This window comes from Mustela erminea, chromosome 4, assembly GCF_009829155.1.
Source record: "Mustela erminea isolate mMusErm1 chromosome 4, mMusErm1.Pri, whole genome shotgun sequence".
NCBI lineage: Eukaryota > Metazoa > Chordata > Mammalia > Carnivora > Mustelidae > Mustela > Mustela erminea.
Window position 1 is genome coordinate 134,570,888 of NC_045617.1, and position 576,716 is coordinate 135,147,603.

Consider the following 576,716-nt stretch of genomic DNA (forward strand, 5'->3'; position numbering starts at 1 on the left):
GCCAAGGCCATTAGCACATAAGAAAGAGTCATTTCTCTTTGGGAAAAGTCACCACCAGACTGGGCTGATGGGGTCTGAAGGGCAGCTGGAAGCAATGCTAAAGATGGTTTAAAGATGGCCACTAGAGCATGAGGTAGGAGATCTTCTAAGGACTAGGACCCTGCCCTTTGGAACCAAAGGATTGGAAAAGAAGCAGGATACTTAAGAGACACCTCCCTCCCCCGCAAAGTTGTCAGTGTCAGGGAGCTTCTACTACATAACAAAATAGCCCGAAACTTAGCAGCTGTGTTATTTTGCACAATTCTGTGGTTGACTGGGTGCTTCTTGTGTGAGCTTTCACAGACTAGGGTGGTCTCACTCATATGTCCGGCCTCAGCTCCAGCAGTTGAGGTCATGGCAGCCTTTCTCCACGTGGTTTCTCAACCTCAAGGAAGCAATCCTGCACTCGTGCATGTGGTAGCAGATGGACCCTCAGCAGCAAGAAAAGGTAAAACTCAATGCACAAGGACTTTTCTTTTCTTTCTTTTTTTTAATTATCATGTTCAGTTAGCCAGCGTATGGTACACCATTAGTTTTTGATGTAGTGTTCAATGATTCATTAGTTGCATGTAACACCCAGTGCTCATCACATCATGTGCCCTCCTTGATACCCATCCTCCCACCCCCCATCACCCCATCCCCCACCCCCTCCCTTCTGTAATCCTCAGTTTGTTTCCCAGAGTCCAGAGTCTCTCATGGTTTGTCTCCTTCTCTGATTTCTTCCCATTTTGTTTTTCCTCCCCTCCCCTATGGTCCTCTCACTATTCCTTATGTTCCACATATGAGTGAAACCATATGATAATTGTCTTTCTCTGCTTGACTTATTTCACTTAGCATAATCTCCTCCAGTTCTATCTGTGTCCATGTAAATTGTGGGTATTCGTCCCTTCTGATGGCTGAGTAATATTCCATTGTATATATGAACCACATCTTCTTTATCCATTCATCTGTTGAAGGGCATTTCAGCTCCTTCCATAGTTTGGCTATCATGGACACTGCTGCTATGAACATTGGGGTGCATGTGCTCCTTCTTTTCACTACATCTGGATCCTTGGAGTAAATACTTAGTAGCACAATTGCTGGGTCATAGGGTAGCTCTATTTTTAACATCTTGAGGAACCTCCATACTGTTTTCCAGAGTGGCTGCACCAGCTTGCATTTTCACTATCACTATAAGAGGGTTCCCCTTTCTCCACATTCTCATCATCTGTTGTTTTCTGTCTTGTTAATTTCACAAGGCCTTTTGAAATCTCTGCTTGGATCACATATGCTACTGTCCCATTGGCCAAAGCAAGTCTCAAGGCCAAGTCCAGATACCAGGGATGGAAAAAGAGACTGCCTCTTGATGGGAAGGAGGATCTTTCAAAGCCACACTGCAAAGGGGCATGCCATGTCTCCATGGGGAAGAATTTGCAGGCAGCTTGCCATCTACTACAGCTTCGGAGCTGAACCATCATTTCCAAGCACTACACAGAGCTTGTTGGCAATGTTATCATATTCTGATTTCTTTACAGTGGAATTATTTTCATCTGAAGGGGAAAATAAAAATCAAACCTCAAATCTGAAACATAGCAATGCTGGGATGATAGTTCAACTTGATGGGAGAAGATTTTGGTGGAAGTACAGAGGAAGATGCTGCATGATAGCAGTCCTGGACAGAATCGCAAGAAATTCCAAATTCAGTAAACTTGGCAGGACCGGCCAGTAGTGTCTTTAAGAGCTGCAGCAGTTTGGGGTGCCTGGGTGGCTCAGTGGGTAAGCATCTGACTCAATTCCAGCTCAGGTCATGATCTCATGGTCCACACGGGGTGGGGAGTCTGCTCCCTCTGCCTCTACCTTTCCTTCACCCTGATCCCCTGCTCCCCTGCTCCCTTGTGCACTTGCATGCTATCTTTCTCTTGAATGAATGAATAAATATGAGGGGGAAAAATTGCAATAGTTCAGGGGCACTTGGCTGGTTCAATCGGTAGAGCACGTGGCTCTTGATCTCTGGGTTGTGAGTTTGAGACCCACACTGGTTGTAAAGATTGCTTAAATCAAACTTAAAAAAGAATTGCAACAGTACAGTCCTCCAGTTTGAAAGAGAATGAAATTCCTGAATAAGCCTGCTAATTGGGTTATGATGAAAGTTCCAGTTAATTTGTCTGTGCGGTCAAACTCCCTCTTCTTACTTAACTTCTCCTGACCACACAATCCCTATAAGGAGCAGCTCTTTAGATCTGCAACCCCGTTGTCCTGTATGTAGCTACTTGTGTCAGACGTAGGTGCCTGACACACAGCCCTGTCCGCATGCAGCTGAGCAATAAAGGCAGAGTGACAAAGAAACTGAACCAAGAAGCACAGAAGTTTGGCAAATAACAGGGGCATTTGTATTGGCAGTGGTGAAGATCTTGGTCAGAACTATGGCGGGGAAAACTATAGGCAAACTCAAATGATGTGAAATCAGAAACCATAAAGAAGCACAAAGTGAGTATTCGGAGAGGAAAATGCACTGTACCTGCAGAAATAAGTGTGTCTGGTGGTTTTATTACACCCTGTTTCCAGGCCACCTCCTCAGCTTTACCTTAAGCATGGCTCTAGTGATTTGATTCCAGATTCATAAGCTCTTCCAACCCCAACATCATGAGTTACTGATTTGTTGTATTGATATCCCTGTTCCAAATTTGCAAGAGACTCATCTTTTAAGCCAGGCCACATGACAACATAGGTGTTGGAAAACCAGTTGTGGCTCCCGTCAGCCATGTGGGTGAGGCATGGTCCCTCCTCAAAGATGCCGGCACTCAACAGACAACGGCAGCCATGTCTGGTACAGAACCTGGTCCACAGTTTTATATGCATTCACCCACACATACATTTCTGTAGTAAACATTTATTGAAAGCCTTCCCCAGATCCTTCTCTAAATTTCCAAACCCCCACATGACCTACTTTAACGTTGGTTGCTAGGCGTGATTCTCTTCACAGAGGTAGTCTGCATGAAATGCTTCTGTTTTCCACGAGGAGAACTAAAAGAGAAGCATTTATGCCTCCCCAAATTCCTAGCTCTGACAAATTTTCCCCTCTGTAAGCAGAAAGTATATTTTTATAAACCAGCTCGTTTCCTCATTCTTCAAGTCATGGTATCTTAGCCTGTGTCCCAAGATCTCATAGCAACAGCCACCTAGTGCCCATGTCCATGTGGTAGGTCCTGGGGCCCCTTCACGTTGGCAGGCAGCCCTTGGGAGGGTGCCCACATCCGGCTTCCCTGAAGCCTGGAAAGGGGAAGCAGAGACTCTCACTGCTGTGCTAGGTCTGTATTCATCCTGCTTAACAAAACCCTCATCAGTGTGGCTGTAGTCACTTCTTCTGTGTCTGCTTTCCCTTGCTCATTAGCCTGAGTAACCACCGTCTAACAACTTCAGGGGTGAAAAGAAGTCCGGAGGGGGACGAGCTCAGCCCGGCTGGGGTAGGAGTGCTGCATCTCACTCCATGTTGCACTTTGTGTCATCTGTTCTAGACACTCCCAGTGAGTGCACTCTGGAGCTCGAGCTTCTCTAGAACACTGGGAGGGGCAGAATAAAGGTCCTCCTAAAGATGTCCTTGTCCTAATTCCTGAAACCTTTGAATATGTTACCTTAACATAGCAAAAGGGACTTTGCAACTGTGATTAAGTTAAGGAACATCGGATAGGGGATTATCCTGGATTACCTTAGTGGCCAATGTAATCACAGGGGTCTTTATGAGAGGGAAGTAGGAGGGTCAGAGTCAGGAAGATGCGATGAGGCTAGAGCATGCTCTTTGAAGATGGAACAGGAGTCCGGGGTCCAAGGGGGTCTAGATTCCTCTGGAATCTAGAAAAGGCAAGGAGACAGATTCTTCCCTAGAGCCTTCAGAAGGCACTGGCACTTTGATTTTGGCCTTTAGGGTCCATGTCAGACATTTGGCCTCTACAACTGTCAGATAACAGGTTGGTGTTGTTTTAAGTTACTAAGTTGCTGGTGATTTGTTATAGCAGCAAGAGGAAACTAACTCATCAACATGGTGGCCAACAGCAAATACAAGGGCATCTTCTCTCTGGCTGTATGAGCTGAGGTTTCGGTGGCCAGCAACAGAAACCATGTTCATGAGCATACACAGAGAAGGAGTTCATTGACAGACTCTTGGGAAGTTCATAGCATTGATGGGAAATCTGAAGATCCAGGCTTAAAACTAGATGGGGTCCGAGGGAGGCCAGGCAATTAGCATCCTATCCAAGGACACATGACAGAGATGATGAGGTAAGTGCATTGGCCCAGGACATCATCATGCTGATGCTGTGGATCATTTCTGAATTGTCTTTGCATCTTTGTGTTACTCACTCAGAATTCAAGCACTTGGCTGGAATATCTAAATGGCCAAGCTTGGGTCGCTTGCTTAGGTTCTGTCAGGGTGGGAGTCCGCTCTCCCCACTTTGGTTTTCATAGTGGGTGGCAGGGCACTGAGTCCTACCAATGGCACAAAGAGTTTGCATAATCAGAAGGGAGTTTGCCAAACATAGGGCAAATCCCAAATACAGCAGCCGTCCTCAACTGCTCCCCTATTTTCAATGCACCCAAAAGAGAATTCTGGGGGTGGAAACGTGACCAGGTGCTAATGTCCAAGAGAGTGAGCATAGGCAGACCCAAGTGGGAGAGAAGGAGAGTGAGGCGAGCACCCTTGGTAGATGGGACAACAAGCTCATTACAAAAGTCCCTTGCTGTCCCTTCTGACAGGCTCTTATTGGATCCCACTGAAACCCCAGTAAAGGTTCTTGCCCACATTCTGCCCACCCCTTCCACTCCCTCTGCCTCCGTACAACCCTTGGTGCTTCCCTGTGTGCCCACCACCCCATGGCACGACCCCTTCTCTTGTGAGCCTCACGTAATAAACTATGGTTTCAATGGCCATTGTCTCCTGATCTGTTGGCCTCACCATACTTGAACAATAATAAAATTCATATTTGAAAACATTGAATCCCATTTCTGTTGGTATTGGATGAGTCCTGGTGTGCAGATGTTAGTCTTACCTGTAGATCTACAGATTTTTAGGCCATCATAGGACGAGAAGTCTGTGTCATTAGCTCCAACACGGTTTGCCTCAGGTGTTTCAAGTCACCAGAGTGTTTATTGCTGAGGAATCATGAGCCTTTCATGGGGAACCATGAAACCTCTGACAGCAGGCTCCACCAACCAGCAGCATGAGTGTCTCCTGGGAGTCCCCTGGGCATCTGCTGGGCACTTAGAAGTACAGTCTCTGGCTCTGCCCCAGACCGACCGAATCAGAATCAGCATGCTACTCTGCTCTCCGCCAGGTGATTCTTCCCATTCAGCAGTGATCTATGAATTTGTGCTCTAGTGGTCTGTGAGTGTGTCTACAGGGTCCTGGGCAGGATTCATGGGCATCTGAGCACCCTCCTCACCACCAAGGTTGTTCTTTCTCTTGTGCTTTTCTCTGAGCCCCCAATCCACATCCTTGGACTCTGCATCACTCCCCTGTTTCATCTACAAGGGACAACAACCCCACTGTTCAGGATTTAGCCAGGTGGCCCCAGGGTGTGATATAAGACGTACATAGTTCAGTAGCATTACGTATGTGTATGTTGTTGTACTGACATTATCACGTCCATATCCAGATTCCACATGATGTTTCCCTTTTAGCTAGAACACGATAGAAAAGAATGTCTCGAAGATGGTAATGCCACACAGGAGTTCCTGCTTTCTCTGTGACTTGTCACACCCTTCCAGGAATCTCTCTAATGGGGAGGGGAAGCATAGCCCATGCCACGCCAAGAAGATACTTCCCAAGAGACTTAACAGGATCTGTGATCCAGAAACTGCTCCTCAATAATCCCAGCTCAGAATCCAATTGGTTAGAGAGTCAAGAGCAAACTCGCCTCTGGGGAAATGGGTATTGGTCAAACCCTAGAGACTGATATGAGCTCTGAACACTGAGAATATAGCACATATATGAGAATTATAAATGCCTCCTGGCCAGAGCATGTAGACTGAAGGTCTGTCGCATGGAAAATGAAATGTAATCAGAAAGTGGTTTGATGGGTATGCCATCAAAACAAGACGCATTACTAGAGCGGAACATCTAATGTCCCAGTTGCCCTCACCAGCCACAGCTCCTCCCACGGACCCCAGTCCTTGGCCAGAGCACTCGTTCCCTGAGACAATGCTTGAACACCATTTCCCAGATTTCGCCGCCCTTTCTTCTTTCCTTGGGAAAATTGGTATCAACAGTTACGGTCAAGTTCTGTCTGTTCTGATTTCACAGCCTCTCTCTCTCTCAGGGAAATATTTTATTTCCATGTTCTTGGGAGAAGCCTCATGGAAACTGATACCAGCCCTATTATTCATTGGCTTTTTTTCCTTTCTGTGGTTTTTAATTTCACTTCCTGGGTTCCATTAGTGCCTCTACTGGGGCTTTCATTATTAATGTACTTTTGCTATGAATTGGATTTGCTGGGGGAGGGACACGTTTAGCACGGCTCAACATTTGGTCTTTTATAGCAAGGCTGTTTTTCAGAGCTCTGGGAATCTCTCTGCCTCCCACCATAGTGTTCAGAACAATCTTCATGATCACTATTTATTCCTTTATGCTCAGTACTCATTTCACATATATTGATTTTCAAGTGGAGTAACATTTTTCAAGCTTGGGCTCAGTTTCCTGTTTTGTTTGATGCAGTCCTGCTCCTTCTGCCCCACAGAGCTCATTCCTGTCCCTCATCTGATCCTGGCAATCTTTTCTCTTCATGCCTTAGATCTCAGCTCTGGCTGCACTGTTAACAAGCCCTTGGGGAGCTCTGAGAGCTTCAAATGTCCAGCCTCCACCCAGACCCATGTGTTCAGACTTCCCAGGGCAGCGCCCCAGCACTGGCACTTATCCAGCTCCCCACATTAGTCTCCAGAGGATCCCAGTGTGCAGCCAACGTTGAGATATACAGTGACCCAAGGCACTTTCTCCACCAGTTGCCTCCAGCCTCGCTCTCAAGCAGGGCTGTTGGGTGTGCCTGTGTGTGTGTGTGTGTGTGTGTGTGTGTGTGTCTGTGTTTTAAATGAAATATATTTGACATGTAATGTTGTGTCAGCTTAAGGTGTACAAACATTGCCTTGATGCATTCATATACAGTAGTATGATTGCTTACAGAATTATTTCTTTTTTATGGTGAGAGTAAGGGGTCCTTTACCTGATCCTCCAGGGATGGACTTTGAGAAGTCCGTGAACCCCTAAATTTGTATGGTTTTAAAGAGAGGGCTCACAGCTTTTGTCTAATCCTGAAAGGGGTCTGGGTCTCAAAAAGAGGGGAAATTGCCTTGAATACCCTTTCTTCCCAGACAAGATCTTAGGCCAGGGGCCATCAGCTTTTCTACCATGGAAGCCCTCTCTTCTTTCCTCTAAGCACGTGGATGGCACGTGGCAGAACTGGCTACAGCAGGTAATGCTTGTCATTCTTCAGAATTCGTTGTGGGTAACATGTTCGTCCCATCTGCAGCGGAATCTTCCGCACCGTGGGTGTGTTCATCCGCTGGGCACACTTTCCCTGTGGTGTCGCAATGCTTTCTTAATTCAACCTGTATGGGTGGGGCTTTTTCATTTTAGACTCCTTATTGGGTATAAATTGTACCTTTCTGGGCTTGGCCCTTTTCATTGTTTGTGATATTTGCAATTTATGGGGTGGATTTCGTACAAAAGCGAAAATCCTTCTGTGCCTTTTCTCTCTGGTGTCTTCCCAGAGCTGGGGACGGGAGGGTTCGTGGTGTTCATCCAGGGCTTAGGTGTGGCTGGGCTTCTCTTACTTCCTGAGGCTTAATTCCTGCCCCCACCCTCTGAGGTAGCCAGCCTTGCTATTGTGGAAGTCTCCCTTTAAAAATATTTTAAAAATTTATGTTGATGAATCATTTTCAGGGGAGGGTAAGCTGCATTCTCTCCCATCTGCCAACACACAGAGTCCCACATACACTTTCTCACCTGCCCCCCTACTCGGGAGTGAAGCTATCTGAACCATGGCTCTTGTTCCGTGGTATGCTGTTACACTCTACCCTTTTCCTTATTCTGCCTTATCCCCAGAGGACCTAGCAAAGTGCCTGTGCGGGGTAGGTGCTCAGTTAGTACTTGCTGAATGAATGATAACCTCTCAAGTATCTCATCTTTAAGAATAGAAAAAGGGGGTGCCTGGGTGGCTCAGTCGTTAAGCATCTGCCCTTGGCTCAGGTCATGATCCCAGGGTCCTGGGACTGAGCCCACATCAGGCTCCCCACTCAGCAGGAAGCCTGCTTCTCCCTCTCCCACTCCCACCTGCTTGTGTTTTTGTTCTTGCTCTCTCTCTCTCTCTCTGCCAAGTAAATAAAATCTTTAAAAAAAAAAAACAAAACAGCAAAGGTGCACTCATGGGACATGGGCTCTGGGCTTTCCAAACAGTCCCTGAAAACCAGTGCTTTGCTAATTCTCTTAGTACAGCCTCTTTATCTCCATGCCTTTACCTTTGTCAACCCCGTTTCAAATGCCTTTAATGTTCTGGATCTTTCGTTCACCTGTTCCCACCCTCACACTTGGCCGCTTTGCTGGAGAGCCCCCAGTTCTTGATCTCAGAGAAAACCCCCAAGGTCCTCATTCACCCTGCTCCTGCCTGCTGTGGGTGTCCCACCTCCGTTCCTGCTGCCATGCAGCTGATTGCCAGTTCGTGATCTCACGTTACTTTGGCATTCTGAAGGGACTCTGCCAGTATGTGGAGCCCTTTCTGTTGGATGTGTTCATGAGATTGTGAGTTTTACTCCTTGCTAAGCCAGGTAAAGAAGACTTCTGCAGCCACTGGCCAGAATATGGAAGGGTCAGGGAATGACAGCAGTTTGCCCCGAGTCGGTCAGCAACAATCACAAGCCCTTCACCCTGAAAAGCAGGGCCATGGTGGGAAAGCTTTACGGATGATGACTGTCCATTGATGAAAATGTGGGAAGATGTGGAGAATGGGATAGGGACAACACTCATGCCCTGGGAGAAATCGGCATTGAGGGCCTCCTGGGATATATGACATTCTGATGATGAGGATGAAGATGATAATGAGGGAGACAAAAGCATTTATCGAGTGCTTTCTACACACCAGGCCCTGTGCTAAGTGTACACTCTCCTGTTAATCCAGGAAGTCAGGCATGGTTTTGATCCCTGTATTAGTGCGCTCGGGCTGCCGTGACAAAATGCCACAGACTGATAGGCTTAAACAATAAAAATGTACTTTCTCACAGCGCTAGAGGCTGGGAATTCCAAGGTCAAGGTGCCAGCAGGGTTGGTTTCCAGTGAGAGCTCTCTTTCTAGCTCACGGATGGCAGCCTTCTCACTGTGCTCATATGGCCTTTTCTGTTGGTGTCTGGTGTCTCTTCCCCTTCGTTTTAAAATTTGCTTTTATTTTTGGTATCTCTCCCCCTTCTTTTTTTAAATTATTTTTATTTTTAAATTAATTTATTTATTTGAGACAGAAAGACAGATAGAGAGAGTGAGCAGGGGGAAAGGCAGAGGAAGAGGAACAAGCAGAACCCCTGTTGAGCAGGAAGCCCAACATGGGGCTTGATCCCAGGATCCTGAGATCACGACCTGAACTGAAATCCAGAGTCGGCTGCTCCACCACTCAGCCGACGGACCCACGCAGGAGCCCCTGTTAGAGGCATTTCTTAGGAAGAAGCTCTGGATTTGCACTGTGCTCTTGTACCTGAACAAATGAGTAGCTGAATAAATGATTTTAAAAATCAGAAAACGTAGTTCCCTAAAGCTTTGGAAGGACTCCATACAATAATGCAAAGACACTGAATGAGAAGAATTTTGATTTCCTGAGCTAAGCCCCCTGCCCCTCTCCGCCCCCGGCGTGATGCTGGGTACAGGGTAACAGTAAGGAGATGACGCCCTAAGCCATCCACCAGGGTTCGGATACCAGCCCCGTCGCTGTGACCCTTGTGGGACTCCAGCAAGTCGTCCATCATCTCTGTGACATGGTTTCCTCAAGTAAGTAACAGGGAAGCACCTAATTCACAGTGTTGGTGTGAAGTGTAAGTGAGTTCACACCTGTAAAGCACTTGGGACCGGGCCTGGCCTGCGGCAAGATCTGTAACTACCAGGGTTACTGTTTATTTTTACTCTGAGCCCTCTGGGGCCAGAGCTCTGCCCCAGGAGTGGTAGGAGCTTGACCGCAGCATCACAATAAGAGCAACAGCTGTGCGTGGACCCAGCACCCCCAAGGGCTCCACCTGCCTCCCCTCCAGCCTTCAGCCACTCTGTGAGATGGGTGTCTGACCCCTGTTTTCCAAAAGAAAGGACGGAAGCGCAGAAAGGCAGGAACGTCTCACCCAAGGCCGCATCATTAGAAGACGAGTCAGAATTGTCTCAGAAGTCCTACAACGTATGAGGCTAACTTCTTCAAGATCATTTAAATTAGAGATGACGGTGATAACTGCATTCGTGTTTGTGCAGGGCGCCGCGGGCACTCACATGCGGTTTTTCAGTTCTTGCAAGGACCCCGTGAAAGAGCCAAGATGTGATTCTCATACTTTACAGGCTGCAGTAGTTAATTTTCGGTGTCAGCTTGGCAAGGGTAGGGTGCCCAGCTGCATCGTCAAAGCTAGTCTAATGTTGTGAAGGTGTTCACAGATGTGATGAGCTACAGGTGTGATTAAATGAGTAGACTTTGAGTAAGGGACCTTATGTCGGTGCATGGCGCCCAAGCATCTGGATGCCTGAAGAGTAGAGACTGAGCTTCCGGAAGAAGGACTTTTGCTTCAAGACAGCAGTATGGAAACCATGGTGAGCTGCCCGCCAGGTGGCCTAAGGAATTCAGAGCAAAGACCATAGTATCAACCTCAAGTTCCCATCAGCTCTCCCCTGAATCCTCAGCCTGCCAGTTCCCGAAATTGTGTGAGCCAGTTCCTTGAAATAAATCTTTCTCATGATCTATCTAGTAGAGATCAGGATCCTATGGGTTCCGTTTCTCTGGAGAACCTCGACTTAAAAACAGAGTAAATGCAGGGGCTCCTGGGTGGCTCAGTGGGTTAAGCCTCTGCCTTTGGCTCAGGTCATGATCTCAGGGTCCTGGGATTGAGCCCCACATCGGGCTCTCTGCTCAGCAGGGAGCCTGCTTCCCCCTCTCTCTGCCTGCCTCCCTGCCTGCTTGTGATTTCTCTCTCTCTCTGTCAAATGAATAAATAAATAAATAAATATCTTAAAAAAAAAAAAAAGAGTAAATGCAAACTCAACAATGTTAAGAATTTGTTCTGAAGAACATGGTTTATGAGGGCTAGAGATGGGATTTAAACCCAGGTCTCTCTGTTCCATGTTTCCCAGCTCCGAGAAGCCAAGGACATTATCCCTGACCTTGTGCTTTCAAGCATCACAGCAACTGGGCACTGACACTGGGCAGGAGTGAGCCTCCAGGCACTTGTTCCAATAAGTAATGACAAATAAAAACAGACTTACAGCATAGACAGCTTTTACCCCTGCTCTGTCCCCTGTGGTAGGCACTGGCCACAGGTAACTCTTGAGCATTTGAGATGTAACTGGTCGAATTGAGGTATGTCGTAAAGTATAAAATACACACAGAGTTTCGAAGGCTTGGTACGAGAAAATGAGTGTAAATTGTCTTGCTGACAATTGCTTATACTGATTTTGTGTTGAGATAATACTTTTGCTATATTCAGTCAAATATATTTTAAATGTATTTGTTGTATCAGCCCACATGTTATATTTATCCTACTGTTAAATTATTATATTATAAATTTATCTGATCAAATATACATAATTATATCATTCTATATTTCATTAACATAATTATACTTTATTATAGTAAGCCATTACCTTATGTATTATAATTTCAGATTATTCAGATTGTATTGTCTTAGATAATTAAATACACACTAATTGTACATTGTATTATATATTACATGGTATAATATATGAATCATAAATATATTGCTCTCATCTATTAATGTATAATTATAGTAATAATATATTGCCAAATATTAAAATTAATTCCACCTGTTTTCTTTTACTCATTTTTTTTTTTTACTCTTTTTTTTCCCCCTTTTATTTATTTATTTATTTTTCTTTTAGTAACCTCTATGTCCAGCATGGGGCTGGAACTCACATCCCAGAGATCAAGAGTCACGTGGTCCACTGGCAGAGCCAGCCAGGTAGGCACCCCTCTCTTTACTTTTTCAGTGCGGCTACAAGAAAACTTCCCATCACACACGTCCCTGGATGAGTGCACTCCTAGTGGGCAGCCTAGCTCCAGACAAAGAGGGAGGAAGGAAATAGATACCTGCCCACTTAAGTATTCCTTTCACAAAGGCACTGGTGTTCCTGTCCTGGGGTAGCTAACATTTCCGTCTTTTGTTAGCCCCACGCCTGCTTTAGGTGCATTGTTTACTGATATTCAACACTGTTGTGTAAGTGAAGCACAGCCTCATCCCCCTCGAGTGGCTGAGGCTTCCCAAACGTAAGTGAGGTTTCCAGAAGCTTCACCATAGGAACAAATTCAAAGAGTCTGACTCCAGACGAACTCCTACCTGCTGCCCAGACATGAACTTAAGAGCCTCGAGTGCTGGGTCATTTGCCAGGCGCTATTGTCCTTGGCTGAGGTTCTTTGGAAAGGTCAAGGGGACCAACAGCTCGCAGACTCTGAAGGCAGGATAGACGCAGGTTCAGAGCAGAATTGTCGCTATGTGATCTACAGCAAGTTATGCGACCCCACAGACCCTCAGTTTCCTCTTCTATCAAGAGATGGGATAACACCCCCCTACGGGATTATTGGGAGGACTACATAAAAGGCCTATTTGCCCAGCACTACATTCCTGTCCTTGGGGTAGATGTCCCCACACACCCATTTAATTGTTTAAGATACTTTTGAAATGTCTGATAAAAACTTGCATTATAAAAGCAAGACTAGGGGGGCACCTGGGTGGCTCAGTCATTAAGTTTCTTGCCTTCGCTTGGGTCATGATCCCAGGGTTCTGGGGTGGAGCCCTGCATCAGGCTCCCTGCTTGGCGGGAAGCCTGCTTCTCCCTGTCCCTCTGCTTGTGTTCCCTCTCTAGCTGTGTCTCTCTCTGTCAAATAAATAAATAAAATATTTTTTAAAATAAATAAATAAATAATAATCTTTTTTAAAAAATCAAGATTAAAAGTGAGAGAAAGGCAAAACAAAAGCTGTTTCTGAGGTGTAAGTAGACAAGTTCTTTAGTGATATTTCCAACACAGACTGGCTATTGGCATGAAAAAACATTATTCCACAAAGCAGCGGTGAGCTGGTCTGGAGTGTTCCTGTACCCATCACCACCCTGATCTCAGTCTTAGTCTGGGATGTGATGGTAAATCCTGGTGAGCAATTCCATTGAGCCAACTAAATGGACTTTTGAAGCAATCTGGTGCAGCTAAAGCATTCACACTGATCCGAGAGCCCGAGGACCTTGGTTCCCTCCCTCTGGGTCAAAGGACTGAGACCTCCCCTGGTATCTGAGACATCTGGAGGTTCTGGAAAAGGAAGGTACATTCCCCAAAGTGTGTCAGCACCACACCCAGCTCCCGAGGCCTGTTCTCTGGAACCATCAACAGTTGTCTTCTTGTAATGCAAATGAAGCTGAAGGCAGAGTGCTCTGGCAAGTTTGATCTTGCTCCGACTTGAACCTTGCCTTCAAAAAACTGGTCAGGGGCTCCTGGGTGGCTCAGTGGGTTAAGCCTCTGCCTTCTGCTCAGGTCTTGGTCTCAGGGTCCTGGGATTGAGCCCCTCATCGGGTTCTCTGCTCTGCAGGGAGCCTGCTTCCTCCTCTCTCAGCCAGCCTCTCTGTCTACTTGTGATCTGTCTGTCAAATAAACAAATAAAATCTTAAAAACAAAAATAGGAAAGAGCATTGCCTTTAAAAAGAAAAAAGAAAAAAAGAAAAAACTGGTCATGTACATTCCTTCTTTTCAAAATTGGGAGGAGATTGTCTCTTGCCTCTTCGGTCTGGGGGGCCACCATGGGATCCTGGCTCCCACTCTCTCCCAAGGATGTGGGGAAGGAATGTCACCAGAGATGCTCAAAGATTCACTAGTCCTATTCTCCATTGCCTTTAGTTCTGGAAGCATCTTTTTTTTTTTTTTTTTTTTTTTTTTTTTTTTTTTTTTTTTTTGTTTTTTTTTTCCTAAATAATATATTTATTTATTTTTTTTTTATATATATATATTTTTTTATTTCCAGCATAACAGTATTCATTATTTTTGCACCACACCCCGTGCTCCATGCAATCCGTGCCCTCTATAATACCCACCACCTGGTACCCCAACCTCCCACCCCCCGTCCCTTCAAAACCCTCAGATTGTTTTTCCGAGTCCATAGTCTCTCATGGTTCACCTCCCCTTCCAATTTCCCCCAACTCCCTTCTCCACTCTAAGTCCCCATGTCCTCCATGCTATTTGTTATGCTCCACAAATAAGTGACACCATATGATAATTGACTGTCTCTGCTTGACTTATTTCACTCAGCATAATCTCTTCCAGTCTCGTCCATGTTGCTACAAAAGTTGGGTATTCATCCTTTCTGATGGAGGCATAATACTCTATCCCCAGGGGTACAGGTCTGTGAATCACCAGGTTTACACACTTCACAGCACTCACCAAAGCACATACCCTCCCCAATGTCCATAATCCCACCCCCTTCTCCCAAACCCCCTCCCCCCAGCAACCCTCAGTTTGTTTTGTGAGATTAAAAGTCACTTATGGTTTGTCTCCCTCCCAATCCCATCTTGTTTCATTGATTCTTCTCCTACCCACTTAAGCCCCCATGTTGCATCACCACTTCCTCATATCAGGGAGATCATATGATAGTTGTCTTTCTCTGCTTGACTTATTTCGCTAAGCATGATACGCTCTAGTTCCATCCATGTTGTCGCAAATGGCAAGATTTCATTTCTTTTGATGGCTGCATAGTATTCCATTGTGTATATATACCACATCTTCTTGATCCATTCATCTGTTGATGGACATCTAGGTTCTTTCCATAGTTTGGCTATTGTGGACATTGCTGCTATAAACATTCGGGTGCATGTGCCCCTTTGGATCACTACGTTTGTATCCTTAGGGTAAATACCCAATAGTGCAATTGCTGGGTCATAGGGCAGTTCTATTTTCAACATTTTGAGGAACCTCCATGCTGTTTTCCAGAGTGGCTGCACCAGCTTGCATTCCCACCAACAGTGTAGGAGGGTTCCCCTTTCTCCGCATCCTCGCCAGCATCTGTCATTTCCTGACTTGTTGATTTTAGCCATTCTGACTGGTGTGAGGTGATATCTCATTGTGGTTTTGATTTGTATTTCCCTGATGCCGAGTGATATGGAGCACTTTTTCATGTGTCTGTTGGCCATCTGGATGTCTTCTTTGCAGAAATGTCTGTTCATGTCCTCTGCCCATTTCTTGATTGGATTATTTGTTCTTTGGGTGTTGAGTTTGCTAAGTTCTTTATAGATTCTGGACACTAGTCCTTTATCTGATATGTCATTTGCAAATATCTTCTCCCATTCTGTCAGTTGTCTTTTGATTTTGTTAACTGTTTCCTTTGCTGTGCAAAAGCTTTTGATCTTGATGAAATCCCAATAGTTCATTTTTGCCCTTGCTTCCCTTGCCTTTTGCGTTGTTCCTAGGAAGATGTTGCTGCGGTTGAGGTCAAAGAGGTTGCTGCCTGTGTTCTCCTCAAGGATTTTGATGGATTCCTTTCGCACATTGAGGTCCTTCATCCATTTTGAGTCTATTTTTGTGTGTGGTGTAAGGAAATGGTCCAATTTCATTTTTCTGCATGTGGCTGTCCAATTTTCCCAGCACCATTTATTGAAGAGGCTGTCTTTTTGCCATTGGACATTCTTTCCTGCTTTGTCGAAGATTAGTTGACCATAGAGTTGAGGGTCTATCACCACTGCTATTCAACATAGTACTAGAGGTCCTAGCCTCAGCAATCAGACAACAAAAGGAAATTAAAGGCATCCAAATCGGCAAAGAAGAAGTCAAATTATCACTCTTCGCAGATGATATGATACTATATGTGGAAAACCCAAAAGACTCCACTCCAAAACTGCTAGAACTTATACAGGAATTCAGTAAAGTGTCAGGATATAAAATCAATGCACAGAAATCAGTTGCATTTCTCTACACCAACAGCAAGACAGAAGAAAGAGAAATTAAGGAGTCAATCCCATTTACAATTGCACCCAAAACCATAAGATACCTAGGAATAAACCTAACCAAAGAGACACAGAATCTATACTCAGAAAACTATAAAGTACTCATGAAAGAAATTGAGGAAGACACAAAGAAATGGAAAAATGTTCCATGCTCCTGGATTGGAAGAATAAATATTGTGAAAATGTCTATGCTACCTAAAGCAATCTACACATTTAATGCAATTCCTATCAAAGTACCATCCATCTTTTTCAAAGAAATGGAACAAATAATGCTAAAATTTATATGGAACCAGAAAAGACCTCGAATAGCCAAAGGGATATTGAAAAAGAAAGCCAACGTTGGTGGCATCACAATTCCGGACTTCAAGCTCTATTACAAAGCTGTCGTCATCAAGACAGCATGGTACTGGCACAAAAACAGACACATAGATCAATGGAACAGAATAGAGAGCCCAGAAATAGTTCTGGAAGCATCTATCTTACTATCAATGTCAAGTCAAAACAGAGCTCCGGTGACACTTGAATTGATGAAGGAAAAAGACTGAGCTTGAATGGACCCACTCAGTGCTTCTGCTGCCTCAGGGGCTCAGCAGAGCCTCCCAAGGGCTGGAAAGCTTTGGAGCTGCTACATTGACTTTCTTGTGGGGGAGAGGAAGCATGGAACATGTGGTCAGAGGGCCATCTCCAATCTTACAAGGAGGGCAAGGAGGTGACATCAAGAATTAAAGTCTTTCTTGCTGCCCAGTATGTGCCTGGCAGGAAAGGTAGGGAAGGCATCCCAGCTCCCTGAATCGTGGTGGGTAACTAGAGAAGCCTGCTCTGAACCATTTGAATTTTCAGCATTTTATTTTGCCTAGGTCTTGCTTTGAGATTTAAAAAAAGACATCAAGTATTCGGCTCTTTGCATGAAAGCATTAGTCATGGGATAGGAAATTTAATTGAATGACATTAAGTGGTAACTCAATTTATAGTAGCTTCTCCTAGGAGCATCTTCATGATCATTAAGGTCTCTGGCCAGCCTTCGAAAGTGCCTATTAGGGTAACAGTCACCTATTTGTGAAATCATGTCCTGGCAGCTGAAAGCCGGGGTGGGGAGCTCACTTCCGCTCCTCACTTAGCTGCTTTAGAATCGCCTTTATAAAAGCAACACATGGTTAGAGCTCTGTGATATTGCCAGGGCCAGTTGTCTGCATCGAGTGGGTACCAACTGTGGTCTGATGGTGCTAATGAGTTCTCGCAGGCCATGTCCTCCAGCAGCAATCACTTGTACTTTCCAGCAGTGAAAGTGATGAAGTTCTAGAACCTAGGCGAGGTTCAGTGGGTAGCTGAGGTCCGGAGCCAATGACCAAGAAAGAATTCTTGAGACATCTTTGGTGCAAAATGGTGGTTTATTAAAGCACAGGGACAGGACCTGTGGGCAGGAAGAGCTGTTGCCCTGTTATCCTGAGGAGTGGCTGATTTTATACACAGGAGTTGGGTAGGTGAGAACAAAGGGGGTGATGTTAGTCTGTAAGGAATTTTGGAAGCAATGTCTCCAGGACCTTGAGGGGCTAGCTATTGTTGGGAGAAAGTTTATTTATTACTAGTAGTAAAAATCTTCTTGTGAGACCCTTTAGATGTATATCAGTGGGCCATATGCTTGGGAATGATTCTCCACACTATCTTGGAGATCTAGAGATAAAGTTTCACACTTCTCCTATCAAGTGTCCTTGTTAGTGAGATTTGGGTTTAGAAGAAATTTAACTTTATTTAGGGCTTCAAGAACTGAGTTATTTGCTTCTGGAAATTGTGCTATTGATAAGGTAACTTCTTTGTTTGTAGATCTCTAGGACATTTGTACCAAGGGAGACTCCTGTCTTGTAGGATTGTGATTTCTGCAACTTAACTATTTGTTTCTCACTTATGGCAGTCAGGGGTGCCTGAGGAATGTCACACACATTACCCCGAGGGGAGCAGGTGGAGAGAGGGTACAAGGTGCCAGCTTTTGCTTTGTCCTCAGCCAGCCTCCTGCTCCCTCATCAAAAGCAAGAAATATCCGGAATCCTTAGACAATGGAAAGATCATGCTTTCTCTGGGAGCATACATTCATACCTATGTACGTACATATTTCTCTTGTCTTTCTGCACATACGTGTGTACGTGTATTTTCTACTCTAGAACATTGTCTCAAGTGAGTTTTTTTTCATTGTACCATTTACTGCCCATTTTTGAAATAAATTACGTCTACACAGCATCTGATAGGCAACCCCCCCCCCCCACCAAGCACACAGTGCCCTCATTGCCCGACCCAGCTACACTTACTTACCTTTTTTTTTTTTCAGAGAGAGATAGAGATGGGGAGGAGGAAGGATGGGTAAGGGCAGAGGGACAGGGAGAGAAAGAATCTGAAGCAGTCCCCATGCCCAGAATGGAGCCCAATTTTGCCACCCTGAGGTCATAACCTGAGCCAAAATGAGGAGTCGGACGCTTAACCAACTGAGCCACCCAGGTGCCCCTAAACTTACTTTTATTTGGATCTCTACAACCTGTCTGCTCTTCTGAGAAGGACAACTATCAGTACTTATTAGTATAATTGATGCGGCTTACATTTTTAAAAACCAAAGCAAAGTCATCTCTGTGGAGTTAGGATGTGAGACTGGCAGAATTTTATGAAGAGAGGTGGAGTTCTGGAAATTTTGATATTGCACCAGTAATGCCTGGCGGGACAGCCACCCAGGAAGGAAGGAAGAAGGAAAAGGAAGGAGTTTGTCCAGAGATAAACCTATTAGGTCTGTGTGTGTGTCTATCTATTGACCTACATCCCTCTATCTAGCATCTATCATCTCTCTATTTATCATCCAGGTTCCTCTGTGTTGAGAATCTTGCTCGAGTTCACACAGGATGTGCAGGAACCAGAACTCTGCCCTTCTTGCCAGAGCAGCAACTTAATATGTCCAGACTGGCTGTTTTTTCCTTTTTTGCTCTTTCTTCCAAACTTTTCTGGAATGTTATCAAATCAGATTATCAATGGATGCCACAATTAACGGAAGAACACCCACCCTTATTCTCTTTATGGACACAAAAGACCCGAGGTCAATTTTCTACTTAGAGGTAAGCTAAAGCTGTCAATATGTAAGCCAAGCTAACAGGACATTAGCCGTCAGCCTTTGGAACTCGCTAGACTTGGGCCTTGTGCTTGGAGACCTGCATGCAGGACCAGAGGATTCATGAGTGGTGCTGGCTAGTCTGAAAGCCCTCAATAGCTCACTGCTTCTGCCTGAATAAGAGGTACTAGTTAGATTTTCTAAAAGTAAATTCTATTTTGAGGGGTGCTTGGGTGGCCAGTTGGTTAAGTGTCTGCCTTTGGCTCAGGTCATGGTTCCAGTGTGCTGGGGTCGAGTCCTTCATCATCTCTGCCCAGTGGGGAGCCTGCGTCCCTCCCTCTGCCTGCCACTCCCCCTACTTGTGCCCTCTCTCTCTTTCTCTCTGTGTCAAATAAATAAATAAATAAATAAAATCTTTAAAAAAATTCTATTTTGGGATGATATTCAACTTACAGAAAAGTTGCAAAGATAGTACAGAGAATTCCTATATACCCCTCACTTGGTTTTAGTTTTCACTAATGTTACCATTTCACATTGCAATTGTGATACATTCTCAAAACTTAAGAAATTAACGCTAGTCCTTACCACTGAACTCCAGACTTTATTTGATTCCACCAGTATTTTCACTACAGAGCAACTAACTGCCCCTCACTCTGCCACACTTTTTTTGGCCCAGAATCCAACCCATGATACCTCATTGCATCTAGTTGACCTGTCTCCTTGATCTCCTCTGGTTTCTGACCGTTTCTGGCCTGCTATATTTTCCATGACCTTGATAGATTTGAGGAGTACTGACCATCTATTTTCTAGAATGGCCAGCAGTGGGTTTGTCTGATGTGTTTTCTCAAAATTGTCCTGCAATTTGGAGTTTTTGGGGGGTGGGGAGAATGAAGTGACATGCCCTGCTCATCATTTCATTTCAGGGAGTCCCTGACATCCATACAATGACACTGAGGTGTTCATTTTGATCATGTGGTCAAGGTAATGTTGGCCAGATTTTTTCCCTCGTAAAGTCATGATTTTTCCCTTTATATTTTAACTTGGAAGTGAGTTACTGAATCCAGCCTACCCTCAAGGACTGGGGAATTGAACTTGACTTCCTGAGGTGAAAATAATTAGATTGCCCCCCACCCTGAGAACTGGGGATCACTCTACTCCATCCTACCCTCCTTATAATTTGCCACTTATTTGTGTTATGGGATAGAGAATGTGTCAAAATTTTCTCAAAAATTGGAATGATATCATCTGTCTGAACAATTATGAAAATTAAGCTGTACAACAATGCTGAAAACAATGCTGAGTACAGTGTTTGGTATGCAGTAGATGCTCAATAAAGGCTACTTCACTTCCTCCAGTGAGATAACATAGTGTTGCTGCCAAGAAATGGGTCCTTGCTCCAGACTGCCTGCCTTTGAGTCTGGTTCTCCTGCTCTGAGCTGTGTGATCTTGGGCTGGTTACTTAACCTCTCAGTGCTTCAGTTTTTTTCTTGGGGACAATAATAGTACTCCTTTCATAGAGTTGCTGTGAGTTTCAAATGATTTATTGTAGGTAAAGGGCATAAACAGTGCCCAGCACATTTGTAAATATTGTGTATCCTTCCATACATTTCTATTTTGGGCATGAGGATAAAAATACAATATGTGTTATTTTAATATCAAACTATCCTGTAGATTACCATAGCCATTTTTTCCTGTCAGAACCTCCACATTATTGTAATGTGTAATTAAGATACAATAAATTGCCCATAAGTGTATAGTTGACAAGTTTTGACATATTAATATATCCATAAAACAATCACCCTGATCAAAATACCCAACTTGTCTGTCAGACCCCCAAAGTTTCCTTGTTTCTCTTTGTCATCACTCCCTTCTTTGCTTACATCTCTAGGAAGTCGACTAGGAAACCATTCATCTGCTTTCTACCACTATAGATGTTAATATTAATGGAATCATGTAGTAAGTACTGTTTTTTTTGGTATGGCTTCTTTCAGCACAAATATTTTGAGGTTTATCCGTGTTGTTGCATGTATCAAGCATTCATACATTTCTCTCTGTTTTTAGATTTATTTATCTATTCGAGAGAGAGAGAGAGAGACAGCATGTGAGTATGGGATTGGGGCTTGGGGGTTGGGGCGGAGAGTGAGGAGGAGAATCTCAGGCAGACCCCTCACCCAGCAATGAGCCCACGGCTTGCCTGGATCCCACGACCCGGGAGAGATCGTGACCTGAGCTGAAATCAAGAGTCGACACTTTAATGAGCACTTGGTATTATAGGAGACTGATGAATCACTGGACTCTACCTATGTAACTAATAATACACTCTATGTTAATTAATTAAACGTAAACTTTAAAAAATAAAAAAGAGTCAGATGATTAACTGACTGAGCCACCCAGGCACCCCAAGATGTACCACAATTTTGTAATCCGTTCATCTATTTTTTAAAAGATTTTTATTTATTTATTTGAGAGAGAGACAGTGAGAAAAAACCTGAGAGGGGAAAAGGTCAGAGGGAGAAGCAGACTCCCTATGGAGGTGGGAGTCTCATGCGGGACTCAGTCCCAGTACTCTGGGATCATGACCTGAGCTGAAGGCAGTTGCTCAACCATCTGAGCCACCCAGGCACCCATCCATTCATCTATTGATGGACATTTGTATTATATCCAGTTCTTCTGCTATTGCAGATAAAGATGTCCTGAGTAGCCATACCCTGAAAACCATGCACAAGACTATGCATGAACATATGCTTTGATTTCTCTTGAGTAAAGATAAATAATCCTCACTATTCATGGATTCAGTATTTGCAGATTTACCTACTTGTTGAAATCTGTCACCCCAAAGTCAACACTCGTGGTCATTTGCCCGCATATGCAGAGCTGCAAAAAATGAGTCTCTGGGCTTTGCAAATCCGCAGCTAAAGTCAAACAAGACAGTACTCCGCTGCTCTGCCTTCTTGTTCCTGCTGTCACACGGAGATGACTAGAGGGATGGAACGCGATGGGCTGTCATGGTTTGTGCGAAAAGCTCTAGCCTTGGGGCTTGTTGGACAGGGATTGAATCCCAGTCCTGGCACCAGTAAATGGGCTGGTCTCAGTCGATTCACTTAAGATTCCTGAATTTTGTTTTACCCTTTGTAAAATAAAGAAAATAGAATCTACCAGGATGAGCTGTTTTTAGGATTGAAGATTATAATCTATGTGACTCCCACATATATATATCTCAAATATTTCTCTATATATATTTTATATTTTACATATATATATATATATTTCTTCAAGGAACAATGATTCAGTATTAGCTAGTTCAGAGTTTGCAGTGTCTTTATAGAAGTGTCTTTATAGAAGTATAGAAGTACTTTATAGAAGTACCTCCAATAATGAGAATCTACTGTACCCTAGGAGTGAAATGGGGGGGCCTTATAGAAGTTATATATTTAACATTTTAAGAAACTCCCACACTATTGTCCAAAGTGGCTGTATGGTTTTACAGTTCCAGCAAACTAGGAAAGTTCCAGCCAATTCACATCCTCACCAACACTTGGTGTGATCAGTTTTTTAAAAAAACAAGAGTCTGATGTCAATGTATTTTCTATTTCCTGATAGATTTTCTCTACTTTTTTTGGTTCTAGTTTAGTGGATTTCTGCTTTTTAGTATTGCCTTTATTTTGCATATTTCAGGATGAATATGACTTTTCCCCTTAGTTTGTTAAAATTGAAACTTTAACTTTGACACCTTTCTTCTTTTCTAATGCAGGTATTTTGTACTATATGTTTTTCTCAAAGCACTCCTTTAGCAGACTCCCATAAATTTTGGTATATGTGTCTTCATTTTCATGAAGTTCAAAGTACTTCTAAGTGCCATTATGAGTTTTTTTTTATTATGGATTATTTAGACATATGTTCTTACATTTCAAAAAAAAAAGATGGCTGGTTAGCTTTCTTTCTTTCTCTCTCCCAGTCTTTCTCTCTCTCTTTCTTTTTTGCTGTGGTTTTATTTTCAAACCTTCTCTGTAAATTCCAAATATTTTGGGATTTTCTAGTTATCTTCCTGTTATTGACTTCCAGGTTTGTGCTCATGGAAAGAATACATATTCTGATAATGTTGGAGGCAATGTTCTTTCAATGTCAGTTAGGTCAAGTGTTGTTCAAATCTTCTATATCCTTACTAACTTGGTTGCAAATTAGTCTAGCTCCAATTTTGCTTAACTAATAAGGAAGCCACTTCTTAGTACTCTCTCCCATGGACTTTGAATTATCAGGTTTTCCTACTCTGGCTGCTAGGAACACACACTATTGCTAGCCCCATGTAAGCTTTGGTGATTCTCGTCTTTATTCCTTGTTGGTTATTCTTCCCTGGCATTGGATAGTTTTCTTACACCTATTTCCTGATCATTACACAGCTCGAGACCTGAGAGGATCATCTGAGTGAGTCTGGAGTTTTCTCTTTTACTCTCTCTTTTTCAACACTGTCTCCCATGATGCTTCTTGACAACCTAGAACTCCCAAATCTGTTTGCAGAACTCGAGAAGATGGCAGACTCCACCTGGCTTCCTCCTCCCCACTCTGTGGTTGGGAAACTCGCCCTTCTCGGTAAGCTGGAGCGATCACAGGGCTCACTGCATGAGAGCCCCTTTCTCAGGGTTCACTGTCCCATCTGTCTCATGTCCTGTGTTTGAAAACTGTTAGCAACAACAAAGATGAAGTGTAGCTGTGTCCTGATTATTTATTATTTATTATTATTTTTTTTTATTCGACAGACAGAGATCCCAAGTAGGCAGAGAGGCAGGCAGAGAGAGAGAGAGGAGGAAGCAGGCTCCCTGCTGAGCAGAGAGCCCGATGTAGGGCTCGATGACATCATGACCTGAACCGAAAGCAGAGGCTTTAACCCACTGAGCCACCCAAACACCCCACCCCATGTGTGTCCTGATTATTGAAAACAATCTAATTGAGCTTTCATTTTGTATTAATAACTTATTTGAATTATTTGGACAATGTATTCCTTGATTCTGAACCTACATATCCTAGTACTTTGAGAAAAGAAGGTTAGTATGGATTGTAACCTCAGTAGAACTACATGGTGTGGAGAACAACTTTCCTGAAAACAAAGTGGATTATTATCAGAACAGATTAAAAAACTGCAATTTCTTCTCTAGGAGATACTATAAATGACTTCATAGTTTCTTCTAAGGACAAAAAGTTTCCATTTTTTTTATTGACCACAGGCCTCTCTACTTACCTGAATTGTTTGAATTCAGACTGTCCTGATTTATGCACTTTGCTTTCTAGGCCTGGCCAACTATTAGTCCTATACTTCTAGAAGAGTGAAGTTCTTTCAAGTTTGAGTCCCGTATCCAGTCTTCTGGATTTTAGTTGGATCCAATGCAGTGGAGACTATTCTCTCCAAACTAGAGAAAGAATTTTCTCTCCACTCCTGGTCCCTTTTAAAAAGAACCTGTTCTTTCCACGAGGGCATGTGACCTAGAACTATACCCACTGCCCTTCCCCACTCCTCCAGCATTCCCAATCCCAACTGTTGGGATAGAGATCTGATCCAAATTAGGTGAATCTAACACATTCTTCCAGGAATTTCTATAAAAGTCAGTATTTTCTTAGTGCTTTAGTTGGTTAGCTGTGGGGAAGCTGAGCTGAAAGTTTCTGTAGACTTGTTTGAGGAGCCCATGATTTGCAGTCAAAGGAGACCACGTGCAAGGGGGTGAGTGAGTGAGCAGAGAAGGTGGTCCAAGGATGCTCAGAGTAGGGGAGAGAGAGAATGGTTGTCCATATGACCCAGCGATGCTTCTTGGACTTGAACAACTCCTTTCTCATCAAACTTCTTTAAGTGGTTTTCTATCCTTTGCAATCACGTGATTCCTAAGACCCTCACCATCTGGGCTGGCACCTGATCCTGATCCTGGGAATCCTTCATTCTTGTTATCACAGACTTCTGCTCCTTATAGTAGCCTTGCTCTTGCTGATTAAGTATTGTGCTTATCTGCCAGGGCTGCCATAACAAAGTCTCACAGGCTGGGTTGTTTAAACAACAGAAATTTATTTCTTCAGTGTTCTGAGGGCTGGCAGTTCGAGGTCAGGGTGTGTGTCAATAGGGTTGGTTTCTTCTGAGGCCTCTCTCCTTGGCTTGCAGATGGATACCTTCTTACCGTGTCCTCACATGGTCTTCCCTCTGTGTGTGCCTGTGTACTTATCTTTTTTTCTTATAAGGACATGGTTCCATTGGATTAGGGCCCATCCCAATGACCTCAGTGAATTTTATTTACCCTTGTAAAGACTTCACCTTCTATTGGCAAATGGTATATCTGATAAGGGGTTAATATCCAAAATATATAAAGAATACTTACAACTCAACACCAAAAAAAAAAAGAAAAGAAAAGAAAGAAAGAATAAAACCCAACAATAAAAACAACAAACAAACAAACAAACACAGACTATCCAATTAAAAAATGGACAGAGGACCTGAAGAGACATTTTTCGAACACAGTCATGCAGATGGCCAATAGACATATGAAAAGATGCTCAGCGAGAGCCATCGTCACGGAAATGCAAATCAAAACCATAATAAGCTATCACCTTACACCTGTCACAATGACAAAAATAAAAAACACAAGAAGTAACAGCTGTTTAGGAGGATGTGTAGAAAAGGAAATCTTCGTGCACCATTGGTGGGAACGCAAACCAGTACAGCCACTGGAAAACGGTATGGAGTTCCCTCAAAAAATTAAAAATGGAATTACTTTATGATTCAGTAATTCCACTACTGTGTATTTACCCAAAGAAAACAAAAACTATTTTGAAAAAATACACACATCTCTGTGTTTATTGCAGAATTATTGACAATAGCCAAAATATGGAAGCAACCTAAGTGTCCATGAACAAAAGAACAGATCAGGAATATGTGGCATGCATATATTATACATACTCATATAAATATAATATTGCACAGCCATAAAAGAGGATGAGATCTTGCCTTTTGCAACAAATGGATGGATCTAGAAGATATTGTGCTAAGTGTAATAAATCAGACTGAGAAAGACAAATACCATATGATTTCACTTATATGTGGAATCTAAAAAAATAAAACAAATGAATAAGCAAACAGAAAGTAGAATCAGACCTATAAATACAAAGTGCAAGCTAATGGTTGCCATAAAGGAGGAGAGGTAGGGGGACTGGCAACATGGGTAAGGAGAGTGGGAGATCAGGCTTCCAGTTATGGAATGAATAAATCACAAGAATAAAAAGCTCAGCACAGGGAATATAGTCATTGATATTGTAATAGTGTTGCATGGTGACAGATGGTAGCTACACTTGTGGGGAGCACAGCATGACATATACAGAAGTCAAATCACTATGTTGCACACCTGGAACTAATGTAACACTGTGTGTCAACTATACTAAAAATTTTTTTTTAATAAAGAAAGGAATAAAATATAAAAACCTACAAAGTTAGCATGTGTGAATCTAGACAGACATAAATAAACATTTGGATTCATAAAAATGGGTCACAAGAGGAAAAAAAGATAATTTTGAAAGTTCTCCCATGATAAATCCTGATTTTATGTAGATGCATGCTAACTAGAAGGCCTCCCTTCTCATCTAAAACCAAACTGAGAAAGTAGCTCTAAAATACAGTAGAGGAATTTAAAGCTTCAGCATTACATATGTATATACTTTCTGTTTAAGAAAGTTAACAGAGAGGTGCCTGGATGGCTCAGTTGATTAAGCGTCTGCCTTCGGCTCAGGTCATGATTCCATGGTCCTGGGTTCGAGTCCTGCATGGGGCTCCCTGCTCAACAGAGAGCCTGTTTCTGTCTCTCCCTCTGCCTGCCTCTTTGCTTACTTGTGCTATCTCTCTGTCAAATAAATAAATAAAATCTTAAAAAAGAAAACTAAAGAGATGGACAATGAAGAATCTATGAATAAAAAATATCAATTCAAAGAAAAAAAAGTCTAAAAAGAAAAAGTCTTCTAATAAAAAAGTTGATTCTAGATATCCTAATAAAGATAGAAAAAAAATTTTTTGAAGACCTTGTCATCAATATAGTCACATCCTGAGGTACCAGGGGTTGGTTTTCAACATATGAATGGGGTGGGGGAGGGTCCCAGTTCAGCCCCAAATAAAGATTTTGCAGTTTGCTTCTTTTTGCTTTCCCAATCCTGCAGGAAGTGGTTCTCAGTTGCTTCTCTTCTAAGGTTCAAATTCACCATTACTGGAGTCTCTTTGTTACTCTTGTTTCTAATAAGAGTCTGTTTGTATTCTGTTTTTTGTTGTTGTTATAAATTAATTTATTTATTTTCAGAAAAATAGTATTCATTATTTTTTCACCACACCCAGTTCTCCATGCAATTCGTGCCCTCCATAATACCCACCACCTGGTACCCCAACCTCCCACCCCCCCGCCACTTCAAACCCCTCAGATTGTTTTTCGGAGTCCATAGCCTCTCATGGTTCACCTTCCCTTCCAATTTCTCCCAACTCCATTCTCTTCTCTAACACCCCTTGCCCTCCATGCTATTTGTTATGCTCCACAAATAAGTGAGACCATATGATAATTGACTCTGCTTGACTTATTTCACTCAGCATAATCTCTTCCAGTCCCGTCCATGTTGCTACAAAAGTTGGGTATTCATCCTTTCTGATGGAGACATAATACTCCATAGTGTATATGGACCACACCTTCCTTATCCATTCGTCCGTTGAAGGGCATCTTGGTTCTTTCCATAGTTTGGCGACCGTGGCCATTGCTGCTATAAATATTGGGGAACAGATGGCCCTTCTTTTCACAACATCTGTATCTTTGGGGTAAATACCCAGGAGTGCAATTGCAGGGTCATAGGGAAGTTCTATTTTTAATTTCTTGAGGAATCTCCACAGTGTTTTCCAAAGAGGCTGCACCAACTTGCATTCCCACCAACAGTATAAGAGGGTTCCCCTTTCTCCACATCCTCTCCAACACATGTTGTTTCCTGTTTTTTTAATTTTGGCCATTCTAACTGTTGTAAGGTGATATCTCAATGTAGTTTTAATTTGAATCTCCCTGAGGGCTAGTGATGATGAACATTTTTTCATGTGTCTGATAGCCATTTGTATGTCTTGATTGGAGAAGTGTCTGTTCATATCTTCTGCCCATTGTTTGATATGTTTGCCTGTTTCATGTGTGTTGAGTTTGAGGAGTTCATTATAGATCCTGGATATCAACCTTTTGTCTGTACTGTCATTTGCAAATATCTTCTCCCATTCCGTGGGTTGCCTCTTTGTTTTCTTGACTGTTTCCTTTGCTGTGCAGAAGCTTTTGATTTTGATGAAGTCCCAAAAGTTAATTTTCGCTTTTGTTTCGTTTGCCTTTGGAGACCTATCTTGAAAGAAGTTGCTGTGGCTGATATCGAAGAGATTACTGCCTATGTTCTCCTCTAGGATTCTGATGGATTCCTGTCTCACATTGAGGTCTTTTATCCATTTTTTCAATGTGAAAGTCTGTTTGTATTCTAACTATTATAAAAATTTGTCCCAGAACCCAAATTTGATGTCTTGTTTGTTGTTTGTTTCTCCCAATCTCATCCTTCACACTTCCATTAACATATTTATATCTTAATAACATTTATCTCCTTTATTTAAAAAAAAATTTAAGTTTTATTTATTTATTTATTTATTTATTTGAGAGAGAGAGAGAGAATCTGAGTAAGGGGAGGGGCGAAAGGAGAGGGAGAGGGAGAATCTCAAGTAGACTCTGCTGACTGCAGAGCCTGATGCAGGGCTCTATCCCAGGCCCTGAGATTATGACTCAAACCAAAGTTAAGAGCTGCCTGGTCAACTGACTGAGCCACCCAGGGGCCCCTAAACTTTTTTTTTTATTTTTTAATTTTTTTTTAAGTGAAGCATGGAGCCCAGTGCAGGGCTTGAACTCATAATCTTGAGATCAAGACCCTAGCTGAGATCAAGAGTTGGGACATTTAACGAACTGAACCACCCAGGTGCCCCAAGCATTTTTTTCTCATAAAACACCTCAATATTTCAATTTCAAGTGACACAGAAATGTATTAATTAAAAAATTTAAAACTTTTCTCAAAGTCAAGGTAAGACCAAATCCTCGGTCTAGTTAGAATGCCTGACTTTTAAAATATACATGCTTTTCATTTCTCTGAGCAAAGAAGAGGACCCGTGAGTGTGCATGCGTCCACACAAACATGCATGTATGAACACCTGTGCACACACGCGAGCATTTGCACCTCTGTGATCTCTGTCCCTTATGCTAGACAGGGCTATGGTGTGAGGAGAGACTAACATACAGCATATTTTAAAAAGCAACATGTAATATAGAAAATAGGAATCAAGATATTGAGTATGTTGGTGGTGTCAACTTCCCAGGTGAAAAGGAAGCAAAAACACTTACTGAGAATTCTTTAAAAGACAAGTGTGTCCTGGGCACCTGGGTGGCTCAGATGATTAAGTGTCTGCCTTCAGCTCAGGTCATGATCTTGGGGTCCTGAGATCAAGTCCCGTGTTGGGCTCCCTGCTCAGCAGGTTTTTTGCTTTTCCCTCTGTTTCTGCCCCTCCCTCCTGCTCGTGCTCTCATGTGTGCATGCTCTCTCTCTCTCTCTCAAATGGATAAATAAAAAATCTTGAAAAAGAAAAAAGGCAAGTGTGTCTGACATTTTCCAACTATACGCACATTGTGAGTGTAGTTGGAATGTAATATATCACACTTGCTGAATGGACCACCCAGCCTTGCTCAAGTGACATTGACTTATTCCTTGGGTTCCTGATGGGACTCCTATGACAAAAGTGGTCTGTGCTAAAATAAATATGGATACTCACCCGTTAGAGTGGCTGTTACCAAAACAACAAAATAACAAGTTTTGGTGAGAGTGTGGAGCAACTGGGGCACTGCTGGGGGGAATGTAAAGTGGAATAATCCATCCAGAAAACAGTTTGGCAGCTCCTCAAAATATTAAACATGGCACTACAAAGGGGCTAGCGAGTCCAGTCCTAGGGATTTACCCAAAAGAACCGGAAGCAGGGTCTCAAACAGCTACTTTCATACCGATGTTCATAGTAGCACAATTCACAGTGGCCAAAAGTTTAAAACAGGGGAACCTGGGTGACTCAGTCAGTTGGGCGGCTGCCTTGGGTTCAGGTCATGATCACTGGGTCCTGGGATCAAGCCCAGCATTGGGCTCTCCGCTCAGGGGGGAACCTGCTTCTCCCTCTCCCTGCTGCTCCCCCTGCTTGTGCACTCTTTCTCAAATAAATAAATAAATAAAATCCTAAAAAAAAAAAGTTTAAAACAGCCCAAGTGTCCGTCAACAGATAAACGAATAGACAGAATGTGTGACACACGTACTACAGAATATCATTCAGCCAGAAACAGAATGGAATTCTGACGCATGCGACAGATAACATGGATGAGCTTTGAAAACATTACGCCACGTGAAATCAGCTACACCCAAAAGGACAAATCCATGATTGCACTCCTATGAGGTATCCAGAAGGAGCAAATTCACAGAGACCCAAAGCGGAGTAGAGGTGAGCAGGGGCCTGGGTGGGGACGGGGAGATACTGTTTCATGGGTACAGAATTTCTGTTTTGGGTGATTAGAAAGTTCTGGAACTTAGTGGTGATAGTTGTACGACATTGTGAGTCCACTTCCTGCCACTGAATTGTACATTTTAATATTACACATAATTTTACCACAATAAAATAAACAATAAAGTGCTAAAAGGTGAGCTGGGACAATACTGCATTAAATAAAGTGAAGCAGGTCTCTTGACCCCGTGGCATCTGAAAACTTTAACCAGTTATTTAGAATCGTCAGTCCTGGGGGAGCAAGATTAATATTTCTCAAATCACCTTTTTTTGCAGAGTAAATCCATAATAAAAGTTGATAAATAACAAGTGGGCATTTAAACTTGAAATGGAAGACCATGGAACAAAATAAAGCAACACTGATCTTCAGCACTGTTTTAATCACTCGGTCCAGGGTTCCAGTCTGGAAGCATGTGGTTCAAGAAGGATATAAGAGGTGGCCTGTGTGCCTCGTTCAGTAGCCAGAAGGTCAAAGTCAAGGACAGGGAAGATGGAGGAACTGAAGGGCATGACTGCTCCTAGCCCCCACCAACCTTTCTTGGTTCTGGAAAGAATATGTACAGAGAAAGGCAGTGTTTTATTTCTTCCTGACTAATCTCTTAATTTCATTAAACTGAATCAAATTATCCAGGACACAGAACTTAATAATAAAAATATCAGATAGGATTTTTTTCCTTCTCCTAAATGGCTGCTACCAGAAGTCCCTGGATATTTCTCTTACAAATTGCAGATCCACATTAATTTTGAAACACTGTTCTTTTTCAGAATGCCCGCACTTAGCGTACTGAGCTTCTCCTGGAGCAGAGGTCACTTCCACTTTGATAATCCTGGATTCCAGTACTTAGCACTTAACAGTGAGACTAAACAAAGTATTTCCCCCGTGAATAAAAGGAACGTACATTCTGGAATGGAGTGAATGTAACAAAAATAATCTATAATCCTGTAACTCAGAGATAACCACTGTTAACATTCCAGTGTACCTGTCTACATGTGTATGACGAGAACGTCTGTCATGCATCCCTGTCTCCCTATCACGGAGCACATGTTGAGCTCAATCCCTGACATAGAGAAGGCATCGAATAAATAGAGCTAAATATTCTTGCATAAATTATTATAAAATTGTACACATTAAATTTTATATCATATTCAACTTTTATGACACCTATAGAATAGGCAAATCTATGGAATCTATGGAAAGTAGATTAGTGGTTTCGAGGGTCTGAACTGAGGGATGGTCAGGGTAGTGACTGCTAATAGGTATGTGACTTCCTTGAGAGATAATAAAAATATTATGGGGGGGGGCACCTGGGTGGCTCAGTCTGTTAAGCATCTTCCTTCAGCTCAGGTCATGATCTCAGGGTCCTGGGATGGAGCCATAATTTGGGCTCCCCTCTGAGGGAGAAGCCTGCTTCTCCCTCTCCCTCTGCTCCACAGAGTCCCCAACCCTCCCCCACTCTCTCTCTTTCTCTCTCTCTCTTTGAAATAAATAAATAAAATCTTTTAAAAAAATGCTTCAGGGAACATTACTAGTTGAAATAAATCAGTCCCCAAAAGACAAATACTGCATGATTCCATTTACATGCGGCATCGGAAGTAGTCAAGCTCATAGAAACAAAAAGCAGAATGTGGTTCCCAGAGGCTGTGGGGGGAGAGAGATTTGGAAATCGTTCAGTGGGTATAGAGTTTCGGTTACGTAAGATGAAAGTTCTAGAGCTCTGTTGCACAATATAGGTATCTTTCACATATTGTATGGTGCACTTTAAGGTGGTTAAGAAAGTGAATTTTTGTTATTTATTTTTATGCTGCTAAAGAAGATGATTTTGCAAGTCTTCAACGTCATGGATGAGGGATAGAATTTGAATTTTACTGGTTTCAGACCTCAGTATTCAGGGTTAGAAAGGGATTCTGTGTCAGATTTTCCTGTAGATGCACCTGCTCCAGCCAACTGGATAGAAATGCAAGCTTAGGTCAACTGTGGAAGGACAGGGTGGAGGGCACAGGTGAGAAGACGGTGACAAGATCCGTAGTGGGACCCCACAGAGGAGACACTGAATATGAGTGTAGAAATAGGCTGATGTGTTGGGTTAATTCTTGTTTTTATGAGAAATAATGGTGCTCGCTTCGGCAGCACATATACTAAAATTGGAATGAGAAATAATGTATTTGCAGAAGGTAGCTGAGGAGTTAGAGGACATTCATAAACATAAATGTCATTAAAACTCGGGGCCCTATGCCTGGGTGGCTCAGTTGGTTAAGCAGCTGCCTTCTGCTCAGGTCATGATCCCGGCGTCCTGGGATCAAGTCCCACATCAGGCTCCTTGCTCGGCAGGGAGCCTGCTTCTCTCTCTGCCTCTGCCTGCCATTCTGTTTGCCTGTGCTCGCTCTCTCTCCCTCTCTCTCTCTCTCTGATAAATAAATAAAAAATCTTTAAAAAAAATTACTGAAATCAGGGGTGCTGCGTGGCTCGGTGGGTTGGGCCTCAGTCTTCTGCTTGCGTCACGGTCTGGAGGTCCTGGGATTGAGCCCCGCATCAGTCTCTCTGCTCTGCGGGGTGCCTGCCTCCCCCTCTCTCTCTACCTGCATCTCTGCCTACTTGTGATCTTGCTCTCTGTTAAATAAATAAATAAAATCTTTTTAAAAAATTGCTAATATCATTATACATATATTTGTCTAAATCCATAGCATGTTCAACAGGAAGAGTGAACTCGGAGGTAAATTATGGACTTTGGGTGATTTTGATGTGTCCATGTTTGCTTATCCTTGGGACAAAAAAAGTACCATTCTGGTGAGTGATGTTGATAATGGAAGAGGCTATACGTATGTGGTGGCAGAGAGTATATGGGAAATCTCTGTAATTCCTTCTTCATTTTGTTGTAAACCTAAAACTGCTCTAAAAGAATAAAATCTTTTAAAAAAATTAAAAAAAAAAAAAAAACTAGGGGTCCTTCACCAGAGTTTTGAATGTTCCTATTGACTTTGGTCATGAAATTTCCAGAATCTGTTGTTTCGCTGTGGCTATATTTTCCCAATCTGGATATGACCAGCCAGAAGAAATGTTATCTCAATGTGCTTCAAAGTGCAAATATTCTACCAGCTTCATTTCAGAGCACAAATATTACCTTTAGCCTGGGTTTCTGAGGGTAGAACCTGAATATAAGAACAAATTTCAGTGAAGTTTAGATAGTCTCATCCCTTGTTTAATTTGTCTTTCAGAGTTCAGCTAGGGAAGCGCTTGTGAAATTGTGTTTTCTGAAGTCTTCTCTCTTGGACAAGGGGAGGAAACACTTTTGGAAGTAGCCAATTGCACGGGCCAGTTGCCACTCCTGCGACAGGTGCTCACTAACTCTGTGACTTCAGGCAAGACTCTTTCTCTGGACAGTATCTTGCTCCCCTCTGTGAAGTGACAGCATGAGATAAGAGGACCTCTAACCTACTTCCCAGTTGTTAATCTGGGCTGTTCTCCTTTGTAACCGTTTAACTATTCTAGAAAGAAAGAGAGTTGAAAATTTAATAGTTAAATGACATGAGAAGAATTAAAATGAAACTTGAACTTTGAGGTCAGTGTACCTAGGGCATCGGGGAGAATTTGACTTGTAAGACATATCTCATTCTGAAAACGATAATATTGGTGATGGTGCATGACACCCCCAGTTGCATCTTCCTGCCCTTGTACTGGGATGTCCTCCCCGCCAGCATGCTCCAAAGAACCTGCGGTAGCCCCCCCATACTCCAGACCTTGCTTGATTTCTTTCCATCTAATCTAAACTGTCCCTCGTCCCATTTTTTTTAGAAGGTCTACTGAGTGTCATTGGTTGCTAATGGCTCAGTGACATACCAAGAAGTCTCCACTGTGTCATGACTCTTGAATTACTCACTTAAACAGTGTGCCTCCTAATGAGACCTCTCAACTAGCATTCTGGATCCCTTGCCTGGGTGGTCGGTTGGAGACCTTGAGAGGGACATGTTTTCCGGGAGCCCTCCAATGCCACATTGAGCACTTCTTCTATGTTGTTGAAGGCATATTCTTTCCTTCAAGTTATGCCCAGTCTAGTGGGGAATGGGATGCTATAACGGCATAAAAATTCTTCTTTCCTCTCATTCACAAGATTTTCAATCACTGAGAGGGAAAGAAAGTCACATCAAGCTACATGGTATGGGGCCATTGAGTGACAACACGACACCTTGCCAAAGTTTGGGTCCAGTGGAGTCAGGTAAAGCATTGTGCTATGAATTTTCAACTCACCAAGAGTGCTGTAGATTTTTACAATGACCATGTGCAGATAATAATAACCAGAATTTGAGAATACAACTAGTCAACTCTGCTGTTACAGTGTGAAAGCAGCTATAGCCAATCTGCAAACAAATAAGTGTGTCCGTGTTCCAATAAAACTGTATTTATGAACACTAAAACTTGAATTTCATACAATTTTCACCTGTCATGAAGTAGTCTTTTCTTCAGATTTTCTTTCAACTGTTTAAAAATGTAAAACCAGGGGCACCTGGGTGGCTCAGTGGGTTAAGCCTCTGCCTTCAGCTCAGGTCATGGTCTCAGGGTCCTGGGATGGAGCCCTGCATTGGGCTCTCTGTTCAGCAGGGAGCCTGCGTCCCCCACCCCCCTCTGCCTGCTTCTCTGCCTACTCGTGACACCTCTCTCTTTGTCAGATAAATAAATAAAATCATTTAAAAAATGTAAAATCATCCTTAGCTCACAGGTTGTACAAAAATATGCAGAAGCCTGGATTGGGGCCCCCTCCCCACCTCCTGCCATAGTTTGTGTAGAAGAAAGAGGAATCACCACACTTAATCCAGTGATGAGCCCCTACCATAAGGTAGATGCTGAGAATACGGTGACCAGTAGACAGAAGAGTCTTCCATAGCCTAGTGGTGGAGCAAACAAGCAATTAAAAGGGTATAAATTCCTATTAGGAAGGTAGAAGACTCCTAATCCAGACTTGGGAGAGTAGGGGAGGGACACCAGGAAAGTAGTGCCACAGGAGGACCTAATGGATGGGAGGAGACCATCAAGAAAATGTGAGGGGAGAGAATATTCCAGTAGAAGACCTGTGCAGTCAGAAGAATTGGGTTTGAGACTCAAGGGCTACCCTTAACTCATTATTGGCTGTCAAGCAAGTCAGTGTACATGTGGGCTTCCATTGGTGCCTCCTCTTGTGCCCAACGGATATGATGTTGATGCTTACCTCACCAGTTGTCAATAAGAAGACAGAGACCAGAGTGTGACTGAATATTAGTTAGGTCCATGTTCTCCATTTGTGAATTGAATGAGTTGGTCTGAATAATCTGCAACGTTCATACCAGCCCTGAAGTTCTATGAATTCCTGATTATTATTTTTACACAAAGAGAAGCCGTGCCGTTGAGCAGTTCTAGATGCTGTCAATGTCAATGTTGCCCTGCCTCACCCCAACTGAAACTACCCAAAGTTGAAGAAATATAGTGTCCCTTATATTCAAAGATGACATCAGTGATTGTGATGGTTGCCCCTCTCTGGAGTAAAAGGGTTGCAAGTTGGACAAACGTTTCACCTTCACCCTACATGAGAAAACCATTCTGAGTTCGCAGCTGTGGTGATTTGTCAGAATCTGAACTTGAGGTTGGCCTAGACAAAGGCACTCAACACTGTACAGCTCTTGTTCTGTTGGCCCCAGTGGTTCATGTTCACAGATCTGCTCAACCCCTTCAATGTAAGAGAAGAGCTTCAGACTCGCAGTTGATCCCCTTAAGTGAGTGGCAATATTTCTCTTCTTGCTCAAAATAACAAGTGGGAGTAGATTCCCCAACAATCTAGGGATAGACCTGCAGATTGACTTCAGCGATAGTATGAAGTCCAGCAAGTGACAGACAGAGAAGAAGAGATGGTAGGAAAAATGAAGTTGAAGGTGCTTGGGTTTGTTGAAGGGTTTACAGCCATTTCTATAACTCTTTTGTTCCTTTATACTGATTTAGTTTCACAAAAATACCTGCAAGGGAAGAACATCTCAAACCCTGTCACAGACTTTGCAGAAGTCTGTGACATGAAAGGAAAGAAAATCTTCTGGGATTAAAAATATACCAGTGACACTGTTGGGGAGGAAAACATTACCCTTCTTCCTTTCTAGGCTCTTTGGCTGGCCTAATCATTAAACTGACATAAGGCAGATTAGCAGGAGAAAAACAAATTTAATTTCATACATATGGGAGCTCATAGAAATATGAGACTGAAAGAGGTGACTCAAGCAGGCAACTTTTATACTTTTTAGACAAAGAAACAATAAATCTGTGAAGAATTGAAGAGATGAAGAAGTTTGGGCTGGGGTAGTAAATTTGTGAAAAAGTGACAAGGTTTGCTTATGTAGACTTCTTGGCCCTAAATGCCTATGTCTGGTGATAAGGATGTCTCTTTTTCTCCTAGTAAGTACAGGGAGCGTACATTTCACATAAGAGATGTATTTCCTGCTTCCAGGAGAGCATAAGAGAATCAGTGCCTCCATCTTGCACCAGCTTTTTCTTATGTAATTTTAATTCAAGAAAATAATCAATATATCAAACAGGCATTTTTGGGGCAGGCTGCCCTGAATCCCATCAACACCATTGAGAACAATAACTTGCCAACAGTATGGCTCCAAAATGCATACCTAATGAAACTCTGTCTAAAGATGAAGTTGAGTTCTATTTGGTGTATGTCACGGTCATCTACAAAGTTTTGGATATATTTGAAAGTCTCTTAAAGACTATTTGCTCACCTCAAAATTTCTACCATGTTCATGGGGATAAGAAAGTCATCCCTGCTTTCAAAGACCCAGTGGGAAGGCTATTGAGCTGCTTTGCAGATGGCTTTCTGACTTCCAAGAGGAAGCTGTAGTTTACCCAGAAGTTTCCAGGCTTTGGTCTGACCTGCTCAGCCTGGCAGTACTTGTGGCTTCTGAAGTTCCATCAGTTCCTATGGGTGAGATCCCCCTGAAAACTGAGGAGGAATTAGTTTAGTATATGATTTTAAGGGGAAACTAGAACTCTAGAGGAGCCATCTCCTCCTATATTATCAGAAGGACCAAAGACGTGCACTTAGAGCAGGGATGCTGTTTGTTTTCCTTTATGCTGAGGCTTGAATGAGAAAAACACCCCTCATAACCTGGCATCTGCTTCAGCTCTGCCCACCTGGTCCTTACAAGAGAATTTGCTAATGTTGTTCTTCAAGACCAGAGGGCTATTGATTTACTTGGGTGGTCGAAGGATCTCTGCTCTCCTGATCAACGTTTCTGGGGGACACTCAGTACTTTTCTAGGTATGTGAAACTGGATTTCCATTCTACCTGAAGTCTGGAAGCAGTGTGTGTGTGTGTGTGTGTGTATGTTTTACACTTTGAAAATGTGCTTGATGGCGTTACGTATATTCACCTGTGTTCCCAATGTTTATGGGAATTCTATGGGCTATTTTGTGCATCGGTTATTTCTTCCATATCAATAATATACTGTTTGCTTATATACTTATATGCTTATAAGTATATACTTATATACTCATTAAATTTTATTGCATGGTATGTCTCAAATTTTTGATAGGACACATGAGACTTTTTTTTTTTAAGATTTTATTTATTTATTTGACAGACAGAGATCACAAGTAGGAAGAGAGGCAGGCAGAGAGAGAAGAGGAAGCAGGCTCGCTGCTGAGCAGACAACCTGATGCAGGACTCTATCCCAGGACCCTGAGATCATGACCTGAGCCGAAGGCAGAGGCTTAACCCACTGAGCCACCCAGGTGCCCCAGGACACATGAGACTTTTAAAAGCAATTATAGCATGTTCAGGAATTCAGTTATCTTCAACGTGGAATAATTTGTTATGGTCTTATTTCGTGCGAATTTGAGTTGTGTGAGTTGGGGAAGCTTGAGATCTGAAAAATATTAATAAGATCCCTATAAGAATAATTTGAAATAATGCACATCTGTCCATATTAAATTTTTTTAAAAAGCTGTCAAGAATTTCACAAATTCAGTGCTGTTGGACAAATGAAGCATAGACTGTTTAGGCTTGGCCATGTGGCAGCCTTACTTAGCTTGGTGAATAGAAATCCTGCCATCCATTGTTAACTCCGTACTCCAGCTGTGGATGAGTCTTCAGGAACTTACCCTTCATGTAAAAGGGTAGTTTTACTGTAGTAGTTACTGATGGGCAGAAAAATTTAAAAAGAAATACTAAAAATAAAACTTTTTTCTTATTCTAAAATACAGTCCTATTGTAGAAATTCTGCAAAATGAAGAAAAGTAAAATATAATTGCTAAGTAGAAATAGCAAGAAAACAAAAATTATACATCATACAATTTGAGAAGTCATTGCGGTGAAAATATTTGTATTATTTATCTCCTTCTCCATGTATTGCTTTATGTAGTTAGGTTATATATATATATACACACACTTCTTTTCTTTTTTTTTTTTAAAGTAGGTTCCATGCCCAGTGTGTAGCCCAGCATGGGTCTTGAACTCATGACCCTGAGATCAAGACCTGAGCTCAGATTAAGAGTCAGACTCTTAAGTGAGCAACCCAGGCACCCCTTTAGTTACAGCATATTGATTTATATAATTTTGTATTCTGCTACTTTCTCTTAACAATATATGAGAATGATTTCCCTGTCTTCTTGGAAATCTTGGAAATATGGCATGACTGCTTTCTTTTTCACAGCACAGATGAAGCATAATTTGACAGTCACTGAGCATTCATTTCCATTTTCCTACTGTGGAAAATATTATCATAATCAATGTTGAAGAACTTCGAAAGTAAGTCACACCTTTTCACATAAAGTTTTGTCACATTTCAGTGTAACTGCCTTTGGAACAAAAACTTCATGAATTGAAAGATTATGGAATTACTATGTCATATGCCTGAAACTAATGTAACAACTGTGTGTCAACTCTATGTCAGTAAAAACATTGCAACAGCTGTTAACAAAAGAAATTGAGGGGCACCTGGGTGGCTTACTTGGCAAAAAGTCTCCCTTCAGCTCAGGTCATGATCGCAGGGTCCTGGGATCGAGCCCCTTGTCAGACTCCCTGCTCAGTGGGGAGCTTCTCCCTCTGCTTCTGCTGCTCACCCTGGTTGTGCTTTCTCTAGCTGTCAAATAAAAAAAAATAAAATCAAAAAAAAATTGAGAGATAGGAACACTTTAAGTTCTTGATACATATTCCAAAAGTGTCTAGGGGAGGAAAAGTAAACCTTGAGTTTACTTGCTTAGGTTCTTCACCTAGGGCTCTAGAAATTACACTGACAAAACACAGGCTGTCGAGAGAAAAAACAGTTGATTAATACACACAGTTCACAGTTGCATGGGAGAGATTCAAACGGTGAGTAACTCAAAGGAATGGTTAAAACTTCGGGTTTATACAGCGTCTTAAAGAACGATACCTTTGTAGAGAAGGAACAAGACAAAGGAAAAAGAGTTTAGGCTCTTAGGATTGGCAAATTGTAGTAAAAAAAAAAATGTGGGGACAACTAATGGGAGATAAGAGCTACTTTGTAGGGCTTATGATCTAGATTCCTCTGGTGTCATGTCCGTAAGGGTCTAGAGAATCGTCTTACCATTTCATGGCCACTTGGCTAAGATCAAGTGTGAATATCATCCTGCCCTTCCTGCTACAGATGGGAAGGGCAGAGTTTCCTGTGTTTGCATCCTCTGAATCACTTCAGGTCACAGGCATCCTTATGTCACAGGGGCAGACTTCAGGTAGCCTACTCTGAATGCTTGGAACTCCTTCATTGCCTTCCAAAATGTGTTCTAATTTTCAATCAGACCCCCAGTGTACAGGAGGGCTTATGTCATCACACCTCTGCTCACAGTGGATATTCTTAGGTGTTCTTTTTCTTTTCTTTTTTTTTTTAAGATTTTTTTTTTTTATTTATTTGACAGAGATCACAAGTAGGCAGAGAGGCAGGCAGAGAGAGAGGAGGAAGCAGGTTCCCCACTGAGTGGAGAGCCCCCAAGGCGGGACTCGATCCCAGGACCCTGAGATCATGACCTGAGCGGAAGGCAGAGGCTTAAACACTGAGCAACCCAGGTGCCCAAGACCCGCATTTTTGTTTTTATTTGCAATTCAGTGAAGGGGAATCTTTTTTTAAAACATCTACTAGGCCTTTTCTTTTGTCTTTGTGGGATGCCAAGTTTTCTCCATGGTAGGCATGGAATTTAAATATTCTCCCTAATTATGGAAAAGAGCAGGGTAGGTGGGTCAGAAGGAAGAATAAGAGTATTTAGAGAAGAGAAGGGAGCCATAAAGAGCAGAGAAGTCCTGAAGTAATTTGAGCAGTGTAGTGAAATAATTAGGTCATTGTCAAGGAACAGAAAATCAACTTTGGCTGAAATCATTTGCCTTGACTGACTCTTCCAAAATGAGAGGACCCAGTCCTTAACCTTCAGAACAGCTGCTTCTTCTTTCTCTACCCCCTCAACCTTCCAGTGCTGGAAGGGTCTGAAAAACCCCCATATACACAATAATAGTTATCTGGTGGTTTTAGTCCGTTGTTGGTAACAGATGTAGAATCTCATAAGGCATTGTATTTTCTTCTCTAGCAAGATTCCTGTGGAGTAGGGTCCATTTGTTCATACTTTTGCACGTGGTACAGAATGCTAGGCTGTGAAGAAATTGAGGAAGTTGAATGCTAAGGAGGAAGTTGAATTGTCCATCAATGTCAAACACATGCAGCTCTGCGGAGGGTGACGGCAAAGATAACCAGCCGAAGCTGTTACAACTTTTCTTTCCCAATTCAAAAAATAATCCATGACCATGAATATGAAAATCAGGAACAAGTGTTAAAAAACGTAATTTCTCAGAATCCTAACACTCAGAAGAAAACTATCACAACAGTTGAGCCTCTTTGAGTCTCTTCAGGACATGGTCATTTTAAGAATTGCTGATTTGATATTCCTTTAGCTTTTCTTGTCTCTACTGCAAATTTTGTTTTGGCCCTTTTTTTTCCCCCCAAGATTTTATTTATTTATTTGACAGAGCAAGAAAGAGAGTGTGAGCAGAGGGAAGCGGCAGGCAGAAGGAGAAGGAGAAGCAGACTTCCCGCTGAGCAGGGAGCCAGGTGTGGGGCTCAATCCCAGGACCCTGAGATCATGACCTGAGCCAAAGTCAGACCTTAACCGACTGAGCCACCCGGTGCCCCTGCCAATTTTGCTTTTTAAAACCCATCGGATATTATCAGTTGCTTCAAACCATTTATGGGAAGAGAGAATGCTGGGTAAAAGTACAGCACCTAGCTTATTCCCTGGAACATGAATCATAGTTCATTCCTGGAATTATGTTTGCCTGGCCTGAGGCTCATGGTGCAGTAACTCATTCAAGGAATACAACTTGTGTTATGGACCGTAGAATCTGGTCTCCTAACTCCCAACCCAGTGCATTTTCTACTAAATCCAGTTGCCTTGTGATTTCCCTTCCTTAGTGGGGCAGATCTGTGTGAGGACCACTGATCTTAATCCATTATAACTCACTCTGGCTCTGGGACTATAGGATTTCCCATCTGGAACTAAGTTGAAGGATGAACCTCAAGCTCCAATGATCTGTAAGGAGAATCAAAAAATCCCTTCTCTGGGCAAAGCAACCTTTGAGTGGGGAAAATGGAGGGTAGTGTCAGAAAAATACCAGAGAATAATTCTCTTGCCTCGTGCATTAGAGCATCCTAGCGGGAGATCCTTATGGCAATGACAGCTGCTTCCCTGTGTAACCTCTCTGGGGTTGGAAGTGTTACATTCAAAGCCCTTCTGGATCCTGTAGGGAAGGGTTACATACTGGTGGTCACAGATAACAGTAACTTGAGACATGAAGACTCCAGGCCTGATCCTTCTTAGACTCCCAGGCCAGCCCTTTGGGGGTGGAATTAAAAGGCAAACAGATCTTTTTGTGTCCACATTCCAGCTTTTGTTATCCCACGTCTAATCAGTAAGGTTAATTTGGTTAACCTGCCTTTACCTTAAAGAGAAGGAGGGATTTGCTGTGGGATTCATCTGGGCAACTTCATCCTTCTAGGAATGAGAGAGACAGAGACAGACAGAGACAGAAGAGGACAGATTGGAGGAAGAGAGGCACAGCACTTACCTCTGTTTAATCCCAAGCAGTACCCAGCCCAGTAGGATTAAGTTCATGTGGCCCGCCTTTATGTTTTCTATTTCCAGAACCTAGCACAGTGCCTGGCATAAAGTAAGCACACAAAAATGCTTGTTGAATGAGTGAGTGAATCATTTGATCGTGGTACACGGGATTTCCATTTCTAAAGGTTTTTCAAAGGGTAGTTCAGGGTAGTGGGGGCTCTCCTTAGGCCATGGACGTGTTGGAGACTATGATTTCTCACATTTGTCTTGTTAAGTCATTAGTAGCCATATATATTTAATTACAACTAAGCTTTTATTGAAGGACAATGTTCATTTCTAACTTAATGGTTGACATTATGTACTTCAGTTTCCTTCAGGCAAAGGGAAAAAGTTCTTGGCACTGTATAGTGGGTTAAAACATACTTTTATTTCACAAGTCCCCACAACATTCCTGTTGAGAATAGGTAAAACTGGACCAACTAGAAAAGCAATGATGTAGGTTTGCAAGTGATTGCTGTGAAAACCCATCTCCCATCGGTAAAGACACATCGATGACTTAGAATCAGGTTTTGCCAAACGCAGAGCTACTTTTCTGGTTTCCCTATTTTTTTCAATCTGAGCCTGTCTCGAGCCTGCTCTGAGGGCGGGTCATGGGGTTGTATCTTTCCACAAGGTCAGCTTTACACAGTCATAAAGCCAGGTAAACACAGCTGTAAAGCAGGTTCAGGATTCCAGATTCAGTGGCGTCTCACAGAGCATTTAACTTGGCTTCAAGCATGGCACCCAAAATAAAGCACAATACAAAGTCACGAAAGAAAGATACAATAAGGAGTAAGACAGTAATGAACCAAAGGCGAAGTCAATTTGCGAGCACATGAATTATGTTCAAGCCATGAAGGGTCTCTGTCATGCTCAGTGATCAACCAGGCAGAGCCTTTGGTTACTTTCCTGATTATATCACTACTTGACATGAGTGATGCCATCTTGCACTCTGCAGGGCCTTTGGTGGTCACCTCTTGTAAAGAGTGTCCCCCTCCCCCATCCAGGGGTGAATTGGCCGAATAGGCAGTAGGTATCCAAGAGTTTCAGACTGTGGGCTCTGAGAGGAAAAAATGGGGACATTGCAATTCCAGCACCTGGAGACCTTACAGATTAGGGGATCCCTTCTTTACAGTCTGTTCTGATTGAACAGCCTGTTGCCATTGGAAGAAGGGAGACTCTGTTCTTTGAGCACGTTATTCTCCAGGATCAGAAGCTCGAGGCCTCCCCTGTGGTAGGAACACTTGCTGCAGCGTGATCTTAAGGTCCTAAACCTTCCAAATCAAATCAAGAACTTCTTGAGGAATAGAATGGAGAAAGGGAAGAATGAAAATCTAGAAAGATAAACAGGCCAAGCTGGACCCCTGCTGTTTCTCCCCTGACACCCAACCTTGAAAATCCAGCCAAATCTCATACATGAGGATTTTCTGAACTGTCCAAGCATCAGAGGTCCAGGCTCAGACTCCCTTAGTGAGTGGCATTTACAGTGGGGATGACCAGTTATCCCTTCATGTGCAAAGGAGCTGGGAGGTGCTTCGGTGCCACAGACCTGACTTAATGCCGCTGAGATGGTTCATCGTTTAGCTCTTTTCCTCAGCTCTGCCTTGTTCCAATGCTATTAAACCGACTGCTTGCAGAGAACCAGCCTTTCCACGCATTTCCACACTCTCCTACATCCAGTTATCCTGTGTTAAACTCCTACAATCCTCCCCATGTTCTTCCTGTGATCTGTGCTTTCCCAAGCCTTTCCCTCAAGGTCTGACGTCTCCGGCCAGCCCTGAGCTGGCTGCTGGACTCCTGCTGGGATCCTCCCAGCTCCACCAGGAGACTGATGATGGCACCCAGACTGGAATTGAAAACCCAAGACTCAGAGGTGTGGATGACCTGGCAAGGAAGGAATCAGCCACTGGGGGTTGGAGACCCCGGGGTAACTATAAGAGGTGTTTCCTCAAATTTACCCAAAAGGGAGCTGTGAGGGGTGAGATCCAATGTCTTGTGGATGGCTGAGATCCAGCTGTCCACAGTGGCATTGGTCCAACTGGAACATTTCTGACCCCCAACCCAGGGCTCTTCTCATCTACTTGAAACCCTGTTGCTTCTTGTGGTTATTAAAAGGATTGATGAGGATAGGACAGGGTACTGAATTTAACAATAATAAGTACATCAATAAGCAGAGGAAGAGATAGATAAATAAATAGGTAAATAAACTGGAAAAAAAAATACTAGTAGGCAAGCACAGGGTGAATGCTGGGACATAAATTTAAACACTGCTATTTATGGAAGGACCAGGCCACAAGTCTGAACGGGTTCCCAGTTTCTTCAGCACTCCATCCTGCCTGATCACGGCCTCCAACTTAGAATTGGGGGTATTAATTTTGATCGAAGGCTCCAGCTGGGATGAAGAATCGCTCTGTTCCTTTTGGTTACCCATTACCATCCCCTTCTATTACTTCACACAAATGCAAGAGCCCAGAGCTTGGGATTTAGGAGGATAATTAGTGATTTGCCACACGGGGCCTTGGGAAAGCCAGGAGGATCAGAACGAGCATTTCCCATATTTCTTACATGAGAACCAAGAAGGGAAGCATCAGATAGACTAGGTAGACGGGGGAAGGGAAGATTGATACTAATTCTTTAAAATATGTTTAGCATCGTTGAGGGGGATCTGGGTGGCCCAGCTGCCTTCAGCTGAGGTCATGATCCCAGGGTCCTGTTGGGCTCCCTGCTCATTGGTGAGCCTGCTTCTCCCTCCTGCTCTGCCACTCCTCTTACTTGTGTGCACTCTCTCTCTCTGACAAATAAATAAATCAAATCTTTAAAAGAAATAAAATTGAAAATGCTTAGCATTGTTGAAGAATTTATTTTAAATAACTGTGGAAGTTTCTAGAGCTTACCATCGAAGGACCCTTGGCACAGTTCAGGTGAGGTACAATTAAGGACTCCATTGCAGCGAAGGACTAACTTTAAATGTTCTTTGCTCCACGACTCTATATTCAGGGAGCTGTAGGTTTCGAGAAGAGCCAGGAAACTGTTGGAGATGGGACTGTGCCAGGAATGAAGGTGATGGCCAAAATAAACAGGAAGTTATCTGGATATGTTAGGAGAAGAAGCTGTAAAAATTGGACTAGTTTCGGTAAGCATAATTAGTTATCGATGGCTTCCTTTAATCATCCCTGGTCCCTTTCATCTGATGCGGACAGAGGCTGCCTAGAGGGAAATGAACAATTTTTTTTTTTTTTTAAGTGAGAGAAATTTTACTCATCATTTCAGAAAAGACTATTTATTCTTAGATGACTACTCTATTAAAGAAATGATTTGTTCTAAAGAATTCTAGGTACATGCATGAAAGATGGTTGTGTAAACAGGTATTTGGGTTGTTTGAATTCTATTTTGGGTCATACAGACAAGATGATGCGTCTGAATCATGCTATAAAATCGGATTCCAGAAACAAGTAAGATTGACTCACCTAGTTCTGGAGAATTTCCCTGGGTGCATTCTAAGCATCATTTTCTGCGTTCTCAAAGATCCCCTCACTGAAACATAAAACTTTCAGCTGGGGTGGGAAAAACAACTCCGGTTTTGTGTTCTAAGGTAATGATTGTGAAGACAAAGCCCAATGAAGACTGAATAACACCATGGAAATGAGAGGCTGTGACATTAAATGCAAAACACAGGATGCAAACTTGCATACCCCCTGTGTTCTTTGTAAAAATCAAAACGTGAATGTCTATGGGCAAGTAGTCTATTTACTACCAGAGATGAAAACACTGTGTTTACAAACAGTCTGTAATATTATGTTATCTTTATAACGAAGACGTGTTGGGAACATAGGTATGTTGAATGTACCCACATCCACAGACACAAATAAAGATCCAAAGTCCTCAGTACTTGGAATCTCACACTAATGTGATCAGGGAAACAGGGAAATGAAAACTAGAGCACTCGATCAATACATATTTGATTGTCTAGCATGTGCAGACAGGGCTGGGAGCTAAAAACAGATGAGGGATGTGTGAACTCAGTGCTAACACACCACTCCCCCAAGTGTGGATGGCGGACGTTCACACCCACATGCAGCCAACCACCAAATAAAGTAAAACTGATCTATGCTATCTTTGATACATCATCTAACTGGCATGGGCTCATGGAAGAGAGAATAGGGAAGTGAAAAAAGCCTTCAAAGGACAGGTGGTGATTGTGTCTTTTCCTTGACACATGGTGGGGGAGGGGCTTTTGTTCACTCTTCTTTCTCAGCCCTTCTTGGGGTTGGCCATGGCCATGAACTCTTACACATATTATCTCGTTTTATTTTCACGACTGACCTAGGAAGGCGGTAAAATTATTTTCGCTTTTTACATAGGGGAAACCCCTTTGAAAGGGTAACCTTTTTTGAAAGGGTACATTTGTGATACCTCTCTCCTTGAGTTCTGGAACTTCCCAGACTGAGACAGCTCCTCTCTCATACCTCTCCAGATACCCAGTTGGGGCGAGGGTGAAATCAGCTTGGCCTTTACAGTTCTAGCCTTTACACAATTTTTGGGTAAGGACAGCTGTTTGGGGTTTTTTGTGGTTTTTTGTTGTTGTTGTTGTTGTTTTTTAATTAGCCTTTATTCATGAAGTGTCCCGGTCACTTTGTGTAATAAGGTAGGTGGTGAGGTAAGATTGCAAATGTGCCTTTTTTAAGGACCTCACCCAGCAGCAGGGAAAATTAAGCCTTGGAAAGAATTTGGCTCCAGAGCCAGTCATATGCCTTACTTTACAACATACTCAGCCAATACAGGAAGGAGGGTGAGTATGTGTGGAAAAAGACAGGTTACGAGATTAATTTTTAAGCACTAAATATTTATTGACAGAATATCTCTCCAGGCAGTGTTCACATGCTTAGAACTGAAGCTTTAGAAATTGGCAGTGCTGTTTAAGCAAACAAAGCCAGTCAGTTGAATGCAATGATTAACAGGAAGTTGGGGAGCGGACACAGTTGCCAACCCTTGGCCGGGAGAAGAAGCTGGGGTAGAAGTCGTAGGGGATGACTTGCAGAATGGTGAACTCAGCCCTTGGTGCTTTTACGGTAGAGATAGGTGGCTGCGTTCGAATCGGCATCTCCCTGAGGCAGCTTGTTTTTGTGTGGTAACAGGTTGCAGGTTAACGGGAGCCAGAGCCAAGCAAATCCAAAGAAGCTACTTCAGAAATGTGTCGAAAAAAGGTGGAAATGAAACACAGCGGAGAATGAGAAGGGAAGGAAGACAGCAAAAGGACAAAACGGTCAACTGGAAGGGCACGGAGCAGCTCATCAGAGTCGCGTCTACCGAGAGGATGATTTATGGATTCTGGAGAAAATGTAAGTTAAATATATCTATACTCTGATCAGCTCTTGAAGAACATTTCCCTCCCTTTCTGGTCTTGAATGATGGTCTCTTGGAAGCATTGTCTTTTTACTGTGTCTCTTATCACTGCCCTGATTTTTGTATTTGTTTACAATAACGAGTTATGGGAGGAGAAGCATTTTCTGAAGGCATCTCTGTCCAATGCTTCCCTGTTAGCACAAGTCTGTCACCAGATTTTTAAGGGGAAGGTTTTTTACCCAAGAGAGAATGCACTGAAAACTACCCTCAGCGAATCTAGCTGTTACGAGTACGTGGCTCATAGTCACTATATAACAGAAACACTATCAGAAGAGGAAGCGGAGTTCCCTTTGGCTTATACGGTGACCATCCACAAAGACTTTGGCACTTTTGAGAGACTCTTCAGGGCAATTTACATGCCCCAAAATGTCTACTGTGTTCACATGGATGAGAAGGCAACAGATACATTTAAAGATTCAGTGAAGCGATTACTGAGCTGCTTCCCAAATGCTTTCCTGGCCTCCAAGATGGAGCCGGTTGTCTATGGGGGGATCTCCAGGCTCCAGGCTGACCTGAACTGCCTCAAAGACCTTGCGGCGTCCGAGGTGCCCTGGAAGTACGCCATCAACACATGTGGGCAAGACTTCCCCCTGAAGACCAATAAAGAGATCGTTCGGTATCTGAAAGGCTTTAAGGGTAAAAACATCACCCCGGGGGTGCTGCCCCCCGATCACGCCATTGGACGGACTAAATATGTCCACCAGGAGCTATTAAGTAAAAAAAATTCCTACATGCTTAAAACAAGAAAATTGAAAACTCCACCTCCTCACAACATGACCATTTACTTTGGTACTGCCTATGTGGCCCTCACAAGGGAATTTGCCAACTTTGTCCTCCAAGACCAGCGTGTGCTTGACTTGCTCTCCTGGTCCAAGGACACTTACAGCCCTGATGAGCATTTCTGGGTGACGCTCAATAGGATCCCAGGTATGTGTGTCTCTTAACTTCTGTTCTCATGGGCGAACATTGCATGGCCAAAACTGAATGAACTGCTTTAAAAACTAGTTTAAAAAAGTTAACATTTCAAAACTCTTTACAGTTTTAAATGTTAATTTAAAAAATCTTTGTAACAGTTCTGTTCACAGATGTCACTCATGTCCATTTATAGGTGAGGAAACTGAGGCATAGGGATTAGCAGGGCTGAGGTAGAGCTCAACCCTCTGACTCAATTTTGCTGACATGCCAAACTGCCTTTCGGGACCCACAGACCCAATTCAGATATGTGCTGCAGCCTTGAGACAGGGCAAAGGATTGAGGGAAAGCCGGCTGTGACAATGAAAGACTAAACCCGATTCTCCTTTAAGTGTGATGTCATGTACAATCAGGAATAAATATTAAAAAGTACATTTGAGGGGCTCCTGGGTGGCTCAGTGGGTTAAAACCTCTGCCTTCAGCTCTGGTCATGATCCCAGGGTCCTGGGATTGAGACTCTTCCTCCTCTCTCTGCCTGCCTCTCTGCCTACTTGTGATCTCTATCTGTCAAATAAACAAATAAAATCTTTAAAAAAAAAAGTACATTTGAATGGCAGTTTGAACATTTTAATAATACGTTGGCTCCTGTCAAAGCTCCAATAGCTAAATGCACATGCTTTCAAAATGGGAGCAGTGTATAACTTTAAAACTTTTTATTTGCAAGTTCTTTTCCTGGAATTGAGTCATAAATTTAGAAAACCTTAAAGATTTCTAGAGCAGTGCCTTCATTTTGTTTATTTATTTATTTATTTATTTTTAAATTTATTTGACAGAGAGACAGAGAGCACAAGTAGGCAGAGAGGCAGGCAGAGAGAGAGAGGGAGAAGCAGGCTCCCCGCTGAGCAGAGAGCCCGATGCGGGGCTCGATCCCAGGATCTTGAGATCATGACCAGAGCCGAAGGCAGAGGCCTAACCCACTGAGCCACCCAGGCACCCCAGTGCCTTCATTTTATAGACAAAGAAACTTCCATGGGATCAATGTGATGGCCTCAAGCTGCCCAGCTAGTGAGTGATGATGCCAATGATACAAACCAGGTCTCCTAAGCCTCATGCTCTTTTGATTTTGGTTAGATTTCAGTCGTTACTAAATTAACTGCACCTTCCCTTTGACCCAAGTTCTAAACGATTTGAATGATCTCAAGTTGTTTATAGTGAACCGATACAGTCCTGCTAGTGAAATTCAAAAATAAAAATTCAGATTCACAGTTCAAGCAAGAAGTAACTTGAATCCATATGACCATAAGATTCATGGTTTCTCGAGATTAGCGGCTCAACCCTGGATGCATACTACATTCACCTGGAGCTTTTAAAAATACATAAGGCCAGGCCCCATTTCCCACAGGGCCTGACTTCTGGGATGGACCTTTCTTAGGTATTTGTTCTGTCTCCAGGTGATTCTCAGGGACAGCCAGAGCTGTGAACCACTGCAGTTGCTTGCTTTAGAAGTTGTTATACAAAATTTCGTAGACTTAGAATGTTTTTTTTTAAACCACAGGAAAATAACCTCTTATTAATTTTTAGGATTTATTTTTAAGTTAGGTATAATTGTCATATAACGTTGTATTATTTCCAAGTGTACATGCAACACGACCTTCTATCTATAGATATTGCAAAATGATCACCACCACAAATCTGATTAGAATTTAGCAACTTTATTTTTCTTGTGACAAGAATTTTTTGTATGTGTGACAAGAACATTTAAGAACGGCTTTCTTGAACGTAATAACAACAATAATAATAGTAATAATAAAGAACTGCTTTTTTAAGCAATTTTCAATATACTGTCAGAGAGGAAAAAATTTACCTCTTCTTTTTAATGTTCTTCTGGCTGGTCTAAGAATTCAATCGGCCTGAGACGAATTAACAGGAGGGAAAAACCCAAAGTTTAAGTATGTGTGTGCAGAGAACCAATATTGAAAGTACAACCCAAAGCTGGATGGTAGCATCCAGCTTGTATACATTTTAGAAAAAGAGACATAAATCTGTGAGAAATTGACAGGACAAAGAAAACTTATGTTTGGGAGACTCAATTACTAAGAAATTCTAAACAGGATTTGAGCAGGGGTAATGATTAAGTAAAAGTACCGAGGTTTGTTTCTACCTTCTTCTCAGCTCTGAATTTCCTACCTCTGGCGAGAAGGAGGTCCCTTAATCTCCTGATACAGGGAGGGTAGCTTTCATGTGGGAGGTCTAGTTCCTGCTTTCTGGAGACGAAGGGTGGAGGGAGGGTCAGGATGTTGCTCGTAGGCAGCCTCTTTCTTTTCTTTTTTCTTAATTTAAATTTTACTTAATTAACATACAGGGCAATATTGGTTTCCGGAGTGGAAATCAGTGATTCATCACTTCTGTGCGACACACAGTGCTCATCACAACGAATGCCCTCCTTAATGCCCATCCCCCACCCACCTTCTGTCCATCAACCCTCAGTTTGTTACCTATGGTTAAGAGTCTCTTATGCCAGGGTGCCTGGGTGGCTCAGTGGGTTAAAGCCTCTGCCTTCAGCTCAGGTCATGATCTCAGGGGCCTGGGATTGAGCCCCACATCAGGCTCTCTGCTCCTCGGGGAGCCTGCTTCTCCACCCCCTCTCTCTCTGCCTGCCTCTCTGCCTACTTGTGATCATTGTCTGTCAAATAAATAAATAAAATCTTTAAAAAAAAAGAGTCTCTTATGCCTTGCCTCTCTCTCTCTTTTTTCCCCCCTATCCTGTATTTTCCTCTGTTTTCCTTCCTAAACTCTACAGATAAGTGAGATCATATGATATTTGACTTTCTCTGACTTATTTTACTTAGCATAATACACTCTAGCTCCACCCACATTGTTGCAAGTGGCAGGATTTCATTATTTTTGATGGCTGAGTAATATTCCATTATATATGCATATAAATAAGAGATTTTTAATATATGCATATTTATGATATATACATATATGTATATATATGTGTATGTATATATATGTGTGTATATATATGTGTATATATATCTCACATCTTTATCCATTCATTAGTTGGTGGACATTTGAGCTCTCTCCATAGTTTGGTTATTGTTAATAAGGCTATTGTAAACACTGGGGGCCATGTACCCCTTCAAGTCTGTATTTTTGTATTCTTTGAGTAATGTGCTGGCTCTTTCTTAAGTAACTTTAATTCAAAATATGCCAAAGAGGCACATTTCTGGGGTGGGCTACCCTTAGCCCCCACAATATAATACAGTACTATTGACTATAGTCATATGTTGTACATTACATCTCTAGGACCTGTTTATTTTAAAACTGGAAGTTTGTAACTTTTGACCTTGACCTTGACCCATTTGCCCCCCTCCCCACCTCCCGTCTCTGGAAACCATCAATTTATTCTCTGTATTGCAAGTGTTGTTTTTTTTTTTTTTCCCCAGATTCCACATATAAGTGAGATCATGCAGTATCTGTCTTTCTTTGTCTGACTTAATTTCACTTAGCATGATGTCTTCGAGGTCTATTCATGTGATCACAAACGGCAAGATGTCATTCTTTTTTATGCTCAGTAACATTTCATTGTATATATATATATCACACCTTCTTTATCCATTCATCCATTTATGGACACTTAGGTTGTTTCCATGTCTTGGCTATTGTAAATAGTGCTGCAGTGAACAAGGGGGCACCATAACTTTTTCATCTTATGTTTTTATTTTTTATTTTTTTTAGGTAAATACCCAGAAGTAGGATTATGGGATCATAGGGCAGTTCTAGTTTTAACTTTCTGAGGAACCTCCGTACTGTTTTCCAGAGTGGCTGCACCAATTTACATTCCCACAAACAGTGCAAGAGGGTTCCCTTTTTTCCACATTCTCACCAAGACTTTGATATTTCTTGTCTTTTTGATAATAGTCATTCTAACAGATGTGAGGTGATATCGCATAGAAATCTATTTAAATTTGTGGTTTTCCAAAAGCTGGAAGGGGTAAGGTTGTAGTGATAAAAGAAATCAGGTCTCAAGAAAGTTGGGGGGGGGGTAGTCATGACCATATAGTTGTTTCTATGGAATTACAATGTACAGAATGAGGGAGGAATAACCCCACTTCTGACATGTTGCTTGGATCAAGCATGATGGAGATTTTTTAGGTAGGAGCCCCAGACTTTAAGCAAAGACATTGACAATGCAGGTTCCAAAGATAGGTCAAAAAAGGATAAAGGACCAAACCCGATTTTTTTTTCTAGCAAGGACCAAGACAAACAAAAAGGTTATTCAATATGAAAAAGATTTGAAGAAGTGTCATTGTCTTCACATGATTGAAAGATTTGCTCATTTGGAAGAAGAATCTAGGGTCAGTGGTGGGAGATTTAAAAATCTGTCAATCTGGGATTAGAACGGGTAGCTTCCCCGGTGGTGGGCAAGCGAAAGGGATCTGTAGAAACAGAGAAGAAGTGCAGTAAAGGCAGCTCACTTACCAGGTATGGGACAAGATGGCCTGTGATTCTTTTCCATCCTGCAAGTCCGTGATTCTAGAGGATGATTCTAGTCAGCTTGTTGAACAGAAACTTAAGGGTAACACCCTGACTTCTCAAGCTGGTTTATCTATTGGAAATGGACTTTTACATCTCTGGTTAGCAGTTCCAGATCAGTGAAACAATGGAAAACTATCGTACTGCTCCAAAACTTAGAAGAGTGAGCCCTTGAAGGAGTTTCTATCTTCTATGTATGAAGGTTCCTTTCTTTCTTTTCTTTCCTTTTTTTTTTTTTTTTTTTTTTTATATTTTTTATTTATTTATTTGGTAGATAGAGCACAAGCTGGGGGAGCAGCAGGCAGAAGGAGAGGGAGAAGGGTTTCCTGCTGAGCCCTGATGCCAGGCTCCATCCCAGGACCCTGGGATTATGACCTGAGCCTAAGGCAGAGGCTTAACTGACTGAGCCATGCAAACGGCCCCTGAAGGATCCTTTTAGGAAGTCGGTGCCCCCTCACCCAGCAGCTGTCTCATGCAGGGCCTGGGTGAGCCTGTGTAGAGGGCTTGGTCATGAGGAGGGAAAGGAACTGAAACCTAAACATCTGTGTCGCCCAACTACCACTCCTGCTGTGTGGAAATCTGAGTCAGTTCTGTTTTGAGGGCACTTCTAGCTGATGTATTAATTGGCTGGTTTGTTATTTGGGACGTTTGAAGACTGTTCTAGTTGACTGCAGTGATTGGGGGTTTATTAAAAAATCTCCCACATAAAATGGCCTCATGGGGCACTAGAACAGCACCACCCAAAAGAAGCATAATGTGAGCCATATATGTAATTTTGGATTTTCTAGCAGCCACATTAAAAGAAATAAAAACAAACTGGGTGTTATACGCAACTGATAAATTACCGAACACTACATCTGAAACTAATGATATACTATATGCTGGCTCATTGGATTTAAATTAAAAAATTTTAAAAATATATAAAAAATAAAAACAAAGAGGGGAAATTAATTTAAGTAATATATTGTATCTAGCCCAGTATACCCCATATCCCATTTGCAAATGTGGCTGATGTCGCCATCACAGGTAAGTGTGGGTAAATGGGCAGACGTCAACAATGCCGTCCCAGCAGCGTGATGGAGTCTGTCACCTCTGCTGCTTTGACTTTGCCTGCTTCCTTTTCCTTTTCTGAGATTCTTATCCTGCTTCAGAGCTTCCCTTGCTGGGGCTGCACGCTGACCCATGGCTCGTGCCCTCTGCGGGTCCCCACTCCACAGCCAGACGCTGAGCTGTTCTGCAGACCATGGTTTCTTAGGGCGCCCCCTTCCAGTATGTGCAGAGTCTTGCTTTGGGTCACGTAGGAACTGCAGGACGAGTCCCTGTTCTCATGTCACATCACTGCATAGGGTGCCGCCGCCTGCTCTGTGCGTGGCTGCCCTTCATTTAGGTCTTGAGCTGTTCCAATCAGCTGTGGGTTAAAGCACAAAGGAAAACATCCACTCCTCACCCCATCCATGTCCATAATAAATGCCTTAAGAAGTGGCAGGTCCTCTGGAAGGCTTGAAAGTAAGAATTTGTGCACAGCATACACAAGGGGGAGGTGCCCATGAGGACAGAAGAATCACAGAAAAGAAGTTCACCTAGGGTCTTTTCTTTCTTAATTTAAGATTTTATTTCTTTGTTTGAAAGAGAGAGAGAGAGAGAGAGCAGGTGCACACGAGCAGGGGGAGGGGCAGAGAGAACAGGAGAAGCTGGCTCGCAGCTGAGCAAGGAGCTTGACTCTGACTGGGGCCCCATCCCAGGACCCTGAGATCACAACCTGAGCCAAAGGCAGATGCTCAACCAACTGAGCCACCCAGGTGCCCCCACTTATGTTCTTTCTTTCTTTTTTTTTTAAGATTTTATTTATTTACTTATTTGACAGAGATCACAAGTAGGCAGATTGACAGAGAAAGAGTAAGGGAAGCAGGCTTCCCGTTGAGCCCTGGGATCATGACCTGAGCCAAAGGCATAGGCCCTAACCCACCGAGTCACCCAGGTGCTCCCCCCCCACTTATGTTCTTAAAGGGATTGCTCCCTCCCCAAATAAATAAAAATTCAAACAAATAAAGAGGTTGCCCAATAAGCGTCACTACCTGTTGTAAAACTAGGGCTTGCTGACCTCCCTGCTTCCCCTTTGTGCCTCCAACTTTCCCCCACTTTTCTCTACGCTCCTTCCTCCTACCTCTTTCCCTTCGACCAGTCTGCAACAAGATGGCGGCCTCTTAATCCTCTGACTCAGCTGGCCGTGATTTCCCATTAGGGAAAAGCACCATCTGAGGCCCCCAGGTGCAAGTTCTTGTCCTCCCACTTTCCTTCTGAGTTGCTCCTCTTGTGTGCGTCTGGCTTTCAGGGCTCTGCCCGGGTTAGGGTAACACCAGCGGCGGTTATATTCATTGAGTGTTCCTCGGGTTGAAAGATTTAATAACTGACCGATGATTTCTGTCTCACTTGCTCCAAAGGAATATTTGGAATATGATTCTGTGAGGGTTTATTTGAAATTCATATTAAAATCTGAATGAGTGAGAAAAAGAAACCTGACCACAGGTTTTGGTGGAGACGAGAGGAGAAAGGAATGCAAAGGTGCCTAAGGGGAAGGAGCAGAAGAAGGAAGAGAGCTGGACATAGTGGACCTGGAAGGGAAGACTCCCTGCATCCCATTTTTCTCTTCCCCTGGAGCCGGCCGACAGATCAGCCCCGATGGTCTTCTGTGTCGTCCATGAAGCCCTGTGCCCTTGATGGGGGAGGCCTGCTGTGGACGAGGCCACACTAGCGTGAGTCTACCATCATTGGCAATTGGCTAATCTCTTTAATTGCCATGTTTGTAGAAATGCGAAGCAGAGGTGCCAAGCTCTTGAGAGAAGCAACTATAGGAGTCAAAGAACAGTAGATCTGAATCATGAGGGTCCTGGGAGCCCATGCTTGTGGCCCCAGTGATTTGGCTGGGATCTTGCTATGCCCAGAGGGAATTCGTGTTCATGTTCCTCAAACACCTTATGCTTCCAAGAGCCCCTGGGTGTATGGACAGACTTGCAGTGGGCGAGTGGTGTAAGTCGTACTATTAGCTTGAACAGTATCTTTTTCTGTCTGCTAGAAAATACCAGTTTTTCAACTTACAGGAAAGGGAATCCGTGAGTGGGGCCCCCATGAGTTCTTTTCAAGGAAATATGGTCTCTTGAGAAGGTGATAAATGGTGTGACACACTTCATCTTTATGCAGCTAGATTAGCAAGGAAATAGTGGGATTAGTTTTGTTTCTCTGGAAGAAATGGGGGCAGGGCAGGGCAGGGGGGAAGTGGTTTGTAACTTTGAATGATCTCATCTGTGCTATACTTTTGTCTGCTTTCCTCTGGTCACTGAATTTGTTCTTGGAGCTTTCTGTGGCTCATACTTTATCCTTACTTTCTTCTTTATCCTTCCTCCCTAAGACTATTCTTTCCTGGTTCTTTTCCTGGTCCTTTTCATCAAGAGGATGACCTGTGTTATCTTGACAGTTATACCCTCGTAAGACTGAGGTCACCTAGAAGTTCAGTGTCTTTTATGGTTTAAGTTTTGGAATGACAGGCTTACTTGCTTAGGATGACTCAGCAGAGCCAAGGACCACTAGAGATCTTGACACTTTTTTGAGTCTTTAAACTCAAGATAATGATAATTTCTGCAAATCAGAAATTGCCCTAAGATGCCGTTTAGTTAATTTATATGCATTTTACATATCCACATATATTACTACCAAAAAGGGTTTGCATCATTAGTGCCGACATATATGAACAAACTTGCTTTGTTAATTAGAGCATATTCCTGATTTCTGAGGAACAATGGGAGACATGACCCTAGATTAATTAAATTAAGATATTAATATTTATATTTAATTAACCTAATGAATATATTATTAATAATTAATATTCAGAGACAACATTTCTTCGTCCTGTGGTGACCCATCTTAATTTTATAGGGAGCAAGATACAAAGTAGATTGAAGAGAAAGACAAAGGAAGTGGTAGGCCTAACTGAACTAGAGTCAGTGATCAATTAGAATGCTTTTAGACTCAGTGGTCTGTGGAGTGAGTGTGTTGAATATAAATGATCTAAATATCTGTTTACTCTGGAGTCAGTGAGTGCCCTCCATCTGCTGGTGCGATTTGAAAGCAGACTGTCTTGGCTTTGCCACCTACACTTAATAACTTTGGGCAAGGTGCCTAATTTCTCTGAGACTGATTCTTTGTCTTTTCTTGAAGATAACATATCTCTTGTGAGCCTGTTGGAAGGATCTGGTATGTTGTAGTCACTCAATGTCCAGAAAGAGGGGAACAGACCAACTTTCTTGATGTTGATTTTTGAGGTTTTGGTGTTACTATTCTAGAATTTCCATGTGTGACTAGAAGAACTCATGCCCATTTGGTTATGAAGGTGTAGGGATAGTATTTCGCTAGAAATGGGTATGGGGCCCACGAGGTTACCCCTAGCGGTAGCTTTCCGTGGCCATGTCACATGGGTAGAGCCTTAAGTGGTTGGTTTCTCTTTCCTGTTATTAGGAAGTAGTGTTCTGTGACTAGTTGAAAGCCTCCCACTCTGCCAAGCTTCTGTTGCTCTAGATTGGCCTAAAGACAAATAGTCTCCCCACCTTTGCTGGCTGTCCCCTTGTTCTGGAATGTTCTTTACTCACATTGCCCATTCTGGACATTTGTTAAGATCCAGCTGAAATGTCACCTCCTCAGAGAAGACTACTCCTTTCCTTTTCCACAGAAGCAGCCTGCTTTCTTCCTTTCCTTCTTTTCTTTCTTCTCTCCTAAATTAACAACTTTGCTAAGGTATAATTTACGTACCTCAAAAGTGAGGCATGTGATTCAGGTGTCTAGTTCACACACCATAAAACACCAAATTTACCCATTCTGAATGTACAATTCATTGATTTTTGGTATGTCTATAGAATTGTGCAACTATGACCCCCATCTAATTTAGAATATTTTTTTAAGATTACTTATTTATTAATTTGACAGCACACACATGAGAGAGAGAGTGAGAGTGAGAGAGCACACATGTGCTCACACGTGCACACACACAAGCAGGGGGAGGGGCAGAGGGAGAAGCAGACTCCCCACTGAGCAGGGAACCCAATGTGGGGCTCATTCCCTGAAGACAAACACTTAACCAACTGAGCCACCCAGGTGCCGACAAATTTAGGATATTTTTATCACCTCCAAAAGAAACCTCCTGTCCTTTACAGCCACTTTTTATTTCCACACCCAAACCTCACCTTCCTATCTGTATGGATATGCCTTTTCTGGACATTATATATAAATCAAATTATATATATATTTTCACATCTGGTGCTTTTGCTTTGTGTGATATTCTTGCGGATTATTCACAGTCTAGCATGAATCAGTACTTCACTCCTTTACATGGCTGACCTCCTCTTCCATCGAATAGCTGTTAACATCTTGTTTATTGATCCGTTGATAGACTTCTGGGTTATTTCTGCTTTTTGGCCATTAAAAATGCTCCTGTGAACATTCCTGAGCAAGTCTTTGTATAGACACATGTTCTCTTTTCTCCTGGGGGAGATCCCAGAAGTGAAATTGCTGGTCCATGTGGTAACTCCATGTTTCACATTTTGAAGATCTGCCCAGCTGGTTTCCAAAGCAGGTGCTACATTGTACATTCCCACCAGCCATCTGTGAGGGTCCCATTACTCCCCATCCTCCCCAAGCCTTGTTACTGCCTGCTGTTTTATTTACACGGCTGTAAAATTATAGCTGTGCTTTAGATTTGCCTTTCTCTAATGAACAACAATGTTACCATCTTTTCACATACTTGCTGGCTTTGGTATCTCTTCTTCCGAGAGGACAAACTGCCTATTTTACCCTGTTTCTTTGAACCTTAGTATTCTTGCAACCCTGTTTATAGATGAGTTTATAGATGAGAACACCGAGGTATGGAGAATTTGGAGTATTTACCCAAGGACACCCAGTTCATAGGCGCCCCAGTCAGGATGATTAAATTTCTTTTGAACGTGGAGTGGATTGAGAGATGAGTCTCTAACACTGAATTAAGAACCCACTGCACAGCCCAAATGTTAAGGTTTTTGCCTCTTGAATCCTCTGACTAAGCAACTGGCTAAGATTTATTTAAAAAATAAATAAGATGGGGCATCTGGCTGGCTCAGTCGGTGTAGCATGCCACTCTTGATCTCTGTCTGGGTGGTGAGTTCCAGCCCCATGTTGGGTGTAGAGATTGCTTAAGTAAATAAGCTTTAAAGAAAATCTTTTAAAAATAAATAAAGCAGCCCACATAAACAAGACGCAGTTACTGTGACAGAACCATTTTTCTCTGGGTTTATGCAAACCATGATTCCTCCTCTTTTTAAGAAGCAAATGGCTCCGGTTCCCTCCTTTCCGATAAAATAAAATAAAAAATATTTTAGCCCTCATCCTTATTGTCCCTGTTCTTTATAAGGAAGGGTTTGTGCTGGAGTCCTCGTTGGTGTTTCTGCAGCTTTTACTTTTTGTTCCTTCCCTTTCTCGAGAGGTGCCCCATGGCTGTGGTCTCCATTTTGGGGGGCTATGCACTGGTCTGTGCTAGCTGCGTTAGGACAGCTGGGCCTTAAGGAGGGAGGCTGTTTCAGTGCACCTCAGTGTGCTGCTCCAAATGCTAAGTCTTGGGTTCCTGAGCTTGAGAAATTCAGGGCAGTGTCTCACAGGGTTTCGCAACCATTTCTTTCTTTTTTTTCTTTCTTTTTTTTTTCACCTCAGAGGATTCATAAATGTGTCTCCGTAGTTTTCTCCTTATTAGGAATGAAGTAAGCCTCAAATTCCTATAATTTCCTCAATCCTGACTAACCTCCTTCGAGCCTTGGTGAAAAATCGTAACAATTTTTACAGAAGGTAACGTCACCCTGGTAGAATTTTCCACTGTGCCGAGCTGTGCACAGCTGTTTTTAGCCGCTCTGGCAACCTCCTGGGGCCCAGCCCTGCTCTGTGAGACTCCAGTGTCTTCAGTCCCATGAATCAGGCAAAAAAGCGAGGCAAAGGATGGGATTTAAGGCTCTCCTTGTTTTCTGCTCTGAAGCCATAAAAGGGAAGTTTAGGACAGGAGGGGAAATGAAATCGAGGACACGGCAGGACTGGGCAGGAACTGACGGACAATGATAGGTCCGTCACACATAAAATGTGTGTCCTAAGAGTGGAGACCTTGACTTGGTCTGAAGGTCACAGGGCCCAGCACAGCCGAATGTGTAGTACAGCTATAAGCAGCTCAGTCTTTTTCCAATGCGGGTGCAGTGCTTTTAGCTTGTTCCTGAACTTTCTCCCCTAAGAGCAGCCTCTTCCTTGTTGTGCTCAGTGCTCACTGCTGAGCTTTCCCAGCGGCGTCTGTGTGTGCTGACCGGCTGGCAGACGGAAGATCAGTCGGTGTTCTGGACCGTACACCTCTGGCTTAAAGAGCTTTGTCTGTATATATTGGTTGTTGCTCATATTTTTTGCAAGTACCAGACGAATGATTGTTTTCAGTAGATGTCACAGGGTAAAAAACAGTGGGAAAGTATTCCCTTAATATACCATCCCACGTGAGACCCTAGATTTCAGAAAGTTTTCAGCCAACTTTCCATTTGCTGTAAAATGCCGGGAAGAGCTGAATCTGGTAACAAGGCACAGATCTTGTGGCAGCATCATTGTCCTATGTTCGTTCTATAAAATGGGGATATTTCCACGTTCTAGACGGCCCCAACATTGGCAGTTTTGTGGATGTCGATAATGTACCTTTCTCAAAGGAGGAATTCTCCAGAACAAATGCTTTCTCCACTTAACACTGATGCTTCATGGATTGAGTCATTTAAGCCTCACAGAAATCCTCTGACTGAAGGGCACCCGGGTGGTGCAGTCAGTTAAGCATCTGACTCTTGGTTTTGGCTCAGGTCATGATCACAGGGTCCTAGAACGGAGCCTCGCATCAGGGTCCCGCACTCAACGGAGTCTGCTTGGGATTCTCTGCCCCTCCCCCCACTCTTGCTTGTTTCTCTCTCTCTTTATTAACATATAATGTATTATTTGCTTCAGGGGTACAGGTCTGTGAATCATCAGTCTTACACAGTTCACAACACCCACCATAGCACATACCCTCCCCAATGTCCATGACCCAGCCACCCTAACCCTACCCCTCAACCCCCAGCAACCCTCAGTTTTTCTCTCTCTCTTAAATAACTAAATCTTTTTTTAAAAAAAAGGTAAACCTCTGAAGGGGGTAGATATTATCACCTTCAATTTGCAGGTGCAGAAACTGAGACTCCAGAAGGTAAAATGACTTAATTTCTAGGTTTGGGGATGCCTGGGTGGCTCAGTCAGGGAAGCATCTGCCTTTGGCTCCAGATATGATCCCAGGGTCCTGGAATGGAGCCCTGCATGGGGCTCCCTGCTCAGCCGGAAGCCTGCTTCTCCCTCTCCCACTCCCCCTGTTTGTGTTCCCTCTCTCACTGTCAAATAAATAAATACAGTCTATAAGAAAAACCCTAAAACTCTAGGTTTGTGTGATCTCTGCTTCATTGTCTGTCTAATCCTCCAGGCTGCCCTGCAGAAGTTCCCACAGCTTAAGCAGTGCATATAATGGAAACATGACTCTGGGGAAAAAAAAGAGAGAGAGAGAGAGAAACCCATAAACAGACTCTTAACTCCTCTTAACTCTAGAGAGCAAACTGATGGTTCCCAGGGGGGCGGGAGATGGGTGGAATGGGTGAAGGGGATTAAGTGGGCCCTGGTCCTGATGAGCCCTAAGTAACAGATGGAATTGTATCGCTACATTGTGTCCCTGAAGCTAATACAACACTGGACACGAACTATACTGCAATTAAAATTTAAAACGTTAAAATTTTTTAAAAAAGAAGAAAACATGACTCTGATCTCAGTGAGTTTTTTTTTTTAAGATTTTATTCATTTATTTGACAGAGAGAGATCACAAGTAGGCAGAGAGGCAGGCAGAGAGAGAGGGAAGCAGGCTCCCTGCGGAGCAGAGAGCCCCATGCGGGGCTCGATCCCAGGACCCTGGGATCATGACCTGAGCCGAAGGCAGAGGCTTTAAGCCACTGAGCCACCCAGGTGCCCCTCTCAGTGAGTTTTTAACCTTTTATTTTTAAACTCATTTCAAAATTGTTATACTTACAAGAATAGCATAGAGCTCTACCCTTCATGCGCACATCCCCCCACCCATAACATGTGACCACATTTGCCTTCGCCTTATCTTAGTGTCCCTGTCTCTTTTATAAAATTTTCCTACGTCATTTGTCAATTCCTCCTTGCTGGTTCAAACAGGCTTCCTAACCACAGAGATACTTTCCTATACGACTAGCACCACCATCGAAAGACACATTGCTGCCCACAGACCCTATTCCAGTCTTACTCGTTGTACTAAAAACTTCCTTCGTAAATTAGGATCTGCTTAACGATCTCAAGCTGCACTCAGCCACCATCCCTCTTTCATCCCCTTGATTTGGAACCATCTCTCAGCCTGTCTGTGTCCTCCAAGCTCTTATCGTTTTTGAAGAGTACCGTGTGAGTGTTTCCTTGTGATTAGATTCAAGTTCTGCGTTCTGGGCAAAGATACCAGAGATAAGATGTCCCCCGCGGGGAACCCTGCAAGGTGTATTTCTTCTAGCAGTGGTGACGTTCACTTTTGTCCCTGGGGTCAGGTAGTCCCTGCCAATTGCTCCACTGTAAAGCTAATCAGTACAATTTTATATTTATTACTAAGTCATTAATGAGTATTTTGTGTGGAGACAGTTTGAGGCTTTTTAGATATACTGTTCTCCATCAAATGGTCACTCCCGGGTTCTACTGTCCACCGATGGATCTTGCCAGGCTCAGTTATTACCATGTGGTTGCCAAATTGTGATTTTTTTTCCAACTCCCTCCTTTTATGTTTAGTTGACAATCATCTATAAGGCTGAGCCTTCTCTTCTTCCCAGGTGTTTGTTTATTTATACCCCTGTGGACACAGATTCCCATTTTACTCAATAAAAGGTTACAATCCATTACAATTTTTACTAATTTTGCTGCTGAAATTGCCTCAGACTCAGCCAGTGGGGCCCCCTTCACGGTGGCTCTGGAATCCCTTCAACGGCCCTCATTATTCTTTGAGCACTGCCTTCCTTGTACTTAACCCGCCTCCTATCTAGGAATCAGCCATTTTCTTCAAGGAACCTTGGTTCCATTTCATAGAGAATGATATTTAGAAACCAAGGCCTGGGCACTCAAGGGCGTTATTACTTCTATGCCTTCTAGGGGATTAGATCTAGAAAAAATATATATACATATGTGTACACATAATGTCTGTATGTACCCATGACACACGCACACACGTGTGCATTCTCAAACACGCAGTCCAAGTCACTCGCACATTCACACACATGCCCATCTATATCTTAGCTTTTCAAATGGATACTAAAACCACAAGTGCACACTGATCTCTCCATCAACACAGGGTTGATTCCCTCCACTTCTTTCCCTAGCAGTGAGGGACCCAGCCCCCACTCACTCCCCTGGATTCACTTACGTGCTTGCTTCCACTCTGTGAATCCAGTCCTTCCCCTTCACCATGCTCAGCTGAAATCCTGCTCCCAGGATCCACCTTCACGAGCTGTAGCTTTGGCTCCCGGGAAGAGAGAAGGAGTTCCGAATGAATTTTGATATTGTCATAAAAGTATTTGTATTGGAAGACAGGTAAATATGTAAATGTATAAAATACAAAGTTAGACTCCAGCTCTACCTGACTTCATGAACTTGGGTGATCTGTTGGGCCCCTCTGATCCTACTTGCTCATCTGTAAAATGGGGATAATAGGTCTTACTTTACAGTGTTGCTGTGAGCATTAACAATGTCCTGCCTGAACTAGTGACCCAATACTTGGTACCTGATAAGTATTATCTCAATGTTATCTTTTATTACTGGTGAATGAGTCAGAGCCTCAGCAGGAAACAGAGTGCTTAAACTAGGCTAATCAAGGGGCACCTGGGTGGCCCCGTGGCTTAAGCCTCTGCCTTTGGCTCAGGTCATGATCTCAGGGTCCTGGGATGGAGCCCCGCATCCAGTTTTCCACTCAGAGGGAAGCCTACTTCCCCCCACCCCTGCCTGACTCTCTGCCTACTTGTGATCTCTGTCAAATAAATAAATAAGATTTAAAAAAAAAAATTAGGCTAATCAAGGGGCGGCGCCTGGGTGACTCAGTGGGTTGAGCCTCAGACTCTTGGTTTTGGCTCAGGTCATGATCTCAGGTCATGAGACTGAACCCTCATTGGGCTCCATGCTCAGCACAGAGTCTGCTTAAGATTCTCTCTCCCTCTTCCTCTGCCCCTCCCCATCCCATGCATGCATATGTTCTCTCACGCTCTCTCTCTCAAATAAATAAATAAAATTTTTAAAATAGGCTAATCAAGAAAGATTTACCAAGAGGACTGTTTTGGAAGGTGTGGGTAGAGTGGAGGGAAACCTTTATTAAAGAGTATGGTAATACCCAGGGCCGGTAATAGTGGAACTATTATTACCATTTTGAGACCTGAAAGAAGGAGTGGTTGGCCCTTCTCAAAGGGCCCCTATGAGAACAACTTCGGTCAAAGGAGGCAGCTCTTGTGATGTGACTGACAAGAAAGGAGCTGCCTCCTTTGACCGAAGCAAACACCTTGAGCCTTCTCTTGTACCCTCACTGGCAAACCCAACCAGAGTCAGACTGCCTGATATACGCCCTATAAGTCAGCCCTCCTGCAGCGGGGAGACCAGAGGTAGGGGTCTAAAAGGGCCAGACAAAGGGATGCCTGGCTAGCTCAGTGAGTAGAGCACCTGACTCTTGATCTCAGGCCTGTGAGTTCAAGCTCCATCTTGGGCATAAGGATCACTTAAAATTAAAATCTTTATTTATTTATTTTTAAATTACTATTATTATTTTTTAAGTAGGCTCCATGACCAGTGTGGAGTTCAATGCAAAGCTCGAACTCACAACCCCAAGGTCAAGACCAGAGCTGAGATCAAGAGCCAGACATCCAGTCAACCGAGCCACCCAGGGACCCCAAAAATAAAATCTTTTAAAAAAAAATAAAAAGGCCGAATGGAAGCTATTCAGCTCCATTTTTCAACGTTGGGGGCAGGGGTATGTTTTGGTCACACTGGTCACTGATTCTGATGGAATTCTTACAGTAGTGTATCAAACCCCCTTCAAATATATCAGTCATGAGGATGGCCTCAGACCTAGTCTTCCTGAGAATCAATGCTTAACAAAAAAGAACCTTAGCAGAAATCACCAGGACAGCAAGTATCTGTGGATGGGGAAGGACTGGGAATCCAGGAAGCACGAGGCAAGGTCTGTGCCCCTGGCGTCCCCAAGTCAGATCAGAGGAAGAAGTACTTTGGGCGTGGGGAATTGTTCTCTGCAGAAAGAGAAGAGAGAGGAAGGGTGCACGGGGCCTCTGTTACTCCACATGATTACCAAGCACCTGGTAATGAGTTCAAGAGCCGGACCTCAGGAACCTAGTTCAGCCTGTACCAGGAATTCCCTAGATCCTTTCTGCTTGTGACCATTCAGAACATACAGAACTGTGGCCACCTGAAGAGGGAAGGGAGAGGTGGAAATCAAGGGATTTCCATGGAAGGGATTGATTTGGAAATCGATCATAATCTGAGCCGTAAGGAAACGATTTGTCATGACAATTTTTCTGAGCTGTAGAAAAAAAAGAAGCTGGAAGGAAAGGAAAAGAAATTTCATAGTGTTTCTGTCTTAGGTGCTTTCTGAACACCGATGACTGATTGAACTTGACACAGAAAAAAGAAATGCTGGAGAGAAGGAATGCCTGTGTCTCATTGGAAGTGAAGCCAGACCCCCTTTCCTTCTCATGGTCTTTCCAGGGAGCCCATCTGGGTTCTGTGCCATTCCTGGGCCTACCTGATGGGGCCCAGGATGGCACGGTGACTCCCATTCCAGCCCCAGGTCACGCTGAGTGACCCTGGGCTGGGAGGTCCCGGAGTCTCAATGCCTCATTGAGCAGACAGGGGTGATCGCCCCGGATGCCAGCTATCAGCTTTGTCATTCACACCTGCTGCTTGTCCATGTGGCACCTTCTTCAACCACATCAGCTCCTGGTGACAAGTGCCATAAGGGCGGGCACTCAGCTCTGTGCTGATGAGCACAGAGGGTTTTTGAATGTTTGACCTCCTGTTCTGTTTTCTCTTGACTCCTTTTCTTCTGGACATTACTCACTGGCAGGCAAGAGAGGTGGCCGGTTGGGTCGTGACCCAAGGTGTCTTGGTGTCAGGAACCAGACTGGAGTCTTTCTTAGCAGTCTGATGGTTTGAGGAAGAAGTGAGTGCACTCTTGAATGTGTCTGCAGAGTATTTGATCACTCTGGATAAAATCCCATAAATATTAGTCATTCCAGGACGCCTGATCTTTACTTACCTAGAAAACTCACCTCGCAGAGTTTTCCCAGGAGAAGGACCATGACTCATTTCATTCATTCATTCTTCGTTCATTCATTCATTTGTTTTTGGTGAAGAATTGCATAACATGGGAAAATGCACAGATCAAGAATGTTCACCCACTGAACATACCCAAATAACAACCATCAAGACAAAGAACATGACCCGTCTCCCCATCATTACCCCAACATCTAAGACCATAATGTCTTATTTATGTCTAATTTATGTCTAATTTATTTATGTGTAATTTATGTCTAATTTATGTCTAAGACCATAAATTACGTTTACCTGTTTTTGTCCTTTAAAATACATGGAAATAAACAGCATGTACTCTTTTACTGTCTGGCTTTTTTTTGCTCAGTGTTATATCTGTAAGATTCGCTTTTTGTGTCGCAAGCAGTTACATTTTTTCATTCCCATCACGGTGTAGAGAGAAGGAGGTGTGGGAGGTGAGGAGGGATGATTTCCCCTACCCCCCCCCCCAGGAACATTTAGAGATATCTGAAAATACTTTTGGTAGTCACAATTCACAGCTGGGAGCAAGGGATGCTGCCGGCATAGCACTTAGTGGGTCGAGGCCAGAGAGGCTGCTGGACATCCTACAATGCACAGGGAAGCCCTCACAATAGGCATATTCAACCCCAAATGCCAGTAATGCCAAGGTTGAGGAAAGCTGATGGGCATTTGGGTGTGTTGTGAATACGGCAGCAGTGAATACTGAGCTATATGTCCTTTGATAAACATGGATGCCTTTCTGTTGAGTAAATCCCCGGGAATGGCATTACTAGGTCAGGGTACCTGCCTGTGTTCACCCTTGGGAGACTCTGCATGGTTCCCAGAGTTGTGTCCCTTCACACTTTGACCAGCTACACATGAGGTTCACGTCGTCCCACATCTGCCCCCAATTAATTGTGTATTTTCTGCTTCTTTCTCTCTTTTTTGAGGTTGTTTTTTTATTTTTATTTATTTTTAAAAAGATTTTATTTACTTATTTTAGAGAGAGAGAGAGAGAGCCTGAGAGCAGGGAGAAGAGCGAGGGGGAGAGGGACAAGCAGACTCCATGCTAAGCGTAGAAGCAGACGTGGGGTAGGATTTTGTGACATGAGAATGCGACTTGAACCTTGTACTATAAGCAGGAGTCTGATGCTTAATCGACTGTCTTTTTAAAAAACATTTATTTATTTATTTTTAAAAATAAACTTATAATGTATTTTTATCCCCAGGGGTATAGGTCTGTGAATCGCCAGGTTTACACATTTCACAGCACTCATCATAGCACATACCCTCCCCAATGTCCATATCCCCACCCTCTCCCGTCCCCTCTCCCTCCAGCAACCCTCAGTCTGTTTTTTGAGATTGAGTCTTTTATGGTTTGTCTCCCTCCCAATCCCATCTTCGTTCATTTTTTCTTCTCCACCCCCAACCCCCCAACATTGCATCTCCACTTCCTCATATCAGGGAGATCATATGATAGCTGTCTTTCTCCGATTGACTTATTTCACTAAGCATAATACCCTCTAGTTCCATCCACGTCATCACAAATGGCAAGATTTCATTTCTTTTGATGGCTGCATAGTATTTCATTGTGTATATATACCACATCTTCTTTATCCATTCATCTATTGATGGACATCTAGGTTCTTTCCATAGTTTGGCTATTGTGGACATTGCTGATATAAACATTAGGGTGCACGTGCCCCTTCGGAGCACCACATTTGTATCTTTAGGATATATACCCAGCTGGGTCATAGGGTAGCTCTATTTTCAGTTTTTTGAGGAACCTCCACACTGTTTTCTATCAACAGTGTAGGAGTTGCACCATCTTGCATTCCCACCAACAGTGTAGGAGGGCTCCCCTCTCTCCACATCCTCACCAGCATCTGTCATTTCTTGACTTGTTAATTTTAGCCATTCTGACTGGTGTGAGGTGGTATCTCATTGTGGTTTTGATTTGTATTTCCCTGATGCCGAGTGATGTGGAGCAATTTTTCATGTGTCTCTTGGCCATCTGGATGTCCTCTTTGCAGAAATGTCTGTTCATGTCCTCTGCCCATTTCTTGATTGGATTATTTGTTCTTTGGGTATTGAGTTTGCTAAGCTCTTTATAGATTTTGGAAACTAGCCCTTTATCTGATATGTTGTTTGCAAATATCTTCTCCCATTCTATCAGTTGTCTTTTGGTTTTGTCAACTGTTTCCTTTGCTATGCAAAAGCTTTTGATCTTGATGAAATCCCAATAGTTCACTTTTGCTCTTGCTTTTGTTGTCTTTGGTGATGTTCCTAGGAAGAATTTGCTATGGTTGAGGTCAAAGAGGTTGCAGCCTGTGTTCTCCTCAAGGATTTTGATGAATTCCTTTTTCCCACTGAGGTCCTTCATCCATTTTGATTCTATTTTTGTGTGTGGTATAAGGAAATAGTCCAATTTCATTTTTCTGCATGTGACTGTCCAATTTTCCCAGCACCATTTGTTGAAGAGACTGTCTTTTTTCCATTGGACATTCCTTCCTGTTTTGTCAAAGATTAGTTGACCATAGATTTGAGGGTCTATTTCTGGGCTCTCTATTCTGTTCCATTGATCTATGTGTCTGTTTTTGTGCCAGTACCATACTGTCTTCATGATGTCAGCTTTGCAATAGAGCCTGAAGTCTGGAATTGTGATGCCACCAACTTTGGCTTTCTTTTTTCAATATTTCTTTGGCTATTTGAGGTCTTTTCTTGTTCCATATAAATTTTAGGATTGTTTGTTCTATTTCTTGAAAAAAATGGATGGGATTTTGATAGGGATTGCATTAAATGTGTAGATTGCTTTAGGTAGCATAGACATTTTCACAATATTTGTTCTTCCAATCCATGAGCATGGAACATTTTTCCATTTCTTTGTGTCTTCCTCAATTTCTTTCATGATTACTTTATAGTTTTCTGAGTATAGATTCTTTGCCTCTTTGGTTAGGTTTATTCCTAGGTATCTTGTGGTTTTGGGTGCAATTATAAATGGGACTGACTCCTTAATTTCTTTTTCTTCTGTCTTGTTGTTAGTGTAAAGAAAGGCAACTGATTTCTGTGCATTGACTTTGTATCCTGACACTTTACTGAATTCCTGAACAAGTTCTAGCAGTTTTGGAGTGGAGCCTTTTGGGTTTTCCACATATAGTATCATATCATCTGCGAAGAGTGATAGTTTGACTTCTTCTTTGCCGATTTGGATGTCTTTAATTTCTTTTTGTTGTCTGATTGCTGAGGCTAAGACTTCTAGTACTATGTTGAATAGCAGTGGTGATAACGGACATCCTTGCTGTGTTCCTGACCTTAGCGGAAAAGCTTTCAGTTTTTCTCCATTGAGAATGATATTTGCAGTGGGTTTTTCATAGATGGCTTTGATAATATTGAGGTATGTGCCCTCTATCCCTACACTTTGAAGAGTTTTAATCAGGAAGGGATGCTGCACTTTGTCAAATGCTTTTTCAGCATCTATTGAGAGTATCATATGGTTCTTGTTCTTTCTTTCATTCATGTATTGCATCACATTGATTGATTTGCTGATGTTGAACCAACCTTGCAGCCCTGGAATAAATCCCACTTGGTCGTGGTGAATAATCCTTTTAATGTACTATTGGATCCTGTTGGCCAGTATATTGGTGAGAATTTTCACATCTGTGTTCATCAAGGATACTCGTCTTTAATTCTCTTTTTTGATGGAATCCTTGTCTGGTTTTGGGATCAAGGTGATGCTGGCTTCATAAAATGAGTTTGGAAGTTCTCCTTCCATTTCTATTTTTTGGAACAGTTTCAGGAGAATAGGAATTAATTCTTCTTTAAATGTTTGGTAGAATTCCCCTGGGAAGCCATCTGGCCCTAGACTTTTGTTTGTTTGGAGATTTTTGATGACTGTTTCAATCTCCTTACTGGTTATGGGTCTGTTCAGGTTTTCTATTTCTTCCTGGTTCAGTTGTGGTAGTTTATGTGTCTCTAGAAATGTATCCATTTCTTCCAGAATTTGTTGGCGTAGAGTTGCTCATAATATGTTCTTGTAGTTGTTTGTATTTCTTTGGTGTTGGTTGTGATCTCTCCTCTTTCATTCATGATTTTATTTATTTGGGTCCTTTCTCTTTTCTTTTTGATAAGTCTGGCCAGGGCTTTGTCAATCTTATTAATTCTTTCAAAGAACCAGCTCCTAGTTTCGTTGATTTGTTTGTTTGTTTGTTTGTTTCTATTTCATTGATTTCTGCTCTGATCTTTAGGATTTCTCTTCTCCTGCTGGGTTTAGGCTTTCTTTGTTGTTCTTTCTCCAGCTCCTTTAGGTGTAGGGTTAGGTTGTGTATTTGAGATCTTTCTTGTTTCTTGAGAAAGGCTTGTCCTGCTACATATTTTCTTCTCAGAACTGCCTTTGTTGGGTCCCACGGATTTTGAACCATTGTATTTTCATTATCATTTGTTTCCATGAATTTTTTCAATTATTCTTTAATTTCCTGGTTGACCCATTCATTTTTTAGAAGGATGCTGTTTAGTCCCCATGTATTTGGGTTCTTTACAAATTTCCTCCTGTGATTGAGTTCTGGCTTCAGAGCATTGTGGTCTGAAAATGCAGGGAATGATTCCAATCTTTTGATACCAGTTGAGACCTGATTTATGACCCAGGATGTGGTCTATTCTGGAGAATGTTCCATGTGCACTAGAGAAGAATGTATATTCTGTTGCTTTAGGATGGAATGTTCTGAATATATCTGTGATGTCCATCTGGTCCAGTGTGTCATTTAAGGCCTTTATTCCCTTGTTGATCTTTTGCTTATATGATCTGTCCATTTCAGTGAGGGGATTGTTAAAGTCCCCTGCTATTATTGTATTATTGTTGATTTATTTCTTTGATTTTGTTATTAATTGGTTTATATAGTTGGCTGCTCCCATGTTAGGGGCATAGATATTTAAAATTGTTAGGTCTTCTTGTTGGACAGACCCTTTGAGTATGATATAGTGTCCTTCCTCATCTCCTATTATAGTCTTTGGCTTAAAATCTAATTGATCTGATATAAGGATTGCCACCCCAGCTTTCTTCTGATGTCCATTAGCATGGTACATTGTTTTCCACCCCCTCACTTTAAATCTGGAGGTGTCTTCAGGTCTACAATGAGTTTCTTGTAGGCAGCATATTGATGGATTTTGTTTTTTTATCCATTTGGATACCCTGTGTCTTTTGATTGGGGCATTTAGCCCATTAACATTCAGGGTAACTATTGAGAGATATGAATTTAGTGCCATTGTGTTGTTTGTAAGGTGGCTGTTACTGTATATTGTCTCTGTTTCTTTCTGATCTGCTACTTTTAGGGTCTCTCTTTGCTTAGAGGACCCCTTTCAATATTTACTGTAGAGCTGGTTTGGTGTTTGCAAATTCTTTCAGTTTTTGTTTGTTCTGGAAGCTTTTTATCTCTCCTTCTATTTTCAGTGATAGCCTAGCTGGATATAGTATTCTTGGCTGCATGTTTTTCTCATTTAGTGCTCTGAATATATCATGCCAGTTCTTTCTGGCCTGCCAGGTCTCTGTGGATAGGCCTGTTGCCAATCTAATATTTTTACCCTTGTACGTTGCAGACTTCTTTTCCTGGGCTGCTTTCAGTATTTTCTCTTTGTCGCTAAGACTTGTAAATTTTACTATCAGGTGACCAGATGTGGACCCATTTTTATTGATTTTGAGGGGTGTTCTTAGCATCTTCTGGATTTTGATATTTGTTCCCTTTGCCATATTAGGGAAATTCTCTACAATAATTCTCTCCAAGATACCTTCTGCTCCCCTCTCTCTTTCTTCTTCTTCTGGAATCCCAATTATTCTAATTTTGTGTCATCTTATGGTGTCACTTATCTCTCAAATTCTCTCCTCGTGGTCCAGTGTTTGTCTCTCTTTTGCTCAGCTTCTTTATTCTCTGTCATTTGGTCTTCTATGTCACTAATTCTTTCTTCTGTCTCGTTTATCCTAGCAGTAAGAGCTTCCATTTTTTATTGCACCTCATTAATAGCTTTTTTGATTTCAACTTGGTTAGATTTTAGTTCTTTTATTTCTCCAGAAAGGGCTTTTATCTCTCCAGAGAGGGTTTGTCTAATATCTTCTATGCCTTTTTCGAGCCCGGCTAGAACCTTGAGAATCATCATTCTGAACTCTAGATCTGTCATATTACCAATGTCTGTATTGATTAGGTCCCCAGCCTTCGGTACTGCCTCTTGTTCTTTTTTTTTTGTGATGAGTTTTTCTGCATTGTTGTTTTGTCCAGATAAGATTTCCTTTCTCCTCCTCTGGAATTCCGCTGTTCTCCTTGGTGAGTGAAGTTGGTCTTGGCTGGGTTTCTTGTTGATCTTCTGGGGGAGGCGCCTGTTGTAGTGATTCTCAAGTGTCTTTGCCCCAGGTGGAATTGCACCGCCCTTACCAGGGATCGGGCTAAGTCATCTGCTCGGGTTTGCTTTTGGGAGCTTTTGTTCACTGAGCACTTTCCGTAGAGCTCTGGAGGGCGGGAATTAAGATGGTGGCGGCCCAGTCTCCAGCCCAGAGGAGCCGAGAGCTCGGGGTCCCGCTCCTCAGTGCGCCCTCAGAGGAAAGCACCTAACCGCCCCCATATCTCTGGCCTCTGGTAGCGTTTGGAGGAAAGTGCTCAATCACTTGCACTTGGAGAAAAGTGCCTGGTCGCTTCCATCTCCGTGGCCTCTGGCTATGCTCCGAGCTCACGCAGACTGCGACCGGTTCAAGGTAACCCCAAGCAGAGAGCTCACTCCTCGGCTCTGTTGCTGTAGCCAGCTTCCATGCTCTAATACCTGTGAGCTCTGTGACACTCAGACACCCCCAGTCCTTACTTGACCCCGTGGAACCTGGGGTTACACTGACCCTGCATGGGCACATACACCCCCCCTCCCTGGTTTAGCCTCTGGATCGATGTCCCTCCGTGGAGCAGACTTTTAAAAGTACTGATTTTGTGCTCCATTGCTCGGCCACTTGCTGGGAGCCGGCCCCTCCCCCCACGGTCTATCTTCCCGTCACTTTGGATTCACTTCTCCACAGGTCCTACCTTTCAGAAAGTGATCGATTTTCTGTTTCTAGAATTGTTGCTCCTCTTCTCTTCAATTTCCCATTGGATTTGTAGGTGTTCGCAATGGTTGGATAAGCTATCTAGCTGATCTCCTGCGACCTGATATCGTCTCAGCCTGCTACTTTCGACTATTTTTTTTTTAATCTCTCTCCTATACCCTGCCTCTAAGTCAATTTATGGCATATCAGATACCCAAAACATCAGTGTTTGTCATTAAATAATCCTGTTCCATATTTTGCAGGAGACTGGGATTATGCAGAGGTGTGCTTGCTGTATACAGTAAGTTAGAGAAGGCATTTGTGGCAAAACCAACTAGGCCTTCTCTTCCCCCCCCCTTTCTTAGAGAGGGAGGTAGGGTGGGGACAAAGAAGGAGAGAGAATCTCAAGCAGACTCCCTGCTGAGCAGGGACAGAAGGAGCCTGAGGCAGGGCCCTATCTTGTGACTCTGAGACGGTGAGCTGAGCTGAAATCAAGAGTCAGCCACTTAACTGACTGAGCCGCCCAGGTGCCCCTGGACTTTTCTCAGTTAAATACCTGTATTAACACTTTTCTGTATGTCCATTTTCTTCCATTCTTCCTGAGGGTGCTGATAGGTTTCCATAATAAATTTTACAGGAATCGGATTATCCACCATTTGAGTTCATGTTTATTAAGTATTCTCAAATTGTGCAATTATTTTTTTTCTTTTATGGTAAAATGGTTAGTCACAGAAAAATAGGTCAGGTAGAGTCATTGGGGAAAAACAAAATCAAAGAATTTTGGTATCTGTTCTATTGGTTCTCAGACAGTTGGTCCCAAGAGCTTTTTAGAAACCCAGATTGTGGGCATCTGGGTGGCTCAGAGGGTTAAGCCTCTGTCTTCGGCTCAGGTCACAATCTCAGGGTCCTGGGATTGAGCCCTGCATCAGGCTATCTGGTCAGCAGGGAACCTGCTTCCTCCTCTCTGTCTGCCTGACTCTCTGCCTACCTGTGATTTCTCTCTCTGTCAAATAAATAAATAAATAAAATATTAAAAAAAAAAAAAGAAAGAAAGAAAGAAAAAGAATCACAGATTGTTGGGGCTCCTGGGTGACTCAGTCAGTTCAGCATCCAACTCTTGGTTTCAGGTCAGGTTGTGATCTCAGGGTCATGAGATCAAGCCCTGTATCAGGCTCCACACTCAGTGCAGAGTCTGCTTGAGTTTTCTCTCTTCCCTTTACCCTTCCCCACCTCTCTCAAATTAATAAATCAATCTTTAAAAAAGAAAAAAAAAAAGAAAAGAAATGCAGATTATTAAGTTTCACCTGAAACTTATTGACCACTTGGGATGTGGGCCCTACAACCTGTATTTTCATAGCCCTTCCAGGGGACTGGATGCTTCACAGAAGTTTGCATACTCTTGATCAGGACCATCCTTCTCCCCAAGCCCCAGACATACCTAGTCTGGCTGAATACTTTTAGAAACAAAGGTTTTGGTTCTTCCAGGGTTAGAAATTCACTTCCACACGTAAATTCAGTGATAAGTTTCCTCTTGGAATGTTAATTTGCTGTGATTTATTTGGGAAATTTCATTTTCTAAGCCTACAAATTTCAGGCTCTTGCTATTTCCAATTGGTGTATTTATGCTACCAGAACGTTGCAACCTATCTGCGCATGCTTGGGCATTTGCCTATTTGAATATGTATATGCTATCTTTTGCAAGTATTTCCATAGCCTCCCTTAACATCCAGGAAGCATTTCCATGATACCTTTGCTCCATCAAAATCAGATGCAGAGCCGTTCAGTGTACACCACCACGATATGGTATAGCATGACCGTCCTCTGGACTTGCTTTCTAGGTCTTAAAATTCTACATATTAAACTTCTTCCCTCTGCTGAGAGAAGAGTTTGAAATAATGCTTTGGCTTCCATGATCTAGACAACAACTTCTTCTGTTGCTAATTAGAAGAATGGTATAGAAAGCAAAATGATTGGGTCTCGGGAGAAGGTGGATTTTTCCCCAGAGAGCCCCATCAGAGGACTCTTCAGTTATCAGAGTTGTTTCAGTTGAAGATGTGTTTTGGAAATGTCTTCTTTCTTTAACATCGTGATCATCATCATGAAAGAGAAAACCAAAAACCTCCATTTACAAATTATCTGGCCACCAGAACAGAATTATGTAGTTGGCTGTCTGAAGTGAATTGGACTGTCACCATTCTCTACTTCCCTGTGAATTACCCTTAGCTCAAGGGGAAAACATAATTTCCTACGTGTTATAATTAAGAATAAATCCCTGAGTCATTTGGCCTGCTTCAATAACAAAGAAAACCACACAAAAATGACCTTCCAAAGAACAGCCATCAGTGAGCCCAAGAAATGATAACATCTCACCTCATTCACTCAATTTTTTCTGCCATGGGACTTAGGCTCTCAATGTCACTTTGATAAACTTGATCAGACCCTGTCCTTGTGGGGCCCTTTCTGCTAGTATTTAACATTTCAAATGTTGTATGCCTGCTCAAGCCTGTGTCCCCTCAATTTCTTTCCCAACCAAAGGACAGCAGTTAATTGAGAATGGAAAAACCAGTCCCAGAACAATTATGAAACCATAATGAAGTTTGCATAAGTACATGCAATTAAACAAAGAAAAGGTGTGTGAGGAAATGCAAGAGAGTTCAAGCCTGATATGGTATGTTCATGGTTAGGTCTCTGCAGGTGTGTGCTGAAACAGAAGAGCAAAAAAAAAAAGGAATACTGGACCAGGAAAGTCATAAATCATGGAGAGTTCTCCTAGCCTCTGCTATTCTAATACACAAATTAGAACAAAGGGCAACTATAGATTTTAACACTCCTTTTTTCATTGCTGAAAACTATACTTTTCAAATACCAGATGATCCTGGACCCATTCAACGAGCATTGAATGCAGCGTGTGCCAGATGGCCCACCTTCCAGAACACAAGGGAAGGCTGTCTGAGTTGCTGGATGATGGTAGGAACAGAGGGAAAATGTCCCTGGCTCTCCTGCAGCTCACCTTCTAACCTTGACTGGTACTCTGAGGTCATGGTTCGCTGATAGGAGGGTTTTTAATCTGCTGCTATGCCGGAGAAACTCCAGATTCACAACTCTGCCAGGGAAATTTCTCCACACTGGGCTTTCTTTTTCTTCTGTTCTTGCTTGCTCTTGCAATCTCTCCAGTTGGAGCCCCTTCTCCATGTTCTGAGGGGCAGAATCCAACCACTGGAAGCCCTTTCTCACCATTCCAGTTCCTAGGGAACTTTTCCCCTCTGAGCTCCCATCGCATTTATTGGATATCCTCTTATTTGGAACCGATCCACAGTCTTCTGTTTTTTGCTGGTCGTGTATTTTCAGCTGTATGTATTTCGAATCCTAGTGAAGATGGAATTTCCTAAAGGACAAGGGCCATTCCTCACACTTCCTGGATTCCGTCACTGCTGCTTAGCGGATTCACCATACACATACTGAATTATCACTCATTTTAGCTAAAAGAGACTACAGAGAACATCTTTTTTAAAGATGAAGCAAGTAGGGAGCCAAAGACCACATACTTGGTTGAAGTTAGAAAAGGGACTAGGATCCAGTGTCCTGATTTTGCACCATGCCCTGTTAGTAATATTGTGAGGGTTAATAGACACCCCACCTTTTTTTAAAAAGATCTTTTATTCATTTGACAGAGAGAGAAAGAGAGTGAGTGAGAGCATGAGCAGAAGGGAGGGTCAGAGAGGGAGGGAGAAGCAGACTCCCTGCTGAGAAGGGAACCAGGCTCTGGGCTGGATCCCAGTACCCTGGGATCATGACCTGAACCAAAGTTTGACGCTGGGCCAACTGAGCCACCCAGGCACCCCTGGGCAACCATTTTGACGCACAAGTGAAAACACATTTTGCATGGTTTCTCACAGAAACTTGATTGAAAGTTGTGGGTTTTTTAATGTCATTTAATCTAACTGATCAATCATTCTGGCCAGACTCTTAATCATAGGAAAGAAACTGAGGGTTGTTGGAGGGGAAGGGGGCAGTGGGATGGGGTATCTGGGTGATAGGCATTAAGGAGGGCATGTGATGTAATGTGCACTGGGTTTTCTAGAAGACTGATGAATCACAGGCCTGGACCTCTGAAACCATTAATATAATAGATGTTAATTAATTAGAAAAAAAATGAGAAAAAAATAAAATCAGTCTGATGAGAGTTTTTGTTTGTCAAAATAAAAGATACCAGTTGCTCTGTTCTCAATTCCAATTAAGAGGGCACTTACCATGCTTAACTGGAACATGGGGGATGTAGACTCCCCTCATTTATTCATTCATTCATTCAACTCATACAAACAGGTAAAAAAAAAAATAGTATAAATATGGTAACATACATATTTCTACATTACAAGGTTGAACAAGTGGAAAAGTATGTCTAGACTTCCTGATAATTCTCAGCCCATGAATTCCTTAGTGACCCGGAACTTTAAATTCTTTTCTTACCTATATTCTTATAAGGAAAAACTCAAAAGGTGCAGCAGCTGATGTTCTGTGAGTATTTACACGACGAAAGCCTCATTAAAGCCTCAGGGTTGCTTCTAAAACATGGTTAATGAGTACATAAATAATGAATTTATTTTTATTATTATTATTATCAGTGGATGCAATATACTGACGTATCCTTCCTCACTGTGACTTATCTTGCTCTTGTTCCTCCCTCAGCTGGCACAGGTTGCCTGGGAGTGCTCCCCCATCTAACCATGTCCTTGGTCGACCTCCTTTACGGCAAGATGGAGGCCCAGTCTTTTCTGCACAGTCTTTTACGACAGTCTGGTGCGCCACGATTTCTGTCGTGCCACAGCCCCCTTCAGCGCTGTCCTCTCTGGGTCCTCCGCCATCTTGTCCTTTCATGCGGAAAGCTTAATGGTGCTGAGGTGTCGGGGCATCTTCTTTCGTCCCCAGGATGATTTCTTAATTTCATGGAGATTCTGAGTCTTCTGTCATTTCCAAGAGAGGATACGCTCTTCATGTGGGAGCTGTGTTCTAAGATAGCCCCAGAGCTGGAAGAATGCTTTACACAAAAAATTAAAACTGGAGGGAATGAAGGGCAAGTGTTGAAGGCGGCCGCAGGGGAGGGGAAACCCGTCTCGCCTGATTAATTGGCTAGTTGGGGAATAATTGCTTCCAAAGTGAGCACCAGGCTCAGTTACCAGGCCTCCAGGTGCCTGCCCGGTCCTTGCCTGCTGTCAGAGGCGGAGAGGGAAGGGAAGGCTGAGCAGTTGAGCCTCGGCAGCAGAAAAACACATGGGGTCCGTTCTGAGTTAGCGGGTCTTGTGGCCTGTTAGGAAGGACAGGTAGCAAGTACAGCCTTTCTCTGCTTCGACACGCAGTTTCTTTAAAAGTTCTCCTGTGGGTGGGTTTGTTTGTTTTGGTTTGTTTAAGACCAGAACCTGGGGATGGGGAAAGTTAGCTAGCTCAAGGACAGTGGGAAAACAGCTGTGTTTTCAACACACAAACAATGCCATTGGGAGTAATAGATTGAATACAGAAGCATTAGGATAGCTCCTAGACTGGCTGGTGTGTATGTCTTAATATAAGGGCATTTTAATGTCTGTCCCCAAGCCTGTGTGGATCTGAACCCCTGTGTTAATGGCCGGTTGGAAACAATAATGTAAACAGCTTCTGTTGGACTAAATAGGTTAACCCTGAACACTTCTAGGCTGCAAATATATTAATATTCATTCTAAGCCAAAAGGCTTTGCCAAACTAGATTCTGGAATGACTCTGTTTTGAAATAAAATATACAATAGCCTAATACTTAAAGGTATTATTTGGAAAAAGAGAAGCTTGTGGTTGACTTTTCCATGATCATGCACTTTGCTGTCATTTTCTTTGCTTTATCCCGTGGAAGACGCTAAGAATTAGATTTATCTGTTTTTACCCACATAATGGCTACATTTTTTTCTTCTACTCTGCTTAAAAATCTGAAGATGGGCTCCACATGGAGTGTGCTTGTGGCAGGTCTTAAAGAATGAAGAGGATTTAGTGAAGGGGAGAGGAAGAGAAGGTACGAGTTGGAAGGGTGAAAAGTAGGAACAATGAAAACTAGTAGAAGGAAAAGCTACAGAGGGCCTGGCTGGCTGGGTCAGTGGAGCGTGGGACAGCTGGTCTGGGGGGCTGGGGGAATCTTTGCTAGTTCGAGCCCCATGTTGGGCATAAAGTTTGCTTAAACAATATACTGTGCTCAAAAGGTCCATCACTTGGAGCACAGTGCCTCAGACAGTGGAAGGCTCACATTGATTTTCCTATCCTTCCCAAAGCAGGAAATCAGCATATTGTCATCTTAATTCCATTAATAGCAGGGTAGAGACTTTTCAAAAGGAGGGAGAGAAAGCCCGTTGAAGGATATTATTTCTTCATGGGGTGGTTGGGGGTTCAGTCTGTGCTTTGAGTTGATTCCATAGGGTGGAGGGTGTGAGGTTTGACATTCAGAGCATGAGGAAAAATGGGAAAAATTGTTGACCTGGCAGTTTAGAAGTCATTATAAATAGGGGTGCCTGGGTGGCTCAGTGGGTTAAAGCCTCTGCTTTCAGCTCAGGTCATGATCTGAAGGTCCTGGGATGGAGCCCCGCATTGGGCTCTCTGCTTGGTGGGGAGCCGGCTTCCTCCTCTTTCTCTGCCTGCCTCTCTGCCTACTTGTGATCTATGTCTGTCAAATAGATAAATAAAATCTTTAAAAAAAAAAGTCATCTTAAATAAAATACATTAATCTATATTTTTAAAAAAAAAAAGCAGCTGGCAGAAAAGTGAGGGGCTGAAGATGAGAAGCTCTGAAGTCAAAGGGCTTGATACCCTTTACAGGTCGGTGGGGGGAAACATGGTTCCTTTCCTAGAAGGTCAATAAGGCTGACTGCGAAGGTTCAACGCACTTCTCTAAGTATTGATGATGTTCTCTTGGTGTTTAAGACCTGTGTACTCCCCCTTCCCTCAATCGGAACATCACTTGTGGCCAGAATTCAAGTTTTTTCCAGGGAAACTTTAAATCCTTACGTAAATCAGGGGATGTAGCTTGGGACTAGCTCGTGTGACCCTAGCATTCTGTGGCGAGCACCTTCATAGATGCCATAAAGGGAAGAGAGGAGCTCGCACCTGATCTCAAAGTCATAGGGAGCCTGCATTGTCAGGTCCCCTAGGACTGGGTGCCCTGTAATCTCTTGTTTTTGTAAAGGCTAGGGCGGGGCCGAAAGCGTTACAAAGGAGCCTGGATGGATGCTGTTGTTTTCTTCTTTTAGATCTTATCTCTTCAGTCCCTTTTGTCATTAGAGCATGTTTTTCATGAAAGTATTTGAGCATGGAGGCCGCATTACATGCTGTGGATTGTACTGGAAGAGCAGAGGAGCCAGGTGATAGCCAGGGGCAGCCAGAGGGGATCGCGCCGCAGCCCGCCAATGACTAGCAGGAAACAGCACGCCTGCCAGAACGCATTATTTCAACTTTGGCTTTCAGGGCGCTAATTCCCTGAATGGCAATAACAAGGGGGCGGGAGGGAGAAACACGTGGGAACGGAAAGAAAAGATATTTGAGAAGCTAAATCTGAGGGGGAAAGGAGTTGCCGGAGTTTTGGGGGCGAGCAGATGCAGGCAGGGAGGCAGAGGAGGGGAAAAGGCTGGGCTTCGGGAACCTGCTGCTGGGCTTTAGACAAAGGCGGTTTGAGAAGCAGAGAACGAGGCGGGACCAGTTGCTAATATCAGCACGGGGACGGAGCCAGCCAGCTGGACTCCCGGCATGAAACGGACTCAATTCCCAGCGTCTCCTTTGGGCTGGGAATGACTGGAGTATGTACCAAACTAAGAACTCAGAGGAAAAAGTAAGTTTGGGGAAGGACTTCCAGATTCTGCCCGTCTTTGCAATCTTGCTCCCCTGTGAGGCATGCCTCCGATGCGTTACCTCTTTATAGTTTCTGTTTCTTGCGTGATCATTTTTATTGTGTTCTACGTGTTCAGTTTTGGGGGAGAGCAAAGCTTCCAGAGACCGAATAATTCAGACACTTTGATCCTGACTCAGGTTTGCACATCCTTCATCAAAGGCAAAACACCCTTCCTGTGGAGAAACAAACTGATAATGTACGAGATGTCTTCTTGCAAGGACTACCTGATCCAAAGCCACTACATCACGGCCCCTTTATCCAAGGAAGAAGCTGAATTTCCTTTGGCATATATTATGGTCATCCATCACCATTTCAATACCTTTGCAAGGCTCTTCAGAGCTGTTTACATGCCCCAAAATGTCTACTGCGTTCATGTGGATGAAAAGGCAACCATTGAATTCAAAGAGTCAGTAGAGCAATTATTGAGCTGCTTCCCAAATGCTTTCCTGGCCTCCAAGATGGAGCCGGTTGTCTATGGGGGGATCTCCAGGCTCCAGGCTGACCTGAACTGCCTCAAAGACCTCGCAGCGTCCAAGGTGCCCTGGAAGTACGCCATCAACACGTGTGGGCAAGACTTCCCCCTAAAGACCAACAAGGAGATCGTTCGGTATCTGAAAGGCTTTAAAGGGAAAAACATCACCCCGGGGGTGCTGCCCCCAGCTCACGCCATTGGACGGACTAAGTTCGTCCACCGGGAGCACCTGGGCAAAGAACTTTCCTATGTGATCAGAACCACGGCACTCAAGCCCCCTCCTCCCCATAACCTCACCATTTACTTTGGCTCTGCCTATGTCGCTCTGTCAAGAGAATTCACCGACTTTGTCCTCCGTGACCCGCGGGCTGTTGACTTGCTTCACTGGTCCAAAGACACTTTCAGCCCCGATGAGCATTTCTGGGTGACGCTGAATCGGATCCCAGGTATGTGTGTTTCCATGTTTCTCGTGCCGGCAGCGTGTTGTACTTGGAAAGGCTTCTCAAGAGCCGGCTCCTTTTTTGTACACGTAGAAGATGAAAAGTGAAATCCATAGCTCTCCCTCTAATCTTTCCCATGTGCAGAACCATGGCCTAGCATGGTCCAGTAAGACCTTTCCAGGCTATGTCATGTGCTTTTGTGGTCATTTTAGTAAACTTTTACCGCGATAGGCATTCCTGTTCTCGGACCGCCGTGGTGTTCTTGCTTTCCTCCAGATTTGTCAGACTTCATTCTTAACCTGGAGTCTTTGCCTCAGCCGTTCTCCTTCCTACCCCCAGACCTGCACAGGCTCCTGGTCAGCTGGATGTCACAGCTCCCAGAGGCTGGGCTGACCTCCCCATCCTGTTCTTCTTTCAAAGGAATTTGGAATAATCTTTTTTCTTTCTTTTTTTTTTTTAATTTGGAATGATCATATTTACTTATTTACATGGGTTTGTTCTTGGCCTTCTCTGTATCATTAGCTCCATGATGCTGGGGTCATTTTCTATCTTGTTAATTGCAGCATCGTCAATGCTTAGAACACACAGTAAATGGTCAATAAATTTGATAAATGATTGTGTGATGAAATGAATGAATGAATGACCCAGCATAAGGCTTTACACCATAGTTGCCTCCCTTAGACCCAGTGAGTTGAGCAGTATTTGGACTCACGCATAGACTATATCACATGTGTAGAGTTTTTTTGTTTTGTTTTGTTTTTTAACATTTTACTTCAGATCAGTAATGAGATTCTAGGAGCAGCTCCTTCTTCTCTTATCAAAACATTTCTACCTCTACTAATGGACCAGATCAATTATTTTTAAAAAACTACATAAACCACGATAGAATTTCTTCTGAAGGAAATCGCATGCTTTGGACTCAATGAAAAATACAAAATGGATCTCTGATGAACTCAACAGCATTATTATAGCAAGAGAAAAGCAATCATTGTTCTGGTTTTGGGGGACTGCCAACTTGGAAACACTGGTAGGTGCTCTCAGGCTGCAGGGCAGGGCCTGCTGGGCGATAAACATGCCAGCATTCTCTGGAAAATACCGTGTTTGGTCTCCGAATCCCAGGGCGACTGGCCTGGTGAATAAGGTTTGCTCTTGTACTGGGAGCTCGGGCTCTCCTGACCTCCCTCTCAGTCTGGCCTCCATCTTTTCATCTCTTGTCTGCTGTTCAATCATCGGCATGTAATTTGGGAGCATTAGATATGTCGAGGCTGATTTTCACAAATAAATATGTAGCCCCTTTCTCTTCTCACTATTCCCTTTCGATTTATAAAAAGTTGGTACTACATATGGGGTTCCCTACATATGGTTTGAGATGAGGGCATTTCATTCGCTTAACAAAAGCCGGAATCATAACTTTTTAAAGAAGAAAAACGTGCATTTGGGCTGGTGTTAAATGTCCGTGGTTACTGTGGCAGGTGTACAATCAGTCTTCTCAATGTCAAATCAATAGAAGAAAACCAAGGGAAAAAAGAATCTTTCACACACACACACCCTTTTTTTCTTCTTCCCTTTAGTCCCCTTCTCCTTTCCAGCCATAGTCAAATAGACAAGATGGGAGACCAAGGTGGTTATGCAGATAAGTCAGGAGAGGAAACCATTTTTGCTATAGATTTGTGGTGTGGTAGGCTCGCTGGCTTCCGCCCTCTCGGAGTCACTGTATCACTCCATGTAAATCACATAACCTCTTGGGACCTCTAATCTCCCCAACTACCAAATGAGGGCCCAGATAAGAAGACCCCCTTTGGTTCTACCTGTGCCTTTCCTCGCAGAAAACACAATGACCAGCACCCCATAAACACCCAGCACGTGACTGTGAGGAATTTGTAGGAAGGTAGAAGTGCTGGTGAGTCTGGATTCTCGGTTGCCCATTAGCCTTGGCGAATGCACTGCATTTCCTTCGGAGGCAAGAGCTCTACCACGAGCATCCTTCATGGAGAAAGTCGAGCGCAGCCCAGGATCAGTAATCCTTCAGGTCTGATTCTGCAAGGGACGCGTTTCAGGATAACATGACGTCTCCTGCGGCTTTGCCTCCTTCCTTTCTTGGATGCTGGATGGCATCCTGGTTCAGGGAGAAAGCAGAAGGATATCCTGCTTGTAGGTGGGGTCTTCCTGAATTACAAGTTATTTAAAAAAAAAAACAAATCACCAAATACTCTGGCCGATGTTTGATGTCTCCATCTTCAAAGGCAATGTAAAATCCAGTCACACAGTCAATTAACTCCCAGGTTTTAAGAGTGAGCATTTCTTGTGACTTAAGCTTTAGTGTGTGGATCTGGTTCTTTGTTATCAGACAACTTGCAATGATAGCAGCTCTTTCTGTTTTCAATGTCACGTGCAAAGAGGAATCATCCTTAAGCAAGTACAATTTTTTTTTTTAAGCAAGTGCAATTTTGATATCAATTTTGCAAAACGTGCAAGTACAGATAGTGTTGTTCTTTTCCTCGCTCAGAAGTTCCTTCCTTTCTTCCCCTACCATCCTAAATTAAAGTGGTTGTTAGAAAGACCATGCAAGGGTGCCCCAGTTTCCCCAAATCACCCATCAAAGTAATAGGACCAAGAAAATGACTAATTCCCTCTAATGAGGTGACATCAGAAAACTAAGTGAAAATCGTTTGAAGTTGGTGAGATTCAATGAAAAGTATGTTCACAGAGGTAGCCCCGAATAACATAGCTTCATGGCTTTTTTTTTTTTTTTTTTTTTTTCCATGTTCTCTTTCTAGTGAGAAAATGATTTCTCTCTTGGTTTTCAACGCTTCGGCTTTTCCATTCTGCATTAGAATTAGAAATGGTATCGAAACGGGCCTGAAAGAGTCCCTTGGGGAAAGAGACCCCAGTCTCGAATCCTTCAGGGGAGGCCCGGCAGAGGGGCTTTTGTTCCACTCCGTGCGGCTCTTTTACAGAGAGACTGTCTAGACCTCTCCCTTCTGGCCACATTCCCAAAAGGAAACCCTCCAGGAGCACAGATTTCAACACTTCTCTGACCGACACTACAAAACACCAGGTTCTGGTCATTCTTATAGCACTGTCTTTGGCCTACCTGCCCCAGGGTGGAAAGCCAGAGGTCATTTAGATTTTTGCTTTAAATCTAGTGAAATTGATTAGGATCTGCAGAAACAGCTGTTGTGCTTGTTTTTTGCAAGTCCATTCCTGTGGCTGAATTTTCTTCTTCTCCTTCTTTTTTTAAAGATTTTATTTATTTATCTGATAGAGATCACAAGTAGGCAGAGGTAGGCAGAGAGAGAGAGGGAAGCAGGCTCCCCACTGAGCAGAGAGCCCGATGAGGGGCTCGATGCCAGGACCCCGAGACCACAACCAAAGCTGAAGGCAAAGGCCCAACCCACTGAGCCACCCAGGCACCCTGAATTGTATTCTGATCCTGCTTCAGGAGCGGTCCATCTCCAATGGAAAGGCAAAGCTGTTACTTTTTTTTCCCCCAGCTGCTTTTTTTTTTTTTTTTTTTTACTCCCCCACAGACTGTGTAAGTTTGTTTTTTTGAATTTTTGCTCTTGCATGACTCTGACCTTTCTCATGCTATGAGGTTTTTCTTCCATAAGAATGTTTTCATTTGCCTCTCTTCCTTTTTTCCATTTTGTATACATTTTTTTTCTCAGAGCCCCTTCTTCAAATAAATAATCTCAACCTCAGAAGTGACCACATGATCACATTTCCGCATTTTTCAAATCTAAAAATAGCGTGTTTCCTACTTCAATTTATTTTGCTTCTTTAACTTCGAGTTGTATTTATATGTGCGCATTCTTTGGGAGTGTGCTCTGACTCCTGAAGTGGTAAATGGCAGAAACACAACTCAGAGTTGCTGAAATAGAAACCAGAACCCACTGGGTCACAGAATTGAGATGCTCAAAGGGCTTCAAATAAAGCTGGATTGAGAGTGGAAACATATATTCAGGACTCCTTGCCAGATGGTCTCTGGGGATAAAAAACTTTTTGTGTTTGCCCAGAGCTAAAGGGAGGTCCTAGGTATGGGACTCTCAGTGCTACCATCAGGAAAGTCCCAGTGAACTGGGAGGAGCTGGTGACCTTGTCTCTTTCCTTCTCTCTATCTATGTTGGCGCCGTTCAGACAGGTCCTCCCCACAGGGCGTCAGAGATGGCCTGAAGAATCTCCAGGTACACAGTTCTGACAGCTGGCCGCCCTAGGGGACAAGAAGATCTTTTTGCTGAGAGTCCCAGAAGCAGTGTAAGGGAGTCCTCAGATTGGTCCTGCTTGGTTCAAATCCCTGTGCCTAACCAAACTGGGGCAGAGGTGAGGGGTGGGGGGCCGTGAAGAATGTTGACAGCCTTTCTTGGGTCTCTTTCCCAAGGGGCAGGCTACGGTGGAAGGTGGTTCCTTAGGGTGACACTGGTCAGACCACAGCAAAATGGCTCCTTGCCCTAAGGGCAAAGAGTTTATGAGCATCTCCACCCGGTACCGGAAGAACAAGACTTAGCCGAGATATAAAACTTTAAGCCCTTGAGCAATTGTAATTAGGAGAATATGAATTAAGTTACTTTTGTGGGAGTGGAGTGAGCTCAATAAGCATATCCCTTCTGCCTCATAAAAGCATATTTTTTTTAAGATTTTATTTTGGGGCTCGAACGTGGGGCTTGAACCCACAACCCCAAGATCAAGAGTCACATGCTCGAAGCACCTGGCTGGCTCAGTCGGTTAAGTGCTTCAGCTCAGGTCATGACCTCGGGCTCCTGGCATCGAGTCCTGCATGCCCCCCAACCCTTGCTCAGCAGGGGGTCTGCTTCTCCCTCTGCCCCTCCCCACCCTGCTTGTGCTCCCCCCCAAAAAATAAAAATAAAATAATATGTTATATATTAATACAAAATTAATATAAAATAAAATGTTTAAAAAATAATAAAAGGGTCACATGCTCAACTGACTTGAGCCAGCCAGGCACCTTCCATAAAAACATTTTTAATAATGTTCCTTTGTTATGTTGAGAGAGTACTTATTTTGCAAAAGTACTTATGCATGATTTTTAATCCTTATAAGACCCCTATAAAAGGACTACCATTTCCATTTTGCAGATAAGAAACGTGCAGACTAAAATATGTGACTTGTCCAAAGACAAATATTTCCTATACCTAGCAAGAAGTAAGAATAAAAAGAAGAAGTAGACTTGTTATGTATTTAGATTAAATTGTACCTACTTCGATGAATTCTTCCCTTAATTATTGCAAAACCTGCAAGTGGTCCGAAGATGGAACTTAGCTCATTGTAGGTCTTGTGAAGTCTGTGGGATGGTTAGATGGTTGGACCCGCCAGACCGTAAAAGTGTTCTCTCTTGTTACTTATGTCATCTGGATAGTTAGCCCATTTTCCCGGCTTTTTTGTGTGAGTGGGATGCACAGGAAAAATGAGGGGACTATTTACTGAACATCGCCTTATCTTAGTTTAATCTTCTCAAGAATCTTGTCTGGTCAGCCCTTAAGCCCACATTTTACCAACAAGAAGATGGAATCAGAAAGGTTGAGTAAGGCGTCTTGGGAGCAAGTAGAAGGCACAGCAAAAGAGGGAGTGGCTACAACGAGAACCTCAAATCCTGCCCACTCAGACCTCAGCCCACACCCTCTCACCTTGCTGTGCCCTTGAATCCCACACTGTCCTCTCTTACCTCCGCCCCATAGGCTGGATTCCCCTTCTCTGGGCAGTTCTCACTGTCCCATCCCTGTGGATCTAGTTTTCCCTGGAGCTTGGGTTCCAAGACATACAGGGACCCAGGTTGGAATCCTAACTTCCCCACCTCCAGCCACATGGCCTGACATTTATAAAAATGGGTCAGCTTTGAGTAGTAGAGCAAAGTATTGAAAGCATGCAACCTGTAGCCAAATGGCCTGGATCTGAATCCCTGCTTTGCCAGTTACTGAATTTGGAGGCCTCAGTTTCCCCATCTATAAAATGGGGAAAGTATATGAGGCTTAAATGAACTGGACTAGTGCCCAGCATCTATTTTAAGTATTAATTTTTTATTATTGTTATTATGTCTTCACCTATAAAATTTATATTCACTTAATAAATATTTGTTGGTCACCTAGATACTATGCTGGGTATTAGGATATTGTAGCGAGTGAGACAGAGAAGACCCCTAGCCTCGTGGAGTATATGTTCTATTCGTGGAACATAGACAAGAATAAGCAGACAGATAAGATCATTACAGATTTATAGCGAGTGCTATGAAGGAAGGACAAGCTGATCCAGAAAGGGACCTGCTTAAAATGGGGCAGGGCGGGGAAGCCTTCCTGGGGAAAGGAGTCCATGAGCTGCTTCTCCTAAATGAGAACGAGCCAGCCATGCTCTTGGGGAAAAGGTGCCAGGCAGAGCAGCCCGGGCTTGCAAAGGTCCTGGGGGGAGCAGGGGATCTGGGTGTTTGTGAGCCAGAAAAGCAGCCACATGAGTCACGGTGAGGGCTGGAGTTGGCATGAGATGGGCCAAGCCCTCGTGTGACCGCCGCGGGGATGACACGACCTGGCACCACCTTCCTAGGGTTACTGGCAGAAAAAGCGAGATGATGAGTACAAGTTCTTGGCATGGCGCTGGATACAGACTAAACAGTCAGTAAACGGAATCTGGCTGCCTGCCTCCTCTCCGCCTCTGGGGCTGCTATCTGTGTCCCCTCGTCTCTCTCCTACAACAGTCTCGTTTCTTTCTAACTACAGCTGACCCACGAACGACACAGGTTTGAACCGTGTGGGCCCACTGACACATGGACTTTTTACAATCCAGTGCTATAAACATCTTTTCTCTTCCTTATGATTTTCTTGATGACATTTTCTTTTGTCTGGGTGACTTTAGTGTTGGGATAGAGGGTATGATGCATCTCAGATGCAAGATATGTGTTGACTGGTTGCCATTGGTAAGGCTTCCAGTCACCAGGCTATAAGGAGTTAAGTTTTGGGAGAGTCTAAAGTTAGATGTGGATTTTCTCCTGCACAAGGGGTGGGCACCCTTAACCCCTGCATTGTTCAGGGGTCAATTGTATTTTCCCTGACTCCATTTTCTACCTGCTCCAACCTATTCTCCATAGTGACAGGATGACCTTTACAAAAATTGATCATGCAATCATCTCTCTCCCTTGACGACCTTCAGCAGATCCCCATAACCTCCAACATAACATCCCAGCCCTTCACTGGGCACAGGAGCCTTTCTGGCACCTTCTCTTGCTATGTACCCCATCCCAAGGGGTGTAGTCCAGCTCTTCGAGATGACTTGTGAGTCCCAAATGTGCCATTCCTACTCTATTGCAAAACCTGCAAGTGGTCGGAAGATGAACTTAGCTCATTGTAGGTCTTGTGAAGTCTGTGGGATGGTTAGATGGCTGGACCCTCCTGACTGTAAGAGTGTTCTCTCTTGTTACTTACATCATCTGGATAGTTAACTCATTTTCCTGGAACTCAGGCTTTTTCATGTGAATGGGATGCACAGGAACTGTATTTTCCAGGATGTATATTTCCAGGATCCTCTGGACTTTTCCTCCCTCTCCCTCATTTGACTGACATGCGCTTTTCTTCTAAGATTCGGCTTACAGTCACTCTAAAAAGACTTTTGTGATTCTCAGTCCCATAGACTCGCTCCTCCTGTACCATACTGTACTATTAATAGCCTTGGAATGCCGTGTCTGTGTTCCCAGTGGTCTTCTAGACTGAGCTTCAAAGGTAGAACCTGCACCTGCTAATTTTGTTTTTGTTTTGTTTTGTTTTTTAATACCTAGTGCAACCCCCGGTACCTGAGCAGCACTCAATACAATGGAGTCTCAACTTCTATTCATTTAACTTGCACAAACTCACACCTATACGCATGCATGCGTGTGTAAATTTTAAATGATTTTACCCATTGCCACCCTGCCCTCTGTTCCACCCAGTTTGTCTGGGGTTTAGAGTGAGCTTAAGCTGGATTCTGCTTATTCCCATGGTGGGTCTTGGTTCCCATGACTCCTGAGTGTTAAAGATACCATGTGTATCTCATAAGAGAGCTCCTCAGATCCAGCCAACTTCCTCATCTGGTGCTTGTTAGAAGAAACCGCCATCTGCACTGAGATTGAAGGGAAAATCGGTCATGTTGGAATCGCGGAGACTCCCTGTCATCTTAATGTGGCACATTCCCAAGGGATTTCTCCGGAGGAATTTTGACTGTATGTTGTTTCCCCTTTATATACTGACTTTGCAACCTACACTCCCTGTAGGATGCATTTCTTTCTCTCAGTGTGTCTTGAGTTTATTGACTGGCCAGCAATCAGGAAACTCCGAACAGGAATTCGGATTGTTTCAGGGCTAAGCTAGTGTTCTCTCTCCCCGCTGGAGTGAATGTACAGAATCATTCTTCTCCGGAAGTCATTTTTAGGGGCACCTGGGTGGCTCAGTCGGTTAGCGTCTGCCTTCAGCTCAGGTCATGATCCCAGGGTGCTAGGATGGAGTAAAATGTCAGGCTCCCTGCTCAGTGGGGAGTCTGCTTCTCCCGCTCCCTCTCTCCTTCCCCCTGCTTCTCCCACCATGCTCTCTCTCTCTCTCTCTCTCAAGTAAATAAAAAAAGTAAATAATAAAAATCATTTTTACTTAGAAAGGCAATAGAGTAAGAGCCACAAAGAGATCATTATCAAAGACTAAAGCCGGTGGTCTTTGAACAGTACTTTGTTGTGGAAATTTTTTTTCTTGAGGACTATCTAGTTTTATTTATTGATTTATTTTTCATTCCATATTACAAATCTATTGATTTATTTTTAATTACAGTTACAAATTACATATTTGAGGAGGTACATTATCTTTTTAAGTTTTATTTAAATTCTAGTGGGTTAGTCTACAGTGTTATGTTAGTTTCAGGTGTACAATATAGTGATTCAACACTTCCGTACACCACCCGGTTCTCATCACAAGTGCTCTCCTTAATCCCCTTCCCCTGTTTCATCCATCCTCCCCCCCCACCAACTTCCCTCTGGTAACCATCTGTTTGTTCTCTAGAGTTAAGAGTCTGTTTCTTAGTTTTGCCTCTTTCTCTCTCTCTCTCTCTCTCTCTGTCTTTTTCCACTTCGCTCATTTGTTTTGTTTCTTAAATTCTACCTATGAGAGAAATCATATGGTATTTGTCTTCCTCTGATTTATTCTCCTAACATAATACTCTCTAACTCCATCCATGCCATTGCAAATGGCAAGATTTTATTCTTTTTATGGCTGACTAATATTCCATCATATATAGGTACTACATCTTCTCTGTCCATGCATCAGTCAGTGGACACTTGGGCTATTTGCATGATCTGGCTCTTGTAGATTATGCTGCTATAAATATCAGGGTGCATGTACCCGCACTGAAATAGTATTTTTGTATTCTTTGGGTAAAGACCTAGCAGTGCAATTACTGGGTCAGAGGGCAGTTCTATTTTTAACTTTTTCAGCTATGATTCCAACATTATGTCAAGGCTGTCATGTTGCCAAATGGGTTAAAGGGCATTGCTTTTAGAATCCCTCTGTGAAAAACTCGTATTTAGAGGGATAATTTTCTGGTCTTACTCCTGGTTATTGACTATTGAGTTGAGAGTTGGTTAATGGTTGATTTTATAGTCACTCTTCTCAGAGAAATTCAGAATTAGGGACCTTGGAATTTTCAGTCAGCATCCCCCTGGAGTCTTGCTTTTTTGGCTCTTAATGTTCTCTTTCCCTTGGTGATTCTAATTTATGTCTACAGCTCATCACTGCTTGGGTACTGATGAGTCATTACCCTGCTTCGTGTTCCCCAGGTCCTCTCACACACTTCTCCCTATCTCTTGGACATCTCTTCCTGAGGCTCCCAGGGACATGCTCCGCCTTCTACCTCCCTACTCCCCACAGACCCACTTCTCAGAATCTCCGTGACTGCCACTACTTTTCTCTCCAGTTAGCCAATGGCTTCCTGCCCCCCTATCTAATCAGCACATTCTGTACATTCTGTCTGGGATGGTTTCTAGTGAGTTATCACCCTCCCTGTTCCTATCACTACCGCTCTAACTCCAGCCCATCCTACCACTCTAACAGATTGTTAAACCCGCCCAAGTGCACTCTCCAGCCCAGGTCTCTCTCTTCAGACCATTCTAACACTTGACATATTTTTTTAATGAAGGCATGCCTCTAAGAATAACTTCTCAATCCCAAATGCTTTAAGGAGTTCCAAGAGCTTATTGAATTACTCTGTATAAACATCTCAACATGGCATGTTGGGTATCAGCATATTCCTGGTAAATATCACCTCATTATCACAATACCACCTCACTGTCAATCCCCATGGATGCTTTCCCAGAAAAAAAAAAACAGTGTGCCTCGTGTTCCTGCCTTTGGCACTTTCCTTGTTCAGGTCATTCTCTCTACATGGGCCATTCTCCTCCATCTCTCACGTTAAATAATGGTTTTAATATGTCCGTGTCCAATGACTTGTCATTTAGGAAGCCTTCCCTGATGTTTTTTTTCAACCATACACTTTTAAACCTTTGTCGTAACTCTTTTATGTCATTCTATAATCTTCTCTACATTATAATTATGAATGTGAATCTCATATTACTCTGACTGAACTGTAAAATCTCTCTTGGGGTCTTTTATATTTTGGGCAGCCAGACATAGTGAGCATCCAGTGGGATAAGAATAGTTACTGAATTGGGGCCCCTGGATGGCTCAGTCGGTTAAGCCACTGCCTTTAGCTCAAGTCATGATCCCAGGGTCCTGGGATCGAGCCCCACATGGGGCTCCCTGCTCAGTGGGGAGCCTTCTTCTCCCTCTCCCTCTGCTCCTCTACCTGCTTGTGTTCTCTCACTTTCTCTGTCAAATAAATAAAATCTTAAAAAAAAAAAGAATAGTTACTGAATTGATTTAAATGGAAATAATTTTTTTATTCAAGTATAATTAACATCCAGTGTCATATTAGTTTCATGTGTACAATATAACAATTTAACAATTCTATCCAGGGGCACCACCTGGGTGGCTCAGTGGGTTAAGCCTCTGCCTTCTGCTCAGGTCATGATCTCAGGGTCCTGGGATTGAGCCCCACATTGGACTCTCTGCTCAGCAGGAAGACTGCTTCCTCCTCTCTCTCTGCCTGCCTCTCTGCCTACTTGTGATCTCTGTCAAATAAATAAAATCTTTAAAGAAATAAACAAGCAAAAACAATTCTATCCATTGCTCAGTGCTCATCAAGGTAAGTGTACTCTTAATCCCCTTTATCTAATAACACCCCCCACCAAACATTCCCAGTTTTTTCTCTGTATTTAATTAAGAGTCTGAGTTTTTATTTGTCTCTTTTTTCTTTGTATTTTTTTTTCTTAATTTCCACTTGTGTGTGAAAGCCTATGGTATCTGTGTTTCTCTGGCTGACTCATTTCCCTTAGCATTATACCCTGAAGGTCCACCCATACTGTCACAAATGGCAAGATTTCATTCATTCAGTTGGCTGAGAATATCCCATTGTGTATATATACCACATCTTTATCTATTCATCTATAGATGGACACTTGGGTTACATCTGTATGTTGGTTATTGTAAATAATGTTGGAATAAACATAAGGGTGCATTTGTCTTTTTGAATTACTGTTTTTGTTTTCTTTGAGTAAATATCCAGTGTGGAATTACTGGATAATATAATTCTAATTTAATTCTTTTGAGGAACCTCCATACTGTTTTCCACAGTGGCTGCACCAGCTTGCATTCCCACCAGCAGTGCACGAGGGTTCCCTTTCTCCACAGCCTTGCCAACACTTATTTCTGGTGTTTTTTATTTTAGCCATAATGATAGGTGTGAGGTGCTAGCTATCCCATTGTGGTTTTGATTTGTATTTCCCTGATGATGAGTGATGTTGGGCTTCTTCTCATGTGTCTGTTGTTCATCTGTATTTTTTCTTTGAATAAATGTCTATTCATTTCCTCTGCCCATTTTTTAATTGGATTAGGGTATTTTTGGTGTTCAGTTTACAAGTTCTTTGTTTACTTGGGATATTAACTCTTAACAGATCATTTGCAAATATCTTCTCCCACTCAGTAGGCTGTCTTTTGCTGCTTTCCTGCGCTGTGCCAGATTATTTTGGTGCTGTCCCATTCGATCAAGTTTGCTTGCTTCCCTTGTTGGAGGAGATGTAGCTAGAGGAAAAAAAAAATGTTTCTACAGCTGATGTCAAAGAAGTTACTCTATATGTTTTATTCTAGGAATGTTACCATTTCAGGTCTCACATTTAGGTCGATAATGCATTTTGAGTTTATTTTTGTATCTGGTGTAAGAAAGCCAGTTTCTTTCTTTTGCGTGCAGCTATCCAGTATTCCTCACTGCTTGTTGAAGAGACGGCCTTTCCCCCCATTGTATATTATTGCCTTCTTAGCCATGGATTAATTGACCATATAAGTGTGGGTTTATTTCTGGGCTCTCTATTCTGTTCCATTGATCTATGTGTCTGTTTTGTGCCAGTACCATACCGTGTTGTTTACTACAGTTTTGTAGTATATCTTAAAATCCAGGATTGTGATACCTCCAGTATTGTTCTTCCTAAATGGAAATAATTTTTAATACACCGCTCCTCCCTGCCACTCGGTCAGCTGCAAATCATCATTGCCTCACCCTCCACCCCCATCATCATCATCATCATCACACACACACACACACACACACACACACACACACCCTAGATTCCTTTGTCGCATTCTGAGAGATCAACTTAAGATAGCATTTTCTAGCCATGTTCAGCCTCTCTGGGACACTTCCTGAAGTCCTTTCTGCTCCCGGTCAACAGCAGTGGGACTGTTCTCTCTCCTTCAGTTTTTCCAAAGCATCTTGCTCACCTTGGGAATGCTTTGAAATGCCAAGCTTATTTTGGGAACAGCATGGGCTCAAGCCAGACTGTGCTTCACTCGGAGCTAGCTCTACCAGCTCTGAGTTTACCAAACTGGTGCCTTATTCTGCACCAAAGAAGTAAAAAGAACAGCCCAACAGTAGAGGCCCCTGCCTTAAAAACCAGATCTTGGCTTTCATAAAGCTTCTTAAAAAAAATTAAAAAATAAAAAAAAAATTTATTTATTTGAGAGAGAGCAAGAGAGCACACAGTGGGGAGGGGCAGAGAGAGTCTTAAGCAGAGTCCTGGCTAAATGTGGAGCCCAATGCAGAGCTCAATCCCTAGACCCTGAGATCAAAACCTGAGCCGAAACCAAGAGTTGAACAATCAATGGACTGTGCCACCCGCGCACCCCATAAGGCTGCTTCTTTCATGGAAAAAACTCATCAGTTGGTCAAGAAAGTGATCTTGCTAAGACTTTGGGTGATTTTTTTTTTTTTCCTCTGAGACTCAGAGTAGACTATTTGCAATCTTAGAAAGTTACATCTAAAACAGTACATGTATTAGTTACTTTCCCAACTTAACTATTTCTTGATGTGATTTCTCAATGCCTGAACTACATACAAGCCTGTCTTTCTCTCATGCTCTGACCTGCAGAGTATATGACATTCTTTCTCGAGACGCTTTTGGACAAAGTCATGAGTAGCAGCTTTTCCCCCATATTTATCCCATATCTATATTAGTGTCCCCCAGAATATATTTATCCCGTATCTATATCAGTGCCATGTTTTCAGAGAACAGATGGATGATACTTATTCCCCCATAATCTTTCTTTTCAGCCAGATTTGAAAGATAAGAACATAATTGTGAACATTTTTCAGAATAAAGCTGTCATTTTTTATATAGATCTATTTATTTATTTAAGAGAGAGAGCGCACGTGTGTGCATGTGCAGGGGAGGGGCAGGAGGGAGGGAGAGAGAGAATCTCTACCAGACTCCTCACTGAGCATGGAGCCCAGTGCAGGGCTTGATCCCACCATCCCAAGATCATGACCTGAGCCAAAACAAAGAGTTGGACACTCAATGGACTGAGCCACACAGGCACCCCAAAACTTCCTTTTTTAAAAAAATTAAGTAAGCTAAAGATACTCAGATCATCCCAATGCAGTTAGCTTCCTGCCATCATAAGTCCCCTCTTCTAGACACTTCCTTCCCGCCCCCCCCCCCACTTCCTTAGCCCAGTCCTCACAGGATTCCGTCTTCATGAAAATCTCTAATTCTGTCTTCAAGTCAGAGCTCCTTGGGGGTCTGCAAAAGGAAGACCCTCCTGCTCAGGTCTCCAAATGCTCTCCCCCATCTGACCTGAAAACTGCCTAGCTTAGACCCTGAAATCCTGGTTAGGTCTCTGGTGGCCTCCTGGAGGGGCTGCACACCCCCTTCTGGTTTCCTCCTCTCCCAGGACTTTGGTCTGTCTGAGCTAACTGCCCTCCACCCACCTCCAAGACTTCTTGATTATATCACGGGTCAGTTATCCTACCACATTTTGGACTTTCCCCCGACACTTACTGAATCTAAACAAAATTTCCCAGTGCAGTTTTCCTGTAAAAACAGCCTCCTCTTTATTCTGGGCAGAATTTAGAATAATCACAGCATTTAGAGCCGAAGGAAGCCTGAGGGAGCTTCTACTTGTACAGTCCTAAGTTTGTACAAATTTGGAAATTGAGAGTCAGAGAGCTCAAATGGCTGGCTGATTCTGCTGCTCTGCAAATAAGTGAACATTTTCTGGCTTTATTGCCCATTTATTGCAAACGTTAAAATAAGTGTTTCCATTCTTAAGACCCCCTGTTTTTCTGTTAGTCTCATCGTAACAGAAAGAAGACCTCTCAAGTCACATGGGATGTGGAGGGGTGCAGGACTTCAGAATCCGTTAACACTATAATAACAGTTATTTTCTTTTTGGGTTCTCCCTTCATTATGTAGGTTGTTATTAAGACATTCTTATATCCACTGGGGAACATCCGTGTAGACAGAAGAATTTATGTGTGTTCTTTTTGGTTCACTGTGAAGGTGTCCCACAGACACTAATCGTTTTGTCACCATTCCTCAGTGTTAAGGGATATGTTGGGAAGGGTTATATAGTTTTTATGGATTACAGTTTGGAGATTTTTGATGGTCTGTGTGCTCTCCTACACAGATAAATGGCTTAAACATTTCTTTCCCTTCCATGCTGATCAGTTATTTTTGAGGGACAGGGCACATGCAAGCTCACAAGGAGGGGGAGGGGCAGAGGGAAAGAATCTCCAGCAGACTCTCCACTGAAGGGAGGAGCCCAATGCGGGGCTCAGTCTCACCACCCTGAGATCATGACCTGAGCTGAAATCAACTGAGCCACCCAGGTGCCCCTGGTATTTTTTCTTTAACCTTTCTTTTTTCTTGCTTTCCTCCTGCCCACCCTCACCTTTAGGGAGCGAGAGAAAGAAAGAAAGAGAGAGGAGGGGCAGAAGGGAAGAGAATCTCCATCAGGCTCCACGCCCTGCACAGGGCAGGGTGGGGGGTTGGGGGGGGTGGGGGGGGGCCTTGATCTCACAACCCTGAGATTATGACCTGAGCTGAAATCAAAAGTCAGACCCTTAACTAACTGGACCACCCAGATGCCCCACACACTGATCAGTTACTGAATACTCTTCCAACAAATATCTCTCAGCTGTGAGTGGGCAGGACTGCTGTTGTCTGGGGTCACCAGTTCATCCTGGTGTGCCCAGGACTTCCCCAGTTTTGGCTCTGAAAATCCCACATCCCCAGAAACCCCTCCATCCTGGGCAAACTGGGACAGATGGTTACCCTAAGCACTGCCCCAACACATTCCTGCTCACTCCCCAAAGCCCAGGTGGGTCATCTCAGGGTCAAGAATGAGCACCCTAGGTATTCCTGTTCCATAGAACAACACTGATCAATAAACTGGAAACAAGTTACAATCAAACCACTTAGTAAGGCAGGTTCCATCATACTGAAGACTTGTTGAAGGGTAGTCATTGAAACTCACTACCGGTCACGAGGGCCCTAACCAAAGCAGACTGGGACCAAGCCTACTCCATTTATAACAATCTTTCCATTGTTTTTGAGGAGAAAGGATAAAGCTGAAGGAAGTCATTTAAAAGGATAAATTGATTGGGAGGGAGACAAACCATAAGTGACTCTTAATCTCACAAAACAAACTGAGGGTTGCTGGGGGGAGGGGGTTTGGGAGAAGGGGGTGGGATTATGGACATTGGGGAGGGTATGTGCTTTGGTGAGTGCTGTGAAGTGTGTAAACCTGGTGATTCACAGACCTGTACCCCTGGGGATAGAGAATTATGCCTCCATCAGAAAGGATGAATACCCAACTTTTGTAGCAACATGGACGGGACTGGAAGAGATTATGCTGAGTGAAATAAGTCAAGCAGAGAGAGTCAATTATCATATGGTTTCACTTATTTGTGGAGCATAACAAATAGCATGGAGGACATGGGGACTTAGAGTGGAGAAGGGAGTTGGGGGAAATTGGAAGGGGAGGTGAACCATGAGAGACTATGGACTCTGAAAAACAATCTGAGGGTTTTGAAGGGACGGGGGGTGGGAGGTTGGGGTACCAGGTGGTGGGTATTATAGAGGGCACGGATTGCATGGAGCACGGGGTGTGGTGCAAAAATAATGAATACTGTTATGCTGGAAATAAAAAAAATAAATAAATAAATTAAAAAAAAATAAAAGGATAAATTGGTACATGTAAAATTGGAATCTGAACCCGCCTTAACCAGTGGGAGAATCAAATAAAAAGATCTTCGAAGAAATGCAAACACAGGACATATCTTGGAGACAAATTTGTTCCAGCATTTTAATGTCTAGCAAAGAAGAAGTGTCTGCTTTTTGGGATGGATCCAAGCCCTCTGCCCTAATAAACTGTCTAAACTCAAGTTAATGACAGGTTCTGTGGGAAAGAAGCTAGTAGGACAGTGGATTGAATAAACTGAACAAGAGTCAAGAATTTAATAGGGCTATTAAAAGTAGAAGTTGGAGGGAGCCACTCTATTTTAGCCTATCTCTATTTTAAGACTGTTTTGTTTCCACTTATTGAAAATGTTCAACAGATAAGGAATATCTTCAAGATAGAGTTCTGTGGCAGCTGCTGAAAGATAAAATACTGTTTCTTGATGGAAGTACCATCCCCTTGCAATGTCAGTTGCATGTTCAAAACTGTGGAGGTGGAGGAGTTGGGAGGTGGTTGGTGTCAGAAGGGTGTCAGAAGACTGTCCCAGATCTGGACAGACCTTGGACATGCAAGTTCTCATCATGAATCTTCAATCTTTTCTTCTCACAGGAGACCTTGCACAGAAAGACAGTCACCTATTCTGTTCCTTGAAATTTAACAGAATACAACCGAAGATAAAAATTTCTGTTTCTGTTTTGTATTTGGCTTTCACTTTTGTTTCTGTTTGGGCAATTAGAATTAAATCTGGGCAGTTCACCTCAGAAGGGAGAGAACTTTGCTTTCCGAAGAATACTACTTCTAGGGAAGTAGGAAAAGGCTTGTGACCCCAGAAGAATGTGGTGGTGGTGTGTGGCATAGTGGGAGAACATGCAGAAGAAGTCTTTTTAGCCAGATTTACTTTCCACCACTTGGATAAAAAAGGATTACTCCTTTTTTAAAAATTGGGAAACTAAGACAAAGTGATCTCAAGAGACCTTTTCAGGGTCACGTAGTAAGCAACAGAACCTTGATTTTTTTTTTTTTAAGATTTATTTGTGTATTAGAGAGAGAGAGAGAGCACAAGTGGAAGGGGCAGAGGGAAAGGGAGAGAGAATCACAAGCAGGTGCCACACTGAGCGTGGTGCCAGATGTGCGGCTCCATCTCATGACGCTGAGATCAGGATGTGAGCTAAACCAAGAGTTGTTGCTTAATGGACTGGGCCATGCAGGTGCCACCCTTTCTCAAACCCTGCTCCAGAGCCTTAGTCTTCCCCACCATGCTGTGTGTTTGTCTCCATCATAACCTTTCTGTGGGATGCCCCAGCAGGCTGGCACTCTGAGAGGTAACCACTTGGATGTGGTTTGGAAAAACAGGCTAAAGAGGCTGCAGCTGGGAATGAAGGGTCGCTGCCCCACCCTGAGTCAGGGGAACAGGGTAGAAGAGGCCAATGCCGCCCATGATAACAGTGGCCTTGAGGGCTCCTGCCTGTCTTAGGCTCTTTTAGGTGGCAGAATGACCCCTCAAGCACAGATGTTCTGCTTCACTAAACGTACCTGGGAGGCGGACAGGACTGGTAGTTTCCTAGGTGAGACAAGTTTGCCAACAGAGAGAGGACTTAGATGTGTTGAGTCATTCTTACGTGCATTCTTATTCTTATGTTGAGTCATTCAATGTGCATTGTTCTAAGCTCTTTTTATGTCCTAACCTGTTTAAAACTCCTTAGAACCTGGGGCACCTCGATGGCTCAGTCAGTTAAGACTCTGCCTTTGGCTCAGGTCATGATTCCAAGATCCTGGGATGGAGCCGGGCATCAGGCTCCTTGCCGAGCTGGGAACCTGCTTCTCCTACCCCCTCTACAGCTCTGTCTGCTTGTGCATAGGCACTCTCTCTCTCTCTGTCGAATAAATAAATAAAATCTTAAAATAGATAAATAGATAAATCTGTCTAGAACCCTATGGGGTCAGTCTTTTCTTAGCATCTCCATTTTCTAGAAGAAAGAGGGATACTGAGGCATGTAATCCAGTGCCCCGTGCTCTAACCCAGATGGTGTATGTAAGCAGTTTCATGCAAGTAAAAGGATGACCAACATCACTGTTTGCCCTCATTTCACGTTTCTTTATCTGCAAAAATACAGAAATTCTAGGTGATTGCAAAGACTCCAGTAATGCAAAATGTGGGCCTTGGAGGATCCCAGTTGCCGTCTAGAAGAGAGATCAGCAAACTACCTACAACCCCTGGGCTAAATCTGACCCATTTCTCTACCTTCCACGAACTAAGAGTGACTTCACATTTTTAAATGATTGGGGAAAAAAATCAAAAGAAGACGACTTGGTGACATGGAAATTATATGAACTTCAGATATCAGTGTCCATAGACGAAAATTTAGTAAGACACAGGCCCAGGCATTTGGGTGGCTCAGTGGGTTAAGCCTCTGCCTTCGGCTCAGGTCATGATCTTAGGATCCTGGGATCAAGCCCCACATCGGGCTCTCTGCTCAGCAGGGAGTCTGCTTCCCCTGCTCTCTCCGCCTGCCTCTGCCTACTTGTGATCTCTCTCTCTGTCAAATAAATAAAAATAAAATCTTAAAAAAAAAAAAAAAAAGACACAGGCCGGTATTGTTATGGCTGTTGTCATGCTGGGGAAGCAGCACTCAGTGGTTGCATCAGAGACCAAAAGTCCCACATGCCTAAAGTATTTACTATGTGGCGCTTTATAGAAAAAAATGCTGATACCTGATATAGGATCGTGTGGTCAGCGCAATTGTCTAATACTTTCAGAGAAACATTTTTGTCATAATGGGGAGTTTATTAAATAACCAAAAGCCTCCCACTTTGTACAGGAAATGGTAAATTTAAAAAAAGATTCTGAGGGCGCCTGGGTGGCTCAGTGGGTTAAAGCCTCTGCCTTCGGCTCAGGTCATGATCCCAGGGTCCTGGGACCGAGCCCCACATCAGGCTCTCTGCTCCATGGGGAGCCTATTTCCTCCTTTCTCTCTCTCTGCCTGCCTCTCTGTCTACTTGTGATCTCTGTCAAGTAAATAAATAAAATCTTAAAAAAAGAAAAGGATTCTGAATAAACATTTCACAAGTGACTTTTTATTTTTTTAAAGATATTATTTATTTATTTGAGAGAGAGAGAGAGGGAGCTCAAGCAGAGGGAGACAGAGGGAGAGGGAGAAGCAGACCCCCACTGAGCAAGGAGCCCGACATGGGACTCGATTCCAGGACCCTGAGATCATGACCTGAGCTGAAGGCAGACACTTAACCCACTGAGCCACCCAGGCGCCCCCAATAGATGACTTTTTAAATAGCATCTGAAGCATGTATGCATAAGACAAGTACATTTATATTCCTGTTATGTTATTCCTAAATGTTAGCACTCTGCTTGTTTTCAAGGTCTGGTTGGCCCAATGTTTGCAGCGATCTTTACAGTTGTCAAGCCCTTTCACAGTGACATGAACTTAGTTGATAATTTACAAATGCTGGAGGTCCTTACCGACAGTAATAAAATGGTCACCGAGCTGTATGAATGCCAGTCATCCTTTCATTGAATGGTCGTGCGCTGCTCTGCTCCCGTAGTTTTTCTGGAACCTTCCACTTCATCCTCTGCCCATCACCTCTTGCTGACAATAGGGTGTCCTGATCCCCCAGGGCTACCTCCCTCTTTTAATCGGTGACTTCTTATCTGTTCAGTTCTGAGTCTGATTGTTACGATTGTGTCGTCGAAACTAAGAGTCCAATAGGCTAAATCTCAAGAGAGATTCAAAGTACATGACCTTCAATGCTTAAAGCAAAGATGATACACTGGCATCCTTAGGGCCAAATGCAATCTCTGGGGACGTAAATGTATGCATACACTTGTGTCTTACAAATGTGATAGTGACTCGGTAACATTTAAAGGGTTTGGGATTTTTTTATATATATAAAACTCAGCTTTCTCACTTCTCTTAAAATACCTGAGGAGCTGGCATCCTGGCCCTGTGACCAGCATGGTGTTAATAGCTGGTGCTGAGAGGGAGCTGCTTTCTTTAAGTGGGACCCAGGCTCTTCCCTGTGGTCGCCACTCTCCCTCTATGTCCATGACCCCTCGGCCAAGTGTTCGCTGCCACTCATGAACTTACCAGCCCGATCTTTCCCTTCCTCCACCAGCTTCACTTCCTTCTTACATTTGCCATCCTCAACATGTTCCAGTGTGTGAGTCCAGTCCACAGCCTTGTGGTCGTTGTTCTGGTTGCTGGGAGATCTTGTTTGCTTTCTGGGTTTCCCGTGCAGCCCAAGTGTTTCAGGTTGCCAGACTGACAGCGACAGGTGTACCCTTGGCGGAGATGAAGGGATCCATCAGAAAGCATCGCCTTGATTCGGTAGCAAAAGTTAAGCTAGGAGGAGTGATCTGAGGTCAAGGAGAACTATGAGCACTTGGAAAGGAGTCCAGCCCGAATTCCTCCCCTGCCCCTGTGACCACCGCACCAGCATTTGCAGTTACCTCTCAGGGCCCAGCTGGAGTGGACACAGAGCTCCTAGAATGTTCATGAGAACTAAAGGACTGTAAGGGGGGAAAGTTCCCACCGTGTTCTCAGAAAGCCCCAGAGAGCACCACCTTTTGCTCTTACATTGAGCTAAGCTGATGGTGTGTGGCAAGCGGCTGTCCAGTGCTGTCCCCTTGTTGGTGATGTTAAAGATGATCCCGGGACCGAGAGAGGCAGGGATTGGGATACCAAATGATGACACGTGGTGACAGTTTTCAGTATGTGAAGCCAGCTAGAATGAACAGAGCAGAAATAACGTACTGGTTGGAAGTTACTAGCTCAGCCCGCCCAGCGATCTGCTAGAAGAAAATGCCTGTTCGGTTGCCACAGATACCAAGCAAAACAAACCTACCCGCTGGGCTAAGCGCTTAGCAGGCATCCCATTTTCATGTCTGGTTGTTCATCTACACAACTGTAAGCGAGGCAGGACAGACCACAGAAGGGTTTCTGGGGGAACTGGTGTTTTGAACTGTAAATCACCTTGCACCACTCCCCACCCCATGTGCAATCTGCTTTGACTAAATCCTGATTAAAGATTGGTTGAGTTTGTTTTGGGTGGGCATTCCAGCGGCGCTCCCGCTTGTGGGGCCAAGGCTCGGGGCACAAAGAGGGAAGAACCCACAGAACCTGTGAGGAGAGAGAGCCCTGGGCCTCCCCTCTCTCCCCTTTGGCACTTCCCCTCCTGCTCTCCACAAGTCTGGCCAAGGATGTATTTTGCAGAAAAGGGTGTAGTTCTAACTAGAATGAGGGGAAGTGAAGGCATCCAAATGGACCGTTCCATTCTTCCCTTCCTCAAGCAGTATTTCTGCTTTTTGTCTGGGCCAAAGGGGGCTAGGGATGGGGAAGGAAAAGAGTGGGAATAAAATCAACCCGGTGGAAAGCCTTAACAGGATAAATGTATCTCTTTTCTATTATTATGAACGGAAGTCAAAATATCAGGTCATTCACCTGGTGAGAAATGTTGGCTGTTTTTCAAAAGAGAAGTGACAATAGTAATTGGTAATGCGTATTGAACACACGGATCGTACGCCCAAACCCTAAACAGAAGTCATCTCGGTTACAGTTCTTCACAACCGCGAGAAACGGGAACCACTGTGATTTTTTTTTTTTTTTTTTTCCATCTCACAGATGAAGAACCCGGAGCTAAGAGAGGTTAAGTAACTTTACCCTGGTCTCGCAGCTGGTCACTGACCAGCAGGGATTAGAAGCCAAATAGACTGGCTTCAGCATCTGGACAAGGGCGCCGCAGAGTGAAGGTTTCTGGCTTCTGTCCAGCTGAATGGCCTTGGGAAAAAATATTCTTCTTGGCTCCCATTTCCTCATCTGTAAAAGAAAGGGTCATGTTAGATGATCTTTGAGTCTGTTTCTAAATCGATATCCATCATCTCCAGGCCGCTGTTGTCATTCATTAGCTCTGTGGATTAGAGTAATCCACTTTTACGTGAAAGAGAAAGGCGGGGCTCTCTGGGGCTGTCTGAGAACATGGTGGAAAATTTTTCCCCCTGCTTACAGTCCTGTAGTTCTCATGAACATTCTAGGAACTCTGTTTACATGCCCCAGCTGGGCCCTGAGAGGTAACCGCGAATGCTGGTGCGGTGGTTACAGGGGCAGGGGAGGAATCCTGGCTGGACTCCTTTCCAAGTGCTCATAGAGTAAGAGGGGTGTGGGATAGGAAGGGGGCAGGGAGAGTGCTGCATTATACCCCGCTTTCGGGTGGGGTACCTGCCCGACACCTGCTCCAACAGCCACCTGGTGCCCAGACAGTTAGGATGGCTAGGTGACTGCGGGCTGAGAAGGGACCAGGCCACTTTTAGCTACCGCTGTGGCTGCCACCATTGATTTTCTTTTGTAGCTGCTGGAGTTGCTTCCCCCAGGAGCGTCCTTACCACCCTCCTATGTCTCCAGCGCCCTCCACATTTGCCAAGTGCTCCAGCCACCCTCACAGGTGAGCTATGACAAACAAGCCCTCTGTAATGTGACCAGACCTGCTGGGCTTCCCTTCCTGCCTCCCCTGAATTACACTGACTGGTACTTCCAGGAATTTTGCAGCAACCCCGAAGCCTTTGTTCTTTCTTCAGAGTGAGGAAGTAGGAGAAGAGGGGGCTGGGTGGGAAGGAGACTTCTTTGATTTGTATGAAATGACCTCAGATCTGAAGATGTCAGACTTTTTGAAAGACCACTGGTGAGTGACTCCACACACTGGAGATAGCCACTCTGTCAAGAGTTCACGTTATCTGAAGCTCTGTGTGAAAGGGGAACCAACTTTCTGGGAACAATGACTATCACCTTTCCCTTGGGTGGTGCAAAGTGAAAGGTGTGTTTATTTCATTTATGTCAGCCACACTGACCCTTTAACGTTACAAGTCGCTGCTAGGTTCCTTCTGCCCTCATCCCATACTCCAAGAGTGTAATTCTTTTTTCCCCCCTTCCCATAGCCTACACACACCTGTATATGCTACGTAACACGATCAGACTGTCTGATTTAACCCAGGAACACCCACCTGGCCACATGCTCTTGTCGCCGTTGACAGTCTTCTGTATACGCCTAGTACAAGTGCATTTTTTTCTTACCTGTGTCTGTGTGCCCAGAGGTAGAAATAACACTGAAATGCAAAAGAGGGAAGACGAATAAAGCCGAGGGGGCAGAATTCCTAAATGTTGTGCTTTTGCAAGGGCTGCTAGCAGGTTGCCAGGGCGAAGCAGAAAAAGACACTCTTCACTCGAAAAGGCGAGGAGAGAGCGGGCGTAGAGCAGGGAGGTGGGAGCGGAGTACGGGGCACGGAAGGCGGGCGGGGCGCAGCGAGGGAAACTCAGCCCCCGTGGAAAGTCCATTCCAGAACGCAATTTGCTATATCCGCCACTTGCATTTCGCATGCAAATGAGGAGGGCTTCCCAGAGGCGGGGCTGGGCTGGGCTGGGCGAGCGCCCGGCTCGGCTGAGCGCGGCGCAGAGCGCGGCTCCGGATTCAGCACCTCCGGGTCGGAAGAGCCGGGCGCGCTGCGGCAGCATCTCCTCCCGCCGGCGCCGCCGCAGAGGATGGGCGCCGCGCTGGGGCAGACAGTGCATCAGGACTGAAGGACTCCAGCCCTCGGGAGAAGCCGGTCGGAAGACCGGGAAGAGCGGTCAGTCCAACCTCTCCCCACTCGCGGTTTCGGGGACTGGTCATTTCTCAGTCCCTGGAGAGCGCGTCCTTCCCCAGGGAAGTGAAAATAATGAACTTTTGGAGGTACTGCCTTTTTGCTTTCGCGGTCTTCAGTGCGCTTCTATTTGTGATACTTTATAACAGCGAGTTACACCTGCCGGGGAGGTTCGGGTCGCTGAATGGCTCCCGTCACAAGTACTTGGGGATTCATGCCTGTGATTACGCCTTAGGAGATCAGGCTCCTTTTTTGTGGGGGAGGACCTTGCCCTCACCTTTGGGGAGCGTCCCGTGCAAGGACTACCTGACCCAGAATCACTACATCACCAGCCCCCTGTCGGAAGAGGAAGCTGCTTTCCCGTTGGCCTATGTCATGGTCATCCATAAGGACTTTGATACTTTCCAGAGGCTCTTCCGAGCTGTTTACATGCCCCAGAATGTCTACTGCGTTCACGTGGATGAAAAGGCCACCGTTGAATTCAAGAAGTCAGTAGAGCAGTTGCTGAGCTGCTTCCCAAATGCTTTCCTGGCCTCCAAGATGGAGCCGGTTGTCTATGGGGGGATCTCCAGGCTCCAGGCTGACCTGAACTGCCTCAAAGACCTCGCGGCGTCCGAGGTGCCCTGGAAGTACACCATCAACACGTGTGGGCAAGACTTCCCCCTGAAGACCAACAAGGAGATCGTTCGGTATCTGAAAAGCTTTAAAGGGAAAAACATCACCCCGGGGGTGCTGCCCCCAGCTCACGCCATTGGACGGACTAAGTTCGTGCACCAGGAGCACATAGGCAAAGATGGCTCTTTTGTGAAAAATACTAATATTTTGAAAAGCTCACCTCCGCATCAGCTGACGATCTACTTTGGCACTGCCTATGTGGCCCTGACCAGAGAGTTTGTCAACTTTGTCTTCCATGACAAAAGGGCCATTGATCTTCTACACTGGTCGAAAGATACTTACAGTCCCGATGAACATTTCTGGGTGACACTTAATAGGATTCCAGGTATGTGCCGATGTGCATTCCAATTTTTTCGTATTCATAGACTGAGTTCACTAATATCCAACGCTTCTAGAGAACAGACTCACTGGAGATTATTTGGAAAAAAAAAACAAAAACAAGAACAAAAAACAAAAACCAGAACTTTAAAACGTAGAAAATTATTAGTCTGGTTGCCTTTTTTTTTTTTTTTTAATATTTTATTTATTTATTTGACAGAGACAGCGAGAGAGGGAACACAAGCGGAAGTAGGAGAGGGAGAAGTAGGCTCCCCGCCAAGCCCGGAGCCCAATGAGGGGCTCGATGCCAGGACTCTGGGATCATAACCTGAGCTGAAGGCAGACGCTTAATGACTGAGCCACCCAGGTGCCTCAGTCTGGTTGTTTTTAGTGACCAGCTTAGTGCCCACTGTGTTGTCTTATAACTGTGTGTAGTATAGTGATCTAAGAAGCATGAGAAGCTGCAGGAGCTCTGGCAGAGCTGTCTTTGATCCTGTAGCTCAGTCGTGTGTGTGTCTGTGTGTTTTAAATTGAGGCATAATTGACATATACTAGCTCAGTCTCGTGAATGGATGCTTTTCATCGTCCTTGATAAGCACAGCTACAGCGTGTTGAAATTGATTTTTAATAAGCATCCTAGAATTTATGACTTGAAATAGGTATGTTCCTTTCAGACCGTGTCACACAGTATCCCATTCATCCTCAAAGTCATCGCTCAAAGCCGCTTGGACTGTTCTTGGAATCTGTGAATCTTCTTTGGAAGTTGATAAATTAGCTCTTCAATTAAATGTCTCTAACCTAAGACCTGACCAAGTACCCAGGTGTCAACCGAATTGGTTCAACAAGAACTGTCTGATGTTTTGTTGTCAAGGAGAATGGGTAAAATGAACACAGAGGGGATCAACAGTGGGAGTTGATCCAAAGTTAATTCTCAATTTCAGAGTCACAGATTATTGGAAATTCCACTTTGCAGTCTCTTGATTTCGTAGACTGCGAAGTCTTTTCCATTGTTTATGATCACTTGGAAAGGGGTCTGAGGTCTGCCAGGCCACTGAAGGCAGAAAACAGCACTGGCTTTCCTCTTTGATTCGGGACTGAGTTTCTTCTCAAAATTCTGTTTTCTGTCTGTTGTCTGAGAACACCTGTGTGACCTGTAGCACCTGTTCTTGGTGATGTCCCAATAAACCAGTTTCCATTGTTGTGACAGCAGGGCTGTGGCTGTCAGCCCTGTGTGAACGAGACCCTAATGCCTGCCATATGTGAAAAAACTCCCTGCTTCTACACGGAGTCTTGGTATCCTGGACACATCTAAGAGCGGTTTGAAGCTAGCTTCATAGTTGAAAGTAGATTCGTAGCAGTGACTCTTTTCTCAGTGACCCGGCATTCCTTAGAGCCACACTGGAGTGGTGGCCACAAAAGTCTACTCAGGGCAGAAAGAGGACAGGCAAGGTGACTGGGGACAGAGACCTTTTCTATCCTGTGGGCTACGAAATTGTCAGATCACAAAGACTTTTAGGAGGGGAGTAAACACTTTATCTGAGTGTAGGGAGTGTTCATTCTTACTGTTTACAAAGTTTAAACACACGGCAGTATGCTGTTGGTGGCATCTCTAATACTGTTTTGGTTGATGGAGTTTGCTCCAGATGTGTGTTCTACATCATTTTGTTCAACTATAAGAAATAATCACTGTTACCCTCATGCACAGAGGAAGAAAAAGAGGCTTAGAGAGATGGAAGTGACATGCTCCTCAGCTTGTCCAAGCAAAGCCGGGGTCTAATCCTGGATCCGTGTGACCTGAAGTTTGAGCTTGCACCAGAAAAGGAGGGAATAATCATTTCTCCTTTCCTGTATCTAAAGCAAATTCTCTGGGTTCCTGGGGTGAGGGGTGGAGGGCTCAGTCAGTTAAGTGTCCAACTCTTGATTTCAGCCCAGGTCCCGATCTCAGAGCCCTGGGTCAGGTTCCAAGCTCAGTGTGGCGTCTTTCTGCCCCTCTCCCTCCCCGCTGCTTGTTCGCACGCACTCAGGTGTGCTCTCCTAGAGTAATAAATAAAATCTTTTAAAAAACATAAATAAAGCAAATTTCTTGCAGAATCTCAGAAATGGGGTAAGGTAAGGGGGGTGGGGAGCAGGGAAGAACAGTGTAAAGTAAGTTCTACTAGACCACTTTAAGCTGGAATAAGGTAAGCAGGAATATGGAGTGCTAGGGGGGTGTGTGTGTGTGTGTGTGTGTGTGTGTGTGTGTGTGAACACAATGAACTTGCTGAGGCTTAGCAGGGCCACTGTGCTGGCTGGAGTCACAGGAAGTTGCTGAACGGATTGCCAACCCCACACACCCTTCTGTGCCAGCTTCCTCCGTCCCTATCTGGAATGGGCTTTGGTCTAGCTCTTCCCTCTGTGACCGGTGGAAATGGGAGGTGTTCTTACTAAAGGCCGGTGAGGGGAGGAAACAAACACGCTGAGACTTTGAACCTAATGACTGTGAAGTGTCTTTTGAGCCTAATTACCGTGAAGTGTCTTGAGGACTTTGTCTTTACAATGAGTAGAAGTTTTCTTTCCTTTTTTTAAAAGATTTTTTTAAAAAAAAGATTATATTTATTTATTTGACAGAGAGCTAGGGAGAGCAGAAACACAAGCAGGGGGAGTGGGAGAGAGAGAAGCAGGGAGCCCCAGGCCGAGCTCGATCCCAGGACCTTGGCCAGATCCTGAGCTAAGCCAAAGGCAGACGCCCCACGGCTGAGCCGCTCAGGCACCTCAAGATTTTTTTTTTTTTTTTTTTTTTTTTTTTTTAGTTATCTCTACACCCAAGGTGGGGCTCAAACTTACAACCCTGATATCAAGAGTCACATGCTCTACCGACTGAGCCAGCCAGTCGCCTCTCTTTCCTTTTACCTATAGTTTTGTTTTGTTTTTAAGATTTTTTATTTTTTATTTATTTGACAGAGATCACAAGTAGGCAGAAAGGCAGGCAGAGAGAGAGAGAGGAGGAAGCAGGCTCCCTGCTGAGCAGAGAGCCTGATGTGGAGCTCGATCCCAGGACCCTGGGATCATGAACTGAGCCAAAGGCAGAGGCTTTTACCCACTGAGCCACCAGGCACCCCACATATACTGTTTTTAAGCTTACCGCAAAATAAACAGAAAAAAATGATCTTCATTTTAGGCACCCTGTCGTCTGTAAATGAGAAACAAAGGACTCCTGGCTCTGTTCCGTATTTACATAGGTCATATGCAGATATTTAGGAAGCTAATTTTTCATTTAAATGCTTAAGTTTTTCTTAATTTGGAAGCATTTCATAACCTGGACGCAAACAATTCGGTGGAACAAAAGTCTGCAGGGATCTTTGCTTCCCAGAACGCAGCAATGGCAGGTGCACGGAGCTCTCAGGTAGGTTAGTACAACACCTGCTGTTTCCTTGCTTGGAGCTTTCCCTTGGCTTTTCATTATCTTGAGATCAGGTTGAAGTTCTTACTGGGACGTGACCTCCATGACCTGACCCCTCCCCCTTCCGCATCCCTAACCTATCTCTCTATTTTGATTTTTTTTACTTGATGCCTCAGACTTGATGTTTCAGCAACTGCTTGACCCTCTACGCTTTGGCAATTTTCACTTAATCTGGGGGAAGTGAGGGGCTTTCTGTGATGTCCTCTCTTGGATATCCCTCTGACCATCTCTGTCTAACTCCAGTTCATCTTCTCTAATCCATCTGGGATGGCATATCTTGAAGCCATCTCCAGCCACTCACCTCCCAGATGGGTGGTACTTAAGCTCTGGGTTCTTCTCTCCCGGAGGCCCCTCCTGCAAGCATTGGATTATCATTTCCCGCTAAACGCACATCTCCTCTGCCCTACCCCCTCAGTGTTTGGGTTCCTGAAGGGTACGGAATCGGATGATTGTCTTCGAAATAGGACCACGTCCGTGTCTTCCCCATCACTAACTACCCCACCACCTACGACGGTGCCTGACTCGAGGGTTTGTAGCTTGTGGGGCAGATTGTGGGAGGGGCTAGATAGTTACCCGAAGCTTCAAAGGACACAACTGTTGTCTCCGGGTGGGGGGGCGAATTTTCGATAGGAAGGATTAGAGAAACAGGAAGTAAAGATACTGCTTGGAGGTATCATTCCACCACAAGTCCTGTGAATGGTATCAGTAAGGGGAAAGATAACAGTATCAGAAAGACCTTGTAGAATTGGCAAGCCCCAGAGTTCCGGCTGGAAAGTTAGTAGGGCAGAGTTCCTCAAAAAAAAAAAAAAAAAAAAAAAAGGAACAAAAACCAAAACCCTGGTTTCCAGGTAGTCACCCTGGGCCGTTCATGCAGTCTCATCTGGTTCCAAGAGAGAGCACTGCTGCCCATCCAGTCCTGCTGGTAGGACCTCTTCCTGGCCTACTCTGCTGTCTTTAATTTGATCTAGGCTGCTGCTCAGCAATGGGATTAGGAGGGAAAAAAAAGAAAGAAAGAAAAAAAAAAAAACACCTGAGTATAAGGAAAGGAAAGGTTAGGAAAGACAACAATAGAAAGAAACTTGAAACATTTCTCCAGGTGTAGCTCCCGGCAAACGTAAACAGTGAGCCATTGAGGAGGTATGTGTTCTCTACGGAAAGGTTACCAGGCCCTTAAATCTGGGCAGGGCTGGATCAGTCCCAGTCCTTTTCAAAGTATGCATTGTGTGCTCTGTACATCAGCCTAATTTAGAAGTTAGTTTCTAGAACCACAAAGGATGCATTCAGTCATGCTGATTGTACCAATGACCGGGAATTAGAAACATTGATGGCCTGGTGTAAGTAGTCCTGTCTTCATGAATGTCATAGAATAGTCAGGTCTACCAGAAAGCTGAGTGTGTGTGTGTGTGTGTGTGTGTGTGTGTGTGTGGCCAAAGGACAACCCACAGAAACTTCCATGGGTTTATCCATTTAACAGAACTTTAAAATGATACCACTTTGGGGGCACCTGGGTAGCTAAGCATCCAGCTCTTGGTTTTGGCTCAGGTCATGATCTTAGGGTCATGAGATTGAGCCCCATGTCAGGCTGGGCATAGAGTCTGCTTAAGATTCTCTCCCTCTCCTTCTCTGCACCCCACTCCTCCCCACCATGAATGTGCGCTCTTTCTCTCTCTCTCAAAATAATTAAATAAAGGGGTGCCTGGGTGCCTCACTGGGTTAAGCCTCTGCCTTCAGCTCAGGTCATGATCTCAGGGTCCTGAGATCGAGCCCCGCATCAGGCTCTCTGCTCAGCAGGGAGCCTGCTTCCCCCTCTCTCTCTCTGCCTCCCTCTCTGCCTACTTGTGATCTCTGTCAAATAAATAAATAAAATCTTTTTAAAAAATTAAATAAAAAATAAAATGATACCATTTTTGTATAGCCAGATAATACAAAATACACATAATGAGTTTGGATGTGATTTTTAAAATATTATATCAGTGGTTTGGGCCTTTGGGCCTATTTTTCTTCCATTACAAAAGGGCTTGAGGCTCTTCTCAGGCCAGGAATTTGGGGAAGATTTATAGTTTACAATTCATCATAGCTCTCCAGTACCCCGACTGATGAGTTTATATCATAAAATGGTGAGCTCCTGGTAGAGAAACCTTAGGCAGGTTGCCTACTATTTGCATAATTAAGATCTGCTGAAGCCGTAGGCAGTTTGAGGGCTCATGTTGCTGGAAGCCATTGGTTGTGCTATAATGTTTGGAACATCTTTACTGGAGAATCTGTGCCCAAACATTCTTTGCCCCCACCCCTGTGAAGGAGATAGTCCGGAAACACTGCTGTTAATTAACTTTTAATTCCTAATCTCTAGAACAACATTATGTAAGACAGAAGATACTGGATTAAAGTATATATGAAGATGTAATTAAATATAAATACCATTATGATTGGTAAATATTCACTGAGCTTAACATGGCTTGAATTCTGGCGGAAAGGATTAATGTAGCTACGATTTCAGAACTGGCAAGACCATTTGTCCAACATTCTTTCAACCTGCCATCACTGTCTACCGACTGCATAAGACAAGTATTTTCTAGAAGCCATAGTTGCCTTTTTTTAAGCAAAAACATAATAGTGCATTTCAATGACTCTTTAAGCAACACCATAAATTATTTTGCATGTCAAAGCCCTAGTAGATGTATAATTGATGTCAAAATTGTCTCTGTAACATGAGTATCTCTACACCAGCTCTCTGAACCATTACAACAGCATCTCCTTCCGTCTGCCTTTGAGTGAGTCCACATGATACTTAACGAAAAGGACTTGGGAGTCAGACCAAAAAAGTTGAAATCCTGACTCCCATTATTTGCTGATTATGTGATATTGGCCTTAGTGTGTGCTGACCCTCAGTTTACCCATCTGCAATGATGGGAATAATAAATAACACTTAGTTCCCAGAGAAGTTAAAAGTATTAAGGAAGATCATGTGTATAGTGCAATGCTGTTCTCGGACAGAGTCCCAAAATCTGCTGGAAGGCCTGGTGAAGCAGAATACTGCCCCCACCCCCGCCCCGAGTTTCTGATGGAGCAGGTCTGGAGCAAGCCCTAGAATCTGTATTTATAACAAGTTCCCAGGGGATCCTGATGCTTCTTGTCTAGGAAGCACACTTTGAGTACCGCTGCTCTAGACCCTCTTTTATGGAGACTGGCCCATTTATAGATCTGTAGCAAATGTTGGTTGTGTTGATTTCCTCCAGACACTCTCCTTGACTGAGGAAAAAAGACAGCCACCAGGACAAAGGGAAGTGAGAGTGTATAAGGAAAAACTGGACGGTGTTGATTACATGTAGAGTATGTTTTAGAGGTGGTGTACAAAGAGCTAAAGGGAAAGTGCTGTTGAGCAAATACCTCCAGGGCTCAGGAATGAGACAAACCTGCTGATGAATTTTAGCTTTGTCCCTTTTAGCTTGGTGATCGTGGGTAACTCTGACCTCAGACTCCTCATCTGTACCATCCGGATTAACACAGCTACTTAATAAGTTGTTCTGAGGAGGGCACCTGGCTGGCCAGGTTGGTTGAGTATGGGACTCCTGATCTCAGGGTCATGGTTCAAGCCCCATGCTGGGTGTAGAGATTACTTAAAGCTTACCCAAATTTTTTTTAAAAAATCAAGTTCTGAGAATTAAAGCAAAACGTTGAGTGTAAAGTGACAGGATAAGTGTTCATCTACTTAGTAATACGAATATACATAAAGAAAACCTTAATGTGACCTCGAATTCTTAAACTAAGGAGATCCTCAAGGTGTTAAATAAAATTAATTTAAGTATCTTTTTACAAAAGAATATCTACTCTATGACTCCACCACCATGTACAACTGGGTATAGATATATACCCAAAGAGAACCAGGAGGAGGGGTGCCTGGGTGGCTCAGTGGTTAAGCGTCTGCCCTTGGCTCAGGTCATGATCCCAAGGGTCCTGGGATCGAGCCCCACATGGGGCTGCCTGCTGGGTGGGAAGCCTCCTTTTCCTTCTTCCACTCCCTCTGCTTGTGTTCCCTCTCTCAGCTGTGTCTCTGTCAAATAAATACAATCTTAAAAAGAAAGAAAGAAAACCAGGAGGAAGTATAGGAAAATGTAAGCAGGTGCACATGTTGGGATGGGCACTTTGTCATTTTAATTTCCCTTAATGTAACTGGTGCGAATTTTTGAAACCACTAAAATAGCTCCATCGTCCTTGTTATGGCCCAATAATGGGTCTGTGGATTAAAGGAGCGAGACTGATACAAAGCGAAGGTTCAAGCAAAAGCTTTATTTCGCTCCTAGCATCAAGAATCTAACCGAACGTTTGAGGACGCACCTCTTACAAGAGAGGGCGACCCTTCTCGTTTTCACAGACTAGCTTTTAAAGGCAAATGCCTTGCGGTCGGGCCTGGCCACGCACAGGTGGCCAGTGAGATTGTAACACACAGAGGAAACTCCACAGTGATGCTAGGTGACCAACTGAGTTACAATTTACCCTAGTAGACATTTGAACCAGCTTATCACCTTGGTTGGGATTGGCGCCCAAAAGGCTCCCAAAGGGCGGGGCCCATACTCCTTGGTAACCAGGGAGACAGTATGCACCACCCCCATTGATCGGAGGTCTCCACCTGGCCTCACCCACCCTTGTATCTGGGCTTTGTTACCTGGAGCTGGTTTCCGGGACTTGTTTTAAGTGAATCCCCTGAGGGAAGGGGAGCAGGGATAGTTTAACTTGAATGAAAGCCTCTTGCTAAGTAGGTCCTTACAGTCCTCATATGAATATTGCTAAGTGTGTATTATCCTTAAGAAGAGTTTCCTTAAAAATCCAAAGGATGTCAGTAGTGTCTTCAGGACTTTATTTTTGTGGTCACTTCAGGTGAAAGGAACAGGAATTGGGATTCATAGGTTGTTTTCTGAAATCGCACCATGTACCAGAAGGGACTTACGTGGTATTTGTTTAGAACATAATATAATTTCTCACAAAGGGAAATTAGCACAGCCAGGACCCAAAAGAAGCGAGAGCTTTTTCACAAGCATTCTATACAGGTTTTTGCTGGCGTAGCCACATCCTTCCCATTTTGGGTGTTCAACTTCCTCAAAGTTAAAACAAACGCAGCCCCTCCTAGATACTTAACACAGGGATAATTTATAAACCCTAATGCGAAATTCACTGGCAGGCAGCATCATAACCCTCTTGTGCCCACCAGCCAGTTTCTGCAGCTACCAACATACTCCACACACTCAAAGCCAGAAAGCAAAATTTACGAAAAATCATTGAATAGATACAATTCTCAGACATGAGTTGCTTCCTCTTATCAAAGGAAATCTAAAATTCCAATAGTCCAGGCTGGGGCTTTCTGTGTATTCCATGATAATGATTTGCTGAAAAGCGAAAATCTTTTTATCCAACCTAAACTTTCAGGATATATTACATCAACCAGACTATGTTTTCTCCCTCCCCCCCCCACCCTTTTTTTCCCCAGTGGACAAAGCCGAGTCTACAAATCTTTAAGCCTTAGAAAGCAAGAGTCAGAATAATGCTTGTTAAGATTTCCCTTCTCTTGGCCTTCCTCTTCATGCTGGGAAAATGGGAAGAGTATGTTACTAGGAGTAGTAAAACCGATTTAGTGAGGTAGACCCTTAACACCTGCAATGTTTTAGAGATAACTTTTGTTCATCTCTTGTTGCTACCAAATATCTACTTCCTCGATTTAGTGGTGGGGGTGGGGGGGGTGGGGGGCGACAAATAGACAGTCCTCCTGTGTTATGAGTCGCTGTGTGTTTGTGGAATTGACACAAGGGTACTTCGCTATCAGCTACATGTAAATGTGTTTACCATGACCACTGGTTCTCCCAGAGCCGCCTCTGGTGGCTTCAGTCGACTTGTTAATTTTTCACATGTGTGATTTTATCTGAGATTCCCCGGGTTTCAAGCTTCTGAGCTTGGTGTGAAGTGCCCTTGCAGGACTGTGCGGAGGGACCATTTTCAACATTGGCATATCAGCCTCCCCAGTTAGCAGCTGGTCTGACCCTGGGGGAGTTTACTTTTACCGACCGGGGCCCCAGTTCATCTTTGGTTTTGGGACATTAGAGAAAGTGTGGAAGGTCTTTGGGAATTTATTAAAAAGTGAGATTTGTGTATTGGGCGGTTCTGGTTCAATTTCACTTCCTAATTACCAAATAGGTAGAGTAATGCATTTCACAGCAGTGGCCCTGACTGGCTAGTATTTCTTTTCCAAGATGTTTGTGAAAGAGCCAGAAGAATCTTGGGATGCCTTTGTAGATGACTGTTTTGGATGACCCCAGAGGACACTCAAGAATTAGAACAGCAGGGGCGCCTGGCTGGCTCAGTTGATTGAGCACCTCACTCTTGATTCCGGCTCAGGTCATCATCTTGGGGGCGTGGGATCGAGCCCTAGGTCAGGCTCCCAGCCCGGTCGGGAGTCTGCTTGAGATTCTCTCTCTCCCTCTCCCTCTGTTCCTTGCCCTCTCTCACCCTTGCTCTCTAAAAAAAAAAGTAAGTCTTAAAAAAAAAAAATTAGAGCACGTTTTTGGACTTTGAGTTTTTTGGGTTTTTTTTTTTAAGATTTTATTTATTTATTTGACAGAGAGAAAGAGAGAGAGAGAGAATGAGATCACAAGCAGGCAGAGAGGCAGGCAGAGAGAGAGGGGGAAGCAGGCACCCTACTGAGCAGGGAGCTGGATGCAGGGCTCCATCCCAGGACCCTGAGATCATTTCCTGAGCCAAAGGCAGAGGCTTAACCCACTGACCCACCCAGGTGCTCCTTGGACTTGGAGTTTTTTAAACACTACACGCTGCACATCTAATACTAAATAAATGGACAGTAAGTGCTACGAGCATGGTGTGAATGTTTTATTTTCCTTTTTATAAGTTCTTCAAACTCTAGCCACTGGACCATATAAGAAGGGCCAATGACCTAGATATACGCACTGCAAAATTATCTTCCAACCTCTATTCTAGCCTCTGTCTTTGATTAGCTGTATGACCCTAGGTAAGTCACATAACTTCTTTGTGCCTTGGGTTCCTCCTCAGTAAAATGAAAGAATTGGGCTGGGTGAGCTCAAAAAAGTTCTCCTGCATTATTTTGCTTTAGCTCTGGCGCGTGCAGTGGAAGGGGCAGAAACTTTACTCATTCATTTACAAATCTGCTGGCTGACCTTGTGCAGTTAACTTGTCCTATGTGGGCTTCTGTTGACTCATCTATAAAATGGAGACAATACCAGCAACTTATAAGATGATCGAGAGGGTCCTCCCGGCTCAGCCTTTGTTGATTCTGTGACCATTTCCGTTCTGCCTCCTTTCCCAGTATAGAATTTCTGGAACAGCGGCCTCTGGGCAATGAATTTCTCTTCTCTCCTTGTTCCGGTCACTATGTCTGTGTTTAGATGCCAACCGCTACTCCTGCCATGACTTCTTAAAATTCGGGCCAGTCATCGTAGGCAGTGGATGGAAGTGATTTTTGTGTTGTAAAATTTCTAACCAAATGAGGATGTTAGTTGCTGAGTACTAACACGTTATCTCCATTTGCCTGGCTGTAGCACATTTCTCCTTGTTCGGGAGCGTATTTTCTGGGCACGCCCATAAATACTGAGCTCGAGGGAGGCCAGTGTAACACGTCACCGTGGGGGAGGGAATGAGGCCTTCTAGAGCCAGACTCCTTGGCTTCAAATGCAGTTTTTCAGATTCCTAGTATTTACAATTTGAGGCAAATGATGTAATCACTCTGAATCTTGGTTTCGGTACTTGTAGAGTGGGGACGATAATAGTACCAACCCTTGTAAGTGAATTACGTGTAGTAAGACATTTTCAAATGGCAAAAATGTTGTCTGGTGCCTGGTAAGTAGTAATAACTATTAGCTTATTAGTAATAACTATTAGCTTTTTGTTTTTGTTGTTTTATTCCACCCAATTGTCCTCACTAAGAGACAACAGGTACTGGAAAAACACAGTTTTTCCATGACACAAAGGCTTCTGAGATTACCACAGAGGATCTGGAAGATGTTCTAGAACTCCGACAAAATCAGTTTGAGTTTCTCCCTCCCCCCAGCTTCCAGTACTACTCACCTGTGTGGGAACATGAGAGGAACAGAGTAACTGACCGTATAACACTGGTTAGTGAGAGTATTTATCGAATGGGCATCGTTTGTGGGTGCGCAAGCTCATGCTTAGGTATGAGGAAACACAGGTGACCAACAGCAGTCCTACCTCAGTGTTGACATCTTGACTCTTGAGGATACCTGCAGTTTCCAGATCATCTGAATCTCCTCTCTCTGCCCCAGCTGGGAAAAAAAAGATGCGGTATTGTTTCCAGAAGAATGAGGAGGCACCTGAACCAGGATGAAACAGGGTGCCTCAGGAAGGGGCATCTGGTCCATCTCTCTGTCCGCTTCCATCCACTGTGTCCCAAGAAGGACATGGGGAGTGAGGAGTGCGTCAGATGAGACAGACATGGCCTCATTTTACCCTCAGAGTCCTCCAGTGGGCCATATGGAATTGAGAACTGGGGTAGAAGGTTGGGGCGCCTGGGTGGCTCAGTGGGTTAAAGCCTCTGCCTTCGGCTCAGGTCATGTTCCCAGGGTCCTGGGATCGAGCCCCGCATCGGGCTCTCTGCTTGGCGGAGAGCCTGCTTCCTCCTCTCTGCCTGCCTATCTGCCTACTTGTGATTTCTGTCTGTTAAATAAATAAAATCTTAAACAATCTGAGGGGATTGAAGTGGCAGGGGGGTGGGAGGTTTGGGGGAGCCAGGTGGTGGGTATTATAGAGGGCACGGATTGCATGGAGCACTGGGTGTGGTGAAAAAATAATACTGTTATGCTGAAAATAAATAAGAAATTAAAAAAAATTTAAAAAAATAAAAGAAAAATAAAAATTGTGGGAGAAGGAGTGGGGGCCCCCTTCCCTCAAAGGGGAAGGGGGGCCCAAATCATGTCTTTTTCTAGCCCATGATTGGGAACATCCCTTCCATTCTTCAAACTTCCAACTGAGGAATGATACGGCCAATCTCACGGCAGTGATGGGAAAGGAGGCACGTGTCGTGAGAAGTGAATCATGTGGTCACTCTTAACTGTACCGTGACTCTGTAACTGGTAACTTAACTCCAGCCAGAACTCTGAAGCCCGTAATGCCACTGATGCACAGAAGGTGCTCCCTGAATGTGGTTTTGGGGGTAAATTCTGTTTTTGTTTTAAGTGGACCATACTAGAAACAGTGAAAACTTGGAACGGGCTACTTCAAGAATAAAATGACTGTGAAGCGGAACGGGTTATTTCCTTCTGGAGCTGGCGATATGTTCCCTTCACTTAAGTTTAGAGAAACCAAGCCCAGGAAGGTGAAGTGATTGTCTGCGACATGAAGGTGGGATTTCTTTCTTGCTTTTCTTTTCTTTCTTTCTTTCTTTCTTTTCTTTTTTTTTTTTTTTTTAAGATTTTATTTATTTGTTTGAGAGAGAGAGCACAGAGGGAGAGGGAGAGGGAGAAGCAGACTCTCCACTGAGCAGAGAGCCCAATGCAGGGCTCCATCCCAGGACCCTGAGATCATGACCTGAGCTGAAGGCAGACATTTAACTGACTGAGCCACCCAGGTGCCCCAAAGATGGGACTTCTTTTTTTTTTTTTTAAAGATTTTATTTATTTGTCAGAGAGAGTGAGCGAGAGCGAGCACAGGCAGACAGAGTGGAAGGCAGAGTCAGAGGGAGAAGCAGGCTCCCTGCGGAGCAAGGAGCCCGATGTGGGACTCCATCCCAGGACGCTGGGATCATGACCTGAGCCGAAGGCAGCTGCTTAACCAACTGAGCCACCCAGGCGTCCCCAAAGATGGGACTTCTAAGTTATAATACAGTAGTCTGTATATTTAGTACTCCTCACCATTTCTTTCTGAAATACTCTAGATTTTGGAGCAAAAGAGCAGTAACATTTTGTTATGTATGTTATCTAATACTGAAAGTTTAGTCTTAATGATGCGACTCTATAAATGTGTTCCAAATTTATCAAAAAAGTTAATGAATAGTCGTATTTGTCAAATGAAAATCTCTATTGGTCTACTACAAAAGGGAACTTTTCAGTGTATCCATTTACCATGAAGGAGACCCGTTCTGTTACACAATACTGTTGAATTTGAAGAAGCTTCCTTTTTTATTTTTAAATTTATTTAATTTTTTTTAAATTTATTTTAAATTTTAGGCACCTTTTGGTGTCCGGTCCCATGTGTTTTGGTAGTTACATCACGTCATGAGTCCATTACCACATTGGCAGACTCTGACCTGTTCTCTGCCCTGTGGTTTTGCCTCTTCCAGAATGTCATAAAAATGGAATCCTAGAATATGTCACCTTTAGGGTCTGGAAAACAAGCTTCTTATTCAGCCTTTTAAAAAATCTTAATAAATTTTGTGTGTTCCAGGGTGAATAGTTTGGAGTGCAAACTGCAACAATGGTGAATGGTTTCTTACAGACGTTATGGCCTCATAACAGCTGTTGATAACTGGTTCCATTCGGCAGACTTTCCCCATATTATTTATTTATTGTTTTCCATGAATAATAGAATCAGTTGGATCTCTTATTATTAAAAAAAAAAAGCATGATCATTTTTTAGTAATATTATTCCCTGGGGTAAATAAACTAAAAGTAAATATGGTATGTAGTTATATCATTACTAAGCTTCCATTTGGTAAGGTTCTGTTAGCTTTGACTTGACAGTATCTGTGATTCAGAATACCGACAGTCCCCGACTTAGGATGGTTCTGGTTCTACTTACTCTTTTTCAGCGTTAGGGTGGCGTGAATGTTAATTCTCATCGGGTAGAAACTGCACTTTGAATTTTGAATTTTAATCTTTTCCCGGGTTGGTGATACTCTGTCCCCTCTCGTGGGCGTCAGCGGCAAGCTGCAGCTCTGGGTCAGTCCCCATCCAATGGCAAGGGTCCGCAGCTGATGGACCGACAAATTCTGTATACAGACAACGGTTCTGGTTTTCACTTTCAGTACAGTGTTCAATTAATTACGGGAGATAGTCAACACTGTGTTATCAGATAGGTTTTGTGGTAGATGGTATTGCCCAGCCAGAGGCAAAAGGGATGTTCTGAGCATATTTAAGGTAGGCTAGACTTAAGCATTGATGTTCAGCAGTTCAGGTGTCTTAAATGTATTTTCAGTTTGATATTTTCAGTTTACAATGAATTTATTGGGACTTAACCCCATTGTAAGTCAAGGAAGATCTGTAAATCATAGGAACATCACGGGCTTCATTGGAAGAATAAGAGTAACAAAACTGTATTTCACTTTTCTTCCAGTAACATGTGACAGATTCACAAAACTTCCATTGTGAGTCTTTTTAGTCAGTCATACGAAAGCATCATAATGAGCACCTCACAACATCCCGGTATTATCTCTTATTAAAAGAACTCATCTGAGGGGCACCTAGCCAGTTCAGTCTGTAGACAGCGTGACTCTTAACCTCAGGGTTGGACGTTCAAGCCCCACATTGGGCGTGGAGCCTACTTAAAAAACAAACAAACCAAAACTCATACAGAAGAGGATTTGTCTAGATTTTTGGGTGCCTTGAGAGTTTATCCTTTACTACAAATGAAATGCATTAGTCATTGGTCTTGTATTTAGTCCATAATTCAGAGTTTCTAACATACTGAAATAACTATCATACAAATGAGAACACCAGTGTCAAGTACTTCAGAGTGAGGGCCTCGAAACCCAAGAGCTGGAGACTCAGAACTAGCCCCGTGATCCCAAGGATGACCCAGGGCAGGGGCAGAGGGACCAGGGCAAAAAACCGATGGGCACAACGTTTCTTTGAAGTCTCAAGTTTTATTTTACAAATTTATAAAAAATATCACATTCCTACACATCTGTAACTTCATTAACTGTACACTGAAAATACTCCCTAAACGTAAGCATAAATCTTAGACTCGATCACTGAATTTTCAACTGATCTTACTTGACCTGCACAAGAAAATAGTTACTGCTAATACCCAGGATTTCCACTCTAGTTGCTTCCAAGAGTGACAAGCATTCCCAATCCCCCAAATTATTTATGTGTGTCTTTGTGTTGCTGTGTGACTTGTAATTGTAGCCCAGTGCTTTTCATCCAAATGTTCAGGTTCAAGAGATGTTTCCAGAAGAAATGCTAGGCCTACCCCGTGGCTTTGTGTATTTCTTTAAAAACTGCTACAAACTCCACGGGGTTAAGGGTTGGGGGGGGGGTAGATAGAGGATGACGGGTGAGGGATGCCCACATACCAGGGGCACATCCCAAGACTCTTTCTCCCGTGTTTCTTCTCTTTTGAAAGTTTGGATGTTTCTCATATTTGTAGAAGAAGATTGTAAACAGAAGAACTCCTTCTCTCCGGTTCTATATCAAAGATTGCTTGCTATAGATAGGTACTTAGTTCCCAGAATTAGCAACCTTTTATGTACCCCAGTACATGTAGCAACCAATGGAACTTACCACTGACCTTTAACTCTTCGGACCTGTCTTGAATTGAAAATAGGATTAAAATTAGACAAAAGTCCTAAGTCCTAAGTTTTTTGTCTGACTGCTTTTCCGTGGAATTGGAGGGAATGTTTTAACCTTGCAGATGAGTTCTTGATTTACTTCCAACTGGGTGTAGCCTCGTGCCTTGTTTTGAAGATGAAGAAGGCACTGTGTACTGGGCAAGATGAAAATTTGTCTATTGGATTTGGTAAGAACCTTCTCCCAGACAACCAACGAGGTAGCACAGGGCATGCAGTGTTCTGTTTCCTCCAACAAGGAATGATCCTGACATGAAATCCTTTACCGTGTAATGGAATGAGAAGGGGAATCAGTCTGGTACATGCTTTTATTTGAAACAGTCACGTAAAATCTAGGAAATGCCCCCTTGAAAGGCAAATACTCAATTGAAGCTGGAAACACATCTAAACAAATAGATCACAGGAAATTAGAGTATGTCATGTTCACATGCTGCAAATAACAACAGAATCTCCCATTTCTAGAATCTGTAAAAACTTAAGTCCTAAGGAAACTGTTTTTGAATTGATAGGCCTATGAAAGTGGTAAACTTGAACGTAAGGAATGCCCAGACACATTTAGAGAACACAACCCATCTCTCTCTCTCTCTCTCTCTCTCTGTTTTTGGAGAGAGAGCAAGCATACGAATGAGCAGGGGAGGAGGGGGCTGCAGAGAGAGAGAGATTCTTAAGCAAGCTCCACACTCAGCAGCACAGAGCCCGTCACAGGGCTTGACCTCATGACCTTGAGATCATAACCTGAGCTGAAAGAGAGTCGGACACTTAACGAACTGAGCCACTAGGTGCCCCAACAACCCATATATCTCAACGGTAAGAGCCACCTGTGAGAGGTTATTTGCAATCTATATCCAGTATAGGTTAGTCACCTAGTTAATAGCTATGTGGAAGTCTTAAGGGGGCCTGGAAGTATTTATTTGTATAAGAAGATGCTTTATGAAATAATGTTTTCTTTTTTTCCTAATTTTTATGGTATAGTTAACATTTGTGCTATCTTAACTTCAGGTGTCCAGTATAGTAACTCAACACTTCTGTATATCAGCCTATCATGACAGGTGCCCTTCTCAGTCCCCATCATCTCTTTCACCCACCCACCCCCCACCTCCCCTCTGCTGACCATTAGTTTGTTCTCTGTAGTTAAGATGTCTGTTTCTCGGTTTCTCTCTCTCTCTTTTTTTGGCCATTTTTTTGGCTTCTTAAATTCCACATATGAGTGAAATAATACGGTATTTGTCTTTCTCTGATTGACATATTTCTCTTAGCATAATACCGTCTAGCTCCATCCACATTGTCGCCAATGACAGGATTTTATTCTTTTTTATGGCTGAGTAATATTCCATTGTAGATGTATGCCATATCTTCTTTATCCATCTTCTATTGATGGGCACTTGGGGTGCTTCTGTAATTTGGCTATCATGAATAACGCTGCTAGAAACATCAGGGTGCATAAATTAGCATTTTGATGCGTTTGGGATAAATACCCAGTAACACAATTACTGGATTATAGAGTAGTTCTATTTTTTTTTTTTTAAATTTTTGAGGAACTTCCATACTGTTCTCCACAGTGGCTACAGCAGTTTGCATTCAGCTTTCATTTTTGTTCTTTGTACTACTATGCATTATTTGAATCCATTCTGATAACCAGAGTTCAATTTTTCACAAATTATAGACTGATATATTAGGAAGAGAAAAAGGAAAGAGTCAGAAGGCAAATGTGCCACCTTGCTTGACAATGCTTAATTTTGGGGAGTTGGAAAATAAACAACTGGTCTCTCTGTACTTTTCCTGTGCTTTTAAAGTCTCTAAAACTTAAAATTGCTTTATTTGGTGAAAAATAAAATTTCTTCTTAAGAGGCACAGGGCCTGGTGTCTGAGAAGTTAAAAAGTATTATCCCTAGGAAGGGATGTTTCATAGAATATTCTGTAAGAACAGGTGTTCTCAACCCTGACTACACAGTAATATAATATACGCGCATTTTGAAAAACAGCAGTATCTGGGCCTCACCGCTGACTAGTGAAAATGGAAAACCAATTCAAGAATTCCCCAAAGGGTGGCAGGACAGCCCGGAGTGTGTGGGCAGTGATGTATGGAGGAAGGGTCTGGAAACCAAGTACTACACGCTACACGTTGACCCGGGCCAGGTAGACAAGATAAATGAGTGAAGTATGTAGGGGTCATAGGATCTGGAGAGTTCCTGGCTTCTTAAAGTCCAATAAGTTGTTGTCAAGGGACACTGACAGTCCTAACCTCCATGGGGAACCTTCTGGTTCCTTTTCAGTGTTCAGCCCCCACTTCTCTGAGGGTTGAAACAAATAGGCCTGTGATCAGATGTGGCTTATGAGCTGCCCGTCTGCTGTTCACAACCTGGGGACAAGATCACAAGGATCCTTATGTTGTCATGGTCAGTATCTTGGTATCTTCCTGGCCAGAATATGAACTCGAGCCGTGAATGAGGGTTTCGGGTCTGAGGGGCTCGCTGGGCCCAGCTGCTTGATTAGTGACAGTCTGAGGCCAAATATTAAAAATGGCAGTTGGGGATCAAGCTTTGGAGGGAGGAGATAAATGTTTTAAACTGGGTCCAGGGGAAGCAGAAGCATCCGTGTAGAATGAGCAGTGGTGTGAGGAGTGGGAATTCTGGTAAGAGGCAGAATGGGCACCTGTGGGAGAGGTTGGGGATGTCGGCAAGTCTGCCTTTGCTTTCATGTGTTGGGGGATGCGTGGTTGGCGGGTAAGCATCTCAACGTGGCTTGGAGAAACAGACATGGGCAGACAGGTCAAAGTAATCCTGCACCCCCGCCCCCAAAACAGGAGGTAAACAGGGTCAACGGTGATTATGGAAAAAGCCATCTAGTGGTATTGTCAGTAAAGTGGACAGATTGGAGGCACTCAAAATAGTCTAGATGAGAGAGGGGAAGCCCCTGAGTTAGGACAGTGCCCACAAAGGGAAACAGCACCATTATAAAGCCAGGGAGGGTTTGTACCAGGAACCACGGGCAGGATGGAAATCAGTTGGGAGCTCCCCTACTGCACAAAATGGCAAAGTCTCAGCTGGAAGGGAGTAATAGTGGATTGGGGTTCATTGCGAAGATGAAGGATTTTGAAAGCTGTCGTGGTTTAGAGGAGGAAAGAAATGCAAAGTTGACAGCCTCCAAGCCTGGCACTGGTGAACCTGGAGGTCTTTCCATCTCAGAAAAATGTTCTGTGATTAAAAGGAGTGTTTGAGAAGAGTTAAAGGTAATAAGCAGCCAAAGAGAACTGTAGGCAGAGGGTCAGTGGGTCAAGGTCAGCCTTTAGGTTAAGGTTGTATTGAAATCTGAACTGCTCTGGGTCAAAGATTCTCCATCTTTCTAAACCTGTCACTGACCTTCCCTGCTCGTCCCCAGAAGACTGTCCAGGAAAGACCTGAGTAGAGGTATCTGGGCTGCTAGTAGAAATATTAATAAGTATAAACCCTTCTGGATACGCTAGGCCAAAAGCTCCAAGAACACCTCATTCATAGCTTTATCCTCAACATCTACTCTAGAACATAGGAAACGTTCAAAAAAACTGATTGAATAACTGAGTAAATTGTCTTGAAACAAACTCCAAAAGTCACCTAGCATGCCCATATTCCCGGGCAATTCATTTACATTTCCTAGGCTCTGGTTTATACAGCATGCCAATGAGAAGGAATATATTAAAATAGTAAAGCATTTTAAAATTTCTAAAATCCCTTTGAGTCTTAAATTCTGGGGATTTCTTCCTTCTACTCATTTCGTCGTTTCCTTTTACAACAAAAGAAGAATCAGTTTGTTTACAATCACTGGAGTTGAATGCTGGGGTGTCATTTTAAGGATATTATGCTATGATCTCAAAGCTGCAGAACTCTAGAAGCATCCATTAAGAAACCAGACAGCATCTCTTTTAGGAAATTTCTTGTGTCAAAAATCCTAAGTGATTAATGAACAACTTTGTAGGTATAAGTATAAACATGCCGTTTTATTGCCAATTGACAATGAGATAAAAGGGTTACAAGTTATTTCACACTACATTTCCCACTTACTAGGTAATTTTCCTTTTGTTGTTGTTGATAAAGCGAATCACCACTGAACATTGTGCATTTGTCTTTTGTTGAATTATTCTTAGAACAGTCACAAGTACCATGACTAAGTCAGCAAAGCCAATAAGCCTCAGAGGTTCATAAATAAATGTATGAAAAATATAAAAGCAGTAACATTAAAGGTTTTATAAACTAAAAAATGTTCATTTTACACGCAAATATTTGCACATGATGTTATTAATAATGCATACTTTCATGTTCTCAAGTCGGGGCAGTTTTGCTCCTCAGGGGACATTTGGCTGCATCCGAAAACATTTTGGGTCGTCACGGGTGGGGGCAGGAGGTAAGAGGATGGGACAGGTGTGGGGACTGTTACCAGCTTCTAATGGATAAAGGCTCCACATTCTCCGGTGGGCAGGTCAGCCCCCACAGCAATGACGTCACTGCAGTCCAAATGTCAGTAGCGCCGAGGCTGGTAAACTTGCTTCTGCTTATAGTAAAGAAGCAGTCTCTTCCATAGCTACAATGGTCCCGGTGACTTTAATAGATGGATTTTGTTTGCAATTTAGGGAACTATGCCAAGCACGGTGCTAAGCACAAGACATACGTTATCTTATTTAACGTGAACAAAACCCTGTTAGGTTTTGAAGGTTAGTCCGTGATCTCTTAAAGAGATTACGTAATTGTTCAAGGTCACAACCAGTAGTACCAGAGATAAGGATTTGAGATGTGGACTCTGACCTTAAAGCCTGTACTGTTAATCATTATGTATAAATAATGCTTAAAGGACCATCTTCACATAAAGATACTTACACTTAAGAAATTAGGTTCCTAGCTCACGTTGAAGCTATTGGTTTAAAGGGCCAGAGGGAATTGGGCGTTCTCGTGGCTTTCTTTGCATATTTCCAGATTTTCCAGAGTTAGACCAGTTTACAGCATGACCTTAATGGGTGAGCATTGGGAGACTTGGGGTTGACTTTTGACATTTAAAACCAAAAGCCCTTGTTTATTCAGTAAGTTAAAAAGTATACATCTGAGCTTCAAAAATAAGCAATTGCTGGAATTTGTTAGCACGAGTTGGTCTCCCAAAATGAGGACCACACTGTGTAAGAACAATAAGGAGAAAGTCAAGTCAACATAAATAAAGCTTGCATTTCAAAGAACCGTATTCATTTATTCAACAAATGCAGTTATTTGACTAATAATGGCTGAGCTCCAAGAAAAACATTCTTGGTTACTCTGTAAACGTATCTCAAATCTTTTGTTTAAATAAGCCTATGAAGAGCAAATGAGAGAATTGGAGTTGATAGTTTAGAATGGTTTTTTCCGATAATACTAGTGTTGTCTTTTTGCCCCAACCTAGAAATAATGCAAAAGAGACCCTTCCTAGGACACGGGTGAATTGAACGTAGACTTTATCCATATACCCCAAAACTGCGCTCCTAGAATCCTGACAAGTGAGAATAATCATAATCATATCCGCAATAATAAAAACACAGTCATCTAGTCCAGTATTTTTTTTTAAGATTTATTTATTTGACACAGAGAGAGAGATCACAAGTAGGCGGAGAGAGAGGGGGAAGCAGGCTCGCGGAAGAGCAGAGATCCTGATGCGGGGCTCTATCCCAGCACCCTGAGCTGAAGGCAGAGGCTTAACCCACTGAGCCACCCAGGTGCCCCTAGTCCAGCATTTTTTTTTTAAGATTTTTATTTATTTGTTTGACAGACAGAGATCACAAGTAGGCAGAGAGGCAGACAGAGAGAGGAAAAGGGACGCAGGCTCCCAGCTGAGCCGAGAGCCCTCCGCGGACCCTGAGATCATGACCTGAGCCAAAAGCAGAAGCTTTAACCCACTGAGCCACCCAGGCACACCCTAGTCCAGTATTTTTAAAATAGCACTTTTCCCCATGAGTGGATCCAGAAATCACTTCAGTAGGCTTTGACCAGAATATGAAAAAATAACACCAAATAAACAGGTGCATGACACATAATAAGCCCAAGTTGTTTGTGAAACTTCGTTTATGTACGAGTGTGTGCCTGCGGTGGTATAAATTGTTTTTCTGTGGATTGCAGTCTGAATGTTTGGAAAATCCTCCGATCTGTTCTAGGCTTCATTTGAAAGGTGAGTCTACAGTCTTAAGTGATGGTTCCAGGGTACACAGCCGGTTAGCGACAAAGCTGACAAAGCTGGGGTGAGAACGAATTTCCCCAATCGCAGTGGGAAATTGTGTTCCACGGGTGCTGGAGCGTCTGCTGTGGGTCGTCCCTGGGAGAAAATTATGCTTAGTAGATAATTTCAGGAAGTAGAAGGAGCATCAGATGTCAGCGCAAGTGATGCGACCAGCAGCTTTGGGGTCTCCACGTATGTTTTAACACAGGCCGCATTAAGTCACTGGGTAGTAGGCACACGGTGCATTCAGACCACTCAGTCTCTCGCTTGCCATCATTCCCTGACAAAAATAATCAAGCGACACCTGCAGAGTATTCACACTGAGTTGACATTTGAGCTGTCGCCAGAAGCCCTGTGGAGGGTTATCAAGCAAGTTGTACCAGGCAGTACCCACGTGGCAAATAGGTGACTGATGGCCTCTTAAGCAGTTGCTGTAGGGCGAACCGAAACAGGTTGGCCTCGGCCACGAGAGGACAATAAATACTCTTTGATACCGAGAGGTAGAGCATGATTGTACCTTCATTGTACAGTGACCTGTTGGGAAACCAAGGTGGCAAGCAGGCCTGTCTTAGCCACACCGTATGGGCAGCCCTGGAGACTGAGTTGCTGGGGGCAACCCTTGCGTGCCTCACACCCGTTCAGTCCTTTAACATTGACTGAGAATCCCCCGTGGGCCCCATGCTGTGAGGTCAAGGCTCCCTGGACCGATCTTCTGCTCAACGTAGCTCTCCCCCACACGAGGGGGGCTGATGGTCTTCAGGAAAGTGATTTGAGTGGTCTACTCAAATGCCTGCCTGTGTTCCCTGCGGTGCAGACAGGTTTGCAAACTTAACCAAAGGATGGAAGGTACATAGTACCAGATTTCTTCACCAGGGCAAAATAATGGGGAAAAGGAGAAAGAAAAGGTAACCAGAAACTTGGTGAAGGCTGAGGGAAAGACTTCAAGGAGAGAGGAGACAGAAGCTCCGTCCTCTTTGCAAGCTGGTTATGGCCCAGGGCTGCTCAGGCTCAATCGCGTGCTGGGATGCTCTGGGGATCTTGTGAGGGTGCAGATTCTTGGGCAGGATGGCTGATTCGGCATCTCTAACAAGCTCCCAGGGGACGCCCAAGTTCCTAGTCCAACAAAGCCAGGGGCGCTGCCCACTCCTGCCAGGTATTTCTGGGCCTCAGAATTCTTTGCAAGAAAAGACAGAGTAGAGTTCGACTTTGTCCCTCTCTCTGATTCCACTTGGAAAAATGTAATTTTTGTCTGCACACATATGAGTAATATTTAAACAGACATGTTTGAGACTTGTCAGTAAACAAAGTATGGAAGTTGAGGCCTGGGGTACCTGGGTGGCCAAGTCAGTTTAACGGACTAATTTAGTCTGCCTTCGGCTCAGGTCATGATCCCAGGGTCCTGGAATGGAGACCCACTTCAGCGGAGCGCTTGCTTCTCCCCCCAGCTTGTGCTTGCTCTCTTTCTCTCGCTCTCTCTCAAATAAATAAATAAAATCTTAAAAAAAAAAAAAAAACCTGAGGTTTGTAATTCCATGAGCAGGAAGTTCACATGTGTTGTGTTTTAGTTTTTTTTTTATTTTTTAAAGATTTTTATTTATTTGAGAGAGAGAGGGAGAGAGCATGTGCATATGAGTGGGGGTGGGAAGCACAGAGGGAGGCACACAGCAGACTCCCAGCTGAGCAGGGAGCCTAACACGGGCTCGATTCCAGGGCCCCGAGTTCATGACCTGAGCCGAAGGCAGGAACTTAACCGACTGAGCCACCCAGGCACTCCTGTTCTGTGTTTATTGTAAAGACAGCAGTCATTAATTATAAATGTCACCATCTTATTTCTAGAATAATGGAGTGTGTTTCCGAGGAAGAGTCAGTTTGTGATGATCAATATTCATGAGAATGAAAGAGGAAAAAAAATCATATCCTTTAAAAGACATAATCGCGGAAAGGAGGGTAGGGACTTTTTGTTACGGCGATGTGTTCGCACTTTTCTGCTGTAGCTTTTCACCAAAATAGACTTGTAGAAATTACATTCATGTCCGCTAATCTTGTTGATAACAAGTAAATATACCAGATTATCTCTATGTTTTCTGGGGCGTCCGCCCCTCACCCCCCAGCTTAACCAAGGCAAGTTTTATTCTAAATTCTTTTAAAATGTGTACTAAGAACAAAATAAAGAAGCTTCTCTTGGGAAAGGCATGTGCTAATGTAATTTTTAAAGTAATAAATGCAAATCAGAGCAACAGGAAGAAATATTGCTAAATAAATGGTATTTTTCTTGGGGACTACTCAGTATTTATAAGCAAACTTTTCAAGTTTGGCAGAGAGAAAAAAAAGGATCTGTCTTGTAGCAAGCCCTTAGGAGTAGGGATCCTGCCATTTACAGGAAGGGCTGTGCAAAATTTAATTTTAGTTGGGAGACCTGGGTACAATTCTTGATTTAGGTCATCATATAATTACCATGTGACACCAGGGCAAAAGAACAGAGCTTTTTTTCTTCTGAACATGCACATTTTTATTAATGTTCTTAAAGAGGAAACATGTTCGTGCGCCTAATCCAATTAAACTTTCTGAAAAGTATTGGTCTTGTCTAGTTTTTTTTCTTATTAAAAAATATCTATCATCCTGGATAATTTTTTTCTCATTAGTATGCATATCAGTTTTTTGTTTGCCGTTGTAACAAACTACCACAGACTTAGCAGCTGAACCAACGTGAATGTATTATCTTACTAGGACAGAAATCTGACACACGTCTCACCAGACTAAAACCAAAGTGTTGGCTGGGCTCCGTTCCTTTCTGCAGGGTCTGAGCCTTTTCTAATGGCCACCCGTGTACCAGCTGTTCACCTGCCTCTTCCACTGTTAAAAGACCGTTGTGGTTGCATTGGTCCAGCCTGGATAATTCAGGATAATTTCCCTATTTTAAGGTCAGCTGATTTGCAAACTAAATTCCATTTTGCCCTGTAACATAGCATAATTTCAGGTTCCAGAGATTAGGATCCAGACTTCTTGGAATGCATGTCATGCGGAGGGGCATTATTCTGCCTACTGGGTCTTCTGAGAAAGGACTGTTAGAGTCTGGGTACAGATTTCATGACAGCAGTACTATTAACATCAGAATTACGTTCAGATTTGCATTGCTCACCAGTGAAAATTGCTGGAGCTCTTATAAAACAAAGTATTTCTTCTTTTGTTGCATTTACCTTTGATTCCCATCTACCCACTTTCCAGTAATGGGAATCTTGGAGTAAAACTACTCTATAGGATTAAAATGGACCCTTTAATCTCTGTGAACTGTTCAAAATTTATTGAGATGGACAGGGTTATACGAAATGGTTTAGCGCAGGGAGTCTTGGGTGGCTCAGTTGGTTGAGCGTCTGACTCTCGATTTCAGCTCAGGTCGTGATCTCAGGGTCCCGGGATCAAGCCCCACATTGGGCTCTACACTCTGCAGGGAGCCTGCTTGAAATTCTCTCTGCCCCTCCTGCTCGTGTGTGTGCACACTCTCTCTCACTCTCTCTAAAATAAATAAGTAGATCTTTTAAAAAATGGTTTAACAGAGCATTTCTTAAATGGGGTAGTTTTGTGCACCCACCGTCCCTCCTGGGGGACATGTGGCCACACTGGAAGATGTTTTTGATTGTCACGACAGAGGGTTGTGTACTGCTGACATCCGGTGCGGGGGAAGGCAGGCATGCTGCTGAGTAATTCCGCAACACCCAGGACAGGCCTGATCACAGGGAATCATCCAGGCTAAAGTGTCAGTAATGCTCTGTATGTTCATTCATTGAATGCAAATAAAATAAATTTCTTTAAAATAAAATAAAAATATAAATAAATATAAAAATACGCAAAAATAAATAAATAGATAAAGTGTCAGTATTGGCAAGGTGAAAAAGCCCCGGCTTAGTGGGGACCCAAAGCCCTCTTCTCTTTTTTAAAGGCTCTTTACATTTCAAGAAAGTGCATTGATTCCTGATTAGTTAATGGGTCTGCCACTAAACTTTGGGCCAAAGAACAGGGGAAAGAAATAGAGAAGATGGGTGGGTCAGTGCACGTCAGTTTTCCTCACAGGGGGGATCTCAAAGCTCAAACCTATGGCTTGGGGTCAACATTCATCTTCACTGTGTCTTGTTTCCTCTCTCTCTCCCCAGGGCCCTGTACAGTGCTTGGCAACACCAAATGCTCAAGAAGCACTCTAAGGAATAATAAGAAGAATGTGTCAGGGGGCCTGGCAGGATCAGTCAGTCGTGGAGCGTGGGATGCTTGATCTTGAGGTCCTAAGTTCGAGCCCCATGTTGGGTATAGAGATTGCTTATAAAAAAATAAAAAAATAATTTTAAAAAGGTAGCATGGTAAGGGATGTGTATGAGTTTATAAGTAGTGAACAAGGGCGCCTGGGTGGTTCAATGGGTTAAGCCGTTGCCTTCGGCTTAGGTCATGATCCCAGGGTCCTGGGATCGAGTCCCACATTGGGCTCTCTGCTCAGCAGGGAGCCTGCTTCCCCCTCTCTCTCTGCCTGCCTTTCTGACTGCTTGTGATCTCTCTCTCTGTCAAATAAATAAATAAAAATATAAAAAAAAAGTAGTGAACAAGATATTTCCCTTCTATATGCCTAACATTGCAACCTCATATAAAGGGCTTTCACTTATTAGTGCTTAGCACATAAAGTAGCCTGTTTTCTGAGCTTTCATTTTAAGATACAAGTCATCTGAAAAGTCTTAAAAAGCTGTAATGTTAGGACTGAATGTAAAGTCAGTTGAGGGCCACTAAGAGATAACCCCCAAATCTCCCAACTTTTCCGTCTTCATTACGATTTCAAGCTATGGTATTTCTTAAACTCTATTTTGCAGGCTTGGGCACACATTGTAACCAAAAAAATTATGCATATATATATATTTTTTTCTTTTTCTTTTTTTTCACTGGTGGCAAGGTGGGGTCATAACCACCAACTATTAATGCCGTAAGCTTTTGAAGTTTTTGCACCCAGGAAGGAAAATCTAATGTGAAAGATAATCTACTGAAAACATAAGCATAACTTGCAGGCTTCGTTGATGAAATGGCACCCATCTCTCTTGGTTCTCATTTCTGCTTTTCTTCTTTATCAACATTGCAGGTGTCCCTGGCTCCATGCCAAATGCATCATGGACCGGTAACCTCAGGGCTATAAAGTGGATCGACATGGAAGATAAACACGGAGGCTGCCATGGTGAGCTGTTCATTCCGCACTTTGAGGCCACGCAGTTTGTTGGTGTTGGCGTGAATATTGTTGTGAAATACAGGGGTTCTCACGGAGAACAATCTATGTGTTCTTAGAGTAGCTAGAGGCTTCAAGACATGGTCAGTTTAGGTGATTTCCTGAGTGGCTCAGTTGGTTAAGCATCCGACTCTTGATCCTAGCTCAGGTCTTGATCTCACAGTCATGAGTTCAAGCCCCACATTGGATTCCATGCGGGACGTGGAGGCTGCATTTAAAAAAGAAAGGAAGGAAGGCAGGAAAGAAGGAGGGAAAGAAAGAAAGAAAAAGAAGGAAAGAAAGAAAGAAAAAGAAGGAAAGAAAGAAAGAAAGAAAGAAAGAAAGAAAGAAAGAAAGAAAGAAAGAAAGAAAGAAAGAAAAAGAAAGGTGGATAGATCTCACCGATGTTCTCTAGCTCATGATTATCAAGTGGGAGTAGAAGTGGCCTCGACTTTAAGGATACTTTCTTGCTAGTTTCTGCTTTCTTCTTATTTATTCCTCTTTCTGTTCCTTTTGGGAGTGCAGCGGTTAGGAGGGGCCGGTGGTCAAGATGAGAAGTGATGTCATGTTCTCACCACCAAGCAAGCTGGACCTCCACCCCTACCCTTTATACCAGCTTCTGCTACCCCTGCAGATGGGCTTCCAGCTGGCTTGGAGGTACTCACGGCTGCTCTGGCGTGATGACGGGCAGCAGTAACAAGAGATGTCTTTCCTCCAAATGGACAAGAATGAGAAAGTTTAAGTAGTTTTCATTTCCCTCTTTCTTTTTTTTAAAAGATTTTATTCATTCATTTGACAGAGAGAGCGAGAGCACAAGTAGGGGGAATAGTGGGCAGAGGGAGAAGCAGGCTCCCCACCGAGAGGGACTCTATCCTGGGACCCGGACTCATGACCTGAGCCTCAGGCACACACGTACCCAACGGAGCCACCCAGGCGCCCCAGTAGTTTTCATTTCTGTAGGACTTTATAAAGAAGGGCTTTCATCCGCCCTGGTCAACATTCCATTTAAACTGTTGCCTGGTATGTAGCGAGCATGGTATTCATTAACTAGGGCTCACGTAACTAAGTATGAGAGACCGGGTGACTTCAGCAACAGAAATTTGTTTCCTCACCCTCCTGCAGGCTGGAAGCTGGAGATCGAGGTGGTGACAGATTTGGTTTCTCCTGAGAGGCTCACAGGTGGCCACCTTCTTCTTCTTCTTCTGTGTGCGTCTGGGTCCTCATCTCCTCTTTTTACCCCCACAGCATTCCTACTGCACTAGGGCCCATCCTGTATGACCTCGTTTTAGCTTGAATAGCTCTGTCTCAGACACAGTCACAGTCTGAGGTACAGAGGCAGGGGGCTAGGACTTCAACGGATGGATTTGGGGAGGGGGACAACTCAGCCCATAAGGGGAGGTGGCCTTTGCTCCCTATGCTGACAAAGCTTTGCCACCTCTACTCGTCCATCAGTCCGTCTACGTGCAGTCTCTGTCTTCCCTCTCGGGGACATCTCATCGACACCTCACGTTTCAGAGAAAAACCTCCAAATGGCTGCCTCTTGGCAGCTCTCCGTTCCTCCCCACCCCCTTCTCCTGTCTCTCTGAGCGTCCGCTTCCGCTGCAGATGGCAAATCCTCATGTCACTGTACAGTCTGCCCCTCGGCAGGCATATTCATGTCTTTACCTTAATCAGCCAGCATATTGTCCCCGGAGGACGCCCGTGCCACGTGCCTGCATTTCATCGCGGCCCACCCTGCTGGTGGAAGGAGGAGGGTGGAGAAGACATTCGCTTTTGGGTCTCCTGGGTCCTCTTTAGAAAAGACACCATCATCACCATCAGTTGGGGGTCCCAGTATTTGAGTTCCCCGAAGTCCTCCCGTAACCCTGTCACCCTCCCTCGGGGACCGCCGTGGTCATCCTCTGATCTGCTGCTTCTCTCCAGCTGTAACTCGGGAGGACTTCAGCCTCCACGGCAGGGACCCATGGGACGTCATGACGTTGTGGCTCTAGCCTCCACCGCGGAGGCTCCTGTCCCCCTGTGCCTCCGTCACAACCCCTACCCCTCCATAGAGCCTTACCTTCCACCTCCTTGTCCTCACCTGCGCCCAAGCCCTACCCCATAGAGAAGGTATAGGCTAGTCAGGTTTACATTTTTAGAGGGATTTTTACTTAACACATGACAAGTGGGCCCATGAGAGGAGCCCTGAGCCAGGGACCTACCTAGCGTACAAAGCTTGGGCAGCCCAAGTCTCTCAGAGAGATGTCTCATTTTTCTTCTTTTAGCACCTGTTACACCAGTGAACATCTGAAAGCCTTGTACGGTACAGAGCATAAAAATAGTTTGTCCCCCAAACCACTCAAGAGGGAAAAGAAAAAGAACCCAGAGAAGGCAGAACAGTGCATGCCAGACCAGCAAGTCAGGAGTACGATCTGGACCTTTCCCCTTGCTGGCGGGTAATAGGAATTGTTCCAAACCCGTGGATGTGTACCCACTCTGGACCCTGCCAGCACTTAGAATCACCCGACCACTCTAGCTCCGTGGTCTTGAACTGGAGCTTCCGCCTTTGATTACAATCTCTTTGTCACTCGGCTAGTTTTCTTCACCAGCTTACGTGCTTTGTATCTTCCCGTCTTTCTCCCCAGGGCAGAATAGAAGCTCCAAGAAGGCTAGGATTTTTGACCAAAAATCATTGCTATATCCCCACATCTAAAATTTGTTGTTGTTGTTTGAAACGTGGCAGCTTTTTTAAAAATTGGGATTGCCAAGGTTTCAACTGTCCCAGCTGCTTCCTCCTACTAGCTTCCTTCTGAGGACTCCCTGACCAGCCTGTGTAATGGGGTCAGCTGTCCCATGCTGTTCTCACTCAACATTCCAGATTCCCCTGCCGTTTGACCCTACAAGGTCCATTCCTATGTATAAGGGTCACCACCATCCGCTTTATGCCATTTGTATTTGCCTAAGCAGACCATCGCTGGAGACTGTCCCCGCTGCAACAAGGAGGCTAGACCCTCCTGGCTGCCTACTTACTCTTTTATTTACCTCATTATATTCCTGGTGTCCTTTTCATCTTTCCTGCTCGCCTTAAACTCTCCATCTTAGGCTAAAATGGCCTTTCTACTCTCAGAAGGTAACAGCTTCAACTTGAGGAAGAACTTTCAAGACATTTGATGGACATCCCCTTACCCGTTTGTCATGCCATCCCCTTTTCTCCATGTCAGGGTACTTTGGACACACACTCATCGTTCCTTCCTGTTCTGAGAGGAAAGCTACCCATCCTCACAACTGGCATCACCATTGGGGGGGGGGGCCCTCAGCTTTGTGTGGGTTTCCCTAGAGCATCCCCTTGCTCTCCTGACTTCCTGTGTTGCCCCCTCTGTGCTGGTGGGTAGGGATTCTCTTCTCTATCATGTGTGTAGGGATTGCCTCTGGCCTGAAGACCAAGTTGTCTGTGTAGCCTGTATTCCATCCACACTGATACAGTTGCCCCTGTTCACTTCACTCTCTTAAGCATGGACGAGCTGCTTATGACTTCAGTTCTTACCCCCGCCTCCTCCCCCGGGTCCTTCTCGGACTTCCCACAACTCTGGCTTCTGTGCCCCGTGATTTCCAGTCTCTCTTGTACTTCCTCCCAGGCACATTCAATTAATCACAAGTCCTGTCAGCCCTTCTCTGCTCTGTTTCTAATACCTTTCCTTCCCCTCTCATGGCAACCATTAACTTTGAACCGGTTCTCTGGTTTACATTAAGTTGTTAGTGTGGCCTCATGATTGATTTCTAATGCACCCTGCCAAGCTGTGCAAAATTAATCTTGCTAAAGCTTGTTTCACCATTTGAATCTTCCATTCAAAAATCTTCAGAGACTCTCCTTGTGTATGGGATTAAAAAAAAAAAAGAGCCCAGGCCCTTGGTTTGTTTTAGGTCAGTCAACCATAGTCGTTCCTCTCTATGCCAAGAAACCTCTAGAAAAGAGGTTCAACTTCCTACCATTCTTCTTCTGACCCACTTCCCAACCAAACTCCCAGTTCTAGTAGAAAATTCCCACCCCTGCACATTTTTCCAGAGACATTGTCCCCAAATGAAGCCACCATCTGTGCCCCCCCATGGCTTCCCCTATTCTATCCTTCCACAAAGTCGCCACCCATCCTTCTCTATCTGTTTGTTCAGTAGTATTCATGTAACACCTAATGTTTACAAGGTTCTGTCCCAGATGCCGAGGACATAGAGGGGAACAAAATGGTCTCAAGTTCAGCCCTTTCGAACCTTATGTTCTAGTCTAGGGAGAAAGACAATAAACAATTATCTGGAAAGAAAGACCGTAAACAAATTTTTGCCTTCTTGGCACTGACACACATATCTACCTGTTGCTCATGAGAGCCAAGAGGAAAATGAATCAGGGAAGGAGGAAAGAGGGGTCAGAGGAGGCCTCACTGAGAACACGGCCTTGGAGCAGGTGCCTGGGGTGCGGTGTGAGAGCGAGCCTCCAGGATGTGTGGTGGGAAGGGGCTGGCGGGGGGAGAGGAGCAACGTGGATTCTCGGGTAGAGCGTGCGTGGTGGGCTCAGGGCCGGCAAGGAGGCCAGTGTGGCGGAAGGGACTAAGCAAGGGTTATTAAGGGTTGGAAGTCAATGAGCAAGGGGTGGGAGGTAAAGGCCAGACCCTGAGGAATCCGTTAAGGGCCTACTTAGCCAGAGCGATTCCATCGGGCTAAACAGTGATTTTGTTGTTTATGCAGTAAAACTTAACCTGGCCCTGTCCCCACCCCGCCAGGGGAACTTACTTAAAAGCAAGTCCCGGAAACCAGTAGAATGTGGTGGACCAGTCCCTGATAACAGAGCCCTAATACAAGGGTGGGTCAGGTCAGGTGGAGGTAACAGAGCCCGAATGCAGGGATGAATCGGGTCAGGTGGAGACATCCAATCAGTGGGGCGCGCATACTGTCCCCTAGCTACCAAGGAGTGTGGGCCCCGCCTTTTGGGCACCAATTCTGACCAAGGTGATAGGCTAGTTCGAATAGCTACTATAGGGTGAATTGTAATTCAGTTGGCCACCCGTGTGTGACCTACCATGACTGTGTGGCTTTCTCTGCGTGTTGCAATCTCATTGGCCATCTGTGTGTGGCCAGGCTCAACCACATGACCTTTGCTCTAGAAAAGTTAGTCTGTGAGGCTGGGAGGGATCACTCTCTCTTTAAGAGGCGGCCCCGAACGGTCTGATTCTCGATGCTTGGCATGAAATGAAGCTTTGCTTGACCTTCGCTTTGTATCAGTCTCGCTCCTTTGATCCCAGACCTAACACTCCAGATGAGACGAAAAGCCCTTAGAGGGTTTTGAGCAGAGGAGACATCATGATGCGCTCACACTGAAAGCAGTCGCTCTGGCTTTTGCGCTGAGAACATACTAATAGACCAAGGTGGTCACAGTGGAATCCGGTTATTACTGTAACAATTTGGACAGGACGGTGGAGGTGGTGTGGACCCCAGTGGTGGTAGCGGAGGTGGTGGAAAGGGGTCCAATTCCATTAGTATTTTGAAGATTGAGGTGTCAGAATGGCTGACAGATTGGGTGTGGGGTGTGAGAGAAAGAAGGAGACGTACCCAGGGGAGCTCGGAGAGGGTGAGGAGTTGAGTCCTGACATGTCCTCTCAGGGACATTCGTTCTCATCTAAGTGGAGATAAAAAGTCAGCACTTGGATAGGCTCACAGAACAGGCCTGACCAGGGCAGCCCATAGGGACCTCTCCCTTCTGTACGCTTCTAGAACCTTTCCTCCATCACTCTCATTTGCTAATACACAGAAGTGTACCATTGTACTGTACCGCTCACTGTCCTGTTCTTTAAGGACTTCTGTGTGCCCTTTTTCTTCCCATAAAGAGCTGAACTTCCTTGGGGGCTGGGCCCCCACGGTCCTGCTTCATTAGTGCTTGGCACCCTTTTAGCCGCTCCGCAGGTAGACAAGACTCTACTGCTGGGCAGCCTCACTGCCCCCAGCTTGGGAAACCCAGCATGTTCTGACGGTCTCTTCTTCTCCCCTCCGCAGGCCGCTACGTACACGGCATCTGTATCTACGGAAACGGAGACTTGAAGTGGTTGATTAATTCGCCCAGCCTCTTCGCTAACAAGTTTGAGCTTACCACCTACCCCCTCACTGTGGAATGCTTGGAGCTGAGGCTTCGAGAAAGAACCCTAAATCAGAGTGAAACCGTAATTCAACCCAGCTGGTATTTCTGATCCCTTGTAACACGGGCTCAGCGGGCGCCTGCAGCCGGGGAGAAGAGCCTTGCTTCGTGGGACAACTCTGCCTCGTTTAGGGGAGGAGGTGCCGGAGTGAGGTTAGGGCTGCAGAACCTGGCCGTGTCATTCTGTGTGATGACGTCTGTGGACACTGTGAACTCTGCCATCAGGGTGGCTGCCTGGGGTGAGGCCAGCCTTTTGGCCTCACCAGTGGGGCTGATGCTCTGATCGGTGCTAAATTGAACTGACGTCAGACCTTTGCACCAGATGCTCACTGGAGAGAAACATTCTCATGAAAAGGAGAACTGTTGAGGGAACTAGGAATTGTGTCTCTTTGAAGGAGTCTTCTCTGATAGGTCTGTAGCCACGCATTCATGGACACAAGTCCTCTTTGCTCAGCCACACGGAGGCATAGAAACAGCTTTCTGGGCAACTCAGCCGTCTCCTTTAGAACTTGAGCTACCAGAAGGGAGAACTAGGTCTTGTTCCCAAGTTCCAACACTAGCATTTCCAGTTGACTGTGTCTGGATTTCTGTGTAGAAAGTAAAATCATTGACAGGAGGCAGGATATGCTTTTCGGACAGTGGCCACTGCTTCCTGCTTCAGCAAAGGGATCCCAGGGAAACTGGACTTTTCTTGGGGTGTGTCTAGAATGTGCGCTAGTCCCCTTGCTGTTCCTTTCCATGGAGAACGCCGAAACATTCCCAAGAATGAAGATATTTCTAGAAGAGAGGTGCTGTTGCATGAATCTTGTCCCGAGTCTCTAGCCTCAGAATGAGTCACTTTCCTCTTTGGTCACCACCCTCCATCCCCACCGAAGTGATCTTACCTGCAAAATGGAGTCCAGATTCTACGCCGTGAGGCTTCAAAGGACTCCGGAGTATTCCTGAGTAGGTTAGTGCTAGTAAGAGCGACTAGGTTTCTAAGAGCTCTCCGTTGTGAGTGAGCATCTGTGTCACCGATCCCTGGTCTTGTTCCTTTATCCAACTCATTCATTCAGCATGCAGTCCGTAAATACTTGTTGAGTGCCTGTTGTACACCACACCCATTTTGGACACCAGGAGAAAAGGGAGACAGAAGCTTTTTCACTCTAAAGTTCTTGGTAACAGCATTGAGGTCGAAAAGGCAGCTGTAGAGAATCTCCCGGATTGCTTGTATTTTAATACTTTCATGTGCAGAGTTATAGATTTGGGATATCAGGCCAAGAATCTGAGTAATTAGAAATCGAGGTCTAGGGGCGCCTGGGTGGCTCAGCCGGTTAAGCGTCTGCACTCAGCTCAGGTCATGATCCTAGAGACCTGGGATCGAGCCCCACATCGGGCTCCCTGCTCCACGGGGAATCTGCTTCTCCCTCTCCCTCTCCCTCTGCCCTTCCCCACCCCCACCCCCCATTCGTTCTCTCTCTCAAATAAATAAAATCTTAAAAAAAAAAAAAGAAATCAAGGTCTAAATCAGAGATATCAGAGATCATTGCAAAGGGAGAAGGGAAGGAATAGACAAGCTAAAGCCTGTTGCGTTGTAGGCATCCTGAGAGCTCCCTTACGACTCGTTGTGCTAAAACCTTACAACACCTGGGAGTCTCACAAGATTGCCTCCATTTTGCAGATGAAGTAAGCGAGGCTTAGAGACGTTGTTAATAAGCGTTAGGAAACAAATTCTCTGAGGATCGGGGTGTTCTTACTGGTCTCTTTCGTTCGATTTCCTGAGATGGAGTATTTAGAGAAGGTGAAATAAAGCCATATTTAGTATACCTAAGAAGGGTCTCAGCGTTAATGTGAGAAAATGTGCTGTCACCTCAGAAAAATGTGAAGTCTACTCTTGTCCTCCTAAATCAATTAAGTTCCTTAATATTTATTTATTCTAACAAAAAAAAAAGTTACTACAACTAATGATATCTTTAATTCGCAAATTTTATTATTTTTTCCTGTGACTGTGCCTGTTGAGTGTTAATCGTATTTAAGGGAGTGCCTTTGAAGTAAAGCCGCCTTTTGTTCCTGCTACTGAAAAAAATGTAGCTGTGCAGAGTGGTAAAGGCTTGAAGCATAGGAAACACACCCAGAGCTAATGGAGTCTAAGAACCATCTTTTTTTTTTCTCCACTTTAAATGACCCCACCGGAGAAGAAGGAATGTTTAACACTGGATCTTTCTCATCTAGAACGAGACTCTTTTTTGTAGTAGAAGATGTTTACATGTCTGTTGCTGGTCATCTCTGTATCTTGCATTTTTTAATATTGGAAGATTGTAGTGTTTGGGCCAGTGGGTTTCTGCTAGCCCATAGGGACAGCTGAAACTACTAAATCCATCCTTGATTGCAATGATGTTCCGCGTTGTCGTCTTAGAAATAAATTAATATATTGTTTTCACCTTAGGGGCTATTGTGTCTTTTTATGTGATGGTTGGCTAATAGCCACTAAAGGTCAAGTTTAACCAGGTAATTCTAGCATTTTTACAAAAAAGCCGCAAATAAAAGGTCACCTGGCTGGCCCAGTCGGTGGAGCACTCAACTCTTGGTCTCAAGATTGTCAGCGCGAGCCCCGTGTTGGGTGTGGAGGTATTCTTAAAAATAAAATCATAAATAAAAATAATTAAACTTAAAATTTTTGAATAGCTTTAGTTTTACAGAAACTTTACAGGAAAAAATGCAGATAGTCCTGAAAATTCACGCGTACACCCCACTCAGTTTTCCATTATTGCCATATTAGAGTAGTATGGTGCGTTTTAATTAGATTTCCTAAATTTTTACCTGCAAGACCCCATCTAGAATGCCCCATCATATGACTTTCAGTCGACATGCTTCATTGGGCTCTGTTTCTCAGTCTTCTCTAGCTACGATGACCTTGACGATTTTGAGGGATACTAATCGGCTATTTCATAAAGTGCCCCCCTGGTTTTGTCCCATGTTTTGCTCATGATTAGACTGGACTTTTGGGTTTGGAAGAGGAAGACCACAGAGGTGAAGTGCCAGGGTACATTCTATCGACGGGACCTAACCGGAGTTGAGGCTGGCCTTGATCACCTGACTTCAGTGGTGTTTGTTAACTTGCTCCACTGGAAAGCCACTGTTTTTTCCCCTTTCCATACCTCACTCTCTGGAGGGAAGTCACTATTGGCAACCTGTATATAAGGAATAGGGAGTTACGTTCCACCTTCTTTTTTTTTTTTTTAATTTGTTTATTTATTTGACAGAGACAGAGATCACAAGTAGGCAGAGAGGCAGGCAGAGAGAGAGAGGAAGAAGCAGGCTCCCTGCGAAGCAGAGAGCCCGATGTGGGGTTCGATCCCAGGACCCTGGGATCATGACCTGAGTTGAAGGCAGAGGCTTTAACCCACTGAGCCACCCAGGTGCCCCACGTTCCACCTTCTTTAGAGTAAAATACCTACATAAATTATTTAGAATTCATCTATAAAGGAGATTTGTCTCTTTCCCCCAATTTACTTATTTACTAAAAAATTTGTTTACATCAGTGGGGCGCTCATAGATGTTTATTTTAAACTTCAGATTATAATCCAGTATTACCTTGGGCACCTGGGTGGCTCAGTCAGTTGAAGTGTCTACCTTTAGCCCGGGTTGCAGTCCTGGGGTCTTGGGATGGTGTTCTGCCTTGGGCTCCCTGCTCAGTGTGGGGTCTGCTTCTCACTCTGCCCTTCCCCCCTGCTTGTGATCTCTCTCTTACACTCCCCCTCAAATAAATAAATAAAATATTCAAAAGATAAATAATCCAATACTATTTTTTTTCTCTAATTGTTCCATTTGGGGCCATAGGTAGTTCTTTCACGTGGCCCCAAGTCTTTGACCTACCCCCATCACTGTGGGTTTTCCTTGAACACTTAGTTATCTTCTGGCATGGCAAGGTGCTCCACTCTTACTAGTCCCTTACTCCATTTTGAGGAAAAATGACAAGTACAATAGCCATGGCATGAGAAGTACATGGTGATCAGAGGCTCGGACTCTCGGACAAGGGTCTGGGTCACCTCCCCAACTAGGCACACGGACTAGCAGAGGGGCTAGTGAAGGATATGGGGAATCTGGAATGGGAAAGAGAAGAAGGGGATACGGGGCATCAGTTATGGCTCCAAGACCAACTACAATGGTGGAAACTGTAGGTCATTCCACTAATCTTCCCTTTGTAAGTTTTCCCCAAGAAAACACACTCACGGGATTCGGAGGAGCTACTCTTTCAGTTTATCGGAAGAAACTGATCCAAGCTGCCCTGGTGTGGATGGTGCAGTGGACAAATGGGATCTTCTCCGGACTGCAGCTGTCAGCCTTCCCTGGAAATGACTCTCAGCCTCGGGGAGTGACCCCACCCTATGTCACATCCCATCTGGGGTCAGCCTACACCCAACGGCAGGAGGGTGTGGGGCTATAAAGGCCCAATGCCCTCACCCTAACTTGGGCCCATAGCAGCCGATGAGCTCTCTGCGGGGGGAACAAGGCCTTACTGTGATTGTATTACAGACCAGCTTCTTTACTTAATCCTGATCCCTTCTCTTCCTCCATAAATACTGAACGTGAAGAGCTCCCTTGCACACTCATCAATTTAGAGTCTGATTTTTGGAGAACCTCACTTGTAACATGTTCCCTGCACAAACGATGACACAAAGATTTACCTATATTTTGGGGCACCTGGGTGGTTCAGTGGATTAAAGCCTCTGCCTTCAGCTCAGGTCATGAACTCAGGGTCCTGGGATCGAGCCCCACATCGGGCTCTCTGCTCAGCAGGGAGCCTACTTCCCCCGTCTCTCTCTACCTGCCTTTCTGCCTACTTGTGATCTCTGTATCTCTGTCTGTCAGATAAATAAATAAAATCTAAAAAAAAATTTACCTATATTTTCTTTTTTAACTTTCGTAGTTGTTTTTTTCACCCTCTATGTTTAACTCTTCAGGATTTCAGCCATCTAAAATTTATTTTGTCTTACGATTTAAGGTAGGCACCTAAACTTTTTATTCTGCTAAGGAAAACCAGTTATCCCAATACCTTCTTCCCCCCATTCCTTTGAAATGTCAATAAGATTATATATTAAATTCTCATGGATTTGGGGGTGTTTTTATGAAATCTATTCTGTTCTACTGATTTTTTGGTCTATCCATATGCCAAACTGTATTTCAAAAAATCACAGTAGATCTCTGCTCTGTGGCAAGACAAAGAATCCCTGTTGTCTTTTTCAACATTTTCAACATTTCAACATTGTCATGCTCATTTACTTTCAGGCAAATGTTAGAAACAGTTTATCAAATCCTATCGGGATTTTAATGGAATTTGCGCAGAATTCATATTGATTAGTTTTGAGGTAATTATACCTTGACAACATCGATCTGTAGTATGTCTATTCAGGCCCCCTGTTGTGTATTTCCTTAGAATAGTTTTCTTATGCAAGTCTTGTGCATGCCATGTTATATTAATCGCCCGTATTTTAAACAGTTCTTTGTGCTTACTGGGAATGGGATTTTAAATGTTGTAGGTAGCATAAAGGAAAACAACTGATTTTGATCATGTATGTGGATTTTATTAATTTTTTTCATTATTCCTAATAGTTTCTCAATGTGTTTTCTTTTTTTCTTCTTCTCCTTTTTTTTTTTTTTTTTTTTAAGTAGGCCCCACACCCAGCATGGAGCCCAACATGGGGCTTGAACTCACACCCTGAGATCAAGTCCTGAGCTGAGATCAAGAGTTGGACACCTAACAAAATGAGCCACCCAGAGGCCCCTCTCAGTGTGTTCTCTAATAGTGTTTCAATCTATTATACCTCACATTTTCTGGTAATTATCTATAAATACTAGTTTTGCCTCTTCCTTCCCCAAATTAAGTCATCTTGTTTCTTTTTCTTTCATTCATTCATTTCATTCATTCATTCATTCTTTCTTTCTTTCTTTCTTTCTTTTTTTTGGTCTTCTTACATTGGCAAAAATTTGTGGTACAATTTTAAATGGTAGCAGTGATAGCAGTTATCCTTGAGTTGTTCCCAACATTAAATGGCATGTTAGTTCATGTGCATGATATGTCGGAGGTTTGGTATAGGTTCCTGGTAGATACTCTTTATTGAAAAGAATACCTGAAAATAAATATACATTGAAATATAATATGTATATAACCTAGTTGCTCTCTCCCTTTTTTTGTTGTTGTGTAATACAATTATGGGTGACTGGTTTTTAAAATTTTTCTTTGCATATATTACTTCAAAAAATGAGAGGGAAAAGTCACTACTCCTAAACTTTTTAAACAGTAAGAATTTAGTATAGTAGTCGATGTCAAAGGGGAATCTGGAGCAGGGATCCCTTTGAACAACTAGGCAAACAACTGAAGTGTGAGAAAAGTTTGACTGGAAAGATTCCTTATTGTCACGACTCCCTCTTCTGGTCAAGATGGCTTAGGGTTTAAGCAGCAATGGGAAACAGAGCAGAGGTCAAACCTCTCAGAGCCAACTTCCGACCTTGGAAAGAGAACTAACAGTGATGTCTCTGAGAGGAAGAGTACCGTAAGAGGTGACGCTGTCCCTGCTCACTTTTCCATGAGGGACACCTACAGACTTAGAAAGAAAGGCACCCACTGTAACCATCTGGAAGACTAACTTGACAAGTCCTATTGTGAGCCCAGGAAGCCTAACCTACAACTTGGGAAGGATCCCAGGGGCTCTACCAGATAAGTGGGCTGAATGATCCAGAAAGAAAGGTTCTTAAGAGGACAAAATTCAGAAAATGATGGACAGCATCGAGGGTCGAACTGTAGAGGGGAATCTTGGGCAACTGTTGTCACAAGCTGAGGAGATTAGGAGAAACAGTTAAGAAGTTATTGCAAGATTAAAGTGAATTATTTATGAACTTCAGGCCATTTGTTTCAGTTAAAGTGAATTATTAGTGAGCTTGAGGCCGGGTACACAAGGCAAAAATGTAGGGTTGTATTTTATTTTATTTATTATTATTATTATTGTTAAAGGTTTTATTTATGTATTTGTCAGAGAGAGAAAAAGAGAGAGCACAACAAGCAAGGTGGGTGGCAGGCAGAGGGAGAGGCAGGCTCCCCATGGAATAAGAAGCCCAATACGGGACTCGATCCCAAGACCCTGGGATCATGACCTGAGCGGAAGGCAGACGCTTAACTGGCTGAGCCACCCAGGTGTCTCAAAAATGTAGGTTTTTAGAAGACTTCCTTAAAATTTTTTACTTTGCAAATTATGTTAAACTTAGAGAAAAATTTACAAAAATGACAAAGAGTTCTTGTATATCCTTCAAAGTGCTACTTCCAGTGTTAACATCTTACATAACCAAAGTGTAATGATCAAAACCAGTTTGTTTGGTTTTTAACTCTGGGCTGGCTGTGTGTTGAGAGTTGTGGCCAATGGACTTTTACCTTCGCACAGAACAGACCGGATGGTATGTAACATGTAGTACCATCATCTTAGACCAAATGGGACTTAGACTGGTCTCAAGCGATACAATGGAAAAGAAAACTCTGTACATTCAGTATGTGGAAGTGAGATATGGAAGCGAGATAAAAGAAGATAGAAGAGCAGATCCATAGTCATAGCACTAAGAAAATGGTGGAGAAGAAAATGGTGTGGTTGAAATGTATCTTGTATCTTACAGATTACTGGTTGGAAAATTCTGATGTAGGTTAATTTTCTCAGGATTTCCCTATATAGATATAATGGCTCATGAACAACTAGGAAGAAAAGTACTGATTACTGCCATGTCTACACATTTAAACTCTGACACTTAACACCTTTGGTGACCCCCTTCTGCATACCTCTGAGTGCGCCAGGCATGGAAGTTCCACAATTAGCATTCATATGGTGGCCTTTACAGGGGACTCAGCAAGAAGTATTTAAATTAGACTTTCCACCTGCATGGCTGTGTATCAGAGATGACCCAGGGGAGGAAGAATGGTTTAAAGAGTAACCATAGTAATAGCATGAGATTCTTAGGGGATACAGTTACAAAAAGCAACAGAGTGACTTTAAATACATTCTGGACTGCCAGACAAATATGTGGAAATGTAGGAAATTTAAAACACTAATGTGGTAGTCATTCCCATACATCGAAATTTTCCTATCTGGGTATGTAATCAGGAAACTTTTCTGAGGGATGGTGGGAATCAGGGCAAATGTCATTTGAAAAACTTTATTATGTAAAATAAGGGTAAAGAAATATGTTGTGTCTTCACAGGATTTTCAAGTAGGAAGATTCCATTTATTCACATATATTTGACAAAGAAATTGTGCCAGGTTCATTTTCTGGTAATATGCCTATGTTTTAAGACTGATAGAGCTTTTATATTCAAGTTGAAGAGATAGAAAACTTACAAGATATCAACAAACAAGATAATTTTAGACAATGTTTAAGTTCTGTGGGAAAAGAACCCAAAACAACGGGAGGTGATAGAGATCAACAGACCTAGAGGGAGAGGAGCTCCTTTAGATTAGGCTGTCGGTCCTAGAAGAAAACATGTAGTAAACTCTTGGACATAGGTCTGAGCTATATTTCTTTTTTGGATCATCTCCTCAGGCAAGGGCAACAAAAGCAATAACAAAGAGCTGGGACTCCATCAAACTTTTGCACAGCTAAGGAAACCATCAACAAAATGAAATAAGCAACCTACTGAATGGGACAAGATATTTACAAATGATGTATCTGGTATGGGGTTAATATCCAAAATATATAAAGTACCCATACAACTCAACACCAAACAAATTAAACACTGCCCCCTCCCCCTCCCCCGCCAAAATCCCACCACAATCTAGTTCAAAAATGGTCAGAGGACCTGAACAGACATTTTTCAAAGAAGAAATACAGGTGGCCAACATGTGTGTGAAAAGGTGCTCAGCATCCATCAGGGAAATGCAAATCTAAAGCACAATGAAGTATTACCTCATACCAGTCAGAACAGCTAGCATCAAAAAGATAAGAAATAACAAGTGTTGGTGAGGATGGCGAGTAAAGGAAAACTTTGCGCACTATTGGTGGGATTGACGTAGGATCTACAGGAAACAGTATGGAGGTTCCTCAAAACACTAAAAATAGGAATATCATATGATCAAGCAATTCCACCTTTGGGTATTTATCCAAAGAAAACAAAAACACTAATTCGAAAGGATACACGCACCCCATGTTTATTGCACCATTATTTATAATAGCCAATATATGGAAGCTACCTAAGTGTTCATTGATAGACGGGTGGATATAGAAGGTGTATATGTATAGATATACAATGAAATATTAGCAATAAAAAAGAATGAAATCTTCCCATTTTTGACAACATGGATGAACCTAGGAGGTAGTATGATAAGTGAAATAAGTCAGACTGAAAAAGACAAATACCGTATGATTTCATTTGCCTGCAAAGTCCAAAAAGTAAAATAAATGAACAAACAAAACAGAAACAAAGTCATAAGTTCAGAGAATAAGAGGGTGGCTGCCAGGGAGGAGGGGAGCAGGAGGAGGGGTGTAGGAGGATAGGTGAAACAGGTAAGGGGGTTTAAGAGGTGCAAACTTCCAGTCATAAAATAAATGACAGGGACATAAAGTATAACATAGGGAATATAGTCAAAATATTGTAATAAATTTGCATTGCTGACTAGCTAGACTTATTATGGTAGTCACTTCGTCATGCATAGAAATGTGGAATTACTCTGTTGTACACCTGAAATTAACATACTATCGTACATAATGTGTATTTCTGGTAAGAAAAAGACCCTGTTTAAAACAACAACAACAATTGGGCGTCTGGGTGGCTCAGTGGGCTAAGTCGCTGCCTTCAGCTCAGGTCATGATCTCAAGATCCTGGGATCGGGTCCCGCACTGGGCTCTCTGCTCAGTGGGGAGCCTGCTTCCCCCTCTCTCTCTGCCTGCCTCTCTGCCTACTGTGATCTCGCTCTGTCAGATAAATAAATAAAATCTTTAAAAAAAAAAAAAAAACCTTTAATAAAACAACAACAACAACAATATTAGGTTGTCCGGCAAATCCTCTTCTCAGAGGGGTCATTTTTAGATTAAAGGTTTGCTATCTGCAGTTGCTCACCAAGGCAGTGGCCGGACGCTAGGGACTTGCTTTTTACCCATGTACTCCTTGGCTTTGCTAAAATTTCAGCCAGTCAAGTTCTCCTTGCAGAAAAGTCTGGTTCCGGAGCTTGAGCAGGGAAAGTATGAGTTTGCACCATAACGTGGCACCAGTAAGTAGAAAGTACGCAAAGAATGATGAGAACAAATCAAAAGCACCAGTGTCACCCCGAAGGATCTCCTACAGGCTAACATGGGACATTCTGAGCATCAAAATAAATATTTAGAAAGGAATAGATTGTAACGCAATAAACAAAATGAGTTCATGAACCCATACATGTATATATACATGTACGTAAACAAAGGAGAAGGGAAAGCTTTTACAGTAAAAGGCCAACTAGCAAACACAGAAGGAATGATGGAGTTAGGACATCATTTATGGTTGCTGCAAACTGGTGGGCAAATGTTTGATAAGGAACAGAATGTTTACGGTTTCAAAATATCTTCCCCCAGATTACTTATTAACTGTAAAGGTGCAGTTTTTACAGCGAAAAAAACCTGGAGATATCATGTAATAGGGGAGTGAAGTTACATCAGTAACACTGGGACAAATCGATTGAAACTGAAAGAAAGCAGATTTGGGCATAATATCCCTGTGACAGGACACCTATCCCAAGTGCATAAGCTGAGGTTGTAGTCACAATCGATCAACATTGTACAAAATAACTGCCTGTACTCTTCAAAGTTGTAAAGAAAAACAGGTGAACTGTTCTAGACTAAAGGAAATTAAGGAGAAATGAAAATCAATGCAATGTACGATCCTGGATTTGATTGTCAGCCGGAGGTATAAAGAAAAGCAATGAAGGACATTCCTGGGACCATAGAGAAAAAATAGTATGTGGATTATGGGTTAGATAACGTTATTGTATCAGTATTAAATGTGCTGATTCTATAAAAGTTTTTCTTTGTAACTTTGTACCAAAGTGTCTAGAGTATAAGGTAGCATAATGTCTCCAACATAGTCTCTGAAGCTTCAAAAAAATGTATACACACAGAACCATAAATGAGATGGATGCAAAAACACGTAGCCCTGGGTAAATGGTGTAAGGGAGTTCCTTGTACCATTATTTCAGTTTTTCTCTAAGTACGAACATATATCCATATGAAATGTTGCCAAAAATCCAACCAACCAACTAACCAACCAAACACACCCTAAACCTCAATTGTTTAACCTGCTTCATCTGGTAGTAGGATTGAAGTTATCATTCTGGTGGGAATTCTGACCTTAACTGCACAGCCCCGTAAGGTGGAAGTGAACGCCCATTGACTCATTACCCTACATACGGTAGTACCAGAAGCCAAGTTCCGAGCATAATCTTTTCGGTCTTTCACATGCACCAGAAACCTTATTGATCCTTTGTGATCAGTGTGTATCAATCTAGCCAAAACCACAATTTTTTTTTTTGGCCTGTTTTCCCATGGGCATAAAACATCCAAAATATTAGCCATCAAAAAGAAAGAGAGAGAAAGAAAGAAAGAAAGAAAGAAAGAAAGAAAGAAAGAAAGAAAGAAAGAAAAAGAAATCTTGCCATTTGCAATGACACAGATGGAACTGGAGGGGATTACAAGTGAAATAAGTCAATCAGAGAAAGACAATGATCATATATCTCACTGATATGTGGAATTTCAGAAGCGAAACAGAGGATCATAGGGGAAGAGAGGAAAACATAAAACAAGACAAAACCAGAGAGGGAGACTAACCATAAGAGACAATTAATCGCAGGAAACTGAGGGTTGCTGGAGGGGAGAGGCTGGGGGATGGGGTAACTGGGTGATGGGCATCAGGGAGGGCACTGCGTGTTGTAGAAGACTGATGAATCACTGACCTCGACCTCTGATACCAATAATACATTATATGTTCCTTAACTGAATTTAAATCAAAAATACAAAATAAATTTAAATAAATAAATTCATTAAATTAAAAAGCAACCCCTAGGGAAAAGAAATCCAAAATAGATGGGCATTTTTCTCGTGGAATTGTTTTTATATCTCCAACAGAAAAAATGTTTATCACACAAGGTTTTTACCAGAAATCAACAGAAATGGATTCTGGCTGATTTAATTAGAAAAGGAATTTATTAAAAGGTACTAGAGCTGACTTATACTTTTAAAAAAAATTTTTTAAGGGACGCCTGGGTGGCTCAGTTGGTTAAGCAGCTGCCTTCGGCTCAGGTCATGATCCCAGCATCCTGGGATCGAGTCCCACTTCGGGCTCCTTGCTCCGCAGGGAGCCTGCTTCTCCCTCTGACTCTGCCTTCCACTCTGTCTGCCTGTGCTCGCTCTCTCTCTGACAAATAAATAAATAAAATCTTTAAAAAAAAATTTTTTTTAAGATTTTATTTATCTATGGGGTGCCAGGGTGGCTCAGTGGGTTAAGCCGCTGCCTTCCGCTCAGGTCATGATCTCAGGGTCCTGGGATCAAGCCCCGCATCGGGCTCTCTGCTCAGCGGGGAGCCTGTTTCCCCCTCTCTCTCTGCCTGCCTCTCCATCTACTTGTGATTTCTCTCTGTCCAATATATACATAAAATCTTTTAAAAAAAAAGATTTTATGTATTTATTGGACAGAGAGAGAGAGAGAGATCACAAGTAGGCAGAGAGACAAGCAGAGGGGGAGGGGGAAGCAGGCTCTCCGCTGAGCGGGGAGCCCAATGTGGGCTCAATCCCAAGACCCTGGGACCATGACCTGAGCTGAAGGCAGCCGCTTCACTGACTCAGTCACCCAGGCACCCTTACTTTTTTTTTTTTTTAAGACATATTTATTTCTTTTAGTGAGAGACTCTGTGTGTGTGTGTGTGTGTGTGTGTGTGTGTGTTCACATGTAGATACAGGAATGGGGAGAGGGGCAGAGGGAGAGAGAAAGGGGAAGAGGACATCCCCTGAGCACTGGAGCCTGGTGTGGCTCGATCCCAGGACCCTCAGATCATGACCTGAGCTGAAACCAAGACACTTAATCAGACACTTAATCGGACACTTAACCAACTGAGCCACCCAGGCGCTCCTGACTTTTAAATTTAATGGACTCCTCCTTCAGACCCAGCTTTCTGCTGAAACCAACCAAGAAAGTTGGATGAAATAAATGTGTCCTTCCTAACAGCATCAAAGAGGCAGCAAGATAGTCAGGCAGGACTAAGCCAAGATACCAGAGAAATGGAAATCCAGAGATTTCTGATGTGGGAGAAATAGTCTGGAGGCTGAACAGCACCATTGATAGTCTGACCTGGGATGGAGGTTGATATCTTTTCTTAAAAAGTGCAGATGTTAAATATCTTAGGGTTGTAGATCAGAGTCTCTAGTTCACTGTCATAGTTATTCAACTCAGCCATTAGAGAATAAACATTAGAGACATTTGCACATACCCATGTTAACAGTAGCACTACTCATAACAGCCAAGACATGAAAGCTACTCACATGTCCATTGGCAGATAAATGGATGAGCAAAATGTGACATATACATAAGATGAAACATTTATAATAATTCATCACTTGGAGGGAGGAGTCAAGATGGCAGAGAAGTAGCAGGCTGAGACTGCTTCAGCTAGCCGGAGATCAGCTAGATAGCTTATCTAAAGATTGCAAACACCTGAAAATCCATCGGCAGATCGAAGAGAAGAACAGCAATTCTGGAAACAGAAAAACAACCACTTTCTGAAAGGTAGGACCGGCGGAGAAGTGAATCCAAAGTGACGGGAAGATAGACCCCGGGGGGAGGGGCCGACTCCTGGCAAGCGGCGGAGCAACCGCACACAAAATCAGGACTTTTAAAAGTCTGTTCCGCTGAGGGACATCGCTCCAGAGGCTAAACCGGGGCGAAGCCCACGCGGGTTCAGCGTGGCCTCAGGTCCCGCAGGGTCACAGAAGGATCAGGGGTGTCTGAGTGTTGCAGACCTTGCGGGTATTGGAACGGGAAAGCCGGCTACAGAGACAGAGCTGACAGTAAGCTCACAGCTTGGTGTTACCTTGAACTGGTCGCAGGCTCGGTGAGCTCAGAGCGCGGCCGGAGGTCGGGCAGACGGGAGTAAGTGGGCGCTGTTCTCTGAGGGCGCACTGAGGAGTGGGGCCCTGGGCTCTCGGCTCCTCCGGGCCGGAGACCAGGAGGCCGCCATTTGTATTCCCGTCCTCCGGAACTCTACGGAAAGCACTCAGGGAACAAAATCTCCTGAAAGCAAACCCGAGCGGATTACTCACCTGGCCCCCGGTAAAAGCGGTGTAATTCCGCCTGGGGCAAAGACACTTGAGAATCACTACAACAGGCCCCTCCCCCAGAAGATCAACAAGAAATCCAGCCGAGACCAAGTTCACCTACCAAGGAGTGCGGTTTCAATACCAAGGAGAGCAGCAGAATTCCAGAGGAGGAGAAAGCCAAGCACGGACCTCATGGCTTTTTCCCTGTGATTTTTTTTTAGTCTTGCAGTTAATTTAATTTTTTTCTTTTTCATTTTTTGTTTTTTTTTTCTCTCGCCTTCGGGTAAATTTTTTTTTTAACTGTTACCTTTTTCTTTTTTAACGATTTTTTACTAGTTTATCTAATATATATATTTTTTCTTTTTTACATTTTTCTTAGGTGTTTTTTTTTTAATTCTTTTCTTTTCTTTTTTTTTTTTCTTCCTTTTTGAACCTCTTTTTATCCCCTTTCTCCCCCCTCACGATTTTGGATCTCTTCTAATTTGGTTAAAGCATTTTTTCCTGGGGTTGTTGCCACCCTTTTAGTATTTTACAGGCCCCTTCATATACTCTTATCTGGACAAAATGACAAGACGGAAAAATTCAACACAAAAAAAAGAACAAGAGGCAGTACCGAAGGCAAGGGACCTAATCAATACAGACATTGATAATATGTCAGATCTAGAGTTCAGAATGACAATTCTCAAGGTTCTAGCCGGGCTCGAAAAAGGCATGGAAGATATTAGAGAAACCCTCTCGAGAGATATAAAAGCACTTTCTGGAGAAATAAAAGAACTAAAATCGAACCAAGTTGAAATCAAAAAAGCTATTAATGAGGTGCAATCAAATATGGAGGCTCTCACTGCTAGGATAAATGAGGCAGAAGAAAGAATTAGTGATATAGAAGACCAAATGACAGAGAATAAAGAAGCTGAGCAAAAGAGGGACAAACAGCTACTGGACCACGAGGGGAGAATTCGAGAGATAAGTGACACCATAAGACGAAACAACATTAGAATAATTGGGATTCCAGAAGAAGAAGAAAGAGAGAGGGGAGCAGAAGGTATACTGGAGAGAATTATTGGGGAGAATTTCCCCAATATGGCAAAGGGAACGAGCATCAAAATTCAGGAGGTTCAGAGAACGCCCCTCAAAATCAATAGGAATAGGCCCACACCCCGTCACCTAATAGTAAAATTTACAAGTCTCAGTGACAAAGAGAAAATCCTGAAAGCAGCCCGGGAAAAGAGGTCTGTAACATACAATGGTAAAAATATTAGATTGGCAGCTGACTTATCCACAGAGACCTGGCAGGCCAGAAAGAGCTGGCATGATATTTTCAGAGCACTAAACGAGAAAAACATGCAGCCAAGAATACTATATCCAGCTAGGCTATCATTGAAAATAGAAGGAGAGATTAAAAGCTTCCAGGACAAACAAAAACTGAAAGAATTTGCAAATACCAAACCAGCTCTACAGGAAATATTGAAAGGGGTCCTCTAAGCAAAGAGAGAGCCTACAAGTGGTAGATCAGAAAGGAACAGAGACCATATACAGTAACAGTCACCTTACAGGCAATACAATGGCACTAAATTCATATCTCTCAATAGTTACCCTGAATGTTAATGGGCTAAATGCCCCTGTCAAAAGACACAGGGTATCAGAATGGATAAAAAAACAAAACCCATCTATATGTTGCCTCCAAGAAACTCATTTTAAGCCCGAAGACACCTCCAGATTTAAAGTGAGGGGGTGGAAAAGAATTTACCATGCTACTGGATATCAGAAGAAAGCAGGAGTAGCAATCCTTATATCAGATCAATTAGATTTTAAGCCAAAGACTATAATAAGAGATGAGGAAGGACACTATATCATACTCAAAGGGTCTGTCCAACAAGAAGATTTAACAATTTTAAATATCTATGCCCCCAACGTGGGAGCAGCCAACTATATAAACCAATTAATAACAAAATCAAAGAAACACATCAACAATAATACAATAATAGTAGGGGACTTTAACACTCCCCTCACTGAAATGGACAGATCATCCAAGCAAAAGATCAGCAAGGAAATAAAGGCCTTAAACGACACACTGGACCAGATGGACATCACAGATATATTCAGAATATTTCATCCCAAGGCAACAGAATACACATTCTTCTCTAGTGCACATGGAACATTCTCCAGAATAGATCACATCCTCGGTCCTAAATCAGGACTCAACCGGTATCAAAAGATTGGGATCATTCCCTGCATATTTTCAGACCACAATGCTCTAAAGCTAGAACTCAACCACAAAAGGAAGTTTGGAAAGAACCCAAATACATGGAGACTAAACAGCATCCTTCTAAAGAATGAATGGGTCAACCGGGAAATTAAAGAAGAATTGAAAAAAATCATGGAAACAAATGATAATGAAAATACAACGGTTCAAAATCTGTGGGACACAACAAAGGCAGTCCTGAGAGGAAAATATATAGCGGTACAAGCCTTTCTCAAGAAACAAGAAAGATCTCAGGTACACAACCTAACCCTACACCTAAAGGAGCTGGAGAAAGAACAAGAAAGAAACCCTAAGCCCAGCAGGAGAAGAGAAATCATAAAGATCAGAGCAGAAATCAATGAAATAGAAACCAAAAAAACAATAGAACAAATCAATGAAACTAGGAGCTGGTTCTTTGAAAGAATTAATAAAATTGATAAACCCCTGGCCCGACTTATCAAAAAGAAAAGAGAAAGGACCCAAATAAATAAAATCATGAATGAAAGAGGAGAGATCACAACTAAAACCAAAGAAATACAAACTATTATAAGAACATACTATGAGCAACTCTACGCCAATAAATTTGACAATCTGGAAGAAATGGATGCATTCCTAGAAACATATAAACTACCACAACTGAACCAGGAAGAAATAGAAAGCCTGAACAGACCCATAACCAGTAAGGAGATTGAAACAGTCATTAAAAATCTCCAAACAAACAAAAGCCCAGGGCCAGACGGCTTCCCGGGGGAATTCTACCAAACATTTAAAGAAGAACTATTCCTATTCTCCTGAAACTGTTCCAAAAAATAGAAATGGAAGGAAAACTTCCAAACTCATTTTATGAGGCCAGCATCACCTTGATCCTGAAACCAGACAAGGATCCCACCAAAAAAGAGAGCTATAGACCGATATCCTTGATGAACACAGATGCGAAAATACTCAACAAAATACTAGCCAATAGGATTCAACAGTACATTAAAAAGATTATTCACCACGACCAAGTGGGATTTATTCCAGGGCTGCAAGGTTGGTTCAACATCCGCAAATCAGTCAATGTGATACAACACATCAATAAAAGAAAGAACAAGAACCATATGATACTCTCAATAGATGCTGAAAAAGCATTTGACAAAGTACAGCATCCCTTCCTGATCAAAACTCTTCAAAGTGTAGGGATAGAGGGCACATACCTCAATATCATCAAAGCCATCTATGGAAAACCAACTGCAAATATCATTCTCAATGGAGAAAAACTGAAAGCTTTTCCGCTAAGGTCAGGAACACGGCAGGGATGTCCATTATCACCACTGCTATTCAACATACTACTAGAGGTCCTAGCCTCAGCAATCAGACAACAAAAGGAAATTAAAGGCATCCAAATCGGCAAAGAAGAAGTCAAATTATCACTCTTCGCAGATGATATGATACTATATGTGGAAAACCCAAAAGACTCCACTCCAAAACTGCTAGAGCTTATACAGGAATTCAGTAAAGTGTCAGGATATAAAATCAATGCACAGAAATCAGTTGCATTTCTCTACACCAACAGCAAGACAGAAGAAAGAGAAATTAAGGAGTCAATCCCATTTACAATTGCACCCAAAACCATAAGATACCTAGGAATAAACCTAACCAAAGAGACACAGAATCTATACTCAGAAAACTATAAAGTACTCATGAAAGAAATTGAGGAAGACACAAAGAAATGGAAAAATGTTCCATGCTCCTGGATTGGAAGAATAAATATTGTGAAAATGTCTATGCTACCTAAAGCAATCTACACATTTAATGCAATTCCTATCAAAGTACCATCCATCTTTTTCAAAGACATGGAACAAATAATGCTAAAATTTATATGGAACCAGAAAAGACCTCGAATAGCCAAAGGGATATTGAAAAAGAAAGCCAACGTTGGTGGCATCACAATTCCGGACTTCAAGCTCTATTACAAAGCTGTCATCATCAAGACAGCATGGTACTGGCACAAAAACAGACACATAGATCAATGGAACAGAATAGAGAGCCCAGAAATAGACCCTCAACTCTATGATCAACTCATCTTCGACAAAGCAGGAAAGAATGTCCAATGGAAAAAAGACAGCCTCTTCAATAAATGGTGCTGGGAAAATTGGACAGCCACATGCAGAAAAATGAAATTAGACCATTTCCTTACACCACACACAAAAATAGACTCAAAATGGATGAAGGACCTCAATGTGCGAAAGGAATCCATCAAAATCCCTGAGGAGAACACAGGCAGCAACCTCTTTGACCTCTGCCGCAGCAACATCTTCCTAAGGAACAACACGAAAGGCAAGGGAAGCAAGGGCAAAAATGAACTATTGGGATTTCATCAAGATCAAAAGCTTTTGCACAGCAAAGGAAACAGTTAACAAAATCAAAAGACAACTGACAGACTGGGAGAAGATATTTGCAAACGACATATCAGATAAAGGACTAGTGTCCAGAATCTATAAAGAACTTAGCAAACTCAACACCCAAAGAACAAATAATCCAATCAAGAAATGGGCAGAGGACATGAACAGACATTTCTGCAAAGAAGACATCCAGATGGCCAACAGACACATGAAAAAGTGCTCCATATCACTCGGCATCAGGGAAATACAAATCAAAACCACAATGAGATATCACCTCACACCAGTCAGAATGGCTAAAATCATCAAGTCAGGAAATGACAGATGCTGGCGAGGATGCGGAGAAAGGGGAACCCTCCTACACTGTTGGTGGGAATGCAACCTGGTGCAGCCACTCTGGAAAACAGCATGGAGGTTCCTCAAAATGTTGAAAATAGAACTGCCCTATGACCCAGCAATTGCACTATTGGGTATTTACCCTAAGGATACAAACGTAGTGATCCAAAGGGGCACGTGCACCCGAATGTTTATAGCAGCAATGTCCACAATAGCCAAACTATGGAAAGAACCTAGATGTCCATCAACAGATGAATGGATCAAGAAGATGTGGTATATATACACAATGGAATACTATGCAGCCATCAAAAGAAATGAAATCTTGCCATTTGCGACAACATGGATGGAACTAGAGCGTATCATGCTTAGCGAAATAAGTCAAGCAGAGAAAGACAACTATCATATGATCTCCCTGATATGAGGAAGTGGTGATGCAACATGGAGGCTTAAGTGGGTAGGAGAAGAATAAATGAAACAAGATGGGATTGGGAGGGAGACAAACCATAAGTGACTCTTAATCTCACAAAACAAACTGAGGGTTGCTGGGGGGAGGGGGTTTGGGAGAAGGGGGTGGGATTATGGACATTGGGGAGGGTATGTGCTTTGGTGAGTGCTGTGAAGTGTGTAAACCTAGTGATTCACAGACCTGTACCCCTGGGGATAAAAATATATGTTTATAAAAAATAAAAAATTAATTAAAAAAAAAAACTGAAAAAAAAACCAATAATTCATCACTCATATAATAAGAATCACCAAATTTCAAAGAATTGGAAGTATACAGAGCACCTATTCTGACCAAAAAGCAATTAAGCAAGAAATGTTTGAAAAGTAACCAGGTGATCTTCATATGTTCCGAAATTAAACAATTCGTTTTTAAATAACCCATGGGTCAAAGACAATTATTGAAATGAAAATTTGAAAATATTTTTAATATTTTGAGAATATAAATAAAATATATGTGAGTGTAGTTGAAGTGCGCTAAGGGGGAATTTATAAGGAATATATGCATTAATTAGAAAAGATAAGTACCTGAAATTTTAATTATAAAAGTAGCTGAAATTAATGAAATAGGAAACAATGTACAATAAAGACAGTCAACAAAGTCACGGGCCAATTCTTTGTTATTTAGAGATCTCAGACATAAGTTTAGATACAGTGGATAGAGGGATAGAGTGAGAAATAATATTTCTCTCTGTCTCTGTCTCTGAAACTCACATTGAATTTTGGCTAAGAATAACTCAACTAGGGGCACTTGGCTGGTTCAATTGTTAGAGATGCAACCCCTGACATCGGGGTTGTGAGTTTGAACCCCAGATTGGGTATAGTGGTTACTTAAAAATAAAATCTTAAAAAAAAATCCAACTAATATTTAAATGGGTCACTTTAGTCTATGAGCCAAAAGATAAAATATCAAGCAAAGAGTCAAACTTCAAATGGGGTGTGTGTGTGTGTGTGTGTGTGTGTGTGTGTGTAAGCAACTGTAACAAAATATTAAATAGGATTTAGCTTCTTGTCCATGGAATTAGTGACAAGAGCCAGAACGGAGGTCAAAAGAGCATTAAGTCCCACATTACTAGGCTCATAAATCCCCATCAGAGATTCTTAAGACATGGCAAAACAAGTCTTTTTATTTTATTTTTATTTTTATTATAGAGGGAGTGAGCGAGATCACAGAGGAAGAGGGGGAGGAACAAGCAGACTCCCCCCCCCCCCCGGCAGAGAGCCTGATGCCAGCCAGATTCCAGGACCCTGAAATCATGACCCGAGCTGAAGGCAGATGCTTAACAGACTGAGCCACTCAGACAACCCCAAAATCAGTCTTACTACAATCAACCATGATTCTCTAACTCAGAGGTCAGCAGTATTTTTCTCTGAAGTTCTAGATAATAAATAGGTTAGGCTTTGGGGGTATGGTTTCTGTTAAAACTGCGAAACTCTGCATTGCAGTGCAAAAGCAACCATAGACAGTATGTGAACATGCATGTATTCCAATAAAATTTTATTTACAAAAACCGGGGGAGGGGCAGAGGGAAAAAGAAAGGGGAAGAGGACTTTGTTCTCTGACTGATTTGTCCCATGAGCTGTAGTTTGTCAACTCCTGATCTAAACATTCCCTCCTCCCTAATATCAAACTAAGATTGATAAGGGAGAAAGAAAATCACAAACGTGAATTATCAGCCCAGTGGAAATGTTGTGGTTACCCCCACCTCAAAGCAAAATGAGGAAGACAAGAGAATTGCTTGAAAACACAAAGTAAGTCCAAAGGGAAGACTGGCATCTCCTACTCTAGTTAGATCTATTTCCAAGGAGTGAACTTACAGCTTTGAACTTCATCTAGCTAAACAAAGGAACAGACTGGAGAGAGATGGCAAGACAGAGAGAGAGGCTATAGAAGAGGAAGGAGCAACCCTATATGCTGTAACAAATATGTGTAAGATTCCCTTAATTCCAGGGGTCACAAGGGAAAGAAACTGCACGTGATTGGTTTTGCCCTAATTTTATCTAACATGACTTGTATCCTGGCCCAAAGATGACCCAGTCAGTTGTGAAAGAGTTTGAGCCAGGACCAGACCTCCCAGGTCAGAGAACATGCTCAATAGGGAGCATTCTAGGCTTTCCCAAGAATGCACACCATGCCACAAAGAAAGAGTGGCTGGTGACCTGCCATGAAGTAGGTATCCACAGCCAGTGGGCATGAAAAAGAGAAGTAAGCCACAGCCAACAAAAAGCCACACCAGCAGCTGAATCAGTAGGAGACACTCATCTGTTCCCAAGAAGAGAAAGGGCAAGAGCACATGTCCTCTCTTCTCCACCAAACTACACATGCGGAGGTGAAGAGGAGTGAGGGGACCTCAAAGAACACACCTTGCTTTCCTCCACACTTCAGCTTCCCTCAATTTGGGAACTTTTTCAGTGGCAGGGGAAGGAAAGCCTTGGATTGGAATGAGGTTGTAGCTTTTGGGAATGGATTTTCCATCACGAGGGTGACCTGAAAGTTCTGGAATCCACTCAAGGTGCTATTTATTAAGGAATCTGCTATGAGAAGAAAGGGAGATTTAAAGCAGTAGACTTAGGAGCAGTGATTGCTGGGAGGAAAAGGTTTAGTGTTTATATCCTGGGGGTGAGATTATTCAAAAACTAAATACCCATGTAGAGTAACATCTCACTAATCTGGAGTCTATGTAGTTAGTCTTTTGGGCTACACAAGCCAGTGTCAAGAAATTGGAACACACGCTCACATGTACACAGAGACACGGGCACACACACATCTCTGAAGGAACACCTACCTCTCCTTTATATTCTTATGTGAGCTACTCAAGTCTTCCCTCAGAGCCAAATTAGCTAAATGATGAGAGAACATGAGGGTCCAGCTCTAGTATCACAAAGGATTCATTTGGACCGTAGAGGTAATTTTTTCTACACACATTTGAACTTCCCTGTAACAACTGAAATAACTCTATGCTTCCATCCAACAAGATCTGGCTAAAACCTTTGTGTAAGAGGACCTCATACTTCTCCAAAACAGGAAGACATAGTCTAAACAGTTACTGTATCCATCACTGGCTACATTAATTACTCAAGTGCAGTCACAGTCCCACTGAATATTGGGAATTACCTAAGGAAAGCATTGCAGAGTTAACCTTCAATAACTTGTATACACAAAAACATAATGGGAAGAATGAGAAAAACTGGTTAGTATGTACAAATAAACACAATCAATGAGAAAAGATGCAAAGCTACCGTAGTCCTCGATGTTTTTATCATTTATTTACATTGCATTGGGGCACCTGGGTGGCTCAGTGGATTGAGTGACTGACTCTTGATTTCGGCTCAGGTCATTGTCTCAGGGTCATGAGATTGAGCCCCACGTTGGGTTCTGCATTGAACAGGGAGTCCGCCTGAGATTCTCTCTCTCTCCCTTTGCCCCTCCCCACCCCTGGTTGTCCATATGTACACTTTCTCTCCCTCTCTCTAATAAATGGAGTCTTAAAAAATTATATGACATAAATTTTACCATCATAACCATTTTTTAGTGCACAGTTCTACTGTGTTAAGTATATTCACATTATTGTGAAACAGAGCTCTAGAAATTTTTCATCTTGTAAAACCGAAAGTCTACACCCATTGAACAATAATTCTGTATTTCCCTTCCTGCTAGCCTCTGGCAACCAACATCCTATTTCCTGTGTCCATGAGTTAACTACTTTAGAGATTCTTCATATAAGTAGAATCATACAGTGTTTGCCCTTTTGTGACTGGCTTATTTCACTTAGCATAATGTCCTCAAGGTCCCTCCATGCTGTAGCATGGGACAGGATCTCCTTTTCAAAGACTGTACAATATCCCATTGTACGTATAGACCTCATTCTCTTTATCCATTCATCCTTTGATGGACAATTTGAATTGCTTCCACCTCTTGGCTATTAAGAATAGTAATGCTGAAAAAAACAAGGGTATGGAAATACCTCTTCAGGATCCTAATTTGAATTCTTTTGGATCCCATAATTGGGGTTTATGGATTATACAATAATTCTATTTTTAATTTTTTTGAGGAAACTCCATATCATTTTCCATAGTAACTACACCATTTTACATTCCCAACTATAGTCCCCACTTTTATCATCAGTCACAAATTTGCATATTGTAACTATGACTTTCTTCTTCCATTACCCATTCTATATTTCTCAGGTTCTCAGCTAGAACTCCAGGTGGTCAGGGTTCTTTACCTGGTGGGGTGATCCAAATCTTCAATTCTGAAAGTTATGAGTCCTTTATCATCTTACTTCTTTTTAGTTGCTTTAGTTTCCTGTTAACCTTTACTATTGGGCATAGAAATATTAAGAGGAAATGCCCAGAGAATTTCCTTTGTTCCCCAAACTGTCCACCTTGCCCCTACTGGGTAGTGTGATGAAATTACCTTTGAAAATAGTAATCACTCCAGCCAGAAGAGTGATGTGCTTATTTTCTCTCTCTTAGAGTGGTAGTTTTTTTTTTTTTTTCCTCTGTTGGTTTAGTGGCACAAGGAATCCAGAATGACCAAGGGGAAATCTCATCTTTGCATTCAGTGGAACCATTGGTGTGCCCCTCAGAGGGAGCATTCCAACTTAAAAACCAAATCACAGAATTCAATCTAATCCTTTATTCCCAGACCCATGTATTCTGGCTATGGAGAAGATTGCCATATAACAGTCCCTGATTCGAAATATTTGTAGCATCCTGTATAAGAGAATTCCATTCTTTCAGGAGCTGGCACTGAATTTTCAGAAAGCCATTACAAATTTAAATTAGGACAATCTCCTGTACCTGTTAAGGTATGTGGTGAGACCAGTTAGTTCCATGGACGTGAGTGAATTGCCAAACTTCCTTCACTCTAAATGAGTTCCTTGATTATTTATGCAAAATGATATGATGATAGATAAGTCATCTTATGAGCCCATGGATTGTGGTGCTAGCAGAAGCATTACGGATGGGGAAGGCAAATCCATATTCCATGTCTGTTCCGGTGAGGGCACATTTTTACTCCTTCAGGGATGAAAGAGGTCCAGTGTAATCACCCTGACGCCTGATAGCTGGCTGACCCTCTAGAGAGAAGTACCATTTCAGGGCTCAGTGTTGGTCTCTGCTATTAGTAGATTAGGCATTCAGCAGTAGCACCGGCTAAGTCAGCCTTGGTAATGGAAAGTCCGTATTGTTGAGCCCATGCTTAGCTCCCATTCCTGCCACCACAACCACTTTGTTCATGGACCCAAGAAGAAGGATTGGATGATAGGGGAAAGTGGCTGGCTAAGAGACCCAGAAGGAGTCATTTGCTTCCCCTGATAACTAAGAGCCTTCTCTGCAATATATGCCGTTGGGTAGGCATTCACATTAGACACAAATATCTTCATAGTCTTTTCCCGTTGTGAGACACCCATCCATATACCTCTTCCCTAAACTTCTTTGTCACCAATCTTCCAATCCCATTTCTCCCAAGTCCCTAACATCCAGCGCAACTATGCAACTGCCCATGTAGTGAGTATAGATCCATACTTCTGGTCACCTCTCCCTCCAAACAAAGCCAACTACCAAATGTCCTCAAAGTTTTGCCTGTTGGAGGATTTCCCATTAGCACTGTCCTTCAGAGTCACCCTCAACTGGCACTATGAACCTGCTGCTGTCCATGTCAAGTGATAAAACAATGCATTGTATTTCTATTACAGCCCAACCTCCCTACTCAGCTTCAAGTCCAGCTTTTTCTCTGGTCCAATTTATTTTTAATGTTTTAATACAAAAGTATCCAAACATACTTTAAATATAGAGGATGATGAACCCCACAATCCTATCAATCAGCTTTAAGAACGATCCAGCGGTTCCTGGGTGGCTCAGTCAGTTAAATGTCTAACTCTTTTTTTCTTTTTAAAGATTTTTAATTTATTTATTTGACAGAGATCACAGTAGGCAGAGAGGCAGGCAGAGAGAGAGAGAGAAGGAAGTAGGCTCCCTGCCAAGCAGAGAGCCCAATGCAGGGCTCGATCCCAGGACCCTGGGATCATGACCCAAGCCAAAGGCAGAGGCTTTAACCCACTGAGCCATCCAGGTGCCCCAAGTGTCTAGCTCTTGATTTCAGTTCTCAGGGTCCTTAGATTGAGCCCGACAACGGCTTTACAGTCAGTGAGGAGTCAGCTTGCCCCCTCCCTCCGTCTCCCCTCCCCTGGTGCACATGCTCTCTCAAATAAATAAATAAAATCCTTAAAAAATAATACATATAATGATATCTATACTTGATTCAGTTATTGTCCTCCACATTTTCCTTAACTTTAATATTTGAAAACAAATTCCAGGCCCTTTTGTCTTTTGGTCTTTAAAAACTTCAGGATGCATCTCAAAAGAAGAAAAAAAAAACCCACCATTTTATTATTCAACATAATGCCATAAACACATATAAGAAAATTAGCAATAATTCTTCAACGTAACTGAATGCCCAATTCAAATTCAGATTTCCTAATTTTCTAAAAAAAAAAGTTCATACTATTAATTTGTCAAAATAAGAATCTGAACAAGTTTCACCCATTGAATTTGTTTCTGACCTCTCAGAGCTCTTTTAAGTTTCTTTTCTTCTAAAAGAGATCTTTAGTCATGTAGAACATCCCACATTCTAGATTTGACTGATTGCTTTCTTCTTTCGTTTTTCACTTGTTTCTCTATCCCACGCATTTCTTACAGACTAGAAGTTAGATCTAAAAGTTTGATTATGGTTAGATTGGCCAGAAGGGCAAGGGGGTCCTCTTGCATGGAATCAGGATACATATAATGTCTGGTTGTCTCCCTTGTAGGGATGCAAAAATTCACAAGTGACTTCAGGAAGATTCACTTCCTTTAACTGACCCATAAACAGATCCCCCGGAGAATTCACCCCTCCCCCAGAATGCTCTTCCTCCTGTACTCATTTTCAAGGCAAATGTCCTGAGACATCCTGCATTCTTCCTTTTCCACTCGTTCCCACATTCCAGCTTAGCTTCTAAACAAGGAGCATTTCTTGTATCAGATTCTCCTCTATGTACAGCACACGGCCTTAGCCGCAGAAGGTTCCAGAATGAAGATATTTGAGTAAGATATTTGAGTAAGAATGAAGATATTTGAGCTTGAAGTAAGTAGAACGAAGGACACAGATTCATTCCTCTGACTCGCCCAGACAGAATCATCATCATTCTTCTCTATTTCCACGACACTTTTGTTATTCCTCTGTGATTGGATTTATCCCATTACATATTTAATGTCTATTGCTCTTCCTATCCAGGGTGGAAATCCTTTTAGAGAAAACTAAGTTTCATTCGATGCCCTAAATTCCTTATACCTGGTTACATTAAATGTTCACTGTTAAATGAATGTTTCCCTTCCAGGCAATACTAGCATTTGAATAAGTAATATATTTTCTAGTTCTTTTTATTAGTTATTAAATTATGTTTTAATGTTTAAAATATTAAACCCAGTTTTGCGTGAGTAATCTTAATCTGATGTACGATGTAGGAAAAATTTGCAACCTAATATTTCACAGGCTAGAACAAGGATGCTCATGTGGGAAGATGTGGGACCACATTTGGATTGTTTATGTGGTGTGGGTCCCAGTCTACTGATAATGATGCTATGGGTTAGCAATGCCTGAACCGCTCGCCCAACTCTATTACTCACAGGGCCAATGTTGTGGCTGGACCCCCTCCTTGTGATTCCTTTTTTTTTTTTTTTTTAATTTTAATTTTAAATGTTTTAATTTTAATTTAATTTTTAAATTTAATTTTAAATTTTATGTATTTACTTGACAGAGAGAGAGAGGGAATACAAGCAGGGTTCAGCAGACGGAGAGAGGGAAAGGGAGAAGCAGGCTCCCTGATGATCAGGGAGCCCCGCGATGGGGTCGTATTATTTTCAGGTGTACAGTACAGGCATTCAACGCTTCTGTACATGACCCACGGCTCATAATGTGTGCCTTAATCCCCATCACCTCCTTAGTGCCCATCCCCTCCTTCCCCTCTGGTAACCATCAGTGTGTTCTCTACAGCTAGGAGTCTTTTTCTTGGTTTGCCTCCCTCTGTTTTTCCTTATGCTTATCTGTTTTGTTTCTTAAATTCCACATATGAGTCAAATCTTCTGTTATGTGCCTTACTCTGACTAACGTGCTTCTCTAAGCATTATACTGTCTAGTTCCATCCATGTCATTGCAAACGGTGAGGAACAAGATGTATGTGGTGTATCCAAGAGGCACACAGCAAGGTCATGGGGGGAGAGAGAAAGACACACACACACACACACACACACACACACACACACACACACAGGGTGTCGGGCACTGCCTTTATTAGGATCCAAGGGTGGGGTATCTAGGATTTTGTGAGTTCACTCTTTATTAGCTAATTTAAAATATAAAATGAAGAATTAAGGCATAGGAAGGGAGAAGCAGAGTCACTCAAGAGATCAGTTATCTTGGTTATCCGGGGCTTTCTGAAAGAAGAACCTTCATGAATGGGGGCAACCTAATTTCCTTACTTGATTGTTTTGCCAGTAGCTGTGTCACACAACTGGCACTATTTGGCAATATTCAATACAGATGCCTTTTGAAATGGATGCCTCAGTAACCAAAAGCTTACTGTCAGGCACCTACTTCCCAATCAAAAAGCTTATGTCAGGCTCTTACAGTACAATTAACTCTAACGTCCACAAAGTTCATGGTCATATTCAGAGAGAAACTAGAGATAACCTAGATCAGCCAGATTTAATGGTCAGCAGGTACATTGAAAGACACTCAACACCCCTGATCATCAGAGCAATGCAAATCAAAACCACAATGGATTGTCCCTTCACACCTATTAAAATGACTATTAGGAAGAAGATGAGATTAATGCCCATGAGGACAGGGAGAAAAGGAAACCCTTTTATACTGGGGCTGGGAATGTAAATTCCCATCCTCCACGGGAATGGAGGTTCTTCAAAAAATTAAAAATAGATCTACCATATGACCCAGGAATTCCACATCTGTCCATTGACTCAGAGGAAATGAAAAGGGTATCAAAAAGACATCAAAGGGTATCCAAAGGATACCTGCATTCCCATGTTCATTGTAGCATTACTCACAATAGCCGAGATATGGAAACAACCCAACTGTCCACTGATGAATGAATAAAGAATATATAATATATAGTGCCTAAGAATCTCCAAAAATTTTTTAGAATCCATAAGCAAGGTCAGTAGTTTGCTGCATATAAGATCATTATTTGTAGGTGAATGGTGTTCATAGGTACCAGCCAAGAATATCCAGAGCAATGATAAGACCCTAACTCACTAAGGAATGAAATCTAACAGAAGATGTCCTAGACCTTAACAGATAAATTTATAAATGTTACTAAAAACTTTAGAAGGAGTGATATGCAATTTTCATGGATTGAAAGACTCAATATTTTAAGGATGGCAATGCCCCCGAATTAATTTCCAAATTCCATGCAGTTCCAATAAAAATCACAGCAGGATTTGTAACAGACCTTTGTAAGCTGTTCCTAGTACTAATTTGCAAGTAAAAGAGCCCCAAACTGAATGTCTCTCTAGTTTTATTTTAGTCATCTTTTCTTTTTTTTTTTTCCTTTTAAGAGTTTATGTATTTATTTGACAGAGAGAGACACAGCAGGGTAAGTGAGAGAGGGAGAAGCAGGCTCCCCGCTGAGCAGGGAGCCTGATGTTGGGCTTGATCCTAGAACCCAGGATCATGACCTTAACCAAAGGCAGACACTTAACGACTGAGCCACCCAGGCTCCCCATCTTTTCTTTATTAACTGTTTTTCTTAGGTGTTAATGCTTCTGTTTTTTGAACTTGGGGATTCTTTATGTTTCCATTTTCTTCGGTTGTTTTGATATTCGTTGGCATGTCTCCTTTCTTATTTTTTAGGATTCATTCCTCCTGTCTGTGCACATTGGTTAATATCCCTCATGGCCTGTGATGATGGGGAGCCAGTGGGTTGAGCTTGCAGCTAAACTACATTGTACCCTTCACTTAAATCTTTGCTCTTCCTCCTCCTGAGCATCACTAGTCATTCAGAGATGGTACAACTTCTTTTTCCCAGACGTCTACACCAAGGGCCAGCAAACTGGAAAATTCCCAATAGTAAAGATTTTAGGCTTTGCCGGCCACCAACCTCTCTGTCGTGTATTCTTTGCCTTTTTAAAAATATTTTAAATGGAAAACGGAAAAACCATAGCTAGCTTGCAGATAATATACAAAATACAAAATGGACCACAGGTGGATTTGGCCTGTGGACTCTGGTTTTTGCTGGCCTTTGCTCCAATTCTACCCTCGTCCCCCTACCCTGAGACAAATGTTTCTTTCCTGTTGCTTAACATAAGTGGAGATGAAAGAGAGGACTTACTTATCAGGTACCTCCTAATTTTATTTTTCCAAGCGATTACTCTGATGTTTGTGCAGGGCCCTATCTTGTTCCTCTTGAGCCCTCCTGTCTCTGTGCCTGGTGCCATCCCTGGGCCCGTCTTACTCCGACCAGAACACATCCTTCTATAAGCTTTGAACTTGATTTATTGCTCTCTGTCTTCCAAAGGACATCCTGATGTTACTCTTACTATTTTCCAGAACTGTCAACAGCTAATTCTATCTAAAAATATATATCTTTCCTAAGAAAGAAAGAAATCTTTGCTGTTAGGGGTAAGTTTTAGGGCAGGAGGGAAAGATCCACAATGTTTACCCAATATCTACTACATCCTAGGAAAATTTTCTCCAGAATTGCCCTGAACCTAAAAGCAATGCACTAACAACAACTTAGACTTAACTACGAGTTTAATGTCTCCACTACTTTTTTATTCTATGCCATTTCTCTTATTTTTAAAAGTTAATTAATTAATTTATTTTTAGGAATCTCTACACCCAACATGGGGCTTGACTTTACAACCCTGAGATCAAGAGTCCCACACTCTGGGGCACCTGGGTGGCTGGGCCATGAGATGGAGTCCTGCATAGAGCTCTTAGTAGAGTCTGTCCCTCTCTTCCCTCCATGAGCTTTCTCTCTCTCTCTCTCTCTCTCTCTCAAATAAATAAATAAATCTTAAAAAAAAAAAAAAAGAGAGAGTTCTATGTTCCTCCAAGTAAGCCAGCCAGGGGCTCCCCATTTTATTTTAGATTAATATTTTTTTGGAGTTGGATTATATCATTGGGCCATTTATTTTAAAAGATTTTATTTATTTATTTGACAGAGAGAGAAAGACAAGTGGGCAGAGAGGTAGGTAGAGAGAGAGGAGGAAGCAGGCTCCCCGCCAAGCAGAGAACCCGATGTGGGGCTCAATCCCAGGACCCTGGGACCACAACCCGAGCCGAAGGCAGAGGCTTTAACCCACTGAGCCACCCAGGTGCCCCTCTGGGCAATTTTTTAATAAATGCTCTGAAAGTGGTATACCCTATTTGAGTTACTGCACTGATTTCACTCTTGAATGACAGATTAGTTGAACAGATAATTTTGAATTATCCCTTGGAGCTTTTCTTTGATCACTTTTAGCAACAAGTGTCACTAGTGAGGCATCTGTTACCGATGACATCTATTCTCTCTCCTCTCTATGTAGAATCTTAGGATTTTGCCTTTGACTGTGAAGATATAAAATTTAATTGAGAAGTGACTTAATTTGTATTAATGATGTGAGGTAGGAGTCTGAACTCATTCTTTTACATGTAGCTATTAGGTTATTGTAGTATCTTCTTTTTTAGAGGTGGGAGAGGGGTAGAGGGAGAGAGAGAATTGGAACCTGGACAAGGGGTTCGATCTCATGACCATGAGACCATGACCCGAGCTGACACTGAACAAACTGAGCCACCCAGGGGCCCCAATTCTAGTGTCATTTGTAAAAAAAGATTATTCCTTCCATCAAATTGTCATGGCAACATTACTAAGAATTAATTGACCATAATCATAAGGGTGTTTTTCTGGAGTGGTTATTTTTTTCCATTGATCTATATGTCTATTCTGTGCCAGTACAACATCATCACTTTGCAGTAAATTTTGAAATTAGGAAGTATAAGTCCTCTGATTTTATCACTCTTCTTTTTAAAGATTGTTTTGGCTATTTTGGAATCACCGGTTTTGTAAGCTTAATCTAGTCCTTTCTTTCTCTCCTGGAACTAAAGAAAATTTAAAAAGCCCTTTCTGTTTTTCTTCAAATTTCTACAAGGCTTAGCTCATTCAGGATCAAAATTTGTTTGCCTAATGCTTACATGGGCTCCCACAATTCATTTTTACTTCTATGCCCTTCTATACCTATCGTTTTAAAACCAGGATCGTCAAATGGACTTTATCCAAGTTTCATGAGCTACTTCACGCCTTTCTTCACTGGAGTCATTCAGGGCCATGTGGTTTGATTCTTGTTCTTTCTTTCTTTTTAGATTTTATCCATTTATTTGACAGACAGAGATCACAAGTAGTCAGAGAGGCAGGCGGGGGTGGGGGTAGGGGGCGGGAAGCAGGCTTCCCACGGAGTAGAGAGCCTGAGGCAGGGCTTGATCCAAGGACCCTGATATCATGACCTGAGCCAAAGGCAGAGGCTCAACCCACTGAGCCATCCAGGTGCCCCGATTCTTGTTCTTTAGAACTCCCCATCCCCTTTTAAATCGTCTTTCCTTTGAGAGCTTCTGGTGACAAAATTAGACTTCTTTTTTTTCCTGCATTTTTTGAAATTTTCTATCTTAACATCATGCCCCAGGATCCTTTCCTTCACTGTTAGGGCATCTGTTTGCTAAAAGGCCTCAGACTCTGTGTGCTTCTGGTCACAGGAAAGGTGTGAGGACCCCAGGCTGAGAAGCACTCTTTCTTGTGTAACCTGTGACCTAGAAAACAGACAGTGTGGTCAGCTATGAACCCCAGATTAATGATCTGAGCCCTTCCATTCTGGTGATGTTGGTCAGACACAGTGACCACAAATGGAGAAGCCAATAAGAGACAGAGTAATTACATTTCCCCTCAACCTGGGGACTATGTAGTCTAGGGAGCATTCAGAAAGATCAGTAATTCACTCACAGATAGTGGTAACATGCAGGGACTAAATGTAGATATGCTGTCAACAGCCTTCCTTTTAGCTGAACATTACTAAGCTATCACAACACACCAGAATATTATGACACAAATTCCTTCTTCTTCAAGGCCTTGGACCCCTTTGCACACCATCCACTGAACACTCATTTTCTTAGGAGAGCAGAGGTTGGCCAAAGGGTTGTCTTAGAACTGGCCAGAGGGCTGGGTGATCTCTGAGTTACCTGGAACCCCGGTGACAACTGATTTCTTCCCATCAAGATGGATGACTTCAGATGAAGTCACTTTATGGTGACTTCCCATAAAGATGGACATTAGTACATCTTACCAGGCTAAGTTAACTGCCTCAGAAATAAAAAGAGAGCTTGTGAAGCTGGCCAAATTGACAAACTAAAACATAGGAAATTCAATTGCTCTCTTGGAGTATCTCTAAGAAATATAATGGGGAAAGATCCCACCAACATGAAGTACACATAATAATCTGAATGAGATTTGTTCAAGATAAAAGGCAAAATGGGAAAAATAATTTTAGCCTATGTGACGGATGAAGATTTAATATTCTCTTTTTATATGAAGAAGGCAATTATAAATCCGTGAGAGGCAGTTTAAGTTCAGTTTAAAAGTTTAAAAGAGGAAGAGGAGGATGGGGTGGGGGGAGTTGGAGTTGAGGACAGATCACTTCACAGTTGTTGCCATAGAAATACCAGGAGAGAAGAAGAAGATGGGGAAGTGGCAGATTTAGTATTTGTGTGTGAAAGTCCCTAGTTACAAGGGAACTTGACAGGACCCAATCTCCCCAACTCCTTGGACTTTCTTTGTCTAAGAAAGACTGTGTTTCCAGTGGGGGAAGGGTATTGGGATCGTCTCTCTTCCTCTACAAAATAAGTGTGTACAATGGGCATTATAAGAATTCATCAAGATGTAGGGTTTTTTGGAACCCCAACAATTCTCAGAATACATACGGTCCCTGGAGAAGCATCAGTACCACCTGGGAACTTGCTGGAAATGCAGATACTCAGGTTCCAGCCTAGATTTATAGAGTCAAAAACCCCAGGGGTATGAGAAGAGCCATGTGTGTTTACCTAGCTGGCCAGGTAGTATTCTGATGCGTGTTGACCTTTGAGAACTGCCATCATTGCTAACATTTTCCTTTATTGTTTCATGAGAAATTCAAATAAGCAGCTTATGTGTCTCAATCCATATTGTATATGTTAAGTCATATTTATTAAAATGCTAATAACATATTACATCTACAAAATGAACTCTCTAATGTACTAAATTTCAGTATCTTGTTAAGTAAAAGATGAACAGAGGTAGATCTAGGAGAGGGTGGTTCTGGGTTGGTCGCTTTGTCTTTTTTTTTTTTTTTTTAAGGAACAGAGCCCATGGAAGGACAAACAGCAAAGCAAGAAAACATGCAAATTCATAAACGGTTCCCCAAAACATGGTTTGTTCAGGGAAACTCCACAAGTCCCAGTGACTTATTTCAACCCTTCTGTCTTTCTCTTCATTGACTCTCCAGGTCAATGGGCCCCTGGACCCTTGGCCCAGGGATTCTCAGATATGAGTCTTAGAGCCATGAGTTGGATTTTCCAGGAAAATATTCCTAAGGGTTGCCATGGGAACACTTTCTCTCTCATTTTTTTTTTTTTTGGATCCATCGTTGAGACTACATTTTCAGCATTAGAATGAAAGGAGGAGATAGAATGGCATTGAGAAAGAGAGTGTCTAGCTAGAAAGAATTGTGTCTGGGTCACAGAGCAAGTGGCCAAAAATTAATGCTCTGAAAACTTGTCAGCAGATCTGCAGTAATTATTTTGTCTTAGAGATTTTGAGTTTTAGGGCTCTAAGAAGCTTTGGAAATCCTCTGATCTTCTTCATTTCATAGATATGAAAAGACAGAGACTAAATGACAAGCTAGCGAGAGGCAGAAGTGGGAACAGAATGTAGCCATCCTAACTTTGAGGCTAGGATTGTGTCCCTGTCATCTGCTTTCCCTTAAATCTTTTTTTGTAGTAATAACTACATAGAACCCAGAGATTCCTGGAAGTTCTAGGAGATCACTCTAAGTGTTAACATTTGACCAGCCTTCCCCACTCACATACGTATTTGTTTTATGTGGAACCATTGACAAAATTCTTGGGCATGTTTTGTTTTCCTGGCTCATGTATCATCTTTAAGGTACGTGCAGGTATGAAAATGACCTCCTAAGCGTGAACCACAAGAGAGGTTCGCTCTGGTTTTGTTCTCAGTCAGCTTCAAGGGAACAGTTCAGGGAAAGCCCTTCCTCCCTCCCCCTCCCTCTTCCTCTCTGTGCCCAAACGTCTCTGTCGGTGGTTTTCACAGCACAAGCAGGGGGAGCAGCTGGCTGAGGGAGAAGCAGACTCCTGGCTGAGCAGGGAGCCCGATGTGGGACCCTATCCCAGGACCCCAGGATCACCACCCGAGCTGAAGTCAGAAGCTTAACCAACTGAGCCACTGAGGTGCCCCAGCTCTCTTTTTAATGTCCTTCTCTGAACTCTGGTGTTCTATAGATCACAGTTTGGGAAACAGTGCTCTGAAACACAGCATATGCCTGTGACTTGGAGGAAACCACTGATGTCATCTTCCTCGTGCTAACTCTCCGTTTGGCACTTTGAAACGAGCCATACTAGAGATGTGTGGATGTGCTGGTGTGCCCACACTTCTTCCCATGACCGTACCTCATTACGAAGCACAATCAATCCAGGGTTTTCCTCTCCCTGTGCCAACTGATACCACTTCTGAACCTCGTTTCTATTCCCTCCACCTGCTGCTCTAATGAGACTCCTGAGCCTTGATACCTTTCGCCTTTTTCTAATTAGTTCCACCATTAGCCATTTTCCCTCATCCTTTCCTGTTGTGCCCATGAATTCACCACTTGGTTGTCAGGTAAAGCCATCTTTATCCTTTAAATTCCTTCTTTACGCTATTGCCAGAGCCTTCTTTCAGAGCTACAAATCCAAGCATGCCACAGCTCTGCTTACAGCGCTTCCCTACCTTCTCAGTAGCGTCCCGTGACAAGGGATGAGAGATCCCAGCCTTGGGCCTCCCAACCCTGAACCATGCCCCAGAGCCATTGTGTGCTCAGAACCCCGGAGCCCTTCCGGCATGTTTCCCCACAGGTTAGGATGGCAGCAAAAGGAGTAAGAGAGTTGAAAAAAGGCTAGAGAAGAACAGGACATTGTGAGATCAGGCTTCTCAAGGGACTGGCAGCATGACCCATAAGGTACCTTATGCTTCTGTCAAGGTGAAGGGTTGTGGGGAGAAAGACGGGAACATGCAGCTTCTAAAGTTCTAGCTTGGACAGAGGAGGAACTCAGCAAGAAGGGATGAGAAGAGGAGTCGGCTCCTTGGGAAGGATGTAATGACCACAGATCCACCGGGAGAAGGGAAATCCTTCCCTTCCAGAACTTCCAGCAATACACAGCAGAACCGCAGTGAGGTCAAGAAGCATGGTCATGGCGGCTATGAAGCCACGGACGACCTTCAGGAAATCCCCTCACAGTGAACTGAGTCACCCAAACCCTTGCCTCCTGACTATACAAAGATGATTAGGTGAGACTAAGGTCCAATTTGAGACCATAAAAAATTAAATAAAATCCACCACCTCCAATACAGAATTATTTCTACCTCCTGATCTCATCATAACTTCCACAGTACTCTCTACATCCCTGGGGCATGTGTTCTATTTTATCTTGTATTTCAGCAGTTTGGGAAGTTTCTTTAAGCTCATGAGCCTCTCCAGGTGTGACCAGATGCCTGATTCATCTTGCAAATCTGAAGTGGGATGTCTAATATTTGTTTATTGAAGAGATTACTGCTATAACTTCTCAGTTTGAAACTTGCACTTTCCCACAAAATTCTATTTCAGATTCACCTCTGTTGCTCATGCAAACACATGCAGTTGATAGATTCCTTTGCAATGACCTGTTCATTGCAAAGTGAGGAAAAAGCATATCTTACATAAGTGCTCATTTTAGAGAATCCAAGGAACCTAAAATGGTTTCCTTCTCAAGGATGTAAGATGTTTTGTTCTTTCTTAAAATATTTTATTTATTTGTCAGAGAGAGAGAGTGAGTCATCGCACAAGCAGGGGGAGCAGCAGGTAGAGGGAGAAGCAGGCTCCCTGCTGAGAGCCTGGTGTGGAAGCTGAAGGCAGATGCTTAACCAACTTAGCCACCCAGGCATCCCTTACTCTGTGTTTGTTTGTTTTTTTAAAAGATTTATTTATTTGACAGAGATCACAAAGGCAGAGAGGCAGGCAGAGAGAGAGAGAGAGAGGAGGAAGCAGGCTCCCCGCTGAGCAGAGAGCTCGATCCCAGGACCCTGAGATCATGACCTGACCAAAAGGCAGAGGCTTTAACCCACTGAGCCACCCAGGCGCCCCCTCTGTGTTTCTTTCCTTTTTTTTTTTTTTTTTTTTTAAAGATTTTTATTTATTTCTTAGAGAGAGAGAGGGGAGAGAGCGAGCACAGGCAGACAGAATGGCAGGCAGAGGCAGAGGGAGAAGCAGGCTCCCCGCTGAGCAAGGAGCCCAATGCGGGACTCGATCCCAGGACGCTGGGATCATGACCTGAGCCGAAGGCAGCTGCTTAACCAACTGAGCCACCCAGGTGTCCCCCACTCTGTGTTTCTTGATGTCTTATTCATTCACGGCCATTGTTAATATATGAGTGTCTGTGGACCTGGTGACTTACAGGGTCTATAAATCTTCTAGCATGTTTGTTAACAAGTTTGAGCTGGAGTCATAGCTATAGGAATGCCTAGAAGTGAGAATTGACGAGAAAGCCCTAAATCATATTGAAGTCCCAGTGGAACCAGATCAGTATTTGCTCCTAAATTATGAGCTACTTTAAGGAATATCCTACAAAGAAGAATATACTACAATATATGAATATAGTGTAATAAGAAGACCAATAACTCTCATTTTGGAATACATGCCCTACTTTCATCATAGATCTTGCCTAGAACCCATTGCAGACCTGTGGCCTATCCGTGAACTTGCAGTAAATGTATCCTCAGGTCACTCTGAAGGCAGATGACATTGGAAGAAAGTTCAGTCTTCTGCACTTGGCACCTCGTCATCAATGACTGTTCCCCAGTGTTTAACCACCAATCTAACCCATTTAATCAAAGTCCTTACGATTTTATGGATTGCCCCAAAGAAGGAGATAAAACTAGGTGCCTCTCCCCATCTTCATGAGAGGAGGGCTCAACTATTTCATACATAGAAAGTCACTGTAAAGCAAAGCAGATTCTTCTTGTTGTGCCAAACATCATTAAAGGATTAAACATGCATGGAAGTAATAAGAGCATTGTTATCCTAGGAGAAAGGTACAACCAAACCCCTTGAATTTCAAGAAATTTGTAAAAATTGGTCTCACTTCTTAGTGGAAGCATCGGTCACCAGAAGAAAGACAGTGGAACTGACTTCTGAGGTGGCCGTGGTCTATGTCCTCCATGACTAGATGGCACCTTGGGGAATGGGCTAGTGAGCTGAGAACACTGATGGCCAAAAGCCCTATTACTTGGAGCTCAGGCCTCTTTGTACAAGATGCCCTAGTAACAGAATGTAACCCCCAGGACCTGCTGCGTTCATATCAGCATTATTTGCAGTGGGAAAAACATGGAAACAACCCAAGTGTCCATTGGTGGATGAAGAGATAAGCAAACTCTGGTGTATATGTAACAATGGACTATTTCTCAGCCATAAAGAAGAATGAGATCTTGTCATTTGCAACAGCAGGGATGGACCTTGAGGGCATTCTGCTAAGGGAAATAGCCAGACACAAAAGATCATATCTTATATGATTCCTTTTCTAGGAAATACCCAGAAGAGGCAAATAGAGACAGAAAGTAGAATGGTGGTTGCTGGGGTCTAGGAGGAGTTAGAAATGTGGAGCTATTGTTCATTGGGTACAGAATGTCAGTTTTACAGATTGAAAAGAGTTCTGGAGAGAGATGGTGGTGATGGCGGCACATCAGTATGAATTATCTAGTACCACTCGACTGTACACTTAAAATGGATAGTCAGGGCGCCTGGGTGGCTCAGTGGGTTAAAGCCTCTGCTTTTGGCTCAGGTCATGATCCCAGGGTCCTGGGATCAAGCCCCACATCGGGCTCTCTGCTCAACAGGGAGCCTGCTTCCCCCTCTCCATCTGCCTGCCTATCTGCCTACTTGTGATTTCTGTCTGTCAAATAAACAAATTTAAAAAAAGAAAAAAATGGATAGTCAATTTTATGTTATGTGTATTTCACCAGCAAAGATAATAATAATATTTTTAAACCCTGCTGCAAAAGTGTTCTGTTCCAGCACCCGTGAGGACAGTCACTGCAGCGGGGGTCAACTCCTACCTCCCCACCTGGGCCAGAGCTTCACTAGAGTAGGGGGGGTGCTTTGCCCTCCTGCAACCCCAATCTCTACCTTTCTCTATAGTCAAAGGCCCAAAAAACTTACCCTCCAGTAATAGCAGTAGACTCATAAAGTTGTCCATTTCCCTTCTCCCATGTCTAAATCCCTCCAGCGGAAGTGCGTGGGGCTCAAACGTTGCTTGATTGAATGTGGCATTTATTATTAGTGGTAAGACTAATAAGAGTCCATTACAAATTTTGTAATTTTGGAACACCTATTTGACATGCAAGGTGAATAATCAAGTAAGATAAAGATACACGTAATGTGGAGCTCCAAAGAAAGGTCTGTGCTGTAAACATAAATGTGGGCTTCTTGCCCAGAACGCATAGAGTGGGGTGGGAGTGGATGAGCTCACCTTGAGAAAAATGCAGACAGAACCTGCAGCGCTAGGAGGTTGTTAACTGGGAGACTTAAAAGGGAAACTACCATCCAAGTCTTTCTAACCTGCTCACATGGGATGGCCAAATTAAGAACCTGACTAAATTTGGACACTTTTGGTTGCAATGAGGGAAAGTGAAGGAAGAAAAGAATTGTATTAGAAACTGAATTATTTCCTAAAAAGGAAAGGGTACAAAAATAAAAAACTGGAGAGTACACACCACCTGACTCTCTCCCATTAACATGACTACCTGCTTCTCTCTGTAAATTAGCTTTATCGTGGAATTGAAGACATTGCTACAGTAGCTCCTGGACCCCATCTCTCCCAGCTTTACCATCAGAGGACAGAGTATCTTCAAATATTTGAGTGAAGATTTGATGGGTTCAACTAGGTTATGAGATCACTCTGACTTAGGCTGTGTTGGAGCCCAGGGATAGAACAGTCTTTAGCTGTGATCAAGAAGGGTCCACAATAGCCCAACCATAGAAAGAGCTCAGATGTCCACTGACAGATGAATGGATAAAGAAGATGTGGTATATAAATACAATGGAATATTATGCAGCCATCAAGAAGAGAAATCTTGCCATTTGCAATGACATGGATAGAACTAGAGAGTATTATGCTAAGCGAAATAAGTCAATCAGAGAAAGACAATTACCATATGATCTCACTGATATGTAAAATTTAAGAAACCAGGCAGAGATTCATAGGGGAGGAGAGGAAAAAAATGAAACAAGATGAAACCAGAGAGGGAGACAAATCATAAGAGACTCTTAATCTCAGGAAACAAACTAAGGGGTGCTGGAGGGGAAGGGGATGAGAGGGATAGGGTGGCTGAGAGATGGGCTTTGGAGAGGGTATGTGTTGTAGGAAGTGCTGTGTATTGTGGGAGACTGATGAATCACAGGCCTATACCCCTGAAACAATACATTATATGTTAATAACTTAAAAAAAGAAAAAGAAGAAGGGTCATTGAGGATAGGAAAGACCTCATCAGAATCCAAGATTGAGGAGCACCTGACTCTTGGTTTCAGCTCAGGCCATGATCTCAGGGTTGTGGGGATGGCCCTACGTTGGGCTCTGAGCTCAGTGTGGAGTTTGCTTGAGATTCTCTCTCCTTCTCTCTCTTCCCCTCCCACTCATGCATGCTCTCTCTCTTTGACTCTCTTTCTCTCAATTAAATAAACCTTAAAAGAAGAAGGAGGAGGAGGAAGAGAAGGAGGAGGAAGAAGGGGAAGGAAGAGGAGAAGGAGAATCCCAAAATTTGAGTCAGAAAAACATTTCCTAGAAAATAAAACTAAATGTCCGCCATACAACATGCAGACTGTTGAGGCAGGGGCCTGCTTACCAAAGGTACAGCGGATAAAGGAAACAATGATGCCAGCCACGTCCCCTCTCCCTCTTGACAGGTCACATCTCAGTGACTCTAGGACTCCTGTTGGCATGCAGACTCCTGTTTAAACTCCATTGGGGTTTAAACCCACTGGGGTTTCACTCAGGGAAAACTGAAGCTCACCATGAGGTCTTACAACACCACGGGCCCACACCATGGTCAGCTCATAGCATTTCCTCCCTCTTCAGTCACAAGGAAGAGTCCCATCCCCCTAGCCCCCATCTCCAAGATGGCTACTTGATCAGAAGCAAGGGTCCATAGGTCCACACAATTCTAAAGTTGCCTCATCAGACACTGGAGAGCCATCCCGTTGGCACAACGGTTTTCTTGTTCTTTGGTAAAACAGCTATGCCAGAAATTAAAGCATTTTTCCAAGCAGCGGTCATTACTAGGTGAGCACAAGTTTCCATCTTTGGTTTTCTTAGTTCTCTGCTTGCAGCACTGCCCGTCCTTGCTCTTAGGTACTCATTTGCATGGACACAAGAACCATAAGCAGAACTGCAAAGTCAAAGTTGATTATCTAGGACCCAACATAGGGTCCCAATGAGGGTTATCACAACGAATTAAGTCACTGTTAACTCTCAACAGAAGGACTTGAATAGGTCTGAGGCCCTCCTGGGGCCACACCAACCAGTGACCGATGACCACTGTTACCCAGAACTTTCCTAGAGGCATCCAACCACACCAGCCCCTAATATTTATAAACAATGTCAACAGTGTAAACATCTGTGTTTTTGTCCATTTTCCCCTGTTTAGAATTGAGAGCTCCTACCCCTTTTGCAGCTGTCACTCATTCCAATTGGCAGCAATCATTGCTTTTCATACTGCGTCTCCACAATCTGGTTACTATCAGGAGAGGAGTTCTCTGCTCGCACTTGACTTTGACCCTATCATCACTAAGCTGAAAATTCTGAAGCATCGTTGATCTCCAACAGAAATAGCTGGTCATTCTTGCTTTCTGTGCTCCACAACCCAGCAGTTGCTACTTCCATGTTACCCTCATCCCATCTGGTAATAGACAATGTGAAGACATTCTCATGCTTAAGCTGATGTTTACTCTTTTGTAGGACTAATAACAAGAAGCAGAAGGAGATCAGAGGCAACGCGGGCTATTCCAGCAACAGGGCAGGAGTCTTACCAACATATACATTTATGCTGATGCTTTCATTCTTTCACTTAGTTCTTCTTTTATTCTAAATCTAGACCTTAATCAAATATTCTCAATTTCTGCATGGGGCAGGATATATACTGCCCCACCAAACTGAGTTTCAATTACAAAACTGCCCCAAACTTTAAAGCATCATCATTCACTTGCTAACTTAATTAAGTTAATTACTATTAATCACTGCTATTAATTCCCATCAAACCAGATGATGTGACACCATACTCTTTATTTATTTATATGTCTACCCATTCATGCCCCAACCAGTTCGGGTCAGGCCCATTTTCCTATTAGACCTATTTTTAATTGTCTTCTAGTTCAGCTTGGTCTACCAGGATAGTTGTGGGATGTCTTTGGGCACTTACTTAATATAACACACTTCCAGAAATGGATGTGCTGGTAAAGTTTATTTACAACACATTTTATCAAGTCAGTCACATTCAAGTCCCAGAAATCTGCATTTACATATAGCATCCAGTACCTTCCCGGAAGAATTTTTTTTTTTTTTTTTCAAAAACAACAGGTGGCAATCAATAGAATAGTGGGGTAAGCTTAGTGACTGTCATGCTTCTCTGGGGGCTCAAGGGGGATTTCGGAGTGAACTGTATCCAAAGGCTGCCAGTGGCAACTCATGAGAGAGTCATAGAGCTCCTCACTTTTCACCATAAACTCCTTGTTTAATTCCTCAATATTCACATGAAGGTTTGGATCTGCAAAGGCAATACAAAAAGTTTTACAGAACACATATTGGCAATGGCTTAAAAATTAGAGTTTCCTGGGGTGCCTGGGTGGCTCAGTGGGTTAAAGCCTCTGCCTTCGGCTCGGGTCATGATCCCAGGGTTCTGGGATCGAGCCCCACGTCGGGCTCTCTGCTCAGCGGGGAGCCTGCTTCCTCCCCTCTCTCTGCCTGCCTCTCTGCCTGCTTGTGATCTCTGCCTGTCAAATAAGTGAGTGAAATCTTAAAAAAAAAAAAAAAATTAGAGTTTCCCAAAAAATGAGCAGGAAAATATTGCAGACATTTCGTGTTAGAATTTTTAAATTGCATGCTTTCTTTCCATAAGATTTGAAAGTAGAAATTAAAGCTGGAAAATCACCACTACCCCACTCAAAGGGGATCTGCGTGGTGGAAGAGATGGAGGCGAGGGCTGGAATCGAGCGAGGTTTGGAAAAGGAGTGGACAGGATTTGGAAATGGACTCACACTGGGGCCAAAGAGAAAAGGAGGGTCAAGGATGAGCCCGGAGCTTCTAGTATGAGCACCCAGGGGGACACAGAGCCCGGGAGCCCAGACCAAATCCATAGGACGGGGCTTTGAAACAATAAACATGCTGCTTTATTTGCTTAACTAACAGATTGATGTGAATGATACAAACTATATAAAGCAATTAATTCAGAAACAGAGGGAAGCCTGGACTTCCTTCTTTAAAACCTGGAACTCAGGGTGCCTGGGTGGCTCAGTGGGTTGGGCCTCTGCCCTTGGCTCAGGTCGTGATCTCGAGGTCCTTGGATCAAGCCCCATGTCAGGCTTTCTGCTCGGCAGGGGGCCTGCTTCTTCCCTCTCTCTCTCTGCCTGCCTCTCTACCTGCTTGTGATCTCTGTCTTTCAAATAAATAAAATCTTTTTAAAAAATAAATAAATAAAAATTAAAAAAAAAAAAACCTGGAACTCTGTGATCAGATGGTGTTAAGTTATCGTGAAAACATCAGACCTAAATCTACCTCCCAAGTTGCCGGGTTTCCAAAGTTTTTAATACCACCTCTTGTTTTCTCTCCTTGTACTTGAACATAACCAAAGAAGCCCTCTCGTATTCCTTTCTAATTTTTGCAAACCTTAGCTCATTCGGGACCGTAATTCTTCTACTTCCAAATACTCACATGGGATCATGATACCCATTTGTATTTACATGTGTTAGGGGCTAAATGTTTGTGTCCCCCTCACATTCATATGTTGAAACACTTCCAACGCACGAACGTGATGGTGTTTGGAGATGGGACCTTTGGGAGATACTTAGGGTTCGTTGAGCTCTGAGGGTTGGGCCCTAGTCTGATGGGATTAGTGCCCTTATAAAGAAGGACACCTTATAAAAAAGGACACCAGTGCTGGGGCCCTCTCTTTCCCCCTGCCTGGTGGAGATATAAAGAGAAGGTAGCCATCTGCCAGCCAGGAAGAGAGCTCTCATCAGGCAGGCACTGAATCAACTGACACCTTAATCTCGGATTTCTTAGTATCCAGAACTATGAGAAATAACTTTGTTATTCAAGCCCAGTCTGTGGCATTTTGTGAGAGCAGTCCCAGCTGACTAACGTCCTTCTATACTTATTTTAGAACCAAGACCATCAAGTAACTCTAATGCATCTTGTACGTTTCACGAGCCACTTCCCACTTTCTTCACTGGAGTCATTCGTGACTATATGGTCTATGTGGCCTAGAAAACAGATGTAGTGTGGTCAGCTAAGAACCCCAGATGAGTGATCTAGGCCCTTCCAGTGACGTTGGCCCTAGTGATAAAGAAACATACAAAAGACAAGCTCATTACAGCTTCCCTAAACCCGGGGGCCCTCGAAACCAAGCTGTCCACCACAGCAGACACTCATCCCCTGTGGTTACTGAGCTCTTGAAATGAGACTAGTCCTCACGGAGATGTGATGTAATATACACTGCATTTTAAAAACTTGCTATTAAGATTTTTAAAAAAAATATCTCATTCATTTTTATATTCATTACATGTTTAATGAAATATTTGGGGTATGTTAAGTTATAAGTATTGAAATTAATTTCATCTGTCTGTCTCTTTTTAGCTTTTGTTTTTTTATTTAAATTGGAAAATTTAGAACTGTCTACATGGGTGGATTGGTATATCAAGTCATTTTCCCTGAACAGAGTTTCTCCAGCTCTCCCAAGAGCTTACACTAACCGCTGAAGGGGCTATTCCCTGCCAGATATTGTTAAAGCACTTCCAAGCACTTCAGAGCTACTGTCCTCACACTTTCTAGGAGGTCGATTTTAACATCCCATTTTACAGATGGGGATCCTGACGCCCTGGAGAGGAGTTTGTCTGGAATTACAGCGCTCGTAAGAGAGATTTGAACCCTGGAAGTCTGCACCCAGAAAGCACTCTTTGTAGGTTTTTCTTTAATCTTTACACTGTCTGCGGGACTGATGCAAGCAGGGAGATTTGACTTATGCTCACGTGTCAATCAAACATATCTTAATAAAACCAGAACTGCCCCATAGCATTGAAAGATTGGAACAACAGTTGCATTTCATTTGAACACTGAGCACGGCTCACCTGTGGCTGCAAAGTCACAAGGCCGTGGGTGGGTTTGGTCTGGTGGGGGTGTCCTGGGGATGGGAGAAGGGTGAAGAAGTAGCCAAAGGTCTTATCTCTGCCTGTCTTTTTCACTTCCCTTTCCCATAACTTAAGCAAAATAAGCCAGACATTTTCTTCCCTTCCTGGAAGACACAGTCAGAAACAGCTTCTGCTCTGAGCAGATGCACTTTGTTCATACACATCAAGAACCACAAGGGGCACTGCCTGACACCACAGACAGGGCCTGTGACAGACATCCTCCAGGAGCCAATAACCCCGAGGGAAGCTAGGAAGCCAGGCCACAGTGATCACCTCAGACCTCTCCCCTTAGCAATCAAAATTAAAGAAAAATTAAGGGGTACCTGGGTGGCCCAGTCAGTTAAGGCTCTGCCTTCAGCTCAGGGTTCTAGGATTGAGCCCCACATCAGACTCCCCGCTCAGTGTGGAGACTGCTTCTCCCTCTTCCTCTGCTGCTCCCCCTGCTTGTGTGTTGGCCCTCTGTGTGTGTGTGTGTGTGTGTGTGTGTGTTTCAAATAAATAAATAAATAACTTATTTTTTAAAATAAAGCAGAATTAATTCCAAAGTTTACATTTATGGAGGAAACGGATCTTAAAAACAACTTCTTATCTTACCATTTGGAAATGCCCCCATTTCCTAGTCCCTCAGAAAGACCCAAACAGGTGGCTTTACTCAAGCTTCCCACAGAAGCAGTTTCCCAAGACCAGACAAAATGCTGAAGAAAATAGCTTACGGGACCTACGTGGGAATTTTCCAGTAGAATCTCTCAGCTCCTAGCCAGCTGAGTAATGAGTAACCTGGAAATGGGTTAGCTTTCTTTTCAACCATGGCACACAGGGTTTCTGTTACCTTCCAGTGGCTCTTCATCTTGCTTCTCTGCCAGTGCTGTGCTTTCCTGCAAGGAAATCAGGATGTTGAGAAAAAAAAAAAATCATTTTTTCTTAAAGGTTTACTATCAACATATGCTTTTAAAGAAAACATTAGCTGTCAAAATTATGAAGGACTAGGGGCACCTGGGTGGCTCGGTCATTAAGCATCTGCCTTTCGCTCAGGTCATGATCCCAGGGTCCTGGGATTGAGTCCCGCATCGGGCTCCCTGCTCAGCACGAAGCCTGCTTTCCCTCTCCTAATCTCTCTGCTTGTGTTTCTGCTCTTGCTGTCTCTCTCTCTCTGTGTCAAATAAATAAAATCTTCAAAAAAAATTATGAAGGACTATACTTATGAAATAGGTGAATGAAGTCAAGGAAGAAAAAAAATCATCAAGGAGGAGCATGCCTGACAAAGACCTCAGGGATCTCTGAAGCTTCTGGGAACTAACTGGTCTTCCAGGGCCTCACATGAACTGGACACCAGGGACCCAGGCATCCAGACTCCACAGTCCCTGCACTAAATGCCCAACTCTCTCCTGGGAGCTCTGCCCTTCCTTCCAGGTGACAATCTACAAAATCTTCATGGGTATATTCTCCCTGTAGCCTTCTAACCACACCCCAAGCCCACAGCTCAGCTAAGGACCAGGACGGTACGTGCTTAAGCAGATAAAGAGACCGTAGAAAAGCAAACCAGTCAATCAGAGAAGTAAATTCCAGAAGCACTCCCCAGATGAATCTTGGTTGGTTAACCCAGATCCTACTGGCCCTCCTGGGACAGTTAAGTTTTTATGATTCCTCTCCACAGGCACCTGTTGAGAACTGTCTTTGTCAAGGATGTACAGCTGTTCCAAGGAACCAGCCCACCCAGTAAGAGCCCTGGTAGCTCCTGGCACCAAAAAAATTCAATTAAGCCTCCCTTGCTGACACTGATGAGATTATATTGAAAGCCAAAGACCCCCTAGCTCTTCTTTTCAATCTATCCGAAAGTATGCTTCCCTTCTCTTCAGAAATAGATCCCGGTTTGGGAAATAAATTATATGGTTACTGTAAGTTTAATCTCACCATTGGCATATTTTTCCTATGTAGAAAGGGCAAAGACAGCCAGAATCTGTGTTTGAATGAGGCCTTTCTTATGATACAATATATCCAAATAACTTCACATTTCCTCTTTTTCAATACGTGTTCTGGTAAATGTGGATCCTACACTAACAGGCTGCGGGGAACAGATGCTCTCTAGAGACAGTTTCTCTGTGTGAGGGGCACCTGGGCACTGCCCGGTATACTTGGAGAAGGGCACTTCTAGTAACCTTCTTCCTCTGCTAGCGGGAGTTTGAGACAGATGCACCGATGGAGCCCAAAGACCTGAGAATCATTTTGAAGACATCCACTTCCTCTGATCTTAAAACACACTGTGAAGGGACGCCTGGGTGGCTCAGTTGGTTAAGCAGCTGCCTTCAGCTCAGGTCATGATCCAAGGGTCCTGGGATCGAGTCCCACATCGGGCTCCTTGCTCGGCAGGGAGCCTGCTTCTCCCTCTGCCTCTGCCTGCCTCTCTGTCTGCCTGTGCTCGCTCGCGCTCTCTCCCTCTGTCTCTGAAAAATAAATAAAATCTTTAAAAAAAAAATTAAAAAAAATTAAAAAAATTAAAAAAAAGCCACACTGTGAAAAGGCAGGGGGCTCTTGGGAGGCTGAGCTCTTGGAGAAAGAAGAGCTAAGAACACAGGTGTGCTATATAGTAAGGGAAATAGGCAATAAACTGTGACATCTGGCAGAGGTCACGTTTCCTTAGGCAAGACTAAAGCAAGGGCATGTAATTGAAAGAGACCCACGGCACACAGCTTTACCACCTGGAATCTTGACGATCTGCTCCTAACCAAAACCTGCCCAGGAAAGCAGGCAGGCGGCACAAGGGTGCTCACCACAGCCACCAAAGAGAATATATTTATAATTCTTGAAATTGCATGTCATAGTAGTAATTTGCATGGAGAGTGGGCTGAAAATCCCAGAAGGTGTCAACAAAAATGGAGAGAAGAAAGTGGGGGGCGGGGTGGACAAGAAGAGAAAAAGAAGAGTTAATTTCTTTTTAAAATGTTACTTATGTTTCTTTGCTCTTTCATTGCTCTTGTTGCTGTTTCTCACTGTCTTTTATTTCTGTCTGGTGTTAATTTCTTCATTTTCTCAGAGTTCACAGAAATCAGGAAATACTTTTGTTTCCGAAGTTGCTGATCTACTCAAACCTACACTTTTCTATTTAAGATAAAGTTAACCACCAGAAGACACATAGACCATTTGCCAAAAGGTCAAAAGAACTGAAGGCGTGGAAAGAAAAAAAAAATGTGCTAAAACCTCAGGCAATGTAGCAAAAGTTTTTTTTTGTTTTGTTTTGTTTTGTAAGTGATGCAATATCAAACGTCTGCTAAAAGGGTAAAACCTGATTTGGGTTTAAAAAGACAAAAGCCAAGAAATCTAACAAGGTATTTTCTATAGAAGAAGGCACGCCTAAAACAGACTTGAAAAACTGAAAATGAAAAGTTTGGAAGAAAACAAACCACAAACAAATGCAAGTGTTAAAAACCGAGGGCTTAACTATTAAATTTAACTCTGGGTTTAAGGCACAGGCCATCCCACAAGGAGGACATTACCAAACAGATTGGAGACAAAGCTAACACCTCGACTGCTATGTGCTAATATCCATAATATCTAAGTATCTAAACAGTGAGAAGAAAGGTGGCGCGCCTGGGTGGCTCAGTGGGTTAAGTCTCTGTCTTCGGCTTGGGTCATGATCTCAGGGTCCTGGGATCGAGCTCTACATCAGGCTCTCTGCTTGGCGGGGAATGTGCTTCCCCCTCTCTCTCTGCCTGCCTCTCTGCCTATTTGTGATCTCTCTCTCTGTCAAATAAATAAATAAAAATCTTAAAAAAAAAAAAAAAAGAAGAAGAAAGGGGCACCACCAATGAGGGAAAAAAAGATGCACAAAAGACATCGAGGAGATCACCAAACACAGATACCAAGAAACAGTTTAAAAGGTCTTTGCTCTCAATAGGCAAACGGCTTCCGCACCTGTCACACTGGTTAATCACACACAGAAACATAGAGAGGCATGCATCCCCACAGCAGCCATGAAAAGTGAAAACTTAGGAAAGCTTTTTGTGTGTAATTTGCTGTCTGAAATTCGAAATGTTCTATCTTTGATCCAGACCTTCCACTTACAGAATTGTTTAAAGATCTATTCGGGAGAGGGAGAGAGAGAGAGAGCGCACATGTGCAAATGTACAAGTAGGGGGAGGAGAGAGGGAGAGAGAACCTCAAGCAGACTCCTCACTGAGCCCAGAGCCCAATGCGGGGCTTGGTCTCACAACCCTGAGATCATGACCTGAGCCAAAATCAAGAGTTGGGACCCTTAACCAACTGAACCACCCAGGTGCCCCTCTAGAAATTTATTCTTAGCCAAAAAACATTCAAATACTCAGAGATAGGTGGAAGTTTGTTAAAGCACTGAGAACATTCAAAGTGTTAGTCAATAAGGGATGAGCTAATATCACAGCACATCCAAATGGGCAACTTTTAAAGAAAGCTCTTTATTAAAAAGGCCATCTTTGGGGGATGGGGAGGGGACCCCTCCTAAGGCAACCTATAAGCAGAAGCAAGCAAAGAGTAAACCAGTATGTACTACTCACTCTGTTCTTGCTCAAGTCTCCCCCATCTCCCTAAAAAAGCCCAATTGTGCTGATGTAAGAACAGAAGAGAAAAATGTAGAGAACACAGATGCACTTGAACAAGACTTTCTTCTAAGTGGGCAGGAGATGGCGAAGAGGGAAAGCATGGGGAGAAGCCAGAGGGCAGTCTTCCCGTCCTTACTCTAGCACTCCTGTGTGATTTTAGAAATTGCTTACTTTAGTAACCAAAATATCAGAATATCTTTGAAAAGCATGTTAATGTTTTCTGCTCTTGCAAAACAAAACTACCTCCACTCCTATTTTGAGTAAAATTGAATGATAATCTAAAATTTAGTCGTAAGAACTTGGGCACACATGTCACCAGCCTAGGATTTTTGTTTTGGGAAGATAGTCATGACTTAAATTGCCAAATTTCTCTAGTCATTAGCTTTTACTCTCTGATATTAAAATGGGGAGCAAAAGCCATGTCTGTGGGAATTAGGAGAGCATCTGGGGGCGTGAAGTTAGGAAAAAGATGCTTCTAGGTTGGGCACGTGGACGATCTAGGAATCATTTCAGGGAGGGATACCTTAGGCGTGACCAGAGTTCCAGCTGGGGGTCCAGAGGTCTCCGGCACAGAAAGGTCAACTCCATTTCCTTGTGCAGCACAGCCATAGCCGTAGACAGAAAGGGAGTAACCGCTGTGCTGTTGCTCAGACCAGTTGCCGGAGTGGTAAGCCTGGCAGGGATGGAGCATTGGCTTCCCCCTAACAGTGGAAGAGAGACAACAAGAATGACATCAGCAACCGAGGCAGACTCATGCAGAACCCCAGGTCTCTTTCTTCTTTCCCAGGGGCTAAGGGGTAAGAGTAAGGATGATTTCTGCATTAACTGTTTAGGAACACCTATTTCCAAAGTGATAGTTTGTAAATTGCCAAACATCATGTAAGAAAGTACGGATGGCCTTCATTTTCATTGTCAGAGTAGGGAGAAAACAGCTTACCTTTGCCAGTACCAGTAATAATGATTTTGTTGAGCTAGGCCAAAACCTGCAAAACTCTCCTGTCCCGCCATTTATCCAGAAACTTGACAAAATGAGACCAGGTTCTCCACGGTTTTTATTCCTGTGTCAGTAATTCCAGGTCAGGGGACTACCCGCTCTCCTGCCTGCAAATACCTCTCCCAGATGCCAGAGAACAGTAATCACACTTAGTGACAATTCCTGCTAGGCAATGAATGGCTTGACTTTCACTGCAATGGGGTTAAGGTGTGGCTGGGGCAGGCGTCCATAGGGGTCACCTGGTAGGGACTCTGCAAAGTAAGGAGCTGGCTTTCATCCTGCTAGCCCCCCTCTCCCAACTGCTGGCCCCAGGGAAGGCAGCCAGAAGGCAGCGGAGACAGAAAGGAGGGTGTGTTTGAGGGACCAACTGAAGTTTCCATCCCACTCCCTACAATAATTAGTCATTTGTAATAACTAAAACCTTAAGACAAAAACCACAAATTGATGTTTCCTTCCTCAGCTCTGCTATCTGCTAACTATTTGAACCAGCAATTCATGGACTTTTTTTTTTTTTTATGGCCCATACAGGTTGAAATCATTATGCTGACCAGCTGGTGGAAAGAATGTGTATTAGGGAAACACACAAACACACACACGTCATATCCACCCCCTCAAAGCCAGTACAAGAAAACATTTTAAAGAATATTTCTGTGGTTCAGCTTTATTTTAAAAACACAGTAAAGTAAAAAACAAAACAAAAACACAGTAAAGTATGCCTTCCCAAATTTCAGTGTGCTGTAGGAATTACTTGGGTGTGTTTACAATGTAGGGCCCAATTTAGTAGATTTGGATTAGACCTCAGTCAGATTCTGCTTTTCTAAGTAGCAAGCATCAAAATGTTAAGAAGGTAACTTTTGAGTACACATAGAGGCACTTTGGGTCTGGCCATTTCCCTGCAGCTTATTAATAAGTGCTTCATGTAGTCTATATTCAACCAGAATGTAAAAAATCATCATCGTGAATTCAAATCATTCATTCACCCATTATTTACCGAACCCCTCCTTACACAAAGCCGGGTTGTGTCTCTAGATCTCCCCATTTTTCCTGGGAGATGATATTGATGGACAGCTGGGGGCCATATTGCTAGGGCTACCTGTTCAGATTTTTCTTCCTTAATAACAGAACCCTGACTTTGTTTGGACGCAGAGATAGGCTTCCCTAGAAGACATTTCCCAGCTCTCCCTGCACAGCTAACTAACTGCCCATGCGCTGACTGGCCAAACTCTAACTAGTGAGATGTAAATAGAATGATGATAAGAGGATTGAGGAAAGCTGGGTGGGGGTTTGTGTAGCTGGAAGGAAACCTCTTGTTCTCGGCCCTTTCCCCAGGCAGAGTGCTGAGATCGTAGATACGATGGCTGGAACCCAAACTCCGCAAGTAGTTTGGCCTATGAGGTGACATCATGTAGGAAGTCATCCACAAGAATATAGGATCTGAAAGAGAAAACAGGTCTGGGTCCCTGATGAATGTGGGCTCTTGGTACCAGCACTACCTCAGATTTCTCCTAATCAAGAGATCAATGTCTTATTGAAGCCACAGCTGTTTTAAGTTGCTATATGTAGTTAAACACAGTTCCTAACTCCTCTAGCAGCTTGGCCATCAAATAAAACATACCAGTTAAGGATTCTTTTTGCAAAACTTTTTTTTTTAAATTTTTTAAAAGATTTTATTTATTTGAGAGAGAGTGAGAGAGAACATGAGTGAGGAGAAGGTCAGAGAGAAAAGCAGACTCCCCGCAGAGCTGGGAGCCCGATGCGGGACTCGATCCCGGCACTCCGGGATCATGACCTGAGCTGAAGGCAGTCGTCCAACCAACTGAGCCACCCAGGCGTCCCTTTTTGTAAAACTTTAATGAGTTTTCTGTTCCTTCTCTTATTTTAGGGCTTTATTTCATAAAAGGAAAATCAGAATTTTTGCTCTGAATGAGTGAGAGATGAAGCTGTAGTTAGAAAGGAAAGGAGAAGCTAGACATTGGTAAGAAGGTGGTAAGGAGGCTGAGGAAGGGAGGTCAATGTTGCACGTTGAAATCACTCAGCATGATGACGGGAGCTGGGTACTGAGGACCCTGAGCGGAGTTCCAAAGAGGATGGAACATTCAGGGGCTTTGTTGATGACAGTGACAAGGAAGGATTCATATTGTTTTCTTCTCTTAAAAGCCCCAAATGATGACTTCTCATATTTCACCTGCATTATTCCATGAAGCAGGTGAAGCAAATTTATCCCAGGGCAGACCATTGGCCAGTGTCCAGGGGGGGTAACCCGCACTCAGCTTCCCTTAGCTGTGTGTGCAAAGGAGACCAAAATCCTCCAGCAAGATGAAGCACCTCTGTCGTCCTACACGTCGACACTTGCTGCCTGCCACAGGGAGAAAGGAGGGTAATTGAGCAGGAATATTAGACTCTCATCTTTGTAACAAGGCTGATTTTTCCCTGCTATACCCAGCTTTTAGCCCAGTATATCCGCCTTACCAACCGCTGCCCGCACCCTCCCCCAAAACAAACTGGCTGTTTTTCCTTTAGCCAACCAAATAAAGCCAGGCTCTCAATAAATATTTGTTGAATGAATGAATAAATCAATACATGGCTCAAGTGTAGAAAGCTTTTCAATCAATAATTTAAAAGCAAAACAAAACAAAAAAAAAATCCTGTTGTGCTTTAGAGTTAATGAACTCTTAACAGTTGGTTGTTTCTTGGCAACTGTAGTTTTCCCAAGAATGAGATTAAATGGCTTTTTGCATCCTGTGTTTGGAAAGAGAACAGGACGTTTGCAGGAAGTATGCTCAGTTTGAATCCAGTTGAACAAGTATGTAATTCTGTATTGTTTCTCTTTAGACAGTGAAAAATTGTTTTCTTCTTAAGAGAAAGTTTGAGCCCAAGGAAATGTATAAAGCAGGGACACCTGGGTGGCTCAGTCATTAAGTGGGTGCCTTTGGTTTAGGTCAGTGATCAAGCCCTGCATCGGGCTCCCTGCTCCACAGGAAGCCTGCTTCTCCCTCGCCCCCCCCCCCCCCACCCCGTCACTGCCACTTGTGTTCCCTCCCTCACTGTGTCTCTGTCAAATCTTTAAAAATATATATATAAAGCAGCAGCATTAGGCCTGCTACTTAGCTGTGTGGTTCTGAAAGTTACTTTTCTAGACTAATTTCACATTTATAACCTCATACTGGACAAGTGTATTTTAACTGTAGAGGGATTAATCCTTCTGAAAATGTAATGAACTTTTATCAGTGCTCTCCGCCAAAAAGATATATACACAGTTTTGCATATAATTTCAGGGGATTCAAAGCCTCCAGAAATTATCCATAAACTCCCTTAGGTGGGGATCACCTGGATAAATGCTCTTTAAGTCTTCCGAGCTCTGTACCTGGTTCCAGTAATTTCTAACGGTTAAAAAAAAAAAGAAAAAGTACAGCACTTTGAGTTATGTTTATGTTTTTTACACTATGACTTTCATTCTAGAATCAGCTATATTCTAAAAGATTCCTAGTTGGAGCAAAAGACTTTTTCTAGCCATAGTATTCTTTAAAATGTGACAAGCAGGTAAAAGTGTGACAATCTGGTAATAGATGCTGAATATAATTATCCTGTTACAGTGCTAAAATTAATTTAAAAAAATGTACTGAATGAGTACTAATTCTTATCAAACAGTAGTTGAGATTTCCCTGGAGGTAAAGAGGCAGAGCCCCAGGGGCTTTCCAGAGACAAAAGAACACAGAAAAGATTTTAAAAAAATTATTTATTTCTCAGAGAGAGACACCACATTCAAGCATGCACAAGCAAGGGGAGCAGGCAGGCAGAAGCAGACCCCCACTGAGCAGGGAACCCCACGCTGTACTCCATCCCAGGACCCTGGGATTGTAATGGGAGCCGAAGGCAGACGCCCCTTTGAAACAGGTTTGTTCAAAGATTGTTTTCTTTTTGGATGAGAGAATATCACTTTTACATGAAAATAAATGGATATATCATGAAGTCTAATGCAGTAAGTCAAATTTTTCAAGATAAAATATGAGACCTCAAAAAAATGTCCTGCTTACTCTTTGTCCCATGCCCAGGGGACATGCACTGCAGCAACGCACTCTTTCACTTGAGCGGTTCTCCAGTGACAACAGTCAAGAAGCAGTCAACAGAAAATAAATAGTAGTAGAACCTGACTTTTTGTAGGTAACTAGCACAAAGTGAAGGCATTAGGTAAAACAGTGAACAGCTATGCGTTTCCAAGACCTGGAGTTAGACTACAGCGTTTTCAATGCCTGAGGAGGGCTTTCAGGTGGAGTCGCCAAAGTGTGCAGAAGACAGGCCCTTCCTTGCACTCAAGGGCGGCCAAAGCACGCAAAATCATTTCTGCAACACTCAGACCAGTCAATGAAAATAAATACGAGTTAGATACTTAGTGGCAACTCACAATCCGAGAGAATGAATATATTTTTTTTTTTTTTAGATTTTATTTATTTGACAGACAGAGATCACAACTAGGCAGAGAGGCAGGCAGAGGAGGAAGCAGGCTCCCTGCTGAGCAGAGAGCTCGATGCGGGGGTCGATGCGGGCCGATCCCAGGACCCTGGGACCATGACCTGAGCCGAAGACAGAGGCTTTAACCCACTGAGCCACCCAGGCGCCCCGAGAACAACTATTCTTGAAAAACAAAAGGGTCAAAGTGCTACAGATCAGCGCTCAATGGGGGCTGAGAAACTGACCCAGCGGTGCCATCTACCTCCTGCTTGTCGAATTTAAGACACAAATTGTGACGCCAGATGGTCCCCCATGAGGTTTGGGCAAAGCTGCCATTTCTAACAGACTCCGAATCTCCACACTTTATGAAAATCTAAAACGTTAATCAAGGCAGTCTGGTTTCACGAACGTTTGGTTTTGCACCCGAACCGGGAGGTGGTGGCAAGTGAACCGGGAGATTTCCTTCCGGAACCTTCACGTGGGATTGACTGCGCGCTTCTCCCTCCATCAGTCCGTCGTTACACCTTTCAAGGAAAGCGTCCCCCTCCCTCCCAGGGGTGTGCCGCAACGCAGGCCAATGGGACCCCCAAATCCGACTGGCAATCCAGCGGGAAGGAAAGGGGCGCAAGGCGGGATTCTCCCGGCGGGCAGACAGAAGCGCATGAAGCGGAGCTCCGGGGCTGACTTCGCGGTCTGCTCTAGAAGCCGCTAGCCCTGAACGCCCCCCTCCTCTTTGCCCTATTGCGAGAGAACGGGAGAAAGGCTCGTTCGTGCTTCTGGCGAAAAAAGGAAACCCAATTCCTGATCTCCGTCTCACAGCCCGCAGGTGAGGTGCCTCCACACCAACACCGGGCCACTGCGAGAAGCCCCGCCCAGACTGGAAGAGGCCCCGCCCCCTCCGTGACGTTACGGAAATGAGGGGCTTCCGCAGAGGATGTCCCGCCCTACTCCCCTTAGACGTGCCTAGCTCGCAGCCACCTGGGATATGCCTGCTTGTCCCTAACTTTTTTTCTCCTCGTCATGAGAACTTCCGCATGTGGCGTCCTTCTTTATTCTCCTCTTGGAAGCTCCGCGTGATCCTCAAGTGCTGAAACCGTTTCCAGGGAGGCAGGCGCCCTAAAGGCAGCCTGAAATCGTGACGTCATTTGAGCGCCGAAGCAGGAAGGACCCTACTGCCTCTGGCATCCGCTTTCGTCACTCTCAGCTGAGCGAGGCTCTTGGAAGGGGCACGTGCGCTGCTGAATGGAGCTGGTGGCTGGTTGCTACGAACAGGTCCTTTTTGGGTTCGCAATACACCCGGAGCCGGATACAGGCGGCGACCCCAAAGAGGTAAGAAGGTGCGCGGGTAAATCTGGTCGGGTTCCGTCACGGTGGAGGGAGGCACATCATCAGAGGTAAGTGAACGCATTGATCTCTTAGGGATTAATGGATGAATCAAACTCAAATGTGTAATCTAGTTTTTAAAACACAGAGTAGGCGTTTCCTAAAACGAGATCATGTCTGTTGGTTTTAGTAGACTTTCTGAGCATGGTACAAGAAGGCAGCTGGCATTCCAGCCAGCAGGCCAATGAGTCATAGGTTATGGATTTACGCCTCGCTCCCGTAAGTTGACAGCCAGTTTTACGTGCTCAGGACTTAATGGAAGAACAATTCGCCCTTTCACTGAGTTTCGTCTTGGAATTTTACTAAATATTACAGCAGGTCAGGATAAACCCTTCATTGATTAAAAAAAAAAAAAAAAAGTGTCCCGATTCATTCAGTACTTTTGGACCTTTTACCCTGGTGCCATTAATTGGCAGTGGAGGTACAAAGAAGCCAAAGGAATGGATCCAGCTTGCAAACGTAAGGAGAAGAGCAGGGGAGACAAATGCATGGAGAAAATGACAACAAAATATAAGTATTTTCACTAGATGTGTGAGAAAAAAGGTCAAGTAAATTGTCATTAGTGAAATAGGTAGTTAGGACATATCCAGGACTAGAAATAAGATCTTTTAACTTTTAAGCCAGTAATATTTTTCCCTAAGGAAATCTAAGTATCTCTTAGAAATCTATTTTTTCAGTATTTCTTTATGAAGTCAAGGTGTCAGTCTTGAATGAACCAGAAAACTGGACGTATATAACTTGACTAATTACTTTTGTTTATTTTGTTTCTACCTGGTTATTAATCAGCTTTTGGCTGAAAGGTGACATCTCTTGTGTGCTTAAAGATGATGCTATTGTGTTACTCATTGTAAAAAAGTTGCTCCATTGTTTCAGACACATAGTAGTCTGCACAGCAACCTCCTGAGTTATCCCTGTTTTATAGATGAGGAACCTGAAGTTGAGATCTATTGTGTGACCTGCTCAAGGCCACACAACTAATAATCAGGAGACCTGGGACTCAAGTCCCCAGGTGTCTCTGAAACACAAAGTTCTTACACTGTTCACTACTGCTGCTAAATCTAGACAGACAATAGCTCAGATAATCAACATTCCTTCTATAATATGCACAAGCAAAGGTTATTTTTTGATTTATGGCTGTAACAGCCCCACAGGAATATTGTGCTGTTACTCAAGGAGGCTCCCTTGATCCTGGTTGATGGAAGCAATGTTTGTTGCTGTAGTTCTTTAGAAATTACTTTGCAGTAACCCTTCTTAAGTGTGTTTAGAGAGGTCTGATGGTTTTTTTCTTCTTTGGTTTGCTTTGCTAATACTTTTGATGCATTTCCTTCAGTTTGAAGTGTGTATATGCATTCAGTCACTTATTCAATCCAAAAGTTGCATATCAGTAAGCATAGAGTTCTTGAGACCTAATCATTGGTCATTCTAATCATTTATATTGGTACTAATGGAAGGAAACATACTCTTTATCCCATTTATTTTTCTTTATAAGACTTGTCATTATACTTATCAGCATGCGATATCCTATTTGTTTACTGTTTGTCTCTCCCACCGGGATGGGAGATGGCAGTTCAATTAGAACTGAATAGATGGCAGTTCTATTAGAATAAGGACTTTTCACCCTCAACTCTATGGTCAACTCATCTTCAACAAAGCAGGAAAAAATGTCCAATGGAAAAAAGGCAGCTTCTTCAATAAATGGTATTGGGAAAATTGGACAGCCACATGCAGAAAAATGAAATTGGACCATTTCCTTACACCACACACAAAAATAGACTCAAAATGGATGAAGGACCTCAATGTGAGAAAGGAATCCATCAAAATCCTTGAGGAGAACACAGGCAGCAACCTCTTCGACCTCAGCCGCAGCAACATCTTCCTAGGAACAACGCCAAAGGCAAGGGAAGCAAGGGCAAAAATGAACTATTGGGATTTCATCAAGATCAAAAGCTTTTGCCCAGTAAAGGAAACAGTTAACAAAACCAAAAGACAACTGACAGAATGGGAGAAGATATTTGCAAAGGACATATCAGATAAAGGGCTAGTGTCCAAAATCTATAAAGAACTTAGCAAACTCAACACCCAAAGAACAAGTAATCCAATCAAGAAATGGGCCAGAGGACATGAACAGACATTTCTGCAAAGAAGACATCCAGATGGCCAACAGACACATGAAAAAGTGCTCCATATCACTCGGCATCAGGGAAATACAAATCAAAACCACAATGAGATATCACCTCACACCAGTCAGAATGGCTAAAATTAACAAGTCAGGAAATGACAGATGCTGGCGAAGATGTGGAGAAAGGGGAACCTTCCTACACTATTGGTGGGAATGCAAGCTGGTGCAACCACTCTGGAAAACAGCATGGAGGTTCCTCAAAATGTTGAGAATAAAACTACCCTATGACCCAGCAATTGCACTACTGGGTATTTACCCTAAAGATACAAACGTAGTGATCCAAAGGGGCACATGCACCCGAATGTTTATAGCAGCAATGTCCACAATAGCCAAACTATGGAAAGAACCTAGATGTCCATCAACAGATGAATGGATAAAGAAGATGTGGTATATATATACACAGTGGAATACTATGCAGCCATCAAAAGAAATGAAATCTTGCCATTTTGCGACGACATGGATGGAACTAGAGGGTATCATGCTTAACGAAATAAGTCAAGCGGAGAAAGACAACTATCATATGATCTCCCTGATATGAGGAAGTGGAGATGCAACATGGGGAGTTAAGGGCATAGGAGAAGAATAAATGAAACAAGATGGGATTGGGATGGAGACAAACCATAAGTGACTCTTAATCTAACAAAACAAACAGGGTTGCTGCGGGATGTGGGGTTGGGAGAAGGGGGGTGGGGTTACGGACATTGGGGAGGGTATGTGCTATGGTGAGTGCTGTGAAGTGTGTAAACCTGGTGATTCACAGACCTGTACCCCTGGGGATAAAAATATATTATATGTTTATAAAAAATAAAAGATTTAAAAAAAAAGAACAAGGACTTTTCTTCAGTGCTCTATACCAACTGTCTACACTGATGCCAAGCACACAGTAGTCATTTAGTATCTGAATGAATGAACGGTATGCAAGTCTCACATATAAGTAAATATATAAGCAGTTAAGGATTTGGATAGGACCTTAAAGTAGTCTGGTCTCCATAATTGCTTTGGAGTCATGATACCCAGCATTGCCCTCCCATTTCCTTACTGCCTGCTTTATTTCTCAGGTTCTTTGTTTTTCTTAATCTGCTATCACTGCATAATTTTTTCCCTGTTCATAAGTATCTACTGGTAGTTTTCATGAGTTGTGGAACCACTTACGTGTTTCTAGAGAACTATGATATGATTGTAACATTGTGTATTTAACTCTCCAGCAAAAATGGACTTCTGCGGCTGACTTCACTCACCATGCCCACACTGCCTCCTTGTCAGCGGTGGCTGTAAATAGTCGTTTTGTAGTCACTGGGAGCAAAGATGAAACAATTCACATATACGACATGAAAAAGAAGATAGACCATGGGGCTCTGGTGCATCACAATGGTGAGAAAATTATATTCTCTAATATGTTAAGGTATCATTACTTTACAATTTGACTTCAGTTAAGAACTCATTAGGTGTCTATTTTGTAGCAGGTTCTGTGCTAGGAAATACAGAAATGAGAAAAATGTGGTTTTTTTAATCCTTAAATTCTCATGGTCCATATTGGGAGACAGAGGGGAGGCACTTCACTCACATTGGGGGGAAGTGGGAGGATGCGACTTTTCACTGAAAACTTCCCCCAAATGACATCTGACTGAATTGTCTTAAAAGAGAAGTACCAGTTAGCCAGGCAGGAGAAAGGGCGTTCCAGGCTGAGCAGAAGCATGAGGAGCACGGGAGCAGCCTCGTGTTCATTGCTGACTTTACTGAGAGAGGATCACGTGCCCAGCAATGCGCCAAGAAGCTACAGTTGTACCTTCTGTTCATAGAAGAGAAAACCGAGATTCAAGGATGTTAACTTGATTTGCCCATGGTTATAAAACAAGGGAACAAGAGCTCACACCTAGGTCTAGAGCCCATGTTTTTAACCTCTGTGTACCTGGGGAACTGTAAGCAAGTTGATATTATAAGAAGGTTAAAACAAAGGGTGGGGTGACTGGAGAAGTAGACTGCCCTGGTCCTGAGTGGTCCTTGAGAAGAGGTTAGGGATTGAGTGGGAGGGAGGGGCTGTGCGGGCTTGAGGAAAGTGCTGGCTCCCAAGATGGGAGAGAGATGCCGCCAAGAACAAGCAAAAGACTGAGAAGAGTCTTCCTGACTGAAGCTGGAGGCTCTGGATCGAGTAACATCTGTTTGCAGGAACCTCAGTCATTTTGATAAGAAGCAGAAAGCTACTAAGTGTGTGCAGTAGGTAGATTGATATACAAAGGAATTCAGGATTTTGGTGAAAGAAGAGTTTGTTGGCCTAGAGAATAAGGTGTCAAGAGTCTGCAGATCTCTGAAATAAAGGAACAAGTGGTCTGTGAATGATGGGGGCCATGAATGGGCTGGCAAGTGGTGAGGTTGTAGGCAGGGATGAGGCTCAGGAGTTGCAATGTGCAGCAGGTCTAGGTGGTAACTAGTTCTGGGGTATAAGGCGTGAGAAGCAAAACCAGAGAGGAGGCAAAGCCACTAGAGTTGAGGTCAGTATTGGTGATTCTCAAGTTCAAGTCATGCCTGGGTTTTCCACAGCTATGGTGAAGTTGTCCAGGTTGGTGGTATGTGTGTGTGTGTGTGTGTGTGTGTGTGTTTTTCTCCCCAGCATTGAACATGATGGTGTTTTTATTGTATTTTCCCAGGGATACTCTGCTAAGGATGTTGGTTTCCTGCAGTTAAAGGCAGATGAGGCCACCACGCATTGGTTGTAGCAGTATATTTGGAGTGGTCATTGTCTTTTTTAGGGCCTTTGCTACTTTGACAAGCATTCTCCTTTTTGAAGATTTTTTTTTTTCTTTTTATTTGACAGAGAGAGACAGGTCACAAGTAGGCAGAGAGGCAGGCAGAGAGAGAGCGCCGGAAGTCGGCTCCCTGCTGAGCAGAGAGCCTGATGCAGGCCTCTATCCAGGACCCTGAGATCATAACCTGAGCTGAAGGCAGGGGCTTAACCCACTGAGCCACCCAGGCACTCGAATTCTCCTTTTCAACAGAAGCTAGGCTTTGAGTGAATTCAACATATGTTCCTTTTCCATTCTGTCTCCTGATCCCAGTTCACACAAGAAAGTTTCGCTGTTCCTTGGGCATGGAGGAAATAAGTAAAATAAGTCTGGTCTGCCTAAAGCCAGTGGTTCAGGTGTTCCCCAACAGGAAAAGAAGTGACTGAGAAGGAGTTTGGATGGGGATGAAGTATGGTTCCTGATTTCTTTCATTCCTTGCGTAACTCCTGTTTGTTTGGATTTTTAAAAGATTTTTATTTATTTACTAGTACATGAGGTGGGGGAGAGGCAGAGGGAAAGGGAGAAACAGACTCCCCCGTGAGAGGGGAACCCAATGTGGGGCTCCATCCCAGGATCCTGACCTGAGCCGAAGGTAGATGCTTAACCAACTGAGCTCCCCAGGCGCCCCCAGCTCCTGTTTTTCTAATAGTTGGTAATAGAACAGCTCTTTTCCAAAGTAGGAAATAGGATAATAGGAGAGAGGAAAACAGGGGCAAAGATGGCTAAAGACTCCCGCTTTGATAAAGTTGTAGGTAACCCCATATATTATTAGTGCTTTTTGGGGTGGAGGGGTGCAGAATTATTCATCAGAGATCTTTGACTCTTTCAAAATAAAGGACAACATAAAGGGTTGAGTAGGATGTTCAGATGAACAACAGTGACCCCAGGGTTCATACCCTTATTCTGAAAAGGACAAAAAAGTAAATTTAGGCTTTGTGTCTGTGTTTTCGGTTTTATTTGGCTCTGCTTTTGCAGTGTAAAAACAGCCATAGACATTGGAACTGAACAAGTGAATCTGTGTTTCACTAAAACTGCATTTATGAAAACAGGCCACCAGCCAGATGTGACTTACTGACAATAGTCTGTTGACCACTGAGCTATAGGGCAGTTAAGTTGGGTGACAGGCTTCAAAGGACAGGGAATTTGACTTGAAGAAAGATGTATAATGGTGTGCATTGCTTTGGGGAGTTAAAAGAATGCCGGCTTCTTCTATCACCTCATCCTTACAGCGAGGTTTATATTTCAGGACAGTGAATAAGGTATGTCTTCCAGTTCCAAGAGCTGTAGGAGAAATTCATGGGAGATGCAGGCTTTAGTCTGGGCAGAGGGGAGTGGAGTGTGTTGTGAAGTTGAAAAGATAAAGGAAACTTTGTGAACCACAGAGGGAGATTACAGAGGGCATAGTTGAATAGTGGAACAACTTATAAAATGATTCTAGTAAATTCTTTTTTAAAGATTAAAATTTTTTTTTAATTACAATTTTTAAAAATTTTTAACTAATCTCTACACCCATCGTGGGGCTCAAACTCAGAACCCCGAGATCAAGAGTCATACGCTCTACCAACTGAGCCAGCCAGCAGCCCTCTAATAAATTCTTATGATAGTGAATGAGAACTATGTACAAATCAAAAGCAGGTCTGGAGGCATAGTTATTGGACTGTGGATGATTAGGTCACTAACTCACTGTTTGGAAAGTAGAAGGTTGTAGGTTGTACTTCTTGGTTTTTTCCCCAGATTAGCTGGTTTACCAGTTGGTTTTGTTTGACTTCTGATCAAACAGTCCTCACCAGCCATCTCCTAAATTTATGATTGTGGAGATATAGAGCCAGAAAGTGAACTGATTTGCTGTGTATACAACTAGCGAAATTCTGCTGAAAATATTTGCATAGCCTTGAAACTGTATGTTCTTATATATTAAAAAAAAAAAAAAAAAAAAATCTCTTCACCTAAGATTTGAAGGTATATTTCAGTGGTACTAAGACGTTAGATGTTTACTTACTTTCAAACCAGAAATGGAGTTTGCATTCGAAATGACTATTAAGTTTGCCTTTCTTGGTTTTTCCACAGGCACAATAACTTGCCTGAAATTCTATGGCAACAGGCACTTAATCAGTGGGGGAGAAGATGGACTCATTTGTGTGTGGGATGCAAAGAAGTGGGAGTGCCTCAAGTCCATTAAAGCTCACAAGTGAGTCTGGCCCTTTCCCATTGGTGGTCTCTAGGAGCCAGTCACGTTGGGGACTAACTGTTGGTTTCCTTTTAGAGGACATGTGACCTTCCTTTCTATTCACCCATCCGGCAAGTTGGCCCTGTCTGTGGGTACGGATAAGACGTTAAGGTAAGTCGTTAATGCCGAGAGCATCTTTTCTAAGTTGTGGTCTTTGTTGTCCTGGGGCAACAGGAAGCTACCATCAGGGTATATTTTAGTCCAATCATTAGATTCATTTTTTTGTCTCATCTCATGGCTCTCAGCTATTGGAAGGTAATGCAGTACAAGAAAAGGTGCAAAGCTAGTGAACCTTTTCACAATGGTAGAGAGAAAATGACAAGCTCCGTGTTCACATGTACACTGTACATTCCAGTCACTGCGAGCCGTGAAATGAAGAGGACGGGGGTCCTAAAAACAAATGTTTTAGGAGGTGAAATTTTTGGAAAATATATTAAACATTTTAAATATGTGACAGGGGTCTAGGAATGGATGAGTTAATCTTGCTTGATAGTATATATTTCAGTGTTGCTGTAAGAAACACGATCATTCTAACTAGCTGCCTATGTAGTACATTGTCGTTTGAGTCGGTCTTCATCTTGTTTCCTTTACACCTGGTAAAAGTGATCATGCCACAAGTGAGCTTCCTTTTTTGCAGAACGTGGAATCTTGTGGAAGGCAGATCAGCATTCATAAAAAATATAAAACAAAGTGAGTACTTTAATTTAGAATATTTTTTATAACTTCATAGAATATGATAATATATACTTTACATATATACCTTTATTTCCCTTCATGATGGTGGTTATCTCCTAGGGCAATGCTTTAGGTTATTTTCTTTTCCCATTTTAAGAGTATGTATGTATTTGAGAGAGCACAAGCAGGGGGAGTAGCAGGCAGAGGGAGTGGGGGAAGCAGGCTCCCCACTGATAGGGAGCCCAATATGGGACTCGATCTCAGGACCCCCCTAGATCATGACCTGAGGTGAAGGCAGTCGCTTAACCAACTAAGCCACCCAGGCGCCCCCTATTCCTTTCTCATTGTAGATGGAATTCTTGTCATGACTGTCACCTACCAGTTCTATGACTTAATGATTCTTTTGAACCCAGTTCATTTTCTAAAACTTAACTTGCATACAGAAGTTCATTGTGAAGGTTAAATAGGATATTGGATGGAAAAATGCACAGTGCAACTATTTGCTCTTTTTATTACTACTCTGATCATTTCGTTTTTTGTTTTATGAAATCAAAAAGCTTTGTGTTTTTAACTTCCAGATGCTCACATAGTGGAATGGTCCCCAAGAGGAGAGAAATACATAGTCGTCATATTGAATAAAATAGATGTCTATCAGCTTGACACTGCGTCTGTTAGTGGCACCATCACAAATGAAAAGAGAATATCTTCTGTTACGTTTCTTTCAGTAAGTGATCAGAAATCAGTGGTGGAATCTTCGTGTCTGTGGTGATGGTTGGAATTGGTGATGACATTCTGGATATTCTTTTTCTCTCTGCTAGGAGTCTGTCCTTGCAGTGGCTGGAGATGAAGAAGTCGTACGGTTTTTTGACTGTGATTCACTAATGTGCCTCTGTGAGTTTAAAGCTCACGAAAACAGGTATTTTTTTTGCCAGTCTCTGTGTGTATGTATGTGTAGAGTCTTCAATAAATGTTACATATGTAGTAGTTTCATAAAGCAGGGTACATGTTTTCTCATGAACAAATACGGAGATAGACTTTCTACATAGATGCGATTTCTGGTGTGTGAGAGGATGGTGGAAATGTCTTCTTGGCATTAAGTGATGCAAAAGTGGGGAAGTTGGCACCAAGCCTGGTGATCGCACAAGATCTTTTCCCACTAATATTATTAAACTTGGGGCCTGAAATCAACCAAATCTGAAGAGGAACAAAATCAGGCAGTTGAGCTTTGCCAGGACCTCTCTTGTCCTTTTACTCTATTCCCCTTGTCCACTTCTTCCCCCTTTGTACACTAGTCGCTCTTCCCACAGGAGAAATATGTGACAGTACGGACTTCTATTTTGTGCTGGTCTTTCTTAGCCTGTTACTGCTCACTGTATTTCTAGGGGGAGACACTGATTCTCAGAGTAAACAGCTAAGTGGCTTGGCCAAGATTACGCCACTGTTAGGTGAGGGACCTGGGACCCAAACCCAGTTCTGTCTGCCTCTGCTTTTTCTACTGTTTTAGAAAAGGTGATAATGTACAGTTATACTGTAATATGTTTCATTTATGTGGTGTTCTGTGTCTTAAATAAGTTCTAGTTTTTATTTTCTAAATAACTCTTTTTGAATACTCTGAATACTACAGCCAGTGAGTGTACAGGCCCTGGTTTTTCCCTGCATTGGGAAGTGTTCGTTCAAGGCCATTTCAAATGTACTGTTAAGACTAGAACTCTTGGGGTGCCTGGGTGGCTCAGTGGGTTAAAGCCTCTGCCTTTGGCTCAGGTCATGATCTCAGGGTCCTGGGATCGAGCCCCGCATCGGGCTCTCTGCTTAGCAGGGAGCCTGCTTCCTCCTCTCTCTCTCTGTCTACTTGAGATCTCTGCCTATCAAATAAATAAATAAAATCTTAAAAAAAAAAAAAAGACTAGAACTCTTAAAGTAACCCTTCATCCACTCATTTAACAGGTGTTCGTGAGCATCCGTTTAGAGCTGAACTAAGTTTTTAAATGATGAACAAAAAAGACAAGGGCTTGTATTTGTGTTTCTTGTAGTGGAGCAGCAGGTGATAAACAAGTAAGCAGACAATTATAACAGGAAGGAAACAGAAAGGTGTGCCTTAAGAGTAATAGCAGTAATTTGTATGATCGGGGAAGGGAGAGGGTAGGACTTCACAGATGAAGAGAGCTGTTTCCCAAGGGAGGAGAGAACCAAAGGCATAGTGCGCCCGAGGGAGGAAAGAGCTGGGCGTATTTTAGCAACAGATGAAAGAGCGTTGTGACTAGATCAGAAAGAGCCAAACGCTTCATGGCCTTGTAAATGGGTGAGGAGTTTAGATTTTATACCAAGGGCCTTTGTAGATTTTGTTTTGTTTGGGACAAGAGAGGTCTCACTGTGGAAAAATTGAAAGGCAGACAGACCAGTTTAAGGAAGCGACCCCCATAGACCCACCACCCAGCTTCAGCAGTTGTCCGTTTATGGCCAGACTTGCTTTTTATATACGTCCCCAGTCCCTTCCTCCTTCCTGTGTTTTTTGTTTGTTTGTTTTTTTAAAGATTTTGTTTATTTGACAGAGACACAGTGAGAGAGGGAACATAAGCAGGGGGAGTGGGGGAGGAAGAAGCAGGCTTCCTGCCGAGCAGGGAGCCCAGTGCGGGACTTGATCCCAGGACCCTGGGATCATGATCTGAGCCAAAGGCAGAGGCTTAACGACTAAGCCACGCAGGCACCCCACCCTGTGTTATTTTTTAAAGGATCCTAGTTTTGCAGGATTTTAAACCTGGGAGTAACATGATTTGATTCATGATGTTAGCCAGTTAGGCTACCCAGTGGTCCAGAAAAACAATGGCAGTAGCTTGGATGAGGGTTGGTGGCACTGGAGGTGAAAGAAATGGATATGTAAAAGGAAGCCATGTTTATCTCTCTTGTCCTACTTGTCTCTTCAGCCTGAACTTGGAGACTCTTGAGGTTAGGGACTTAAATATCTTTATTTCTTTTATGATAACATAATTATAGTTATGATCATCCTGTTGACTCTTTTTAAAACATTTTAAAATTTAAATTCAGTTAATTAACATACAACGTGTTATTGGTTTCAGAGGTACAGGCCTGTGATTTATCAGTCTTATATAATACCCAGCGCTCCATTACATCACATGTCCTCCTTAATGTCCATTACCTAGTTACCCCATTTGTTTCCTATGCATAAGAATCTCTTATGGCTTGTTTTCCCCTCTGATTGGTCTTGTTTTATTTTTTCTTCTCTTCCCCTATAATCCCATTTTGTTTCTTAAATTCCACATCTGAGTGAGATCTTATCATAATTGTTTTTCTCTGATTGATTTATTTTGCTTACCGTAATATCGTCTAGTTCCAGCCATGTCATTGCAAATGATAAGATTTCATTGTTTTTTTGTTTTGTTTTGTTTTTTGTTTGTTTGTTTTTTTAAATGGCTGTGTAATATATACCACGTGTTCTTTATGCATTCGTCTGTGGATGGATATCTGGGCTTTTTCCATAGTTTGGCTATTGTGGACATTGCTGCCATAAATATTGGGGTGCACGTGCCCCTTCAGATCACTATGTTTGTATCTTTGGGTTAAATACCCAGTAGTGCAATTGCTGGATTGTAGAGTAACTCTGTTTTCAGCTTTTTGAGGAACCTCCATAATGTTTTCCAGAGTGCTACACCAGCTTGCATTCCCATGTCTGTCATTTCCTGACTTGTTAATTTTAGCGATTCTGACTCGTTTGAGGTGGTACTGCATTGTGGTTTTGATTTGTATTTCCCTAGTGACAAGTGATGTGGAGCATTTCTTCGTGCATCAGTTGGCCATTTGGAAGTCTTTGGAGAAATGTCTGTTTAGGTCTTCTGCCCATTTCTTGATTGGATTGTTTGTTCCCTGGTGTTGAGTTTGATAAGTTCCTAATAGATTTGGATACTAGCCCTTTATATGATTTGTCATTTACAAATATCTTTTTCCATTCTGTCTGTTGTCTTTTGGTTTTGTTGACTATTTCCTTTGCTGCGCTAAAGCTTTTGATCTTGATGAAGTCCCAGTAGTTCATATTTGCCCTTGTTTCCCTTGCCTTTGGAGATCTATCTAGCAAGAAGTTGCTGCGGTCAAGGTTGAAGAGGTTGCTGCCTGTGTTCTCCTCTAGGGTTTTATGGATTCCTTTTTCATATTTAGGTCTTCCATCCATTTTGAGTCTATTTTTGTGTATGGTGTTAAGGAAATCGTCCATTTTTATTTTTCATGTGACTGTTCAGTTTTCCCAAAACCATTTGTTGAAGAAACTTTTTTCCATTGGTATTCTTTCCTGTTTTGTCAAAGATTAGCTGACCGTAGAGTTGAGGGTCCAATTCGGTGTTTTCTGTTGTATTCCATTGATCTATATGTCTATTTTTATGGGAGTACCATATAGTCTTGATTATGACGGCTTTGTAATAGAGCTTTAAGTCCAGAATTGTGATGGTACCAGCATTGGTTTTCTTTTTCAACATTTCTTTGGCTAGTTGAGGTCTTTTCTGGTTCCATACACATTTTAGGATTATTCCAGCTCTGTGAAAAATGCTGATGGTATTTTGTTAGGGATTGCACTGAATGTATAGATTGCTCTAGGTAGCATAGAGTTTTGTTGTTGTTGTTGAAGATTTTACTTTGACAGAGTGCTCACAAGCAGGGGAAATAGTAGGCAGAGGGAGAGGGAGAAGAAGGCTCCCTACAGAGCAAGGAGCCCGATGTGGGGCTCGATCTCAGGACCCTGGGTCATGACCTGAGCTGAAGGCAGACACTTAACCGACTGAGCCACCGAGGTGCCTCTAGGTTGCATAGACGTTTTAGCAACGTTTTGTTGTACCAGTCCATGAGCATGGAACATTTTTCTATTTATTTGTCTTCCTCTATTTCTTTCCATTAGTTTTCTGAGTACAGATCCTTTGCCTCTTTGGTTAGGTTCATCCCTAGTTGTCTTATGGCTTTGAGTGCAATTGGAAATAGGATTGGCTCCCTAATTTCTCTTTTTTTCTGTCTCATTGTTAGTGTATAGGAATGCAACTGATTTCAGTGCATTGATTTTATATCCTGCCACTTTGCTGAATTTCTATATGCGTTCTGGTGATTTGGGGTGGAGCCTTGGGTTTTCCCCATAGAGTATCATGTCCTCTGCGAAGAGTGAGAATTTGATTTCTTTGCCAATTCCGGTGCCTTTATTTCTTTTTGTTGTCTGATTGTGGAGGTTAGGACTTCTAGTACTATGTTGAACAGCAGCAGTCATAGTGGTTGACAGTCCATTTTATCTTGGAATTTGGACCCTGAAAAGGACTTAACTGACTCATGGGAATGTGAAGCATGGTTAGATTTTAGTCCTGTTCCTTATGCAGTTTGGAAGTACTTGGAACACTGAAAAATCAAGAGATGTGCATAGAAGCTTTATGACAATATCATATTATCTGGGAGAAAGGGGCCTTTATGGTATTCATATTTCTATTCTAGGGTAAAAGACATGTTCAGTTTTGAAGTTCCTGAGCATCATGTTATTGTTACAGCCTCGAGTGACGGTTTCATCAAAATGTGGAAGCTTAAGCAGGATAAGGTCAGTGTCTTAACACAGTATAAATCAGTATAAATGCACTTTAATGCAAGTCTTACTCTCAAGGTTGCTTTTAATTAAGGAAGGCAGAATAATTTTCAGGGCAGAAATCTTTAAAGAAACTTAGTCTCTTCCATGCATGTTTGATTGTCATAGTTTTTTTTTTTTTTTTTTAAAGATTTTATTTATTTGTCAGAGAGAGTGAGCGCGAGCGAGCACAGGCAGAGTCAGAGGGAGAAGCAGGCTCCCTGCGGAGCAAGGAGCCCGATATGGGACTCGATCCCAGGACGCTGGGATCATGACCTGAGCCGAAGGCAGCCGCTTAACCAACTGAGCCACCCAGGCATCCCTGTTTTAAAGTTGGGCTTTGAGAGCTACCTGGGTGGTTAGTGTTGGTGAGTCTGAGCTGGCGGGGTACCAGAACTCCCGCTTTTGCAGGCAGAGAAGTGCTACTTTTTCCTCTTTTGTTTGTATATCGATATTCTCTGAAGATTTTGTTAGTTAAAAATACTGCCATTACTAAAAATTTGAAAATTACCGATTGATAATGGAACTAACCATAACTAACCATATGTAATTGGAAAATTAAATTCCCTTTAGTAGTCCACTCTTGCAAATCCCCTTGGTTTATTATTTTTTATTGTCCTATAAACATATTCTGTGAATGTGGTTTGTTGCGTGTCTGTGCAGGGTTCTCCGTTAAAACCTAGAAATGAACAAGACATGGTCCTTTTCCTTAATGAATTTACAGTTTCTGAATAGTCAGAAACATGCTCTGTAAAGGACACAGCCAAACCAAATGTGAGTCAAGATAATAGATTTCTTCTAAGCAGCATGTTTTATTCTCAAGAAAACACTGTAACTTTTAAATAAAAAACTTAGAATTCTGACTGTCTGGCTCAGAAAGGTATGCAACTTTTGATCTTGGGGTTGTAAGTTCAAGCCCCACATTGGGTGTAGAGGTTACTTAAAAAAATAAAATCTTAAGAAAATGATAAGTTCACTTGCTAAAGGAAAAAGAAATTATTGAAAATTCCCCTATATTATCATGAATTCTTCTTCTGTTTTAGAAAGTTCCCCCATCTTTACTCTGTGAAGTAAAAACTAATGCCAGGCTAACATGTCTTGGAGTGTGGCTAGACAGAGTGACGGACACACAAAAAAGCCTGCCTTCAGCTGCAGAGCCTTCTCCTGGTAAGTGAAAGCCAGCATTTTTAGGAAATTTGTTAGCTCTTGAATTGTTGAAATGGAGGAGATTCAGGTAACTTCACTTTATTATCAACCTTGTTTATTTGAAGAGGGGAAAAGTGGTCTTTACATGTACTGTCTCTTATGTTTTAGTAAGTAAAAAACAGTCCAAAATCAACAAAAAGGAAGCTGGCGATGTCGTGCAGGAAGAAGAAAGACAGTCCATACCTGACTCAAAGAAATGTGGTTTAACTGGTGGCAGTAATAAGCCAATGAAAGCAAATACTCCACTGTCAGTCAAGAAGAGGAAAATGGTAGGAATGTTGGAAAAACAGAAGAGAAAAAAGAAGAAAATACGAATGACATAGTGAATCCCACATTTCTCCTATGAGAAAAACTTCTTAGATGGAATCTTTCTTTTCAGATACCCCCGCCCCAAGTAAAAGCTAGAAATTTCTTCTTTTGGAGAAAATGTACAGCTTTAAACACACACACACACACAGACACACACACACTTTAATGTGTTTATTTTTAACAGTGGCAAACTATTTTTGGTAGGCAACATTTTATTAATTATATGTCATGGTGAATATACTATGTTAATGTATAATATATTAATTTTTACTGTTGTAAAAAGCAAATAAAGATCTTTTCAAAATATTGTAGTTTAAAATATACACAGGTTTTGGGTTTTTTTGTTTTTTGTTTTTTTTGAGATTTTACTTACTCACCTGAGAGAGAAAGCAAGCAAGCATGAGTAGGGGGAGCTGGAGGGGGAGATGGAGAAGCAGGCTCCCCGCTGAGCAGGGAACCCGACACGGGGCTCCATCGCAGGACCCTGAGATCACAACCCAAGCCAAAAGCAGACACTTAACTGAGTCACCCAGGTACCCCTAAAATATACACAGTTTTGAACACATTCTTTACCAGAGATGGGTAAGAGTTGTTTTTCAGGTTTTCCTCCTAAATGGGGGAAATATGATAAAACTGCCTTGCTTTGGCTTGTTGAAATGGCTCTAATAATTTCAATGCAGATTTTGTTCATTTTGTTAACAACTGTATAAAAAGATTTTCTTTCCAGGAGACAATTTTAAGACATGGACACATGAAACATGTATGTATAAAGCATATATTTAAACTTAGAGCTGTGCACATAACACAGTTATGAGGGAGATTACCAAACCTCATTAAATTACTTGGCTTCCAAGCTGTGGATGACAAGATAAGTGAAGGGTCAGAAAATGACATTTTCAGGATTTTTTTCATCTGTTTCAAGCCAACAAAAAACATTCACTTAGTTAATCTAGCAAAAGTAGTCTTAAATTCAGCCTGTTGATTCTAATCTTGTCGTCTCTTACTGTATCCTCCAGTGGATTCTTGGGTGATTTGAAAAGACACATTCATAGAGGATTCGTAGATTTGAGCTGACCGGCTGTCAAATACCGAGGTCAGCAGGGAATCCTTCCTGCTCAGGCAAAATGAGACCTCTGACATTTGGAGACTGAATTGCCGCTCCCTTCACAGGAAGGAAATCTAGGAAATGAGCCAAATTCTGTGTTCCGACATGTCAGTCCACTTCTTCGTTACCTTTAGGCCTACCAGCAAAGATGAATAAGGTTTTGGGGTTTTTGTTATGTTTTCCTTTAATAATTTTTAAGAGCACCTTGAGGTTTATAACAAAATTGAGAGGAATGCACAGAGATGTCCTGTATGCCCCCTGCCTCTACACACTGCCTAGCCGCCCCCATGATCAACATCATTCCTAAGAATGGTACACTTTTTACCAAGGATGAATGTATATCGGTGTATCCTAACCACCCAAAGTTCGTAACTGACCTTAGGGATCACTCTTGGTGTGTACACTGTAGGGACAAATGTATAATGACATACTAATATGATCCAGACTACTTTCTCTGCCCTGAAATATCTCTTGTGTTCTGCCTGTTCATCTCTCCCCCACCGATTTCTCATAATCACTGATCTTTTCATTGCCTCCATAGTTTTGCCTTTTCCAGAATGTCATGTGGTTAATCAGAGTATTGTAGCCTTTTCAGATTGGCTTCTTTCACTTGGTAACCTGCATTTTCTTCCAGCTTGATGAGTCATTTCTTCTTAATGCTCAATAGTATTCCATGGTTTGTGTGTACCACAGTTTACCCTTCACCTACTGGGGGACATCTTGGTGGCCTCCATGTTTTGGCAGTTGTGGTAAACATCCATGCCTAAGTTTTTGGATGGAGAGGTTTTCAACTCCTTTGGGTAAATACTAAGTAGTGTGATTGATGGGCTGTGTGGTAAGAGCATGTGTACTTTGGTAAGAAGCTACCACACTGTCTTCCCAAATGGCTGTGCCGTGTTTCATTCCTGCCACCAATGTCTGAGGGTACCTGTTGCTCCACATCCTCACCCAGCATCAGGTGTTGTCAGCGTTCTGGATTTTGGCCAGTTTGTGTGTAGCAGTACCTCATTTTCATTTGCATTTCCTTGAGGACATATGTGGAACATCTTTCCATATGCTTATGTGCCATCTGTATGTCTTTGGTAAGGTGTCAAAATATCTGGCTTTTTTTTTTTTTAAATAAAACTGTTTTCTTACTAATTGAGTTTTAAGAGTTCTTTGTATTTTCGATAGCAGTCCTTTATCAGCTGTGGCATGGCTGGGATGGAATGGGCTCTGGTTGGGAGTGTCCCAGTGCATGAGGTATTGGGGCATTCCTGGTGAAATGCTAAAGTCAGGTGCAGGCCACCTTGGTGGACAGTTGGAGTTGGGGTGTTAGGAGTCCAGGGCTCACTGGAGCAACCCAAGCAGGTGAGCTAGAGCGCCCGGACCCTGCTTCTTGCCATGCTATCCAGGTGGAGGGGGAATGTAAACCAAGGCTCTCACTGGCATCTCCTACCCCAGAGAATTCCAGTAGTTCTCCCACCATTTGGTAGACATTCTAGGGTTAATAAATATATTTCCTTTACTTAATAGTTTAGTTGCCTTTAAACTGTTGGGGCTTTTTGTTTGTTTGTTTAAGATTTTATTTGATAAAGTATGTGGAAGAGAGTGTGAATATAAATGTTTGGAGGAAGGGCAGAGGGAGTGGGAGAAGCAGGCTTCCCACACAGTGGGGAGTCTGATGTGGGGCTCAATCCTGGTACCCTGGGATCATGACCTGAGCTGAAGGCAGATGCTTAACCCACTGAGCCTCCCAGGCGCCCGAATTACTGGGTTTTTGCAATGCTCCAGGGATGACGAAACCCACATGTGAGTTCCTCAGTGATATTACTCCCTGCTGCAGGTTGTTGCTTTGGTGGTGCGGTCTCATTGTTACCATGTTTCTGTCTCTTCTGCCCTTCTCTATGTGGTCCCTCTATTCATCGTGCAGAAGCTATTCAATCACATTAGATCTTCAGAAGTAATTCTGTGCATGCAGGTGTAGATTCAGCGTGTCCATGGGGTAAAGTGAATGCAGGGTCTTCCTATGGCGCCATCTTGAGCCACCTCTTTCCTCCTCATGTTGTAAATTGATTGAATAAACCATGTGATTCAAGCATTTTAGGTTAGTCTATGAGCCTTGCTGCTCAGTGACCTCTGGCAGAACTTACCTGGTAGTATCCTTGGAAGCCTTTATATTGACAACAGGTCCTATAAAACTGTGTAATATATTTGGGGGAATTCATGTTCATTCTGTTTCTTTTTTCCAAGTAGAAATGTATAGTCTGCATATAGTCTTCACCATCTAAATGTTGAATTGTCTACTTTGGTACTTGTGTGTGAGCAGATTCTCATCACAAATTCACTCCTTCCCAATTTAGACTGTGTCATGTGACCTAGACCTCTGCCCTCCTTTGTTTATTCGGTAGCCGTGTATTGTGTTCACCATGTGCCGGGCACTACCTTAGGAAGGCAAAGTGTGATCCCCGCCCAAAGGACAAACGTTTTGGTAAATGTTTCATGTTTTATGAACCAAACTAATTCTATCTTGGACAAATCCGCCATGAGGACTGTTTTGTGACCTGAAACCTTCCTGAGTACAGGTCCCCCCATTCTTTCCTTTTATTTAACCACACCCTTAAAGTATACCCTCAGGGCATAGCATCCTTGATCTGCCCTGGAGACAGGAGACACGTGCAAGTCTACCTGTACTGTGGCAACCAAAGAAACACTCTGTCCCCCTAATAAGTCATTACTTGCCAAGCTAGACTTGTTAGCCTTAACCCTCTCGGGTCTAATGACTTCTTTGACCTTTGGTGGTCCTTTTGCATACACCTCCTTTCACAGAACACATATAATGGCCTGGGATAGTCAGGGGAAGTTTGACTGATGACTTTTTAATAAAAAATGAGATTGAGGGGGCACCTGGGTGGCTCAGTGGGTTAAAGCCTCTGCCTTCAGATCAGGTCATGGTCTCAGGGTCCTGGGATTGAGCCCTGCATCAGTCTCTGCTCAGCAGGGAGCATGCATCCTCCTCTCTGCCTGCCTCTCTGCCTACCTGTGATCTTTGTCTGTCAAATAAATAAATTTTTAAAAATGAGATTGAATTTTTAGACAAGGATAAAAATGTATTTCTGGCAAAAGAAATGGGGTGCTATCTCAGCTAAAAGAGACATTTAACTGCAAGAAACGAAGAGCAACTCTGTTTATTCCAAACTTCAACAGAGGGCATGGGGATGGATTTATAACAGACACAGGTGCGTCTGACAGAAGCTAGGGTAGAAAGAGAACCAGAGCTCAGAAAGGGACAGGGTGTGATCAGGGCAATCTCTCCCTCTTGTCTTCTTCTCTCTCTGCATATTGTCTTCATGCTGCTTTCTGCAGACCAGCCTCTCCTTTTATTCCACTTCTGCTCACTCATTCAACACATGCTTACTGAGCATCCACTGTGTGTGCCAAGCACTATTCTAAGTGCTGCATAAACACCCTCATTCTCTAGGAACTTACATACTAGGGTGGGGAGATGATTTTATAATTAGTAAGTTATACAGCACTAAGTATGGAGGTAAGTGCCATGGGGGAAAATACGCTGAGAATTGCATATGCATTGCAATTTTATTTTAGTTAATTTTTGAAGATTTATTTATTTGCAAGAGAGCACAAGCAGGAGGCAGAGGAAGAGGGACAAGGAGGCTCCCCACTGAGCAGGGAGCTGGATGCAGGTCTTGATCCCAGCACCCTGAGATCACAACCTGAGCCAAAGGAGACGCTTCACCAAATGAGCCACCCATTTTAAACCAGATGATCCAGGAACGCCTCACTGAGGAAGTGACAGCTGAATAAAGACATAAAGGAGACCAGGTGGTGACCTGGGAGATTATCTGGGAAGTGCTGAGCAGATGAAGAAACAGGTGCAAATGCTCAGAGGCGGGGACAGGGAGGCTGAAGCATGAGCAAAGTCGGGATGAAAGTGAGCTGAGGGCAGGGAGGTAGATGTATAGGATTTCACAGGCCATTGCATGAGAAAGGGGGCCACTGGGTTTTGGTTGAGGAATGACATAGAGACAACACAAGTGAGGTCAAGGGTGTAGATTTCGAAAGACCTTACTTCAAAATAACAGCTCCAGCCAGGATGAGGATTGTAGGTAACTTACTTAATTCTCTGTGGTTCAATTTCTTTAAGTCTAAAGGACAGGAGTAAGATCACAGTGGTTAAAACTAAGGTTTAAGTTTACACCTGAATAGGGAGGAAGGCATCCCCAAATCCGTTCTGAGCTAGTTTTAAGTCCCATTGTTGGTTGTTCAGCATCTTCAGTAACTCAGTGAGGGTCTGGCATACTGGAATGACTCAAGTTCTTAGTCCTTTTCTGATTTCCCTGGTTAGAATTAGGTACGGTAAACACAGGCTTCAGTTTTGGTATCTCAAAGGCAGGAACTGCTGTAATTGTAAAGTTTTTGTTTGGGAGTATGCATGAGCTGCAGTTTCCTTCTTTCACTCAAGATTGTATTTATAAGATTTATCTACATTGATTCTTGTAGGAGATTAAGGAGAAAGAGAGACTTATCAAGGATAAACACCCCAATTTTTCTGTACAGCAATCGAGTTAGTGGTCCTGCAGGAAACGCGAGGAAGAGAAGCCGATCTGTAGCGGAATGGAGATTACGTTTTGTGGACACTAGGGCGTACAGAGGTAGTGGGAAATTATATTTAACTCATCCTCTCTCCTCCTCTAAGACGCTGCTCAAGTAAACACCCAGGTTTGCGGTCACCATCTCTGCAGGAAGAAAATACTTACCACTGTAGGCAAAAAACGCGATCTGGCTAGAGCACGCCACCGGTTTACATCAGGTAAACCACAAGTCCCTCCACTAAAAGGGCCTTTCAGAGTCCATCCTCAGGTGCCCTTCTCTCGTATCCGTGGCCCCGCACCTCAGGCAGGGCCCAACTCGCGATGCCTCTTGCAAGAGCCGACTCAAATTCTGGGTTTCAGGAAGCTTTTGGAGAGCCGAGCTTCAAAGGTCGTCCGCCCTGCGGGAGCTGCGGCACTGGAACCCAGGGGGCGTAGCACAACTCCCCGCCTCAGGTCCCGCCCCGCCTCCGGGATGCAGTGCTCGCGCCTCCACGCCTCCCCTCAAGCCCCGCCCCATACGTCTCTCTTTCCTGGGACTCCTGCGCGCTCTGTGACTCCTCCCCTCGAGCCCCGCCCGATGCGTCTCCGGTTCCCGAGACGCCTGCGCGCGGCGCGACTCCACCCCTCCCCAAACCCCGCTCTAGGCTTTGCCCCGCCCCACGCTCCGCCTTGCCGCCGGGGCGCAGAGCGCGCGGCGTAGCTTCCGGCGGGACCAGTGCCGTCCCCCTCACGGCTTGTGCGCCTAGGAAGGCCGGTGTGGACCTACGGCAAAGCGGTTCGGTACTTGGGAATTGTTATTATTCTATACCTTTTTGACTTTGGGGGGATTGGAGGAGAGGCTTTGCTCCCGCCCACTCTTCGTCCCTCAGACCCAGGCAGGAGCGTTAGGCTGCGTCATAGTTGCCTTTCTGGTCGCGCATTTTGTGCTTCCCTGAAAAACTGTGTGAACCTTGCAGAATCCCTGTGCTCTTGAGACAAATGCTTACCGATGTAGCGTGGTGGTGACTCGTTTCCTGTGGATTTTATTGCTCCAGCTCCTTGAGAGTCTCAGTAACTCGGCGCTACTTGGAATTAATCACTGGCATTCCCCTGCCCCACAATTAAAAATTTAAAACAAAACAGGTATGAATTGCTTCCAGGCTTTAAAACTCATTGGATGCCAAACGCATTTCTTTAAGAAAGTAGGAGTTACGCCCTGCGAAGTGTCCCACGTTAACTAGGACTTGGGCTTTCCAGTATTTTACCCCCTCGCCGAGCTCAGTCAAACGAGCTGTGATTTGGATGCAAGAGTAAATAACCGTCCAAAAGTTTTGCAGATGTTGAGTGTTGCAATAATTGAATCCTTGGGGCAAGGGCAGAAAGGGGCAATTAAAATAGCTCGATTAAGGACACAGGGGATACTTAGTTTCTGATTGAGTAATAAGCTGGTTAGCTGAAGAGAAGGTAAACTCATCTGTACAGAGCTGGTCAGAGAATTGCGTTCCATTTCCTGTAGGCGTGTGTTTTTAGAATGGAGGTTATTACCAAAACGGTTGGTATCTGCTCAGCATTTTACTACGTGCTAAGCACTTTTCCTATTACCCTGTTTAATGCTCACAGGAGCCCTGGGAAATTTCTACCATTCTTACCCTTCTGTACAGTGAGGGAAGCTGAGGCTAAGAGAGTTTAGTAGCTTGACTGCCACTTCTTAGCTACTGAGGGGTGGAGCTGGAACTTGGGTCCATTTCCTTCTGACTGCTAGAGAGCCCTGCAGTTAACCATCTCTGACCTAGTCCCCGCCTCCGCAGGTGCTGGCCTGCTGTACTCTGGTGAGAGTGAAAGAGAGCAATGCAGAAGGACTCTGGCCCACTGTAAGTACACTGAATGGGAGAGGAATAGCCAGCAACTTCTCAAAACCAGAGCTAGCTTCCTTATCTGGAAAGGACCGTGAGAATAGGCTGCTGGAGAGCACCAGGGTATCTGAGAGGGTGGACATGTAGGTGCAGGGACCTGGGTTTGAGTTCCAGCTCTGTCACCAGCTACAGCAAGTCATCTGATCTCTGGGATTTATGTTCATTTGTACAGTCCTATCACTGTTCTGGAATGATGTTTTAATCCCATCCTGTAATTTTTTTTATTATTTTTTTAAGCCACGATTGGACACTGATTTCTTATGCTCTCATTTTCAGAGTGCCTTTACATTGGATTGGCTTTGGCTATGCAGCCCTGGTTGCTTCTGGTGGCATCATTGGCTATGCAAAAGCAGGTATCATTTGTAGCCGCTTAAACCTCCTAAGATTTTCACATTGTTGCTGGTAAAGAGTGAGTCCCTGAAGTGCGATCTCCTTTGAGTCAAGTTTGCTTTAAGGCCTCTAGCTTGAGGGCGGGCTTATTATCTGTATAGCTGCTCTTGCACTTGCTTTTCCATTATCTGGTTGACCTAAGTCAGGCTTCTTGTCTACTCACTTGTCCTTCAGTTCTTTATCTAAAGCTGCTGGGCAGGGGTGGTAGTAGGTTGTTATTATCACTGACTACCACACATCAGCCTTGACCCCCAGAGTGTCATCTCTGTGCTAAGTAGGAAGAAACCTCTTTTCTTTCCCTGCTCATTTTTTTGAAGTCTCCTCTTTAGACATAGGTCTGTCAGTAAATGTGCTGTTTCTACCTCAGTTCTAGCCTGCGTCTCCACCCCAACACACACACACACCCCAGAATTCTTATTCTCCAGTTATGTTTTGTTTTTTATTTGTTTTTTTGTTTGTTTGTTTTTTTTTAAACTCCCTTCCCTTATTTCCCTCTCCTTTGGGGGATTTGCCTTAGTTCTAACTACATACAGTTCCAGCCCTTGACAGGTTAGTCAGGCCTGGTTAGGAGCCCTTCTCTTCACCTCAGATGGAAGTATCTGTCTAGTTAAAAAGAGGATTAGTGTGCTATTACCCTGCCTTTTCTGTAAAATAGCAAACTCCCCCAAACGTTTTCCTGCCTGAGAGCTCCTTGGTTATGAACTGTGTTGAGAAAAAAAAATTTTTTTTTTTTTGCAGTAAAAGGTAAAGGAAATCTTGTGAATTCTGTTAATGAAATGAGTGGCTGACATTATAATGCAGGACTCTGTTTGCTTTCTTGTAGGCAGTGTCCCGTCACTGGCTGCTGGGCTGCTTTTTGGTAGCTTAGCAGGCCTGGGTGCTTATCAGCTGTCTCAGGATCCGAGGAACATTTGGGTGTTCCTAGGTATGTCAATGTCACTGTCTCCCTTGTACAATTATGTATCCAGAGCCCTCTACCAAGAGGCTCTGGTTTGGTGGAATTTGGCAGGTTCTTCACATGAAGACAGTTTTACTACTTCTGCCAAGTTCAAGGGGAGTTTTAAAATGGGGGGTGGGGGGAGTTGTGCTGGTTTCTGTTTGTTTTCTAAGTACAGAATATGGAAAGGTTTTCATGCCTCATGAATTTAGATTTAGCCAATGAAATTAATAATAAAGCTGTGCAAGGGCAAGTATAGGTCTCTTAATCATTATGATGGCCCACTGAAGACTGTGCTTGAGCATTCGCAGAGGATCACATGTCAGGCTTAGGTTTGCATCAATATTTTTCACATTTGAAAATATTATCCCTTTAGCACTGAGCTAAATGTATGGCAGAGGCCTTGCCTTCAAGGAGCCTTTACCTTGACTGACATGAAACCGTCTGCGGGGCTGCCGAAGTGCCCTGTGAGCTGCACAGAGAGTGAGGAGTGCAGGAAAGGGAAGATTACTACTTACCAGGGGGCCTTTGGGGGCATTTTTATTTTATTGAGCTGCACCCATGTATCAGGCTCTGTGCTAGAACTGTGGGCATCTCACGGTCTCCACAAACCCGCCGAGTTGGGAAATTTATAGTTCTGGCCTTTAAAAGTATAGTGGGGAGAACAAGCATGTTAACGGAGTGGTTTGCACGAGTTGCCATGGGCTGGGCAGTAGAGATCAGCAATGGCCAATGTGGGGGTGTGTTGCAAAAGGGGGAAGTGCCCAGCTGTCGGGCTGCCTCACAGCTCCCTCACTCAAGTTCCTGAAAGACGTTCAGACTTCTTTCCATTTTTTTTTTTTTTTTAAGATTTTATTTATTTGAGAGAGAATGAGAGGGGGGAGGTCAGCAGGCGCAGCAGACACCCTGATGAGCAGGGAGCCCGACATGGGACTTGATCCTGGGACTCCAGGATCGTGACCTGAGTCAAAGGCAGTCGCTTAACCAATAGAGCCACCCAGGCGCCCAAAGAATTTATCTGTCTGTCTATCTATCTATCTATCTATCTGATAGAGAGCGAGCAACTGCACAAGCAGGGGGAATGGCAGGCAGAGCCGGCAGAGGGAGAAGCAGGCTCCCTGCTGATAAAGGAGCCCAATGTAGGACTCGATCCTAGGACCCTGGGATCATGACCTAAGCTGAAGGTAGACGCCTAACTGACTGGGCCATCTATGTGGCTCACTTTTTCCCCCATTTCTGATTCCACTCCTCCACTCTCAGCACTGCCTACCTAAAGAAGAGCAGCAGTCATCACATGGGGGCACCAGCGTGCCGTCAGCACCCATACCTCCCGCTGTGCTGTTTCTCTTCTCTCCAAGGCCAGTCTCTCCACCCAGCCTTTGGGTCTCTTCTCCCTGACCTTCTGGAGTGTTATTCTGCCACAGATGCCATCTCTTACTTGATTCCACCATGCAGATGGCTCCCTCCTGCCTGTGTGTCCTCTCTTACCCAGTGAAGAAAAAAGGACCTCTTGTGACCCCACTTCCTTCTCCAGTTGATGCCCTTCTTCCCCTTTAGAAACTTAAATCTTAAACAGTGTGTTACACTGCTTGTTTTTACTTCTTCCCCTTTCACATTCTCGACCCACTCAGTCTCTTGCTTTTGTCTCCTTTGTCCATGGAAATAGTTTTCCCTGATTGTGCCAGTGACCTGAATTTTTCAGAATCCAGTTTTTTTTTTTTAATGATTTTATTTATTTATTTGACAGAGAGAGATCACAAGTAGGCAGAGAGGCAGGCAGAGAGAGAGAGGAGGAAGCAGGCTCCCTGCTGAGCAGAGAGCCCGATGCGGGACTCGATCCCAGGACCCTGAGATCATGACCTGAGCTGAAGGCAGCAGCTTAACCCACTGAGCCACCCAGGCGCCCTTTTTTTTTTTTTTTAAGGTGTTCATTTGAGGGAGAGAGTGGGCGCGGCACTCATGAGATGGGGGAGGGGCAGAGGGAGAGAGAATCTTGGGCAGGCTCCCCACTGCGCACAGAGGAGCCCTTCATGGGACTCAATCCCAGGACCCTGAGATCAGGACCTGAGTCAGTATCAAGAGTTGACTGCTTAACTGACTGAGCCACCCAGGTGCCCCAAGACCTGGCTCTTTTTGTATTCTTTATACCATCTTGCTTGGCTCATTGGAGCCCAGGCCTTAAATTACTATTGAAACAGGTCATTAATTCACAAATGGGTTTCTCCTCCAAGCTTTACTCTTAGGTATACAGTTACGTGCTTAAAATATTTTATTAGTTGTCTCAAGGCATCTACCCAAATCTGACCTCTTGTTCTCCCATAACCTTGGTCTTCTGGTGTTCTCCATCCTTTTGGGTCTTGCTCTCCTGCCCTCCATCTTTCTGTCTCATTCACCAGGAAGTCCTCTTGACACCACCTCCAGCACATATCCTGAATTGTCTCCTTTGTCCCCATGACCACTGTCCCCATCCCAGTAATCCCTGTATTTTGCCTGCATTCCTGAGGAAGTGTCTTAATTGGTAACCCTACATGGCCCTGATTTCGCCGCAGTTCTCCATGGAACAGCTAGAATTTTGTTTTTACAGCTCTCTTCTGCTCGTGTATCCCTCTGCTTGATATCTTTAAATGACTTCTCATTTCTCTGAGGATGAAGACCATGGTCCCTGGTATGGCTCTCGAGGTTCTGTGGTCTGGCCCTTCTTCCTTGCTAGTTGTAGTTTAGCTTCAGTTCCTTCTCACCACAAGGCCCTGGATGTATTATTCCCTCCTCATGGAATGTGCTTTCTTCCCCTTTTAGTTCATTCACTCCTACTTTTTAGATCTTTGCTTGATCTTTACTTCCTCGGCAAGTCCTTTCCTGATCTTCCCATATAGGCTGGACCCACTGTTTAGAGACCTTTTCTTTTTTTTTAAGATTTTATTTATTTATTTGATAGAGCATGAGCAGGGTGAGAGACAGAAGGAGAAGCAGACTCCCGCTGAGCAGGGAGCCCAATGCGGGGCTCCATCCCAGGACTCCAGGATCAAGACCTGAGCCACCCAGATACCCCTGTTTAAATACCTTTTTTGATGGGGCACCTGGGTGGCTCAGTGGGTTAAAGCCTATGCCTTCGGCTCAGGTCATGATCCCAGAGTCCTGGGATTAAGCCTCGCATCGGGCTCTCTGCTTTGCAGAGAGCCTGCTTCCTCCTCTCTCTCTCTGCCTACTTGTCATGTCTGTCAAATAAATAAAATCTTTTTTTAAAAAAATACCTTTTTTGATGATAGTTTTGTCCTCCATCCCCTAGTGCAGTGCATGGCATATAATAGGTGTTTTAACAGATGTTGACAAGAAGAGCATGCAGTATAAATACATCAGCCAGGATAGGAAAAAAAGATCTGTGGCAAATTTGGAGAAAACTGTGGCTGAAGAGTGGTAGGAGGTAAGGCCAAGAAGGCCGTTTGGCTCAGCCTGTGAGGACCTTCCATTCCAGTATTTGTTCTTAGCCCCATAGAGCGTGGGTGGCCATGGGGAAGGAGACGATAGTATAAGATGGGGTCTGGCCCTTGAAAGATGGGTGGGACATCCATTCTCCCACATATAAGATGTAATGATCTTTGATTCTTTTTCTCTTTCCCATCAGCTACATCTGGAACCTTAGCTGGCATTATGGGAATGAGATTCTACCACTCTGGAAAATTTATGCCTGCGGGCTTAATTGCCGGTGCCAGGTATTTTCTCTTGCTGTTCTTCACCAGTATGGAGTTTAGTTTCATGCCCCCCAAGATTTTGTGCATTCAAAGACTTAACTATTGCTGTGCCTGATGCTGCATATCAATTGAAGTGATGTAATTTACACACAAATAGGGAAGGCTGCAGAAACAGTAGTTGATTTAATGCCAGAACGAAGTAAGTGCGTTCATGAATTGGCTCTCACATAATGCGTTTTGGTCTGTCCTGACTCCTGCCTACAGTGGGAGGAGCTTCATGCAAAGTTATGACCGCAGCTCTTTCTGGGACTTTCAGCATGAGTTCCATATTTCTGAGTCGTGTGGGCATCCGTTATTATTAAAAATTTTCCTACAAGGGAATTTTGATTAAATCCTATTGTCTCAAACCAGATTATTTTAAAAAAAATATATTCCTTAAGTATAATACAGATACTCTGAGAACAGAATTTTTAAATATCTGGAAGAAGATCCCTTACCTGACTTTGATCATAGTTATGATGCTGTCAAGCAGAATGCTTTATAGTCAGTGTAGACCAAGGTCAGGAGTGGTGAACTGGGAGACTGGAAGTGTACCGTGATCCAGCTCTGTGACCCTGGATAGACCTTGGTCTTCCCAGGCTTCCGTTTGCTCATCTCTTTGAATTATTGGCTGTTAGATGAGAAGCTCCTGAATTCACATGTACTGTTTTAAGGCAAGTGGGGTGCAAGACTGCCTCTTGGCATGTTACTCCTTTGGTACTTCCAGGATTGGAGGTTCACCTGTGCCTGCTCTGCCTTGTCATCTCCTCACCATGTGGTTTTGAAGGATGTGCAGTTTTAGTTCTTGTAAAAATAGTTAAGTGCCTGTTCTGTCCTTTACCTGATGTTTTTTGTTTATGTGTTTCTTTTGAACAGTTTGCTGATGGTCGCCAAACTTGGAGTTAGTTTTTTGAGTAGACCCCATCAGTAGTAGCCATGTCCCGCTTGGACTCATGAAGAATTTAAAAACTTCCACTATTTTTAGTGTATTGAGAGAAACAAATGCAGCATTTTAACATATTCTGACATTTTACTTAATGAAACAGAATAAAAATAATACTGAACTTTCCAGAAGAAATCAGTCATTATCATTACAACCTTAAAGAGGTGGGTGATATGTAACCCAAGAGCTTCTTATATATTCTCGTACAGTTTGATTATTGAACATGGTGTTCTCTCTTCTTCATGTATCTGTGGGTAAAGTCTCAAGGGGTAAAATGTTAGGTATCAACTTTGGGAGCCTTGAAACCCCATGCCCTACTCAGAACAGTATGAAAAAAGTGTCTTAAGAGCTTTAGGATTTTTGTTCTTTGGCTCATCCTAGAGCACAGACCTACTTTGGAATTATGTCAAATGAAATATCAATGAAAATAAAGTTTACTGTAAGAAATACTTTCTATGGTGTCTTCGTTGCCAGAGCTGTCTAGATGTAGAATGAGATCTGGGTAACAGGAAACTATAGCAGTGTGAAAGTGTTCTGTTAATATTTTATTTAGTAGTTACCTATTTTGAATAAGGACCAAGGAAAGTTAGTTATAATTTGATTATACATTGCACTGCTGCTCGTTTTAGAACTGATCCCTTAATGAGGATTTCTAAAACTGTGTAACCAAAATAAAGAAGAAGAAAAATGAAAATGTGGTTAACTAGCTATTTAAAATATGAAACTAAAACACTTGATACTTGAATTACCAGGTTTGGTCTCTACAACATTGAGGGGACACTGACACATATCCACCTTACTTTCTTTTGTTTTCAGCACTGAGCATTAACTCATTCTGGTACTCCTTGCTTTAGTTTTCTCCATTTTCAAAAGACAAGGGATATTTGCTACTTCCTTCCTCCCTAACTGGTATTGGTTGGATCTATAGTATAATTTAGGCTCTTATTAATCAAGTTTATGTTTTCTTAAACTCTTTTTGAAAGGAGTCCTGGTTTTCTCATCCTCATTTAATGTGACGTGGTTTTGACATGTCTACTAGGGCCCATTCTTAAACAGGTAATGCCCAGAGCTCTGCACAAGATGGTTGTGACTGGGTAGTGTATTCTAGACTACGCATTTTTGTTAATACAGCTGGGATCAAAATCAGATTTTTGGATAGCCTCATCACAGCAATAACTCATTAAACTTATGACCTACTGAGACTTCATGTCTTTTTCTTGCACACACTATTAATAATAACTACTCCTAAATAGGAAAGGGTTGGCGCTTATTGTCACATACTTGTGAATGCTTGATTAAATAAAAAAGGTTCCATGGTTCCTGGTGTAGTCAGTAGTCGCCTTTTTATCATGTAGTTGTACCAGATTCATGGTTTAAATTATAAGGACAGATCCATTTATAAATAGCTAATTGGTCTGTGGTATGACTTCATGCCCTGGTGAATCAGATTATTGTGAACTTCTCAAACTTAGTCCTGTACAGTCTAAAGGAAAATGGACAAAAAATCAAGTAGGCAGAACATTGCATGATCTTCTTGATATTTTAAAAAACTGATTCTTAATGGACATGTGTTTGGGGAAAAAATAACTGGATATAGGTAGTGTTACAAAGGTCAGAATGCCATAGGTGGCCCAGGTGTTCTCTTGAGCAATGATGACCAGTCTGTGTATTATCCTTGTTCACGGAGCTAACCTTTATGCTTCCCCGCCCCGCCAAACCCTGCTGTGTGCAGGCCAGGTAGAAGTGAACACTAGTTCTCACTTCTTGTTCCCCAGGTGTTTCAGTCATACGAACTATAAGAGCAGAGGCACAGAAAAAAATTAAATAAAAAGGCAATACTTGTATATTAATTGATCAGATACATTTTGGGTTCTAAGCTAGCCTTTCCGTGATCGTCTTGACATTTAGGTTGCTTGCATATCTTAGCTATTATAAATAGTGGTGCAGTGAACATAGGGGTACATAAATCTCTTTAGATTGGGGTTTTTGTGTAAGTACCCAGAAGTGGAATTGCAGGGTTGCATGGTAGTTCTATTTTTTTTTTTTAAGATTTTATTTATTTATTTGACAGAGATTAGAAGTAGGCAGAGAGGCAGGCAGAGGGAGAGGAAGGGAAGCAGGCTCCCTTTTGAGCAGAGAGCCTGATGCAGGGCTCGATCCCAGGACACTGGGATCATGAACTGAGCCAAAGGCAATGGCTTAACCCACTGAGCCACCCAGGTGCCCCAAGGTAGTTCTATTTTTAATTTTTTGAGGAACCTCCATACTGTTTTTCATAGTGGCTGCACCAGTTTACATTTTGACCTCCTCACCAACACTTGTTATTTTTTTTCTTTTTAACACGAGCCCTCCTGACTGGTATCATATTTCATTGTGATTTCGATTTGCACGGCCCTGATGATTACTGCTGTTGAGGATCTTTTCATGTGTCTGTTGGCCATCTCTTTGTCTTTGGAAAAATGTCTGTTCAAGTTCTGCTTGTTTTTTAATTAGATTATTTGTTGTTTTGATATTAAGCTGTAGAAGATTTTTATGTGTTTTAGATATTAACGTGTTAATCAGATACATGATTTGCTGCAAATATCTTCCTCCACCATTAGATTGCCTTTTCATTTTGTTGGTTTCCTTCTCTGCAAAAGCTTTTTTAGTTTGATGTAATCCCATTTATTTGTGTTAGCTTTTGCTGCTCTTGAATAGGAAACTGGTCTAAAAAATATTGCTAAGACTGATGTCAAAGAGCTTACTGCCTAGGCGGTGTTCTCGGAGTTTTATGGTTTCAGGTCTTATGTTTGTCTTTAATCTATATTTAATTTATTTTTGTTTATGGTATAAAATAGAAATCCAGTTTTATTCTTTCACATGTAGCTATCCAGTTTTCCTAGCACAGTTTTTTGAAGAGACTGTCCTTTACCCATTGTCTGTTCTTGCTTCATTTGTCATAGATTGACCATATATGTGTGTGTTTGTTTCTGGGCTCTCTATTCTGTTGATTTATGTATTTGTTTTTGTGCTAGTACCATACTGTTTGCGTTACAGTAGCTTTGTGGTATAGTTTGAAGTCAGGGACCTTACCTCCAGCTTTGTTCTTCTTTCTCAAGACTCTTTTGGCTGTTTGGGGTCTTGTAGTTCCATACAAGTTTTAGGATTCTTTGTTCTAGTTCCACTAATTATACATTTAATATTTTGATGGGGATTACATTGAATCACTAAGATTGCTTTGGGTAGTAAGGACATTTTAACAATGTGATTCTTCCAATCTGTGAGCCCAGTATATGTTACTTATTTGTGTCATTTTCTGTTTCTTTCATCAGTATCTTATAGGTACAGGTCTTTCACCTCCTTGGTTTTATTCCTAGGTATTTTATTCTTTTTGATGCGCTTAGAAATGGGATTGTTTTTTAAGTTTCTTTCTGATAGCTTGTTGTTAGTTTGTAAAAAAGTACAGTTGATTTTTATGTGTTAATTTAGTATTCAGCAAATTAAGTGAAATTCATTTGTTCTAATAGTTTTTTGGTGAAGTCTTCTGCATTTTCTATGTATAATTTCATGTCATCTACAACTAGTGATAGTTTTACTTCTTCCTTTTCAATTTGGATGCCTTTGATTTCCTTTTCTTGCCTAATGGCTATGGCTAGGACTTCAGCACTGTATGTTGAATAAAAGTGGTAAGAGTGGGCCTTCTTGTCTCATTCCTTGTCTTAGAGGAGAAGCTTTTAGTTTTTTGCTGTTGAACATGGTGATAACTGTGGGTTGTCATATATGGACTTTATTCTGTTGAGGTTTGTTCCCTCTATATCCACTTTGTTGATAGTTTTAATCATTTTTAATCATGAATGGATGTTGAATTTGTCAAATGGTTTTTCTGCATCTATTGAGATGATCATATGATTTTTATCCTTTTTTTGTTGCTGTTAACATGTATCATGTTGATTGATTTGAGGATGTTGAAACCGTTCTCGTATCCCTGGCGTAAATCCTACTTGATCATGGTATATGGTCCTTTGTATTGTTGAATTCACTTTCCTGATTTTTTTTTTTTAAGATTTTATTTATTTGACAGACAGAGATCACAAGTAGAGAGAGAGGCAGGGGAAAGCAGGCTCCCCGCTGAGCAGAGAGCCCCATGTGGGGCTTGATCCCAGGACCCTGAGATCATGACCTAAGCCAAAGGCAGACGCTTAATCCACTGAGCCACCCAGGCCACCCTTTCCTGATAATTTTTGAGCATTTTTTCATCCTTGTTCATCAGGGCTCTTAGCCTGCTATTTTCTTTTGTAATGTCTTTGTCTGGTTTAAGTGATATGCTGGTCTCATAAAACAAGTGTGGAAGTGTTTCATCCTCTTCAATGTTTTGAAATTATTTGAGGAGGATAGTTACTAACTCTTGTTTAAATGTTTGGTAGGATCCATCTGTGAAGCTGTCTGGTCCTGGACTTCTGTTTTGGGTGGTTTTTTAAATTGTTTTGATTCCGTTATTTGTAATTGGTCTATTGATATTTTCTTTCTTCATTATGAGTCTTGGAAGGTTGTGTGTTTCTGGGAATTTGTCCCTTCTTGGCTTTCCAGTTTGTTGGTGTGTAATTTTAGAAGTCTCTTATGATCCTTTCTATTTCTGTAATATCAGTTTAACTTCTCTTCCATTTCTGATTTTATTTTATTTTTTTGGTCTCTATTTCATCTTTTCTTGATGAGTCTGGGTACAGGCTTATCAATTTTGTTTATCTGTTCAAAGAACCAGCTTTTAGCTTCATAATCTTTTTTCTTTTCTCCTTCCTTCTTTCTCTCCGTCTGTCCCTCTCTTTCTTCCTCCTTCCCTCTCTCCCTAGATCATTTATTTCCATTCTGATCTTTATTATTTCCCTCCTTCTGCTAACTTTGGGCTTTTTTTGTTGTTGTTGTTCTTTTTCTAGTTCTTTTAGGTGTAAAGTTAGATTATTTATTTGAGATTTTTATTTCTTGCTTATTTTTATAAACTTATCCCTCAAAGTTGCTTTTTCTGTGTCCCGTAGATTTTGGAAAGTCTAGTTTCCATTTTCATTTGTCTTAAGGTATTTTTTGATTTTCTCTTTTTCTGTTGACCCCTTGGTTGGTTAGTAGCATACTGTTTAGTCTCCATGTCTTGTGGGTTTTTTGTTTTCAATTTTATTTTTTATTTATTTTTTTAAAAGACTTTATTTATTTGACAGAGACCACAAGTAGGCAGAGAGAGTGGGAAGCAGGCTCCCTGCTGAGCAGGGATTGAGCCCGATCCCAGGACCTTGAGATCATGACCTAAGCTGAAGGCAGAGGCTTTACCCAGTGAGCCACCCAGGCACTCCTGTTTTCAATTTTATTTTTATAATTGATTTCTAGCTTTATTGTGCTTAGAAAAGATGTTTGCAATGATATAAGTCTTAAATTTATTGAGACTTGTTTTGTGGTCTCATGAGATCATACTGTGATCCTGGAGAATGTTTAATGTGCACTTGAAAAGAATGTGTATTCTGCAGCTTGAAGATTAAATGTTCTGTGTATATCTAATAAGTCTCTTTGGTTTGATCTGTCACTTGAGGACAGTTTTTCCTTATTTACTTTTGGCTTTTTTGTGTTGATAATCTGTTAATGTAAGTGGGATATTAAAGTCTTCCATTATTACTGTATTATTGTTAGTTACCCTCTTTATGTCTGTTAAAATATTTGGTTTACATATTTAGGTACTTCTGTGTTAGGTATGTAAATATTTACAAATGTTCTATCCTCTTCTTGGATTGACCCTTTTATCATTATGTAATAACACTTGTTGCAGTCTTTGCTTTAAAAGTTTTGTCTGGTAGGTATTGCTACTCTAGCTTTTTCTTTCCATTTGCATGGAATTTCTTTTCCATCTCCACTTTAAGTCTGCATGTGTCTTTAGATCTGAAGTGAGTCTCTTGTAGACAGTATGGTGGGTCTTTTTTTTTTTTTTTTTTTTTTATATCCATTCAGCCACCGTGTGGTTTTTTGTTATTGTTGTTTATTTAATCTTTTCACCCTGTGTGTTTTGATTGGAGCATTAAGGTCAATTAAAGTAACTTAAAGTAATTATTGATACATACTTGTTGCTATTTTGTATATTGTTTTCTGGTTGTTAGTTTTGTTTCTAATGTCTTCATATTTTAGAGTTACATTCATTTAGTAGGATATTTTAGCTTTTGTGACTATGATGAATGGAACCTTTTTCATATGTATTTTTAAATTAGGTAACAGGTCTGAGCAAAATTAATTTGACAGTAATGTAAGTACTTTTTGACTCACTCGAGCATATTATGTGCCTTAGGTTCTTATTAGCTACCATTTATTTAGTCTTGTGGCTTTATGTTAAAGTTAAAAATAATCATATATTTGCTGCTACTGACAAGATCAACATTGTTCTAGAGACACCAGACAAAACATGAGAAATAAATAAGTGTAAATGCTGGAAAAATCAGGAAATTAAACATTTTAAACAGTTAATATATTTATCTATCTAGAAAACCCAAGACAAGCAGTTAAAAGCATACTGAACTAATGAGAAAGTTCTATAAAGCAGCAAGAAAGAGTAACACTAAAACCCGGTAGCTTTCTATTAACAGTCATACTTACTCTGTTCCATATTGTTGCCAATACCTAAGTCTAAGCCTCACCATTTTTTAATTTTCTAGTAGGACTCCTTGTTTTCATGGTTTCGCTCAACAGTTCTTTCTCTACCCGGCAGGTGAGGCATATTTCAAGTATATTTTGACTCCTACACTTAAAACCATTCAGTTGTCTCTCAACATTTAGATTTTTTCTTTAGTCTCCCTAATGTCCTGTCTTTTTTTTTCTTAACCCCATCATAGTTTGCCAGTATACAATTTCATATGTGTTCATTTAATGTCTGCCTCCAGAATATATTTCTGTGAGGTGAGAGAAAATGACCATTTTGTCACTACTATATATACTATACTTAGTACTTAGTAGATATTTAGTAAACATTGTTGGATTTATAAATTGATCAAATCTTCTTTTTAAAAATACACTTTTTAGGACCATTTTGAGAAGACAGTACAGAGTTCCCACGTACCCCACTCCTAGTTTTCCCTATCATTAATATCTTAGGTTAGCATGAAATAATTGTTTGAACTTATGAACCAATATTGATAAATTAATTGAAGTCTATATTTTATTTTATTGAGATTTTCTATTCAGATTTTCTAAGTTCTTAAAAACTGATACTGTTTTTCTTTTATGGGCTCTCACGTAGGATCCCATGTTACAATTAGATGTCATGTCTCCTTAAGCTCTCTTGGCTATAACTTTCTCAGATTTGCCTTGTTTTTGATGACTCTGATAGTTTTGAGGAGTACAGACCAAGTCTTTTGTAGAATGCTTTTCTGTTAGAATTTGTTTAGTGTTTCCCTTATGGTTAGTCTGGAGTTAGGAAATTTTAGAAGACCACAGAGGTAAAATGCTGTTTTCATCACATAATATTAAGGTAACGTATATGAATTTGGTATTATTGTTGACGTTGACCTTGATCATCTGGCTTCAGGTAGTATTCAGTCAGGCTTCCCCACTGTGAAGTTGTTCCTCTTCCCCCCTTCCCATACTGCACTCTTTGAAAGGAAGTCACTGTGCACATTCTGTACTTAAGGACTGGGGAGTTGTACTCTTCCTCCTTGAGGGTAGAGTGTCTACATAAATTATTTGGGATTCTGTATAGGAGATTTGTCTCTTTTCCCTACTCAGTTATTTACTTACTTATATCAGTATGCACTCCAGGATATGTATTTCCCACTTTGGGTTATAATACAATTACTTCTTCATTTTCTTTCTCAAATTGTTGCAGTTTGGGCCATTAGGAGCTCGCTCTTTAGGAGCTCTTTCACCTAGCCCATCAATGTGGGTGACTTCTGCTTGTTGGCTTTTTGTTTTTATTTTTTATTTTTGTTTTTTGTAACTGTTACTTTCTAGCACTATAAGATCTCCAGTATCAGCTTGGGTATTTCATGCTCAGTACTAGAATCGGCCATCTCTCCAGAAAGCCGTGGTTCCTTTTACTGGACAGTGGTGTTAGGATTCGAGATCTGGATGCTAGATTGCTACTGGGGTGAGCAGCTTTATTCATAATTGCCCAGACTTGAAAACAAGATGTTCTTCAGTAGGTGAATGGATAAACAAACTGTGGTGCATATATACCTTGAAATATTAGTTAGAAATAAACAGATATGAGCTATCGAGCTAAGAAAAGACATAGAAGAAACTTAGATGCATCTTGCTCAGTGAGAGAAGCTGGTGTATGATTCCAGCTTTGTGACATTCTGGAACAGGAGCACAGTGGAGATGAAAAGATTGGTGGGTTGCTAGAGGTTTGGGGGGTGGGAGAGAAGGGTGAATGGGTGGAGCATGGGATTTTTAGGACAATGAAACTAATCTCTAGGGTACTGTAACGGTGGTTACATGCCATGTATTTTGGCAAAACCCACAGAATATACAGCACAAAGCATGAACCTTAATGTCAACTGTGGAGACTAAAGTTGTACTGATACTGGCTCATCAGTTCCAGCAAATGTCCCACACTAGTGCTAGATGTTAATAATAAGGATAATTTGGGGAGGGTCCTGAAGGGGGGTATATGGAAGCTCTGTACTTTGCCGAGAATTTTTCCATAAACCTAAAACTGCTAGAAAAACAAAAGTCTATAATGAAAATGACAAATAGCCCTCAGAGTGTAAGTATAAAGTTTAAAAGTATAAAGAAAACATACCAGTTAACCATAGTTATTTTAATATCTATTGAGAAGTATAAAAGCTTCCCAGTAACACAAAATAATTTTTTAGCTTTGAGACATTAATTAGAACTGTACAAATATATATAACCATTACCATCAACATAAATAACTCTTCAGATTATAACATTTTTCAACAAGGTAAGCTGCATCTTCTATACAAAAATACCATATTACTATCATTTTTTGATGTCTTTGGATAATGTCCACAAGATGATACCAATTACATTAGCATTTGTTACAAAGTCAGAAAATACATAAAAATAGCAGTTGATAACATTATTATTCTTTAAAAAGAATATACAGTACTAATGTCCAGTCCATAAAATGGCAGGTTTAAATAGAGTAGTCCCTAGTTCAAAATGTGTATTTTAAGTACCAGTTTAGAAATTAAAGGAAAAAAAAAATTGTACTAAGTGAAATCACTGCTATAGCAACTGAATGCATTTGCTCTTCAGAGTAAATGTCAAGGTCAGAGCCAGGTCAGTGATCTGCAGCAGCAACAGTTTGCTTTGGGGGACAGGCTGGCACACCTCATTTTTGTGTCTAGTAGGAACATGGAAGCAAAGTATTTTGAAAGTGAACTTTCAAATATATATGAATATATGAAATATATGAAAAAAACTTTAAAAGTATGGTGAACATATGTCATAGTTTCAAGAACTTTCTTGATGTGAAGATGAGAGAACCTTGACTTGGTTGATCCGGGAATCTTCAAGCCATTGGGTTTGATAGTCACCATGGATTCATGGGAGTTGTGTTGGTCAAAATCAAACAACAGACTCTCCACTAAAATTGGGTGACATAATTTTGAGATCTTTATTATTAAAGATAAATTTATTCCTAGGAAAGATATCCTGCTCAAGATGGAATTAACCATCGCTTCCATAATTTCGAAGTAGAAAAGCATATGATAAATGAGTGTCTTTTGCCATTGCCAAACTGGTAGGGTAGAGCCTTAGCCAGATAAGAACCATAACTGACAGCCCACAGAAGTCCACCTAATTGCTGTTAAAAAAACAAATCTTTGAGGCCAACTGATGAAATGTTAAATTAGTTTAGCAAATAACAGATGAAACACTCTAAACACTTTCTGAAGGCCTTTTTTTTAAAAAAAAAAAAAGATTCTTATCATACTTAGTAACTATTAATTTGTAGATCAAATACTTGATACTTTGGCAAATAGTTTATTCAATACTTTGTAAAGTCCTACCCGTATATCAGCACTGTGGGCAACCGATGCTAAGAATATGCATTTCATTTCTAGGAAAGAAAATAGGAGATGGTTTTTGCTCTTCAAAGTACCCACTACTGCGTATTTCTTCCAGAACTCAGTAGAAATAGACATGACATCTGTAGACATTTCCTAGGGTCAGGGGACTTGCAGGGCTCATTGGAGCAGTGCTGTGGGGCTTCACACGAGATTCCTACCGGTGGCCGCCATACTTGGCCACCCAATCTGTCCTTCCATGCACCGAGGGAACCGGCTGTGCACGGTTCACAATATTTAGATTCTTGGCCGTAGGATGGTAAGTAGGTCCTGAAAACTGCCCCCGACCAGGTTTTGTGTTCCAGGTATATTCTGGAAGAAATAAGAATTGGAAGTTGGAATTTTAATTCATTTCATTAACAAATTTAAAATCAAGCAATTTATCTTTTTTATTTTATGGGGGAATCCAGAGTTTATCTTTAAAAGATTAGTTCAGTGGTCTCTAAGATTTTTTTTAAATATTAAAACTAAAATTCTAGTATACTTTTATGTTGATACAGAATTCTTAGTAGCTTAAGAGCCAATATTTCTGGTTTACAGTTCTGATACTGCTGCTGCTTCTTTTCTGGGTTTACTCAAATGCCTTAACACATGTAGGTAGGCAACATCAACCAGGATGACCAAGAAATTCTGGGTTCAGGTTCAACAGGTAGTACCCACAGTGTCAGTGACTTTGTAAAGTCACACAGTGGTTACATCTGACTAATACTCAAATGTAATACCCACTACAGAAAATTTATTTGTAATTATGAATCCTATAAGTCTCTGGCTTCATGGAGCTACAGGGTTGGGATCCCATTGTAGATTCTTTTAAACATGAAACTGGGGTCTTTAGAGGCAAGAAACTTCATTTTTTTAATTGGGAAAATGATGGATGAAAACAATTCCTTTAAAAGGTGAGCCATTCCTAAGATCCCAAACCTTTGTGAAATTTTAATTTGTTAAATATTTGTTGTTACCTGAACAATTTACAAGCTAAACTTGCTTAAACATCTCAAATGACAAAGCAGTAAATCATTTTGTAGAGAACCTCAGTCCCTTCTCCAGGCCTTCCCTCACCCACTCTCACTTCCCATTTACAGCAGATTATCAGGTGTTCTCTCTCAAGAGGATGTTTGATCTGTCCATTTGAGATTTAAGTATCTTTTCACACTGTGTGGTGGCTGTCACACTTGGATTAAACTCCTAAGTGTCAATTTTGAAATGAGTCTAACCCTTTTGTATACCTAGCACTATACCATATTCACGTACATGGTTTCCCTGTTTTTGTTGTTGTTTAGTCTATACTTTCTCTAAACGTGGGGAGTGGAGGGAACATTATAGGAGCAGTATGGATCCATTGTCCCTCTGACCGCCGCTCAATGGGGAATAGCATTAAGTGAGGAACTGCCCAGGGAACAACCTGTCCTGTCCTCTCACTCTTACCAGGTTTAAAGTTCTCCAGGTTAAAGCCAACAGAAAGCTATCTAATGAAGCAGGGACAAAGTGTTTAGAAGAGCCAGTCAACCCTTAACTGTTAAGGAAAAACTGATTAAACCACTAACCAAGTTTTCCAGGAATGGCCCTTTACTTCTAACCCATGGGAGTGTAGAAAAGCGCCAGTGTGTTAAATTTGTGAACCCAAACCCGAGGTCTATAGGCCAAAATGGTACTGGGCATGGATGATAGCACTGGTGGGAGGGGAGGAGGGGAGGGAGACAGACCATAAGCCCTGGTGATTCAGAGAAACCCTTCGGCTAATAGAGTGAGGCCCTTGGGGTACAAAATGAGGGATCTGGGGAGTACCAGCTTTTTCTCCAGGTCATGACATAGCTACGTTAAATCCTAAATGAATTTGAAACGGTTTCCAGGCAGATATTTTAAAAACCTTCTTGGAAGAGGGGATTGTTTGCCAAGAAGGGTATAGTGTTGACATTTAGATTCCTACCTGAAAGATAATAGTTTTAGGATTCAAGCACCATTGCTGAAGAACTTAGGGCTTGACAAAGGATCCGACATCTCGAGGGAGGGCAAGAAATGCTTTTGTGTCATTGCCAGACCGGACCCCGCACACCCTGAGCATGGGGCAGACAAAGCCTCAAAGGTTTGCTGTGCATTTAAGAACCACATGTGTCCTATCAGGGGCATTTAACTTCTTGTAAAAATAAAGTGTGCTGAAGGAAAGATGTTCACCTGTAGTTAAGAATTTTTTTTTTTAAGATTTTATTTATTTATTTGACAGACAGAGATCACAAGTAGGCAGAGAGGCAGGCAGAGAGAGAGAGAGAGAGAGAGAGAGGGAAGCAGGCTTCCCGCGGAGCAGGGAGCCCGATGCGGGGCTCGATCCCAGGACCCTGAGATCATGACCCGAGCCGAAGGCAGCAGCCCAAACCACTGAGCCACCCAGGCGCCCCTGTAGTTAAGAATTTAATCAGTGCCACCACTGTGTCACTTTTAGCAAGAAACAGAACCTCTGTAAAACAGATCATGATAATAGTACTTTCTGTGGTCGAGTTAATGAATGTAGCGCACTTAGATCAGGGCCCTCCCCGCCCTTGTAAAGGGTGGCTGTCCAGGAAAGAAGCCCTCCTTAAAGTCCTTGTTACCATCAGAGCAAGGGGAGGAGGTGGCGTTAGGAAGTTTGGGATGAGAGATTTCATGGGAAAGCTGAAAGAAATTAATTTGCATTTTCTTCTCAAAACATGAGAGTGAGGACAAGGAGGAGCAGAGAGGGAGGCAGGCTACATGAGAAGGGGAAATAGTTGAGTGAAAAAGGTAATGACCTGGTTTTGTTTTCTTGTGGGAAACTGCCACCCAGATGGGAGTGCTGGAGGACTCATCTCTTACAGAACAGTGGTTTCCTAAGCATTTGCCTTGACCGCGAGAATGATTAATATTTACTTCTTTTTTATACTTATCTTCCTACCACCATCTGTAGGAAAATCTGATGAGCAGAGTAAATGAAGAGATAAAAAGTTATGAGAAAGCATTTACTAAAAAAATGTAGATAGGACTGTGCATGCTAATCTGACAGAAAACATGTAAAGGCCTTCAGTATCTTATAAAAATAGTCTTTTTAAAAAACATATTTTATTTATTTATTTGTCAGAATAAAGGAGAGAGAGAGAGAGCATACAAGCAGGCAGAGAGGTGGGCAGAGGCGGAGAGAGAAGCAGGTTCCCATGCAGGACTCGATCCCAGGACCCTGGGATCATGACTTGAGCCGAAGGCAGCGGTTTAACCTACTGAGCCACCCAGGCGTGCCTAAAAATAGTCTTAAAGACACCTACTTTCTCTTTGTAAGAGCAGGTACTCAGATAACAAAATAATTTGATACATTATGATTTTCTGCTTTTATTTTAAAAATTGCTATTAAGCCATGGCTGGTGACTTACCATAAGGTTGGCTTAAAATACCTGAGGCTTTGAGAAAAAAACAAAAACACAGCTGTATATCAAGTGTTCACTTACATATTTTGTTTCAGCAGAGGGATAAAAGGAAGCAATTCTTCACAGATAAGGTAACTGAGTACTATTTATTTCTAGTCTGTGTTAAAGGAGAGTAAATTATAGACGTCCAGTGCTTTTTACAGTTTTAGCTCCAACATTGTGACTTTTAAAGACTGGCAGCTTGGATCAGGAGTTCTAAGATAAGCCCCTGGCTAGGACACACCCCAAGATTACTTTTCAAGTGAACTTTGCTATACAACTTTGTATCTTACCAAACTTCTATCTGCCTTCACCTTTAGGCACTTTCATGAGGATCTCTATTTTAGATTAGAATAATTTCAAGAATGTTCACAGCCAGATCTAGTCAAGCTCAAGTACAGAATCATGACCCTGGTCTCTGGCCATACCAACCCTGAATGCACCCCATCTCGTCTGATCTTGGAAGCTAAGCAGGGTCGGGCCTGGTTAGTGCTTGGATGGGAGAATCACGACCCTGACGATCAAGGCCACACCCCTGAATGTGGCTGTCCTGCCACGCTACCGAGGAATCAGCCCTTCACCACTCACTGTTGCAAAGCCATCATTCGGTTCAGTACAGTGGAACTGCAGAGGAAATGGCACACGGACAGTGTCTCAGCATTGGTTACACTTCCCCTCTGGGCTAGGTGCCAGGTGGGAAGCTCTGAAGGATGCCATCTTCCATCTCGTTGGCTAGCACAGCATGTTCCTTGAAACTACCCAGACCCAGTTGCTGTCCCGGCCGCACCGTTGACCCGCTGTGTGGCCCTAGGTAAACTGCTTCATGTCAGTTTCCTCCTCTGTAGAAGGGCTCCCTCGTCCAGTCTTGTGAAGAGTAAATGGCATAATGTGTGCCTGGCAGAGGAGCCATTTAAGCAGAGGGAGCACTTAGGACAGACCCTCAGACCACAGCTTCAGAAGAAGAAAGGACATTTTGCCAAAACCGATTAGAACTGTGTTAATGAGACTAATTTAAAAGTCTTCACTTGGGGAAACTGATGATATAAACTTCGAAAGAGCTCCTTTCTGATCAGAAATCTCAAAAACTATAAAGTTGTTCTTACCTGAAGTTGTTGCACTGAGAGGTGCTAAATGTATCCTCTGGCCAGCTGAGCCCACTTCTTTTTTGAGAAAGGAAGGAATATATCCTGACTGATTGTAAGTAGCATAGCTTCCAAGATTTCCTGGTGACGCATCATAAAGTTTCATAGTCAGAAGGTGAATATTTTAAAGCACCAGAGAGTAACAAATACTACACCCCTCCCAATTCTGGATTCCGTTTTTCGAGTATTGACTCTATTTAAAGCGCTGCATAAAGGCTTTACAGATAATCCTGTTGCGTCCGTATAATGCCCCTTTACATGCCTATTTTATCCACACCTTGTGGCTCTTAGAACCTGCCTTAGTGATCACCATAAGTGACCAAGCTAGAATGTGAACCCAAGGCTGTCGCCCTGAACATTCCAGTTGTGGGGGTTTTTTTTTTGTTTTTTTTTTTTTGTTTGTTTGTTTGTTTTAAATGACTTCTTTCTTAACCTGAGTGTGTTTCCTGCCAGGAGGCCCCCGGCCTTCCTGTGCTCTCTGCTTTTCTTCATTCTGTAAAATCACTATAGTAACTGTACCTGTTCTCATAGGGTTGCTGTAGAGAGTGAATGAAATGTATGCAAAGCACTTAGCATAGAATCCGGTGTTCAGTAAATGTCAGCTGTCATCAGCCTCATCCTCATCACTGTTAGTGAATGATTGGCCTTGGGACAGTAGAGTGATGGGCTGAAGGGGGAAAAGCTAAAGGCAGAAGACAGGAGGTCAGCTCGAGCTGAAATGAGAGTCTGAACTAAGGGAGTCACAAAGGCAATGGAGAAGAGAACGAAGTGGGTGTACGGGGTAGGCGGGGTAGGGAAAGAGGACTACAAACCCCTCCGTTTGTATCTTAGGTGACTAGGAACAGCAACAGGTTTGTTGGAAAGACATGGTGCCTGTGGGATACCGGAGTTGTGGTTGAACGGGCCCGGAGACGGAATTAGCCAGGTATGGCGGTTATGGGGCTACGGCTTGGAGGAGCCAGCTCGGAGGGCTTGTGGGATGTGCAAAGGTCCAGAACAGAGGCCCAGGGAACACCAGCATTAAGAGACAGGAAAGAAGAGGACCCACAGAGGAGAGGAAGAGAGAGGGTGGTGGATGTTAGGAGGAGCAGGGTCTGAGCGTCCAGGAGCACACAGTGTGCGGAGAGAGAAGGAAGACCGGAGGAGGCCGAGATCTGACGGGATTAGCCCGGCTGTGGGATCTGGCCACTAGGATCATGTCAGGACCTGGCAGGAGCGGTTGCAGTGGCCTGAGTCCACGTGAGGACAGACCACAGTGAGCTGAGAAGCAAACTGGAAATAAGAGGAAAAGGAATACAATTTTCTTTCAAGGAGCCTCGCTATGCAGGAAAGGAGACACACTTGTCAGCAAGGAGGTGGACCAGGACTCTGACGGTGACGGTGAGCTATGACTGAAGCATCTCTTACAGCGCTACTGGTTCCCAGGTCTGGCCTCTGAACCTCTTGTCCCTGACGTCTGTCACAGCGCTCTGCACAGGAGGCCCTCAGTAAGTGTGTGCTCTGGACCCAACAATTGACAAGCAGCAGCGTCACCGCAGAAGTGAGACTTCAGATAGTGAACAAGTCAGTTTGTAGTTTTTAACACTACTGAATTCTGCATATGCACAATTTGCATATGCCTAATTTGACCTTTCTTTTAGTTCCCAGTACCCATTTCTGAATCACTAATCAGCCTTTTACATCAAAAGATTTTTGAAAGGCAGTTCACGGCAGGGATCCCATTCAGAACGCTGCTCCGGCTCTCTTCTACCTCCTCAGAGCAGACGCTACATGCTTACGGTGACAAAAATCCTAGGGATGGCTATACAGTAATACCCTGGTAAATATCATGTCCTTCATTTCCCACACAGGGAAACTGACTTAGGGAGCCTGACTGACTTGTCCACAATCACAAGGCTACTGAGTGACAGAATGGGGATGGAATATGTCAGATTCTAAAAGCCAAGTGCTGAGCAGGTAATGGGCTGTAGGGAGAAAGTTGCTAAGGAAAAATGAACAAAAAATTCATTGTTTTGGCTTATTAAGAAGTACTTTGTGAGCTTCAAAGTTTCAGGCTGAAGCCCATAATTGGCACTGTTCAAACCAGCAACAGGGACTCTCTAGGAAATCCACCATTTCTATTAACCTGGTTAACTTTTAAGCGATTGTTCGTGCGTAAGAAATGAGTTTCCGAACTTTAAAAAAGATTTTCCAGGAATACTGATTACAGATTAGAAAATATTCTTTTAATTCTTATTCTCAGTAGATTTGCTTCATTTATATAAAGTGTCATCATTAATTTAAGAAGATGAGCCTAGAGCTGTAAGAGCAAGTTAGTCTAGAATCCTGACTGTTGAAGAACGGTGTTCTTGATAGACATGGAACGCTTTTCTTTCTCCCGGCCCTGGTCTAACTTCTAAAAGCAGGTGACCTTGGTTGGCCTTCCTAGTGGCCTTGTATGACAGGATTCAGGGCAAATGTGGAAAAGAAAATTGGACAAGATATTCAAAGAACAAGTTGTACTCATCTACAATGCCCAGAAATTACCTTGTGGGTCCTCTAATTTTTCAGGAAAACTTTCATTGCATGATAGTTTTTCAATTGGTTTAATTATGCTTTCCTCTGATGAGAAGGCAAGTGGAAAGAAAGAATGAAGAAGAAGAATGTTTTAGGAAAAGCAGAGAAACAATGGTTAGATGATTAATGAAAAAAATCAGAAGGACATAAGAAACTGTTCTCACATGTGGTCACAGCTTTCCTTTGATGCCAGCCAATTTTGTATTCCCCCAAGACGCAAAGTTGTAGTGGGATCATTTAAACTCATTTGTACTTAACCAGCTGGTTCAGTGAATATTATTTTAAAATAGTGGAAAAGAATAAGTAAATTAGTCCTGCAGTGTCTGATACCTCAGCACTATTAAATAAATAAATTGAGTCCTCAGAGCATCTGGAAAACTTAAAATGTCCAGAGTGTGTTGTCACATCTCAGAACACTCCAGTAGACTACTCACTTGCCGCATCAGTGATCTCAGATATTTTTGGATCCAGTTCTCTATCTATATTAAGAACTCTACTTCTTCACACACTTTAAACTGTTATGTAAATTTTTCACTGTAAGATTGATAGTTTGTAAAGTTGTCATTTGTGGGATATTATAGACATTTCAAAATAAAACTATTACATCTCTAATTTAACTTTAAGCAATGGGAGTTAAATACCATGGTGATTTTATGCCTACCAATACTGACTTAAAAATACATAAATACATTCCTTTTAACTGTTGGAAATTTCACTTTAATCCCATTTCTCTCTAAAATTTTATTTTCATTCATGTCAGCTCCCAAATTTTATCCAAATATAGTTTTAGGCTTAAAAGTCTTTAAGTTGACCACTGAAAGTATGTGTCAGTTGAAACCTTAAAAAAAGTTTTTATAGCCATAAGTATGTTAAAATACTTTTTTTCTAGATTAGGTTCATTAATAATTACAACAATTCATTGCATATAATTAATAAAAAAGATGAATACTATAAATTTTGATTACTGAACTTTGAAAGGTATTGTCTTTTGGAGAAATTCATCTCACTGAGAAAGATGTCACCTTTTCAGGCTGTCCTTGTATCCACAAATGAGTATTGCTTATTGCTAAAATCAGGTTTTAGCACCAGTTCTGTTCCTTTTTCTCTTGTTCCTTTTTGGAGATGGAAGCACTGAGACACCTTGTTTAATGTAAACAGATAGTTGGGAATGAAAGGTGTTCTGTTACAGCTTTGTCACAACAGTCTTTGAACTCTATTCAGAGTTCTAGACCAAAAATCATACAGTGATTTGATAATGAGTTTTCATTATCTGTCAGCTGATAATTCAATTAGGCTAAGAACTGGAAGCCACTTGACTTAAACAGGATTTGTTCCCCAGCCATCAAAAGTTACTCACTTTCTCAACATTGACCCCAACATATGAAACTGTGTCTTTGGCTGGCACCCCAGAGATTTTTATTCTTTAGGGAAATAGGAAACATACCCTAGTAAACAGAATTTGTCTTTTCTTTTGTAAAGTCAGAGACAGAACCCATATGGAAGTTGAGATCTGGCAAATGATTGCCGTTAAATGATCTGTGCTGAAGTACCAGTTAGAAAGCTTTTGTGTACCCCCAAAATTATCTCCATTGAAAGAAGGCAGCTTGCAATGTAGTTAAAAGTAAAAATCTGCAGAAGGAAAACAACGTAAAATTATACTTTAAATGTATTTTTGCTTTACCTGCATTACTCCTTTTGAAAGCAAGTTCTGCCCCCACGTGTCCCAGTGACTTAGGAAATAACTGATTACTCCAAGTATATGGGTTTATATCCTTTCCACTGGCTACCAAGGACACATTCTTGGGATTTACACCTTAGAAGAGCAAAATAGTCATTTCAGAAGTAAGTGTGTGAGCATTAACTTGAAGGAAAAATATATAATACATTTCAGATGAAGACCAGAAATAACATGGAGAAGGAGAATGGAAATAAATTTATGTTGCAATGTAGCAGATAATTGCCTTAACCTGAAATACTTCCAATAACCTGGAATCCTCACAGTGTATTTTATAAACATAAGATGTTTTCTGTCATACAAGGAGGAATAGGTTAAACATTACCAAATATCTTACAAAAATGGAGATGGTAACATTTTCTTCAAAAAGATACTTTCTTGTCATTTACTTGTTTTCAGTATGGACTCTGGGCCAGACCCTGGAGGAACACTAAGTGTGGCCAGGAAAACAGACTTGTGACCAAGAACTCAGGGGAATTTAAAGTTTGGAAGCAGATATGTCAGCATCTATCTATGAGGCTTATTTGTATATGAGACCTAGTAAAATTTAAACAAAGTAGTTCTGATTTTCTGAAATCTGAGAAATGTGGAGTCAACTTTGGACTCTGATACTAGTGGTCAAAGGGTGGTGTTTCAACTTTTTAAGAGATTTGGAAGTTTCCTGAACTTGCTTTCTTTTTACTGACCATAAATTGGATGTAACATACAGGACGGTAAAGACCTCACACCATCGAAGCCTCTGGGTTGTATATGAGTGTTTTCTTCAGCTAATACAAGAAAAATCCTCACTGGGAACTACCAATAATGTAGGAAATTAGCAATTTTTTCCAGGTGAGACAATCTCTTGCTTTTCAGAGTGAACTCCTTAGCAAAGTTTCCCATTTATGAGGCATATAATAATATCCCTAGTTTTGAAGACAGAAAAAAACCAGGTTGCTTTGTACCTCAAGGTTACTGGTCACCAGTTCTCTAATGAAACACTCCACCAGGTAAATAATTTGCCTTTCTTATGGCATTTAGCTCTGTATGGATTTTGGTTTCTAATAAAACACTTACAAACTGAACTACAGTAGGCAATTACCTGACAATAAAGAAGATGCACTTTCTAAAGAAGATAGCAATACCTCATGAGAAAATCTTCACACACACACACACAAAAATCTTTCTTTTTTTTTTTTTTTTTTTTTTTTTTTTTTGCTTGCTTGCCCTGAAAGAAAGGGCAAGGTAGGGGGGACAAACTAAAAACCACCTTAAATGACCTGTTTTCATAAGTGTAGTTCAAAAAGAATGGGCTCTTGAGTACCTCAATTATTTTTTTTAATCAAGTTAGTCTTGTGATATCCCTAGTTTTTTTTTTTTAAGTAAATATATTCATTAGCAAAGAAAATTGCTTTATTTCTGTCTTTTTTAAGATTCCAGATTTCTTGGAAGTAGACACAATCTAGACTGTTAAGTCATTTACATCTTAGTTGACAAGCTTTTACTGGGCACCTTCTATATAGCAAACACTAGGATAGAGGTAGAAATGAACATACCATCATCCCTTGCCTCAGAGAAGATTAAATCAGTTAGCAAATATTTAGTGAGCACCTATCACATGCCGGGCAGTGTATATGGCACTGGACGAAAAGTGGTGAACACGGCACACTAGTTTCTACTCTTGTGGCTCTTATAATTTAATGGGAAGGGAGACATTAAAAGTTATAAATAGATAATTAGTGGTATAGAAATTGTTTAAAAGAATCTGGTGCTGAGGGGGGCACGTAAATAACAGAAGCAAGTTTCTTTAAAAGTTCTATCACTCTTTCTTTAAAAAATAGGATATTTTAAGGTGAACTGTGAATCTGATTGGGGGTCGGGAGAGGCCACGGTGTTGGCTGGGGGCCCGAGGTGGGGAAGCCCTGGGAGAGAGTCCGTGGACGAAGGAAGACCAGGGACTGGCACAAAATAAGGCTGGAGAGGGGAGTAGGGGTCAAGTCACATAGGGATGTGTGTGTCCTGTGAAGACATTTAAAACACGGTAGGAAAGGCAAGTGTAGAAATGACATGGGACTTTGAAGACAAGGCCAGGGGAGCAGGAAGGAGGAACAGAAGTAATAAAGGGACTCGAGAAGGAGCAGGGTTTCAAAAGTGCTGTGGAGGGAGCCGGTCTCCTGGCCAGCGTGGCTGCGTCCGCGCATGCGGGCTGGAGTCCTGGTGCTGGGAGCAGGACGGAGACCAGAAGGCACCTCCGAGAGATGCTTTGCGCTTGCATTGCGCACTCTACTGCAACTACCTTGCTATCGTTAAATACGTAAGGCTTACAGGGTGAGCTGTGCGATGACTGCAGTCCCATTGTAAGTAACAGAAAACAGAATCTCAAAGTCTTGCTCCAGTACACAGCCGGTCAGTAGCAGGTCAGTAACTATGACTCTTGCGTCTCTCTCCCTGAAGGCCAGTGTCACAGATCTGCCAATTCTTGTATAATGTCATGCTGCCCTGAAAGTATATGGTACATTTCTAGAGCTCCCATGATCCTAAAAAAGTTGATGCTTAATAAAACCTTTTATGTTTGGATTTATAATTATTTTTAAATTATATTTATATTATAATTATTTTTTATTATAATTATTTTTTTAATCCTGAAGATACTCAATTATAAAAATAACTTTGGATCACATATGTCAAGAATTACTTCTTATTGCAGTTTCTATCCTCTACAGTTGCTGGGTCATGATAGGTGCTCAATAAATGTTTGTCCAGGTAACTGAACTGAGCTCAGTTCTAGTTTCAAATCTCATCCAGCTCTAGAGGGGCATCCTCAAGACAAAAAAAGGCCAACAGGGGAATAGTAAAGCTCAAATGGAGATTTCATGCACTTCTAATTTCAAGTCTGTTTATTTAAAGTTTCGATTATAGCCATGCTTATGAGCCACAGTAATTTGTGAAACTGTTACATCTCTCTTTTAAGAAGGAAGTGATCTGACCAGTCTCAGATACCCAAAATATGTCCCAGAAAACCACTTTAGGGAGCAGAAATATGAAAACAGGGTACCTTGCATCCCTTTATCCTAACAAAAATTTACAGTTGCCTTTCCCACCACCAGAGGGCTCCCTTGTATAGATAAAAATACCAATTTGCTGAGTGATTTTTGGTTTTTTTTTTCCCCAAAAGGAAGAGTATCCCCCATGGATTTGTGTTCTGGGAACTTTGCTACATCCCTACTTTTGCAGTCAGATCAGAACTCCCTCACAGTGCCAACACCAACATTTACAAACCTCCAGGTATCTAGATAGAGATTACAAGAGAAGTGCCTTTGTTGCTTTCAAAAGTGCCCCCATGTTTTATGGTCTTAATTCCAACTCTTCTCCCCTTCCTAAGGACTTCAGTCCCTCAGGCATCCCCCTCCCCTCCGGCATGATTAATGCCTCCCTCTGTAAGCCATCATTCCTGTCCACATGTGATGAGCTCTAAAGACCCAGAATCCCCACCACTGATGTGCTCCCTGAGCCGGCTCCAGAAAGGCTCTGTTTCCTAAGATCTTCGCAGCAGAACATCTTCAAAGAGTAGTACGCCTGTTCAGTCACTACTTTCTCACTTCTCATCACTTTTCAACCCAGTCCAGCCTACTTCTCCCTCACCATTCCAGACTGAAACTGCACGCCCAGGGTCATCAGGGACCTCTCCATTGTCAAATTTGATTGGACGTTTCTTTCCCTTCTTAGAACCGCTCAGCAGTAAACTCTTTCAGGTAAACGCTCCCTTCTTGGCCTCTGGAAACCATCTGTGCCTGGTCTCCCCCATCATCTGCCTGGTTCTTTCCTATTTCTCAGCTCCGTCTCCTCTACCGCTACCATGGTTCCCATTCCCATTCTCTCTACAGGTGATCCTCGTCAGTCCATGGACTTAGTACTGTCTGGGAGTTGCTGCGGACTCCTACATCTGTTCTCCTTTGCCCAGGTCCCTCCTCCGCATTCCTGGTTCTTCCCTCCTTCCATCGGAGTGGCCTCTCCACACCGACATGTTTCACAAGCATCTCAAAAGCAACAGCCCACGCACAGGACTGTCTACCTCGTCCCCACCCACTCTTGTTCCTCCTCGGTCTCCCCCCATCTCAGAGCACGGCACCACCACCCAGCTCAGATTCAAGCTCCAAACTCCCTTTTCCCTTCTTTTCTACCAACATCCATCAGCAAGTCCACTTCCAAAATCCATCAAGAGGTCGTCATTATCTTTCCCTCTAAGTCATCACCAACAACAAGTCCCTGTAGGCCATTGTCATCTTTCCCCTGGAGGACCGCGGTAGCTTCCAGCTGGCCTCCCTGCCTTGCCCTGTTGCAATCCGTCCTTTATGCAGTCTTTCTAACACACGTATCGTGTGTCACTCACCTCCTGAGATTCCTTCAAAGGCCTCCATGGGACCTGGAACAAACCCCAAACTCCTTCCCCTGCCCTCAAGGTGCTGCCTCATCTGAACCCTGCGGCTCCCCCGCCCCCACTGCTCTCCCCTCAGCCCTTTAAGCTCCAGATAGGCAGCCTGTTGATCTACTCAAGCCAGCCTCCGTTCCCTCCACCTAAATCCCTTCTCTCAGCTCTCCGCGTGATCGCCTCCTCCTCCTCCTCCTGGCATCAAGTCAGAGGTGAAGGGATCGGGGAGTGCCCCCCACAGCCACACTCCAGGTCATCTCTCTGCTTCCACAACACTCATCACCACCTGATTTTGCCTTTTCTCTCTGCGCTAGAACGTAAGCTCCTAGAGAGCACGGACCTTGTGTGTCTTGTTCAGTGCTATACAGATATCTCAGTGCCTAGATCATTATGTTCCTGGCACATATTAAGAGCTGCATATATATTTCTGAGTAAATGAATAAAACAAAGAAATCAAGAGCATCCATGAATGAATGTGTGTGCTATCCATAGGTCTCACAATATCTTGCCCTTACATACACACGGAGACCTGCTGCTCATCCACTAACGACCTGCTGGGCCACCCCCTCTCTAAAGGCTAAAACAAAACAGATTGAAGCCACAGATCTCCAAATGCCCAGGGTTATAGTTTTAGCTCCTTCCTGGATAACTTCATGCCAATCTCTTCAATCTCTCTTGGATCGGACAGTATCTTCCTTTTTACTACCCAGCAGAGAAGTGCAGTCTGAACGCTGGTCTTGTTCTCCCTACCTTTATTTCAACTTCTTTGACATGGGTGTCTAAACCTACACAGCCATCATGCCTCTTTTTTCTCTCCTGTCCATTTCTAAAGCCCTTCTGAAATTTCATTTTTTTCCCTTTCAATTATTGACATTAGGAGTGGATCTCTACTGGATTCCTAAAACTGAAATTTACATGGTTGCCTCAAAGATAAATGGAAAAATGTTACGCCACAATCTCTTGCTAACAATCCAGTTTCACCCTTGTCTCTTGTCTTCCTTATTCCTCCATCCCGAATTCCTGGGAGAGGAAAACCATTACTTGCTTCTGGAGACTTCCTCACGTGAACCCAGTGGCCTTTTTACTACATTCAGAAAGCTGTAAATAGCCATGCCCACAGATGAAACACTTTATCTCTCCCTCTTCTGGGACTAAAATACATCTCCATAGATACACAGTCAATTAAAAATTGATTCCCATTTAAACTTCATTAAACTTTTCTTTTTCAAATGGATTTTCAGGAGAAAAATGCTGCTTGTAGGCCCAACATAAACTCCCCACCATCTGTCTAGATCTTTCTCCCAAGCTCCAGGTTCATATATTCAGTCGTCTTAGATAGATCCACTCAGATGTTTGCTAGGCATCCCAACCTCAACTCCAGTTTCTCACTTCCATACCTCCTGTTCCTTCCTGATCTTCCCTCTCTCAGCTAAAGTCACCACCACCACCACCACCCCCAGGCATTGCCACATCAAAAACGCAGAAGCCAACACTAATTCCTGCTGTTTTCTACCATCATCCGTGCTGGTCTGTCAGCAAGTCTTATCTTTCCACTATTGAAATACACGGAACTTTTACCCATTTTTCTGTCTCCACATTTGCCACTCCAGAGCAAGCCATTACTGTCTATCCAGACACAAGCAGTGGGCTCTTAACCAACCTTCTTGCCCCTCTTGAGTGTATAGTATGCTCAACCCACCTCGATCTTTCAAAACCATAATCCAGACCATTTAGGAAACAGTGTAAAATCCCACATTTTATGAAATGGTGTAACGGGGTACAGAATTATTCTACCAGAATTTAGCACTTACTTAAAGGCATAGCTTTGGTGGGCGAGAGTGGTATTTTTTTGAACCCTGTTCTCATCTTGATTTTTGCCTAAGCATTTCTTGTGCAGACTGGACAGAGGCAAGAGACTGAGAAAAGTCCTTGGAGACAAGTCCTGGCAAGGCAGAGCCAGCCAAGAGCATATATTATACCTATTATCTTACTGGTACCCTTCCTACAAAGATTCCAAGACACTTGAGCCTGACCTGTCTTCTAGTAGGCAGCAAACATTTCATTTCCGCTGCTTACCTGGAAGGTATCTTGATTGCCTCAAGTAGTACTGTTTAGCTGTTGAGGCCGTTGACAGTTCAGAATCAGATTTTAGGGGAAAAGCAGCAGGTAAGCTCTTGTTTTCCCCTGCGGAGTGGTGGGAGCCAGAGGGGACGGAGTCTGGAAGCCTTAAAAATCAACATAAAGCAGCATTACAATGTGTTATGTGAGGATGACAGCTACCGTGTTCTCACCCACCCCCTGCTCATCTTTTCAAGGGCAAGGTCACCTCACTTAAATGGTTTCCATCAGCGTCCTTTTGCTGACCCGGGCACTAAATGACAACTTCTCCCCCAACAGATACTGGGCTGTCCACACAATCCTTTTTGATACTAAACATGATGTGACAGATAGCTGTATATCTGAGCAGCACATTGCCTGTGTGCAATGTTTCTAGCTTTCCGGCCACTGCTACAGTTGTGGATTTATGACAGGGGAGGCCGGCACGTTGAAAGGGAAGACAGTCATAGCCCCCGTCACCTGTCTATGAAAGCAACGTCTGTCAGTAAGGTTGTCTGGGACTCCCTCGGACTGACCCTGTCTTGGTTGGCCCTTTGATCTTCTGGCTGCCCAACCTGCTCTGGGGTAGCCCTAGACAAAAGTGGGACCCTTTCATTCAAAACACCCTCACTCGTTTCTGGCTCCCTTTCCCTCTCCCTCAGCCCACCGTAGACCTACCGACGGCTGAAATCCTACCCGTTTTCAAAACTGCTCTTACCAAAAAGACTTTGCTGTCCTCCACAAAGTGATCTGCCCATGAACAGAACTCTGGAGCTCCTTAGAGCTCCTTTATTAGCAGAACCTAATACATGTTCTGTTCTTGTGGTACATATTTCCACTGCTATACATTTGATGGGATGAAGACAGACTACATCCTGTTCCTACCTTTGCTTAATACCATCTAGGTGTTTAGTTAACTGTCTACCGCGCATGCATACAAGTGTAAGTATAAATATCTTGCTTTCGTTTTGTTTGCTAAAAAAAAAAAGACAAACTAATAAGTGAAACTTTCACACTTTAGTATTTGATCCATTGTATTCTTTTTGAGTCAGCCTATGCAGAGAATAGCAGAGCGCATTCAATTCACCAAATATTGTACAGAAGAGAGGCAGACATCTAGATAAGTTTTGAATTAGGCCTCATCTGACTTTAGGCGACCTGTTTATCCAACCTGTCTGACTCTCAGTATTCTGTTCTACACTATTTTTACTGGAGCATGAAGATTACAAATTAAAATTTAGGTAGGCACTTAATATATGTGAGTATATTAATAATAATTATTGTTATATGTCTAAATTGTATAAAGCCATTTGAAGTTCCTAAAAAGTAAAAATGGAATACACATTAAGAATTCATTTTCATACAGTTTTTCTAAAGACTTTCAAGAGAAAAGGAATAAATGTTATTGAAGACATTTACCCATTGTTCCCTTGCCAGAATTAAGCATATGGACTACAAACTTGATTTTAACTATAGATTTTGATTCAAATCTCTTCACCTAACACATGATAAAATTCAGCTGGAATTGAGATGACATAGGTTTAAAAAAAAGTTTTCAAGTCATCTACACAGTACATCAGTGCAGATGCAAATAATTATTTTAAAAAAAGCAACTATGTAGCTCTCTACATACCTTTTTAACTTGACATCTATAAGTTTTTATCATAAATTAAATCATTTTATTTCTTATTTCTTAATAGTAGATAGAAAACAGTAAACAATTCATAAGATGAAATATGAAGATTAACTATAATTAAGTATTTCATGGTACGAGCTGATAAAGTTCTAAGTACTTATTCCATAAAACACTGAATCTTCAAAAAATTATGTATAACGTATATCTGTAGGTTCTGAAAAAAGTCAGTTTCACAGAACATTCTAGTACATTTAAAAGAATAAGCATCATTAGGCTCTAGTGCTTTAGTGGTTCTGAATCCCCATGCTTTCCAACACTGGCTAACATACCCGATTTCTAATGTGGGGTTTTCTTTCCCCTAAGAGAAATACGTATAGGACAACAAAGCCTTCTGAGCTGAAGATGGCAGTCTTCTGACCTGTCCCTTTGTCTATCATCTCAAAGGTTGTTATGCATTCATGCCACTCCAGATTCGACATGCTGAGAGGAGTGACCCTCTGGCATAAAGTGGGAGGGGGATTAAGCATGTTTGTTCTCAAGTTCGTGTACTTTACGGAAGAGTACCTATGGAACTTGAGCATCTGGAAACCTACTGACAAAGAATTATCCAAGCGTAAGTCCTCCTGACAGAACCTTCCATGTACTTCAGAGACATGTGTATCCCAAAGTAAATGCCAGCTAGCTATTAGATAAAAATTCTCTGCCTCATGCCAATATTTTTCTCCCTCTTTTGTTCCAAAGAGAGAGGAAAAAAAAAAAAAAGTATTTTTCCAAGCTTTTGTTCATAAAACTTAACCCACCCTCACCTCCAAGTTGAAAAGTGCACTAATGATGACTTAACTTAGAAAAGGGACTACCGGAGATACGAAACTTCCAGAAAAAGTTTAAGAAATGATCAAAAGAGTTTAGAATAGCAAATAAATTAGCGAATCTGAGCACCATCAGAGGAAACCGTTACTTTTATAGATTGTGCTTTGCTTTTCTTCAAATAGGCATACAGATTTCAAATGGGAATGATGGCGATCATAATTCAGTAGGGCACACTAACAACTTCACAAGAACTCTTCCCCTCCCCTTGACCCGCCGGACACACACAACACTCAGCCATTAATTCTGAGAATCATTACCGCGAGAAGTCAAGATTCTTACCTTCCCAGAGGTATGCGTAGAGATCTGGGGTATGTGGAAGAAAACAATGGTAAGCTACTTATTGTCTTTTAACATCTTCAGTTATACATAATGAGTAATATAAGTTGATGTATGATAAAAATATATTTTCCTGGAATGTGAAATCTTACCGAAATGGAGAATCTTTTTTCCTCTTTTCTTTGAATACGTTCATGCTTGGCTTCTTGGAATGGGAGGCTCCCAGATCACAGTCCTCAAATTCTTCCCAGCTGTCTCCAGACTTGAACACAGTCTGACCCCAACGCCTCCTAGCACTTTTATGACCCAGTGTGCCATTTGGCTTCTGTGGTGGAAAATCAGTCATCATCACCTGTAGTCATTTGCTGAGTTCCTTTTATGCGTAAACTATTCTAGTTGATACCCGAAGTACCCATTCTCAAGGAGGATTCCATAAAGTTAAGAAGATACATATATATAGGTTGAAAAGTATTAACAAAAACAGGTAGCACATGCTAAAAATATGATAGGAGTTCAGAGGGAGGAAAGATCTCTGGATTTGGGCTGGGGTGAGACTTTATTCAGGATCAGAATTGACTCCTCACTGATGTATAATTTGGAAAAGTGTCATGTGTGACTGTGTCTCTTTGGACAAGTGACTTCTTAAAGCCTTGTTTTCTTCCTCCTTAAATGGAGATATGCAGTATTTCTCTAATTAGTGTTTCTGAATTTAATATAAAATACCTTGAAAGTCCTTAGGATATGGCCTAACATATAATAAGAGTTATACTAAGGTTAGGCAGTATGGTTGTTATTACTATTCTTGTTGTTCCAGAGTTTGGAAGAGGAAATATACAGAATATGACTTTTTAATAGAAAAGTGCCAGGGGCACCTGAGTGGCCCAGTCAGTGAACGTTCAGCTCTTAATCTTAGCTCAGGTCTTGATCTCAGGATTGTGAGTTTGAGCCCCACAATATGTTGGGCTCCATATTGGGCCATGGAGCCTACTTTAAAAAAAAAGGGGGGGGGAGAAAAAAGAGAAAAGTGCCAGAGTTTGTTCCAGGAAGAAAGTATAGACCTAGCTTATCAAAGCAGATGTTTGGTGCTGGAAGTTGTGGAGGATGGGGTTGCAAAGACAGACTGATGCCAGCGTTTGAAGGCCTTCAGTGTGTCTAATGAGTTGCAGCTCTCCCGTGGGCAGTAAAGAACACTGGATGTCTTTGAGCTAAAAGTGGTGAGATAAAGGCAGCATTCTAGAAGGCCAAGCTCTTCAAATAGGAAGTCTTTACAGTTATATTGTTACAGTCATGAAAGAATACATTTGCTCTTAACAAGGAATAAAAGGTCTGAACTTTGCATCTCCCTGAACAGAGGTCAGAGGAGAGTGTGGCACACACTGCCAGGTTGCCCACTCAGTAGCCATTCTTCCCATCTTCCTTTCAATATACCTCCTTAAAATACATGAAATCCCAGCCTCCTTCGCAGTTCTATGTAGCCATGTGACACAATCTAGCCAATGAGTTGTCAGTTTAATTGTACAGGAGGGACTTCCAGGAGAGCTATTTTTGGACTCCCTTGGCATGCCAGTGGCTTTCACTCTTCCCTCTTCTAAAATGCAGAAGCTACCCCAAAGGAGCGGCAGCCATCTTGTGGCCAGAGGAAGGAAAGCAGCCTGCTAAGTATGGCGGAACAGGAAGACGGAAGCAGTCTGGTGGTTCCTTCTATAATCTGCACCAGTCCTGGTTTGGCCCACCATCTGACTTCTTGTTACGCAAGCAAAAACCCATTATTGTTTGAGCCTCAGTGGTCCGTTTTCCATCATAAGTCACAGAAGAATATAATCCTAATGGATGCAGACAGGAAGGGCAGGGATGACTAAAAGTTTCAGCCTGCTCGTTTCGGGATGGTGGCTCTATCGATAAAAATAAGGAATGAGGAAGAAAACCTGCCCTGGACCACAGAGTGGTTTTATTCAAATTTATCTGGGGCAGTTGGGGGGTACATAAATGGAAAAATCCAAAAGGCAACTGAAAAATCAAGGAATTTGGAAGCATATACAGCTAAGTTCGGGCAAGAAGATGTTTAAAGAATGGATATGCTATTGCTTGGAGCCCGTGGTGCCTTAGTGATGGCTGATGACAGAAATAGTGTTTGCTGACTTCTATTATACTATTGTTTTCTTTGCCAGGGAAAATTAACTCTAGACTAAGGAGAATGAAACAATCTAAGATCCCAGATGAGTAGAGCTAATCAAAGGTTATAGTTAGCGGAGAGAGAGCCTCTTATTTCCGTTGAGTTGTTCTTCCGGGCGCTGATGCTCTAGGCTGCTGGGCCATGTCAGTAATATCAAAATGTCTGAGAAGACTGGAAAGGGGCAAATATAAATAATGTTTATAAAGTAGAAGGTGGATTTTTGCAAATTACACTTTAATATGTTTGGTATAGGATAAGGGCAAAGACTCTGAATTCAGTTATTAAAGGGAAAGTTTTTGAGCACTGAGGGAAAAAATGTGGGTAGATCGTATAGGCCACCATTTTTTCTACAAAGCAAACTGAATATAGGTGGTCTCTGTGGCCTTCAACAGAGTAGCTGACAAAGTCTTTGATTCATTTCATTTGAAATGAAGTGACAAAAGGACAACAAAGGTGGGTCAGTACTGTTACAGACTCAATGTTTATTTTCCCCCAAAATTTATATGTTGACATTTGTACACACACACACACACACACCCCAAATTTATACCCCAAATCTAATGTGATGGTATTTGGACAAGTGGCCTTTGGGAGGTAACTAGAGATTAGATGAGGTCATGAGGATGAGACCCTCATGATGGGATTAGGGCCCTCATGAAAGAGATCACAGAGAGTTTGCTTTCTCTCTCTGCCTTCCCTCTCTGCCATGTAAGGACAAGGCGAGAAGGCATTTTATACAAACCAGGAAGAAGGCCCTCACTGGGAATCAAATTGGCTAATACTCTGATCTTGGACTTCCTGGCATCTAGAAAATAAATTTCCGGCTTAAAGCCTCCCAGTCTATGATATTTTGTTACAGCAGCCCAAGCACACAAAGTATATTATTCAGTAGTCTGACCAAGAGGACTCTCAGTGGGTCCGTGTCACTGTACAAGAAAGTCCTGGTGGCCTGCCCAAGGGCTCACTGCCCTTCTGTTCATCTTGAAGATATAGGAGGAAAAAAAGCAAATGAACAACTGAACTAATGCATAGTTAGTGACATGCTAGGTAGAATGGTTGAACTGACAAGACAAAAATAATTTAGAAATTGGAAAGGTAAAAGTAAGGTCTTGCAATTTTTTGAATCCTAGATATTTCTTTGTAATTTGCAAAAATCTCATACACAAGAAAGAAGTAAAGAATGTGTGATTTAGCAAAAGCACTTGTGGAAAATAGACTTGGGAATTTTAGTTGACAGAATGTTCAATCCCTTCTCTGGAACCTATTAGCTATCTAAAAATTGAGCACTAGGATACTGGGTCGATAACTTTGTGAATGCATACAGGGCCTTAGCATAGTACATGGCACTTAGCAGATATTCAATAAATATTCATTTCTTTTCTTTTCCTCTCAGTATGAGTCAACATTTGATGTACCTCCCAAGAGAAAAAACAAAAAAACACAAATGTAATCTTTGGTGACACGAGTGCACATATGGTTCTGGAATGTTGGTGGTGATTCACCCATGATTTATACTCCCTGCCCATGGTTTGCCTCTACTTCTGGCAGCCTCTTTCTAAATGGGAAGCAGGATGGAGAGGAGACTCAAAGTCTCCTTCCGACACAGGAACGAAGGATTACTCAGTCATTGGTGAATGATGTCATGTGTGGAGTGCGAGGGAACTTGGGATGTTTCTTCTAGAGAAGAGGACAGGTAATATAAGGTCTATTTTTAGAGACCTGAATGGTTGCCTTTCGGGAAGAGTGATAAACTTTTATTAAAAGCTACAGAAGGGACACTTGGGTGGCTCAGTCGGTTAAGCATCTGCCTTTGGCTCAGGTCATGATCTCAGGGTCCTGGGATCGAGCCCCACATCAGACTCCCTGGTCAGTGGGGTGTCTGCTTCTCCTCTAGCTCTCCCTTATGCTTGCATGTGCTCTCTCTCTCTCAAATAAATAAAATCTTAAAAAAAAAAAAAGCTACAGAAAACCAGATGTTAACTCAGTATAAGAAAGAACTTCTGAATAGTCAGAAATGTCCCAAAGAGGGGGTGCCTGGGTGGTGCAGTTGGTTAAGCGTCCAACTCTTGGTGTCGGCTCAGGTAGTGATCTCAAGGTTGTGAGACTGAGCCCTGTGTTGGGCTCCACACTCAGTGTGGAGTCTGCTTGAGAATCTCTCCCTCTGCCTCTCCTGCTCATGTGCTCTCTGTCTCTCTAAAATAAATCAATCCTATTAAAAAATAAAGAAAAGAAATGCCCCTAGATGATGTAGACTCCTAGATGTAGTGTGAAAAATTAATTCATCTGTTCAATGGGTAAACTGAGAAGCCAACCATGTAACAGGCACCATTCTGGGTTCAGGGCCTGTACTGATAAACAGACGAACATTCCTGAGCTCTTGGAGCCTACATTCTATAGGAAGAGCCAGATAATAAACAGGACACATAAGAACCAGGCAATTAATAGTACAGTAGAATAGGATTAGTGGTACAGGGAGCAAGGCTTCTTATATAAGGACGGCGGGAGGGGATAAGGAATTAGACAGTATTCGTTGAGATCTCTCAGTCCTTAAAGTGCCCATGATGCAAATGCATTTGGGAGTGTATATCTTGAGGATACAGCTCATGTGGCCCCCGACGGAGCTCCCTGAACTGAACAAAAGAAGTAGGAAGAGAAAGTCTTAGACGATGCCTGATACTTAAAAAACCCATTCTGTTCATGTTCATTAGTATTTAAAAACAGTATAAAATTACTGTTCAAATCCTTAAGATTTAGGATCAGCTCTCTCAAGTCCCAGATTCTTTTAAGTTCTTTGAGTTCTTTTGCATCTGAGTAACTGTTAAAGAAAAGTCTGTAGCATCCAAACTTCATCACATTTATTTTGGCTGTTTTTCTTTTCATAAACCATATTAGGATTTCAGGTTATCTCTTGCAAAGCTCCTGTTAGAGGAAGCAGGGACTTTAACATGAGTAATCTTTTATATCTTCTCCCACATTTTTAGGAATAAAATCCTAACTGAGCCTAGAAACTATTGCATCCAAAGTGTCGTTATGGGCTACTTACGGTCGGCATGGTTCGGACAATACTTGGAAACAGTGTTTGCGGCGGTTTCTGCTGTCCCGGCTGCTTTGGCGCTGGCTGGACACTCGTGTTCTGGGGCAGCTGGATGGACTCCAGTGGCTGGTGGCTGTTCTTCGGTTGGGGCTGTCTGACCATCTGGTCATTTATGTCTGGCAGGGGCTTCAATTCTAGATCCCCTAAAGATGGCTTCGATTCTAGTGGTTGCACCTGCTTATTTAAAGATTGTTTCGATTCCAGATGATGTGAGGAAGGGCCTAATACTTGACCAACTTGAAAATACGAGTGTTTCAATGCCTACAAAAGCATGGAAATAAGAAATGGAAAACAGTTGCACCTAAATTTACTGCACATAAATGACTGACAGCAGGCTTAGCATACAGCACTAGCCTAGATCAGCTTCAAAGACTTAGAAAGCATCCAGTTTTCCCCTTCTGCTACCTTCAAAAAGGTAACCAGCAGATGATGATTTAGGACATAAATTTCATTGAAAAAATAAGGTACAACATAGTAGGGAGAAAGTAAAACTCACGGGTAATGTCCAGGCAAAGCACCTGTTGTATTTGTATGAAAATAAAATCCAGCTTATAAACACGGGCTAAATTTGATGTGATTAATTCAAACTAAAATGCTAGATACTGAGCATGGTTTTAGAGTCCCTCCAAAGCCATTCGGGAATGAGTTAAGAAAACCTTCTAAGGAGTTCATGTTAAATGATTAACTAGAACATTATATAAAATTCAGGGCCACTCTTAGCCTGAGGATAGCTACATGCCTACCAGCAGTAAGAAAAATTCTAGGAAAGGAGATTACAAGTGGATATGTGTTAGAGCTTACTATAGTAATGTATCAGCAAAGAGAAGTTATTTCTGGGAAGAAAATATAATAATAATAAAAAACGATCACTGTTGGCTGGTTTTAACCAGATCAGCCAACCAACTACTGCTGCAGCATGGAGGTGGTGGGCTGGAGGGGAGGGCCCCTGACGACCATCTGGCCACAGGAGTCTACAGGAGTGGTTCTCCCGTGGGTGGGAGGTACGACTGGCATCTAGACATGCTACTAAGGGTGCTGCTGAACATCCTACAATAACAGGATGGTCCACACAACAAAGAAGGATCTAATCCAAATGTCACAATGGCCAAAGTTGATGAAAATTGGTCTAGGGAATATCTGAAGCCTTCTGTGCGGCTCAGCTGTGGATACTGATCCCTTTACCCAGTAATCATATGCCTGGATTAAAGGAGGAAAGTTCCCAGTTTTGCAGTTTGTGTTCGTATGCATGGGGGGAGGGTAGGGAGGGCACCTTAAGGTAGCCAAGCCCTATTACCCTGCACATCCTGCATGAAGCCGGTTCCCACTGATGTGTGAGCACAGCTCTGACCCACAGTTAACAGCAAGGGCAGTTTTTGAGGGGACAGAAGTAGCCTTGTACATGGCTCCTGTATTCTGTAAGTTCACGTCTTCTAACTCAGTCTTCTTGTTTCCACTAAAAAGCAGGGCTATGACATAGTGGGCAAGAAAGAGGTTAAGGGTGGGAGGTATATTTCAGCAGATATAGAAAGAGCCTTTATTCTGAGATGTCCCCTACCACAACCGATGTATGTGTTAATTACACCGACGTTTCTAAGTGGAGCTCTCCAAATACAGGCAATTTAAATACATCAGTACCTGGCGCACAGAAAGCACTGTTTCTTAATTAAGTCCTATTAATTAGTATGTCAATACTCCTAAATTAAAAATGTACTATTTTGGAGCTAGAAACTTTAAAAGTGTGATTTGCAATTTCAAGGCTTCATCTGTAACAATTTTTCCTCTTTAAGATATCAGCTACCATCCTTCAAGAAGAGGTGAGTCTTTAAGAAGGAACTTGTTTTTTCTTGCTTACTCGGGGAATATTTGATCATAGCATAGAGTAAGGATGTATGGAAAATTCTCGGGAAGAAATTAAAATAATCTGCAATGCCAACATCAGGAAAAAAGTATTGCTCACATTTTGATGTTTTGCTTTTTTGCACTTCTTTCTAGTCATGTAATATATATATATTTTTTTTAATAAAATATATGTATTTATAATAGCCTAGCCTACATTTAAACTTAGCATTTGGGCTTGAGAACTCTCCAAAATGGTTACTTTATTTTATTTTAAAGATTTTATTTATTTATTTGACAGACGGAGGTCACAAGTAGGCAGAGAGGCAGGCAGAGAGAGAGAGAGGAGGAAGCAGGCTTTCTGCGGAGCAGAGAGCCCGATGTGGGGCTCGATCCCAGGACACTGGGATTCTGACCTGAGCCGAAGGCCAGAGGCTTTAACCCACTGAGCCACACAGGCGCCCCGGTTACTTTATTTTAAAAATTCCATTTTTAATGGGAGCAAAGTAGTCTATGTTAGGGATAAATATATACCTCTAATGCGCAGTTTTTAATTAGCTTTGAACATCTGTGGCATAAATCATTATCCAACTTTCTGATTGCTTTCAATGTTCCTGATATACTACATTGCAAAACTTTTTCCATTACTTAGAGAAATAGCCTTTTAGCTGTTTTTTGTTGGTTTGTTGTTGTTTTTGCATTTTACCATAATGAACAATGACTGCACATTTAAAAACAATAGTTTTTGGTAATTTTTACTTCTTTTTCTGGTTTTTAAAAAATGTCTCATGCCCACTTCTTTTTTAGGTAAGAGTTAAAGACTTTAATTATATTTTTATTACAAAAGTTAACAAATATTTAGAAACATTAGAAAATGTTAAAATTAGAAAATGTCTCATTTGTTGAAAAGAATTCTTGCTGTTTGTCTTCCAACCTTAGGATTTTTATAAGAGAAAAAAATTTAATTTTTATGTGACCAAATCTGAGTTTTTCCTACAGAGAACAAACTGATGGTTACAAGAGGGGAGGTGGGTGGGGGTATGGGGGAAATGGGCGATGTGGCCTGAGGAGTACACTTACGATGATGAAAAAAAAAATCTGAGTTTTCCCTTTGTGGTTTCTTCTGTTACTTTTATACTCATCTATCTCTTATCTTGAGATTAAATACTCATGTATACTTTCTTTAGTATAAAGAAAAACCACTAAAAACCACTGTAACAGAGGGATTCCTCTTACCTGACTTGCTGTTGGTCGCTTCTTCGGATCCCAATTCAACATTTCAGTCATAAGCTGAATCGCTTCATTACTGGCATTGGGAATAAGAGTTTTTAGGTTTATAGGAACACACTGGGGAAAACGGAAGTTCATAGAGGATGCAAGCTGGTACCCTTCTGGCCAGTCACTCTGTTTAAGGCATATATAAGTGGGTGGGACAGGAGAGCAAAAACGAAATGGTTTTTAGTGATCAATTTAAAACACAGGTATAATGTAACAATCACTGGTGGTTTAGTGTTGATTTATAGAAACAGAATGAAATACCAGACCTACAACTCAGTGCTATATGTAGTATAGAAAGAATATTAAACTCTTGTCCGTGTTTTAGATCTTAATGATGATACCCAGCCGACTTAGAATAAATAAGGCACAAGTGGTTTATACAAACAGCTGATCATTCCAAAGTCCCTCATCATGTTAGACATTGCATCCACTGTTAGAAACTGCACATAGTTAGGAAATAACAAATTACACGAAGCTTTAATTACTTGTCTAATTTTAACTACAAGCCATATACTAACATAATTAGGCTGTAATTATATGTACTTACTAAGTACATATCAGAAAGTAAGGTCTGGCTGAATGTGGTAGTTAATTGGGAAGTACTCAGGTCGAGGAATCAAATACCCGAGGCAGAGGTATGTAAAATGAAACAGGAAAGGTTAAGAGGAAATGGTCCAGGAACCTGGGATTCTAGAATTGATGCCAATGAATATTCGCAGAGTAAATGGGAAAGAGTCTAAGCAAGGATGGCCACGAGGTCATCAACTGGTCATGAACCCAAAGTAAATATACAGAATTCTAAATAGAATGTTCCCTTAAGTTCTTAAAGGTAAGAACCCTTTTTTCTTGTCTTGAAGGATTCTGGCTTCTTATCCCACCCAATTAAAAAAAAAAAAGGATAAGAAAAATAACCATTAAAGCATATGCCTATTTGAAAATGAAAATATCAGATAGCTAGGTAAAAATCATAATCAAAAGTTATAACAACTTAAGGACATGAGTACTCACTTTTTTGGGAGTCCCTAAAACTTGGCAAATCTTAAAGATTTCATCGACCTCACTTGTCCCTGGGAAAAGTGGTCTTAATGTATATAGTTCAGCCATTATACTCCCAACAGCCCATATATCAATGGGAGAGCTGTATACTGAAGATCTTAGTAAAACTTCAGGGGCGCGATACCTGTGGAAATAGAAAACAAATCAAAACAGGCCATTTTGGTTGGAGTTGGAAAGATGGAAAAATGGCAGGGTTTCGTTATACATTTCAATCAAGGAACCAGTACTAAGTGGCTTCTACGTATTTGGCATTTGCATAGCATGGTGGGGCTCAGTTGGACATAACACATTTTCCCTGACTACAAACAGTTGGTGGAGTTGGAGACAAACATAAATGAAATGTCCAAGTGGGCTAGGTTAGGAACTCAAATGAATCAATATGGAAATAAGTACTATAAGACAGGGTTGGGGGGGATCTGAACAGAAGCAGAGGTATTCTTAATGAGAACAGTAGCATAATTTATAAAATATATCCATGAAGTATTTATATGAAGGATAGAAAACAAAAGATGAACAAAGACTATCTCTAAGTAGTGGGGTTTTCCTCTTCTTTTTACTTATCAGATTGAAAGTGCTGATTCCTTCAGTGGACTCAGTTCCCGCAACTGACAATATCTTCAGTGCAGAAAAATACCCTATTTATGAGAGCAAAGGTACCTGGTGGAAAAGTAGTCTAAATTCTAACTCCTTTTTTCACACTGAAATGTGTAGATTTAGCAGCCCAGATATTTCACAGTATTGCCTTTTTGCTTCTGTTCCGAGTACCTTTCTTTGACAGGTTTATTGAGATATAGTTTGAATAACATACAGCACATCCATTTAGAAGCGTATGCCTCAGGGGCTTTAAATATATTCAGTGAGTGTGTAATCCATTATCACATTCAATTTTGAATATTTTCATTGGCCCCAAAAGAAACTTCACACCTCTCAAATGTCCCTGTACCCCCAGCGCTAGTCTACTTTCTGTCTCTAGAGATTTGCCTATTGTGTGTACTTCACACCAGTGGAACCATATTCTGTCCAATCCTTGTGGCCTGGCTTCTTCCACTTAGCATGGCTTTTTTTTTTCTTTTTAAGATTTTATTTATTTATTTGACAGAGAGAGAGAGAGCATAAATAGGCAGAGGGGCAGGCAGAGGGAGAGGGAGAAGCAGACTCTCCACTGGGCAGGGAGTCCGACTCAGGGCTCGATCCCAGGACTCTGGGATCATGACCTGAGCCGAAGGTAGTCGTTTAACCGACTGAGCCACCCAGGCGCCCCACTTAATGTGTTTTCTCGGTGCATCCAGGTTGTATTGTAGCACCTATCAGTACTTCATTCTTTTTACCACCAAATAATATTCCATTATATGGCTGTCGCACACTTTAGTTATCCATTCATCAGTGGATGGGCACTTGGGTTGTTTCCAATTTTTGGCTAGTATAAGGAATGCTGTTGTGAACATTCATATATAAGTTTTTGTGTGGGTGTGTGTTTTCCTTTCTCTGAGGTGCAGAGGTATGGAATTTCAGATCCCACGGGAACTATATGCTAAACCACCGAGGAACTCTGGACTCTCCCGTGCATTTTACATTCACCCCAGCAACGTATGACGGATCCAGTTTCTCTGTGTCCTTGCCAGTACTTGTTACTATATTTTGATATTTTTATGAGATAAAATTAATAGTTTTGAAAGTCTTGCCAAGTTTAGATGTTGAAAACAAGTCTTCTCAATTGCATTCCATTTCAGTATAGCGTCTATATTTACCCAGTTGAAAATAGATACCAAAAACGGAACTGTGCTTCTTCTCCCCAGAAGCTCCCCAGTATTCCCCATCTCAATTAGTGCTGACACCATCCTTCCAGATGCTCAGTAAACAAAGCAAAACAAAATAAAAACCCCCTTAGAATCATCGACTCCTTTATCTTATACCGCACATCTGATTCATCAGGAAATCCTGGCTGCCCTACTTTAAAAATAGCACCTCCATGGCCACCAGATCCAAGTCACTATCATTCCCTGCCAGTGTAACAGTCTCCTACCTGGTCTCCCTGCTTCTTCCCTTGCTCTTCTAAAATCTGTTTTTAACCTACCAGTGAGAGTGATACTTTTAAGACCTGGTAGACCCCATCGCACCTCTTCTCAGCATTCTCCAGGGGCTCCCCAGTTCACGAAGATTAACAAGGCATCACAGTCCTTATGATGACCTGTAAGGACCTGAAATCTTGCCCCATTTCCTTCTGCAGAATTCACACATGGCTTTCCTGTCTCAAGGCCTCTACACTGAGCATTTTCTTTGCCTGAAAGCTCTGTGCCTTGGCATCTCCTTCTCAGAGAGACCCTCTGTTTGAAATAGCAGCATGCACTTTCCCTCCCCTAGCCCTCCTACTCCCTGTCCGTTTCCATATTTTATTCTTCTCCATAATAATGTATCATCATCTGATATACAGATATTCTTGTTTTTATTGGAATGTAATACACATGCAGAAAAATGCATGTATCGTAAGAGGACAACTTGATGAATTGTCACAAATAGAATATACCCACTGACCCAGTGCCAAGATCAAGAACCTGGGTGTTATCAGCATCCCAGGAGGCCCCTCTCTTGCACTCTGGCAGTCACTATTCAAGTAACTGCTACCCTGACTTCTAACAGCAGAGATTAGTTTTCTGTTTTTGTATTTTGTAGAAATGGAATCATACCATAGGTACTTTTTTTTTTTTTTTTTTTTTTGTCTGTTTGGCCTCTTACTCTCAGCATTATATCTGTGAGACTCGGTCATATTGTTGCATGTAGTGAGTTTGGTTCACTTTGCTGTAAGGCATCCCACTGGATGAATATATATTATGCTGCATGTGATGGACATTTGGGTAGTTTGGAGTTTGAGACATGAACATGTGAATGTCTTTCTGTAACTCGTGATATTTTTAGCTTATTTGGGTTTTTTTGGTTTTATTTTGTTTTAATATTTTATTTATTTATTTGACAGACAGGGGGAGAGAGAGAGAGAGAGAGCACAACCAGGGGAGCAGCAGGCAAAGGGAGAGGGAGAAGCAGGCTCCCACTGAGCAGGGAGCCTGAGGTAGGGGTCGGTCCCAGAACCCTGGGATCATGACCTGAGCCAAAGGCAGACGCTTAATGACTGAGCCACCCAGGCACCCTAACTTGCTTATTTATATATGGGATGTCATGTAAGCAGCATGAGATTGATGGTTTTTCTGTTTCGTTCACTTCTGTGTTCCGCATGCCTGAAATAGTGCCTAGCACATAGTAGGTGCTCAACAAGTGTTTGTTGAATGAATGACTGAATGAAATCTCTTTTCCTTCAGAATAGTTGTGACCCAGTCCTTCTCCCTCCACAGAATGCAAAATTCAGTTTAATATTTTGTTTTAAATACTCAAAATGGAACCTCTAGAAAGCTATGTTAATGACACACTATAGTAAAGCTTCAACATAGACTTACTTCTGCCTCTACAGAGTTGCATAAAGGTACTCACCATCTGGTAGATACGTAATCAGTATATGGTGGCTGTGATCTTAATTCTCTTGCAAGTCCAAAATCAGCAATTTTCACAAGTTCTGGACCCATACAAAGCAAGTTTTCTGGTTTCATATCCCTATGAAAAAAACCTTGGTAACGTAGAGAGGAAAAACAGTAATTGAGCATTATGTCTAAACATATTTGACTTCTCAACAAAATATAACTGAGCCTCTCTGTTGTAATTAGGGATGTGAACTTGGGGAGAAAAATCCATATTTATTATCTTAAAACTGATGGAGTTGGGGACCCTGCTTTCAAAATTTGATAAGGAAGTTCACACAGTATATGAGGCCACTTAAAATACCCACTTAACACATATTTCTGTTTGTGAATCCAGTAAGTTCAAGCACTTGGGCTAGATACTGCCACATTCCAATTATCTCCAGTAATATGCACAACTTGAAGGAGGTATTATGGTCACTATTGTGTAGTAAATGAGGAGGGAGATGCCCAGAGAGAAGAAACCTAATTAAAGCCCCAGCAAAGCTACATAATCAGGCTTACATCACTTGTTTGAAAAGTCCATTAAACAAAAATAGAACTCCACACATTTTATCCAGTTACTTCATTTACAATTACTTTATTTAATAGCTCAGTTCTCCCCTGGCAGCTGCCTTATTGAAAAATCCAATTATTTACCAATTCAGTATGTAAAATAAGTGGTTACTGAAGCTGAGAGGCAGGGCAATGAAACTGAGGCAGAAAATGCAGCAAGAAGAACATGAAAGCCCTCTTGTACATTTCTTTTTTTTTTTTTTAAGATTTTATTTATGTATTTGACAGAGAGAGATCACAAGTAGGCAGAGAGGCAGGCAGAGAGAGAGGAAGAAACAGGCTCCCCACTGGGCAGAGAGCCCGATGCGGGGCTCTATCCCAGGACCCTGGGATCATGACCTGAGCCAAAGGCAGAGGCTTTAACCCACTGAGCCACCCAGGTGCCCCTCTTCATATATTTCTAAGGGGTATCTAAAGCTTGCTGGCTGTAGACAGATGGCCTGTCTTCTAGTGACCTTGCAAGGTGAGAGAATCCATAAGGGTCCTGGTCATCAGTTGTAGTCATCGTCATGAGGGGGTTTTCATGTAGTTGTAGCCTAAAGATTTTAAGTCAAATCTTAAGCCCGAGCTTTTTGATTCCTGCTAAGCCTGTGTGGACTCTGTGTATGTGACATCTACAACAGTTTTGTCCTCAGTTTATCTGGGACTTCTTACTCAAACTAGTTGTTGAGATCCATTTTCCGAACTTGCAAGGGAAATACACTGCACTTTTGTAACATGAAGACCAGAACAGAAGCACACGTGGTGGTGAGTAAAGCAACATAAAATCATACAGAATGACACCAATTGTGTATCTGTACAGTTGACATTTCCCCCATTCTCACAAATATATCAGTAACTTGGTCCTTATTTTAACTAAAATAATAGTCTTGTTTTTAGTTAGCTACTATTTAAAAATATTTACTCAAAATATTACATCTGAGATCTTCTCCACTACAGCAAGAATAATGTAGCATTCGTAACACTGTCTGTTGTTCTTGGGATCTGGTGTCCCCAATCACTGTATCATTGGTTGTATAACCAACCATACGTTATTCATATTATTTACTTGTAACAGCAGTTTTTAACCCCCAAACTAACTTCTTCCTTCAACCACTTTCACTCTGAGGTTGCTGGTAGTATATATATATATATATATATATATATATATATATATATCTCCAAGGAATATATCATATATATCATATATATATATATCCAAGGAATGGAAACCTGTTTTATCACTAACCTGAAAAATATCAATTATCACAAAGTTGTTTCCAAAATCAAATAATTCATAATGCTTTTGATTTTACCACACTACACTTGTTTCTACTGGCATAAATTAACTCCGGCAAATATCATGAGTTACCATGCTGGCCAGTGTTTGAAAATAGGCTGAATATCAAAAATTCATTATGAACAATTAAAATAGAATATATCTTTGTTTCCATGTGATTAATAAATGACTTTAATCAATGGATTGTAGTATATCATCATAGGCTTTAGACTTTCTATTTTTAACATCTTCCTTCTTTTTCTTTTTTAAAACTTAAATTCAATTAGCCAACATATGGTAGTACATCATTAGTTTCAGATGTAGAATTCCATAATTCATCAGTTGCTTATAACATCCAGTGCTCATCACATCTCATGCCCTTCTTAATTAGGGTTTAGACTTTTAAAGGACAAAAAAAGTGGGGTTCAGGAATATTCTGACAATGCTTATATGGAACAAATGATAAATAGAGTTTTTAGAAAATAAATTACTTCCTGTAACAGTTAAAGGGAAAAGGAGAAAATACAAAATATGCGATGAAACATGAAAACACGCTAACGATGGGGATTTTCAAATGCCTCTGTTCATAATACAGTGATAATCTGGCATAAACTCTTTCCATTTAATATCTAAACATCTAGGGATTCTAAACAAATATTTGCCAAATATTTTCATAATAATCATGTTAACTTTTTGGATGAATTATTTTGGCTTGATAACATAAAAAACTATAAATGAAGATCACATAAATAGAATTTCATAGAAACAAGAACAAGCACTTTAATTTCACTCAAAGAACAGAAACTAAATGTAAATACTAAGAAAACTATAAAATATCATAGCACTGGTGCTTTAAACTGTTTAAATGTTGATAAGTGGTCATGTGATCAAAGCATTCCAATCTTTTCCAAAAGAAGGGCATTTTGTTTGTTTTGTTTTCATTTCCATGGTACAATTGGGGAATGAGGTTGTGGGATGGGTGTATGATAACTGAGAGCAAAGGCTGATGATCAAAGTGTTAACAAATTCTGCTGTAGAGGAAGATAGTTAAAGAGTACAGAAATTCTGTGTTATATGGAATTATAGAAATTCTAGGTTTTTAAAAATAAAATTGTCAGTGTGTACAGCCCATACTCCAAATCCGTAGTTATTCAGCATAACACTATTTAACAGATCATATATGATTTCTGTGCATGACCTTGACAGTAATCTAAAGAGGCAAGGAAAGGAAATTTAAACTTACCATGTTTATGGATAAATGCCAGCCCCTGCAATATTTGATACATAATATTTCTGATGACTGACTCAGGGAACAGCTTGTTTCTGTAAAGACAGGAACAAATAAACAGTCGTGTAATTCTGTTAACCAACCAACCAAAAGAAGAGAGCAGATGTTCCTCCTCCCTTGGAACCCCTGTTGGTTTCATGATCATGGTTAAGGGTGTGATTTATAGCTTTATAGTTGTTAAGGTTACACATTTAAAACATGACAATTAGAATTTTTGTCTGTTTTGATGTTTGATAAAAACTCAAATCCAGTAATGGATGTGTTGCACAGATACTCAGCTAAATTTTAAACTGTCCTGAGAGGAGCAAAGTAAATTGGAAAACTGATATCCATCAGATAAGCCAAGTGGTGGGCGCCTGAATGGTTCAGAGGTTAAAGCCTCTGCCTTCGGCTCAGGTCATGATCCCAGGGTCCTGGGATCGAGCCTCACATTAGGCTCTCTGCTCAGCAGGGAGCCTGCTTCCTCCTCTCTCTCTCTGCCTGCCTCTCTGTCTACTTGTGATCTGTCTGTCAAATAAATAAAAATCTTAAAAAAAAAAAAAAAGAGTTTTAGGGGCATAACTGCTTCCGTTCTATATTGTCTACTAGTACCGTCCAGTGGAAATATAGTAAGAGCCACAAATGAGAACCACTTATGTATTTAAATTTTCTCTAGTAGCCACATTAAAAAAACAAATGAAATGTGAAATTAATTTTAACAATATATTTTATTTTATATATACTAGATGTTATTTCAACATGTGATCAATATAAAAATTAATCAGTTTCCTTTTTTTTTGTACCAAGTTTTCGAAGTCTGATGTGTATTTTAATTTTACATTTAAAGCACATCTCAATCCAGACTAGCCACATTTTTAAGAGTTCAAGAGTCCCATGTGACTAGTAGCTACTGTACTGGACAGAGGGGCTTTTTATGGAATTTATATGAAGTCTAAAGTAAGATCTTAATAGGGACTAAATTAAGACAAACATTAATTGCTAACATGCCACAAATTAATGTTTTTGATTTTTATTTTTTGATCCTAAATTAATTCTTTGACCCTGAAACCATGCTGTTTTGGAAGTATTTTGAACTTCGAAAGCTCATCATAATTTCAACATTTTCTACCATCTTTGTTACAGCATGATTGATTAGATTAGTTTATTCAAAATGTTCTCAATGTGTAGAAAATGGCTTATTTTTGAGTAATGTTAACTATATCATGTTTATGTAGTGTTTTAAAATATACCACCAAATGGGCTAAGAACACACAATAGACAAAGATAAAGTCTGGTCTTACATCAAAATTGAAAATAGTATTGATCACATATTATTGAAATATTTTTAAAACTCATTTTCATAAACAATAAAATAAATTTTAAAAGAAACAAAATATTTTTATCCTTGCCAACAATTTAAATTTATAAAAATGCTATAAATTAAAGATACAGTTATAGCATTGAAGCAAGGATTTCTGTATATTGGCCTTCAGGTAAAATAGATAAAAAAGTTTACGTGAATAAAATAGACTTTTAATCTTCATCCTTAAAACAATGTTCAGGAAGTTAAGCTACCAAAAACAAGGTGTAAAAATACCACTTAACCTCAGATAGCTCTTTACCATGTACAATTGTTAATTGTTAAATTTATACCTTTGACATTAAATAATATTCAAACAATATCATTTTTAGTTCCAGTTAATTTAGAAATCTGGAATTGAATCATGAAATTCCAAAGTTGATTCTTTTTAGTGTTCATTTACTATTGCACTAAGCACTTCTAATAACAGATATAGATATATATCTATATAAATATACATGGATCTATATATATTTTATATATATATAAATAAAATCTTAAGGAAAAAAATACACACATATACACACACATATATATATATATCTTAAGGAAAAATAAGATATATATCTTAAGGAAGAAAACACACACACAGACATATATATATATTTATATTTTTTTATTTTTTATATTTTTATATTTTATATATCTATACATATTTAAGTAATCTCTGCATCCAGAGTAGGGCTCTAGCTCACAACCCCGAGATCAAGAGTCATACGCTCTACCGACGGAGCCAGCTAGGTGCCCCTTATATATTTTTTAAATCAGATAAAAGTATAACATTTCAAATATTTATATTTACTTAATTACTTAATTTCTTTTTCTTCAACACATATATCTTAATATATCACGCATAGGTTTATCACTCCATACATTTTACTTATTTTATGTTTTTAAAGATTTTATTTATTTTCTCGACAGAGAGAGAGACAAAGAGAGAACAAGCAGGGGGAGCGGCAGGGAGAGGGAGAAGCTGACTGCCCATGCATCAGGGAGCCCAGGATCATGACCTGAGCCAAAGGCAGCCGCTTAGCCGACTGAGCCACCCAGGTGCCCCACTCCATACATTTCAAAGAGCGTAATTATTAGAAGCCAAAAATTTAAGATTGCCCGTCACCTGATTAAGAAACTATTTGGATTTTTCAGTGTTCTAACCCAGTCCTAATGCATTTACATGTATAACTTTTATATTAAGTATCAGTGTCAAATAATTATGATTTTGATTTCTGTTTTTTATCCACTCAGGCATTTTCATAATCTTCATAGCTGTCACCTTTAATGGCTACAAAATAATTCCATCAATATTATAAACTATAATTACCAATCTATTCTCCTAATTGTTATTTCTTTTAAGAAGTTTAAAGAGATCGGGCGCCTGGGTGGCTCAGTGGGTTAAAACCTCTTCCTTTGCCTCAGGTCATGATCTCAGGGTCCTGGGATCGAGCCCCACATCGGGCTCTCTGCTCAGCAGGGAGCCTGCTTCCCCCTCTCTCTCTCCGCCTGCCTCTCTGCCTACTTGTGATCTCTGTCAAATATATAAATAAAATCTTAAAAAAAAAAGTTTAAAGAGATAAGTGAAACATGCTAGAGTCATTTAGCAGAACATACTAACTATAGTAATTGTGAAGATTATGTATCAGCATAACAAAATGCTTGTAAGTCAATCAATCAAATAAAAAAATGATCACCATTAAAATTGCAACTATGTTAAAAAAAACAGGCATGGCTGGGATCAAGGGCTAGAAAGAACTCTAGAAAAACAAACACTGATTTGAGGGGCAAAATTTTTTTTAATTTTAACTGCTATTAATGTTATAATGGTAGCTTGTGGAACCCAATAGGCATTCAGTAAGTATTTTTTGAAAAAGGAAAAAAATGCTTAAAGAAAACTTCACTCACCAGCCCTAAGGATTACCTTGAGTGTGTACATGATGTGTTTATGAAAGAAATAGAGAGACAGCAGTCATCGTTCCACTGGGAAGTTTATTTCTAAAGTATTTTAGGATCTTCTGTCGAACAACTCTGGCTTTAAAAGCAGGTAAAATGGTCATTAATCTCCCACATGTGACCATCAGTTACCACCAAAATATTAGCCTCCCCAAGCTCAAGGCAGATACCTGAAGCTCTCTTTAGAGATTCTGTTCATGGGTTTAAAAATGAAAATGAGAATTTCTTTGCGATTGGTAACACATTAAGTTTTATCGTTCACTTAAACATTCTAACAAATAAACTTATTAGATCCCTTCACGAAAACTCATTCCCTTCCTCCCTTTTTTCATTCACCTTTCACAATTTGCTTGCGAGAGCAATGAAGGTAATCTCAATTTTGTTCACGTCTGGCTTTATTAGTATTAAAACTATAGAAGGATTTTGGGGGTGCCTGATTGACTCATTTGGTTTAAGGGTCTGACTCTTGATCTCAGCTCAGGTCTTCATCTCAGGGTCATGAGTGCAAGCCCCATGTTATGCTCCACTGGGCAAAGAGCCTACTTAAAAAACAAACCAATAAGCCAAACTATAGATAGATTTTGTTTCAAAAGTATAGATAGATAAGGTGGTAAAAATGGTCAGAAAAATGATGACTATGAAAAATGGTGACTATGTCATCGCTGGTTCTTCTTCAGGGTTATAAAGGTAACAGCTGATTAATTTACATCCACCTCTTGGAGTGCTAAGTCTGTACACTGTTAAGTGTAACATATTGAAGGGTTCCAAGGAACTCACAGAGGAGATAACAGGGAAAACATTATAGTTTTTATCAAATAAAGACATACCTGTCTTTCATTAATTGATAGAGGTTTTCTTTCATATATTCAAATATAAAATAGAGATGGTCATTTTCTCTGATAACTTCTTTAAGTTTAATCACATTGGCATGATTGAGTTTCTTCAGAGACTGTAACACAGCAAATCAGCATTAAAATTCTTAAAGCAAAGTTATTGAAGTCGGCAAAATCTCATCAATCTCTATGATAATTACCTTAAGTAATCTTCCATTTCTTCTGCATTCATGAGTGAATTAAGTTTTAATGTCTATAGAACATCTTAAAATACCAATTTTAAAGTAAGCAGTAATTGTTTTAAGTAATGAATGTAAGCACAAAAATAAACCAAGCCAGTATCGTAGCCAATGAGGTTTATCTGAGGTGCGATTATTGCTAATTGAAAAATAAACCAAGCCAATAATACCTGCCAAACATTTCAATCTGTCACTTTCTTTTTCTCAGTCTATTCACTAGGCCTAAGTTTTTTCTGACTTAACTATGTAAAGTTCCATACAAAGGTATCCAGAAATTTATGCACATAAAATATACAAAAACATACAGCATAAAATAGAAATGGTATGTAGTAATTAAAAGTTGTCTTTCCTTTGATAACATGAATTAAAATGCTCTTAAAAGTGAGTATACATTGAAATATGAGTGTATAGTTTTTTCTCTTGTCCTCTACTGACATTCGGGAAAGAAATGAGAAATTACTTTGGAAGATAAAGAAAAAAAAACATAAGAAATACAATTATTTTGGAACGTTTCCTACAAAGAACAGAACAATCCCTTTAGCTACCATCCTCATAAATAAGACAGGGTGAGGCAGAGAGAAGGCCTCCTAGGGTTCTTTATACCTGTAGGATCTTACCTTAACTTCTCTCAAGTTCATACATTCATCCCAAGAATAGAACTTTCTCTTCATTCTGAAATCAAACAAAAAAAAACCTTCATGTACAGGGACAGAGGATTTGAAACACAACTTATGCTGTTGGCTTTCTTACACTAGTATTCACGTTGGGTAACTGTGATCTTCCCTCCTCCTTAAAAGGAAGTCCTCTCTCTTCTGTATATCTCAAGGCAGTTTGGTACAGGTGCATGATTATGTTCTATCTGAAATTCTGCTTTAAACACAATGGTGAAAGGATTACCATTAATCTTCCTTTCTGGGTGCCTTCCCATATTTCCCTCATCAGTTTAATTGTGCTTTTCTAAAAGGTCCCCTTCCAAATTTTCTCTTTCTAGAACTTAACAGATAAATATGAAACACTAAAGTGGAGAGGGGAAGAAAATCACAAACGCTGTTAGCAAATTTAGTGATGTAACTTGAACTGAGGATTTCTATATCATTACCTCTGCTTTAAACAAGCAGCCCATAAAGTTAAGTGGTTCAGGTCAACAAAAATTCAGAAGCAACCAAACTTTAGAAATAGTTCTTTTAAAAATTTTTTTTCTTAATTTTTATTATTGAAGTTTAGCTGACATACAATGTTACATTAGTTTTAGGTATATAACATAGTGATTCAACAGTTATGTACATTATGAAATGCTCGCCATGGTAAGTGTAGTCGCCATCTGATATTATTACAATATTATTTACTCTATTCCCTTTGCTCTACTTTGTGTCTCTGTGATTTATTTATTTCACGACTGGAAGTTTGTACCTCATAATCCCCTTTACCTATTTCTCTCATCTACCCCCACCCCCCAGCAACCACCAGTTTGTTCCCTTTATTTGAGTCTGGTTTTTTGTTCATTTATGTTTTTTTTTTACCTTTTAGATTCCTCATATACATGAAAGCATATGGTATTTGTTCTTCTCTGACTTGTTTCACGTAGCATAGTACTCTAGGCGCATCCATGTTATCATAAATGGCAAGATTTCTTTCTTTTTTATAGCCGGATAATATTCATATATATATATGTATATATATATACATATACACATATATATACACACATATATACATATATATGTGTGTGTATATATATATATATGTATATATATATATATATATACACCAGATCTTCATCATCTTTATTTTTTTTAGTTTTTATTTAAATTACAGTTAGTTAACATATAGAGCATATTAGTTTCAGGTGTACGGTAGAGTGATTCAACGCTTCCATACATCACCCAGTGCTCATCATGACAAGCACCTTCCTTAATCACCCCATCATCTGTTTCTCCCATCTCCCACTGCCCCCCTCTGATAATCATCAGTTTGTTCTCTATAGTTAAGAGTTTGTTTCTTGGTTTGCCCCCTCTCTCTCTTCCCCACCCCCATTGCTTATTTGTTTTGTTTCTTAAATTCCACATATGAGTGAAATCATGTGGTATTTGTCTTTTTCTGACTGACTTATTTCACTTAGCAGAATACTCTCTAGCTCCACCCATGTCATTGCAAATGGCAAGATTTCATTCTTTTTATGGCTAATATTCCTTTATATGTATCCTTTATACACCTACACACACACACCCCCCACATCTTCTTTACCCATTCATCTATTAATGGATACTTGAATTGCTTTCATATCTTGGATATTGTAAATAATGCTGCAGTGAATATAGGGGTGCATATATCTTGTCAAATTAGTGCTTTCTCATTTTGGGGGAGTAATTAGCCAGTAATAGAATTCCTAGATCATGTGGCAGTTCTATTTTTAATTTTTTGAAGAACCTCCATACTGTTTTCCACAATAGTTGTACCAATTTATATTCCCAGTACACAAGGGTTCCCTTTTCGCCACATCCTTACCAATGCTTGTTATTTCTTGTCTTTTTAATTTTAGTTATTCTGACAAATGTGAGGTGATATCTCATTGTGTATTTGATTCACATTTCCCTGATGATTAGTGACACTGAACATCTTTTCATGTATCTGTTGGTCATATGTATTTCTCTTCGGAAAAATGTCTGTTCAGGTCCTCATCCATTTTTTAATTGGATTATTTGTGTTTTTTGGTGTTGAGTTGTAGAAGTTCTTTATATATTTTGGATATTAATCCCCCATCAGATATATTGTTTGCAAATATCTTCTTCCATTTAGGAGGTTGCTTTCCTGAATTCTGTTCTCTATTTTCCCTCTTCGATCCCAATGTTACCATTAGAGATAAATATACCAAAAGTAATAAAGGTAACAAAATAATTCCACTAAACACCACAGATAGAGGTTTTTTTTTTTTTTATGAACATTTTTTTAGTCACCATGCAAAATGAGAGACAAGAAAAAAGAGGATTTATCTTCTAAAAAAATATTTCTTCAAGTATAGAAATTACAAAGCTGGATTATGAAAACAAGGACCCTACGAACACCTGGGTGACTCTGTCAGTTAAGCATCTGACTCGTGATTTCTGCTCAGGTCATGATCTCAGGGTGGTGGGATCTCGCCCTGCCTCAGGCTGCACACTCAGTAGGAGTCTGCTTGACATCCTCTTCCTCTCCTTCTCCTCCCTTCCCCCCATCACATGCGCGCTCATGTGAGTAATGAGTAAATACGTCTTAATGACGTATTAAGTACGTCTCTCAAATGAGTAAATACGTCTTAAAAATTGAAAAAAAAATCCTATGTGCCCTACTGTTTTCATTTAGTAATATAATCTCCTATTGAGGGGTTCTAGAAGATTCTCAGGAAGCTTAAAGTTATCTTTATTGATTAAAATAATTCCTATAGGAATTATTCAGAGTCCCTTCAACAGTGTAATACACAAGGGTAAGGAAATGAGTAAAGGAATGGCAGCACAAAGAACTGGCAGCATGCCATGGTCATTAACAATGTGGGCTGTGGAACTGCCTGCTGGCTCCAAACCCTTGCTTAGTGACTTACTGAGGTATGACCTTGTACAGGTTCCCCACTGACCGTTCTGTGCCTCAAATTCCACAGTTACAAGTAGAAATTACTGCATATGAAAAGCCTATTGCAAATTGCTTAGTTCAGTGCTCAATAAATACTGGATGTTCTTGTTTTTATCAGTATCAATGATCAGTTATGACAGACATGAAGGGCATCACTGCTCTTATTTCTAAAGCATCCTTAATGAATGAGAATTTCATTTATTCTCATTAAGGTGCTAGAAATGTATGGAGGTTTAAGAAATTGATGGTTTACAAGTTACTTACCAAAAGATACATTTCTATGCTATAGATTTATAAATATCTTGCTAATTTGATAAGGCAAATCTAGCACAATGTTAAATTTAAATGTCAATTTAAAAAAAAGTCAATTCAAATATAGTATATAAGAGAAGTTTAAGAAAATGATCAAATCCATCCCGAACTGTGCATATGATGTTATTATTCTTATAAATTGTAAGATTTTTTAAAATCCATTTTTGAGAAACTAGATAGTATATTCCTTCTTCAATTTCATAAAAATTGGAATTTTTATTCTATTTGAAACTTTGTACTGGCTGCATCCACATATTCTAATATTCTAATATTCATTTCTTCCCATCAATTACTACTACTCATCAATACTGCCCTAAGGCAATGTAGGTGTCTATATGCAACAAATACTGAAGTTTCCTTATAAAACAATTATCCAATTTCTTCAACCAAAGTGAAGAACCTAATTTTAAGAAATTAAGCCAGTTTGTTAGAATGATAGGAAAGGCACCTCCTTTTAAATGTCCTGCCTTTTTCTCTTTCATTTATTCATTCATTCAACAATTACTACATGCCAGGGTAAGGTACAAATGAGAACCAGAGACGGTTATCATGGCACCTCCCATTAACACAAAATAGGCTTTAGACTAGTGAATACAAAACAGACAAATTAGTTACAAGGACCATGAGGTAAGGGGCTCTTTTTTAAAAATATAATGGCCTGGCCTTTTTGATAAAGCAGTATGTCAGTTGTGACCTGAAAAACAGAGGGTACCAGCAGGGGAAAAACTGAAAGACTGAAAAAATAGAAGTTTTACCCAGACAGACAGAGCTAGAAAGAGCTGGCTGGTCAAGGAAATAAAAGACCATTTCAGGCTGATCCTTGTTAGTAATTCCCTGAGCTAATTTTCCTATCTATTCCCAGCTAGTGATCTGAAGAAAAGGATAGTACTTTCCTAGGTCACTGTTTCTGCTCTGCTTTTTCTCCATAGCACTTACCATCTCTAACATCCTCCTCCTCCTCAAATGTAAGCTCCTTGAAGACACCCCTACATGCTACATCAATTTTTGGCATACAGCAAGTCCTCAATAAGTATTTACTAAATGACAGGATGAATTTCTGTACCCACAGTTGGACTCATGAGGAACTATCCCACAAACAGGAGACCCTCCAAAATAGAATTGCCTTCCAAGTCCTTAAAGAGCAGAGAGCTTAATAAATATTTTAAATTTAATGAGATAAGAGGATCTTACTACCATCCGCTAGAAATGAATTGTTACAGCCTTTTTTTGTTTGTTTGTTTTTGATGGCAGCAGATACAAGGTTTCTTGCCAGAGATAAATTGAAATTCCAAAAAGAAAATTTTCAAAAAGGTACCTTTTATCTTTTTCTCTATAGTGTTCTCCCAACTTCTAACCACTCATCCGCCAACTCATCCAAGCCAGTTTGAGGGCATTTCAAGACTGCTCAAAAGGCTTGCCACTGCTTACTGAATCAAGTACAGACTTTCTTCCCATGTTCATGTCTGAAATTATAACACTCTGACATCTACCAGCTGCCATGCCACACCCTGGTTTCTCCTGGCTATCTCCCTACTGTGCTAGCACTCAGACTCTTCTCCATTTCACTCCTCAAACTTCATTCTCCTGATTCTTCTGCTTAAAAGGCTTTCAGAATGAAAAATACCTTCACCCAGATAATGCTTCCCTTCAAGAGGACATGCTTCTTGCTCTTTGAAGATTAACGATAAAGCAGCTCTTCATCTGCTACACAAAATGTATTCAACATGGAATTTATTTAGAATTCTTCATCCGACTTGGATGGATTTAAAGTGTTATTCCTACAATATTTGTGGCCTGAGTTCTCAGTGCCTCAAGTTTTATGCCACGAAGCACAAGATGATGGTCCTGATCGGATATTATGGAATGTAGGTTGCTTTGGTAACAAATAGGGATACATTGAGAATGGCAAATACAGGATCTAATACTACAAGCCAAGTTTATTGCTTTGCCTGAGATTCGAGAGAAATGGCATAGTCTTCTGTATGACTCTTGCAGGTCAAAAACCATCCTAAAATTATGTCTGGTCAAGAATTTTAGGAGTAATGAGTGAACATTCATATTGATAAGCCTGCTGGTAGTCTGTCTTCACAGGTCTTCACTCCAAAGAGCTGTTCCCTTCTATATATAAACACCTTGCTGTCATGAGGAATGGTTCTACCCTCTAAGATCTCAGCCTTTCAAACTTCACACTCTGACCTCATCCTCCTGTCTTTTCTCCATCATTACCATTAGATAAAATGTATGTGTCTACCTGTTCCACACTTGGCTTTGCCTGCCTCCTCCTCTAGCTTGGATCCCATGGTCAGCCTTCCCACTCACTGTCCCCCTCAAGAGCACCTATATATTCTAATGCCCCCCTCTCCCATTCTACTACTCCGGCCCTGCCATCCTTCAGTCTCTGCTCTCCATACAAATCCGTGAAGACTCTGCACAAAGTCACGTACATGCTGCCAGTAGCTCTATTATAGTATTCATCACATGTACTCGGGATTCTGAAAGTGGGTTCTTTTTTTTTTTTTTAAGATTTTTTATTTATTTATTTGACAGACAGAGATCACAAGTAGGCAGAGAGGCAGGCAGAGAGAGAGAGAGAGAGAGAGAGAGGAAGGAGGAAGCAGACTCCCAGCTGAGCAGAGAGCCCAACATGGGGCTCGATCCCAGGACTCTGGGATCATGACCTGAGCCGAAGGCAGAAGCTTTAACCCACTGAGCCACCCAGGCATCCTGAGAGTGGATTCTGAGAGTACTGAGAAAAGCCTTCTGTGACTTTTTTTAGCAACTAAGTGACATGTACTCCATGACTATTCAAAGTTCAGTGCCTCTACTACCCCCACTTTTTACTACTCCTTGCCCTACTGCAATCTGGCTTATCTCCTCTTCGATTTCACTAGAACAGCTCTCACCACAGCCACTAATTATACCATGTTCTCCAAGTCCAAAGAACACCGGTATTGGTTTGGGTACCAGAAAGCCATTTCTAGCTTCCTCCCTTTTGCCTCCTAGTATAGAAGCGGGAAGAGTAGATTCTCACCTCTCAGCCTCTCTTGTACATAAGGGAGACCCTCTGATCCATTTTTAGCCAATAAGATGTAAGGGGAAGTCATTACGGGGCTTCTGGGAAACAAGTTTACTTAGAATTTGAAAGAAGGGTTTGCTGGTATCATTCTCCCTTCTTCGCACCCTGAGCCACACATGTAATGCCTGGAAATGAAATAGTCATAATGTGGCCATTAAGTGCTTGAGGGCACTCAAATGCTAACAGCACAGTATGAAGAAGATAGAAAAGACCTAGATACAGTTCACTGCAGTCATCAAAATCCAGATTTCCTGATATAGAAGAAAAATAATCTACTTATTTAAGCCATTGGTTCCATCACTTGCTATTAATTTACATACTTGTCTCTTAAAGCAAGAAAGATTCCTAACTAACCTAAATACTTTTCAGTCATTAGTTTTTAGTTGTCTTCTAGTTGAGCACTTCTTTATATTTTTCCCTTGGTTCCATATATTTTCTACACTCTCCTGGTCTTCTCCCTACTTCTCTGGTGGCTTTTTTTCAGGCTTCTCTACAAACACCTACCTCTTCCAAGGCCCATTTATTTTTTCTTTTCTTTTTTTTTTTTCCCCAAGACCCATTTTTATATGCTGGGATTCCTGAGTGTTCCCTATGAAGAGCTCTTTTCTTTTCCTTCTATATAACTTCGATTAGCATCTGTAGACTAACAATTCCCAAATCGCCAGCCCAGCCCTGTTTTGAAGGCAAATATTCAGTTACCTGTAGGCCTCTTAAAGTCATCATGCCCAAAAGTGAACCCAGCTTTACCCCTAAGCCTGGGATCTCCCCTGTCATGGTGAATGGCACCACCAACATGCATTTAAGAATCCCAGGAGTTAGCCTGGACTCTTGCACATGCTTTACTCCCTTCCCTCCAAGCCCAGTGACCAGTCCCTACAGAGCCTATCTCTGAAATGTCCCTTGAGTACTTTCACTTATGTCCATACTTAATGCAGTTTTTCTAGATTAGGTCCCTGCCACCTCTAACCAAGATGGCTGCTTCAGTCTCCTGACTGGCCACCTTTGATCAAGTATCCACTCTTTTGCTAAAGAGACCATTCTGAAGCAATATTTGATCACACCAACAACTCTCCTGCTTAAAATCCTTCATCACCTTCTAGTCAAGATAGACAAACTCTTTAACCTGGCTTCATGGCTTCCCTCTTTGGCACCAGGTCCTTCCTCTGCCCCACTCAGAATCTATACTCCAGCTCCTACTTCAGTTCCTCAGCCCCAGGCAAGCCTTCACATTCTCTCATCCGGGCCTACATACATATTATCCTTGCTGCTTACAACATTCTTTTCCATCCTTTTTTTTTTTTCTAATTAAAAAAAAAAATCTTATTTATTTATTGGAGGGGAGGGGCAGAGGGATGGAGAGAATCTCAAGCAGACTCTACGCTGAGTGCAGAGCCAGACTCGGGGCTCAGTCCCACGACCCTGACGTGACCTGAGCCGAAACCAAGAGCTGGATGCTCAACTGGCTGAGCCACCAGGTGCCCCACCTCCTCTTTTTCTTGATACTCTTTTCTCATTCTTGAGATCTCTCCTTCTACGGGAAGTCTTCCAGCATACTTCTTCGGCATCATTTCTCTGTGCTCCACTAAGACCGTTATTCCCACATCATCATAGGACTTAACGGTATTTTGTATTGTAACTTGTCTAATTTGTCAGTCTTCCTCCCACATTGTAACTCCTCTGTCTCCTTCCCATTTTGTCCTGAGCACCAGAGTAGGAGCTTCACAAGTGTGTGCTGAATGAATACGGAAATTTTCTTCAAGTCTTCCCCATGATCCCTCCCCTTCTCATTCATTTTTGCTGCATCCTTCCTGAAGTTAGGAACGCCATCTGGCAGACTCTGAGTTGACTATCCAAAGCCACTCTTCTCTTTGTCTTTATGATCCCAGCTTCTCTACAGGGAAACAAATGCCCAGCTAAGTACTCAGTCTCCCAGCCTCCCTTATAGCCAGGTGAGCTGTGTGACACACTTCCGGCCAATGACAAGTAACCAGGAGTCTTCTGGAGAGGGGTGAGGCAGCTATGTTTTGAAGACAGAAGAACCTAGGTCTGGGTTAACAGCATGGACAGGGTACTGGCCCTGGGCTGCCTCCTTCAAGACTTTTTCTTATGTGTGAAAAATCCCCGTCTAAGTAACTTTTGGTTAGGGTTTCTATTTCACATACCAAAGCATTCCTAAATTATATACTTATGGCTTCTTCTCAGCCCTCAGACCTCTTACCCTTTTGGAACCTTCAGTGCTTTCAAGGTTTTATCTAGGTCTATGCTGGTATTCCCTGTCTTGTGAAATGGAACAGTGAGACAAGCACATGATTTTGCCATCCACAAGGAATAATGTGCATTTTCTTAAACAAAATGGAACAATGGTAATAACCTTACATGATTCCACCAGACCTAACCTCATTCTCATTTTTTTACCCCTTCCCCAGAAGCCACAGCTTTCATGAATTATATGAGTGTCTTTCTAGTTCTTTAAAAACATTTATGTATAGTGCTTGCTTCAGCAACACATATACTAAAAATATTTATATGTATACATTTATTTATGCATAATGAAGTATTTGCATGAGTTTATACAATGATTTAATCTATAAATAAAGATGGTATCATCTCATTTTGGCTAATACTGATGCCTCCTTTTTTTTCTCTTATGGCATTCATTAGGATCACCAAAGCAATCTTAATTAGTAGGAATATAGCAGGCAGTCTGGTCTTAAAACCAACTTTACCAGCAGTCCTTCTAATATTTCACATAAAGATGATGAATGTTTAAGTCTTACCAGGTTAGGGAAGCTTCTTTTTATTCCTGTTTGCTAAGAGCATTCTTCCCCCAGTCACGAGTGGGTATTGAATTTTATTAAGCCCATTCAGTAAATACTTCATTTCAGTTATGGCACATTGTACATTTATTTGACAATAATGGCTATTGACAGTATTTTATAAAGTCATATTTCCTTGTATGTGTAATGCTTTAGATCGTTTTTCAAAGTGTTTAACATTTGGAGAGCATTTGTTAAAGCATTTTAAATTTTAGACTGTCATCATTTGGTTGATGTGGTAATCAGTCTCCAGGACTCATTCTGGAAGAATCCAACTGCCATGGCATTAGAGGACTCACACAACCCTCCGTGGAAGCCTTTGTGAACAGGCCACTTGTCAACCATGTGAGTGAGTGTTGTGTTGTGGGCTAACCTGTGTCCCCCTCCTCACTACACACACAAATTCATATGCTGAAGTCCTAACCCCCAGTACCTTAGAATGTCTCTAATTTAGAGACAGGGTCTTTACAGAGGCAGTGAATTTAAAATGAAATTAAGGTGAACCTGAATCCAGTATGACTGTTATTATAAAAAAGTTAAGTTTGGATACAGAGAAAAGCACAGAGGAAGACCATGTAGAAGAGATATGGAGGGTGCCTGGGTGACTCAGTGGGTTAAAGCCTCTGCCTTCAGCTCAGGTCATGATCCCAGGGTCCTGGGATCAAGCCCCGCATTGGGCTCTCTGCTCAGCAGGGAGCCTGCTTCCCCCCCGCCCCGTCTGCCTCTCTGCCTACTTGTGTTCTCTCTCTGTGTCAAATAAATAAATAAAATCTTAAAAAAAAAAAAAAGAAGAAGAGATATGGAGACACATGGAGAGAAAATGCCATCCGTCAGCCAAGGAGAAAGACCTAGAACAGATCCGCAGAAGGAAACAACCGTGCTGACACCTCGATCTTAGACTTGTAGCCTCCAGAACTGTAGATCTGTAAGTTGGCCTGGTTGAAGCCACACACAGTCTGTGGCTGATACCTTGTTACAACAGCCTGTTCTTGGCTAAACTGCCCCCACCAAATCCATACGTTGAAGTTATAAATATCCGAGTGTGATTATATTTAGAGACAGACTCTAAAGAATCAATTAAGGTTCCGTGAGGTCTTTAGGGTGGGTCCTCATCCTGTATTACTCATTACTCGTGTCCTTAAAGAAGAAGAGATTAGGCCACAGACTAGCACACAGCAGAAGATCCTGTGAAGACACAGGGAGAAGACAGCCATCTACGAGTCACAGAGAGAGGCCACAGAAGAAATCCCCCCTGCTGAAAGCTCATCTGTGACCACGAACCTGTCAGAACCATGAAGAAAGAAATCTCTGATTAAGCCACCCATCTGTGGTACTTCGTTACAGCAGCCCAAGTTCACTAACCCAGGGAGCCACCTTCCAGGGGATGCTGTGGTCCCTGGCCGGCCTGCAGCTGCCTGCCAGCTCAGCAGACACCTGGAGCCAAAACCATCCGGCTGAGCTACTCCTAAATTCCTGATCCCCCAGAACCTGGGAATTCAGAACGGGTTGTTTCCATTTTAAATCACCAAGCCTTGAGGGGACGCCTGGGTGGCTCAGTGGGTTAAGCCGCTGCCTTCGGCTCAGGTTATGATCCCAGAGTCCTGGGATCGAGTCCCACATCGGGCTCCTTGCTCCGCAGGGAGGCTGATTCTCTCTCAGCCTCTGCCTGCCTCTCTGCCTGCTTGTGTGCTTGTGCGCACGCTCTCTCTATCTCTCTCCTTCTCTCTGACAAATAAATAAAATCTTAAATCAGCAAGCCTTGGGGAAATTTATTAATGTATAATAGATAACAAATACTGTAGATTCAGAAGAAGTAACTAAGTTAATAATAGTTAATTCTATTTCATTGGTAAGCTTAGGAGAACAGCACATACCCTCCAGAACTCAGTTTCATATATGAACACCATCTGATTTTGAGGCCCGTTGTTTTAAGGAAATAACAAACTCTACTCTGCACTCAACTTTAAATTCTAAACAATTTCCAAACATGAGCTTCCGTTTCGGCTCCTAATTGTAGAGCCGGACAAACCAGAAAACTCAATCCATGTACGTGGGGACAAGCAGAACTCCCTCCTGGCAGTGTCCCTCCAGAATGGCATTCCCCCATCAGCTAAACAAGCGCGGGGGCTACACCAGAACTCTTTCTTAAGGAAAGGAAAGATCAGAGCTCCAAGCTCGGCAGCGAAGCACACGGTACCTCTTGATGGCCACCAGCTCCCCAGACTCGTTACTCTTGCCCATCAGCACGCTCCCGTAGGTGCCGTCCCCCAGCTGTCTCATGGTCGTGTATCGGTTCATCTTGGAAACACAGTGCAACAGAGGTTGTCCGTTGAAATGACTTCTTTGTTGAATATAAATGCAAACGCTTCTTTATTTTGGGTCTTTTTTTTGTTTCTTCCCCTCAGACTGCTGTTGCTACACCGGTGACAGGTTTGTCATCCTTAGACACAAGATCTTCCCCAGGATTCCAAAGGTTCATGAGATAGAGAGATATGGAATCTGGCAAGGAAACAGTGCTTCCATTCCTACGAACACCCTATTAAAAACAAAACAAAACAAAACAAAAAACAGAGCAAGAAGAGAGAATTTCATTAAAGAAATTTCATTTCATTAACTGGTAACCTAGGCACAGGGAAGAATTATAATATGCATACCGGTAGGTTAAACATTTGTCAGTAAGTCCTTTGTGCTATGTGGAATGGGGTTCACATATAACAGACTGATAATGTTCATTTATGACTGCTTCATTTACGTGGTGCCTGCTATTTATGCCATTATATTCAGTAAATACAGGCTTAATGATTTGTAGGATTCCTTTTACACTGAATATAATCTGTATTATTCCAAGTCAGACATTGGAGAATCAGACAACTATAGTATCTATTCCTTGAATCACTTTTTGCATTACGTTTAATTTGGCCCCTGATCCCTTATATGTGAAAGCCCTGGGCCAGATGTGTTTGGAATCCAGGAATCCGTACATTTTAAGAAAAGTAATATGGTGGATATAGCATAGATCATGTAACACCTCCCAAGCAGCATCTTAATGTAGCTGCAGAAAACTGTTGAAAGTCCACAAAGTAAAATAAAATTAAGGAATGTCCACAAAGTAAAAAATAAACGCTGGCATCACAGCTTGTAGTTCATGTTACGCTGTATTATTGCACAAATTTATTTTAAAATGGTCATTGTTCAGAGCTTTGTGAATTTTGAAACAGATGAGGGACTGTGGGTCCGAATGTATTAGAAAGGTACTGGTTTCGGTAGGTCCTGATTGTATTACTGCAACTGAAGAAAAGCAGAACACAGTGCTGGCTTTCCTGTGTGCCCCATTACAACGACATTCAGTAGTTTCCTCCCGTTATTCCCTCTTACATCTGTTTCAAGGAGCTGCTTCTCATTTAATTCTTACATTGCTTTTAAACATTGCTGTCATTCTGTTACAAGGTTTTATGGTGAGTTCCAGATGGTAACAAAATGCTCGGCACCATTCAAATAATTTGTTTTATAATTTGATGCTTCATTCAAAGATTGCTTTGCCTTCACTGTAGTACTGTTTCATTGCCACCAAATAAAATTATAGAAATTGTTTCTCTATTATATGCAGAAATTTCGGACCCACAGGATATCAAAGTACCTGTGACTTCCAAAAGCAGGCTTTCAGGAGGAAGAAGCAAAAAGTGCAAGGAAGGACAATAAAACTGTGTTGTTGCCTATTACAGAGTGTGTTCATCCACAGGAAAGGTTGGAAGAACCCTGTGGGACTTTTAAGGAACAGGGTGGGGGTGTATTAGGGTTTCATTTACTTTACTTCATATAGATAATACCCCCTTGAAAGTTATGTGTGAATTAATTTAGGCTGTGATAACTGTGGCCAGGATCTTAAAAAAGAGGTCACAATAGTAGATTCCGTATCTATTTGGGTATTCTTTTTCAGCTTAAATCTGACCGACGGATGCCAGCAAATGATTCCCCATTTGCCTGAAAATCGAGTTTTCTGTAAGTGATCTTTACAATCTACACACACATGGAATCGAAATATTAAGGCATTTATAGAAAGGAAGTCAACGCCCCTTCCCTATGGTTCCTGACCCACACATGTATTTGTTTGTCTTAATTTTTTCCTTTTTCTGCATAAGTAAATTTATTTTTGAAAGATCTTTCAGGTTTTTTTTTTTTTTTAGATTTTATTTTTAAATAATCTTTACATCCAACATGGGGCCTGAACTCATGACCCCATGAGGTCACGTGCTCTTCCAACTGGGCACCTCTGGGTTGTTTTTTGTACTATGTGTTATGATTAAACAAAACACGGACTAAAATGCACTTATCCTTATTTAGAATTTTATTAAATCAATATTTTGCCATTTGTTATCGACAGTGTTTAATTGTTTGACCTCTTTTCTAGCTTGTCTCACTTAAGGTGGCATATACCTCCCTTTTAAGGAAAAGTGCTGTCTACAGGTTTACTGATCCTTTCTGGTTAAGTAACAATATAGAGAATATATTTGTCTGTAAGGCCACAGTGTTCATCGTATCAGTAGGATTGTAATCTATAATATAACATGTCGATAATCAATCAGAGAATCAATGATGGAGTCAGTCTAGTACTTGCATTAGGTTTGAGGCTGCTTGTTTTTTGTAGGGTAGTCCCCAACTTCTAAAGAACCCATTCGTACTGGCTTTTACAATCACTGATGAAGCCAAAGGAACTGCCCCCACCCCCCATTTTCCCTCAAAACCATGCAGAGTCTGCCCCACAATGAAACCTACCCACCCCCACCTCCACTTAAAGATTCCTAACCCATTTCCTTACCCTAAAATACCAAGATGCTAATGACCAAATGTAAATTGCGAATGTTACTCCTTACCTGTACTAGACCCCAAGGCTCTATCTGGCTCTATACCCAGAAGGACACTATAAAAATAATAGGCCAGAAACAGTGGAGGGGAAGAAAGTAGTGCAGGAGGAAGGGAGGAAGTAGAGCTAAGACAACTAATTTCTTAATTCAGAAATTCAGTAGGATAATAGCATCATCTTTTCTTTCATGTTAATACCTAACTGAGGACTACCACTGAGGGTCTGATAGGCAGGAAGTAATGTAGGCAATTCTGGAAAAGGACATTTTGCTTGAGAAGGGAATGAAAGAGGGAGCTGGCCAGGTGGGAACCCAAAGGCAGAGGTGAGAGGCTGCAAGAAACAGTCAAATTTTACCTCGCAGTGACTTACCCTCTAAAAGTGGAATTAATTATCTCTTTATCTTCCACTGTTAGGACCCTCAAGCACCACCATCACCAGTATTATCAGCACTACAGATCATTCACTCATTGATGACTTTCGCATTGGCCTGGAAACCCAACCATTTTTGGAGAGGAAATTATAAAAACTTCATGCCAAGCCTAACCAACCACTTTCCAAATAAACCTGGAAACACAGTTCGTTTCAAGTGAGGGTGACTACAGCATAAGGTCTACTTATATCCAGGGAAGAATAAACAGGGGACCCAGCCATTTCTCAGCTTGTGTCATTTAAGGGGTGGCGTGATGAAGATTATAGATTTTAAAAAGGTCTAATTTGGGGCTCTCAGAGAATCTGTCCAGTTTAAGCCTACCTAACCTTTAAGTAAAATAAGTTTACATACTATACTCCCAAACAAAACCTTAGAGAGGACTCTTTTGAGCCATATTAATTACAAAACAGTTTTCCAGGGTTAGAAGCTGACCGTTTCAGCTGTCCCTGTATCCTCTTGATAATATAAAGACAACAGCCTCATGTAAAGAGGCACAGATATCCAGGTGAAGACTTTATTTTTTAATCATAATTCCCATGTTTCAATTCACACAAACAACTACTTTAACCGGTGTACCATAGCGAACTGCTAAACTAATTACTAGTCCAAAGTAATAGATGTAAGTTAAGAAAACAGAGGCTGCCTACAGGTCCTCAGTTCACACACAATAATATTTCTCTACAGGTTACATTTATTCTTCTCTGTTGATCTACAGAAGACAAATTATGATGAACAGAGATGTAGTAACATGACCTCTTATGTTACTATGTGACTATTTCCATCTCTACAGCTGACTCTTGAACAACATGGGCTTCAACTGTACAGGTCCTTTTATATGCGGATTTCTTCCTGATTGATACCAGACAGTACTGTAAATGTATTTTCTCTCTGATTTTCTTAATAACATGTTCTTTTGTCTAGCTTACTTTATTGGAAGAATACAGCACATAATACATATACAGAATATGTGTTAATTAACTGTTTATGCCATCAGTAAGGTTTCTGGTGGACAGTGGGCTATTAGGTTTTTGGTGAGTCAAAAATTATACTGGAATTTTTGACCATGTGGAGGTTCACACTCCTAATCCCTGTGTTGTTCAAGGGTCAACTGTCTGTATATTTCCATTTATACGTTCATACATACAACAAGGTAGGACAGAAGTCAATGTAATACAACTATGATCTTTAATTTAGCAGAACTGTTAGGAACTTGGAATTTTCTACAATTAACCTACAATATTTAGTGACTCTCCTACGGCTAAACAACGTTATAGTTTGATTTAAAGAAAAGAGATTTAGAGCCTCAACTATAGACCTACATTAAACAAATACCCTTATAATTTCTCTCCCATTATAGTTTTCTTGATTTTATCTAAGTGCATGATTACCATGTATTTAAATGCGAAATTACTGTAAACTTAAGCTGTATTCTCAAGGGCTTCTGCCAGCTAAAAGGGACTTAGACAGGATTAAAGAAGATTAACACAGAGGACAAATGGAGGGTAAAACTTGCCTCTGCCAATCACTGAACAGATAACCTTTGGAAGTCTTCAGCTCGTCTTTGCAGATCCTACTGGAACGATATCACTCCAACGCTGGCATTAACGTTTTTAAAAAATAATAACGTTTTAAAAATCACTAAGTTGTTTAAGAGGAAAACAAATAAAGGTCTCAAAGTCACCAAGACGCATGTTTTACAGAAATTGAAAGGAGAGCTTTTAGAGTGGAACAACAAAGATTGCGTGTTTAAAAGAATACCGGCATTGTGCTTCGTGCTAACATTCACACATTATTCTGAAACGAAACAAAATAAAAAACCACCCCAACGAAGAGATCAAACAACTTTGTGCACGGCCAGCTTTGCACAGGCAGTTAAGGGGCCGCCTTGGGGGGGTGGGGGGTTGGTGTGGGGGGTCTCCCTTCCCCAGACGCTGCGGTGAATTGGGGGATGGTGGACGTAAAGTTAAGTCCGAAGGCTGGAGAGTAGATTGTTACTTTGGTTCAAAGAATTTCGTTATCATTAGGACAGATGTGTGCTCTTTTTAAATTATTATCTAAATATAATTAATCTCCTTAAGAACTGAAATTACAAGCCCCTAAAATCAGTTTTATTGCTCCCCACTTCCCTGCCCCCTCCAGACTCTGTCCCTAAATTAAAATATCTTATCTGCGGTAAGAAAGTTTTCATCACGCCGGCTGTCTCATCCTTTTTCCGCAAACTAAGGCCCTTTAAAAGACTCCTGGGGCCGGGGTCCTGCCGATGTACCGGAACGGGTCGTCCCCGGGCCCTGCGGGTGATCCCCTGGCACCCCGGCAGCCGTATTGGCGGGGTTACTGCTGGGAGCCCCTCAAGGCCATCCTGCGCCTTTGGGAGTCATTTGGGATGCACGAATGAGGGCGGAATTTAGACCCAGTTTTCTTTCTTTTCCTTCCTTTTTTATTTTGCAGTTGTTCTGAACTCAATTCCGCTACCTGCCCGGGACGCGATCCCGCTTCTGACTCTTCACTCCTAAAGTAGTTTCTCCCTCACTCCTGTCACTCCCAACTCCCGGCAGTAGAGCGAGCGGTGGACGTGAGGGTGGAGGGGAAAGGGCGAGGGGCGTAGGGGGATCAAAACGGAGAGGTTCCGGGGCGGGGGTCCTCACACCTGAGGGATGCCCGCCGTCTTCCTCCCGCCCGGAATCTACCCTACGGTCAAGGAACACGGAAAAGTGGCCCAGGAGACGTCGGAGAGCAAGAACGAGGTAGGCGCAGGACCCCTCCCCACGCTTCGCCCTCGCCCCCCGCCCCGGTCCTTCTCCCCCCAGTCCCTCCCCCTACCAGTGTCCAGAGCCCTTCTCTCGGCGGAGGTTGGCCCTGGTAGGACGCGGCACCGAGGGGACATGCCGGGCGGGCCTCTCTGGACAGGCTCGGGCTGGATCGGACGGAGGGTGGCAGCCCCGCAGCCCGCAAGGGATTACCTGCCCAGCACCGGCCGCTTACCTCTTTCGCTCCCTTGTGAAGCTCTGGCGTCTTGTGTGTTTCGTCTCCTAGGAAACGGCGGGGGCGTGCGCAGGCTTCCTCGCTTCCTGCCGGCTTACACCCCGCCCATGGTGGGCGTGGTCAACCCGGACCTATCCCGCCCCGTTTCGCAAGCCCCGCCTCCCTCAGGGCAGGGCTTCCGTTGACACCTGGGCGCCTAGAAAGCTGGCGTTCTTTGTATTTGGGGCTTGGGAAAAGTCTTGGTTACCTTTACAGATTTTTTTGCCGGAAGTTGGTTTGTTTGCCCTTTATTCTGTTTTGGTTTTGCTTGGATTCGTTCTACAAAAGAATTTGATTCGTTAAATCTGGTTTGCAGACTTGGAAAGGGCAGAAGAAAGATACACATGTTGACCCGTACTTAATTTGCTTATGCATATACCACCTGGGGGAAATTTGCTCTCGGTTTGCAGTCCCTTGTGTCAGTCAACTATTCAGGTATGTGTTACCTCCTAGGCCACACTTCTAAGTTTGTTTTCATTTATTCGTTCAGAGAACCTACTAAGTACCAGTTAGTTGGTAATTCCAAGATAAACTAATGTCTTTGTGTAAATAAATGAGTAAATAGTAACTAGTCTAGAGTTGTGAGAGGAGGAAGAAACTTGTGTTACTGCAAAAAAAATGTCCAGATTGCCTAGCGAGAGGGTCCATGAATCAGAAGCATGAGAGATGAGGCAATGATGTATCTGTTTAGTAATCATCTATGAGGTATCCACCCCGGGCTTGGCACCAGAATAATGCCAAAGCAAACGAGACAGTTATGCTCATGGCCCTCTCTTACAGTATAAAGAAAAATAGGCAGAAAAGTAAAAAGCTTTTAAAGTTTACATCATGGAGGTCTTATATGCCTAATTATGAAGTCTAGGACTTACCATGCATTGATGGGGAAACTGATGGAGATTTTCCACAGAGGAGTGACGTATTCATATCTGTATTTCAGAAGATCACAAAAGCAACAGTGGGCAGGGCAAATTTCAGCAGCGAGTCTGGAGGCAAGAGAAGGAAAGGCAGGTGGTGGCAATTGATCAGGAAGAAATGATGAGGTTCTGACTGCAGCAGGGATGATGGAAACAGAAGAGAAAGGGACAGAATTTAAGGGATATTTAGGAGTTTTGTTTGTTTGTTTGTTTGTTTGTTTTTGACAGGCCCATCCAGCTTAGGTGAGTGGTGGACAGTGGTCTCCAAAACTGAGTTGGGAAATATTGGAAGAGAAGCAGATTTGTAGGTGCTGTATGGGAGAGATCATAAGGGAACTTGCGAAAATTTTGAATTTGAGGAAAATCCAAATGGAGGTTAAGAGAGGGTAATTTGAAACAGATTTATAATTTAGGGTTGGAAGGGCTGGAAACACTGGAACTATAGCTAAAGTCCAAGGGTGTGGGTGAGATAAACTAAGAAGAAGGGAAAACTGGGATTCTGGAAAACTCTTTAAATACGTTAAAGGGTGGAAAAGGAAAATGGAGATGTGGGAGAGAGAAGGACTGGAAAAGAAAATTCAGAGAAGTAGTAGGATGGTCCTGAAAAAAAAAAAAAAAAAAAAAAAAGATTTTTAAGAATGAAAACAGGTAGGTTAAAAAAAAAAAAAAAACAAGCATAGAGGAAATCAAGAAGAGGATATAATGGTAGACTAGATCCTTTGAAGAGCCCTTTAGATTTGAAACAACTCCATCATGCTTAAGGCAAGGTTTTTAAACTCGTTGTTTCATTAGGAAGAACAGATCTCCAAACACCCCCAACTCCTTTTAAGAAGTACCTGATACACAAATAAGAACAATAAACATATGTGAAAGGCAAAACTGGTCCAAAGGCAAATCTACCTTTAGCACAGCAATAAGAAGACAAAGCCCTGGACCAGTGACCATGGGACTGAACTGAACCAGAGGCTAGAAAATTAACCAGAGATACTGGGAAGGGACCAGAATGGTCTCAGGGCAGTAGTGCCATCCAAATCCCAGAAGAACACAAATCATCTCTGGAGAAGGCATCTTTAATTTAGGCACCCAGGTTTTTCACAAAATATCAGCTCATAACCACATGAAAACTGAACCCCCTCAAATGAGAATTAGCAGAAAAAGCAATATGGTTAGACCTTTGATGGTTTCAGAAATTGGCAATATCAGTTTGAATATAAAATAATTATGTATGGAAAGTATACAGGAAAGGATACAAAATCACAAAAATGAACAAAGATTGATGAGGAATATTAGAAAAAACTGCTGAAAGTGAACATAATAATCACTAATGTACATTTTTTGAAGAAGCAAGTAAGTTCAACAGTGTATCAGAACTAAAGAAAGAATTGGGAAACTGGCATGAAATCTGCAAAAATCACTTAGAATGTAGCACAAAGAGATGAGATAGGAGATGGTCATGACAGACTAAGAGATATGATGGAAAGGGCAAGAAAGTCTAATATATATCTAAGTAGATTGAGAATAAAGAGATTGAAGGAGAGGCAGTTTTTGCAAAATCAGGGCTGAGTACTTTCTAGGATGGATTCAAGATAAAAATCCACAGATAAAGAAGGGACAATGAATGCCAGGCAGGGCAAGTTAAAAGGCAATCACATTGAGACACAAAGCAGCAAAACTGCAGAATGCCAAAGACAAAGCAAACTTAAAAGCAGCCAGGGAGAAAAGAGAAATGATCTATAAGAGAAGAGCAATTAGACTGAGGGCAGACCTGTCCGTACTAAAAATGAAAGCTGGAAGAGGACATGAAAATTCCCCTTCAAGAGGCACCTGGGTGGCTCTGTCCAACTCTTGATTTCAGCTCAGGTCATGATCTCGAGGTCATGAGATCAAGCCCTGCCTACGGCTCTACACTTAATGGGGAATCTGCTTGAGATTCTCTCTCTCTCCCTCCCTCTGCCCCCCCCGCTTGTGCTCTTGCTCTCTCTAAAATTAAATAAATAAATCTTTGTTGTTTTTTTTTAAAGATCTTATTTATTCGAGTGAGTGAGGGAGAGAGAGCATGAGAGGAGGGAGGGACAGAGGGAGAAGCAGACTCCCTGCTGAGCAGGGAGCCTGATGTGGGACTCAGTCCTGGGATTCCAGGGTCATGACCTGAGCCAAAGGCAGTCGCTTATCCACACAGGCATCCCTTTCCACTTTATTTTTAAAACAAAAGTTTTATTATAGAATAAAAGCTGGTATCAGTGAAGAAACTAGTTCCTGAAACAGTTTCCACTCTAAACGAAGAAAACTGCTCTATGTAAGTATTTTCCACAAAAGCAAGAATATGTGTGAGTGAGTTGTGTTTTTTGGTTTTGTTGTTGCTGTTTTGGTTTGGGTTGTTTTCTTTCAGGTGTGTTGGTTTTTACCAACATTGACCACTTGTAGCTTTTTGCCAAGGAAGGATATCAGTGTCCCTCGGTGTTAACGGTGGTTAAACGTGGTCCCCGTGCTGGGACCCTTTGCACCTTCCTCAGGGAGGTCCCAGAGGTTTGAAGGGAGGGTCCATATCTAGGAGATCAAAAGACATTAAACACAAACACTGGATTGGAGCTTCAGACGCAAAACATCCCTGTGGGTGACCGGAACTGGCTTGAAGGGCTACAGGGCAGGTTTGGGAACTTGAGATCTGGCCGGTCTGTCAAGAAGCAGTCACTGCACAGCATTATGTTTAAACAAACTCTTCAGTTCACTTCATCTCTGTCGCAAATAAGTCTAGAGCCTGTCCTGCTTCGGAGGAAGTCATAAATTATATCATTTCAAGTATGTTTGCTTCTGTCAAGCTGATTCATGGACCAGATCTTTATCAATATGTTTCTAGGTCCAGCAACTTTGTTTGTATGTTTTATTCACTGACTTAGAAGATTTTACTGTAAGATGATAGATCATCAAGGTCTTGCCCCAAATAAAGTTTAAAACCTCTGAAATAAAATCTTTAAAGTACTAGTGGGACATCATCAAGACAAGCGACTATTGAAATTCCAAATTTCATTCCCAGCTTTTTTGATTTCTTAAGATGCATACTTCTTGATTTGGGTCACATTTGGGACAGATCATGTAAAAAAAAAAAAACCCTCAAGAAATCAATGCAGGTTTTTAGGCACAGGAAGTAAATTTAAGCTTCACAGTTTAAAAATAGCACACAAGTCTTTGGTAGTTTTTAACCAGCTTCCTGCAGAAATTTTAGAGGTATTTAATTTGATATGTGTTTATTTAAGTTCTAAGACTTAGAGCTTTTTAATAGAAAGGGTTTTTTAGTTCTAAATCAAAAGTTAGACTTAGCTCAATCCACTTGGTAATTTATATACTGATTTATTTTTGAAAAAGATTTTATTTGACAGTGAGCGCAAGAGATTACAGCAGGGGGAGCAGCAGAGGGAGAAGCACATTCCCCACTGAGCAGAGAGCCGGATGTGGGACTTGATCCCAGAAACCTGAGATCCTGACCTGGGCTGAAGGCAGAGGCTTAACGCACTGAGCCACCCAGGCACCCCTAAACCTATGCTTTAGAAATATGGTAACGCCAGAAGATAAACTTTGAAGATTTGAAAGTGGTGCCTCAGGATGATGAGAACCAGATAGCCCATGGACTGTTAGGCTTCTTATATGTGTTAAATATTAGTATATTAATATTATATACATACTGGTATATATAATAAAGTAATATAATGCATAATATAATATACATAATATAATACACATAATATAGTATATATGTATTCTCTCTCCCTCTCTCTACATATATTTTATGTATTATACACATATTTTATATATACATATAAAATAACATGTATTTTAAAATATATATGTACATAAAATACATATACATAATATTAATACATATACATAAAAATACATATATTTTATATATGGAATATATAAAGAAAAAAGTACTTTGAGAAATAAATTAAAAGTAGTTTCAGAGTGAAATGTTTTCCCGGTCACATTGCCTATTTCAGTGGGGATTTGGTTATGTCAAAATACCAATTCTAAAAAAAAAAAATACCAATTCTAAGGATTCTTTATGTTGTCTGGCCTCTTAGTGAATCATCTTAGAGCCCGCTGAAATATGCTTAGATTTTGAAAACTGGAAATATTTGCTGCTGAACTAAGACTAAACTGTTTCTGCTAGCCAAGCATGATTATACAATAAAGCGAAGTTGGCCCACAATAACTTATGAGAAACGGCAGCTTTGAAAGGATGTTGCTGTTGTTTTTATTAGAAACGAAGAAGGCAGCTCCCCTCCCCCACCTTGACAAACACAGTTCCAGACTTTTAACTTTGGGGCGACTTGAATTCTATCAACCATTGCTTCGTTTTCGTGTTCACTTTGTAAATGGGGATTTAATTTATGCTTGAAGCCAAAGACAGGTTTGTTTTAGTTTTGCCATTAGTTTTAGGGGAAATGCTTTAGAACTAGGATATAACCTTTATTCCTTGTGGCCCTTGTAGGGTTTTGGTGGAAAGCCAAGTGTTTACCAGACCCTTCCAACTTGGTCAGATGCAATCTCCAAATTTTGTCTTCCGTGCAGTGGACGGCAGAGAATTTACTGCTCAGCCTTTACAAGTTTCCAGCTACCACTTTTTGTGGGTCCGCTTGCTGTCTTGTCTAGGCAAGCACAGTTCAGGGTTCAGGTGAGAATTTAATGTGAGTTTGTACAGATTTGGGGCATACTCTCTGTGGCTCCTGATTTTCCAAGACTCTGCCCTCAGTTTCTAGCTGCTTTGCCAGCCTCACAATCCATCCCCTAACAAGCCAAAAACACTGCAGTGTTACCTTCTAGTTCTAGCTGCTCCTGGTCTTGGAGACTAGAAGGTGCTCCCAGGAGAGGAGCTGTATTAACATGAACTACAGGGCAGCATGGTTCCTTTCTCTTAAGGGTCCAATGCCCTCTGATACCTGCCTAAAGTTGGTGACTTTCCAGGACCTTCAAATAATTAAACTTCATATTTTCCCAGAGTTTAGAACTGTTACCTAAGAGTGAGTCCAACACAAGCCACTCCACTGTGTCCAGAACAAAAGATTCAAGAATTTGCATTTAAGTATTGCTACTTGAAAAATTTCAGAACAATATTGTATTTTCTGATCCCCAAATGTCTATTTGTATTTTTATGATTTGATTTGTAGATATCTAATAGCAGGATGGCAAAATATATATCCTGATTCTCAACTGAAATCAAGATTTCCATGATTTTGTAGAATCATTATTCTTGGAATTCCCCCATATACTCTCATTCTTGTGTTTTGCATTTTTGTTTTATCCTTAAGTCATCCTCTTTTCAATGGTTAAATCTTAGTATAGGTTTCTTTCCATTCTTTTCATGGGCTAGAATGTTCGAAAGTTGTGTACATTTTTAACTACCAGCATATTTCTTATCAAAGACTGGCGGCATATCCTTCGGTATGTGATTACTATCAAGACAGTGGCTCATCGAGCAGCTTCATGCTTCTTTAAGACTGTGCATTTCACATTTGAGCTTTTCAGTCCCTAGGAAGATAAGGATTTTTGGAGAGGTTGGCATTATGGGGCCATCTCAGAACTTCCAAGCTTGCAACTTGGAACTCAGAACTTCCAACTTGCAAACCTAAAGCTAATTGTGAATCTCTGCACCTCTTAATATTTAATTAAGATCAGCAATAAAGTAGTTGAGAAGTAGAGCAAGAAAAACTTAACACTTGCATATGCCCTATTTTCCAGGAAGGGAAAAAAAAAAAAAAAAGTGTTCTCTTAAAAAAAAAAAAAAAAAACTTTTAAAAAGTATCTTTGGTGATCCAGAGGAGTAGTGGGGCATTGCTATTATGTTATATTCATGAATAATGGCTAGGTAACAATGCCATATATTGGAATAGCATTTTACAATCTATGAATGCCAAGTATTAGTATATGCCAGCGATTCCCAAATTTGTCTCTCCAGCCCGTGCCTCCAACCTTAACTCTAGGCTCATATACCCAACTGCCTATTCAATGCTTCACTTAGAAACCTAAAAGCTGGAACTTAACATGTTCAAAACTGAGCTTCTGATATTCTCTCCTTTGGCATTTGCCCAAAGTGCTTCTCCATCAGCCTTTCCCGTCTCAGCTAATGGCAACACCATGATTTCAGTTGTCAAATTAAATAGTTGGTGTGTCATCCTCAAATCTTCTGTCTCCTCCCCTTCACAGCAGAATCCATAGGCTTTACCTTTGTGATTTGCCCTGAACCTGACCATGTCTCACCACGCTCGCTGCCCATAACCCTGGTCCAAACCGCCCTCATCTCTCACCCATATCATGGCAATCACCCTCCAACCACTTGCCTTGCATCTACCCTTACCCATCTTCAGTCTATTCCCAACACAACGGCCAGAGCAATTCTGCTAAAACATGGATTAGATGAGGACCCTCTGCTCAAAAGCCTCCAGTGTTTTCTTCTGTCAATCCTATGTCACAGTTCTTATTAAGACCCACAAGGCCCTACCTTATCTGTACTACCCTCCCCTTATTTATCCAGGTACAGCAAACATTCTGTTCCAAACATGCGGAACACTGGCTAGTCCCTCTACTGGAATGCTCCTACCCCCTTTAACTACATGACCAGCTTTTGCATTTTCTTCAGATTTTAACCCAAAGGGCTCATTCTTAGTGGCCTCTCCATCTAAATGTGCATATATCCTACCAACACATGATTTCCTATCTCCTTTCTGCTCTGTTTCCTTGCTTAGCAGTTATCACTCTAGGCCATACTGTATATTTTCTTTTAAATATTTTATTTATTTATTTGACAGAGATCACAAGTAGGCAGAGAGAGAGAGGAGGAAGCAGGCTCCCCACGGAGCAGAGAGCCCGATGTGGGGCTTGATCCCAGGATCCTGGGATCATGACCTGAGCCGAAGGCAGAGGTTTTAACCCACTGAGCCACCCAGGCACGCCATATTGTATATTTTCATATTAAGTTCTCCTGCATCATCAGTCTTCATGATGGGAATGTAACCTCAGTGAGGGCAAGAATTTGAGCTCGTTGTCCTCTTCTCTATCTTCAGGGTCAAGGCAATGTCTAGCACCGTAGGATCTCCAAACATATTTGCTGAATGAATATGTATAGCATTTCCATAGCTGATCCTTACAACAACTCTATCTCCATCGTACTAATGCAGAAAGTACATTCAAGGTGATCACGTGACTCAGTCTAAGGCACATAGCCAATTTCAAAGACCATAATTATATACAGTTTTGGGTTTTTTTTAAATTCTGGGTTCAGAGGTAATTCCATAGCACTATACTGCTCCACGCCGAATTCGAGACCAGTGTACTACTTAATCATCTGAATTCAATGAGTAAATGTAGGTGTTGTTTTTATAAACCAATAAGAGAAAGCTTTTTTAGGTGTCTTTATTTACATATTATTGTAATACCTCCTCTGAACTTGTAACACAGGTTTTTTAAAAATTGAGCTGATATTTACGTAATATACATTAGCCATTTTAAAGTAACAATTCAGTGACATTTAATACATTCACAATGTTATGCAACCACCACCTCTAGAAATACAAGATTTTAATCCTTCGTTCCTCCCTCTGTCCCTCCCTTCTTCCCTTCCTCCTCTCCTCTCTCTTTCTCTATTTCCTTTTTTTTTTTAAAGATTTTATTTATTTATTTGACAGACAGAGATCACAAGCAGGCAGAGAGGCAGGCAGAGAGAGAGGAGGAAGCAGGCTCCTGCTGAGCAGAGAGCCCGATGCGGGGCTCGATCCCAGGACCCTGGGATCATGACCTGAGCCGAAGGCAGAGGCTTTAACCCACTGAGCCACCCAGGCACCCCATCTCTATTTCTTTTTTCAGATTGTGCTATGACAAATGTAGAGAATAAAGTCAGAAGAAACTTAGAGAACCCAAATTCTTTTCTGTGTATCAGTTTCTTCTTCTCTAAACACAGTTATTTTTCTGTCGTGTTCACTGGTCTATTGCTAGGCTCTAGTACTCTCAGGGCTTTAGAAGAAAAATATCATAAATAACACAGTGATATACATAGATTTGATGTGTAGTTAGTTATTACTATTCACAGCATCTTCTTGATACTTACATTAGAATTACCCATAGAACTTAGTTCACATTATCTGATGTCTGCTAAGATCTGGGCTCTCTGTAGTCTGTAGGCTTTCTGTAAAACTCTAATTTTGCATTACAAAGTCTATTTTTATAATTTAATTAATTACACATTATATAACATATTGGGATTTTATATAAATGCCATCTGTTCTTATGAGTTTGTCTCAAGAACATGCCATGCTCTGTCCCATTTTGTGGCCACTTAGGGGCTCACTTTTCCCAAAAACTTTCTCTGTTCCATCGGTCAAATTCTCTCCACACCCCAAGGCCCAGGCTTCCTTCTTCTATGAGGTTCTTACCAGCAACTCAAAGTGCCCCTGATTTTCTTAGTCCTCTGAATTTGTTTTACTGCTCTTCTAGTCCGCAGCACATGATCGATCACTCAGTCACATTCTCTTCCGTCTTGTTCATTATCATTTCATCACTGGCTAAGCTGGGGCCCCACTGCATTTTCCATCAACAGAGAGGATGAGACTGGATGTCCTTGAAACTTTCCTCCAGCCTGGAAAATTCTGATTATGTGTCACAGTTCTTTTCTTCTTGGATTCTCAACTTCTTGAGACAGGTACATGTATTTTAAAATCCCACAATGTACTGTACTCAGCATAGACAAGTCTTGTGTAAATTTCTAGTCACCATCAAGAGGCATGTTTCTGTGTATAGGAGTGTGATATGACTTCTAGACATGCTAATGATCTGTTAGGTCAAATTAATAGAGTTATAATGTGCAGGACTTGGAAGTGGCAGTCTCGCTACTTGTGCTGCTCACAACATGCCCAGAATAACATATCCCACTCTGGCAGTCTTGCCTTAAGGAAGCAATCTTTCATTTGGATACAAACAAATTCGGGGAGACTCTGGAAACCATACTATAGGAGGAACTGAAGGCATTTAGCCTGGATAGGAAACAACTAGTAGGAGCCAAAAATACTGTATTCAAATGCTTAAAGATACAGAATGAGAAACAGAATTATTTGGGGAGGTCTGAAAGATAAATCCAGGACAAATGGATGGCTTTTCATATAGAGGTGATTTCAGGTTAGCGTAAGTAACAACATTTTCGTTAAGTTTCTTATAAATTAGCTATTTAACCATAGGATGGGTTATGTGCCTCACTGGCTCTATTGATTAACTGTACAGATATTGACTGACTACCTGCTCTATGCCAGGACTGTTGTGGACAAGAGCAAATGACAAACGAGATAGTCATGGACCTGCTGTGATAAACCATACATTCTGGTGGGACAGAGAAACAGTAAGAAAAAAAAAAAAACTCCACTAAGAAAATAAAATGTCCATGAAGAAAATGAAATGGTGCGTGGGGATAGAAAGAAGAGAGGTGGAAACGGAACTGGATAAGAACAGATGGTCACGGCAGCCCCTGTGAAGACAACATTTGAACTGAGACCGAAATGGCCAGAAGAACCAGCCATGTGAGTATCTCAGGGAAGGGCATTCCAGGAACTTGGTACAACAGGGTGGATGTTGGTCAAGGGCCAAACAGCCATGTGAGCGTCTCAGGGAGGGGCGTTCCAGGAGGTTGGTACAACAAGAGTGGACACTGGAAGGCCCTCAGCCCACGACCCTGTGATGGTTCATATGTATGTGTCCACTGGGCTAGACTAGACTCTGATGCCCAGTTGTTTAGTCAAACACTAACCGGGATGTGCTGTGAAGATAATTTGTGGATGTGATTAACATTCACAATCAGTTAACCTTGAAGGAGATTACCCTCCAAAAGTGGAGTGGGTCTCGTCTAATTAGTTGAATGCCTTCAGAGCAAAAACAAGTTTCTCTGACAAGAAGGAGTTCTACCTCAAGACTACTGAGATAGAATAAAATCTTTTTTGAGTTTCCAGCCAGTTTCCAGTCCAGTTTCCAGCTGGACTACTCTACAGATTTCAGACTTGCTGACCCCCACATCACACAAGGCAGTTCCTTAAAGTAAATGTGTGTGTGTGTGTGTGTGTGTGTGTGTGTGCGCGCTCGTGCATGTGTGTAGTACCTACATTCATATATATACACACATATACACATTGGGAGCCTATTGGTTCTGTTTCTCTGGAGAGCTCTGGCTTACACAGACCACTTCACAGGAGCTTCTGCCTATCTTGGCACTCCACAGCTGGTGGAGTGGGAGTGGAGAGTAGACTCTAACCCGTTACGATGCCAGAATTATTTAGGGACCCAATAAGCTGTGAATGCAACTTTTAGAAAGTATTGCTACTTCACAAATATCTCTGCTGTCTATTGAATCCTTTAGCATGGGTCGCCTACCATTACAAATGTCCAATAAAAGAATGGAGATTTCAACACTTAATCTATTTTTACATTTTAGAATTGACTTCTTACTTTAGAATTTCCCTTGGAAAACAATTTAAAGAATAAGAGGTAGTTGTAGGAGTTTGAATTAGATTTTTCCATGCTTTCCTGGATTAAAATAGACATATCTATGTCTTTTGAGAGCTTCCATATCTACGGTCCAAAGAATACTCTAGAAGTTCAAGGTGAAGTGCATGATGTTATCAGCCAGCAGCCATTTCTGATTTGTAATCTATTACCAGAGAAATCACCTTGAAATTATTTTCCTGGCATTTGCACAACTGATACAGGTCCCTGATAGCATTTCTTATTCTGTCACCTCTTAGTACTCCCTTCAGACTCAGCAAATGGCTCATTTCACAGACTCAAGACAGCTTTCTCACCAGGGAACTGAAACTCCAGGGTCTTCTGGGCATAGCTAAAACCACAGATGTGTCTCCAGTATTTTCCACCAGCAGTGCAGAGTGTAGAAGAATGTCACTGGCTACCAGATAGCTAGTAGCAGGGTAAGAATTACAGATTACTATGGTAAACTTATCAATTTGATGAGTAGACAAAGCCTTTTATATTACCTTTGCATAGTGTTCGTCCTCTTTTCTTCTCCATATAAAATATGTTTTCGTTTTTAGCATGCCTACTCTTACCAAACTTATATTATGCTAATTAAATTTTGTCAAAATACATCCAAACTTCAAAGCATAAGTATTCGAAACTGTGTTTTATAGGTAGACAGTTTGTAAGTTGGAGCTGAGCTCTTGTCCTGAATGAGTCATAAAGGAATACAAAACCGGGGATGTGTGATGGAAATCGACATTTGGAATGTTGGCGTCTCCCCTCCCGTCTCCCTCTAGGGATGTGCTGAGTCGCATGTTCAGAGGCGGAGCTTGATGCACAGATTCCAAGGCCTGCGGAAAAGGGTCTATGATAACAAAATACTTTTGCTTAATCAGATGCATTTTTCTCCAGTCTTTTCCTCTTTACCTCCAATGGGTTAGTTCTGCGGAAAGTTCTAGAAGACATCCTGTTTTCTGTCCCAGTCTTACTTTTTTCAGATTGTAAAGCTCATATTTCCTAGGCTGCCCTACAAGTCTTCCAAGTAATTTAGGACGTTTGTCTATAAGCAAAAAGGAGAGATTCCAGGTACCTTGAGGGAAAGGAGCCACAGCTCTCCAGTGTTCCCCCAAATCTTCACAGCTCACAAAAGTGCTGGGCCCAACACCAGCACCCCCCCCCAAACAGCTGTGCAAGTGTGGGCAGCGTCCTTTCTTATGCTCACTATTTGCAGCTTTGTGGAAGACCATGCCCCTAAACTCTTAATCCCATCTCTGCATGACATTACATCTAATCTTTCTAGACTTTATCATGTCCTAAGTTTTTCTTCTAGTAAATATCCCAGGTCCCTCGAATCCATCTTTATCAAGTGTGATGGTTAATTTTATGAATAGTTTGGCTTGGCTGTGGTCCCCTGTTGTTTGGTCAAAAATTATTCTAAATGTATCTGTGAAGATATTTAGAGATGTGATGAACTTTAAATCAGTAGACTTAAATCAGTAAAGCACGTTAACCCTCTACCAGGTGAATGGGCCTCAACCAGTTCGGTGAAGGCCTTAAGAAGAAAGACTGAGGTTGCCCAAAGATGCAAGTCTGCCTCAAAATTGTAGCATAGAAACCCTGCCTGAGTTTCCAGCCTGCTACTCTGTGGGATTTGGACTCAAGCTGATCACAACATCGGCTTTTGCCAGAATTTCCAGCCTGTGGTACTGCTTGACGGATTTCTGATCTGCAGGCCCTGCAATCCTGTTGGCCAATTTCCTAAAATCTCTCCCTCTCGTTCTCTCTCTCTTTCTCACATTCTCTCTCTTGCTTATATATTTCTAGAAATTTATCTATTGGCTCTGTTTCTCTGAAACATCCTATTACACCAAACAACAATCTATTTTCCTTTTCCCATCCCTCCTCATTATTTTCTGAAAATGTCCAGGTTGCGATTACCCCACCTGACATACTCCAGGAGTGATGAGCCCCAGGCAGAGCACGACTAGTCTGCCTTATCCTCGCTCTGGGGTCAGTTAGCATGAATAACTTACTGCTTAAGAACAGAGCCTTGGCATCAGAGAGAGCTGGATTTAAGCCCCCGTCTTAAAGAAAACTCTCCTTCAGGGATGCCTGGGTAGCTCAGTTGGTTAAGCCTCTGCCTTTGGCTCAGGTCATGATTCCAGGGTCCTTGGGATCGAGTCTCACATTGGGGTCCTTGCTCAGCAGGGAGCCTGCTTCTCTCTCCGCCTCTGCCTGCCACTCTGCCTGCTTGTGCGCTTGCACGTGCACGTTCTCTCTCTCTCTCTCTCTCTCACACAAATAAGTAAAATCTTTAAAAATTTTTTTAAAATAAAAAAAAATAATAATAAAAGGATAACCCTCCTTTAAGGAGAGTAGCCGTCATTCTGTGACTTTAGCAACAGGTAATCCTAATTGATCAATGACAACCTGCTACAATAACCAGTAGACAAATCAGTGAGAGATCACACTTCTCAAAAACAGCCCATCATCCGCGGCCCCTCAGCAATGACTGTACTTCCGAAGGTCAGCCAGCCAGCAACTGTCTTAGTGAATTTCTCTGTCTCCAGACTTAAATAACAACCCATCCCTGAGACCTCTTCTTCTGAACATGCACAGTCCCTGAACTTGACGTTTGCCCAAGCCAGTGCAGTGCAACTCTCAGCCTTGCTCTGAGACTGTGCGGTTGATAAGCACCACTCTCCCTTGTTCAGCAATAATTTCAGCTTTTTGTTTCAGGTCATTGAGTGGTGGTCGTGTCTATTTTTTTTTATATATATTTATTTATTTGAAGGAGAGAGAGAGAGAGAAAGAAACAGAAGGAGAGAGCACAAGCAGGAGAGTCAGGGAGAGGAAGAGAGACTCTCAAGCACATTCCATGATGAGCACAGAGCCTAGGGGCCACATCTTTTGACAGAGGATAAAAGGTCATATGTGAAAAGTATTGGGCATAGGGCCTGGCATGGAAGAATCACTTAAGAAATGTCATTAGCTTTGGGGCACCTGGGTGGCTCAGTGGGTTAAGCCGCTGCCTTCGGCTCAGGTCATGATCTCCGGGTCCTGGGATCGAGTCCCCCATCGGGCTCTCTGCTCAGAGGGAGCCTGCTTTCCTCTCTCTCTCTCTCTCTGCCTGCTTCTCTGTCTACTTGTGATTTCTCTCTGTCAAATAAATAAATAAAATCTTTAAAAAAAAAAAAAAGAAATGTCATTAGCTTGACTTGAGTGTGTGATTCTATTCACGTCCTCTACGGTTGCTCCGGCTTCTTCAATAGCAAAGGCCGTCAGCCTCAGAATAACATTTTGGCTGTTTGGGGTGCCGCCTCCCAGAATGGGCCTATCTGGGGCATGCCCAACATGCTACTGGGCCGCGAAGTGACAAGATAGAGGAGTGTCCACCCAGGGAGGATGGTCGGGACAATAGTGGCTCATTGTAACCATGGCGGCATCTTGTCCAGCCACGCTCTTGTCTGCTTCCCAAGCTGCTGTCACGTAGTAGCCTTTCACACTGTTGACTCACTGTGCCGACTAAACTCCAGAGTTCCTTCGACAGGGGCTGCTGATGACCCACCAGTTCCAACATGCATTCCTCTGTTTGGTGGACTCCCAACCAGCAGGGTGAGACCTGTGCCACTTTAAATTTCATCTTGCTAAATCTGGTCCAGTGCCCTAGTCTGATCAAAATCCTAGATGGGAAAATGCCTTCAAATACACACTGAAGTGGGAAATAATAAGGTCTTAGACACATAACAAAGGACATTTTGCCCTTCTAGTGAAAGGCTCTGCTCTATCATTCCTTTGTACATGAGATTCTGCTGTCAAAGATGGGATCCAGGAGGAAGTGTTTATTTTATACTTAATGTAGAACTTAGTTTTTATTTATTTTTTTAAAAGATTTTATTTATTTATTTGACAGAGAGATCACAAGTAGGCAGAGAGGCAGGCAGAGAGAGAGAGAGAAAGAAGCAGGCTCCCTGCTGAGCAGAGAGGCTGATGTGGGGCTCAATCCCAGGACCCTGAGATCATGATCTGAGCCGAAGGTAGAGGCTTAACCCACTGAGCCACCCAGGCACCCCTAGAACTTAGTTTTTAGAACAGCCTTAGAGTTACAGAATTATTGAGGAAATAGTGTAGAGTTCACATATGCCAACACCCAGTTTCCCTTATTTTTATTTTAAAGATTTTATTTATTTATTTGAAAGAGAGAGAGCATGATGAGCAGGGGGGAGGGGCAGAGAGAGAGGGAGAAGTAGACTCCCCACTGAGCAGACAGCCCGTCATGGGGCTCAATCCCAGAACTCTAGGATCATGACCTGAACTGAAGGCAGACACTTAACTGACTGAGCCACCCAGGCGCCCTCAGTTTCCTGTATTATTAACATCTTACACAGTGTGGTACATTTGTTATACTTAATTGATACATTATTATTAACTAAAGTTCATACTTTATTCAGACTTCCTTAACTTTTACCCAGTGTCTTACTGTGTTTTTTTTTTCCTGAATGCCATCCAGAATGCCATATTATGTTTACTTGTCATTTTCTTCAGATTCTTCTAGATGGTGAGCTTCTTAAACTGTCCTTATTTTGATGACCTTGACATTTTTGAGGGATACTGGTCAGGTATTTTGTACAATGCCCCTCATCTGTTGTTTTTCTAATGATTAGATAGAGTTCTGATTTGGGGAGGAGGAAAAAGCACAGAAGTGAAGTGACATCTTCATCACATCACATCAAGGGCACATGGTATCAACATGACTTCTTGCTCTTGATGTTGGCCTCGTTCACCTGGCTGAGAGAGAGTTTGTCAGTCTTTCACACTGTTAAGCTACTCTTTTTCCATTTCTGTGTAGTATTCTTTGGAAGGAAATCACAATGCATGACATGTAGTTAAGGAATGGGGAGTTACGCCTCATCTTCTTGAGTGTGTAGTAGCTACGTAAATTATTTGGAATTATTCTGGACATGTTTCTCTTCTCCTCCATTTGAATCAGTTTATTTATTTATTCAATTGTATCTTTATATCAGGATGGACTCATGGATTTGTAAAAATATTTTGCATTATAATACAGGACTATGCTTAAAAAATAATCATTCTAGCTTTGGCCATTGGGACCCCTTTCAACTGACTTTTGTGTTCTTTTGACATGAACCCATAGTTGTGGAGTTTTGTTGTTCGTGATTGGTTTCAACCACCATGAAATGCTCCAGGCTCATCTTGTCCACCTGGAAGTGGAAGGGGAGCTGTTTTCCGAAGCTGTGTAAGACCCTGGTACCTGGGCAGCAGGCTAAGATCCCCTTCACCAAGTCCAACAGCATGGCTGAGAGGCTCTCCTCTACCTCCAGACTGACCATGGGCAGCCTTTAGTGGTCTCCTTTCTCTTCTCCTTTTTGCAAAGCAAGTTCTCAAGTGTCTCACCTTCAACCTGAGGTGGGTGCCCAGTAATGTCCAGTCTAAAATTAGCAAGGGAAAATTCTTAGAGACATTATTGTTTAAATTTCTAAGATATTATAAATGCCTGCGATAATGTAGCCTTGGCCACGATGTAACAGGCTAATTGACGTGTCTTATTTCTCTTGCTTACTAGAAAATTTCTTGAAGGCAGAGACCACATTTTGTGCTTCTTCATATAATTCCTATACTGAGCACTTAGCATACATCTGGTGAATGGCTATATTCTGTTGAATATGTCAAAAATTTTTTTCAATCATTTTTGCAGATATGTCCTCTAAGATGAACTTGATTTTTTAAATCACAAAATCAAAACTTTAAGGTCATACCTTTATTTTAAAGGCTCTGTTAGAGTTCCATGATGAGTGCGATATTCTTGTAACAAGGGTAGTGACACCCAAAGCAGAAATGGATGGATCTCTGTTCAGAAGCCTGCAGGGCTAGCAACTGAGCCTGAGGACAGAGACCTCTACTGATGACTTCTGTACATCCCTTTCTGGTGTCGTAATTCTGGGTGCCCTTGAACTAAGGGGTTTTAGTGTTCCATCTTGGCAATCGCCAGAGAAGATCTTTAAAAGCATAGTGCTTAGGGTGGTTAAGAGAAGGAATTCAGGTGACTTATGGAAACCTGGATCAGTAATACAGTCTAGTAAAAGGCCCACGTGGGGACACAAGGCTTTTTCAATTGCTGTTTTTAAAACCTCACCCTGAAGAGTCATGAGGAGAGAGAATGTTTTATTTTCCACATGCAGAGGTCTCCACACGCAGCTAGGTGGCATTTTTACTTAGTAGGGCCCTTCTGGTACATCAGTCGGGAGGGTCACAGGTGGCTACAGTCAGAGATGGGCTTCTTCAACCTCGTCTCTCCACACCACAGCCCCCGGATGCCTCATGTTTCAAAAGACTTGTCAGACACACCATAAAACACAAAGTCGTATGGGTGGCTCAGCTGTCTGAGAGAGGATCAGGAGATCCAGCTCTAATGGGCCGATTAATGGAAAGCCATTACTGATGTAGAATAGGGAGGATATATTTTTGCTTTAGCCAAGTGGTATAGAAATATGAACAGATAGGGTGACTCTCAGCAGAAGAAGTTAGGGGTAAGAACTCTGGTTGTCCGTTCTGTGTGGTTTGTAAATAGAGATGTTAAAGGGTGATTTTTTGGTTTTTGAAGTGTTTACTCTGAAGTTTATTTATGACATTTATACCTTAAAAGATAATAAAAATATATTCTCTCCCATTAAGTAGACTACACAGTTAAAATAAATATTTTTTTCCTTGTAGAAGCTCAACAAATGAAATCATTTTATGTAAAGACTTTTATTTTATTTTAATTTTAATTTTTTTTAAAGATTTTTATTTATTTATTTGAGAGAGACAGAGAGCAATCAGGAGAGAAGCAGAGGGAGAGGGACAAACAGGCTCCGAGTTGAATGAGAAGCATGACATGGGGCTTGATCCCACAACCCTGAGATCATGACCTGAACTAAAACTAAGAGTCAGATGCTTAACTGACTGAGCCACCCAGGCACCGTTCAATATTGCTTTTAATAAAACACACTGGCTTTCATTTACACTATGAAATCAACTTTACATGACCCACGGGGTAGACATGTTACATCCGACTCCTTGCAACTCATTGGCTCAAAGCCCGTTTCAACACACCTCCTAGAGCCCCACCCCACCCCAGAAACAGCTTTTGCCATGGTCACCAGTGATTTCCATGTTGTCGGATCCAAAGACTTTTCTGTCCTCATCTTTGACTTCTGTGACCCCCCTTCTCTATCCTGATTTTCTCCCTATCTGACCACTAATTCTTATTCCTCTGTCAGATCCTCCTACCCATACTACCAATCGGGAATTCCTTATGGTGCATACCGATTCCCCTTTCTTCTTCTGTACCAACACTGTCTGATAGAAATTTGTGTGAGGATGGAAATACCCAAGTATGCACTTATCTGTGCGGCAGTCACTAGCTACACATGGCTGCGGAGGAAATGTGGTCAGTATGACTTGGGAACTGAATTTTTAATTCTATTTCATTAATTTTTATTGCCACATAAAGCCAGTGGCTGCTATTGGGCAGCACAACTTCAGACTATCTTACAAGGTGAGCTATTAAAAAGCAGCTTCAGAATTGCAATTTCCTGGGTTTTCTCTGTAGCTCAGATCTCCCCACAGAGCTGTAGGGTTAGAGTTATCTGAGAACTCAGATGACTCACAAGCACTGACTGATTGTAACTGTTCCTTCCTCAGCTGCTACTATTTGGAGAACAGCACCAGCCATTCGGTTGGCCGACCTTAGAAAATGAGAGTTGTTCCTGATTTTTTCCTTTTCCTTCCTATCTCACATCCAAACTGTAAGTAACTTCTATCGATTCCACCTCCAACTTGCATTTTGAACCTGCCCACTTCCGACCACCCAATCTAAACCATCATCATGTCATGCCTGAATGACTTGCAATTGTCACCCTCCCTTTTGAACCCCCTTTCAGCCCATTATCTATATAGTTTCAATATCATCCTCTCAAAACATGAGTTAGATCATGTCGCTTTTGTACTTATGATTCTTGCATGTTTTGCCATTGCTTTTGCAATAAAATGTCAATTTCTTGTTTTGGACTTCAAGAATCTGGACCCTTTTCTCCCTTCCAACCCATTTTATATTGTGTTTCCTCTTGTCCATTTGCACTAAACCTTCTGGGACGTGTGCTCTGCTGCCCCAGGACCTTTGCACTTGCTGTTTATCATCTGCAGTCTCTTCCCAAGCTATTGACCTGGACAGATTTCTTACTCTTTGGTTCTTAACTCAGTACTTCAGGGAAGTCTCCCCTAACCACATATCCCAGTGAGTTCTCTTCTATTTCTTTATTCTCCACATCTGCATAGAAACTGGTTTCTCCTTTACATTGTGTGCTTGTCTCTTTAATGTTTATGTAGCACACCAGCCTATGAGCTCCCAGAGGACAGAGGCTTCTGTGTAACTACCACATTTATCTAATAGTAGCACATCACTGATACATCGTAGAACTTGATAAATATTTGTTGAATGAATGAATGAATGAATGAGCTCATGCTTCGACTTGTAGGCAGAGTATTATATCTTATTTTATTGTTTTTAAAATTCAATTTTTAGGGGTACCTGGGTGGCTCAGTCGGTTCAGCACCTGCCTTTGGCTTGGATCCTGGGGTCCTGGGATCATTGATGGGCTGGGATCATTGTTGGACTGGGATATTGTTGGGCTCCTTGCTCAGCGGGGAGTCTGCTTCTCCCTCTCCCTCTGCCCACCTGCTTGCCACTCCCCCTGCTTGTGCTCTCTCTCTCTCACTAGCCCTCTCTCTGTGTCAAATAAATAAAATAAAATCTTTACAAAAATAAATAAAATTCAATTTTTAATTTGTATTTTAAATAGCAACAAGTGGATGACTTGGTTCCTGCCAGCATCTTCCCTTCTTCCCTTCTTCATTAAATGAGCATGACAATGGCATCCAGGGAAAAGTTGAAGATAATAAAGATTAATCACACTGAGAATAGTGTCTTTCTTTAAAGTTTCCACACAACATATTGCTTTCAGCTTCCTAGAACTACCTACACTAATGAGGTTTCCAGTACTATTCTGGCAAACCATAGACACTGGTTGCACTTTGGAATTATCTGGGAAACTTTAAAATATGCCGATTGGGTCTCATCCCTATAGATTCTGCTTTAATTGGCCTGAGGTGCATCCTGCCTGCTAGGACTGTTGCAGCCACCCAGGAGATTCTAATGTACAGCCATGGTTGCCTATCACAGAGGGAAGTTGTAGACCAAAGAAGGATGGGTGTGGTGAGAAACTGTCTTTCAACTCATTTTGTCAGTTGTGAGTTCTGTTTGCCATGCTGTTCTTAATGTAGCATCTCACAGGTAAGTTAATAGTGTTTTATAAGATGTTTAATCATGAAAAAAAGCCCATTTGCTTTTCTGACAAATGTTTCATTGAATCTGTCAGAGGTTGGATTCAATACTCTTAGGATTTCTCCAGGTAAGTCCACTTCTAGACGGTGCACTAGAAGGATGAATGATTAGCAAGTGAATCATTCGTGTTTCTGTTGAGTGTCTCTTGGCACTGGTTAAGTCTAACTGTGGTCCTCTGCCTGAACCAAAGGTGTCAGCTACAAGCCTGGCCTCACCTCTTTTGCTTTTTCTCCCCCTGTGCTACAGCTGGTGTTGTCATGGGTCTCGCTCTAGGCTTGGGCCCCTCCCAGTTCATCAGCTGAGCAGAGCAAAGTGTGTCAGAAACTCTGGCTGCTCTAACTTACAATCCCCATATTTGAAAGCTACTAATAAACTTGCAAGCAGAGAGCTATTAATAACTAGCATTCATAATCAGTATTTCATATTAATCACAATATGGCGGCCAATATGGTGGCTAGGCCTTTGTAGGTTTTCTACTTCCATGCATTCCCCACAAAACTTGGTACTCCCTAACCAATTGATTTTCTAAGCAGTAAATACGATCCAGAGTCTACATGTCCGGTGCCTTCCTCAGCTGGCCCGGTTCACAAGAACTGACCTGTGCTACACAGCCACCCTGCTCTGTATCCTGGTTCCTTGGAGGATGGCATTGCTGTGGTGCCCCTGGCCAACACTTGAGGTATGTCTCTTCACCCGCCTCTCCTGGGATGGACTCACACATCGTGGCTCCTGCGTACTGCCCACTGTCTAGACTCTTCAGCGCTGTGGTTAAACTTGCAGATGCCAAAAGTCCCGTATGTGTTTGTTTCCCTCATTGGCTCCCACTTTCTACAAGCTCATTGTCATCACCATTGACTCTTTCTACCTGAGCCACCCACTGTCCCCTGGCTCCGGGAAAATGTGTCTCACTAGTCAGTTAGTGCTCACCCATTTTGATCCATTTTAATCGCTCTTTGGAATTTCCTTGCAACCTGTGCACTATTGGTTGCGTAATATCTCTTTGTAAGTTGCCTTGCCTTCCAACAAACAAACATCCCCTTACTCTCTTGCTTTGTCTAGGCAAGAATATTTTGAAATCATCGGTTTGATGTGTTACTTATATCTTTCTTTATTACACATTAACATAAATCTGTAACGATTCACGTAAAATATCTACAGATATTCACGTAAAATATATACAGATTATTTAGAATCACCCTGTAACCAGGACACCCTTTGTACCATACTTTGGGAAATGTCTGCCTCAGGGCCTCCACCCCGAGTGTATTCACTCCCCTTCCTGCTCTGCTCTTTTCTGCCTGTCCTATGTGGATGCCACAGGTCTCACATAGGGACATATATACTTAGAACTCCCTGCTTGGTGCCAAGGACATGTGTGCTAAGTGCAAATGGAATTTCAGTGATAAATGACTCCAGTCAAAGCTAACATCATATTCTAGACATCTAGATTCTGGATGTGACCTGACTTCTGATCTCAGCTCTGTGTAAGTCACTGCACGTCTCTCAGATAGTTCAGAGAATGGCTGGGAGGGTTAAAAACATTGGCGTATGTCCAAAACTTAGAACAGTTTCTGGCCCCTGCCAGTGTCATATAAGTGTTAGACATTACTACAAGCTGTGTGTTCAGGCAACAGAAGTTGAAAGAAAAAAGTAGTCCGTGAATGTGCTGGGCAGCCTTTCCTCAGAGAAAGAGTTGGCTAAGGAATCTTGGGAGTGTATACATATTTATTTAATCTGGAGACCAGGACTCAATGTATTTATTACATCCGGGTATTAGGGCTTTAATGAACCTGGTAAAAAGTATATAACACTCAATAATTTAAAATGGCATCTGACTTGATGTCATTTAGTTATGCAGGTTGAGTATTCTATGGAAATTCCATTTCATTCCATTCCATTCTCAAAAGAAATTTATGTACTTTGTAGTAATTTGAAAACCAAGTGATTTTATTAAGTACCAGGAGCTGTGCAAAAATGTGAGTGTGTATGTGATGGACTCTGAATTTTTTTTTAAAGATTTTATTTATTTATTTGTCAGAGAGAGAGAGCGAGAGCAAGCACAGGCAGAGTGGCAGGCAGAGTCAGAGGGAGAAGCAGGCTCCCTGCGGAGCAAGGAGCCCAATGTGGGACTCGATCCCAGGACGCCAGGATCATGACCTGAGCCGAAGGCAGCTGCTTAACCAACTGAGCCACCCAGGCGTCCCAGACTCTGAATTTTTTTAATAGGCTTCTTCTTATTAGTATAACAAATAATTCTTCTAAAATAAGCCACTGAAATACCTAGAAATAAATTTAACTGAGAAAGCGAAAGGCTTGACCTGCACACTGAAAACTGTAAGACATTAATGAAACAAATCAGAGAAGTCACAAATAAGTGGAAATACCGAGCTCATGAATCAGAAGAATTCTTATTGCTAAAATATACATATTACTCAATGCAATCTACAGATTCAGTCCAAAATTCCTACCAAGATTCCAATGGGATTTTCCGCAGAAATAGAAAAAAAAAAACCTCTAAAATTTGTGTGGAACCACAAGAGACCACAAAAGCCAAAGCAATCTTGAAAAAGAGGAACAGGGGCACCTGGGTGGCTCAGTAGTTAAGCTAAGCATCTGCGTTCGGCTCAGGTCATGATCCCAGAGTCCTGGAATGAAGCCCCGCATCGGGCTCCCTGCTCATCTGGAAGCCTGCTTCTCCCTCCCCCACTCTCCCTGCTTGTGTTCCCTCTTATTGTGTCTCTCTCTGTCAAATAAATAAATAAAATCTAAAAAAAAAAAAAAAGAAAGAAAGAAAAAGAAAAGAAAAGAAAAAGAAGAACAAAGCCAAAGGCATTGTGCTCTCTGATTTCAAATTGTATTTCAAAGCTGTAAGAAACAAACAGTATGGTAGTGATGGTAGTGGCATTAAAAACAGACACATAAACCAATGGAATGGAACAGAGAGCCCAGAAGTAAATCCATACATATATGGGCAACTAACTTATAACAAATCAGCCAAGAATATACAATGGGGAAAGAACAATCTCTTCAATAAATCATACTGGGACAGCTAGTTGCAAAAGAATGAAACCAGACCACTGTCTTATACCATACACAAAAATTAACTCAAGGAGATTTGGAACTTAAATGTAAGGTCTGAAACTACAAAATTCCTAGGAAAAAAACAGAGGCAACAAACTCCTTGACCTTGGTCTTGGTGATGATTTTTTGGATTTGACACCAAAAACAAAAATAAATAAAATGACATCAAACTAAAAGGTTTTGGCACAGCAGGAATGATCATCAACACAAGGAAAAGGGAACTTACTGAGTGGGAGAGAACATTTACAAGTCCTATATCTAAAAAGTGGTTAATATCCAAAACACATAAAAAACTCATACAAGTCAATAGCGAAAAAACAATCCAATTAAAAACATGGGCAGAGGATCTGAATGGACATTTCTAAAGAAGACACATAAATGACCAATAGGTACATTAAAAGATGCTCAACATCACCCACCAATCATCAGGGAAATATAAACCAAAACCACAGTGAGCTATCAGCTCACACCTTCAGAATGGCTATTACCAAGAAGACAAAAAATAACACGTGCTGGCAAGGGTGTGGAGAAAAGGGAGCCCTTGTGCACCATTGGGAGGAATGTAAACTGGTACAGTTATTGTGGAAAACAGCATGGAGGTTCCTCAAAAATTTTAAAATAGAACTACATGTAGGGACGCCTGGGTGGCTCAGTGGGTTAAGCTGCTGCCTTCGGCTCAGGTCATGGTCTCAGAGTCCTGGGATCGAGCCCCGCATCGGGCTCTCTGCTCAGCAGGGAGCCTGCTTCCCCTTCTCTTTCTGCCTGCTGCTCTGCCTACTTGTGATCTCTCTCTCTGTGTCAAATAAATAAATAAAATATTTTTTAAAAAATAGAACTACATGTGATTCAGCAATTCCTGTGCTGGGTATCCATCCTGAGAAAATGAAAACACTACTTTGAAAAGCTATATGCACCCCCATGTTCATTGTAGCATCATTTACAATAGCCAAGTCCCAGAAATGACCCAAATATTTGTCTCCCTATGGATGAATGGATAAAGTAAACACGGCATATAGATACAATGGAATATTATTCAACCATAAGAAGGAATGAAGTCTTGCTATTTGTGACACCGTGGGTGGATCTTGGGGGCATTATGCTAAATAAGTCATCAGGGAAAGACAAATACCGTATGATCTTACTTACATGTGGAATCTAAAATAACAAAAGATGGGTGTTCATAGGAGAACAGATCGGTGGTTGCCAGAGGTGAGGGAGGAGAGTGAACAGAATGGGTGAATGGGTGAAGGGGGTCAAAAGGTACAAAAAATAAAATGAAATAAACTATAATATTGTTAAGTGAATCTATATGTTTTTGTATATTAAAGCAACAGTTTCCCAGGTCATAATATGAACAAAATTTTTCTTATTTTTTAAAAGATTTTATGTACTTATTTGACAGACAGATCACGAGTAGGCAGAGAGGCAGGTGGTGGGGCAGGAAGTAGGCTCCCTGCTGAGCAGAGAGCCCGATGTGGGGCTTGATTCCAGCACCCTGGGATCCTGACCTAAGCCAAAGGCAGAGGCTTAACCCACTGAGCCACCCAGGTGCCCCTATTTCTTTTTTGAAATAACTCAAGCATCAGCAATGCTACCTTAAAACATCTTTATTACATTCGATCAAATATTATCAATAACATTTATAAGGAGTAACAAAGGAACAGTAAACCTGTATTTGAATAAAAGATCTCAATTCTAATACTGAAACTTAATCAGAAAAAAACCACATTTTAACACAATAATAATCCATTAAATACATATCATCGTTAGGCTGTTTCTGTTATGAAAACATTCATTGATGTTAAGAAAAGGTATTTAGCTGATACTGGAAAACAAAATTCTCTTAAAAACAATTGCATGTTATCATTCTATTGTAGATTTTTTAAAAGGCTGTAGTTATATGCTTGGAGATAAAATGATCAAATTTATTTCCTGAAGCTCTTGTAATGGATTGTTAATGCTAAATAAAAATTCTGAGAAATCACTTGGGAGATAAGATTGTAGAGATTTCTTCCTGAAACTATTTTGACAACCTCTAAGGGCCAGATAAGGATTTGTAAAATTCCCTATGGTCAAATGAGAAAGGGTTTAGAATGAGAACCAGCACTCGTGGCTTCTACTCCAGTGAATTTAGCTTATTAATCATCATGCTACCCAACTTGCTTATTTGTTCGTTTGGGAGAGTCACATTTCAGACCTGATCCCAAGTTTAGTGCAGTAGGGTTTTTTTTTTCCCTTGAATATTTATTTATTTATTCATTTGAGAGGGAGAAAGAGAGAATATGAAGCAGACTGTGCGCCGGGTATAGAGGCTGACATGGGGCTTGATCTCACAACCCCAAGATCCTGACCTGAGCCAAAATCATGTTGGAGGTTTAATTGACTCAGGCACCCAGGTACCCCTGTAGGGGTAGGTTTTAAAATGCTGTGCAGAATTTCCCTATACTATCTAAAGATTTCCAACCCACAATTTTCTCAGCTGACCAGCATTGTTCTTATTACATATGTCTGCTAGATCAACTTCGCAGCTCAAACAAGAGATGGCTTCTAGTCCACATTTCACTACACGCATGGACACCACTATTACACTGTGTCCAAGACTATTGTTCAAAAGTCCTCGTTGTCATAGCTAAAGAATGGACTAGCCCCATCTGAATAACTGATCGCAGATCCCAACCTCGATGGATACACATCCCAAGTCTCCACTCCATCTGTCCTGGAGGGAGTGGACTCTTGGGGAAAGGCCAGAGTGGGTCTGATGGCTCTGCAATCGCCTGGAATTTTCAAAGGAAGTGACCCTGCTGGCGAGGCTGCCCTGGCTACTGAGGCTGGGAAGTCCAAGCTTTCCGAGTAGATGGGCAGGGGGATGTTTTCAGAAGCATAGTTACACCCTGAAAGGCTCTTCCCTTCCTGTATGCTGTCGCAGTATCTCAGAGCAGGGGGCTGGTAGGCCTGGTAGGACACTTTGGTGGTGGTGGTGATCACGGTCTGTAGGGCTGGAGCACCTGCCGGGGGAGTGGAGAGGTACCTGCAGGGAAGCTCTGAGTTATAATATGGGTGAGTGGCCACAGCCTGGAGCTGTCCATGGTCGGGCCTCTCCCCGAGGCCAGGTGCTCCAAGAGCTGCTTTCCAGCCATGTTGTTTACTGGTGAAATCAAAGCTTCTCTCAAAGCTGCTGTAGGAATTGACGTTATATTGCAGTGCGTTCAGACGAACCCAGTCTGTGTCATTAGAGATGCTGCTGGAATTTGGATAATGGGCGGGATGTGGGCTTGAATTTTTGTAACTAGGACCTGCCAATCCATAGCTGCAAGGTGGCCCAGGCAAAAAAATTCTTGGATTTGGATATTTCTGAAAGGGTGGCATTACGTCTCCTTGGAAGGTGGCTAGGTCACAGGTAGCTTTGTAAGCCTCGGAGCTGGGGAAGGAAAAGCAAGGCTGTCCTGGAATAGGGAAGCCAGTGCCAGTGTCAGCAATTACATCAAACTCTTCTGGATTCTCCAAGGGAGGCATGTTGTTGAAATGTCCACTGTTGTCTTGATTCTCTGCAGCCTTAAAAAAATATATATATTAAAAAATATATATATATATATATCTCAGAGCAGACCCCTGCTCTGAGATACTGAGACAGCATACAGGAAGGAAAGAGCCTTTCAGGGTGTAACTATGTTTCTGAAAACATCCCCCTGCCCATCTACCCGGAAAGCTTGGACTTCCCAGCCTCAGTAGCCAGGGCAGCCTTAAAAAAAAAAAAAAAAAAAAAAAAAATATATATATATATATATATATATATATATATATATATATACACACACACACACACACACACACATATATATATACACACACATATATATATAAATTTTTATTTGTAAATTAAAATGTAAATTACATGGGTGTCCTCATCTGTAACAGTAGCCAACCAACAAAATAAAAACAAATTTCCAATGGGCCAGTTGTGTCTTGTGAGCCCTGCAACTGCTCAGGTATGTGATTTGGGCATAGGACCCAAGGGTTGAACTAGAGCTTGCTCAGGTATGAATTCCATACTGCAGAACGAAGAGAGTTCATGGCTGCCAGGCAGGGTGGGTCTGAGTGGCAGAGGGCTCTGTGTTTCTCATCCTGTGATCATAATAACGGAGTCACAGGAGCCTGACCCAGATCTGGGTTCAAATCCTGACTCTATCCCTCAGTAATGGAACAAGTTACTTAACCTCTCTGAACCTCAGATTCCTAATTGTAAAACTTTCAGTAACAACCACCTTCTCTGTAGCTTTTGTGACCGTTTCATATGTGAAGCTCGTAGCCCTCACGTGCCTGGCACATAGAAAACACTCGAACACCAGTTTCTCTTATCCCTGGACTATCACAGCCAGCTTGGCGTGCTTTGGCTGAAACCAGAGCAAGTTGCCCCAAGAGGTTTTATTTGTTCTGTGTAAATAACGTGAAGGATGGTCTCAAGAAGGCACTGTTAGTGCACTGTTGGTATGCACAAGTTTCTGTCTTTATTAAAACCCAGCACCTGTCCTTGTATCAGGCCGTTGGCACACATCCTCACCATCTCACTGATTACAGAGATAGTTTGCCTTTTTTTTTTAAGAAGAAGAAATTAGGAACTCTATCCAAAATGTGGCTTCAGTGACATTTTGTGGGAGATATAATTTTCACATAAAATAAAACCTAATTGATTTATGACATTCGTATGTTACATAATTAGCAATGTATTTTGTGATGAAAATGAACAAAGACCACAGTGTCATGATAGCTCCCCATTACCTCTGGTTCTCGAATTCTCTTTCTCTGGGATTGGTAAAAAGAGGCCATTTGTCTCTTGATGGCACTTCTTCTAGCTTCCGTCTCTGATTTGCTTTCTGGTCTTGGGTGATCATGCACTCCCTTGGCCTGCGTTAGTAAGGAAATAAATCTTGTTTATATATTTATTTATAAACTTATTTATAAACTTTATTTATAAACCTATTCTGCTGAAGGAAGCTGGAGACCTTTGTCAAAAACTGATTGTCTCTCCCAAGATCTCAGGTTGTTTTTTGTTTTTCCAAAATGACAGAGAAAAGATTACTGAACTCATAAAACAGCACAGATAATAGAAATCCTAAAAGATCACCTAACAATCTTTTCCCCATATTCACTAAAATTTGGCCCACTATCTGCTGCCCTTACAGAACACACAGAGGCAGAGTTCATTCCTCAGATCTGGGTAAGGCTCCAGGAGCCCCAGCCCGGATGTCAGACCACGAAACTCTATTTGGGTTAGTCCGGGCTTCCTAAGGCACACGGCAGGTGGTCTGGTCCCCGTGGTATGATGAAAATACCCACCACAGACTGTGATGTCCCCCCACCTACTTGGAAAAATATCGCGTTGCCATCAAGCCGCCAGAAGTTGGTTACCGGGTATCCGCTGTGCCCTCGACAGGGAATCAACTCCAAGGCAGAGTGACAGTTGGGACACGCCTTCTCTGCCAAGCCAGCGGGAGAGAAATATTAATAACTCGGACCCCAGGTGCTTGTGAAGGAGGAAAGGGAACATTCCTTGGGAACCGGGAACTCGGGGCCACTAGGCCACCCCACGGGGTCCCCGCCTCACTCTGCTGCTTCAGGCGCGCCTTGTCGCAGATGGCGGGTCGCAGCTGCAGGCGGGAGCCGTCGGGCAGGGCGCAGGCCCGAGCGCACACCACCACGCCCAGGCACGACTTCTTGAGGATGTGGCCGTTGTGGTTGTTGGTGTTGCGCATGGCCCAGCCGCTCAGGTGGCGCTGCGCCTTCTTCTCGTCGCTGCGGTAGATGAAGCGCACGTAGCCGTCGGGCCACTCGCAGAAGCGGTCGAAGTGCGCCGGCTCCTGGAAGGATGGCGCGAGCAGGTGAAGGCCAAGCCGGACACCTTGTGCTTTTCATTTTTTCCCAAGCACATTAGAATAAAAACTGATTCTTTTTAATTACAGCAGTGTCCTAAAACCCACAACTGTGCCATCTCAAAGTGCCACCCGTCCTGTCTGTGCCTGCGGTTCTGACCACTGGCTAGTCACGGATGTTTATAACGTTCTTATCTTCTAAATGCTGTCTGTGCACTAGCTCCTCTAGCCTCCATAACTCACACAGACAATAGGAACTACTATAATGGGTAAGTTAATCCGACAGAACACAGAGGTCAGAGAGGTTAACCGACTTGTCCAAGGTACAGAGCTGGTAAGACCTGGTTCTAGGATTTGAGTCCTACCAGTTTGACTCCTGGGCCTGTTCTTACCATCATGGGAGACCACTTCTGGATACATTTCAATGTTAATTTGGAAGTGAAAATGTTTTCAAATGAAGTATCAAAGCGCCAGGCTAAAAAGTGATTATAATGCCCTATCGCTGAAATGCGATTCAGTCTGTAAATATCTCCGTTTTGGTCCAGTGCTTTTCCTTCTAAATCTCTTGCCTCTACCTCAAACCTGTTGGTTGCATCAGCAGTGATACCCAGAGCAACATGACAGAGATAAACACAGCTTTCCCTGCTCCTCCCAAATTAGCTCTCCCAGGTTATAGGAGCACCTCGATGAAGGACTTAGCCATCAAGGTCAACCCAAAGCATGGGATGGAACCGGCGACGTCCTGGACCTCATCTGAGAGCAATGTGGATTTTTGCTCTTCTCAACAAAGAGCCGATGGCTGAAATAGTAAGTTTTATCTAAAACGCACAGCACTGCTTCAGCATCCATCATTGGTGGTCTTGCCCATGATATGTGTTATCTATACCGCAATGTCTCTTTTGTATAGAAGTTTAATATAAAATTGCCCTTTATGAAACACTTAATATTTAGCCAGTACTCTCTAGCTCAGGGGTCAGCCCTAGGAATCCAGGGCCCAATCCAGCCTGTCTTAGTACGATCCACAAGCTAAGAATAACTTTTATAATTTTTAATGCTTGGGGGGAAATCCGAAGAATTTGATTTCATGACACATGGAAATTAATCTAAAATTCAAATTTCAAGACCCATAAACACAGTTGTATTGGGAAATGGGCGTGCACATCTGTCTGCATATTGGCTAGGGCTGTTTTCCATCTATGACAGAATTGGGCTTTTAAAGGCGCTGAGACAGTATGGCCCACAAAGCCACATTATGGAGTGTCTATGATCCCCAGGACAACCTTTCATGATGGGCATACTCTTATTTCATAGATGAGGAAGTGGAAGTTAGAGACAGAACTTTCTAGAGTGGCATAACTGGGATTCAGACAGATCTGTGACAGCCAGGTGCCACTGGCTTTCCTGATACGATAAAGGCTCAGAAGAGTATTATCACTACTTCACAAGCTGTTTGCAACCTCTCTCTCTCCCACCACCCCAAGGGCATTCAATCAAACATTGGCAAAGCCAAATTATTCTCATTTGGACAATTCAGACTTGAATACCTCATTAGTATTATGCATTCTAACAAAAATAGGTAAATGGGTAATTTTATTTCCCAAACCACAGGGATATGGTTGAAATCATTGTTATTACCAAGAGGCATCATTTACCTTTTCTCAGAAATACTGTAATTGCCATCAATTAATACATTGACTTAAGGAAAGTCACAAATGAAATATTTAATGATGTGCTATTAACTCTAAGTGTAGACTAAATGCTAACTGTTTATAAAGTGAGCATTTCAATCCAAGGATCTTGGTAAAATAGATAATTTCCCAGAAGAGACTATTTCATCAGTGTCCCCCTGTAAGGGTAGAGAATCCCCCATCCCTCATGTCTCATAACAGCTACTAAGGCAGCGACACTGAAAATGAAGCCACTGAGACCATATTTTTAAGTCAAAACAAAAAATGGAGGACTCAAGGATTGGGTTGTTTTTGTTCTAAAGTGTCGGCACATGCAGACAAAAATGCACACCCTGAACATGACAGAAAATCTGGCTGATAGCTTGAGATTGTTATCTAGTTCCACCACTAGATGACAGGTCATCTTAGCCTGAAACGAAGGCATATTCGGGAACTATCTCAAGGTCATACAACCAGTTTAGCTCTTTCTCCTTCAGTCAGCCGGAGCGAGGCTAGGATCCTGTTTCTCCACTTCTATTTCCCAGTGCACCTGCACTTTTGAGATATTACACACATTCTCTGCTTAAGGACCTCTTATGAAGTTTCATGAAGGAAAAGTAATTTACATTTGCTCAGAAAGTCTAGAAAAACGCACAAAAGAGGAGCCATCTTTCCATTATTTGTAAGTGGCTCTTTCCTAAAATGCAAGATTAGACTATTATGAAGATTTTCTGGAGGGAAGTCAGTGCGGATGAGATGTTCTTGCTGTGCTATGGTCTACCTTCCCACAAATGGATGATGGAAGTAGCAGACTTTAAAACAAATAGAACAGATTACTAAACATATGTACATTAAAAAAAAATTGCTGATCTCTTTGAGAGGGTACATGACCTTGCTAATGACTTGCTATTTTCTGATTAATATGTATGGCATGTGGTAGTCTCTTTCCCAGTTCCAAACATTGCTGGAAGCTCACCTTTGCAAATGTGTGGGAAGCCACTTCTCTCACCTTCTACCTACACTCAGGACTTCAAAGTCACTCCTCAGTTTCTGCCCTAAACCAGTATGACCAAGCCTAACTGTCCAGCTCATTCCCTGGACTCGGCTCTACCCTACTTTGTTCCATTAAAACAAAACAAAAATAAAATCACCCTAAAAGGAGGTGATCTCCTTGTCATTAGAGAAGTAAGATCAGAAGTTAGGGTCAAAGTCCAGATTCCAGAGGCTCCCTTGTCGCCTGTGGTCTGGTTAGCATGTCATCCAGGGCAGCCACTGGCGTCTGCATTCAGTCACCTCAGTCCCGCTATTTAAGATTCGGGCCACGGTGATTTATAGTCGTCTTACAATTTTGCTGATTAAGAAGCAATGATGTCTATATTCGCTGTACCCTTCTCATAGATTTCAAAGAATGGATGAGAGAATCACCTGGTTTCTAGCTTGGATAAAGGAAAGCAAGTGACAGGTGTCCTGTTCTCACCAGATGACTGAGAAATTGAAGCCTAATTGACAGTTGCCCGGACAATTGGTGTGTTTCAGACAAGGGCAAGGAGAAGACACATCACTAATCCCAACTCTGCGTCTTGTGGCGTCTAACAACTAAGAACTCTCAGGGAGGTGGCAGTTGGAGAGGAGATCTCTCCTCACTTTCTGCAAGAACTTGAACGCCATCAGCCCTTTTTTGGATGGACAGAGCCACGTGCGCGCACGCACCGGGTTTCACGCACCTGAGGCATCTGCGGATCGTTGATGTCCCAACTGAGCTTCATCCCGTAGGGGCACACGCAGTCCGCCTTCTGCCCCACTTCCGCCAGCATCTGCCCGCACGCACCTTGCCTGCGCTCCCCGCCAATGATCCTGAAAGACAGAAGAAAAAAACCTGGATGGGCAAGGTGATGTTTTCCGTCTTATTGGATGGAGATGGAGAGACAAAGACACACAGAGAGACAGAGAGAGAGAATTTATTTAGAAATCCAGAAGTGGTGGAGGAGGGTTACGAGCTCTGTTCTCAGCCACGGCGCTGGAAACCGCGGCGTCGGCTCGGGCCAGCTGCCTGCACGTTTATAAAGACACACACCCCCCTCCAGGCTCCGCCTTTCCCCTCTCCTCGCCAGCTCCCACCCTCCCCGCACCGGCGAGGAGGGTCACCCCCGCCCGGAGAGAGACCTAGGAACGGACGGGGAGGTTGACGGGAGCCCTCGGGAAACTGACCAAGATGTCCGGGGGCGAGGATGGGGGTGGGGAGGTGAAATGTCGCATTTAAGTAGAAAAAGAAATTTTTTTCCCCCTAACCTCTCCTCGCCTCTGGGGTTTGGGGTTGTGTTTCGATGGAAGGTTTTTGCGACAGAGGCTTTCCAGCCGATACAATTCCTAGGCACTGTTTGTAAGACCCTGGCCGTCGCGCGCCCAAGTCTGGGTAACTGCGCCCGCGCCCACTGGCTTTGGACTTCTGCTCTCCGGCTTTGTCACAGCTGTTGTGAGTGTCGGGGAGTCTGTGCTTTTCTCCTGGGGGCTGGTGGACTGGCGTCCAAAGGAATGCCAAACGTCCCCGTGAGCTACCGGGTCTAGGTGCACCTGGGAAGTGGCCCAGTGAGACTACAGTCCCTGAAAGTGAACCTGGAGAAGGAGGGGTGAGATGAGCTACGGGTATCCGGAGGGGGAGCGGAGGAGCGGGGGGGGGGGGGGGGCTCTTCGGGCCCAGCGCTCATAAGCAGGACATTCAGCTCTCTCTCTCTCTCTTTCTCTCTCCCCCCCTCCACCGCCCCCCCCCGTCTTAGTTCTCTCTGGGCATCAGTTTCCTTATCTGCTTAAACAGGGGATTGGGACTCCGTGATTTCTCAGCAGCCATCCACTGGAAACAACGTTTTAAAGATCGTCTTTATTGGTGTGTTGTGGAAATACCCCCATTCCATCTGCGGAGGTTTTCTGGAGCCTGGAGGAGCCAGCCACGTGAGGGGGCGCAGGACGCCATGGTCCCCCGGGACCGACTCATTAGGGTTTTTGCGGTACCTAGAGGCGTCCAATAAAAGAAATCGTTTGACATGACTTAAATCTCTCTGTAGCCACTCTGAGAGGCGAGGGAAGTGTTTTCCCGGAATTTGTTCTCGTGCCTTTGCTCTGCAGGCGGCACGCTTCTGTTCCCAGCCGTATCCAGAAAAAAGCGGCTCCTGAAGGCCAGTCACTGTTAGAGGGGGATGCTGGGTGGGACCTATATCCCTCCAAACCCCGAAGCCCGGTGCGCGCTGGACCTGGGAGTGGTCCAGCACCCTCCGGGCGCGCGGACCGCTGCTGCGTGGGACCGGCCGGGAGCGCGCCCCGGCCAGCGCCTCCTGCCAGACCAGTCTCTTCCTTTGGCCAAAGGCGGAAAAAGCAGGTGCCCCTTAAACCCGCAACCTGCGCTAATGAATTGTCCGCGCTCTCGGTCCTCTCACCTCCTCCGCCAAGGGCACAGTCAGGTTTGTTAGGAAAGTCGGTCCAATACTGAGATGCTTTTCAGAGCTACCAGCGTGGGCAGCGGAGAACTCCGGTGACAGAAAATGCCATATTTGGGCAGTTTCACGAATTTTCTTCTTTTTCTAAGTTTCAAGCTGGATGTTCCTCCCAACCAGAGGCGAAAGTCCACGCGAAAAAAAGGACTTGGTCATCCCCCCAGCCTCTCCTCCCCCAAGTTCCCTTTTTTGAAAGATTGTGTAGGTCAGGGTTTCCGATTAAATCACTCTCCCGTAGTCGCCAGGATCGGGGAGGAAGCGAAGAGCGTGTCCTCTCTCACCCCCGGAGTTTTGTTAGCAGATTTTCATCATATTAACCGAGTGCTGAAGGTCTGGCGACTCCTGTCCTTCAATTGTTTTTTTTTTTTTTTTATTCTGTTTGTCTTCCAAATGTTAAAACTTTCTTTGACAAATACATATGCCATTAATTGTGATAGGTTAAAATAATATATACTCTAAAATGCTTTCAGATAACTTCAAAAATATTAAAAATCACCTCTGAGACTGCATAGATGTTAATTTTAATTTTGGGTCTTATTGTAAAAATTATTAGAATTTTCTTGTCTCTATAATCTTGGAATGTTCCTAGAGAGTCTTTGAGTCTTTACCTTCAAAAATCTAAATATAGGGGTGCCTGGGTGGCTCAGTGGGTTAAAGCCTCTGCCTTCAGCTTGAGTTGATCCCAGGGTCCTGGGATGGAGCCCTGCATTGGGCTCTCTGCTCAGCGGGGAGCCTGCTTCCCCTCTCTCTGTCTGCCTCTCTGCCTACTTGTCATCTCTGTCTGTCAAATAAATAAAACATTTTTTAAAAAATATAAAAACAATTTTTAACGTTAAACCCAAATAAATTAATTATACACCTTTTTTTCTAAATGGATTCTAGTCTCTAAAGAAATGTCATTGAGTCTCTCCCATTATTAGTTTCAGAAGAATTAAAATCTTAGTTCCAAATTGCTCTAAAATTATGTCTCAGTAAAATGTTTTAGTAAAATAAGCTCATGGCGGGGGGCCTGCCTGGGTGGCTTCATTGGTTGAGCATCTGATTCAGTCTCAGCTCAGGTCTAGATCTCAGGGTCATGAGTTCAAGCCACAGGTTGGGTGTGGAGCCTCCCTAAAAAAAATTAAAAAGCTAATTGAAGTGAAAATTTTAAAATAAAAATAAAAAATAGTTGTGTTTTCTACAGTGTTGTCTTACATTTCTCCAGAAAGTTTGAATGCATTAACGACCCTATATTTTGGAAGGATATGTTTCCCCCCCAAATTCTGTAAATAATTGATTATCAAGTTTTTGCCTATTATTAAGCAAATTGTAATTTTATTATATTTTATTGTATTCTCATTATATTATTTTATTCTGTAAAGTCAAATGCACTTAAACTATATTTTGAACTATATTTTGATTACTGTTTGTTACTATCCTTCCATTTTTTTTTTTTCCTGTGCTAGTATTTTCTTTGATTCAGAACAACTTTATATTCATAGCTGGCTCTTCCTTCATTACTGTTTTGATACAGTAAAAGCTCATTAATTAAAAAGCAAAGGCAGAAGCCTTTGCATTTGCAAGGCTTGGGTGAAAATCAGGAAATTAAGGTAAGTATATTTACACGGTATTGGGCAGGAAACAGACATCATGATCTTTGAAATTAGTACCATTTTGAACAGAAGTCAGGTGTGTGTGCTGACCTGGGCTGACTAGCAGAGATTCTCATTCGGTTAGGTCTTAATTTGATGCAAACAGGTATGTTCTGTAAATGTCTTGACATGAAATACCCATAGTTGGTAATCATAACACAAATTTTTACACAAGGAAAGTTTAGATATTAGTGGTGTTTTAAAAAAAAAAAGATTTCATTTATTTATTTGATGAGAGATCACAAGTAGGCAGAGAGGCAGGCAGAGAGACAGGAGGAAGCAGGCTCCCCGCTGAGCAGAGAGCCCGAAATGGGGCTTGATCCCAGGACCCTGGGATCATGACCTGAGGCGCAGGCAGAGGCTCAACCCACTGAGTCACCCAGGTGCCCCATATTTGTTTGCTTAAAAAAACACAAAAAACAAACAAAAAAAAAACACAGTCCAATTTATTTTGCCACCGTGTCCACATAAACAGGCTACTTAACGGCGAAAACCTGGTCATTAGCACACACTCCAGCTGGGTTAAATGAAGTAGGTAGGAAAGGCGAGTGGATGAAATTATTTGTTTGCTTCCCCTCCCCCCGTTTTGTTTGGTTTTGGTTTTGACTGAGAAGACCATGTTATTGGGGTGGGGGGCAGCCCTTCTTTTGTGAAGTCAGGAATATTCTCACAATTTCAGGTGCAAATCTGCTTCCTATTGGGGAAACTCCAGTTTTTGTCTCTATCAGTATCCAGAGACCAAAAACAGCTCAGGCAGCAGTTGAAGGCAGAGAGAAAACTGCGGCTTCCACAGAGGGAGTATCTGTCAGTTTGGAGCTCCGCAAAGGAAGAGTGTTTCCGCGACGGTATTCCCAGCCTCGGAGGAACCGCTTCCAGGTGTGCGTGCGCGCCCAGGTGGCCCGACCACGACTGCTAATCACTCGCGAGGGTATCTTGCGTCTCATATAAGGGCGGGGTACATTTCAGGTGCGGTAAATTGGTTAGCGTCCCGGCGAGGACTGGAGCTCAAAAGCCGCGAGGCTCCCCGGGCCCTCGCCGTGGGGGAGCCCAGCTCGCCCGGGTTTCGGGCCGCAGAACTGCACGAGGCTGAAAGGGCGCCGGAGGGAGGCGCGCTCTGGGCCGGGAGCCTCGGGATGCAGTCGGTGAGTGGGGCTGGGAGGGTCGGGACCCTCGGGATGCAGGCAGTGAGTGGGTCTGGGAGGGCTGGGGTTCAGTCCGAGCCCTTTCTCCGCGGTTCGGGGCGGGGGTGGGGCGCACGGATGTGTGGTCCGTCGGGTTCTGGGTGCAGAGGCTGGCGTGTTCCCCCGGGACCCGGCACCTGCTACCGTGCCCTGACGCCGGCGGAAGAGCTGAAGGGGGGCGGGGGGGGAGGGCGGGGAGCTGCGGACCCTTGACCCCTTCCAGACCCTTAGGTTTGCTTAGAGTTTATCCGGAGCTTTCAGCGAGGGAACCAGCCAGGAGAGAAACCTCTGGTCCCTTGCCCATGGAAGAGGAAACTGGAGAATTAATGTTTAGAGGCCAACAAATCATTCTCAATTTGCGGCGGGCGTTTCCCCAGCCCCTGCTACTGCGTAGACCGTGCAGTGACATTAACCCATCTGGGCTCAGACCTGCGGTCCCAAGTGTAGGGACCAAGCGGGGACTGGGGCTACCCGCGCCGTAGATAAAGGTCCCTAAAAGGCCCGCGGTCCCACCAGTGGTCCCGCTTCTCAACATTCGTTTAACTGGAATCACTGCTGGTGAAAAAAATAGTTAAGTCTGCATTTGGGTCTTTGAATTGACCCAACTTTCCATATTTGTAAGTAATAATATTGTAACATGTGCTGACATTCAAGGATCTTTTCAAGTCCATATAGAAGAAGTAGGACTGTGAGCCCAAGCTAGATTAAAAAAAAAAAAAAAACCCAAAACCAAAAAAACATATCTTTAGGAGATATTTGAAGTTTATTTTTTTGTGTATTGTACTTTTAAATAATTGTTGGGGTGAAGTGAGCAGATGAGATGCTGTTATTTAATGTAGCGTAATGTATTGTGAAAACCAAGGTTCAGACCCAGGGATTACTCTTGAGGAAAAGGTGTAACGATCCATTGGTAAATGTCTTGTGAATTCTCTTGTGGGTGTTGTTAATATTTGATCCTGGAAGTTGCGGTAAAAGTCCCGGAGGAGTGTTCAAAATTCACTGAAGTCCGAAAGCAACCTAGAGCTCCATCTCACGACTGGGCTTGAAACACACTTTCCAAAACTTCATTTTATAAGCTCTCATTCTAAAAATGGTTCATTTAACCAAAGCCTTCTATTTTATAGCTGTCACTACAGAGTTTGTCTATTTTGTGTGACGGTGATGACAACGATGTTTGCTTTGCTACTTGTGGTAGTCTGTAGTTGTCCTAATGCCGAAGAAAGTTCAATTATTTCTAAGTAGTATGTTACTTAGAGCTATAATCAGTGGCACAAGTCAACAAAGTTCTTGTTCGGAATGACGCTATGATGCTTCATTACTTTAATTTTTAAAACTTGAGCTTCATTTCTTGGAGGCATTTTTAAAAACAATCTTTTTGTACACAGGTAGAGGAAGGTCCTTTGCAGTCTGTGAAGGAAGACACTGGGAGTGGACTTGCCCTCCATGCTTTCTATGTAAAGATCAAGTTTATTTTTTGCTGGGTGGGGAGGGAGAGAGTGGTGTGTGTGTGTGTGCGCGCGTGTGTGTGTGAGCGCCCTCTTCCTAGTTTTGTGATTGCTGGCTATCAGCACAAAAGTTCTCAGATGCTCAAGCCAGAGGCAGAGAAATCTTTGTTCCTTCCTCTTCCCTAGTCTCATATTCAGTTCATTACCATACCTTCGACTACCCTACCAATATCTTAGTCTGAACTATCTTGGGCCAGGTAGTATTCTAGGTAAACACTATTGAACAAAACATACAATTCCTCCCCACATGGAGCTTACAGCTTGGTGGAAAGCCAAAGAAATAGGTCACTGACCAAAGGAAAGGTGTAGGAAGGAAAGAAAGCGGAAATCATCCTGGAGAGTGGAGAGCAGAGGCACTTGCCTTACTTGAGTTAGTCCTGGAAGACTGACCTAAAAAGGTGACAATGAAGCTGAGATCAGAGGGTGATAAGGAGCCAGCTAGGTAGAAAGTGGCAGGAAGAAGCAGTCTAGGCATAGAACAGTCAGGGCAAAGGCCCTGAGGGAAGGCAGAATTTGAGTTAAAAAAAAATTTAATGTAATTTAACTTTGTTGTTATTTTTGTTTTTGACTTATTAGTAGGGAAGTCAGGCAGAAGTTGACAGATCAAATCCTGCAGAGCCTTGAAGACCAAGGCAAAGGGTTCGGAATTATTCTGAGTGCACAGAAGCCAAGTGGAGTCTCAAGCAGGCAGAGGCTTGAGCGTCTGAGAGTCTGAGTGTAAATCGCAGCTAAGAGATCTCATGAAAGTTCTTAACCTTTCCCAGCCTTTCAGTCTCCCCAGATAAAGAATCTGTCCTTTCAGGGTGGCAGTAAGGATTACGTGAGAACATCAGTGGAACACTCCGGGCACAAAAGTTTCACTTAAAAATATTCTGTTCACATGTTTAATTTCAAACGGTATCTTTCCTTTTAAATCAGTACTAAGAATATGCGGAATTCGGAGCTGTATATAGTAGAATACCTCCTTACTAAAACAATATTATAGGGGAGCCTGGATGGGTCAGTGGGTTAAGCCTCTGCCTTTGGCTCAGGTCATGATCTCAGGGTCCTGGGATCGAGACCCGCATCGGGCTCTTTGCTCAGCAGGGAGCCTGCTTCTCCCCCTCTCTTTCTCTCTGCCTGCCACTCTGCCTACTTGTGATCTCTCTCTTTCTCTGTCAAATAAAATCTTTAAAAAGTTGTATATTGGTAATATAACCTTTGAGAATAAAATTTTATAAATGGAAAAAAATCCTATCTTCAGAGTACAGATACTTAAGGAAGGGTCTGTTCAAATGCATGTATTTAGAAGTAGGTCTTGGCTGATGTTCAGGTGGAAAAAATTTCTCTCATTATGACAATTTGCATACTTAGTCAACAACCTGTGATTGTGAAATTCATTTTCTTCAAATTCTGTCATTTGTGTCACTCATAATTTGCGTTTTTAGGGTCTTAGAATTTCTAACCTTAATAAGGAAAAAGTCTCTTCTCCCACAGATATCTGGACTTTAAGTGTAGTTCTCTCTAAGTCAGTGGCTCTCCAACTTAGCATGTAAGTTGGTGAAGCCCTCCCCCCACCTCTTCCGGTGTTTCTGATTCCTAATCAGTCCCCTGGTGATGGCCATGCTGCTGGTGGTCCACAAACCAGGTTTTGAGCTTGTTGGCTTGAGACCGCTTGCAATGATTGCTAAATGATTTACTGTTTAAGATAGAACTACATTTATCCTCTATTAATTCCACACTGAATTTATTGATAGAAATAGGACTATGAAACAAATATTCTTGGGGGGGAAATAATTTGCAAACTATTCAACTTTCCAGCTTCAATCACTTATTATGGATGCTTTCCATGATAAAGGATTTCAGAAAATAAGAGAGTATTTTCAACAGAGAGAAAGCCGCATTCCTCAAAAATACAATCATCTTGTATTCTATTATCTTGACAGATCCATAAATAAGGCAAGTAAAGTTGATTGTGTGTGTGTGGGGGAGGGAGAATACCAATGTGTAATTATTCTGAATGCTTCCCCACCCCCCAAGTTTTATTGGGGGTATAATTGACCCTTAGCGCTGTAACTTCAAGGGGTATGATATAGTGCTGTGACTGACATGTACTGGGAAATGATGACCACAACAAATTTATTTAACATCTGTCATCTCATAGATACAAAATAGAAAATTTCCTTGTGATGAAGGGCACCTGGCTGGCTGAGGCAGAAAAGCAAGGGGGCATGAGTTCGAGCCCCATGTCGGGAATAGAGATTACTTAAAACCTAAAAAAAAATTTATTTGTGCTGAGAACTTTTAGGATCCACTCCCTTAATAATTTCATTGTAAGGTTTTAACTTTGTGTGGTCTAATACCCAGCAACTGGAGAAAAATGAATTTCGACATGTTGCGCTGTTGCTGAAATGTCTTCAACGATTCTTCATTGACGGCCTCAAAGAAGAGGAGCCTTTGCTGATCCAGCAGGGACTGATCCCAAAGATAAGGGTCTTGTTTTAATTTTGTATGGCCTTGAGTCATTTAAAGAACTGGAATGAAACCAGTTATCTAGTTTGGTAGTTTGTTCCTTTGCAATCGAACTTGGAAAATTGGTAGGGATGCCTACAGTCTTTATCAGCAAACATGAAGTTCAGGACAGGTTGTTTGTATATGTGCTGCGTGCTCTGGGGGTCTGCAGAGATGAGCCAGAACTTCCCTCTTCTCCCCTTGACCAGCCAATGTTGTAGTCGCAGGTTTTAATTATTTTAGTGAATTTCACTTGAATATAGCCTGAGTCGGGAGTAACTATGACATGCCCCTCCACTCAAAGGCTCTAAAAGCTATTTTAATAGACATGAGTAACAAGACTGATTTTAGATAAATGATCAAAAACTTCCCCTTGCCACAGCCTATTTTTCCAAACGTGAAACTCAGTTGAATCTGAGAAAACAAAGAGCAAAAATACTTATACTTATTAGAATGCTTATTCTAATTCAGGCAGTTGTGACTGTTTATTCTGTGTTTTAGGGATTAACCGGAGGGTACTATTATGCTTTGACAATGGCATCTGGAAGCAAAACAGAGTTTATTAAATCTCTTGTTATATCCCTCTTTTCATGAGCAGATTTTGTAGCCCTTTTAGATGTTGATTTGTTGGTGAGGAGATGAGGGAAGAGGGGCAGGAGCATGATCTGGCTGGTTCCAAAATCTCTTCCCGGCCACCCCCCCTCCGGACTCTAGTATCTGACGTTTAGTAAGACCAGGTTGGCATGCTCGCTTCAGCACATATACTAAAATTGGAATGATATGATATTAGCAAGGCCCCTGCTCAAGGAAGCAGAGAAAGTCTGTTATCTTAGGGTTTCACGTACTTGTGGAACATATACCGTGGAGGACATTAGGAGACGGAAAGAAAAAGAGAATTGGGGGAGATTGGAGGGGAAGAAGAACCATGAGAGACTGTGGACTCTGAGAAACAAACAAGGTTTTGGGGGGCATGAAGGAGGCTGGTGGTGGGTATTAAGGAGGGCATGTATTGCCTGGAGCACTGGGTGTTAGACAACGAATCTTGGAACACTGCATCAAAAACTAATGATGTATTTTATGGTGATCTAACACAATAAAAAAAAGTTAAAGTGGTCCTAGATGAGTATATGGAATATGATTTATTCATATGAAATTCAAGGCTAAACTAACTTATGGTTCTAGAAGACAAAACAGTGGCTAACACTGGTGGTGATAGTGACTAGAGAGCAGCCCTGGGAAAGTTTATAGAGTGGAAATGTTCTGTATCTTGATATGATGTGTGATTACATGTTGTATATTACCATACATAATTTTAAAAATATTATCCGTTTTAAAAAAAAGACCAGTTTGGCTCAGGGAAATCTCCCCGGGCGCCACCACTTCCCTCTTTTTTTTTTTTTTTTTTCTTCAAACTTTAAAGTGACTCTAACTATGTGGCACCCCTTCCTCTGCAGGTTGAGGGAAGAGCGAATAAACACCAGGCTTTCCCTAACTCCTCTCAGGGATTTTAAAACCATTTGGAGGGTGGGGGGCGGGGGGGGATGAATCTAAGCATTTTGCTTAGGTAAACTCTATATTTCATTTTGCACCTAGTGCCTCCTAACTCCCTCCTATAGTTACACAGATGACAGGAGATGGGGAAGAGGGGGTAAAACCACTTCAAAGGAAGGGGAACAGGATATACAGCCCCCGCCCCCTCCCACCGTGACTTGGAACCCTAAGCTGATTGGTTTTTTGTTTTGTTTTGTTCTGGGGCAGGGGAAGATGAGTTAGGATCTGTCCCAACCTGATTTTCTGTTCAGATTTTAAAAATACCCCTCCAAGGGGTGCCTGGGTGGCTCAGTGGGTTAAGCCTCTGCCTTCAGGCTCAGGTCATGATCCCAGAGTCCTGGGATCCAGCCCGCATTGCATTTGGGCTCTGTGCTCCACAGGGAGCCTGCTCCCCCACCCCCTACTTGTGATCTCTGTCAAATAAATAAAATCTTAAAAAAAAAAAAAAAACCCTCTAAGATTTAAAGGGTCAGATCAAATTTCCACTGGAGTTTTGAAATCAAATTCCATATTCTGTTGGAATTCTGCTTGGCGATGGAAATTTGAGAACCAGAACTTAGGCACATTCTAAAGCCTGTTCTGTTTCATGTAGGTTTTGGCCAAAGAAAAATAGATTGATACTGTCAAAGTGGATGGGATACTAGGTTCTATACTTCTTTTTTTTCTATTTATTTATTTATTTGACAGAGATCACAAGTAGGCAGAGAGAGAGAGAAAGAGAGAGAGAGAGAGAGAGAGAAGGCTCCCTGCTGAGCAGAGAGCCTGATTCTGGGCTCTATCCCAGGACCCTGAGGTCATGACCTGAGCCGAAGGCAGAGGCTTAACCCACTGAGTCACCCAAGCACCCCTAGATTTTATACTTCTAAAGTTGATTAGTTTTGCAGGTCAACTCAAAAGGCACTGGGAAATTATTCTTCCCAGAGTAAGAATTTCCTGTGGAAAGGGAAGTATTTAGTCCCGTACCCTAAGATCCTGGAGAATTAAGCAACTTGTCTTCTACCATATAAGTAGTATAAGAAGTATAAGTAATATAAGTAGTATAAGTAATATAAGTATAAGTAGTATAAGTAGTACCTAGTACATCTGTAAATAACTCTTTTGTCTGGTTTCTGGTAATCCCACAGCTGTAGGGATATGTATGATCATGGCATAGAAGTAGGTCCCAGAGAGTGATTTTCTAATCCCAAGTCTTGATCAAAAATGTGGCACTGCCTTCACTTCTCTGAATCTCTGCTCAACATATTCTGGTGTGCTGAGAGGGGAATAGGATTTAGGGTGGTGAATGGAATCATGACAAACATACTTAAAAGCATACAATTCAGAGTAGGACTATAGGAAAGGCGAAATACCGCCTTAGCAGTGAGTTCCGCTGTATAGAAGGCTTTCTTTTATCCCCTTCCCTTAAGCTGTTGGAGAAAAGTTTGCTTCAGAGGGTGGATGGTTCAATCTAGCACAAATCTTTGCCTGGTTTAAGATCAAAGAAACATCCCTTAGAACTCTGTAGTGGCCCTCCCCCCTCACTGTGCATTAGAAGCCCCTGGAGAGCTTTAAAAAGCCCTCTCTGGGTCCCCCCACCGGAGAGAGTGATGTATTGGGTCTGTGATGGGTCTAAGGCATCAGGGGTTTCAAAGCTCTCCGGGTTTTCCTAATGTACAGTTAAGGTTGCCAGTGGATTGGTTTGTCCATGGTCTCCAGCTGGGCTGCTTTGGGTTCTTGGCTCCAAAGTGAACCAAGTTTCTAAGGCTCCCTCCTCTAAGATTTTTTCATTACGAACTCTTCATACTACGTGTTCAATTGAAAATGTCAAACTATGCTCACAGGATTATTTTTATAAGCCAAAATGGTCTAAAGATGGCCCTCCCTTTTTTTGAATAAACATTCTAGGAGGGTTTATATGAGTTTACTTTAAATCCTACCAATCCTAGCAACTTAATAGGAATGGGGATATACGTTCCTACAGGAAAACAAATCTCCAATCAGCAGGAAGCTTTTGGCAAAAGATCGGCCTGAAGCATATATACTGTACTAACTTACTTCTGGAGCACTTTCCAAATTCTGCATATTCTTTGAATAGTTTTTCTCCAGCCTCCTAGATGACAAGAATTGCTGCTGTGTTGGGGAGGCCCATTTATCTCAATCTTTAATCACTAGCCCCTATATAGGACTTTTTGGCATCAATCCTGGCCAACTCTGGCCGGTATCTGAGAACTTATTGGTACAACCCTCTAGCAGTAGGACTTGATTCTGGAGAGTTCTAGATGGAGGCCTTAGAGGTCTACCTGAAATGTTCTAGAAACCAGTCTCTAAAACTATTTTGTTCTGGTAAAAGATTTATGAAACTTTATTGAATAGACAGTAGTTACACAGTCACAGAAAGTTCCATCATTGTTTCTTCTCTTGTGTACATGGTTTCCTGGTTTGAAAAAACAACCGCATTTCTGACCATGGCAGAGTCAGCATCCGACACATCCCTGACTGATGTTCTAGAAGACTTCTTTGACACAGCCTTGGTAAGGAAGCAAGGACAGAGACCATTGGTAATTGGCAGAATCTTCAAGTTATTTATAAAACTTGTTTTTTAAGATGTGGGTTTTGCCAATACTCTCATATTTTATTAAAATACATGAAAAAGAAACCATATATAACCAATGCTATAGAAAAAAGTGATTTCTTTTCATGCATACATTATTCAACTATTTCAGGGAGATCAGTTGATTTTAATAGTGACTGAAGGTCAGATAGGATTTCTTTCTTTTTCCTACTAATGAAAGTCCACTCCTGCCTATTAGAGAAATATCAGGTCTAATGAATTAATGTTATAGTTGATAATGGTTTATAAAATAATACAAGCTTTACTTTTTCTTTCTAGATTATTTCCAGGAGTAGTAGTAAAGGTATGTATATTTATAACTAAATTGACTATTAGAATATTCTGGTATAAATATTCATCTAAATAACATATAAAAGTAAAACATGTTTCAGTACTTGGCTTTATTGGCCCCCTACCCCGGGTTGTCCTGTAGTAACAGATTTTGTTATAAAGTATGTCTTGATTTGCCTGAGGTCCATTTTATTTTGTATTAAATATTTTTAATGCGGGACACCTGGGGGGCTCAGTTGGTTAAGTGTTTGTCTTTGCCTCAAGTCATGATCCCAGGGTCCTGGGATGGAGTCCTGGATGGGGCTCCCAGCTCAGCGGGGAGTCTGTTGCTTCCTCCCTCTCTGCTGGTACCCCTGCTTATGCGCTTGTGCACGTTCTCTCTCTCTCTCTCTCTCTCTGTCAGTGTTTTAAAAAGCTTCAATGTAAGTACAGTTGACTTAGAGTTTTGGGGGTACAATATAGCCATCTGACAATTAGGTACATGACTTAATGCTCTGTCGTCTTATAACATTATTGCAGTATTGTTCATACTCTCTGTGAAGGCATTCTAAGACCAAAGAAAGAAGCAAGCCTTCTGTACTGTTTACACAGCTATATTCAAGATAACTTACTGAGGGGGGGGTGGGATGGAGCAGACCAATGATCCCCCAGCTAGGCAGCTGTTCGCTGCCAAGTCCAGACCTTAATCCCCAGCCTGTATAGTGTGAGGAGCATGGTGGTCGGGTCAAGGGTAGTTATCTCAAGCCGTACCAGCTGTGCACCAGAGATTTGTACTAGTTCTCTGCAGTGGGGGCTTCTGGGCCTTACTTAAGGGACGGTCAGTCAGAATGAGACTGTGCGTTCCAGTCAGGACACCCCTTCTCCATGGGGCATGGAGCATGGAGCCCAGAGGCAGGTCACAGCACGAATACAAACAAGACACGGAGTCGGAGGCCAGAGATGGAGTTCCTGTTGTTAGCACTCCTCCGGCTGTACTTCTCATCTCTGACTTGTGACAGGAGGTTTGTAACTCTGGATCCCCTTCGTCTCTTTTGCCAATTCCCCACCCACCTCCCCTCGGGCAATCACCTTTGTCCTTTGCATTTAAGAATCCGTTTTGTTGTTGTTCATTTATTTTCTGGATTCCACATAGAAGTGAAGTCATGGATTTCTGATTTGTTTCATTTAGGGTTAATGCCCTTGGGTCCATCTGTGTTGTAAATGGCAAGATCTCATCTTTTTATGTTTGAGTTCCAGTCCATAGTATCTACCATATCTTTTCCCATTCATCCACTGATGGACCCTTGAGTTTCTCCCGCCGCTTGGCTGTTACAAATAATGCTGTTATAAACATAGAGGTGCATAGATCTTTTCAAATTAGTGTTTTCATTTTCTTTGAGCGAATACCTAGTAGTGAAATGACTACATCAAAATGGTATGTGTAATTTTTTGAGGAACCTCCATACTGTTCTCCAGAGGGGCTGTACTGGTTTTCGTTCCCACCAACTGTGTACAAGTGTTCCTTTTTCTCCACATCCTCACCGACATCTACCCTGAATACTCTGCCCCTTTTGTTGTAGATTGACTGGATGAGTAGGAGTTTCTCTGGCCTCTGTTCTGTTCTGTTGCACTAGGTATATATTTTTGTGCTAGTAATACCATATTGCTTTGATTACTGTAGCTTTGTAATATGGTTTGAAATCCGGAAGCACAATACCTCCATCTACTCTCCCAAGATTGCTTTGTTATTTGGTATCTTTTTTGGTTCCATACAAATCTTAAGATTATTTGTTCTGGTTCCGTGGAAAATACCATAGGTATTTTGCCACGAATTGCATTGAACCTGTAGATTACTTTGGGTAGTATGGACATTTAAACAATATTCTTCCAATTCATGAGCATGGTATATCCATTTATTTGTATCTTCAGTGGGTTTTTTTTTAATTAATGTTTTACTGTTCTTAAAATATAGGTCTATCACCTCCTTGATTAAACTTATTCCTAAATATTGTAATGCAATTATACATGGGATTATTTTCTTAGTCTTTCTACTAGTTCATTATTAGTATATAGAAGCACAACAGATTTCTATATATTGATTTTTATTTTTGGGGGTACCCTGAAAATTTGTGAATGTTAGTTTTTTAAAATTTTTTCAGCTTCTTCCCTTCTTAAAAAATTTAATTTCAATATAGTTAACATAGTGTTATATTAGTTTCAGATGTACAACATAGTGATCTAACAATTTTATACATTAGTGCTCACCATAAGTATATTCTTAATCTCCTTCACCTATTTCACCCATCTGCTTGCCCACCTCCCCTCTGATAACCATCTGCTTGTTCTTTGTAGTTAAGAGTCTATTTTTTGGTTTGTGGGTTTTTTTTCTTTGTTAAATTCCACATAGGGGTGAGATCGTATGGTATTTGTCTTTCTATGGCTGGACTATCTTGCTTAGCATTTTACTCTCTAGATATTGTTGCAAATGGCACAACTTCATTCTTATGGCTGAACAATTTGTTCTCTGTGTATACATATATATATATACACATACATACACATGCCACATTTTTTCCATTCATCGGTGAACACTTTGGCAATTTCCATAAAGTGGCTTTTGTAAATCTACTGTAAGCATAGGGGTACATCCTTCAAATTAGAGTTTTTGTATTCTCTGGCTCAATACACACTAGTGTGAATACTGGCTCATAGAAGTTTCTGAGGAACCTCCATACCGTCTTCCACAGCAGCTGCACCAGCTCGCGTTCCCACCAACAGTATGAGAGAGTTCCTTTATCTCCATATCCTCACCAACACTTGTTTCTTTGTTGATTTTAGCCATTTCAACAGGTATGAGGTGATATCTCGTTACAGTTTTGATTTGTACTTTCCTGATGAGTGACATGGAACATTTTTTCATGATGAGTGACATGAGCATCTTTTCATGTGTCAGTTGGCCATCTGCATGTTGTCTTAGAAATGCCTGTTCATGTCTTCTGCCCATTTTTTAATTAGGTTATTTCTTCGGTGCTGGGTTCTATAAGTTCTTTACATATTTTGAATACTAACCCTTTACTGGATATGTCATTTGCAAATATCTTCTTCCATTCAGCAGGTTGTCTTCTAGTTTCATTGGCTATTTCCTTCATTGTAAGGAAGCTTTTTATTTTGATGAAGTCCCAGCAGTTTATTTTTGCTTTTGTTTCCCTTGCCTCAGGAGACCTATCTAGACAAACGTATGGCTGATATCAGAGACCTTAACACCTCTGCTCTCGTCTATGGTTTTTATGGCTTTTAGATCTCAAATTTAGGTCTTGAATCCATTTTGAGTTTATTTTTGTGTATGGTGAAAGTAATAGGATTTCATTCTTTAGCATATAGCTGCCCAGTTCTCCCAGCACCATGTGCTGAAAAGACCAGAATAACTAGATTATCTTTTTTCCCATTGAATAGTCTTTCCTGCTTTGTCAAAGATTAAGTAACCATATAATCATGGGTTTGTTTCTAGACTTTCTCTTCTGTTCTATTAATCTATGTCTCTGTTTTTGTGCCAGTACCATACTTTTTTGTTTACTATATTATAATGTGGAAACTGGCATTGTGCTACATACAGCTTTTTCAAGATGGCTGTGGCTATTTGGGATCTCATGTGGTTCCATACAAATTTTAGAATTGTTCTAGTTGAGAAAAATGCTGTTATTATTTTGATAGGGATGGCATTAAATCCGTAGACTGCTTTGGGTACTATGGACGTCTTAATATTCTTCCAATCTATGAGCATGAATTATCTTCCTATTTGTGCCCTCTTCAATTTCTTTCCTCAATGTTTTTTAGTTTTCAGAGTATAGTTCTTAACTTCTTTAGTTAAGTTTATTCCTAAGTATTTTGTTTGGTGCAGTTGTCCATGGGATTGTTTTCTTAAAGTTTCTTCTTTATTGTTTCTTTATTGGTGTATAGAAATGCAGTGGACTTCTGTACATTGATTTTTATATCCTACAACTTTACTGAATTCCTTTATCAGTTCTAGTTTTTTGGTGGAGTCTTTAGGCTTTCTATATAGAATATGGTCATCTGCAAATAATGTATTTTACTTCATTCTTACCAATTTGGATGTCTTTTTATTTCTTTGTTGTCTAAGTGCTGGGGCTAGGACTTCCTGTATTAATAAAAGGTGACAGTGGGCATCCTTGCCTTGTTCCTGACCTTAGCGGGAAAAGCTCTATTTCCCCCATTGAATAATGATGTTAGCTGTGGGTTTTTCATAAAAGACCTTAGTTATGTTCCCTCCAAACTGACTTTCTTAAGGGTTTTAATCATGAACAGATATAGAACAAACATTTGACAAAGGACAATGTCTATTAAAATGTTCTTTTATATTTCATTTATTTGTGACCCTGAAACACCCTTATATCCCAGGAATAAATTTCACTTGATCAGGGTGAGTGACTTTTTTTTTTTTTTATGTATCTGTGGTTTTTCTTTTCTTTGCTAATTTTTTTTTAAACTTCTTGTATTAGAGATAATTGGTTTGTTCACTCCTGTGGGTGTATGTGGTATCTTTATCTGGGTTTGGGATCAGGGAAATGTTGCCCTCATAGAATGAACTCGGAATTCTCCTTCCTTTTATTTATTTTTTTTAAAGAATAGTTTGAGAAGAATAAGTATTAACTCTTCTCCCCACACCCTCACTTTTTAAATGTTGGGGGTGGGGAAGCACAGGAGGAGGAAAAGGAAAGATGGCAGCAGGGGTGGGTGGAGAGAATCTTAAGCAGGTTTCATGCCCAATACAGAGTCCACCGCCAGGCTCAGTCTCACAACCCTGAGTTCATGACCTGGGCTGAAATCCAGAAACCCAGGTACCCTGTTTTTTCTCCTAAATGTTTGGTAGCTTCTCCTGTGAAGCCATCTGGTCCTGGACTTTTGTTTGTTGGGAATTTTTTTTTTTCAAAGATTTTATTTATTTACTTGACAGAGAGAAATCACAAGTAGACGGAGAGGCAGGCAGAGAGAGAGAGAGAGAGAGGGAAGCAGGCTCCCTGCTGAGCAGAGAGCCTGATACGGGACTCCATCCCAGGACCCTGAGATCATGACCCGAACCGAAGGCAGCGGCTCAACCCACTGAGCCACCCAGGCGCCCCTGTTGGGAATTTTTTGATCACTGATCCAGTTTCATTGCTGGTAATCAGTCTGTTCGAATTTTCCATTTCTTCCTGATCCAGTTTTAGAAGGTTATGTTTCTAGGAATTACCCATTTCATCTAGGTTGTTCAGTTTGTTGGCATACACTTTTTAAAATCTCTTGTATTTCTGTGGTGTGGATTATTTCATTTGTGACTTTAGGTGTGGAAGGATTTTTGTTGCTGTTGTGTTGCCGTTTGTGAGTCTAGCTAGAGGTTTATCAATTTCTTTGATCTTTTTCAAAGAACTAGCTCCAGGTTACAGATTTTCTTCCTTTCAGCACTTTGAATACATCATATCATTCTCTTCAGGCCTAGAAGTTTTCTGCTGAAAGATTGGCTTGTGTGTCTGTGTGTGTGTGTGTGTGTGTGTGTGTGTGTGTGTGTGTGTGTGTGTGTGTGTGTTTCCCCTCAAACATATATAACTAGTTTGCTGCTTTTAAAATTCTCTTTATTGGGCGCCTGGGTGGCTCAGAGGGTTAAGCCTCTGCCTTCGGCTCAGGTCATGATCTCAGGGTCCTGGGATCGAGTCCCACATCGGGCTTTCTGCTCAGCGGGGAGCCTGCTTCCTCCTCTCTCTCTCTCTCTGCCTGCCTCTCTACCTGCTTGTGATCTCTGTCAAATAAATAAATAAAATCTTTAAAAAAAATAAAAAATAAATAAATAAAATTCTCTTTATTACTGCATTTTGCCATTTTTAACTGCTGTCTCAGGGTGGACATCTTTGGGTTGATTTTTTTAAATTGTTTTTGTTTTTGTTTTTGTTTTTGTTGGGACAGCTCTATGCCTCCTGGATATGGACATCTGTTTCCTTGCCCAGATTAGGGAAATTTTCAGCTCTACTTCAAATAGATTTTTCTGCCCCCTTTTAGTTCATCTCCTTCTGAGATCCCTTAATGTGATTTTGATGGGATTACTGAGCTCCCTAAGTCAATTCTCATTTTGCCTAATTTTTTCTCACCTGCTCAGTTTGATTACTTTCCATTATTACCATCTTTCATGTTAATTCACTCCTTTCCTTTCTTTAGCTGATTGATTTCATCTAGTATATTTTTAGCCTCATTGTGTTCATCTCTGGTTCTTCTATCTTTTAAGATTTATTTTAAAGCGTGCATGTGCACAGTGAGGGGAGGGTAAAGGGAGAGGGAAAGATTGTCACAAGCATAGTCAATGCTGAGCACAAAGCTCAACACAGGACTGGAACTTATAAACCTGAGATCACAACTGAGCCCAGAGTCAGACATTTAACCAACTGTGCCATCCAGGAGCTCCTCTGGTTCTTTTATTTTGACTTTAAGATTTTATTAGAGTGCTCACAAGCAGGGGGAACAGGAGAAGGAGAAGGCTCCCTGTAGGGAGACTGATGCAGGGCTTGATCCCGGGACCTGAGATCATGACCTGAGCCAAAGGCAGACACTTAACCAACTGGGCCACCGAGGTGCACTCCTCTGGTTCATGTTTTTGTTTATTTTGTTTTTGTGATTTTTGGGGGGGTGTGTATGTACGTGTATTTAATCTTTGTTAATGGTTTCTCTGATATCCTCTGCTCTTAAATCCATTGTATATTTTATGATCCTTACTCTGAATTTATCAGCCATATTACTTATATTCACTTTATGTCTCTTTTCATAGTCTTTTCCTGTTCTTTAGACAAAATGAGACTGGACTGTTCCAATTTTGTGTCTGTTTGTGTGTTTGGAAAGTCTGCTCTGTCTCCTGCTTTTAAAAACAATAGCCTTTTGAAGGAAGGGTCCTATATTTTCCTGTGGTGCAATGTCCCCTCTTCACTAGAACTTGGTGCTTTAGGTATCCCTTATGTGTTGTGTGTACCCTGCTGTTGTGGGAATTCACCTTTTTTGTGTGGGAATCCTTGGTGTATAGTATGTTTCTCTCCCTTCATTTCTGGGGCTTCTCCCTCCTCCCGGCCATGAATGGCTGCTGTCAGTTTGGCTTTCCACTTCCTCTCCACCCTTCTTATCCTCTCCAATATGGCCTCTTCTATGCCTTTGTCGAGTTTGTTGTGCCTGTGTTCAGGTTGTTTTCTGGGTTATTTACTCTGTTGAGTGTTAACAATTTATATCTGTGGGAGGAGGTCACTTAGGGTTTTCTTACCCTATCTTCCCTATGATGGTAAGAGTCCATATACATTTAAAGTAATCAACAGGTATGTATTGGCATTTTAATTGTTTTCCAGTTGTTTTTTAGTTATGTATCTTCTGGTTTCTTCCCCTGTGGTTCTTTTTTTTTTTTTTTTTTTTTTTTAAATATTTTATTTATTTATAATATAGAGAGGGGGAGAGAGCGAGCACAGGCAGACAGAATGGCAGGCAGAGGGAGAAGCAGGCTCCCTGCCGAGCAAGGAGCCCGATGTGGGACTCGATCCCAGGACACTGGGATCATGACCTGAGCCGAAGGCAGCTGCTTAACCAACTGAGCCACCCAGGCGTCCCTGTGATTCTTTTTTTAAATTAATATTTTATTTATCTATTTGGGAGAGGATGAGGGAGAGGCAGACTCCCTGCCAAGCAGGGAACCTGATGCGGGGCCCAATTCCAGGGCTCTGGGATCACGAGCTAAAGGCAATTGCTCAACCAACTGAGCCACCCAGGTGCCCTTCCCCTGTGGCTTGAAGGTTTTTTTTTTAGGGTTACACTTGGATTCCTTTTTCTTCTGTGTATATGTATCAGAGGTTTTTAAATTTATGATTATCATTAGGTGCATATGTCATCTTGTGTGTCATAGCAGCCTTTATTAAGTTGATAGTCACTTAAGTTTGAACACATTCTAAAAGCACCAAATTTTTACTCCATCTTCCATGTTTTATGTATATATTTTGCATCGTCTTATTTTTGTCTGTCCTTGACTGTTTTTTCTGTAGATATAGCAGATTGTACTACTACAGTGTGTTAACAAACTGGTTTTATAATTGAATCTACTATAATTATAGTTGTTTTACCTGTGAATTTTGTCCTCCTATAACTTTCTAGCAATGGCCTTTTCTTTTCACTCAAATAATTCCCTTTAACCTTTCTTGTAAAGCTGGTTTAAGGGTGATGAACAGTCTTAGCTTTTGTTTGAGAAAATTTTTATCTCTTCTATTCTGAATGATAACCTTGCTAGATAGAATATTCTTGGTTATAGGTTTTTTCCTATTAGCACTTTGAATATATCATTCCATTACCTTCTGGCCCACAATGTTTCTGCTGAAAAATAAGCTGATAGCCTTGTGAGGTCTCCCTTATATGTAATGGTTTTCCTTTGCTGCTTTTAATATCCTCTGACTCCTTTTTGTCATTTTTAGTATTTGTGTCTTGGTATGGACCTCCATGGGTTCATCTTGTAGGATTTCTCTGAGCTTCCTGGATCTGGTTGTCTGTTTCCTTCTCCAGTTTAGGGAATTTTTCAGTTATTTTTTTCAAATAAGTTTTCCACACATTTCTTATCTTCTGGGATCCTTACAATGTGAATGTTACTGTGGTTGATATGTTGCTGAATTCCCTTAACCTATTCTCAATTTCTACTTTTTTGCTGTTCAGCTTGGTTCTTTTGCATTACTCTGTCTTCCAGATCACAAACTGTTCTTTTGTCTCCTCTAATACACTATTGATTCCCTCTAGTTGTTTGCTTTTTGTTGTTGCTTTGTTTTGATTCTTGAATTCATCTGACTGATTTTTTTTCATATTTTTTATCTTTATTGATCTCACTTTGATCCACTCTTTTCAAGTCCAGTGAATATTTCTATGACCATTACTTTGAATTCTCTATCATATTTCTTATCTTCATTTCTTTTAGCTCTTATGCTGTGATTTTTGTCCTGTTCTTTCATTTAGTACATATTCTTGTTTCCTCATTTTGTCTTCTATATGTGAAGGAGGAATAGCTGTGTCCCCTAGGCTTGAAAGTTTTGTGTAGAAGTTCAGTGGTTCCCTGTAGTGCCATGCCCTCTAGTCATCAGAACCACACAAGCTGGGGTATCTCATATGTGGGCTGCATATTCCTTACTGTTGTGTCTAGCTATGTTTTCAGCCCAGTTAGCTCCACAGGTCTACTTTGCCTCCTGTGGATACACTGGGCAGGGTTTGATCCATGCAGCATTGAGGGGCCTGTGTAAGTCCTCTGTGGGTTCATAGGTGAATAGGGTCAGTCAGTCTGGTGGTCTGGAATTAGCCTCTCTGTGTGAGTGTATCAGATGACCAGTCTTTCTCCCTGTATAGCTCAAAGGCTTTCATTGGTGGGTGAGGATGGCAGTCAGACTAGGTATGTGCAATCAGCCTTTTTGTTGCAAGTATACCTAATGGCAGGGCTTTCTCCTTCTGTGATCAGTGAAAAGGCTTGGCTTCTAGAACTGTGGGCAAACTGGTGTGTAGGATTATTTCCTCCTCCTCTCTAGGGCAGTAGTCTCTTTGGAGTGGTGCTGGTTTCCCACTGGGGCACCTTGCATTGTGTGGTGGGGTAGGAGTCACTTGTAAGGATGGCTGTGAAGGCGGGTAGGTTGGATGGGGCAGGTCTGTAAGGGAGCACTGGGGGTGGGGCATGTGGTTCTAGCAAGACTGGAGGAGCGTGTTACTGCTGGCTCTAGTAAATGTCCAGCTATGTAAGCTGAGGGACAGGAAGAAAAATGGTGCCCACCCACATTTTTGTTCTTAGAGAAGTCTCCTAAAGATTCCTGCCCCTCTTCCACATACTGAGATTAGTAAATCAATCTCTTTCATGTATGCCTCAGGTACTTTTAAAGCTGCTGCTTTTATGTCGTGTCTCAGGACAGGTTATTATGTTGGTTTTTTGTGGGTGGGGACTCTTCCATAGAATTCATGTTCTTTTAAGTTTTTTGTGAACAGTCACATGCTTCTTAAATCTTCATTTCCTGAAGTAAGCACTTTTTAAAAAGTCCCTTTTCTGCTACCTGGCAGTGTTCCTCTTTCCCTTTTGTAAGGCTCTATTTGTTTTCTTTACTATGTAAATGAAAAGAGGACACCTGATAGTTGCTAATTAACAGGTACATAAATGTTTTTAGGATCCTCTGCTGTCCATCTGGGCTATGTTGAAATCTTCAGGCTTCAAACTGGCAGGCAAGTTGTTGGCACAGCTCCCAGTCAAACTTTTGATTTCCAGAGATCATCCAGCAGTATCAATGTGGCTTTTTGATAGAAGATGAATCTTTTTTTAACTTCTCTTTTTCTGGTTTGGGGCTCATATAATCTTATGAGTTTTATGGGGCGTGAATATATGAAATGTGACAAAAAAATCTGTATATCAAAATTGCGCCTTTGAACCTATGAAAGTAATGTTATCGTACCACAAATGTTTTCACTTTTTATATCTGTACTGTAATTTTATCTTAATGTGCATAAATGAAATCATAGTGTAATAAGTAGGATAATTAATATATAAACAATATTATATAGTTATTAATATTGATAATTATAATAGATAATAATAAATAGTATTAGAATAAATACTATTGACATAATATATTGCTAATATATTATACATAATTAATAATAGGATATACATAATTAATAATTAATAATAGGATATACATAATAATAGGATAATCACATACCCATTTCTTTTCACTATGTACTGACTTAAAAATAACTGAAGCTTCTCCAGTTAATGCTATTTAATAAAGGTCAATACTTTGTTCAAACCCTGCTTTTGTTAGCATAAGATCTTTAAAATTTTTATTTTTGGAAAAATATACAATGTGAGAAACAACAAAACTACAGTAGCTCTCCTTTCTATATCTGTCCCTCAGTCTGGATTAAAAAAAAAAAAAAAGTAGTTTTGCTTGAGAAAAGGTAATCACACACAGCCACACTTTGTGTATGCTGCTCCTTTCCTCAATGAAGGTCTAAACACCGCAAGTGTATTTTGTCCCTGTCTTATTGCCCAGACTGTTTCAATTTCTAAAATGTTCTCTGCTCTGATGGCGTTTCCAGTCTTTGCCTCTTCCTGTTTTGTGGGAGTCACTTCCTTATCTTCTTCGCATCCGTTTGATTTTTTTCTAAAATTATGCTTTCAGGGAAAATGCAGATTTTGGATTCCTTCATATTTACCTTAGGGTTTCTGGTGACAGGAAAGACTGTAAGTCATCTGATTCAACAGGAGGTGAGTTGCAAATAACAAATCTGCTAACAGTCGCTATAAAGGCCTTTGAGAAGGTTGTTCAATTGGCCTCCATGTTTCTTCCCTGTAAATACTTTCCCTGTCTCCAGGCTTTGAAAACTTTGAACTCCATTTTGCATAACATGCCTCAGGAAGAGCGAAGACGACTCTCTTTGTTGGAAGGCCCAAGTCGGCTTCTGTAAGTGACCTTGTACTTGATTATGGGATGCTGTAGGGGTAAAAGCTCTCTGGTTGTACTGCCTCTGTCTCTGTTCTCCTTCGACCTGATGCCTTCATCGCTTCCTCTAGTAAATGCTTTGTGCACCTGTTGTGCACAGGCTCTGAGCTAACAGTGACGGAGGACTAAGGGGAAAAAGCTAGACTTTGCTAAGTTTTTCTTGAATAATATGTTTGTCAAGTTTGTGAGCTGAGATGCTTTCTTGGGCTATAGGTTATTTTTTCTTCTGTGAATGTGAGTTAAAATAGTGACTCCTAGGAAATTGTTAAGGGTACAGACCCTGGACCAGACTGAGATCTGGTTTTGCCACCTCTCTTTGCTCACCTGTAAAATGGAGCCAACTGTAATCCTTGATAGTTATTATATAGGTTGAATCAAGCAACCCATTGAAAGTGATGACCATGTTACTTAGTAGCAAATGCTCAAAATCTACCAACTTTTAGCTATACCATTGGAATTTGTATTGCTTTCCAAAAATGGAAAAACTGGATTTTTTGGTTTTGTGTTTTTTGATGGCCTAGTTATGATTATGTAGTTCTTGGGACATTGAAATTCAAGAGTAAGTTTGTAACGTGTGGCCATGAAAAGCAAATCCAGCACCCTGTTCTAATATTTGTACCTAAATGTGTTACTGTGCTAGCCACCAACCAGCATCATTGACATACTGTGGTACGCCGTCATTCACGTGACCTGCAGCCATGATGGAAGAGAGGAAGGGCAACCACGTCTGTCATATTATAGGCCTGAATGAAGTGATAGGGAGTATAAGGCCCACTGCTGTCATGTTTGTTCATTTAACTAGTGTTTGCAGGATGCAGTGTTTCTACTGAATATTTCCTAAAAAATATCTAACTAGATTAAATTAATCATTACTCTTAATGTTATATTTAGAATTGGAGAACAACTGATCCGATGTTTTCTCGTAAATTTTCAAACTAATCGTATGGTCCTGCCTTACTGTGTGTTCTAAAAAGTCTGGAATGTTCTGGACTTAAGGTTAGATATAAAGTCTGCAAGCACAAAGTAGTGGTACTATTTTAAGGCAAGGATTTCTTCTTAATAGTAACACAGCAATCTGTTTATGAGAAATTGAACTATGAGATTTCTTGGCCAATCTGTTTTTTAAAATGGGAGTTATTTGAGACATTAAAAGACCAGTATCATACTTGTTAGCATTTAGCTGAAATTATTATATAATGTGGGAATCTGTTGTTGGATGTAATGTGGTTAAGTTATTACATTATAATGATAAAATTACCAGTTTTTAAAAGCTATTCAAGAGCTCACTGGAAGGACTCACAGCACCTACTGTAGCATTTCTTTGAGGTGTCAGTTATGTTTTTAAAAAGATTTATCCAAAAAATATATTCATGCAAGTTGGTGAGATGACTATAAAATTCCAGAATCTTAGCATTTGTTGATCTTCAGACTTCCTCCAATTGAATTCCCTTTACAGAAGGAGCAATACTGCCTCCGAATGTATAAGAACTCAAGCGTCTTTTAAAAAATGCTTTTCAGTCATTAACTTTTCTTGACATTTAAGAAATCTATGTCAAGATGTATTCTTGACATTTAAGAAATTATGATGCTGAGTTTGAAATAATTTCAAAAATACACATCTTGGTGGGGGGGTCTGGGGGGCTCAGTCAGTTAAGCATCTGCCTTTGGCTCAGGTCATGATCCCAGGGTCCTAGATCAAGTCCCCTGTTGGGCTCCTGCTCAGAGGGGAGACTGCTTCTCCCTCTGCCCCTCTCTTTTGTTCATGTGTGTGCTCTCTATATTTTAAAAAATATACATCTTGGTTTTATTTTTATTTTTTCAAATGTTTGTCAGTGAAAACTTGTTTCTGTCTTTAAGATCTTATTTATTTTATTTGACAGCGAGAGAGACACAGAAGCAGGGTGAGTGGGAGAGGGACAAGCAGGCTTCCCACGGAGCAGAGACTGACAGGTGGGGGGCGGGGGCAGCTCTATCCCAGGACTCTGGGATCATGACCTGAGCAGAAGGCAGATGCCCAACTACCGAGCCACCCAGGCACCCCTGCATCTTGGTTTTAAATTTTAATGTCAATAGAGTAAAGTTTTATGTACACTACAGTAAAATGTTATTTATCTAAATGTTTCAGGAAAGACCTTGCAAGGACAATCTTGACTGTGGGTGGTAAGAATTGTTTAGAATTTTAAATATTAGAGTATTACATATTGGACAATTGGGGGTTTTGTGAGCATCTTAGAACTATGGGTAAAAATTATGGTCAAGTTGAAAATAGGAAGAACACTTCACTTCTAATTTATGAAAAGTTTTAACATGCTAAAAGCCATAAAGAATAATTCATGAATACTCATTTCCTCACCAACCAGATTAGTCAAATTCTAACATTTTGCCAAATTTACATGGTCTTGGTTTTTTTGGTCTTTTGTTGTTGTTGTTGTTTGTTTGTTTGTTTGTTTTTTAGTAAAATAAACCAGTTACATGTAAAACTCTGGTGTACATGTCCCTGATCTTACTCTCCTCCCCAATGGTAGAGGTAATCCTTGCCTTGGATTTGTTTTTTCAATCAAACGTATGTTCTTCCACTTCTATGTATTCATAAACCACATACACTATTTTTTCTAATTTTTATTTAAATTTTAGTTAACATACAGTATAATGGTTTCAATAGTAGAATTTAGTGATTCATTACTTCATACACTGCTTTGCATATTTTAAAAGCATTCTATAAATGTCCTCCTGTTGTACATATCTGGCTGTAGCTTATTTTTTAATCCTTAAAATTACTTGAAATTAAACATGTTATGTTTTATCAGTCATGAAGTATCACAGTTTATTCTGATTTTATTTTTGTAGTAATATTAAGACTGTTGGGGCTGTTTTGATGAGAGTTTTAATATAAAACATAAATGTGGAAATGTTTTAATTGTTATATGCTGGCCTATTTAGATTTTCTGCTAATGTTAAATACTGAATTTATGTAATGGTGCTTTAGGATACATATTACTGCCTATAACTGTAACATACAATGCCAGTCTTCAAAGATGGAATTTCTTAGAACAAGTGTTAATCTGTAGAACTCCATTTTTTTCTTTTGCTTTATGCCCACCTCAGAATAACCTACCATTTTTTAATCTCTAGATTATGACCAGCAGGTTGCACTTTCTGAAGCATTGTGTAGACTGACCTTGAAAAAATCAAGGGCTGACCTTGTTCATGAGTGGTTTGAAGATGATGTCCTTGCTGAAGCTTTCAAAGAAATTAAGGATCGAGAATTTGAGACGGTGAGATTCCTGGTCATCAAAAGTCCACTTACCCAATACTTATTAAACATCCTCAGTGTTCTCTTCAACCATGGGCTCAGGGGACGAAATTTTCTTAAATTAGGAAATGATTAAGCAAATAAGGAGCCATTCTTAAGTTTCCTATTTCTCACTTATGTGAAATGACCTGAGGACTGAGCAGAATATCTGTGTACCAAATATGGGCATACAGATTTTTTTTTTTTAAGGTAGTTTGGACTGGAGACAGGTGATGTGAATATGATGGACCCACCCCAAGAAAACGTCATGGGGGGGTGCGGCAAATTTCAGTGAATCTCAGATGGTAGGAGAGCTAGAGAAAATAGGCATTTCAGCCTTGTACAGAGCAGCTGGGACAATGAGGGGAGGTTGAAATGGGCATGGGGTGCTCTAGTTGGAGAAGTATTATAGGTAGTTGTGCTCTGAACCATCAGGCCTCTCTATTTTAGAGGAATAGTAATTTCCAGTGTTTTCCATGCAGTCTGGGTTCATGGTGATTATACCTCCAAAAAGCACCAAAATAGGTTATAGTTTGCTGCATATTCACTTTCATCCTAAAATAGCTCAAATGGTTTTCCTCTTCTGTCTAAAAGTTCTTACAATGAAGGTTAGGTCCTTCAGGAAAAGGTAAAATTCTTAGTAACCATGCTCGTGTTGAACCGAGCTTTTCTGGTCAAAACCACTATGCAATTAGAATTTTATTAAATCTGAAGTTTTAAATATAATTAAAATATTAACTTTGAGCCTACTGCCAGATAGATAGTAGTTGTTTAACCAGTATTGATTTTGATGGAAATGGAAAGACTATAAGCCTCAGGTTTGAGTCTACCTCCGTGGCTTACATGATGCACACACTTTGGTAAGGTAGTTGACTTACGAAGCCTCAGTGTCATTATCTTGAGATAGGAATAAAACCCACCTTAAAGCTGTGAGAACTGAATTAGAGAAACCAGTGTGCCTGGGATGTTGTAGACTCAGAGGTTAGTTCCCTTTTTCCTCTTCGTTATTCCCTCGTGGTCAAAGAAATTCCACGATAATAAGTCAAAAGTAACATTTCTCAAATCCTTTCCCCCATAGAGCCATTGTCTTCTTAATGGAACTACTTTTAGGTCAAGGCTTACATTGCTGCTGTCTATTTAGTGCTGCATAAAGATGTGGATTGTAAGGAGGGTCTACAATATCCATTCCTCCCTAAGAAAAGGGACAAAAACCTGGGTTGGTATCTGTTCAGCTTTAGTATTTTGGAGGCAAAAAATTTACCTTCTTCCTGGCTTCTGGATAGGAGAACTCTCTAAAAATAATCCTTATTCTCAGAACCTGTGTGAGAAGAGAGAAACCAGGAAGGAATGGGGTAGAGAACTCTTCATGATGAAAACTGGCAATGGATAATGTTCCCAGAATAAACCCGAAATGTATAAGCTTATGGGTTTGTGGTTGACTCATTCTGGGTAGATATTAGCAAGATGGATCCCCAATGGGTTAGCATATAAACTGTAATCGAGGTCACTAGTTAAATCTATTTCTTTTCCCCTCAACCCAGTGAAATGTAACTGTGTACATAATCTTTGGAAGCTTAAAGCATTCCTCAGCTGAAAATCTCCTGGCTGGGGGTTCCTTCTAGAATTTGGGTCTGAAGTTTCCCCTTTCTAACACAGAGTATTGTTTTAATTAACTTGTAATAATGAATCTTGGTAGAACCCTGTGACGTTACTGGATCCTGGGAATTCAGAAGCAAACCCTAGCTTCTACATGCTGGTAAAAAATAGTAAAAACTTTTTTTTCTTAAAGTTTGCATTATTTCTTTGAAGGATAGTAGACGGTTTCTCAATTACCTAAATAACCGACTTGGTGCTGAGAGAAGGTAAGTATGTCTCTGGGTGTCATTTTATTTTTAAAATATCTGATATTAGAAATCTAGGATCTATTCTATTTCAGGAGAGAATAGAAGATACATAATTTATCACTACTAGATTATCCATTGAATAGAAACATCAGGAGATTAGATCCATTATCCATAGTGATTCGTTTGTGTTTAAAAATTACCTCTATCAGTTTTTTTTTTTTTAAAGAATATTTACTTATGCTTTGGAATATGTTTAACATGTTCTTTAGGAGATTTTATTAAATGATTTTTTTTTAAAGATTTGAAGTCTGTAGAGATAGGTTTATTACAAAATGTTCTTGATGAGAATTTGCTAAGTTCACTCCTTTCATTGGAATCTTGCCCAGCAACTAGGCAGAGATAGAGTATTAGTAAGCCTGGCTAGTAGACCAGTAATCCGGACTTGTACACGAGCCAGATGGAGAGTGGAAATCTATCCAGAATAGTATCCATTTGTAGGTTTGAGACCCTCTTCCATACTTTGTGCAGAGAGATTTAATCACATACCCTAGATAAAAATGCTTGTTATAGAACATGTGTAGGTTGTGCTGGGTATCTGCCCATATTATACTTTTTACGTTGTGAAATGTTTTGCAGGGTCTATTCATTTCCGTGTATTGCTGCTTTTGCAGATGGGCATGAGGTATGTTCATCCCTGGGGGCTGTGAAAGTGGTATATATGGGTCTCATAGACCCTAACTTAGGTATACATACTTAGACCAAACTGCTCTCCCTAAAAGAAGGGTTTTTTAGAAAAGGAAGCTTACTTCTTTTAGAGGTCTCCATTCTGAAGCCTTTCTTCACCTGTCTTCTCTCCTGCTCTAACTGGGATGCATTACTAATAAGTTTAAGGGTTCTATTGTTAATGCCAGATATAGGAATTTTAGGGTTGATACTGTGTTCGTGAGATCTATTACAGGAATCTGGCATTATTTCACCCTATTAGTGGATGCCATTATTCATGCCTGTATTTTAAGGAAAAGAGCAATTCCCTGGATTCTTTCCATCCATTTGATGCTCCCTACTTTATCCACAGAAATTGGGGGCTCTTTTTTTCACAAGATACTTCTACCTTATACTTTACTGTCTAAAAGTGAGCAGTTTCTTTTTACCACCTTCTTCGGTTTCTAAATGAACAAGGTCCACCTATAGCATCTTCCCAGGGGATAAATTCTTCAAAGACCTATAAATCTTGACTCAGCTGAGGTTTCCTGGACCTTGTCATCAAAATGTCCTAATCAACCATTTCTTTGCTTTGGATTTAGAGGCTGTTTCTAGGCTTCTGTGAGCCGAACCTTTAACTCCTAACTATACCACAAGTTTCTTCTCCCTCGGACTGATTTTAGTAGCCTGATTGAGTTCTGCATCTCTCTTTTTTTCTCTCTGGTTCTCTGAAGTTTCCAGTATCTGCTTCGTGGTGGATTTTTAAAACTTTTTTTGAATTAAAAATTTTTTAAAATTTTTTTTAAAAATTCTCATCAACTTCAACATAGCCCTCAAACTGGCTTCCCATAACATGCATTATAGTTAAAGCCTTCATTCAAAGAAGTAAGCACATATGATGGAAAGTTGCCCAAGAAATGTCATTTTCAGAAAATCAAGTGGTGTATTTGTTTTTCCATTCTTAAGATAAAAACCCTTCATATATTTCTGATATGTCTAGAAAACATCTGGGAGGAAACAAAGACATTATTCATGTTTCTCTGGGAAGATATCAAGTTGAAGGGCAGAGAAGGAGACATTGACTGTTTCTATAAACACAATATGGTTTGAGGCTTTTTTCCTATAAGCACCTATTTATTTTACAATCAATTAAAATGAAGGTAATTTGAAATCTTCACATCTTAGCTCTACTCTAATGGATATAGTAAGGTAGATGGCAGATAATCACTTATATTTGATAATACCTCCTTTTCTTAAAGTTTCCATTTCTATGCAGTGTTTCTATTGTTTCTGCTTCAACATAGGACTACTTTCTTATTCTCTCAGGGGGGAAATATGTGAATAGAGTCCTCTGACACATTTAAACATCTTTTAAATGTTAAACTAAGGATAGTGGTTGTGTTTTATTTTTTTTTTCCAGAAATACTTAGTTATATGAATTTAAGACCTTCCTCCTGCTTTGCAGAAGTAAGGCAATAAAGACCTCCCACAGTATTAAAGTAGTGTTTCTCCAAGAAAAGCAGAAGTTGTTTTTGGTGGACTAATTTCCCTCTGACTCTTTAACAGGATATGTACACAATTCATATTGAAATTACATCTTACAGATGAGAAAACCAGAAGATGAAAAACTAGAGAAATTTTGGATTGACTTCAACCTCGGAAGTCAGAGTGTCACTTTTTATATAGACAATAGTAAGGTAACTATGTTTAATTCCTACTTAAACCAAGTGCTTAGAGATTGTTTATATGCAAATACATTATGTGCTCATGAACGTAACTTATTTTTTTCCAGAATGCTCTATGGGACTCAGTAAGACTTTTGAAGGAAGCAGTGGTTAATTTCAGCATAATAGGTAAGATAATTCTAAACCACTCCACATTTAGTTCTGATTCTAGAGCAGACTTTGTTCTTTGAGGTAGGAGGGAGATGGTATAGTGTGATGGAAGGAACCTTGCTCAGGGCCAGGATGCAAGGGTACAAGGTCAAGGACTCCTTCACTTTGTGACTTCAGGATTCAATTATTTTCCTGAGATTTGTTTGTTGTTGTTGTTTTTTTAAATTGTAAAAATAGTTATAGTCACTCAAACTTCAAAACAGAATCACAATGTGAGAGAGCAATTTCACTTCTAGATAGCAGACTTGAAAACAGATGGACATACTGATGTTCGTTGCAAAATTATTCAACGGCCAAGAGGTAGAAGTGACCCAGATGTCCATCTAATGGTGAATAAGGATGGAATATGATACAACTTTAAAAGGAAAGGAAAGTCTGGCACATGCTACAGTAAGGATGAACCTTCAGGACCTTACACTACGTGAATAGGCTAATCAAAACACATATCCTATCATTCCATTTATGGGTATCTCTCAAAGTGATAGAGACAGGAAGTAGAGTAGGGACTGTGGGGAGAAGGAAATGGGGAGCTGCTGCTTAACGGATAGAGTTTTAGATCTGCAAGACACAACTCCAGAGATCTGTGGTACAACAATGTAAATACACTTAATGCTACTGAACTATGTTTTAGAGTGATTAACATGGAGAATGTTTTATGCCGCAATTAAAAAGCTGGGAGGAGAGCAGGTACTTATAACCGGAAGAGGGAAAGCATCTCAGGCCGACTCCATGCTGTGCGTGGAGCACGAGGTGGGGCTCTCTTGCCACTGTGAGATCATGACCTGAGCTGAAACAGAGTTGGATCCAGATGCCTAAATGACTGAGCCTGCCCCCAGGTGGTTCTCCTGCCTCCTCTGCAGAAGCAGTCCATGCCCTCTAGGCTTTATCCTCACCAAGACCAGTGACCTTTAAAACACCAGACTTTTTAAGCCCTGCCAGTTACCAGACCTCACAAAACTCAGGCCTTCTCATTTTCCAAGCCAATGACTTTGGAGAAATGTTCTCCTTGTGTCTTCTCCTGTGTACTCCCTTGCCTTTCATGCAGACCAGCTCTCTCCCCTCCATAGCAACAGAGATCCATACTTCCTACTTTCTTCAGTGAGGTCTCTTCTCTCCCTTCAGTTGTGGCATTTATTCTGTCCATCCTCAGAACAACTTTTGGGGTATTCAGGATGATTTGATAGTTATCTAGTCATGTTTGTGGGATGAAATAAGCCTACAGTCCTCCTATTCATTCTGCCACCATCTTTTCTCAACAATGTGCATTCATAACCTCCTTCCTCAGATCCTGGAGGGAAGTACCCAGTGCACCTCCAGGGGCCGCACAAGGAGGTCAAGGCAGAGTACAGACAGAGCACAAGTCTTTGTTTTCAGGTCTATTTTGTCTGATAGAAATATTGTTACCTCAGCTTTCTTTTCACATTCATTTGCATGACAAATAATTTTCCATCCTTTTACTTCTAATCTGCATGTGTCTTTAGGTCTGAACTAAGACTCTTGTAGGCAGCATATAGATGTGTCTTGCTCTTTTATCTGTTCTGTCACCATCTTTTGGAGTGTTTAGTCCATTTGCATTCAAAGATTTACTGATAAATATGTACTTATTGCCATTTTGTTCCTTGTTTTGTGGTTGTTTATTTAGTTCTTTGTTCCGTTCTTGCTCTTTACTGTTTGCTGGCTTTTTGGAGTCATATGCTTGGATTCCTTTCTTTTTATTCTTTATAAATCTATTATTGGTTTTCGATTTGTGGTTACCATTGGGTTTATAACCTCTTATACGTATAATAATCTATACTTGGGCAATGGTTGCTTAAGATTGAATCCATTCTTTACTCCTCGACCTGCCCGCACCCCTGTGTTTTAGGTAGATGGTGTCATACTAACATCCTCTTATTTTATGAATCCCTTGACTGATTTTTATAGATGTATCAAGTTTTACTGCTTTTATATTTCTTGATTCTCTTACTCTTACTGCCTTTCCTTTCCACTCAATGTCCTTAACATTTCTTGTAAGGCAGGTTTTGTTGTCATGAATTCCTTTAGCTTTTGTTTCTGGGAAATTCTTTACCCCTCCTTCTATTCTAAATGATAGGCTTTCTGGATAGAGTATTCCTGGTTGCAAGATTTTTCTTCTTTTTTTGATCAATGTCTTTTTAAGATTTTATTTATTTGACAGAAGCACAGCGAGAGAGGGAACAGAAGCCGGGGAAGTGAGTGAGGGAGAGGCAGGCTCTCTGATGAGCAGGGAGCCCAATGCAGGGTTCTAGCCCAGAATCCTGGGATCGTGCCTTGAGCTGAAGGCAGTCACTTAATGCTTAATGACTGAGCCACCCAGGTGACCCAGGATTTTTCTTCTAGCACTTTGAGGGAGCCAGAGGGAGTTAATGATATAGTCAAAGTTTCTGCTGAAAAATCAGCCGATAGTCTTACGGGGTTTCCTTTGTTTGCAACTGTCCTCTCTTGCTGCTTTAAAAATTCTCTCTATACTACTTTTTGCCATTTTAACTGTATATCCTGTTGTAGACCTTACTGGGTTGATTTTTGTTGGTGACTCTATGCCTCTTAGATCTGGGTATGTTTCCTTCCCAGATGAGGGAAATTTTCAGCTATTCTTCATATAGGTTTTCTGTCCTCTTTTCTCTTCTTCTTCTGGGATTCTTATAATGTGAATGTTACACTTGGTAGTATTGCTGTGTTTCCTTAGTCTGTTTTCACTTTATTTTCCTCCTATTCCACTTGATTGCTTTCCATTACTCTGTTCTCCAGGTCATTGACCTATTCTCCTTTTAGTCTACTTATTTCATCTAGTGTATTTTTAATTTCAGTTACCGAGGTCTTCATCTCTGATTCTTTGTTTTGTTTCTTTGTTGATGGTCTCACTGAGGTCTCCCACTCTTTTCTCAACCAGGGAGTATCTTTCTGGCCATTACTTTAAATATTCTATCAGGAATATTATCTATTTCATTTAGCTCTTGCTATAATTTTGTTCTTTCATGAGACCTATTCTCTCTCATTTTGTCTGTGTCTCTTTCTATGTGTTTTGAAAGTCTGCTATGCCTCCTGCTTTTGGAAGTAGGGGCATTATGAAGAAGAGTTCCTGTACTGCCCTGCAGTGCAATGTTCCCTATTCACTAGAATCTGACACTTCATGAATATCCCCCTTATTTGTTGCACGTGTCCTATTGTGGCTAAGCCACATTCGCATTTCAGTCCAGTTGTCTGCAGTGGCTCTTTGCCTGTTGTGGCAGGGTTTAGTCCCTGGGTTTTTAGTGGGTCCATCTGGGGCTGCCTTGGGCTTAAATTGAGTGAGACCAGGGGTCTGGGAAATGACATAGTACCAAATTGCAAGGCTCTTTCCCTGTGTTGTATCCTGAGAAGATTTCATTGGTTGGAGAGGACCTGCAGTCAGACTAGATGGCTGTCTCTCCTGTCCTCATGGCTTGGGCCCACCGTGAGACTGGTATATGTGGTGATCTTTCCCTCTACCTAGAGCAGGAGTCAATTGAGGGTGGTCGTGGCTCCTGTAGCAGCTGCTTGCACACTCCCGGGCTTGTGATACGTCCTTGGATGCACTCCAGCCACAGGCCTAATGGAGTGAGCAGGTCCTGGGGAGAACGCAGGGTTGGGGTGTATGGTACCATTGAGTCAGACATATTTAAAATCTTATAATAGCCTATTAAAAAGACCAAAAGTAGATTGATTTCAACATACTATATTTAAAAAAAAAAAAATTTCACCCAGTATATCCTAAATAGTAGCATTTTAACACATAATCGCTTTAACAAGTGAGATCTTCTGCCTGCTCTTTTTTGTGTGCCAAGTCCTCACAAACTGGTGATATGCTTTATGCTTCTAGCACATCAGTTTGCACTATCCATGTTTCTGGTGTGTGGGGGCCACAGGTCCCGACCCATGTGTCTCATTCTTCCTTCTTCTCTTCATTCTCCCCAATGCGTGACCCTTCGTTTTGCCTGTTCTCTCAGGCAGTTTATGCATTTCTTTCCTGCAGCTTGGGACTCAGCTTGTAGTTACTGTGGCTCATTGTTGAACTCCTCATGAATTTTGGTCAAAACTGTTTCCTGGGGGGCACCTGGGTGGCTCAGTGGGTTAAGCCGCTGCCTTCGGCTCAGGTCATGATCTCAGGGTCCTGGGATCGAGTCCCACATTGGGCTCTCTGCTGGCGGGGAGCCTGCTTCCCTCTCGCTCTCTGCCTGCCTCTCTACCTAGTTGTGATCTCTCTCTGTCAAATAGTTAAATAAAATCTTAAAAAAAAAAATACCTGTTTCCTGAAGCACATTACTATTTGTCGGTGGAGAGCAGGTGTCCTGGTAGGAGGCCCTCAAGGAGACTTGTCGGAGACACAGGTCCCTCTGGGCACACAGGAACCTCCTCAAGTAGAGTTTGTTGAAATGAAGGAGGATGATTCCATTTTTGTGTATGGGGAATAGTGATTTTTATTTTGAATTTTCAGAAGTGAAGTACATCGGAGAGAATGAGAATGAATGTTGTATTTAACATATTGGGGGGGCAAAATACCTTCTATAGGTGAAAGCTTTGTATTAAAAAAAAAGGCTCCTTACAAATCAGATTGAATTCTATAGACATCAAAACCATTTCCAAGATTTTGATTCCAAGGTTCTGCTGTTAAGGTAAGTTACTTCCTATCTTTGAAGATCAACCACACAGTCCTATTGTGTATATTTGTATGTATAAACACACACACAAAGGTGCATCTAACAAAAATAATTTCAAACTAACTTCGTTTAATACAATTTTTCATCCTACTGCAGAAAATCTGAACAATTGACAAATATCCCAGTAGAGTTATATAATTTAATATTTTTATTATGTTGATATGCATATGCATACTTTGTTCTTTTTTGTTGTTGTTAGAAACTGAAAATAGGAAGATCCTCATTATTTGCCTGAAGAAACCTATTACTATTGACAACAAAGAAGTGATGAAAATAGAGATCCACTTTGATTCGCAATTCGACATAGCACAAGCTTCCATTGAAGCTTTAGGAGAAGACAGACAGGTGGCAGATTTAGTTCTTGATTATTTGAAAATGTTATCTTGCATTTTTTTTTTCCTGTTTCTACCTTCCTTGTTGGGTTTTGATGTGAACATTTGCTCAAGCAGATAGCTTGATCTTTGGAATACCATGTAATGAGAGTTGAGAGTCTGGGTCCTAATCCCAGTTCTTTCCATAGATCATCGCCTGAAGTCAGACACAAGGCCTCTTTCTACCTCAAAATGCTTTAAACCATTTATTGTGAACTGTTGAAAATTTTCTAGGATAACATCCCTACCTTGCCACATTCTTCCTGAAGTTTTGAGGGTACTTGCTGTGGGCTTCTTAGCATTTCCTTCTCTTCCTCTAATCCCTGAGAACTGAAGGGAATCACTAGAAATAGCATCTCATAAGGAGTTTTTCTGAAGTTCTGTCTCCTGGTCTTCAGGTGAAATTGTCCGCTACTCTTCAAGAATGCTATGGCCTCCGTATCACTCATTATAATGTATCCTATTTATGTACAAGAGCACAATGCCTTGAACACCTGGGTGGCTCAGGTGGTTAAGCTTCTCCCTTTGGCTCAGGTCATGATTGCAGGATCCTGGGATCGAGTCCCTCCACAAGGACTCTGCTTCTCCCTCTGCCTGACATCATTTACCCTGCTTGTGTGAGCTCTTTCTATGATAAATAAAATCTAAAAAAAAAAAAAAATTAAACCCTTAAAAAATTCACAATGCCTTCATCACAGATGGCAGGCAGAGCAAAGATATTTGTGATAAAGACCTAAGATTCTGTGGTAGTGGCCATTAGGAGGTTGAATTAAGAGATCAGAGAACTGAGGGAAGAAGCTTAGGGCCCATTTCCTTTTGGCACTGAGTTGTACATGAAAACACGTTATAGTCTATTAAGTGTTCTGTAGCAGAGTTTCCAAATCCTTACTACATGAAAAGACCATTTTATGGATGGGATGAGAAATAGAGTAGAATCAATCACTTAATTAAAAATTATGTTACATATGAATTGGTCTAACACGGATGCTAGACTGGCTGAGACCCCAAGGGGGAGGGCCTCCAACTCCAACTTGGCTTTATGGGAGAACGAATTCAAGAACAAGCCATGTAGAGAAAGAGAAAGAATTATCAAGTCTAGAAAGGAACTAATTCACGGAAAAAGTAGTAGTTTTTCTGCCCAGATGAGGAAGCAGACCCCCCCCACGCCCCCCATTGCCTCTGATGAAGGGTTTTATATGTTTAAAATTACCTAACCATATAGAGAGGGGCTCTCTAAATTTGGATTTATCATTTACAGTTGGCAATAAGATAAACTTCTTTTCTAACTTATATTTGTTGTATTCTGAGCCTTAAGTTTTCCTTAACAAAAATTTTCAGAGATTACTCCTCTTTTAAAAGTCACGTGGATTTTGGCTTGCATTTCAGATGTTGCCTGACCAGACGAGAAGCTCCTCGGAACTTTCTGGTAAATTTGAGAAAGAAGACCTTGACATTCCTAGTACCCTCGAAAGAGAGACAGGTATATTGGGAAATAAAATTTCTTACTCTGAATCCCTTTTAAAAACAATGATAAAACCTTACTTGGAAGAGGTCACTGCAAGCCTGCGGTGTGGAAGAGTAATTAGTATACCATTGTACCTACAGAAAGCAAAGCTGCTAGCCACTTTGAACCCTTTTCCCTACCCAATACATTGTCTTGTGGGTCAAATGTAAATGACAAAGGAGAAAAAATGAGTCATGGCTGTGGCTACCACAAAGCTGGCCTGCACGGATCCTATATTTATTAGGAGTTAATTTCAAAGTCATTTCTCAAAGTCCCCATAAATTTTGGATTCGGAAGTTTAATGCAGAATGTAACTACCGGCTCTTACCAATAGATGGCGATGTACCTACAGTGTGGGGTCCCATGGAGCGCAATTAGAGAATGCGTTCACCACGGCGTAGGGTTACTTTCCGACTTTTAATGCTCTGTTCTCTGTGTATAGACCGGAAAGAAGAATCCACCAAGCTGGCAGAGTTAATGAGTGCCAGAGATGACCAATGCCCAATAACTCTCCCCTTAAATGACCAGTCTGAGCCTGTTGTGAGTATGGGAGGCTGGGTACAAGATTCTGAACTGTGTCTGCCAGGATGCAGACTGGTAGAAGCCATTTCTGGCTTGTCATTTATTTTTTTCCCTAACCAACCATTTCTCCCTTTTTTGGACTATCCTCTCCTTTAGATCATTTTTGCCTGACATGTTTATGTGTTCTCTTCTTTGACACAACTTGGCTGTCTTTGGAATATGTGACTTGGCTGGCTCTGCCTCCTTCCTTCACTTTGAATCTAGAAACTAAGATAAAGGGAAAGGAGTTTAATGTTTGCAGTTAGACCTGGTTTTCACTTACTAGATATAGGAACTTGGGAAAATTAATACCACTGAGTGCAAGGCTGCTTATGTATAAAATGGAGGTAATAGCTCATTTAAACTGTAGCCCTTAGATACTCTACATCCTGTTTTTAATCCTAACTTACTGTTTGGCATATATAGGTATTCAGACCAGTCCTCATTTTCTTATATTTGATTACATGTATATTACACAGAAATGTAACATAGTGTTTTTGGTACTGACAAAACTCCTGAGGGCAGATATCATCAATTTTTTGAAATAGCCAACAGTCATTAGGAGTCCAGTCTAATGAGTAGAAACCCAGTATCTTTTATTTAGAAATACTTTACATGCCCAAAGAAAAGCGACTCTAAAAGAACTTTAAAAGAGGGACTTCAAAGTCACCATAATGTTTTTTTTCTACAGCAAAGAAATACAGTAGATAGTTCACCTGAAAAATGGAAACCAGATGACCTACAACAAGGTCAGCTTAAAAAAAAAAACTATCCTAAGACTTGAGTAGTATACTTACATATTTTCTTGAAGCTTAACTATTTTTGTTTTGAATTTTCATGATTGGAAGTCACTTCAAAAGATTCCTCAGATTTACAAGAACCATCAGTAAAAATTCAGGATCCTAAATTAAATGACAAATCCAGGTATGTTACTTCTAAAGTTATTAAACCATGTTGATTGCTATTAATGTGACCAGTTAATGGATAAGTCAACTGTCTTTCCATCTTTGCTGCATCCGGCCACACCCCGCACAAGGACAGAGCATTGTGTGCAGTGTTCTGTGGAATTGTTTGAGTAGTGCTGGGATGTTCTCCTGACCTACAGATCTCTACCAGTACACCCCCCAGTGATACATTTGATCTCTTATTCCCAGCGCTGAAACACATATCACCTGACATTGATTTGCTACTTTTCCATGTAGGCCTATGGAGAATGGGTCATAGGGTAAGTAATTCTTTATCGCTTTATATAGAGACAACTGGAATAAAATAAACTATGCATATTTAGAGTATGTGATTTGAGTTTTTAACCTGTATCTATACCAAGGACAGTCACTACAATCAAGATAATGTACCTATCCATCATCTCCAAGATGTTCTTGCCCCTTCGAAATCCTTCTGTCCTGCCCTTTTTGTCCCCCTTACTTGACCCCTTGCAATCACTGATTTTTGCCGTGATAGAAGAGTTTGCAATTTAAAAAATCTGATATAAATGAAATCAAAGTGTATAATTTTTTCCTACCAGCTTCTTTCATTCAGCATAATTATTTTGAGATTTATCCATATTATGTATATCACTAGTTCATTCTTCTATATTGCCAAGTAATAGTTCCTTCATGGATTTACCACTATTTGTTGATCCATTCACCAGCTGGTGGCCATTTGAGGTCCCAGTTTTTTGTTATAAGGAAAGCATTTGGGATCATAAATAACCCTTTGTCTTCCTAATACTTGGTAATGTTAATCTTTTTAATCTTAGCCCTTCCAGCAGAAATGTAAGGATATTTCATTGTGGTTTTAATTTGCATTTCTATAATGACTAATGGTATTGAACATCTTTTCATGTGTTTATTTTCCATCTTTATCTCTTGTGAAAGATTTCAAGATCTATTACCCTATTAAAAATGATTTGCTTTAAGTGTTCTTTATATATTCTATATATGTCCTTTTATTAGGTATGTTTAAGCTTTTCTCCCTGTCTAGGGCTTAACTTTTTTTATTTTCATAAGTGTCTTTTTTTAATCTTTCATAGCTATTGAAGGCCTGATGTACATAGCTAATACAGCTTGTTAGAGACCTTATAACCTTTACTAAATGCATTGAATTCCATATATTCAGTCTTCACCATATCCCTAAGGAATATATTTTCACCTCCATTTACTAAAGGAGGACATGAGGACAAAAGAACTCACTCGAGGACATATCCCTAGGAAGTGCTGGCTTGACTCTAACATATCTTTAAAGAGCAAAACTTCTTAGTTCTCATTAAGCTCAATTGATTGTTTTTTCCCAATTCATTTTTTTTCTTCTATACTTTATGCTTTTTTTGTGACATGCTTAAGAAATCTTAGGCAAACTCATGATCAGTTTCCCTACATTTTTTGTTTTAAAATTTTTTCAGTGTTCCAAGATTCATTGTTTATGTACCACACCCAGTGCTCCATGCAATACATGCCCTCCTTAATACCCGTCACCAGGCTCACCTAACCCCCTCCTCCCTCCCCTTCAAAACCCTCTGTTTGTTTGAGTCCACAGTCTCTCATGGTTCATCTCCCCCTCCGATGTCCTCCAATTCACTTATCCTTTCCTTCTCCTAATGTCCTGCATGTTATTCCTTATGCTCCATAAGTAAGTGAAACTATATGATAATTGACTCTCTCTGCTTGACTTATTTCACTCAGCATAATCTCTTCCAGTCCCGTCCATATTGATACAAAAGTTAGGTATTCACCCTTTTTGATGGAGCCATAATACTCCATAGTGTATATGGACCACATCTTCCTTATCCATTTGTCTGTTGAAGGGCATCTTGGTTCTTTCCACAGTTTGGCGACCGTGGCCATTGCTGCTATGAACATTGGGGTACAGATGGCCTTTCTTTTCACTACATCTGTATCTTTGGGGTAAATACCCAGTAGTGCAATTGCAGGGTCATAGGGAAGTTCTATTTTTAATTTCTTAAGGAATCTCCACACTGTTCTCCAAATTGGCTGCACCAATTTGCATTCCCACCAACAGTGGAAGAGGGTTCCCCTTTTCCACATCCTCTCCAACTCATGTTGTTTCCTGTCTTGCTAATTTTGGCCATTCTCACTGGTGTAAGGTGGTATCTCAATGTGGTTTTAATTTGAATCTCCCTGATGGCAAGTGATGAACAGTTTTTCCTGTGTCTGTTAGCCATTTGCATGTCTTCATTGAAGAAGTGTCTGTTCATGCCTCCTGCCCATTTTTTGACATGATTATCTGTTTTGTGTGTGTTGAGTTTGAGAAGTTCTTTATAGATCCTGGATATCAGCCTTTTGTCTGTACTGTCATTTACAAATATCTTCTCCCATTCCGTGGGTTGCCCCTTTGTTTTGTTGACTGTTTCCTTTGCTGTGCAGAAACTTTTGATCTTGATGAAATTGAACACCTATATGTAGAAGAATGAAACTTGGTCATTCTCTTACACCATACACAAAGATAAACTTGAAATAGATAGAAGACCTCAACGTGAGACAGGAATCCATCAGAATCCTAGAGGAGAACATAGGCAGTAACCTCTTCAATATCAGCCACAGCAACTTCTTTCAAGATAATGTCTCCAAAGGCAAAGGAAACAAAAGCGAAAATGAACTTTTGGGTCTCCCGTCAGTTTTGCTTGGATTGAGTGGTCCAGCCCCCTATCAAGGGACTGGGTTCTGTGGAAACTGGTTTTTCAGGCTTTTGTTCTCTGGAGGTTTTTGTTCTTTGGCAGCTTTTTGGGCTTTTCTGAGGTTTAGTGGAAAGCAAACTCTCTGCACCCAGACCTCTGTCTCAGAAGACTCAGTCTTCTCCCCTTTGGGTGGTCCAGAACACACAGACTCCCCCTCTACAAACTCAGCTGAACAGCACAACCTCTCACCAGCAATGCACACCCCCAGTCATACCATCCCAGTGGTCACCTGAGGTGCCTGCCTGTCTCTGCACCCATGCTACTAAAACCACAAGCGATATTGGTCTGAGGAGCCTGCTTTCAGCGGCAGTGGCTGCTTTTGCTGCACCTGCTGTCTGGGGTCCAGGCCCATGCGGGGTGCACTCAGACCCTGTGTTTGCACAATTTGAGGAAGGCCGCTGCTAAGAGATCCTGACCAGAGATCACGCTGGGTTTGCTCAGGCATGGGCTGGGAGTGTTCAGACCCTTGGCCGGTCGTGGAAGGGTGCGGTCCTAGAGACTGGCAGCGGGCATCCACACCAGGCTTTCTCAGGTGCGGGCAGAATGGGGAGTGTGCCCAGCCGAGCGGTGGTGCAAGCAGTGGAAAGCCTCAAGCTCAGGGACCACAGTCTGGAGGCTCCACAGCATGTTCTCTCGCACAGGTGTTTGCCAGCAGGGGCCATCCTAGGTCCGTGGGCTTAGGCACGTGCCTGTGACCGCCCGATTCCACCAGTTGCCCCTTAAGATCTTTTGCTCTTTGTGAGTGCTTTTAACCAGACTCCAAGTTGATGCTGGTTCCTAACCACAGGGCACTTTTGTATTGGGGTATTACTTTCCAATGGGTCACTTCTGGTGGCTCCCTCCCCCTTTTGCTTATCCTCCAGTATTAGTCCGAGCGTTCCCACTCTGCTTTACCTCTCCACTGGCGTCTTCCCCCACCATAGAGATCCAGAAGTGTATAATCCTACTCAGGCTGGTTTCATGGGTGTTTAGCTCACTTTAGGGCACCGATTGAAACAGGGTCTCCTACTTCTCTGCCATCTCCCGTTTTCTTTCTCCCCTACATTTTCTTCTAGGAGCTTTATGTTTTAGATCTTATTTCAGCTACCATTTTATGTTAATTTTTATATCATTTGAAGGGTTGTTCCCCCCTCCCCTTTTCTTGCATATGGCTGTCCAAATATTCCAGATCATTTACTGAAACAGTTATTTGTCCCCCATTGAGTTTTCTTGGAAACTTTGAAGAAACCGTTTGATCGTATATGTGTAGTTCTATTTCTGGACTGTGTATAGGCATGCCTTGGAGATACTGAAATTCAGTTCCAGATTAGCACAATACAAATATTGCAACAAAGCAAGTCAAATGATTTGGCTTCCCAATGCATACAGAAGAAAGGATTATATTATCCTGTAGTCTATTAATTATGCAATAGCATTCTTTCTAGACACATACTGTATATACTTTCAAAGTACATTATTGCTTAAAAATGCTGTTGGAGCTTTCAGTGAATCATAATCTTTTTGCTGGTAGCAATTCTTGCCTCTGTTGATTCCTGCTGCCTGGTCAGAGTGGTGGTTGGTGAAGGTGGGGTGATGGCGATTTCTTCAGATAAGGCAACAGTGAAGTTCGCCACATTGACTCTTCATTTCATTAACAGTTTCTCTGTAGCATGAGATGCTCTTTAGTAGTTTACTCATGGTAAAGCTTCTCTCAAAGTTGGAGTCAGTCCTCTTAAATCCTGTTATGTTATTAGCTAAGTTTATATTATATTCTAAAACCTTTGTTGACATCTCAAGAATCCTCATAGCATCTTCACTATAAATAGATACCATCTCAAACCACTTTTTTTCATCCATAAGAAGCAACAACTCCTCTGCTCAATTTTATCACGAGATTCCAGCAGCTCAGTCCCATCTTCAAGCTCCACTTCTAACTCTCTTGCTCTATCCACCACATCTATAGTTAATTCTCCACTAGAATCTTAAACCCTTCAAAGTCATCCATGAGGAGTGGAATTAGCTTCTTCCAAACTCCTTTTAATGTTGATCTATTAACCTCTTCCGATAAATCATAAATGTTCTTACTGGCATCTAGAATGGTGGATCCTTTTTAGAAGGTTTTCAATGGACTTTTCCCAGATATGTCTGAGGAATCAATATCTGTGACAGCCATAGTTTTATGAAATACATTCCTAAATGAGACTTAAGTAGAAATGAGTCCTTGATCCGTGGGCTTCAGAAGGGATGTGGTTAGCAGGCCTGAAACAGCATTCATCTTGTTGGCCATATCCACCAGAGCTCTTGGGTGACCAGGCACACAGTCAGTGGGCAGTCATATTTTGAAAGGAATCTTGTTTTCTTAGCAGCAGATCTTAACAGTGGGCTTAAAATGTTCAGTAAACCACATCGTGAACAGATGTGCTGTCATCCAGGCTTTGTTGTTCCATTTATAGAACATGAGCTGAGTAGATCTAGCATCATTCTGAAGGGCTCTGGGATTTTGGAGTGGTAAATGAACATTGCCTTTAAGTTAAAGTCAGCAGCTCCATTCTCCCTAACAAGAGACTCCGCTTGTCTTTCAAAGCCAGGCATTGAGTTTTCTTCTCTAGCTATGAAAGTCCTAGATGGCATCTTCCAATTGAAGGCTGTGTGTCTACATGGAAAATCTGTTTAGTGTAGCCACTGTCAGTAACTATTTTAGCTAGATCTTCTAGATAACTTGCTGCAGCTTCTACATCAGCACTTGCTGCTTTACCTTATACTTTTATATTATGGAGTTTTTATTCTTTCTTTCTTTTTTTTTTTTTTTTTCCCCTTAAATCTCATGAACCAACTTCTAGTAGATTCCAACTTTTCTCCTGAAGCTTTCTCAGCTCTCTAAGCCATTATGGCTTAAAGGAATGTTGTGGCTGGTTTGATCCTCTATCCAAACCATTAAAACTTCATATATGCAATAAAGCTGTTTTACTTTTTTTGGTTGTAATTGCCATACAAATCTATAGAAATTTTAGGTATACAGCATAATGCCTTGACAGGCATATATTACAAAATGATTACCATAGTAAATTTAGTTAACACAAAGCTTCTCATAAAATTACAATTTTTTTTTCCTTGTGGGGAGAACTTTTAGGATCTACTCTTAGCAATTTTCAAATATATCTACGTTACATCCCCTGCATTTCTTATAACTGGAAGCTTGAAACTTTGGATCACCTTCATCCACTGTTGACCCCTATCCTCCCAACTCCCACCATTAGTAATCACAAAACTGATATTCTTTTCTATGAGTTTAAGTTTTTTTAAAATTCAAGTATAATTAATATACAGTGTCCTATTAGGTTCAGGAATAAAATATAATGATTCAACAATTCTATACATTTCTTAGAGCTCATCAAGATAATCGTTCTCTTAACACTCTTCATCTGTTTCACCCATCTCTCCACTGACCTCCCTTCGGCCAACCACCAGTTCTTTATATTTCGGTGTCTGGTTTTTTGTTTGTTTGTTTCCTTCTTTCTTCAATTCAACATATGAGTGAAATCATAGGGTATTTGTGTTTCTCTGACTTATTTCATTTAGCATTGTACCCTCTAGGTCCATCCATATTGTTGCAAATGGCAGGATTTTGTTGGTGGTTGAGTAATACTCCAGCATACATATGTACCACACTTTCCTTATCCATTCGTCTATCAATGGGCACTTCATAGTGTTGCAGTTTAAGTAGGGCTTTAATTCCATAAGTAAAATCAAATAGCGTTTCTTTCTCTGATTTGTTTCACTTAGCATAATGTCTTCAAAGTCCATCTATGTCATTGCACATTATGGGATTTGCGTTTTTAGGACCAAACAGTGTACCACATCTACTTTATCCATTCTTCTATCAATAGACGAGTTGTTTCCATATCTTAGCTATTGTAAATAACACTGTAATAAACGTGAGGATGCAGATATCTCTTCAACAGTGATTTGGCTCCCTTTGGATATATACCCAGAAGTGGAATTGCTGAATCATATGGTAGTTCTATGTAAACATCTTTGAGGAACCACCATACTAGCTGTTTAACCTTCCATAGTTGCTTTACAATTTACATTTCCATTAATAGTGCCCCAGGGTTTTCTTTGTTTCCACATCCTTACTAAGACTTGTACTCTTGTCTTTTTGATCTAACAGGTAAGAAGTAATATCTCATTGTGGTTTTGATTTTTATCTCCCTGATTAGTGGTGCCGAGCACCTTTGCATGTATATATTAGCCATGTGATTATCTTCTTTAGGAAAATTTAAATTGGGTTCCTTTGTTTTTTGCTATTGAGTTATAGGAGTTCTTCTTGTATTTCGGGTATTAATCCCTTACCAGAGTATGAGTTGCAAATACTTCCACCCTTTTGGTAGGTTGCATTTTTATTTTAATTGTTTCTTTTGCTGTGTAGGTTTTTAGTGTGATGTAATCCCAGTTTTTAAATTTTACTTTTGTTGCTTTTGGTGTTAAATACAAAAAATTATTGCCAAGACAAATGTCCAGAAATTTTTACCCTGCTTACCACCACCCCTCCCCCCAGCCCAGAAGACTTATGGTTTCAAGTCTTATGTTTAAGTCTTTAATCCATTTGAATTCTGAGTATTGTAAAAGAGGAGTCCCATTTAAGTCTTTTGCCTGTGGTTATTCAATTTCCCTGCATCACTGACTGAAGAGACTACTTCCCCTTCAAGTGTTCCTGGCTCTCTTGTCAAGTATTAATTGACCAAATATGTCAGAATTACCTCAGACAATATTCTTTGTTCTGAAAACTGTTGTATGTTAATATGGCCACTACTGCTTTCTTTTTCTTAGTTTAAGTATAGCATATCTTTTCCTGCTATTTTACCTTCAACCTTTCTGGGTTTATATATTTAAGGTGTTTATTATAGGCAGCATTTGGTTTTGCTTTGTTATTTATCTCAATATGATCGTCTCTGTTCTTTATTGGGATATTTAGACCATTTATATTTTATATGATCTGGTTGCATTTATATCTCTCATACTATCTTGCTATTTGTTTTCTATTTGTCATGCCCATATTTTTGTTTCACTTTTCCTCTTTCTGATGTGTTTTGGATAAATGGAAAATATTTTATGGCTCCATTTTTATCTCCTTTGTTTATTTGGTATCACTTTTTTTTTTTTTTAGTGGTTTATGATATATAAAACCTACCACCCTTAACCTTCAGATAACATATCAGTTTACACATAAGCCCTTAAGCACAACCTAAGGTTTTTTTTGCTACTTTTATCATACAATTTACTTTTACACATATTATAAACCTCTAGTAAGTGTTGTTTAAAATAGTTATAATTTTAAAACACTTTAAAATTAGAACTTATACTTTAGCACATATTTACCATTTCTACAGCCCTTCATTCCTTTGTACAGATAAAAATTTTCATCTAGTATCATTTTCCTTTCCTGGAAAGACTTTAATATTCTTGGGCAGATCTCTTGGTGATTCTTAGAACTATTACATGTTTGATACTGGGTATGGAATTTCTAGGCTAACAGTTTTTTATTTCAGTAACTTAAAGGTCTTGCTTTATTGTCTTCTCACTTGATCTTTTTTGGTGAGAAGTCTGTTATATTTCTTATATTTGTTCTCTTATATGCAAGGTGCCTTTTTTTTCCCCTGAGTGGTTTTCAGACTTTGTCTTTATTAATGATTTTAAGCAATTTGATTGGGACATGAATTTGCTGTAGGGTTTTTTCCTCTCATGTATCTTGAGCTTAGGGGTTAAGCTTCTTCGATATTAGTTTATAGATTTTCATTAAATGTAGAAAATTTCAGAATTCCTGTGTGTCTCAGTTGTTTTAGTGTCTGCCTTTGGCGGAGGTCATGATCCTAGGGTCTTGGGATCAGGCCCCCACATTAGGCTCCCTGTTCAACAGGGAGCCTACTTTTCCCTCTCCCTCTGCCACTCCCCTGGCTTGTGTGTGCATGTACTCTAATAAAATTTTTAAATTAAACATTTTTTTCAGTCAGTATTTCTTTAAAGGTTTAGCCTTTCTTTTATCGTGTCCTTCAAGTTCTCCAATTTTATATGTATATATTTATATACATATATTTACATATAAATATATTTATATATAAATATATTTACATATAAATATATATAAATATAATATATATAAATATATACATATAAAATAAATTACATTATATATAAATATACTTATATACATATATTAATATATACATTAAATACATGTATACATATAAATATGTATTTATATGTATTTATATGTGCATATATATGTATCTAGGGCTTTATCACACAGCTTACTGATGAATTGATTTTTTTTTCTTGTTTTAGTTTTTATTGCCATATCTTCAAGTTTACTAATCTTTTCTGTAGTATTCAACTGTTCTTAATCCTATTCGGTGTACTTGTCATCTCGGGCATTGTTTTTCACCACTAGCAGTTCTTTTTGAGGGTTTTATCTTTAATACCTCTACTTAATATCTTCAAGTTATCCTCAACCTTCTTCACTTCACTTCACTTCTAATGTAGTCATTAGAACTGCTTTTAATACACTTGTCTGCTGGTATATCTCTTGTGACATTTTTAAAGCTGATTTCAATCAATTGATTTTTCTTTGCATAATGCATTGTTTTCCTGCTTTTTTGCATGCCTAGCAATTTTTGATGCTAGAATTCATGATAGAATTCAACCAATACCTGCTTGGTAATTGGATACTTGTGTATTCTAGTAAATTCCTTATACTTTATTCTGGGATGTGGCTTAGTTATTTTAAGGCCAAGTGATCCTTTTGAGGTTTGCTTTTAAGCCTTGTTAGGTGAGAGTAAAGTAGCCTTTAATTTAGGGATAATTATTCCCCATCCTTAATTCAATATTCTTGTGAATACTATACCTATGAATGCTCCATGAATTAGAAGTTTTCTCCATGATTAATAAAAACACAAACTATTCCCAGTCCTTTGAGTTCTGGGGATTATCTCTCTCTCTCTCCTTGGAATGGTTCTTTTGCCAGCTTCAGGCAGCATAATATGCATCATTGGTGTTTGTATTAGTCAAGGTTCTCCAGGAAAATGGAAAGTATATGATAAATATATAAGAAGTAGAATTATTATGAGGAATTGACTCACATGACTGTGAAAGTTGAAGTCCCACATCTGCCACCTACAAGCTGGAGACCCAGAGAATTCAATGATGTGATTGCGGTTACAAGTCCAAAGGAGGCCTGAGAACCATGTAAATGGTGTCGATTCCAGGCCGAAGTCATGAGAAGACCAATATCTCCGCTTAAGCATAAGGGAGGAAGTAAAAGGGACAATGTTTTCTCTTCCACCTTTCTATTCAGGTCCTCAGTGAATTGGATAATGCCCACCCATGTCAGGGAGAACAGTCTGAATCCACTGATTCAAACGCCAGTCTCCTCCAGAATCGTCCTCATGGACATACCTAGAAATATTTAATCTGGGCACCTCTTAACTCCAGTCAAGCTGACACATGAACCTAACGATCCCAATACTCCACTCAAGACTTAAGACTCCTTTGCAGATCTTGAACACACACGCTCTATAGCTCTGTCCTCTCTGGTTCTCTTTCCTGCAGACTCTTACCACATATGTCTCTCCCCTACTTAGGGACATTGTTGAGTTTTGCTTGTTTCTTCTCCCTGCATGGCAGCCCAGGGATTCTCTCCAAGCAGTGTTGTGAAGCAACTGTAGTGCTCCCTTCACTTGTTTACTCTTCCTTAGTGGTCACTATTTTGCATTGCTTGATGTACGACATCTGAAAAAACATTGTATGTTCTATCTGGTTTTGTAGTTGTTTCAGGCAGACAAATTCAAATCAAATTTCCATACTACATATGGAAAAGTGAATTGTGAGTAAAGCGAAAGAGTAGTATGAACAAGGGACAGGAGGTAGCAGAAGCTCACTCCTAATGGGGTATAAGATGTTTCTTTTAACATTACACATTTCTAGTGATTACTTATAATTCTCCTACTAGAAAATTCTTTTTATATGTGGTTAGTCCACTGACCTGTAATACTAGGATTTATTAGTCCCATTGATGTGCAGAATTATTTTTTTCTGGAAATGTTTAGGGTGACCTGTTTATGGGATTTGTGCTAGGAATATGGATACTCAAGACACAATAGTTTTCTTAAGGACCTTGCAGATCTATAGTTAAGCAGACACAGTCACACTTGTAGGAAAGTGAATATTATGTCGATGTGCTCAGAGCAATAGCAAATTTTAGAGAGTCAACAAACATGTGGAGAAGATGGCTGAGATGATTCTTCAATGGATGATGTTACTCTTCTCCAATAAAGGGGGAGAGATGAGGACTCCAGGAAGGGAGAAAGGTATGCAGTCAAAGTGTGGGTGTGCAGAGCCCTGTCAGGGAACTGGGAGGAAGTCTGTTCTCTGAGCCACAGAATTCAGACCAGGGAGTATTAAGAATTGAATGAACCCTGGGAGGTAAGCAGAGGTCAGGTCCTGAAACCCCTGTGCAGAGCACTAAGGAATTTGTAATTTATCTGAAAAGTAATGAAATTTTGGAGAACATTAAGCATGGGGTAGTCGTCTTGTAATTTATTGAGATTACTCATCTGTGGAGCTAATGCTTCTCAAATTGTTGGACTGAGACCCTCAGAAATGCATTTAAATCATGATTTAAATGCATTTAAATCAGTACACATTCTCAGACATACCCATAAATGTGTATTTGAAACAAGTTTTACAGTAATATATTATTATGTATACTAATTTCTTTAAAAACTAATGTAAGATCTAATCTATTCCATTAAAAGTTGCTCACTAAACTTATTTTACCAATGGGTCATGACTTAGTTTTGAAAAACTGTAGCTTAAAATTACTAATATAGGCAGTAAATTGGAAAGGTTTGGAGATAGAGCAAAAGGCAAGAAACCTGAATAATGACCATAGAAGTGATCCCGGCAAGAGATAATGGTAATTCTATTCAGGAGCTTCTGGAGGAAGGATGGATTCACTGGCAGCTAGGGTAGATATTGTGGAGTAAGGGAGGAGGTGGAGACCATGTAAACAGCTAAGGTTCTTAGCTTGGCTAACTGAATAATTGGGAAACACAGGAAAGTTTAGGTTTCAGGAAGAAGATGTGTTAGTGTTAAATGGAGGTTCTAGGCTATGTTAACCATGGTTGAAGGCTTAAGGGAAAGATCTAGATTAGAGATAGAAACTCAAATGACGCAGTATCCGGATGTCTTAGGCATTATCACCATTTCACTTAATTTGATAATTATTCCTTTTAAAGTGTAGTCCTTACTACTGAACCTTGTTTTCTAAGCATGGTCTGGTTAAAGCAGCTGGTTATTACTTTTTTGGCTTTGTTTCTGCCATTCTATTTATGCCAATTAAAATTGTACTGTATAAGATATTTACAGTAACATCTCTGCTTTTTCTTCCACTTGCTTATTTTAGTCTCATTCTGCCATTTTTCCTATCAGCTTTCTTTCAGGCTCTTATTCAATGAGTATGATGGCTTAGCCTTTTAGAATTCCATTTACTGATAGGTCCTTATTTCATTCAAATTTAATTGCTTTGCCACTTGACTTTCCTGTCTATTTAGATGCCTTCTTCTTTTGGTTTTCTTCAAAGTGATATACGAGTTGTTGCACTTACTAACCTTAATGAATCATTTTCCTTTTTCCTCTATTTTTTTTTAAATTTTGAAGAGTGACTAATTACATTTTAGTAGTTAGATATAGAATGCAATATGGTACTAAAATTTATGCTTTGGAGTTGAATTTGTGTGTAAATCCTGACTTTACCACTTACTAAGTTGGACAGGTTACTTAACACTTGTGAATTCAGTTCTCTTACCCATAAAGTGAAATGATTAAATGAGAGATGTCATATACTTAGCATAGTGTCTGGATTTTAGTCAGTATTCAGTGAATGCTAGCTTATATTTAAGGGAAATAAACATGGTAAGATCATGTCTTTAGAAGCCAGACAAGTTAAGCACATTCAGATTTAGCTCTACCACTTCTAGCTGGGTAACTTTTGAGCAAGGTACTTTTCCTCTCCTTGCTTCAACTGCCTCATCTGCAAAACGTTGATAATACCTACGTCATGGTGTTGTGAACAATTAAAAGGATTAAGACCTGTGAAGGGCTAAGAACAATGTCTGGTATTTATGGAGCAATCAATAAATATAGCTATTATTATTGTTACTATTGTTATTAACACGGAGTCTGTGCTCATTACTGTGTACCCTCTTCTGAAGATTTCCTCTGACTAGGGTCAGCCCCATTTTTGCTGGTAGGTGTTTAGTGACTTCCAGTTTTCAGATGATGCCACTGTTGAACAGTGAAGCAGGTGAGATAGGCTGTACCTTCTGAATGTTTACTGGGAGATATTTAGAATATAAAATTCAAAGTTGACCTATCAGAATACAAGCTGACTTTTTTTCTTTTTAACCAAAAGATTTATCTAACTGAAAACAAAAATACTTCTCCTACTGATTGTTACACTGGATGGAAGGAAGGCTCCCCATGGCTCAAGGAAAGTGCTTAGAGAACATGGGATTTTAAAATCAGAGGACCATTTCTTCGGAAAAATCCAGGCAAAGCAGTTATGAGATGACAATCAGTGCCCTTAGGTGTAGACATTTACTATCTCTGGCTTCAACATAAAGAACTTTCTGTGGGAAGTTTAGAAGTTTTAGGTTACGTGGTCAGCCAGGAGCTATGGCTGCTGCTAGTTCATCATTGATGTGACGATAAGTACAGTGTTTCCATCCTTCATAGACAAGATAATACTCATTTTAGGTTCTGCAGTGTCACCTGACTTATGTAAAAAGTTTCAGGTCATTTTGTGTATTGCAGCTCATTTAAAAATAATCTTGTAAAGCATAGGGCATTACTCCTTTTTTGTATTGTCTGTCTGGTTTTAGTACTAGGGCAATTCTTGCCTCGTCAAATGAATTTAGAATCTTTCATTCTTCTTTTATTTTTGGGAATAGTTTGAGAAAAATCAGTATTATCTGAACTTTAAATGTTGGTAGAATTCATCTGTGAAGCCATCTGGTCCCAGATTTTTGTTTATTGGGAGTGCTTTTTTTATTACTGATTTAATTTCATCGCTAGTAATTAGTCTGTTCAAATTTTCAGTTTCTTCCTGATTCACTTTTAGGTTCCATGTTTTTAGGAAATTTTCCATTGTGTAATTTGTTGGTGTATGATTTTACATAATATTCTAATTCTTTGTATTTTTTTTAAACAGACTTTTATTTGAAGATTTATGTTCAAATTCTGGCTATATGACTCACTTGCTGAGTGATCTTGTTTATTATTTTAATTTAAAGATTTTTTAATTAAAAGCATGAGTGAGAGAAGGAGCGTGAGTGGAGAGAAGGGAAGAGGGAGAAGCAAAAACTCCCTGCTGAGCAGGGAACCCACCAAAGGGCTCGATCCCAGAGATCATGATCAGAGCCAAAGGCAGATGCTTAACCAACTGAGCCACCCAAGTGCCCCAAACCTTTGTATTTCTGTGGTGGTATTTCTTCATTTCTGATTTTTTGAGTTTTGTTTTATTTTTGAGACTGGGCTAAAGGTTGAACAATTTTGTTGTTCTTTTCAAAGAATCAGCTCCTGGTTTCGTTAACTTGTGCTCTTGGAAGTTTTTTCTGTTTTTATTTCATTTAATCTTATTACTTTCCTTCTATTGGTTTGGGCTTTGTTGTTGTTTTACTAGCTCCTTTAGGTGTGAGGTTAGATTGTTTAAGGTTTTTTTCTTGCTTTTTGAGGTAGGCTTGTATTGCTATAATCTTCACTCTTGGGCTGCTTTTCCTGTGTCCCAAAGATTTAGAACTATTGTGTTTTCATTTGTCTCCATGTATTTCTTGATTTCCTTTGGTTTCTAAGTTGATGCATTTGTTATTTACTGGCTTATTATTGAACCTCCATGTAGTAGCATTCTTTCCAAATTTTTTCTTCATATTGATTTCTAATTTCTTATCATTGCAGGGGAAAAGATACATACTATGATTTCAACCTTTTTGAATTTGTTGTGACTTGTGGCCTAATATATGATCTATTATGGAGAATCTTCTATGGGCACTTGAAAAGGTGTAGTCTACTGTTCTAGGATAGAATGTTCTGAATATATCTGTTAGATTGATCTGCTCCCATGTGTCATTGAAAGCTATTTCTTTGTTTTCTTTCTGTCTAGATAATCTATCCTTTAATGTTAGTGGTGTGTTAAAGTCCCCTACTGTTACTGAATTATGATAGCTATCTTCTTTATGTCTGATGTCGCTGCTTTATGTGTTTGGATGTGTTCCTATGTTGGGTGGATAAATATTTACAATTGTTAGATCTTCCTGCTGGATTGTTCCCTTTATCAAGTAATGTCCTTTCTTGTTTCCTTGATAGCCTGTTTTACAGTCTGTTTTTACCTGAAATGAGTATTGCTACCTCAGCTTTGTTTTCACTTCCATATGCATAAGGTTTTTCCATCCCTTCACTTTCATTTGCAAGTGTCTGTAGGTCTGGAGTGAGTCTTTTATATGCAACATATGGATGATCCTGTTTTAACCATTCAGTTACCTTATGCCTTTTTATTGGAGCATTTAGTCCATTTATATTTGAAGTAATTATTGATAATTATGCACTTATTGCCATTTTGTTACTTATGGATTTTTATAGTTCTTCCTTCTCTTCCCTTGTGGTTTGATGGCTTTGAATGATATGCTTAGATTCCTTTCTCTCTATTTTTAGTATTTTTTTAAAGATTTTATTTTATTTAATTGGACAGTGAGAGAGAAGAAATACAAGCAGAGGGAGTGGGGGAGGGAGAAGCAGGCTTCCCGCGGAGTGGGGAGTCCGATGCAGGGCTCAATCCTAGGACCCTGGGATCCAGACCTGAGCTGAAGGCAGATGCTTAACAACTGAGCCATCCTGATGCCCCTATTTTTAGTATTTCTATGACAGGTTTTTGATTTGTAGTTACCATTAGGTTTATATAGAACATCCTATGCTAACAGTCTGTATTAAGTTAATAGCCACACAAGTTTAATTGTGTTATGTTAGTCACTATACAGTACATCATTGTTTTTTGATGTACTGTTCCATGATTCATTGTTTGTGAATCCATTGCTAACCCAGTGCTAACCCATTCTAAAAGTACTAAATTTTTATTCCCTCCCCATTTTTAAAATAATTTATTTGAAAAGGGGGAGGAGGGGCAGAGGGTGAGAATCTTCAAGTAGACTCCCCACTGAGCGTAAAGCCAATCATGGGGCTTGATCTCACAACCCATGAAATCACGACCTGAATGAAAGCCAAGAGTTGGATGTTGAACCAACTGAGCCACCCAGGTGCCCCTATGCCCTCCCTGTTTTATGTATATGATGTCATACTTAATATGATTTTGTTTCGTGAATTCTTTGATTTTTTTTTTTTAATTCTTTTAAGATTTTATTTAGGGATGCCTGGGTGCCTCAGTTAGTTAAGCTTTGACTCTTATTTTTGGCTCCAGTTTTGATCTCAGGATCCTGGGATTGAGCCCCGCATAGGGCTCTGTGCTCACTGGGGATTCTGCTTGAGGTTTTCTTTCTCTCTGCCCCTCCTCTCTTTCTTTCTCTAAAATAAAGAAAACATGAAAAAAAAAAAAGGTTTTATTTATTTGACAGAGAACAAACAGGGGGGAGCAGCAGGCAGAGGGAGAAGCAGACTCCCCACGGAGCTTGATGCCAGGACCCTGGGGGATCATGACCTGAGCCAAAGGTAGATGTTTAACCAGCTAAGCCACCCAGGTGGCACCCAGGTGCCCCTTGACCAATTTTTACAAGTGTAATTAATATTACTGCTTTTGTGCTTAACCTCTGTACTGGTTTTATAAGTGAGTAACCTGCTTTTATTATTTTTCATTTACTTGTGAAAAATTTCCCTTTCCTAATTTACTTCTGATTATGGCCTTTTCTTCCCATTCAGAAAAATTCCCTTCACTGTTTCTGGTAAGGCTTGGTTAGTGGTGATGAGATCCTTAACTCTGGTGTGGGAAACTATTTACCTCTCTATTCTGAATGGTAGTCTAGCTGAATAGAGGATTCTTGGCTGCAGTTTTTCTCTTTGCAGCACTTTGAACATGTGCCACCTTCCTCTGGCCTGCAAAATTTCTGCTGAAAAATCAGCTGATAGCTTTATGGTGATTCCTTTTTATGTAACTGTTTTCTTTTTCTCTTGCTGCTTCTAAAATTCTATTGCTACTTTTTGTCATTTTAATTAGTATGGCTTGGTATGGGCCTCCTTGGGTTGATTTTCGTTGGTGTTTCTCTGGGCCTCTTAGGGATCTAGAGGTCTGTTTCCTTCCCCAAATCAGGCACATTTTCAGCTATGATTTGTTCAAAGAAATTTTCTGCCCCTTTCTCTCTTCTCCTTTTGAGATCCCTATAATGCAACTGTTATTTAGCTTAATGATGTTTGAGTTCCCTTAACAGATTTTTTCATTTTTTATTTTTCTTTTTGTCATTCAGCTTGGTTGCTTTCCATTACTGTCTTCCAGCTCACTGATATGTTCTTCTTCTGTCTACTATTCCATCTAGTGCATTTTAATTTCAGTCAAGTTAATCTCTGATTGGTTCCTTTTATATTTTTCTTTGTTGGAGGTTTCATTGCGATCCTCCAATCTTTTCTCAAGTCCAATGTCTTTATGACCACTACTTGGAAGCTTATTGCTTATCTGTTTCATTTAGTTCTTTTGCTGTGATTTTTGTCCTGTTCTTTCTTTTGTGACATACTCATTTCAACTACCTTTCTGTTTCTGTGTGTTAGGAGAGTCAGCTATGTCTCCTGCTCTTGAAAGTAGTGGCCTTTGAAGAGGAGCTCTTCTAGTGCAGTTATCTCCTGTTTACTAGAACCAGACCCTTCAGGGATGTGTTGTATGTGCCCTTCTACAGTTGCTGAGCCATGCTTACCTTCAATCAGCTACAATGGCTCACATTGTCTATTTTGTGTAGTGTTTGGTTCCTCTGCTGCTAAGGGACCAGTGTTGGGCTTACAGTTGGCTCACACTAAATACCTCCTTCCAACCATCTGCTGGGCCTGCAGTTGCACTGAACTGGAGAGCGCCCTGCCCTCTGTGTTGTCCCGAAGAGGCTTTTGCTGGTGGGCAGGGTCTGCAGTCAGACCAAGTGTCTGCACCCAGCCCACTGCTAGGACTGCAGTAAAACTGGTGTGTATTGTTATCTTCCTATTTTCCCCAGAGCAGGAGTCACTTTGGAGTGGCATTGGTCACTGTTGGGGTTGCTTGCACTATGAGATGCATCACACATTGTTTTTGAGGGACTCATGCTGAAGGGAATGTAGGCTGGCTCGGATGGATAGATCCACAGGAGAATGTGGGTGTGGGGTCCATGATGTTAGCAAGTTAGATGCCTACAGGTGTCCAGGTATCTAGGCTGGGGAGGAGGGAGATGAATCGTACCAACCAGCTCTTTTGTTCTTACAGAAGTTCCCTAAAGGTTATGTTAGGCTCAGTCCTCCAGCACCTGTTCTGATATTAGTAAATAAATCTTCCTGAGTAGCCCAGGTGCAAACTGGTGCTTCTATACTGTATCTTGGAGGGTTGTTTGTTATAGCAGATCTTTAATGGTGGGGACTCTATTTCCTATCATACCCCCGCCCCAGCCTTTCCAGAGCCATGCCCACTGATTTTTTAGAGTACCCAGATTTAAATGCCACTAATAGGAAAAACTCGCAGAGATAACCCCAACTGGTTTTCACGGCCAAGTGTTATGGGGATTCCCCTTCCCTGTGTAGGTCCCCCATGCCTGGGATACCTGGTGTGGGGTACTCTTCTCTTCCTTCTCCATCCTTGTATCTTTGATGGGAGTTTGCTTCCTGATATTCCCACTATGTTCCTCTCATCGTTGATATGGCCTCCTATCATTAACAATGAACAGTCTGTTCTGCCATTCTTGGGGTCCCTTTCTGGGTTTGTTGCCCTGATGTGGCTGTTATCTAGGTGTTTCTATGGAATGAAGTGAACTTAGGGTCATCCTATTCCACCATCTTCCCCTGCATTTTGTCTTCATGAACTTAATTAGTTTCATTAAAATCCATTGGTCTGTCTTGTAATTTGAGTCCATCTTTTACAAATGAATGATTTTGGGACATCATTCATTAGTTGATTATAAAATTTTAGTTGAGTTACACAGCTTTTAAAAATGTTGATGCAATGCGGCCCCTGGGTGGCTCAGTGGGTTAAGCCTCTGCCTTCAGCTCAGGTCATGATCCCAGGGTTCTGGGATGGAGACCCGCATCGGGCTCTCTGCTCAGCAGGGAGCCTGCTTCCCCCTCTCTCTGCCTACTTGTGATCTGTCAAATAAATATATAATATCTATTAAAAAATGTTGATGCATTTTATTATCTAAAATAAAATCACATTAATATCACCATAATTTTCATCAGAAATGCCTTAAGTATTGGGAAGTATTGTGTTGACAGATCTAAATTTTTCAAATACAGGTTTTTCACTGAAAAGCTTGAATTTTATCCTTGGCAAAATAGATTGTCAGTTATGTTAGGCTCACTTCATTTGTTTTTGAGAAAATCTCTGCTATCACCTATCAGGTCTTTCTCCTAAAGTGTTTCACAGAGAAAAAAAATTGCTAGTCCATCTCATGACTCAAATGATCACAGAAGTCTTTTTCCTTGAGACAACCTCTGTACTTATGTGTGTCACAAAAGTGCTCCATGTCTATCCCATTTAATCCCACAGAATATAAAAAGACACATACTCAAGGGTTGAGATTTAATGAAGGTAATAATTTTTACTGCTTTCCCAAGGTATTCTTTTTTTTTTAAAGATTTTATTTATTTATTTGACAGGCAGAGATTACAAGTAGGCTGAGAGGCAGGCAGAGAGAGAGGAGGAGGAAGCAGGTTCCCTGCTGAGCAAAGAGCCCGATGCGGGGCCCGATGCAGGGCTCGATCCCAGGACCCTGGGATCATGACCTGAGCTGAAGGCAGAGGCTTTAACCCACCGAGCCACCTAGGCGCCCCTTTCCCAAGGTATTCTTAAAAAGAATAGAATCTTCTGTAAAAATAGGAGTGTAGAAGAAGCTAACACTTTTTATATTTCTTCACAAACCAAAATGCAACTTCCTAGCCCATTCTGAGGATATATGTGCAAATATCAACTATAACATCTGGTTAAGAATTTGGGTCCCTAGATGAAAGTACTTGGGTTCAAATCTTTGCTTTATGTGTAACCTTGGACACAGTACTAATCCCTCTAGGCCTCTGTGTCTTCATCTGTAATGTTTGATAATAGAGGAATCCCTCTCCTAGGGTTGTTGAAAAAAAACATAATGGGATCACACCCATGAAGTGTTTACTGTAAGTTTTCTGTGACATTTGCTGGGCAGGTGAAAATTCTCTTTCCTGTAAATGCTCCCTGATTCTTTCAATTTGTTTTATTTTTATTAAAAATATAAACCGTCATACCACATTGTTTTACAAATACTGAATCACGCTTGCATACCAGAAATAAACTCTACTTTGTTGTGGTGTATGATTTTTTAAATGTATTGTTGGATTTGGTTTGCTAATACTTTATTGAGGATTTTGTATCTATATTCATATATAGTTCTTTTTTTCAGGTGTCCTTACTGGGTTTTGGTATAAAGGGGACACAGGCATCATAGAATGAATTTGGAAATTTTCCTTCCTCATCTATTTGTTGGAATAATTGAAGAATAGGAATTAACTCCTCTTTAAATGTTTGGTAGTCTTTGCCTGTGAAGCTGTTTGGTTCTGGACTTTTTTGGGGAAAGAGAGTTTTTTGACTCCTGATCCAATTTCATTGCTGGTGATTGGTCCGTTCTAATTTTGTTGCTTCCTGCTTTAATTTTGGTATATTATGTTAGGAATTTATCCATTTCTCCTAGGATGTCCAATTTGTTGGCGTATAGTCTTTCATGCTATTCCCTTATACAGAGGTATTTCTGAGGAGTTGGTTGTTTCTCCTCTCTCATTAGTAATTTTATTTGGGTCCTTTCTTTTTCTAAGTCTTGCTAGAGGTTTATCAATTTTATTGCTCTTTTCAAAGAACCAGCTTCCGGTTTCATAGATCTGTTGGTTTGTTTTTAGATTCTTTATCACTTATTTCTGCTGTAGCGTTTAGTATTTCCTTTTGCTGGGTTTGGGTTTTGTTGTTTTTCTACCTCCTTTAAGTGTAAGGTTGGGTCATTTATTTGAGACTTTTCTTACTTCTCGATGTAGGCCTGTATTGCCAAAAACTTTCCTCTTAGAACCACTTTTGCAGCATTCCACAAATTTTGGTGTTCCCTAGAGCGTGTCATGCTTAGCGAAATAAGTCAAGCGGAGAAAGACAACTATCATATGATCTCCCTGATATGAGGAAGTGGTGATGCAACATGGGGGCTTAAGTGGGTAGGAGAAGAATAAATGAAACAAGATGGGATTGGGAGGGAGACAAACCATAAGTGACTCTTAATCTCACAAAACAAGCTGAGGGTTGCTGGGGGGAGGGGGGTTGGGAGAAGGGGGGTGGGGTTATGGACATTGGGGAGGGTATGTGCTTTGGTGAGTGCTGTGAAGTATGTAAACCTGGAGATTCACAGACCTGTACCCCTGGGGATAAAAATGTATGTTTATAAAAAAATAAAAAATTAATTAAAAAAAACATTTTGGTGTTCCCATTTTTTTCACTTGTTTTCATGTAATTTTTTACTTCTTTGATTTCTTGGTTGACCCATTCATTGTTTAATAACAAGTTATTTAACCTCCACATATTTGTATTCTTTCCAGACTTTTAATTGGCATTGATTTTCATAGCACTGTAATCAGAAAAGAAACATGGCAGAACTTCTATTTTTTTTTTTTTAATTTTTTGAGACTTGTTTTGTGACCTAATACATGATCTGTTCTGGAAAAGATTCCATGAGCACTCAAAGGTATGAATTCTGCAGCTTTAGAATGGAATGTTCTGATTATGTTAAATTCATCTGGTCCAGTGTGTCATTCAAAGCCATTGTTTCCTTGTTGCTTTTCTGTTTGCATGATCTGTCCATTGATATAAGTGGGGAGTTAGTCTTCTACTGTTATTGTATTACTATCGATTATGTACCCAAATACACAAAATAACATAAAAGTATGTTGGGTACATAGGTATGTACAATTGTTATCTTATTGGATTGTCTCCTTTATTATTAAATACTGTACTCCTTTGTCTCATGTTACAGCTTTTGTTTTAAAGTCTATTTTGTCTATGGTTACCCTGACTTTCTTTTGGCATTCATTTGCATGATAAATATTCTTCCATTTGTCCATGTGAGGACATCTGCAGGTACCTTTAGGTCTGAAATGAGCCTCTTATAGGCAGTACATAATGGGTCTTTATTTTTTTTTAATCCACTCTGTCATCCTCTAAAGAGTAGCATTTAGTTCATTAACATGCACAGTAATTGATAAATGTGTATTTATTGCCATTTTCTTGTTTCTGTAGGTTTTTCTCTGAAAATCTCTTACACTCTTTGTTGGCTTTCTTTAGTGATATGCTTGGGTTCCTTTCTCTTAATTCTTTGCATATGTATTAGCAGTCTTTGATTTGTGGTTACCATTTGGTTTGTATAGAACATCTTCTGCATATAGTAGTCTGTATTTACTTAATGGTCACTTGAGTGTAAACCTCTTATTTAGTGATTAAACATCTGCCTTCCATGTTTTAGGTATAGTGTCCTTTTATGAATCCCTTTCTGATCTTTTATGGAAATTGTATTTTTACTTCTTTTGTTTTTCATTTTTTACTTATGGTATTTCTTCCTACTCAGAGTCCCCTTTAATATTTCTTATAGGACTGGTTTACAGGTTATGACATCTTTTAGTTTTTATTTGTCTGGGTAATTCCATCTCTCCTTCTATTCTGAATTATAACTTTGCTGGATAGAGTATTCTTGGTTTCAGGTTTTTTCTTTTGGTATGTTGAATATATCATGCCACTCCTTTCTGGCCTGCAAAGTTTCTGCTGAAAAATTTGCCCATGCTCTTATGGGTTTCTCTTGTATGTAACTGTCTTCTCTTGCTTCTTTAAAATGTCTTTATTACTACTTTTTGGCATTTTAATTACTTTGTGTCTTGGTGTGGACCTCCTTGGGTTGAATTTTTAGGGGGATCTCTGTGCCTCTTGGGTCTGGATATCTTTTTCCTTCCCCAGATTAGGGAAGTTTTCAAGTTGCTCTCTTTAAATTTTCTGCCCCCTTTTTTCTCTTCTGGTACTCCTATAATATGAATGTTACTATTTTAATGTAGTCATTGAGTTCCCTAAGTCTATTCTTGTTTTGCATAATTCTTCTTTCATTTAGCTTAATTACTTTCCAATACTCTTCTAGGTTATTAATTCATCCCTCTGCTTCATCTATACTGTTACTTATTCCATCAACTGTATTTTTAAAATTTCATGTATTGAGTTCTCCATCCGACTGTTTTTTTTCTAATCTCTGTATTAGGGGGTTTACTGATGTTCTCCACTTTTTTTTCCTCAAGTCTGGTGATATCTTTATGATCATTACTTCAAATTCTCTATCAGGGATATTACTTATATCTGCTTTGCTTCGGTCTCTTGCTGTGGTTTTGTCCTGTTTTCATTTGGAAGTTTCTCTGTGTCCTAATTTTGTCTGGCTTTCTGTGTCTGTTTCTATGTGTTAGGAAAGTCAGCTATTTCTTTTGTTTTTAATAATAGTGTTATGAAGAAGAGGTTCTATAATGACCTGTGATACAGTGTCCCCTGTTCCCTAGGGACTTCAGGGAGTATCTCCTGTGTGTTTTGTGTATGCTCCGATTTTGAGTCTTGGCCTCTTTTACCTTCAGTCCAGTTGTCTGTAGAAGCTTTCTGCCTATTGTGGGCAGCAAGGTGTATGGTGGTCTGCTTGCAAAACAAGATCTGCCTCTGCCACTGCTGGAACTGAGTTCCTACAAGATGTGGGAGTCAGGAGATGTGATGTTGGCATTGTTTGTATTGGCCTTCTATGAAGAGGGTCTGTAGTCCCAGGACTGAGGCAAGAGTGACTGAGAAGTACTGATCTGTTGCAGTGCACGGGGTGGGAGTACAGGGAGTTTGGTACATGCAAGTCAGGTAAGGAGTGTCAGGGCTTCTTAGGTGGCCATTGCTTATGTTAGGGCATGGGAGGGGGAAATGACATATGCCAGCTCCCTTGTTCCTTAAGAGGGTTCCTTTGTGATTTCTGTCCCTCTAGGCCACTCTCTGAGATGAGCAAAACACCCTCCCATCAGTCCCCAGCATTATTCAAACTCCTAATTCTATGCTATATATGCACAGGCTGTTTATTCTGCTGTCTCTTTGAGAATGGGGACTCTACTTCCCAAATCCAAGCCTGCCAATTTTTAAAATTCCAAGCTTTAAGTCCTGTTGGTTTTAAAAACTTAAAAATATATAGCAAATATTAGAGGTTTGTCCTACCTGTTCATAGGCTCTGCAGTGTGGAAGTCTAGTTTCTGACATTCTCTGCAACATTGACCCAGTCTCCCCTGTGGCTGGCCATTGCTTCATTACCCAGACCTTCTCTTTGCCTTTCCTCCCTTCTTTAATGTGACCTCTTCCCTGTCTCAGTGTGGTTTGTACTGTCATTCTTCAAGTGGTTTATTTTGGAAGGGGGGGTTATTTATGATGACATGAGTGTTATCTACTTGTATCCATGGGACCAAGCGAGTTTAGGGTCTTCCTGCTCTGCCATCTTCCCAGCCAACTCCCCAAACTGATGGTAACCAGAGAAGAGATGGGTACGGGGGTAGGGAAAATTGAGACAAGGATTAAAGAGTACTTTTATAAAAAAAATTATGATTATAAAACAAATGATGCTATATAGAGAAAGTCCTATGAATTCCACACACACAAAATACTAGACTTGGTAAATGAATTCAGTAAAGTCACAGGATACAAAATCAATGTGTGGAAGCCTGTTGCATTTCTTTACAATAATGATGAAGCTACATAAAGTGAAATTAAGAAAACTCATTGACAGTTGTACAAAAACCAATACAAGATTGGAGCACCTGGATGGCTCAGTCCATTAAGTGTCTGCCTTTGGTTCAGGTCCTGGGATTGAGCCCTGCATTAGGCTTCCTGCTCAGTGGGGACTCCTATTCTCCCTTCCCACAGCTCATGCTCTTTCTCTCAAATCTTTAAAAAAAAAAACAAACAACAACAACAATAAAATACTTAGGAATCAATTTAACCAAAGATGTGAAAAATATGCATTCTGAATCTATAAATACTCTGAATCTAAATCATTGGAAAAAGAAATTCAAGATGATGCAAAGAAATGGAAGGACATTCCATGCTTATGGGTTAGAATATCAAATATTGTTAAAATGTCTATGTTGCCCAAAGTAATCTATAGCTTTAATGCAGTTCCTATCAAAATATCAACAGCATTTTTCACAGAACTAGAACAATCCTAAAATTTGTATGGAATCACAAAGACCATGAATAGCCAAAGCAATCTTTTTTTTTTTTTTTTAAGATTTTATTTATTTGACAGAGATCACAAGTAGGCAGAGAGGCAGGCAGAGAGAGAGGGAGAAGCAGACTCCCCGCTGAGCAGAAAGCCTGACACGGGGCTCTATCCCAGGACCCTGGGATAATGACCCGAGAAGAAAGCAGAGGCTTTAACCCACTGAGCTATCCAGGCACCCCCAAAGCAATCTTAAAAAACAAAAATGGAGGTAACACAATTCCAGATTTGATTTCTGCTTTGTAATATAAACTGAAAACAGTATGGTACTGGCATAAAGATAGACACAGCTTAGTGGAATAGAATAATACCCAGAAGTAAACCCACAGCTACATGGTCAATTAATCTTCGATGAAGGAGAAATGAATATACAATGGGAAAAACTCTACAAATGCTGAGAAACTGGATGGGCAACCCCATGAAAAAGAATGAAAATGGATTACTTTCACCATACACAAAAACCAAATTCAAAGTGGATTTGAGACCTGAATGTGAGACCTGAAACCGTAAAAATCCTAGAAGAGAGCACAGACAATAGCAACATTTTTTTCTAGATATCTCTGGAGACAAGGGAAATAAAATCAAAAATAAACTATTGGGATGGTAGCAAAATAAAAAGCTTCTACACAGTGAAGGAAAGCAATGAAACTAAAACACCTGTAAAATGGGAGAAGATATTTGCAAATGACCTATCTGAACCAATTAGTATCCAAAATATATGAAGAACTGATAAAAACTCAATACCCAGGAAGCAAATAACCCAATGAAAAATGGGCAGAAGGCACGAACAGACAATTCTCCAAAGAAGACCTCCATATTGCCGATAGCCACGTGAAAAGATGGTCAACATCGCTCCTCATCAGGGAAATGCAGATCAAAACTACAATGAGATATAACCTCACATCTTTCAGAATGGCTAAAATAAAAGACACAAGACCCAACAATTGCTGGCAAGGATGTGGAGCAAAAGGAATCCCCTTGCACTGTTTGTGGGATTGCAAATTGGTGCAGTCATTGTGGAAAACAGTATGGAGGTGACTGAAAATATTAAAAATAGCACTACTCTATTACCCAGTCATCTCACTATTGGGTAGTTAATTAAAAAATATAAAAACACTAATTCAAAGGGATATGTGCACCCCTGTGTTTATGGAAGCATTATTTACAATAACCAAACTGTGAGAGCAGCCCAAGTATCCACCAATTGTGAACTAATAATTTTTAACATATATTTTTCAGAATTTTAAAATACACAACATAAAACTTATCTCAACCATTTGTAAGTACACACTTCAGTAGCATTCTGTGCATTTACATTATTGTGCGATCATCCCCACTAGTTAATCCACAGAACCCTTTCATCTTGCAAAACAAACTCTTTACCCATTTTTTTTAATAACAATAGTTGACATACTATTGTCAACTATTGTTGATATACAACATTAGTTTCAGATTTATAAAATCATGATTCAGTTATACACATTACAAAATGGTCACCATGTGTTCTTACCATCTGTCACCATATGAAATCATTACAACATTATTGACTGTATTTCTTGTCCTGTATATTTCATCCCCATGATTGATTTTTATAACTGGGAGGTTGTACCTTTTAATCTCCTTTACCAATTTTGCCCCCATCCCCAGCTCCCCCAGACTACCACCAGTTTGTTGCTGTATTCAAGAGTCTGTTTTGTTTTTTTAGATTTCACAAGTAAGTGAAATCATGCAGTATTTCTCTAATTTTATTTCACTTAGCAGAATACCCTCTGAGCCCATCTGTGTTGTCACAAATGTCAAAATTCTATCATTTTATAGCTGGGTAATATTCCATTGCAGATGTATGTAATATACCACATCATCTGTATCCTTTCGTCTATCAGTGGACATTTAGGTTGCTTCCATATCTTGGCTATTGTAAGATGATGAACCTATATATCTTTCAAATTAGTATTTTTGTTTTATTCAGGTAAATACCTAGAAGTGAAATTGCTGGATTGTATACTGTTTTCCATAGTGGCTGCAACAGTTTTACATTCCCACCTTTTCTCCATATCCTCACCAACACTTGTTATTGTTTGATCCTAGGCACTGGGACACTGTGAGATGATCTCATTGTGGTTCTGCTTTGCATTTCCTTGATTATTAGTGATGGTCATCTAGATGTTGCCTTTGGGAAAATATCTATTCAGGTCCTCCACCTATTCAATAATTATTTCTGTTTGGTGTTGACTTATAGGAGTTCTTTATATATTTTATTAACTCCCTACAGGATAAATGACTTGCATACACTTTCTCTCATTAAGTAGGTTGTCGTTTCCTTTTGTTGATGGTTTTCTTTGCTGTGCGAAAGCTTTTTATTTTGGTATTGTCCCAACATTTTGTTTTTGCTTTTGTTTTCCCTTCCCTTGATCTGAGACAGATCAAGAAAAATACTGTTATAGCCTGTATCCAAGAGTTTACTGCCTATGTTTCCTTCTAGGGTTTTTATGGTCTCAGGTCTTCTATTTAGGTCTTCATTCCATTTGAGTTTATTTTTTGGTATGATGTAAGAAAGTGATCAAGTTTTATTTTGAGTGTAGCTGTCCAGGTTTCTCAACACCATTTATTGAAGAGACTGACTTTTCCCCATAGTATGTTCTTCTCTCCTTTACTGTAGATTAATTGACCATATAAGTTTGGGTTTATTTCTGGACTGTCTGTTCTATTGATCTATGTATGCATTTGTGTACCAGTACCATACTATTTTTATTATTACAGCTTTGTAGTATAGTTTGAAATCTGGGAATGTGATATTTCCATTTTTCTTATTTCTCAAGATTGCTTTCGCTATTTGGAGGCTTTTGTATTTCCAAACAAATTTTAAGATTAATCTAGTTGAAAATACTATGGTATTTTGATGGAGGTAATATTGAATTTGTTGATTGCTTTGGATAGTATGGACATTTTAACAATATTATTCCAACCCATGAGCACAATATGACTTTCCATTTATTTGTATCTTCTTTATTATCTTTCACTAGTGTATATAATTTTCAGAGTACAGGTCTTTCCCTTCTTTGGTTAAATTTATTTTGATGTAGTTGTGTATAGGTTGTTTTAATAATGTCCCTGCTAGTTCATTATTAATGTATAAAATTGCAATAGATTTCTGTATATTTTGTGTCTGCAACTTTACTAAATTCATTTGTTATAAGAGTTTTATCATTCTAATAGTCTTTACAGTCTATGTATAGTAACATGTTACTACAGATAGTGAAAGTTTTACTTTCTTATGAATTTGCATTTATTTCTTATCTAATTGCTTCAGCTAGGTCTTTCCGTACTATGTTGAATAAAAGTGGTGACAGTAGACATCCTTATTTTTGTCTTGATTCTGATCTTCATACTCTAAGCTTTCAGCCTTTCACCATTGAGTTTTATGTTAGCTGTGGGTTTATATATAGCCTTTATAATGCTGAAGTATGTTCCCTTTAAACTTTGAGAGTTTTTTTTATTTATCACGAATGTCTGTAGAATTTCTGTCAAATCCTTTTTCTGCATCTTTTGAAATGGTTATATTACTTTAATCCTTCGTTTGGTTAATGTGGTTGATTTATGGATATTGAACCATCTTTACATCCCTGAAATAAATACTACTTGATTGTGGTAAATGATCTTTTTCGTGTGTTGAGTTCAGTTTGCTGATTTTTCCTTGAGCATTTTTGCGTCTGTGTTCATCAGAGATATAGATCCTTTTTTTTTTTCTTTTTGTAATGTAACTCTGTACCCATTACACTGTAGTTCCCTAGTCCCACTTCCCCATCCCTTGGCAACTACCAATTTATTTTCTGTCTCTGAATTTGAATACTATATGTATACCATATAAATGGAATCCTACAGTGTTTGTCCTTTTGTGTCTCGCTTATTTCACTTAGTGTAATGTCCTCAAGATTCACTCATGCTGTAACTTTTATTAGAATTTCCTTTCTTTTTAAGATTAATATTCCATTGTATGTATATATCACATTTTGTTTATCCATTTGCCCTTTGATGGATACTTGGATTGCTTCCATCTTGAAGCTATTATGAATAACGCTGCTATGAACATGGGTGTTTGAATATCTGTTTGAATTCCTACTTTCAATTCTTCATATATCCAGAAGTGAAACTGATGTATCATACTGTATCATATGGTAGTCCAGTATTAAGTTTTTGGGAAACTGCCATGCTGTTCTCCATAGCAACTGCATTTTACATTTCTACCAATAGTGCACAAGGGTAAGAATTTCTCCACATCCTTTCCAATGCATCCTTACATGCATAGCTATGCTGATGCATGTAAGTGGTAGCTGATTGGGGTTTTGAATTGCATTTCCCTAGTAATTAATAATGCTGAGATTCTTTTCTTGTGCTTGTTACCCATTTGCATATCTTCCTTGGAGAAATATCTATTTAATTTCTTTTCTTATTGTTGAGTTGTAGGAGTTTTTTTTTTTTATATAATTCAGATATCAACTATCAAATATGTGATTTGTAAATAGTTTATTCCATTCTATGGGTTATTTTTTACTTCATTGGTTATATCTTTTGATGCACAGAAGTTTTTAATTTGATAAAGTGCAATTTATCTATTTTTTCTTTTACTATGTTGTTGATGTCCTATTCAAGAAACCTCTGCCAGCCAAATTTAATGTCATGAAAGTTTTTCTTTTCCTCCTAGGAACTGTATTGTTTCAATGCTTACATTTCGGATTTTGATATATTTTGAGTTTATTTTTGTATTGGTATAAGATAAAGTCTAACTTCATTCTTTTACATTTGAATTTCCAGATTTCTTAATACCATTTGTTGAAGAAATTTTTCTTTCCCCCATTGAATGGTTTTGGCACTTTTGTATATCATTTTATCACATGTGAGAAGGTTTATTTCTGTCTACTCTCCTCTATTATTGGTCTGTATGTCTGTCTGTCTTTTTTTTTTTAAGATTTTATTTAGTTATTTATTTATTTGAGAGAGAGAGAGAGAGAGAGAGAGAGAGAGTTTACAAGTAGACAAAGAGGCAGGCAGAGAGAGAGATAGAGGGAAGCAGGCTCCCTGCTGAGCAGAGAGCCCGATGCGGGACTCGATCCCAGGACCCTGAGATCATGACCTGAGCTGAAGGCAGTGGCTTAACCCACTGAGCCACCCAGGCGCCCTGTATGTCTGTCTTTATGGCAACAACACACTATTTTGACTGTGATTTTATAGTAAGTTTTAAAATCACGAAGGGATCTTCAGCTGTGTTCTTGTTTTTCAAGATTGTTTGGTATTTCTAAGTCCTTTGGGCTATCCTATGACTATTAGGATGGGTTCTCATCTTTCTGAAAAATATTGGGATTTTTATAGAGATTGTATTGAATTTGTAGATTGCTTTGTGTAGTATTGACATCTTAATCATCTTAATATTGTCATTCCATGAACGTGGGCTATCTTCCCATTTTTCACCTCTTTGAGTATATGCCTAAGTAATGTATTATTATTTTATTCTATTGTAAATGAAATTGTTGTCTTAATTTCCTTTGCAGATTGTCCTTTGGTGTATAGAAACACAACTGACTTTCGTGTTTTCATTTTGTATCCTGCAGTTTTGTTGCAAATAATTATTAAATGACTAATAAGTAAATTTAACAAAATTGAAGGATTCAAGATTGAGATGCAAAAATCAAGTTTCTTTCTATACGTTAGCAACAATCAAATTTTTTTGAAAAGCAACACCACTTAAAAGAATATGAAATATGGCATATGTAAGGATTAATTTGGCAAGATTTGTGAGACTTTTACAGTGAAAAGTACAGGGTATTGCTGAGATCTATTAAGCAAATCTAAAAAAATGGAGAGACATACTGTGTTTAGGGGATGGCAGACTCCATCAGCATTGGCAAGATGACCTTTCTTCTCAGATTGATCTATAAGCTTAATACAAACCCAAATCAAATTCCAGCAGAGATGTTGTTTTGTTTTTAGGAATTGGCAAGGTATTTTTAGATTTTAGGTGGGAATTTAAAGGACCTGTACCAAAAAGAACTACAAAATGGCTAATACACTATGTTTCAAGACTTATTGTATAAAGCTACAGTAATCAAGAGAGTATGTTGCTGCCATACAGGTAGATAAATAAGTACAACAGAGCAAGTATGTAGAGACAGTTGTCATGTGACAAAAATGCAAAGACAGTTCAGTGGAGAAATCATTTTTTCCAATAAATGGTGTTGGACCCATGGGCTCTCCATATAGGCACAAAATCAATTATCTGAAGTCTTTACATTCTACCACTTAAAAAAAAGAAAACTAAAAATGGATTCAAATGTAAAAGCCTATTTGAAAGAAAGAATAAGAAAAAAATCTTTGTGACCTTCCATGAGGCAAAAGTGTTTTAGATATTAACTCCAAAGTATAGCCCGTAAGAAAACTGATAAATTGAACTTAAAATTAAAAATTCTAGTTTAAAAGAAAAACACTCTTAAGAGAATTAAGGGGCCAGCCACACACTTGAATATTTTTGTTGTTGTTTTTAAAGATTTTATTTATTAGCGAGGGAGTGAGTGTGTGGGAGGGAGAGGGAAAGAGAACCTGAAGCAGACTCCACACTGAGCACAGAGCCCGACTCAGGGCTTGACCTCATGGCCACAAGATCATGATTTGAGCTAAAACCAAGCATCAGGTGCTTAACCAACTGAGCCACCCTGCTGCCCCAAAGAAAATATTTATAAAGCATGTATTTGATAAAGTACTTGTACCCCAAATATATTAAGTACTCTCAAAATTCAATAACAAAGATACAACCCAATTAAAATATAGACAAAAGGTTTGAACAACTACTTCACCAAGAAAGATCTAGAGTTGGTAGGTAAGTACTTGTTCAACATCATTAGCTATTACAGAAATATAAATGGAAATTATGAAATACTACCATGCATGTAGCAGAGAGGCTAAAATGAGAAAAACAAACTATACCAGTGTTGGTGAAGATGTGGAGGAATGTTATATCCTAATGGTGGTTTTTTAAGGTAAATATGCACATATCTTAGGGCCTAGCTGTCTACCCAAGAGAAGTGACAGCATATGTCCACATAAGTGAATATTTATAGAAGCTTCATTTGTAGTTATCTCAAACTAGAAACAAACCAAGTGTCCATTAGTAGATGAGTGCAAAAACAGATGTTGTTATATCCATGTGATGGAATACTACTCAAAAATAAAAAGGAATAAACAGATATATATAACATGAATGAATCTCCAAATGAAAGAAGCCAGACAAAAACGTGTACATGTTGCATGATTCCATTCATATAAAGTACTAGAAAATGTAAACTAATTTATAGAGACAGAGTAGATCAAGGGTTGCCCTGAAATATGGGTGCATTAGCTTTTTCATTTGTTTTTTTCATTATGACAACACTTAACCTGAGTTCTACTATCTTAGACATTTTTAAGGGCAGAACATGGTATTGTTAACTGTAGGCACAATGTTAAACAGTGGATCTCGCAAACTTACCAAGCATCTTGCAAAACTTTATACCTGTTGAACAATAGCTCTGTATTTCTCTGTCCAGCCCCTTTCACTCACCTTTCCATTCCGTTTCTTTTGTTTGACTATTTTAGATACCTCCTATAAACAGAATCCTGCTGTATTTGTCCATTTGTGACTGACTTATTTCATGAATTAAAATATCTTCCAAGTTTATCCATGTTATTGCATACTTCAGGATTTCCTTTTTAAGGTTGAGCAGTATTCATGTGTGTATAATATATATACACTGTGTATATATAATATATATACACAAATATATACACAAATATATATACATTTTCTCCATTTAGCCACTGATGGACATTTAGATGGTTTCCGTAACTTAACTATTGTAAACAATGCTTCTTTTGGATATATACCCAGAGGTGCGATGCTGATTTTTTTTTTTGAGGAATTTGTTTTTCATAGTGCCTATACCATTTTACATTCCTACAAATAATGTGTAAGTGTTCCAGTTTCCAGTTTCTCCACATTTTCACCAACACTTGTTACCTTTTTTTTTAAAATAATATCGTACCATATATCCAGTAAGGAATTAATGTCCAAAATACCTGAGGAACCCCCAAAACTCAATAGCCAAAAATCAGCCCAATTTAAAAAGTGGGCAAAGAACTTAAATATTTATCTGAAGACCTACAAATGGCCAACAGGTATATGAAAAATTGCTCAATATTCACTAGTTATTGGGAAAAATGTTCTTGTTAAATTCCTCTTTTGATTCTAAGGAAAGCCAGGCAGAAAATACCACTCTCTACACTCTCTAACACCTTCCTGCTTCCATATAGCTTTAACATGGCCCTCCTGTTCTTTGTATGCCTGACAGAGAAGGCTCCACGTGATTTTGTTTTTTTGTTTTTTTGTTTTTTTTAATAATGTTGTTCTCTGGCAGAGAATCTATGGAAATGGATTCCAAGAGCAATCTCTCTGCAAGACACTGCAGACAGATCAGTGTGTCACTGCGCTCCTGATCAGAGACAAAGGGCACAGAATGGAGGGGGCAAAAAAAAAAAAAAGTGAGGCCTGGGCGATGAGGGAGGGAGACAGTGGTGCTGGTGCAGTTCTGTTCATTTGACCTATTTTGTTTTAGGGCCGATTCTGCTTCTGAGGGTGGGAGAAAGCAGGAAACAGAGACGCAGGTAATGGAAGAACCTTTTTGTTTTAAGGCAATACTTTGTAAATTTCAGTTATTTGCCTGCCATCTTGAAAACTGGTCACCATTCTGGTCTTGATTATCTCTAATTACATGTAAAAGTTATGAAATTATTTCACTTTTAAATGGTAAATTGATTCTTTATTAAAAAAGATAAGCAGTCTTATTTAAGACTGGGCCCCCTGGAGGAGCAGAGGCCAACTAGAGTATTTTGTGTGTTAAAATCAAAACAAATTCCACATTAAAATGGAGACTAAACACTGCTTGTCACAGCACTTCTAAAAACCAACCCAAAGCCAGGAAGAGACTTAAAAACACATAAAATCCATTAAATCATTGAAGAAATTAAATTTACCTTGATAGTCTAGTCTTAATTTAAAAATACTTCAGGATTAAATAGAAATGATTCCCTTGTTTTATTTTAGTTTCTTTAAAATGTAATCAACGTTGTTATTGCAAAAATGATTTTTATAAATTCTTTTGTCATTTGGGTTAGTATCATATTCAGGTACATCAGCGTTTGAAGAATTACCTATGATCTTTTCAGTTGCAACTAATTGATGAGAGAGGATTCTTTTTTCTTTTTTTCCTTCTGTCCTCCATTACAATAGCGTGATTGAGAATGGTCTAATGAAATCTTTTTTCCTCTCTTTACCACCATGCCTTTTTATTGTACGAGAACCAATCTTCTGGAAGGAGTTGCTTCTCTTTTGCCCAACTTTGTATTGATATGTTTAATTGTACATAAAGGGAACTAACACCTTTTTAATAGCACTCATTTGTCATCTGTGTCTGTAAAAGCTTAATTACAGGAAACACATCTTCTCGGAGAGTAATAAAGATTCAAGTAGTAGCACCAGCGAACGATCTTGGACCAGCAACCAAAAAAAGAAATCCCTAAAACCATATTCTGGTAGAAAAAAGACAAGAATCAGAAACAGCGTAAGAGGTAAGTTTGGTATGTGTCTTCTTTCAAGTCATTTTTTTTTTTTTTCCAAGTGAATCAGGTGATCCCCTCTTCCCTGCTGTAATTCCTTTAGAAAGACAGAAGGTACACACATGAAACAGTGCAAAAAAATATAAAACAGACCAATCATTTTAAAATATGAGCTATAGATAAATAGAGTAGTTGTTCAGCTAAGAATCTGACATGAACAGGAAATCACTAGGAAAAGCTTCCAGGAAGAGGCAGGTAGGATTTGAGCCAATCCTCGGGAAGAACAGTATTCAAAGACGTGCCAGAAGGGGAAGCATTCTAAGTTAGGTAAAAGTGCGAGGATAAATTGACAGGAGGAAAGCATCAGAGGCAGGGTCTGGAGCAGAGAATTCACACTGGGGTAAGGGCTCAGCAACATGATAGATAATTAAAAAGGGATCTTAAGACCTAGACATTTGAGCAAGCTTCAGGATTTGGGAATTGCTTTTAGCAGGGACCTGTATACTTGGGAAAGGGAGAAATGGGTTTTTTTTTTCCTCATAAGCAAACTTTATCCTTTGGACACTTCTTCTTTTTCTTTTAGTTTTGCCATTTTCCCCTCCCAGCAGTGGCAGTGACCATGAGAAAGACCAAGTAAGTAAATTTTAGCTGGGCTGCCGGTGTGGCCCTTAGCATTAGCATGAAGCAGGTTAATCTGTTTAGGGTTAAATGTCATTTGTTTCTCAAAAAAAAAAAAAAAAGAAAGAAAAAGAAAAGAAATCCTTTCAGGATTGAGGATAACAAACCAGTTTGTTGGTACATAAATCACTGTCGAAAGAAACTGCAAGGACTTGTTAACATTTAGTATAAATGTTGGGTAAAGACTTCGGATCTTTCTTCATTGTTCTCAAATTTTTACAAGATGTTTACTATAGATGATGCTGAAATCTGGGCTGTAGTCCTGCAAATGTTTGCTCTTTGAATTTACATTTTAAAGTGAACTTCTTCCCTTAGTTTTCAGTTTGCTGACATATTATTTCTAAAGCTTTTAATGATTTAAACATTTAAATCTTTATTTTGTAAGTGGTTGAAATGACTTCAGGTTTATATAAATATTGGCTAAATCCTCAAAGTTTCTCAACTCATTTTGGTTCTTTGTTTTAAAGCAACATAACTAAAAATATGAACGCTGGTGGTGTTCAGACAAATTCAAAGCCAAATGTTCCTGTTAATAGCTGAATCCCCCAGTCTCAACAGCTGGTTTTTGTTCCTCGTCAGATGAGATACATAAAGACTACAGATACAGGTGCCAAGTATATGAGTTCTCTAAGGGGTGGTTGCTGGGATTCTGAGAACACCAACAGCCCCCCATGCAGAAATACCATGTGGTTGTACTCCAATCACCATTCTCTCTCCCCACCTGCCCCCTTCTGATGGTTACCCTCTGTGATTCTGTACTGACAAAGTGTATAGTTCCTAGTTTAAACCAGTGAGCCAGAGTAAGGACCTAAATACATGTTGAATACTTTAAACTGGTAGGATTTATCAGTTAGAAATAGGTCAAGGGGTACCTGGGTGGCTCAGTGGGTTAAGCCTCTGCCTTTGGCTCAGGTCATGATCTCGGGGTCCTGGAATCGAGCTCCACATCGGGCTCTCTGCTCAGCGGGGAGCCTGCTTCCTCCTCTCTCTCTGCCTGCCTCTGCCTACTCGTGATTTCTCTCTCTGTCAAATAAATAAATCTTAAAAAAAAAAAAAAAAAAGAAATAGGTCAAAAGACAGATTTAAAGTTAATATAGCTTTTGTTTGAAGTAAGCACCAAAGAAACATCAAAACTTTGCAAATCTATAAATTTGTTATTCATCTGACAAGAAGTCTGTTGATTTTTCAGTGAGGGCATTGCTGACTTTGTACAAACATTAGCATTCAAAATTCACTCCTCTGTGTTGGCATGTAAGAGAATAATTTGGACCAGGACTCGGCAAACTTGTTCTGTAAAGGGTCAGATAGTAAATAGTGTAAACATTTTAGACATGTAAGATCATAAATATTTTCCATGGTGACTATTCAGCTCTTCTGTTGTAGCATGAAAGTAGCCATGGACAATACCTAAGTGAATGCACGTTGCATTCCAATAAAATTTTATTTATAAGAAGGCCAGTGAACTGTGATTTGTGGATTCCTGATTTAGAGCAGTGGTTCTCAAACTGTAGTGATCATCAGAATGATGAGTATGGTGTGTTTAAATGCAGATTGCTAGGTTCTGTCCCCATAGTTTCTGGCTAAATATAAGTAATAGATGGGATTATGGAATTTGCATTTCTGTCAAGTTCCTGGGTGTTGCTGAAGCTCTGTTCTGGGGTCCTACTTTGAGAACTTTAATTTAGAGTTATTTTTGATTTAGAACTATGAATTGACAGATGACTTAATGTGTTTTCAACTTTAGGATCTTATGGTCCTAGTGTTTGTTTTCAAATGGTGCAAATCCTATACTTAAACTACTTTAAACGACATTAGAAATGTATTGAAATTTTTTGAGAACTACTTAAAATGGTTATGAATGTTAACACTCTTAAAAAATACTGTATTTTAGGCTAAACTTCTAACACCATCATGGAAGGAAACCTCCAGGCAGAATAATACTACACTTGCAAATATTTCTGTAACAAAATTTCAGGGTAACTCTGACTTTTTAACTCCTGAAGATTCTGCCCAGAAAACAGGTACTTGATTTTCTGTTGATTTACATAGAAAAAAAAGTATTTTTTAGGAAAAGTAGTTTGAACTAAACAATTTTTCTTTCTTTTAACATGTATTGAAGAAAGTATGAATATACAATCTCTCCTTTACTGTCCTCATTAGCAAAAGATAGAAGACATTGTGTTTTAGCATTTGAGATTACCTTGTGCTCTTCCATTTTTAAAGAAAACTCAAATGATGACTTACAGCAGTGATTGGTATACTTTTTCTGTAAGGCACCAGACAGCAAGTATTTTTTTTATTTTTTATTTTTAGCAGCTCTACTGTTGTAGCTCCAAATCAGCTGCAGACCATCGGGCATGGTTGTGTTTCCATAAAACTTGATTTATAAAACCAAGTGGTGGACTGGATTTGACTGGAGGGGCCAGAGTTGGCCAGACAAGGCCAACCCTTGTCCTGTTAGGTGCATCTTAACCTCTGTTGTATTTTATTAGAACTATTTACACCTTTTGTGAGGCTAGGGATTTGGTTTGCCTTTATCATTTTGCAACTTGGCTCATTGCCAACCAATGATAGCAGTCAGTAAGCAGGTGATGACTTCTTAGCTTGGCTGCCACTGGGAGAAAAAAGAGTAAAGAAAAGAGAAAAATGCAGAGTTAGAGAGTAAGAAGAAATAAGTTAGAAGAACGATGAGAGAGAAGAAAGAGAAGGGTCACAAGCTGGAGACAGCAGCAGCCTTGCCCATGTATCGGGGGCCCGATGGGCAGCTATGAAATGTGCTGATTTAGTTGAGGCTCATTCTATCTGCCTGCTTGCAAAACCAATAACCTTACATGCCCTAAAAGATAAAAAGGGTTTTTTTGTTTTTTTGTGGGTGTTTTTTGGTTTTTTTTTTGCCTTTTTTTTTTTTAAGTATCTTTTTTGGGGGTTGATAAGATTTAATACATAGAGTGATAGTGAAATGTTATTACCTAAAGTTGCTTCTTAGCATGTTGATGCTCTGGAAATTGTTCTAACACTCAGAACATCAAAGTCCCCGCCCCCCGAGTGATCTGTCATCCTTGGAGCATTCAGAAGTTGAAGAAAATATATCGAAGGAAAACGTATCTAAGGTACTATTTATTGTTATTCATCTGATTTTCCAGAGTTTATATTATATTTGTATCATGTGCTTATTCCTCCTTAGAGGATAATGGAGCACCATTTGCTTTTTTTTTTTTTTTTTTTTCCTTTGGAGACTGTAGACCAAGAATCCTTGATGAAAACTCCTAGCTTCAAACATAAACTGCAAAGCTTGGAAGACAGAGGTGAGAAAATACTCAGTCTTTGCAGAACAAAGCAAAATGAATTTACTTTTGGTGGGCTGGGTGTTATTCCAATCACAGCAGTTTAAAAAATGACTTTACAGACTGACACCAGGTGTTGGAGAGAGCAGTTCGGATCTGCTTTCCCTCCCTAGAAGTACATGAAGGTCAAGGGCAGGGAAGGGATGGGACCCTAGGTTCACTCAGAAACGAGAGTGCCTCGTTTCAAGAAACATGGCCTGGGACCAGCTGCCTCCTCTCTGACCTCAAACGGAGGGCCAGTGGGCTCAGTGGAGGCACCTTCCTAAGGATTTGGTCCAGGGGCTCTTTCCATTCCTGACTAAGTAGGTCACTTGCAGTTTATAAAGCCACCTTCTAAACAGTGGTGTGGTCAAGAATGGAAACATCCAGTTCATTTTCTCCTGGTTACCGTGATAAGGAGGGTTTTTTGTTTGTTTGTTTTTAAAGATTTTATTTACTTATTTGACAGACGGAGATCACAAGTAGGCAGAGAGGCCACAAGTAGGCAGAGAGGCAGGCAGAGAGAGGAGGAAGCAGGCTCCCTGCTGAGCAGAGAGCCCAATGCTATGGTGGGGCTCCATCCCAGGACCCTGAGATCATGACCTGAGCTGAAGGCAGAGGCTTTAACACACTGAACCACCCAGGCACCCCCCCCCCTTTTTTTTTTTAAAAGATTTTATTTATTTAGGAGGTTTTCAAGTCAGTTCACAGGACTGTGATTGAGTAGAACACCTGACCACTCTGTAGGGTGTCCCTGAAATGTTTGTTTTTTCTTTACATTTTAAATGGAACATCAGGAAGATTGAAATAGCTGCATGTCCTGTGTATCAACATTTAGTGTATCAACACAAACATCTGTGAGCCAACATCCAGGTTAAGAAATGAAAGATTGCTCTTTCAGAATCCGGGTAGCTGCAACCCGAAATTCATCCCTGCTTCCCTGTTTACAGGGGTCCATTAGCCTTAATTTGGTGTTTGATTGCACTGCTTTGCTTTTATTTTTTCACTTTCACATTGGTAGAAATATCATAGCTTCCGGACAGCATGTCCAGGGTGTGCGCAGTTTAAAGAACAATTATAAGGGGCGCCTGGGTGGCTCAGTGGGTTAAGGGTCCTGGGATCGAGCCCCACCTCACAGGGAGCCTGCTTCCTCCTCAATCTCTCTCTGCCTGCCTCTCTGCCTACCTGTAATCTCTGTCTGTCAAATAAATAAATCTTTAAAAAAAATTATAAAGTCAACACCTATATAACTACAGCCCAGTCTGAGAACTGGAATCCTGGGTCATGACCCTGTTACTTTCCTCCATCCCTTAGAGAGCTAATGATGGTCCTGATTTGCGTGAAAAGCTTTCTGTTGCTTTTCTTCTTTTTAAGACTTATTTATTTTCAATTTTTTATTTGACAGAGATCACAAGTAGGCAGAGAGGCAGGCAGAGAGAGTTGGGGAAGTAGGTTCCCTGCTGAGCAGAGAGCCCAATGCTATGGCGGGGCTTCATCCCAGGACCTTGAGATCATGACTTGAGCAGAAGACAGAGGCTTTAACCCACTGAGCTCCCCAGGCGCCCCTGCTTTTCTTTATAATTTTCTTTGTATGCATCCCTAAATAATATGCAGTTTAGTTTTATCTCATGTACTGTGCAAACAAATGACATCATACTGTATAAACTGTGTGTGGCCTGCTTCTGCTCAAAATCATATGTAAAATCTATTTACACTGATGGATCTAGGTGAAGTATATTTATTTTAATCATAGAATAATATTCAGTGATATGAGTGGACTTTGTTCTAGTGCTGGGATAATTGGATTACTTGAAGTTTGGGTTGTTATAGATAATGCCACTATGCTGAATTATGTACATTTCTCCTGATACATACTCCAAAATGTTCTCTAGGTGTATTTTTACGAATAGAATTGCTCAGCCACAGAGTTTATATGTCTTTACAGTTTTAGATGTGCGGGACTGTTTTTACAAACTGGTTGTATCAATTTGCTTTTCCACCAGCTGTGTATGAGTTCTTTACTTCACATTCTCCAACACTTGGGATTTTTAAATTTCTGTGTGTATGCACACTGAAGTTTTAATTTGATTAAAAATCTCTAAGGTTGAACATCATTTTTATATGTTAGCCATTTGAATTTCCTCTTTTGTGTGTGTCTGAAATGTCTTGCCTAGGGGCGCCTGGGTAGCTTGGTTGGTCAAGTGTCTGCCTTTGTCTCAGGTCATGATCCCAGAGTCCTGGGATTGATCCCTGCCTGGTGCGGGGGGGGGGGGGGGGGGGGGGGGGGGGGGGGGGGGCGGGGGAGGGGCAAGGTGTCCCTGCCCAGCAGGGAGCCTGCTTCTCCCTCTCCCTCTACCTGCTGCTCTGCCTTCTTCTCTCTGTCAAATAAGTGAATAAATCTTTAAAAAGATGTCTTGCCCATTTGTGTGGAGGCTTGTCTCTTTATATCAGTCCTAGGAACTCTTCATATGTTCAGAACTTGGTTATATGTAACTGTCTTCTTCCAATGTGTGATTTGCACTTTTTCTCTGTAGGATGTTCTCACTGTAGGTCTTTATGGCTGCTTTTTGAATAAAGTTTGAGGGTGTTGATTTTTATTCAATTTTTGGAAGTTTGAGAAGGATTGGTATAAATTCTTCTTTGAATGTTTCATAGAATCCATTGATTCTATTTCCTTACTCATTGCTGGTCTAGTCCGATTTTCTATTCATGATTCAGTCTTAGTAGATTGTAGGTTTCTAAGAATTTACCCATTTCTTCTAGATTGCCAACTTTTTGGTACATAATGTTTCATAGTAGTCTTCTTTGTGTTTTTTGTGGTACCTATTGTAATGTCTCTTATTTCTGATTTTGAGTTTTCCCCTTAATTTAGCTAAAAGGTTGTCAACTTTATCTAAAAAACAAAACGAAACAAAAAAACCAGCTCTTTCACTGATTCTGTTTTTTCTCTTTTTCTGGCCTCTATCTCATTCATTTTTTTGTTTGTTTGTTTTTGTTTTCCTTTTGCTAAGGCTTAGTTTGGTCTTTTTCTAGTCGTAAGATATAAGGTAAGGTGGTTTATTTGGATTTTTTTTTTTTCCCTTAATGTAGGCACTATGGCTATAAATCTCTCTCAATACTACTTTTACTGAACTCCAAAGTTTCTGTAGATTTTTACCATTTTCAAGTATGTCGAGGTATTTTTTATTTTCTTTTTGATTTCTTTGACGCAGATGTTGTTCAGGAGTGTGCTATTTAATTTCCACGTATTTGTGAATTTTTCCAGTTTCTTCCTGGTATTTCTAGTTTCATATCATTGTGTTCAGAAAAGATTCTTGGCATGATTTCAATCTTCTTAAGTTTCCTGAGACTTGTTTTGTGACCCAACATGTGCATCCTCGAAAACACACCATGTGTTCCATGTGTATTTGAAAAGAATTGGTATTCTGTTGCTGGACAGAATGATCTGTAGATGTCTGTTAGGTCTATTTGGTGTAAAGTAAAATCAAGTCTAGTGTTTCCTTATTGATTTTTTTTTTTGTCTGTATGATTTATCCATTGTTGAAGGTATGGTATTGAGGTCTACTAGAGTTTCTATTTGCATAAAATAATTTTTTTCCTTCTCTTTGAGCCTATGTTCGTCCTTAAAAGTGAACGAAATCTCCTGGGGTAGCATATAGTTAGGTCTTTTTTGTTTGTCTGTTTAATCCATTCAGCTACTTTATTCCTGTGGATTGAATAATTCAATAAATTTACATTTATTTTAAATGCAAAAAAAATTGAGTATACTTGACACATAGTAGTTAGTTTTAGTTTTAGGCATACAACTTAGTGATTTGACAAGTTTATATATTACGCTATGTTCACTATAAGTATAGCTACCATCTGTCCCCACGCTTAGCTCTTATGAAATCATTGGCTGTATTCTTTATGCTCTCCTTTTTATTCCTGTGACTTACTCATTCCATTGAGGTAACCTCTGAAAATGGTTCACTATTTGCTTGACCCAGAAAAGCCGGTGAAATCATGCAAATCAAGAGGTTCAAATCTTTGCCTTCACTTTAAGAATACATGTGAAACTGCCTGGACCATCAAGGGTGTGCATATTCAAAAAGCCACCGAGTATCTGAAAGACATCACTTTGTAGAAGCAGTGTGTACCATCCGGTCACTACAATGGTGGAGTTGTTAGGTGTGCCCAGGCCAAACAGTGAGACAGGACACAAGGCCAGTGGCCCAAGAAAAGTGCTGAATTTTTACTGCCAATGCTTAAAAATGCAGAGAGTAATGCTGGGCTTAGGGGTTCAGATGTAGATTCTCTGGTCATTGAGCATATCCAGGTGAACAAAGCTCCCAGGATGCAGCATAGAACTTACAGGGCTCATGGTTGGCTTAACCCATACATGAGCTCTCCCTGCCTTATTGGGATGATCCTTCTGGAAAAAGAGCAGATTGTTCCTAAACCAAAAGAGGAAGTTGCACAGAAGAAAAGATATACCAGAAGAAACTGAACAAACAAAAACTTATGGCCTGGAAGTAAATTCTACATAGAATAAATGCAAATTAAAAATAAAAAACTCCATCAGTTTGTTCCCAGTATTTATAATTGAGTCTACTTTTTGTTCATTTTTTATCCATTTGTAAGTGGAATCATATGGCATTTGTCTTTTTCCGCCTGACTTCTTTTGCGTAGCATAATACCCTGTAGGTCTTCTCACTCTTTGCAAATGGTTTGATACTTTATATGGAAAACCCAAAAGACTCCACTCCAAAACTGCTAGAACTCATACAAGAATTCAGTTAAGTGTCAGGATATAAAGTCAATGCACAGAAATCAGTTGCATTTCTATACACCAACAAGACAGAAGAAAGAGAACTTAAGGAGTTGATCCCATTACAATTGTACCCAAGACCATAAGATGTGTAGGAATAAATCTAACCAAAGAGGCAAAGAATCTACACTCAGAAAACTATGAAGTACTCCTGAAAGAAATTGAAGACACACAAAAAAATGGAAAAAATGTTCCATGCTCATGGACCGGAAGAACAAATATTGTGAAAATGTCTGTGGTACCTAGAACAATCTACACATTTAATGCAATTCCTATCAAAATACCATCAACTCTCTTCAAAAAATGGAGCAAATAATCCTAAAATTTATATGGAACCAGAAAAAACCCTAAATAGCCAGAGGAAGGTTGAAAAAGAAAACCAAAGATAACAGCATCACAATTCCAGACTTCAAGGTCTATTACAAAGCTGTAATCATCAAGATAGTATGGTGTTGGCACAAAAACAGACACATAGATCAATGGAACAGAATAGAAAGCCAGAAATGGACCCTCAACTCTATGGTCAACTAATCTTCGACAAAGCAGGAAAGAATGTTCAATGGAAAAAAGACAGTCTTTTCAACAAATGGTGTTGGGAAAATTGGGCAGCCACATGCAGAAGAATGAAACTGGACCATTTCCTTATACCACACACACAAATAGACTCAAAATGGATGAAGGACCTCAATGTGAGACAGAAATCCATCAAAAATCCTTGAGGAGAAACCAGGCAGCAACATCTTCGACCTCAGCTTCAGCAATTTCTTCCTAGGGAACATTGCCAAAGGCAAGGGAAGCAAGGGCAAAAATGAACTATTGGGACTTCATCAAGATCAAAAGCTTTTGCACAGCGAAGGAAACAGTCAACAAAACCAAAAGACATCCAACAGAATGGGAGAAGATACTTGCAAATGACATATCAGATAAAGGGCTAGTATCCAAAACCTATTAAGAACCTATCAAACTCAACATCCAAAGAAAAAATAATCCAATCGAGAAATGGGCAGAAGACATGAACAGACATTGCTGCAAGGAAGACATCTAGATGGCCAACAAACACATGAAAAAGTATTCTGCATCACTCCAGATCAGGGAAATACAACTCAAAACCACAGTGAGATACCGCCTCACACCAATCAGAATGGTTAAAATTAATAAGTCAGGAAACGATGGATTTTGCCGAGGGTGCGGAGAAAGGGGAACCCTCCTACACTGTTGGTGGGAATGCAAGCTGGTGCAGCCACTCTGGAAAACAGCACAGAGGTTCCTCAAACAGTTCAAAATAGCTACCCCATGACCCATCAATTGCACCACTAGGTATTTACCCTAAAGATATAAATGTAGGGTGCCTGGGTAGCTCAGTGTGTTAAGCCTCTGCCTTCAGCTCAGATCGTGGTCTCACGGTCCTGGGATCGAGCACTACATCAGGCTCTCTGCTCAGCGGGAGCCTGCTTCCCCATCTCTCTTTGCCTGCCTCTTTGCCTGCCTCTTTGCCTCCTTGTGATTGCTCTCTATCTCTGTCAAATAAATAAATTACTTTAAAAAGAAAAAAAAAATACAAATGTAGTGATTCAAAGGGGCACATGCACCTGAATGTTTATAACAGCAATGTCCACAATAGCCAAACAATGGAAAGAGCCTATATGTTCATCAACAGATGAATGGATAAAGAAGATGTGTGTGTACACACACACACACACACGCACGCACACACACACACACACACACACACAGTGGAATACTAGGCAACCATCAAAAAACAAAATCTTGCCATTTACAACATGGATGGAACTCTAGAGGATATAATGCTAAGCAAAACAAGTCAATCAGAGAAAGACAATTATCATATGATCTCAGGAATTTGAGAATTTGAGAAACAAGACAGGATCATAGCAGAAGGGAGGGAAAAATGAAACAATATGACACCAGAGAGGGAGACAAACCATAAGAGACTTTTAATCTCAGGAAACAAACTGAGGGGTGCCGGAGGTGGTGGGGGTGGGGGATTGGAAGGGATGGGGTGGCTGGGTGATGGATATTGGGGAGGGTATGTGCTATGGTGAGTGCTATAAATTGTATAAGACTGATGAATCGCAGACCTGTATCCATGAGAGACATAATATATGTTAATTAAAAATGAGTATTTCAAAAATTAAAAAAAAAATAGCCTGTAAGTCTATCCATGTCATCTCAAATGGCATGATATCATCCTTTTTATGATTACATAATATTCCAGGGTGCGTGTGTGCGCGCGTGCACGAATCACACCTTCCTTATCCATTCATTTATCAGTGGATGCTGAGGTTGCTTCCATGTCTTGGCCATTGTAAATAATGCTGCAATAAACAGGGGTACATAGATCTTTTCGAGTTAGTGTGTCTATTTTCCTTTGGTAAATATCCCCCAATAGTGGAACTATTGGATCGTATGGTATTTCTCTTTTTAAGAGAAAAAAGATTTTATTTACTTGAGAGACAGAGAACATGAGCAGGGGGAGGGACGGAGAAAGGGGGAGAAGCAGGCAATGGTCCCAAGTGGGGAGTCCAGTGTGGGACTCAATCTCAGGAGCCTGAGATCGTGACACAGGCGCCCCTTTACGGTATTTCTATTTTTAGTTTTTAAGGAGCTTCCATACTGTTCTCCACAGTGGCTATACCAATTTACATTCTCACCAAAGTACATGAAGGTTCCTTTTTCTCCGCATCCTCCCCAACATTTGTTTCTTATCTTCTGAATTTTAGACAGCCTAACGTGTGAGATAATATCTCATGTTGGTTTTTTCTTTTCCCTGGTAAGGGATCTTGAGCATCTTTTCATGTGATTGTTGGCCATCTGTATGTCTTCTTGGGAAAAACATCTCTTCAGGTCTCTACCCTTTTTTAAAAATTGGTTAGTCCTCTAATAGCTAAGGAATTACTAATGTCATCTTACTGTGTTCTGGCTGTTCTGTAGTTCCTTTGTTAATCTCTTCCTCTCTTTTTTGAATTGATGATTTTTCATAATATTTTTTTATTCCCTTTAGCTTTTGTGTATTTACTTTTGTGTAGGTTTTGCTTTGTGATTATCATGAGGTTTACATATAATGTCTTAGATACCTAATAGTCTGTTTCAAGCTCATAACAAGTTATATTGCATATAAAACTTCACCCTTTGCTTACCCCAAATCTTATGTTTTGTTAGTTTGCCTCTGTTTATATTAGGCATACATTACCAAATTATTACAGGTATAATCATTTTCATATAAATATTTTCTAGTTTATACTAGATTTAAGTGATTAACATGCCACAAAGTTGCAATATTTTTATTAACTATGTACTCATAAATGTGACATATTTTCATATGTTCTCATGTTACTAATTATCACTCTTTCATTTTGACTTGATGAAGTACTTTGAGCATTTCTTATAAGGCAGATCTTGTGATGATAAACTCTCTTAGCTTTTATTTGCCTGAGGAAGTCTTTATTTCTCCATTTATGTTGGACAACTTTCCTACATCAAATATACATGGTTGGCAATTTTTTTTCTTTCAGCACTTCATATATATCATTCCATTTTTTTCAGCCTGCAAAATTTCTGAAGAGAAATCTGCTGATAGATAATATAAAATAATTACACCTGTAATAATTTGGTGGTATGTGCCCAATATAAACAGAGGTAAACCTTATGGAGATTCCCTCTACATGGGAATTTTTTTCCGTTGCTACTTTTATTTTTATTTTAATTCAGTATAGTTAACACATAGTGCTTTATTAGGTTCAGGTGTAAATACAGTGATTCAATAGTTCTATACATTTCTCTGTGTTCAACAGGGTAAGTATATGCTTAATCCCCTTGATCTACCTCACCTCTCTCTCTTCTAGTGAACATGAGTGTGGTCTCTATAGTTTAGAGTCTTTTTCTTGGTTTGTCTCTCTTGTTTTCCCCTTTGTCATTTGTTTCTTAGATTCTACTTTTGAGTGAAATCATATGGTATTTTTCTCTGACTTATTTTGCTTAGCATTATATTTTATAGTTCTATTCCATGTTGTTGCAAATGACAAGATTTCGTTCTTTTTTATGGCTGAGTAACATTCCTTTGCGTCTATACACACCACCTCCATATCCATGCATTTGTCAATGGGCTCTTGGGTTGCTTCTGTAATTTGATTATTGTAAATAATGTCACTAGAGGGGCACCTGGGTGGCTCAGTGGGTTGAACCTCTGCCTTCAGCTCAGGTCATGATCTCAGGGTCCTGGGATCGAGCCCCATGTCAGGCTCTCTATTCAGTGGGGAGCCTGCTTCTCCCTCTCTCTGCCTGCCGCTCTGCCTATTTGTGCTCTCTCTATCTCTCTCTGTCAAATAAATAAATAAATAAATAAATAAATAAATAAATAAATAAGTCAGTCAGTCAGTCAGTCAGTCACTATACAGATGGGGGTACATGTATCCCTTTGAATTGTATTTTTGTATTTTTTGTATGTGCAAATACCCAGTAATGCTATGACTGGATCATTGGGTAGTTCTATTTTTAACTTTGAGGAACCTCCATATTGTGGTCCACAATGGCGACACCAATTTGCATTCCTACCAACTGTGCAAGAAGGTTCCTTTTTCTCTACATCCTTGGGCTTCCTAAGTAGAGGGCACCCCGGTAGGATGGTTGAAACAGAAGTCAGTGAAATCTGGGGTGTCCTGGGATGCTCCATGCAGGGGGTACTCCAGAGCCAAAGCAGGCATGGGTAGAGGTTTCAGGGCACTCTGTGCAGGGAAAGGGGTGGAGGGGGTGTCCTGGCAAGTTGTCTGGAGATGAAGTGGTTCAGGTCTGACATGTTCTTGGATGTTTTATGTCTTGATGAGATGGCTGGAACCATCGTGACTGCTGACCAGGGATGTCCTGGTGTGTGCTGCCCTGGCGCCATATTGATGAGACGGCTGGAGCTGGCGTGGAGGCGGGTCAGCTATGGTAGCCCAAGCCGGCTTCCCCCTGCTCTATCAAGGCGGAGGGTGAACATAAACCATGGCACTCACCAGCCCCTCTGATCCAGAATGAGTTCAGCAGTCCCCTGTTTTTGGACAGGATCCTAGGGCTAGATCTTTTTAAATTCTAGTTGCCCTTTTAAATCACAGGGTTTTTGTTTTTTTTCTTATGCCCCAGGCCAGACAAATCTGCACCCCACCCCTTAGAACTATCCCACCCCACTGTAGTTCACTGTGGAGGGGGATGGGGGCTCCTTCATTACCATGCCCTCCTCTCTCTTGTTCTCCATGTGGTCTCTCTATCTTTTGTTGTGCAGAAGCTGCTTAGTCAACCCTCCATTCTTCAATTGTTCTAGAAATGTGTGTGTGTCTGTGAAGGAGGTGAGTTCAGGGTCTTCCTATGTTGTCATTTTAGGAACCCCTAAAGTGTCTCATATTTGTTTTCTATTAATGTATAATGTATTATTGGTTTCAGGGGCACAGGTCTGTGAATCATCAGTCTTACACAATTCACAGCACTCACCATAGCACCTACCCTCCCCAAGTCTGTCACCCTGGCACCCCATCCCTGCCAGCCCTAGCAACCCTCAGTTTGTTTCCTGAGAGTAAGAATCTCTTATGGTTTGTCTCCCTCTCTGGTTTCATCTTGTATCTCATATTTTTTTTTCCATAGGAACTTGGATATTTTGTAGCATTCATTTATTCATTCAATGAACATCTATTGAGAGTCTGCTGTGGGCCAAGCACTTTTCTAAGGGTTAGATACTCTGATGAACAAAACAGAGACAATGCAGGCTTTACTGGAGTTTATCTTCCAGTGTGTTGGGGGGAAAATAATATACAAGAGAAGTAAAACATGCAGTGTATTATATTGTGATAAAGACTAGGGGAAAAAATATCAAGCATGGGAAGAGATTTAAAAATTGGGGCAGAGGTACTGAAATTTTATGTTGGTTGGCCAGAGAAAAACTTAATGCTGATCTATAAGGGAAAGGATTCAAGTTAACAAGAGCAAAGGTCTTGAGATGAAAACACGCCTGAGGTGTCTGAGGCACCCCAGGAAGATACATAAAGAAGCAGAGTCCAGAAAGAGAAACTTACCTCTTTGCTTCTCCACCATTCCACTCTATGGTACGGCTCATTCAAATATTTGTACATAGTAGCATTCAAATATCTGCTGAATAATGAATTTTCCCCTCTGAAGGGAAAAAATCAGTAATGACTGGCAGGATATGTGAGGAGAAGGGGCAAAGCCAGATGACGTCACAGCTAAGCATGTATGTAGGGGCTAAGTGTCTGATGGGGAAGAAAGGGTGGTTGGGATAGAATAGAGTGGGTTTTGAGATGGAGTTGTTGACCAAGCAGTTGGAAATGCAAACTTGCTGCTTAATAGAGCTCAGGGAAGAGAGAAATTGGGACCGTAACGAAGTTGAAGTCATGGGGACTGATGAGATCCTCCGGGGAGGATGGCCTTGGATAGGGTCATGGTGTGGGAATGCAGAAAGAAGGACGGATTCATTCTGTATGCAGGACCTTGGCCTTGATGATGGGAAGAGAGGTAGATGGAAAGGAAAAGCAGGAGTTGGGCCCAATTCTAGAGCTCTATTGACGGTGGTGCCATTGACAAGATTGGGAGGGCTCAAAAGGAACAAGGACATGTTTGGGGTAAAAGTGAACATCAATAGAAAATGTTGAGTAAATGACAAATCCAACGAGGATATCTATTTAAATCTGCTAAGCTGAGGGTCTCCAAGTCACAGTAGCTAGTGAGGAGCTAAGGTACCTCATCCATGAGTCTTCCCTCAGTACAATGCTAAAGCTCTGGTGTCTCCAGAAGGGGACACACTTTGTAGGGTGATCTGAAGAGTTTCCAAAGGCTCACCAGCTCAGATACCATTCTCCCTTGCTGTTTAGCCTGAGCCCTGGCACTGTTTCTGATGCTACATCCACTCCTGTTTTGTTTGAGTCAGTCTATACTCTGCTAAGCAGATCGTTCCTAGATGTTCCCGAGCTCATCAAAGAGATGCCTGTTCCTGTGCAGCCTCTTTCAGGCGTCAGGAGACTTAGTGCTTTGATGCTTGTGCTGTTCTTAGTGTGTCAGCTGATAAGTAATTAGTAACAGGGAACGAGTTTTGCTTGCTGCTCAGCAAAGTTAGGTATGAACTGGTGAAGAGAAGACAAGATAAAATTGGGACAAAAGGAACATGTGCCTGGTTGTTAACGTGCTGTGCTTGCTTTTAGACCCAGCAGATGGCAGTTTTGCCAAGTCAAAACAGTCAAAATTGGAAGAAGGGGATGCTCCAGGGTCCCTCCCCTCAGTGACGGAAGAGACCGACTTAGCAGGTAACATTATGCGCCCAGCCAGCCGTTCAAGCAAGAGAGTGACAAAACTGTGAGCCCTGAATATCCCAGCATGCTCTATAGGGGGCTACAGTTTGAAGATCACAGTTGCAGCACAACCCTAACAACTAAGCATTTTATCCTCTAAAAGCCAAGTAAGATGTTGCACACATTATAGATAAAAGCAAGTAAGCACCATATCCTTTCTATTTTGACTTCTGCCTCTTCACTCTTTGTTATGGCAATTTTCAGGGCCTCTGGTTCTTAGATGTCTAGGTCCCGGCTTTAGCTGATAGTTATTAATGAAGTTTTTATTAGAAATATCCACTCTGCACGTGCACCTGAATGTTCATAGCAGCAATGTCCACAATAGCCAAACTATGGGAAGAACCTAGATGTCCATCAACAGATGAATGGATAAAGAAGATGTGGTATATCTATAATGGAATACTATGCAGCCATCAAAAGAAATATAATCTTGCCAATTGTGATGATGTGGCTGGAACTAGAGGGTATTATGCTTAGCGAAATAAGTCAATCGGAGAAAGACAACTATCATATGATCTCCCTGATATGAGGAGACTGAGAGGCAAAGTGGGGGGGTTGGGGAGTAGGAAAGGAATAAATGAAACAAGATGTGATCAGGAGGGAGACAAACCATAAGAGACTCTTAATCTCAGAAAGCAAACAGTGTTGCTGGGAGAAGCAGGGTAGGGAGAGGGTAGTTGGGTTATGGACATTGGGGAAGGTATGGGCTATGGTGAGTGCTGTGAAGTGTGCAAACCTGGTGATTCACAGACCTGTACCCCTGGGGCTAATAATACATTATATGTTAATAAAAAATTAAAAATTAAAAAATCCGCTCTATACCAGTGAAGGGGATTGATCCAAGATATCTACATGTGTGGGGTTAGCTGTCTGCATGAGTGATGCTGCTCTGTTTCAAAACAAAAGGCTCCAAGAGGGTGAATTTGGAAGCCCAGAGGTGCTAGACGTTGGCGATTAAGAACCAGTCGGCCTGAGTTCCAGCCCTGACGCTGTTGGGGCGTGAGCTTGCCCAAGTTTTATTTGATCCCTCTGTTCCATATGCACAACAACAGTGCCTACCTGAAGTGGTTTTTGCAAGGCTTACATGAGTCAATACCTGCAAGTATCAATACGTATAAGTCATCAACCTCAGGGCACCCAGAAGCTGTTACACCAGTGTTTGCCCCCGTAGAAATGTCCTACCTGTCATGTCCTACCTGTTCTGTCCTCCTCACAGCCTCTTACAACACCTCCTTTAGTCTGCTGCTTAGACCTAATATCATCTGCCCCATTTTAAAGTGCTGGGAAAGTTTGGAGGAAATGAGCACTTGGCAAAAACTAAGGTTTGATGGGAAGCAGCTGGAAGTGCCCACCATGGCTCTGGGTTCCAAGCGGGCCTTGTCAGCCACAGACAGGCCCCACTTATGTCTGGCTTCCGATGGACACTCCAACCTCTGGGTAGCTGATGGGCTAAGCATGTCAATTTTGAACCTTGTGTTAGTTTTACTTAATGTTCTGTTTTTATTCAGAAGGCATTCCTACTCTATCCCTCGCGGTTGTGCCCGAGAATTTGAAGAGTTCTGCTGTTCTCCTAGCCTTTGAAAACTTTACTAGAGAACTACAAAGGAAATCAGAGGTAACGGTCCACTAAAAATGAAAAACTGGCTTGTTAGGGGCTTAAAGTAACAAGGTCATATTATTCATCTGTACTGTTGTTATCCTGCATAGGTGGAGGTGCTCCAGAGGCTTAGGAAAGGTATACTTGCCTTAGCTATGGGTCCTGACTATAGTGCCTTTGTGGACTGTGGTTTGGATTATAAAACAACGCTTCCATGTCCATTTGCTGCAGTGGGACCGGATGCACTTATATGGAAATCAGACTCATGGTTTGGTTTCATTAAATGCATTCTCAGACAACAGGAAGTACCAGGATTCAGTCACAACGATAGGCAAGGAGGAGAAGGGGCCATGTGGTTGAGAGAGGTGTTCAGGACAAAGTTGGAGGTGGGTTTGGGTAGATGTTTGGCTGAGTGGTGCATAGGTAGGCTGTCCCAAAGTCTTGTCTGCAAGTTGAACTTTGGAAGCATTTCAGTTCCCTCCTTTTATGTCCTATTGTTTATAAATCCCCAAAGAGTTAATTATTAGCACGTTTGAGAAAAGTATCTTACCCTGACATATATTCATTTAACTAATTTGGAAAATCTCCAAAGTCTTATCATATTTTCTGCAATACCAATGTAAGTTAGTTTATAGTGGAGATTTGTTAATAATATTCAACATGTGCTTTGATAGCATGAATATAAATTTTCCTATTTTAGCCTATTATTCTTTATTGGTACCTTCCTGGAGTGATCCGTAGAAAGTGTATAGCAAGGTGTCTCATCAACGTTGTTTAACAGTTGTGTTTATTATGAATATAAGGTGCTGGTACCATCTTTTTTTTTTTGAGATTTTATTTATTTGAGAGAGAGAAACAGATGGTGACAGAGATCATGAGAGAGAGCGCAAGTGGGGAGGAGAGGGAGAAGCCGGCTCCGCCCTGAGCGGGGAGACTGATGCGGGGCTCCATCCCAGCACCCTGAGATCATGACCTGAGCGGAAGGCAGGCGCTTTACTGGCAGAGCCTCCCAGGCGCCCCTGCTGGTAGCATCTTTTTCACACAAAGCCTGAACTCCATTTATGTAGTTATGGTTAATTCAAATGTGATTATTTTGTTATTGTTGTTCTGGTTTAGCTTAGGTACGAGGGGAGTCCGCTTTATTCAGAAGATGCCAAGCAAGCACCAGACTGCTTAATCCGACTTTTAAACCAGATACGTCAATGCAGGTAAGTGTTGGGTTTCCAAACAAGGTCCTAAAACTGTGATCGCTCATAAGGATTTGTATCATGCCCATCGTGCTGGGGTCATGAGGACCTGAAGCTTAAGCAGCTGTGAGGTTTGATACATCACCTAACCTGTCTAGTTTCTAGTTTCTAGTTCTTCCTTCATAAGATGATGGGAGAAGGCCTTCCATAAGCTTCCTAAAAGTATGGTATGATCCTAAAACACTATTAAAAAAAAAATTATCCAACTATGAAGACAAAGCAAGGATGGGTAAACATGGGAAAATGCTGGATAAGTGCTATGTGTCCTCCATGTGCAGTGGAATATTAATCAGCCTTAAAGAATGAAATTCTAACACTTGCCACATCCTGGATGAACCTCAAGGACATTATGCAAAATGAAATAAGCCAGACACAAAAGGACCAGTGTTGAATGACTTCACTTAAAAGAGGTACTTAGAAGAGACAAATTCCTAGAGAAGGGAAGTAGAATAAAGATTAGCAGAGCCTGAGAGAGTGGAAATAAGTTTTGTTTAAGCAGTATGGAGTTTCTGTTTGGACCACGGAGAAGTTCTAGAGATGGATGGTGGTGATGGTTGCAGGACATTGTCCATGTACTGAATCCCACTGAATTGTCCACTCAAAGATGGTTAAAAGGGTAAATTTTATGTTCTATTGCCACAGTAAAAAGTTCTGTGCACTTGCACACACACACGCACCCATCCGCAAACACACTCTGATGACTGTGAGATGGGAAGGGTAGGAGAGGTGAGGGGAGATGGGGTTCTGTGGGGATATGGGGTTCTGTGGGGAGATGGGGTTCTGTGGGGAGATGGGATTCTGTGGGGAGATGGGGTTCTGTGGGGAGATGGGGTTCTGTGGGGAGATGGGGTTCTATGGGGAGATGGGTTCTGTGGTGAGATGGGGTTCTGTGGTGATTAGGGTTAATCTAGAGCCATTACAGCCGAAGTGCTTCTGTAGGGAGGTTTTGAAAACAAAGGTTTGATTGGTATAGGGAAGGTGGGTATAGATGGTTTCTTGTTGGAGAGAATGGCCTGTGAATGAGGGAGGGAAAGAAAACGATGGCAGGTTGGTTAGCTTAACTGAAGGAGGACGTTTCTTAGGGCAGAAAATATAATGTGAATAGGAATTTATAACTTTTTTTAGTTGCAATGTCATTTGATTCTCAAAACACCCATAAAGGACTTTGGACGTGGAGAACTTCTGTTATGTTGTAGGGGGAGGGGTTACGTATTCACCTATTTCCCATTCAGCAAATGCACACTGAGCAGCACGAGGTGCCAGGCCCTGGGCTAAGTGCAGGAGAGCAGTGACGACAAGCATTGAGAGCTTCTTGCCTTCATAGAACTTTCAGCCTAATGGAGAAGACAGAAAACAAGCAGTTTATGTGGTGGTTAGACCCACAAAAGCAGAGGTTGGAAACTTTAGAACTAAAGTTTCTGTAGAAGATGGGGTTTATTAGCCAATTTCAGCTCTCAGGACCAGCTTAAGGCAAGAGAGGAAGGGGGCAAGTGGAAGTTTGGAAGTGATGGGGAGTTATGATTGGTGGCATAAGGGCTTCTGGGCCAGGTCTGGCCTCTGTGTCCTTTTCCCTGGAGTCCTCTCTCCTTTGCTCTTAGTATGATGTTGAATTACCAGCTTCTTTTGGACTTCTTTTGAAGGGATAAATCCAAGTCTTCATAGTTTCTGGAGAAGAGGATGGTCATCCAGTGAGGGGGAGGAAGAGGAGGTGTGTGTTCTTAAAAACAAAAGTTAGCAAGGGTGTGGAGAAAGGGGAACCCTTTTACACTGCTGGTGGGAAGGCAAGCTGGTTCCTCAGAAAGTTAAAATTAGAACAACACTATGACGCAGCAATTGCCCTACTGGGTCTTTATCCAAAGAATACAAACATAGTGATTTGAACTATGTGATTTGAGCACATGCTTAGCAATGTTTATAGCAGCGATGTCCACAATAGCCAAACTATAGAAAGAGTCCGGATGTCCATCAACTGAAGAATGGATCAAGAAGATGTAACAGACGCACACGTACACACTGGACTATTACTCAGCCATCAAAAATATGAAATCTTGCCATTTGCAGTGACATGAATAGAACTAGAGGGTTTTATGCTAAACAAAATAAGTCAGAGAAGACAAACACCATATAATTTTACTCATGTGGAATTCAAGAAAAAAAAAACAGATGAACATTGGGGAAAGGAAGGAAAAATAAGATAAAAACAAAGGAGGAGGAAAACCATAAGAGACTCTTAGCTATAGGAAACACACTGAGGGTTGCTGGAGGGGAGGTGGGTGGGTGGTAACTGGGGGATGGCCATTCAGGAGGGCACGTGATGTGATGAGCACTGGGTGTTATATGCGACTGATGAATCACTAAACTCTACCCCTGTATATTACAGTATATGTTAGCCAACTTGAATTTAAGTTAGAAAAAGTCTAGAAAAGAATCAGGAGTATCCTTGTAAAAAGATCATCTCTTGTTACAGTCAAGCAATTCCAATGAAATCTGTTGCTTTTTACATTTATCAGACTGAATAAACTAGAACAGTTTCACAGTTTTGTTCTTCAAGAGCTGAACAATCTTGAGAAGGATATTCAGATTCTGAAACACCTTGAGAAGGATGTTTTGGTAAGGGCTCCTCTTCTTTTGGAATATTCTCTGTGACTTAAGAGGATCTGTTCCAGAGTAGAGTAACTGATAACCACTTAAGACTTTTGTTCAATTTTAGGAATTTTGGGAAAAACAGTCTGATGACTTGAAATCATTCTGCAATCTCCAAGTACTGAGGTAATTGTTCAACGTATTCTTTCTAGCAGTATCTTAGTTGAAGGATAAGGGTAGTGCTTTAGCTATAGTATGAGTGATTGATGTAAAAAGTGATTGATGTAAAACTGCCTGTGAGTAGCTATGAAGCGGCATCTTTTCAAACCAATTACTTCTGCGGCACTCCTTCGGCAAAGAGTGTGGCTTAGTGTATCAATGTGGAAGTACAAATTTTGAAAAGCATAAACGGAATCATACAAACATCAGTGTTTTTTATTCAAACTCTTATTTTTAAGCCATATTTCAACAAATTGAAGGAGTATATTCTTTTTTTTATTAACATATAATGTATTATTAGCCCCAGGAGTACAGGTCTGTGAATTGTCAGGTTTACACATTTCACAGCACTCACCATAGCACATACCCTCCCCAATGTCCATAACCCCACCACCCTCTCCCTACCCCCAACCCCCCTTCCCCCCAGCAGCCCTCAGTTTGTTTTGTGGGATTAAGAGTTTCTTATAGTTTGTCTCCCTCCTGATCCCATCTTGTTTGATAAAATGAGTATATTCTAAGAAAAATATTTATGTATATGCTAAATTGTGGTCTTATGAAATATAGTCTACATTTAAGAATATATGTGTGTGTGTATATTAAACAGCCAATGAGTTTATCCTGCTACACCTTCCTTTCAGTGTGATTACTCTGTGTACATTCTGAGGGTGTTGCTTCTATTCGTGTAGAATAAAGTCTGATTCTCTGGAGCATAGGGAGCGGGGAAATGGAGAGTAGAGTGGACCCTCCACTCCTCTGCTTCTGCCCTGAGAGAAATTCTAGTGTTTTGTTTTGTTTTGTTTCTGCTTGAGCAATCAAAAAGAATCCTTACAGAAATATGTAATGGCCTAAAGTTTTATCTACCAGTTCAGAATCTGCTTCTGCCACAGAGATCTAAGTCCGATAGTTTTGGGAAGGCTATTATTCTGATGACACTGTACATTTCAAACAGCAAAAGTTTAAAAGTTTAAAATAGGAGTTCTCCATTCTTTTACTCTAGTTAACACAGTTAATAATGATGACAGTAGGTCAATAGATTTTCAGAACTCTTTCAGCAGATGATTAAAACGGAGATCCTTTCATAACCTCTTCACCGAATGCCCCTGGTTGGTTGAGAAAGGCTCTCCAACCTCTTCAAACTTTGAAAATTTATTAAGTTTCCCAAAAGAGCTTTTGTTTCATGGGCTCTATGTGTGAATATTTTCCATATTAAAAGTTGAGATAGAGATTTTAAAATATATATTTATTTAAAAATAACAGAAACATGCCAACAGATTGGACAATCTAGAAGAAATGGATGAATTCCTAGAAAATTAGAATCTTCCAGGAGTGAATCAGAAAGAAATAGAAATACCGAACGGACCAATTACTGGTGATGATACTGAATCCTAGTAACAAACCTGAATTGGTAATTTAAAAACTCATACTACTTTGATTACTATAGCTTTGTAATATAACTTGAATTCTAGAATTGTGATGCCTCCAATTTTTCTTTTTCAAAATTGCTTAGGCTATTTAGGGTCCTTTGCAGTTCCATACAAATTTTAGGATTGTTTGTTCCAGGTCTGTGAAAAATGCTTTTGGTATTTTGATAGGAATTGCTTTAAATGTGTAGATCACTTTGGGTAGTACAGACATTCTAACAATATTTGTTCTTCCAAACCATAAACACAGAATGTCTATCTCTTTGTATCATCAATTTCTTTAATCCATGTTTTGTAGTTTTCAGAGTACAGCTCTTTTCTCTCTTAGGTTAAATTTATTCAGAAGTATTATTTTGGTGTAATTGTGAATAGATTGTTTTCTTTCTCTGCTGCTTCGTTATTAGTGTATAGAAATGCAACAGATTTCTGTACATTAATTCTGCATCCTGCAACTTTACAAAATTCATTTTTCAGTTCTGGTAGTTTTTTGGTGAAGTCTTTAGGGTTTTCTATATATAGTATCCTGTCATCTGCAAATAGCAGAAGTTTCCCTTCCTCCTTACTAATTTGGATGCCTTTTATTCCTCTCTCCTGCCTGATTGCTGTGGCGAGGGTTCCAGTACTATGTTAAGTAACAGTGGTAAGAGTGGATATCCTCGTCTTACTCCTGACTGTAGGGAGAAACCATTTCAGGTCTTCCCCATTGAGTATGATGTTAGCCGTGGGTTCTTCATATAAGTCCTTTATTATGTTGAGGTATGTTCCCTCTAAATCTACTTTGCTTTTACATGAATGAATGTTGTACTTTTTCAGACACCTTTTTTGGATATACTGAAATGATCCTCTGGTTTTTATCCTTTCTCTTATTGATTGATTTGCAAATATTGAACCCCCATTGCATCCCAGGAATAAATCTCAATCATGATGAATGCTCTTTTTAAATGTATTCTTAGATTATGTTTGCTAATATTTCGTTGAGGATTTTTGTATCTATGTTCATGAGGGAGATTGGTCTGTAGTTCTTTTTTTTGTTGTGTCTCTATCTGGTTTTAGAATCCAGGTAATGCACAATTATATGGTCAGTTAATCTTTGACAAAGGAAGCAAGAATGTGCAGGAGAAAAAACAGTGTCTTCAACAAATGGTGTTGGGAAAATGGGAGAGCTAAATGCAAAGGAATGAAACTGGACCATTTTCTTACACCACACACAAAAATAAACTGAAAATGGATTAAGGACTTAAATGTAAGACATGAAACCATAAAAATCCTAGAGAAGTGCCCAGGCAGTATTTCTCTGACATCAGTCATAACAACATCTTTCTAGATATGTCTCCTGAAACAAGGGAAAAAAAATAAAACAAAAATAAACTATTGGGACTTCATCAAGATAAAAAGCTTCTGCACAGAGAAGGAAACAACCAGCAAAACTAAAAGACAACTTACTGAATGGCAGAAGGTTTTTGCAAATGACATTTCTCATAGAGTTAGCATCCAAAATATATCAAGAACTTATGTAGCTCAATACCCAAAATAAATAATCCAGTTAAAAAATCGGCAGAAGGCACATGAACAGACACTCTTCTAAAGAAAACATGTAGGGCACCTGGGTGGCTCAGTGGGTTAAAGCCTCTGCCTTCGGCTTGGGTCATGATCTCAGGGTCCTGGGATTGAGCCCCACTTCGGGCTCTCTGCTCAGTGGGGAGCCTGCTTCCTCCTCTCTCTCTGCCTGCTTGTGGTCTCTCTGTCAAATAAATAAAATCTTAAAAAAAAAAAAAAAAGACATGTAGATGGCCAAAAGATACAAGAAAAGTTGCTCAACATCACTCAGCATTAGGGAATTGCAAATCAAAATTACAATGAGATATCACCTCACACCTGTTGGAATGACCAAAATCAAAACCGCAAGAAACAACAAATACTGGTGAGAAAGTGCAAAAGGGTTCCCATTTCTCCATAATTGGTGGGAATGCAGACTGGCGTAACCACCATGGAAGACAATATAGGAGTTCTCAAAAACTTAAAAATAGAACTACCCTTTCTTACATTGAGGTCCTTCATCCATTTTGAGTCTATTTTCGTGTGTGGTGTAAGGAAATGGTCCAATTTCATTTTTCTGCACGTGGCTGTCCAATTTTCCCAACACCATTTATTAAAGAGGCTGTCTTTTTTCGAATGGACATTCTTTCCTGCTTTGTCGAAGATTAGTTGACCATAGAGTTGAGGGTCTATTTCTGGGCTCTCTATTCTGTTCCATTGATCTATGTGTCTGTATTTGTGCCAGTACCATGCTGTCTTGATGATGACAGCTTTGTAATAGAGCTTGAAGTCCGGAATTGTGATGCCACCAACTTTGGCTTTCTTTTTCAATATCCCTTTGGGTATTCGAGGTCTTTTCTGGTTCCATATAAATTTTAAAATTATTTGTTCCATTTCTTTGAAAAAGATGGATGGTACTTTGATAGGAATTGCATTAAATGTGTAGATTGCTTTAGGTAGCATAGACATTTTCACAATATTTATTCTTCCAATCCAGGAGCATGGAACATTTTTCCATTTCTTTGTGTCTTCCTCAATTTCTTTCATGAGTACTTTATAGTTTTCTGAGTATAGATTCTTAGCCTCTTTGGTTAGGTTTATTCCTAGGTATCTTATGGTTTTGGGTGCAATTGTAAATGGGATTGACTCCTTAAATTCCTCGAGGAGAACACAGGCAGCAACCTCTTCAACTTCAGTCGCAGCAACATCTTCCTAGGAACATCACCAAAGGCAAGGGAAGCAAGGGCAAAAATGAACTATTGGGATTTCATCAAGATCAAAAGCTTTTGCACAGCAAAGGAAACAGTTAACAAAATCAAAAGACAACTGACAGAATGGGAGAAGATATTTGCAAACGACATATCAGATAAAGGACTAGTGTCCAAAATCTATAAAGAACTTAGCAAACTCAACACCCAAAGAACAAATAATCCAATCAAGAAATGGGCAGAGGACATGAACAGACATTTCTGCAAAGAAGACATCCAGATGGTTAACAGACACATGAAAAAGTGCTCCATATCACTCGGCATCAGGGAAATACAAATCAAAACCACAATGAGATATCACCTCACACCAGTCAGAATGGCTAAAATCAACAAGTCAGGAAATGACAGATGCTGGCGAGGATGCGGAGAAAGGGGAACCCTCCTACACTGTTGGTGGGAATGCAAGCTGGTGCAACCACTCTGGAAAACAGTATGGAGGTTCCTCAAAATGTTGAAAATAGAACTGCCCTATGACCCAGCAATTGCACTACTGGGTATTTACCCTAAAGATACAAACGTCGTGATCTGAAGGGGCACGTGCACCCGAATGTTTATAGCAGCAATGTCCACAATAGCCAAACTATGGAAAGAACCTAGATGTCCATCAACAGATGAATGTATCAAGAAGATGTGGTATATATACACAATGGAATACTATGCAGCCATCAAAAGAAATTAAATCTTGCCATTTGCGACAACATGGATGGAACTAGAGCGTATCATGCTTAGCGAAATAAGTCAAGCGGAGAAATACAACTATCACACGATCTCCCTGATATGAGGAAGTGGTGATGCAACCTGGGGGCTTAAGTGGGTAGGAGAAGAATAAATGAAACAAGATGGGATTGGGAGGGAGACAAACCATAAGTGACTCTTAATCTCACAAAACAAACTGAGGGTTGCTGGGGGGAGGGGGGTGGGGAGAAGGGGGATGGGGTTATGGACATTGGGGAGGGTATGTGCTTTGGTGAGTGCTGTGAAGTGTGTAAACCTGGCGATTCACAGACCTGTACCCCTGGGGATAAAAATATATGTTTATAAAAAATAAAAAATAAAAAGAAACAATTGACAATAAATAAATAAATAAAATAGAACTACCCTATGATCCGGTAATTGCATTACTGGGCATCTGTCCAAAGAATTAAAAACTGACTCGAAGGGATACATGCATCCCAACATTGCAATTATTTACAATAGCCACTTTATGGAAGCAAACTAAGTATCCATCAATAGATGAATAAAGAAGATGTTTCTAGGGGCACCTGGGTGGCTCAGTGGTTTAAGCCTCTGCCTTTGGCTCAGCTCATGATCTCAGCATCTTGCGATTGAGCCCCCCATCGGTCTCTCTGCTCAGCGGGGAGCCTGCGTCCCCCTCTCTCTCTGCCTGCTTCTCTGCCTACTTGTGATCTCTCTCTCTGTCAAATAAAATCTTTAAGAAAAAAAAGATGTTACCACATTAATGGATTATTATTGAACCATAATAAAACAAAATCTTGCCATTTACAACAACATGGATAGATCTAGAGCATATAGTGCTAAGCAAAATAAGGCAGTCAGAAAAAGAAATACCGTATGATTTTCCTCATATGTGGAATTTAAGAAAACTATTGAACAAAGAGAAAAAAAAAAGACAAAAAATAAGCTCTTGACCATAAAGAAAAAAACTGATGGTTACCAGAAGGATTAGGCATCCAACTCTTGATTTCAGCTCAGGTCATGATCGGGGTCATGAGATAGAGCCCCCACGTTGGGTTCTTTGCTCAGCATGGAGTCTGCCTAAGATTCTATTCCTCTCTCTCCCTCTCTACCCCTAACCCCTGCTTGCACTCCCTTTCTTTCTCTCTCTCTCAAAAAAAAAAAAAAAGAAAAGAAAAAAAATGCACCTATCTTGATGAGCACTGGGTAATATAGGTTGAATTGTTGAATCACTATGTTGTACACCTGAAATTAAAATAACACTGTTAAAACAACAAGCAAAAGCCCAGGACCAGATGGATTTACAGTGACTTCTAACAATTTTTAAAAATATTTAATATCTATCGTTCTCAAAGTATTCTAAAAAACAGAAGAGAAAGGAAAGCTTCCAAGTACTTACATTCCAAATACTTACAGCATTACTGTGGTACCAAAACCAGAAAAGGACATTACCAAAAAAAGAACTGTAGGTTGATATTCCTGATTAACACAGACGCAAAAATTCTCAGTAACAGAGCGCCTGGGTGGTTCAGTGGGTTAAAGCCTCTGCCTTCGGTTCAGGTCATGATCCCAGGGTCCTGGGATCTAGCCCTGCATCAGGCTCTCTGCTCAGTGGGGAGCCTGCTTCGCTTCCCCTCTCTCTGCCTGCCTCTCTGCCTACTTGTGATCTGTCAAATAAATAAATAAAATCTTTTAAAAAATTCTCAATAAAAAATTAGTAAACAGTGTCCAACAGAATATAAAAAGGATCGTTCATCAAGATCAAGTGGAATTCTAGGGATTCGATGATGTTTCCATTCTCACAAATTAAACAACAATATGCTACATTTATAAAATGAAGGTTAAAAAATCATAGGATCATCTCAGTAGATGCAGAAAAAACATTTGACAAATTTCAATTTCATTACTGGTTAAAAACTCAATGAATTGGATTTAGAGGGAACACACTTGACATAATAAAGGCCATAAACCCAAGCACAGCTAACATCCCACTGGTTTTAAAAAACTGAGAACATTTTCTCTAAGATCAGGAACAAGACAAGGATGTCCACACCCACTACTTTTATTCAGCATAACAATGGGAGTCTTACACAGCCATCAGCAGGAGTAGTGAAAGGTACTCAAATTGGTAAGGAAAAAGTAGAATTGTCCCTATTTGCACATGACATGATACTATATCCAGAAAACCCTAATTCCACCAAGGAACTGTTAGAACCTATTAATGAATTTAGCAAAGGTATAGAATATAAAATTAATATATAGAAATCGATTACCTTCATATACACTAATAATCAAGTAGCAGAAAGAAATTAAGGAAACAGCCTCAGTTATAATTACATCACAAAGAAATAAAATCTAGAAAATCTAAAATCTAAAATCTAAAATTTAGCCAAGGGAGTGAAAGACCTGTACTCTGAAAACTATAAAGCATTGTTGAAAAAAACTGAAGATAAAAACAAATGGAAAGGGGTACCTGGGTGGCTCAGCAGGTTAAGCCTCTGCCTTCAGCTCAGGTCATGATCTCAGGGTTCTGGGATCAAGCCCTGTATCGGTCTCTCTGCTCAGCAGGGAGCCTGCTTCCCCCCCCCCCCACCCTGCCTGCCTCTTTGCCTACTTGTGATCTCTCTGTCAAATGAATAAAATATAATAAAAATTTAAAAAAAAAAAAGGAAAGATATACATGCTCATGGTTTGGAAGAATTAGCATTGTTAAAATGTCCGTACTACTCAAAACAATTTACAGATTCAACAGAATCCCTTTCAGAATACCAGCAACATTTTTCACAGAAGTAGAACAGATAATCCTAAGATGTTTATGGAAACACAGAAGACCCTGAATAGTGAAAGCAGTCTTGAGAAAGAACAACAAAGGGTGGAGGTATCACAATCCCAGTTTCAAACTATACTACAAAGCTGTAGTATTCAAAATAGTATGGTAGTGGCACAAAAATAGACCTAGATCAATGAAACAGAATAGAGAGCCCAGAAATTATGCTTGTATGGTCAATTATTTCATATGACAAGACAAGAATATACGATAGGGAAAAAATTCAATAAATGGTGCTGGAAAAAACTGGACCACAGTCTTACACCATACATACAAATACACTTGAAATGGATTAAAGACCTACATAAATGTGAGACCTGAAACCATAAAACGCTTGAAAAAACAGAGGCAGTAATCTCCTGGACAGCACATTTGTGTTTCCCCAGGCAAGGGGAAAAAAGCAAAAATAGACTGTTGGGACTGCACCAAAATAAAAAGATTTTGCACAACAAAAGAAACCATCAGCATAATGTAAAGCAGCCTACTGAACGGGAGAAGATATTTGTAAATGATCTGATAAGGGGTTAATATCCACCAGAATATATGACGAACTTACGCAACTCCACACCAAAAAACCAAATACTCCAGTTAAAATATAGGCAGAGGACCTGAATAGACGTTTTCCCAAAGAAAACATCCAGATCGCCAACAGACACGTGGAAAGAGGCTCAACATCACTCATGTTTAGAGAAATGCAGTTCTGAATCCGATGAGATATCACCTTATACCTGTCAAAATGGGTAGTACCACAAAGCAAGAAATAAGTGTTGGTGAAGATTGTGGGGGTGGGGGTGGGGCAAAAAACCAGGAGCCCTCGTGTACTGTTGGTAGGAAAGTAAATTGGTGTAGCCCCTGTGGAAAACAGTATGCAGGTTCCTCAAAACAATTAAAAACAGAAATAGCATATGATCCTGAAATTCTGTTACTGGGTATGTAATGAAAATACAAATTCAAAAGGTCACACACATCCCTGTGTTTATTGCAGTATTATCTACAGTAGCCAAGATAAGGAAGCATCCTGTGTCCATCAATATGTGAATGGAAAAAGATGTGGGATACACACACACACACTCTCACGTGCACCCCAGAACATTACTCGGCCGTAAGACGAATGAAATCTCCCATTTGTGAGAACATGGTTGGACTTAGAGGATATTCTAAGAGAAGTAAGCAAGGCAGAGAAAGACAAATACCATATGATTTCACTTGTATATGGAATCTAAAAAATAAAATCCCAAAGACTAAGTAGAGCAGAAACTGGTGGTTGTCAGAGGGTAGAGGTATGAGGGATGGTTAAAATGTGTGAAGGGGGGTGGGAGATACAAGGCTTACCGTTACGGAATGAAAAAGTCACAGGGATAAAATGTACAGCATAGGAAATAGTCCATGGTACGTAGTAGGGTTGTAAGGTCGCAGATGATGGCTACACCATGCTAAGCCTAACATCATGCAGAGTTGTTAAATCCACCATGTTGTACACCTGAAATTAACACGATGTGTCAACTGTACTTAAAAAATGTGAAAACAATTAAAAAATAGAATTTGTGACACAAGGAAATAACTCAATAATTTATTTATATCAACAATAATAATATTTTATATCAACATGTGTCTGTGTTTATAATACATCTATTGTTTGGGAGGGTTTTTTGGTGGTTTTTGTTTTACTGGTTATGGGTTCGTTCTGGGTTTCCTCTAAAAAGTTTGTCACAATATATGGAGGTCACAATTCCAATGATAATGAGTCTTTGGCACTCATGTCTGAACATATTCAAAAGACTGGTTTCTAAAAAATAGAACGACTAATGAATAAAACATTTACATGTTGGTGTAAGTAACAGATTTTTATGAAAAATAACCAGACTTTTCAAAACAAACATGTGAGAAGAGTAGCATTGTTTTGTTTTTGCAAGTCTCTTTAATGTCAGGCTTCACAGAAGGTGGCTCCTTCGTCATATCTGCTTAGAATCCAATCTGTTGTGATACCACACATCATGAAATGGAAAATTCCACTGTATATTTGTGAGAGAATGAGAAAAAAGCAAATGAAGTCTCCATATTACCATGATTACCAAAATAGTTTTGGACTCACAGAACCTTTGGAAGCTTAGGGGTCTCCAAGAAAAGGGGTCACTTTGGGGTCCTAAAGGTGTACACTGAGAGCTGCTGATATAAATCCATGATATATTAAGAATTAAGGAAGATTATACCCCCTTGTCTTCTGCAACCTGGAGAATTATTTTGACTAAACCCCAGATTTTAGATAACTGTCTCTTTAGTTCATACAGATTACATTGTAGGATATTATTTGCTTTCATCACCTGATAATAGGCCCCTTGTGTGACTTTAGAGTACCACAAAGAACAAAAATTCCTCCAAAATATATATCTCCCTGGGTTTTGCCTTTGCTCGTCTGTCTTCCAGACACCTAAGGAAACTACACTGTGGCTTGCAGGGGAGAGATGATGACGATGCTTGTAGCTCATGCTGGGTGCTTAGTGGGCACCAGGCAGGAAGTGTCTATGGGACTTAGGGTTAATGAGCTTGGTTGAGATCCAGTATCTGAACCTGGATCATACCCAGTGTCCTTTTGGCATGTTTGCACATCAGTGATGGTTTTACATGCTTTGCTAGAGAAGTATGAGAAGGACATTCCTCAGATAAGATTATTTCAGCCTCTAGTGCAGTGTTATAAGGAGATAGGGATTCAGTACATTTTTAAATTTAATTTTATTTAAATTTATTTAATCTATCTAACCAACCAAGGCATCAGGAAGTGATTCAATACTTTGAGTGGTTGTCATAAAATACTTATACCTATGTTGTATGGGCTAGTGGCATTGACAGATACAGTGTGAGATAGAATCAAGTGAAAATATGAATTGCTTAGGTTGATATTCTGAATTGACCATTGACCATTGATCCTCCTCGGGTAATGTCTAGTAATACAATGATCTATGAAATAACTCTCTGGTGTATATGTGTATATTCTTATTTTTAAGTGGTCTTACATATGTATATTCTTATTTTTAAGTGGTCTAGTGTAAATATATTTGTATATTCTTATTTTTAAGTGGTCTAGTGTAAATGTAATGATATGGACCAATCTCTTCCAGGCTGAACCCAGACCAGCCTTCATGAGGAAAGCCAAAACCCAGTGTCACTACTACTGTATTCCTCGGGTAGGTGCAAAGGCTTACTCTGATGAATTGGGGTGGCGGAAGTAGGCACTGAAAGATACTCTAATACTTTGCCCATGTTCCATGAAGTTTTCTCCTCTTTCACAGTATCTCCCGGTCTAGAAATTATCCTTTTGGATCTGGTCTTTTCATTCAGTAAACATTTATAATTGAGGGTTTGCTCTGCATGGGGCACCATACCACACATGGAGATGTAATGGTTAACACAGAGACCTGTTCCTGCTTCCATCATAAAAATAAATTCACTGAAGGAAGACAGAAATAGATGAATGAAGAAATAAAATAATTACAAGTTGACTAGTGCTTTGAGGGATACTGACGAGGGGTGCTTTGGTGGAGAGTGATGGTGTGGAATACTGGTTTCAGATAGGATGGTCATCAAAGGTCTTTCTGAGGAAGTGACCTTTAAGGTGGAGTTTCAAGCATAGGAAGGAACCAGGCTTAAGGTTTTAAAGAAATAAGATTGGGAAGAAGAGAGGATGACATGTTTGAACAACTGCAAGTTCTTATTCAGAGTGATATTTGAGGGGACAGTTAGGGGACCATGACTGACTCTCAGTGAGGGAAAGGCCTCACTGAGCACATTAAAGAGTTTGAATTTTATATCAGAGGTGAAGGAAAATATGGGTGGGTTCTGAACAAAGGCATTCGGGGTCAGGATAGTATAATCCAATTCATATCTTAAGAAAACTATCCTAGCTGCCATATTGAGAATTGACTGGAGAAGTGAAACAGAAGAGGGCAGATGAACTGGATGGAGGGCTTTGGAAATAGTGAGAAATGGGGTCCCTCCAGGTACATTTGGGGGCCAGAATTAATAAATCACTGACAGATGGAAGAATGGGTGAGGGAAGAAGAAGTAAGGATGACTCCCAGCTTTCTGTCTTTTAGAAGTTGGGTGGATGGTGCTCCCGATGAAGGAGATAAGGTGAAGACTTTGGGTGGGAGGAATATGTGGGTCAAGTAGGAACTAGAGTTTATGTGGTAACGTGTTAGCTTTCAAAGGTCTATGCATGTCTAGGGTTTTGATGAGAAAGTGGAATAATGAAAAATTTTCTAGAAAATAATTTAATAAAGTGAACTCCATAGATGGGAGATACTCATAGAAGAAGTGGAGAGTTGATGAACTACCATGTAGACATGAGTGGTTCAGATTGTGTCACAGAGAGTTCTACTGGTCCTTTATCAAAGGATAACTTCAGTGCTAGTGACTAAATGGGACTAAAGTATAACGTTATTACTATTTCAACACAGAGAGGAATGAAAATTATCAGATTCTTCTTATGCATCTTGTATTTCAATGCCAAAGTCCAATGAGAATTGCATGGAGAACCACAGAACAATCTCACTCGAAATAACTAAGCCAAAATTCAACCTAAAATATTGGCAAACATCATTTCACAGCTTATTAAATGATTAATATGTCACGATCAAGTGAAATTTACTCCAGCAATGCAAAGATGGTTTGATATTAGGGAATCCATTAATACACTAATTGCGAACCGATCTAGGGAGAAAAATCATTATGATTCTCTCCATATTTTTCAAAAGACATTGAAAAAATTCTACATCTGTGTTTAGATTTGCATAAACCCCCATAAAATTGTCATAACTAGATATTCCATAGTGTGATAAATCTCAGTCCAAAAGCCACTCTTATGTTAATGGAGAAACTAGGAAGGCATTATTATTAGTTTCAGGAACGATCAGCAGGGAAACTCAGTAACATAAAGATGCTAGTTCTCACACAATGGAGAGCAGAGAAGGCAAAGCTCTTTCCTGACTTTTCCAAGAGCATGAATCCCACTTGTGAGGGCTCCATCTCATGACATTAAGCCATCCTGATCACCTCCCCAAAGCTCTGCTTCCTACATCAATCACATGGGTGCCGGGGTGAGGGGTGAGTTTCAACAATTGAATGGGCGTGGGGTGACACATTCCACCCATAAATGGTGTCAGTGGATTGGCTGTTTCAGCGGAAGCAAAAGTTAGGACAGTGAGGGAAGGGAGAGCAGGTGGTTAGAAAGACCCGATTCTTGCGATTATAAAATGGATGTTGAGAAGCAAGATCTCAGAGGTGGGAAGTCTGTGATGACAAAAATCTGAGAGCATGTAGCTGTGGCGGGATTGAAGAGATGCTTTCGACCATGAGGAGGGGAAAGAACCGGGAAGCCAGAGCAGGAAGGTGGGTCCCTCGCGATGGGGGTTGTTACTACTACGGCTGATGGGAACCTGGGCCAGGTGACCAGAAGGGCCAGGTTGACGGACAATCATTCAGATGACCGGTATGAATATCAGAGAGGTGTCTGCTGGAGAGGGAGCGGGTGCTGTGTTTGCTAGTTCAGAGCAAGGAGAATACTGCCTCTCCATCTGGTCGGGGAAACTAACAGGATAGCAGAGAAGAGGAAAGCTCTTAACTGGCAGAGTGTATTGGGGAAAGTGGTACCCTCAGAAGTCAGCCACCTTTTAGTTAAAAGGATGAGGCAGGGAGACCTTTTCTTTCAAGAAGAGGCTGAGGTGGGGCATCTGGGTGGCTTGATTGTTAAAAATCTGCCTTGGCTTGGGTCATGATCCCTGGGTCCTGGGATCAAGCCCTGAGTCAGTCTCCCTGCTCCATGGGAAGCCTGCTTCTCCCTCTCCCACTCCCCCTGCTTGTGTTCCCTCTCTCGCCATCTCTCTCTGTCAAATAAATAAAATCTTAAAAAAAAAAAAAGAGTCTGGGGATACTGGGAGGAGATAGGTAAAGGTATCCTTAGGTGAGAATGTGTGTGATAATGGTGCCCTTTTAGCAGGTCTTAAGGCAAAGAGGAATTTGAGACAGGATGGGATTGATTCAGAGATTTTTTTTTAAAGATTTTATGTATTTATTTGAGAGACAGAGACAAAGCAAGAGAGGGGCAGAGAGGGAGAAGCAGACACCCCACTTAGCAGGGAACCCAATGTGGGGCTCCATCTCAGGACCCCAGGGTCATGATCTGAACTGAAGACAGAAGCTTAACAGACTGAGCCACCCAGGCTCCCCTGATTCAGAGATATTTAAGGGAAAAAGTTTGTAGAATGATTACTGTGAGCTGCAGTTCTTCCCTGGATGGTTCAGCAGCTCCTGGGGTTACCACCCTGCAAGCTTTCCAGCAGCGTTGTGAGTCCCAGAGAGTAAATAAACATGGAATGTGTAGAACCACCACCAACTATTCTGTTCTTGGATACGGTCACTGTAGAGAGAGCACTCCTCTTGCCCGGTAGGGTTCTTTGAATATTTTGTTCTTTCCTATGGTATTTAATGAGGCTTTTTATACAGCTATCAACTTGAAATCTTCTTCAAATTAGAGGTCTAAAGTAGATTCCCTAAGTAGACCATAGATCCAAATACATTTTCATAAGAATACGATTCCATGTATCTTATAGTGTTATTAAAAAAAAAAAAAAGCACCCATGTGTTTTGTTTCATTTAATTTGAGAGTAACTGAAGTGGGTGATTTTTAAGAGCTCCAGTATCCCATGTTGTGCTTGGTGATTTTTGAGCCAACAATTCCATGACTATGAAAAGACCTTAAAGATTAAACTGGACTGTGCAAGGGTATGAACAGGGTTGTGTATCACAAACAATTCTCATAAGGCGGTGTTGGAAATCGCCTGAATGCCCAGCTAGAGCTCGGTTAAACAGATGGACAGATTTACATGATACACCACATCCCCATTAAAAAGAATGGTTAGATTGACTTGGGAAGACCTTTAATAGCGAGTGAAAAGTAAAAGCTTGTGGCAAAACATCGTAAACCACATGATTGCATTTGTTTTAATTCCAATGAGAAAGCTGGCTTGGGCCACACAGTGGTGCATTAGTACTGTGGCGTCTTTATTTTGCTTCACTCCCCATGGAAGCTTTAAGAACTTTAGAGTTGGAATGGAACAGAATATGTTTTAGCTGTGTGTGTTCATTCACTTAAAAGACTGCTGAGTCTATGAGGTGCCAGGTACTAGCTTCAGTGCTAGGGCTGGAAGAGGACCCAGGAGGGCCTCCACCGCAGGGAGAGTGCGCTTTAGGATAGACAGGGGAGAGTAAACAGATGAATTCAGGACAGTGGTTAAGTGGTAAGAAGGGAAAAAGTGGGATGACAGAGACAGATGGTGTGAACCGAGCATCCAGTCTAACCTCTCGAAGTGACATTTGAGCTAAAACTTGAAGGGTGGCAGAGCCGGGAAGGGTGTTTCAGAGGGAATGGCCAGGACCAGTGTTTGAGGCCGTAACAGTTTGATATGTTCTCGGAGTTCAGTGAGGGCCAAACAGCAGGAATGAGGGCAGAGGGGTGTAAGGTGAGGTTGGGGGTGCTGTGTGCTGGGTGTGGTGGTGGTCGCCTTGTAGGCTGTGGAAGGATCTTCCAGTAACAACGAATGTTTCTGATGCCTTTTAAAGCCCTCTGTGCATGTGTTAGGTTGCGGGACGATGACATGCGCAGCAGAGAGGGAACTGGAAGGGTTGCTGATGAGTTGTGTAGCGGGAAGGGTGAAGGACGACTTCCAGGCTTGGGTGTGAGCCACCTCGTGGAGACTGGTGTCACTTAATGAGCTAATAGTTCAGCTGGTAAGGTGCAGGGGAGGTTGTGGAGATATTAAAAGTGTAATTTGGAACATACAGTCGATGTGTGACTTCAGCATCTGAATGGAGTTGGCAAGGGGGTAACTGGGTAGTTGAGACTAAGACTCACTGCAGAGGGCTGAGCGCAGGACTGGCTGAGTCCGAGTATAGACGGAAGTGTCAGGACAGAGTCCTTGGGCTGTTCCAGTGTGTTAAATAAAGTAAGGAAGATAAGGCCAGCAGAGGGGAAGGAGGAGGGGCTGACCACTGAGATAACGAGGGTGGTGTTACAAAAGACAGTTTGTGGGGCGCCTGGGTGGCTCAGTGGGTTAAGCCGCTGCCTTCGGCTCAGGTCGTGATCTCAGGGTCCTGGGATCGAGTCCCGCATCGGGCTCTCTGCTCAGCAGGGAGCCTGCTTCCTCCTCTCTCTCTGTCTGCCTGCCTCTCTGCCTACTTGTGGTCTCTGTCTGTCAAATAAATAAATAAAATCTTAAAAAAAAAAAAAAGACAGTTTGTGTGTGTGCGTATATATATATGTGCCTGTATACACAGTGAGAGATCTAGAGTCTAGAGGATATTTAGCAAAATGTCAGCTGCGGTTATTTCTGGGTGGTGACATTTTAGGTGACTCTTCTTATCCTAGGCTACTTCTGTACTTTTAGAATTTAATCCAAGATATGAATTACTTTTGTGGAATAAATTCAAACTGCATAACATTTATATAGAGTTATTTTTCCCCTTTCCCTAACCCTCCTTCTCATCTGTGATCCAGAGGTAACTACCTCTTTACAGTTTGGTACACATTCTTCCAGACACATTGCCAATGCTTCTAGAAGAATGTATACACATGTTTGTGTAAGGGTACATATGTATATATATATATATTTTTTTAAGATTTTATTTATTTATCAGAGAGAGAGAGGGGGAGAGAGCGAACACAGGCAGACAGAATGGCAGGCAGAGGCAGAGGGAGAAGCAGGCTCCCTGCTGAGCAAGGAGGCCGATGCGGAACTCGATCCCAGGATGCTGGGATCATGACCTGAGCCGAAGGCAGCTGCTTAACCAACTGAGCCACCCAGGCGTCCCCATATGTATATTTTTAAGTAACACACATGTTATGCTAAAATAGGCATTTTTTGGTTCCCTGTAATAAAAGCAGGAATCCTTTCCAAGTCCATAATATGGATCTACTTTTTTTTTTATTAATTGTAAAATATTCTAGTTCATGGACATACTAAAACTCATGCATTGGGTTCCCCATTGATGTACATCCCGGTTATTTTAAATTATTCTTATGAATAACTGTAGTTATTATTTATTACATAAATCCTGAATTAGTTGTCAGGAAAAAGTTACTATAAATTTTAAAAAGACTTTATTAGGGAGAGAGCATGTGTGTGAGCAGGGAGGGAGGGAGTAGAGAGAGACGTACACACAGAATCCCCGCTGAGCAGAGAGCCCTATGTGGCGCCAGATCCCAGGACTCCTAGGTCATGACCTGAGCTGAAGGCAGATGCTTCACTGAACCACCCAGCTACCCCAGGAAAAAAATTACTATTTTGGGAAAACAAAAATAGCAAGCCTTCAAGATAGTACTAAAAGAGGATATAGAAAAAGAGACTAATCTGGGTTAAGAATATTAGCCTAATTCCCAGGCCTAATGGAAAATTCACATGGATCACATGTGAATTAAATGTACATGTTACAGTTGGTCGCATGTAACAGGAATCAGGCTCCCACAGCTAAGCCATATTGGGGTTTGTTCCCCACCCCACCCCCCCATAAGCAGCAGCCAGAGGGAAGGAGATTTTCCAGGGCTGGTGATGTAATGGCATTGAGTGGCCATCAGAGGCGAGGTTCTTTGAGCTTCCTGTTCGGCCATCTTTCATATGGCTTTAGGCTCTGTAGTGATTTTCTGCTCTACTTCTAGAACTCTCATCTGAGCTCCAGGTAGGAAAGGGGGGGTGGGTGAAAGGTAAAAGGTGGGTACCAGCAGAATCTACCTTTGTCTTCCTTTTTTTTTTTTTTCTGAATTAAGAAAACCATTTTTGTGGAAGCCCAAACCTACAGACACTTTTCTTTATTTTATTGACCTGGACTGGGTCACGTGGCCCTCCATAGGGGAAAGGGAATATGGGGCGAATTTAACTATTGCTGTCTTCTCGTGTGGGGATCGGTACCTAGGAAGGGAGAACAGAGGTTGAGCAGGTATCTAGTAATGTCTGTCGAGCCTGAATCAAAGTACACGTGCAGAATGGAGGAAAAATAAATAAATCGCACGGGTGACTCTGCCTACCATTCTCTGCGATGAACATGCCTAGTGTTTGCATTAGGATGGGATAGTCTATTCCCTCATTCCCTCATTCCCTCTTCTCTACCTCTTGTTTTATGAGGATCAAACGGGGCTCAGTCCCAGTCCGGTTGTTAAAGACAATGAAGTTTCCATACAGCATGCCCCCCAAAGCCAGCCTAGCTGCTGCCCCCAGTACTCCACCCAAGAAATAAATGTGTTTTTTTTCAATATTGGAGGAAAAAATAACCTGCTGTGTTTGCCTATTGAGATAGCAGCACATTTTCAAACAGCATGTTAAACCTTTTTTTTTTTCTTTTTTTTTTAAAAGGTATTCCATTATTTGAGAGCATGCAGGTGTGCAGGGGGAGGAGCAGAGGGAGAAAGAGAATCTCAAGCAGACTCCCATTGTGCATGGAGCCCAATGCGGGGCTTGATCCAAGGACCCTGAGATCATGACCTGAGCCCAAATCAACCAGCCACTTCACTCAATTAGCCACCCAGGGGGCCATTTTGGGAGGTGGTTTTGACTTTAGCCAGCGTTCACCCAGTGCCCTGACCTCAGCTGCGCTTGGCCATGGAAGATGTAGCCTCACAGAATGATGTGAGTTAGGGACGTAGCTGATGAAACACGCTGATGTCGTGTCCGCCCACTGAGTTCTGAGGGACCAAGGGATGAGTCGTTCAGACGGAGCTAACTACAGTTCTTTTTATTTTCTTTCTAGCAGTCCAAGCCACCTGAGGACGATAAAGCTGGCTTGGGCCACACGATGGTGCTTTAGTGGTCTACCTTACTCCTTTTCCTTCACTCCAAATGGAATCCCTGAGTTGGACTAGAACAGAATTTGTTGGTAGTTTTCTGTTGTGTTATTGTCCCTTTGTTCACAAAAGTTAACCTTCTGTGTCAAAATTTGGCCAGAAACTAGCAAGTTTGGGATGTTTACCAACTCATAGTGTTGCTTTTTTTTTTTTTTTTATAATGATTTCAGAGTAAAACTGATTTTTGTTTGAGAAGGGTCCTCAGGTTTTATGGGGGAAAGAAAATCTTAACATTTGTATATATGCCATTTGGTATATCTCTCAGAGGGAGGATTTAATTTGTGACGAAAAGAGCTCAGATGAAAATGACATTGTATTTTGAAATAGTTATTATTTCACTTGATCCGCAAATATTCTAGTTTCTTCAGCACTTTCACAAAACCGCCAGCTTGAGCAGAGGAGAAAGACTCATGGGATGATTACTAAAAGCTCTAATAAAGTCTGAGTGCATGGAGTTGGCATATACAGTTGAGTGAATTTATTTTGGAAAAATAAAATCTAATTTAAGGCCATTTACAAAGTAACTATTCATGAATTGGGTAAGTATAGTTAATGACCAGGAACCAAAACGGTTTATTTGTTGTATAATATAACTTAGTGATGTAATATAGCTATGTATTATGTATTTAATCTGCCAAAACAAGTATTTACAACTCCAGTGTGTCATCTTTTTTATTTAGGATTTTTAAAAAAGATTTTATTTATTTATTTAACAGAGAGAGAGAGAGATCACAAGCAGGCAGAGAGGCGGGCAGAGAGAAAGGGGGAAACAGACTCCCCACCAAGCAGAAAGCCCAATGCAGGGCTTGATCCGAGGACTCTGGGACCATGATCTGAGCCAAAGGCGGAGCCTTAAACAACTGAGCCACCCTAGCGGCCCGATTTAGGATTTTTTTTTTTTTAATGACCTATAGCTTAGTATATTGTTATAAGCTTTACAGAGTGTAAGAACGTTTTTTGTTTAAGCCCAAAGGGTCTAATTAACCTCATTTCGTTTGGGTATATCCGGTTTAGGGCTCACAATTCCCGGTGATCTGGAGTTTTGTGGATTTCAGTCCTGTTACCCTGACTGCCTTCAACGAAGGACATCTAAAGAGTCTATGTGATTTCCGGTAACGGGTAAACATGTATTGGAGAGCTGTCCTCTCCAAAGCCTTCGGTGAGCTCAGGTGGGAGAGGTTAGGATGGGTAAGGTGTGGTCTTAGTAAGAACTTAGTCTTAAGAAATCAGGTAACTGAAAAATCTTCAGGCTGTGTGTGACAAGCACCATAAATGAGGTGTAAACTGAGGCACCAGCAGGGGTGTGAGGAGGGAGAGGTCTTTGTTGTGGGGTAATTGGGGATAACTTCTTGGAGGAAAAGCACCATCTGGGCTCTGGGTGGATGGGGACGGCTTTTCTAGGGTTGGCAGAGACGGTCTATCGAGACTGGTGGAGCTGAGCCAGAGGGATGCAGAATTTGTTTGAAGCTGTAATACTACAGGGCATTATTGGAAATCAAGGCCCCAAATGCTGTTACTGCCTTGATTAGAAGGGCTTTATTCTTTGGTGGGAATGAGTCACTGAAGACTCAGCAGACGATGATAAAGGAACACAGTGGTTTAGGAGATTAATCCACCAGTAGTATGAAGACCGAATGTGATCTGCCTGGAGGCTTTAACAGCAGTGAGGTCTCCCTAGGACAGAATGCAAAGGAACAGGTGTGCTAGCTCACGGCAGGTAGAGGATTTTAAGGGCTATGCTTGAGGATGAGTTGATGTAGGTTGCAAAAACCATGAACTTGAGATATTGGGGGATATCTCTTTAGAAGTACTCCCCAGAAAGTCTTTATTCAACATTGTCTTAGTCTGCGAATCCTTATTGAGCACTAACTGTATGCACAGCCGAGCTCTGTGCGTGGTGCTGAGGGTTCAATGTTGTTATTGTCAAGGGCTTCAGGGAGCTAGCTGTCTGATGGGGACAATGACACAAACACAGAAAGCAGCTTGGACCTGAGTTCACCTCCTCTCTACTAAGAGCAGCCCCGTGCCCACCTTAGGGAACTCTGGGACCAACCTGTGGCCTTGACCTCATTTGTGGTTTCCGACATTCCTCTGCATTTTAACCCCTTCTGTCCTCCACATCGGATCTTCCCAGTATTTACTGTGATCCGCCCCCCTCTTCCCTGTGGATTATCTCCTGGCCTGTGTACTGTGTGTGTATGTGTGTGGGGGGGTGTTTTTGACATACAATGTTACATTCAAGTGTGCAACTTAGTGGTTTGACAACTCATTATATTACGCTGTGTTCACAATTGTAGCTTCCGTGTGTCCCCACACATCCCTATTACAGTATCATTAACTGTATTCCTTACGCTCTGCTGTTTATTTCCATGACTTACTCATTCCATAACTGGAAGCCTGCATCTCCCTCTCCCCTTCACCCAATTTGCACAGCCCTCCCCCACCGCCTCCCCTCTGGCAACCATCTGTTTATAGTTACAGTTCTGATTCTGGTTCATTTATTCATTTTTTCAGATTCCATTTGTGAGTAGAATCATATGGCATTTGTCTTTCTCAGTCTAATTTCACTTAGCATAATACTTTCATGGTCCATCCACGTATCAGATAATATGATCTCATCCTTTCTGATGGCCATGTGTTATTCCCTTGGGTCTTTTTCTATAGCACATCTTCCTTTTCCATTCGTCTATCGAAGGACACCTCCCTTGCTCCAGCATCTTGGCTATTGTAAATAATGTTGCAATAAACACAAGGGTGCGTGTATCTTGTCAAGTTAGTGTTTTCATTTCTACTGGGTAAATAACCCCCAACGGGGGAAATACTGGATCATATGGTATCTCCATTTTCAAGTTTTTGAGGAGTCTCCGTACTGTCTTCCACAGTGGCTGTACGAGTTTGCATTCCCATAACAGTGCACGAGCGTTCCTTTTCCTCCACATCCGCACCGACACCTGCTTTTCCTCTTCTTGATTTTAGCCAATCTAATAGGTGTGAGGTGATGTCTCAGTGTGATTTTGTTTTACATTTCCCTGATGATGAGTGATGTTGACATCTCCTGTGTCTGTCCACCATCTGTACTACTTCTTTAGAAAAGTTTCTGTTCAAGTCCTCTGCCTTTTCTTTCCCCTAATTTTTTTTTTCTCCAAATAGCACATACCCTCCCCCATGGATTGCTGTGGAGTTTGTTTTTTTTTTTTTTTTTATGTTGAGTTGTATGAGTTCCTTGTATGTTTGTATGTTTTAAATATTAATCCTTTATTAGATCACCCTTCCTGACTCTCCCCCAGCCCCCCGACCGCCAACCGTGGACTTTGAGCCCTACCCCCAGACAGAGCCTGCTTAATCACTGCCACAGCTGTATAGGGTCAAAACTCTAGGACGAACCCCTTCACGGACATGTGTCGGTATCCCCTTCGTGGTTCTGCTGCTGAATCCTGGGCCCTAATCCACAGGGTAACAGTCCTTTTGTTCCCACAAGAACTTAACCTATGTTTCAAAAGAATAATTCACACTTAGCGATGTTTCAATGGTTTTTGCCGCTTTTCTCAATCCCGGTGTCATGAACTCAGGACTAGGGGCTCAGCCTTTGTAGTCAGTGTCCCCACGTATGTGATAGGAGTCTGTGAGCCCAGACACATTTAACAGCATAAACAGACGTCTTACGGACTGTGATAACCGCCTGTTTTCCCTCTAAGAGTTGTCTACTAGTAGACACAAGCTCTTTAACAGCAGAGAACTTGTCTGTTCTCTTTACATTCTGTTCCAAACCCTGGGCAATGCCTGACACATAGGAAATACTCAAATGATTGCTGAGGGAATGGGGACTCCCTTGGAATCCGAAGTGTTTAACCTCTGGAATTTTCCTGAACAAAGCCCCCTCATCTATATGGAGAAGTTCTCATCCATCAAAACTAAACTCAGGTATTGCCTCCTTTAGTTTTCTAAGTTTTCTCGGCAAGATATTTTTATTTTATATATATTATTAAATATTTTATTTGACAGGGACAGAGAGAGGGAACACAAGCAGGGGGAGTGGGAGAGGAAGAAGTAGGTTTCCAACTGAGCAGGGAGCCTGATGTGGCTCAATCACAGGACCCTGGGGATCGTGACCTGAGCCGAAGGCAGACGCTTGAGGACTGAGCCAACCAGGCGCCCCAGTAAGCTATTTTTAATACTTCCATTATTTTATAACTAAACACTCTTCCGTCTGTTTTACCAGACTCTGAACTCTAAGGGCAGGTGTGTTACTGGGTCACTTCTGTATCTCTAGCATCATACACAGCACCAGGGAGGGTAGATTTGAGAAATATTTAAGTGAACATTACTATTTCTGGAGTTTATCCAACTCCCATAGAACTAAACTAGCTTTTATGAAGACTGGGGGAGCCTGGGTGACTTAATCGGTTAAGCCCAGCGTCTGCCGTGGGCCCAGGGCATGATGACAGGCTCCCTGCTTGGCGGCGAGTCTGCTGCTTCCTCTCCCCTGCTCTCACCCTGTTCATGTGCACACATGCATGCATGGCCTCTCTCAAAATATTTAAAAAAAAAAAAGAAGAAGCCTAGTTCTACATGGGCTAGCTCAGGTAGACTGCTCAAATCTTTGAGAAATTTGCAACTTCTAATATTAGCTGCTAAGGGATATGAAATTCATTTCCCTCTTAGCATAGGACATCAAGCCATTCAAAATTGCAGAATTTTTCCTTTTGCTGTTCAGTGCTCAGGAGTCACAGCCCCAAATGCCTTCGGGGCCAGCTGGGTGTGTTGGCTGGAGGCAGATGGGTGAGTCCTCACTGTGGCTGGCAAAAGTAAGAGCGCCGGTCTCCTCCCCAGGCTCCGCGCTGTGGTGCGCGCCAACGGCAAAGGTAGGTGGGTGCCAGGAGCTTGGAGCGAGCTTGGAGCGAGCTTGGTCTCCCCCCAGGATGCCAACCGTGACCTGACCTCAGAAGACGCCTTCACTTCCAGTGAGTGGCTCCTAAGAGCCCAACTGCTTGCCCGTGTGCTGTTATTCCAGTGTCCCCGGCCCACTAGTTTCTTAAAATGGAAAAAGGACCTACGAATCAATCACTTTTACTTTCTCCCATGTCTGAAAAGTCCAGGGATATTTTAGGAGACTGTAGTCTCAATGAGAGTGCTTATTTCTTTGTGTGCCTTGGACTAGAACTCTTCCTTAAATATGTGAATGTAACTGATTTTAGAAAAAGCCCCCTGTGGGGCGCCTGGGTGGCTCAGTGGGTTAAGCCGCTGCCTTCGGCTCGGGTCATGATCTCAGGGGCCTGGGATCGAGCCCCGCATCGGGCTCTCTGCTCGGCGGGGAGCCTGCTTCCTTCCCTCTCTCTCTGCCTGTCTCTCTGCCTGCTTGTGATCTCTCTCTGTCAAATAAATAAATAAAATCTTTAAAAAAAAAAGAAAAAATAATGAAAAAGCCCCCTGTAATAATAACACACATGTATATAAAGAAATTAGGAAACGTATTTGGGTGAATGCTTACCCTGTGCAAGCAGCTCTTTCACTTTGCAACAAATATTTGGCCTTGCTCTGGAGACAGAAGGAAGGATTTCTTTATTTTATTTTTCTTTTCTTTTTTTTTTTTTAAGATTTTATCTGACAGAGATCACAAGTAGGCAGAGAGAGAGGAGGAGCAGGCTCCCTGCTGAACAGAGCCCGATGTGGGGCTCAGTCCTAGGACCCTGAGATCATGACTTGAGCCGAAGGCAGAGGCTAACCCACTGAGCCCCCCAGGCGCCCCTCTTTTTAAGTGTGAATTGATTACACCGTTTAAAATGAAATCCCAGTGGGTTAGGAGGAAACTCCAGAATGTGCGCTCATCCCCACGCCCCATCCAGAGAGCTAAATTGAAATTCTGCCTCTGTGCCACCTCCCTTTCCCTTTTCCCCCTCCTGCCCCATCCCTGTTACTATCCAGGAATGTAAGCAATTTCCTAAGTGCACTTTGAGCACATCTTTTGGACTTGGCTTGTTCTAATGTCACCGTTCAGAACCGCCCCAATCCCTGATCCTGCTGGACGACCTTGACCTCCGTCTCTGTGGGGCTTCCTTGTGGTCAAGTCTCAGCTCAGCGGCCAGTCCCGAGCTGCAGCGGCCTCCTCTCTGCCTGTCTGGGCACTCCTGGCCGGGAGCCTGCGGCCCCAGAGCATCGGATGTGGTTTCTACCTCACGCGGTCCGCTCAGCCAGGCCAGGCTCCTCCTCGGGTTATTCTGTAGAGCAAACCTGTTCCTTAAGACCGTTATATCCTCTGCTCATCTAACTGGTCTAAACTTTTTCTCATAATAACCATTTTCTGAAATCATTTAACTTGGTAGATGAATACTATGTAAAGGTCATAATGTTACATAAGAGGCCATGCATTGCTTATTGAAATGAAGAACTAAACATTTAAAATTAATTGCTAAAATATCCCTTTATTAAAAAAAAATCCTGAGTAATAAGTCATTTGGAGTACCACGCAGGCACACATTTTAATGTCTTCAAACCAAATAAGAACAATCTCAACATGCTTTGCCTTAGTGTAAAAATCAATTTATTATACAACAGCCATACAGAATGCTCATCTGTCTACAAAGGAAAATGGCTTCTCCTGCCTCCCTGTCCACCCCAATCATGATATTATGTTCTCAAGTATTTTCAAAGGAAAACCGAAAAGTGACATCCCCATTTTCTAAATAAGAAAGTCCCCAGAAACATCATAAAATGGTACGGAAGAATCAGAATGGTCTCTTACCTACAAAGTGCTGTTCTGCCCATCACAGTATCATTTTTGTTTCACAAATAAAAAAGAATACTTCTCTAATGGGGTTAGGGAGGACATTCTCTCCCTATATGCCTAAATGCTTCAATATATCATGGTGATGGGTTGAAAATATCACTTCATTTCCATTTAACATTCTATTTTTAAAAAATTAGAATTTTTAACATGTGCTTATAGTATTATATATTTTCATTCTTATTAAGAGTAAAAGGAAATTCAGTAACAAAGTTTTTGTTTTTCTAACAGTATATATAGGCTGTTTTTTTTTTTTTTTAAACTGCTTTAAGAACGTCACAGTAAGTGTAGACATTTTGCTTTTTAAAGTTTCAACACTTAATGACTGGTTACAATAGTTACCTGATCCAGTTTTTGTGGCTAAGATTTCAGAGCTCTGTGTATTTGTATCAGCCCTTGAATGGTTTAAGGCTAGAAGTGTTTGATTAGAACTAAAGACCTAAGGGGAAGCAGGGTCCTGAAGCTTCTAGGTTGAGCTGGGAAGTGCAAACTACCCCAGTTTTTCCCTTTGAGAGGTTTCCCGCTGCCTTCTACTTAGGGCTGGTGGGCTCCGTCACTCTGCTGAAGGATGGCTTCCCTCCTTTCTCGGCCAGTACCGAGTCCAGGGAAGCCGCAAAGCAGCAGGTAAACAGAGCGGGGAGCACGCCCGGTGAGGGCCGGCTTCTCCCTGGGTCCCGCTTTCCCCCTGGATGTACTTTGAAAACAGATTTTTAGCCCTCACTTGGGACCTAAAAGTCCAGTTCCTCTGAGGAGCTTAGTCCAACCCGTGTTTTGCTGCAGAGGAGAGGCCAGAGGCTGGCCCTTCTTTTGGAACGAGTTTCTGGGTGAGAACGAAACTCAGAGCAATACTGTTAGGACGCGATGGAAGGAAATGGGGATGAAGCGCCCTAGAAAAATCAGTTTTCAACAACTTTTTATAAGAGTAAATACAGAGTAAGTGGGCATCAGAAATGCGTGTTGGGTAAAAACGGCCCAGGGGCCCGCACGCTGCACGTGTGTACAGGCTCAGCGCGCCTGCCCCGCCCACCAGCCCGGCCGTCGCCTTCGGCAGAGCAGGCCAGGTCGGGAGAGGGGAGCGGACAGGAGCGGGAAGGGAGAAGACGTGATCGGGGTCTGCGTCGTACCAGAGTCCGCACTTTTTCTAAACAGGGAAGAGAATTTTAACACTGGAAATCGAGGGGCCAAGAAGGACAGAAAGGCGGCCCTGGACAGACCGGACCGGCCCAGGCAGCGGTGAGCGCGCCTTTCTGGCCCTTGTGCATCTGACCTCAACGTTATGAACAAGTTGTTTCAAAGAGAAGGAAGGAAAAAGAAAATATCTAATGCGGCAAGTCTTACCGGTATAAATCTTCCTCGCATCTTCAAAAACTACTCTTTCCGTTCTTGGTGCAAGTGAACAGTAAAGGTTTAATACTTAGGAAAAAAAAAAACATTACTGCTGCTCTCTGCTTTTGTGCTTATTCTCAGGAGAACGCCTGTTACCTGGGCAGGGGAGGGGTGTGTGGAGTTTGCCGAATTGGCACTTTTCATTGAGGTTCATTACCAGCCCCTGGCTCAGCGCTGGACTCTGCGTCATTCTCCTCTTCCCATTTTCAAAAAGTTAACCTACAAAGAGTGACAGCAGTGTTTGGGGGGTATTATCCACAAGCAGGCTCACAAGAAGTAGCGGGCCAACTCAACATCTGCTTTGCCCCAACGGCTCTGACTTATAAGTATTCCAGTGCCTTCTCCTTCTAGGGAAAAGGGAAGATTCCTTGATAAGAAAGGAAAGAGGCAGCCAGATTTAGATCCTGCTTTCAGAGCTGAGCAGGGTGTCTGTTCACAACATAACCTGGGGGAATTTAACATAGGAGGTAGACAGGAATCTATGAATAGTCACGGAAACCAAAATAAAACAGAGGAACGACTCCTATCCGAAGCCCCTGAGCTAGGAGGATTTGGCAGGTCTTTTCCTCCTTAGAAAAAGGAATTGTCAAAATAAAATACAAATTTCATTACCATATCACTAAGTTGAAACTTAGAGTCTGTCAAATTCCTACTCTACCTTCAAAGTTTTGCTAGGTTTTCCTGTTTTCTGTGTTTTAATATTTTCTGGGGTTGGGACAAATGGACTGATGACGTTATTGCTTAATAAGGACTAAGTGATTATTGCTTAATATAGATGAAGACCCTGTGGTTAGAAGGTAATTGACATTTTGTTTTCAACATTTTAATCTAAAGAAAACGTTTTATTTGAAGACTGGCTTCAGAAAACAAGGCTCCATGTTTCCTGGCTTTGCGTGTGTGTAAGGCGTTACAGAGACAGTTTCTGGTGAGGGGGTTCAGTTTGTGGGGAGGAGGACAGAGAAGCTGCACCAGGTCTGAGGTGACGTGGTGTGCTGACGGAAGCATTCAGTTAACAGGTTAACCTAATAGCAATATATTAATACATTCCAGGTACAAATGATTTATAAACTCAAAAGAAATTAGTTTATGCTAAAACATATATAACTTTCAATTCAGTCTTTGCTTTAAAACAAGCGAATCTGTTAGGCTATTATATATGCTTTGTCTGTCACTTGATGTTTACTGTGCTTTCTTGTTGATGACCCCATTAGTGGCGGTGAAGTAGGCTTTGGAGAAACCATTCTTCACTTCTTTCCCAGCAGGTGGCTCTTCCGTAATTTTCTTCACTGGCTTTTTCCGGTATGTCTGTTGGATGTGTAGATTTCAAAGAAGGAAAAGGAAAAAGGATTCTTGAATAAGACTTTGTCTCTGACATGGCGCATAATCTAAAACAGCTCATGATATTATTATATGATTATAACATGGACATATAAGAATTTTTGTAACAGGACAATTTTTAAGCTAATGGTTAAAAACAAAAGGGTAAAAACCAAGACAAATCTGAATTTCCATGAAAGGTTATTTCTTTCACCTTATCCATGTTGGTTAGGATTCCCGTGTTATGGGATGAGCGCCCAAATTATTTTGCATTAGTTGCTTCCTTGTAATTCCTAAAACTGAGATACTTTCCAATTCAAGCTGAAAAACTGCTATTATTTTAGAAGTACTAGTACCTTGGATTCTGGCTTGATTTGAGTTTTGGCATATCCTTCCTAATTCTGACAAAATACCTGATTTCATTTTATTTATTTATTTATTTTTTTAAAGCAATGGTATCAACAAGGGTTAAGGCTGAAATTATAAACTCTGAAGGAGTAAGACTCCATTTGAAGGACAAGTAGGGATGACGTCCTGGGTGCCCATCCCCCACCCTGCTGGGCCACAGGCTCCTCCTCAACACCAAGCACCACATGTATCCCCTGAGCTTTCCTGGAACGGTCTGTGTCTGTTTTTGTTTGGGTGGCTTTGTTTGGTTCCATCAGTGGTTATTTCTTTAGAGATTCTCAAAGGACACTTGTATCTCTTATGAGACAAAGCCTAGCCCTTCCAATTTTAGAAACACAGGGGCTTAAAAACCTGTCAGAGGCTCAGCTCCTACCGCTGGGCTCTGTACGAAGCCTCTGTGGGTTAACTTTCATCAAATACAAACTAAAAAGGAAAGAACCTGTTGTCTGAAGAAATATCCTGGATTATAATTTCGAAAGTGCTGTTTTGAGTATAAATGTATGTATGTTCTCATTTCTTTTTCATGGAGCTTACTTTCCCTGCCCACCCCCTGGCCCCAAAACACACATAGGAGAGTAATTTAAAATCCACAGCAACCTGAGGCCGGTGCCCTGCTACGGCTTTCATCAGTTTTTTGTCTTAACGGAGTTTCATTTAAATTGTTGATTAAAAAGAAAATGACCATGAAGAAAAAGCCAATGTGACCTTTCCATGATGGCTGGCCTCAAAAGAATATTTTCCAAATAGTGAGTTTATAATATCACAGTGTTGATATGGGAACAATTTTTTAATACTAAACTCATTTAGCTTTTGTTTTTCTCCATTCAAACAGATTTCCTGCGTTCACTTAGAAGACTTTGGTAGCTTGGTGCAAATACATCAACCAAACGTGTGACCTGACTGAATTCTAATAAAATGCCCACTAGGCTAGAATAGGGGTTATCTTTCAAGGGGAGGATGCGGGGCATGGAATTAGGAATGCAGGTTTCTCTGGTTCCTTTGGATGCCTCTGTTCCACACAAGTCTGTGCTGTTATTTAATTGCTTTTATGTAAGGCAAAAGCCCAGTCTACTATGTTTTGCCGCTGAAGACTTACAGGTCACTTACCTGCACATAAAAATTTAAGAAGAGGATGACTAACGTCAGCATGTAGGAAGACTGGAAGATGAGACAGCCCAGAGGGAAGCCGCAGGGTTTCACCACTGCACTCATGGTGTGCGTGATGGTGAGCACGAACTGCACCTGGTGGGGGCAGGGGCCGGGGTGGGGGGAGAGGCGGCGGGTGAGGCGACCGGGTAAGCCATAGAAAATCCATTTTGCAATACTATACGTTGAGAACTCGACTTCTAGTACTAAGATTTGCAAAAATAAGATGCTGAAGCAACCCCCCATCCTATCCAGACATTTCACCTGAACGACACTAGTAGGCAGATAGGATTGCCCCCTAGTTTTCTCATGGAAGAGTAGCAGTTGAATTCTTTAGATAAAAAGGAATCGGTTAAAATTAATGTCTGGGTTAAGGCATCTACATTTCAAAGCAAGGGATGAGCTAATTGTATCCACAGAAGACATTTTAAAACACAAGGTTTAATGCTTAAAAGGTTAATTTTAGAGAAAAATGGGCAGCCTCCTCGCCTAGAAGAGCCTCAGTCCAGGATGACCGATTCCTTTCCTCCGTCCCTGAGAATACATAGATGCGTCCCATGGAGAAGAGCAGAAAGGGGTGACATACCAGCTGAGCCTGTGTGAGGTATTTCTTCCACCAGAGATACCTGTGCATGGACGGGAACACGGAAAGGCCGTAGTAGGAGTACATGAGGATGTGGATGAAACTGTTCAGGGTGGGTCCGAAGAAGCCTGTAACAGTCCAGTGTACAGTGGAAAAGTTACCGTTCATTTTCATCGAACGAGATTGGTTCTTCCTGTGTGTCATCAGGGAAGATGAGTAATAACTCCGGTACCAACTTACCAGAATTTCACACTGGTAAGTTCACCTTCGTTTCTGTGTTACTAGTCCAGCAGGATTTGGCAAAAGTCGCCAAGATAGGACAAAACTGGGATGGTTTTTCAGCCAGAAGGTCAACCAAACAGGTAATTCCTGATCTGCAAAGGCTTTACTGTCTCTTACACCATCATTACTGTCCACAAATTTGGGAGAAAACGAAACATTTGCTTAAACCTGGTGGCAGAGTTCCTTTGAAAGAGAAATGCCTCCACTTTTGCTAAACCTGTGATGAAGCATTCTGGTTGCGGGAAGAGGCTGCGGGTATGAGGCTGAACAAAGCTCTGAAGCGTCCAGGAGGGCATGTTGCTGTTTATATTTATGACTCAACCTGAAAGGGACCTAGGAAGCAGGCGCTGCTGGGGGAAAGCGCGGGGGAAGGTCCTGCAGGAGAGATGGCTGGGTCAGAAGAGGGGTCAGTGAGTGAGGTTTCCCAGTGGCTGGGCCAGCTCCTGGACTTCTAGGACAAGGAATATCTAAAATCCAGTTTTAGGATCTATGCTGTGCCCTCTCTGCCCCTTCCTTCCTGAAGTCCCTACAGCTGCCATCAACGGGAGGTGACTGGTGTTTCAAGAAACCAAAGGAAAAAACTAAGTTCTATGTTGGCTCAACTAGGAAGCAAAAGAATTTAGCTGCCAGAGACGGGTTCATTGCTGGAGAGCGGGATACTCACGGTCATGAGGATTAAATCCATACATCCACGCACAGTGCTTACAACGTGCCCGGCAAAGTGACTACTACTTACATGCGACCTCGGGATCCAGATGGAGCTGACTCCTGCACTTGGAGGGGCTGTGGAACTAGGGGACCCCTAGAAGCTGGGTTCCCTGGGATGTATTTGTTTTACCTAATAAATTTTGTCATCTGGAAAAGGGGCAGGACATATCTGACTGAATAATACTGTATAAACTGAGAAGTTCTGCACCTATTCCGGTTAACCAATTTAAATTCTCCAGCCTGGTTTTCCAATTCTAGATCAGAGGTCTGGTTAGATAAACACAAATCAATGAATAAGAAATGCAAACGCTCACATCCAGTAAGTCCTTCACAAACGCTGGCTGGAATAACTTTGTACAGGGCTCGGATTTACATGAAAACAGAGTTTCAGAGAACCAGCTAGCATGTCAGTGGGATTTCTTTACTCACCTGAGTTTTCATTACCATGAATGAATGGACTTGGACTACTTGCTGCTTATAATTTTATAATATTTTAGGTTCATGAGAAATTGTCATACACAGCATCTTAACAGGAATCTGATGTCTTTAAACAGATTATGTGAGACGGTCATTCAGATACTTAGTGATTGTAATGAGATAGCTGATAAACACAAAAAGTATTTAACCTTGATAATTCTTTGATATTGATTACAGCACAAGTCTATTGTGGTCTTAACAAAACTGTAGACACTAGATTCAGTCTAGGGGAGGTATAAAAAACTCCCTCTTTCTGATTCCCGCACACCCAGCAATTTCCTTTACACTCTGGTTTCAATGTATGTCTTCATGGTCACTGATACTTTTTAAAATGTCATTGGAATACATCTTTAAAACCCCAAAATCATTTTGACTTAAGTTTTTACCTGTTCTGAGTTTTCATAGAACAGTTTTAGATTTGGGGATATAAGACAATCAGAAAGGACTGCTGTCTCTTTTGCAGGTCACAATGGGCCTATTAGTGAACCGTGAAATTGCTATAGTGAGAGTCATAAGCTTTATTAAAACATGCAACAGAATTAACCACAATAACAGAACCCAAAAGTGCATCCCCCAGAACTAGGGGAAATAGTTTCTGAAATTCTTGTTTCATACAAAGTATATACATGTAAAGAGGCTGGGATATTATGTGTATTGTAGTTCTCAGTTTAAAAAAAAAAATACTGAAAGCCACAGAGAGATGTGGCCTTAATTCTTCAGAGTGGGAAGAGAGCCCTAGGAGTTGAAGTGACCCCAATCTGAAGCACTGCTAGGTGGAGACTGTGGAAAGTGCCAGATTTATTTCTGCAGGTGTCCTTGAGCCCCTAGGGTTGGGGTACAATTGCTCCAGCTGGGGTACATGCTCCTGGCCCTCAGCCTTAAAGATGTTTTTAAAATTTATAATACTCAGATTTTGCCAGAATCAAAGACCAGATAGCTAAACGGCCACTGGCAAACAGGTGCTTCTCTGTGTAACAGTGCAGCCAAACCCCCATGGCTTCCCTTTTCTCTCTCTCCTGATCCATGTGCAATATTCAAGACATAGAGGTCTTAGAAGACCAACTACAGAGACCTGAATAATCAGTGAAAGCACTTACTTTGCCCACAAGGTATCCAGTTCAAAACGCACCACCAGATGTTAAACATGGAGGCATGATGGTATACGTGAAGAAAAGTAATCTGGCTGGTTTTTTTCCTCAAGACAAAGAAAATTGTGTCCAGGAACTCTACTGATTTGGAGAAGTAGTACCACCATAACACCTTGGCTACCTGTAAGGATGCGGAAACAGGAAAGAGAAAAGGTGAGCAACGAAAATGCCCATCCTGCTGCCCTACCTACCTCTCGGCAACCTGGGGGACACTGGGCTTCACTAGTGTGCATTTCTCTCTCCATCACACAAGCACCTTCCCGGCCTCTCTACCTCCAGCTTCTCCTTATTCCCAGAAATCCCCCCCACTCTAGTGAAAATGAGTCAGGCCTCCAACACGCAGATCTGATCAAGGGAGTCCTGGGCACCTACAGAGCACAGGTTCTTTCCCTGGTTTGCCCTGGCTGCTATGTCCAGCACCCCTCTCCGGCCACACTCCCCCATTCTCGGGGCACACCCCTACTCTTTGAGCACACCACCCTACGCTGTCCAAGTGCTCTGCTTCCTCTAACTGGGCTTCCTTGCACCCTCCTCCCCACATCCGTGCTCCTTTCCTCTGGAACTCTACCTAACCCTCTGCTGGCTTTTCTTAGGCTTCATCAGCTGCTCCTTCATTTGCATTCCCCACTTAACGTTCTGCCTCTGCCCTCAGTGAGGAGGACAGTGAGGTGAGGATGAGGCACAGTCGGCCCACCACACAGGGCAGGAACTGCCCATCTCTGCTCCATGCTTGGCACTCAGCAGATCACTACTGTTCCTCAACACTGGGTTTACATTTTTCCCCCCGCTTCCTCTAACCTATATATGTTTTATCTCTTAACTGTTACAGGGGCCTGGAGCCGTCTGTACACACACACTACATCTTTCACATCTTCTCCTCAGATTTAAAATCAAGATGGCGTATGAAGTGTTGACCCACTGCACTGTGCACCTGAAACTAATGTTACCCTGTATGTTAACTAACTGGAATTCAAATAAAAACCTAAAATCAAAATGCTCTTCCTCCTCACTGAAGTGGTGGGTCCGGATTCCCCCTTCCCTTCCCTCCTGAGCCCCTTACAAAGTCTCAGGTACAGGGCGAGTACTTGAAAGGTGCTGGGGTTTTAAGCGCTAACACTGAAACATGAGGGAGTGTGGAGAACAGGGACTTTGAAGCGAGACCATCTGCTTCCTGAGAACATAATAAGGTGTGGTGGCTTCCACCCTAATGTTGGAGGGTCTAGTTACACTTCACAGACATCAAGCCAAATAGAAATGCAAAACAACAACCCTTAGAGACTTGTATGGTAACCCAAAAATGTAATGGTCAGTGAGAGAAATAAAATGGGTGCCAAAAAAAAAAAAATGCTTTGGTGAGTGCTGTGAAGTGTGTAAACCTGGTGATTCACAGACCTGTACCCCTGGAGATAAAAATATAAAAAATTAAAAAAAGGATGCAGAGAAATCTATATACCCTATTTTGTATTATAACTTTGAAGATTTTTTTAAAAAGAGTTTAAAAATGTACATCTTAAAGACTTTAAAAGACTTCTATCTAATAAACACGTTTTTTTGCTATGGAAATTATCAAACACCCACAAATTCAAGGACATTAAGTATAAAGACCCTGTGTATCTATCACTAAGCTTCAGAGTTTTCAATATGATTCCAACTTGTTGAATCGGTTCTATTTCTAAACATTTTTACAGGGGTGTGGCATTATTATAAGCAAAGGCAGAGGGACAAGCAGGCTCCCCAGTGAACTGGACATGGTGCTCTATCCCAGGACCCTGAGATCAAGAACTGAGCCAGAGGCAGACGCTTAACCCAGGTGCCCCATTATGAAGTTTCTCCATTCACTTTTCACTCAACAGTTTTATCACTTATGGATGACTACTGAACACATCCACTGTTTCACTAAGACTTGCAAAAGGACGATTTTCTAATTCTCTCGTTAGGTATTTTCCCTCTTCTATAGAGAAGAGCTTTTCCTCTATTTGGAAATTCACATATGAAAAGCAAAGATAAAGGTTTCTTTCCCTTTAACTTTTTTCCCCTAGAAGGAGCTGGTGTTCTAGCAACCTTCAGACAGCAACAATGTGTTTTTTAGTATCATTTTAAACTCATGGTTTTTAAATAAATGTATCTCAGTCCATTCCAGTCAGTAATCTTTTTGAATTGTCCCATCCTGAGCACTGGGAGTCCCCTTCAAGGTGGCTCCTAGATCTTTTTGTAATGACCTGAGTAGTCCTGGACAGCTTGCTTACTTTCTGTCACAAGATGTCCTGGATTCTGCTTATACACTTTTCCCACCCCAAACCGGGAATTGGCCAATTCTCTAAGAACCCTAATCCCTTCTGGTGGAAAATTATATTTAGAAAGCACAATCTGGGTATTCATGTTCATTGCACCGGTTTGTCAGAGACTAACTAGGACTTTTCTTGAGATAAGAGCTAAAAAACACATTTGTTTTTAGAATAAAATTAATTCTGACATTTCCAATTTGAAACTGATTAATGTTAGAAAAGAGATACTAATAAAAAAGTTAAACTATGTTTCAAATAGTAATTGTAATGATATTAACATTATGTACTTATTCTATAGTATACCTACAACAGTCTCCAAAAAGCAATACCAATATTTTCATTAATAGAAACAAACAAACAAAAAAATACAGTGTATTGTTAAGATACATCCCCCTCAGGAATTTCAGTCAAAACACTATGTTTTTAAGTCACTTGAAATAATTCTGTAGGTGGTTATGTTACCAGCTTCATAAATGGCTCTATTCATTTATTTTAGTTTCCAAGTTCTGGAAGGAAGGCTGCCTTGCTTTCTTTTCAAACTTAATTTTGTTTCATATTATGTAAAACATGTAATGGTTCCCAAATCAAATATGACACCAGGTACATTCAGTGAAGTCTAGCTCCCATTCCTATCCCCCTCTGCCTAGTTCCTTCTCCCAAAAGAACACTTTGTTAGGTTTTGGTTTCTTCTGTTTCTTTTCATAAACAAACACACACACACATATTCGTATCACTTCTTGTACTATACTATAAACACAGTCTGCAAGTTGTTTTTGTTTTGTTGTTTAGAGAATGTCTTGGAAATTAACAGTATAGAGATCTTCCTTCTCCTGTTTTGCAAAGGGTCCATTTCTGGATGTGCCCTGGTTTATTCAGTCAGTCCCCCATAGTTAACTGGGACATTTGGAAAATATTTTTGTTACCAAGTGTTTCTATTAGGAGGACTCTTTTTTTTTTTTTTTTAAGATTTTTATTTATTTATTTGACAGACAGAGAACACAAGTAGGCAGAGAGGCAGGCAGAGAGAGAGGAAGGGAAGCAGGCTCCCCGCTGAGCAGAGAGCCCGACGTGGGGCTCGATCCCAGGACGCCGGGATCATGACCCGAGCCAAAGGCAGAGGCTTAACCCACTGAGCCACACAGGTGCCCCAGGAGGACTCCTTTTCTTATGTAATATCCCAGCCCCATCCTCATATCTGGAAGGAGAAAACCTCTTCTCCTTATCAAGGAGAGATGCCTGCAAATGGTCAGTTAGTGTCTCAGGACTCACCCGGACATCAGCTTCCCCGGCACTGGCAAGATCTTGACACTGTAAGTTGTAGCCTCCTTCCCAGCTGGAGAGAATAAGCTGCCAAAGAAACAAAGGAGGAAAAATGAATGCTAAAATTTGGAAAGGAGCTGAATTTTCTATTCATGTTCCTGGTTGGTGTCTATGCAAGGTCTGAGTAGGAACTCCCCAGCACTTGAGTTTCTCAATCCTGTCCTCAAACACATGTGATCAAAGGATTTCCTTCTTGCTGTTGAACAGATACCAATGGTTGTATTTCTGATTTGGTATAATTTACTTCTAACCTTTACAGTGACCCTAAGGAACAAAATTTGGCTACCATTTGAGTAACAATATCTACTCCCATATTTCTACAGGTGAAATGTAGAATTACATGTAAACATCTGAGGAAACACTAAAAATTTTTTCAAAGATTTATTTACTTGTTTGAAAGGAAGAGAGAGTGGGGGAAGGGGCAGAGAGAATCTGAAGCAGGCTCTCTGCTGAGCATGGAGTCTGACCTGGGACTTGATCTCATGACTGAAATTATGATCTGAGCCAAAATCAAGAATCTGACACCCAACCAATGGGGCCACCAAGTATTTTTTAATAATTCTTTAATATTATTTAATACTTTGTATTGGCTTATACTGATCTTAACTGATCCTCACCATAATTTTTATGAAGTACATACTTCATTTTACAGATGTGAAAACCAGGGCTCAAAGGTTTTTAAGTCATTTTCTTTATTGTGTTTATGCTCCTTGGTAATCAGTCATTTGTGTGATTATAGCTGATTAATATCTATATCCCTCATCATGTTGAAAAAACAAAAGGCTCTACGAAGGTCTGTGCCTTTTTGCCCATCTTTGAATCCACTGGTCCTTGCCCAATGCCTAGTCCATAGAAGGCACTCAGTAAGTATATATAAGAAAATGAAATTTTTATAATTCTTTGTGGAAAATTCTGCCAAAAAAATTCTGTCTTTTCTTTCCTGCTATTACTGCAAAAACTCAAAATTCTAGAATATAAAGCATGTATATAAGTTACTTTCCCCTTCATTTAATTTATGAGAGAATGTTTAACCTTTCCAACTTAAATAATATGGAGCACGTAATTATCTACAATTGCTGAATGAAAAATATCTCTGGATATGAAAAGAAACCTATACATCTGACGAGTCTGACAAGGCCTTTGAATATTCAGTAATTGTGTATATTGTGAAATGATCACAGGAAGTCCAGTTAACATGTCACATAAGGTACCCAAAGGCCTACTATTTGTGGCTGCTCATCAGAGATGTGTCAAGGTACAGCTCTGTTGAAATACATACAGAGTACGGAGGAAGGGGATGTTAAAACTGAACATTAGGAACAGCTGAACTACTAAAAAAAAAAAAATTAGATTGTCTAAAACTACCTGACAATTTAAAATTTAAATAGAATTAAGCAGTTGGGACTCCTGGGTGGCTCAGTCGGTTAAATGACCGACCCTTGATTTCAGCTCAGGTCATGATCTCATCAGGGTGGTGGGATGGAGGCCAGCTGTCAGGCTCCACACTGAACAGAAAATATGCTTGAGATTCTCTCTCTCCCTTTGCCCCTCTCTGCTGGAGGCTCTATTTTAAAAAGGAGAGAGAGAAAAAAAAATCCTCCAGTGGCTCACCATTATATTCAGAATAAAAGGCAAACTCGGTTTCCAAGACCCTCTATGAATGTGCCATCTCTCCACATTGTGGATCGCCCCCTCCTCTGGCCAGGGTGTTCTAGCTGCATCTTTATGGTCTTTGAACACCCCGAGTTTGTTCCTGCCTCAAGGCCTTTATGTTTGCTGCTCCTTCTGCATAAACACACTCTCCCCAAATCTTCATATGCTTGATTTTCATCATTCAGTGTCAAGTACCACTTGCTCAGAGAGGTCTTCCTGCCCCGCCAGCAGCCCAGCACTCACTGCTGCACAAGGGAAAGGCCATGCTGTAGAATCTGGAATAGACTCTGACACAGTGTGGGAAGTCCACACGTATTTCTTTAAAGAATGTTAATAATTTTGGCAATACAGTCCTAGCCTATGCAAACCTCTGAACAGCGCCTAACAATTTAGCAAGGTTAAATCAACCCATTACTCAACTAGCAGCTATTAAATATAACCCAAAAGTGTCAAAGACCTTACGCTTGCCCAGGAAGAGTCTATAATCAGAGGAGACTAAGGGGCAATCAACAGTAGCGATTTTGAATCACAAGGTACAGAAGTGTGCACAGAGCAACAGCAGATAAGCAGTAGATAAAATTCATAGCGGGGAATGGGCTCAGGGCAGATGTCCCCACCTAAAAAGGAGCAGAAACCATTTATTTGCTTGAACACTAACGTATTGTCCGTTCCTTTAATGGTGAGTAGTATGCATTTTATTATTTATACAGCATTTTCACATTTACATATATAACTCCATATTTACATATATAACTCCTACTGTGTACTATCCTTTGAGGTTTTTAAGTCCAGAAATTGCATGTAACCCATCTTCCTATCTCCTTGGCTTATCAGTACCAGTCACAGTAGGGAACGGGGGCTCATCAAACGCTGGCCAAGCAGAACTGGTAAATCCTTATAGCCCCCTATTGAGTTCCGGAGGATAAGCATGGGATCTCCATCTTAAGGGTAAGTTGCCTAAGGGTCAAAGCCCAAGTAACTGCTCTCGAATTACAGGGAGTGAGTGACCCACACGTCCAGCAAGTGTTAGAGATTCTGGTGTTGTCAGACTTTCAGGCTGTTCTTCTGCCACAGGGGCTGCTTCTGAAAACAATCCGGGAAAGATAGTCTGGTTCTTCCCAGAGAAACAAATCTTGCGAGCTCATCCCGTGAAGGGAAACTTACCTACTTGAAAAGCTCACTAAGAACTCACCTTTCAGGGGCACCTGGGTGGCTCAGTGGGTTAAGGCCTCTGCCTTCGGCTCGGGTCATGATCCCAGGGTCCTGGGATTGAGCCCCATGTCCAGCTCTCTGTTCAGCAGGGAGCCTGCTTCCTCCTCTCTTTCTCTGCCTGCCTCTCTGCCTACTTGTGATCTTTGTCTGTCAAATAAATAAATAAAAATCTAAAAAAAAAAAAAAAAAAAAAGAACTCCCCTTTCAGAGTGAGGTAAATCAGGAGAAGTGATGGGACAGGACTGGAGAGTGGCTTTCCTGACCCTGGACTCGATCACCAGTCTCTGATCACGGGGCGCTGGCGTGGAAAGTGATGGCTACGAACCGTTCTCAGAACGGCGCAAACCTGAACAAGGCACAGGTTAAACTCTGTGGAGGCTCTCGATGTCAGGCAGGGGTTTATGTTCTTTTAGAATTCAAGGACCAGGAAGGAAACTACACTCATGTCATAATCAGACATTTACACCTGGATACAAATGACTTTAACCTGGCTGTTCCCCTAGGTTTGCTGGTGTCCCCTGAGGCTGCTCGCTGGAGCGGGTCTCTTTGGCAGTTTTTGATTCTCCTTCACAGGGATCTGAAGCAGCCTTTGGTTTACAGGCAAGACAATTGTTACTTGTTTTCTTGTAGAATTACTCGGGTTTGGCACGCTGCAAAGGAATGGGCGATGTGTGATGTAATGGGGGCAGCCAGAGCCCGGCTGGAATGGCAGCCGGCCTCCGCCATCAGTCCGGAGAAATAGCCCCGCCACTGTCGCTGACACAGACACCCGAAGATGTGGGCAGTGGTCTTGGAGGGACTATGTATTTGTATTTCAAACCAACTGCATTTGATATGTAAGTTGCCTTAGAAACTACTTTGTCAGTCATTCAATAGCGATCTGGTCTCAGGCAAATCATGTACCTTTTCCAAGCCTCAGTATAAATCTGTAAAAGGAGAAAATCTGAACATCTGAGCTTTAAAGACCCAATCAGATCTAAACTGTGATTTTAAATTACAATGGAAGACTAAGGACTAAAGAAAGGGGCCTAAGTTGGGATGAGAAAAATTCAAGTTAGAAACAAAGATTTCCAAAACTTCCAGAAAGAATATAAGCAACCGCTGAAACAGTTCTGGAGACCTTAAAGAACAGTACTGAGAGCGAGTGTGGACAGCTTGCCGGGGCGCTGCCTCAGTGGCCGTGGCTCCATGGGATCACTTACCTCTGCCAGCATGTACACGGAGAGAAGCGTGATTCCCAGATTGTACAAGGTGAGGATACCCTTGAGGGAAAGAGCAGGTCTGGTCTTCATGTATTTGTTACCCAGCCATATGGAAAGCAGATACAGGACAGTAAGAAAAAAGGTGGGAAGGTAAGAGTCCAACATGAACCATCCTCGGACTCGGGAATCTGAAAAGAAACAGTGAGAATTCTGAGGAGCGGCACTTCTGTTTAGTTATAAAGTTTTACCACATATAATTGAAAACATTGGGGGGGGTCTTTTTTTTTTATGGGAGTATGCCTGATACACAACTTAAGAGTTTCAGGAGTACAACAGGATTCAACATTTGCAAATACACTGCAAAACGATGACCACAACAAAGTCTAGTTAACATCCATCACCTTAGTTACAAAAATGTTTTTCTTTGATGAGAACTTTAAAGATCTACTGTCACGTTTCTTTGTACACACTCAATCCAACAAGGAACAGTAGGACGTGGCACTGACTAAGCTGGATTTAGGTTACGGTTCAGAAGAACCACCCCATGGGGGCAAGAGTAGTTAAGGAAGGTTTCATGGAGCAAAGAGAACACAGAGTGATAGGGACAAGTAATTAAGGTGGGAGGTAGTAGTTCTAGCAACTTCTTTGGAAGAGTTACAATGTTTATTCACTCTAACTCAATAAATAGGAAGTACTACTATGCCATATGTGGGCAAAAACCAGCTCAGAAAGCCACAATAACTTGCCAAGACCATACAGTAGTGGGCAGCAGAGCTGGGATCTGAATTCCTGTCTGATGCCTAGCCCACAAGACCTGCTGCTGTCTCCTCTGGGGAAGTCTGGAGTAGGCAGGAGAGAAGGGATATCAAGAGTATATAACACCGCATAAAACCTACATTCCTCGGAGCCTGCCAAAGACCTCTGTGCGGTACGCCAGGCAGAGCTCAGAGTTCAACCGAGCCAGAGCGGTGGGACTGCACCGCAAGCAGGGGAAGCTCAAGAAGGGAAAGGAAAGACTCGGAGCTGATGATGCAGATGAGTGGGCAGAGAATACAACCAAGTACTAAACCTGACCATGGACTAAAAGTATAAACAGCCAGGAGGTAAGGACCAAGACACACCAAGTGTTCCTTACTCTGGAGAGTGAACACGTAAAAATCTAAATAAAATACACAACATAGTTCTATAATATAATTAGTAACATTTGAAAAGAACTATAGACACAAAGTGATTTCAGTTCTCTATTCTGCTCTTTTTTGTTGTTTACATAAATAAAATAAACTGGCCCACAATTATAAAAAACAGCATGCTGTGGGACATCTGGGTGGCTCAGCTAAGCAGCAGGCTTTGGCTCAGGTCATGATCCCACGGTCCTGGGATCGAGTCCCACACTGGGCTCCTTGGTCAGTGGGGAGCCTGTTTCTCCCTCTGCCTGTCAGACTCCTGCTTGTGCTCTCGGTCTCTCTCCCTGAAAAATAAATAAATTAAAAAAAAAAAATAGTGCGCTGTTTGTAATCTCTGCAAAAAAAGATGGAAGGAGCGGATTTTTCTAGCAGATCATGCCCTTTCTTCCTGTCTCTGCTTTTCCCCCTTCTCTGCCCCTCTTCCTGCTCCATTCTACCTACCCCGCACACCCCAGCTTCTCTTACTCCACCCCACCTGACAGACAGTACTGAGGAAAATGCCTTCTCAAGCCATCACTGTCCTATCACCTGTTCTTTAAACCGCTCCAATTGTGGCAGAGATAATAAGGAAGGAAAGGGGTTCATTTCAGTGCCCATGTGACTAACAGAGATTACCTGTCATACAACTAGCTGGTAAGCACTGGTCGTAAAGGTTTGTGCTATGTGCCTGCCACTTCCTAATGCCTGCCTCCGTATCTAAATCCTAAGCAGCCTTTCAAGACCAGATAAAGGTCCTGCCTTTTGAAGGGAACTGTTTCCTAGCACTCTCTCATCACTACAGTTCCTCATCTGCAAAACAATTCTCATTTTAGAATTAAGATATTATGGCTGTAACTGTTATTGCAACTAACATTTAAGAGCACTAAGCCTTTCTATATGCATTCGTGTATTTAAATCTCAAAACAATCTAATGATACAGGTGACATTTCTAACAGTCTTACTGAGGTATAGTTGATGTACTTGCACATATTTAACATTTACAATTTGATGTGTTTGGATTTAGGCAAACACTCACGATGCCATCACCACAGTCAAAGTAACAGACATATCTACCATGTAGGAGACAATATTATCCCCAGTTAAAGTCTGAGAAAAATTGAGGCACAGAGAGTAAAAAGGTTAAATACTTGCCCTAAACTGCTACCCCACCTCCTGTTACAGTGTTGTGGGTTAAACTGTATCCCCCAATAGATAGGTTCTAGGCCTAACTCCTGAGACCTGCGTGAGTGTGACCTTATTTGAAAATAGGGTCTTTGCAGATATGACCAAGATGATGTCATACTAGATCAGGGGGGCTCTAGCCCAGTGACTGGTGTCTTATATAACGAGGGGAGATTAGGACACAGGGACACAGGGAGGAGAAGCCATGTGAAGGTGAAGGCAGAGACTGAGGAGATACATCTCCAAGTCAAGCAATGCCAAAGATTACTGACAACCCCAGAAGCTGGAAGAAAGGCAGGGAACAGACTGTTCTCTAGAGCCTCGGAGGGAACACGGCCCTGCCAACACCTTGATTTCACACTTGTAGCCTCCAGAACTGTGACAGAATAATTACTGTTGTTTTAAGCCATGCAGCTTGTGGGGCTTTGTTACTAAAAACTAGAAAACCAGGATACATGGTTTATTTCCTTGTTTTCCACTTGTTTCAGATGGGGTAATTTGACCCCCCCCCACAATGGTATATGCTCTGTGAGACAGGACCTAGGCCTTCTACTCTGTCTCACTTATGCATCTACTTAGTTCCGAGTTATTAAATATAGATCAACTGGCACAATGAGTCAAGCACATATTACAAAATGAATAAAGCACCTGAAGTTTTCTTTTGTCATTGTCTTGTAAATGTTTGTCACATTTGTCAAGGAAGACAGTAACTGTCCCAACCAAAAGACAGGAACAAATACTTATAAGATTATCTTTCAGACGTGAGGGTTAGCTCTGCATCGGGGTCAAGTATTCTCCTGGAAGAAAAGCCCTTGATGGGGATATGGAATCAGTAAGTATGGAAAAGACAAGGGGACACCCAGAAGTCTATAAGGTGGCCTGCCAGTCACCTTAAGCTTGTGCCATTTTTAGGAAGAGGAAAATGGATTCTTGATGGCCCAGATGCTAGCCTCCCTGTCATCGTGGAAGTCACCTGATCCAGTTGTCAGCTGGACATCTTACAATCCCCTCACTACAGAAGGACCTCCCATAAAAATGCTCAGAGCTGAGTACACGAATGCAACCCTATCCGGGACCCCCATCCACATAACTCCCGTTCACCGTGATCTTGGTAAACACAAAGCTCAGTGTGAACCCGGGTCAGAGAGACTGTTCCACTCTCTAGTGGCAGTGCCAAATATAGAAAGCCACAGTCCCCAAGAAACCCTGCATGCCCAAGTGAGAGCACTGTGCCCTCTGCCTGAACCGTTCCCCTTCCCACCCACGAGAACTGCGAGGCAGAGAACACAGTCAAGCTTCTGAGATACAGATATCCTGCCCTGCCTACCCACACAGGGTTGTCACAAAGATAAAATGCCGGGGGCGGGGGGGGGGGGGGTCGTGTGAGAAGCTTTTTCAAAGCTCCATACAAAGGCGCCTGGGCTGCCTTGGTTAGTGGAGCAGGTGACTCTTGATCTCAGGCCCCATGCTGGATGTAGGGATTACTTAAAATCTTTTTTTTTTTTTTAAAGCTCTGAACAATTGCACAGTATCATTATAATAAAACTATACAAACAGCCATTCATTTAGGAAAGCTTCTAAAGCCTACACAGAGACTGAGGTGGCCTAAGTAATCTCCACATGGTTCTGTTTAGATTTTTGAGAGACAGGAAAACGCCATTTCCCTCCACCTCTACCCAGCAGGGCTGGGGAAATAACTTAAGAGAACCAGAGAACTACGGAACTGTTCCCACAGTATGAACCAGCCGGGCTCATTCATCTGCAAGCTGTGTAGTGTGACTAAGAGGTCCGTGGTGCTGGAGAAGACCGTGCTCCGCGGCGAGGTGGAGGTGACCAGGGCTGCAAGAGCGCAGGCGCGCAGACGCGCAGACATGGCAGCCACAACCCGGGCGGAGTGAGCGCAAAGAGGGCACACGCAAGCGCACAGACTACTGCTGACTGCGCATGTGCGGAAGGTGCGCGTTGAGTGAGTGGTGGAGAAAGGAGTGGAAGTCGTGGAGCGCACAGGGACAGCCACAACCGCACTGCAGTTTGCCCTTGCTTGCGGCGGCTCCCAGGACTTTCACCCCAGGAAGACTGAGGAGAACTGAGGCTTTCTGGATGTCCTGGGAGAAGGATATCAAAGGTGAGGGAACTTAAATCTCTAAGTGTTGAGCACTATCCTGTTGAAAAGACACCAGAAGTGACGAAACCCTCTTCCACGAGAAGTTCTCGAGTAGCTTACTCACCTCGAGGTCCAAACATATTGTCCAAAAAAGCATTGATTTCATCATCAAAGGCCTTTAGGTGCTCCTGAAAAGGAAAAAAATGATTAAAGTGGGGGTTTTTTTGGGGGGGGGATGAGGGGGAACTCTCAAAACAGACCACTACCAACAGAACAGCTACCAGAATCTCCCAGTCCTAGCTTCAGGGACTCTCGGATGCAAAACCTTAAGGAAAATGGACGAGTTAAACGCAGCCTCACCATTCATGAGCTTGTGTGGATTTGGAAGGAAATAATTCCTTTTTCCTTTCCTTAGGCAACAGGAGTCCTGGAAAACAGGCTTGGTACTTTTAAACACTGAAGGGTTATTGACCTTAATTTCCTTTCCCTCTAAAATGCTTAGAGGCATAAGCTTTCCCATAAGCAACTTCTATTGTTACTATTAACAGAGGTTGTGTGCAAACAACACGGAGGGTCTGTACCTACAGGATATAATGTAATTGTTAAATGAAAATTCAGCTGAGTTGTATTTTACAAAGTTGAATCTAAAGCTTTAAAGGGGACTAATTTTTCAAATAAGGAAATTAAGCAGTACAGCTATTTTTTTTCATAACCTTCATATTTTGTTTTCAAAACTTTTTCTATTACATGAATATTTATTTAATACCATAGTAAACAGTGTCACTAGGGTCCATCAGATTATTATTGTCACTTTAACTGGATTTAGGTTGAGACAGGAGAATTTCTGTTAAGAATCTTATGGTTGCTAAATTGGCCACAGGCTCTTGGTTTAGCTCCTGTTCACTGCTCAAAATACCTGCTAAGGTGTTCCCTACCCCTGCTCAATGGTCTAGAGCACCACCTCAAGCAAAGGGAAGAAAAGGCAAAGCCAGGGTTCCTAGCAAAGGGATGTTTGAAGAAAATTCTGGGGTCAGTAGATGGGTGAGTTGAGTGTGACAGCCCTCAGGACGTTCATCTAGAACATTCTGTATAATCAACAGCAGGAATGCAGTCAAAGCATCTCATTCTCAAAGAAAGTCTAAGTGCCAAAGAGGAGAATTAACTTATTGGTATTTGAGAAGATCTGTACTTTTGGTGATTGGCACCTATCATTTGGACCTTTTTTATTTGTGACTTTGATCCTGAGAAAATTAGATCTCTGGAAACTTAGATCTCTGGGGACTTTAGGAAGCTTGGGAGAGTGGATGAGGATTAGTGGCTGACATCTGTTAGCACCTATACCTGCTGGCCATGTATTAGGACCTTTATTATTTCATTGTAGCTCTATAAAAAGTATCTGGGCTCAATCAAGCTTGGAAGTTTCTAGTGTTTTGATTTCCATGAAGGACATCTTGGGAGACCTCTAGATTTGAGAATGGTCACCTACCTCACATGACAGTGTGACAGAGTAAGAGTTGTGCTGCCATTAGAAAAGAGCAGATCTGTCCTGAGGCCTCTCACTCTTAAGCAAAGAATGTTAACCTCACTGATGAACCCACCCTCCTAACAAACACCAATGCAATCTTCCTTTCATTGCCACATCCACCTACACATGTTTAAGCTTTTTCAGTCTGTTTGCTTTGTCCAAAATCCATTTTCTTACACCTGTAGGTCTAAAAAAACTCTTAACTAAAGGTTACAGAGCTTATATTGGTTCTATGAGGTTGCAGAAATTTAGTCACAGTGGAAGACCAGAAATAAAAGAGAGGGGAGGATATGGAGAGAAAGCAGAGTGGAAAAAAATGAGTTACAAAGGGCATTCCACACCATTACCCTGATAACAAAACCAGAAGACACTACAAAAACAAAACAACACAACAACAACAGCAAAACCCTGGACGCCAGAATCTCTGATGAACATAGACCCAAAAAATCCTCAGCAAAATATTAGCAACCAATTCCAGCAACACATTAAAAGGATAATTCACTAAAATCAAGTGGGGTTTATTCCAGAGATACAAGGGTGGTTCAATATTTGCAAATCAACTGGTATATCACATTAACAAGAGCAAAAATTTTTTAAAAATGTGATAATCTCAATAGGCACCATAAAAGCATTAGACAAAATACAACACTCATTCATGAAGAAAACTCTCAACAAAGTGGGTTCAGAGGGCCATACCTTAACATAATAAAGGCTATATTTGAAAAATCCACAAGGAGCTAACATTATCCTTGGCAGTGAAAAGCTGAAAGCTTTTATCTAAGATCAGGAACAAGACAAAGATGTGTACTTTCATCACATTTATTCAGCATGGTACTATGAAGTTGTAGTAGGAATCAGGCGAGAAAAAGAAGCAAAAGGCATCCAGATTGGTAAAGAAGTAGTAAAACTGTCACTATTTGCAGGTGGAAAATCCTAATGAATCCACCAAAATCCATTAAAATGGATAAATTAGTAAAGTTGCAAGATACAAAATTAACAGAAAACTGTTCTATTTCTATATACTAATAATGATGTAGCAGAAAGAGAAATCTAAAAAAAAAATCCCATTTACAGTTGCACCAAAAAGAATAAAACATCTAGAAATAAATTTAAACAAGGAGGTGAAAGGACCTATACTCTGAAAACTAAAAGTCAACTGATGAAAGTTGGTAAGACACTGATGACACAAACAAATAGAAAGATACACCATGCTTATGGATTAGGAGAATTAATATTATTAAAATGTCTATTCTACCCAGAGCAATCTATAGATTCAATGCAATCACTATCAAAATACCTATAGTATTTTTCACAGAAATAGAAAAATACTGAAATTTGTATGGAACCACAAAAGACCTCAAACAGCTGAAGAAATTTTAAGAACAAAGCTAGAGGTATCAAAATTCCAAATTTCAAGCTATACTACAGAGCAACTTTAATCAAAAACAGTATGGTACTAGTATGAAAACAGATACAGAGATCAATGGAACAGAAAAGAGCCCAGAAATAAACCCAAACCTATATGGCCAATTAGTCTATGACAAAAGAGGCAAGAATGTACAATGGGAAAAGACAGTCTTTTCAATAAATGCTGCTGGGAAATATGGACAGCTATATGCAAAAGGGCAAAAGTGGGCCACATTCTTACACCATACACAAAACTAAACTCAAATGGATTAAAGACCTAAATGTGAGACCTGAAATCATAAAACTCCTAGAAGAAAACATAGGCAGTAATCTCTTGGGCACTACCCTTAGTAAAATATTTATGGATCTGTCTCCTTAGGCAAGAGAAACAAAGCAAAAATAAACTGGGACTATATAAAATAAGATTTTGCAGAACAAAAGAAACCATCAACAAAACAAAAAGACAATCTACTGAATGGGAAAAGATATTTTCAAATGATATATCTAGTAAGGAGTTAGTATCCAAAATATATAAAGACCTAACTCCCCACCCAAAAACAAATACTCCAATTTAAAAATGGGCAGAGGATGTGAACAGACATTATTCCAAAGATATACAGATGGCCAAAAGACACATGAAAAGGTGCTCGACCTCACTAACTGTCAGGGGTAACCAACTGAAAACACAAGGGGATATCACCTCACACTCGTCAGACGGCTGGTATCAAAAAGACAAGAAATAACAAGTGTTGGTAAGGATGTGGAGAAAAAGGAACCCTCACACACTTCGGGAAATTAAATTGGTGCAACGATTGTGAAAAACAGTAGGGAGGTTCCCCCCAAAGTTAAAACTGAAATACCATATGATCCAGTAATCCCATTACTGGACATTTACCCAAAGAAAACAAAAACACTAATTTGAAAAGATACATGCACCCCTAAGTTTATTGCACCATTATTTACAATAGCCAAGTTATGGAAGCTGCCCAGCTGTTCATCAACACATGAGTGGATCAAGAAGATGTGGTATATATATATACAATGGATTATCATGTAGCCGTAAAGAGAGATCTTGCCATCTGCGACAACATGGATGGACTTAGAGGGTATAATGCTAAGTGGAAGCAGTCTGACAAAGACAAATACCATATGATTTCACTAACATGTGGAGTCTAAAACACAAAATTTAAAAAAAAAAAATGGACTCTAAAATACAGAGAAAAAATTGGTGGTTGCCAGCAGGGAAACAGGTAGGGGATGGGCAAAATACACAGGATTAAGAGGTACAAACTCCCAGTTATAAAAGAAATAAGTCACAGAGATGAAAAGTACAGCATAGAGAACAGTCAATAATATTGTAATAATGTTGTATGGTGACAGATGGTGGGTGTCTACATTGATCATGATTAGCACTGAGTAATTATCAAATTGAATCAATATATTGTACATTAACATAACACCGTATCTAAATTGTACTTTAAATAAATAAAATAGAAGGAACACTCCAATCCTTCAGTCATTAATGTGTGATTCATTAACCAACTACCTGACCATTACTATGTGCTAGCATAATCTTAGGAGCTGAAATACAAAGTCAAATAAGACCGGTACTCATCTTGACACAGGATACTGATAAGCAAATCAATAATTACGATATTAATGTCTTCAATATGAGAGAAACGTCAGGGACGTGCTTTAAGAACAGAGAGGAAAAAAAATATTTGGCCATAAAAAGGAAGGAAATCTTGCCATTTGTGACAACATGGATTAGACCTTGAGGGCATTATGCTAAATGAAATAGGAGAGAAAGATATCTTCTGACCTCACTTAAATGTGGAATCTAAAAATACAAAAACCGAAACCCCAAATTCATAGGTACAAAGAAGAGTTTGGTGGTTACCAGAGGCAGTGATATGAGGGTGGGCAAGATGGGTACAAACTTCTCTGTAAAATGAATAAAAAAGAATAACTATATATGTTAATCAGACTTATTGTGGTGATCATTTCATATATATATATATATATATATATACACATATATATATATACACACACTGAATTATTATGTATATACTGAATTATTATGTTGTACCCCTGAAATGAATAACATAGAGGTAGCAAATTTAATATAGTTCTTTTAAAAAGAGAAGCTTCCCAAGAAGAGATGCTATTGCTGCTGAGTTCTGAAAGACTCTAGGATACCTTCTAGATGGAGAAGGAAGATCATTTCAAGAAGAATCAGCACGTACAAATAGATTAACACAGGACTCACTTGGGAATGTTTACAACCAGGGTCTCTACGGACCCACAAGACAGGTGGAAATAAAGCCAGTATTAAGAAAATCAGAAACTTGAATAAAAATAAACTCTTCTATTTCTGGGTTATTTAATACAGCTTAGTAAGGATACAATCTAAAAAGACGATGAGATAATGAGAGATCAGAAGAACAAATGAAAATTTATCCCAGATAAGTAAAACATTAAGTGTTAAGTAGAAATTGGGTGGCGTTAGCCAACGAAGGATGAACACTTGGCCCAGCATGGGAGAGAGCAGCTCGGGTAACGAATTCATAGCCGCACCAGGTGCTATGGTAAAAGCATGTTGGGTGATTTCCTAGGAGGAACACCATAACCCAGGAGCTAAGAAAAATCAACAAACTACACTACATGCAGCACACTTCGCTCACTCAGCCAACATACGGAACAACCATTATGTACTAACACTTTGCCAGACAAAGGAGGACAAAAAGGACTCAAAAGCTTACAGACAAAATGTGAAAGTGACACATACAGAGAAAGGCAAAAGCAAACACCGAGAAGGAGGAAATACACAGAACTGCCCCAATGACGGAGGACCCTGATGGAGTCAGGATTTAAGGTGCATTTTTAAAGATGGTTATTTGGACAGATTAGAAGAAGGCAACAGTACTGCCTTTACACCTCAGCAAGAGGAATGCCATCTTGAACACCATACTTCAGAGGGCCCCATGCTAGCCGTCCCGGGGTCGTGCCTCTCTCTCTATGCAGGAAACCCCATGAGCCTATGAAGATACCCATCCATGGCATCGGCTTCCCCTCCAGACTATGTTCTAAGTTCCCAAGGCCAAGTAATTCTCTGTCAAACAATTCTCTAACCCCACTTCTAAAACAACTTCAGGGATTTCCCCTTGCCCACATAGTAAAGTCCGTGTGCTGGACTTTATCTTTATTGAAGTACAGGTGACACGCAGTGCTACGTTGGTTTCAGGCATACAACACAGTGATCTAACAACACTAGAGGCTATGCTATGCTCACCACAAGTGTAGTTACCATCTGTCCCTGCACATTGCTATTACAGTACCACTGACTATATTCCCTGTGTGCTTTTAGGCCCATGACTTCTTCATTCCATAAGTGGAAGCCTGTATTTCCTAATTCCCTTCATCCATTTTGCCCATCCCCTACCCTAACCCACCTTCCCTCTGGCAACCGTCAGTTTGTTCTCTGTGGGTCTGTTCCTGCTTTTGTACTGTTTTTTAGATTCCACATCTAAGTGAAACCATGTGGTATTTGTCTTTGTCCATCAGACTTCTTTCACATAGCATAATACCCTCTAGGTCCATCCATGTTGTCACAAATGGCAAGATCTCATTTTTTATGGCAGAATAGTATCCCACTATAGGTATATTTACATTCATATATTGATGGACACTTGGGTTGCTTCCATATCTTGGCCATTGTTAATAGTGGTGCAAGAAGCAGTGGGGTGCATATATCTTTTTGAGTAGGTGTTTTGTTTTCTTTGGGTAACTACCCAGTGGAATGTTCTATGACTTTAAATTTAATTTATATTTAATTTAATTTATGGCTGTGTATAACAAAGGCTGAAGGATGGAAAGGTTGGAAGTAAGCTTTATTTTGTGTATCCCTACTTGCTTACCACAGCTGCTAAGAATGTAAAATGGTACAACCATGTTGAAAAACAGTTTAGTAGTTCAGTAAAACATTCACCTACCATATGATCCAGCATACTACTACTAGGTATATTTACCCAAGAAAAAATAAAACATGTATGCTTGCAAAGACTTGTACACAGATATTCACTGCAGCTTTATTTTTAATAGCTAAAAAAACAGAAACCTTCCAAATGTTCATCAATAGGTGAATGGATAAATTGTGTGTCTATACAACGAAAAACTACTCAAGAGAGTAAAAGAACGACTGATGCACACACAACACAGATGGCTCTCAAAATTATGAAGAAGCTAGACGGAGAAAGAGAGAGAACATACCATGTGTTTCCATTTACATGAAATTCTAGGAAACACAAACTTAGATATGTGACAGAAAGCAAATCAGTGGTTGCTTAGGGACTGCAAGGTAGAACACTGTATCCTTCAAAAATGAAGGTGAAATAAGGACGTAGTCGCATGAGGCCTAAGTAAGAGAATCCGTAGCCAGCAGAACTGCACTACAATGTACGCTGAAAATGTTCTTTGTGCCAAAGGGATATGATTCCATATGGAAAGGATTTACAGGAAAGAATCAAGAGCACCAGAAACAGATCTTTCTAAATGATGAGCCAGAACCCATAGCAAGGTGGCCTCCACCCACCTCATGACATGCGCCATACCCGCCATCCTCACCCCTCACACCGTGCTCCTCCCTACCAGAGGCTGCATAACCCTCAGGTGATGTCCTGCCCCTGCTCCTTGTTCTACTGCCACTAGGAAGACCACCACCTGGAGGCAGTGGTGACCCATCAGAGACAAACCCACAGCCTTTGTGTAAGGCTGACTCCCTACACAAAGCGGAGATGGTCTCCCGGCTCTGTGCCATGCACCTCGCCATGCTGGGGGACAGGCTGGCCAGGCACTCCTGCCTCAGCTACCTTTTTCTGAGAGGACCTGGAAACAGGAGAGCCATGAAAAGCATACCTACATTTTTGCCAGCACAATGTTGAGTGGGACTCCCACCTCATCCGAGCTGTGTCAGCGGGAGCTCAGTTTCTTCCTCCCTTTCCTTCCTCTTCCTCCTCTCTTCCCTCCCCCCTGCCTTCACTCACTCCTCCTTCTTCACATCCCTTCATTTACATTTTAGGCATTTTGTGGGTTTTAGCATTTGCCCATCATGGGCATTATATTGTATACTGCGGTGATTCAAGATCTTGCTGTTTGTCCTCTTGTTGACACTGTTTCGTAGAACATTTTAAAGACACTTATTTGATCAGAATAATTATTTCCCACCACCAGCTCCTTCCTCACTTCTTTGTAAATGAGCAAAGGTTATTAAGGTCTTGAGACAGATTGCTGAGTTTGTAAGAAGACACAGTATCTAAATCCTTGACTTTAAAAAAAAAAAAAAAAAAAGAATTTAGAGAAAATGAAGTCTGAAGCATTCCATAATGGCAGATCGGGAAATGGGATCCAACCAGCCCAGGAATGGATCCTTCTCAGACTAACCAGACACAATTCTGAAACCTCCCTGGGACCCTCAGGGTCAAGGCGGAGCTGTACAGAACTGAGAGACAGGGACATGACATCTCCTTCCAGAGACAAGGGACACAAACCAGAGTACTGTTACACAGTGAGGCCTCTGTGTTGCTTCCAGGGCTCGGAATGGCTGTCTAATGTTGACACTTCATTTGGCGGCCCCTGAGGGATGGCTCCCCGCCAGTCTGGTCGTGTGTCTGAAGAACAGGAATGTGTTTACATTTGTGAATGAAACTAGAAAGTTTATAGAATGGCTAGAAGTGGACATATGAAATTCCCTGCCTTTCATGCAGCTGACTTCCCAGAATGTATATTTATCTGTATTTCACACTGATACGTGAACCCGCTCACCATCTATCTCCCAGCACGGTACTCTGCAGGGAGCGGCCAAGGACAAGAAATGGGTGAGAACTCCCTAGAATTCTCACTCATTTAGAAGAACTGAATTGTTACTGTTTCTCTTATAGAGTAATTTTCACGAGACTGAAACCATCTAAGTCAGGTACGGAAGCATATTTGAACACTGAAATTGAACATATTTGGTTACCATACCTGAAGAGAACTATAAATGAACCGTAGTGATGAGGAACGAAAAGCAGGGAGGGAGACAAATCGTAAGAGACTCTTAATCTCAGGAAACAAACTGAGGGTTGCGGGGTGGGGGTGGGGCGGGGAACAGGGTGGCTGGCTCATGGACATTGGGGAGGGTATGTGCTATGGTGAGCGCTGTGAATTGTATAAAACTGATGATTCACAGACCTGTATCCCTGAAACAAATAATACACTATATTAATTTAAAAAACAAAACAAAACATAGCATCTGTTTACTAAACACTCGTGTGCCAGGCATGGGACATATATTATCTAGGATTTTCACAATAGTACTGCAAGTTGGGTGTTTTTCCCAGTTTACAGATGTGGAAACTGAGACTGTACTCAAGACTGCTGTGTGAAATGCAAACCAAGTTCAGTAACAACCAGTGTCTTCTACACCTTCCGAGTGAGAGGTTTCAGAGCTGGGGTGGCAGAGGAAGGGTTCTTTGTAGAGCTCCCACTTAGGTTTCCTGTGTTGCAGGACATCTCAGAACAAGAAGTGGACCGAGAAAGGAGGGGTTGATTTTCTCTGCATCCTAGGGATCCCTGAGGCTGCAAGACAGTTTCCCTCCAGTAAGAAGATAAAAAGTTCCTTTAGAACAGAATAGGTCCCTGTAGTTTTGCTGGCTGTGTTTGGTTTCCTCGAACAGGGATCTTTATTTTCTTTCACTCTAGTCACAACCCCTCAGGGGCTTCCCGGATCCATCTCTCAGATTACAAAGCAGGGAGGGAAGCCTCTGCCCTCTGGTGTCCAGATCTCTGTGGCAGAGCCTTTCTCCTCACCTGCTCTGTCCTGGATAGCACATACTATACAAACCGTCACTGGCTAATTTATTGTCAGGCTCCTCCAATAGGTCTCCAACAGCCTACTTTATCGCCAGTTCTAAGAACAACGGGATTGCATAATACTCAGTGAATGAATTAACCAAACTCTTCTCATTGTTCTAAACCTTTACAGGATTCACTTGATACTTCTATTTCATATTACTTTGCATTCCTACCTAGATTTTCATATGTGCAATCTGGTTTTCAGTGCATTGTGAAAGTTCCTTAACCACCCCCCCCCCTTTTCTTTTCTTTTCTTTTTTTTTTTTTTTTTTTTGGTAAGATTTTATTTATTTATTTCACAGAGAGACAGAGAGCACAAGAAGGCAGAGCAATGGGGGTGGGGGGTCAGGAAGCTGGCTCCATGCTGGGCAGAAAGCCTGATGCGGGACTCAATCCCAGGACCCTGGGATCATGACCTGAGCTGAAGGCAGCCGCTTAACCAACTAAGCCACCCAGGCGCCCAGATCCCTAACCCTCTTAACACCTGATATGTCATCAGGGTGTATTGGACCCAATTTTTTATTTTGAGTCTTCTTCAGATGATTCTTTCTTCCAAAAAACAAAGAAAAAAATTTTTTTCTTTTTATTTTTAAAGTAAAATAAAACTCATTCTATTTTGCATTTAACATGAGTCCAGTGGACTCTTTTATAAATTTAAGGTACATTGTGCGATCTTAGTGCTTTTATATTTTCTATATTTTAAAACATCTTGTTATTTATTCATCCCAGAAATTATCTCATTATTACTCAAGCATTTAAATTTGTGCAAAAAAAAAAAAAAAGAAAGAAAGAAAGAAAAAAGAGAAAAACTGTGAAAATGTAAGAATGATGGAACTGCTCAGGACAATGAAATAATCACAAGTCATCACTGCTGCACTGTCCTTCATTTCTCTTCTTACTGTATCCCAGGAATGGCATTGTGCTATAGATAATATAAAAGAAATTTAGAAACATCTTTATAGCTTTTTAAAGCTCTCATTGAACACGCCTGAGGGTTCAGAATTTTTCATGCTCTTAAACTTTAATTATCATACAAATTAGCTGAGGATCTTGCTAAAATACAAGTTTTCATTAACTTGGTGTGGAATGGGGCCCACAAGTCTGCATTTCTATTAAACTGCTGGGTGAGGTTGATGCTGCTGGTCCACAGACCACACTTTGATTTAGCAAGGATTTAGACCATAGTCTCTTGAAATTTGTGTGGAATATAACAAAGGTATTAACTACTTATGTGCTTTTATTATAAAAATATCAAGTTCTTGCTTATTTTCTGCAAATCTACTATGTATATTATATATACTACTGTATGAAATTAAAACTTACCATATACTATTTACATTACCACTCACTTCATTGGTATTTAGTAATTAACTCTGCAAACTCACTCAGACAGTATCCACAGTATTCCAAACAGAAATGAAATCACTGGTTCAGTTGTATTTTTCCTTATACTTGCTATGTCAGAATATGGTATTCAGAAAGTGCCTACTCAGGGAAGAGTGCAGAAGGACTGGTGGCCTCTTCTGATAAGATTATGTTTCTATTAAGGTATCGAGAGACTGCATCCATACTCTACATCAGTCAGTACTTGTCAATAAGCATCACCAGGTGCTTTTCATGTAAACTGCTATCAAATTCAAACCTTATCCATCCTATACTTACACAACTCATTTCTTTTTTTTTTTTTTTGACTTAAATGGATTTTAAGTTAAAAAATCATAAAGTTCAAAAGAAGTTAAAGTTAAAAAGTTAATAAGTTAAAAAGAACATTTTTTGTTCTTTTTGACCTTATCCTCTTCATTTCAGCCCCAACTTTGCGCTCTGTTAAGATTACTCAAATTCTGGACTTCCAGGGAAAATGGCGGAATACAAGGACCCAAAGCTCACCTCACCCCATGGATACAAGTAGGTAAACACCCACCTCCATGTAAATAACCCAGAAAATGACCCAAAGACTGGCACAACAGACTCTCTGCAGCTAAATGTAGAGAAGAGGCCACATCAAAAAGGGTAGGAAGGGCAGGAACGCAGCTGGGAGCAAAACTGACCCATGAGATTGTCCTTGGGCGGGGGGGGACACTGCAGGTTTGGGGAGGGGAGAGGAGCAGATCCCATACCAGGCACCCCAGACACAGGAGACCCAGAGTGGGTAGACAAAGCTCCCTAATATTTGGCTTTGAAAACCAGACAGACTTAACTTCATGAGTTCTTACAATCAGTGGGGCTTAACACCTGGAAATTCTAAGTCAGCAGGCTGGCTCTGGGAGAACCAGAGGGTGAGAGGAAACGAAGTTTACCTTAAAAAGACAGCACAACAAACAGCCTGCAGAAATACAGTGTAGAAGCAGCAGTTTGAAAACCCCCTGGGATATATGGGAGGGAGATTTCTATACTCTTCTCAGAGCGTGAGCTGGACAGGCTGGGATATTTAGGAGACTTCTCCAAGAACAAATGAGCTGGCAGGTGCCATTTCCCTCCCCCACCCACTCATGCTCCTGTGGACCTGCCCCCTTCAAAATGCCCTAGGCCAGAACCCATCCAAAGTGGTACCACAAACTGGCGTGTGAAGCAGCCCCACCAGGGGCCAGCAGCACTCCAAAGTGACTCCTGCACTGGGGTCAAGGGAAGGTAACCACACACACCTGTCCTACTGCAGCCCCAGTGAGGGGCTGGGGGCAGACATCTGACTGCAGGCCCTGGCCACATACAGAAGCTTCTCAGGGGACAACACAGGGAGAGCCCCCTGCAGTTTGGGCCCAGTGTGGCCCCAGACCGGCCCACTAACACAGGGACTAAATCCTGCCCATGGCCGGCAAAGAGAGCCAGTGCAGATGACTGCACTGAAGGCAAATGAGGCTCAGCCACAACAGGAGACATCCCTGACAGGCACGGTTCTGATACATGGGACACTGCCCTGCAGGGCCCTACAGGACCTCTTCTTCAGAAGACCCCACGTTCCAGCGCAGGAGACATAGCTTACTTTCCTAATAGTAGAAACAGATACAAGGAATTAGACAAAATGAGGAGACAGAGGAATATGTCCCATATGGAAGAACAGGACAAAATCAGATCAAAGGAGCTAATAAACCAAACAGAGATTAAATAATACACCTAATAATGCATCTAAAACATTGGTCATTAAAGATGCTCCCCGGGCTTGAGAAAAGAGTGGAGGATCTCAGTGAGACCTTCAACAAAGAGAGAAAACGTAAAAAAACATAAAAAAGAACCAGAGATAAAGAACTCAATAAATGAAATTAAAAATACACTAGATGGAATAAACAGAGCAGAGGAAGCAAAACAATGGATCAGCAACCAGAAGAGAGAGTGATGGAAAGCAATCAAGCTGAACAAGAGAACAGAAAGAGTAACAAACGAGAATACATGAAGGGAACTCAGCAACATCATCAAGCACAACAACATTCACATTATAGGGACCCCAGAAGGACAAGAGAGAGAAAAAGGGGCAGAAAATCTATTCAAGGAAATAAAAGCTGAAAAGTTCGAAAATATGGGAAGGAAAAAAACATTCAGGTCCAGGAGGCACAGAGACGTTCCCTCCCCCAACAAAATCAACCCAAGGACATCCACACCAAGACACATTAGTAATTAAAATGGCAAAAAGTAGTGACAGAGAATATTTATTTATTATTATTTTTTAATGGGAAGTTAAATTTTTTGCAAGGGTAAAATGATATAGCTTTATATTTGGGGCCACAGAACACTTTAAAATATCTATCTATATATATATAGATATGTCACAGACATATATATAAGGAAAATTTGGAAGGACCCATATTAAATTGCTAATAGCAATTATCTCTGGGGGGAAAGAGAATGACATGGGGCAGGGAGTGGGTGAAAGGAAAGGGAGACACCCTTTACTCTGTATATGTCGAATGTCCTAGTTTTTAATAAGATATTATTAACAATATATTAATTGTGTAATTAAAAATATAACTAAAGGGAAGTATTGTTAATGGAATGAGTATCAAAGAAAGTTGTAGAATTTCCTTAAAAAACCTAGTCATACTTTTGAATAGATTTGTCTCTTCCTATTCATATGAAATAAAAAATGAGATGAAATAGATGACATCATGATGTAAAACAATTAAAAAATATAACCCTATGTAAAATTCTTGACCAAGTACATGATAGGAATGTAAATTTTCAAATATGTATTTTATTATTTTGTATTGGTACAAAAAGACTAGTGATTACAGTAATCATCCCAAAGTTAGTTTGTTGTTGTTGTTGTTTTTTTTCCAAAAAGACAGACAAAATTGACAAACCTTTGGCTAGACTAACTCAGGAAAAAAGGGAGAACTTAAAATCATAACTGAAAGAGAAGACATCACAACTGATACCACAGACACACAACCATGCCAGACTACTATAAACAATTATACACCAACAAACTGGTTAACCTAGAAGAAATGGATGAATTCCTAGAAATACAACCTATGAAAACTAAGCCATGAAGAAATAGATATCTGAACAAATGAATAGGAGTAAGGACACTGAATCAGTGATCAAAACCCCTCAGACACGGAAAAGCCTAGGACCAGATAGTATCACTGATGAATTCTACCAGAAATTTAGAGAATAATTAATGCCAATTTCTCAAAATTTTCCAAAAAATGAAGACAGGGCATTCCCAAATTCATTTTACAAGATCAGCATTATACTGATACCAAAGCCAGATAAAAAACTACAAGAAAAGATTACAGACCAACATCCCTGATGATAATATAGATGCAAATTTCTCAAAAAAATGTGTTAGCAAACTGAATTCAACAGCACATTACAAGAATCATACACAATCAAGTGAGATTTATCCTCAGGTTGCAAGGATAGTTCAATACAGACAAATCAGTAAACGTGATACATCATATCAACAGAATAAAAGATAAAAATCATATTTCAATAGATGCAGAGAAAGCCTCTGACAAAAATACAACATCCATTTACAATAAAAGTGCTCAAAAAATTGGGTATAGAAGAAACACATCTCAACACAATAAAGGCCATTATGACAAGCCCACTGCCAACATTATATTCAGTGGTGAAGGCTGAAAGGTTTTTCTCTAAAATCAGAAACAAGACAAGGGTGCCCAATCTAACCACTCTTACTGCACATAGTATTGGATCCTAGCCAAAGAAATCAGGCAAGAAAAAGAAAAGGCATCCAAACAGAAAGGAAGAAATCTTTGTCTGTAGAGGATATAATTTTGTATATAGAAAATCCTAGAGATCCTGTAAAAAAATACGTAAATATTTAGAGCTAATCAATAAATTCAGTGAAGTTGCAGATTACGAAAATCAACAAAATTGCATTTCTACACACTACCAAAAAAGCATCTGAAAAAATTTTTTAAAAATCCCATTCACAATGGCATCAAAAATAATACTTAGGAAAAATTTTAATCAAGAAAGTGAAATATCTGTACACTGAAAACTATAAGATTTTGATGAAAGAAACTGAAGAAGATGTAAAAAGATACCTCACAGTCATGGATCAGAAGAATTAATATTGTTAAAATGTCCATACTCTCCAAAGTCATCTACAGATTCAATGCAATCCCTATCAAAATTTCTATGGAATTTTTCACAGAAATAGGAAGAAAATCCTAAAATTTTCATGGAACCACAAAGACCCCAAATAGCCAAATCAATCCTGAGAAAGAAGACCAAAGCTGGAGGCATCAAACATCTTGAACCATACTAGGAACTTTACTACACAGCCATAGTAATCAAAGCAGTATGGTACCAGAATAGAAACAGACACATAGTCCAATGAACAGAAACAAGAGCCTAAAAATAACCCTCACATATAGTCAATGAACATTTGAGAAAGGATGATCTCTTCAATAAATGGTGTTCTAAAAACTGAGTAACTACATGAAGAGGAATGAAATCGGACCTCTCTAATATTCACAAAAATTAACTCAAAATGGGCTAAAGATTTAAACCTAACACCTGAAACCATAAAAAATCCTAAAAGAAAACACAAGCAAAAAGCTCCTTGACATTGCTCTTGGTAACATTTTTTGGATGACACCAAAGCACAAGCAAGAAAAGCAAAAATAAGTAAGTGGGACTATATCAAACTGAAAAACTTCTGCAAAATAGAAGAAACAGTAACAGAATGAAAAGCTAAAGTACAGAAAGGGGGAAAACATTTGCAAATTGTAGCTCTGGTAAAGAGTTAATACCCAAAAATATATAAATAACTCAAACAACTCAGCACAAAAACCACCTGACTAAAAAAATGGAGAGAGGAAATGAATATTTTTTCACAGAAGACCTACAGATGGCCAAAATGCACATGAAAATGTGCTCAACGGGACTAGTCATCAGAGAACTGCAGAACTCTACTGAGACCTAACCACACACCTGTTAGAATGGCTCTCCTCAAAGAGAGCTCCCAAATGTTAGCCAGGAAGTGGAGAAAGAAAACGCTTGTGTGCTGTTGGTGGAAATGGAAATTGAGGCAGCCATTATGAAAAACAGTAGAGAGGTCCCTCAAAAAATTAAAAACCAAACTACCAGGATCCAGCAATCTCACTTCGGGATATATACCCAATGAAATGAAAACAAGATGTCGGAAATATCTGTGCCCCGATGCTCACTGCAGCACTATTCATAAGTCAATACATGGAAACAAACTAAGTGTCAGCAGATGGATGGATAAAAAAGAATGTGGTATAAATATCCAATGGAATAATATTCAGCTATAAGAAAGACAAAAATCCTCCCCCTTACAACTCAGATGAACCTCAAGGGCATTACGCTAAGGGAAGTAAGTCAGAAAAAGACATGGAATCTTAAAAAAGCTAAATCACAGAAATAGCAGAGTAGTAGTCACCAGGAGCTGGGAGGTACAGAAAATGGGCAGATACTGGCCAAAGGGTACAAACTAACAAATTCTTGGCTTCTAATACACAGCGCTGGGAATATAGTTAATAATACTCTATCAAATACCTGGAAGTTGTTGAGAGTAGATCTGAAATGTTTTCGTCACAGTAAAGATTCTGAGACAGGATAAAGGCATTAGCTAATGCTATGGTGCTAACCATTTTGCAGTAGAGAAGACAATCAAATCATCATACTGTACACCTTAAACTTACATAATGTCATACGTCAATTACATCTCAAAGCTAGGGGAAAAAAAAAGTCATCAGCCCGACTCTCTACAGTAATTGGCCGTGTTTGGTTAAATCTTGAATCTTGTATAAAACACGTTAAGCTGGGGCGCCAGGTGGCTTCCTTGGTTAAGCATGTGCCTTCGGCTCAGGTCATGATCCTGGGGTCCTGGGATCGAGCCCCACATTGGGCTCCCTGCTTGGCAGGAAGCCTGCTTCTCCCTCTACTTGCAGCTCCCCCTGCTTGTGCTCGCATATGTCCTCTCTCTCTCTCTCTCTCTCTCTCTGTCTCTGACAAAAAACCAAAAATACAATCTTTAAAACAAACAAAACACATTAAGCTACCAAAACTCAACTATCTTCAAAAGATCAGTAACATCAGCAGCGTCACCACTAATATTTCACTATAGGACTTTAGAGATGCCTAGAGAAGGGTCCAAGAGGACCCTCCAACTCTTAAGTTACTCCGCTCTGCTTTGTCCACAAACACACCATAGGAAAAGAGGTCTGGCTGAAGAATGACCTACTCCCTACTAAAAGGATTTTCCTTCAATCAAAACAAATAAGCTCACATAGGACTTCCCTCAATGGGTTTGCAGCAGTACTCTCCTAAGAGTACTGGTCCAATTCCAATTTTGTTAACAGTAAAATAGGATTATTTTTCCCTTAGTAGTTTAAAATTACATAAAAAGCAAAGCCCCAAAGCAAGCCTAGTCTAGTGACAACCTCATTATTTTTATCATTACAAGTGTTCACTGTTATTATCGATATTTTAATACCGTACAAACACAGTAGAACTATCAGAGGAAGTGAAGTCCACCTTATCAGCAGACCACACTAAGGTAGTCGAGACACGTATACTAGGCATTTTAATCTCCATTTCTTGGCATCCAACTAAATGTTGCATCCTTTTTGGCATAAAATCTGAGAAGTTTTTATTGAAAAAAAAAGTTTTAAAGCTACATAAGATATTGGGGTTGCAGGAAAGAAGTGATTTGCCATCTCTCCCACACAGAACAGAAAACAAGAGACCCGCATTCTAACTTTTCCGCAGAATACACATGGAATCTGGTACCTGCAGGGCTCCTTTGCATCAGTGGTGACACCCAGCAGAGTCTGGGATACCTGCCGTAAGCACCACTGATCTCTGCCAGCCAGCACCACTGGCTGTCGGCATTCTCTCAATGTAGTGGCAGATGTCTGGTGGGTACGGTGGCACTGGCTTCCCCCCAGAAAAGGGGATCTGAGCAAGACAAGAGAAGTATCCCCACAGATGTCCTGAAATAACGGACCAGAATTACTCATGGACATGAATTATACAGAACTCCTGAAAAAACTGTCTGGGTATGGGCGTATGTCAAAGATAGAGGATACTACAGGGAATTTATCAGGTGCTGGTGAAAACACTGGTGAGACGTGAAAAGCATATATACAAATTACTCTGAGCTAGTGCTTAGATGTGTACCTCTGGCACACAGAACATTCCCTGGTTAACAAAGACAGGAGATAAATATATCTATCTGATTTGTTAACTCTCAAAAATAGATTTGAAACACCTTAAAAATGTATTCACAATTCTTAGATGATTTGTGAATTAATTCACCAGTCACGTAGATACTTACCAAGTTTAAGGAGACTGAAATTCTACTAGACAAATATATTTTCTTAATAGTGATACAATAATATTAGTTTATTTCCAGTTACTTTGCAAATTATGGCCTTCTCTCCAAGAGTATGGAAATAAAATCCGAGACCATACTTCTTTCATGACATTCTGGGCCCATTAAAAGATATTAAATAACTGCAACTGTAGAGGGAATAAAAAAGAAATCTGCTGTACAGGAAAACAGTGTGTCAATTTCACAACTAGAGAATAAAGTCATTCACAGATTCAATACTGAATACGTAAGGAACGAAAAAAAGCTAATAATGATGCTAAGGTTACACTTCAAGATCCTCATAATGATTATTACAACTTCTACTTCCACAGGAAGTAGTGAGTGAATACAAAACTCCTTGGAAATTTAATCCAAAGCCAGATAGTTGTATTCAGGACACCCTGGAACTGTACCAGATTCTGAATTTGGGGACATGGGGAAGAATAAAGCTCTTTCACGATTAACAACAGCAATGAAAGGAAATTCTGTTTGTATGTGCCTTGGTTATCAAGTACTGACCAGAGGGGAAGCAGGTTGGCTATTCTGCATGTGTAAGTGGTTTCCTTTTGAATGAAAACAAGGAAAGTTTTTTAATGATTTCTTGAGAAAAAATGAGCCAGGTTATATTTCTAATTTTTTCTTTTCTTTTTTATTTATTCGAGAGAGAGATCACGAGTAGGCAGAGAGGCAGGCAGAGAGAGAGGGGGAAGCAGGCTCCCTGCTGTGCAGAGAGCCTGACGTAGGGCTCGATCCCAGGACCCCGAGACCATGACCCGAGCCGAAGGGAGAGGCCCAACCTACTGAGCCACCCAGGTGCCCCTATATTTCTAATTTCTTAAGCAATAATCATACCTATTTATTTCCGTGTATTCTGTTTATTTCTATATATTCTCAAAATATCTATAGTTTACAGTAGATTTATGGTAAAGTCAAAAGATGTGTTCTTTTATTGCTAATACTGAGCAAGAGACAGAATGTGAGTCATATGGACGATTCTATATGTTTCTTCCAAAGTATATAAACCCATCCAATAAGGTGACTTATTGAGCAATCTAGATTCTTTCCCTGTTGAATGAAATCCTTAATCACACACTTTGCTGTTTGGCAGTATATTATCATAAAGTGACAGTCGGAGTCACACTTCATTAAGTGAAGTCTTTTCTAAGAGGTGAAGGAAAAGAACACCCTTCCCTTAGCATTTTAATCCAGATAATGGAAGATCAAATTGAGCACAGTTGGCAGGCTCTAAGAAGAAAATCAATCACTGAAAGGCAAAATGCAGCCTGAGCTGTGTGGGAGGGAAAAAAAAAAAAAAAAGGCCTTTGTTGATGGCCACTTAACCTTTATTGATGGTCAGAAAATTTTACAAACTAATTTTATATATGTAAATCTCGTGTTATTTTGAGCATCTTTGGGATATTGCCTTAGTTCACCTTAAGTAATTCATCAACATTCAATCATCAACCCAGCCTGGTCTCCCAAAACACTGAGCTAATGGATGAAGACAGAGAATTCTATGGGGAGGTGGATGGAGGTAGATGAAGAGGTGACAAGTGTTATCTATTTTAGAGATAAGAGGCAGAAGACAAAATGATCACAATTATATACCACATGTGGCTCAGCCCACTGCCTTTGCCAAGGTATTGTGTCAAAATAAAATTAAGGAAATCTAAGTGTCTGGCTCCCATTTTTTTCTGTTAGCATTGCATGACAAAATGTTCTCTCTGGGTTCTTCTTGTGCTATTGTTTGAACCCTGCTAAATGAGCACTTTTATAGAACATTACTACCCATTTTCTTACTGATAAATCACTTTTATTCAATGGAGAATAGAAAGCATTTTGTCATGTTTTCTCTTCTTCTTTAAAGAGCAAATTAGAAGCTTCAAGCTTCCTTCCCAAGTCCCTATCCTCCATACAACCAGATGGCCAACCCATTCTGGGCCCATATAAAAATTCTGAAGAAGCCACTACTGGAAATATAAAACACATAAGGAAATAAACGATAGAGTATTTTAGCTTCATGTATGTCTGAAGTATGTAGAACGAATGCATAGTTTTGGAAGTAAACTGCACAGGTAGGACTGAAATCAGGTAAGACCCAATGCCACCTTCTAAATTACTAGGATAATTTCTTCTCGGTAAGCTGGCTTACTTCAGTCAGTTCATTCATTACACTTTTTTTTTTAGTTCAACTGCCTGTAAGCAAGCAAGGTCTTCTTTTGAATGTTTATCTTCTATGTAACTTTTAATAGGGTAGAAAAAGCATTTTAAAGTGAATAAATGCCTATTTGAAATGATTATAGATGCATCATAAAAATTGGAATTGAGTTAGAGAAGCACAACCATTTTAAGTCATATAAATAATTTAAGAGACTATTACCAGGTTTTCTTTAAAAAGTGAGCATGTCAATTTATTCCTTTGACTTCCATAAAACAAACACACACATTCATGACCTTAAAGTTTAAAAATATTTTCTTGGCAGCAGTCTTCACCTAGTTTTAGCTTTTCAGCACTCAAAGCTTGTTTTCTTGTTAAATACAGCTTTTTAGAGATGTTGACTACTACAGCAATAGTGTTTTCCCTCCCAACCCTTTAAAGGAAAGGATAAAGTCAGTGACACTACTGAACAGTGACCCTGGGCAGCAGAAGGGGTGGGTGAGAAACAGTCCTGAGTTTCCTTCGAGAAGACCCTGGATGCAGGCATGTTTTCAGGAAGATACAGTGGAAGTAGCAACTGAACGGTAGTTATGAGAGCCTGGCTTCCATTTCCCGTAGTGATTTGGCTGATTATTGCTTCCAGTGTTTTCTCAAATAACAGCCAGAATTAGTCACCGGAGAAGTAAAGACTTAAGGAAAGTTTTCTAGCCTGACTGTGTGAAAACAAATATGTTGCCTTTAGACATATTAGAAAAGTTAAAGATGTTAGGTTATGAAGTTTTTGTTATTTAAAAGGAGAGAGTCAAACTGACTCATTTGCATAGCTTTTTTTTTTTTTCCCAAAGATTTTATTTATCTACTTGACAGATGAGGATCACAAGTAGGCAGAGAAGCAGGCAGAGAGAGAGGAGGAAGCAGGCTCTCCGCAGAGCGGAGAACCCAATGCGGGGCTCCATCCCAGGACCCTGGGATCATGACCTGAGCCGAAGGCAGAGGCTTTAACCCAGTGAGCCACCCAGGCGCCTCTTTGCATAGCTTTAAAACAGCCCTAGGACTGAAAATGTAGTGACTCCAGCAGCCAAAGGCAAGCTAGGCATAAAGGTCAGGTAATGCTGTGGTGGGCTACCCACATAGCGGGGTGGCATGTGGTAGGAAATCCTTGGTGATCCTTCTTGGCTGTAACAGGAGGAACAGTCAACTCCTATACTAATCCTGGACTTGGGAATGAAGAGTTATGATGCAGATATCTGGGACAACCACCAAGGACCTCATTCTTAGATAGAGAGCCTCCTTTGTTTCACCAGACAAACTAGGACTGTGGGAAATGGAAGCTGTTTATCAGTACTTTCTTCAAGTCCATTGTCTCAGTAATACAGCAGTCTCAAGTCCAGGAGACTTAGGAAGATGCAGCTGGGAACAATCAGAAGGAAACAAATCAAAACAAAAACAAAACCCATCTTACAGTGTTTCCTTCCAGCTTCAAGGAAAACCTTACAACACTGACTTGCCACTTCCTCTAGCTCTTCCCTCTGAAGGACTGAAGTGAGCAGTCTGATTGTCACCTAACTGTTCATTCTACCTTACTATTCCTTCAGTCTCTAGAATCCTCTAACACAGGAGTCACTTGAATGTATTCACAGAGAAAGTTATTTAATGCCATGACAGCAATGGTTACTTTAGCTTAAATCTTTTAGAATAAAACCTATTCCTGCATGTACTTGGCAGTGTCCAGAATGCAGAATAAAAAAATCAGTGTTATATATATTAAATCTTAAATCTTTTTTATTTTTTTAAAGATTTTATTTATTTATTTGACAGACAGAGATCACAAGCAGGCAGAGAGGCAGGCAGAGAGAGAGAGGAGGAAGCAGGCTCCCCGCCGAGCAGAGAGCCCGATGCGGGGCTCGATCCCAGGACCCTGGGACCAGGACCCGAGCCGAAGGCAGAGGCTTCAACCCACTGAGCCACCCAGGCCTATTTAACAAACATGAGCTTTCCCAATTCCACAGGATCTCTTACAGGGAACTGCCCACACATTTAGCCACTTAGTAAACATAACTGCTTCACTACAAAGCCAGTAATTGTTATAATGAGACAGAAAGCACTGGAATATGAATTAAGAAACCCAGGTTCTCATCTTGACTCCGGCACCAATAAGTTCTGTCTTCTGGAACCTCATTTACATAATACGCGGTGAGGGAAAAGCCACCTTCCCTTCTTCTGATGACTGAATCAGCTGCTGTTGAGTGCTTTTATGAGATTTTATGACAGGTATTCATGGAACACTGATACGTTTCAAGGTGTCCTACCTCATTTTAGAATCAGTACAATAAGTATACCTCTGTCCTGTTATCCATGTGTAATTCAAACACAATCCGTAGTTAACAGTATGAAATTTGACCTGTGGCCACACTCTTAACTCCTACAAAATAGCTTCTAGCTTTGTATGTATCCCCCATACAAAAATTGAAGAAATACCAGGATTTCCTGCCAGTTTATAAACTGTAGCCTGGTTTCTTCATAGGAACTTTAACAAAGCTGTATGAAGCACTCCTATTATATCCAGCAGGGTAACTATCCTTCTGAAGAGTAACTGTCCTTCCTCACATGGTGATCTAACATCGTTAGGTAAAATAACTTTTTTAAAATATCTGCAAATGTTATGTGATTACTTCTTCATTTCTTAAACTTACACTTGCTTTGTGAAAAATAACTTTTAAAAATACTACAGTAATATTAGTTCCCATCACAGAGCACTATAAAGCCATAGAATCTGCCCTACATAGTCCAGACTTTTTCTGATGAATAGAAACATAGAAAGGAAAAATACAGAATGATATTTTAAACCTCAGATGAATCAACGAGCAGCTTGCTGGCTCTCACAATATCAGAGAATCACAGACATCTAACTCAACTTTGCACCCAAAGCCAGAAATAATCACTTTCTGCAATCATTCTGATAGAAATTCACCCACCTTACTGCAAAATACTCCAGAAAGTCTTCTGTCTTTAAAATGTTATGTTTTTTGGAAAACCCTTATTTTGAGCTATAACTCTTTTTCTATTATCCATCAATCCTACTCTCCTCTGAAATCAGACACAGCTGGTGTTTTCTCTTTCACCTGCGAGCCCTTCAGACACCGACAATAGGCAATTCACAGCATGCCTCACCTTTCCTAAGCGAGGTTACAGTGTCAGTGCGCCCAGCGTCCGCCATCCTCCTTTCCTTCCCTCTGTCTCTTCCCTCCTGTGTCCTCCGATCTTTCCCTCCTTCCTCCTTCCACAAACATTAGTTGAATATATTAGGTATTAGACACATGTCCGTATACAGGACATGCGCTCTAGACCCTCACACTCTTTGGCATTCTCCTTTGGATTTATTCTCGTTTGTCAGCATCCCAGAGAAGTGAACATTTTCAGAATGTGGCAGAACTATTACCTCTCACACTCTGAACGCCATATTTCTATCAATATAACCACTTCCTTTTGCTTGTGCCTAGAAAAAAAACTTTCCCTCTCACACCATGTCCCCTTATGGACCTAATTTGGACTTCTTTGGAGGGATGGGGAGAATCTACAGACACATGGATTTCTTTTCTCTTCCATCCACCAAATGAGGACCATAAAGTTTCTTTATAACAATGTATAAATTGCTTTAGTTATAGAATGTCTTTTTCCTCTTAGGATTTGGTTTTGCTTTAGATCGAATGTAGTATTTTAACTCCATGAAAGATTTAAATAGGTCCTGTCATGGCTGCCCTGATAAGCTACTGATTGAACTATTTATTGACTCTTGAGTCTGGCCACTTTTTTTATTAACATATAATGTATTATTTGCTTTGGGGTACAGGTCTGTGAATCCACAGTCTTACACAATTCACGGCTCTCACCACAGCACATACCCTCCCCAATGTCCGTCACCCAGCTACCCTATTCCTACACCCTCAACCCCCAGCAACCCTCAATTTGTTTCCTGAGATTGAGAGTCTCTTATGGTTTGTCTCCCTCCCCTGTCCCATCTTGTTTCATTTTCCCCCCTCCCTTACCCCCATGACCCCAACCCCCAATCCTCTCAAATTCCTCCTATCAGTGAGATCATATGATAATTGTCTTTGTCTGATAGACTTATTTCACTCAGCATAATACCTTCTAGTTCCATCCACGCCATTGCAAATGGCAAGATTTTTGGGTTTTGATGGCTGCATACTATTCCATATATATATTCATATATGTATGAATATATATATATATCACATCATCTTCATCCATTCATCTGTTGATTGATATCTAGGTTCTTTCCTAGATATTATCATTAGCTAGAAGCAGGTGTAGACAAATGGGCTGACTGGTAACCGGATAACTTCTGTCCATAGTATCTCCCTCAGAAGAATAAGTTGCCTCCAATAGTAATAAGGGTCATGGGGTTTTTCTTTTTCCTTCTTTTCTACTTATTAAGTGGAATATGAAGAAAAGAATCAATTGCCACTGCCACCTCACAGGGCTGCTGTGGGGATGAGTGAGGACAGGAAATGTTCTTAGAACCTGGGACACGGTAAGAATTCAACTTAGTTGCTACTGTTGTCAGTATTCGGCTCTTCACTCTCTTTTTGCACATGGGAAAATATCCTTATTCCTTTAGTGGGCACTGACAATGATACACATGCCCTTATACAGGAAGTCCTTTCATTCTCTAAAACTGCATGGATGCTAGAGTCTGACTTTGTAAGGCCTGAGGTTGATTCAGTCGGCCAAGAGGAAAGGACTCGGGTTTAAGAAAAGCGAAGGCCCTCTGCCTTGTGACTCATCTGTCCCACTGTGCTGTACTCAACAGATCTGACCTGAGAATATGGTGCAGGTGCCAAATCCAAGCTGACTTTTAACTTGGGAAAAAATGTAGAGAGTAATGAAATAAATATATCACATGTGTTGAAATTGTGTCATATTTGTTTCACATCTTTTCAAGTTAATTCATTAAATATTTATCAAATGTACCTACTAGGTACTGGGAACTAACCCATGACATCATCAATCCCTTTGCAAACCTCCATCATCTTCTGGCCCTCGCTCCCTCCTCAGATAGAACTATTGTAAACAATTTGATTTCAGTCCTTGTATTTCTAATTATGAACAGATATTCACAAACAAAACCAGTACTGTTTTACACATTTTAAAGCTATATATGTTAAAACACACTTCTCTTTCTGCAGCTCAATCTCTTCGTGAGGACACATGCAGATCTAGTTCATTCATTGTAGCTGCTGTGTAATATTCCAACATGGGAATATTCTGTATTGTTATTTATCCATTTCCTTATGATGGAATCAGAGGTTGTTTAGAGTTTTTCTATTACAAACAATGCTGCTTTATACAAATCTCCTTGTTTTCACAACTGAGACTTACTCTGAAAATAGGTCTAGTTGTGGAATTGCTATGTTGTTTGATGAATACAGGTTTTAGTAAATACTACCATATTGCTCTTATGAACTTTCAGGACTTGCTACTGTCCATCTTTTAATTTTTGCCAGGTTCAGGGTTGTGGCATGGTTCTAACTGGCATTTCCTTATTACTGTTGCAATGGAATGTGTCTTTAAAAGTTCCCTGGCTGTGCAGGTTTCCTCTCCAGTGAGCTACCATTTAATAACTCTAATGTATGCTTCTAAGAATTGCTTATCTTCTGTTTATTTATAAAAGTCATTTGTATATATAACAATCTATACTGTTAATATAAACTGCAAATGCCTTCTCCTAGTCTGCTACTTCGTTTTTTAAAAAAGATTTTATTTATTTATTTATTTATTTATTTACTGCAAGCATGAGTAGGGGGAGGGGAAGGGCAGAGGGAGAAATCTGCCCTTAATCTCAAGCCGACTCCGTGCTCAGCACAGAGCCCCATGCGCAGTTCGATCTCACTGCCCTGAGATCATGACCTGAGCTGAAATCAAGAGTCAGACACTCAACCAAATCAGCCACCGAGGTGCCCCCTATTGCTTGTTTTTTTTTAAAAATCTATGACTGTGGTGTCTTTTATAGTCTCAATTTTTAATTTGGATAAGGTCAAACCTGTCACTTTTTGTGGTCTGTGTTTTTGCAAGTCATGCTGAAAATACAATGAGTATCAGGAAAGGCAACTGGTAAAATGAAATAAGCAACAGGGTAGAAAGCAAGACACAGGTATAAAAAGAGCTTGAATCCCCAATCCACCATTACTAGCTGTAGGACTCCAGATAAAACAGTTTGAGTCTCAGTTTCCTCAGACAAGGGACAGCTACTCTCCACGCTGTCCAGTGATCTGACAAGCATTCTTTAAGTGTCTGTTACCAGCAGGCACAAGCCTAGCCCTGAAAGTACAGGGGTAAACAAGACAAAGTTTGTGCCCTTACAGAACTTATGCTGCAGTAGGTGGGGTGAGGGGGGCACATAATAAGATAATACAGAAGCAACTTACTCAATGACATCAACTGAGAGGATGCTGTGAAATGTTCTGCAAATTGGAAAGGGTACAGGCATAGGACATGCCGATTATCACCACTGGGGATGCTGCCCCAAGTTCCTCCGAAGGGGCTCACAAAATGAAGCTTCAATTGTTCTACTTCATTTGAAAATGAACTGATAGGGAATTAAGCCATACAAGACACAGTAAGTCTACCATAGAGGAAAGAGGTTTATGAGAAACGACATTTATGCTGGAGGGCATCATGGACTTTGAACCAGAAACCCAAAGACTTCATTCCATTTGGTCCAAAGCAGTCCTCCAGCCTTGCTGGGACCAGTCCTCGATGCAACAGCTGCATACCAGCCAGGCTGGTCTCTTGGTGTCCTCAACACATCTGATGGGTCTTCCACTTTTCCCACCTAATCTTAAGTCTTTTCTAACATTGTCTCTTCCTAGGTCATGCAAAGTAAGCCCTATATTGTCCACTTATTTCATTTTTACCCATACACTTACACGTTTGTAATCAATTTTCACTACTTCCAAACCGACAGGAATAAAGTAGGAAAACAAACTATGTACACATGCGTTCTCTTTCCTCATTATTTCAAATACAATATACGAATCTGTAATCTGCTCTATTTAAGGTTTAAATAATGAAATAATGACGACCCAGTGGGAAAGTCACAGTACAGAGTGGAAGATGTGTTTTTCTGTAGGGTAAATTTTTAAGGGTTAAGGCATTAGACTAAGCACTATTAAGAAGCTCAAGACACGGGCAATTTGATGTAGGCAGTTGGGAAAATAGCTAAAGTTTAATCTGATTATGGGGAGCTCTAAGGACTTCCTAAAATTGTGATTCAAATCCTTGAAACAATTTTCAAAATACATTCAGTTTCCTAACATGCATGCATCTAAAGGTGAGAACTATTCAGCAGGAAAACTGGTTTTGAAACTAGCACGTAGCTTGGCTTTTCATTTTTGGCTAATTAACAGATCGCGTGCAACCTGGAGAAAGAGAACTAAATAGCAGATAATGAAATCTTTATTACTTTTTCAGTCTTTCCAGAAAAAGTCCTGAATGTTAAACTAAAAACCACAGCCACGGGAACATGGAGATTTTAAAAATGTAAGTAAATGTGCATTAATCAAGTTAAACAAACAAACAAAAAATCTCTCTTCCAGACATAGAAAAACTGTTCGGTTTATAAAGATGAACAGAATTAAGTTTCTCTGGGTGACAGCCACCAGTTTTGAGTGTTCACTATCAGCTAGATGGTCTATTATGAGGAACTTATATACAGGTTATCTTATGTGACCCAATCTTCACCATGTGTTACTGTCTTAAAGATAAAGCAAGAAGTTACCCATCTTCGAGGGGAGATAAACTGAGCAGAGAATTGAACCCAGGAGTGTGTAGTGATTTTCAAGAAATCACTTTTTCAGATGCTGACAACATGACGATGAGGGAGTATTGCCTCATTAGTTCAACCCCTTTATAACCTCTTTACCCAGGTTCTCTCAATCTAGGTATTACAGAAACCAGGTTAATCTTCCTAAATGACCCTTTCATCATTTGACTTTCCATTTCAAAAACCTGGTTTACAAAATCCAGAAGGAACGTCTTGGCCTCAGATTCAAGACTCTTCAAAAATCTGCCCTGACCCATCCATTCCGTACTCCTGTTGGTGCACAACCTTCACAGTTCAAAAAATCCTTCCTGAGCACCTAACTATAAGCGAGGCTCTGCAAGGACATGTGGCCTTGTCCGTAAGTTGCTCACAGTATAGCATTTCTCAAATACGTGTTACTGCTTTCTGGGTCCTTCCTTACCCAGTTATTTCCCTTGAATGGAATCTTCTGTTTGATTCTACATTCCTCCTTTTTCCTATATATCAAAAATCCAACCTAGTCAAGATCTAGTGTCAATCCCAACCCCTTCGAGATGCATATACTAAATATTTTTGTTAGTTCTTTACTCTTAACCCCTAGAATGCTGGATTTCAGAGTTCTGTGGACTAGATTCCAGGCACGTGAACTCCAAGCCCCTCACACAGTGGTTCTGATTCGGAGGGTGTGGCTTCATCTAGTCTGGGAATGTGCATTTAAACATGTCTGGCCAATTCCCAAGTTCTTACTCCTCCTACTCATGCTACCTCTCAGACAACGGGTTTGATTTTTTTCCTCTCCTCTCATTGAATTGACTGGTCTTCTGAGTACTACGGTGTCACAGACACAACCTTGATCTCAGCCTTATCAGTCCTGAGGATTCTGGTTCTTCAATTACCAACCACCTCCTGGTCCTGACCACATTTTTGATTCAATAAAGAAGTAAAAGTTACCCATGCTGTAGGTCTGGACTTTTTTTTTTTTTTTTTTAACTGGTATGGTTGCTTCGTACTAGTGAGTTTGAAACAGCCTTCAGGCAGTTAAATCTCAAAGTTGTGATTCATGCCATTTCTTTTTAGGAGTCTGAGTATAGAAAAGACCAAGGGAAAGGGCGTAATGCTCACCCTGAAGAATACCAAGGAGTAACAATTCTCTAACCTATGGAGAAAGGGATGTGAAATAGCATCTAAGGGCAATCAGGTTATCAGAACTGAGTATCCTCTGATAAGCCAAAGCACCCTGCTTAAGCATAACGGCATCACTGACATTAACACACTCCCACAGTATGCATTTCCAAAAACCAAGGAAGCTGCTGGCCCAAGAGGATGAATCCTCCCTGTAACAATTTAAGGAAAGCCTCTGCAATGAGAGCAGAAAATGTCAAGTGTAAGCTCCCTCTTTCTTCCTACCGTGTCAGAGAACACTGCACAGACCTCTCAGAGGCAAAGAAAATAAGGTAATCAGAACTAATTTTTCTGGAAAATTGAAAATGTCCTAATTTTATTTTTGAAAATGTCCTAATTTTATTTTTGCATTATGGACATCTTCTGTTTTCTTCTTAAAGGCTTGAGTTAATTTTTAATCTGACTCTAACTAATTAACTCTAACTAATCTAACCTCAGTGTAACAGTTGATAAACTTTTGACCCTGCCAAAACAAGGGTCCCCAACTAGTCATAATGTCTGTTAAACTCAAAGATTCTATTAACCAAATTCTGTTTAGCAATATGAAAAAATCAGTAACTTAAATCTTCAAAGATTAAGATATTACAAGTAAACTCAAACGACAAACTGTCAATATGAAACAAAAGTTTATGTGCAAATCTACCACTGGTCTCTCTCATCAATGTGTTTTTTAAAAAGATTTATTTATTCATTCATGTATTTGAGTAGGGGAGGGCAAAAGGAAAGGGAGAGAATCTCAGATTGTTCATAAGCACAGAGCCCCAAGCAAGGCTCAGTCTCACAACCCTGAGGTCATGACCTGAGCCAAAACCAATAATCAGATGCTTAACTAAGGTGCTCCTCTGATCAATGTCTTAATACTACCGTTACTCAATTGAAAAACAGTGACTGCTTTACTTAATGGCATATATTGCATATTTATTATTTAATTGTCTACTAGATGGGTGTGGGGCCTGTTTTAGATTCTCCCTCTCAAAAAAAAAAAAAAAAAAACCACACATAAAAAAACCCATATTTTTCCTTGCTTGCTCCATTTTTCATATATTTGAAATGCATCTTTAGATTTTATATATTGGTTTATATATGTGAATACATACATACAATCTATATAATATGTAAATACAGATATTATGTATGTAAATATATATTTACCTATCTATTCAACCATCTAATAATTTGCAGGGAAGAAACTACATGGGGAAGTCATTCTGATTGTCCATTCTCATCTAGAATAATGGAGAAGAGTACTATGGCTTTCATCACATTTATATGAGAAGAGTGCATTTACACTGATTCATGGATAAACTCACATGTTTTTGGATCAGAAGATTTATACCTGGTTTTGCTACCTCTAGTATGTGACCTTAGATAAATCATTTATTCTTTGAAACTCTATTTCTCACCTGTACACTAGGTATACTAGTATACCTACTGTATACTGCCTCTCTCAAGTTTTTGTAAGGCTTCAAAAAAGATAAGTGTTTTCCAGTGCACTTTTACACACATATATTAATAAATATAAAATAACATCACTACTCGTGTAGTGTATTTAAGTGATAACAAAAAGCCAAAAAAGACAATGCATATGTAAGAATCAAAATAATCACTCAGTAAATTCACAAATGATAGCTTTGTTTATATTACCATTAAGATATTCATTTTTGGATTAGCAAGACAGGAAACAACATGTGTTGGAGAGGATGTGGAGAATATATTGCATATTTATTATTTAATTGTCTACTAGATGGGTGTGGGGCCTGTTTTGCACTGTTTTATATTCCACTGTTGGTGGGAATGCAAGTTGGTTCAGCCAATTTGGAAAACAGTTCAGCCAATTTGGAGATTCCTTAAGAAATTAAAAATAGAGCTTCCCTATGACCCTGCAATTGCACTACTGGGTATTTGCCCCAAAGATACAGATGTAGTGAAAAGAAGGGCCATCTGTATCCCAATGTTTATAGCAGCAATGGCCACGGTCGCCAAACTGTGGAAAGAACCAAGATGCCCTTCAATGGACGAATGGATAAGGAAGATGTGGTCCATATACACCTCCATCAGAAAGGATGAATACCCAACTTTTGTAGCAACATGGACGGGACTGGAAGAGATTATGCTGAGTGAAATAAGTCAAGCAGAGAGAGTCAATTATCATATGGTCTCACTTATTTGTGGAGCATAACAAGTAGCATGGAGGACATGGGGAGTTAGAGAGGAGAAGGGAGTTGGGGGAAATTGGAAGAGGAGGTGAACCAGGAGAGACTATGGACTCTGAAAAACAATCTGAAGGTTTTGAAGCGGCGGGGGGCGGGGGGGGGGGGTTGGGGGGAACCAGGTGGTGGGTATTGGAGAGGGCACGGATTGCATGGAGCACTGGGTGTGGTGCAAAAACAATGAATACTGTTACGCTGAAAAGAAATTAAAAAATTTAAAAAAAATTTTTTTAAAAAAAGATATTCATTTTTGGGATGCCTGGGTGACTCAGTTGGTTAAGGGGCTGCCTTACGCTCAGGTCATGATCCCAGCATCCTGGGATCCAGTCCCACATCTGGCTCCTTGCTCAGCGGGGAAACTGCTTCTCCCTCTGCCTCTGCCTGCCACTCTGTCTGCCTGTGCTCACTCTCTCCGACAAATAAATAAAATCTTAAAAAAAAATTAAAAAAAAAAGTAAAGATATTTTTAATCTCAGTGAGAATATTTTTTTTTTAAATATTTATTTATTTATTTATTTGATAGACAGAGAGAGAGATCACAAGTAGGCAGAGAGGCAGGCAGAGAGAGAGGGGGAAGCAGGCTTCCCGCTGAGCAGAGAGCCCGATGTGGGGCTCGATCCCAGGACCCTAAGATCATGACCTGAGCTGAAGGCAGAGGCTTAAACCACTGAGCCACCCAGGCGCCCTCGGTGAGAATATTATTAGTTATAGATTTCACTATGTAAAAATAAGAACATAATCTGGTCCCATCTACAAATTATATTATGAAAAGCAAATATAATTATGGAAATGTATATGCAGTCACTAATTTCAATAACATAATAAAATTATAGGTTTCACTACTTAGAAATGAAATAACCTGACCCCTTCCACAAATATGACTGTGAAATATAAAAATAATTTGTAAGAATACATATACATCATTTACTGAAAGGTTATACAAGCACATGTGCATGGATGAAACAGCTACGTTACTGAAACATGCCAAACTCAATTGTGATAAATAATTATAAATGCCTTAAAAGATACTGGTCTTTAAAAGAATGCTTTTGCAAATATGTTTGCAAAGCAGATGTGCATTTCCAAATTAATCCTTTATGGTTGGTAAATGGGATTGATGAGAAAAGAACACTGCACTGGGAAACAGCAAAACTGGCCTTTGTTTTATCAACAAATAACTGTTTAGAATTTGCTACAGGTTAGGCATTAGCCTAGATGCTTGAGATAATTTCCTGAGCAAGGCAAACAAAAATCTGTCCTCGTGAAGCCTGCAAACAAAAGGGGACATGAAAGGACAGGTCATGAAAGGACAAACAAAAATCACATAATAATTAAAAGGTACCAAGTGAAGGGGCGCCTGGGTGGCTCAGTGGGTTAAAGTCTCTGCCTTCAGCTCAGGTCATGATCCCAGGGTCCTGGGATTGAGCCCCGCATCAGGCTCTTTGCTCCGCGGGGAGTCTGCTTCCTCCTCTCTCTGCCAGCCTCTCTGCCTACTTGTGATCTCTGTCTGTCAAATAAATAAACGAAATCTTTAAAATAAATAAACAAATAAATAAAATAAAAGGTACCAAGTGCTACATAAATGAGTAAATCCAAGTGCTATGGAAAATATAGCAGTTTAAGGGGACCAGGCATATGTGAATATGGCAGGGCAGGTCTCAGTTTTAAATAGAGTTGTTAAGCTAGGTGTAGTTAAAAAAGTACAAAGCAATAACTGAAAGGAAAAATACACTAGCAGGAATCAACAATAGATTAGAAGATGCAGAAGAACAGATCAGCAGTCTGGAAGAGAGCATAGCGGAAAGCACCAAAGCTGAACAGCAAAAAGAATAAGAGAAAGGAGGACAGGTTAAGGGACCTCTTGGACAACAACAAGGGAAGGAACATTGTATTATATGGGCCCCAGAGGGAGAAGAAAGGGGCTGAAGTTATATTTGAAGAAATAATAGCTGAACATTTTCCTAGAGAAGGAAACAGACTCCTAGGTTAAGAAGCACAGAGAGCTCCAAACAAGATGAACCAAGTCAGTCCACATCGTGATACGTAATAACTAAAATGTTAAAGATCACAGATAAGCAAAGAATCTTAAAAGCAGCAAGAGAGGAGCAACTAATTACAAAAGAAGAAGGGAAAAGGCCTTGTACTAATTCTTTCACAGAAGTTTTGCAGGCCAGAAGGGAGTGGCATAATATATTCAAAATCCTGAAAGGGAAAAACAACAACAACAGCAACATATCTCCCCAGCAGCAAGATTACCATTCAGAATAGAAGGACAGAATTCCCCCAGACAGACAAAAGTTAAAGGAGTTCATCACCGTTAAACTGGCCCTATAGGAAATGTTAAAGGGAATTCATTAAGTGAAAAAGAGAAAGTCATAATTGGAAGGAAAATTATGAAATTTTCAAAATTAGAAAATTATGAGAGAACAAAATTTCATGAGTAAAAGCAAACAGAGACAGAACAATCACAGAGCTACTACGCATGTTACAGAACAGAAGTAGCAAAACCAATTATATCGTAAAGGTTAGTTAAAGGGAACTCAGAATAAAAACACGTAAATCATAGTAACAAATATACAAAATGTGATGGGGGAGTAAAAATAGTTTTTTTTTAAGAATGTGTGTGAACGTAAGTGACCATCAACTTAATACAGACTGTTATATATTTAAGATGTTATATATGAACCTCATGGAAACCACAAACAAAAAGCCTATAATAATAAGTATGTTAAGAAAGCCAAACATAAAAGAAAGTCATCAACCACAAGGAAAGGGAACAAGGAAAAAAAGGAACAGACAAGAACTACAAAGAAAAAAAAAAAAAAAAAGAAACCAAACCTAGAAAACAATTAACAAAATGGCAGTGAGTACATACCTCTCAATAATTAATTTAAATGTAAATTGTCTAAATGCTCAGTCACACTGGGAAGGTTATGTGCTATGGTGAAAGCTGTCAATTGGTAAGACTGATGAATCATAGACCTATACCCCCGAAACAAATAATGCACTATATGTTAAATAAATATATAAATACTAAATGATCAAAAGATACAGGATGACTGAATTAAAAATAAAAGACACATGGCACATACGCCGCCTACAAGAGACCCACTTCAGATCTAAAGACAAATACAGATTGAAAGTGAAGGGACGGAAAAAAATATTCCATGCAAAGGGAGACAAAAATAAAAAAGCCAAACTAGCAAGAGTTGTATCAGACAAAACAGACTTTAAAACAAAGACTGTGGGGTTCCTGGGTGGCTCGGCTGGTTAAGCCTCTGCCTTCAGCCCAGATCATGATCTCAGGGTCCTGGGATTGAGCCCTGCGTAGGGGCTCCCTGCTCAGTGTGGGGTCTACTTCTCCCTCTTCCTCTCCCTGTGTGTGTGCATGTGTGTGCTCTCTCATATCAATAAAATCTTTAAAAAAATAAAATAAAACAAAGACTGTAACCAAAAAATGGCATTACATAATGATAAAGGGATCAATATAACAAGAGGATATAATGATTGTGAATATCTACACACCCAACAATGGAGCACTTGAATACATAAATACTGAAAAATATGAAGGGAGAAATTGACAGTAATATAATAACAGCAGGCAACTTTAACACCCACTTACAACAATGGGTAGATCATCCAAGCAGAAAAATCAACAGAAAGAAGGAAATAATAAAGATTGGAGCAGAAATCTATGAAATAGAGATTAAAAAAAAAAAAAAGAAACCAAGAACGTTTCTTCAAAAATATAACAAAATTGATAAAGCCAAACTCATTAAGAAAAAAAAAAAAAAAGAGGATGCAAATAAGTAACATCAGAAATGAAAAAGAAGTGACACTGAACACCATAGAAATACAAAAGAATATAAAAGTTACTAAGAAAAATTATATGTCAACAAACTGGACAACCTAGAAATGGATAAATTCTTAGAAATGTACCATCTTCCAAAAGCAGTCATGAAGAAATAGAAAATCTAACCAGACGAAACTAACAACAAAATTCCAATCAGTAATCAAAAAACTTTCCAACAAACAAAAGCCCAGGACCAGATGGATTCACAGGTGAATTCCACGACACATTTCAAGAATTAACATCAATTCTCAAACTATTTCAAAAAACAGAAGAGGAAGGAAATGTCCAGATACATTCTATGAGGTCAACAATACCCTGACACCAAAACTACACAAAAAGGAAACTATAGGCCAATATATCTGATGAACACAGGTATCCACTTGTGACAAAAAATGCTAAACAAAGTATGCTTAGAGGGACCATACCTCAACATAATAAAGGCCATACATGACAAACCAGAACGAACATCATGGTGAAAAACTGAAAGCTTTTCCTTTAAGATCGGGAACAAGATAAGGATGTCCACCTCACCACTTTAATTTAACACGGTACTGTAAGTCCTAGCCATAGCAATCACACAAGGAAAGAAATAAACAGTATCCAAATGGGGAGGGAAAAAAGAAAACTCACTATTTGCAGATGACAGGATACTTTAGATAACCCTAAAGACTTCACCAAAACACTGTTCGAATAAAAGCATTCAGTATGGTTGCAAGATATAAAATTAATACACAGAAATCTGGGGCATTTCTATATACTAATAACAAAGCAGAAACAGAAATTAAAAAAACAATGCCAGTTATAACTACACCAAAAAGAATAAAATACCTAGGAATAAACTTTACCAAGGAAGTGAAAGACCTAGATGCTGAAAACTATACAACATGGATAAAAGAAATTAAAGAGCCCATATACAAATGAAAAGATACATCATACTCATGGATTGGAGGAATAATATTGTTAAAATGTCCGTACTACCCAAAGCAATATACAGACTCAGTGCAATCACGATCAACATACAACAGCACTTTCCACACATCTCAGAATAAACAATCTTAACGTTGGTCTGGAACCACAGAAGACCCTGCACAGCCACAGCAATCTTGAGAAAGAAGAACGAAGCTGAAGGCATTACAGTCTGATTTCAAAATACACTACAAAGCTACAGAAATCGAAACAGCATGGTACTGGCATAAAAACAGACACACAGATCAACGGAACAGGAGAGAGAGCCCAGAAATGAACTGATGCTTATGTGGGTTATTCAGTCTATGACAAAGGAGGCAAGAATATACAATGAAGAAAAGACAGTCTTTCCAGTTAATGGTGCTGGGAAAACGGGACAGCTACATGCAGAAGGAAGGTGCCCAACTTTCTCACGCCATACACAAAAAGAAACTCGAGATGGATTAAAGGCCTAAATGTGAGACCCCAAACCATAAAAATCCTAGAAGAAAACACAAGCAGAAATTTCTTGGATATCAGCCTTATTAACAGTTTCCTAGATCGCTCTCGTCAGGCAAGGGAAACAAAGGCAAAAATACACTACAGGGACTGCATCAAAATAAAAAGCTTCTGGACAATGAAGGAAAGAAACAACAAAACAAGGCAATCTGCTGAGTGGAAGAATGTATTTGTACATGATATCTTTGATGAAGGATTAATTTCTGAAATATGTAACTTACACAATTCAACACCAAAACCCCCAAATAATATCCAATTAAAAAATGGGTAGAGGACCTGAATAGAAATGTTTCCAACTAAGACATCCAGATGGCCAACAGACACATGAAAATCTGATCAGCTTCACTCGGCATCAGGGAAATACAAATCAAAGCCACACTGAGATTCCACTTTATACCTGCCAGAATGGCCAGTATCCAAAAGAAGAAAAATAACAGGTGTCGGCGAGGATGTGGAGAAGAGGGAACCCTCGTGCACCGTTGGTGGGAACATAAAATGGTGCAGCCACTGTAGAAAAATTTTTTGATGCCCCCAAAAATTAAAAATAGAGCCACCATATGATCCAGCAACTCCACTACTGGGTATTTACTCAAAAGAAAGGAAAACACGAACTCCAAAAGATATAAGCACCCCTATGTTTATTGCAGCATTATTTCCAATAGCCAAGATATGAAAGTAACCCAGGTGTCCATCGATAGATAGATGGATAAATAAGATGTGTGATATATTTGTATATATATCTCACAATAGAATATTAGTTAAAAAAAAAAAAAAAAACTCCAAAACAAAAAAGGGCCACCTGGGTGGCTCAGTCAGTTAAGCTGCTGCCTTTCACTCAGGTCATGATCCCAGCATCCGGGGATCAGGTCCCGTATCGGGCTCCTTGCTCAGGGGGGAGCCTGCTTCTCTCTCTGCCTCTACCTGCCACTTTGCCTGCTTGTCCTCTCTCTCTTTGACAAATAAATAAATAAAACCTTTAAAAAAAAAATCTTGTCATTTATGACAACATGGAAAGACCTAGAGAGTGTGATGCTAACTGAAATAAGTCTAACAGAGAAACACACACACTACAGGATTTCATGTATACATGGAACCTAAAAAAAAGAAAGAAAAAAAAAAACGCAGAGGAAGAAAGAAAAGCAGAAACAGACTCATAAATACAGAGAACAGGTGACTGCCAGGGGGAGGAGGGATTGGAGGACAAACAAAATGAATGAAGAGGAGTAGGAGATGCGGGACTCCAGTTCAGGAATGAAGAAGTCACAGGGATGAAAGGTACAGCCTGGAGAATACAGTCTGTTTTGTATTGTATTGTAATAGCACTGTCTGGGGACCAATGATAGCTACGCTTCTAGTGAGCACTGCATAAGGTATAGAGTTTTTTGGATCACTGTGTTGTACTCCTGAAACATTAAAAAAAAAAAAAAAAGAAAAGAAGAAACCTGTCTTGACTACTGCTTCCCCCAATTTTTTGATCATAAGATCGTTTTCTCTTAACCCTTATGAAAGAAGAAAAAAAAAAAAACATATTAAGAGGACAGCCATACAGCTTTCTGGCAGAAAGATCTGGCCAGGCAGCCAGAGAGAAGAGCCAGTGTAAAGGCTCCACTGATTCTGCCAAAATAACCCTGTGAAAGGAGAATATCCCATTTTGCAGATGAGAAAATAGTGTCTCAGTGTGATGGAATTAAGGCAATAGAGCTAGTCAGTAAAAAAAAGCTAGGACTAGAAAGAAACTAGGTTTCTTGACTCTTGGTCCAACACCTTGCTCTTGTTTCCTGCCTCTGTTCACCAGGCGAGAGGAAAGCTGCTCTGTTTCCTATAAAGCCCTGAGTAAGGTGTTACCACAGTTGTGGTGGTTGTTGCTATTATTATTAGGTCCACTGATACTTCTTGAAAGATAGTTAAAGCTCAAAGAATAATTTCATTTTTTCCTTCTCATGGTTTATTATTGCCCTTCCTTTATCTGTGCTTCTTTCCTTGGGTGGGTCATTGCAAGATCAGATTTTTAGTTAAAGGAATTCTATTTCTTTGGATATTTGATAAAGGTGTGAAACACAAGAATAAGGTATAAAATAGAAAGCATTGGGGCGCCTGGGTGGCTCAGTGGGTTAAGCCGCTGCCTTCGACTCAGGTCATGATCTCAGGGTCCTGGGATCGAGTCCCGCATCGGGCTCTCTGCTCAGCAGGGAACCTGCTTCCTCCTCTCTCTCTGCCTGCCTCTCTGCTTACTTGTGATCTCAGTCCGTCAAATAAATAAATAAAATCTTTTAAAAAATAAATAAATAAAATAGAAAGCATTTATAAATTAACATACGAAAGAGCTATGAGAGAATGGCGAGAATGCAGAGCCCAGTGATAGGGAGGTAGATAGGGAGGTAGAGAGCGACCTCTCTCCAGAGGCAGGAAGGGGAGGTGAGGGGGTTGCCAGAAGGAAGGGAAGCACAACACAGCGAGCAGACAAGAGGGAGACCTTGGAAACAAGTCAGGACCCAGCTTTAAGCTACTACAGGACAATGAGGACTCTGGCCTTGAAAAAATAATGAGCTTCAAGTACAAAGGTTAAAAACTAAGATGCTACAAAGGAGGAAATCTGTAAGAAAGACAATAGTGGAGAGGGGGCTGGAGAAGAGAGGAGATATAAAGAGAGGCTCAAAATGTGAGAAGATATACAATGAACAATATATACAATGAACAATATAAAAGAAAAAGCCAAGCAAGAATCCGATTTCAGACACAGTAGACTTGAGAGCTGGTGGAATTACTAGCAGCCAGAGGGAACAGAGAGGACAGTCTGAAAGCTGAGTAGCTGACTTGGTAACACTAGGTTTAAGGCGGCAGTGAGGTTCTCACGAGGAGAGAGAAGGGCCCAGCACACAGGAGGTAATTTTGGAAGATGTGTGTCATCTGGGCCTGTTTTGTCCCACAGGTGGCTACTGAGCTCCTGAAATTGTGGCTCACCGGAACGGAATGTGCTGTCAGTATAAAACACATAACAAGATGTTGATTTCATATGGGGGGAAAATGTGTACTAGTTTTGTTTTTGTTTTTTTTTTTTTACAATGCTTGCATGTTGAAATAATACTTGCATGAATTGGGTTAACTAAAATCTGTTACTGAAATTAATTTCACCTGTTTTTTTACTTCTTAACGCCACTATTAGAAAATTTTAAATTACATATACAGTTTGCAGATTCCTACTGGACGGTGTTGATACAGAGCATTACTAGATACATTTCAGGATCACATAAGGGGATGAGATCCATGAGTAAATCAAAGACATTATTCTGAGATTTTTTTCAACTGAAAACAGCCAGATATGGGAGAAAGAACGCACGTCATTATAAAGATAATATTCACTGAATGCTCGAAGAACTATACTGGCCAGAGTTAGTGCATTATCTTCTTTGTTCCTTCCAACAGCTTTATGAAATGGTATCATTGTCTTCTTTTATAGAAAAAAAAACTAAGTCCTAAACAAGTTAACCTGCCCAAGGTCACAAAGTTATATCTTGGTGTTGGGATTCAAATCCATGACTCACTCCAGATCTCAAGGTCTAAACTGCCACATCATCAATTCCAGAACAATTTATACTCTGCAGCTCTTCAACTGTTAGATTTTAACTGGCTATATTTAAACTAACAACTTATTAGAATGGTTCACTGTCAAGAGTCAGAGACATACCAGAGATGTCCTAATTCGATTACAATACAAATGTATAAATTTGTAACTTCAGACTTTTGCTGAGCTACTCATGTTGGCATATTTTTACCAAGTTGAGCTTAAATAAGAGCTTACTGGTGTAATCTCTTGTCCCTTAACAACATCTACTCCTAAATATCCAAAATGGTCAGGTTAGACGGCAGACTGTCCAAGGGAGAGGATTCTGGGCACAACCCTCTATAGTAAGACCCAGTTTTCTGAATATAACAAATTTACGATACGGAGCTACTTAAATTTTAAAAACCCTCTTTCAGACTATGATAGCGCCTGAACCTCCCAAACTGTGATTAAAATGTTTTGAAGGGATCAATTATACGCCAATTTTAAAAAGGTGTTTTCAAGGGAGCTGGATGAAATTGCAACTTTTTGTTGAAAGAACAAGAATTAAGCTTACCCAACTGGATAGCTTTGAGAGAATTTATATTCCTTAAAAAATATATTCCTTAAGGAATAGACAGGGAAAAAATGTCTTGATATTTTGACTGGAATAACATAAAATCTCCTACAAATATAAATTGGGACCAAAAGAATGAGGTGTTTTTCATTTATGTTTGGTGGTTGGATTTAATTTTAAAGACAAATGTATCATTCCTTCCCTTCCATCTTTCATCTTTATTACCTATCTGGCCATGACAGCAGTTATCACAGAACAGCTAAACATGAAGAGTAACAGCTAAATTACATCATTTTCAGGAACTTGCCCATGTAAATTTTACTAGGCAGTTCGGCTCAGATTATAAAAACACATGTCCCCAGGCTTAAAACAAAGGATTGCTAAACATTTACACTATAGAAAGGGGAAAGCAAAAGGGAATTTGAAGGAAAAAGTATAAGCTTTGGAATAAGACTAATTAGCAGACATCGAGAAAAACTACATTCACGTTGGACATGGATTCAAAGCCGTATCTCTCTGTATGGACCCAGTAGCTTATTTTGGAATTTAACCCTCAGTAACCTTCCCACTGCCAGCATCATTTTTTAAAGCGACAGGACTTTTATGTGGACATAGGCACAAAAATACCTCCTCAGAAAACCCAAAGTTTCTGAAAAATGCTTTTCTGAAAAGGCAGTATCACAACAGTACAGGGTAGAGTTAACAAGAGCAAGCCCTTTATTTTGGCTGAGATTAATTGTCATGACTCTTCCATTCCAATTACGGTGAAATCCTTGGACTTTTCTTACTCATTACAATTCATAATAATCTGTAACAAAGGTTCAGGCCCCCAAGGAGCCAGTTAGCTCTAAAACGGCTTTATCCATCCAAGTGCAAAGGTGTCAAGGACATGAAGCGATAGACCCGGGCATTAAGAGATGGCTAGCTCACTCTTCTCACTGAGAGTCGCCACACTGAGTCCCTCATTTCCAGGAGCATCTCTCGTCTCAAACTTCCCTGGAGCTTCTCATCCTTATAGACTGCCAACTGGACAGGTAATCCTTGTAGTTGCCCTACTGCTTCCCATTTGTACATCAGAATTAGTAGGCTGGGTTTGGGGGTTAATTTTCTCTTTATGAAGCACATATTATATGCCAAGCACTGTTATAGGTACTAGAAATACTAGCAGTGAACAAAATGAAAAAAATCTCAGCGCTGATATTTACATTCTAGTGGGGAACACTTGCAGTAAACAGGATAAACAAAAGTCTGTTAAATAATGCTATAAAGGAAAAAAAAAAAAAAGACGCAAGAAGGGAGATAGGAACTGTGGTGGGTGGGGTAGGAAAGGCTGAAATTTTAGACAGGGTGGCCAGAGAAGGCGGAGACGGCTTCGCTTCACGTATAATCAGGTAGATGTTGTGAGCCTGAGAGCGTGGAGAGAGCAAAATCCGGGCCTGATCAGTGTCAGCCGGGAGTGGGAAAAAGAAAGGAGATTAGCATACTTTAACAAGCCCCATAGTGGAGAAGGAACCATATGGAAACCACATCACTTTCTCTTTTTGCAGTCACAGAACCAGGTTCTTCTGCCAAAACTCTCGGGCAGTTCCTGGGATACCCACGGACACCCCTCGCTCTCCAGGACAGAGCCCCGTGGGCAGCAAAAAGCGGGGTGAATTCAGAGTCGAGTACTGGCCCGGGAAACTGGGAGAGTCGTCGTCGCAAGGAACACACCAGACCGCCCACCCCCCAATCTCCGTAAACAAATGGGAACCTCCCCGATTCCACGATGCAAAGCCCGGGAGGCCGGGGCAAGCACGCAGACACACCCCCGGGACTGCAGGCACGGCGCGGGGACGAGAGGAGGCATGGATTCAACCGTTAGAGACAAAACCCCCAGAATTTCCGGAGGCAGGGTCGGGACCACGCGAGGGAAACGCCGGTCCCCCGGCGGGAGTCGGGCCGGGGAGGAAAGCACGGTGCGGGAGGCGAGCGGGAATGGCCGCCGCGGGAACGGGGGGCGGTTTCGTCGGGCATCCCGGGCGCCCGGCCGGCTGCGCGCTTGCAACAGGAGGCTGGACGCGAGCGGGCGCCTCGAGGTGCCGGGGCGGGACCGCGACCCCCAGACAAAGATCCCGAGCCCGCGGCCCCGGCCCGCGCGCCCGCCCCCCCCAGCCCAAACGTTCACCGCCCCCTCCCCAGGCCCACCGAGCGCCACGGGTTCCAGCAGCCGAACCCGCGGCTCCCGCGCTGCCGCCGTCCGCCCGGCCCCTTCCCGCCCAGTGCGTTGGTCGAGGAGAGAAAGGAGAAAGGCGGCGGCGGCGCGCGGCGCCCACTCACCATGATCCGCTGAGGCGCGGCGACCCCGGCGGGCGAAGATGCGCTGTCCAGGGTAGCCAGCGTTCCTCTGCCCCGCGCTCCCGCCGCGCCCGCTCTACTTACCCACGCCCACACCCACGCCCGGCGCGCGCACGCCCGCCCGCCTCCCCGCCCCCTCGGGCTCGCGCCGCTCCCGCGCGGCGCTCCGAGCTCCAGGGCCGTTTCGGGCGCCCGCCGCTCCCCCCACCCCCTCCCCTCGCCGGGGGCTCGCCCGCCGCGGCGCGAGGAGGGCGACGGGGGGAGGGGCGGGGCCCGGCGAAGCGGGTGGCCCCCGGCGGCCTAGCGCGCCCCCTCCCGGACGCCCGGCTCCGTCCGCCGCGCCCCCTGCCGGCCGGGTGGCGATTTGCAGGCGCAGCCGACGCCCGTCGCGTGGCGGGGCCCAACGTTCGCAGAGCGTCCGCGCGGACCGCCCCGCCGGCCGCTGCCGGCTGCCAGGCCCAGCTGAGGCGGCGGTGGCTGCGGGAGCTGCGAGGACCCGCAGCTGTAGAGGCGAGGGCTCTGCTCCTCCTCTTAGCTGGGCTCCGCGGTTTTCAAGCACACGTCAAAGGGAATGGCTTATGCTCCTGCGGGTTTGCTGGGTGTGGGTGTCTTAGATCCACGGAGCAGTCCGGCTCTCTTTGGCTTCAAGTCGGGCGCGGATCAGTCTGAGCAGGCAACTGCTTGTTTCACACGACGGTGCCTGCAGAGGTCTCATTCCAGGGACTTTTTAGTTACTACCACCAATAGTTAGCTGAACACTTAAGTGTGAACAGGAAGTATAGGGTCTTAGATGCTGGGCTTTTAATTTTTTGAAGTTTTTGTCACCCAGGTGGAAGATGTTAGGAAAGATAGACCTGTGTGTGCTGCATGACCTTTCCCGCTCTTTAGCGTTGGGAATGCTTGCTTTTTTATGTGCATTTTTAATGCATTTTATGCATTTGACTGCATTTTCAGTACACTGAAATGCAAGCAAAGGTAAACGTGTTTGTTGAGAGTCAGTACACCACATCTGCATGTACACGGAGGTCCCTGCCGTATACACTTAGCATTCCACACCTGAAGGACTGCGGGTGTGTTTGCAGTTTTGTGAAGTAGCAGAGTGACTAGCCATCCGTGTCAGGGCTAACTGTTGTCACATAATCTCCTAGTATTTAGAGTTTCCTGTCGTTGGAGTGTTAAAAGTCAGTTACATATTTGCTTATAAGGAGTGCGTAGCTTTAGACCATGAACAGGTAGGAATTTGTTAACCAAGTGTCTTAAAATCTTACAATCAGGGGTGCCTGGGTGGCTCAGTGGGTTGAAGCCTCTGCCTTCAGCTCCGGTCGTGGTCCTGGCATCAGGCCCCGCATCAGGGTTCTCTGCTCCGCAGGGAGCCTGCTTCCCCCTCTCTCTCTGCCTGCCTCTCTGCCTGCTTGTGATCTCTCTCTGTCAAATAAATAAATAAAATCTTAAAAAAAAAAAAAAAACTTACCATCAATGGGCTCAGGAGTCAGCCCTGCCACGTAGTGGCTATGTGATACTGGCTTAGTTACCTAATTCTCGGTGCTTCAGTTTCTTGGTCTATAAAATGGGGATAAAAATGATGCATTATATATGGCTATTAGGATTAAATTAATATGAATAAAGCACTAGAAAAATGCCTGGAGCGAAACTACTAATTATTGATACTGTTTTTGATCTAATGCCTGTGGAAATCAGAAAGTGATATTCTACTTAAAGCTGACAGGCTGAAACCAAATAGACAATTTGATGCCAGTTCCATTCATTCATTCGCTTAGTTCATTCAACACAATCTCATTTACAACTGCACCAAGAAGAATAAAACACCTAGGATAAACTTAATGAAGGAGGTGAAAGACCTGTACCCTGAAATAGTTAACATTTTACTTCAACTGTATATTAATGAATGGGCCTTCTAGAAAGAATAGAGTAGAAGAACCTAAATGAGGTTCAGATACTTGAAGAGCTTCTTGCTTGACCCAGACTTCAACCAATGCAACCTGAGCAACTTCTTCAACATCTGGGAAGCAGACCAAAGGGATCCTAAGATTAACCCAGAAGTTATAGAAGGCAGCCTCAATTTATAAGCTCATCATTCTTTTAGCTCAAATGTAGTATTTGTAGGTGACTATTGGGTATCTAACATAAACCTAACATAAACATAATATAACGTAAATGCTGTGTGGCTTACCACAGTACAGATGAGGAACCTCAGGCCCAAAGAAGGGGAATGGTATACCCAGGGTCACATGGTCAGACAGTTGGGAAATGGGGAAGCCAGAATGCCATCTGAAACCTGTTGGATTCTTTCTATGACACCATACTATTTTGAATAATCCTATCTTTAAGAATCCTTATAAACTTGGCAGAGAAACTTGCTTTTTGTGGTTTGGAAGAGCAGATGAAGTATAAACTTCACAGCAATTTGAATTTTTTTAATTATGGAAAATTCCAAACATCTAAAAAAGGTATACATATTAATGAACTCCAACGTATCCGTCACCTTTTTTAGAGATTATCTACCCATGACTAATCTTGTTTCATCTATACCCCTACCTACTTTTCCCTGTTCTATTATTTTGATCTTTTTTTTCCCATTCTGTTACTGTGAAGCAAATCCCAGATGTAATAATTTGTCATTGGATATGTCAGTATGTACCACTAAAGAAGAAATCTTTTAAAAAATACACATAAGTGTCCCTGGGGTGGCTCAGTCCATTAAACATCTTACTTTCGATCTCAGCTCAGTTCTTGATCTCAGGGTCAAGAGTTGGGCATGGAGCCTACTTAAACAAACAAATAAGAAAACACACAAAGTGACAAAACCATTGTAATTTCTTAAACGTTAGCCATAACTTACTAATGACATTAACTATGGACATCAAGTATACAAATTTCCAAAATTTGTCTTTTTTTAACATAGCCATGGGTTGCTACATCTCTTGTGTCTCTTTCGTCTCCACTTTTCCCCTCCATCTCTTTTGATTTTCTTGCAACTTGTACTGTAGATTTCCTGCAGTCTGGATTTTGTGGACTACAGCCCCAGGGAACAGTTTCTCATGTGCTTCTGACCTCTGTGCTTTTGTAAACTGATAACTGTAACTAGCTCTAGAGGCTTGATCAGACTCAGGTTAGAAACCTGGGGCAGAATACTTCAGAGGTGATTGTGTGTTTCCATCAGGAGGCACCTGCCAACCAATTGTCACTCTTTCTGTGATGTTTCGGCATCAGGTGATGATGCTCAGAGCCTACATCCACTGATTCATTAGGGATTGCAAAATTGTGACATTCTGGCTCTGTCATTCCTTCTTCGTTTACTCGTTAAAATACTTCAAAAAAATTGCCCATATGTGTTCTTTGGCTACCCATGGTGCTGTTCATATGAGAAAGACAAATTAGAACTTTAAAATGAAGAGCCGGTTCCTTATGGATGTAAAAACTCAGTTCAGAATTTAAACGTGAAGGTAAGTTAAAAAATAAATCGCATTTGGAAATACCCAGGCTAGCTGCCAGTGTCAATAAAGACACCTTAACTGTTGTTGCCCAACTTGCTTATCTAAATAAGCCGAGTTCTATCTTAACTAGAGTGACTTTCACAGATTTCTTTGTTTATCCAACCTCTGAAAAGGAAAAAAATTAACAGAAGGCTTTAATGTGATTGATCCTTTCCAAGGGAAGAGGTCAGAACTCAGGAAAATGAGTTATGAAGAATCTTTTTGGAATCGCATTTGGTTCTATCATTAAACTAGTTGGATAGAAAAGTACATATGACAATAACCTTTTTTTAGAGAGGGAAGGGTTACAGGGAGAGGGAGAATCTGAAGCAGGCTCCACACCCAGCGTGGAGACTGATGTGGGGCTCAATCTCACAACCTTGAAATCATGACCTAAGCCAAAATGAAAAATCTGATGCCTAACCAACCAAGCCACCTAGGCTTTTCTTAACAGTCTTGAGTGTACTTGGTCAGCATCGTAACTAGTTCTGTTAAAGGTAATTTGTAATTACCTTAGTTCTACAAATACTTGAGCTTAGATTAGAATTTGCCCGAAAAATGTTCATTTCAACTGTCTTTTTAGCTTCGGTCACACAGTAAGCATTCAAGTAATATTTAATATAGACCTATCCCCCCCCCCATTTTTAAAAAAAAAGATTTTATTTATTTGTTTGACAGACAGAGATCACAAGTAGGCAGAGAGGCAGGCAAAGAGAGAGGAAGGGAAGCAGGCTCCCCGCTGAGCAGAGAGCCAGATGTGGGCCTTGATCCCAGGACCCTGGAATCATGACCTGAGCCGAAGGCAGAGGCTTCAACCCACTGAGCCACCCAGGCACCCTCCCCACTTTTTTGTTACTGCATACCACCTATGGTTTCTGTGACATTCTAATGAGAATCTCATTGGATCCAAAGACCTTTGAAAAATATATTATTATTATTGGCTAATGGAATTGCAGCTCCTTAGCAAATGATATCACTGATATTAGCAACATCCTGAAAAAAATGTGGTCTTTACTTTGTCATGGCCTGCACCATGCCAACACCACAGTGTTTACAAAACAAAAACAAAAACAAAAAAAAAGGAAGGGGCACCTGGGTGGCTCAGTCAGTTAAGTGTCTACCTTCGGCTCAGGTTATGATCCCAGAGTCCTGGGATGGAGCTCCAAGTTGGGGCTCCCTGCTTAGCGGGGAGTCTGCTTGTCCCTCTGTCCTTCCCCTTGCTCATGCTCTCTCTCTCTCTCTCTCTCTCAAATAAAATTTTGGGGGCGCCTGGGTGGCTCAGTGGGTTAAATCCTCTGCCTTCAGCTCAGGTCATGATCTCAGGGTCCTGGGATCGAGTCCCACATCGGGGTCTCTGCTAGGCGGGGAGCCTGCTTCCTCCTCTCTCCGCCTGCCTCTCTGCTTACTTGTGATCTCTCTCTCTCTCTGTCTCTCTCTGTCAAATAAATAGATTAAAAAAAAAAAAGATACATACTTCAGTTCATGTGTACCTGTGCTAGTCATCCTCCCCATAGGGAAAATGAATGAAGCACAGCAATGGGTCCAATTGAATTTGTACTCACCTGCCCTTTTGCATTAAGCTCTACAGCTTTAAGAGACAATATGCCCATAGCTAGAATTCCTGGTGCATCAATTTCCCTCATTTCTAGGGAACCAAAGTCTCTATATTCTTTTACTTTTTAAAGATTTTATTTATTTATTTGACAGAGAGAGAGATCACAAGTAGGCCGGGGCAGGCAGAGAGAGAGGGGGAAGCAGGCTGCCCACTGAGCAGAGAACCTGATGCAGGGCTTGATCTCAGGACCCTGAGATCATGACCTGAGCTGAAGGCAGAGGCTTAATCCACTGAGCTACCCAGGGTGCCCCAAAGTCTCTATATTCTTAACTTTGATACAGAGTAGTCATTTAGGACCCTGTATGTGGAAGATGGTCTCTTTTACCACGCAGAGGACTCGTCCTGCTCCCCTAGTCCATGCCTTCACCTCCAAACTCTAGCAAGTCCTGCAAGGCTTTGGACCTTGTTAAATGGACTTTTGCCACTAAGTATACATAATTTTATCATCCGGACTAAGCTGTATTCAGGAACCAGACTATCTCTTGGGATGTTAGCATGCTCTCTCTTATCTATCACACCTATCATATGCTCTCATACCAATCAGAGCACAGGAATAAACAGAAAGGCCTGATCACCTTTTGAATTCCTTAAACAAATAGTTTAAAACAAACAGATATCCTCTGGAACTAGCTGAGTTAATAGGTCAATAGCCTTTACTTGAGGAAAATGAAAAAACAAATAGAAAAAAAAAACCCACGTGTTTTAATGGGACTAAGTTAAGATCCTTTATTCTTCCAGAAGATAGAATTCAAGTCAAAATGTAAAATGTGAAATACTAGAGACCAAGGGAGAAGTACCTATTCTCAGAGACCTCTGAAGGACATCTAATGAAGTCTTTGTGGAGAGAAGGTAATAGCAACTTTTAATTCTTGTCTACTTCTGCAAATGAGGAGTGCTGAAGAAACAAACTATTAGCTTTGAAATAAAGCAGAAATTCCTATTACAGGCCAAGCTGCAGTGGTGGGGTGGTCTTCTGGGACACATCTACACTTTATTTCTCTAGTAGTGTCATTTGACTCACTGATCCTGAGTATCTATCAAAAGTTTAATTGAGAGAGGAATTTTCTAATGGAAATTTATCATTTTTGTAGTCTTATTGGAATAGTCTACATCCATTCCTGCATTAAGCCAGATCTTTAGAAAGCTGAAAGCACAGCCCAAATTACCTTAATGTAGCTAACTTTTAAAAAATTACTTTTCCTGGGGCACCTGGGTGGCTCAGTGGATTGGGCCGCTGCCTTCGGCTCAGGTCATGATCTCGGTGTCCTGGGATCGAGCCCCGCATCAGGCCCTCTGCTCAGCGGGGAGCCTGCTTCCCCCTCTGTCTCTGCCTGCCTCTCTGCCTACTTGTGATCTCTCTCTCTGTCAAATTAAAAAAAAAAATTACTTTTCCTATTAGAAGGGCATAAAGAGATAAAGAGATAAACATACTTACAACTTATTTTTATCTGGCTTTAGTATGTGTGTTTGTACTAGAATAATCTTCACTTTTTCTGATTACTAGAATAATCATCAAAATGAATTCTAGGGGCGCCTGGGTGGCTCAGTGGGCTAAGCCTCTGCCTTCGGTCCAGGTTATGATCTCAGGGTTCTGGGATCGAGCCCTGCATCAGGCTCTCTGCTCAGCAGAGAGTCTGCTTCCCCCTCCCACCCCACCGCTGCCCTCTGCCTACTTGTGATCTCTTTCTGTCAAATAAATGAATAAAATCTTGAGAATAAAAAAAAGAATTCTAAACAGTCAATCAAGGGATGTCTGAGTGGCTCAGTCAGTTGGGCAACCGACCTGCGGTTTCGTCTCTGCTCATGATCTCAGGGTCGTGGGATTGAGCCCCATGTCTTGGCTCCTTGCTCAGCACAGAGTCTGCTTGGGATTCTTTCTCTCTTCCTCTCCCTCTGCCCCTCCCCCCAACTCGCTCTTGTTTTCTAAAATAAGCAAATGAAATAAAATCTTAAAAAAAAAAAATGGGAGCGCCTGGGTGGCTCAGTGGGTTAAGGCCTCTGCCTTCGGCTCAGGTCATGATCTCAGGGTCCTGGGATCGAGCCCTGCGTTGGGCTCTCTGCTCAGCAGGGAGCCTGCCTCCCCCTCTCTCTCTGCCTGCCTCTCTGCTACTTGTGATTTCTGTCTGTCAAATAAATAAATTAAAAAAAAAAAACTTAAAAAAAAAAAATGAAGAGTTAATCAAGCAGCAAATGCATTCAAGAAAGCCAGACCTCATTTGCCCATTCCTTCATCCACCCATTCAATAGGTTTTCCTGAGTACTTTTTGTCTATTTGCTACCCTCATGCCTCCTTTGGTAAAGAGTCTCTTCAAATCTCTTGTCCAATTTTTATTGCATTGTTTCTTTTGTTATTAATGAGTTTTGAGAGTTCTTTATATATTCTGGATATAAATCCTTTATCATATATGCATAGTACAATATCTTTTTCTAGCTTATGGCTTCTTTTTTCTTTTTTACAACAATGCCTTTCAAAGAGAAAAAAAATTCTTAATTTTGATGAAGTCCAAGTGTTTGTTCTTTTATGAACTGTGCTTTTGGTGTCGTATATAAGAAATATTTGCCTTCCCAGGGCCACAAACATCTTCCCCTTTATTTTCTTCTAGGCATTTTCTAGTGTTGTGTTTTACATTTAGGTTTATGTGGTTTATTTTTACTAAGTTTTTATATTTAGTGCAAGAGATAAGTCAAAGTTCCTTTCTTGATCTCCCTCCCCGCCCCCTTCTTCCTCCTTCCTTCCCTCCTTTTTGGTATATGGACACCCAATTATTCCAGCGCCATTTGTTGGAAGGATCATCCTTTATTCTTTTGAGTTGCCTTTGCTCCAGAAATCAACTGACCATACAGGTGTGGGTAAATTTCTGGACTTCCTGTCCTGTTCTGTTGATCTATGTGCCTACCTTTTCACCAATACCAGACTGTCTTGATTACCATTTCTTTAGGGTAAGTGTTGAAATCAAGTTTTGAAAGTTTTCCACTCTCTTTCCCAAAATAGTTTTGGCTATTTCAGCTCCTTGGCTTTCCCATATAAAATTTCAGAATCAGCTTATTAATTTTACATCAAAATTCTTAACGGAAAGTTCGATTGGGATTGTGTTAAATTTGTAGATCAATTTGAGAACTGACACCTGAATAATAAGTTTTTCAATCATGAATTAGTATTTCTTTTCATTTGTTTGGATCTTCTTTGACTTCTTTCATCACTGTATTCTAGTTTTAAGCATATCTGGCATATATTTCATTAGATTTATACTAAGTGTTTAATATTTACTGGTGCTATTGTAAATGATTTCTTAAAATTTCCAATTTATGATTGTTGTTAGTACAGGAAATAACTGATTTTTGTAGATTGACATTGTATCTTGTAACCTTGCTTAACTTATTAGTTCTAGAAGCTACTTTGTAGATTCTTTGAGATTTCCTACATATGTGATCATATCATCTGTGAATAGAGATGGTTGTATTTCTTTCTTTCCCATCTATATTCCTTTTATTTCCTTTTCTCAGTTTATTATACAGACTATAACCTCCAATACAATGTTGAATAACAGTATGACAGCAGACATTTGTTACTTGTTCCTGGTACGAGGCATAAAGCCTACAGGCTTTTGGTACTAATTATGATGATGGTTTTTGGGGTTTTTTGTAGATGTTCTTTATCAGGTTGAGAATTTTAACAAATTCAGCATCCATTTGTAATAATATCACAATTTGTAACATTACATTTGCAATACTATTACAAATGGATATTGAATTTGGTAAAATTTTTTGCCATGTTTATTGAGATCATTATACTTTTTTTCTTCTTTAAATCTGCTAATATGGTAAATTTTATTGACTAATTTTTTTTTAAGATTTTATTTATTTGACAGAGAGAGATCACAAGTAGACAGAGAGGCAGGCAGAGAGAGAGAGAGAGGAGGAAGCAGGCTCCCTGCTGGACAGCCCGATGTGGACTCGATCCCAGGACCCTGAGATCATGACCTGAGCTGAAGGCAGAGGCTTAACCCACTGAGCCACCCAGGTGCCCCTTGACTAATTTTTGAATGTTGAATTAACCTTTCATTTCCTGTATAATGCTCAGTTGGTCTTTTTAAAAAATATATATATTTTTTAATTAATGTGATACAGAGAGATACAGAGAGAGAGGCTGAGCAGAGAAAGAGGCAGAGGAAAAGGGAGAAGCAGACACCCCGTTGCGGGGGGAGCTTGACGCGGGGCTTGATTTGAGGACCCCGGGATCATGACCTGCATGGAAGGCAGACACTCAACTATCTGAGCAACCCAGGTGCCCCATGGTCTCTCTCTCTCTCTCCTTTTTTTTTTTTTAAAGATTTTATTTATTTGTCAGAGATAGAGAGAGACAACTGGAGAGGGAACACAAGCAGGGGGAGTGGGAGAGGGAAAAGCAGGCTTCCCTCTGAGCAAGGAACCTGATGCAGGGCTGATCCCAGGACTCCAGGATCATGACCTGAGCCACCCACGTCTTACATATTTCTGGATTCCATTTTCTAATATTTTGTTGAGGATTTTTTTTTTCATCTGTGCTCTTAAGATTTATTATTTTGTTGTTTTCTTCTAATGTCTTTATCTGGTTTTGGTATCAGAACAAAAGTGGCTTGGGTGCCTAGGTGGCTCAGTTGGTTAAGCATCTTCCTTTGGCTCAGGTCATGATCCCAGGGTCCTGGAATTGAGACCCCCATCTGGCTCCCTGCTTGGCAAGGAGCCTGCTTCTTCCTCTCCTGCTCCCCCTGCTTGTGTGTTCTCTCTCTCTCTCTCTGAGACAAATAAATAAGTAAAATCTTAAAAAGAAAAAAAAAAAAGAATGAAGATGGCTTGATTAAATAAGTTGGAGGTGCTCCCTCCTTTTCTATTTCCTAGATGATTTTGTGTAGAGCTGGCACTATTTCTTCTTTAAAATGTTTTGCAGTATAGGGGCACCTGGGTGGCTCAGTGGGTTAAGCCTCTGCCTTCGGCTCAGGTCATGATCTCAGGGTCCTGGGATCGAGCCCCACATCCAGCTCTCTGCTCAGCGGGGAGCCTGCTTCCCCCCTCTCTTTCTGCCTGCCTCTCTGCCTGCTTGTGATCTCTGTTAGGTAAATGAATAAAATCTTAAAAAAAAATTGTTTTGTAGTATATAGCATTGAACCCATCTGAGCCCAAAGTTTTCTTTCTTAGAAAAATTTCAGGGGCACCTGGGTGGTTCAGATGGTTAAGTGTCTGCCTTTGGCTCAGGTCATGATATTTGGGTCATGGGATGGAGCCCCACATCAGGCTCCCAGCTCAGCAAGGAGTCCACTTCTCCTTCCCCTGCTGCCTCTCCCCCTGCTTGTGTGCTCTCTCTCTCTCTCATGAATAAATTTTTTAAAAATCTTTAAAAAAAAGAAAGAAAAATTACAAATATGAATTCAATTTCCTTAAGATCTAGGACCATTCAGTCATTTGTTTCTTCTTGAGGGAGCTCTGGTAATTTGTGTCTCTTGAAAAGAATTCATCCATTTTATCTAAATTGTCAAGTCTATCAGCATAATGTTGTACATGATCATACTCCCTTCTTGTCCCTTAGGTGTTGGCAGGATCAGCAATGATATTCCCTCTTTCGTTCCTAATATTGGTAATTTGAATCCTGTCTTATATTCATGGTCATTCTGGCTAGAGGTTTACCAGCTTTACTTCAAAGAACCATCTTTTGAAAACTAAAAAGTCAGGAAACAACAAATGTTGACAAGGATTTGGAGAAGGGGGAGTCCTCTTTAACACTATTGGTGGGAATGCAAGCTGGTGCAGCTACCCTGGAAAACAGTATGCAGGTTCCTCAAAAAGTTAAAAATAAAGCTACCCTACAACCCAACAATTGTACTACTGGATATTTACTCCAAAGATACAAATGTAGTGATCCGAAGGCGCATGTGCACCCGAATGTTTATAGCAGCAATGTTCATAATAGCCATACTATAGAAAGAGCCCACATATCCATCGACAGATGAATGGATAAAGAAGATGTGAGATATATATATATATATATGAATATGACTCAGCCATCAAAAAAAAAAAAAAAAAAGAAATCTTGCCATTTGCAACAATGTGGTTGGAACTAGAGGGAACTATGATAAGTGAAATAAGTCAATCAGAGAAAGACAATTATCATACGATCTCACTCCTATGTGGAATTTAAGAAACAAGGCAGAAGATTGTAGGGGAAGAGAGGAAAAAATAAAATGATGAGATCAGAGAGGGAAACAAACCATAAGAGACTCTTAATCACGGGAAACAAACTAAGAGTTGCTGGAGGGGCAGGAGTGGGGGATGGATTAACTGGGGGTCAGGCATGAAGGAGGGCACGTGATGCAATGAGCACTGGGTGTTTTATGCAACTGATGCATCACTGAACTCTACCTCTGAAACTAATAATACACCCTATGTTAATTAATTGAATTTAAATAAAAAATTATATCAACAAATAAATAAATGATAAATGAAAAAAGAAAAAAAAACCCAGCAGGCAAAGAATCAACTTTTGGTTCACTATTTTGTTTATTGCTTTTTCTGTTTTCCATTTCACTGATTTCTGCTCTTTCTTTATTAGTTCCCTCCTTCTCTCGTTTTGAGTTAATTTACTTTTTACTTTTTTACTAATTAACTTTTTTTTTACTTTTTACTTTTCTTTCCTACTTTCTTAAGGTAGAAACTTAGATTATTGACTTATAGTTTTCTTCTTTTCTGATACTAGCATATATAGTATAACTTCCTCTAAGTGTTGCTTTGGCTCTATCCCCCATACATTTTGATATGTTGTGACTTCATTTTTACCCAACTCAAAATATTTTCTGCTTCCCCTGTGACTTCCTCTTTTACCCACGTACTATTTAGTAATCTTTCTTTTCCAAAGATTTGGGGATTTTCCAGATTATCTCTTTGTTATAAATTTATAGTTTAGTTCTGCTGTGGCTAGAAATTATACTTCATGCAGTTTTTAAAAATTCTTTTAAGTTTTCAGAAGCATTTCAGAATGTGAATCTAGGTTCACCTGGGTGCCTCAGTCGGTTAAGCATCTGCCTTCAGCTCAGGTCATGATCCCAGAGTCCTGGGATCAAGTCCTGCATCAGGCATCTTGCTCGGAAGGGAGCGTGCTTCTCCCTCTGCCTGAAGCTCTCCCTACTTGTGTGCTCCCTCTCTCTTTCTGACAAATAAAATTAAAAAAAAAAAAAAGAAAACTTTCATTTTTTTTCCTCCATTCAATCTTTAAAGTATACTATAGCAGAAGAAAGGAAGGACTAGCTTTCTCCCTCATTGAAACAGAGTCCCTGGGCACCTGTGGTGGCTCAGTCGTTTAAGCATCTGCCTTTGGCTCAGGTCATGATCCCAGGGTTCTGGGATCGAGCCCCACATCGGGCTCCCTGCTCTACAAGAAGTCTGCTTCTCACTCTCCCTCTCCGCCTCCCCCTGCCTGTGCTCTCTCTCTCCCTCTCTCATGCGCTTTCTCTCTCTTAAATAAAATATTCTTTTAAAAAAGAAAGAAAGAGAGTCCCTGCTCTCTGGCCCTTAGCTGGTTATGCACACAGAAGGCTTCGGTGAGAGGAGACTCCCTTGTGAGATGAAATCAGAAGCCTGCCATTCAGCCTTAGTCAAAAACAAAACTGGTTGTGAAAATGTGTTAATTAATGTGACTACCTAGGAGTTTTCAGTGCTTTTTTTGACTTCCTCTGGCTCCCTTGCCAGGAAGATTTCAGGAGAAAGCTACTCATCAACCCAAAGAAGAAGCATAGAAACTCACTTGCCTCTCTTCCTTGCATTTGTTCTATGGAACGACAGAAATATCTTCGTCCAGCTGTAACTGGTAGACACAGTGATGAAGAGATCAGTGACTTCCAGAAAGACATACAAAACACCTGCTATGAAGCCATCTTTGTTAAGGATATGAAAGATGCAGGCACTGTACTTCAAATGGAATTAAAAAATAAAATAGGGGGCACCTGGGTGGCTCAGTGGGTTAAGCCGCTGCCTTCAGCTCAGGTCATGATTCCAGAGTTCTGGGATCGAGTCCCACATCGGGCTCTCTGCTCAGCAGGGAGCCTTCTTCCTCCTCTCTCTCTCTGCCTGCCTCTCTGCCTACATGTAGTCTCTCTCTGTCAAATAAATAATAAATAAAATCTTTTAAAAAAATAAAATAAAATAAAAATGGAATAAAAAATGCAGGCATTATACTTCAAATGGAATAAAAACTGACCAATATTTATCCATGGTCAAGTGAATCCTCCTCCCACTGCCTGGTGCTCCTTCCTTCACAACCTCACAGACTCAGAGAATTTTCTCCCCAGACACTGTTTCCCAGGGGAAAACTGACCCATGGGAAGGAGTAGCTGAATATTTGTGGAAAACTCCAAAATTTCAAAAGAATGGGCAGCAAGTAGTTGTTTCCATTTTCAATAATTATCAGTTCTCACTTTCAATAATTATCAACCAATAACCAATTAAATTTTATTTGAACCCTCACCGACTTCCCTTAATCCCATCCTAGCCTTTTTTTTTTTTTTTGAAAGAAAGAGGGTGCGCCAAGGGGAGGGAGAGGGAGAGAGAATCTGAAGCAGACTCCACACCCAGCGTAATACTTGTTTCAGGTATTCAGGTCTGTCATTCATCAGTCTTATACAACACCTGGTACTCACCACAACACATACTCTCCCCAATGTCCATCACCTAAACCAGCCCATTCCCCTACCCCCTCCAACAATCCTCAGTTTGTTTCCTATGCTTTAGAGTCTCTTATGGTTTGTCTCCCTCTCTGATTCCTCTTGTTTCATTTTTTTCCTTCCTTCCCCTATGATCCTCTGCCTTGTTTCTCAAATTCCTAATATCAGAGAGATCATATGATAATTGCCTTTCTCTGATTGACTTATTTCACTTAGCATAATACCCTCCAGTTCCCTCCATGTCGTTGCAAGTGGCAAGATTTCATTTTTGATGACTGCATAGTATTCCTCTGTATATTCATACCACATCTTCTTTATCCATTCTTCTGTCTATGGACATCTGGGCTCTTTCCATAGTTTGACTATTGTGGACATTGCTGCTATAAACATTCGGGTGCATGTGTCCCTTTGGATCACTACATTAGTATCTTTGGGGTAAATACCCATTAGTGCAATTGCTGGGTTGTAGGGTAGCTCTATTTCCAACTTTTTGAGGACCCTCCATACTGTTTCTCACAGTGGCTGCACCAGCTTGCATTCCCCCCAACAGAGTACTTTTTGACTTTCATGGCTTCTGTGCTTGGGGCCATGAGCTCTTGTGGTACTGCATATGATCCTAATGCTGCCCTCTGAGGCCTTGTTATAAACCAGGCACGTGGCAAGTGCTTTGCATATGTTATCTCATTTAATCCTTACACTAAGCCAACAAGTTAGGTACCAACATCACATCCCCATGTTGTAAACAGAACCCTGAGGGATCAAGCAATGAAATAATTTGTCTAGGAACGCACAGTTAATAAGAAACAGCTGAGGCCCAATAACACAGAATTCTAATTCTGATCGTGGCACTTTTATGGATGTTCAAAATATTTCTTAGGTTGCAGACAGAAATGGAATGCCACCGTAAAAGGTCCATGTGGTCTATCTAAACCAGCAGGCCTGTATTGAGTACCTTCTGCATTCACGGAACTGGGTAGGAGTTGGGCAGAATTGGCAGATAAACCCTGTTCGATCACTGCCTTGCCGACGCTCAGAATCCGGAGGCGGGGGCGAAGGAGATGGACACAAGCAGATGCGATGAAAAGTGGGCCACGGTGCGGGCCACCCCGGAGCTACCGGTGAGAAGTGATGCAGAACAGAGAGGGAAAAAGAATTTGGGAGATTTGAAAAAGCTTTTGGAGAACACAGGAGCTTCAGTGCCCCTGAATGAGTAGTAGGATATTAGCCAGCAGAGTTTAGGTAGCTGGAGAGTAAAGACGATGAATATTGAAGTATAATACTGCATTCTATTGACGTTTTCTTGGGGCCTTTGTTTCCCCCTGTTGATTTGGGGACATGTATAAAACAGCTTGCAGCTTTCCCTGCAACTCAGCACCTTGTACCATAGGTGGGTGGGAGCTAACCCCTCACCTGCTTCCACCCTCTTTCCATCATCCATGTCAACTGCTAATCAACTCTTTGCTCATCTCCCCCCTCCCTTTTTAAAAAGATTTTGTTTATTTGCGCAAGAGAGTGTGCGCATGTGAGAGAGAAAGCGAGCATGCGCAGGAGCAGGGGGCGGGGCAAAGGGAGAGGGAGATGCAGACTCCCAGCTCAGCAGGGAGCCTGACTGCAGGGCTCCATCCCAGGACCCCAGGACCGGAGCAGAAGTGAAATAAGTCAAGTTGAGAGAGCCAATTATCATATGGCTTCACTTATGTGTGGAGCATAAGGAATAACACGGAGGACATGGGGAGATGGAGAGGAGAAGGGAGTAGGGGGATTTTGTAGGGGGAGACGAACCATGAGAGACTATGGACTCTGAAAAACAATCTGAGGGTTTTGGAGGGGAAGGGAGTGGGGGGTTGGGTGAGCCTGGTGGTGGGTATTAAGGAGGGCACGTATTGCATGGAGCACTGGGTGTGGTGCATAAACAATTCTGGAATACCGAAAAAAATTAAAAAATAAATAAAAAGAAAAAAAAGAAAAAGGCAGACTCTTAACCAACTGAGCCACCCAGGTGCCCCTCCTGGGCCGTTTTAAAAAGCCCAGGATTGTGTTAGGATTACGAGTGGCTGTGCTCCTTGTGGCCTGGGCTGCCGTTTATCTTATCAGCTTGCTTCTGACCTAAAGCATCCTTCAGTTTTGCTGAGGTCAGGCAACTTGCCAGCTCCACCTTGGCAGGAGAGCCTGGGTTCCCTGGATAACTAGCTTTGTGCCTCTCTGATTACAACCTGATTATAACCCTGGATTGTTCCTGGTGAGCGGTGACGGCTGTCACTGCGGGAGGCAGTCAAACCCTCTGCTTCCTGGCAGATCTGGCAGAGATTCCTCTAGGTCTGTTACATTAGGAAACAGAACTCCTTTTTCCAGCTCTTGAAAGGACTACTTCATTTTACATCTTTATTAAAGAAACCTGTTTCTCTGGCTCTAGAAGGTTAAGTGAGAAGGGATAGCTGAGCAGCAAGTTTTCCGTTCTATTTTGTCACCATCAGCTGCAAAAGGTTAGCCTCTAACTGCCTGGACCCTTTTTCCCCAGCCTGGTTGCTCCCCTTTCCCATCTCCTCCCAGCTACAGTGGCAATTGTGTTCTCAGAAAAGACAGGTTTTAATATTAATCAAAGCAAACCCTAAGTAGAGAAGTAAATCTACTAGTATCCACTCCTGCCCTCCAAAGCATATGGGACAATGATTTTAAAATTAAAAGCCAAAAGCAAAGTAGTTTAATGATCCGTGCTAGCAGTTCCTACAGTTAATTAGGAAAGTTAACAACACTGCCTACCATCCTGTACTTGGAAGATCAAAGAACTTCAAAGTCATTATTGCTAAATTATTTCCAGTGACCTTTATTACTACAACATTTTTAGTATGTAGTAGTGACTAAGGCTATCTACCCAATATTTCTGGTTTTCCTCCCTATGCACGTATCCTACTTCTAAAACACTACATTAGATGACACGGCATGTGATTTGCTTTGGTTAAGAAAATGTGAGCAAATGGGGCACCTGGGTGGCTCAGTAGGTTAAGCATCTGCCTTCGGCTCAGGTCATGATCCCAGGATCCTGGAAATCAGCTCTTGGGGGGGGGGGGCTCCCTGCTCAGCGGGGAGCTGCTTCTCCCTCTCCCTCTGCTTGCCAGTTCCCTGGATGTGTGTGTGCTCTCTTGCGGTCACATAAATAAATGAAATCCTTCAAAAAAGAAAATGGGAGCAAAGATAACGGATGCCACCTCCAGACAAGCTTTGAGAGCCAATGAATGACCGCCCAAGGTTTTCTTTCCCTCTGCTACGGTGGCTGGTGACTTTCAAGGTCGTGGCTACTCTGTCAACTAGATTCCCCTTATAATGACAACACTGTGCGGAGCCCCAGGACAACAACACAATGGACACAAACATGAGCTAGCAATAAACCTGTGCTAAGTCTCTGACCCCGGGATCGTTATGGCACCGTTACACAGCCTCGCCTGACTGATACATAGGGTTTCTTAAAGGCTTCTGAGGATTAAAGCAATGAGCCTCCAGATAACCTGCAGGATAGCCTTCAAAAAGTTTTTGGCTTGGTGAGTGTGATAAAACACCCTCCACAAATTTGAGGGACTGAAGAGAATTTTGCCAAGCTTTCCAGAAAGGCTCACTGTCCAATCTTCTGGTAACTTGCATAAGGTATGGCACACATATAATATATATTGTGTTATATGTTATATAACATATATAATATGGCACCCTATAATAAGGTTTTTTTTCCCCTAGAATATTAAAAATGTTATGAAGCGACAAGACAACACAGAGGAAATTAACCTTGTATTTGATATTGAGAAAACTTTTAGACTTTGGTTCTTAAGACCTCTTATGCCCATATTCTACAAGACTAGTGCTTTTCAGATATATTTGCTATCCTTGAGAGTTAGAACAGGCAAGTGTATTACTCAACTAAACAAACTTTTGCTAAGCAAGCTTCCCCGCGCCAAAGTTACATTTTAGCACCCTCTGCTGAAGAAATTATGTGTGCGTCTGATTGGTATGGTGACTCCTGCCTCTGTGATCTTTCTGACTTGTGCTTTTCAAATATAAGCTCTGGAGAATATATTATTTACACTCTACTAAAAGAAATTTCTTCTTTAAACAATTGCCTTTTTGGCAAACTATCCACCTATCAATGGTGTCTTCTGCAAATCGTGGAGCAAAGGAAATGCAGACGCACATGCAGTCATCAACATGAGTATAATTTACACATTCACAATGTAAAAGTACATCTGGTGAAAATTAGACATTTGTAATACCATATTCTCTCCCCGGCAACACCCTTTGCCTCCCATGCTCACCTAGGGCTTAAGAGCTTCCAATCCCTCCATAATGTCTTCTGAGTTATTTGCCAAATCCCACTACAAATTATGCCATTCCCAACTAGTCATTCAACAGACTATGGGACAGGCACAGCGCTAAGGGCAGAAGTTCCATTTTCAGCGAAAGGGATGTTAAATCTGTCCTCTGAGAGTTTACAATCTTATTGCAGAGCTGACTTTCCAACAAATGAAGCGATCGATGAGTGTTTAATTATGGACTGCAACATGTGATTTCAAAGGATACAGTTCCCTGGGACTATGCAGCGGGGAGAGCCAACGGACATGCGTTAAGTCACAGAGCCGTGACCGAGCTGAGATGAACAGAGGCCAACGGGTGGGTGCCAACGAGCGCAAGAGCGGGGTGGGCAGGGGGTGGCAGGGCATTTCAGGAACGGCAAGCAACAGGTGTAACACTCCATATTCAGAGGGAGCCTGACTGGTTGTAGGAATGAAAGACAACAAGGTTCCAGTAAAGAGATCAAGGGAGAGAGGGGAGGGACAGGAGGCAGGGTCAGACCAAGGGCTTGTGTGTCATGGGCGGGAGTTTTGCTCTTGGACTTAAGAATGCTGGGGCTGGTGAATGGGGGTTGGGGGTGGGTAGGGTAGATGCTATCAGCAGGACACCATCAGCTCTGTGTCACAAAATGAAATGATTCCTGTTGGGTAATAACACTGGATATAATAAGAGTCATCTCCCTTAGACTCTAGAATTGAACCGGGTACCTGACATGAGAGTTCTCCATGCTAGGTACTGTCTGTTTTTCCAATCACACCTTTCAGTGGGTTCTATGGTTACTTATTGTTCCCTGAGAAGACCCCCTATGCTCATTTGAAATGTACTTTCTTCTTTCCCTCTCTTCTTTCTCCACCTATAGACATGCCAATAATTTTTAAAAGTTTGAGAAATCTCTACACCCAACTTCGGGCTCCAACTCATGATCAAGAGCCACCTGCTTTACTGACTGAGCCAGCCAGGTGCCCCGAAATGCCAATCATTCTTAAAAGGCCAGGGGAAAACCACCTCTTTGGGGGAGCTTTTCTCTGAGTTTCTCAGAAGGAATTCTCCTTCTACTTCCGTAACATAGGATCTGCATTTCTACCCAACACATTTCACACTTCTCTCTCCACGAAACTGTAAAAAAAAAATGATAGGAATGATATCCTCCTCATCTTTGGATTTCTTCCCCATATTTATTGGATCATTCAGCTAAACTTGATAAATGCCTTTTTTTAAAAAAAAATATTTTGTTTATTTATTTGACACAGAGAGAGAAAGAGTTCACAAGGAGGCAGAGAGGCAGGCAGAGAGAGGGGGGAAGCAGGCTCCCTGCTGAGCAGAGAGCCCGATGTGGGGCTCGATCCCAGAACCCTGGGATCATGACCTGAGCCAAAGCCAGATGCTTAACCCACTGAGCCACCCAGACTCCCACAATATAATCTTTTAATCTGGTAATCTATAAAGTCAAATATTCTATTGGTCATGATGAGGCCAAGGAAGGAAATGAACATCAGCCATAGGCACGTTCTTGCTTGTGACAGTTGCTGCTATCTGCATAGATAAAAATCCGTTCCTATAGTTAGCTGTGTTAGTTGCCATAGAGAAGCTGGGGTGTGTTCAGTGCCTAACTATAACTTCACCCACTTCTAAAAATTCAACCATACTTATGTGGATTTCCGGGAGGTCAGGATGAGAGTAGGGGACAGTGTATCTGAAATGAAGATATTTTCCCAAGTAATGTCTAGAGGGAAAATTTGAATTCTTTTCCTCTCCCGGGTTCCTCACTCCTTTTACCCACACAGTTTGCCCTTCTTAGTGATGTCTCTTGAACCCATCCTCTCCTTTCCTTCCCCATGGCCTCCCCATGCCCTGGCCTTGGATTTCATTAGCCCACTGTCACACTTCTGCAGCTTTCTTAAGGTCACCTTGAGGCTTGTAGGCGAGTTGAAATTTCTCCTCTGCTCTCTTAGGGTCTCCAGATAGGTCTAAGGACCAAACTGACATAAAACAGTTTAACAGGAGGAAGGCATACAAATTTTGTTTAGTAATTTTACATGTACATGGGAGCCTTTGTGAGAAAAAGGAAGACCCCAAGAAGCAGTTAGCATCCAAGCTTCCAGTGTGGACAAAGAGCAGTTAGTTGTAGAAACATGACAAGACAAAGAGTTTGGGGCCAGACAGTTGATGATGGAGAAGTGTCTAGAAGATCAGGCTTCGTTAAACCACGTTTATTTGTTCAGATTTCTCTTGACCTCAACTCTCTTCTCTGGTGATAGGGATGGCTTCCTCTCCCCTGGTACTGGGAGGACATCCTTTTGCATGGGAATTTTCTCTTCTGCTTTCATAAAGAAAAAGGAAGATCTGAGTGCCTACCCTGTACATGTTTTTTTCATGTGCCTTTAATTCAAAATATCAGTATACCAAAGTGGCCTATTTGGGGATAACGTGCTTGGAAGCCTTATAGGACCTAAGGTCTTTCCACCATATCCTTAACGCCACTGCTGGATCTAATCCCCCCTCCCCAAACTTTTCTCTTCTTTTCTCAAGATTCCTTCCCCTCCTCTTCTCAGACTTTCATGCCTCTTTTAGCTTTCACATTTCCAACAAAGCCTGACTACTCTCGTGCATAACATCCAGACACCCCTGGAGATCTTCTGGCTGAACATCTTTATCCAGAGGTCCTGCCATCATGCTCCAAAGCCAGCATGGCAAATGTTCCCTTGTTCCCCAAGTCAAAGATTTCTGTTCAGGATGCTGACATCCATTCAGTCACTTGGGCTAACAATCTGGAAGTTATCAGTGGCTCTTTCTGTATCCTCAGGAGCATAGACAACTCATGGATCTTGTCTCCCTAGTGTTGGGCCCCTTCTGCCCATCCTTTGCTATGCCCTATGTTCAGTTCTTGTGGCTTTTTGCTCAGATGAGTAGGATGGGAAAAAATGCTGAAAACATAAAAAGAAAATACAAGAAGGTACATATTTTTATCTTAAAAAGAGAGTAAGCATTGTGCCTGGGTGGCGCAGTTGGTTGGGTGCACAGTTCTTGGTTTCAGCTCAGGTCATGATCTCACAGTCATAAGACTGAGCCCCACCTCAGTCTCCACAGTGAGCAAGGAGTCTGCTTGAGTTTCTCTCTCTTTCTCCCTTTGCCCCTCCCTGCTTCACTCTCTTTCTTTCTGTCTCTCTCAAATAAATAAATATTTTTTAAAAAGAGGTAATATTTACTATAAGGATTGACCCTGAGGGCCTCACTTGTCCTTATGCTATATACATAATAGAGTAACAACTAATACTAATAGTAACTAATAACTAATACAAATAGAGTAACAGCCAGTATCCTGAGGGCATATCAGGGGATCCACTCTCAGTGTATCTTTATGCACTGCTGTTTCCTTGCTAGGAGTGGTTTTCTACAGGCTTAATTTTTGTAAAAAGCAAGACTTTAAAATAATATGTCATCACCAAAATGGCCAGCAAATCTTTCGTAACGCAAGAGTTTTCTGGTTTTTTCCTTCATGAAATATCTTCAAGTTTTTTTTTTTTTTGTTTTGTTTTTTTTTTTACCTTTTAAATGATGGTGTCCAGGTTGGGTTCCTGGGAAGGAAACCTTGAGACACAGCCTGTTGGATGATTATCATGAAGGCTGTGCCCTTGGTTTCAACCAGAGGAAAAGGTAGGAAAAGAAAGTGGCAGGAGGCATCAGAGGGAGAAGTCACTGCAGGCCAGTGACTCTGCAGCTGACCTCATGAGAGCTCTGGAGGTGTCTTGACTTGTGCTCAGATGGCCAGATCTTTGTGTTCCTGTGTGGATCAGTCCTTGGATGTGGCCACGCCATCTCTACGGCTGGAGCCACAGTGTATGGCACTGAGAGGTGGGTGAATAAGGGTGGTAGATTGGTGTCCATCCCGGAAGCCAACTATACCAGGTTTGCTGGTCTTTTCTGCAATGAAATGATAAACTAGCTTTCTATAACATAGTATGTAGCTGACGGTTTGGAAAAATAACCACATTTAATCTATTATCTCAAGATAAAGAGGATATCTTAATAAAGGAGAAAGCAGTTACTTTTAAAAGAAATGCATGCTACGGAGATGACATTTTGAAAACACGTCCACCATTATACGACTTAATTGTCAAAAACTACCCAGTTGTGTCACACACAGAATTGAAACCAGAATTTTTTCACTTGTCCACAATTTTCCAAACAGAGTCCTCATGGGTTTTTTACTTACTTGTAAAAATGATAAAAAGGCAACATCTTCCAATGAAGGTTCAAGAACAACAAACATAGGAATGATGGAAATTTGCTAACTGAATATTTATGAAAATCTTTGTATGCCAAGTGGATGGGACTGACAAATGTGGATCACAATTCAGAAAGTCAGGCCGAGATGCTCTGCTTTCATCTGGATCTTTTTTGAGGCATCTTTTACAATTATGACAAACTTGAAATTAATTATAAGATACAGTGAACTTAGATCACGGAGCTCCTGAGTCTCAAAGCATTAACTGTTTTCAAAAGATTTTTTGTAGCAATGAGGACGGTTTGGTGATGGTTAATGGGGGTGAATTGTGTCCCACAAATAGATCATTTGAAATCCTCACCTCTAGTACCTCATAGTGGTTTTATTTGGAGAAAATGTTGTTGAAGATAAACATCGGTTAAATTAACGACAAGTCCTTACAAGAGAAGGCAGAGGCACAGAGGGAAAACAGTCATGTGATGAGTTGGCAGAGATTAGATATATGCTGCCTCAAACTAATGTGTGCCCAGGGCTGGAAGAGGCAAGGAAAGATTCTTCTTTAGAGGCTTCTGAGGGGGCGTGGCCCAGCCAATGCATTGATTTGGCACTTCTGACTTCCAGAACTGTGAGAAAATGCAGTTCTGACATCTTAAGCTACCCAGTTTGTGGTACTGTGTTACAGTGGCCCTAGAAAACGAAACAGTGATACTAAAATGTTTTCTAGCCATTAGACAAAATGTTTAACACTTACATATTTTATCTCATCTCTCTTTGGAAGCACATACACATGTATTAAAGGAGAGCTAATTTTTTTTTTTTTTTTTTAAACTAAGAATGGCGGGGCGCCTGAGTGGCTCAGTGGTTAAGCATCTGCCTTCGGCTCAGGTCATGATCCCAGTGTCCTGGGATTGAACTCCAGGTTGGGCTCCTTGCTCGGTGGGAAGCCTGCTTCTCCCTCTTCCTTTCCCCCCGCTTGTATTCCCCCTCTTGCTGTGTCTCTGTGTCAAATAAATAAAATCTTAAAAAAGAAAAAAAAAAAAAAGGTAAGCCATAGAAGGGGGAAAATAGCTTGAGTATGCCCTGGAAGTTGTGTTTGAAAAGTTATTTGTAAAAATAATTTGAGTCCAAGAATGTTGAGTTTCTTAATTTGTTTCTGCCAGGCCTTGGGGATTTCTCTAATCTCATTTCAGGATTTGAACTTTTCTGGGTCAGCCAGATCAGGCAAAGCTGACCCGGGCTGACTGCCTGTTTATTTTTGGTTCCCCCCTTACCCTATGGTTTGACTTTCTGGTGTCTCAGCTCCATGCGCCTGATAGTCTTCTAGCCCTGAGCCAGGGACTCCACCGTCGCCCACCCAGAGTGGTAGCCCCAGCCACTCAGCATTCTCTTCAGGACCTCTGGAGCCATCTCTGGGTAAAGGAGCCCTTAAATGCTAGTGCTCAATTCTGGATTTCCAAGTCTGTCTCTTCTCTGATCTTGGACTGGTCATTCTTCATTATCTTATCAGGTTTTTGGTTTTTTTTTTTTTTTTTTTTTTGACATTTAGAGATTTTCTCAATGCAGATTATTAAGTTGTATTCTGCCAGAGTGTTGGCCCTATTTTGCTCATATACTACATTACCAAAAGCGTGATCAAAAACTGTTTAGGGACTCCTAGGTTATGCCCATGATCTCTTAACATCTTCAATCCCCTTCACCCCCAATCGCTCCTCCACTCTGCTGCCAGATCATGGTTTTTTGTTTGTTTGTTTATAAGATTTATTTATTTGAGAGAGAGAGAGAGAGCAAGAGAACAAGTGTGGGGAGGGGCAGAGGGAGAGAATCTTCAAACCCAATCCTTACCGAGTACAGAGCTGACAAGAGATCATGACCTGACCCAAAACCAAGAGTCAGACACTTAACCGACTAAACCACCCAGGCACCCCCAGATCAGTTTTTTTTTTTTTTTTTTTTTAAGATTTTATTTCTTTATTTGTCAGAGAGAGAGATTTTGCACAAGAAGGGGGAGCAGCAGGCTCCCTGCTGAGTAGGTAGCCTGATTCCGGGACTTGATCCCAAGACCCTGAGATCATGACTTGAGCCAAAGGCAGACACTAAACTGACTGAGCCACCCGGGTGTCCCAGATAAATGTATTTAAAACATTTCCATTATTTCCCTGTTCCCAAAAAAAAAAAAAAAAAAAAAAAAAAAAAAAAAAAAGTACTCAATGACTTACTGAGTTGTGACTTTGTACTATGTCAATTTAGCTAAGCTGGGATTCCCCAGAATTTCCTTTCTGGGATGTTTCTGGATCACTGTTGGCCAACAGAGACATTTTGGATGCTATTTGGGAGGCAGAAATGAAGCAGCTGCCAATTTTTAAAAAATGTTTTAATGGCTTGTGGGAGGTGCCAGGCGCACTGGGTCTGACCTGCCGTTACCCCACCTGTTGTCATGGAGAAACATCCAACCCCAGTTCCTGGGCTGCTGAGCTGAATGGTGTCATCCCCTCCCCCTCCTCAAATTCAAGTCCACCTGGAATCTCAGAATGTGACCTTATTGGGAAATAGGGTCTTTGCAAATGTGATCATATTGTATATTCAAATGAATATCCAGATGTAGCCCTTGTAGATGACGCCCTATATTCAATAACCAGTGTCTTTATAAGAAAGCCACCCGAAGACACAGGAGAGACAGACACGTAGGAAGAAAGCCTCACTGAAAGACAGGCAGAGATTCCGTGATGTAGCTACAACCTGGCGAAAGCCCAGGCTGGCCATCCACCCCCGGAAGTGAGGAAGGATTCTTGCCTCGAGCCTTTGGAGGGACTGCGGCCCTGCCAGCACCTTGGCTTCAGACTTCTGGCCTCCAGAACTGTGAGAGAATACATTTCCCAGGGTTTGAGCCCCCCAGTTCGTGGTACTTTGTCATGGCAGCCCCTGGACACCCAGACATTCCAGTTCCTAGCAACGTCCTCTTCTGTCCTGGACTGAGAGCGTGTGCAGAGCCATAATGAGGGGCGCCAGCTTCTCCTACCATCACTTGTGGTGTCGAGGATGGTGACAGGGAGAGGCAGATGTGGGTACTAGTTAGTCTTTCTGGGTACCACTTGTGCTCGCTGGTCCTAGTTTGCCCTTTGCTCTCTTTCCTATCCAACTTTCCTTCTCATCTGCCAGTCTAGCAACTGTAGGATCAACACTAGACATGGAGGCAACTGCCTGCATAGATGGTCCACCACTCACTCAACTGCCCTTAATTCTTAGAGTAATTCCCTTATTCCATACCGGACATGGTGGTTCTACTTCTCTGGTGAAATACTAACAGACTGTTTTCCAAAGTAAGTAAAAATGAACTGAATGAAACCAATTCTGTAATCCAGTTCCTTCCATTATATTAGAATACACTGGGTTATTAAAATTAATACCTAACTTTTGTTGAAGACCTCCTAAGGGCAGAGTACTATGCTAAGCAAACTCTTTATAGCATCTCATTAAATTCTCAAAACAATCCTCCAAAGAAGGGACTGATAATATGCCTATTTTATAAATGTTTACAAATGTGGTAGTGGTTTAAACTTTTAGAGAGATGAACTAATTCAGCTAAGTCAGGTTTTATATCCAGAGTCTAATTACAGAATAGGAGTTCTCAAGCACCATATTATACCTCCACTCCAAGTTCATTAGAACTGAAAGGAATTGTATATTGTCCATGGAATCTTAAGGACCCTGACCCACCCTTATGTATACTCACAAAATATATTATAATGACTTCAAGACTTTGCCCATGTTTCTTCCCATTATCTCCCCCTTTTCCTAAGAACTAGCCTGATGTTACCATCAGTCTTGTGGTCCAATGGAAATAAAATTTTCTTTTAAATCAGACTGATCTCGGTTTGAATGTTGGCTCTACCCATTACCTCCTCCCAAATTTTTAGATTCCCTGAGCCTTGATCTCATCTGTAAAATGCCTGTTACCACTACAATAATATTCAATATATTCACTTATATGCATGGCTGGCTTCCTCTACTAGACAGTAGGTCTTCAACTTTGTAAAATTAAAACCTACAGAGAATGTATTTTGCATTGTAATTCAATTCACACACACACACACACACACACACACACACACATAGATAACTAAAACAAATTTCATGAGTAGCGCTTGCCCCTAGTACTTATAATACACAGTGATATCTTTTTTTCTATTCTACTTTTTAAAGTACTGATCATGACATATTCAACTGATTTTATGGCGCTCAGAAGGGTCAATGTTGAAAAAGGCTAAGCCAGTTTGAGTTCTTTTTTGTAAGAGAGCAAATCTGATCTATTTTGTATTGCTACTGGCAAACACAGTGCCTGGTACAAAGTAGTATTTGCTAAAAACTTAACCTTAGGACTGTGTTTTCCTCGAAGGCAGGAATCTCATCTTTTAGTTCCTATGTAACCAGTAAGTACATGTAGCATAATTCTTCTCATAATACTTAGAGATCAAATGACAAATTCAGGGCTATTTCCAGGCTTTTGAGATCAAATATTTGACCATTAAATATCCGTCTAGCACCTACTGTGTGGTACTACATAAATGCTGAATGCAAGGCTTCTTTCCTTAATTATCTTAATTATCTGGAATTGCTAAAAGGGAACCCGGAATAATGTTGCCCAGTTGAGAAATTAAAAAAAAAAAAAAAAAGAGTAAGACACATGGAGGCCAAATGTCACCTTTATTAATAATAAAGACTAGGTCAGAGAACATATAATAATGTGAGAGCCAGTCAGGCCTGCTAATTAAACCCTAAGTTGAGGCAATGCTGAACTAGTGGGGCCCTCCCTACGCTGAAAGGCTACACAGACAAGAGGCTTAGGACAGCTCACACCCAAGAGGAATGTGGGAGGAAACAAGTTGAGCAAACCCACTTTATTTTTCCTAAACGCACTAATTAGGTAAGTTACTCCTCCCCAGACCAAGGACACAGGGAATAAAAGAGCACAGAGAGTCTAGACATTACCAATTGAGTTTCTTCCCTTACGGAAGGAAAGAGCAGGGGAGGAGGAAATGCTGTCCTCTAAGAATCAGATCATGTGTGTGTATGTGTGTGTGTGTATGTGTGTGTACATATATAATGTGTGTATATATGTGTGTATGTGTATATATATATATTAAATGATATATATGTATGCGTGAAATATAAATAACTTAAAGTAATCCAAGGAATATCATAAGATAGGTACCTAATTAATTTCTGAATATAGTTTGCACTAGTGCTTCTAAAAACCTAGAGAGTATTAAACAGTTAGAAACTCTCTATATCCTCCTGCCCACCTCTCACATGCCTGGCATGAAACCTGAGAATCTGCTTTTAAAGCTTCCCATGTACAGGTAAGGCCAGGAGCCACTGGCTTAGAGGAGCTGGACAGACAAATGAATAGGAAGCTGGCAGGTCTTACTGAGGAGGAAACTGGACAGACATTGAAGGATTAGTAGGCTTGAGGTCAGAAAGAAGGGCGGTGGGGCATTTTATACAGGGATGAGAACAGTAAGTAGACTCAAGAAATAATCATAGCTTGAGAGTAATTTCAAGACCTTACCCTTGAAAATCCTTACAGAATTTATCCTTGGAAACATGATCTGTGCTCATATAGCAAATGATGAGACATAATGGGTTTAGTGGCAAAGCCCTTGGACTTCTGAGAATTAAAAGACTTTCGTTCTTGGTTATGGGACTTCACCACAGTCACCACATTCTTTACCTGGACAGCGAAGGATCGTTTGTGAAGAGAGAAGTTCATAAAGCGTTCTAGGGAGATGACGGCACTGTCTTTCACACTTCAAGACAGGGCACAGCCCTTCCCCTAGACGCTCAGGCTACAAACCTGCGAGTCATTTTTTATTTCTTTCCCTCACCTGTTTTCACACCTAGTCTATCAGCTAATCCTGATGGGATTCTCCTTCCAGAACCTACCCCAAATCTTTTCCACTTGACACCATTCCATTGATTACTACCCTAATCCAACATAGCTTGTCTTTTCTTTCCTCTTCTTTTTTCTTTCCTTTCCTTTTCTTTCTTTCTTTTCTCCCTTCTTTCCTTTCTTCCCTGAGATTACCCCAGAGTTTTGGATTCAATAGGTCTGGGTAAGTCCTGAGAACTCACATTTCCAGCAGGTTCCAGGGGATCCTAACGCTGCTGGTCCAGAGACCACTCAACAACTTAGAGCAGTGGTTAACCACGGGTGCACTTTAGAACCACTTGGGAGCTTTTAAAAAAAAAAAAAGTGTGTGCTTGGGACTGACCTCTAGAGAATCTGAGTCATTTGCTCTGGCCATTTGTAATCTTTAAATCTCCCTAGGTGCTCTGAAATGTTGAGAAACACTACCAAGGCCTAGAGGAATGGCTGTTTGTTTGCTCCTTGTGCCTTTTGCTCTAGCTGCTGCTGTTACCTGGTATACTCTTTCTTTAGGTATTTCCATGGCTGGACCCTTTAGGTCTCAGATTAAATGTCACTTACTCAAATAGGCCTTCTCTGATCCCCCCACTATAAAATAACACCCCCCCTTTTTTGTCATGCTCTCCTGCTTGTTTTCTCTTCTTTCTTTTTTTTTAAGGTTTTATTTATTTATTTGACAGAGAGAGAGAGAGATCACAAGTAGGCAGGCAGAGAAAGAGGGGGAAGCAGGCCGCCTGCCAAGCAGACACTCCGATGTGGGGCTCAATCCCAGGACCCTGAGATCATGACCTGAGCGGAAGGCAGAGGCTCAACCCTCTGAGCCACCCAGGGGCCCCTCCCGTTTGTTTTCATTACAGGAATGAGCGGTTAGAGATTTCCCTAGTTATGCTTATTCAATCTTCCAATATAAGCATCTTGAGTATAAACACCTTTGTCTCATTCACTGCTGTATCCTTAGCATTTAGAACACTGGCCTCTGTTACATATTCAATACATGGGAATGGAAGGGAAGATAAGAAGCTTTAAAATAAATTATTCCTGCTGTTGTTTTCAACTATTCAATTGGGCTTTAATAAAACGTGTTTCATTTATGCAACAGAATTAACTTTTTTGATCAATATATCACAACTGCAGTGGATTCATTCTCTTCATAGGAACCCTGTATTAAATCTTCTGCAGTCATTATCCCTTAATGTATTTTCATACGCAGTATTTATTCATAATACTGCTGCTTAGGGAATACAATTTACAGTGGGGCAGCTGGATTACGGCCAAGATATATTTGTGAAATCAAGAGATTCCTGCTCAGATTTTGTTGGCTGGTTTTTGGAGACAGAACAAATGAAAGGAATTTGCAGAAGAACAGAAAGGTACTTCAGGGAGCAACGGAGACACAGGAGAACGGGAAAGCTATTACGGTACCTTGCTACACATTTATCCTCTCTTCTTGGGGCACATCTTTAACGAAGGAATATAATCTGGCGGAACTGAAGAGTTTTGATTGCAGGTAGAGATAGAGTACTTGGGAGTATTTAACTCGTCTTGTTTCACAGTGATTTGTTCAAGCCAGTGCGGCAGAATCCTCAGCTCTGGGTCATGGGCAGCTTGGTTTCAATTAAGTCCCTGAATTGAATTTACAACTCAGGCGAATTAAGGGCTAAGCAGATGTACTTAAGTCCCTCGCGGATCATTTCTGAAATATATTACTCATGAAAACACAGACCAACATCTGTTACGGGAGGAAAAGAGAGACTCCGTGCCTCTGGCTCGCCTTTTTGGCACGGAGATGAGTATTTCCTCAAAAGCCCAAGTATCCAACATGCACCCCCAGCAATAGGCTAGGTTCACATGCAACCAGTTTTCCAGGCAGCTGCCTCCCCTTTTCTTCCCTCCTGCTGCTCCGTCGATCGTGGAACAAAACGACTTCATGTGTGGGTTAATGGTTGCAATCACCGGGGCGCTTTCGCACAGCGCAGCACACTCCGCCAATTAACGCGGGTTCCGAGAACAGCAAACCGCAGTCGGTAGACAGAGGTTGTGGCTCCAGAAAAACCAAAGGCACAGGGAGGGAGAAGCAAAGCGTCCAACTTGGCGGTGCATTGTGGGAGCTGTAGTCCCCGCGGGGCGGCCTCCAGTAGTCTCTACTGGGCTCTGCACTTCATCTCCCAGCGGGCCCCGCGCCGCGGAGGAGGAGAGCGGTGGGCGTGCTCGGTGCTGAGCTACTGCTGGGGGAGGGGACTGGGGTCGAGAAACTGCGGCGGCCGCCGTGGGAGACGTTAGCCGCTGTCTCAGGGAGCTGAGGGGCCTCCCACCTCCCACCCTCGTCCGCCCCGGCGGACGGCGACGAGGGCCGTGTGGCCGCCGCGCGTCTCTGTGCTCGCCCTGTCTCCCGTCCACGGGCGCGCGGCGTCCGCCATGGAAGCACATCCGGCTGTCGCCGGGGTCTCCGGGCTACGCGTCCCCGGCTCTCCGGAGCGATGAGGGGGTAGGGGCGCCCTGCGTCGCGCCTTGCCGCGCGCCCCGCGGGTCCGGGAGCGAAGGAGGGCCCCCTCCACCCCCGCACCGCCCCCGTCCCGCCCCCTGGGGGCGCTGCCGAGGGGGCGCCCGCCGCCCTTGCCGCCCAGCCGCCCCCCGCGCCCGCCGCTGAAGCCCAGCACGCGCCACCGGCCCGCCCGCGCCCGCCGCTCGGCAGCCCGGCGCCGACCGCCGTCCTCCCCCCAAGATGTGGCACAACATCGGGCTGACCCTGGTGGTGGTCGTGGCCACGCTGGTGATCGTGCTGCTGCTGATGGTGTGCGGTGAGTGGGGCATCCGCCGCGGGGCACGTCCACACGCCAGCGCACACGCCCGCGCGACTCGGGTGCTCACTTGTTCGGTTTCTTGTTTTTGTTTTTAATGGCGTGGACGGACAAGTGTCTTGAAATCGTCTGCTGTCCACCTAGCTCTAAGGACTGAGCCGGGGGAGACGTGTCCCTTCCCCAGGAGAGGCCCGCCGGCATCCTGGAGAGGGAAGGAGCGGGATCCCTGGCTGAGCATCCTGACTCGGGGTTCAGCCAGAGACTGCTTCACGGGCGGCGTCTGCCCCTGATTGCCGTTCTGAACCCTGGCTGCCCAGATTTTAACCTTGGCCTGTATTCGAAGGTGAAGTGATTGGTGACTCCTTTTCCTTTTTCAGAGGTTCTGACCCTGATGATCATGAGAGGTTTCCCTCCCTTCACTTCATCAGAGGTAGTAGGGACAGAGTTGGGTTGGAAGCGCCCGGGAAATTGTTTACTTCGGGTTCAGGCTTAAACTGAATTCCAGGCAGCAGTGTCGAGGCGAGGCCGAATTTTAAAAACACCGGCTATATTAAACTTCCAGGGTCGGGTAACCTAACTCTGTTTGGTAATTATGGTGCTATTTTGTTTGCTGTGATTTTTTCTTTTCTTTCTCAGGATAGGAGGATGTAAAACTTTTTCAGGGTAATATTAGCACTATTTTAGATCTTCTTGATTTCTTTATATACAATAACTGACAACCATAAGCCCCTTAGCAGAGTGACTGAGGGATTGTGAAAATTTGGGAAGTACTGAGAACCCGGTGTCAGTGAGTTTCATTTTTCATAATTCCAGTATGTATTGGAGGCTAGTTCAGCCTTCTATGCAATAGTTTGTCAGAAATAAAAGTAAGTACTGCAGGGCTTATTCATTTCATGGTTAATGTACTAACTGCTCAGTATCAGCTGTGTTTGGAAAGGATGTGTGCACTTACGCAAAAGCGTTTTATATATATTTGTATTTACAGTTGCATTTTATTATATATATATTTGTGTTTACGTACTTGTATGTTTATTTTAAATTTTCTTGCCATAGGAAGGAACCAGAGTTAACAGCCTTTCTTTTCTGATGATAAAACAATTGAACACCTTTCTCTGTTTCCTGCTTGTGATGGCAGGATTTGGGGCTAATTGTAGATATGTAAGATGCTGAAAGTAAGGAAAACCAGATCTGTGTGATTTGTTTGCCTGTGAGGAAGGAGGATGCGAACTGCTTGGAGGTGGGGATCTGTGTGGCATGTAGACCATACAGCCTTGTATAGAATATTTGCCGAATCTGTCTTTGGGGGCACCCAAATTCCCCTTTGCTACTTAACATCTTATTTGTTCTCTCAGCTCTCAATAGCTAGTTAACTTTGATTTTACTCATTTTTCTAAAAATGCCTTGCCTTTGGTTTCAGATAATATTGTGGAATGAGAGGTGAGGCGTGGTAAGTAAAACACATTTTATTTTGATTGGAAAGGTCCAGAGCTAATAGCTTTATGAAGAAAGTAATTCAAGCACTGTTTTGTTGGGAGAGCTAATGATGGTGTAGTGTCATGTTTTGACTGGGTTGGACCTGGGGCTTGGAGAGTGGAGGGAAGGCTCCAACTAGACTTGAGACTGGAGAATCTCAGGCATTGTGTTAGTTTGTGAGTACGCCGTAACAAAATACAACAACAGAAATGTATGTCCCCGTAGTTCTGGAGGCAAGAAGTTCAAGATCAAGCAAGGTGTCAGCGGGGTTGATTTCTTCTGAGGCCTCTCCTTGGCTTGAAGATGACTGTCTTCTCCTTGTGTCCTCATGTAGTCTTTCTTCTGTATGCCTGTGCCCTAATCTTTTCTAAAAAGAGGCCAGTCATATTGGATTAGGGCCTCACCCTTATGAATTCTTTTAACCTTAGTTAACCCTCTAAAAGCCCTGTCCGAGTACAGTCAGGTTGGAGATTAGAAACCTGTGACACAGGCCTGCCCCGAGAAACTACTTACCTACTTTAATGTGGAAGTGACTGGCTCTTTGACACAGTCAGTGCTGCCTTCTAAATTTTCAGGTTTCTCAGGAGGTTTTCTTTCTCTTGTGAGTATTGGTTGTGTGTACTTTTCTTGCCTCCCGTCCATGCTAAAATGCTTTCCACTCTCACCATTCACTGAAGTGGCCCTTGTCAAGGTCAGTAACAACTGGCCTCGATATTACCAAGTCTGTGGTCACTTAGTCCTAATTGTATTTAACCTCTCATTCTGTACAGGTGAACATTCCTTCTATGAAGTATTTCTCTTGGCTTTTGTACACTGTGTTTTCATACTACCTTCCTGATGTAGGAAAGACATTAGGATTCGAAGCCAAGAGCCAAGAAAGAATTCTTGAGATGTCTTTGGTGCAAAAAGGTGATTTTATTAAAGCACAGGGACAGGACCCGTGGGCAGAAAGAGCTGCACTGGGGTTAGGAAGTGTGCTCCATCATATACTTTGAAGTTGGGAGGGGTGAGGGATAGGTAAGTCTCTAAGGAATTTTGGAGGCAAGATTTCCAGGACCTTGAGGGGGCTACATTTGGTTGGGAAAAGGTCATTTATTACTGTCTAATAAAACCTTAGTCCCATAGTGCTTAATTGTTTATCTTTTCCTGGCTTCTCATCCCTTAGAATTTATTTATTTAAAAAAGATTTATTTGAGAGAGAGAAAGTTAGAGGGGAGGGTGAGAAGCAGACAGCACCGAGCATGGAGCCCAGCATGGGGCTTCATTCCATGACCCTGAGATGAAGACCTAAGCCAAAACCAAGGGTCAGACGCTTAACCGAATGAGCCACTCAGGTGCCCCTCACTAGAATATTTTGTTAAATGTTTTTGGACCACAGTCTTTGATAGGAAATACATTTTCCCCAGTACGTTAAGTATATAAATTACATATATCTGTTTATTTCTACATCTATTAATCTAGCTATCATCTTTCTGTCTCTGAAATAAAAATTTTATGGACTAGTACTTGCCCTTATTCCATGAGATATAGTTATTTTCCATTATATTTCTGTAACATTATAATACAAATATATATTTCTATTCCCTTTCCTTCTGTTCTCTCCCCATGGTATCTTATCCAGCCCTGGAGATTTAAATATTAATTGTAACTAATGACTCAGTTTGACATCTCCAGCTCTCACTTTTCTCCTGTACCCCAGGCTCATGCATGTATCAACCGTTTTTTCTTGATAGCCCCACTTGGAGATATAAAAAGCATCTCAAACTTTATACGCCTAAAACAGAACTCTTGATTTCTGTCACCTGTTTTCTCCTTTGCCCCCATCCTGTCTCAGATGTTACCAGCACCCAAGGATGTGGGTGTCTTTGGTTTTGCCCTTTTCCTTTGGTCCCATCCCTTTTCCCTTACAAATACCAGCTCTATCTGGAAGTGTCTTCAGTTTTATGTCTTTAAGAAATGTGAAATATGTTCTCTTCTCCATGTCTGTGATCACCACTACCATCCTCATCTTCGGCTTGCATTAGTTTCCTAACTAGTGTCCTTTGACCCCCTCTTTTCTTTATGATGAGGGAGCAGAAGCCTAGCTGAAGACAAAGCAGAAGCTAACACCTTGCACTCTGTCCCGCCATGGGATGTGCGTGACATTCTTCCAGGAAGCTCCCAGCTATCTTAATGTTAATACCTTGCAAGAGGAGAAAACAAGCTTAACTTGAAAATGGCAAGGCCTCTGGTATCTCTTGGTCTTTCTTAGCATATGAAAGTTCTTTTGAAAACCTGCCTTTTTTCCTTACCTCCCCCAACCCAGAGTATATCATCAGTTCCTCCTCACAACCCCAGTGCAACTCCCTCTGCCCTCAGGTCCTGTCTGTGTTTTAATAAAACCACCTTTTTGCATCAGAGACGTCCAAGAATTCTTTCTTGGCCCTTACCTCAGAACCTCACCCCACCCAACCTCACCTATATTCCATATTAGTACTCAAATGTTTACAAAAGAAAATAACAGTAGCAAAGGCATAAAGTACTTCCCTTCATTCCTCCACTCCACTGTTTCCTCTACCTATTTACTTCCATATTCGTAAATAATTTATTCACAGCTAGTTCTTGATTTTGCAGTTTTAGACATTATTTATTAACCATGGTGGAGTCCCCCCCTTCTTTACCTGCATGCCGTAAGTAATGACAACTGTGATTCATTGGAGAGTCAAGATTTAAATTTTACCTTTTTTTTTTGTTTTTTTTTTTTTTAAGAGGTGGGGCGGGGCAGAGGGAGAGAGAATCTTAAGCAGGCTCCATGCTCATTTGGAGCTCATTTGTGAGACTGTCTCACAACCCTAAGATCATGAAGTTGAGAGTCGGACACTTAACTGACTGTACCACCCAGGTGCCCCAAGATTTATATTTTAACTGTGTAAATAGTCCCTGCTGGTTAAATAGTGTAACATGACTACACTTAACTTTCTTAGGTGGTTCTTCATTTCTCTTGAAGTTAACAGTTGCCTTTTTAATTTACCTAGTATTACTTTTTTGTGTGTGCCCCTTGTTGATTCCCTGGTCCCATTCCCCTGCCCAATCCTAGAGCTCTCTCCTTCCTTCTCGGCCTGCCCTTCACTTTCTCTGCTGCAGACCCTGTTTCCTGGACCTCATTTCATCATCTTGCTCGGTGTATAATCTTGTTTTGCAGGAGCACATTTTCTGTTAGCTTTCTGAGGGAGAATGCATGGAAGATTTTTTGAGCTAATGCTTACCTGAAAATGTCTTTCATTGATGTCCTATGTCTTTTACTGATGTCAGAGTTTCTAGAAAAATCTACCTCTATACTTGATTGATAATTTGAATAAGTTTCAAGTGGTAGACAATTTTCATTCAGAACTTAGAACTATGATAACTTCACTGATATCTCGCTTCCTGGACCTGATTTTAAGAAATCTGATGCCTTCTGTTTCTTTGTCCTTGTAAGTAACTTGATTCTCTTTCTAGATGCTTTCTGGTAGTTTTTTCTGTCGTTGTTATGCTGAAATATTGTACTGATATGTCTTCGTATGTTTCTTTTCCTTCTGTTTTCCTGGGCCCTTTCAATTAAAAAAAACTTATGTTAGTTTGAGGTTGGACCTTATGGGCTGATTTCTCTAGTATTACCTGTTTATCTCCTATTTTCTATCATGTCTCCTCTCCCTTCTGGCATATGTTTTGGGTTTTAGCTTCTCTTACGTTTTTATTTATCCAGTTTTTAATGTCAGAACTTTCTTGTTTTCTGATTGCTTTGCCAGCATCTGTTTTGCATTATGTAATGTGTTGTTTTTAATGACCGTATTAGTTACACAGTTGACCCTTCAACAAAATGAGGGTTGGGATGCCAACCCCCCCCAACCCTTGCACAGTTAAAAATCTATGGATAACTTTTGACTTCTTAAAAACTTAACTACTAATAGTCTTCTGTTGACTGGAAGCCTTATTGAGAACAGAGTTAACACAAATTTCATATATCTATTATATAATGTGTTCTTGCAATAAAGTGGAAAAGAAAATGTAATTAAGAAAGTCATAAGGAAGAGAAAATACATTTATAGTACTGTACTATATTTGTCGAAGAAATTCTGTCTGTAAATGGACCCATACAATTCAAACCTGTGTTGTTTAAGGAGCTATTGTAGTTTTTAATAAGGTGTTTTTCTTCTCCCTGCGCAATTGGCTTTGTTTCTTCCATGTATTTTTTTTTTTTTTTAAGATTTTATTTATTTATTTGACAGAGAGAGATCACAAGTAGGCAGAGAGGCAGGCAGAGAGAGAGAGAGGAGGAAGCAGGCTCCCTGCGGAGCAGAGAGCCCGATGCGGGGATCGATCCCAGGACCCTGGGATCATGACCTGAGCTGAAGGCAGAGGCTTTAACCCACTAAGCCACCCAGGCGCCCCCCATGTATTTTCTTATGGCTTGTTTGCTTTGGACTCTTTGTGATTGAAGATTTTTACAAGTGGTCAGTGCTCTGTTCTGTATTCATATTTATGGATGAGGGAGTAAAAGAAGGTAATAAATTCCCAGTGTCAATTCTGGCAGCAGGTTGGCCTCTATCTGGAAATGTCCGTGTTATTCCATCGTACCAGAGGGGAATGCTCTCATTTTCGGGTGTTATAAGCTTGGCTGCCCGCATGACAGTTTTGTAAATAGACTTTCAGCCAATCCTTTTTTCTTCCTTTCTCAATCCTTCTTCCTGCCTGAAATCCTGATCTTTCCTTAGTTCTCGATTGGATTTTGGCTCCAGTTGCTGTCCTTTTTTCCCCCACCATCCAGACTTCTGTTTCCTTTGGTCTGCTAGATCATTTACCACTCTTTTAAACATGCTCTAGTGGCTCCATTTCCCTTGAAATACAATCTAGATCCTTACTGTGACTACAAGGATCTGAGTGAGTGAGTCCCTCCTGCTTCTCCATGCCCCTCCCCCCACCACTACTCTCTCGCTGTTCCACACAGGCCAGCCTTGTACTCTCCCCAGGGCCTTTACCCTCCGTCTTCTCTGGCTGTTCATGTGACTGGTTCTTCTTCAGCTGGGTTTCACATCAACCGCCCAGTCCACCTAGGGCAACTCATTCAGTTACTTTTTATCTTACTGACCCTTGGTTTTCTGAGCACTCAGCCCTTTCTGAAATGAGCTGTTTATGTGGTTTTGCTCCCATCAGAGTTTGGGCTCCATGAAGACGGGGACCCTGTTTGGCTAATTCACTGCCCTGTCCTTGGATTTTAGAGTAGTGCCTGGCGTGTAGTAGGTCCTCATATTTGAAGGAAGAACGAAGAAAGGTTGCTCAGTACAAATTACTTCAATACCCATTACAAATTACAAATAAGCCTTAAGTGTGGTACAAACCAAGTTTGTCTCAAGATGGATGACTTTTATATTACTCAGTACACCTGTGATCAGATGCTGTGGCAGTGCTCAGGGGTACCCAGAAATTAACAAGTGTAATTCATGTTCTTGCGGACCTTATACTCCAGGAAGGAAGGTACATACATGGGAACTTCAGTACAACCTAGGCTTCCGAGCTCCAGTTTCACATACACGACTCTGCTCCTTTTTCTTGTTTCACAGAGAAGCTCAGAATCTTTACCTAAAACAACTCCCTGTTTTTAGGTTATGCGTGAAATCTTGGGCATTGTTTTACCTTCTTATTCATTCCCAGTTATTGGGCCATATATCATATACCTGTTCATCCCCCAAATATTTGAGCATCTCTTACAAGCTTGGTTCTGAGATACAAAAAGATAAGGAAGGAAAAGATAAGGAAAATCTGGTTCTACCACTTAATCACAAATCCTGGAAGAGGATATAATTTAGTAGTTACTTCCAACAACAAATTTATAAGAATCTAAGAAAAGCCTACTAATGTAGGTATACGGTATTTTATGAGAAATTCATCAAGTTAGGTGTGTGTATTCATTCCCTGGTAATTACTTTCGTTTTTTTAAATGGAATTCCTATCATTTTTTTGCTTAAATTCAGTTAATTAACGTATAGCGTATTATTAGTTTTAGAGGTAGAGTTCAGTGATTCATCACTCTCGTATAATGCCCAGTGTCATTACATCATGTGCCCTCCCTAATGTCCATCACCCAGTTACCCTATCCCCCCATCCCCCTCCAGCAACCCTCAGTTTGTTTTCTGTGATTAAGAGTCTCTTATGGTTTGTCTGCCTCTCTGATTTTATCTTATAAATTTTTTCCTCCCTTCCTCTATGATCCTCTTTTGTTCCTTAAATTCCGCCTATGAGTGAGATCATATGACAGTTGTCTTTCTGATTGACTTATTTCACTTAGCATAATACCCTGTAGTTCTATCCACGTTATTGCAAATGGCAAGATTTCACTTTTTTGATTGCTGAGTAGTATTCCATTGTGTCCGTACATGTGTGTATATATGTATATGTATGTATATATCTATCACATCTTCTTTACCCATTTATCTGTCCATGGGCCTCTGGACTCTTTTTGTAGTTTGGCTGTTGTAGACATTGCTGCTGTATATCTTTGGGGTAAATACCCCATAGTGCAATTGCTGGGTCGTAGGGTAGCTCTATCTTCAACTTTCTGAGGAACCTCCATAGCTTGCATTCCCGCCAACAGCCTGGAGGGCTCTCCTTTCTCTGCATCTTTGCCAGCATCTTTTGTTTCCTGTCTTGTTAGTTACAGCCATTCTAACTGGTGTGAGGTAGTATCTCATTGTGGTTTTATGAGTGATGTTGTGCGCTATTTCATGTGCGTGTTGGCCATTTGGGCGTCTTTGGATAAATGTCTGTTCCTGTCTTCTGCCAATTTCTTGATTGGATTATTTGTTCTTTGGGTGTTTGATAAATTCTTTATAGATTTTGGATACTAGCCCTTTATCTGATAAGACATTTGCAGATATCTTCTCCCATTCTGTTAATTGTCTTTGGTTTTGTTAATTGTTTCCTTTGCTGTGCAAAAGGTTTTTTATATTGATTAAGTCCTGTAGTTCATTTTTGCCTTTGTTTCCCTTGGCTTTGCAGACCTGTCTAGCAGGAAGTTGGTGTCCAAAGTCACACAGGTTGCTACCTGTGTTCTCCTCTAGGATTTTGATGGGTTCCTATCTCTCACATTTGTGTCTTTCAACCATTTTGAGTCTCTTTTTGTGTATGGTGTAAAGAAATGACCCAGTTTCGCTCTTCCTGCATGTGGCTGTCCAATTTTACCAACATCATTTGTTGAAGAGACTGTTTCTTTCCCATTGGATACTCTTTCCTGCTTTGTCGAAGGTGAGTTGACCGTAGAGTTGAGGGTCCATTTCTGGGTTCTCTATTCTGTTCCATTGATCTGTGTGTCTGTTTTTGTGCCATTTACCTTGCTGTCTTGATGATGACAACTTTGTAATAGAGCTTGAAGTCTAGAATTGTGATTGCACTGGCTTTTTCTTTTCAACATTCCTTTAGCTATTTGGGGTCCTTTCTGGTTCCATATAATTTAAGGATTATTTGTTCCAGCTCTGTGAAAAAAGTTGATAGTATTTTGATAGGGATTGCATTAATGTGTAGATTGTTCTAGGTAGCATAGATATTTTAACAATGTTCTTCCAATCCATGAGCATGAAATGTTTTTCTACTTCTTTGTCTTCCTCATTTTCTTTCGTGAGTGCTCTATAGTTTTCTGAGTACAGATCCTTTGCCTCTTTGGTTAGGTTTATTCATTGGTATCTTATGGTTTTGGGTGCAATTGTAAATGGGATCAACTCTTAAATTTTTCTTCTTTCTCCTTTGTGTATATAAATGCAACTAATTTCTATGCATTGATTATGTATCCTGACACTTTGCTGAATTCCTGTATGAGTTCTAACAATTTTGGGGTGGAGTCTTTTGACTCCATTTGGATTTTCCAGGTAGAGTATCCTGTCATCTGTTTGACTTCTTTGCCTATTCGGATGCCTTTTCTTTCTTTTTGTTGTCGAATTGCTGAGGCTAGGACTTCCAGTACTATGTTGAACAACAGTGATGAAAGTGGGCCTCCCTGTTGTGTTCCTGACCTTAGAAGAAAGCTCTCAGTTTTTCCCCATTGATAACGATATTTGCTGTGAACTTTTTGTTCACAAAAAGTTTTTGTTTTTGTTGTTCTTGTTTTTGTTTTTGAACTGATGGCTTTTAGGATACAGTTACGTTTATTTTAAACAGAAACAAACTTTCTTTGCCCATGGCTTCAGGAGCAATCATCAAGTACTGATTTCATCTCAGTGGTATAATAACTATATTTGGTCTTTGTCCCTGGTCTCTGGCAGAAAGTTCCCCAACCCTTAGAATTTACTAGTGAGGGGCACCTGGGTGGCTCAGTGGGTTAAGCCTCTGCCTTCAGCTCGGGTCATGATCCCAGCCCCACATGGGGCTCTCTGCTCACCAGGGAGCCTGCTTCCCTCTCTCTCTCTATCTGCCTCTCTGCCTACTTGTGATCTCTGTCAAATAAATAAAATAAATAAAATCTTAAAAAAAAAAAAAGAATTTACTGAGTGATGGTAGCATCTTCTGTTATTTATAACAAGCCTCTTCCGACCATGCCTGGATTTCTGCTCAGGCTGTGGCTCAGGGTGGGGCCCCTAGGTGGTTGGAGGACAGGGGCTAGTCACTAAAAAGACTAAACAGGATTAAAGAATGAGAAGTTCAGCTCCATCCCCTGACCTCCAGGGAGGGAGAGGGTCTGGAGATGGGGTTATAAACACTCTTGAAGAAAGAGTATAATAAACGTATCTAAAGCCACATTCTTGATCTAGGAGCCTTCTCCATCTCCATAAATGACAACTTTGTCACGGCCATTCCAGTTGTCTTTGAGGCTTCCACGACCTCTCTGTAAGACATAAGCCTCCCATATATCTACCCCCTTTCCCCTTACAATGCTCTATTTTTGCCTAGAATTCTAACTTAAGGGGCAAATACGTTTCAGTGAGATTGGTATTTGGAACATAGTAAGTGCTGCCTGAGTATTCAGATGAATGAATTTTTGGTCCTTGAAGAATTGGCTAGGATGAGGTTATAGATGGAGGCAGGAAGCACATGGATTGTAGCATTTTATATGCATCTCCTGCAGAATTTATGCTTTCTGATAGGCAGTGGGGAGCTAAGAGTTTTTATCAGGAACTTAGAATTTTGTACGCTCACCTTCATACAGTGTGAGGAGCCGGAGGCTAGAAGTAAGGAAACCAGATAGGTTGGTCTTAAGGTTGATCAGAGTTAAAGGAGGTAACTGTGTTGGGGCTGGGAGCGGTGTTGGTCAGACTGTAGCCTGACCCAGCAATGCCTGCCATTTCCGTCTGCTCTGCCTGCCCCTGTGTCTACAAAGCATAGGATATTGAAGTCTTTAAATCACAGGAGAGCATCCATGGGGGCCTACATGTGAGAGAAGTAGTTGTCTTGGTGTGTAGATTCCCCTTCCTCCAGGGGTTGGCTTGGCTGTGCTCCCTAGTTCAGCGTGGCTTAACAGACTGTGGACAGACTGAGATTTGCAGGCCTTGTTGAGTGCCCGGTTCAGGGTTCCTGCTGTGCCAAACAGGGTCAGGGAGTTAGTGACCAGAGCCGCACTCTGGCTGATCTAGCTTTACAGACTGCCAGCACTGCCACTTACTAGCTGTGTGACTTGAGCAGCACACATAACCTCTTAATTTCAGCCCGCAGACAAATGCAAATAATAGAATCTGGGAATACTGAAGATTGATCTATTTCTGCTTATGTAGCTCCCATTCAGGTACAAGTGAAGAAATAGGAATTAACTGGTGTGTGGAAAATAGGTTTTTTTTTTATTTTTTAAATTTTTTTTAGAATTTATTTATTTGAGAGAGAGAGAGATCACAAGTAGGCAGAGAGACAGGCAGAGAGAGAGGAGGAAGCAGGCTCCCTGCTGAGCAGAGAGCCCTATGCGGGGCTTGATCCCAGGACCCTGGGATCATGACCTGAGCCGAAGGCAGAGGCTTTAACTCACTGAGCCACCCAGGCGCCCTTGGAAAATAGTTTTTCAAAGATTAAATCTGGGGTTAGAAATAGAAACTGTCCTTAATTCAATATGGATGATATACATTTCAAAGATAACGAGAGAATAAGGTAAAACATGTTCATCACAGAAAAGTGTGGAGAGAAAGTACAAATTTGATAAGTTTAAGCAAGTATACGCAGTGGTGTGACCAGCACCACAGTCGAGATAACAGAACATTTTGAGCACTCTGGAAGATTCCCTCATGTCCTTTTTTGTAGTCTGACCTCAAGCTCCTTGGAACAGTTGCCCTGCTTTCCATAACCATAATTTTGCCTTTTCTAGAATGTAATGTAAATGGAATCATGCAGCAAGTCTTTTGTGTTTGAGTTCTTTCCCTTAGCATAAGGCTCTTGAAATCCATCTGTATTGTTGTATATGTCAGTGATTCATTTATTTTAAATTGATGGTTAATATCCCATTGGATGGGTATACACAGTTTGTTAATCCAGTTGCTTACTGGTGGATGTTAGGGTTTTCAGTTTGGGGCTGTTACAAGTATTACTGCTATTGTTAGTATTCATTTACAAGTCTTGGTGGGGATATATGCTCTCATTTCTCTTGGGTAAATTTATAAGAAATTGCCAACTGTTTTCCATTGCCAACAGCCATGTTGTCAAGTGTCTGTTTAAATTCTTTGCCCGCTTAAGAAATTGCGTTCTTTTTTTTTTTTTTAATTTTTTATTTTTTATAAACATGCATTGTCTTTTTATTATCAAGTTGTAACAATTCTTACTTATTTTGGGTACAGTCTTCTATCAGATACATGTTTTGTAGATACTTTTCTTTGAAGTAATTTTTTGTGTTTGATATAGGTTAAGGATCAGGGTTCTTTTTACATAAGGGTGTTTTAGCATCAGTTATTGAAAAGGCAGTTTTTGGAAATCACTTGATCATCTCTCTATGGGTTTATTTCTGGACTATTCTTTTCCACTGACATATATGTATCTTTATGCCAATTGTGTAGGTTATGCAGTGTTATTGTTTTCAAAATGTTTACTGTTTTAGATCCATTGCATTTCCTTATGAGCTTTAGAATCAGCTTGTTAAAATAGATCTATTCAAGTTGGAGAGAATAGACATGTTAATCTTACAATCCGTGGCCATATTGTATCTCTTTATTTTTATTTTTATTTTTTTAGGACTATAATTTTTCTCAGCAACATTTTATGTATTTCAGTATACAATACAGTTCTTGAACTAATTTTGTCAAATTTAACTGCACAGGTTTCACAGTTTGATGCTGTTGTACGTGGTACTCATTTAATGTTTGCTGTAAATATATAGAAATACACATGACTTTTGTATATTGGCAGTATATTCTATAAAACTGCAAAATTCACTTAGGACTTTTATTTTTTTGTAAATTCCATAGAATTTTCTACCCAGAGGTTTATACCAACTGCAAATGAAGATTGTTTTACCTATTCCTTTCAGTGTCTATGTCTTTTAGTTTTTGCCTCATTGAAAGAAATGGGTGAGAGCAGATCTTTCTCCTTGATCTTTTGTAGAGAAACAGTCTCTCACTGTTCAGTTTAATGTTAGCTGTAGTTTGTAGATATTCTTTATCAGGTCAGAAAAGGAAACTTTCCTTCTTACTTTGAAATTTTTTTAAAAATTAGCAGTGGATGTTGGATTTCTTTTCACATGTTTTTTCTGCATTGAAATGATCATGGCATTTTTCTCTAAGTCTGTTTGTATGGTGTATTACATTAAATTTTGAATGTTAAAACATTCCTCAGATAAACCCTTTTTATATATTGATGGGTTATGCTTTTCATATATTGCAGTATTTGATTTACTAAAAATGTAAGGTTTTCCCATTTACATTCATGAGGAATATTAGTAGCTTTCTTTTTTTTTTTTTTTTAAAGATTTTATTTATTTATTTGAGAGAGAGACAGTGAGAGAGAATATGAGCGAGGAGAAGGTCAGAGAGCGAAGCAGACTCCCCGTAGAGCTGGGAGACCGATGCGGGACTCGATCCCGGGAGTCTGGGATCATGACCTGAGCCGAAGGCAGTCGTCCAACCAACTGAGCCACCCAGGCGTCCCTATTAGTAGCTTTCTTAAATGCCTTTATCTGGTTTTGTCACAAAGGTCATGTAAGACCTAATCAGTAAGTTGGGAAGTGTTCCTCTTTTATTTCTTGGAAGAGTTTGCTCAGAATTAGGATGTTAGTTTTCTGTTGTTGCATAACAAATTACCACAAACTTCACAGTTTATATAACATATAATTATTAGCTCAGTTTCTGCAGGTTCAGAGTCTGGATATGGCTTAAGCTGGGTCCCCTGTTCTCCATCTCACAGGTGCATTCAGAGTGTTAGCCTGTCTTTTAGGACTGCTGACTGAATTCAGTTCCTTGTGACTGACTGTAGCACTTAGAGTGGCTTGCTTTAAGTCAACAGGAGAATCTCTGTGATACCAAGGAAGGTCTCAGCCTCTCTTTTAAAGATTTATGCTTAATTAAGTTGGGTCTTCCTACTGTAATTTCTCTTTTCAGTAACTCAGAATCAACTGATGGGGACCTTAATTGTGTCTGCAAAATCCTTCTACGTTTATCACATAACCTGCCCCATCACCCTTGCTGTATTCTATTGGTTGGAAGTAGATCACAGGTTCCGTCCCCATGTGGAAAAAAGTCACACGAGAGGTACACATGGCTTGATTCATTGAGGTTACTAAGCTATATCTGCCACAGTGTGAATGATTTCTTTCTTAAGTGTTTGGTAGAACTTTGGACTTTTCTTTTGGGGAAAGTATTAAGTACACATTGAATTTCTTTGCTAGGTACTGGGCTGTTCTAGTTATCTGTTTCTTTTGTGAGTTTTCATAGTTTGTGCCTTTCAAGCATTCTAATCTGAATTGTGTAATTTTTAAGAATAAAGTTTGTAATATTGTCATTACCCTTTTTAATATCTGTGGGATCTATGGTGATGTCTTCCTTTTCATTCCTTATTTGTGTGTCCTTTTTTTTTTTTTTTCCCCACATGATCAGTTTGGCTGGAGGTATATACATTTTACTGATCATTTTGAAGAATTAACTTTGATTTGTGTTTTTTCCCCCTTTATTATTCGTCCATATTCTATGTAATTGCTTTGCGCTTTTCTCTTTATTTTCTTCTACTTATTCTGAGTTTAATTTGTACTTCTCTAGTTTCTCATGGTAGAAGCTTAGGATATTGATTTTAGGCCTTTTTTTTTTTTTTTTTCCAAATAGTTAATAAATCTCTTTGTGGGTATTGCTTTTGTTATTTTATGTTTTTAAACCCAAAACATTTTTATTTTAGTCTTCAAAGAGCAAACTGTTCTTCTTTTTCCAAGATAATAGTGGTTAATTTACAAAAATGGGCATTTACAAATGCATCTTTAAAATATTTCCCTTTAACATGAAACTTAGCTTTATAGAGTCCAAACATTAAAAGGTTAAAAATTTTTTTTCTATTTTGTTATTATAGGACAAAACAAGAGAAAGTCCAGGAAATCCATTCATATTTCAGAACCTTCTCTAGGAACTAGCATTGCTGTATTATTTCCATTTAGCAGAATTTGATCTAATTTAGTGATCCTTCTTCCTTCTGTGTGATTTCACTCAGTGACATCCTCCAGTACCATATTGACAAAGTCCTCAAATCCCAAGAGTGCCAGCCATTTCTTTGTCACTTTACATCACAGTGAATTCTTCATCCAATACTTTTGTCCACAAGCTTTAGAGGGAGCAGTTGCAAAGGGTTAGTGGTAGCGTTAGCTGCCATGGCTATGCCAGAAGTCACGGGTGTTGCTTTTGATCTAAAAAAAAAAAAAAATTTCCTGGGGGTCAGGGAGAGGAGTCCTGGATGGGGGGATGGGCTACGTAGGTGATGGGCATTAAGGAGGACATTTGTTGTGATGAGCACGACAGTGTTGTATGTAAGTGATGAATCGCTAAATTCTATTCCTGGAATCAATACTACTACACTATATTTTGACTAACCTGAATTTAAATTAAAAAAAAAATTCCGTTCAAACTATTTTTATGTTTCACTTGTGATTTCTCCTTGGAATGGATTATTTAGGAGTATGTTGTTTAAACTTTGAAGATTTGAATTTTTTCCCCAATACTATTTTGTCATCAATTTCTAGTTTAATTTTGTTATGGTCAGAAAATATATTTTGTATAAAAAAATAAGAAGGTTTACCCTTAATTAATGAGACTGATTAATGGTATATTTTGGTAAATGTTCTATGTACACTTGAAAAGAATGATTCTTCTGTAGTTACTGAATAGAATGTATTGTATATGTCAGATCAACTTGGTTGATAAGGCTGCTCAGTGTCTTAAAGCAGTTCTTTCCATTTATAACTATATTATGTAGCAGGCATCTTCAGGCTCTGAAATGGGTTAATTGGTGAAAGTCATTATACCCTTAAGTTCATGGGTAGTTTTGTCTGCCTGTTGGGGGGCTGAGACCATGGAGATTGGTTGATTTGAGTGTCTCCTCTGTGCCAGGTACTGTTGAAGACATAGGGAACAAAGTGGAAGACATTGATAAACCATACATTTCCTTGTCTTCAGAAACTTGTGTTTGGGGGGGAATGGGAGACAGTTATTAATGCAGTGAAGGGTGGAAGTGAGTGTGGAGTGCTAAAGCAGTCACCCAAGACGACAACATTATACTGAAGAGAGTGCAGTAGAAAGGTATAGAAGTTATGTACAAATGACGTTCAAAATTCTTAATAATGGTGGTAGTAGCCTTGTGTCTCTAGTGAGCCCGTGAGAGGAAGGGACTGGAACCTAGGAGACAGTGACAATGGGTAACGTTTCGTATGTGTTTCTTAACGTGCCATGCATTCTCTTCACTGTTACCCTTTGAGAGTATCTCCATTTAACCCAGGAGGAAACTGAGGCACATGGAGGTTAACTGGCTTAAGTTGCGGGTAAGTTGCTGAGTTGGGATTCTTGGCCAAGCAGTGTGGCTCCAGCCTGCATGTGAGCTGTCAGCCGTTATACTGATAATCCAGTCGACAGATAGTAAGGATTTGGTGTAGGCTCGAGAATGGCATTGGGAATGTAGAGAAGGGAACAGATGGCAGAGGGCTTATTGAGGTAGAATCTTAAGCACTAAGGGAGAAGAGGGGTCAGTGTGCTGAAAAGGAACTGTTTCTCACCAGAGAGATGGGGAGAGAATGTAATACCCATAACAGAAATCTGAAAATCGAAGAAGGAGCTGCAGGATATATATATATATATATATATATATATATATATATATATATATATATATATACTTTGTAAAGTTGTCTTCAAGCTAGCCAAGCCAATTCCTGTCTGGGGTTCAAGAAAGGTGGGAGGTATGGAGGGAAAGTGTGGTTATCATTTGTCATAGAGGTAACATTTTGATCTGTGGGTGCGTCGTGGTCACCAAAGAGAGAAGAAAATAGAGAAGAGGTTATAAAAGGCAACTTAAAAAATGTCCTGTTTGTTAGATCAGAGAGTTTTGGATGTGGAGGTGTTACAGTTCAGCGTGTTGATTCGGTAATGGTATCTCCAGGGGCTCGTCATCCACTGTTGCCCAGTGTGTCATTACGAAAGGGGCGTGTGCAGTAGAGGGGATATCGTGGCACGAGGAGCATGGCTCTATTTTTACTTCGCCTTGTCTGTGGCCTTGGATAAATTATCCTGGAAGTGAGCCTTAGCTGCCTTCAGAGAAAAATAAAAATCATAGGACTGAAAATGGAAAAGAGCTTTGTACAACTTGAGATTGGTATTGAGGCAGTTAGTTAACCACTTAGGTGCCGTTGTGAACGTGGGATTATGTAACTCCATTGGAATGATGCCCCAAAGACAGACATTTGTGATTATACTGTAGGTGGGCTTTTGACCCAAGAAGATCCTGGGGAGTGAAATAAAATTCTCAGTCTACTTAGTGTTTTGGGCTTTAGCCATACTTCCACCATGAAGATCTGAGAAATTAGAGAACACTTAAATTTTGTTGCTCTCTTGCCTAGCTGGCCTTCTTCAATGGCTGAGTCACTTTGAGCCTTTATTTTCTTATCTAGAAATTGGTGATAATGATTCCTGTCTCATTAATTCAGAGGGCAGTTGGGAGGATTACATGACTGTTGAATAGAAAAGCACTTTGTAAACTGAGAGCTCTATAATTACAGCTGTCCCTTGGGTTTGGGTTGTGTCGATGGTGTTGGTTCATCTCTGGGGTTCATCTTGCTATCACTACCCTTCCACTGCCAGCACCTTTATCTTGCAGAGAAAAACAATGTACAGTGTGTTTCATGAAACTCATCCTTTGAACCAGTGCTTCGTTATTGGCACACACAACTGAATGCTCCTTCGCTTATCCCAGAATATACACCCTCTGTTGCCAGCCAGTGTTTCTGACATAGGGTGCTTATCACTGTGAGACTGGGGCAAGGCACTCACTTGCCTTTTAAACTGTGGAGAACTGCAGGGCTGCTTTCATCAGTCAGTGTAAATTTCTGATTCTGTATACATATACTTGTGGACAGTTCTTCTCTCCCCACTTCTCCCACTTCCTCCTTCCCATTTCTTTCTTACTAAATCCCAGGACGGGGTACAAAACATACATCCCGTAGAGGAATGTCAGGTAAGCCCTTTCTGGTGTCTTTGTATCTGGTCTCAGTGGGAGGAACTGTATGAGCTCTACTTCCCAACAGTTCTTGTCGGCTGTAGGCATGCAGGGCACAGGGGTAAGACCTTTTCAGTAAAAGGTAGCTTTTTTAGTGATTATTATTCTTTTCATCCCACTGCCCCACAAAGATACATACACATACCTGGTAGAAGTTGGTCACTCGGGGCCAGAGTCCAAATTGAGCTGGTGTAGTTACATGGGAAGTCAGAGTTGTACTCCTCAAAGCTTTCTAGCAGACTATGCTGAGTAGCCAGTTGGAGTGATTTTGTTGTAAATGGCTGTCAAATGGTAATCACATATCTTTAGGGTCATTCCATTGGATAATAAATACTTTTGAACTGGCCTTACATTTACTTGTGTTCTTTCCCTAAAAGAGAGACTGTGACTCCCAGCCTCCTCTGGTCTCACCTCACCCGCACCGGAAGTAGTTCTTAGTTCAGGAGGTTGAGGACCTCTTGCAGCGTGGACATTCAGTAAAGGTTACACTGTGTTGTGGTTTTGAAGGAATCAAGGCAAGAAGATTGAAGAGTTTATCCAAAAGAAGAATTGCCTGCCCGTCCCCTGGGTGGCTCAGTTGGTTGGACGACTGCCTTCGGCTCAGGTCATGATCCCGGAGTCCCGGGATCGAGTCCCGCATCGGGCTCCCAGCTCCATGGGGAGTCTGCTTCGCTCTCTGACCTTCTCCTCGCTCATGCTCTCTCTCACTGTTTCTCTCTCAAATAAATAAATAAAAATCTAAAAAAAAAAGAATTGCCTGCCTAGCTCAGGGATGTTTTGTTTTCGAGTGACTCATTCGTGGGGACCATCCTCCAGGACTGTTGCTAAAAAAAAAAAGTAGAGGAGACTGCTTTCCTGGATTCTTTCTGTAGGCTCTCCTGTCCACTCCCCTACAGTCTCTAAGATCGCATTCCAGCTCTCTGGCATAAGCCCCGCAGCCATGCTCGCGATCCCTAATACGGGTGATGCACCCTGACGCTGGGCCAGGGTCTGACACTAGACCCAAGTTGGGATGGAAGTCCTGGTTTTTTTTTTTTTTTTTTTTTTTAGGTTATGAACTGAAAAGTCTTTCGTAGAACAGGGAAGAAGCAGCTATGTGCAGGGGAAGCAGGAGAAGAAAGTGAAGCAAATGTGTAGAGAGAAACAGATACTGCTGTGAGAATGACATTGGTGCACAACAGCCTTCTCCTAGTTGTAGCAACCTGTAGTTGTACCCCATGTAGTCTGTAAAGCTGACTCTCCTGTAAGCAAACAATAAATTCCCTCACTTTGGTGAAGATAAGTCAAGGTTTCTGTTACAAACCGTGTATATGACTTTCTACTTTGTTTTTATCTTAAGACCAGTATAACTTAACTATAGATGAATAGAGCAGCTACCAGAAGTATGTGAATGGACAGTTTTGTTAAACTGAATGACAATTTAACCATTCAATGATAAGTGCAAAGCATTTCCTTTCAGTACTTGTCCCAGAGTTAAAAAAAAAAATGTATTATCATCGTAGTAACTGTCTTACTAGCAGCTTTATCTGGCGCTGTTGTGGTTTCCTTGGGTATATACCCATTGGGTTTATAATAATGGTTCTTTTTCTAAAATAAATGAGCATATGTGTATTTTTTTTTTTTTTAATCAAACTGCCTGGAGTGTTTAGAATCATCCTTTGTTCAGACTAATAATGCTCTTTGTAGAAGCATGAGATCTTACTAATGTGGGTACTGTGATATGGGAACTCCCTTTTCCCGCTTCCTTCTGCCATCTGTCTCGGAAAAATTATAGCTCTGTTAGAACTTAAGTCATTTTACTTGGAGAACAACTTGTTGACCTTCCCTCAGTTTAGTAAATACCACTGCAGTTCTTATCAACACTGCAGTTTGTCTTTTAGCTTTGCATCCCACCCTGTCATTATAATAAGTCCATAAAAAACAAGCCCTGTGAATATTTGTTCTTTTTGGCTGCCCAGCAGATGAACTCTGTATCTCAGTCAGGGGAATTCTCTGCTTCAGATGTTTTGTGGGAAGCAGTGTGACAGCCCACATGCTCCCCTTCCACTCCCAACCCTTGCATATTCTAATACCTGATAGATCAGAATGCAGCCCGGGGTGGGGGGTGGGGGGGTGCGGAGATTAGCATGCCTTTAAAGTTTTCTTATCCCAGGTTGGGGGATACAAATGAGAGGTGCGAAAAGGAATGGAAAAGGAGTGGTTTAGGGAGTGGTTTAGCACTGTGTGGAGGGTGCGGGGAGGCAGTGTGAGTGTGGAGGTAGTAGTAGCCTGACTTAACTGCTCTGAACTCAAGCAGCTCATTGGCAACCACATTCCGAATTTTGATTTGAGATTGAATCCCTTGCATAGGTTGTTGGCAGTGATTTAAAAAAAATTTTTTTTGTTTGTTTGTTTCATTAACCTTGAGAAAGAGAGTTTGTGATCTAGCTGAATGCTGTTGTACCATCCCAAACAGACTGCAACAGGTGTCCTTAATGAGTTCCTTACTGTGTAGATTTCAGTGCTAGGAGACTTTGCTTTCTCTTAACCATCAGCACAGGGGCACACTAGTAATTTATGATGGGACTCCAGTCATGCCAGCCCTTCTCCATAGTCTCTAGTCAAAAGAGTACTTCCCTACTTTTTTTTTTTTTTTTTGAGATTTTATTTATTTATTTGACAGACAGAGATCACAAGCAGGCAGAGAGGCAGGCACAGAGAGAGAGGAAGGGAATCAGGCTCCCCATTACGCAGAGAGCCCGATGCTGTAATGTGGGTCTCAAACCCAGGACCCTGGGATCACGACCTGAGCCAAAGGCAGAGGCATTAACCCACTGAGCCACCCAGGTGCCCCTCCCTACTTTTCTTTATGGTCATTTCACACCTTGTAGCCACAGTTGGAGTGTTTGTTCTTTATGAGGTCAAGACTGTGGTCTTTGAGAGTCAAAACTCACCTGAGTTAAGGGTTTTCATTCCTGTTTGTTGAAATCAGCTGCCTTTAATAATTTAGGCCAATTAATGGCATAGCCATATTCAAAACAATGTAAGTTTATAGAGTATTCATGACTGACTTATTAGTTTCTGACTTGTTTTTCCTGATTCTTTTATTAATCAGTCATGTTTATCTATTGTGGAAAAATCTTGTAAGTATAGGGAAGTATTTAAAAACAAACAAACAAAAAACCCGTGCAGGGCTTTTTATTTGAGGGGGGACACAAGCGGGCAGGGGGGCCAAGGGAGAGGGAGAAGTGGGCTCCCCGCAGAGCAGGGAGCCTGATGCTCCCTCGGGTTTGATCTGAGGACTCTGGGATCAGGACCTGAGCTGCAGGCAGACGCTTAACCAACTGAGCCACCCAGGCGTGTGTGTGTGTGTGTGTGTGTGTGTGTGTGTGTGTGTGTGTGTGTGTGTCTCCCTCCCCCCCCCCCCCCCCCCCGCCATGCAGGGTTTTTTAATTAATCTGCAGATTCAGTTGTAATCCCTATCAATTCTCATTTCCTTTTTTGCAGAGATCCACAGTATAATTCTAAAATTTATATGAAAATGCAAGGGACTCAGAACAGCCAAAACAGTCTTGAAAAAAACAAAGATGGTAGACTTCAACTCTCAATTTTAAAACTTTTTAAAAGATTTTATTTATTTATTTGAGAGCACAAGTAGGGTAAAGGACAGAGGAAGAGCAGACTCCCCGCTGAACAGGGAGACCGTGTGGGCCTCCATCCCGTGACTTCAGGATCATGACCTGCGCCAAAGGTAGATGCTTAACCGACTGAGCCACCCAGGTGCCCATGTCATTTGATTTTTGACAAACGTGTCAAGACAGTTTATTGGAGAGAAGAGCAGTCTTTCAACAAAAGGTTTTGGAACAATTTGATATCCACATGCAGAAGAATGAATTTGAATCTTCTCTTGCTAAAATTAGCTAAAATAGACCTAAATATAAGAGCTAAAAGTAAAACTGTTAGAAGAATACATAGGTGTAAATCTTTGTGACCTTGGATTAGTCAGTGGGTCCCTAGATACGACATGAAAAGTAGAAACAGCCAAAGAAAAAATTGATTAGATGGGTTTTATGAAAGAAAAAAAAAAAAGATATATTAGGCTTCATCATATTTAAAAACATTTATACTTCAAATAATCTTGTCAAGACAGTGAAAAAACAACCCAGAGTGGAAGGAAATATTTGGAAATCATATCTCTAATAAAGGTCTAGTATCAAAAATATATAAAGAGCTCAGGGCACCGGGGTGGCTTGGTGGGTTGAGCCTCTGCCTTCGGCTCAGGTCGTGGTCTCAGGGTCCTGGAATCAAGCCCCGCATCAGGCTCTTGCTCGGAGGGGAGCCTGCTCCCCCCACCCCCTGCCCCTGCCTGCTTCTCTGCCTACTTGTGATCTCTGTCAAATAAATAGATAAAATCTTAAAAAAAAATATATATATATATATATAAAGAGCTCCTACAACTCAATAATAAAAAGACAACCTGCTATAAAAAATGGGCAAAGCAATGGAATAATTTTTTTTTAAGATTTTATTTATTTATTTGACAGAGAGATCACAAGTAGGCAGAGAGGCAGGCAGAAAGAGAGGGGGAAGCAGGCTCCCCGCTGGGCAGAGAGCCTGATTCAGGGCTCATCCCAGGACCCTGAGATCATGACCTGAGCCGAGGCAGAGGCTCAACCTACTGAGCCACCCAGGCGCCCCTGGGATAGATAATTCTCCAAAGAGGATATATAAGTAGACAATCAACATGTGAAAAGATGCTCACCATCTTTAGTCACGAGGGAAATGCAAATAAAAGCCACAGTGCTACCCCCACTCAGATGACTGTCACCGGAAAGGTGGACAATGGAGAGAGTTGGTGAGGATGAGGGAAACTGGAGCCTCGTGCAGCTCCAGACGTGGGGATGTGGAGTGGTGCAGCTGCTTTGGAAAACAGTTTAGCAATTTCTCAAGTGGTTAAGCGTCAAGTTACCACGTGATCCAGCAGTAGTCCTCCTAGGGATATACCCAAGAGAAATGAAAATCTGTCTCTTCAAAAACTTGTACACAAATGGTCATTGCAGCCAAACAGCAGAATCTGTTTTCTTTTATACCAGCCCCAAAGGAGAAGCTACCCCAATGGCCCTTCACTGCTGAATGGTTAGACCACATGTGATGTGTCTGTACAATGGGATATTTTTCCGTAATAAAAAGGAATGAAGTGATACCTGTGACATGGACGATGAACCTTGAAAGTATAGGTCAAGTGGATGGAGCCAGACCTAGAAGATGACATGTTGTGATGGGAAATGCTCGGAATAGACAAATCTGTAGAGACAGTTCCATTACTGGTTGCCAGGGGTGGGGGAGGAGGAAATAGGGAGTGACCGCTGAGGGATGTGGGGTTTCTTTTGGGGTTGATGAAAATGTTCTGGGCTTTGATCGTGATGATGCTTGTACAGCCTTGTGAATATACTCAAAACCACTGAATTGTAACCTTTGAAAGCAAATTTTCTGCTATGTGACTTGGATCTCAATTAAAAGAAAAGATAATTAACAAAATAGAAGCCATGTCCGATCCCACTGCCCAGGGACCCGCACAGCTTGCTATTGCTTACTCAGTGCCAGACAGCGCGGCCCTGTAGGCCCCCTCTCATTTAATTCCCACTGTAGCTTTGTGATCTTCTTTCAGAACCGGGGCTCCTGATGCCTCCAGAGTTCTTTCTGCTAATTCGCTGTGCCCACTTTTACGAAGAGCTGTGGGTGAAAAAGAGAGCATGCTGACTTGGCATATATACTACTTGATGAAGTGAAGTGCATTACTCACATGGTTGACGAAAGTTCACTTATGGTGTGGTTCAGTTAGCATTCAGCGCTCAAGCTTCAGGGAAAGCAAGCCCTTGAGAAATCGCATTAAGCCCCTTAAGTTTTAGTCTTTTAATACCAAGGAGCTTGTGTTGTTCTTTTTTCTTTTTTTCTCTTCAGAGACTGCAAGAAAGAAACAAGTAGAATTAGAACGTCCTTAAGTGGTCGTTCAGGGTGACCTGGTATAATACAGGGGTAGAAAAGCTGCTTGGATTTTGTCTTCGGAAAATGCTGCTCCTCAGAACATGCTATGGTCCATTGCTTTTCTATTAAACTAGAGAGTTGAAAGTAGAAGGCAACACCAGCGTGGAAAACTTTGTCACAGTGGTTACTTTTGTTTGCTTTAATAGGCGCTTAACATTTCAGAGCAACTAGTCATGGGTTCAGAGGTTTTATCCTGTCTACTCATTTTATTGATTGATCCTTACTCATGTGAGTCTGAAATGTAGTGAACTTCAGACTCCTTGCAAAAACAAACAAAACATGGTCAGTAATTTTTATTTTTAAGGAGAGTTCAGACTTTTTAATGACTCTGACTTGAAAATACACTGTATTTTAAAAAATCTTGTATTTCAGGTAGTGGTGCTCTGGCTTTATTATTTCATCATGTAATTAAAGAACATGTATTAATTTCCTTGAAAAATGTATTATTTCTAGAAACTTATGAATAGCTTGATTCTGACAGAATTTCTCAGAGAAGTGCCTTGACCCCTGCCACATAATGGTTTCACATTGTGGTCAGATCAGACTTTCTTTTAGTAAGTATTAGCACTGAGACATAACTGTCGCAGGGAAATGCAAAGTATCTTCTTTTTTCCCCCAATAAAGTGCTCTCAGAGATTTGATTTTAATATAATAAACACTTGGACCTAGATATTGTAATGTCATCATAATTTTAATGTAGATGGAGCACGCTTGGGTTCTAAATTCCTTGAAGGCAGAAACTTTTTGCCATTCTTGTGTAATGTCAGAGTTTATTCTTGTGCCTTGTCCATGGTTTAAAAAAAAAAGTAAAAAATATATTTACAATCACATACTTGTTGATACTATCTATACTGTTTTATAATATATCCCTGACACATACACAATTAACTGGCATGTTCTCCATTGATAATATTGTGTGTAATAATTTTTCTTAATGTTTCTGTCTCTTTTTAGGTTGGTATTTCGTATGGCATCTTTTTTTATCAAAATTCAAGTTTCTGCGGGAACTGGTGGGAGATACAGGATCTCAGGAGGGAGATCATGAGCCGTCGGGCTCTGAGACGGAAGAAGACACTTCGTCATCTTCTCACAGGATCAGATCTGCTCGGCAAAGAAGGGCACCTGCTGATGAAGGCCACTGACCCTCGCTCTAGTCCTGTACCAATGAAGGATGAAAGGCAGTGGGGAGCCTCTGTCTTTAATGACCGGGCTATACAGTTTGGTAAAAGATGGAAGAACATTTTTACTTGGATTTTAAGTCCAATTAAAAGAAAAAAAGATTTCTAATGTTAAGCCATATGAAAATAAAGGGAATTAAAACCAAATCAGACCATTGCAGATTTCATCTTAAAGGTAATCTTTTGCTTTACTAGCTTTCTACCTGCATACTTACTCTCTGGCTCCCAGTTTATTACCTTGCACTGGTGTGTCTCTGGTAAACATTACATGCTTGAAAAACCGTATTTTATCGATTCTGTAATGTATGTTGTGTTTTTGTTTTTGTTTTCACATTTTACCTTATCCGAAATTGGGATGTATCTCGTAATTACTGTGAACCAGGAGAGGGTCATGATGTGATTATCCCAGCCTGTGTGTGTGTGAACTTGCTAACAGCTAACAGCATCGTCACGGTATTGTTCGTACCAAATGTGTCAGGTTTAATTGGCATTTAAAGATGTCTTCAAAAAGATTGCACTATGATTCAGCATTGAAACGAAAAGTGATTGTGTACGCAGAAAAGCATGGAAACAGAGCCGCGGGGCGTACGTTCGGGACTAGTGAAGCAAATGTCCGGCGCTGGAGGAATGACCGCCATTCCATATTTTCTTGTAAAGCGACAACAAAATGCTTTACGGGACCCAAGAAAGGAAGATACCCACAAGTAGATGAAGCCGTACTGTGTTTTGTCAGTGAGATGCATGCACAAGGATTGCCTGTCACGTGCCAAGCAATGCGATTGAAGGCAGGAGAAATGGCCAGAACCCTGGGGGTCGACGAAACAAAGTTCAAAGCGACAAGAGGCTGGTGCGATCGGTTCCTGCGCCGAGCAGGGTTATCTTTAAGGCATCAAACATCGTTTTGCTCCAGACTTTCTGCTGACAGGAAACAGAAGACGGGGGTGGGGCACTCTTTCAAGAAACGCGGCATCCCCAGTGCGCTCAGTGACACCAAGAGTGCTTGCTGTTCTGTAGAAGAATGTGGACGTCGATGGCTGTGGTCTGAGCAGTGATTCAGAAGAGTTGGACTCAGAATATGAGGTTATAGTTATAACCTAACCACTTACTTCACACCTTCTTTATGCACAAGATTGATGTGTTAAAAATCTGCTTAAAACCATTTCAATAAATATAAACATTCTACACACTATGAGAGCATCGTGTCAGTTTCATTGCCTGTTATTTCTTAGTGATACATATGGTGCATCTTGCAGTTGATGGGATCTTAAATAAAAAATAGTTTGTAAATTTATTTTTCCTTGTGAGGTAGCAGTTATTTATTGGGGCACTTAATCCTGCCTCTTACAATGCTGTTAAAATAGTTATCCTCTATGAGATAGTTGGGTTTTTTGGGATTTTTTTTTTTTTTTTTGCAACATATTCAAGATTTTATAGCAGTGACTTAGCCTAAGAATGGTCTTCTACTTCAGGAGAGCAGGATTCGATTCTCCCTTTATGTGGGAGGGCTTCACACTCAAGGCATGTGTTGTGGAGAAGGTCCTTCTTCACAGACAATTCAGTGACGAGACCTCAGAGGTCCTGGGTACCAAGGAAAACAGAATGGGTGCAAATGCCCACTTCACTGGAAAAGAACTTGCCAGGTACCCGTGTTTGTCTTCACTAAAACTTGGACTGAATGTTCACCAGGGAAGAGAGAGATGGATTCAACAACCCTTCCTGTTCAGTGTTACCACTCTGCTCAAGAGTGGATTGCAAAGCCAATTTCTTTTATGAATCCAAGTTCCTTTTTGTGTGTGTGTTTACCCTTTTTTCCCTTAAGAACTAGCCATCACAGGACATTACCTCTATGTTATGATGGTGTATGATACCTCATACTCCATGCTGATGGTTTTGTCAACAGACCACTTGCACTCCTGAGGTATGCCTCTGCCGTCACTAGTCCTTTGGTCTTACACTGAAAGGGAATTTATAGAGCATGCACTTAATTTTAAACATTTGCTGGGGAAAGATCCCCAGCTGCCCAGAGTGGGGCATAATCTTTCTGTCATTTCCTTACTGGATGCATTTTTCTCTTATTCTGTGACTATAGGGATTAATAGAACAGTGACCCAAGTTTCAGGCATGCATTTTAGTGCTTCATACCACCTGGATATCAAATTTAAAATGGTCCTCAGAAAAATGAATGCCTAAAATCTTCTTGGTATAGGAGGCTATTTAATGAGATCTTTCATAGTCTAAAACTTGGAGCTGTGGATTCTGCTTTATAGGGGATACCTTGGATTTAGGTGATAATAGTGGTTGAAAAACCTTAAATAACAAGTGAGCTTCTGTACTATTTCAGTATTAAGGAATGATGGTTTCTCTAACCCCACATAACCTGCAAGGGTCATCATAATACTACAGATGAATCCACGGCGGGGGGGGCGGTGTATGTGTTGGTATTATTTATTAACATTTATGTTTCAAGGATATCTTTTTTAGTAGAATTTAAGGAAGGAAATGTCCTGTTTAACTTGTTTGGAAAATATATCCAAAAGCATGTTAATCTCTAACACCCCACCATGTTTTAATTTCTCCTCAGAGAGTCAAAAGAAAACACTGGTGCCAATATGAAAATTCTATAAATGAACTTCTTCTAAAACATGTAGTGTTCTCTTGGACTCCCTGCCACCCCCCCCCCCCCCAGTAACACTCAACATAGTACATATTCCTATGGCCACTGAGAAAGGCAAGAGGAATAGTAACACAATTATCTGTGTGGTACAGTGTTTTGTTCCTTTTCCTAGTTTAGTGCTTTTGTAACTGCTCTCAGCCAGGACTTTCCAAGTACCTTCGCAGTTTCTCAGTGAGAGACAGACTGGCCTGGGGTTAATTTTGCAGTTTGGAAAGATGCTGAGCATTAAGAGCACATACAAGTATCTGTCTTGTCAGAATGCTCACTAACGGTGATGGCCATCATCTGTGCCATCTTTTGAGGATAAATTCTAAAATCCAGGACTTTCAGCAGTGTTGTTTCATGTTCTTAACCAATTTCCCGCATCTCTGTCTCTGAAACTTTTGTAAAAATTGCCTGTATTAAACATACTGGTTTGCATCGCTCTGATTTAAACGCCAAAAAACCCTGCTAAATATTAATGTGGCACTGTTCAGTGAGGTTTTTAATATATAGGTTAAGCTAAAAATAGAATTCATCCCATGGATTTTGTAATGTTGTTTTCATGGTGGAAACATTAAATAAGTTGTTTTGGTGAATAGCTAATTCACATATGTGCTGACCCATTTCTTTAGATGATACTAGGTTTAAAAACCACTTCTAACTCTTACTTTGCGGAAAGGAGGGAATATATTTGCCGAGAGGTGGGTGAACGATATTCATGGTTTCACAAGAAGTTATTTTAAACAAAATGTGTCAAAAGATTTGAAAGTAGTACATTTTTATTGTTAGGAGCAACCTATTTTGACATTATTTTAAGGCAACAGTGCAGTATTTTTTAAAGTCTGTCTTTCTTACGAGGTATGTTTTAATGTAACATGTAGCCTGTGTAACTTTAGATTTTTGACCAGTAAACTTAAAGTGCTTTTATATTTAAAGTCGACTTTAAAAAGGTAAGGTTATAGACTTTCAAGCAACTAATGGAATAGTATTTTGTTATGGAGTCTAGAATTAAAGCGACATGTATGGTTGGCTTTTAAAGTATCCGCTATAGCTTTTAAAGCATAAAGAATGCCATTTTATCTTACTAAGTTACATTTTCCATTTGTTAATGTGTGCTGCCTATCTTATGACTGGTGTTCGATGTTACACTCCAAGTTATTATGACCGTGTTTGATGTTACACTCCCAAGTTAATTCTGCACTTAACCATTCACCAAATACTGCTGCTGTGGTTTCTTACTGGAAACATTCTGTGCTGTGCTATGATGCATTGTCATTCAGCTGCTTGACAAATAGGTTTATAAGGAATTAGAATTGTGTGCGTTAATAGTAGCTTTATATAAAAAAATGTAAATTCAGAGTTAAGCAATGTGTGTAAATGATCATTCACTGTTTTTGTTTTGGAACTGGTCAGAACTATACCTAAGCTTCTGTGGTTTGTTTGATGTTTTTAACTTTCACTTTAAACTGCACAGAATAAATTAAAATGAAAACAGAAGTTTGGTATGTGTCATTGATGACCTATAGTAAGTATGTAAAGGTACCTGGGGCGTGAGGGGAGTTGAAGAGCAGTCATTTTTACCAGTGGTGCATCCTTCACCACTTTTCAAACTCTAAGGATCTATAAGAATTAAGACAGCAATAGTATTCCTGGTGCCATGAAAATAATTGACTTGGAACCCAAAGGACATACAGCATTGGAGCGAAATTGGTTTATGTGTGGCCTTTGGTTTTCTTTTCATACTTTAGCCAACACCCTCAAGATTGTTTTGATACTCTGTTGACCTTAGTCTCACATTTTTGTTAGTATTAACCATCCGGAAGACTAAGTGACAACAATGACCAAGGGCAAAGGAAAAGATAGAGGAATGCTTTGAAAACCAGTTTGAGGTGGGAAATCATTAATTGCAGTGGCTAGGAGCCAAGTTTTTCATTTTTGTCTAGCGGTGCTTAACTGCCAAGAATGTAGAGTAGGGAAGTATGGATCTTGCCGGGGTCAGGCACTGGAAGGTAGAGACCTAGGCGGTTAAAGATTGCTGAAGAGCAATCTAACGGGCAAGGCCAGTAGAGATTGCTGGAGATTGGCTGTGGAAGCTGGACTGTAAGAGAACTCTGATCAGTAAGACACTGATAGATCGGGTGAATAGAAGAGGTAGAGATTGGAGATAAAATCAATGTGACATTTGTGTGTCATGGATAAAAGGAAGTTTGGGGTAGAGGTTAGACTTCTAGAGGTGAAGCAGTTTTCTGAGCAGAGTCATTAAAAATATATAGTCCTAGAAAAGGAATCTGAACTGGGGACTCATTCTAGGGTGTATGTGGACTATCGGTATGATCACTAATGCGTGATGGCTAGAGTTGGGGTGGAGAAGAGGACCAGGCACTGGGGATCAGTTCAGACACTTGGAAGACTGATCGTGAGGTCTGGGATGTTAGATGGTCCTTAAAAGGAGGAAAGGAGTTCCTGAAAAGGAAAGAAGAATGATTTTGGATGGCCGTGAGAATGCTTTCTCTTCATTCTGGCCCCCCTGGGAGGCCTACAGGCCAGTATGTGATGGTTATGTGCAAGTGAGTACTTCAGTTACAAAAATGATGCTGCTGATGGAGAATGTTGGGACGGGGAGGAGCGTGGAGGGAAGAAAAGCAGAAGCTTCTCTAGAAGACTTGGAGGAGTCGGGAGTTTTCCAGGTGGAGGATGAGAAGAGGATTCCAGGCAGAAGTAAAGCATGTGTGAAGTCAGAGTTATGGGAAGATGCTTTGTTTGGAGAACGGTAGATGGTTGTTTCTGGAATAGAGAGTAGTTCTAGGGCACAGTGGTTTGAAACTGGAGAAGTAGGAAAGATCTAAGTCACAAGAGACCTTGTAGGCAGTGGCAAGGGCTTCGAAGCGCGTGCATTGTGTTGGAAAACATTGAAATATGTTGAGTTGAGCAAGAGCGTGGATTCACTTGTTTAACGTGTATTGAGTGACAACTCTTACAGGCGCCCAGACTGAGTACATATGACCTTGAAAGCTCATGCTCACTGGATCAGGGAGGGTTGCTTCAGAGGCACAGTGGAGATGGATATACCTTAACTTTAGTCTAAGAAAATAGAAAGTTATTGGGAAAGAGTGACAACCATGGGAAATGGGACAATATGAAGAATCAGCAGGACCTGAGATTGGGTTGTGAGGCCAAGTGAAGGACAAGGGATAAGTAAAGGATGATTTCAACCTTTGGGTTTAGTTTGAGAATTGGTAACATTAGGGGATGCATGTGGAAGAAGCAGGTCTGTGGTCGGCACAGGGAGGAAGATGGGGGACTAGAGTCCAGTTACGGGCATATGTATTTGAGTTGGATATGCTTAGGGGCCATGGGGTGGACAGAAACACTAACCAGTTGTAAAAATGGTCAGTCAGGATAGGGTTGAAAATACAGTCCAATCACCAGTATGTGAATGCATTGAAGCTGAAGGCAAAAGCAGGATCTACAGGGGGAGGAGGATCAAGAGAGAGGAGACCCAAGAGATGACCCCTAACGAATAGAGTACTAATATTGAAGGGGCTGGTGAAAGAAAGACCATTAGGATGGTGAGAAGGACTGGGGAGAAAATCAGGAACCTACCTGGAGGAAAGTAATGTGCTGGAAGCAAACTGAAGAGTGAGTGTTCCACTGCTACATAGACAGAACGATCCTGCTCACGTCTGCCCACGAAGGAACTGTAGCAGCAGGAGACTATTGCAATGGTCCAGGCAGAAGACGATGTGAGTCCGTGCAGGGCTGGTGGTAGCGGGGACACATGGAAGAAATACCACGGGAATTGAGGTGACAGGGCTTGGTGGGTGAATAGACAATGGGAGGTCAAGGATAAGGATGAACCCGTGGTGGGTGGTTGGTGGAGGATGTGGGTGGAACATAGTCTGGGGACAAGTCCAGGTACGGGTAAGACAGTGGAAATGGTCCATCTGAAGAAACATAGGATGAAGTCAGAACTGAATTCCTACCCACATGCTGTTATCTTCATAGGGTGGTTACTTAACCTGTTTCCCGAGCTACCAAATAGGAATGATATCATATAGGATTATTTTAAGGAGTAGGTTAAAAAAACAAAAAACAACCTAGATAAGCATATTCCTTAGAGTAGGCAACCCATAGCAGCCTTCTCTTCTCTTCTTCCTTCTTACTCACCTTTGTAAACGGAGAAGCCTTCTTAAAGCCAGCTTGGTCTAGGAGTTGGTCAGTCCATTGAAAAAGTCCATTGAAATGGGGAGTCAAGAAAGCATACCTTCATCCTACACCATCTGAGTTAAGACCAAGGCTGTTTTCTCACTGAACAGAGATCCATTAGAGTTTCAATCTTGGTTTCTTTGTAAACGTTTATTTAGTCTTACAATCCTGCAATTTCTGGTTTCGTTCTCTTCAAATTGGAACAAGAACAGAAACTTGCAAAGATTTTTACTATGTTTTCCCATTTTTTACAGTTGCCTCACTTGTCCCTAGATGGATAGGATTTTAGCATCTTGTCTTTATCAACTTTTCACAAAACATTCAACTAAGTTTACATAGAACTAGCACTCATATTTCATGGTAGTATTTAATTACAGAATTATAATATTGGAGACTACTGAAATAAGGTTTGGGAACCATTTTGATCAAAC

At 41.4% G+C, this 576,716-nt stretch overlaps 10 protein-coding genes, 1 long non-coding RNA gene and 3 pseudogenes across 25 annotated transcripts; 9 read left to right on the forward strand and 5 right to left on the reverse strand.

The window, feature by feature from the left end:
- The first annotated feature begins 47,868 nt into the window (after positions 1 to 47,868).
- Positions 47,869 to 133,947, forward strand: GCNT2 (glucosaminyl (N-acetyl) transferase 2 (I blood group)). 4 transcript variants are annotated; one of them, XM_032341083.1, is made up of 2 exons: positions 47,869 to 49,345; positions 103,092 to 103,364. In XM_032341083.1, exons 1-2 carry the CDS (start codon positions 48,421 to 48,423, stop codon positions 103,244 to 103,246), a joined length of 1,080 nt encoding a protein of 359 aa, XP_032196974.1. In that variant the 5' UTR covers positions 47,869 to 48,420; the 3' UTR covers positions 103,247 to 103,364. The 4 variants fall into 4 exon arrangements, with proteins under 4 accessions (XP_032196974.1, XP_032196977.1, XP_032196976.1 ...); XM_032341086.1 differs by lacking the exon at positions 103,092 to 103,364 and adding an exon at positions 132,369 to 133,947 and having other exon boundaries at positions 47,872 to 49,345; XM_032341085.1 differs by lacking the exon at positions 103,092 to 103,364 and adding an exon at positions 66,598 to 68,209 and having other exon boundaries at positions 47,872 to 49,345.
- LOC116589129 (N-acetyllactosaminide beta-1,6-N-acetylglucosaminyl-transferase) lies at positions 81,073 to 143,268 on the forward strand. 4 transcript variants are annotated; one of them, XM_032341079.1, is made up of 4 exons: positions 81,073 to 83,142; positions 106,074 to 106,166; positions 135,643 to 135,735; positions 141,778 to 143,268. In XM_032341079.1, exons 1-4 carry the CDS (start codon positions 82,227 to 82,229, stop codon positions 141,966 to 141,968), a joined length of 1,293 nt encoding a protein of 430 aa, XP_032196970.1. In that variant the 5' UTR covers positions 81,073 to 82,226; the 3' UTR covers positions 141,969 to 143,268. The 4 variants fall into 4 exon arrangements, with proteins under 4 accessions (XP_032196970.1, XP_032196972.1, XP_032196971.1 ...); XM_032341081.1 differs by lacking the exon at positions 106,074 to 106,166; XM_032341080.1 differs by lacking the exons at positions 81,073 to 83,142; positions 106,074 to 106,166 and adding an exon at positions 107,074 to 108,358.
- Positions 143,269 to 184,627: 41,359 nt separating this feature from the next.
- On the reverse strand, positions 184,628 to 193,002 carry C4H6orf52 (chromosome 4 C6orf52 homolog). The gene is made up of 4 exons (XM_032341376.1): positions 192,932 to 193,002; positions 192,518 to 192,695; positions 188,253 to 188,298; positions 184,628 to 184,785 (listed from the first exon to the last, which is right to left on the reverse strand). Exons 1-4 carry the CDS (start codon positions 193,000 to 193,002, stop codon positions 184,628 to 184,630), a joined length of 453 nt encoding a protein of 150 aa, XP_032197267.1.
- A 5,298-nt stretch (positions 193,003 to 198,300) lies between these two features.
- Positions 198,301 to 214,074, forward strand: PAK1IP1 (PAK1 interacting protein 1). The gene is made up of 10 exons (XM_032341087.1): positions 198,301 to 198,766; positions 202,205 to 202,370; positions 205,847 to 205,967; positions 206,043 to 206,117; positions 206,644 to 206,696; positions 207,260 to 207,405; positions 207,500 to 207,597; positions 212,154 to 212,253; positions 213,321 to 213,444; positions 213,592 to 214,074. The coding sequence occupies exons 1-10, from the start codon at positions 198,680 to 198,682 to the stop codon at positions 213,804 to 213,806; spliced, it is 1,185 nt and encodes a 394-aa protein (XP_032196978.1). The 5' UTR covers positions 198,301 to 198,679; the 3' UTR covers positions 213,807 to 214,074.
- A 6,076-nt stretch (positions 214,075 to 220,150) lies between these two features.
- LOC116589133 (transmembrane protein 14C) lies at positions 220,151 to 227,828 on the forward strand. Of its 3 annotated transcripts, none has more exons than XM_032341088.1 (6): positions 220,151 to 220,269; positions 221,277 to 221,339; positions 221,658 to 221,734; positions 222,595 to 222,696; positions 226,331 to 226,418; positions 227,313 to 227,828. In XM_032341088.1, exons 2-6 carry the CDS (start codon positions 221,317 to 221,319, stop codon positions 227,365 to 227,367), a joined length of 345 nt encoding a protein of 114 aa, XP_032196979.1. In that variant the 5' UTR covers positions 220,151 to 220,269; positions 221,277 to 221,316; the 3' UTR covers positions 227,368 to 227,828. The 3 variants fall into 3 exon arrangements, with proteins under 3 accessions (XP_032196979.1, XP_032196981.1, XP_032196980.1); XM_032341090.1 differs by having other exon boundaries at positions 220,163 to 220,264; XM_032341089.1 differs by lacking the exon at positions 220,151 to 220,269 and having other exon boundaries at positions 221,262 to 221,339.
- Positions 227,829 to 236,128: 8,300 nt separating this feature from the next.
- MAK (male germ cell associated kinase) lies at positions 236,129 to 294,119 on the reverse strand. Of its 7 annotated transcripts, none has more exons than XM_032341098.1 (15): positions 293,879 to 294,030; positions 287,965 to 288,303; positions 276,578 to 276,632; positions 275,716 to 275,837; positions 271,558 to 271,637; positions 268,458 to 268,590; positions 264,930 to 265,101; positions 263,880 to 264,047; positions 260,757 to 261,068; positions 255,693 to 255,865; positions 252,738 to 252,886; positions 246,200 to 246,331; positions 244,489 to 244,563; positions 241,924 to 242,043; positions 236,129 to 237,725 (listed from the first exon to the last, which is right to left on the reverse strand). In XM_032341098.1, exons 2-15 carry the CDS (start codon positions 288,063 to 288,065, stop codon positions 237,571 to 237,573), a joined length of 1,947 nt encoding a protein of 648 aa, XP_032196989.1. In that variant the 5' UTR covers positions 288,066 to 288,303; positions 293,879 to 294,030; the 3' UTR covers positions 236,129 to 237,570. The 7 variants fall into 7 exon arrangements, with proteins under 7 accessions (XP_032196989.1, XP_032196985.1, XP_032196983.1 ...); XM_032341094.1 differs by lacking the exon at positions 244,489 to 244,563 and adding an exon at positions 292,597 to 292,653; XM_032341092.1 differs by lacking the exons at positions 244,489 to 244,563; positions 293,879 to 294,030 and adding an exon at positions 294,041 to 294,119.
- On the forward strand, positions 276,059 to 276,125 carry LOC116589525 (annotated as a pseudogene).
- A 5,377-nt stretch (positions 294,120 to 299,496) lies between the features above and the next one.
- LOC116587849 lies at positions 299,497 to 313,230 on the forward strand. The gene is made up of 4 exons (XR_004284675.1): positions 299,497 to 299,665; positions 303,478 to 303,682; positions 304,287 to 304,550; positions 313,198 to 313,230. It is a non-coding gene; the product is annotated as an uncharacterized LOC116587849 (long non-coding RNA).
- Positions 313,231 to 320,584: 7,354 nt separating this feature from the next.
- GCM2 (glial cells missing transcription factor 2) lies at positions 320,585 to 330,704 on the reverse strand. Its single transcript, XM_032341377.1, has 7 exons — positions 330,679 to 330,704; positions 328,410 to 328,856; positions 327,236 to 327,365; positions 323,580 to 323,832; positions 323,339 to 323,451; positions 322,754 to 322,879; positions 320,585 to 321,529 (listed from the first exon to the last, which is right to left on the reverse strand). The coding sequence occupies exons 1-7, from the start codon at positions 330,702 to 330,704 to the stop codon at positions 320,585 to 320,587; spliced, it is 2,040 nt and encodes a 679-aa protein (XP_032197268.1).
- A 19-nt stretch (positions 330,705 to 330,723) lies between these two features.
- Positions 330,724 to 435,147, forward strand: SYCP2L (synaptonemal complex protein 2 like). Its single transcript, XM_032341378.1, has 30 exons — positions 330,724 to 330,733; positions 331,594 to 331,769; positions 335,114 to 335,251; positions 335,660 to 335,779; positions 339,760 to 339,864; positions 340,224 to 340,248; positions 351,416 to 351,501; positions 351,609 to 351,697; positions 353,862 to 353,896; positions 354,869 to 355,011; positions 356,838 to 356,890; positions 357,509 to 357,554; positions 359,179 to 359,271; positions 359,367 to 359,427; positions 364,363 to 364,508; positions 365,921 to 366,014; positions 366,481 to 366,613; positions 386,077 to 386,099; positions 394,575 to 394,594; positions 402,317 to 402,464; positions 403,036 to 403,085; positions 405,022 to 405,151; positions 406,152 to 406,231; positions 406,366 to 406,435; positions 418,466 to 418,567; positions 420,121 to 420,227; positions 421,326 to 421,417; positions 423,967 to 424,066; positions 424,167 to 424,225; positions 435,123 to 435,147. The coding sequence occupies exons 1-30, from the start codon at positions 330,724 to 330,726 to the stop codon at positions 435,145 to 435,147; spliced, it is 2,559 nt and encodes an 852-aa protein (XP_032197269.1).
- LOC116587850 lies at positions 410,418 to 410,971 on the forward strand (annotated as a pseudogene).
- Positions 435,148 to 449,916: 14,769 nt separating the features above from the next.
- Positions 449,917 to 513,211, reverse strand: ELOVL2 (ELOVL fatty acid elongase 2). The gene is made up of 8 exons (XM_032341099.1): positions 513,004 to 513,211; positions 469,373 to 469,436; positions 464,800 to 464,987; positions 460,682 to 460,759; positions 457,077 to 457,248; positions 454,516 to 454,640; positions 453,891 to 454,025; positions 449,917 to 452,363 (listed from the first exon to the last, which is right to left on the reverse strand). Exons 1-8 carry the CDS (start codon positions 513,004 to 513,006, stop codon positions 452,238 to 452,240), a joined length of 891 nt encoding a protein of 296 aa, XP_032196990.1. The 5' UTR covers positions 513,007 to 513,211; the 3' UTR covers positions 449,917 to 452,237.
- A 30,287-nt stretch (positions 513,212 to 543,498) lies between these two features.
- Positions 543,499 to 573,576, forward strand: SMIM13 (small integral membrane protein 13). The gene is made up of 2 exons (XM_032341100.1): positions 543,499 to 544,098; positions 569,200 to 573,576. Exons 1-2 carry the CDS (start codon positions 544,023 to 544,025, stop codon positions 569,385 to 569,387), a joined length of 264 nt encoding a protein of 87 aa, XP_032196991.1. The 5' UTR covers positions 543,499 to 544,022; the 3' UTR covers positions 569,388 to 573,576.
- On the reverse strand, positions 559,067 to 559,332 carry LOC116589136 (annotated as a pseudogene).
- Positions 573,577 to 576,716: the final 3,140 nt, after the last annotated feature.

What these genes read in the sequence shown, in the direction of transcription:
- SMIM13 (XM_032341100.1), top strand. Translation starts at nt 544,023, where the DNA reads ATGTGGCACAACATCGGGCTGACCCTGGTGGTGGTCGTGGCCACGCTG. An exon ending in GCTGCTGCTGATGGTGTGCG is followed by an intron (nt 544,099 to 569,199) that starts GTGAGTGGGGCA and finishes GTCTCTTTTTAG; the next exon opens with GTTGGTATTTCGTATGGCAT.
- PAK1IP1 (XM_032341087.1), top strand. Translation starts at nt 198,680, where the DNA reads ATGGAGCTGGTGGCTGGTTGCTACGAACAGGTCCTTTTTGGGTTCGCA. An exon ending in AAGTCCATTAAAGCTCACAA is followed by an intron (nt 205,968 to 206,042) that starts GTGAGTCTGGCC and finishes GTTTCCTTTTAG; the next exon opens with AGGACATGTGACCTTCCTTT. An exon ending in TTTAAAGCTCACGAAAACAG is followed by an intron (nt 207,598 to 212,153) that starts GTATTTTTTTTG and finishes TTTCTATTCTAG; the next exon opens with GGTAAAAGACATGTTCAGTT.
- C4H6orf52 (XM_032341376.1), bottom strand. Translation starts at nt 193,002, where the DNA reads ATGGCGGGACAGGAGAGTTTTGCAGGTTTTGGCCTAGCTCAACAAAAT. An exon ending in TATTACTGGTACTGGCAAAG is followed by an intron (nt 192,696 to 192,931) that starts GTAAGCTGTTTT and finishes TTCCACTGTTAG; the next exon opens with GGGGAAGCCAATGCTCCATC. An exon ending in GAACTCTGGTCACGCCTAAG is followed by an intron (nt 188,299 to 192,517) that starts GTATCCCTCCCT and finishes ATTTCCTTGCAG; the next exon opens with GAAAGCACAGCACTGGCAGA.
- GCNT2 (XM_032341083.1), top strand. Translation starts at nt 48,421, where the DNA reads ATGATGGTCTCTTGGAAGCATTGTCTTTTTACTGTGTCTCTTATCACT. An exon ending in GACGCTCAATAGGATCCCAG is followed by an intron (nt 49,346 to 103,091) that starts GTATGTGTGTCT and finishes CTTGTTTTCAAG; the next exon opens with GTCTGGTTGGCCCAATGTTT.
- LOC116589133 (XM_032341088.1), top strand. Translation starts at nt 221,317, where the DNA reads ATGCAGAAGGACTCTGGCCCACT. An exon ending in CATTGGCTATGCAAAAGCAG is followed by an intron (nt 221,735 to 222,594) that starts GTATCATTTGTA and finishes GCTTTCTTGTAG; the next exon opens with GCAGTGTCCCGTCACTGGCT. An exon ending in GAACATTTGGGTGTTCCTAG is followed by an intron (nt 222,697 to 226,330) that starts GTATGTCAATGT and finishes CTTTCCCATCAG; the next exon opens with CTACATCTGGAACCTTAGCT.
- GCM2 (XM_032341377.1), bottom strand. Translation starts at nt 330,704, where the DNA reads ATGAGAATCTCTGCTAGTCAGCCCAG. An exon ending in ATCTCTGCTAGTCAGCCCAG is followed by an intron (nt 328,857 to 330,678) that starts GTCAGCACACAC and finishes CTTTGGCCAAAG; the next exon opens with GAAGAGACTGGTCTGGCAGG. An exon ending in ACGATCCGCAGATGCCTCAG is followed by an intron (nt 323,833 to 327,235) that starts GTGCGTGAAACC and finishes CCATCCTTCCAG; the next exon opens with GAGCCGGCGCACTTCGACCG.
- SYCP2L (XM_032341378.1), top strand. An exon ending in AGGATCGAGAATTTGAGACG is followed by an intron (nt 355,012 to 356,837) that starts GTGAGATTCCTG and finishes ATTTCTTTGAAG; the next exon opens with GATAGTAGACGGTTTCTCAA. An exon ending in AACTACAAAGGAAATCAGAG is followed by an intron (nt 420,228 to 421,325) that starts GTAACGGTCCAC and finishes GTTCTGGTTTAG; the next exon opens with CTTAGGTACGAGGGGAGTCC.
- MAK (XM_032341098.1), bottom strand. Translation starts at nt 288,065, where the DNA reads ATGAACCGATACACGACCATGAGACAGCTGGGGGACGGCACCTACGGG. An exon ending in TGAACTTGAGAGAAGTTAAG is followed by an intron (nt 275,838 to 276,577) that starts GTAAGATCCTAC and finishes GCTGTGTTACAG; the next exon opens with TCTCTGAAGAAACTCAATCA. An exon ending in GCAATCAAGATACCTTCCAG is followed by an intron (nt 246,332 to 252,737) that starts GTAAGCAGCGGA and finishes TGCTCTTCTAAG; the next exon opens with GTGTAAATCCCAAGAATGTG.
- LOC116589129 (XM_032341079.1), top strand. Translation starts at nt 82,227, where the DNA reads ATGCCTCCGATGCGTTACCTCTTTATAGTTTCTGTTTCTTGCGTGATC. An exon ending in GACGCTGAATCGGATCCCAG is followed by an intron (nt 83,143 to 106,073) that starts GTATGTGTGTTT and finishes TTTCTTTTGTAG; the next exon opens with CTGCTGGAGTTGCTTCCCCC. An exon ending in TGCTCCAGCCACCCTCACAG is followed by an intron (nt 106,167 to 135,642) that starts GTGAGCTATGAC and finishes TCAACATTGCAG; the next exon opens with GTGTCCCTGGCTCCATGCCA.
- ELOVL2 (XM_032341099.1), bottom strand. An exon ending in CTGGATACCTTGTGGGCAAA is followed by an intron (nt 454,641 to 457,076) that starts GTAAGTGCTTTC and finishes GGACTGTTACAG; the next exon opens with GCTTCTTCGGACCCACCCTG. An exon ending in TCTTAAATTTTTATGTGCAG is followed by an intron (nt 452,364 to 453,890) that starts GTAAGTGACCTG and finishes CACATCCAACAG; the next exon opens with ACATACCGGAAAAAGCCAGT.